Consider the following 576,716-nt stretch of genomic DNA (forward strand, 5'->3'; position numbering starts at 1 on the left):
GAAAACCTTGCTAGCCCCCGTTTCATTTGCATCAGAAACGGGGTTTTTTTTACTAGTTTTTTACTAAAGCAGCAATTTGTGCCTCCATGGAAATGGAACTGTCAACCAAAACACCCAAAATCCTAATAACAGGAGATAATTAATAATTGACATGATTAATACAAATAGTATTAGGAATGTTGTCAGGTTTGGTGTCAAAACATAAAAATTTTGTGGTTTTTTGGTATTGAGTTTCAGTTTATAGCCAGATCCAGTAGATCTATATACATTGATGCACCCTAAAAGGATCTATTTCAGATACAGAGTTAGACAGGATGAGAACAGAAATATTATCCATATAACTATAGTGGAAGAAATCATTACTTTCCAACGAAAATCCCAAGGAATTAAAAAATACATTAAATAGTATAGGGGAGAGGAGGGATCCCTGTGAGACACTGCAGATTTTTCCATAATAGAGATAAATTATCCTTCAGCTTAACCCCGTAAGAGTGTCGAGTTAAGAAATCACAAAACCAATTCAGTACATTCCCCATAATACCTACTGTATGTCCTAAAGGGTCTGCAATAAAATAGCATGATGCACCTGGTTAAATGCTAAGGAAAGACTGAATTTAAGTAATAAGGCACTTTTGCCTTCACTTACAAGGACCCTTGCATGATCCAATAATGAATCTATCACAGTTTCAGTACTAAAAAGAAGGCAGAACCCAGACTGAAAAGAGTGCATATTTAAGTTCTGCTTTAATTGCAGAGTTCGGTTAGGTGATCCTTTGCCATGGACAGACCACTCGCTGGTGGTTTATAGTGTGTAGAACCTACTAGTGTTGTATGCTTGAGAAGTCCCTAGGAATATTATGAAATATGGAGGCAATTGATGATGAGAAATTTAAGCCAAGTTAGTTTTCTCGTCAGATGAGGTAGGCATAGAATCATTGGGGGCTGATGTGCTGGTTGTAAATTGGAATTCTATTTATTGCCCAGTGCTATACATAGAGGCTCCAATAGAACTGGTCAGTATAAAAGGCAGTGATACTGCTCACTGGTTTTCTGCTACTTTGAGGCAGCAAAAAAGACGCTAAAGATTGATTGAATTTAAATGAAAAAAACCATGGATGGTGATGGTTAAGGGTATCTGTCATTGTTGGATGATTATAGAAAGAGAGTTGTAAGACAAAAAGGGCATATTATTTCTCTTAAGTCAATAATCCTAGAAAGTAGTTTGAGATTGTGAAGATTGTAACTATGATGAAGGATGTTTCAGAGTCTCAGGAAGTGCTGACTTGCCAGGCCCTAGCTGATTTCTTTGAGGTTAAGGTGGGATTGAAATGTATACACAGTCACAAAAGAGAGGGAAAACAGCATACAAGTACAACAAAGCAAGCAAAAAAGAAGCAGAAACTGGGCCTTCAGGATTGAGAAAAAATGGAGTCCCCTGTGGATGGTGTTTAATTGGTTTGGGCCAATTTTGGGTGTTGTCCTCTCCTAGTTGTGCCCTTCATCAGGTTGCTTTGATCCATGTCCTGCTTGGGTTATCAAAGCCTCGAGAGTGTGCTGTTAGTTTTTGACAGTGATTGTAATTGCCTCCATGGAAAAGGGATATAAAGAGGGGCATAATCAAACGGCTCCAGCCATCTCTGGGGCCGGCTCCGCAAATGGGTGGAGCCAACCATATTTTCGAAAAATATGGCCGGCCATCTGTTTTTTCGATAATACAGTTGGGGCCGGCCAAATCTCGACATAAACGTTGAGATCGCCGGGTTTGAGATAGCCGGCATCGGTTTTCAACGATAATGGAAACCGAGGTTGGCCATCTCAAAACCGACAAAATCCAAGACATTTGGTCGTGGGAGGAGCCAGCATTTGTAGTGCACTGGTCCCGCTAACTGAATGTAAAAAGCCCTTCTCTTACTGATCTGGAAAGGAATGGGCATGCATAAAGGAAATTGCATGCAAATGAGCTGCTCGCTATTAGCTCATTTGCACACGATTTCCTTCCTAAGGAGGGGAAGCGATGGCAGTTGAGGATGTCCTTCCCTGCAATGCCAGTTGAGGACGTCCTTCTCTGTGACAGCAGTTGAGGAAGTCCAAAATGTTTCTGTGAGGAGGATAGCCATGCCTTTGTTATGCCTCTGACACCCTTCTTTTTTCCATTATCGGCCGAGGGCGGCTATCTCTTAACCACGCCCCATCCCGCCTTCGCTACCCTTCCGACATGCCCCCTTGAACTTTTGCCATCCCCACAATGGAAAGCAGTTGAAGCCGGCCAAAATCGGCTTTCAATTATGCCGATTTGCCCAACAAGATAACTCATATGTGCTACTTTTTGTGTATACCTTACCTTGATTTGTATCTGTCATTTTCAGGGCACAGACCGTATAAGTCTGCCCAGCACTAGCCCCGCCTCCCACCACAGGCTCTGCCATCCAATCTCGGCTAAGTTCCTGAGGATCCATTCCTTCTGCACAGGATTCCTCTATGCATATCCCACGCATGTTTGAACTCCGTTACCGTTTTCATCTCCACCACCTCCCGCGGGAGGGCATTCCAAGCGTCCACCACCCTCTCCGTGAAAAAATACTTCCTGATATCTTTCCTGAGTCTGCCCCCCTTCAATCTCATTTCATGTCCTCTCGTTCTACCGCCTTCCCATCTCCGGAAAAGATTCGTTTGCGGATTAATACCTTTCAAATATTTGAACGTCTGTATCATATCACCCCTGTTCCTCCTTTCCTCCAGGGCGTACATGTTCAGGTCAGCAAGCCTCTCTTCATACGTCTTGGAACGTAAATCCCATACCATCCTCGTAGCTTTTCTTTGCACCGCTTCCATTTTTTTAACATCCTTCGCAAGATACGGCCTCCAAAACTGAACACAATACTCCAGGTGGGGCCTCACCAACGTCTTATACAGGGGCATTAAAACCTCCTTTCTTCTGCTGGTCACTCCTCTCTCTATACAGCCTAGCAATCTTCTAGCTACTGCCACCGCCTTGTCGCACTGTTTCGTCGCCTTCAGGTCCTCAGATACTATCACCCCAAGATCCCTCTCCCCGTCCGTGCCTATCAGACTCTCCCCGCCTAACACATACGTCTCCCTTGGATTTCTACTCCCTAAGTGCATCACTTTGCATTTCTTCGCATTGAATTTTAATTGCCAAACGTTAGACCATTCTTCTAGCTTCTTCAGATCTTTTTTCATGTTTTCCACACCCTCCGGGGTGTCCACTCTGTTGGAAATCTTGGTGTCATCCGCAAAAAGGCAAACTTTACCTTCGACAGGAAGGACTAGTGAAAGGACTGCTATTAGGCTTCTTAAAGGTTCAAGTAGTAGCATTGGTTTGCTTTAAGGATCACTTGGGAAATTTGTCCTTAGCCTCCTAGCCTGATGTTGCCCGCTTTCTGAAGGGGGTCAGCCATCTTCACCCTCCCCATCATTTGATTTATCATCAATGGAGCCATAATTCCAGACTTCTATTTTGGGCTTAATTATGCATATAATTATTGAGTCATTTACATAATGCTTAATAAATGCTTAACAAAAATATGTAAAAGAATGTCCAAGAAAACCTAAGTGCCTCTATTTACATCTGATTCCTCAGCAGCTTTGTCAGTCTGTTACAAATAAAATGAGCTTGCTTATTTTAGTAAGCCTGTGCTGTAATTGCAAAACTGCTCTGCTGATGAAATCCTTCACAGTGTAGGGAGGGGGAAAGAGTTTCTGTCTGGGGGCAGAGTTGTAGAAGGAGGTTGGGCAATTCCCGTCTGGAGAGGGACGGTGGAGGGACATTGTGGGCGTCTGGGAGGAGGTAACTTCTGATTGGAGGGAGAGGGGGTAGAGGTAGTCTTGTAAATTTTCAGTGTCAGCTTCACTTGGCTTTAATGGATGGACAGAATGACAGACAGACAGACATTCTTGACCCCTCTTGTATAATTCTTTCCAACTTTCATTGCATTGAAAAGAATAAAAATTAATGGAATGGGATGAAACTTGGCATATGGGAAAAATAGTAAAAAACCACAAAATAGCTCAAAAAGTGGCCAAATCCAACCAGAGTTTCTAGAGAAATAAGCCCCACCCCCAATATGGCTCAATGCATTTCTATGGGAAAAGGAATTCCAGCTTCTGTAGCACAGAAACTTAGAGTGAAATGTAGCAGTGAGAGAACAGTTGAAGGCAGTTTATAAGGTGGAATTCCCTACTCTTCCAAACCCTTGACTGTCCTTATACCTTCACACTACAGCACTCACAACTCTCCCACACTTAACTGCCCAACTACACCGCATACTGCTCCCACCCAAAATTGACTCCCCACAACTGCTATGCTACCCCCACAAACTGCGACTTCCTTATCATCCCTCCAGACTGGCCTAGACTGATAGGTCAGGTACTCCTACCAGCAGGTGAAGACTGAGAATTCTAAATGGATAGAGGCTGAGATCCATGGGGATTTCTTGTGACCTGGGGTTGTTACACCCAGGTGGCAATTTGTGGAGATCTAGTGGCTATAGCTTGTTTTTGTTGGTCAGAGAAGGTTTTAGATACACAGTCTGATGACTGGCTGCTGATGGACCAGGAAACTCTTAAAATTGAGATGGGGGTCCTCCTGTTTGATGGGTGCACTCTATGATTTGCTTCTGTGTTTGGCCAAGTCCATTATGTGTACTGTGGTGTCTCAAAGGTCATTATAGATATCAGCATCTTCAGCAGATGTTACATTAAACTCAAAACCGAGCAGGTTTTCTTTTAAGGGAACTCTGTTGTTTGGTGAGGAGCTTGATAAATTGGTGAAGAGTCTTGGGGAGACAAAGGTCCCTAGATTTCTAGAGGATAGGCCAAAGCCAGTTGGTGGAGAACTTTCAGGTAGAGGTAGGTTCAGTGAGGTGCGACTTTATCACCCTGTTAGAGTCAGTAGCAGTCAGGGTGGTAGGTTTTCCAGATGACTCAGTTTTCACCACCTCTCATATCTCCTTGGTAGTGAAGACTGGTTCTATATTTTGTGCAATCTTTGTTTAATGCAGAACTTCCTTGATTAGTCTTCATTGTGTACCCTGATAAGTACATAAGTATTGTCATGCTGAGTCAGACCAAATGTCCATCAAGCCCAGCATTCTGTTTCCAAAAATGGCCAATCCAGGTCACAAGTACATGGCAAGATTCCAAAACAGTATAACACATTATATGCTGCTTATTCTATTCTTATCCTCACCACTGAATCAGTTACACAAGCGACTCATAGATTTGCCAACACCCACTGCAAACTGGACATATGTCACAGTCATCTACTTAAATCCGCCCCCGATGGCTTCATAGCAGACCTCACATCCCACCTCAACTTCATGCTACAACAAGGTCTCTTCCCCAAGGAATATGGTAACATCCTACTCACCCCAATACCAAAATACACTAAGAAAAACACAAACGACCTCACCAATTACCGCCCAGTTGCGTTTATCCCACTAGTAGTCAAACTGATGGAAAGCTTGGTGACCAAACAGCTTACGGAATACATGGACAAGTTCTCAATACTACATGATTCACAATCAGGATTACGCCCCCACCATAGTACTGAAACTGTCCTAGTCACTCTCCTGTCGAAATTCAAGCAGGAAATAGCCACAGGTAAAAGCATACTCCTCCTCCAATTCGACATGTCGAGCGCATTCGACATGGTAAACCACAATATACTACTAAGACTCCTTGGCCACTTTGGGATTGTTGGAAACATACTTAATTGGATCAAGGGTTTTCTAACCACCAGAACATACCAAGTAAAATCAAACTCAAACATATCACCACCGTGGAAAGCAGCCTGCGGAGTACCCCAAGGATCACCACTATTACCAATACTTTTCAGCATAATGATGATCCCACTGGCAAAGTCCCTATCCAATCGAGGCCTCAACCCATTCATCTATGCAGATGACATTAAATCTACATTCCCTTCAGGCATGATCTAACAGAAATAGCCAATGAAATCAATGACGGCCTAAACATCATGGACTCTTGGGCAAACTCATTCCAACTGAAACTGAACACTGAAAAAAAAAACACTGCCTCATTTTATCATCTCAACATAACGAGTACAAACCCACAACCATAAATACCCCAGGATACACACTCCCTACCTCAGACAGCCTAAAAATACTCGGAGTCACAATCGATCGTAACCTTACCCTTGACAGCCAAGTAAACTCCATAATAAAGAAAATGTTCTACTCAATGTGGAAACTTAAATGATTAAAGCCTTTTATTCCCGAGAGAAATTTTCCAAATCCTAATACAATCAATGGTCCTAAGCCATGCAGATTACTGCAATGGAATCTACCTGGGATGCAAAGCACAACTCACAAAAAAAACTCCAGACCGCCCAAAACACAGCAGCCAGGCTGAAATTTGGTAAAACATGATTCGAAAGTGCCAAACCCCTCTGAGAAAAGCTACAGTGGCTCCCAAACAAAGAAAGGATCATCTTCAAAATCTGCACTCTGGTCCACAAAATTATCTACGGTGTAGTTCCAGGATACATGTTAGACCTCATAGACTTATCAACCAGAAATAGAATTGGATCATCATGATCATACCTAAACCTACATTACTCAAATTGCAAAGGACTTAAATACAAAGCAACTTACGTATCCTACTTCTCCTACATAAGCGCACAACTATGGAATTAACTCCCAAAAGCTGTGAAAACAATCCATGACCATATAAACTTCAGGAAATCACTAAAAACCAACCTCTTCAAAAAGGCTTACCCCACCGATCCACCGTAAATCCCCACACCCAGCAACACAGCATAACAAATTATCATACTGGACAATATACAATCTTCATTCCCCTCGACCCTCATGGTACCTAATACACACCTACCTCATTAGACCACAATATAAGCTTGTATTTGTTATCTACCGACTGGCGAACACCACTACGGTACTATGTAAGCCACATTGAGCCTGCAATTAGGTGGGAAAATGTGGGGTACAAATGTAACAAATAAAATAAAATAAGCAGTGGATTTTCTCCAAGTCCCCATTTTAATAATAGTTTATAGACTTTTCCTTTAGGAACCCAGCCAAAGTTTTTTTAAACCCCTCTAAGCTAACGCTTTTACTACGTTCTCTGACAAAGAATTCTAGAGTTTAATTACATGTTGATTGAAGAAATATTTTCTCCAATTTATTTTAAATTTACTACTTTGCAGCTTCATTATGTGCCCCCCCTAGTCCTACTATTTTTAGAGAGAGTAAACAAGTGATTCACGTCTACCTGTTCCACTCCACTCATTACTTTATAGACCTCTTTCATATCTCCCCTCAGCCATCTTTCTCCAAGTTGAAGAGCCCTAGCTGCTTTAGCTTTTATCATTTTAGTCGCCCTTCTCTGTACCTTTTCTAATTCCACTATATCTTTTGGATTAATGCAGTTATCTAAGCTGGAATGAATTTAAAATAGCTTCAATCTCTGCAGAACCCCGCTGTCTGTTTTCTCTGCTTTGTGGGGAAATATGACTATGTTAAAGTTCTGCTAAATCGGAGACTATCAGGGGCATTTTCAAAAGAGAAGGATGCCCATCTTCCGACACAAATCGGGAGATGGACGTCCTTCTCTCAGGGTTCCCAAATCAGCATAATCGAAAGTCGATTTTGGGCGCCCTCAACTGCTTTCCATCGCGGGGACGATCAAAGTTCATGGGAGCGTGTCGGCACCATACCGAAGGCGGGACTGGGGTGTGATTAAGTGATGGGCGTCGTTGGCCGATAATGGAAAAAAGAAAGGCGTCCCTGACAAGCATTTGGCCGACTTTACTTGGTCCATTTTTTTTCATGACCAGGCCTCGAAAAGGTGCTGAAACTGACCAGATGACCACTGGAGGGACCCTTACTCCCCCAGTGGTCACCAACCCCCTCCCACCCAAAAAAAATTAAAAACATTTTTTGCCAGCCTCTATGCCAGCCTCAAATGTCACACCCAGCTCCATCATAGCAGTATGCAGGTCCCTGGAGCAGTTTTTAGTGGGTACAGTGCACTTCAGGCAGGCGGACCCAGGCCCATCCCCCTCTACCTGTTACACTTGTGCTGGTAAATGGGAGCCCTTCAAAACCCACCTGAAACCCACTGTACCCACATGTAGGTGCCCCCTTCACCAATTAGGGCTATGGTAGTGGTGTACAGTTGTGGGGAGTGGGTTTTGGGGGGTTGGGGGGCTCAGCACACAAGGTAAGGGAGCTATGTACCTGGAAGCAATTTCTGAAGTCCACTGCAGTGCCCCCTAGGGTGCCCGGTTGGTGTCCTGGCATGTGAGGGGGACCAGTGTACTATGAATGCTGGCTCCTCCCTTGACCAAAGGGCTTGGTTTTGGTCGTTTTTGAGATGGGCGTCCTTGGTTTCCATTATGGCCGAAAACCAGGGACAACCATCTCTAAGGTCGACCTAAATGTTGAGATTTGGGCATCCCCGACCATATTATCGAAAAGAAAGATGACGCCCATCTTGTTTCGATAATACAGGATGCCCCGCCCCTTCACCAGGATGCCCTTAGAGATGGGCGTCCCCGTTCGAAAATGCCCCTCCACGGCTCCCTGTTTATAACTGTATCCATCTTGGTACGTACAATTAGAGCACAGCATGATGATGCGCCAACCAAACTTGCTCATCTTACTATCCCTTACGTTCCTGTCCATTCTATTCATTCTTGTAAAGATCTTCAGTTGGGTATCCTTGGCTTTTCATTGGCCTGTCTGGAATTGACCAGACATGCAGCTTTTTTTCTTTTTAGCCCCTGCTTCTTGGAGCTATTTTTCTATCCCTCCATCTGGAACCATCCTTTAAAAAATTCAGATTTCTCCTTAAACACATTTCTTTTCCATGGTGTTTAGGAACCTAGCTGACAATCTGCAGTAGGTGGTTCTCACTATAATTGGAGTGGTTGTTTACTCTTGTTCCATTGATCTTCTGCTCTATGCCTACATTCTTTCCTATCCTGATAGAGCATTCCTTTCTTGCTATGCAATGCTATGCTATATATGTTTTATATACCACACAGTTATCCACAATGGACTTCATGGCAATGTACAAATTGAAAACTAAAAAAAACCCTCTAGAAGAGGAAACTATAAAATTTAAAACAATTCATTCCCATTATATATACCCATCAAAAATCAACAAAATCCAACCTCGCTAACCTTTTAAAATTTTTTTGAAAAAGAGAAAATGATAACACTTGTCTTAAATCTAATGGTAATGAATTCCAGAGTCTAGCTTCCTGAACCAAAAATAAACTATCGTGGATGGACTTATAATGCACATTGTAATCTCTAGAAAACCTAGGTAAAGAGTCCTAGAAAAACAAAGCTTACCACCTTGTGATGAAATCATCAATAATTTCCCAACTCCCTTGGAATATAATCCATACAAAGATTTATCAATTAACATAATTATTTTAAACTGTACACATTTTTGAACAGTCAACCAATGTAAATTATTCAAAACAAAAGTAATTCTATCAAATCTGTTCAGACCATAAATCAGTCTTGCTGCTGTATTTTGTAGGAACTGTAGACATCTCTGCAATTCAGCTGAAACATTTTTATAAAGAGAATTACAATAATCCAGTTTGCCTTGTTAACAAGTAAAAACAGTTTAGAAAGTCTGAATAAATAATAAACAAAATGAAATTCCCACACCATCCCACACACTATTCCCAAAACTGCTCCCCTACAACTGTCCCACCATTCCCTAAACTGCCCTATCTCCCCAAAATATTCCACACAAATGCCACACTGACCGTAAACTGTTCTGTTCCCCAAACTACCCCCTGCTACTGCACTCCCCCCACAGATTGCTTTATCGCATAGAACTATCCTTACAACTGCCACACCCTGCAAATAGCCATATTGCCAAAATAAACATAAAGGAATCCTGTTCAGAAGGAATGGATCCTAAGGAGCTTAGCCGAGATTGGGTGGCAGAGCTGGTAGCGGGAGGTGGGGATGGTGCTGGGCAGACTTATACGGTCTGTGCCAGAGCCGGTGGTGGGAGGCGGGACTGGTGGTTGGGAGGCGGGGATAGTGCTGGGCAGACTTATACGGTCTGTGCCAGAACCGGTGGTGGGAGGCGGGGCTGGTGGTTGGGAGGGGGGATAGTGCTGGGCAGACTTATATGGTCTGTGCCCTGAAAAGGACAGGTACAAATCAAGGTAAGGTATACAGAAAAAGTAGCACATGTGAGTTTATCTTGTTGGGCAGACTGGATGAACCATGCAGGTCTTTTTCTGCCGTCATCTACTGTGTTATTATGTTACTATGTTATATTGCCAAAATACCCATTGCAACTCTCTCACTACATCACATACTGCCCCACACCCAAAAACTATCCCCTGCAAATGCCATTCCACCACATAAATTTGCCCTATGCCAAAAAAGGATCCCCACCCTGCACACTGCCCCACACCCATAATTTACCCTCTACAAATGCTCCACACAAAAAAGCTACCCCATGCAACTGCCACACCACCTTGCTTGCTTCTCACACCTAAAAATTCCCTGCTACAGCAACCCTGAACTGCCACCACCCCCTAAAACTAACTTCTACCACCTTCTTTGCTCCAAGAAACTACCCTTAACTACCATGTCACCCTGCAAACTGCCCCACCCACCCACCAAACATAACATACACTCAAAAACTACCCTACCTTCAAATGACACAATATCCCACAAACTGTCCCAGTACTAAAAAATATCCTCCTGCAACTACTTCACCCTCAAATCTAGTCCCCCATAACAACCCCTTCATTGTCCAAACTATATCCTCCCATTCAATCTTGCTGATCCAGAAGTGCCCCTCCAACCTCAGCTAGACATAACACATGCCCAACATACACAGAACACAGAACAGAGATACACACACACGCAAAAAAAAAACCACACACACACATACAAGTACCCCTCCAACTTCAGCTACCTGAACCACAGGTATAACACATGCCCAACATACACAGAACACAGAGACACACACACACATACAAACACATGGCAGACTCCCACAGTTGCACACACAGAGAATGTTTATATATCTCTAGCCATTTGCTTCATTTTCTTTGCTATTAATTCTACTCTGAAAACTGGTTCAGGAATCACACAGTTCTCCTGTTGGTTGCTATGTGTATTACTAAGTAATATCTGTTACCATGGGCAGGGCCTGATTAAGCTAATGGAAACTATGTAAATTAGGGGCAATTCTATAACTAGGTGCCACAATTTAGGCACCCACTTTACATGATTCATAAACCTAATCTATAATGAATGTCACTCTTTCCTACCTTATCCAATCAACCTTTCCAGGTTTCTCTCATCTCTATATTGACAGACCACATAAAAGGGGAGAGGACTAGCTTCTCCACTTGACTTCCTCTTCAAATGACCTTGAATCCCTGGAAGTCCTGTCCTTTCATCTAGTTGCTCTTCTTCCTATTAACTTTCTTCTTTTATACCATCCCCCACCCCTCTCATTCCAGGCTATTCAATTACTCCTCAGTCACTCTAGCCACTCCAACAGTGTGTAGTACAGTCCTTTTGACATATCTGTTATGACTTTGTTAGATCTACGATATTTGGTGTAGTAGGCCCCTCCTTATGGAATGCCCTCCCATCACATTTTCATTTGGAATGCTATCTAGAGAAATTTAAATCTGGCCTAAAAATATTCTGAATCAAAGGAGCATTCCCCAACTAATACCTTTTCCAGCTTGTGAGTGATTGCAGATGTATGGCATACGTGTCTGCATTACAGTCTTCCTGTCTCTATTTCTGACCTATCCAATGTAGTAGTTCCTTTTTCTTCCCTTTCCTTTCCTATTGTAGTTTGGAATTGTGAACTACTCTGAAAGTTCTTCTTATGGGTGGTATATCAAATTGTAATAAACCTGAAACTTAGACAACTTGGACTGGTTGGATAGTACAATGACTGCATTCTTTCATGGATAGACATTATAAAGTAAAACTCAATGGAGACTGGTCCTAGAGTAAGAAGCGAAAATGGGGAGTCACACAAGCCTACCCTCCTCCAAGTAATTTAGGGGTCCTTTTACCAAGCTGTGTATAAAAGGACCCCTGCGGTGGTGTCAGTACATGGGTTTACCCTCGTCTGGGCCTCCTTTTACCACAGCGGATAAAAGGTTTTTAAAAAAAAAACTGAAAGGCAGTGTGGTAAGTTAAGCCCTTGCCATGAACCACTGGGCAGTATGCAACACTGCCCAATTACTACTAGGTAAGCCCCCGGTACTAAAAAAGAAATATTTTTTGAGCACTGGAAATGGCGTGTAGCACACACTGGAACTACCATCGAGCTCCTGCGGTAGCCAAGCAGTAGGGCCAGTTTGCCTGATGACATTGCCTTGGTAGCCCTACTGTGGCTTATGTCTTCATTTGGTAAGATAGTATAGAGATTTGGTATTTCTTTCTATGCCTACACTGACAACATTCAGCATCTGTTATCTTTAAACACAGATGGTGCTTCCCAATAAGAAACCATCTCAACTTGCATGAATGGGGTTAGTTAGTGATTCTCGTGACTCTGGGTAAGTCACATCAACCTACAAATAGGTACCTGTATGTACTATACAAACTGCTTTGAATGTAGTTGCAAAAACCACAGAAAGACAATATATCAAGTCCCATTCCCTTTCCCTATTCTATAATAGAACTAGTAAAAAAAGGCACGTTTCTGGAAGAAATGAAACGGGCGCTAGCCCACCACTTCAATGTCGCCTTCGGCACGTAACCATTACACCTTTATTCAAGAAATCTAGACTGCCCCAACTTGACATTTCATCCTTTAGATTGTAAGCTCCTTTGAGCAGGGACTGTCCTTCTTTGTTAGACTGTACAGCACTGCGTAACCCCCAGTAGCGCTTTAGAAATGTTAAGTAGTAGTAGTAGTAGTTTAGTCTAGAATGTTATAAAATCTGCAGTACTTTGCTTTGGGGAGATTCAGTGGAAAAATTTGGGGATCCAAGTATCTGTGGGGAATGGTATCTTGTTCATTCCCTTAAAATACTGAGAGTTATTTTAGAGAAGGATAAGGTCGGTCAAAAGCTTGTCTCCATGGTAATTTGTCAAGTTATTTTAAATTAAACTAGTTAGAAAATTAAGCCTATACTTACAAGAAGGAGCATTTTGCACAGTAGTTCAGCAATTAGGACTAGATTCTATATATTACGCCTAAACATTTGACACTGAAATGAAATTCAGTTAAGCATATTCTATAAAATACATTAGGCATAGTTAATAGAATAAGCTTAAATTTACACGCAGTTTATAGAATACACCAAGCGCGGTCTATGTGACTGAATTTAGTAGAGGCCAATTACACCAAGTAAATCCTGTTGTAAATCCCAACGTCAAAATTAGGTGCAGAGTGGGTGTATTCTATAACAAATTGCATAGATTTTAGATACAACCATGACCCACCCATTCCACACCTATGGCTATGCTCCATTTTCAACTATACGACTTAGAATTTACGCACACCACATTACAAAATACGCTTAGCAAGTAGTGCATGTAAATTATAATTAATTTATTTATTTATGAACATTTATACCGCACTTTTTTTCCTCATGAAGCAGACTCAAAGTGGCGTACAATGCACACTTAAATCAATTACAATTACATTAGATAGGGGTGAAAGAACAGGGTAAGACGGGAAAGGGAAGATAGACTAAGATGGATGGCAGAAATCCAGGTGAACCAAGAGGGATGATGGAAATTCAGGCGGAACAGAGTGGCTCAAACAGGCCCAGGCAAGGCAATCCACATTCAGGAACTGTAGCAATACCCAGTTAATGCCAATTAGTGCTGATAATTGGTTGCTAACATCCAATTATCAGCATTGATTAGCTTGTTATCCAATTAGTGTATGCGCATTGTTATGAAATATGCTTTGATTTCCAACTGGAAATCTCAGCTCGATATATAGGATTCTGAGGTTAGAGCTTAGTTTACTGAACTACTGTAATGCCCTATATGCTGGTCTTCCTAATGTTTTGTTAAGAAGACTATAGGTTGCTCAAAATACAATAGCCAGATTTTTAACTAAAAGCCCTGGGAGAAGTGCTTTACTTTTACTTCAGCAGTTGCACTGGCTTCCTATAAAAACAACAGAGTGTTTCTTAAACTATCACTCCCTAAAAATGTTATGCTGAAGGATAGTATGGTTAATGCCTAAGAGAAACCTTTGATAATCACAAAAACCTTATTAGTTTTACCAGGTGTAGAAATTATAAGGTATGAAAATTGGAATCAAAAGTCCTTTTTGGGTAAAAGCTGTAAAAGAATAGAATAAACTTCCTCAGAAACTGCAGCGAGATTTATATAAGTACATAAGTATATAAGTACGTAAGTATTGCCACACTGGGACAGAACAAAGGTCCATCAAGCCCAGCATCCTGTTTCCAGCAGTGGCCAATCCAGGTCACTAATACCTGGCAAGAAGCCAAAAACGTACAAAACATTTTATGTTGCTTATTCCAGAAATAGTGGATTTCCCCCAAGTCCAATTTAATAATGTTCTATGGACTTTTCTTTTAGGAACCTGTCCAAATCTTTTTAAAACTCTGCTAAGCTAACCGCCTTTACCACATTTTCTGGAAACGAATTCCAGAGTTGAATTACATGTTGAGTGAAGAAAAATTTTCTCCAATTTCATTTTAAATTTACTACTTTGTAGCTTCATTACATGCCCACTAGTCCTAGTATTTTGGAAAAGAGTAAACAAATGATTCACGTCGACCAGTCCCACTCCACTAATTATCTTATAGACCTTTACCAAATCTCCCCTCAGCCATCTTTTCTCCAAGCTGAAGAGCCCTAGATGCTTCAACCTTTCCTCATAGGGAAGTCATCCCATCCTTTTTATCATTTTCATCGACCCTCTCTGTACCTTTTCTATTCCACTATATCCAGTGGCGTTCCGATGGACGCTGACACCCGGGGCGAATCGCCGATGCGCCCTGCCCCCCCGGGTGCAGTGCCCCCCCACGTGCAGCACGACCTCCCCCCGGCGAAGGGACACCCCCCAACCCGGCGAAAGACCCCCCCCGGGTGCACGCCGCTGAGGGGGTGCCGCGCGCCGGTCAGCGTCGTTCATTTCCATGCTCCTTCTGCCCCGGAACAGGTTACTTCCTGTTCCGGGGCAGAGGGAGCATGGAAATGAACGACGCTGACCGGCGCGCGGCACCCCCCCCAGCGTCATGCACCCGGGGCGGACCGCCCCCACCGCCCCCCCTTGGTATGCCACTGACTATATCTTTTTTGAGATGCGGTGACCAGAATTGATCACAATATTGGAGGTGCGGTCGCACCATGGATCAATACAAAGGCATTATAACGTCCTCACTTTTGTTTTCCATCCCTTTCCTAATAATACCTAACATTATATTTGCTTTCTTAGCTGCCACAGCACACTGAGTAGAGCATTTAAACCTATTATCAACAACGACGCCGAGATCCCTTTCTTGGTCGGTAACGCCTAATGTGGAACCTTGCATTACGTAGCGGTTTTTCGGGTTCCTCGTTCCCACATACATCACTTTGCACTTGCTCACATTAAATGTCATCTGCCATTTAGACACCAGGAGGAACATAATCGAAAGGGGCGCCCAAGCTTTTCTGAGGACGTACTCACAGGATGTCCCAGCGAAGGGGCAGGAAAACCCATATTATCGAAACAAGATGGGCATCCATCTTTAGTTTCGATAATACGGTTGGGGATGCCCAAATCTTGACATTTAGGTCATCCCTAGAGATGGTTGTCCTTTGACTTGGTCATTTCTGGTTTTCGGTGATAATGGAAACTAAGGACGCCCATCTCAGAACCGACCAAATGCAAGCCCTTTGGTCGTGTAAGAGCCAGCATTCATAGTGCACTGGTCCAAATGATATGCCAGGACATCAGCTGGGCACCCTTGGGGGCACTGAAGTGGACTTCACAAAAAGCTCCCAGGTACATAGCTCCCTTACCCTTGTGCGCTGAGCCCCCAACCCCCCCAACCCCCCCCCCAAAACCCACTACCCACAACTGTACAACACTACCATAGCACTTATGGGTGAAGGGGAGCACCTAGGTGTGGGTACAGTGGGTTTGTGCTGTGTTTTGAAGGGCTCACATTTACTACCACAAGTGTAACAAGTAGGGGGGGGGGGGGGATGGCCTGCTTTAGACTTCACCGAAGAAGATTTAGGAGTGATACCAGTGCCAGAAATGGTATTCAAATCTGACGAATCAGAGAACTGAATGATATCTTTATAAACCTAGAGGATGTAATGAGGCAATTTGAAAATTGAAGAGTAGCAAATATCCTGGACTGGATGGTATTGATCCCAGCATACTGATAAAATTGAAAAATGAACTGGCTGAACTATTATTAGTATTATGCAATTTATCTTTAAAATCGAGTGTGGTACCGGAAGATTGGAGGGTATACACATAACACCAATATTTAAAAAAGGTTCCAGAGGGGATTCAGGAAATTATAGACCGGTGAGCCTGATGTTGGTGCCAGGCAAAATGGTAAAGACTATTACAAAGAACAAAATTACAGAGCATATTCAAAAGCATGGACTAATGAGACAGAACCAACATGGATTTAATGAAGGGAAATCTTGCCTCACCAATCTATTACATTTAATTGAAGAGGTAAACAAACAAGTGGATAAAGGTGAACTGGTTGTTATTGTGTATCTGGATTTTCAAAATATGTTTGACAAAGTACCTCGTGAATTTATTCACTCTCCCACCTCTGCAATAAAGCTCCTTCTCTTCCGATTTCCATTTCTATTTCCATCCTCCAATACAGCTCTCAGAACTACGAAGTCTCTTGCTGCGGGGCATGAAATCCTGAATATCTACTGACTGTTGAGTAAATTATCTGCATTTATTCAATAAAGTAAATTTCAGAAAAAGAAAAGAGACTTTCTGGGTGTGCTGATGTGCCAAAGTTACACTTCTTGGATATTAAAGCCTTAAGAATATTATGCTTTAAGAGGCCAAGACAGTCCCTCTCCAGGAGAGCTTAGTCTAAGTGGCTGAGTGGCCTAGTTAGTGGTTAGGGTGGTGGACTTTGAGTTTGAATCCCACTTCAGGCACAGGCAGCTCCTTGTGACTCTAGGCAAGTCACTTAACCCTCCATTGCCCCAGGTACAAACAAGTATCTGTATACAATATGTAAGCCGCATTGAGCCTGCCATGAGTGGGAAAGCGCGGGGTACAAATGTAACAAAAATAAAAAATAAAGACTCCAGAAGAAATTGGAGAGTCATAGGATAGGAGGTAGTGTCCTATTGTGGATTAAAAACTGGTTAAAGGATAGAAAACAGAATGTAGGGTTAAATGTATTCTCGATGGAGAAGGGTAGATAGTGGGGTTCCACAGGGCTATGTGCTGGGACTGCTGCTTTTTAACATATTTGTAAATGATCTAGAGGTGGGAGTAACTAGTGGGGTAATTAAATTTGCTGACAACACAAAGTTATTCAAAGTTGTTAAATCGCAAGAGGATTGTGAAATATTATGAGGACCTTAAAAGACTGGGAGACTTGCAGGCTTATTTTCGAAAGAGAAGGACGCCCATCTTTCGACAAAAATTGCAAGATGGGCGTCCTTCTCACAGGGTCGCCCAAATCAGTATAATGGAAAGCCAATTTTGGGCGTCCTCAACTGCTTTCCATCGCGGTGATGACCAAAATTCCCGGGGGCATGTCGGAGACATAGCGAAGGCGGGACTTCTTTATTTACATGGGCATCCTTGACCCATAATGGAAAAAAAGGGTGTCCCTGATGAACACTTGGATGACTTTATCTGGTCCTTTTTTCCTTATGACCAAGCCACAAAAAGGTGCCCGAACTGATCAGATGACCACCGAAGGGAATCGGGAATACCTCCCCTTACTCCCCCAGTGGTCACTAACCCCCTCCCACCATAAAAAGATTGTTTTAATATTTTTTGCTAGCTTCAAATGTCATACCCAGCTCCATGACAGCAGTATGCAGGTCCCTGGAGCAGTTTTAGTGGGTGCAGTGCACTTCAGGCAGGCGGACCCAGGCCCATCCATGTACCACCTGTTACACTTGTGGTGGTAAATGTGAGCCCTCCAAAACCCACCAGAAACCCACTGTACCCACATCTAGGTGCCCCCTTCAGCCCTAAGGGCTATGGTAGTGGTGTACAGTTGTGGGGAGTGGGTTTTGGGGGGGCTCAGCACACAAGGTAAGGGAGCTATGCACCTGGGAGCAATTTAGGAAGTCCACTGCAGTGCCCCCTAGGGTGCCCGGTTGGTGTCCTGGCATGTCAGGGGACCAGTGCACTACGAATGCTGGCTCCTCCCATGACAAAATGCCTTGGATTTGGTCGTTTTTTAAATGGGTGTCCTCGATTTCCATTATCGGCGAAAACCGAGGTCACCCATCTCTAAGGTCAACAATCTCAACATTTAGGTCGACCATCTCTAAGGTCGATTCTTTTGCCGACTTCTTGCTTTAATATACCTAAAAAAATGTTTACTATGGGTTTTTGCTAATTCTCACTACTGTATTTTAGAAAATACTGACATCAACTCTTTTTCCTCCTCACACTAAATGAGGAATGGATCACTTCTTGATGTGCTCAATAAGCTGTTTATATATTTTTGATTTGTAATATTGGAGTGATTACTGTTTCCTTGAAATAAGTAGCTATTATTTTCTCCCCTTTCAGTGTTTGTTTTAATCTGTGAACTATCTTGATTCATTAATATCAAGGAGAGGATATAAAATGTTTTATATGTAAATAAAGAAGTGTGAGATGTATTAACATTGGATTATGCCATTATTCTATAAAATAACCTATTCATCTAGTATTCATTATAGAACAGACTCCTAATATGCATCCTTGTGGCATTTAAATGGAGGCAACCATTTATAGAATTTCCCCCATTATCTGTATCCTAGCATGTCTTCATGGTCTTCATCCTTCAGGAGCTGACAGATAAAAGAGATTGAAAGTAATAGGACTGGATATGTTGATGTATGTTCTAGCAACATTATATAAGATAATGTTGCCAAATATATCTGCTCAAATTAAAATATCTAATTTTCTTTCAGGAGGATGGAAATTTGGAGGTGGTAAAACAGTTGGTGGTGAGTCTGACAATGGGAGTCAATTTGTAAAGCATTTTCCTCATGTGCCAAATGTATCTGCTCACATTGAAATATCTACTTTTATTTCAGGAGAATGGAAATTTGGAGGTGGACAAAAATTTGGTGGTGAGTTTGACAGGGAGTCAATTTATAAAGCATTTTCTTCAAGTAAAGTATGTTTTACATTTTGGAAAATGGCCATTATGACACTGGATGAATGTATATACACATACAGTATGACTAAGCATGTTGACGAAAGAACACAGACTTTTTATGAAATCCTTGCACAGGTGTTTAGGGGAACATATTTAGGAGGAGTTGTGAGCCATACTTTATAACATGCATGTATACACGAACAGAGTACACAAACCTAATTACAACTGCCTCAGATCAGGTGAAATTTTCTGCAAAAGTATTTGTGAAGCAGTGGGACTAGGTCTGGAAAGCTATTTCATAAAGACACATATACACACAAATTGTCTTTATAAAATAGTTCCAATGGCTTATTTAGTAAATATAAAGTTACGGGACTCCAATTATGTCACAAGTCTAGAACAGTGAGTACCCGATACATCAGCTTCTAAATATTCAAAATTTGTAATTACATATGCTATAAATCCGTTCAAATATCACTATGAAATTCTTTGGTGACCTCAGCAGTGCTCATTGCTAATACATAGAGATAGCAATGTAGCTAGCACCCACCTCTTCATCGGCTCACCCAATTAACATCTAACTATTTATGCTTTTCACTAATTATTATTCTTATGTGTATCAATAGAAATCAAACAAAATAAAACATGGAAAAGAAAATAAGATGATACCTTTTTTATTGGACATAACTTAATACATTTCTTGATTAGCTTTCGAAGGTTACCCTTCTTCGTCAGATCGGAAATAAGCAAATGTGCTAGCTGACAGTGTATATAAGTGAAAACATTCAAGCATTACTATGACAGTCTGACAGGGTGGGATGATGGGGGTGGGTCGGAGGAATGCATGGGGACATCAAAGTATATCATTGATATTCTAACAGGATGGGTGTGGATAGGTGAGGGGTGGGGTGATCAACAGAGACATACAGCTTTATGGTTTATAATGGGTTAGGAACCCCAGATCCTTGTTAAGTCCTTTCTGTTGGGTGTTAAAATATTCAATCATTCTGACTTCAAAGGTCTTACGTTCTTGTATGGTTTTAAAGTTACCTTTCAGTATTCTCACTGTGAAATCACTGGTACAGTATCCTGGTTCTATGAAGTGCTGTCCCACGGGGGTGGGGGCCCTACTGGCTGTATTGTTCATATGATGTCTATGTAAATTGAATCTTGTCTTAAGCATCTGGCCTGTTTCTCCAATATAGCATCCTTCGTTACATTTTTTGCACTGAATGATATATACCACATTGGAAGATGAGCAAGTGAAAGATCCCTTTATGTTGAATATCTTTCCTTTGTGGATGACTTTGGGGTCCTGTGAAATGTTTTGGCATAGTTTGCAACTGGATAAATTACAGGGAAGTGTGCCCTTCTGTTCCTTTTCAGTCTGTGATGGAAGTTTACTTCTGATTAGCTTGTGTTTTAAGTTGGGTGGCTGTCGGAAGGCCAGTACTGGTGGGGATGGGAATATCTCTTTCAGTAATTCATCCTCCTGGAGTATAGGTTGTAGATCTCTTATGATTTTCCTCAGTTTTTCCAGCTCTGGATTGTATGTCACTACAAGGGGGATTCTGTCTGTGGATTTTTTCTCCTTGTACTGTAGCAGATTCTCCCTGGGTGTTTTGAGGGAGGAAGCAATATTCTTGGAGATTATTTTGGAGTTGTAGCCTTTCTGTTTGAAGGATGCAGTCAGGCTTTTAAGGTGTCTGTCTCTGTTTAAAGGTAACTTTAAAACCATACAAGAACGTAAGACCTTTGAAGTCAGAATGATTGAATATTTTAACACCCAACAGAAAGGACTTAACCAGGATCTGGGGTTCCTAACCCATTATAAACCATAAAGCTGTATGTCTCTGTTGATCACCCCACCCCTCACCTATCCACACCCATCCTGTTAGAATATCAATGATATGCTTTGATGTCCCCATGCATACCTCCGACCCACCCCCATCCTCCCACCCTGTCAGACTGTCATAGTAATGCTTGAATGTTTTCACTTATATACACTGTCAGCTAGCACATTTGCTTATTTCCGATCTGACAAAGAAGGGCAACCTTCGAAAGCTAATCAAGAAATGTATTAAGTTATGTCCAATAAAAAAGGTATCATCTTATTTTCTTTTCCATGTTTTATTTTGTTTGATTTCTATTGATAACCTTAAGAGTGGACTAACATGGCTACCACACTCCTATTCTTATGTGGAAATCAATATTAAGTACTCATCTTTTTGTACGTCAAACCAAGGGGTTTTAATATCCAACACACATGTTTTGCCCAAAGACGAGCTGTCTCAAGGACAATCCCATCCAAAGAAAGAAAAAAAAATATATCTAGAGCCAGTACGTAAGAATCATATCTTTTTATCCTCATGCAGTGACCCATTACATTTTAGACATTTTCTCTTACCCTAAGCTGTCATTAGCACCAGCTCTGTTTTTACTTTCTGGGAAAACCCCTTGCAAAGATGGCGGCGGCGTTTCTTCAACCTGCTTTTATCCAGTTACTTTATCATGATGTCATGATCCCTCCCCCTGGCTCCCTTATTTGTGACATAACCGATATTATGTCACAACTAGTTCATATAAATGAGTGACGCCCACTCCAGCTCTGCATTTAAGCCAGCCCATGACACAGTTTGTAATGTATATATGTACCATTGTTCTCTGTCATTCAGTAATCTACCTACTGAATTTCCTTCCTTACCCATCTGTACATCCTCCACTATTCTCTATCTGATATCTTCTACAATATGTTGATGCTGCAACCAGTGATCCACCAGAGGTGCCTGAGTGTTATGGGTAGTAATACGGGATTTATGATCAGTCAGACGTATCTTAATAGAATGGGCACTCCTACCCACATAGACTAGTTTACAAGGAGGGGCATAATCGAAAGGGGCCACCCATCTTTAAGGGCGGCCATCTCCATGGACAGATCCGAGAAGGGGCGGTCCCGACCGTATTATCGAAAAAGATGGGCGCCATCTTTTGTTTCGATAATACGGCTGGGCCCGGCCAAATGTCAGAGATGGGCGGGTTTGAGATGGTCGGCATCGGTTTTCAGCGATAATGGAAACCGAAGGCGGCCATCTCAAAAACAAACAACTCCAAGGCATTTGGTCATGGGAGGGGCCAGGATTCGTAGTGCACTGGTCCCCCTCACATGCCAGGACACCAACCAAGCACCCTAGGGGGCACTTTTAAAAATAAAAAAAAAACATTAAAATAACTCCCAGGTGCATAGCTCCCTTACCTTGGGTGCTGAGCCCCCCAAATCCCCCCCAAATCCCACTCCCCACAACTCTACACCATTACCATAGCTCTTATGGGTGAAGGGGGACACCTACATATGGGTACAGTGGGTTTTGGGGGGGTTTGGAGGGCTCACATTTACCACCACAAGTGTAACAGGTAGGGGGGGATGGGCCTGGGTCCACCTGCCTGAAGTGTACTGCACCCACTAAAAACTGCTCCAGGGACCTGCATACTGCTGTGATTGAGCTGGGTATGACATTTGTGGCTGGCTTAAAGGCTGGAAAAAAAGTTTTTAAAGTACTTTTTTGGTGGGAGGGGGTTAGTGACCACTGAGGGAGTCAGGTGGGTCATCCCTGATTCCCTCCGGTGGTCATCTGGGCAGTTCAGGCACCTTTTTGGGACTTGGACCTAAAAAAAAGGGTCCAAAAAAAGCGACCTAAATTCTCGCTCCGGCCGCCCTTCTTTTTTCCATTATGGCCTGAAGCCAGCCATCTGTTAACCACTCCCATGCCCTCCCCTGTCCCGCCTTCGCTACTGTGCCGACACCCCCCCCCCCCCCATGAACTTTGTTCGTCTCCACTATGGAGTGCAGTTGAAAGCGCCCAAAATCAGCTTTCGATTATACCAATTTGGGCGCCCTCGGGAGATGGGCGCCCATCTCGCGAAGATGGGTGCCCTTCTCCTTTCAAAAATAAGCCTGAAGGGCACTCTATTATATTACATAGATCACATTGCTGGTCTCACAGTTCGTGATATCTCTATCCCTTATTATCCTCCCAGTTCCCGGGTCTACCTATTTGGGTCCTATCATCGCTAATCTACACCATTGGCACCTCCCCTAGCCATTGGCTGTTCCCCCTAGCCTTGTTACAATGAGGGTCACAGAATTTATTAGGTCCTAGCCACTCTCCAAGTGTTTTGCCCCTTGTGTAAGATATCATCGGAAATTCCTGAAAGCAGGGATAAAGCTGGACTATATGCCAGTGAGATTTCATAATCTGTACCACCTTCTGGCTAACGTCAGTAAAGGGAACAACACATGTCAACCGATCTGGTTCTTATTTTTTACAATCATTCAACAAGAAGGGACATTGGGCATAGCGGGCTCTTAGGTACGCTTTTCTAATAGCTGACTTGAGATGACCTCTTGCCAAAAATCTATGTTGTAACTCTTTAGTCTGATCCTTAAACTCTTGCAAAGAGGAGCACACACATCTAGCTCTCAGGAACTGGCTAACATGGATATTATATTTCAAATGGTAAGGGTGAAAACTACCAAACTGTACCAATGCATTACGGCTCACTGGTTTTCGGTATAAGGAAGTGGATAATCCAGTTCCATCTTTGTATATCCATAAATCGAAGAACTCAATGGCATTAATGTTGGCAGACTTGGTGAAAGTTATATTGACATCCAATGTGTTAAGCCATCCAATGAACTCATTCAGTAGTTGTTCTAACTCAGTCCAAAGAAAAAATACATCATCCAAAAAGTGCTTCCACAAGCGGACAGCCTTGAATTTTTCTGAAGGGTAGATCAGCATGGATTCAATGCGAGCAAAGATAGTGATGACATGAGTACTGGAAATGATCCTGAACCCAGTGAACAAGTGGGGGAAGAACGAGGAACGGGAATTAAGAAAATGAGAGCCAAATCCACTCAGCAGAAACAACAATCACAAAATGATTGGGATCGACCAGGGGACACACGAGGACAGACCTCAAGGAAACAGTAAATGTTTCTTCCTACATCCCCACTTTAGAACAAATTCAATTGCTAGATCTGGGATTGGGTTTTGTACCGACGACTCAACATGATGCTTTCCGCCTTTGCATAGCTCTCTATAGGTTTTTTCGTAAACTACAATGCAAAATATAATTTTTACACCATCCTTGCTCTATTGACACTTCAATGGTCAAGCCGCCTTCCAGGTGGTATCCACAAGGTCCTATGAATCCGGTGGTTTCCACATTCAAGGATCTGATATTTTGGGACTTAGTTAAATTAGAAACGATATGGAATAAGAAGAAAAGCAAGAGTAATCTATCGATTCAACAATGGACAGCATTGGAGAGCCTTTGTAATGAACCATCAGTTATAGTTTTGAAAGCTAAGGTGGGAGCCACCGTAATTTGGGAAAGAGAAAAGTATCAGCTAGAAGCGATGCAACAGTTACTGGATATTACAGCATATAGACTACTACTGGGGGATCCAATGGAGGGATTACAGAAACAGATTAATGCTCTTGTGATGGAAGCCATAAGAACAAATATATTGACAGCCAAAGAATCTAGATTCCTCATGGAAGAAAACCCACAGACCCAGAAAATGTATTTTGTTCCAAAAATACATACGCAGTTGGATCATCAGCTGGGTTGCCCGATTGTCTCTACTAAATTGTCTGTTTTGGAACCCCTATTCCAATATTTAGATCAATTTTTGAAAAAAACATGTGACTAAGATGTCATCATATATTAAAGACTCACTTCATTTTTTAAGAGAGATGGAACAGATTGAAAATGTCACAGAAGATACTTGGTTAGTCACTTTAGACATAGTATCATTATATACACGAATTCACCAGGGAGGGGCTATGGATATTATTTGGGAGATAGTGGAAGCACGACCGGACCCCCAGCAGATACCATCAGAATTTATTATCCAATTAGCAGAATTGGTGATCTATAATAATTATTTTTGGCTTCATGATAAGTTTTACTTGCAAATTCAAGGTGTAGCGATGGGGACTACAGTAGCCCCATCGGTAGGAACATTATACATTGCTCACATTGAATCTATTCAAGGCTGTCTGCTTGTGGAAGCACTTTTTGGATGATGTATTTTTTCTTTGGACTGAGGCAGAACAACTACTGAATGAGTTCATTGGATGGCTTAACACATTGGATGTCAATATAACTTTTACCACGTCTGCCAACATTAATGCCATTGAGTTCTTCGATTTATGGATATACAAAGATGGAACTGGATTATCCACTTCCTTATATCGAAAACCAGTGAGCCGTAATACATTGCTACAATTTGGTAGTTTTCACCCTCACCATTTGAAATATAATTGCCCTGTTAGCCAGTTCCTGAGAGCTAGATGTGTGTGCTCCTCTTTGCAAGAGTTTAAAGATCAGACTAAAGAGTTACAAAAGATATTTTTGGCAAAAGGTTATCTCAAGTCAGCTATTAGAAAAGCGTACCTAAGAGCCCGCTATGCCCAATATCCCCTCTTGTTGAATGACTGTAAAAAAGAAGAACCGAATCGATTGACAGGTGTTCTCCCCTTGACTGACATTAGTCAGAAGGTGGTACAGATTATGAAATCTCACTAGCATATAGTCCAGCTTTATCCCTGCTTTCAGGAATTTCCGATGGTATCTTACACAAGAGGCAAAACACTGGGAGAGCAGCTGGGACCTTATAAATTCTGTGAACCTCATTGTAACAAGGCTAGGGGGAACAGCTGACCTGTGGGAGGTGCCAATGGTGTAGATTAGCGATGATAGGACTCGAATGGGTAGACCCGGGAACTGGGAGGATAATAAGGGATAGAGATATCACGAACTGTGAGACCAGCAATGTGATCTATGTAATAAGAGTGCCCTTGTAAACTAGTCTATGTGGGGAGGAGTGCCCGTTCTATTAAGATACGTCTGACTGAACATAAATCCTGTATTACTACCCATAACACTCAGGCACCTCTGGTGGATCACTGGTTGCAACATCAACATACTGTAGAAGATATCAGATGGAGAATAGTGGAGGATGTACAGATGGGTAAGGAAGGAGGTTCAGTAGGTAGATTACTGAATTACAGAGAACAATGGTACATATATACATTACAAACAGTGTTACGGGCTGACTAAAATGCAAAGCTGGAGTGGGCGTCGATCATTTAAATGAGCTAGTTGTGACATAATATCGGTTATGTCACAAATAAGGGAGCCAGGGGGAGGGATCATGACATCATGATAAAGTAACTGGATAAAAGCAGGTTGAAGAAACGCCGCCGCCATCTTTGTAGAGGTTTTTCCAAGAAAGTAAAAGCAGAGCTGACGCTAATGACGGCTTAGGGGAAGAGAAAATGTCTAAAATGTAATGGGTCACTGCATGAGGATAAAAAGATATGATTCTTACGTACTGGCTCTAGAAATATGATATTTTTTCTTTCTCTGTAGGGGATTGTCCTTGAGAAAGCTCGTCTTTGGGCGAAACATGCGTGTCGGACATTAAAACCCCTTGGTCTGACGTACAAAAAGATGAGTACTTAATATTGATTTCCACATAAGAATAAAAATTAGTGAAAAGCATAAATAGTTAGATGTTAATCGGGTGAGCTGATGAAGAGGTGGGTGCTAGCTACATTGCTATCTCTATGTATTAGCAATGAGCACCACTGAGGTCACCAAAGAATTTCATAGTGATATTTAAATGGATTTATAGCATACGTAATTACAAATTTTGGATATATAGAAGTTGATGTATCGGGTACCACTATTCTAGACTTGTGTCTTTATAAAATAAGCTCATTTTTCAAAATTTTTATAGATGCCTTGTAATATTTATCCCAAGCATATGGGAATCGCTAGCAAGGAGAAATTATTATGCTTTTTTCTCACTTACTATTTGGTGATATGATTGTGCTTCCCAAAGCGGTATATCAAGTATTCAATTAATTTTGGAAACTTGATCTGGATGCATGAAGGATATATTGTTCATATGAAGAGAATCGTCTACAGCATTTGTAGGTTGCATGCACAAGGAGTTTTCCATTGAAAAATAATTTTTTTAGTCCTATTTGGTACAAGGTCCTGCAGGCAGCATCCTAATTATGCTTCCCTTGTTTCCTCCAGTTTAGTGTAGGGTCTATTGTTGTAGTTGTTGCAGTATGACTTGAATGTCCAAGAATGTCAATGAAAGTCATGGATCTTGTAATAAAGCCCATAATAGTATACACCAGATAAAAGGGACAGACCTAAAATGTATATAAAGAAAATTTATTGGCACTCAAGAAGAGCTGAGCTTCTTGGCAGCTTTTGCAACCTTTGGTTATGATTAGCATGATTTGTAAGTTAGTGAATCTTATTGTATGAATATATTTCTATGTCTGGAGGCAGGGGAGAAGGATAAAGGAAAAACTGATTTCTCAGTGATGGAATCTCCTGTTGATGATGGTGTATGAATTTTCAGAAACTCTCTTTTTACTAAGTTTATTTATGATTTTGTAGAAGTGATGTGGCAATCCTAGACACACAAGTGAAACTTGAGGTGATGCTGGGGAGTTGGCCTTTCTTCTTTCATTCTTTTCCATTTGTGCTTGTGTTCATTTGGTTTCCAGCTTTGGGTGGCCAAGAGGGGCATAATCAAATGTGAACGCCTATCTCCATGGGCATCTATATCCGAAAACGGGTACGTGAAGAGGCGGGACAGACCGTATTTTTGAAAAAATGGACATTTTTCAGCTGGGCATTTGTTTTTTTTAGCGATAATGGAAACTAAAAACGCCCAGCTCAAAAACGTCCTAATCCGAGCCGTTTGGTCATGGGAGGGGCCACGATTCGTAGTACACTCGCCCCCCTGACATGCCAGGACACCAACTGGGCACCCTAGAGGTCAGTGCGGTGGACTTCAGACAACACTCCCACATGCATAGCTCCCTTACCACGGGTGCTGAGCACCCAACCCCCTTCCCCCAAAACCCACTACCCACAAATGTACAACACTACCATAGCTCTTATGGATGAAGGGGGCACCTACATGTGGGTGCAGTGGGTTTTGGAGGCCTCCCATTTACTAGCACAAGTGTTACAGGTAGGGGGGATGGGCCTGGGTCCACCTGGCTGAAGTGCACTGCGGTACCCACTAAAAGTGCTCCAGGGACCTGCATACACGCAGGCCTCTAGGACTTGTTGCTGCTATATAACATTGGCACACCAGTTGACACCTGAAGACTAATCTCTCCGAAAATGTCCTTTATTGGAATAAGCACGCTTACTCACAGTTAACTGCAGATCAGAGGTTGTACCCCACTGGCAACGAGTCTCCCTGGTACTGAGATTAGCAGTAGGTCCGAGCTGGCAGAATGGTGTACAATGCCCTCTTTCAGTCACATTCAAGGTAAGAATTAAGTTCTGTAACGTGGCTAACATGTGAAAGGGATCTAAAACTGGCTTACAAAAATGGCCACTACCTCATGGACTACCGGAAACAAAACAGGGCACACTCTGACCCAGTAAGCAGGGGGAAAAGCACCATGGGAGTAGAGCCTACCAACTACCAACATCGTGAGCATTTGCCACAAGCTAGTGGAGCCCAATACCCTACACCCACCACAATGCATTGCTGATGTTACTCTGCAGTGCGCATAACAGAAAAGGTGTCACACTCACCCGAGAGCCACATCAGAACCAGGGAAAGGCTGTCACAGGATAGAACACATTCTGCTGTCAAAGAGGTGGGTACGGCATTTGAGGTTGGCATAGAGGCTGGAAAAAAAGTTTTTAAAGTGTTTTTTTTTTTGGTGGGAGGGGGTTAGTGACCACCGAGGGAGTCCGGGGAGGTCATCCCCGATTCCCTCAAGTGGTCATCTGGTCAGTTGGGGCACTTTTTTGGGACCTGTTCGTGAAAAAAAAGGTCCAAAAAAAGTGACCCAAAATCGCGGTAAAAACGCCTTTTTATTTTCGATTAGCAGTTAAAGACGCCCATCTCTCCTCGGCCGATAACCACACCCCAGTTCCGCCTTCACCATGCCTCCGACACGCCCCCGTCAACTTTACCTGTTTCCGCAATGGATTGCAGTTGGAAACGCCCAAAATCGGCTTTCGACTATACTGATTTGGGCGCCCACAGGAGAAAGACGCCCATATCCCGATTTGAGTCGCAATATAGGCGTTTTTCTCTTTTGATTATAAGCAGGCAAGTGGCATAGTTGTCTCATTCTTATCTTGTCCTAGGCTGTCTTCTCCCAATTGTTGTGGTTGCACATTTTAAGTCCTTGAATCTGCCATATGGTCTTTCTTGTGATGTGTGCCCATTTTACATTGACCATACATCCAAAATTTGGGACTTCTGATATCCTCTATTGTTGTACATGGTCACATAAGCTTTTTCTACCATTTTTTCCACACTTGAAATCTGGTGATTTCAAAGACTTCTATTGGAGACCCTATTGTGAAGTCCAAGCAGAGTCTGTCATAGTTATGTGTGTAAATTATAGAATACTATAATTTATGTGTGTTTTTCAGCAATCTAGGTGCAATCATTTACAATAGCTCTATTGCTGATGTAAGTGGTTGTGCCTAAATTAAATTTCTCCAAGGACAAGCAGGACATTAATTCTCACCAGTGGGTAACGCGGCACCATGTTGCCCTGTCTGGAGCTTATGACAAGCTTTACAGAGCTTTGTGCAGTGCGAGACATGCTCCACTGCACATATGCAGGTGCCTTCCCTCCCGCCACGAAAGCACAGTTATTGCAGTTATTTTCTACCATGGTGAGGAGAAGCTGCGTTTGTGGTTTCTTTCTTCATTCCTGGTCTGGAAGAGCTTGTTTTTTGGTGCCTTTTGGGTTTTTTCGCCTGTTTTTGTGTCTGTTCTCAGGTTTCGGTGCCCTTCATTCCTGTACTCTATTAGTTTCTTTTTTCCCAGTTTTAGGTTTCATGTTTAGGCCTTGACTTCAGCCAGGTTCTTCTCATGCCTTTTTTTTCGTTCCTTGCCCCTTTTTTCAGGGACCAACACATCCTTTTGATCTGGCTGTTGAAGATTTTCCGTCCATGTCCACTAAAGTTCCCAGTGGCGACAAGCACTGTACCCAGTGCAATTGGACCATCTCTGGTAAAGGCACCCATTTTTGATGTCTTCAGTGTTTAGGGCCTGACTAAATCCCTGATAACTGTGTCCTCTGTCTTCAAATGAAGAAGAGGACTTTGGTATCCAGAGATGCTCAACGTGAGAACATTTTTGGAGCCAGGTCTGAGTCCTCAATATCAGCATTGACATCGGCATTGAGGTCAGCGGAGTCGGCATCCATTCCAAAGACCGCACCAACATCGGGAGTATCGGTCAACATGGCTGCTTTGAGACCCATTTAGTAGTGCATCAAATGGGTCTCCATCTGACTCGTTGCAGACTACTGGATAGGATCACCCGGACCAGCCAGTGTCAGATCTGACCCCGAGGGGACGTGAGAATTCAACATCATCCTTGTTGGAACTGAGGAGTCTTGATGCCGAGCTCCGGGTGAATACCAAGAAACATTAACATCGGTCATCCTCAAAGCATGGTGCTGGGAGTTCCGGGGCATGAAGGGATTTTGCACCCGAGAAGCGTTAGTGCCAGGAGGATCACTCCCCCTCTATTCAGGAAGTGCCGATATGTAGGTGCCGTAGCAGCCAAGACCCGACTCCCATCTCAGTCCCATCAGTTCTGCAGCCTGTCTCAGAGCTGGCATCCCAGTCTTTCCTGGTGTCGGTCCTCAATGAGTGTATCTGGGCCTTGCTTCCTGAGCAGCTGGATGGCATTTTGCAACAGTGTGCATCAGCATCGGGGTGCTTGCACCTACCCTGCTGCCCATTGCTGGCCCTCAGCCTGCAATGTGGTCTCCAACGGCAGTACCACATAAGGCTCTGGTGTTGACTGCCACCCAAACTGGTACCCCCTCAACATTGGTGGAGGAAACTTTGCTGGAGTTGAGATGGAAGCCCACTCTTTCATGCCCCTCTCAGAGACATGGATCCCCTAAGTTGAGGCAGGCTCGGTATCAACCATCCCACAAGGAGTTGCTATCTGACATCGATGGCTCATGGGAGTCAGAGGAGGATCAAAGGTACTTTTCGGAGGATGAGTCCTATGGCATCCCCTCTGAACTCTCCACTCCGCTTGAAAGGAGAAAGTCTACTCTGGAGAGCCTTTCGTTCCCCTCTTTTGCAAAGGAAATGGCTGAAACTATTCTATTTTGTTTGGAGGTGGAGTATGAGCCCAGGGCTAAGTTGCTCGAGGTCCTGGACTATGAGTCTCCTCCTAGGGAGGCTGTGACTGTCCCTCTCTATGAAGTATTCAAGGAAGTCCTCGATCAGAATTGGGAGTCCCCTTTGTCGGCCCCCTTCTTGCCCAAGAAGATTGAAATGATGTGTCGGATCCACAGCATATCTGGTTTTGCTAGGCCCCAGATTCTTCACAATTCCATAGAGATGGAATCTGCTCTCAAAAGAGAGGAGTTCTAGAGATTATGCCTCAGTGTCCCAGGCAGAGAAGCTAGGACTCTTTTGGGAGGAAGATGTTCCAGGCCTCAATGCTCGTGTCCCGTATACAATCTTACCAGCTGTGAAGCTGGGTCCCCCTTCCAGGACCCAGCTGGGCTTGACCCAGCTTAGCTTTCTTCTTCACCCGACTGTTGCCTCATTCCACACCACCTTGGCCTGCTCTGGAAACTCAGCGCCCGACCCCCTGAGAGCTTGCAGGACTTCCTCCTCTCTCTATTGTTTCCACAGAGGCTCAATCAAGGCAAAACGTTTATAGAAAAAAAAACTTTATTTTCTTGCTTCCATTCAGCATAGACACAAAAGGAAAACACCTTACTCCCAGGTTGTTAAGGTTTGCTGCCAAAGTCTCATTCAGGGTTTAAACAGTCCATATAACTTCACTTTAGCCAAAATTACTTCTTTTAGGGAACAGTACATTATCAGAAAGAAAACACAATAGCTTGGTAGGTTGCAGGCCCAGACCTTTTCAGTATGAAACAGTTTACACAGTCTTTCTTACATCACAGCTACACAGCTTTGGTCCCACCTGGTTCAGACTGGGGTTTCAATTGTGCCCAGCCCTCTTTCTCTCCCAGGGGCTGCACCTGTTTCCTCTTTAGTAGAGATCTCCCCCAGCGCCTCAGTCTCTCTCCTCTGGTCTTCCACCAGTATCTCCAAGGCACAGCTAGCCACCCTCTTACAGCAGCTTTTCGGGTTTGAGCCAGAGCTCCAATCTCCATCTGTTCCTCCTCTAGTCCTTCAGTAACCTCCATTTTATCCTCCTCTTCAACTTCCCCCGCCCCCAACCTCTCCAGCTGGCCCTCATCACCTTCCTCAGAGACCATTTCCCAATCTTCTATCTCCTCACCTAACTCTTGCACAGCCGGGTGGGGAAGAGAGGGATTCTGGGACTGGTAGTGCCTCCTCTTCTTTCTTAATCCGGTCAACCTCTCTGCCTCCGGTAGCGCAGCTTTCTGAATGTGGGTGTTGTGCACATGAAGTCTGCCCCGTTGGGGTTCCCCAGCTGCCTGCACCCCCCTTCTGCGTGCCTTCCCGGATCCCCTTTCACCTACCCTCTCACACAGCTCTTTATGAGCGTGAACTTGTGGGACTCGGTGTGCAAGTTGCTGGACTTGGCAGATTCTCTCCCACTGGAGCAGGCCGAGTCAGTACACCAGTTGGACAAGCAACTCAGTGTGCGGCTGTGGCTAAGAAAGCAAATACAATGTTAGGTATTATTAGGAAAGGAATGAAAAAGAAAAATAGGATGTTGTAATGCCTTTCTATTACTCCATAGTGGGACTGCATCTTGAATACTGTGTGCAATTCTGGTCACTGCATCTAAAAAATATATAATGGAATTAGAAAAGGTACAGAGAAGGGTGACAAAAATGATAAAGGGGATGGGATGACCTCCCTTTGAGGAAAAGCTGAAACGGCTAGGGCTCTTCAGCTTGGAGATATTTCTTGGCCAGAGACACCTATGACACCTTTCACTTGGAATCCAGGATCTCTGCTCAGAGTATAGCAATGTGGAGACTCTCATGGCTGTGTGTTTCTGACTTGGAAAAGTCAGGTCAGCAGAGGTTGGCAGATGCTGCATGTCGTGGGGGGGGGGGGGGGGGGATAACCTTTTTGGAGAGAAGGTTGAGGAACTCACTGACCAAATCAAAAAGCACACTGATACTATCTCTACTCTCTCCCGCTGGGTGCCTTCTGCTTCAGCCTCTCCATCTAGGAGGTCTTTTATCAAGTCGAAGAGGGGTGCTACTACTCACAGAGTATAGGTATGCCACCTCCTCTCACCAGCCTGCTCAGGCTCAACCCCCATCATGCTTGTTTTGATCAACAGTGTGCGCCTAAGGCCTCTGCTGCTCCCCAGTCGAAGCAAGAGATTACCTTTTGTCTGGCTCCAGCAGAGCACAGCCACTTTCAAAGTGTACAGTGGTGGAAATAAGTATTTGATCCCTTGCTGATTTTGTAAGTTTGCCCACTGACAAAGACATGAGCAGCCCATAATTGAAGGGTAGGTTATTGGTAACAGTGAGAGATAGCACATCACAAATTAAATCCGGAAAATCACATTGTGGAAAGTATATGAATTTATTTGCATTCTGCAGAGGGAAATAAGTATTTGATCCCCCACCAACCAGTAAGAGATCTGGCCCCTACAGACCAGGTAGATGCTCCAAATCAACTCGTTACCTGCATGACAGACAGCTGTCGGCAATGGTCACCTGTATGAAAGACACCTGTCCACAGACTCAGTGAATCAGTCAGACTCTAACCTCTACAAAATGGCCAAGAGCAAGGAGCTGTCTAAGGATGTCAGGGACAAGATCATACACCTGCACAAGGCTGGAATGGGCTACAAAACCATCAGTAAGACGCTGGGCGAGAAGGAGACAACTGTTGGTGCCATAGTAAGAAAATGGAAGAAGTACAAAATGACTGTCAATCGACAAAGATCTGGGGCTCCACGCAAAATCTCACCTCGTGGGGTATCCTTGATCATGAGGAAGGTTAGAAATCAGCCTACAACTACAAGGGGGGAACTTGTCAATGATCTCAAGGCAGCTGGGACCACTGTCACCACGAAAACCATTGGTAACACATTACGACATAACGGATTGCAATCCTGCAGTGCCCGCAAGGTCCCCCTGCTCCGGAAGGCACATGTGACGGCCCGTCTGAAGTTTGCCAGTGAACACCTGGATGATGCCGAGAGTGATTGGGAGAAGGTGCTGTGGTCAGATGAGACAAAAATTGAGCTCTTTGGCATGAACTCAACTCGCCGTGTTTGGAGGAAGAGAAATGCTGCCTATGACTCAAAGAACACCGTCCCCACTGTCAAGCATGGAGGTGGAAATGTTATGTTTTGGGGGTGTGTCTCTGCTAAGGGCACAGGACTACTTCACCGCATCAATGGGAGAATGGATGGGGCCATGTACCGTACAATTCTGAGTGACAACCTCCTTCCCTCCGCCAGGGCCTTAAAAATGGGTCGTGGCTGGGTCTTCCAGCACGACAATGACCCAAAACATACAGCCAAGGCAACAAAGGAGTGGCTCAGGAAGAAGCACATTAGGGTCATGGAGTGGCCTAGCCAGTCACCAGACCTTAATCCCATTGAAAACTTATGGAGGGAGCTGAAGCTGCGAGTTGCCAAGCGACAGCCCAGAACTCTTAATGATTTAGAGATGATCTGCAAAGAGGAGTGGACCAAAATTCCTCCTGACATGTGTGCAAACCTCATCATCAACTACAGAAGACGTCTGACCGCTGTGCTTGCCAACAAGGGTTTTGCCACCAAGTATTAGGTCTTGTTTGCCAGAGGGATTAAATACTTATTTCCCTCTGCAGAATGCAAATAAATTCATATACTTTCCACAATGTGATTTTCCGGATTAAATTTGTGATGTGCTATCTCTCACTGTTACCAATAACCTACCCTTCAATTATGGGCTGCTCATGTCTTTGTCAGTGGGCAAACTTACAAAATCAGCAAGGGATCAAATACTTATTTCCACCACTGTATATACCGGATGACTAACTGGTCAGAGGGAGGCTGAAGTTTTTATCCAAAAGGTGACCCCTTGTAACCTCCGATTGTGGGTTCTCCAAATAGTCCGCCTCAGATACGTCCTAAATTGGCTTCAGAAATCTCCAAATTGCCAAGCAAGAGTTCATTACTTCTGCACTCAGTATTTGCAGAGAAACTCTCAATCCTTCTAAAAGCCCATGTAGTTGAATCCGTTCCAGCAAAGGAGGAAGGGCGTGGATTCTATTCCAGGTACTTCCTACAGCAAAAGAAGACAGGGGTGATGCGTCTCATCCTAGACCTAAGGGCCATGAAAACCTTCCTGCTCAAAGAAAAGTTCTGGATGTTTTCCCTGGGCACCTTTCTACCCATGATACTGGAAAATGATTGGCTATGCTCTCTGGAATTAAAGGATGCATATACCCACATCCCGATACTTCTTGCACACCAAAAGTATCTACGATTTTGGCTGGGAATACATCACTACCAGTACCGCATGTTGCCTTTTGGCCTCGTGTCAGCTCCCAGGGTATTTACCAAATGTCTAGCGGTAGTCGCAGCATAGCTATTCAGACTGGGAATCCATGTGTTCCCTTATCTCGATGATTGGCTGGTGAAGAGCATATTGGAGGACAGTGCTCAAGAGACCATGCAGAGGACTATTTGGGTGCTAGAGCTACTGGGGTTCATTTTAAACTACCCCATGTCCCATCTTTGTCCTACTCAGCAATTAGAATTCATTGGAGCCCTGCTTGATGCACAGAAGTTTTGAGCCTTTCTCCCGGAGCCGAAGGCAGTCACTCTAGTTGCACTGGCTTCTCAGGTTCGAGCCTCACAGCAGGTCATGGCTTGGCAGATGTTGAGGTTGTTGGGCCACATGGTGTCTACAATGTATGTAACACCCATGCCATGCCTTCACATGAAGTCAGTCCAATGGACCCAAGCTTCTCAGTGTTGTCAAGCTAGGGAAGTCTGAAAGATGTCATCCAAGTGTCCAAGGAGCTTGTTCACTCTTTTCTATGGTGGACCACTCAAGCCAATTTGACTGGGACTTCCATTCCAAATTCCTCAACTGCAGAAGGTTCTGAAGATGGATGCATCTTTCCTAGGTTGGGGAGCTCATGTGGATGGGCTTCACACTCAAGGAGTTTGGTCCATCCAGGAAAAAGATCTTCAGATCAATCTTCTAGAGCTCCAGGTGATCTGGAATGCCCTAAAGGCTTTCAGAGATTGGTTGTCTCACCAAATTGTGCTTATGCAAATGAACAATCAGGTTGCAATGTATTGCAATGAGCAGGGGACACTGGATTGCACCTTCTTTGTCAGGAGGCCATCCGGATGTGTCGATGGGCTTGTCAGCATGGCATGTTCCTTTGAGCCACTTATCTGGCAGGCAAAAACAACAGTCTGGCTGACAGGCTGAGTATGGTTATTCAACCACATGAATGGTTCCTCAATATGGGTGTTGCCCACGAGATCTTCCAAGCATGGGGCACCCCCTCAGTGGATTTCTTTGCCACTCATATTTATTTTTTTTTATTTACGTCAATTTATATACCGTATCTTATTGCTACTGCAAGACAGAATGGTTTACAATTTATAAAAAGAAGCAATACAATATGTACAGGTTGGACAAACATTAGAACTCCAGTCATTACAGGAAAGCACAGCAAACCCACAAACTAGCTACATAAGATGAAAAACAGTATAACTCATGATTTAGTATACGGGAGAACACCGCAAATACAAAATTAAATGCATAATATAATCTACACAGACAAACAATACAGTTTTGATTTAATATATGTTACAGATGCCCATTTATGACCTTTCTTCCATTATTCTAGATTCTGTTCTACATAATTGATAAAGTAGAAGGTTTTCAAAAGTTTCCGAAAATGAAAGTAAGATTTCTCAAGTCTGATCTCCTTTGGAAGGCCATTCCAAAGAGAGGGAGACAAATAGAAAAAAGCCGAATTCCGTGTAGATTCCCATCTAGCCCTAGCGAGAGGAGGAATCACTAACCTGTTGTATGTCAGGGATCTAAGGGTTCGTGTGGCAGTGTAAGGAATAGTTAGATTTGACAGATAGTCAGGATTTAGTGTATAAAAAGCCTTATGGGTCAAAGCTAAGGCTTTAAACTTAACTCTTGCTTCAACCGGAAGCCAATGCAGTTGATGTAGTAAAGGTGTTGCTCTGTCATCCTTCCGGGCCCTACAAATCATACGTGCCGCAGTATTCTGTATTCTTTGTAGTCGTTTCAAGCTAGCTTGAGTGATCCCTGCATATATGATATTACAATAATCTAGACGTGAGGTAATATAGGCAGATGTCAACGTTTTAAGGGAATCCTTACTAATTGAATTCCTAACTGACCGAAGTCTCCTAAGATGGAAAAAAGATATTTTCACTACGTCGGATATTTGTTCCTCAAAAGTCAGAGCAGAATCGATTATAACCCCAAGGTATCTAAAGGATTTAACTGTAGGGATGTTCTGGCCAAATAGCATAGGTACCACTGCTGGACATGTGCCCTGTCCTACTATCCAAGATGTTATAGTCTTATCTGGATTTAATACTAATTGATATGTTGTGAGCCAATCTGCCACTTTATCCAGACAGATTTGTAGCGCTGTAAGATCCATATTAGATGGGTTAACATAATGAATAAGAAGAAAATCGTCCGCATAAGAATAAAAACTATGAATCACAAAGTCCCTCAGTTCTGTTCCAAGCTTCAGGCCCATGACAGAATAGCATCAGATGCCATCCTCCTTCATTGGGGGACGGGTCTTCTGTATGTGTATTATCCCATTCCTCTTGTGGCAAAGACTTTGCTGAAACTCAATCAGGACCATGAGACCGTGATCACAACTTACTGGCCTCAGCAGATCTGATTCTTTATCCTGGAATTATCCTCCGAAGAACCATGGAGATTGGAGTGTTTTCTGACCCTCATCATGCAGAATGATGGATCTCTTCTGCATCCCAACCTTCAGTCTCTGAGCCTTGATGTTGAGATCTTGCATTTCACTTCCTCGGGTCAGTTGGAGGTGTCTCCTGGGTCTTGCTGGCTTCTAGGAAAGATTCCACCAAGAGGTGTTATTCTTTCAAATGGAGAAGGTTTGTCATCTGGTGTGAGGGCAAGGCCCTAGATCCCATTTCTTGCCCTACACAGACCCTGCTTGAATACCTTCTACACATTTCAGAGTCTGGTCTTAAGACCAACTGCATAAGGGTTCATCTCAGTGCAATTAGTACTTACTATTAACATGTAGAGGGTGAGCCCATGTCTGGAGATCCTATAGATATTTAATTCATGTGAGGTTTGCTTTTGTTAAAGCCCCCTGTCTTATCCTGGGACCTCAACATCATTCTCACCCAGCTGATGAACACTCCTTTTGAGCCACTGAGTTCCTGACATCTAATGTACTTGACCTGGAAAGTTATTTTCTTGGTGACTGTTACTTCAGCTCATAGGGTCAGTGAGCTTCAGGCTGTAGTAGTGGGTGCTCCTTCTACTAAGTTTCATCACAACAGAGTAATCTTCCACACGCACCCTAAATTCCTGCCGAAGATTGTGTTGGAGTTCCATCTGAACCAGTTGATTGTCTCGCCAACATTCTTTCCCCAACCTCTTGCCCATTCTGGTGAGAGCACCTTGCACACCTTGGACTGCAAGTGAGCACTGGCCTACTACATGGAGTGGACGAGGCCCCAAAGACAATCTGCCCAACGTTTTGTTTCTTTTATTTCCAACAGAATGGGGGTCGCAATTGGGAAATGCACCATCTCTAATTGGCTGGCAGATTGTATTTCTTTCCCATGCCCAGGCTAGGCTAACCCTGGAGGGTCATGTTGAGGTTCACAATGTTAGAGCCATGGCTAGGTTGGTAGCCCACTTGCGGTCAGCCTCCATTAAAGAAATTTGCAAGGTTGCGACGTGGTCTTCAGTCCACACATTCACATCTCATTACAGCCTTCAGTAGGATACCCAACAAGACAGTCGGTTTGGGAAGTGAGTGTTGCAAAATGTGTTTAGGGTCTAGAATCCAACTTCACCCCCCTCCCCAGCCCATTTTATTCTGTTCCAGGCTGCACTCTCACTCAGTTTGTATATAGTTTCAGGTTAATCTGAGTTATGTCCTCTTTGCTGTGAGGTCCAGTTGATCAATGTTTGTAGTTTTCAATGAGCCTGGATGCTAGGGATACCCCACTTGCAAGAACTGATGGTCTGTTTGTACTCGGAGAAAGTGAAGATACTTACCTGTAGCAGGTATTCTCCGAGGACAGCAGGCCTTATATTCTCACAAACCCTCCTACCTCCCCTAGGAGTTGTCTCCAATTTTTTCTTTTTTATGCTGTAATATTTAACTGCACTAACTGTGCTCTTGTGGCAGGTGGAAAGGCACCCGACCATGAGTGGTGGAGCGTGTCTCGTGCTCCACAAAGTTCTGTTAAGCTTGCCATAAACTCCGGAGCAGGCATCATGGCACTGCATTATACGCTTGTGAGAATATAAGGCCTACTGTCCTCAGAGAATACCTGCTACAGGTAAGTATATTTTCTTTACCTGTTACTCTAGTATTCGATAAAGGAAAATAGGTCCCTACTTTCCTCCACAGAATAAGCTCCAGTTGGACACCTTCTAGGTGCTTAAATATAGGCATCCATTTATAGAATTGCTCTCTTAATGCAGTTTTGAAATCCTGTGGCACAAATCCATGCTTCCTAGTATACTAGCATAGTTAATATAGTAAATTAGTATATTACAGCAGATAAAGACCCATATAGTCCACCAAATCTGCCCAAGAAGACGGCCAGAACCATACCTGCCACTACTTGCAGGTTACATTTCTTTGTAATCAAATACTGGCATCACAAATACTGCAGCCAACAATTTGCCACAATACCAACCACAAATAAGCAGTTATATTTGATATAATCATGAATGACTGGTTTTATAATTGTGGTTGCAGCATTGTGGCATTCATTGTCACTACTTGATTAAACCAACAATTCAACAATTTTGCAAAATGACAACATTGTACTCTCATATCAACCTTAAGATGTCTTCCCTTTCCCCTCTGTAACACTCTCATAGCATATGATATAAATGGATATAAATTACACATACTTGATCTGTCCATGCTATTCTTGGGTCGCATACCATAGTCTTGGCAGGCACTTACTTCCCAGGTCCTGGAGTTGCTATCTAAGTACCGCTAAGTTTGGTTTTGATTCCATCTTCTTTCCATATGGGGACCCTTTATGTTTATCCAATGCATTTTTGAATTCCATAACTGTTTTTGTCTCTACCACCACCCACAGGATGGCTTTCCAGGCATGCACCACTCTCTTTTAAAAATTTTATATTTATGAAATTTTAACAACTTAAATCCAAACAATTTCACTTGTACAGAAAAGTGCATCTAATAATAACATAAACTCTTACAAAGTAATCCTCAAAAAAAAAAAAGGAGAAGAAAATATAAGTTCACAATATTGGATCCAAGACTTAATAAAGAGGGAAATATAAGAAAGAAAGTTTTAAGGAATATTTTACCTGAAGTACACAGACTAGACATATACTTTATGAAGAGCCTAATCATTCTCCTGATAATCTCTTATATACCAAAAATGCTGACAAGTGAGATGAATCAAAGAAAACATATTTAACATCTTTATATCTAACGATACACTTACATGGATATCTCAGAAAAAAGGTTCCACCCATTTGTAAAACCCCTGGTTTCGACAAAAGAAATTGCTTACGTCTACGCTGAGTATCTCTTGACACATCAGGAAATAATTGTATCTTACAACCTAGGAATAATTTCTCTCTATTTTTAAAGAACATCCTCAACAACCATTGTTTGTCAGGAAATAATGCCACCGAAACAACCAATGTCGCTGCGGTGGCTATTTCTGAGTCAGAAGTTTCTAATATCGCGGAAACATCCAAAGGTTCTTGTTGGTGCTCCTCAGCTTTCCTCAGTAGATAGTAGACTTGTGAAAAAGGAGGAAATTGTTCTTTCATTATCCCCCAAATTTCTTTCATATATCGTTTCAACATTTCCAGGGGCCTAACTGTAGGAACCCTTGAAAAATTCAGGAAGCGAAAGTTATTACTCCTTACAAAATTTTCACATTTGGATATCAAATTAGTGAAGTCTTTAACCAGTGACGTCTGTTAATGTTGAACAGTAGTAGAAAGATCTTTATCAAATTGATTTATACAAGAGAATAACTCCTTTGCTTCTGTTTCAGTTTTTTCTACTCTCAACTCTACCTTAGAAAGCTTCTGTATAAGGACACCAGTTTGTGAGAAGAGAGTCTTACCTAGGTCCGAGATTAAATACCATAAAGAGTCTAACGTTACCTCAGAAGGCTTCTTTTGTAGAAATTCAGGAATTGTAACACTCACATTTCCAGAAGACACACTTGTCAGATCATTTTCAGAGATTTTTTGCTCCCCCGTTTTAGACAATACCTTGTTATTAACATGAGAATTCTCTTCCAACTCCTCTCCTCTCCCCCCCCCCCTTGAAATTCATGAGCCTCACTCACAGCAGTACCCTGCGAATCTCCCATAGACAGTACCACCGACTCTGAAAGGGGAGAGCTCGTTCCTCGTGGCTGCGGGGGAGGAACTCTTCCATCGGGGCTCAAGGATGTCTCTAGCCCTGGCGACACCGCCATTCCCCCTACTAGAGCCGGCGACTCCACTGGAACCACTCCCGATCTGTACTCCAGCCCTTGACCTTGCAAATGATGGTCCATCAGACCTCTGATGTGTTCAGGCTGCTGGAAGGCTCGAGCAGCTGCCTTTCTTTCCCCGATGTTTAGGCATCTCGGTGCATCAAAGGAAAATGAGGTCAGCTGCGCTTCAGGTACTTGCAGCCATCTTGGATTTCCTCTCCACCACTCTTTCCATGAATCTGGAAAAATTTGTATGTATTTATTAAGATTTTGCTCACACTTTTTTCAGTAGTAGCTCAAGGTGAGTTACATTCAGGTACACTGAATATTTCTCTGTCCCAGGAAGGCTCACAATCTAAGTTTGTACCTAGGAGAATAGAAGGTTAAGTGACTTGCCCAAAATCACAAAGAGCAGCAATGGGATTTGAACAGGCCACTGCTGGATTCCAAGACCAGTGTTCTAACCACTAGGCCACTCCCTCTGTTATCTGTTAGTCAACCAGTTTCCAATCCAGTTCACCACTTTGGGGCCTACCTTCCTAAGTATATAAGTACATAAGTATTGCCATACTGGGACAGACTAAAGGTCCATCAAGTCCAGTATCCTGTTTCCAACAGTAACCAATCCAGGTCACAAATACCTGGCAAGATCCCAAAAAAGTACAAAACATTTTATGCTGCTTATCCCTGAAATAAGCAGTGGTTGTTCCCCAAGTCCATTTTAATATTGGCCTATGGACTTTTCCTTTAGCAAGCCCTCCAAACCTTTTTTAAACCCCGCTAAGCTAACTGCCTTTACCACATTCTCTGGCAACGAGTTCCAGAGTTTAATTGCAAGTTGAGTGAAGAAAGATTTTATCCGATTTGTTTTAAATTTACTACTTTGCAGCTTCATTATATGCCCTCCATGTTGGCTTTGTCTCATTAATCCATGCTTTTGAATATGCTCTGTAATTTTGTTCTTTATAATAGTCTCTACCATTTTGCCCAGCACCGATATCAGGCTCACCGGTCTATAATTTCCATGATCTCCTCTGGAACCCTTTTTAAACAATCAGCGTTACATTGGTCACCCTCCAATCTTCTGGTATTCAGGAGTCTCCGGTGAAGAACATTTTCAAAACCTTGCTGAATTCCAAGTAGATTACATCTAGCACATGTTCTTTATCCAGGTTTCTGGTCACCTAGTTAAAAAATGAATTTGATTTGTTTGTTAAATTTTTTCTTTGGTAAAACCATATAGCCTCAGATCTGGTCTGTAGTTTCCCACTTCTTCCCTGTCCAAGCTTATATGATGAGGGACCATATCTGCTTGTCTCCAATCCCATGGACCTCTCCTGTCTCCAAGTATCTATTAAATAAACCCTTACGTAGTCCCATCAGGTGATGCACATTGGAAAGAATAATCCGAATTATAGTTACCTGACGCTAGGGTCCACCTAGGTGGTCAGCGCTCAAGAAAAAGATCTGGGTGTTGTTGTAGTTAATACACTGAAATCTTCTCAGTATGCAGCAGTGGTCAAAACAAAAAGCAGGATGCTTGGAATTATTAGGAAAGGGATGGTGAATAAGACCAAAAATACTATAATACCTCTTGAGTTCTGGTCGCCGTATCTCAAAAAAGATAAAGCGGAATTAGAAAAGGTTCAAAGAAGAGCAACCAAAATGATAAAGGGGATGGAACTCCTCTCGTATGAGGAAAGGCTAAAGAGGTTATGGCTCTTCAGTTTGAAAAGAGACGGATGAGGGGAAATATGATTGAGGTCTACAAAATCCTGAGTGGTGTAGAACAGAGTGGAAATAATTGTTGAGCCCCATTTAGAGTACTGTTTGCAGTTCTGGAGACCACACCTACAGAAAGATATAAACAGGATGGAGTTGGTCTAGAGGGCAGCTACAAAATTATTAAGCGATCATGAATACAAAAAATATAGGGACAGACTTATGAACCTCAACATGTATACGCTGGAAGAAAGGAGGGAAAGAGGAGATATGATAGAGACTTTTAAATATCTCAAGGGCATTAATGAAGGAAATGATCTTTTTCCAACTGAAGGGAAACTCTGGAATGAGGAGGCATACAATGAAGTTAAGAGGGAATAGGCTTAGGAGTAATCTAAGAATATTATTTCATGGAAAGGGTGATGGAAGCATGGAATGGGCTCCTGGTGGAGGTTGTGGAGTCAAGAACTGTGTCAGAATTTAAGAAGCGTGGGATAAGCACATGGGATTGCTTAGGAAAAGGAAGAGTTAGGGGTTACAGAGGATGGGTAGACTGGATGGGCTATTTGGCCTTTATCTGCTGTCATGTTTCTGTGTTTCTATGACTTTTTTAATCATTCCAAAAGTACAAAGGCTGGGGGACGCTCAAGGAAGTTATATGGAAATACTTTTAAAACAAATAGAAGGAAATATTTTTTCTCTCAACAAATAGTTAAGATCTGGAACTCTTTGCCAGAGGATGTAGTAACAGTGGTTAGCATATCTGGGTTTAAAAAAGGTTTGGACAAATTTCTGGAGGAAAAGTCCATAGTCTGCTATTGATACAGACATGGGAAGCAACTGCTTGCTCTGGGATTTGTAGTATGGTGTGTTGCCACGATTTGGGTTTTTGCAGGTACTTGTGACCTGGCTTGGCCACTGTTTGGAAAACAGAATCCTGGGCTAGATGGACCATTGGTCTGATGATATTGGTCTGATGTTCTTATGAATTTTCAGCTTTGAGACCCCTTACCGAACAATATGGAACTCAGGTTTTGTTGTTGTTGTTGTTGTTGTTGTTGTATTTTTGTGGTTTTCTGTTGCTCTTATTAAGTTGCAAGTTTTTGGCGTCCAGAATATTTGAAAATTTTTCTCTCTGCAAAAGTTCCAATTGAGGTTATAATTTCCAGAGGTAGTTCTTTTTTGTTGCAGGCTGCTGTATTTAAAAATTGTTTTCCTTGCCTAAATGGTTTTATATTTAGTTAAAACATTTTTCTTCATTTTTACTGTAATCTTGCTCTTCACAATTTATGGTCTATAAATGCATACATTTTATATTTTATTTCTTAGAACATTATTGCTTCTTTGTTAATAATTTCCCATATGTTTTGCTATTACTTTTTGTTCTAAATGTGTGCAAACCGGATATTATCTGAAAAGTTCAATTAAAATTTTTTTTTTGTAATGGCACTGAATATACAGTATGTATAAGGCAGGCATCACTGTCAGTTACAGGTATAATAAAGGCAATTCTATAAACTGGATGCAAACATTTATGCACCATTGCATACACGAACGTTTAGAATGTTAGTTCTTATGCATATATGTGTGCAGATTCCGCAGAAAAAAGAGGTGAGGACAACCCAAGGAGGATAACAAAGAAGCCTTTATTTGAAATACTAAAAACCGACCCGACACGGCCGTGTTTTGGCCCTAAGGCCTGCCTCAGGGGTCTTGATCAATCTACATGAAAAACAGACATAAATATATTGTATATAGTTTAGAGATACATAAGTAAATAAATAATATGAATACAGTTAAATATTGTTAATTAAATGAAATAAGATAAAATAAGACAAAACATTTGAAGTGTAAACAAATAGAATGCATGATGTGGCATAAAGAGCAAGTGGATATTGTTGAATATATAAAATAAATGTTATATCTATAAGATTAATGTATAAAAAAGATATAACATTTATTTTATATATTCAACAATATCCACATGTTCTTTATGCCACATCATGCATTCTATTTGTTTACACTTCAAATGTTTTGTCTTATTTTATCTTATTTCATTTAATTAACAATATTTAACTGTATTCATATTATTTATTTACTTATATATATATATATATATATATATATATATATATATACTGTATATATACAGAGAGAGAGAGAGAGAGAGAGAGAGAAAAGATTACTGTGGTCATGATCAAAGAGGATGTACAAAATTTAATAAATAAAACAAAATTAAGGGAAAAGAAAAACAGGAAAATAATAATAAATAGTAAAAATATTGGAAAACTCCATGACTAATTAAATATGTATAAAAAGTACATAAACTAATGTAAATAACAAGTGATCATAAATAACCAAAAAAGGTGGAAACAGCTAAAGCAAACATATTTATATTTTTTATTTATTTTATTTGTTACATTTGTATCCCACATTTTCCCACCTATTTGTAGGCTCAATGTGGTTTACATAGTACCGGAGAGGCATTTGCAGACTCCGGTGTAGACAAATACAAGGTGATGTTGTGGTAAGATAAAGTTCATGTGGCACAGCATCATGAATCGTACAACAGAAGAGTTGTGTTATGTCCATTACGTACTTTAGGTTTGTTGTGTTTCAGAGATGAGGCATTTATGTTGGATCGGTAAGGTATGCCTTTTTAAACAGGTTAGTTTTAAGTGTTTTCTGGAAGTTTAGGTGGTTGTTCGTAGTTTTCAAGGTTTTTGGTAATGCGTTCCACAGTTGTGTGCTTATGTAGGAAAAACTGGATGCGTAAGTTGATTTGTATTTGAGTCCTTTGCAGCTTGGGTAGTGTAGATTTAGGTATGTTCGTGTTGATTCGGATGTGTTTCTAGTTGGTAGGTCGATCAAGTCTGTCATGTATCCCGGGGCTTCACCGTAGATAATTTTGTGAACCAGGGTGCAGATTTTGAAAGCAATGTGTTCCTTGATTGGGAGCCAGTGTAGTTTTTCACGAAGGGGTTTTGCGCTTTCAAATCACGTTTTTCCGAAGATAAGCCTAGCTGCCGTGTTTTGAGCCGTTTGCAGTTTCTTTAAGGTTTGTTCTTTGCATCCCGCATAAACTCCATTGCAGTAGTCTACATGGCTTAGTACCATTGATTGTATCAGGTTGCAAAATGTTCCCCTTGGGAAGAATTATTTCACACATTTGAGTTTCCACATTGAGTGGAACATTTTCTTTGTTGGGGATGTCACTTGGCTCTCTAGTGTAAGTTGCGGTCCATTGTAACGCTGAGGATTTTCAGGCTATCTGAGATAGGGAGGGTGTAATCTAGGGTGTTGATAATTGTGGGGTTGTCTGCGCTGTATTGAGATGAGAGGATGAGACAGTGTGTTTTTTCTTTGTTGAGTTTTAGTTGAAATGCCCAAGAGTCCATGATGTTCAAGCTGATCTTGATTTCGTTGGTGATTTCTGTCAGTTTAGATTGGTAAGAAATGTATATTGTGACATCGTCTGCATAGATGAAAGGGTTAAGGCCTTGGTTGGATAAGGACTTGGCTAGTGGGGTCATCATTAGGTTGAAGATAATTGGTGATAGCGGTGATTCTTATGGTACTCCACAGTCTGCTTTCCATGGTGATGATATGTTTGAGTTTGATTTTACTTGATATGTTTTTGTGGTTAGGAAACCCTTGATCTAGCTAAGTAAGTTTCCACCAATCCTGAACTTATCTATTAATCTTAATAGTATATTATGGTTTACCATATCGAATGCACTAGACATGTTGAATTGGAGGAGGAGTATATTTTTGCCTATTGCTATCTCCTGCTTGAATTTGGCTAGAAGAGTGAGTAACACCGTTTCTGTGCTGTGGAGGGGGTGAAAACCTGACTGTGATTCGTGTAATATTGAGAATTTGTTTATATAGTCTGTAAGTTGTTTAGCTACCATGCTTTACATCAGTTTGACTGACAACGGGGTGGATGCTACTGGACGGTATTTAATGGTTTCATTTGTTTTTTTCTTGGTGTCTTTTGGTATCGGAGGGAGTAGGATATTGCCATTTCCCTTAAGGAAGAGACCTTGCTGAAGCATGTAATTTAGGTGGGAAGTGAGGTCTGCTATGAAGCGGTCAGGGGTGGATTTCATTAGGTAGTTGGGACAGGTATCTAGTTTACAGTGAGTGTTGGAGAACCTGCTGATTGCCTGTGCAACTGTATCGACGGTAAGGAGGGCAAAGTTCATCCAGGTTCGGTCAACCAGATATTCTCCTGTGGTTTGGTCCAACTCATTAAGGAAGTTTACGATGTCAGTGTTGTCCTGAGGTAGCGTGCTGTGTAGGTTTACAATGTTTTCATTGAAATACTTAGCAAGTTTATCTGCAGATGGGATGTCTGTATTCGATGTAGTGACCAAGTTGGTGTCTAAGAGTTTATTCACAAGTTGGTATAGTTTCTTCGTGTCTTTGTAATCTTGTCCCTATTTTAGTTTTATAGTATGATCTTTTGGTCTATCTTATTGCGTATTTGTATTTTCTTTGTGATTGTTTCCATGTGTTCATCTTTTGTTTTTCTCCATGCTCGTTTGAGTTTCCTGGATTGTGTTCTTAGCTTTTTCAGTTCATCGTTGAACCATGGTATCGAGTTATGCTTATGTGAAGTTCTTGTCCGTAAGGGTGCTATTTCATCTAGTATGCATTTGCATATTTTATCCCATTCCATGACATAGTATATGGAGTCTCTTTGTGCTGTCCATTCATTGTTGTATATCAGTTGCTACTTGACCTCTTGTGCTGTAGGATGTGTGTTCTTGTATTTGGTGTAATCTCTTCTTCCGCCAGTGTAGGAATAAGTTTAGTTTGTAGTGATCAGTCCAGGGTGTTTCTGTCCATTTAATATCTGTTATTATTAAGTTCTGGTCTGTTGAAAGTTTGTGTGAGATGAGATCAAGTGTGTTCCCTTTGATGTGGGTTGCTTGCATTTGTGGCCATTTGAGACCCCATAAGTGGAGGAATTCCTTACATTCTCGTGCGTTGATTGAGTTTGGGTCTTCTAAGTGAAGATTGATGTCTCCTAGTACTAGTACATTGGAGTTGGTTACACATATGTTTGAAATGAAGTCCATGAAGTTAGTCTGGCCTTCTTTCCAATTACCTGGAGGTCTGTAAAATAAGACACAATTCAAATGATCGCGTAGGGTTTTGTTGTGGATTCTGATTGAGGCAATTTCAAGATGAGGTGTCATGGACTCGGCAGTGGTTTCGGTGGTAAAGTGGGATCGACAGATTAGTGCTATGCCTCCGCCTCTCTTTTCCTTTCTGGTCCAGTGTGTGATTTTGTATCCTGGAGGGCACAGGTCTAGGATTATGGGGTCCTTTTGGTCGTGGATCCAGGTTTCATTGATGAAGAGTAGGTCAAGGTCTTATGCCATGATCCAGTCTGTTATTATTGCTGTTTTGTTTACTGCGGATCTGGCGTTGATGTAGCCCACTTGGATTGTTTGGAATGGGTCTTCTGCATTTGGAGTTGTGTGGACTTTTATTAGTTGTCATTTCTTTGTTGAGGTGAGTTTGTTTGGACCCTTCTTTGCATTCTGTAGTGGTTGTCCGCATGTTGGTGTTCTTCCTTTGTTTAAGTTGTCAGTTTGATGAGGTGTGGTGTATCTGATCAATCTTTGATGATTGTATAGTATGCGTAAAATGTTACTTTCTGCCAGAGGGGTGGTTAGTGTAAGATCGATCAGTGTTAAGGAGTAGGTTATTAGGAGTAATTTGAAGATATTCATTTTGGTTTCTATTCACTGTGGGCTACTAATAAGTCCTTGTTCTGATGACTGGATGCGTGATAAGACTTTTGTTCTTTGTTGTGGGGTCTGGTGTTCTGGTTTTGTGTGCTATTTCAGCTTGCCTTTCAAGCTGTTGATATCAGTGCTGGATCAGGTTTGGGTGATAAGTTAATGAACAGAGGAGATAGGAGGGGGGAGAGTAGCTCTGAGTCGGGGTCCTCCTTTAATCTGTCTCTTAGCAACTAATTGCTTCCCACCCTCCTTGCCGAGAGAATATTCAGGGCTCCTATTTCTGGCTTTGGCTGGAGGCAGAGGGGAGGGTGGAACTTCAGAGCAACTTCAAGGTAATTAGCAGGGAGGTGTTACAACATGCAACACAGAGAACTCAGGTTGGAAGATTCCTTCTCACTCTGATATCCTGCTTCAAGTTTCTGATCAGTTCTGCAACAGTCACTTTAAGCTCATTTCCTTCCTTTATCTTTCTTATGCTTGCTTAAAATGTTAAAATGTTCATAGATTTGCCAATACAAAAGTAGTTTCTCCTTCTGATTTCTCTGGCTGTCTTTGATTACTGACAAGTCGACCCAGAGGGGAGGGGTTGCTCTTAAGCAGGGAAAGGTACTTGAAAGACAATAGGAAGATACTTGACTTAATTGCTCTTTGGAATGTGGTCAGGGAGGATGTGCTAGCACTTAAACACTGGTTTTAAACTACCACAAAATCTTCTGCTTTTCACAAACAGCTCTTCTAATAAATGCACTTAAACAGCATCAACTGTCTCAGCTCCACAAGGAAATTATATCAGCTGCATAATGAAACTGTATCAGCTCCACAGGAAATTGTGCTTATTTCTATTAAACCAGTTCAACTTACAAAATCAGAAGGCAAATAAATATTTATGGAAGAAAGGTCCCCTTTTGCTAAAACCAGAGAGCACGTTTCTCTAATACTGGTCTGTCAAAGAGATGAAAAGATCCAAGGGCAGGTGTGCTAGCTAACGGAGACAGACGCTGACGGCAGCGGTTGTCCAGAGGAAAGGCAGCGGGGGGGGGGGGGGTGGAGGGGAACACACATCAGTCCTACATAAGGTCACTGTGCATACATATATTTCAGTTTTTCTTAATTCATTTCGGACATGAAGTCTCAGAACAGGTGAAGCCCACACAAACCCCATCCGCATCCCAGTTGTATGTCCAGACCAGGCACTGGTGGCGATTCGGGCGCTGGAGGATGGTTGAGGCAGGAGTACAGCAAGGATCTTTCCTCTTGCTACTTGCTAGTCCCTGCAGAAAACGTATTCGTTGTAGCTGATCCAGATCTTGTCCTCATTCTGGTCATTGCTGGCGAAGGCGCAGGTACCCGTCGAGCTGTATGCTACCATGTGGAAACCACACTCGAAGAGATGGTCGAAGGCCTGTTCCAGGAAGTTGAACTTGAGGTAGTAGCGCGAGGTGTAATGTTCGGGTGGCCGGTCCGGGTCGCAACTCTCTTTCAGAGTATCACGAACACCACTTTGGCCTGTGAAGTCTTGCCGCAGACGGTTATGCGGGCCACCTCCCTGAACTTGGCATCCGCCTGTGCGTTCCGCCCAATGGTGTACGAGCCCCAGTAGCCTACCATGATGTAGCCCGAGTGCCGACCCTCCAGAGACTGCGAGGGCATCAGGCGGGGTACTAAGGCCGGGCTGGAAGAGGCTGTAAAGCGGTATGGGCCCAAGGTGGGTGGGGGCGCCCCGGCTGGAGAGGAGACGGGGGCACCAGATGAAGCCCCTTCAGACTCAGGCTCCAGGTAGGCGGCGATGGCGGCCAGCAGTGCTGGGTGCAGTAGAAGCGGGTGCGCAGAGGGCTCGTCGCCCAATGAGCTCTCCTTGCTTACCCTAGTGCCCTAGATCTGCTGGCAGTGGGAAAGTTCGGGCTGCAGTCCTGCCTTGTCTTTTTGGCATTGTTTGTAACGGAGAGGACTGCGACTACTCCTAGGTGCATGCGGCCATGTTTTTAATAAAATATTCAGTTTCTCTCAGAAGTTTGAAAACACCAAAATCAGTTTGCGGGTGTTTGTAGGAGAATATCTTAACTAATCAAATGGGAACCTCAAATCTCCACATAGGGAAATATATATGGGACGCACTGCAAGGAGTTCCGCTGGGAACCGGTCGGAGGATCGATTCTCCAGCGCTCTCACTGCGGCGTAATCCCCCAGTTAAGCCATAGACACATGTTGGCCTCACGCTACCCAAGCACCGAGTCTGCTCTGCCCGAGAGGAGGGCGAAGACCACTGAACCCGAGCCCACCGGTGTCCTCTGGAGCCTTCCTCCTGCGTGTTCCAGTCCATGTGCCCCAGTCTATCGACTCCAGTGTGGTCCAGTCCACTGACCCAGCTTTCCCCCCTGCGTGTTCCAGTCCAGTCCTTCTACTCCAGTGTGCTCCAGTTTGTTCCAGTCCCCGTTCCAATCTGCCTGATCCAGATCCAGATTCTCCTTGCTTGCTCCAATCCATCTGCTCCAGCGTCTTCCAGCTCGTTTCAGTCCTCCCGATCCCAGCCTGTTCCAGTCTGCCGATCCAACTTACTCCCGGTTCCAGTCCATCCATCCCAGCCTACCCAGCTTGTTCCATCCATTCCTACATGACCCGCTTGTGCCAGTCCGTTTGTCCCAGCTTGTTATGACTTGTTCCGGCTTGTTCCAGCTCGTTCCAGCTTGCTCCTGTCCATCTTGTTCCTGCTGTTCCGGCTTGCTACGACTTGTTCCAACTTGTTCCAGCTTGTTCCAGCTTGATCCATCTGTTCCTGCATGACCCGCTTGTGCCAGTCCGTTTGTCCCAGCTTGTTCCTGCTTGTTACAACTTGTTCCAACTTGGTCCAGCTTGCTCCAGTCCATCTTCTTCCGGCTTGCTACAACCTGTTCCAACTTGTTCCAGCTTGCTCCTGTCCATCTACCTTGTTCCTGACCGCCTGTTCCAGCTGCTACCCGCCTGCCTGTTAACACATCGAGTAACCTACCTGCCTGCTCGCAAGCCTCTCAGCCATTGACTTACCTACCTGCCTGCTAGCTTGTCAGCCACTGACTCACCTACTCGCCAGTCCAAACCCAGCTTTCCAGCTCCATCTATCTACTTAACACCTCAGTCACCACATAGCCGCCTGTTAACACCTGTTAACTGTCTATCACCTCAGTCACTCCATAGTCACCTGTCACACATCAGTCACTACTTATGGCCCCTGTCCACGTTCTCTTCCTTGCCCTGTCCCTTCCTAATCTCCTCTCCCCCCCACTCCCGCTGTCTACCACTAGAACTCGCTGCCTTGCCCGCCATGGCAATACCCTATTCACCCTCACCCCCCACCACCTCACCATCCCTCCTGTCCCCCGCCTCCTTCCTAGCTCTTAACCTTCAACACTTCCTTCCTGCCATTAATCCATCCCCATTCCTCCTTAGTACACCTCGTCTTCGTCGCCTTCGCCGCCCGACCTCCCCCACCCTCCTCCGCATTCTCCTGCTCCTCCTCCTGCTATCCGCGGGTGACATTAACCTTAATCCAGGTCCCCCATTCCTGTCCCCGTCCTATCCATGCAAACGATTCCGAGATGTCTCCAATCTCGTCTCTATTCCCCTCCTCCCCCCCTCTTCCCTCCCCTTCTCATGCGCCCTGTGGAATGCCCACTCAGTCTGTAACAAACTGCCCTTCACCCACGATCTCTTCATCTCTTGCTCCCTTCAACTGCTCGCCCTAACCGAAACCTGGATCTCCTCGGAAGACTCGGCCTCAGTTGCGGCCCTCTGCCATGGAGGTTATCTCTTCTCCCACACTCCCCGCACAGTTGGCCGCGGTGGAGGCGTTGGGCTACTACTCTCGCCCTCCTGTAGTTTCCAACCCCTCCCCCCACCGCAGTCTTACTGCTTCTCATCCTTTGAAGCCCATTCCATCCGGCTATTCCACCCGCTGCCACTCAGAGTCGCAGTCATCTACCGCCCCCCTGAAAAATCCTTCTCTTCCTTCCTCACCGACTTTGATGCGTGGCTCTCTGTCTTTCTTGAACCCTCATCTCCGCCCCTCATTCTCGGAGACTTTAACATTCACGTTGATGTCCCATCCGACCCTAACGCTTCTAAGTTCCTCACCCTAACATCCTCCTACAACCTCCAGCTGTCCTCTACCACCCCCACTTACCATGACGGCCATTGTCTTGACCTAGTACTCTCCTCCTCCGGCTCACCCTCCAATTTCCACGCTTCTCCTCTCCCTCTCTCCGATCATCACCTGATCACGTTCACACTTCTTCACCCCCCCTCCGCCCCGTCCAACTTTAACTACCACCTCCAGGAATCTCCAGGCTATTGACCCCCCCCACTCTATCCTCTAGTATCTCTAACCTCCTCCCCTCCATCATGTCTTCCGAGACGGCAGACAAAGCGGTCTCCGCCTACAATGTCGCTCTCTCCTCTGCTTTGGACACCCTCGCTCCATCCACCTCCCGTCCCACAAAGCGTTCTAGTCCCAAGCCTTGGCTGACCTCTTGCATCCGCTACCTTCGCTCTTGCACCCGATCTGCTGAACGCCTTTGGAGGAAATCTCGCACCCATTCAGATTTCCTTCACTACAAATTCATGCTATCCTCTTTCCATTCCTCCCTATTCCTTGCAAAACAGGATTATTACACCCAATTGACCAATTCTCTCAGCTCCAACCCTCGTCGTCTCTTCACCACCCTTAACTCCCTCCTCAAAGTGCCCCCCGCTCCAACTACCCCCTCACTCTCTCCTCAATCACTGGCTGACTACTTCCGCGACAAAGTACAAAAAATCAACCTTGAGTTCACTACCGAGTCACCTCTTCCTCAGCCTGTAGCCCTATCCAACAACCAACCAACCATTGCCTCTTTCTCCTCCTTTCCTGAGATCACCGAGGATGAAACCTCCCGCCTTCTTTCCTCCTCGAAATGCACCACCGGTTCCTCCAATCCCATCCCCACCAACCTACTTAACACCATCTCCCATACTGTCACCCCCCCCCCCCCATCTGTCACATCCTTAACCTCTCTCTCTCCACTGCAACTGTCCCTGACACTTTCAAGCACGCCGTAGTCACACCTCTCCTAAAAAAACCATCACTCGACCCTACCTGCCCCTCCAATTACCACCCCATCTCTCTCCTCCCTTTCCTCTCCAAAATACTTGAACGCGCCGTTCACAGTTGCTGCCTTGATTTTCTCTCCTCTCATGCCATCCTAGATCCACTTCAATCCGGCTTTCGCCCTCTACACTCGACAGAGACAGCACTCTCTAAAGTCTGCAATGACCTGCTCCTCGCCAAATCCAGAGGCCACTATTCCATCCTCATCCTCCTCGATCTATCCGCTGCGTTTGACACTGCCAATCATGATCTACTTCTTGCCACATTGTCTTCTTTTGGGTTTCAGGGCTCTGTACTCTCCTGGTTCTCCTCTTATCTCTCCCACCGCACCTTCAGAGTACACTCCCATGGATCTTCCTCCACTCCCATCCCACTATCTGTTGGAATTCCCCAGGGATCTGTCCTTGGACCCCTTCTCTTCTCAATCTATACCTCCTCCCTAGGCTCACTGATCTCATCTCATGGTTTTCAGTATCATCTTTATGCTGATGACACCCAGCTATATCTCTCCACACCAGACATCACCGCGGAGACCCAGGCCAAGGTATCGGCCTGCTTATCCGACATTGCTGTCTGGATGTCCAACCGCCACCTGAAGCTGAACATGTCCAAAACTGAGCTCCTCGTCTTTCCACCTAAACCCACCTCTCCTCTTCCTCCACTCTCCATCTCAGTTGATAACACCCTCATCCTCCCCGTCCCATCTGCACGCAACCTCAGAGTCATCTTCGACTCCTCCCTCTCCTTCTCTGCGCATATCCAGCAGACTGCCAAGACCTGTCGCTTCTTCCTCTTCAACATCAGCAAAATTCACCCTTTCCTATCTGAGCACACCACACAAACTCTCGTCCACGCTCTCATTACCTCTCGCCTTGACTACTGCAACTTACTCCTCACCGGCCTCCCACTTAGCCATCTATCCCCCCTTCAATCCATTCAGAACGCTGCCGCACGTCTAATATTCCGCCAGAACCAATATACTCACATCACCCCTCTCCTCAAGTCACTTCACTGGCTTCCGATCAGATACCGCATACAATTCAAGATTCTCCTCCTTACCTACAAATGCACTCGGTCTGCGGCTCCTCACTACCTCTCCTCCCTCATCTCCCCCTACGTTCCCACCCGTAACCTCCGCTCACAGGACAAATCCCTCCTCTCAGTTCCCTTCTCCACCACTGCCAACTCCAGGCTCCGCTCATTCTGCCTTGCCTCACCCTTTGCATGGAACAATCTTCCTCAACCCCTACGCCAAGCCCCCTCCCTACCCATTTTCAAATCTCTGCTTAAAACTCACCTCTTCAATGCTGCTTTCGGCACCTAACCTTTGTGAATTATAGTATTCCTATCAGACGGACTCTATACTCTATACTTGTTTTAGATTGTACACCTGTCTTTTAGATTGTCTTTTAGATTGTAAGCTCCTAGAGCAGGGACTGTCCTTCTATGTTAAATTGTACAGCGCTGCGTAACCCTGGTAGCGCTTTAGAAATGTCAAGTAGTAGTAGTAGTAATATGTATTAAAGTAATAACCCTATAGTATGTGTAGTCAATTACTATCATAGGTTCCAATCAGGAGAAAAAAGGGGAAAAAAACATTAACCGTAAAAACTCATCCTAGATGAGAAAACTGGATAAATGTGAAAACCCCTTTTCCCCCTGCACTAAACCCCAATTGCAAACACCATACACCAAACTGAAAACAACAAATTAATACTTAGAACTATGCCCTAATACCCTCATCCACCAATACTGATCGACCTCCACGTATAACCCCCCAGGGGCCCCACAACACTTAGAAAAGCCCACCGGGTACTTAGCTAGAAACTTGCATCCGTGGAGACTTGAAAATCTTCCCAACGGTTGATGTTCATATATAAATGGAATGGGGAACGGCAATCCTCCTTCGCTCCACTCAATGGTCACAATTTGCACAATGGCGCTTTCTGCCCTTCGGTCACAATCTGCACAATGACGCTTTCTGCCCTTCAATAAGTGCGCCTTGTTTCGCCAGTTCTTTAGCTGCTTCAGGAAGGGTGCTCCTATATCTTCAAATGTCCAAACAGAGCACAACAACAGGAATTTAGTTCAGACATAAATCACATAAAGATGGCGCAGGGGAGTGTGCGGTACGTGAGAATTTAAATTATGGGACGCCATGAACGGACCAATCCCAGTATACCATAGAATGTTCTAACCACCCCCAAGGTCACGCCTTTAAATGTGGTCCATGAAAAGTTAGTAGAACACATTCCATTCAATGCTTTTATTGAGACCTCCCGGTTCCACTGTTTTTAATAAAAATATCCACTGTTGTTCCTTATGCCAAAGGATATACTATAGGGTTATTACTTTAATACATATGTATTTCCCTATGTGGAGATTTGAGGTTCCCATTTGATTAATTAAGATATTCTCCTACAAACACCCGCAAACTGATTTTGGTGTTTTCAAACTTCTGAGAGAAGCTGAATATTTAATTAGTAAGTTTGAAATTCCCTGAATCTCATAGAAATTTCTTTAATAAAATATTAAAATATTATATGAATCGTAAAACAATGTTATAAAGCAAAATGAAAAATGAATTAAAAGTAGCTCTGGTGTTGCAGACATGAACGTTTAGAATGTTAGTTTTTATGCATGTATGTGTACAGATTCCCACATAAGTGCTAGCAGGGCACCAAAGTGAATACCTGTTTAAGTTGCATAGTAATGTGGAGGGGCATAATCGAACGGGGCCAGTCATCTTTAAGAGTGTCCTGACCGTATTATCGAAAAAAGATAGCCGGCCATCTTTTGTTTCGATAATACGGTCGGGGCCGACCAAATCTCAACATTTGGGCCGGCTTTATAGCTGGCCGGCATGGGTTTTCAGTGATAATGGAAACTCATGGCGACCATCTCAAACCCAGCCAAATCCAAGGCATTTGATCGTGGGAGGAGCAAGCATTTGTAGTGTAATGGTCCCCCTCACATGCCAGGACACCAACCGGGCACCCTAGGGGGCACTGCGGTGAACTTCACTAATTGCTCCCAGCTGCATAGCTCCCTTACCTTGTGTGCTGAGCCCCCCAAATCCCCCCAAAACTCACTCCCCACAACTGTACACCACTACCATAGCCCTTAGGGATGAAGGAGGGTGCCTACATGTGGGTACAGTGGGTTTGGGTTTTTTTTTTTGAGGGCTCATATTTACCACCACAAGTGTAACAGGTGGGGGGGATGGGCCTGGGTCCACCTGTCTGAAGTGCACTGCACCCACTAAAAAGTGCTCCAGGGACCTGCATACTGCTGGCATGGAGCTGGGTATGACATTTGAGGCTGGCATAGAGGCTGGCAAAAAAATGTTGTTTGGTTTTTTTTGGGTGGGAGGGGGTTAGTGACCACTGGGGGAGTAGGGGAGGTGATCCCCGATTCCCTCCGGTGGTCATCTGTCATCTGGTCAGTTGGGGCACCTTTTTGAAGCTTGGTTGTGAATAAAAAGGGACCAAGTAAAGTTGGACAAATGGTCGTCAGGGCCGGCTTTCTTTTTTCCATTATCGGGCGAAGCCGGCCATCTCATAACCACGCCCCCATCCCGCTTTCGGTACACTGCCAACATGCCCCCTTGAAGTTTGGCCGGCTCCATGAAGGAAAGCAGTTGAAACCGGCCAAAATCAGCTTTCGACTACCAATTTGGCCGGGTTTAGGAGATGGCCAGCCATCTCCCGATTTGTGTCGGGACATGGCCGACCTTCTCCTTCGAAAATAAGCAGGATAGTAACATAGTAGGTGACAGCAGAAAAAGACCTGTACGGTCCATCCAGTCTGCCCAACAAGATAAACTCATATGCGCTACTTTATATGTATACCTGATCTTGATTTGTATCTACCATTTTCAGGGCACAGACTGTAGAAGTCTGCCCAGTACTAGCCCCACCTCCCAACCACCGGTGCTGCCACCCAATCTCTGCTAAGCTTCTAAGGATCCATTCCTTCTGAACAGGATTCCTTTATGTTTATCCAAGGCATTTTTGAATTCCGTTACCGTTTTCATCTCCACCACCTCCCACGGGAGGGCATTCCAAGTATCCACCACTCTCTCCGTGAAAAAATACTTCCTGACATTTTTCTTGAGTCTGCCCCCCTTCAGTCTCATTTCATGTCCTCTAGTTCTACCGCCTTCATGTCTCTTGAAAAGGCTCGTTTGTGGATTAATACCTTTCAAATATTTGAACATCTGTATCGTAATCACCCGTTTCTCCTTTCCTCCAGGGTTAACATGTTCAGGTCAGCAAGTGTCTCCTCATACATTTTGTAACGCAAATCCCATACCATTCTCGTAGCTTTTATTTGCACCGCTTCAATTCTTTTTACATCCTTAGCAAGATATGGCCTCCAAAACTGAACACAATACTCCAGGTGGTGCCTCACCAATGACCTGTACAGGGGCATCAACACCTCCTTTCTTCTGCTGGTCACACCTCTCTCTATACAGCCTAGCAACCTTCTACCTACGGCCACCGCTTTGTCACACTGTTTCGTCACCTTCAGATCCTCAGATACTATCACCCCAAGATCCCTCTCCCCGTCTGTACATATCAGACTCTCACCGCCTAACACATACGTCTCCCGTGAATTTCTACGCCCTAAGTGCATCACTTTGCATTTCTTTGCATTGGATTTTAATTGCCAAACATTAGACCATTCTTCTAGCTTCTGCAGACCTTTTTTCATGTTTTCCACTCCCTCCGGGGTGTCCACTCTGTTACAAATCTTGGTGTCATCCGCAAAAAGGCAAACTTTACCTTCTAAGCTTTCGGCAATGTTACTCATAAATATATTGAACAGAATTGGCCCCAGCACCGATCCCTGAGGCAATCCACTGCTCACCTTTCCCTCATCCAAGTGAATTCTATTTACCACCTCTCTCTGGCGTCTATCCATCAACCAGTTCCTAATTCAGTTCACCATGATGGGTCCTATCTTCAGCCTGTCAAGTTTATTCAAGAGCCTCCTGTGGGGAACCTGTCAAAAGCTGGAACATGATTAAGGATTCTCAAACAAGTCCACTCCTGGTTCCAATTTCAGCAGCTCCAGTTCCCAGGACAACTTCAGTTTCAAGCCTAGCTTCAGCCTCTAATTCATCTCTTGCTTTCAGTCCTGGTGCCAGTTCCAGTATCAAGGAATTGTGAAGTCCTGTACCGTGCCTGAAAAACCGGACCATTGGGCGGTGGTCTATGACTCCATTTTTCTAAATGGGTCTACGGTAATGAGGCAGTGAACAAAAGAAATTGAATAATTCTGAGAAATCATATGAAGGGTTAATTTTGTTTAAAGGTGCTCAGATATTATTTTAAATTCTCAGTTCTGCTAGCAAGTGAAGGAATGTTATCTGGTTTAAGTTATTTACATTTGCTGGGCTGGGTTAGAAAGGTCAGACACAGGAATTTCTTTCAACCTTGTGAGGGATGGATTGCTAAGCAAACACATGTATTCTATTATGAGCCGGTATATAGCAGGCTGTTTGTTTAGGATTAGTTTAAAATGCTTAGAAGAAATACTGTTTAGAGAGAGGCAATAGATTAGTATTTACAAGTTTTTGATATTTAGAATATGTTTACTCTGTGTAGTTAAATGTAGAATGTCTGTTAAATTCTGTATTACTCTTTGTCTGCTGTTTAAGACTGCAGTTGAGGAGATCAACATGTGGTTAGACTTATCTGCAGTTCTGGCTGGTTTAATATATAAGCTGATAGGTGAACGAGGTCAGGGCTAGTTAGCTCTCGTCTCCTTGATTAATTATAAGCTAAGTGTAGGACTGGGTCAGTTTGAGGAATACCAAACCTATGTAACTGATATTTCAAAAGTAATGATTGGTTGAGGCAAGGTGACCAATCTATTCCTTAAACCAATTGGGAGTAAAGGGGGCTAGGCTAGGAGGAGGGCTTAGGACCCTATTTAAGTAGGAGCAGAAGCAGTTTACGTCAGAAGGAGCTCAGAAGAAAGGAAGAAAGCTGGAAGACAACAGGAGAGACAGCATAAGAAGAGAAGCAGCTGAGACAAAGACACAGAGAGCTGAGAGAAAGACACAAAGAGCTAAGAGAGGAGAAGAGAGCTAGAACTGATGTCCTGCTTTGTTTGCTGGCAAATAAAGAAGATTTCTCTCTCATTCTGGTGTGTGCTGTCTGACTCCTGAAGCATCACAAATTCCTATCCCAATTCCTGCAACAATTCTTGGTGGCAGCGGTGGGATAAATCCTGCATTAATCCCAGCACCCAACTGACTGGAGAACATTCGCCGGGTATGTATTCTGTATTTTGTATTGTAATCCTAGCTAGGAAGTTGTAAACCAGCCCCTCAAGAAAGAGGGAAGGAGAATCTGATCAATTCTCAGCAAAGGCCCTAGTACCTTCTAGTCGCGGGGACTAGAAGCGAAAACGCTTGAGCTTATCTGTATCTGAGAAATTTGAAATTGTTGGGTGGGATTTTCTGTATGGGATGTGTGATGCTTGAATGTTAGAAGAGTGCAGACCTCTTACTGCATTCTCAAAAACTCCTTCCCTCTTTGTGTGTTGTAACTGTAGGCATTATGGGTGGGACATCATCTAGAACAATTGCTACCCCCCTAGATTGTATGCTTAGAAATTTCAAAAAAGGCTTTTTAATTAATGACTATGGACAGACTTTAAGCTCAAGTACTTTAAGAACCTTGTGTGAAGTTGAGTGGCCATCTATGGGAGTGGGGTGGCCCCCTAGTGGCAGCTTAGATATTGAAGTAATCCGGAAGGTCTACAGCATAGTAGTAGGAGGACCAGAATATTCTGAACAACTCCCTTATATAGATTCCTGGGACAGCCTTGTGACTGACCCTCCCTCTTGGTTGAAAACTTATATGGGATCCCCAGTAAAATTCATGTTAGGCCGTGTTCAAAGAAAGATTAGAAAATCTAAACTAGAAGAGGGAAAGAGCCCTAGGAAGCCTACCACCCAATCGGTGGCTTCCGCCCCTACCCTGTCTGAGAAACCCATACTCTCTGATGACCCCTCAGACCTTGAGCCGCCACCTTATGGCCCATTGTTGGGGTTCCGTGCCGCCCCCAGAGATCCACGCCACCCAGCCCAAGCCTCTCCAGCACAGGCTTCTCCGGATAGTTCTTCCCCTCCTGTGCCAAACCTGCCACACCCTAGGTTGGACTTTTCACCTGGCCTCTACCCTTCTGTGCCAAATCCTCTCCTGTTAACCTCTGAAGACCCGTTTTGGGTTCCACTCCCTGACTCCTCAACTCCCGACAGCCCAGCCTCTCCTTCTAATACCCCTACCCACTCATCAGGGGCCCGGCATCCCTTTCAATGGACTGATTCACCTGTGACCACCTCTCAGTCTATGAGTACCCCTCCCCATCCCTCAGGGGTTCAACATACCTCCACTGAATGGGTTAGACCTGCTGCAATTACCTTTGAGCATGATAGGAGGGTAGCTCCTAGCTCTACCTCAGGTTCCATTCCCACCTCCTCGAGAGTTCTGCCACTTCGTCAGGTAACTACCACTCGACCGGATCCTAATAATCAGGGTCAGGTTATACAGGCACAGGCCTATCAGTATGTACCCTTCACAACCACCGATCTCCTGAATTGGAAGACGCATTATCCCTCTTATACTGAAAAGCCTCAGGCGGTGGTGGACCTAGTGACTAGCATTATGGCCACCCATAACCCAACCTGGACTGATTGTCAACAACTTCTCCTGACCCTCTTCACAACTGAGGAGAGGCGGAAGATTTTGCAAAATGCTGAGGCCATCACGCGAGAGCGTGTCCCCGGGGGGATACAGGACCCAGAGGGATGGGTTAGAGCTCGGTTTCCTCGCGCAGCTCCAGATTGGGATCCAAATGATGGGCAGCACTATGAACTGTTGTCTGGCTATTGCCGGGACTTACTGGAAGGTATGAGGAAAGGCATAAAGAGGCCCATTAATCTGGCAAAGGTCTCTGAAATTCTCCAAGGGGCAACTGAATCCCCTGGGGCCTTTCTAGAGCGACTAATTGAAGCCTACAGAACATACACCCCATTTGACCCTGAAGCCCAAGAAAACCAGAGAATGGTGAATAGCGCATTGGTGGCCCAGAGTATGCCAGATATCCGGAAGAAGTTGCAGCGTCAGGAGGGATTTGCAGGGATGAATACCACCCAGCTAATTGAGATCGCAACCAAGGTTTTCATTAATAGAGATCAGGAGGTGCGCCGAGAGGCTGACCGGAAGATGCAGAAGAAGGCCGACCTTTTAGCGGCAGCCATTACTAATTCCACTCTTAATCGAGGTCGACCTCTAGCTAATGGGAAGCCAAAGTGGGACCCCGGACCACCAGCCAGGCTCCGAGATTCCTTCAATCAATCCCGGCCAAGGGGGGAGAATCCCAGACCAAGATTGGAGAGGGATCAGTGTGCCTATTGTAAGGAAAGAGGGCACTGGAAAGATGAATGCCCCCAGAGGCGCCAGGGACTGAGAAGGGGACCAGGAGATCGAGGAAGCCGAGGCCGAGTTCGAGAGGGAAGATATGAGCCTCCTGAATCTGACATCATCGGGATAGCCGAGATGGCAGAATGGGACGAATAGGACAGACCGGGTTCCTACAAACTGGGCTCCCAGGAACCTATGGTCAAGTTAACTATAGGGAGCCGCTCAATTCCATTCATGATTGATACAGGAGCGGAACATTCTGTTGTGACGGAGCGATTAGCGCCTGTGTCTGGAAAAACTGTCCGAGTGGTGGGTGCCACGGGGGTGCAGAACCGGAGGCCCTTCCTGACAACCCGTAGATGCCAATTGGGCTCACACATAGTCACTCATGAATTCCTGTATATGCCAGACTGTCCAATCCCTTTGTTAGGTCGAGACCTGCTGTCCAAGCTTAGGGCCCAAATTTCCTTTGACTCTGATGGCCAGACTTCAGTCTCCTTTCGGCCCCCAACATCCAGCCCTAAGGGTATACTGAGTTTCTGTTGCCCTCTTGAAGAAGAATGGCGGCTGCATCAGTCGCAGGGCCAAGTTGACCTACCCCTGGCAGACAGCTTTCAGGTCAGTGGGGTATGGGCAGAAGATAATTCCCCAGGGTTGGCCCGAAATATTCCTCCTGTACATGTAGACTTACTTCCAAGTGCCCGGCCAATCCATCTTCGCCAATACCCAATTCCCAGAAAGGCTCTGGAAGGGATTCAAGCACATTTGAATCGTCTGTTATCCCATGGAATTATTCGACCTTGCCAGTCTCCATGGAATACGCCACTATTGCCAGTTCAGAAGCCAGGGACTGAGGATTACCGGCCAGTCCAAGACTTACGAGTGGTTAACAAATCCACTATTTCATTACACCCTGTAGTGCCTAATCCATATGTCCTGCTAGGATTGATACCTTCTGGAGCTACCCATTTCACAACACTAGATTTAAAAGATGCCTTCTTTTGTATTCGGGTGGCCCCCGCCAGTCAATTGCTTTTTGCCTTTCAATGGGAAAACCCAGTAACAGGAAGGAAGCTTCAGTATACATGGACCCGCCTGCCACAGGGGTTCAAGAATTCCCCCACTATTTTTGGGACAGCCCTAGGACAAGACCTTAAGACTTTTAAATCTGAGCCTTCCAGGCGAGTTTTACTCCAGTATGTAGATGATCTCCTGATTGCAGCAGTGACTCAGGAAGAGTGTTTTGAGGCTACCAGAGAATTGCTGGAGCTACTCTTGGATGCAGGCTATAAGGTCTCACGCTCAAAGGCCCAACTTTGTCAGTCAGAAGTGAAGTATCTGGGCTTTTGCATTTCCCAGGGAAGTCGGAGATTGGATGCTAGTAGGAAGCAAGCAGTAGCTGCAATTCCCCAACCCAAGTCCAGAAGGGAAGTTAGGGAATTTCTGGGAGCAGCCGGATTCTGCAGAATTTGGATTCCAAATTTTGCATTGATGGCGAAACCCCTATACCAAGCCACAAAGGGGGGTGAAAAGGAACCATTTGAATGGGGATCTACTGCTCAACAATCCTTCATTGCCATAAAGAAAGCCCTACTCCAAGCCCCTGCGTTAGGCCTTCCTGATGTGGAGAAACCTTTCTCATTGTATGTCCATGAGAGACAGGGGGTTGCTCTGGGTGTGCTGACCCAGATGATGGGATCCTGGCAGAGGCCTGTTGCATACCTGTCTAAACAGCTGGATGGAGTGGCTAAAGGATGGCCAGCCTGCATGAGGGCCATTGCAGCAACAGCCTTACTGGTCCAGGAAGCTGATAAGTTGACCTTGGGGCAAGAACTGGTTGTTAAAGTCCCCCATGCAGTTCTCACCCTCATGGAGTATAAGGGCAACCACTGGTTTACAAATAACCGCATGGTTAAGTACCAAGCTAGTTTGTGTGAGAATCCACGGATACACCTGGAAACAGTGGCTACATTCAATCCCGCCACTCTTTTGCCAGCATCTGAGGGACCACCGGATCATGACTGTATCCAAACCATGGATGAAGTGTATTCCAGTCGACCAGATCTTAAAGATGTTCCATGGAGGGACCCAGATGTAATTTATTTCACAGATGGAAGCAGTTATGTGGAGAACTCCAAGCGACTGGCAGGCTATGCTGTGGTGACAGAAGACAAGGTGATAGAAGCAAGAGCCCTGCCCCAAGGAACTTCAGCTCAGAAAGCAGAACTTGTGGCCCTCATACGAGCTCTGGAGTTAGCAGCAGGACTGGTAACCAACATTTATACTGATTCCAAATATGCCTTCACAACTCTACATGCTCATGGAGCTTTGTATAAGGAAAAGGGACTCATAAATGCTGCAGGCCAACCTGTTAAGTATGGACCTGAAATACTTCAGTTGCTAGAGGCTGTGTGGGCCCCTAAGAAGGTAGCTGTCATTCATTGCAGGGGACACCAAAGAATAGATACTCCAGTGGCCCGAGGGAACCGTCATGCTGATCGGGTGGCCAAGGAAGCTGCTCGAGGACCCCCAGCAAGTACTGTGACCCCCTGTTCCAAATTCGATTGCAAGAATGGACACCTATGTATACCCAAATGGAAGAGAAATGGGCTCAAGAAGAAGGTGCAGTAAGGAGACCTGATGGCTGGTTACATCTCCCTGATACCAGAGTTCTGGTGCCACGCCACCTAGCTTGGCCTGTAGTGTCTCAAGCTCATGACCTATCACACTTAGGGAAAACAGCACTAGCCCGCCTACTCAATCGAGTAGTGGTGCTGGAAGGATTGGATAGTCTGGTTGCCACTGCCTCTGCCCGATGTACTCTCTGTGCCCAGAATAATGCTCGTCAGGGACCCCGTATTCCACCAGGAGTTCAGTTTAGAGGACTAACACCCTTTGAGTCCCTAGTTATAGACTTCACAGAAATGCCCAGGAGTGGTAGGTTCCGATACCTCTTAGTCATGGTCTGTACCTTTTCTGGGTGGGTGGAAGCATATCCTACAGTCACTGAGAAAGCTACAGAAGTAGCTCGAGCCCTCCTTAGGGATGTCATCCCCAGGTATGGACTGCCTCTTGCCATAGGTTCAGATAATGGTCCCGCCTTTGTTGAAGCTACACTTCAGGCCCTGTCCCGCGCTTTGCGCATTACCTGGAAATTGCATTGTGCCTATCGTCCTCAGAGTTCAGGGCAGGTTGAGCGGGCAAACAGAACCTTGAAAAATAGCCTAGCAAAGATTTGTCAGGAAACCCAATTGAAATGGCCACAGGCACTGCCACTAGCCCTTTTCCGTCTCCGATGCACTCCAACTAAAGGAACAGCCCTCTCTCCCTTTGAAATTGTGTATGGGAAGCCCCCAGCCATTTTACAGGGAATTAAGGGAGACATAGGGATTTTAGGGTCTGCCCAGGTGCAGGAGCAGGTAGCCCTCCTGGGTAAGATAATTTCTGAGCTTCAGTCTTATGTGAGAGAAATAAACCCTGTCCCCTTCCAGGCTCAGGTACATTCCTTCCTGCCAGGGGATAGAGTTTGGGTGAAAGACTGGAGGCTCCAGCCTTTGGGGCCCCGATGGAAAGGACCTTTTACTGTTTTGCTTTCTACCCCTACAGCTGTGAAGGTCGCAGGGATAACTCCATGGGTCCATTGGTCTCGAATTAAGTCTGCTGACCAGACTGAGCCCAGCACGGATCAGACGGAGCCTAAACAGTGGAGAGCAGAAAGAGATCCAGCGGAGCCATTGAAGTTGCGCCTGACCCGAATCAAAGAATCTACTAGCTGAAAAGAAGGGTCAACTGCATACTGCAGGAGCGGCTGAACTTCGGCTTCATACTGAGACTCTTTCTTGCCTGATTCTGGCTTTCTTGGAATTTGAAAGCTTGATCCTTGTCAGTTGAGGGTCTATCCCAACTGGTATAAGAACTCAAAGACTGAGAACACTATATGAGAGTAATCTGTGATTAGCACAGACTGTTGAAATATTACTGCTTAATTAGTTTGCTGTATTTGTTTTAGATTAGGAAGAAAGAAAATGTTATTCCTAGTTAGGACCACTATAATCTCCAGAGTCTGAGTTGTGAGACTTATCTCTGCATAAGCTGATTTTAGTCTCAAAGGGGGGAATGAGGCAGTGAACAAAAGAAATTGAATAATTCTGAGAAATCATATGAAGGGTTAATTTTGTTTAAAGGTGCTCAGATATTATTTTAAATTCTCAGTTCTGCTAGCAAGTGAAGGAATGTTATCTGGTTTAAGTTATTTACATTTGCTGGGCTGGGTTAGAAAGGTCAGACACAGGAATTTCTTTCAACCTTGTGAGGGATGGATTGCTAAGCAAACACATGTATTCTATTATGAGCCGGTATATAGCAGGCTGTTTGTTTAGGATTAGTTTAAAATGCTTAGAAGAAATACTGTTTAGAGAGAGGCAATAGATTAGTATTTACAAGTTTTTGATATTTAGAATATGTTTACTCTGTGTAGTTAAATGTAGAATGTCTGTTAAATTCTGTATTACTCTTTGTCTGCTGTTTAAGACTGCAGTTGAGGAGATCAACATGTGGTTAGACTTATCTGCAGTTCTGGCTGGTTTAATATATAAGCTGATAGGTGAACGAGGTCAGGGCTAGTTAGCTCTCGTCTCCTTGATTAATTATAAGCTAAGTGTAGGACTGGGTCAGTTTGAGGAATACCAAACCTATGTAACTGATATTTCAAAAGTAATGATTGGTTGAGGCAAGGTGACCAATCTATTCCTTAAACCAATTGGGAGTAAAGGGGGCTAGGCTAGGAGGAGGGCTTAGGACCCTATTTAAGTAGGAGCAGAAGCAGTTTACGTCAGAAGGAGCTCAGAAGAAAGGAAGAAAGCTGGAAGACAACAGGAGAGACAGCATAAGAAGAGAAGCAGCTGAGACAAAGACACAGAGAGCTGAGAGAAAGACACAAAGAGCTAAGAGAGGAGAAGAGAGCTAGAACTGATGTCCTGCTTTGTTTGCTGGCAAATAAAGAAGATTTCTCTCTCATTCTGGTGTGTGCTGTCTGACTCCTGAAGCATCACAAATTCCTATCCCAATTCCTGCAACAGTAACAGAGATAGCCCATGGTGTCTACTGGCTACTATTTGTGATCCAGTTCAGTTCAGAAGTTCCAGTCCTGGTTCCATTTTCAACACAGCTCCAGTTTTCAGTACAACTTCAGTTTCAAGTCTAGCTTCAGCTTCTAGTACATCCTTTGCTTCCAGACCTGGTGCCAGTTCCAGTATCAGGGAATTGTGAAGTCCTGTACCTTGCCTGAAGAACCAGACCATTGGGATGTGGTTTAGGACCCCTTTTTTGAGTCCAATTGGGCCTATGGTCACAGGAACAACCCATGGAAGTTTGCTGCCTACTGTTTTGATTCACTCCAGTCTATCAGCTCCAGTTCCGGTTGGAGCTTAGCACCAATTTCCAGCTCAAGCTTCAGTTTTTATCCTACCTTTCAGAGTAAAAACTGTACAACAGGCGTGGATGCTGTTCAAAAATACCATCCTGGAGGCCCAGGCCATACATATTCCGTGAATTAGAAAACAAAGACGGAACTCCAAAAGACAGCCGGCCTAGTTGAAAAGTGAGGTGAAGGAAGCTATTAGGGCTAAAAGAAACACCTTCAGAAAATGGAAGAACGAACCGTCTGAAAATAACAAGAAGCAGCATAAGGAGTGTCAAAGCAAAAGCAAGGCGCAGATAAAAAAGGCCAAGAGGGATTACGAAAAAAAGATAGCATTAGAGGCAAAAAAACATAGTAAATTTTTTTTTCGGTATATTAAAAGCAGGAAGCCGGCAAAAGAATTGGTTGGGCCGCTGGATGACCGAGGGGTAAAAGGGGCGATCAAGGAAGACAAAGACGTAGCGGAGAGATTGAATGAATTCTTTGCTTCGGTCTTCACCTAGGAAGATTTAGGTGGGATACCGGTGTCGGAAATGGTATTTCAAGCGGACGAGTCGGAGAAACTTACTGACTTCACAGTAAACCTGGAGGACGTAATGGGGCAGTTCGGCAAACTGAAGAGTAGCAAATCTCCTGGACCGGATGGTATTCATCCTAGAGTACTGATAGAACTGAAAAATGAGCTTGCGGAGCTACTGCTAGTGATATGCAACTTATCCTTAAAATCGAGCGTGGTACCGGAAGATTGGAGGGTGGCCAATGTAACACCCATTTTTTAAAAAGGCTCCAGGGGAGATCCGGGAAATTATAGACCGGTGAGTCTGACGTCGGTGCTGGGGAAAATGGTAGAGGCTATTATTAAAAACAAAATTACAGAGCACATCCGAGGACATGGATTACTGAGACCGAGTCAGCACAGCTTTTGTGTGGGGAAATCTTGCCTGACCAATTTACTTCAATTCTTTGAAGGAGTAAACAAACATGTGGACAAAGGGGAGCCGGTTGATATTGTGTATCTGGATTTTCAAAAGGCGTTTGACAAGGTACCTCATGAAAGGCTACAGAGGAAATTGGAGGGTCATGGGATAGGAGGAAATGTCCTATTGTGGATTAAAAACTGGTTGAAGGATAGGAAACAGAGAGTGGGGCTAAATGGGCAGTATTCACAATGGAGAAGGGTAGTTAGTGGGGTTCCTCAGGGGTCTGTGCTAGGACCGCTGCTTTTTAATATATTTATAAATGATTTAGAGATGGGAGTAACTAGCGAGGTAATTAAATTTGCTGATGACACAAAGTTATTCAAAGTCGTTAACGCGCGACAGGATTGTGAAAAATTACAAGAGGACCTTACGAGACTGGGAGACTGGGCGGCTAAATGGCAGATGACGTTTAATGTGAGCAAGTGCAAGGTGATGCATGTGGGAAAAAAGAACCTGAATTATAGCTACGTCATGCAAGGTTCCACGTTAGGAGTTACGGACCAAGAAAGGGATCTGGGTGTCGTCGTCGATAACACACTGAAACCTTCTGCTCAGTGTGCTGCTGCGGCTAGGAAAGCAAATAGAATGTTGGGTATTATTAGGAAAGGTATGGAAAACAGGTGTGAGGATGTTATAATGCTATTGTATCGCTCCATGGTGCGACCGCACCTTGAGTATTGTGTTCAATTCTGGTCGCTGCATCTCAAGAAAGATATAGTAGAATTGGAAAAGGTGCAGCGAAGGGCGACTAAAATGATAGCGGGGATGGGACGACTTCCCTATGAAGAAAGACTAAGGAGGCTAGGGCTATTCAGCTTGGAGAAGAGACGGCTGAGGGGAGACATGATAGAAGTATATAAAATAATGAGTGGAGTGGAACAGGTGGATGTGAAGCGTCTGTTAACGCTTTCCAAAAATACTAGGACTAGGGGGCATGCGATTAAACTACAGTGTAGTAAATTTAAAACAAATCGGAGAAAATTTTTCTTCACCCAACGTGTAATTAAACTCTGGAATTCATTGCCGGAAAATGTGGTGAAGGCGGTTAGCTTAGCAGAGTTTAAAAAGGGGTTGGACGGTTTCCTAAAGGACAAGTCCATAAACCGCTACTAAACGGACTTGGAAAAATCTAAAATCCCAGGAATAACATGTATAGAATGTTTGTATGTTTGGGAAGCTTGCCAGGTGCCCTTGGCCTGGATTGGCCGCTGTCGTGGACAAGATGCTGGGCTCGATGGACCCTTGGTCTTTTCCCAGTATGGCATTACTTATGTACTTATGTACTCCAGCACAGCTCATGCTTCCAGTTCCAGTGCAGTTTTTTTCCCCTCCAGCTTCAATCTTGCCTTCACACTCCAGTCCTGCGGTCAGTGATCCAGTCCAGGGTTTTCCCATCATAGTTACCTGTGGAAGCCCAGATCTCCTGCGGGGGTCCACAGGAGCCTTGAGGGGGAGGTACTGTCATGGTTGCGGCCATGCCCTTATGTTCAGACCTACTGTTTCTCTGTATCTAGCTCTGTGACCTCTCCAGTCTGCTTCATTTCCTATTGTTGCTCTTCCTGTAAGCCAATCCTCGCTTTGGTCTCCCTGCTTCTGCTTTATTTCGTGTTGCTGTTATTCCTGTTAGCCAAGCCTCGCTTTAGTGTCCCTGAAGCCAAGCCTCACTTTGGTCTCCCTGCTTCTTTTCCTACTTGTGACATCATCAGCCTATTGCCTTTGCAAGAGGTCTCTTAATCTTATGCTACCTGTTTAGATCATATCCATGCTTGGCTTTGTTCCTGAGTGTTTTACTCCTGAAGGTCTGTGCTGTGTTTCTCTGAGTCTTGTGTTTCAATGCTTTCCTTTGTTTCTGCGAGTTTGCTTTTGAATCTTGTTTCCTGAAAGCCTGGCTGTAGAGTCACACCCTGCCCTTGGTGTCTGTATCTGTTTGATTCTACCCTTGGCTCCTGCTTTTAGTCCAGCCATGCTTTTGACTCTTGCTGTAGTTAAGCTCTGTGTTTAAGCCAACCTCTGTGTTTTGACAAGCTCTCTTTCTGTATTCTCTGTTCTGTTTCCTGTGTGTGTGGTTCTTGTCTGTTTATTCTGAGTCTGTAGAAGCCAACATGATACCTGATTACTTCACTGCTATCCAATTGTGGGTGCTGGTAAGCACATTGCTTCTTTGTTTGTCTTCCCTTAGTCTGTTACATAGCATGTATTTGCAAGGAGGGTGTACACAAGGGCAGAACATGGGCAGGACATAGACAGGACTCCCACGTAACATGGGTAACTTACAGAATACTGTAAATTATGTGTGTACCTGCTACATTTAGGCATATGCACATACACCAGCACTAGGGCTGGTGTAACTGTGAGTGTCAAGTGTTTGCTGTGGTGATACCAGGTTACACTATTATTCTATAGTAGAGGTAGGCACCTGGATTCCAATAGAATAGGCTTCTACCATGTGGCCTCAGGTGGCTAAATGGAAGTGCCCATTTATACAGTTGCCTCCATAGATTGTAAAAGTTAAATGCATATTATGTGTGTGTTTAGAATAATGGCAGTTTATACAGGTATATACGCACATTCGTATAAATACCAAAATTCTACCTATGTGCTATTCTGCAAATATCTGCTCAACACACAGTGCATTTGCCATGGGGTGTACACATTGGTGGATGTGGAGCATGGCCATGGGTCAAACTTATCCATGTAACTTTTAGAATACTGTAAGTTATACATGTATCTACGACATTTAGGTGTGAGCATTTAAGTTTTAGCTCTGAATATTATGAATTTGATATTTATGAATACTTATGTGGCTGGTGCTGATGATGACTGCATAAGTCCTTTTTATAAAAAAAGAATTGTCCCAGTTCTATGTATAATTAAATGCATAGACTATTCCGTCTCAGGTTCTCTGCATAAATATTATGCTTAGCCAGGAGATTTGGGATCAGGAAAGTTTTACGCACAATGACATATTATTATTGACATATCTCTCTATATAAAACGCACCTCCAACGTTCTATGAAGCCTCTTTTAGCCAAAAGTGAAGGGGGTGAGATCCCATTGTGTCTGCCCCGCCCACGCGTCAAACGTGATGACGTCGAGGGCGGAGCAATGACACTCAACCAATCGCATCGCTCGGCAGCGAAGCGTCAGGGAAGGAGGCGGCGCTCTCGGCGTCTAGCCTTCCCTTCGCTGTGTTCCGCCTTCTTCTGACGTCAAGGATGACGTCAAAAGAAGGCGGAACACAGCGAAGGGAAAGCTAGACGTCGGGAGCGCCGCCTCCTTCCCTGACGCTTCGCTGCACGAACCGCCACGGAGGTAAAGTTAAAACGAAGAAGAAAAAAAAAAAAGGGATGCATGGATGCGAACGGGGGGGGGGGCATGGATGCGAAGGGGGGGGAGAAGAGGGCGGGTCAGGCTGGGACATGGGAGAGAGAGGAGCATGGATGCGAGGGGGGGGGCATGGAAGGGAGAGAGGGGACTTGCTGGAAAAGGATGAATGGAGGCGGCAGGGGACAGAGGAGCATGGATGGGCATGGATTGGGAGGGCAGGGCTCAGGGAGAGAGGGGAATTACTGGAATTGGATGAATGGAGGGGGCAGGGGACAGAGGAGCATGGATGGGCAAGGATTGGGAGGGCAGGACTAAGGGAGAGAGGGAATTTGCTGGATAGGGATGAATAGAGGGGACAGATGGGCATGGATGGATATGGATTGCAGGGCAGGCCTCAGGTAGAGAGGGCAATTGCTGGATAGGGAAAAATGGAGGGGCCAGGTGACAGATGAGCATGGATTGGAAGGGCAGGACTCAGGGAGAGGGAAATTGCTGGATAGGGATGAATGGAGGGGACAGATGGGCATGGATGGATATGGATTGCAGGGCAGGCCTCAGGTAGAGAGGGCAATTGCTGGATAGGGAAAAATGGAGGGGCCAGGTGACAGATGAGCATGGATTGGAAGGGCAGGACTCAGGGAGAGGGAAATTGCTGGATAGGGATGAATGGAGGGGACAGATGGGCATGGATGGATATGGATTGCAGGGCAGGCCTCAGGCAGAGAGGGGAAATGCTGGATAGGGAAAAATGGAGGGGCCAGCTGACAGGAGCATGGATGGGCATGGATTGGAAGGGCAGGACTCAGGGAGAGGGGAATTGCTGGATAGGGATGAATGGAAGGGACAGATGGGCATGGATGGATATGGATTGCAGGGCAGGCCTCAGGCAGAGAGGGGAAATGCTGCATAGGGAAAAATGGAGGGGCCAGGTGACAGAGGAGCATGGATGGGCATGGATTGGAAGGGCAGGACTCAGGGAGAGGGAAATTGCTGGATAGGGATGAATGGAGGGGACAGATGGGCATGGATGGATATGGATTGCAGGGCAGGCCTCAGGCAGAGAGGGGAAATGCTGGATAGGGAAAAATGGAGGGGCCAGGTGACAGAGGAGCATGGATGGGCATGGATTGGAAGAGCAGGACTCAGGGAGAGGGGAATTGCTGGATAGGGATGAATGGAGGGGACAGATGGGTATGGATGGATATGGATTGCAGGGCAGGCCTCAGGCAGAGAGGGGAAATGCTGGATAGGGAAAAATGGAGGGGCCAGGTGACAGAGGAGCATGGATGGCCATGGATTGGAAGAGCAGGACTCAGGGAGAGGGGAATTGCTGAATAGGGATGAATGGAGGGGACAGATGGGCATGGATGGATATGGATTGCAGGGCAGGCCTCAGGCAGAGAGGGGAAATGCTGGATAGGAATGAATGGAGGGGGCAGGTGACAGAGAAACATGGATGGCCATGGATTGGGAGGGCAGAGCTCAGGGAGAGAGGGGAATTGCTGGAAAAGGATGAATGGAGGGGGCAGGGGACAGATGGCCATGGATTGGGAGGGCACGGCTCACACTCTCTCTCTCATATACAATGTCTTTCTGACTCTCATTCTCACACACTCTGTCTCACACTGTATCACATTCACTCTCTATGTGCCACACAGTCACTCACACACTCGCTTGCTCTCATACACACACTCTCTCTCACACTGTGTCTCACATACACACTTGCACCACTCTCATTCTCACACACACACTCTCTCACAAACACACTCACACCCAGACTCACTCTCTCTCTCACACACTCACACTTTCACTCTGACTCTCAAACAGTCACTCTCACATACACTCTCCCAAACATACACACTCCAAGGAAAACCTTGCTAGCGCCCGTTTCATTTGTGTCAGAAACGGGCCTTTTTTACTAGTATTGACATAATAATGGCATATATTATTGACTGACGTTACTGTAAGCTGCTTTAGAAACTGGATGATCCCTGTTTTCGAAGTGACATGATTCAGGAAGTGACCATTAAGGTTAATTTTAGCAAAGTGGCTTTTAGCGAAGAAGATAAAGTTGCAATTAATTTTACTTGCACACCTAACCAGACTTTTTGTGCAGTTGAACTTGGCTGGTTAGTTAAGTAGGCACCAGCACTGAATATAACTGCTTCCTGCATAACTCATGGCTCCTGCCCCAGACTAACCGAAGAGTGCTATTGCGGTCAGAACTGATATTCAGCAGCACTCTCCAGTTAAGGGGCATTGAATATTGACAGCATGGTTTAACCAGGCAGGACCTCTCCTGTCCACTTAAAACACACTGAATATCAACCCCCATACATTTGAAGAAAATATAAATAAAACTAGAAGAACTATGTTCAAAAAAAACAAAAATATCTGTTTTATTTTCAAAACCAGGCTCAGAAACAAAGAATATTCCAGCACCCCCACCTGGAGTAGATTGGGGTAAGTATGAAATCATATTTGTAGAACAGATGAATTGCCACACAGGCTTTAGCAAAAGCCATACTGAAGAAAGGTGATTACATTTCATGTTTTCCCACCTTTTCAGTCATGTTTGTCCATTGGGTGAAGTTCAAAGGCCAGTCCTGTTCATTTTGGTTTTAGGCACTTAACCAATTAGAGGATTATTCAGCATTATTCACATGAGAAATCAAACAAAATTAAAACATGGAAAAGAAAATAAGATGATACCTTTTTTATTGGACATAACTTAATACATTTCTTGATTAGCTTTCGAAGGTTGCCCTTCTTCATCAGATCAGAAATAAGCAAATGTGTTAGCTGACAGTGTATATATCAGTCCCTCATAGATGGTCTAGCAGGGTGGGTAGGAGATGTGTATGGGGACTTCAAAGCATTCCATAGTCTAGCAGGATTGTGTTTCTTATTCTCAAAAAGGGGAAAATCTTGAAATTAGATTAAATTCCTCTCCCACTCTCAGAGAGCCGGAGACGAGGTTAGTTTTTGCTGTTCCCTCCCCATTCCTGGGTACTGGGTTCCTGGAAAGCTGCCACGATTACTAACATCAGGTTTTTATCATACATCCCATCCAGGCGCGAGGGAGGGGCTACAATACCCAGTATCATATCACCCTAACCTTCCTTTCCTCTAGGGTATACATATTCAGGTCCTTGGCACAAACCTCATATCATCTTTGTCACTTTTTTCTGAACTGCTTCAAGTCTTTTTATGTCGTTAGCAAGATATGTGTTATCCACAAAAAGGCAAACCTTTTCCTTTAACCCTTCAGCAGTGTCGCTTACAAATATGTTAAAGAGAATCGTCCCCAGCTTCAAAACCTGAGGCACTCCACTACTCACCTTCCTTTCCTCTGAGTGGATTCCATTTATCACCAACGTCTGACATCTGTTAGTCAACTCGTTTCCAATCCAGTTCACTACTGTGGGTCCTAACGTTTCATAAGCCTCCTGTGAGGACCATATCAAAGGCTTTGCTGAAATCTAAATAGACCACATCTAGCATGTGTTCATTATCCAGCAATCTGGCCACCCAGTCAAAGAAATCAATCAAATTTATTTGGCAGGATTTTCCTTTGGTAAAACTATGTTGCCTTGGATCCTATAACCTGTTAGATTTCAGGAAGTCCGCTGTCCTTTTCTTCAGCAATGTCTCCATTAGTTTTCCAACCAACACAATAAGACTTACTGGTCTCCACTTTTATGAAGCAGGACCACATCTGCTCTTCTCTAATCCCACAGAACATCTCCTGTCTCCAAGAATCTATTAAATAAATCCAGTGCTTTTTTTTGTAGAAAAAAATGTACTGGTACTCATTATGGGCGGGGGTCACCATTTATGATGCCACCCCTATGGTAGCCACACCCACAGTAACCACACCCCTTATACCAGCCGTGGCACATATAATTTCTATAAGCTGTTACAGCTCTAGTATACACCCAGTGCAAAATAAGACAGCAGATATAAATTCTCAAACTGGACATCTTCCAAACAGTAAAATGAAAATAAAATGATTTTTTTTTCTACCTTTGTTGTCTGGTGGCTTGGTTTTTCTGATCATGTTGGTGCCAGTCTCTGATTCTGCTGCTCTCTATCTGTTCCCTTAACTCTGTTTCCAGGGCTTCCTTTCCATTTATTTCTTTACTTTCCTCCTTTCTTCTTCATTTCTTGCCCTACATCCATAGGTAAACGCTGGGTCCTCTGCAGACTTGACTGGATGAGGTATAGAGTAGATCCAGCTTTTGCCTATTTTATTCATTGATGTGCAGTTTATCTCCTCTTTTCCCTTTCCCTCATCTTGTCAGTATGCATCTCCTTCCTCTTTCCATCCAAGTCCAGCATTTTTCCTCACCCCCTCCATCCATGTCCAGCATTTCTCCTCTCTCCTCCCCTCCATCCATGTTCATCTCACTTCCTCTCTCTTTCCTCCCCTACATCCATGTCCAGCATTTCAACACTCTCCCCTCCCCTCCATCCATGTCCAGAATTTCTCCTCACCTCCTCCACTCCATCCATGTGCATCTATGTCCTCTGTCTTCCCTCCCCTCCATTCATGTCCAGTATTTCTCCTCTCTCCCTTCCCCTCCAACCATGTGCATCTCCTTCCTATGTCTTTCCTTCCCTCCAACATTTCTCCTCTCTTCCCTGCCCTCCACTCCATCCATGTCCAGCATTTCTCCTCTCTCCCCTCAATCCATGTGCATCTCCTTCCTGTCTTCCCTCTCCTCCATCCATGTCCAGCATTTCTCCTGCCCTGCCCTCCATCCATCCATGTCCAGCAACCCTGCCCTCCTTTCCCATCCATGTCCAGATTCTCCTCTGTCCTCTCCTCCCATCTGTGTCCAGTGATTCTCCTTTACCCCATCCTCCTCTCCCAAACTTGTCCAGCGATTCTCCTCTCTCCCTTGCCCTCCATGTCCAGAAATTCTCCTCTGCCCTCCCTTCCCATCAATGTCCAGATTCTCCTCTGCCCTCCCCTCCCATCTGTGTCCAGTGATTCTCCTTTGCCCCTATCCTCCCCTCCCAACCATGTCCAGCGATTCTCCTCTCTCCCCTGCCCTAAATGTCCAGCGATTCTCCTCTGCCCTCCTCTCCCATCCATTTCCAGCGATTCTCCTTTGCCCCATCCTCCCCTCCATGTCCAGTAACTCACCCTAGCCTCCACCTACTCCCCTTTTAAGTCCCCGTCAAGTTCCAGCACCCCAGCCCCACCTGCCCACTCTTAGCTCCCTGATAGCCCTGCTTTCCATTCCGCCTGCCCCACGACGCGTTTAAATCTTGTATTTTTTTTTTACCTGAAGTCGCAGCACTGGCATTAGTGAAAGGACCAGGCTCGGCTCACCTCCTCCTGCCTTCCTTCCCTTCCTTCCCTCTCAGTGTCCCACCCTTGCAGAAACAGGAAACTACATCAGAGGAAGGCGGGACACTGAGAGGGAACAAAGAGAAGGACAGCAGGAGGAGGCGAGCTGACCCTGGTCCTTTCACTAACGCCGACGCTGCGACTTTAGGTGAAAAAAATAAATAAGTAGATTTAAACATGTTACAGGGCAGACAAAATGGAAAGCAGGGCTGGGGAGGTGAGCTGGTCCTATGGAAAAAGATGCCGGTATGCTGTACTGGCGCGTACCGGCACAACAAAATTACTAATCCATAAGAGGTCCTGTCAAGATTTCTCTCCCTCATTATTTTTGAATGTATCCCATCCAGCCCCATGGTTTTGTCCACCTTCAGGTTTTCAAGTTGCTCATATACACTGCCTTCCATGAACAGTTTGATATCTACTCGATTCTCATACATACCTTTAACAGCCAACTGCAGACCTCCTCCCGGATTTTTTTTTCCGTAAACACAGAAGTATTTGTTTAGTACGTCCATTTTTTATCATCATTTTCCACATAACGGCAGTTGACAATTTCAGTTGTACAATTCCATACCTAGCTTTCTTCCTTTCTCCAACATATCTGAAAAAGTCTTGTTACCTCTCTTAATATCTTTAGCCATTTTTTTTTCTACCTGTGTTTTGGTAACTGTATTTCCCTCTTCGCTTCTTTGAGTTTTACTTGGTAATCTTGGTGCTCATTTTCAAAGCACATAGACTTACAAAGTTTCATAGCAACCTATGCAACTATGTAAGTCTAGGTGCTTTGAAAATGAGCTCTAACGATTAAGGTAACAACTTTAAACTTAATTCACCAAACAAATGGACAGCATAATAACATAAGAATAGTCATACTGGGTCATACCAATGGTCCATCCAGCCCAGTATCCTGTTTTAAACAGTGGCCAAACCAGATCACAAGTTCCCGGCAGAAACCCAAATAGTAGCAACATTCCATGCTACTGATCCCAGAGCAAGCAGTCGCATCACCATGTCTATCTCAATAGCAGACTATGGACTTGTCCAAACATTTTTTAAACCCAGATATGCTAACTGCTGTTACCACATCCTCTGGCAACGAGTTCCAGAGCTTAACTATTCTTTGAGTGAAAAAATACTTCCTCCTATTTGTTTTAAAAAATATTTTGTATAATTTAATTTACTGTCCCCTGGTCCTTGTACTTTTTGAAAGAGTGAAACATTGATTCACTTTTACCTATTCTACAACACTCAGGATTCTATAGACCTCAATCATATCCCCCCTCAGCTGTCTCTTTTCCAAGCTGAAGAGACCTAACCTCTTTAGCTTTTCCTCATATGAGAGGAATTCCATCCCTTTATCATATTAGTTGCTCTTCTTTGAACCTTTTCTAATTCCGCTGTATCTTTTTTGAGATGCAGTGACCAAAACTGAAGAAAATACTCAAGGTGAGGTCACACCATTCCTAATAATTCCTAGCATCCTGTTTCCTTTTTTGGCCACCACTGCACACTGGGCAGAAGATTTCAGTGTATTGTCTGCAATGACACCTAGATCTTTATCTAGGGTGCTGACTCCTAAGGTGGATCCTAGCATCAGGTAACTGTGATTTGGATTATTCTTCCCAATGTGCATCACTTTGCATTTGTTCACATTGCATTTCATCTGCCATTTGGATGCCCTGTCTTCCAGTTTCCTAAGGTCTTCCAGCAATTTTTCCACAATCTGCATATGTTTTGACAGCTTTGAATAGCTTTGTGTTATCAGCAGATTTAATCACCTCACTTGTCGTTCTGATTTCCAGATCATTTATTAATATGTTAAATAGCGCCTGTCCCAGTACTGATCTCTGTGGCACTCTACTATTCACCCTCCTCCACCGAGAGAAATGACCATTTAAGCCCTACCCTCTATTTTGTGTCAAGTAACCAATTCTTAATCCACAAAAGGACACTGCCTCCTATCCCATGACATTTTAATTTTCTCAGGAGTTTCACATGAGGAACTTTGTCAAAAGCATTCTGAAAATCTAGATACAGTACATGACCTGGCTCACCTTTATCCACATGTTTATTCATGCCTTCAAAGAAATGAAGCCAGTTGAGCTTGCATAATACAGGGTAATATGCTCTCCATTGTTATGCTCTGTCATAATATTGCATTTTGAATAAAACGGAGAGCTCAAATTAAAGAAGTTGGCAGACCAGGATAAAAGAAGTTTTCTTGGACTGTTTGTGAGAGAGATTTATCTGCATATCCTTATGGGAAATTGCTAAATGGATGAAAATATAATTATCATCGGAGCTTATTTAAACAATTGCCAGAGAGTTTATTACAGTGGTTGATGATGTTTTTTAAATAAATTCTTGCAAATTTCCTTATAAAACTTGGTTAGATTATGGAGTCCTCACTGTTGAAAGGAGGGAATTTAGAGCCAACATCATGTGCTGGTTACCAGCCAGGTGAAAATATTCCACTTTTATTGAAGTTTATGGTGGTTATCATAGTCACTAGACTGCGACAACATTTGAATGATTATGATTTGCTAGATGGGCTCAATTAGAGTTTCAGTCAACACAATACTGAGATACAATAATTGTTATATTGCTGCAGAAGTTGTGAGTGGTACTGGACAAGGGAAATCAAGCCTTTGTGGTACAATTTGATCTATCAACAGTATTCAATTTAGTCAATCATCAATTTAGTCAATCATCAATCATTAGGAGCAGCCTAATGGTTAGTGCAGTGGACTTTCATCCTGGGGAACTGAGTTTGATTCTCACTTCAGCTCCTTGTGACTCTGGGCAAGTCACTTAACCCTCCATTGCCCCTGGTACAAAATAAGAACCTGAATATACTATGTAAACCACTTTGAATGTAGTTGCAAAAACCACAGAAAGGCAGTATATCAAGTCCCATTTCCCTTCCCTCCCTTTCCCTTCTGGTAGATTTGAGCATTATTGGATGTCAGGTGCAGTGCTAAAATGTTTTCATTTTTTCCCCAAAGAACTGTCATATGACGATGTGTGGGAAGGGACTCCTAACATGGAACCTTGCATTATGTAGCTATAATTCGGGCTCCTCTTTCCCACATGCATAACTTTGCACTTGCTCATATTAAACATTATCTGCCTTTTACATGCCCAGTCTCATAAGGTTCTACTGTAATTTTTCACAATCCTCTTGCGATTTGAATAACTTTATGTCGTCAGCAAATTTAATTACCTCGCTAGTTACTCTCATCTCTAGATCATTTATAAATATGTTAAAAAGCAGCAGTCCCAGCACAGACCCCTGGGTAACCCCACTAACTACCCTTCTCCATTGAGAATACTGATCATTTAACCCTACTCTCTGTTTTCTATCTTTTAACCAGTTTTTAATCCACAATAGGACACTACCTCCTATCCCTTGACTCCAATTTCTTCTGGATTCTTTCATGAGGTACTTGTCAAACACCTTTTGAAAATCCAGATACACAATATCAACCGGCTTACCTTTATCCACTTGTTTGTTCACCCCTTCAAAGAAATGTAATAGGTTGTCGAGGCAAGATTTCCCTTCACTAAATCCATGTTGGCTTTGTCTCATTAATCCATGCTTTTCAATATGCTCTGTAATTTTGTAGTCTTAGTCTTTCCAGAGTGATATTCCATAACTGAAATGTGTATATATGGATAGAGATTTTAGTCATGTATATGACTGGATGAGACAACATGGGCTTAAGGTAAATCTAGAGAAAACAAAGATCTTGTGGGTGGGGAGAAAGAAGGATATGAAATCAGTAAATGTTCTGAGCATAGCTGAGTTGTAAGGCTAAAATTCTGGGAGTGCATATTGACCCCATTTGACTTTGGAAACTCAAGCAAATTTTCTTGAGTTATTTCTATAATTAGCTGAGACAGGTGTGCTAAGAGTTGAATGTATCATATGGAGAAGCATTTGAGGAGGAGTAGTCCAGACAGTTGTTCTGTGTATTTTAGATGATTGTGATATAGCTCTGCTTGTTGTTATGGAATGACAATTCACCTGACTACAGACTTTACACAATGTGGCTGCCAAGTTGATTATAGGGAAGGGGGGGGGGGGGGTTCTAGATGGGAATGAGCGACACCTTATTTGATTGTCCTACATTTGTTGCCAACTAGTGTTATATAAAGTTTTGCAGTTTATATTTAAAGCCTTAGATAGAATAGCTGTAGACTACATGAAATTTTGGGTCTCATGGTATGTCCCAGAGTGGAATTTGCACTCAGTATGTCAATTTAGGGTTATATTGGCCACAACAAATACATTTGGTTTGTGAGAACATTAGAAAATGTCCATAACAGGGATGGGACCTGAAATTGAAACGCTTTACGTTTAGCAGTTAGGAAACCAATGTTTATATGGTTTATTTAATTGAGCCCTAAAAACATGGTTGTTTGAACCATGTTATAGAAAATAATGTTTTCTCATATTTAACTATTTAGGCATTCATTATGTTCTCCATTGATGGATAATGATGCCTTTGAAATATTAGGGGTCCTTTTACTATGTGGCAGTAAGCCCAACACAAACTTACCGCTCAGCAATCCAGAACTACTGCTAGCCCAACATGGGTGCTGGCCATAGTTCCATCCCAAGCATGCGACATTTACAGCACTAGCAGAAATATTTTAAAAATATTTCCACAGGGGTTTATCCAGTGGTAATCGGACAGCACTGTTCGCTGCCCGGTTACCACTGGGTTAGCATGTGAGCCCTTACTGCTACCTCAGTGGGGGTGGTAAGTGCTCCCCCCCTGCAGAGCCATTTCTTTTTTTCAAGCTTTTTACCCACTATAGTAAAAAGGGCCTCAGTGTCTGGCAGAACAGCCTCCACTGCTAGCGCAGGACCCTTTTTACCACAGCTTAGTAAAAGGGTCCCTTAGTTAGACATGAGAAGAATTGAGAGCTGCCAATGGGATCGTTTTACTAAATGGATGTAAGCACTAACGCACGCTTAGGCATCCCACAGTACTGTTTTTATTTATTTATTGATAATATTTATATCCTGTCTTTATCCAAAGCAGGTAACAATGCTCACATACATAGTCTTAAACAATAGTCACATTCGTCGACATAGATAGGTAGCAGTTGCAGTGTATGAAGATGAAACATGGGGGCGTGTTTGGAGGCAGAGCTAGGTATGCCCAATGCTAATCAGTGCAGCAACATTGCTGCATACCTACCGATTAGCACATCATTAGCGTGTGAGCCCTTTCCACTTACTAAATATTGTCAGTAAGGGCTCACGTGCTAATGGCCATATGCTAATTTAGAAATTAGCATATGGCCTGTAATTGAGGAAATGAAAACTTGGCCATTTTACAGCTGTGCTAAGGTCGCCTCAGTGCATGAGGAAACCCACACACTAGTCATAACGCTGCTTAGTACGAGGGACCCAATGCGTTTTAAGTTGGTTTAATAGTAATAAGCTTAAGATGAAATTGTATTTGTATTAAGTAATAACTTCTCTGTATGCTGTTAATGTTGGAAGTGATAATCCTCTTGAACTCTGCTTTGAGATATTGATTAAGTGGAATAAAGATGCCCCAATAAAATTAAATTAAAGTTAATTTATTCCTTTCAAAACAATTGACTGAACAATTGTACCTACGTAAATCCCCAGATGTCAGAAAAGGTATCAGACATCTTGCCAATTTTAACTTAATGAAAGTTGTATAGCCTAACAACTTAATATGTAAGTTGTTGGAATATGCTACAAATATTGTCCAGTCTATATACCCAATGGGGCTTTCCATGGTGTGTATTTTCTGCAGGTTGGTGGTAGTTGGCTTAGAATCAGGGGGCCTCCAGATTTGTAGGCATGGGCTCAACTACTTTAATATTGAAATAAAATGCAAAATATGTCTTCATCACATAAACATATCTATTTTACTTTCAGAAACATGGATGCGCAAATTCAAACCAACGGGAAATATTCCAGGTTAGTATTAAAACAAATTTATGGAACATATACAATACCACCAAGGACTACTGCAAAAGAGTAGTGCATAAGGACAACATTGCTGATGTAGAGCAATTAAGGATTTTACTAAGGCGTGTTCACGTTTTTAGCGAGTGCTAAAATTGTGGGTGCGCTAAACGTTAGAAACGCCAATGCATTCCTATAGGCATCTCTAACATTTAGCATGCTCACAATTTTAGCACGCGCTAAAAATGTGAGCATGCCTTAGTAAAAGACGCCATAAGTTTGCAAGCACTGCTACCACTTGTAGTCACCATGATCTACTGTGAGACTGTCAATGCCCTGTGTTGCCTACTATGCACCTTTTGCTATATCAGCATCAGCTCTAAAACTTGCTGGTGGGAATCTATGAGGCTGATATTGAAAAGATTTGTCTAGACAACTTTGATAATTACCTAGACATATATTTATACTCAAAAATTTCCTTTTTTTATCACTTTTGCACTTCCTCCTTTCACTAACATATCTAAAAAAAATGACTTATACACCCATTTTACTGTATTAGTTATTTTTTCTTCCATTTGCATCTGCTTTGCTGACTGCTCTACCAGCTTCTCTTAGCTTTTCCAGATACTCTCATCTTTCTTCCTCCTTCTACAATTTCTTGGTTTATGATGACTAACCTCTTTTTCCTTACCTTTTCAGCTACTATTTTTGAGAACCAAAGCAACCTTCTTTTCCTCTTACTTTTAATTACCTTCCTTACAAAAAATATTTTTGCCCTTAAAATAGCTCCTGTGGAGGGGCATTTTCTATATGATATTTAAATCTGATTTTGGATGTTTTGCTCTAAATGTCCCAAATTTGAATAGACAATATAGCCATTTTTGAAACAGACTCGAAATGAACATTTGCTAGTTGTTTTTGTGCTCAGTATGTTTATCTTTTTGGTTCATTTATGAAAAAACCCCAAAAAGTCATTGAAGCTGGTATGTACTCTTTCTTTCACATCTTTGGGGTGGAAGGGGGGTTAGTGACCACTGGAGGAGTAAGGGGAGGTCATGCCTTAATCCCTCCATTGGTCATCTGGTTATTTAGGGTACCTTTTTTTTGTCTTATTCGTTCTAAAAACAGGTCTAGACCAAAACATTTAGATTGTAGCCCCGGACATTTTTGTTTTGGTCCATTGTGGCAGAAAAACGTCCAAGTGTTAGGAATGCCCTAATTCCATCCCCAATACACCCCCGGCACAACCCCTTGGCATTAATACACAGGAAGTGAGCCTTTTCTAAATGAAGGAAAACTCTGGAATGAGAGGGTATTGGATGAAGTAAAGAGGAAATAGGTTGTGGAGACGACGATTGTGTCAGAGTTTAATAAAGTATGGGACAGGCATGTAGGATCCCTTAGGAAAAGGAGGAGCTAATGGTTATTGAAGAAGGGCAGATTGGATGAGACATTTGGCCTTCGTCTGCCGTAATGATTCTGTTTCTATTTGGAGGCACTGCTAACGAACTACATACCAAAATGTTTAAATGATGAGTTTCAAAAATACATATTTGAATATCTTTTGTCAAGAAAAACATCCAAATGCTGCATTATGGTATTTTATGAATTTTTTTCTGTTTCAAAAATGAGCCCATAATATCCTAAAATTTGAAAATCAAAGATATAGCTCTTTAAAATTGTGTCTAGCTAAATCCCTAGTTCCATAATCTGTCATTTCTGATACTTGTTAGTTTGTTAATTCAGTCAAGAATGTTCTCGGGGAGGGGGGGGGGGGGATCTGACTCAGTTGCAGAGATCAAAGATATAATATTCCCTTTTTTTGCCCTTTTTGTGGATTTTATTGAATTTTTTTAAATTTACTTTGCTTTTTAGAATGTACTCAATAATTATAAATTTATTTTAATGATTTAATTATGTTATAGGTATTGTAATTCAGGGCCATGAAATGGGATTTTATTTTATTGTTAACTGCATAAGAATATACATCATTTGTGATATATCAAGTCAATCAACTACAAATCATAGCCAAATCCTTAATAATTTCTTTTGTTACTAATCAGATAGATAGTGATTTAAACAAATGGTGGCAATATTAATCGAGAAACAAGTTTCTGGTGATGAAATCACTGAGCATAGGATCTCTTAATGCAATCTTGTTAATTTGCTAAATAAATTTAAACAAAATAAAACATTTAATTATAAAATCATGGATCTCAAATGTTTCATGGTAAATTTACTCTCTAACTATAGAGTCAGCAGATACTAGAAGCTTGATTTCCTAAGCTTTATTCCCATAGACAAATAAGGAAAAAAGTCTTTAAAAATGAGGTGCTTAGATATGTTCTGTATGGAAGATGCATACATGGTGATTGTCTTCCTTGCTTCCACTGGGCAGTAATAGGAAAGATATCCCCAAAGAGTGCCATACACTTGACTCTGCTGGCTGATATTCCAGCTAACTGCATGATTAATAAACTACTGTTACGCACTGCTCCTTTTCCTTACTAGCCACCAATGATTTAATTATTGGAGTTAACAAGCACTAAGCGATGGTAAACCCAATGCGGGCTTACCGCGCGCTAAATAGGAAGTACCACCAGGCTACCACAGCAGCCCGGCAGTATTTCCCACCCCTAGTGTGCAGTTATATCAGGCACTACAAAAATATATTTATTTTTCTAACTCTGGAGTGTACCCAGTGGTAATGAGGCAGTGCCACACACTGCCTGGTTACTGCTGGATTAGCAAAGGAGCCTTTACCGCCACATCAGTGGGTGGTGGTAAAGGCTCCCCCCCAAAATGGCCTCGCAGCAAGTGCTTTACTTGTCATACTGCCATTTCCTGCAGGAAAGCGAGACTTTCCTTTTACCTGCTGTGGTAAAAGGGAGTCTCGGCATTCATGAAAACAAATGCCAATGCCAGCGCAGGCCCCCTTTTACCACAACTTGCTAAAAAAGGCCCTAAATTGGTATTAATTATACATAAGTACATAAGTAGTGCCATACTGGGAAAGACCAAAGGTCCATCTAGCCCAGCATCCTGTCACCGACAGTGGCCAATCCAGGTCAAGGGCACCTGGCACGCTCCCCAAACGTAAAAACATTCCAGACAAGTTATACCTAAAAATGAGGAATTTTTCCAGTCCATTTAATAGCGGTCTATGGACTTGTCCTTTAGGAATCTATCTAACCCCTTTTTAAACTCCGTCAAGCTAACCGCCCGTACCACGTTCTCCGGCAATGAATTCCAGAGTCTAATTACACGTTGGGTGAAGAAAAATTTTCTCCGATTCGTTTTAAATTTACCACACTGTAGCTTCAACTCATGCCCTCTAGTCCTAGTATTTTTGGATAGCGTGAACAGTCGCTTCACATCCACCCGATCCATTCCACTCATTATTTTATACACTTCTATCATATCTCCCCTCAGCCGTCTCTTCTCCAAGCTGAAAAGCCCTAGCCTTCTCAGCCTCTCTTCATAGGAAAGTCGTCCCATCCCCACTATCATTTTCGTCGCCCTTCGCTGTACCTTTTCCAATTCTACTATATCTTTTTGAGATACGGAGACCAGTACTGAACACAATACTCCAGGTGCGGTCGCACCATGGAGCGATACAACGGCATTATAACATCCGCACACCTGGACTCCATACCCTTCTTAATAACACCCAACATTCTATTCGCTTTCCTAGCCGCAGCAGCACACTGAGCAGAAGGTTTCAGCGTATCATCGACGACGACACCCAGATCCCTTTCTTGATCCGTAACTCCTAACGCGGAACCTTGCAAGACGTAGCTATAATTCGGGTTCCTCTTACCCACATGCATCACTTTGCACTTGTCAACATTGAACTTCATCTGCCACTTGCACGCCCATTCTCCCAGTCTCGCAAGGTCCTCCTGTAATCGTTCACATTCCTCCTGCGACTTGACGACCCTGAATAATTTTGTGTCATCGGCGAATTTAATTACCTCACTAGTTATTCCCATCTCTAGGTCATTTATAAATACATTAAAAAGCAACGGACCCAGCACAGACCCCTGCGGGACCCCACTAACTACCCTCCTCCACTGAGAATACTGGCCACGCAATCCTACTCTCTGCTTCCTATCTTTCAACCAGTTCTTAATCCATAATAATACCCTACCTCCGATTCCATGACTCTGCAATTTCTTCAGGAGTCTTTCGTGCGGCACTTTGTCAAACGCCTTCTGAAAATCCAGATATACAATATCAACCGGCTCCCCATTGTCCACATGTTTGCTTATCCCCTCAAAAAAATGCATTAGATTGGTGATTTGCTTGTGGATGTGACTGTATGCTTTTCTATACCAATGGATACCTAATTTGGATTGCATGCAACTCAAAAGGGAGCCTGACCATGGGAGAAGCATAGGTGGGTCAGGGACATTCACAAGATTTAGATGCAGTGTTATACAATAATGGAAATCTGCAACCAACTTGTGCACCAGAATTTACACCAGGTTTCAGGAGGTGTAAGTCCTAGTACTCATTTTTAGAGTCTGGCCCTAGATGTGTATTTAACCCATATCGCCTCCCTAATCTACAGTTGGACTATCCGATGTTTGAGATGAGAGATGCATGACGACAATCTCCTCAGGTTCCACCTCTAGAAAAATTAAAATCTATTGCATCTTTGAAAGACAGAAAAAAAGTGCTTTTCCATGATTTCTTTTGCAAGTTCTTCTGGGCTCCCATATGCATCTCACAACATGTTACACTCATATGGTTCCATTTTTGGAAGATAGGTTGATCCATTATTTGCTTTATCTAAATGCATGCATAGAGTGCCTATTTGGAGCCTAATCTATAAAGGAAAGTAGACACCTATTTTCCTTTATAGAATACTAATTTAACTGGACAAATATTAATTTAGCACGGCAAATAATTTGGGTGTGACTACTTACACCAGCCATAGAGCAGATGTAAGTGCTCATACCTAGATTACCAAATACATATGTAAATTATAGTATTTCATAATTTACACATGTAACTGTGCACACTCCCCTATGCTCCACTTAGACTCTAGCCACTACTGGAATCAACCCATTAGTCCACATTTTTCTCTGTTGTCCCATCTCTCTGTAACTCTCTTCTCTCTTGTTCAGAACGATCGTACCTCAGATCTAGACCCTTAGTGAAGACCCACCTCTCTATTCAAGCATTCCTCGAGGGGGTTGGGATGTAACAGGACAAATAGGATGATTTGTGCTCTTTGAGGACAAGCAGGCCTATTTATTCTCACAAGTGGGTAATGCGGTGCTGCGTTGCCCAGTCCGGTGCTTATAACAAGCTTTAGAGAGCTTTGTGGAATGCGAAACACGCGTCACTGCGAATGTGTGAGTGCCTTCCTGCCTGCCGTGAGAGTGCAGTTACCGCAGTTGTTTTTCTACCACTGTGAAGAGAGATCTGCGTCTGTAGTTTTCTCCTCACTCCAGTGGCGTAGGAAGGGGGGCGGTCCGCCCTGGGTGCACGCCGCTGGGGGGGGGGGGGTGTCGGCTCCGCTGGTTCCCTGCTCCCTCTGCCCCAGAACCGGTTACTTCCTGTTCCGGGGCAGAGAGAGCAGGGAACCAGCGGAGCCGACGCTCCCAGCAACATGCACTCGGGGCGGTTCGGCCCTCCCACCCGTCTCTCACTGCTTTCCCATGTAAGTACGCGCTCCAGGGGGGGGGGGTGTGCTCCGGAGGGGGAAGGTGTGCCATGCTGCACCCGGGGGGGGGGGGGGGTGCGCAGCGGCGACCCACCCCTTGTGTCAGCTGCCCTAGCTACGGCACTGCCTCACTCTCAGTTCAGAACAGCTGCCTTTTTCGTGTCTTTTCAGGTCCTTTTTAGTGATTTTTTGCTGTACCTTATTCAGGTCTTTTTCCCTTCTCTTCCTGTAAATTTTTAATTTTTTTTTTGCCGATTTTTACGTTTCTTTTATTTTCTGTGACTTAGGCTGCATTTAGGCCTGGTCTCCGGTCGGGTCTTTCTCGTGATTTTTATTGTGGTAGCTTGCCCTTTTATTCAAGCACCATCACGTCTTTTGATTTGGCTTTGGAAGTTTTTCCTTCCATGTCCACTTTGTCTTTGGATGAAGAAGAGGACCCAGGGTGCCAGAAAGGCTCAACAAGAAAGGATTTTTGGAGCCAAATCCGAGTCCTTGCTGTTGTCATTGGCATTGAGGATATCTTCGTCGGCATCAACATTGAAGACTGCATTGGCATCGGGAGCATCGGTTCATATTGTCATTGGCATTGAGGATATCTTCGTCGGCATCAACATTGAAGACTGCATTGGCATCGGGAGCATCAGTTCATATGGCTGCTTCAAGACCCATAGATACTGGGAGCAGTAGTGCATCAGGTGGGTTTCCATCTGTCTTGATGCTGGATGCTTGAGAGGGCCCCTGGAACTGGCCAGAATTGAACCTGACCATGAGGTGACGTGAGGATTCAATGTCGTTCTCGTTGGGACTGAGGAGTCTCAACACTGAGCTTTGGGTGAATGCCAAGAATCATTGGCATCAGTCTTCCTCAACATATGATGCCGGGAGCTCTGGGGAGGGATTCAGCACCCGAGAAGCATCGGCGCCAGGAGGATCGCTTCCCCCTCTATCCAGGAGGTACTGATGCATCTGTTTCCAGGCAGCCAGGTCCTGACTCCTATCTCGGCCCCATCAATTCTGAAAGTGGAGGAAGAACCAACGGCTAAGATGCTCAAGGTCTACAATGTATCGGATCCACAGCACACCTGGGTTTGATAGGCCCCACCTCACAATTCCATGGTGTTGGAATCTGCTCAGGAGTTCTAGAGTCTATGCCTCTACACCCCCAGGCAGAGAAGCTAGGACCTTGGATTCTTTTGAAAGGAAACTGTTCCAGGCTTCAATGCTCGTGTCCCGTATACAGTCATACCAGCTCTTTATAAGCATGTACTTGTGGGACTTGGTGCAACACTCCATACTACAAATCCCAGGGCAAGCAGTTGCTTCCCATGTCTGCCTCAATAGCAGACTATAGACTTTTCCTCCAGGAATTTGTCCAAACCTTTTTTAAACCCAGATATGCTTGGGGTCCTTGTGTTCCCTTACATCACTGGTGAAAAGCACGTTGGAGGACAGTGCTCAGTAGTCCATGCAGAGGACTATTCGGATTCTGGAGCTACTAGGGTTCGTTATAAACTACCCCAAGTCCCATCTTCACCCTGCTCAACAATTGGAGTTTATTAGAGCCCTGCTCAATACACAGCAGGTTCAAGCTTTTCTCCCAGAACCAAGAGCAGACACTCTATTCGCTCTGGATTCTCAGGTTTGAGTTTTGCAGCAGGTCACAGCTTGGCAGATGTTGATGTTGTTGGGCCATATGGCTTCCATAGTTTATGTTACACCTATGACACACCTTCACATGAAATCCGCCCAATGAACCCTAGCCTCCCAGTGGAGTCAGGTTACAGGAAATCTAGCAGATGTCATCCGAGTGTCTCCAGAGCTTGTTCACTCTCTGTTGTGGTGGACCTTTCAATTCAGTTTGACTCTGAGACTAACATTCCAAATTCCTCAGCCTCAAAAGGTTCTGATGACAGATGCATCTCTCCTAGGTTGGGGAGCTCATGTAGAAGAACTTCACACTCAGGGAGCCTGGTCCCTCCAGGAAACAGGACTTCAGATCAATCTTATGGAGCTCCAGGTGATCTGGAACACTGTAAAGGCTTTCAGAGATCGACTGTCCAACCAAATTGTGCTCATTCAAACAGACAATCAGGTTGCAATGTATTACACCAACAAGCAGAGGGGTACCAGATTACACTCTCTGTGTCAGGAGGCCATCTGGATGTGGCACTGGGCTTGCCAACACAGCATGTTATTTCGGGCCACTTATCTGGTGGGCAAAAACAACAATCTGGCTGACAGGCTGACAGGCTGAGCAGGGTTATATAACCACATGAGTGGTCTCTCAACATGGGCATTGTCCGTAAGATTTTCTGAGCATTGGGCACCCCCTCGGTGGATCTCTTTGCCACTCAATTGAATCACAAGATCCCTCAGTTCTGTTTCAGGCTTCAAGCTCACAACAAACTAGCATTGGATGCCATCCTCCTACATTGGGGTATTGGTCTTCTATATGCATATCCTTCCATTCCTCTTATGGGGAAGACTTTGCTGTAACTCAAGTAAGACCACGGGACCATGGTCTTGTTCACACCTTACTGGCCAAGGCAGATCTGGTTCCCTCTTCTTCTGGAGTTATCCTCCGAATAACCATTGAGATTGGAGTGTTTTCTGACCATCATCACACAGAATATGGGATCTCTTCTACATCCCAACCTTCAGTCTCTGGCCCTCACAGCCTGGATGTTGAGAGCCTAGAATTTGCATCCTTAGGTCTGTCAGAGGTCATTTCCTGAGTATTTCTGGCTTTATTTTTTTCTGGTGTTATTCTTTCAAATGGGGGATGTTTGCCATCTGATGTGGGCAAGGCCCTAGATCCTGTTTCCTTCCCTTCACAGACCCTGCTTGAATACTGTCATGAAATGCCTAGCACCTGTCTGGGGCTAACCCTGCTATCACCTGTAGGGTCTGTCCCCAGCACTGCTCAGGCCCAGCTGCTCATGCCGCTTTTACTCTATACTAGCACCCTCCACCCCACCGACTGGGTCTTATTTGCCTCTGGGTGAGTGTCCCACTCTAAAATTATTCCCCAGTGATTTCTAGGTTACTGGGGCCACACTATCAGGGGTCCCACAGTTCATAGAAAGCACCCACAGATCCAGCACACAAACCACCAGGATTCTTAGTCAGTCCAGGACAACAGAGCCAATAAGATAATAAGGTTTATTGTCACAGAATTAGAACAGTGAACCATATAAACAGATAGAAAAGTAACAGGCAATATTAGGTAATTGAATAAGAATCAATATTAAAACTGTCTAAACACTTTGTCACTACCTGGGTAGTGCCTAGGAAGCTTCAGGAAATTACTGCTCACAAGCTTTGAACAGAGCTTCATTACAGAGATGTTTACCTCTGTGCTCCCATACTGAGACTAAAGATTACCTCACAGTTTAGGTGGGAAATAAAACTGTCACTTCTGTAACAGCTTTACAAAAAAAAGTCATAAGACATAAGCATCTCCACACTAGGACAGACCAAAGGTCCATCTAGCCCAGCACCCTGTCTCAGACAGTGGCCCATCCGGGTCACAATCACCCAACATGATCCACGGAGCAAAGCATTTTGTACTGCTTGTCCCAGGAATAGTGGACTTTTCCCTACATCCATTTATAACATTCTATGGCCTTTTCCTTCAGGAAGCCATCCAAACCTTTCTTAAACTCTGCTAAGCTAACCGCTTTAACCACATTCTCCGGCAAAGAATTCCAGAGTCGAATTACGCGCTGAGTAAAGAAAAATTTCCTCTTATTTGTTTTAAACTTACTGCACTCCAGCTTCATCGCATGCCCCCTTGTCCTAATATTTTTGGAAAGCGTAAACAGACGCTCCATATCTATCTGTTCCACGCCACTCATTATTTTATATACCTCTATCATATCACCCCTCAGTCACCATCTGCTGGCCAAACAAGGGAAATATACATCTTTAAAAAATAGCTATACAATTTACAAGCAGGAAAATTCCCTGTTTCACCACAAATACCTTCTGCACCTCTCCGAGTCTGGTCTCAAGACCAACTCTGTAAGAGTTTATCTCAGTGCAATTAGTGCTTATCATCACTGGGTAGAGGGTAATCCCATCTCTGGACAGCTTCTAGTTGTTCGCTTCATGAGAGGTTTGCTTTTGTCAAAGTCCCCCTTTCAAACCTCCTCCTGTGTCATGGGACCTCAATGTCGTTCTCACTCAGCTGATGAAAACTCCTTTTGAGCCACTGAATTCTTGCCATCTCAAGTACTCAGTGGCGTAGCTAGGATAGTTGACACCTGGGGCTGATCATTTTTTAACACCCCCCTCCAAAATCTAGTACTAGGCATGCCGAGAATACAAAACACTCAGGACCTATAGAGCAATTCTACCATACCATAAGCAGTCATTTCTATGAATCACACAAGGGAAAGGAAAGCATCTTAAACACTACAGTGAGCACTAGAACATCAATTCACCTATTGTAAAACGAAACCAGACAGAATAGTATAGACCATCTATCCTGCACAGTCAATGCCAACTGAAAGCCATGTCTTTTTTACAAACACAGATACACCCTAATCCACTATAGAATAAGTAATCATACACTTTCTATTTAGACAAAAATTAAACTGAACACCCAAGATGCCAGACTCTGCATATAATGCAACACCACAGAATCAGAAAATGTCCCCTAGTACTGTGCAAAATATAAAGACAGCAGATGTAAATTTGAAAAAACTAACAAGTACCAATCACCACTTTACAAATTAACAAATAGAAATAAAACAAATATAGAAAATAAAATAATACCATTTTATTGGACAAATACATTTAGCTTTCAGAGGCCAAAACATCCTTCCTCAGGTCAATACAGTATCTTATCCTGACCTGAGGAAGGGGGTTTTGTTCTCCGAAAGTTAGCCAAAATGTATTAAAATTAGTCCAATAAAAAGATTACCTTGTTTACATGTTCTATTATAAACATTTATTAACACAGCTACAATACTACTTTATCCTAAAGCAAAAAAATAAATATATATTTTATTTACAGTTTGTTGTCTTTGGTTTCTGCTTTCCTCATCTTCTTTTCACTGTTTTCCTTCCATCCAGCATCTGTCTTTGTTCTCTCTCTGCCATCCAGTGTCTGCCCTCTCTGCTGTTCCCTCCATCCAATGTCTGCCCTCTCTCCCTGCCCCTTCCATCTACATCTGCCCTCTATCTCTGTCCTTTCCATCTACCATCTGCCCCTGTCTGCCCTCTCTCTCTCCCCCTTCCATTCACTGTCTGCCCTTTCTATCCCTTCCATCCACTGTCTGCCCCTTCAATCCACCATTTGCCCTCCCTCTCCCATCCATCCAGGGTCTGCCCTCCCTCTCGCTCCCCCTTCCATCCAGGATCTGTCTCCTCTCTCTGCACCTTTTTTTCAGCCCCCAGTTCCAGCCCCACTATCCTACCAGTCCCCAGTTTTAGCCCAGCCCTTTTCTCCCACCAGTCCCGAGCTTCAGCCCCCAGCCACTTCTCCCTGTCCCCTTTTCAGCCCCCAGACAGTTTCAACCCCAGCCCTTTTCTCTCACCAGTCTCGAGCTTCAGCCCCAGCCAGTTCTCCCTGTCTCCTTTTCAGCCCCCAGTCCCCACAGTTTTAGCCCCTGCCCCTTTTCAGCCCCCAGTCCCAGTACTAGCCCCTTTATCCCACCTACCCTCCTTTTCAGCCTCCAATTCCAGCCCCCTTCATCCACATGCCTTGCATTATGGCCCCTCTTTTCAGCCCCAGACCCATTCTCCCACCAGCCCCAGGCATGGCCCCTTCTCAGACCCCATTTCCAGCCCCCTTCTCCCATCCGAGAACCCCATCCCAGTCCCCTTGTCCCATCCGAGAACCCCCTCGCCTCCCCACCTGTCACCTTCTCCCATCTGAGAACCTCACCCCATCCCACCCCATCCCCTTCTTCCATCTGGGCTCTGCATCTCCTTCTTCCATCTGGGCTCCGCACCCCTCCCCTCCCCACCCCATCCCCTTCTCCCATCTGGGCTCCCCACCCCATCCCCTTCTCCCATCTGGGCTCCTCACCCATCCCCTTCTCCCATCTGGGCACCCATCCCCTTCTCCCATCTGGGCACCCATCCCCTTCTACCATCTGGGCATACATCCCCTTCTACCATCTGGGCTCCCCACCCATCCCCTTCTCCCATCTGGGCACATCTGGGCACCCCACCCATCCCCTTCTCCCATCTGGGCTCCCCACCCATCCCCTTCTCCCATCTGGGCACCCCTTCTCCCATCTGGGCTCCCCACCCATCCCCTTCTCCCATCTGGGCACCCCACCACGACAGCCCTCTTCTACTGCTCCCACCCTGCCTTTAAAGAAAAATTTCTGAAGCGGAGTCGCAGGCAGGCAGCGCCTCGCATCTGCCCTGCTTGTTAAAGAAGTAAATCTGCTTGTCGTCGTCGGAACTTCCATCACTATGTCCCGCTCTCACAGAAATAGGAAGTTACCTCAGAGGATGGCGGGACACAGTGATGGAAGTTCCGACGACGAGGAGCAGATTTACTTCTTTTACAAGCAGGGCAGACGCGAGGCGCTGCCTGCCTGAGACTCCGCTTCAGAAATTTTTTTTAAAGGCAGGGTGGTGGGAGCAGAGGGAGCAGAGCACCCCCCCCCCCCCACCTGCTGACACCCGAGGCGGACCGCCCCCACCGCCCCGCCCTTGCTATGCCACTGCAAGTACTTGACCTGGAATGTCATTTTCTTGGTGTCTGTTACTTCAGGTCATAGAGTCAGTGAGCTTCAGGCTCTAATAGTGGATGCACTTTATACTAAGTTTCATTACAACAGAGTAGTCCTCTGCATGCACGCTAAGTTCCTACCTAAGATTGTGTCGGAGTTACATCAGAACCAGTCGATTGTCTTGCTAACATTTTGTCCCTGACCAAATGCTCATCCTGGCGAGAGCACCTTACACACCTTGGACTGCAAGCGAGCATTGGCCTATTTCATGGAGCAGACGAGGCCCCACAGACAGTCCACCCAACTTTTTGTTTCTTTTGTTCCCAACCGGATGGGGGTCACCATCGGGAAATGCACAATCTCTAATTGGCTGGCAGATTGCATTTCTTTCACTTATGCTCAGGCTGGGCTGATCCTGGAGGGTCATGTCAAGGCTCACAATGTCAGAGCCATGGCTGCATCGGTAGCCCACTTGAAGTCATCCTCCATTGAACAAATTTGCAAGGCTGTGACATGGTCATCAGTCCACACATTCACAACTCATTACAGCCTTCAGCAGGATACCCAACGTGACAGTTGGTTTGGGCAGAGAGTGCTGTAGAATCTGTTTGGAGTCTAGAATTCAACTCCACCCCCTAGGCCGGTTTTCTTCTGTTCGAGGCTGCACTCTCACTCAGTTTGCATATAGTTTCAGGTTAATCTGAGTTATGTCCTCGCAGTTGCGAGATCCAAGTGACTAATGTTTGTTGTTTTCAGTGAGTCTGGATACTAGTGATTCCCCACTTGTGAGAATAAATAGGCCTGCTTGTCCTTGGAGAAAGCAAAGATACTTACAGGTATTCTCTGAGGAATGCAGGCCTTATATTCTCACAATCCCTTCCACCTATTTCAATCTACTTTGTTCTATTTCTTTTCCTTGCTCATTTTAAGTATGCCACATTTCTATTGAGGAAATCAACTAGGGAATCTCGATTATTCTATACTAATTCATTTTTCATAGGTTCCTTCAAGTGGTCAGTGACTACTTCTCCAGACATCGTCAAATCATCTATCCTAAGGGACTTGAATGTAGTTGTCTTTTTGTGCTTCATTTAAGGGGCATTGGGGTATGAGTCTGCAAATTCCTATAGCTCCAGGACCAGTGGTTTTGGTTCCAAAACTGTCTGAGACTTAGATAAGGTTATTGTATCCATTTTTTGCTTTATCTCTTTGCACGCATGGACTGGTAGTTCTGACTATCTTAGTGAAGATGGATGTTATTGTGGTCATTTTAGAAGCCCTATTCCCATTTTAGACATTCATTTACTGGCTTTTAGATGTGCATATTGTATACAAGCCTAAAACCTAATTTTAGATAGCCAGATACACATGTCTAAAATTTGAATATGTGCATTTTACAAGGGATCATGGTTGGTTTGTTTTGGGTGGCACTAGGTGGGCCTAAGAGAAGGGGAATGCATGTGTAGTGTCAGGGTTTACACCTGCTCCTGGGGTGGTATAGGTAAGAGAAAGTTGCTAGTTTTGTCCAGCACTCCACTGGACGGACTATGGATGGTTTCCCCATAATCCCTCAGTGTTGTTTGTCCCCTAAAAAGTGATATTGGTAAAGAATATTGAGCTCTGTAACAGCTTTGGAAAACACAAACATACATGTTAAAATGGCTGACTTACACATGTATGTGCCATAATATACATGTTTACATAGTAGATGATGGCACAGAAAGACCCGCATGGTCCACCCAGTCTGCCCAACAAGACAAACTCATATGTGCTACTTTATGTATCTTGATTTGTATCTGCCATTTTCAGGGCACAGACCGTAGAAGTCTGCCCAACACTAGCCCCGCCTCCCACCACCGGCTCTGCCACCCAATCTCCGCTAAGTTTCTGAGGATCCATTCCTTCTGAACAGGATTCCTTTATGTTTATCCCATGCATTTTTGAATTCCGTTATCCTTTTCATCTCCACCACTCTCTCCGTGAAAAAATAATTCCTGACATTTTTTTTGAGTCTGCCCCCTTTCAATCTCATTTCATGTCCTCTAGTTCTACCGCCTTCCCATCTACGGAAAAGGTTCTTTTGTGGATTAATACCTTTCAAATATTTGAACGTCTGTATCATATCACCCCTGTTCCTCCTTTTCTCCAGAGTATACATGTTCAGGTCAGCAAGTCTCTCCTCATACATCTTGTAATGCAAATCCCATATCATTTTTGTAGCTTTTCTTTGCACCGCTTCAATTCTTTTTACATCCTTAGCAAGATACGGCCTCCAGAACTGAACACAATACTCCAGGTGGGGCCTCACCAACAACTTATACAGGGGCATCAACACCTCCTTTCTTCTGCTGGTCACACCTCTCTCTATACAGCCTAGCAACCTTCTAGCTACGGCCACCGCCTTGTCACACTGTTTCCGCGCCTTCAGATCCTCAGATACTATCACCCAAGATCCCTCTCCCCATCTGTACATATCAAACTCTCACCGCCTAACTCATACATCTCCCGTGGATTTCTACTCCCTAAGTGCATCACTTTGCATTTCTTCGCATTGAATTTTAATTGCCAAACCTTAGACCATTCTTCTAGCTTCTGCAGATCCTTTTTCATGTTTTCCACTTCCTCCTGGGTGTCCACTCTGTTACAAATCTTACTATCATCCGCAAAAAGGCAAACTTTACCTTCTAACTTTCGGCAATGTCACTCACAAATATATTAAACAGAATCAGCCCCAGCACCGATCCCTGAGGCACTCCACTACTCACCTTTCCCTCATCCGAGCGAATTCCATTAACCACCACCCTCTGGCGTCTGTCCGTCAACCAGTTCCTAATCCAGTTCACCACGTCAGGTCCTATCTTCAGCCTGTCAAGTGTATTCAAGAGCCTCCTGTGGGGAACCATGTCAAAAGCTTTGCTGAAATCTAGGTAGATTACGTTAATAGCACGTCCATGATTCAATTCTCCGGTCACCCAGTCAAAGAATTCAATGAGATTCGTTTGGCACGATTTCCCTTTGGTAAAACCATGTTGTCTTGGATCTTGCAACTTATTGACTTCCAGGAAATTCACTATCCTTTCCTTCAGCATCGCTTCCATTACTTTTCTAATAACTGAAGTGAGGCTTACCAGCCTGTAGTTTCCAGCTTCTTCCCTATCGCCACTTTTGTGAAGAGGGACCACATCCGCTGTTCTCCAATCCCACGGAACCTCTCCCATCTCCAAGGATTTATTAAACAAATCTTTAAGAGGACCCGCTAGAACTTCTCTGAGCTCCTTCAATATCCTGGGGTGGATCCCGTCCGGTCCCATGACTTTGTCCACCTTTAGATTTTCAAGTTGTTCATATACACTCTTTTCCATTAACGGTGCTATATCCACTCCATTCTCATATGTACTTTTGCCAGTCAATCGTGGTCCTTCTCCGGATTTTCTTCAGTGAAAACAGAACAAAAGTATCTATTTAGGAAATTTGCTTTTTCTTCATCATTATCTACATAGTGGTTCACAGCATCTTTCAGTCTCACAATTCCCTTTTTAGTCTTCCTCCTTTCACTAATATACCTGAAGAAATTTTTGTCACCCCTCCTTACCTTTCTAGCCATTTGTTCTTCCCCTTGCGCTTTCGCCAGACGTATCTCTCTCTTGGCTTCTTTCCGTTTCATCCGGTATTCCTCTCCATGTTCCTCTTCTTGAGTTTTTCTGTATTTCAGGAATGCCAACTCTTTAGCCTTTATTTTCTCAGCCACTTGCTTGGAGAACCATATCGGTTCCCTTTTTCTTTTGCTTTTATTTACTCTCCTTACATAAAGGTTTGTGGCCATATTTATAGCTTCTTTCAGCCTGGACCACTGTACTTCCACTTCTCGTTCGTCCTCCCAGCCCATCAGCTCCTTCCTCAGATATTCCCCCATTTTACTAAAGTCAGCATGCTTGAAATCCATGTTGTCATGTTGACCCCAGATAATTTAGAATATAATGCTTCTAAAATACTGCATGTAACTGATGCATACATTTCCATTCTTGAATGTATTTTAGAACTAGGTCGGTGGCGATATCCCAGTCCTCATATTTTGTATTTCACCGAGCCTGCTGGACCCCTGCTCGAGTAGCAAGGATTACTAAGACTACTACCTTCAAATGTTGGTCTTGTCAGGAGACGGATGGATCCTTGGCGCATATGGTTTTTTTTCTGCAAAAACGTTAGAGCATACTGGGGACTTATTTGGGCGAAATTGTGTATTATTTTTCATCTGCCTGAGACTGCAGCAATCTCCTATGAGGTTGTGATACTGCGTGCCTCTTCCCCTACTATTACCCTTCTTGAGTCGGATAAGAAACTGTTTAATATTCTGTTAGCTGTCGCTTTGCATTTAATTGTTACACATTGGAAAAATAATGTGCATCTGAATTATAACGAATGGTGGAGTTACGTATGTGTGATCCGAAAATATGAAGCACTTCTTGCCCATAAGCATCACAGAGTGCAGTCTGTCTTGAAGACCTGGGCTCGCCTAGACTTATTTTGTCAGGCATCTCGTAGCACTACTTGATCTTGGCCTCTAGGTATTGTCCTGGAACGTATATGTTATTGCACTTGGAAGCCATGGTGTTTTTTTTCCATTCTTTTTGTTATGTGTTGTTTGCTTTTGTGTATACTTTTCTGTTGTATTTTGAAAACCTTTAATAAAATATGATACAAAAAAAAAAAGAACAGGTTCTATGTTGGCAGTGGATACTAGTGGAAATTCACATGTCCCAACCTGGATGTCACTTTTCCAATTTGGAAGCAGTTGGCAGGTTGTGCCCAGTTCTTAGCCAGTCCAGTACTGGTATCTAACTTAATCCTGATATTCAGCTCTGCTTATCAAATGGCTAGCCATGCTAAATATCCAGATAGTGTAGTCCAGTTCTTCTCAATCTTTTTGTGGCTGTTACCCCATGATAGTAGCGAAGTAAATCTGGGTGACTTACAAGAGTTGCAGAATGATGTATCTATGAAGAACCCACCAGGTCATCACCCTAAATATGGATTTTGTGAAACCATTTGGGGTCATGACTCTCAGTTTGGGAGGCTCTGGTATAGTCACTGTGCCATTGCTCTCAGTGGTAGATATGGATGCTAAATGGATAATTCTTCAGTCCACTCTCCCCTCCATCACTTTTACATGGAATAATGATTCAAAATATGTCTTGATCAGTTAACAAATCTGCATTTATTTCAGGGTCCTGGCAATGGGGAGACTTCCGTGGAAAAATTCCAGGTGAGCTATAATTTCTAAAATAGGCAAAACAGAATTAACATCAGAACAATACTAATTCCTTATACATTAGGTACTGCATGCAACATGAAAGAGGCAGGGAATGATACAAGTATGGTAAAACAGAGAATGGAAATAAACTGCAACATTGGCATAAACACAGTAGCATGATAACAGAATAAATTACAGTAGATAAAGACTCACATGGTCTGTCCAGTCTGCCCAACAAAGCAAAGCTGTACCCACCACTCTCTGCAGGTTAAAGTCATTGATGTTTAAACACCCTTGGTAATTTGCCATCAATCTGCTGCAACTCTTCTACCAGCTCCTTTGTACATCGGGAGAGCAGTTTCCAGCATGCAAGAGGAAAAGGGAGAAAGCAGCCTTTAAAACTAAGCACTGGTGGGTGATATCATTAACTGCATTATTTAAATGTGTGCCGCCTCCTGAGTTCTCCACCTGCCCTCAACATCTCTGTCTGCCAGCTCCTTTGTACATCGGGCTCCACGGGACTATTGTCCTAATGGAAGCCTGGATTTCCGCTACTGATACTGAAATCTAGGCTTCCGTTAGGACAGTAGTCCCGTGGATCATGGGAAGTGGCTCCTCCTGAAGAAGCACCACGAAATGTGGTCACGCATAGAGGAACTGATGATCAATTACTACTTGATTTATTTTGGAGGTTCATCAGGAAGCCTCTCAGCTACACTCGAACGTCGGCAGTAACACCAAACAGAAGTCCAGAGCTGTGTAATGACAGTGTACAGGAGTTGAAATCAGAGTTTGAATGTCATATACCAACAATTTAAATATCGTAGGGAGTATATCATGAAATAACGGCAGTGTGGACAAGAACATTGAGATAAGTGGCAAATTAACTGTGCATGTTTAAAAGCATCTCACATGATACGGCACTGTGTAGTGCTTGAAAAAAACTTGATATAAAAAGACTCTTTCGCTCATATAAAGCAACCACAAGTCGGGGACATAACAGTATACAGTGCAATCTGCTTAAGTGCAAGGGTCTGGGACCAAAGAAATGCATGCAGTTAACCAGAGCGTGCACTTAACTGTTGTGACCCTGTGAAGCTTGACATCTGATAAACATATGTACAGTACTGTTTATTATTATACGTACAGTATACAGTCTCCGTTAACTGACGTTCGGCTTACTTGAAGTAATCAGTTATAGTCCTCTGTACAATAATGGGTCTGTGAGTTCCATAGACTATGTCTGCCAGACAGTAAAAACTGTCATAGCACTGACATCCAGTGGCCTCCAGATAGGCCCGCACGGTGTTGAGACTCTCCAGCACTCTTGGAAAAGTGACAGGAGGAGGTTGTTGAATTTCGTCAGCATGTGCCTCGCTGCTCATTTCATCATCTGTTCCATCATCAGCCGTTGTTGCCTGCGTGTAGGCACATATCTCGACATCAGTGCTGTCTTCAGCTGTTTGTAGATCGTAATCAACAGCTACATAGCGATGGAACTCCTCTTCAGTAACACCGGCTGGGATGTCAATAACCTGTTCATCTGACACGTTTGCAACAGCTGTATCTATTTTGTCCCTCTCCACATCCTTAACAAAGCTTGCCCGCTTGTAGCAGTTCACAATATTCTTCTACCTGCTCCTTTGCATTTATATGTAACATGATTCCAGGCTTCTTTCTGCATATGTAGGGAATCCAACAGTGATAGATTATGAGCCAGTTCAACAGCATGTTTATCCTTGCCAGTCTGGTCATCCATCACGCTCATCAGACAACGTAGCACAAGAGCCCGATAATGTTGTTTGAAATTGGCTATTATGCCCTGATCCATAGGTTGGATCAGAGAGGCAGTGTTTGGTGGCAGGAAGACCACCTTGACGTTAGATGGCCTGACATCATCCCTGTGTGCAGCACAATTATCACAATGCAACAAAATCTGACACTTTTGTGCCAGCATTCTAGTGTCTAACTTCTTTAGCTAATGCTTCCAAATTTCCCCAGTCATCAATGAATTTGCATTAGCCTCGTATGGCACAGGAAGTCGCTTAAATTTCTTGAAGCAATGGGGCTGTTTGCTCTTTCCAATGACGAGAGGTTCCAACTTCTCACTCCCATCCATATTGCAGCAAAGGAGGACCGTCAGTCGGTCCTTTGATGTTTTACCTCCAGTACATAAGTAATGCCACACTGGGAAAAGACCAAAGGTCCATCGAGCCCAGCATCCTGTCCATGACAACGGCCAATCCAGGCCAAGGGCACCTGACAAGCTTCCAAAACGTACAAACATTCTATACATGTTATTCCGAGAATTGTGGAGTTTTCCCAAGTCCATTTAGTAGCAGTTTATGGACTTGTCCTTTAGGAAACCACCTAACCCCTTTTTAAACTCTGCCAAGCTAACCGCCTTCACCACGTTCTCCGGCAACGAATTCCAGAGTTTAATTATGCGTTGGGTGAAGAAAAGTTTTCTCCGATTTGTTTTAAATTTACTACACTGTAGTCTCATCGCATGCCCCCCTAGTCCTAGTATTTTTGGAAAGCGTAGTGTCGGCATGTTTGAATGCAAGCGTTCCATCAGGAATCACTCACCAGTAGAGACAGTTTTTGTCAGCATTGAAAATGTCACGAGGTGCAAACTCGTTCAAGATGGTAGGAAGAACTGAAACAACCCAATTTTCAGCACCAAAGTCATCAGCGTCTTGTTTCTCACCATGCTGTTTCTTGAATTTTATGTTGTTCCTCTACTTCCATCTTTCCGACCATCCAACAGTGGCTTTGAATTCAGTTAGTCCAAGACTTTCAGCTAGCTGGTTAGCTTTCTCCATAAGCAGTGGACCACTGACAGGAAACTGTCTGCTCCTGACTCGAGAAAACCACCGAAGAAGAGCATCTTCTACCTCCTCAGCTTTTCCCGCCCGTTTTCGTTTCCGGTGTGGATTTGTATTGTTTTGTCAATCTTCCAGAAGCTGGCCTTTCTGCTTCAAGACACGTGAAATTTGACTGGGATTGACACCATATTCTTTAGCAATAGATGCTTGACTTTGTTTGTTTTCTAATTTTTTAAGAACTTCTATTCGTTCAGCCAGTGTTAAAGTCTTACAGTTCCGCAGCGACGATGACGACGACGACCCCAGTGTACACTCTAACAACATTCTTTCACTTATTCAGCCTGTGGCAATTAAAGGGGTGGTAAATTTGAAATCTCGTTGGTTGTCCACGCGCCAATCGGCTTCCATATTCCATGCGCGCTCTTATGCGGAGTCTTTCCTGCAGAGGAGCCATCTTAAACCATGCATATAAGTGAATCTTGCACTTATCAGTGATGTGCTAAACCGAAGTTTGTCCCCATAGAAATTGATGGTGCCAAAAACGAGATCGAAGTACGGCATGCAGTTAAACAGAGCATGCGCTTATCCGACGTGCACTTAAATAGAGTGCACTGTATATACAATGATATAATATGTTATAATTTAACAAGTAATTAAGTGAGATGGACCGATAAGATCAATGTTAAAATTCATTAAGCAATGCTGAGGTGTATTTCTGAATGTCGCAATGAATGTGGAGTGAGAGAGAGTTCTGAGTGAACTTTAGGATAATACATGAGTTAATGTAAGTTGATATAATAAAATAAGCATAAAACCTTAGGAAAAATCTGGAGTACTTGATGTTAGTTATCTGGATAATCGTACTCCGGTGGTTAGTATTTTATTCCCTTGTGAATGAAGTTAAAATTTATCTCAAGAAGTGTAGAGTGATGACTTGGGGGTGCAGAAACCCAAAAGAGAGATAACGAGTAGGAGGGGAGAGATTAGTACGTTCAACTCAGGAGAGAGACCTTGGGGTGTTGGTGTCAGAAGATATGAAGGTGAAGAAACAATGTGACAAGATGACGGCTTTGACCAGAAGGATGCTAGGCTGTATAGAGAGAGGGGTATAACCAGCAGAAGAAAGGAGATGTTGATGCCCTCTACATGTCATTGGTGAGGCCCCACTTGGAGTATTGTGTTCAGTTTTGGAGGCCATATCTTGCTAAAGATGTAAAAATACTGGAAGCAGTGCAAAGAAAAGCTACAAAAATAGTATGGGATTTGCATTGCAAACCGTACAAGGAGAAAGTTCTTCTTTATAAACATTGCATTTTCAAGACTGGTTCTTGAAAGAGAAACTTAGAGGAACAGAAGAATCGCAGTCAGCACTCCAACCTCTGTATATTTGGAATAACAGAAGAAATGGAAGTGTCTGATCCCTAAAACTTTGTGAGAGCACTGCTAAAAGGCTGTTTTCTGGGGACCACAGCAACTTCACTTTATGAGGTGGAGAAAGCCCATAGAGATGTAAGTGTGAAGCCCAGTCCAGGGGCCCCTCCAAAAGCACTCATCATGAAGTTGCTATGGTATGAGAAAGTAGAGCATGTGCTTCAGACCACATGCCACCAATATGTGGTGGCAATTAGGGGATAAAGGTGAGACTTTTTCCAGACCTTGCTGAAGAAACAATTAGGAAGCATACAGAAATGATGAAATGGAAAGAAGTGGTGCAAAACCTAGGCTATCAGGCCGGCATCTGGAACCCTATGAAGCTCATAGTTGTGAACAATGGAGTTAAAAAGTGCTTTAACACCCCTGAGCTGGCAGGAAAATTTGTGACAAGCTTGCAAAACAATCTCAACCGGCGCCAGAGACAGTTGGAGAACAAGCCTCAGCAGCACCATGGTGCAACAGGACCGAAAGGCAGCTACATCTGAGCAGCAGGAGAAGACTGTTGGAGGCAAGCCTTTAGAAACAGACCAAATACAAGCTGATAGTGGCTCCACTGATGGCACATCGGAGTCTGGATGGTGTGCCTTGACAATTTTTGTGCTTTGCAGTGGCGTAGCCAGACAGCCAGTTTTGGGTGGGCCTGAGCCCAAAATGGGTGGGCACAAAATTTTCTCTGCCCTGCCCTACCCCCACCTCAAAATATAAATACTTTAGCTAATGAGTATCCCCAAGTTCTATCAGCTGAAGACTTTCTCTGAAGGTGGCCAGAACTCTCTTTTACCAAGCTTGGCAGGCAGCAGCAATAACCCTAAGCCACTAATGCCGGCACCCCACACATGCTTAGTTGTAGATGACTCAAGGATGCTGTTTCCAACTGCAGAACTTGAAAGAAAGGAGTTCTGGCCACCTTTGGAGGAGGTCCTTAGCTGGGGATGCTTGGGGATCCTCACCAGCTATACAACAAGGGTCGGGACTACTGTTAGACCTGCTTGGGCCCAGGACAGAAAATAAAAGAGGGCTCCCCTCCCAGATTCCCTCTCCTCTCTGCATCCCCTCCAATTTCCCACCTGACATTACTATCACACCAATAGACCCTCACCAAATACAGAACAAGAGATCACTACTACTACTACTTAACATTTCTAAAGCGCTACTAGGGTTACGCAGTGCTGTACAATTTAACATGGAAGGACAGTCCCTGCTCAAGGAGCTTACAATCTAAAAGACAGGAGTACAATCTAAAGACAAGTGTACAATCTAAAAGACAGGTGTAAATCTAGAGACAAGCGTACAATCTAAAAGAAAAGTGTAGAGTCGATCTGATGGGGCATACTATATTTCTCGAAAGGTTAGGTGCCGAAAGCAGCATTGAAGAGGTGAGTTTTAAGCAGACATTTGAAGATGGGTAAGGAGGGGGCTTGGCATAGGGGTTGAGGAAGATTGTTCCAGGCATAGGGTGAGGCAAGGCAGAATGAGCGGAGCCTGGAGTTGGCAGTGGTGGAGAAGGGTACTGAAAGGAGGGATTTGTCCTGTGAGCGGAGGTTACGGGTGGGAACAAAGGGGGAGATGAGGGTAGAGAGGTAGTGAGGAGCCGCAGACCGGGTGCATTTGTAGGTAAGGAGGAGAAGCTTGAATTGTATGCGGTATCTGATCGGAAGCCAGTGAAGTGACTTGAGGAGAGAGGTGATATGAGTATATCGGTTCTGGCGGAATATAAGACGTGCGGCAGCATTCTGAACGGATTGAAGGGGGGATAGATGGCTAAGTGGGAGACCGGTGAGGAGTAAGTTGCAGTAGTCAAGGCGAGAGGTAATGAGAGTGTGGACGAGAGTTCGTGTGGTGTGCTCAGAAAGGAAAGGGCGAATTTTGCTGATGTTGAAGAGGAAGAAGCGACAGGTTTTGGCAGTCTGTTGGATATGTGCAGAGAAGGAGGAGGAGGAGTCGAAGATGACTCCGAGGTTGCGGGCAGATGGGACGGGGAGGATGAGGGTGTTATCAACTGAGATAGAGAGTGGAGGAAGAGGAGAAGTGGGTTTAGGTGGAAAGACGAGGAGCTTGGTTTTGGACATGTTCAGCTTCAGGTGGCGGTTGGACATCCAGGCAGCAATGTCGGATAAGCAGGCCGATACCTTGGCCTGGGTCTCCATGGTGATGTCTGGTGTGGAGAGATATAGCTGGGTGTCATCAGCATAAAGATGATACTGAAAACCATGAGATGAGATCAGTGAGCCTAGGGAAGAGGTGTAGATTGAGAAGAGAAGGGGTCCAAGGACAGATCCCTGGGGAACTCCAACAGGTAGTGGGATGGGAGTGGAGGAAGATCCATGAGAGTGTACCCTGAAGGTGTGGTGGGAGAGATAAGAGGAGAACCAGGAGAGGACTGAACCTTGGAACCCAAAAGAGGACAGTGTGGCAAGAAGTAAATCATGATTGACAGTGTCAAACGCCGCGGATAGATCGAGGAGGATGAGGATGGAATAGTGGCCTCTGGATTTGGCGAGGAGCAGGTCATTGCAGACTTTAGAGAGTGCTGTTTCTGTCGAGTGTAGAGGGCGAAAACCGGATTGAAGTGGATCGAGGATGGCATGAGAGGAGAGAAAATCAAGGCAGCGACTGTGAATGGCGCGCTCAAGTATTTTGGTAGCAAGGGTAGGAGAGAGATGGGGCGCTAGTTGGAGGGGCAGGTAGGGTCAAGTGATGTTTTTTTTAGGAGAGGTGTGACTACGGCGTGCTTGAAAGTGTCAGGGACAGTTGCAGTGGAGAGAGAGAGGTTAAGGATGCGACAGATGGAGAGGGTGACAGTATGGGAGATGGTGTTAAGTAAGTTGGTGGGGATGGGATCGGAGGAACAGGTGGTGCATTTCGAGGAGGAAAGAAGGCGGGAGGTTTCATCCTCGGTGATCTCAGGAAAGGAGGAGAAAGAGGCAATGGTTGGTTGGTTGTTGGATAGGGCTACAGGCTGATGAAGAGGTGACTCGGTAGTGAACTCAAGGTTGATTTTTTGTACTTTGTCGCGGAAGTAGTCAGCCAGTGATTGAGGAGAGAGTGAAGGGGGATTGGGAGCGGGGGGCACTTTGAGGAGGGAGTTAAGGGTGGTGAAGAGACGAAGAGGGTTGGAGCTGAGAGAATTGGTCAATTGGGTGTAATAGTCCTGTTTTGCAAGGAATAGGGAGGAATGTAAGGAGGATAGCATGAATTTGTAGTGAAGGACGTCTGAATGGGTACGAGATTTCCTCCAGAGGCGTTCAGCGGATCGGGTGCAGGAGTGAAGGTAACGGATGCAAGGGGTCAACCAAGGCTGGGGATTAGTACGCTTTGTGGGACGGGAGGTGGATGGAGCGAGGGTGTCCAAAGCAGAGGAGAGAGCGGCATTGTAAGCGGAGACCGCTTTGTCTACAGTCTCGGAGGACATGATGGAGGGGAGGAGATTAGAGATACTAGAGGATAAAGTGGGGGGGTCAATAGCCTGGAGATTCCTGGAGGTGGTGGTTAAAGTTGGACGGGGCAGAGGGGGGGGGGGGTGAAGAAGTGTAAATGTGATCAGGTGATGATCGGAGAGAGGGAGAGCAGAAGCGTGGAAATTGGAGGGTGAGCCGGAGGAGGAGAGGACGAGGTCAAGACAATGGCCGTCACGGTGAGTAGGGGTGGTGGAGCACAGCTGGAGGTTGAAGGAGGATGTTAGGGTGAGGAACTTAGAAGCGTTAGGGTCGGATGGGTCATCAACGTGTATGTTAAAGTCTCCGAGAATGAGGGATGGAGATGAGGGTTCAAGAAAGACGGAAAGCCAAGTATCAAAGTCGGTGAGGGAGGAAGAGAAGGATTTATCAGGGGGCGGTAGATGACTGCGACTCTGAGTGGCAGCGGATAGAATAGCCGGATGGAGTGGGCTTCAAAGGAAGAGAAGCAGTGAGACTGCGGTAGGGGGAGGGGTTGGAAACTACAGGAGGGTGAGAGTAGTAGCCCAACGCCTCCACCGCGGCCAGCTGGGCGGGGAGAAGAGATAACCTCCATGGCAGAGGGCCGCGACTGAGGCCGAGTCTTCCGGGGAGATCCAGGTTTCGGTTAGGGCGAGCAGTTGAAGGGAGTGAGAGATGAAGAGATCGTGGGTGAAGGGCAGTTTGTTGCAGACTGAGTGGGCATTCCACAAGGTGCATGAGAAGGGGAGGGAACAGGGGGGGGGGAGGAGGGGAATAGAGACGAGATTGGAGACATCCCGGAATCGTTCGCATGGATAGGACGGGGACAGGTGAGGGGGACCTGGATTAGGGTTAATATCTCCCGTGGATAGCAGGAGGAGAAGCAAGAGAATGCGGAGGAGGGTGGGGGAGGTCAGGCGGCGAAGGCGACGAAGACGGGGTGAACTTAGGAGGAATGGGGATGGGTTAATGGCAGGAAGGAAGTGTTGAAGGTTAAGAGCTAGGAAGGAGGAGGGGGACAAGAGGGATGGTGAGGTTGTGGGGGATGAGGGTGAATAGGGTATTGCCGTGGCGGGCAGGGCGGGAGGGCAGCGAGTTCTAGTGGTAGACAGTGGGAGTGGGGGGGAAAGAAGATTAGGAAGGGACAGAGCAAGGAAGAGAACGTGGACAGGGGCCATAAGTGACTGAGGTGTAACAGGTGACTATGTAGTGACTGAGGTGTTAAGCAGTTAACAGGTGTTAACAGGTGACTATGTAGTGACTGAGGTGACTGAGATGTTAAGCATATAGATAGAGCTGGAAAGCTGGGTCTTGGACTGGCGAGTAGGTAAGTCAATGGCTGAGAGGCTCACAAGCGGGCAGGCAGGTTACTCGATGTGTTAACAGGCAGGCAGGTAGCAGCTGGAACAAGCGGACAGGAACAAGCTGGGATAGCAAATCAGAATTAAAAATAGTTAGACAAAAATTAAAAGGGAACCCTAAGAAGTTAAACATAGAGATGCATTTCCTTTTCTACAGAACACAATACAAAGACATTTGCTATGCACATTTTCAAAAGCTAACATACTCCATTTAAAATATTCAAAATAAAATGCAAATGCTTGCTTTCTACCTTTGTTGTCTGTACATTTTATTTTTCCAGCTTGCTGGTTCCAGTTTCTCTTTTCTGCTTTCCTCTCTGTCGTCTGCTAATTCTTCCATTTGTCTTTTCTCCTCTCCATAGGCGCCCCGTATAAGAGGCTTGGGGAGGCTAAGCCTCCCCAGCCCAATCGTGGAATTCCGTTTGCGATGCAGCCCGCCCCCCCCCCCCCGCACGTTTTGACCTTTTATTTCCGTGGCAGCGACGTCAATGAAGAAAAAGACTACAGGCTTGCCGCCAGCTTCTCCCTTCTCTCTGCACACAGTGTCCCGCCTTCTGTGGTGATGCATTTCCTGTTTCCGTGAGGGCGGGACACTGTGTGCAGAGAGAAGGGAGATGGTGGCCAGCCTGTAGTGTCTTTTTCTTCATTGACGTCGCTGCCACGGAGCATATGGAGGTAAGCTCCGCACCCTTTAGCTTCCCCAAACAGTTGGGCTACCGACTGTCTATGCTCCTCTCTCATGTCTGTTCCCTCACTATTCCTGCCTCTGACATATTGATCATTCCTTTTTAGCTCTTTTCTGCCTCTCTCTCACCCTTCTCTTCCTTTTTACTTTTCAACTACATATCAAATTTCCATCTTCTTCTTTCACCCACTAGCAGGCTTATTTTCGAAAGAGAAGGGCGCTCATCTTTCAACACAAATTGGAAGATGGGTGTCCTTCTCTCAGGGTCGCCCAAATCGGCATAATCAAAAACCAATTTTGGGCGTCTCCAACTGCTTCCCATCACAGGGACGACCAAAGATCCCGGGGGCGTGTCAGAGGCATAGCGAAGGCGGGACTGGGGCGTACCTAACAGATGGGCGTCCTCAAGCGATAATGGAAAAAAGAAGGGCGTCCCTGAGGAGCACTTGGGTGACTTTACTTGGTCCATTTTTTCTTACGACCAAGCCTCAAAAGGTGCCCGAACTGACCAGATGACCACCGGAGAGAATCGGGGATGATCTCCCCTGACTCCCCCAGTGGTCACTAACCCCCTCCCACCCTGAAAAAAACAACTTTAAAAACTTTTTTGCCAGCCTGAAATGTCATACTCAGGTCCATCGCAGCAGTATGCAGGTCCCTGGGGAGGGAGGTATGTGTGTGTCAGTGGAAGCATAGTGAAGGCGTGGACGTCCTTCTTTCAAACATTTTGGATGTCCTGAACTGCCCCCCCCCCCCACCACAGGGACAGCCAAATTTCAAGGGAGCGGAGTGGAGGAGTAGCCTAGTGGTTAGAGCACTGGTCCTACAATCCTGAGGAGGTCAGTTCAAATCCCACTGCTGCTACTTGTGATCCAAAATCCAAATAAATAAAGGGTGTCAGAGGCATAGCAAAGGCATGGACATCCTTCTCATAGAAACATCCACATTTTGGATGCTGTCGCAGGGACAGAGGCATAGCAAAGGATGTCCTTCACCCATACTCTAAAAAAAAAAAAAGACGTCCCTGACGAGCACTTGGACGTTTTCACCTGAACTTGTGTTTTTCTATGGTTGTAGACGGCAATTTATTTAAGGTTGTAGATGGCTATTATGTACGCAGCTTTTCTGCATGTATGAAGCCGTCTTTGGCATGGGCAGAGCAGCCATGCATAATGCTTGGCTGCTCTGCACTGGCTTCCCCTCCTTAGGAAGGAAATCGTGTGCAAATGAGCTAACAGCGAGCAGCTTATTTGAATGTAATTTCCTTCATGCATGCCCGTTCCTTTCCGAATCACTAAGGGATTGGTAAGGGAAGGGCTTTTTCTGTTCAGTTAGTGCATCTGGCTGAAGGTAAGGGAACTATTTACCTGGGAGCAATTTGTTAAGTCCACTGCAGTGCCCCCTAGGGTGCCCGGTTGGTGTCCTGATATGTCAGGGGAACCAGTGCACTACGAATGCTGGCTCCTCCCACGACCAAATGGCTTGGATTTTGTCGTTTCTGAGATGGGCGTCCTTGCGTTCTATTATCACCGAAAATCAGGGACAACGATCTCTAAAGTCGACCTAAATTTGCTGATTTAGGTGTCCCCAACCATATTATTGAATTGAAAGATGGACACCCATCTTGTTTCGATAATACGGGTTTCCCTGCTCCTTGCTGGAGCTGTCCTGTGAGAACATCCCCAGGAAAACTTGGACGTCCCTTTCGATTATGCCCCTCCACCTCTCCCATTCCCCATCTTACTCCTCCCCAATCCTACTTTCTCTTTCATCTTTAATCTACTCCCCATTACCATATTTCTACCCTCTGTAATCACTATCTCTCAATCATTTCCTTGCCACCCCCAGGGCCGTGCCGGTAAGCGGGGTAAGCATGGCAGGGGGGCGCCGTCCTCTGGGGGGGGCCGCCGCACCATGCTTACCTTGTCCTCCCGCTCCCATTGCCCAACTGCCCACCCTCTTCTCTCCCTCAGAAGATCCTTTTCCTTTTTTTCCTCCTTTTTAAATTTACCTCCGTCCGGCAGCGCAGCGTCAGTGAAGGAGACGGCGCTCCCGACGTGTCTAGCCTTCCCTTCGCTCAGTGTTCCGCTTTCTTCTGACGTCAAGGAAATGATGTCAGAAGAAGGCGGGACATTGAGCGAAGGGAAGGCTAGACACATCGGGAGCGCCGCCTGCTTCACTGACGCTGCGCCTGTGCTGCCGGACGGTAGTAAATTTAAAAGAAAAAAAAGGAAAGGGATGTTGGGGAGGGGGGAGAAGAGGGCGGGCAGTTGGGACATGGGAGCGGGCACGTCGGGAGCACCGCCTCGTTCACTGACACTGTGCCTGTGCTGCCGGACGGAGGTAAATTTAAAAGAAAAAAAAGGAAAGGGATGTTGGGGGGGAGAAGAGGGCGGGCAGTTGGGACATGGGAGCGGGAGGGCAGGGGAGAGAGGAGCATGGATGCAAGGGAAGGGTTCATGGAAGGGAGAGAGGGGAATTGCTGGATAGGGATGAATGGAGGGGACAGGGGACAGAGAAGCATGGATGGACATGGATGGGATTGCAGGGCCCAGGGAGAGAGGAGAAATTGTTTAATATGGATGGATGGAGGTGGGCAGGGGTCAGAGGAGCATGGATGGGAGGGCAGGGCTCAGGGAGAGAAGGGAATTGCTGAATAGGAATGAATGGAGGGGGCAGGGGACAGAGGAGCATGGATGGGCGGGCAGGGCTCAGGGACAGAGGAGAAATTGCTGGACATAGAGGGGAGGGAAGAGAGATGAAGGAGATGAAATGAGGGAAAAGGAAGAGAGGAGAAAAACTGCACATGGATGAAGAAAATAGGCAGAAGCTGAGGACCAGAAATGAAGAAGAAAGGAGGAAAGGAAAGAAATAAATGGAAAGGAAGCCCTGAAACGGAGTTAAGAGGACAGATAGCAGCAGAATCAGATACTGGGCCAGCATGATCAGAAAAAGAAAGTCACCAGACAACAAAGGTAGAAAAAAATCATTTTATTTTCATTTTAGTGTTTGGAATATGTCCACTTTGAGAATTTACATCTGCTTTCTTATTTTGCAATGTATAGCAATTTGTTTCTAAGAATATTGCTGACAATTCCTGTCAGTATGGCAAGTGGTGAGCGATCATTTTCACGGGGGGTGGGGGGAAACTGATAATCTGCAGGGGGGCGCCAGAGACCCTAAGCACAGCCCTGGCCACCCCCTCCTCCCCCTCTTGGACTCTCCCACAGGGTTCCACCATTCCCATCGTCTTCCTCCATCCACCCTTCTAACCAGCATCTGATCCCTCTTCTTCTCCTCTACACCCCACCCTGGTCGCCTGACATTTTCCTGTCCCTTCTTTCTTCCTTCCTGCCCTCTCCCCCATGGTCCAGCATTTTCCCTCTTTCTCCCCTCACCACCTACTGTGTACCTCTCCTTTCCTCTCATCCACCCCATGTCCATTTTCCCCCCTCATTCCCACCATCTCTTTCTCCCTCTCCCTTGTGTTCTGGGTCCAACATCTCTCTCCCCTTCCCATGCGGCATCTCTCCCTTCCTCCCCTCTACCATCATGTCCAATATTTCTCCCTCCCCTCCACCTTATGTATAACATTTCTCCCTTGCCTCCACCCCTATGCCCAACATTTCTCCCTTCTCTCCACCCCTATGTTCAACATTTCTCCCCCTCTCGCCACCTATCCCCTCTCTATGCAGCATCTCCCTCCCCTCGACCTCATATGCAGCCAAGACTTCTGTCTTCCTCAACCCTCCACCCATTTGCTGCATCTCTCCCTTCTTCCCCTTGCAGCATCTTCTCCCCCCCCCCCCCACCATGCAGCATCTTTCCATCATCCCTCCCTCCCCTGTGCAGCATCTTTCCCCCATCTTCCCTCCCCTCATGCAGCATCTTTCCTTTCATCTTCCCTCACCCCCATGCAGCATCTGTCCCCCATCTTCTCTCCCCCATGCAACATCTTTTCCCCATCATCCCTCCCTCTGTGCAGCATCTTTCCCCCCATCTTCCCTCACCCCTGTGTAGGATCTTTCATCCCCTTCCCTTCTCTTCTCTTCTCCTGGTCGCCAGCAGCGCCAGCGATTTCTACACACTGCCTGCTGTCCAACAATTTCCTTGCAACCGCTAGGCGCTAAGCCGGAAGCCTCTCTTCTGCTGCATCTTGACTGGGCAGAAACCGGAAGTTGTGGCAGGGAGAGGCTTCTGGGTTAGCGCTTAGCAGCTGCAAGGAGATTGTTGAGCAGCAGGCAGCGTGTGGGAATCGCTACGAGCCTGCGACCGTCACCAGTGGAAGAAAGCTACTTGCGGGAACACTGTTTCTGGGCAGGCCTGACCCCCCAACCGTGGCTACGTCCATGGCACCTTGTAAGTGTGCTGCGAGATGAAAAAGGTTGAAAATCACTAGGGTAGAGCAAGGATCAGACAAATTAGAGTCATTCAATGTAGGGGCAAAGGAGGTATTAACCTACCCATTTTAAGGTCTTTTACAGAGCTGCAGTGCTGCAGGCCTTGAGATATCATTATAAAGACAGGCAAGACATTATGTGGGTGAACATAGAGAATGAAAAGTTTTTGTTCTTTCTTTGAGGCGGGGAGCCTAGGGGCTTCAGAGAGGGAGGGGAGAGAAGTGGATGGGACCCATCCTTTCTTGGGTCCTTTGCCAAGAGAATGGGGTTTGCAGAGAAAAAAGAGATGGGTTGAGAGATAATGTCTTTCCAGAAAGTAAAATAACAGACTATTTCCTGTTCTTACAGAGGGCAAGGGTGGGATTGGGGGAGTGGTTGAGAAGGGGAGGAGTGGATAAGTCTAGACAGCTGATAGAAGATGAGGTAGTGATCAATAAGAGTAGATTTGAACTGATAGGGAACACAAATATTCAGTTTTTTGCATACTTTCAACTAAAGCACTTTATAATACATGCCCATATTGTAAGCCAGTTAATGAGAGCTACTAAACCTATTTACAAAATCTTGCTTATAGAAAACAGGTATAACAAATTATCTAAGTTATATCAGTGTTTAATGGATGAAGGAGAAATGGTAGAAAGAACACATGAAGGGCAATGGGATAAGATATGAGACACCTCCGTTTCAGAGTACAAATGGGAGGAAGTATACTGTTACCAGCTCTCTCGGCTGGACTGTAGTGATGTGCTCCCAGATACCTGATGGTTGTAGTCGTAGCAAATATCCAGGGAACACACACTCACAGCCGAGGGAGTGGAACAAATAAACTAACCTCGTCCTTTATTCTCAAAGAATAAAGGAGGAAAAGAATCTAAATTTAGGATTTGTTCCTGAAATGGAAGGACCAAACTTTCAGATTTGCAAATTATCTTTTTCTTTATTGAATACAAATGCAAGCAAATTTTCATTCAAATAAACTCAAATTCACAATTCGTGTGAAGCTTAATAGAACTGCAATAACATATTCAACATTCAAATGTAGAACTACATGTATACCCTTAACTTTGTCTGTTTCACCTAAAAAGGCGGAAAAAAAACCTTTTCAGATAAGTATTTAAATTGTCTTTTATCAAAATCAAATATTTGTGGTTATTCTCTTTCCTGATGTAGAAATTGGTCTCTTTGTGTGCACTATTGGTGTTTTTGCAGGGATCTCATGGATTTTTAATATCTGATGGTCTGTTCCTTTGTTTTCCCTTAAAATGTTGTGAAAAAATAATATATTTCTTTCAATACCCTTGGCAATGTCACTTAGCTGTGGATGAATTTATTTAAGTGATGTCTTTCTTGCGTTGGAGCTCATCTGGAACCCTTCAGAGGATGACTCCCCCAGGTTTCTTCTCCCTAAACCTCACTTATAAAGAAAATAAATGGAGGCAAGACCCTTGAACTCCCTCTGTTCTTGTGCAGGCTCTGGTGACTATTAACCAATTCTCTATACTGTGGCCAAACTCTCTAATTGAAATAAAATAAGTTAAAGGTTTTCTCACTACAAAACCTATTTCTCACTGTTGTTTCCCTAGTATAAAATGATCCAGCAGGCTTCAACATTCCATCTCACAGATTTCACATAAAAGCATAACTTTTCCCTTCACAGCTATCAGATCAATCTGGAGAATACAGCACACTCAGACAACAGCAGTGCTGGATTTTCTTTATTCTGAAGTCAGATTCCAAACCTTGCTTGCACTGAACTCAGAACTCTCACAAACAACACACCTTCCCCCCAGACACAGCTTAATGGCTTCTTTCTTCAAATCACAGATTCACCTCTCAGTCCTTCCCCTGTGTCAGAGTTAAAATCCTTACACACTTTTTCCTGACACCCTTATAGTTTCTTTCACTTAGTATAACTGTTGCAGGAATTACCACTATTGTTAGCAGAATCTGTGGTACTTCAGAAGTCAAACAGCACACACCAGAATGAGGGAGAAATCTTCTTTATTTGCCAGCAAACAAAGTAGGACATCAGCATTAAGTCTCTTCTTCAGCTCTCTCTGGATCCTGCATCTCTTGTCTGTCCTCTCTCTCCTTCTTCTGTCTGTACCAACGTAAGTTGCCTCTGCTCCCAGTTATATACATTTCTAACCCCCTCCTAGCCCCCCTTACTTTCCAGATGGTAAAGAATAGATTAATTACCCTGTCTGAACCAATCATCTCTATACATATATTCAAAATATCAGTTACATAGGTTCCAGACATTTCCTAACTGACCTATGACCTGGGGCCCCTCACACTAGACAATATGGCTCCTATCTCTTGCATTTTATTATGATTCACATAATCCCAATCATAGCTTAAACTGCTAACTGGACTCTGGCATTCATTAAGGGGTCAAGGGCCAATCTTGCTTAATGGCATACATATCAGTTATTATTTTCAGAAAACCAGTCCTACATTTACCTATAATTAATCAAGACTTCTCTTGACCTCTTTCACCTATTAGCTTCCTTCACAGAACTCGCTAGGACTGTGGATAATTCAAACCAGATGATGACCTTTTCAACTGCTGTCTTACTTGAGAGTCACACTGAATTGAACAGATATTCCACACAGAATTATTAATTACACAGAATAAAACATATTCTACAATAAACAGAAATCAGATTCCTTATAAGACATATTCTAAATATTTATAATGGTATCTATAATATCTAGAATATCTATATCTAACCTGTTTCCTTCTAAGCATTTTAAAACTATTCCTTTTAAAACTACAATATGTCTGCAACATACCTTGTTCATAATAGCACCCATATGTGTGGTAAAATAATACCTATGAACTAGCCTTAACCATCCATCACTCACAAGGGTCAAAGAAAGTTTCTCTCTGACCTTTCTAACCCAAACGTTAAACTTCTAAATAATCTAAACCATATGGCATTCCTCCATCACTTGCAAGACTAAAAAGTTAAATACCATATTATTTCTATGCCCACGCTGTCTCATTCCCCCCTTTGAGACTAAAATCAGCTTATGCAGAGATAAGTCTCACAACTCAAACTCTGGAAATTATAGTGATCCTAACTAGGAATAGGCTTGTGAATCACCATTACCCTACTCGTTAAGGTCCGACGGCATACTGCCGAAACACATGAGGCCAGGAAACAAAACAACAATCCTGCTAAAACTAAAACTATTAGGGAAATGAACAAGGGACGTATCCATGAGGTCAATGACCACCACCAGGAGGTAAGGTCTAATCCTCCTCGGTAATCCTCCACATTAAGGCTAGCCAACTGTAGGACTTTATCCATGGCATGCCTAACTACATGCGTCCTATTTATGACAATGGTACAGCACTCTGAAGAATTTAGCACTGTGCAGAGGCCACCCTGGGCTGCAAAGAGGTAGTCAAGACCCATACGGTTATACCGAGAAACTATACTTAATTCATTAATTTGATCCTGCAATGCATTGACTACCACGTTCAGCTCATGAACTAAAACATGGAGTAGGGACTGAAGTCTCTGGGTAGCCATGCCTAGTTCAGTAATACCCGCTACCAGGCCCCCAATTGGAATCCAGGCCATGGCAGAAAGGGCTACAAGTCTCTTTTTAGTCAGAGGATAAGTAGAGTTGATGTACTGGAGGGCTAATTCAATCGCCTCATCCTCTGTGGCAACGGAAGAGGGTAAGGACAAAGCCTCTCGCTTAGAGCGGTGCGGGGATGGTGGCTTGAGGAGAGGAATAACTTTAGGAAAATAATTCAAGGTTACCAATACACAAAACTCATACGTGGGGGGAAGAATCATGTGGAGGACATTATCACAGAGCCAGTAATGACCAAGGAGAGGGTGAGGAAAGTTCCCAATAAATGTTGGCTCAGGCTGGACAAGGTACTTAGGATGCCCATAATGCGAGCCCCTATCCCAGGGGGAACGAAGACGAAATGGAGACTTTGCACACCATAGGTGCCAATCCCCAATTGTGACAGGCTGCTCAATTGTTATAAACCTTTCATACCCCGGGGACTTATGAAAGTAGAAAATAAGCCGGGACACTATAGTCTTCTCAGTAGTACGGTTAGGAGCCAGATAATCACCTGGGTCATAATCTACAGGTACGGTAGTAGGGCACATAGGAGTACCTGGAGAGACTACCCACACAGATTCCCCCTTCTCTGGGAGAACATTGGTATAGTTACAGGGAATAGGAAGAACAGTTGAGATGTTTCTTGTTAAACAAAACACTCCAGAAGCTGGATAGGGAGACGTAAAGACTGGCCTTAGAGAAGATTCAGAGGGAGAGGTAGCATTATAAAAGGACCACCAAGTATAATCCTGGCTCCAAGGGCCTGAACTCGAAAAGTAGGGAGGTATAAGAGCTGTAAGCGGCACAGGGACAGGAACAGCTGGGACATCTGTGGTATAAGGAGAAAATCGGGAACACACAATACAAGGGGAAGTAATCTTTGCCTGGCTAATTAGTTCCTGGACAGAATGTAACCAAAGGTTAGAGCGAGTTGGGGTATTAGGAACAAGGAGGCAAGGAGTAGAAAACAACAAAAGCACCCAAACTGCTAACATTTTCTTTCTTCCTAATCTAAAACAAATACAGCAAACTAATCAAACAATAATATTCCAACAGTCTGTGCTAGTCACAGATTACTCTAATATAATGTTCTCAGTCTTTGAGTTCTTATACCAGTTGGGATAGAACCTCAACTGACAAGGATCAAGCTCTCAAATTCCAAGAAAGCCAGAATCAGGCAAGAAAGAGTCTCAGTATGAAGCCGAAGTTCAGCAGCTCCTGCAGTATGCAGTTGACCCTTCTTTTCAGCTAGTAGATTCTTTGGTTCGGGTCAAGCGCAACTTCAATGGCTCCGCTGGATCACTTTCTGCTCTCCACTGTTTAGGCTCCGTCTGATCCGTGCTGGGCTCAGTCTGGTCAGCAGACTTGATTCGAGACCAATGGACCCATGGAGTTATCCCTGCGACCTTCACAGCTGTAGGGGTAGAAAGCAAAACAGTAAAAGGTCCTTTCCATCGGGGCCCCAAAGGCTGGAGCCTCCAGTCTTTCACCCAAACTCTATCCCCTGGCAGGAAGGAATGTACCTGAGCCTGGAAGGGGACAGGGTTTATTTCTCTCACATAAGACTGAAGCTCAGAAATTATCCTGCCCAAGAGGGCTACCTGCTCCTGCACCTGGGCAGACCCTAAAGTCCCTATGTCTCCCTTAATTCCCTGCAAAATGGCTGGGGGCTTCCCATACACAATTTCAAAGGGAGAGAGGGCTGTTCCTTTAGTTGGGGTGCATCGGAGGCGGAAGAGGGCTAGTGGCAGTGCCTGTGGCCATTTCAGTTGGGTTTCCTGACAAATCTTTGCTAGGCTATTTTTCAAGGTTCTGTTTGCCCGCTCAACCTGCCCTGAACTCTGGGGACGATAGGCACAATGCAATTTCCAGGTAATGCGCAATGCGCGGGACAGGGCCTGAAGTGTGGCTTCAACAAAGGCGGGACCATTATCTGAGCCTATAGCAAGGGGCAGTCCATACCTGGGGATGACATTCCTAAGGAGGGCTCGAGCTACTTCTGTGGCTTTCTCAGTGACTGTAGGATATGCTTCCACCCACCCAGAGAAAGTACAGACCATGACCAAGAGGTATCGGAGCCTACCGCTCCTGGGCATTTCTGTGAAGTCTATAACTAGGGACTCAAAGGGTGTTAGTCCTCTGGACTGAACTCCTGGTGGAATACGGGGTCCCTGACGAGCATTATTCTGGGCACAGAGAGTACATCGGGCAGAGGCAGTGGCAACCAGACTATCCAATCCTTCCAAGACCACTACTCGACTGAGTAGGCGGGCTAGTGCTGTTTTCCCTAAGTGTGACAGGTCATGAGCTTGAGACACTACAGGCCAAGCTAGGTGGCGTGGCACCAGAACTCTGGTATCAGGGAGATGTAACCAGCCATTAGGTCTCCTTACTGCTCCTTCCTCTTGAGCCCATTTCTCTTCTGTTTGGGTGTACATAGGCGTCCATTCTTGCAGTCGAATTTGGAACAGGGGGGTCACAGCACCTACTGGGGGTCCTCGAGCAGCTTCCTTGGCCACCCGATCAGCATGGCGATTCCCTCGGGCCACTGGAGTATCTATCCTTTGGTGTCCCCGGCAGTGAATGACAGCTACCTTCTTAGGGGCCCAAACAGCCTCTAGCAACTGCAGTATTTCAGGTCCATACTTAACAGGTTGGCCTGCGGCATTTATGAGTCCCTTTTCCTTATACAAAGCTCCATGAGCATGTAGGGTTGTGAAGGCATACTTGGAATCAGTATAAATGTTGGTCACCAGTCCTCCTGCTAGCTCCAGAGCTCGTATGAGGGCCACAAGTTCTGCTTTCTGGGCTGAAGTTCCTTGGGGCAGGGCTCTTGCTTCTATCACCTTGTCCTCTGTCACCACAGCATAGCCTGCCAATAGCTTAGAGTTCTCCACGTAACTGCTTCCATCTGTGAAATAAATTACATCTGGGTCCCTCCACGGAACATCTTTGAGATCTGGTCGACTGGAGTACACTTCATCCATGGTTTGGATACAGTCATGATCCGGTGGTCCCTCAGATGCTGGCAAAAGAGTGGCGGGATTGAATGTAGCCACTGTTTCCAGGTGTATCCGTGGATTCTCACATAAGCTGGCTTGGTACTTAACCATGCGGCTATTTGTAAACCAGTGGTTGCCCTTGTACTCCATGAGGGTAAGAACTGCATGGGGGACTTTAACAACCAGTTCTTGCCCCTAGGTCAACTTATCAGCTTCCTGGACCAGTAAGGCTGTTGCTGCAATAGCCCTCATGCAGGCTGGCCATCCTTTAGCCACTCCATCCAGCTGTTTAGACAGGTATGCAACAGGCCTCTGCCAGGATCCCATCATCTGGGTCAGCACACCCAGAGCAACCCCCTGTCGCTCGTGGACATACAGTGAGAAAGGTTTCTCCACATCAGGAAGGCCTAATGCAGGGGCTTGGAGTAGGGCTTTCTTTATGGCAATGAAGGATTGTTGAGCAGTAGGTCCCCATTCAAATGGTTCCTTTTCACCCCCCTTTGTGGCCTGGTAAAGGGGTTTCGCCATCAGTGCAAAATTTGGAATCCAAATTCTGCAGAATCCGGCTGCTCCCAGAAATTCCCTAACTTCCCTTCTGGACTTGGGTTGGGGAATTGCAGCAACTGCTTGCTTCCTACTGACATCCAGTCTCCGACTTCCCTGGGAAATGCAGAAGCCCAGATACTTCACTTCTGACTGACAAAGTTGGGCCTTTGAGCGTGAGACCTTATAGCCTGCATCCAAGAGTAGCTCCAGCAATTCTCTGGTAGCCTCGAAACACTCTTCCTGAGTCACTGCTGCAATCAGGAGGTCATCTACATACTGGAGTAAAACTCGCCTGGAAGGCTCAGATTTAAAAGTCTTAAGGTCTTGTCCTAGGGCAGTCCCAAAAATGGTGGGGGAATTCTTGAACCCCTGTGGCAGGCGGGTCCATGTATACTGAAGCTTCCGTCCTGTTACTGGGTTTTCCCATTGAAAGGCAAAAAGCAGTTGACTGGCGGGGGCCACCCGAATACAAAAGAAGGCATCTTTTAGGTCCAGTGTCGTGAAATGGGTAGCTCCAGAAGGTATCAATCCCAGCAGGACATATGGATTAGGCACTACAGGGTGTAATGAAATAGTGGATTTGTTGACCACTCGTAAGTCTTGGACTGGCCTGTAGTCCTCAGTCCCTGGCTTCTGAACTGGCAACAGTGGCGTATTCCATGGAGACTGGCAAGGACGAATAATTCCATGGGATAACAAACGATTCAAATGTGCTTGAATCCCTTCCAGAGCCTTTCGGGGAATTGGGTATTGGCGAAGATGGATTGGCCGGGCACTTGGAAGTAAGTCTACATGAACAGGGGGAATATTTCGGGCCAACCCTGGGGGATTATCTTCTGCCCATACCCCACTGACCTGACAACTGTCGGCCAGGTGTAGGTCAACTTGGCCATGCGACTGATGCAGCCGCCATTCTTCTTCTAGGGGGCAGCAGAAACTCAATATACCCTTAGGGCTGGATGTCGGGGGCCGAAAGGAGACTGAAGTCTGGCCATCAGAATCAAAGGAAATTTGGGCCCTAAGCTTGAACAGCAGGTCCCGGCCTAACAAAGGGATTGGACAGTCTGGCATATACAGAAATTCATGAGTGACTGTGTGTGAGCCTAATTGGCATCTACGGGTCGTCAGAAAGGGCCTCCGGTTCTGCACCCCCGTGGCTCCCACCACTCGGACAGTTTTTCCAGACACAGGCGCTAATCGCTCCGTCACAACAGAATGTTCAGCTCCTGTATCAATCATGAATGGAATTGAGCGGCTCCCTATAGTTAACTTGACCATGGGTTCCTGGGAGCCCAGTTTGTAGGAACCCGGTCTGTCCTATTCATCCCATTCTGCCATCTCGGCTATCCCAATGATATCAGATTCAGGAGGCTCATACCTTCCCTCTCGAACTCGGCCTCGGCTTCCTCGATCTCCTGGTCCCCTTCTCAGTCCCTGGCGCCTCTGGGGGCATTCATCTTTCCAGTGCCCTCTTTCCTTACAGTAGGCGCACTGATCCCTCTCCAATCTTGGTCTGGGATTCTCCCCTCGTGGCCGGGATTGATTGAAGGAATCTCGAGGCCTGGCTGGCGGTCCGGGGTCCCACTTTGGCTTCCCATTAGCTAGAGGTCGACCTCGGTTAAGGGTGGAATTAGTAATGGCTGCCGCCAAAAGGTCGGCCTTCTTCTGCATCTTCCGGTCAGCCTCTCGGCGCATCTCCTGATCTCTATTAATGAAAACCTTTGTTGCGATCTCAATTAACTGAGTGGTATTCATCCCTGCGAATCCCTCCTGACGCTGCAGCTTCTTCCGGATATCTGGCATACTCTGGGCCACCAATGCACTATTCACCATTCTCTGGTTTTCTAGTGCCTCAGGGTCAAATGGGGTGTATGTTCTGTAGGCTTCAATTAGTCGCTCTAAAAAGGCCCCAGGGGATTCAGTTGCCCCTTGAAGAATTTCAGAGACCTTTGCCAGATTAATGGGCCTCTTTATGCCTTTCCTCATACCTTCCAGCAAGTCCCGGCAATAGCCAGACAACAGTTCATAGTGCTGCACGTTATTTGGATCCCAAGCTGGAGCTGCGCGAGGGAACCGAGTTCTAACCCATTCCTCTGGGTCCTGTATCCCCTCGGGAACACGCGCTCGCGTGATAGCCTCGGCATTTTGCAAAATCTTCCGCCTCTCCTCAGTTGTGAAGAGGGTCAGGAGAAGTTGTTGACAATCAGTCCAGGTTGGGTTATGGGTGGCCATAATGCTAGCCACTAGGTCCACCACTGCCTGAGGCTTTTCAGTATAAGAGGGGTAATGCGTCTTCCAATTCAGGAGATCGGTGGTTGTGAAGGGTACATACTGGTAGGCCTGTGCCTGTATAACCTGACCCTGATTATTAGGATCCGGTCGAGTGGTGGTTACCTGGCGGAGGGGCAGAGCTCTCGAGGAGGTGGGAATGGAACCTGAGGTAGAGCTAGGAGCTATCCTCCTATCATGCTCAAAGGTGATTGCAGCAGGTCTAACCCATTCAGAGGAGGCGTGTTGAACCCCTGAGGGATGGGGAGGGGTACTCATAGACTGAGAGGTGATCACAGGAGATTCAGTCCATTGAAAGGGATGCTGGGCCCCTGATGAGTGGGGAGGGGTATTAGAGGGAGAAGCTGGACTGTCGGGAGTTGAGGAGTCAGGGAGTGCAGCCCAAAGCAGGTCTTTGGAGGTTAACAGGGGAGAATGTGGCACAGGAGGGTAGAGGCTGGATGAAAAGTCCAACCTAGGATGTGGCGGGGTTTGCACAGAAGGGGAGGAACTATCCGGAGAAGCCTGTGCTGGAGAGGCTTGGGCTGGACGGCGTGGATCTCTGGGGGTAGCACGGAACCCCAACAATGGGCCATAAGGTGGTGGCTCAAGATCTGAGGGGTCATCAGAGAGTATGGGTTTCTCGGACAGGGTAGGGGCGGAAGCCACCGATTGGGTGGTAGGCTTCCTGGGGCTCTTTCCCCCTTCCAGTTTAGATTTTCTAATCTTTCTTTGAACGCGGCCCAACATGAACTTTACTGGGGATCCCATATAAGTTTTCAACCAAGAGGGAGGGTCAGTCACAAGGCTGTCCCAGGAATCTATATAAGGGAATTGTTCAAGATATTCTGGTTCTCCTACAACTATGCTGTAGACCTTCCGGATTACTTCAATATCTAAGCTGCCACTAGGGGGCCACCCCACTCCCATAGATGGCCACTCAACTTCACACAAGGTTCTTAGAGTACTTAAGCTTAAAGTCTGTCCATAATCATTAATTAAAAATCCTTTCTTGAAATTCTTAAGCATACAATCTAGGGGAGTATCAATTTGTCTAGATGATGTCCCTCCCATAATGCTTACAGTTACAACACACAAAAAGGGAGGGAATTTTTGGAAGTGTGGTTATGGGGTCCACAGATCCAGAGACAAAAGGTAGACAAACAACAATCGCTTCCTTCCGTCGCTGGCCAGTTGAACTCGCGTTAACTGGAAACGCAGCTATAAGAAGTCCGCACTCATTTAACATTCAGGCATCACACACATTCAGTACAGAAAATCCCACCCAACAATTTCAGATTTCTCAGATACAGATAAGCTCTGGCGGTTTCCCTACTAATCTCCACTAGGCTAGAGGTACTAAGGCCTTCGCTGAGAGTTGATCAGACTCCCCTTCCCTCAATTTTTGAGGGGCTGGTTTACAGTTTCCTAGCTAGGATTACAATACAGAATACAGAATACAAAATACATACCCGGCTAATGTTCCTCAGTCAGTTGGGTGCCAGAAATGGAGGCGTGGGTTCTGTTTCCTTCTAAGCATTTTAAAACTATTCCTTTTAAAACTACAATATGTCTGCAACATACCTTGTTCATAATAGCACCCATATGTGTGGTAAAATAATACCTATGAACTAGCCTTAACCATCCATCACTCACAAGGGTCAAAGAAAGTTTCTCTCTCTGACCTTTCTAACCCAAACATTAAACTTCTAAATAATCTAAACCATATGGCATTCCTCCATCACTTGCAAGACTAAAAAGTTAAATACCATATTATTTCTATGCCCACGCTGTCTCATAACTACCAGCAGAAATCACAGTCTCTCAGAACCTGAGTCTCAACTGTTTTCCCCTATTCTAAAAAGAGTAGGCAGCCTTGTGTCCAATTAATACCTGAGCCTACAGACTCTCATTCCACCTTCCATGACCTTAAATTCCCTTAGAACTTAACCATTCCATTCACTGCATGCTGGGACATACATACCTCTGTTTCACTCCAAACCAAACTAAATTTGGTTTAAAATTTCTCACAGCTTTCTATTAGTACAGCTCTCTCCCACCCAAAATACATCAGTTTTTCCCCACATGTATTCAGCAACACAATCATGAAAAAGGCAGTCTGTTTATTGAAGTACTCATTTTTAAGCTCAAATCATCTCATTCTCAGCACCAAAGCTCACCTTCACTCACTTTCAATATTAAAGTACCCTTTTTCAATATCACATTTCACTTTAATCTCACAAAATCCATACTTTTACTCTTACACAAACACACACTATACGTTTTTTCTTTCTCAATCCATGTTCACAGCCCTGGTCTCTCTGCTCACTCAGTCTCCTTGGCAACTCACCCCCCCCCCCCTAGAGGATCTGACATCACTCAACCAATCAGCTTGTCAGAGAAAGACAGTTTTTTTTTCTGATCTGTTTAGAATCAGGTTTGCCAGATGGGCGGTTTTCCGCAACCCGCCGCAGGAAACTTTTGCCTGCGGCGGGTTGCGGTTTTTTGGGCTTGTTTTTTTTTTTCTGTGCGGCTTTTGGGCGGTTTTTCGGCCGGCGGAGGGTGGGGCTAATAGCAACAGAGGCGGGATTTGGTGACATATTGGGCGGGGCGAGGTGATGTATTGGGCGGGGTGATGATGGAGGGGGCGGGGCTGATGACGGCGGGGGCGGGGTGATGATGGAAGGGGTGGGGCTGATGACGGCGGGGGCGGGGGGATGACGGAAGGGGCGGGGTTGATGACGGTGGGGGTGGGGGTGATGACGGAAGGGGCGGGGTGATGACGTCGGGGGTGGGGTGTGTGCGGTCTTTGGGCGGGTTTTGGGCTGTTTTGGGTGGGAATTTTTTTTTTTATATGGCAACACTGTTTAGAATCTCCCTCCCCCATAGAAGTAAATGCAAAACTTCCTATACAGAGAATTTCAAAGTCAATTTTAACCTGACTTGTACCCAAAACAGAAAGGAACATTTTAAAGTACAATCCCCACTTAATCATGGTTTATTTCTTGAAAAATAAAACCACATTTAAGAAACATCTCACACTTTCTTCAGCTAACTCCATTAACAATTCCCAAACTAAACTTTAAACCTTTTCCAGCCAGCAGCCTCCACCAAAACCCTGGAACAAGCCCCCCCCAGAGCCCCAGGAAAAAGCATTTAATATATGTTACCATATATTACAATACACTCATATACATAGGTGCTCTTGGGATGCAAAATACAAATAGTTACAATATAAGGTGGTCAATAGGATTTATGCATGTCCAATGCAATTATTTCATATTGGGAAGTGTAAATCAGGAGACTGTTGGAGGGGATGTAGGGTCCAAGGCTCATTGAATCATATATGTTAGTTTTGTGGGTACAAATATTTTGGCAAACAGTTTGGGGCTATCGTTCATAGTGAATTCCTATTCTGCCTCTGAAGGGCCCTCAACTATGTATGTTGGGTTTGAGGGACTTTGAAGCAATTCAGTAGGGACAAAAGGAGATTGTGTTGAATATGTTATTAGCTGCTTGGCTCACTATTGCCAGTCAGTGGTGCTCAGTGGGTGGTCCCCAACTAGAAAGATGAGATCACATTTGGGTGGATATGATAAACTAGGATGTTAACTTGAATATTGAAAGGTCAGACTGCAACATTTGAAGAAGTATGGCAATGGTTGGGCAAAGGTAATAATCACTCCCCTTCATAGATATTCATACATCTGTCTTCATACCATCTACTGGTGTTCTATATGTATTTTCAGATCTTTCTTTTCGATCCTTAGATCATTTTGATCTGAACCAACAGAGATCTGAACTTTTATTTTGTGGTTATTCTACCAAATAATGGGGGAGGGAAGAGGTGGGGATTTTCACTTAGTTGATGATTTTATTGATTCTTATATGTTTACTGTAGTTAATTACACAAAGTTCATAATGTGCTAGATGGGTTTATTGTGGCACCACTTCTGCCTCTTTCTATATAGATTTAAGTACTTTGTGTTATAGTGGGTGAAATAGTAACATAGAGGGGAATAATCGAACATCGTCGGCCAAATAGATCGCCGGCGATCTATGTTGGCGGCGGCGCTACAACTGGTCGGAAGCGTATTATTGAAAAAAATGGCTGGCCATCTTTTTGTTCGATAATACGGTTTAGCCGGGCTAAATGTCTTGGATTTTGCTGGGTTTGAGATGGCCGGTTTTGTTTTTCAGCGATAATGGAAAAAAATGCCGGCCATCTCCAACCTGGCGACATCTAAGGCATTTGGTCATGGGAGGAGCCAGCATTTGTAGTGCACTGGTCCCCCTCACATGCCAGGACACCAATTGGACACCCTAGGGGTCAGTGCGGTGGACTTCAGAAACAGCTCCCACCAGGGGCATAGCTACGGGTGCAATCTTGGCTTAGGCCCGCCCAGTTTGTCTCATCCACCAATTGGCGCCGATCTTCTAGGCGCCGGTTCAGCTGCAGAAGCCTGGATCGTCGTTACCGGTTTTCTTGCAGTGCTCGGGTCCGGATCGTTCAGCCGGTAGTGGAGTTAGTCAGCAGCTGGGAGGACCTACTCTGACTGTCGCTGACTGCATCGCCGCACGGCTGCTAATGCTGCTGCTGTAGTACTTTGTCTGCACTCTGCAGCCGCCCTCACCGGTGCCTGCTTCCCTGCCCCCCCCCCCGCCCCCCACGGCGCGAATGCGAAGAAGGGGAGAGAAGGGAAAGATGCCAGATCGCGGACGGGAGGAGAGATATGGGACCAGGAGAGTGAAAGAAAGGGGGTAGATGCCGGGCGGCGCAGGGGTGGGGTGGGGTTGATTATAAGAATGGTGCTCGGTGTGTGAGGGCAGCCAGTATGTGTGACTTGGTAAGCCGGAGAGTGGCCGTTGATATTGGGGATGGTCTGGATTTTTCCTTTTCGTCAGTATTTTTGCTCCATGCACAGTTTTCAGGGCATGAGAGTCCGAGGAAGGCAACTGCTTCTACATTAGGTTTGCACTTTGAACTGAGGGAGCTGAGTTAAAATCGGAAGAAAAATGAGACGTACAGAAGCTTCAGGACTGTACATGAGGGTCGTAGGCTCACTGAAATCCAGTCTCAAAGCTTTTTGTAATAATGTGCTTTTTGTGATAACATTACCACAACCTTTTCTTTTTTTGTTTTAAGTAGTGTTTTCTTTTGGTTTAGTGTTAACACTTATCACAAAATCCCAAAAACATTTGTCCAGTGAGAATTGTACTATATGCTAAACATAAAAATACACAAAAATTAAGCAGGTAGGCTAACAAAGAGGTTTTTTTTTAACCTTTCCGCGGATGGTTAGGTAATCTGTTTCTAGCATTATGCAATATGCATTTAGAGGGTTTTTAAAATATTTTTTTCTTATTAATAAAAATAATTTTCCATAGTAACTGATTTTTATTTGAGCAAGAGACTGGATACTAATTTTCCAGAAGTAGTGGCTATCGCATCTATTTGATGGTATTTGCATTGTGGTTGGACCAATATTTATTTTATTTTTATTGTCCATGTAACCCAGTAGCTTATTTCCAACAGTACTCAATTCAGGTCACAAGTTATGTGCTTATGCATGAGAGAACATGAAATGAGATTGAAGGGCAGACTCGGGAAGTATTTTTTCACGGAGAGAGTGGTGGATACTTGGAATGCCCTCCCGCGGGAGGTGGTGGAGATGAAAACGGTAACAGAATTCAAACTTGCGTGGGATAAACATAAAGGAATCCTGTTCAGATGGAATGGATCCTCAGAAGCTTAGCTGAGATTAGGTGGCAGAGCCAATGGGTGGGGGGGGGGGGGGGGGGAGGCGGGGCTGGTGGTTGGGAGGTGGGCCTTGTTCTGGGCAGACTTCTACGGTCTGTGCCCCGAAAATGGCAGAAACAAATCAAGGTCAGGTATACACATAAAGTTGCACATAAGAGTTTAAATTGTTGGGCAGACTAGATGGACTGTGCAGGTCTTTTTCTGCTGTCATCTACTATGTCGGGCCGGTCTCTTCCAACTGTGCCCACGCACCACTGCCAGCCAGTGGCGTAGCCACAGGTGGACTTGGGTGGGCCAGGGCCCACCCATTTATGGCTCAGGCCCACCCAACAGTAGCACATGTTTAGCGGTAACTGATGGGAATCCCAAGCTCCGCCAGCTGAAGATTTCCCCCTGATGGTAACGAAAATGCTACTCTCCATGACACCGGCACCTGCGCATGCTCAGTTTTCAGTGCATGCCTGCTGCCAAGGTGGAAAGAAGCGTTTTCCTTCCAGCTGAGATAATTTTTTTTTGGAGGGGGGGGGGGGGGGAGAACACTTGGTGCCCACCCAATTCTTGCCTAGGCCCACCCAAAATCTGTTGTCTGGCTACGCCCCTGGCTCCCACATGCATAGCTCCCTTACTTTGGGTGCTGAGCCCCCCAACCCCCCCCCCCCAAAACCCACTACCCACAAATGTACAACACTACCGTAGCTCTTAGGGGTGAAGGGGGCAACTACATGTGGGTACAGTGGGTTTTGGAGGGCTCCCATTACCAGCACAAGTGTTACAGGTAGGGGGAAGATGGGCCTGGGTCCGCCTGCCTTAAGTGCACTGCGGTACCCACTAAAAGTGCTCCAGGGACCTGCATACATGCAGGCCTCTAGGACTTGTTGCTGCTGTATAACCTTGGCACACCAGTTGACACCTGAAGACTAATCTCTTTGAAAAAGTCCTTTATTTGAATAAGCACATTTACTCACAGTTAACTGCAGATCAGAGGTTGTGCCCCACTGGCAGAGTCTCCCTGGTACTGAGATTAGCAGTAGGTCAGAGCTGGTAGAATGGTGTACAATGCCCTCTTTCAACCACATTCAAGGTAAGAACTAAGTTCTCTAACGTGGGTAACACATGAAAGGGATCTAAAACTGCCTGGGGGGGGCGGTGGGTGCGGTCCGCCCCGGGTGCACGCCGCTGGGGGGGGGGGGGGGGGGGGTGCCGCGCGCGCCTGTCCTCCGTTCGTTCCATGCTTCTTCTCTGCCCCGGAACAGGTTAAGTTTAAGTTGAATGTACATTTTCTACTGGATTCATTTTGTTCTCCGTTGAAGATGAAATAATGGAGTGGTATTAGAATCGGATGAACCAGTTTGAGCCAACAGAAAAGAAGCTTGCAATTGTTGAATTTTATTGCTAAAACAATGGGCTAACACATCTGCAGAAGGCATAGCTGATATTAAGGAAGAGTTTCATGGTGTAAAAAGGTATGCAACTATAGAAAACTATTTCTTATTAGGATTAGCAGGGGAAAAGCACCATGGGAGTAGAGCCCACTACCCTACACCCACCACAATGCATTGTGGGTACGGCATTTGAGGCTGGCATACAGGCTGGCAAAAAAGGTTTTTATTTTTATTTTTTTAGTATGGGAGGGGGTTGGTGACCACTGGGGGAGTATGGGGAGGTCATCCCCCATTCCCTCCAGTGGTCATCTGGTGAGTTGGGGCACCTTTTTGAGGCTTGGTCGTGAAAATAAAAGGACCAAGTAAATCCGGAAAAATACTGCTTAACGCTGTTTTTTTTTCCATTTTCGGCAAAAGCCGGCTATCTGGTAGCCACGTCCATACCCGCCCATGTCCCGCCTTCGCTTCTCCGCTGACGCCCCTTTGAACTTTCGCTGGCGAGGCAACGGGAAAACAGCGATGCTGTCAAAAAAAGCAGCTTTCGATTATATCGATTTCACCGCTTTTCCGAGATCGCCGGCCATCTCCCGATTTGTGTCGGGAAATGGCCGGTGATCACTTTCGATTATGAGCTGGATAGTAACATAGTAGATGACGGCAGAAAAAGACCTGCACGGTCCATCCAGTCTGCCCAACAAGATAACTCATATGTGCTACTTTTTGTGTATACCTTACCTTGATTTGTATCTGTCATTTTCAGGGCACAGACCGTATAAGTCTGCCCAGCACTAGCCCCGCCTCCCACCACCGGCTCTGCCATCCAATCTCGGCTAAGTTCCTGAGGATCCATTCCTTCTGAACAGGATTCCTTTATGTTTATTCCACGCATGTTTGAATTCTGTTACCATTTTCATTTCCACCACCTCCCACGGGAGGGCATTCCAAGCATCCACCACTCTCTCCGTGAAAAAATACTTCCTGACATTTTTCTTGAGTCTGCCCCCCTTCAATCTCATTTTATGTCCTCTAGTTCTACCGCCTTCCCATCTACGGAAAAGGTTCGTTTGCAGATTAATACCTTTCAAATATTTGAACGTCTGTATCATATCACCCCTGTTTCTCCTTTCCTCCAGGGTATGCATGTTCAGGTCAGCAAGTATCTCTTCATACATCTTGTAACGCAAATCCCATACCATTCTCGTAGCTTTTCTTTGCACGGCTTCAATTCTTTTTACATCCTTAGCAAGATACGGCCTCCAAAACTGAACACAATACTCCAGGTGGGGCCTCACCAACGACTTATACAGGGGCATCAACACCCCCTTTCTTCTGCTGGTCAAACCTCTCTCTATACAGCCTAGCAACCTTCTAATTACGGCCACCGCCTTGTCACACTGTTTCGTCGCCTTCAGATCCTCAGATACTATCACCCCAAGATCCCTCTCCCCGTCTGTACATATCAGACTCTCACTGCCTAACACATATGTCTCCTGTGGATTTCTACTCCCTAAGTGCATCACTTTGCATTTCTTCGCATTGAATTTTAATTGCCAAACCTTAGACCATTCTTCTAGCTTCCTCAGATCCTTTTTCATGTTTTCCACTCCCTCCCGGGTGTCCACTCTGTTACAGATCTTAATATCATCCGCAAATAGGCAAAATTTACCTTCTAACCCTTCAGCAATGTCACTCACAAATATATTCAACAGAATCGGCCCCAGCACCGATCCCTGAGGCACTCCACTACTCACCTTTCCCTCATCCGAGCGAATTCCATTAACCACCACCCTCTGGTGTCTGTCCCTCAACCAGTTCCTAATCCAGTTCACCACTTCGGGTCCTATCTTCAGCCCGTCCAGTTTATTCAAGAGCCTCTTGTGGGGAACCGTGTCAAAAGCTTTGCTGAAATCTAAGTAGATTACGTCCATAGCACATCCTTGATTTAATTCTCCGGTCACCCAATCAAAGAACTCAATGATATTCATTTGGCACGATTTCCCTTTGGTAAAACCATGTTGTCTCGGATCTTGCAACTTATTGGCTTCCAGGAAATTCACTATCCTTTCCTTCAGCATTGCTTCCATTACTTTTCCAATAACCAAAGTAGGCTTACCGGCCTGTAGTTTCCAGCTTCTTCCCTATCGCCACTTTTATGAAGAGGGACCACATCTCCAATCCCTCGGAACCTCTCCCGTCTGCAAGGATTTATTAAACAAATCTTTAAGAGGACCCGCCAGAACCTCTCTGAGCTCCCTCAATATCCTGGGTGGATCCCGTACGATCCCATGGCTTTGTCCACCTTTAGATTTTCAAGTTGTTCATACATACTCTTTTCCATGAACGGTGCTATATCCACTCCATTCTCATTTGTACTTTTGCCAGTCAATTGCGGTCCTTCACCAGGATTTTCTTCTGTGAAAACGGAAGTATTTATTTAGGAAATTTGCTTTTTCTTCATCATTATCCACATAGCGGTTCACAGTATCTTTTAGTCTCACAATTCCCTTTTTAGTCATTCTCCTTTCACTAATATACCTGAAGAAATTTTTGTCACCCCTCCTTATATTTCTAGCCATTTGTTCTTCCGCTTGCGCTTTCGCCAGACGTATCTCTCTCTTGGCTTCTTTCAGTTTCATCCGGTATTCCTCCCCGTGTTCTTCTTCTTCTTGAGTTTTTCTGTATTTCTGGAACGCCTTTATTTTCTCAGCCACTTGCTTGGAGAACCATATTGGTTTCCTTTTTCTCTTGCTTTTATTTACTTTCCTTACATAAAGGTTTGTGGAGTAGAGGAGTGGCCTAATGGTTAGGGTGGTGGACTTTGGTCCTGGGGAACTGAGTTCAATTCCCACTTCAGGCACAGGCAGCTCCTTGTGACTCTGGGCAAGTCACTTAACCCTCCATTGTACCTGTATACAATATGTAAGCCACATTGAGCCTGCCATGAGTGGGAAAGTGTAGAATACAAATGTAACAAAAATCAAAACAATAAAATTTATAGCTTCTTTCAGCCTGGACCACTGTCCTTCCACTTCTTGTACGTCCTCCCAGCCCATCAACTCCTTCCTTAGGTATTCCCCCATTTTACTAAAGTCAGCATGCTTGAAGTCCAGGACTTTGAGTTTTGAGTGGCTGCCCTCCACTTCAGCCGTCATATCAAACCAAACCGTTTGATGGTCACTGCTGCCGAGGTTGGCACCCACTCGGACATTTGACACGCTATCCCCATTTGTGAGCACCAGATCCAGCATTGCTCCCTCCCTCGTGGATTCAGTCACCATTTGTCTGAGCAGAGCACTTTGGAAAGCATCCACGATCTCTGTACTTCTTTCCGATTCCGCAGATGGAACCTTACAATCTACATCCGGCAGATTGAAATCTCCCAGCAACAGCACCTCTCTCTTGTTTCCCAACTTTTGAATATCTGCGATCAGGTCTTTATCTTATTCTTCCATTGTGTCGGAAGTCTGTAGACAACACCCATGTGGACAGAGGTTGTATTATCTCTTTTTAAGGTGATCCATATCGCTTCTTCCTTTCCCCAGGTCCCTGTCATTTCGGTCACTGTAAAATCATTTCTCACATATAGAGCTACTCCTCCACCTTTATGACCCTCTCTATCCTTCCTAAATAGATTATAGCCTGGTATGTTTGCAACCCATTCATGGGAACCATTGAGCCACATCTCTGTGATTGCAAAACAACGTCTAAGTCTGCCTCCAACATCAGGGCTTGAAGGTCATGAACTTTATTGCTTAGACTGCGAGCATTTGTGGTCATCACTTTCCATCTACATTTCCTGGTATGTGCTTCAACATTTGTGATTTGGGGATGTCTTTTCTCTTTGGGTACCTTCATATCCTTTTGTTCCAACTTCATTGCTTTCTCTTCTGCCTCAGTTCTATTTTCAGGATCATCACTGTGCTGTAACGGAGCAAAAGAATTCTGTAGGGTCAACACTTGTGAGGGCGGATGCTTTTTTGTCACATAACAAAGTCTGCCTGAGCCTACTGTGAACCATCTGTTCTTAGGTGGTTTTATTCTTTGAGGCAGTGGTGAGAAGTTGGTATGATTCTGTGCAGTCCTAGAAGCTGCTTTAAATGCATCCAATTCCTGCTTTACTTTACTGAGCTCCTGTTTTAAACTAGATAGCTGAAGATAGATAGGACAAGACTTAAGTCTCCAGATGATTGGCCTTGAAATTAAAGCCGTAAATATCGGGAAAAATTTACATTTTAACAACAAAGTACATGTTATACACCCAAATATTCCTTGTACTCCCTGTTATTCTAATAAATATACATATTCAAGTTATTTTAATAATTTTAATAAACCAAATATACAAAAACCCTATAACACATGTAACATTTCTCCTGGATAAATAATATTTAAAGCTCCTTGATCTCGAGGAGGATTATAAACAGTTGAAGCCGGCTGGCGCAGGACTAGTGTTATATCTAGCAGTATACTGATTACCACGCGGACAACCCTTAAATATTAAGGGTAGTCATTCACAATTGTGGGTAGTAGATATTTGGAATAAGTAGATGAAAATGTTTTTGAAAATCTAACATCGATGTATGAGTAGTTGGGCATGTATTGTAGTTGTGGAGAAGTGATGTATACCTGACCGGTAGGGGGGAAGATTTTCCAGCAAGGCTGGGAGCACTGCGGGGCTATAAATGTTACATGTGTTATAGGGTTTTTGTATATTTGGTTTATTAAAATTATTAAAATAACTTGAATATGTATATTTATTAGAATAACAGGGAGTACAAGGAATATTTGGGCTTGAAATTAAAGCACCACAATTGTTACAGAGAATAAAAGTCATCCTGATTGGTTGAAATGGGTATGAACAGGTGTACTATGTTGGGGTGAACAGTCTGTAAGATTGCCTGTGTATGACTGAGGAGTAAAGTTAATGAGTTTTTGCTTATCTATAAATGTGTGGAAAACCCTGGGGTGGGTGGGATCAATGCAGTTTGAAAAGTCTATCCTCTATCAGAGCTAGGCAGGAAAGGAAAGAGGGTTCACAGGACAAATTAATTAAGCAATAAGCAATAATCAATCTGATGATGATCCCACTAGCCAAAGCCCTATTCAGACATGGTCTAAACCCTTTCATTTATGCTGATGATGTTACTATATTCATTCCCTTTAAATCAAACCTAACAGAAATCTCTGATAGAATATCCATGGGCATGAACATCAACGCCTGTAGGATGAAATTGAACAAAGAAAAAACACAGTGCCTAATCCTTTCATCTCAGCATTCCACAATTCCCCCATCTAATCTCACCATCTCCGGCACTACAATCCCCATTTCTGAAAATCTGAAAATCCTTGGAGTGACACTAGACAGCCACCTCTCCCTCGACAATCACGCCACATCCACCACAAAGAAAATGTTTGCAATGATGTGAATATTGAAACGCGTAAAACTATATCTACCCCAGAAAACATTCCAGAATTTAGTGCAATCCACGGTACTTACTCATGCTGATTACTGCAACAGTATTTTCTTAGGCTGCAAAGCCTATATCCTAAAAAAACTGCAGACCGCCCAAAATACAGCAGCAAGACTCATCTTTGGCAGATCACGTTTTAATCTCATGAACCCATCTACCTTACATATACTGAAGAGAAAACGACATTGACCCAGATTCTATCTCCCACCTTACCCTCCTCTCTCTATCACCTGTCTCTACCTACCTACCCATCCTATTACTACCCATCCATCCTTCTATTATGTTATACTTAATTTCCTACATTACATAACAAAATTCTGTGTAAGCCACATTGAGCCTGCTTTTAGTGGGAAAGTGTGGGATATAAATATAATAAATAAATTAATTAATTAATTAAGCCTTAAATTAAAGAAAATATCAGGTATCTAAACCTCTAGGCAAAAAGTTGAGAAGTTAGAATAAAATAATCAGAATTGACTTAGCAGTAATTTGGTTCAGGTCCAGCAGCACATGGAATGTTACAAGCAAGTGGTCTCTCTCCCTCTATCCAGAGCCCAACCCACCTCCTGCTGTGCAGTGATGGGTTCTAACAGTTAATATTTCTTTCTTGTTTTCATCTTTCTTTGGGGTATTCATAGTTCTGTGAACATTGAAAAGGGGGGAGGGGTGTAAAGGTAATAGTTCATAGACCTCACAAATGATGAATGTTTTATTATATGTTATATTAAAAGTTTTAGAACGTAGCTATAGAGCAGTGATGGCAAACCTTTCAGAGACCGAGTGCCCAAACAGCAACCCAAAATCTAATTATTTATCGCAAAGTGCCAACAGGGCAATTTAACCTGAATAACAGCAACGTGGGTTTTAAACTGGTTCTAGCCAGTTTAGAACGCAAGTAGTAAACCGGGGACATGCACAAAAGGGCATTTTCCTGTCACAGTAGCAGCCAACGAAAATGGTATGCAAATGAGCAAATTAGTATTAAAATACTAATCCGATGCGATGCACTACCGTTTTCCGAGGAAGTCACCATGGAAAACCTAACGGTCTGCACCTCCCATTAGGTTTTTCTCGTTGGGGCTGCTGCCCTCCCGCTCGCCCTCCCTCCCTCCCAGCACCAGGCAGGCCTGCCTTCCTTCCAGCACCAGGCAGGCCTCCCTCCCAGCACCAGGCATCCCTCCCAGCACCAGGCATCAGGCCTCCCTCCCAGCACCAGGCAGGCCCTCCCAGCACCAGGCAGACCCTCCCAGCATCAGGCAGGCAGGCAGGCAAGCTCCCTCAGAGCACAAGGCCGCCCTCCCTCCAAGCACAAGGCCATCTGCCTGCCCTCCCTCCCAGCACAAGGCCGCCTGCCCACCCTCCCGCTCTCCCTCTGAGCACCAGGGCCCCCCTCCGAAATTTAAAAGTCATACCTGGTCGGGGTTAAGGCGGCATCGGCAGCGGCAGTGAAAAGCATGCTGGCTTGGTGCGCTTTCAGCCTTCCCTTCTGTCTCTCAAGCTCTGGTCCCGCCCTTGCGGAAACAGGAAATGAGGGCGGGACCAGAGCTTGAGAGACAGAAGGGAAGGCTGAAGGCGCGCCGAACCAGCACTTTTCACTGCCGCTGACTCCTTAACCCCGAGTAGGTATGACTTTTATTTGGAGGGGGGCTGGAACTGGCTGAGGCGATGGCGTGCGTGCCAACAGATTGGGCTCTGAGTGCCCTATCTGGCACGCGTGCCATAGGTTCGCCATCACTGCTATTGAGCAAACCACAGGGAAGTTCCCACCCTCCTTTTACCTTTGTTTAACTTTTGTTTATATTGTAAATTGTACCTTTTTCATAAGCAAAATAAAAATCAAATGTTCAAAAAAACAAACAAAAAGCAAAATGCCAAAATTGGCTAATGTTTCACTCTAATGAGCTGCATGAGGGCATATATAATATTCTGTATTAGAGCTTGCTGTGGATTGGATTAGTCTTGTGGAAGTCAGTTTTCTAGGGCATGTTGCAGTGTATGTGCTGCTGCCTTTTAGTAGGGTATGTTGTTGCTGAAGTGCTATTGTGCCCCTAAGTGAGCCCTTCACTTCCTGGTTTTTTTCCCCCATTTACTTCATGTCCTGCAGGGAATGAAGGAGTTAAGGTTGGAGTGGACAAGAATTCAGTTCTTGTCTTCATATTTCTATTTATAATTTATGGTTTACGGTTTATTCGAGAGTGATATACTGCCATATCTGACATGCAGGTCATAGTGGTTTACAATGTATACATAGCAATGTTTAGAAAGGAACTCAACATATATGACAGGAAAGAATCAACCAAGTACAAATTCAATCATTCAATAAAATGCTAATCTAAAATAAACAGATGAAAAAATAGAATTAATTAAAATAAAATAAAACTAGATTAACAGACTATTTGCGAGGAGATCCAAGATGGCCGCGATCTGCTAAGACGTCCAATACCTCGTTCCTGTGATGCCGAAGCGAAGAGGGAAAGTAGCGGGTAGAGCTTCCCCGCTCCCGTCCCCTATGTCGGGTCCAATTGACCGTTTTATGAAGCCGCGGACAATTTTGCAGAATAGCAGTACTCCGCCGATTGGGAACGCCGGCGAACAGGAGATTTCGGCTTCCCCCGGCTTGGAAACAACGCTGAGTCCTGCAGCGCGTACTCCACCTCCCCAACCGCTCGGCGCAAGCTCCTTCCTCTCTGACCCTACAGGGTCCCCCTTGGAACAAGGCACGGGCCCAGAAGAACGTTGGGGTGAAGCGTCACTTCTAACTGAGGAAGGAATGGAGGGCATTTTGCCCAAAGAACCGCAGCAAAATGAGGGGAGAGAGACTGAGAGACAGAGTGAAGAAGATGAGCAGACTTCAATAAGGTTTGAATTACCTAAGGAGCTAGTGGCCAAGCCAAAGGAAGTAACCTTAGAAGTATTGTGGGACTTGATGTCTAATTTGGGACAAATTTTCCTTAAACAAACTAACGAGCTTTTACCTAGGGTAAAACATGTAGAAACTGATTTACAAAAAGAGGGAGAAGAGATTAAAGCTTTAAATGAAAAAATTGAAAAAATTGACCAAAGGATTATGAAAGTGGAAACGTTACAAACTACAATTATAAAAGATGTGACAAATCTCAGACAAAAAATGGAGGTTTTTGATAACTTTACTAAGAATTATAATCTGAGGTTTGTCAATTTCCCAAGGATACAAACAGTTCTCCCTCTGGATATGTTGAAACGATATTTCCGTGAAGTTTTGAACATCTTGGAAAAGGATATTCCACCCTTTTCCCAAGTATATTATGTCCCAGAGAGGAACATTAATTCAGATAATGAAAAACCGTTGGATATTTCTTTTTTGCTTGAGACCTCTGACTCCCAGTTGGCGACTGCTGCTACATTGGTGGCGTCAGTCGCATTGATTCCTGATAAGAATTGGATCTTCCGCCTTTTTTTCCGTAATAAGGAGAAACCTTTCATGGGTTTTAAAATTATGCTATTTCCTGACGTCTCGAAAGAGACAGGACGACGGAGGAAACAATTTTTGCTCCTCAAGCCCGAAGTTTTGCACTTGGGGGGTACCTTTTTTCTTAGATACCCCTGCAAGTGCATAATAAGGCTGGGAGGCAAGAAATATATGTTTACTGAACCTGCTCATGTATCAACACTTTTAGCCTCAGCTAAATTGGAGAGGCAACACTAGAAGGTGCACAATTTCTTAGCAGAGATTAATTTCCTCTATTTTTCCTATGTTATATTTCTCCCTTAGATTTCCTAAATCTTGGATCTCCATTTATGGACTTGAGTGTCTTTCTTTTCTTTATTTTCCTGTGTAAAAGATTTTCTATTTGATTGACACTTTCCTAAACAAGAAGTTTCTTGTAAATTTTGATTAAATGAATAAATAATAAATAATAAATAAAAATAACAGACTATTTGCTGTTTCTGAGGCACCAAACCCAAAGCTCTGAATGCCCGTTGAAAAAAATGTTTTTTTAATGATTTTTTTTTTTAAAGATTTGAACACAAACTTAGGCAGTCTTTTACTAAAGCTTAGCTCTAGTTATCTGCAGCTGAGCCCATTTTATTCCTATGGGCCCTGCTACAGATAACTCAAGCTAAGCTTTAGTAAAAGACCCTCTTAATGTATTAGGTAGTGAATTCCACAATGCTGGGCTAAACTGACAAAAGCTGAACGACAAGGACTTTCCAATTGGGTTGTAGTTGGAGAAGGAAAAAACAGACAATGTTCATAAAAGCTACAAATAGGGTTACTAGACATAAATGGAACAACTGCGGATGCAAAATATGCCAGATAGTCATGTTGAAGTGCTTTGAAATGAAATGAAATTGAAAGTCAATGTTTTTGAATATATAATGGTATAATATGATCACACTTTGAAGCACAGCACAGAAAATATAAGGCTATATTTTGTAGGGTCTGAATCTGTTTTAAATTCAGTTGTGAAATGCCAGCATTTAGAACATTACAGTAATCCAGTAGGGTAACAAACAGAGAATGTGAAAGAGTATGCATATCATCAAAGCAGCAAAGTATCACTCGTAACCGTTGTAGGATAGCAAACTAAATTTTGACGAGAGTAGAAATTTGAGGGGCAAATGACAACAATCTATTATAACCCTAAGATATCTAAAAGAATCCATGATTGTAATGTGTTGACAAAATAAAAGGGGAATGATGGATGGTCTAGATGACCAGACAGCCAACATGACAATGAGTTTGTATCCACGAAGCTACTTCATTCATGCAATGATACAAAGGAGAGAAATTTGGGGGTTATGAAAAACATATAATATAGTAATAAAATATCTGCATATAAATAAAAATCAATCCCAAATCTCTGAATGAGGGTTGCCAGGGGACTAAGAAAAATATTAAATAGGAGTGGGAAGAGAATAGAGCCTTGTGGAACACTGCAAGAAAATGCATGGGGCCTAGACAAAGAAGAAAGTGTAGGTACCAGGAAGGATCAATCCTGAAGGAAAGATGTAAACCAGTGTAATACCTGACCATGCAATCCAATGTCCCTCAATCTAGAAATAAGCAATTGATGATCCACCAGATTGAAGGTGGCATTCAGGTCAAGAGACACAGCTAAAACCACTCTGCCTTTATCCAGTGTTCTATGAACTTCTCTAGGAAAGAGGCAATGATCTTCTCCGTGATATGGCCTATCTGGAATCTTGATTACCTAGGATGAAGGAACCACTAGTCCTCAACATGATTACAGAACTGTGAAAAAACTGCCTTCTCCATAAGTTTTGCTAAGAAGTTAAGATAACTAGATGGAGTATCAGGATCCAATGATGGATTCTTCAAAATTAGATGGATGATGGATTTTTTCCAGGTTAGTGGAACAAGCCTGGAACTGAAAGAAAGATGTAACATATTATTATTATTATTTATTGCATTTGTATCCCACATTCCCCCACCCATTTGCAGGCTCAATGTTGCTTACATAGGTTTGTTGACAGTGTCATAACAAGATAACAGATGCAATTAGTAATGTGAAGCGATCAGGTAGAAGGGAAGAAGGAAGGGAGTGATTAGGATAGTTGTATAAGGTGAGCTTTCAAAATTGAGTGGGTTGGTGAGGTGACTTAGTGAGATTATAGGTGTTCATTGTAGGCCTTGTTGAAGAAGAATGTTTTCAGAGATTTTCGAAAGATAGTTGTTTCATTGATTGCTTTCAAGTCTGCGGGTAATGCATTCCATAACTGCGTGCTCGTGTACGAGAAGGTAGTGGCATGCATCAGTTTGTACTTCAGTCCTTTGCAGCTGGGGTAGTGCAGGTTGAGAAATTTGCGAGATGATCTTGTGGCGTTTCTGGGAGGTAGATCCACAAGGTTTAGCATGTAGATTGGGGCGTCTGCATGAATGATTTTATGTACAATCATGCAGATCTTGAACGCAATGCGTTCCTTAATTGGGAGCCAGTGAAGTTTCTCTCTTAGTGGTTTTGCAGTTTCATATTTAGTTTTTCCAAATATGAGTCTGGCAGCCGTATTCTGGGCAGTTTGGAGTTTTTTTTTTGTCTGTTCTTTGCACCCGGCATACAATGCATTGCAGTAGTCCAGATGGCTTATTACCATTGAGTGTACCAGGGTACGGAAGATGTGTCTCGGGAAGTAAGGTTTTGCTCTTGTAAGTTTCCACATGCTGTAGAACATCTTTTTGGTCGTGTTTTTCACGTGGGTGTTGAGAGTGAGGTTTTGATCAATGGTGACTCCAAGCAGTTTCAAGTTTTGTGTGATCGGAAGGGAACAATATGGTGTGGTTATGGTGTTGAAGTTTTTTGTGTTATGTTGTGAGGTGAGTACCAGGCATTGTGTTTTTTCTGCATTAAGTTTTAATTGGAATGCATCTGCCCAGGTGTGCATTATTTGGAGGCTTTGGTTGATCTCGTTGGTGATTTCATTTAGATCATGTTTGAATGGAATGTAAATTGTGACGTCATCTGCATAAATGTAGGGGTTGAGGTTTTGATTGGCTAGTAGCTTGGCTAGAGGTATCATCATTAGGTTGAATAGTGTTGGTGAGAGAGGGGATCCCTGGGGGACTCCACACTCAGGTATCCATGGTGGTGATCTGTCCTCGTTCGTTGTTACTTGGTATGATCTTGTGGTCAGGAATCCTTTTGAACCATTTGAGAACATTGCCTCCTACTCCGAAGTTCATTACGGACACTAATACAGTTTTGGTGCTGTGATTCGTCCGAAATCCTGATTGGGCTTCGTGCAGAATTGAGTGTTTATTTAGGTATTCAGTAAGTTGTTTCGTCACTATACCTTCTATGAGTTTGGTCATGAGTGGAATAGATGCTACTGGTCGGTAGTTGGTTAGGTCCATTGTGCTTTTTTTCGTGTCTTTCGGCAACGGAGTGAGTAAGATGTTTCCTTTATCAGTGGGAAAGAGTCCATTTTGAAGCCTGTAATTTATATGCTTCGTGAGGTCTGTTTTGAGTTGTTTGGGTGCAGATCTTATTAGACTGCTAGGGCAGATGTCTAATTTGCATTGTGTTTTGGCGTATTTTCCTAGCCAATATGAGATTTCTTTTGATGAGAGCGTGTCAAAGTTGGTCCATGATCGATCTGCTGCGCATTCTCCGGGTTTTGGGTCTAGACATTCAAGGATATTTGTGTAGTCCGTTGTGGTAATGGGTATTATGAGTCGGAGCTTTATGATTTTTTCATTGAAGTAGTTCGCAAGGTTGGTTGCTGATGGGGTATCTGAGTTGTTGGAGGTGACCTTGGTAGTATTTAGAAGATTGTTTACTAGTGTGAAGAGTTTGTGTGTATCCTTATAGTTTGGTCCTATTTTGGTTTGGTAGTAGGTTCTTTTAGTTTGTCTGATAGTGTATTTGTATTTTCTTTGTAGTTGTTTCCAGTCTTTGTGTGTGTTTTCATCTTTTTTCTTGCACCATGCTCTTTCCAATCTTCTGACTTGTGTTTTTAAGAACTAAAGGAAGCAAACTATTGTGGGGTAGTTTTATCCAGTGAGATGGCAGCGGATCTAGCACAGTTGTTGTAACATACATTGTAGATATCAATAAGTGACTGCCATCAGGGTGGCACTTTGAAAAGAAGCTCAAGAAGTTTAAATTGAATGTACATTTTCTACTGGATTCATTTTGTTCTCCGTTGAAGATGAAATAATGGAGTGGTATTAGAATCGGATGAACCAGTTTGAGCCAACAGAAAAGAAGCTTGCAATTGTTGAATTTTATTGTTAAAACAATGGGCTAACACATCTGCAGAAGGCATAGCTGATATTAAGGAAGAGTTTCATGGTGTAAAAAGGTATGCAACTATAGAAAACTATTTCTTATTAGGATTAGCAGCTTTACAAATCAAAGTAGAGTAATATTTTTGTTATCCAAATGGAGATGGTAATTATAAGTATGATGATGCATCCTACAAGTAGATAATTTAGTTGGGGTAGGATTCTTTTTCTATAAGCATTCTGCCCTTCTCATTTGTTGGCTCAGTAATTGTAGTCCCTTATGATACCACGGTCCTTTTTGAGCATTAGAACAGCAAGATTGTGAGACTGGGATCAAAGCATCAAATGTTTCTCTTAGAGCAATGTTCCAGTGATGTACTTGCTCCTCCAAAGACAAATCATGAAAACCTTGAAGCAGAGGTTAATAAAGGAGATAATGTGGAAGGGTCCTGTTGTTGCAGATGGTGTATAAGATAAGTAGTGGGAGCAAATATATAAGAAGATAATATAAAAATGGTCAGAACAAGAGAGATGGGAACCCTTACAGGATGATAAAGAAAAAGATGCATTGGAAGGAATCAAAATCCAGTCCAGTGTGTGCCCTGCAATATGCTTGCAACAGGAACGTGCTGTTGAAGATCCAAATCAGACAGAAGAAGATGAATAGAGATCTTCTAGGATCCAGGACTTCTGTGTGCACCTTAAAAACTCCTAGAATAATCAGGTTTGGAAATCTCATCGCCACTTCCACCAAGAACTGATGAATTTTGTCCTATCCATCAGAATTGAGAAATGGGAGACAATAATATAATAACAAGTAAAGAGGAGTATGAAAATTAATCATAGCAATGATAACCTCTTTGTAACTAAGAATGTTAGATGCAAGCTTGACCATGGGAATATCCTGAGGAAAACAAATCACCACTCCTTTCTTTTCATGATGCAAGAGGAAAAGGTGGTGGAAAAACCAGCTGGTAAATAATCTTTATGATACCCCTCCTCACCTTCATGGAGCCATGTCTCATGATGGTGGTGTTGAGGACAAGAGGGAGAAGTGAAGTATACATTTTACCTTCGCATGATGAAAGTGAGTCATTACTGGAATAGTTCTGTGTCTCCCAAAAGATGAGAGGTGTGGTAGCCGTGTTAGTCCACTCTTAAAGGTTATCAATAGAAATCAAACAAAATAAAACATGGAAAAGAAAATAAGATGATACCTTTTTTATTGGACATAACTTAATACATTTCTTGATTAGCTTTTGAAGGTTGCCCGATCTGACGAAGAAGGGCAACCTTCGAAAGCTAATCAAGAAATGTATTAAGTTATGTCCAATAAAAAAGGTATCATCTTATTTTCTTTTCCATGTTTTATTTTGTTTGATTTCTATTGATAATCCCAAAAGATGGAATTGATAGGGGAAGGTCAGGCATTACTGAGGAATATGCACAAACTAAGCTGGTTGGAAATGATAAATTACAAATACAAAATGAAAAATGAAAATAACGGCCACAAAGTTATAACAAATGGAGTTTGCCCCAAGGAGCTCATCCCAAGATTGTGACCAGTCACATGATCCAGGCTTGATGGCAGCCTAACTGAGCTTGAACAGGAGGTTAGAGGCACAGAAAGACATCACAGTCTTGTGATCCAGTTTTGATGGCAGCATAATCAGGCTTGGTCAGGTCAGGTCAGAGACACTGACCTGTGAACATAGACAAAAGTTACTCAAATCAGCACAGCAGTCAGTAAAAAGCAAGTTGACCACTTATCCTGTGTCTGAGGGTTTTTCCTGTGTTTTATATATGTATGACCAATGAGAGATATTCTGCTTCCACCACTTTTAAATAGAATAAAAGTTCAAAATATGTCTTAATTGGTTATCCTATTTGCTTTAATTTCAGGATCTTGGCATTGGGGAGAGTTCCATGGGAAAATGCCAGGTCAGTGGTAAATTCTAGTACAGTAAAAGTTGTATTAACATCAGGAACAATACTTATTCTGTCTACAGTAGAGGCCGTTGTATGCATATAATATGCAAAGAAAGGAAGGGAAGAACATGCATGTGATAAGACAGAGAATGGAAATAAACTGCAACATTGACATAAAGTACAGATATGTAAGCAGTTATCATGTTGAGCACAGTTCTCAGCCAGTCCAGCATTGCTGTTTAACTTAATCCAGATATCCCTTCCTTCTTTCCTTTTTAGAATACTAGCATAACCATTCTAATATGTGCTTAAATGTTGGGCACAAACACTTATATAAGTGTGAGCCATGCTAAAGCTCTGCCCATGTGCTTGCCTTCATTGCAAACGCTATCAGGTGAATTTTCGAAAGAGAAGGGCGCCCATCTTCCGACACAAATCGGGAGATGGGCGTCCTTCTCACAAGGTCCCCCAAATTGGCATAATCAAAAGCTGATTTTGGGCGTCCTCAACTGCTTTCTGTCGCGGGGATGACCAAAGTTCACGGAGGGGGGGGGGGGGGGTGTCGGCAGGGTAGCGAAGGCGGGACTGGGGCGTGAATAGGAGATGGTCATCCTCGGCTGATAATTGAAAAAAGAAGGGTGTCCCTGATGAGCACTTGGACGACTTTACTTGGTCCATTTTTTTTCACGACCAAGCATCAAAAAGGTGCCTGAACTGACCAGATGACCACCGGAGGGAATCAGGGATGACCTCCCCTTACTCCCCCAGTGGTCACTAACCCCCTCCCACCATAAAAAAGTTTTAAAATACTTTTTGCCAGCCTCTATGCTAGCCTCAAATGCCATACTCAGGTCCATCACAGCAGTATACAGGTACCTGGAGCAGTTGTAGTGGGTGCAGTGTACTTCAGGCAGGCGGACCCAGGCCCATCCCCCCCCCACCTGTTACACTTGTGGTGGTAAATGTGAGCCCTCCAAAACACACTGTACCCACATCTAGGTGCCCCCCCCCTTCATCCCTAAGGGCTATGGTAGTGGGTTTTGGGGGGGGGCGTCAGCACACAAGGTAAGGGAGCTATGCACCTGGGAGCAATTTATGAAGTCCACTGCAGTGCCCCCCTAGGGTGCCCGGTTGGTGTCCTGGCATGTCAGGGGGACCAGTGCACTATGAATGCTGGCTCCTCCCACGACCAAATAGCTTGGATTTGGTCATTTTTGAGATGGGCGTCTTCGGTTTTCATTATCGCCAGAAACCGAGAACGACCATCTCAAAAACGATCTAAGGACGACCATGGAAGTCCATCTTGTTTCGATAATACGGGTTTCCCCGCCCCTTTATGGGGCCGTCCTGCGAGGACGCCTTCATGAAAACTTGGGCGCCCCATTCGATTATGCCCCTCCACATAACTTAAAAGAAAGGCCCAGCGCTCATATTGTTCAAGCTGCGAAACGGTCTTGTCGGTCGGTCTATTATACACAAAAGTTCTCATACATAACAGACCGACTGACAAGGCCCAGTTTCGCAGCTCGAACCATATGAGCGCTGGTCCTTTCTTTTGAGTTATATAACATGCATTTGCAATGAAGGCGAACACATGAGTTATTTGTTGAGCCTCCGCAGAAAGAACACATCTACTATTTTACAAATTGATTTATCGCTATATAACTTAGGCAGGTATTTACAGAATAAAGCTTGGGTGAAATTTTGGCAGTTACATATATGCCATTATTCTAAACATTTACGGAATAGATTTTCAGCCAGCAATGGTGTTTTTTAGCTGATGCTAGCGTTATCCCTGGATATTCCATGCCAGGCCATGTCTAAGCATTGGAATTGGATATCCAGGTTTATGCAGCTGGCTATCTCGCTGTGGTTAAGTGCGATATTCAGCACTTAACTATCTAAACGACACTGAATAAAGATAGTAATGTGTCTTATGTTGTCCAATTTGGCTGCTTAATTTAGATTGTTAAGTGCTGACTCTGCACCTGGACTGTTTCAGTTTGGCGGTTAGTGCTAATATTCAAATCAAATCAATTATTGTATACTGCTAATATCCCCTTTCCAGGGTTCAGTGAGGTTTAGTTCTAAGTGAGACAAAATCTGATATTGTTAGTGTGAGGTATGAGAACAATTAGGGACCACTGGTGTAATGCATGAGACCAAAAACATTAAACAAAAGGATAATGGATGATACTAGGAGATAGAAGTCAATGGGTTGTGAAGCAGTCTTTGTGAAGAGAAAGGTTTTTAGCCTCTTCCTGAAGCTAAAGTAGCTGTTTTATGTTCTGATGGCAATAGGTAGAGAGTTCCATATTTAACTTCAAGTACAGGGGATAAAGAGCTGAAAATCTTCTGATTTTGAACTGTCTTTTGAAACAGTGATGCTAGCATCAGTTGTTCTTTCAGTCTGTTAGACTGGGCCAAATGTAGCAACGTGGTCTTAGTCAGCAGTTCAAAGGTGAAACACTATAAGATTTGAAAAACTAAACAAGCAGCTTTGAATCTGAGTCTTTCTGCGATGGGAAGCCAATGCAATTTGTTAAGATGAGTTGAAACACTAGTACCCTCCATTGCCCCAGGTACAAATAAGTACCTGTATATAATATGTAAGCCACATTGAACCTGCTATGAGTGGGAAAGCGTGGAGTACAAATGTAAGAAAAATAAAAAATTTAAAAAAATATATCTATTCAATCTGTATATTAGTCTATCAGCTGTATTCTGTATGATTTGCAGTTTTTTCTGATATTGACACTTAATACCAAGAAATAGAATGTTAAAGTAATCCAACTGAAGTAAGATTAACATTTGGACTAGTAGGTTTTTTAGTCAAAGAATGATCTGACTAGATATAACTGTCTAATTTTGAATACTGTTTTCTTCCATAGCTGGATAATATAGGAAGAGAAGGTGAGTGAAGAATCAAGCAAGACCCCTAGTACTCTGGTTTCAGACTCAACTGTAAAGCTTTGATCATTGGACGAAGATATTGATGATGGAACATCAACTCCCTAATTTCGGAACCACAGGACCTTGGTTTTTTGAGCATTCAAATTCAGTTTATTGGTGAGGGCTTAGGTGCTAACAGCAGTCATACCATTCACTACAGACCGAGTTGGATCTTTGTTTTATGCTGTCACTGATAAGAGAAGCAGGATGTCATCTGCATAGGATAATAGTAGTTCATTAAGACCCAGGTGTACTGAGGCAAGGGATGACATAAAGAGATTGAACAGGGTAGGTGAGAGGGGAGATCCCTGTGGGGCCCGCAGTTAGGAGACCAGTAGTTGGAAAGTTGGTTGTTTTGCTTGACAGAATAGCTTTGATTTGAAAGGAATTCACTGAACCATTTGATCACAGTCCCTGTTATTCCTATCTGATCCAAGCATTTGACTAGCAATGTGTGGTCAACCGAATCAAATGCTGTTGATGTACTGAATTGAAGAAGGATTATTTGGTCTCCTTTGCATAGGTGTTGTTTGACATATGTAGTTAGAACTAGCAGCAATGATTTCTTACTATGTGACGATCTGAAGCCAAATTGTGACCAGTGTAATAATAGAAAATTTTTCCACATATAAAGAGAGTTGTTTACTGATGTAGGTTTGTAATACTTTAGTAAAAACGGGTATGCTTGCCACTGGATGGTAGTTTGTAGGTGATGTTATATCTACCCCAGATCCCTTCAACAGCAGAGTGAGAACAATTTTGCCCATATCAGGAGGAAGTGAGCCAGTTTTTAACAGCTTATTGAGATCATTGAGAAACCAGTTTACTGCTTCCATAGGGATGGATTTGAGTAGGTATTTTGGGCATTGATCCAGAGAGCAGTTGGCTCAGGAGCATTTCAACAGCAGTGATCTTACATCCTCAACTTTTAGTGGTTGAAAAAAATTCCAAGTTTTGGAGTCCTTGGATTGTAGGATCGCCGTTGATTTGAGGCTGAACTATGGGTTGGACTATTTTCCTCTGTTGGAATAGCTTTAGATAGTTCAGACCTAATTTGGAGGATCTTATTGGCAAAATGATTAGTGAGGTCTTGGGCAGTGGGACATGTTTTCTGTGAATGTTCTTCATCATTAGTGGAAGTTAGTTTTTTAGCGAAGGAGAAAAGTTTTTTGTTGTCAAGATCATCTTGACCTATTAGGCTGCTATAGTACTGATGTTTTGAATCAATTACCTTCTTTCTGTATTGTTGGAAGGCAGACTTCCATTTGGATTTATCAGTAGTATCTTTGTTCTCCATTGCTTTGCAAGACTTCGACATTCCCTTTTTAAGATGGATAGCTCCTCTGTAAACCATGGCGAATTTCTGGATATTCAGCAGTACTCTATATAAATAAAAATGTAAATGTTCGTTTGTTCAAAATCTCAAATCTCCGAAAGTTCTTCATCGATTGCTTTCAAATTTGGACACAACGTTGCATTCAAATATGCGCATGTTTTTATGTATTTACTATTATATAGATGTCACAGCTGTCGTACTCGCGGAGTGCAAGCAGTGCGATGAGTAATTGCAAATCAAACTGAGGAAGAATGGCCATCACCGAACGACCAAAACAGACAAAGAATGGTTCAAATACGTGCCGAGGAAGCAGCAGAGTGACGTGCAGCCAGACTTGATGATGCACGGTTGCGAGCACGGCGATCGCGTTCTGAAGCTTCAGATCTGCTTTGTTCTCAACAGAATCAATGTGACAGGCTGAGAGTGGCTTAAATCTCTGAAAGTTCTTCACCGATTGCTTTGAAATTACATGCATGTTTTTATATACCTACTATTATATAGATGTCACAACTATCGTACTCGCGCAGCGGAAGCAGTGCGACGAGTAATTGCAAATCAAACTGAGGAAGAACAGCCATCAGTGAACGAGTGAAACACACAAAGAATGGCTCAAATACATGCCGAGGAAGCAGCAGAGCGACGTGCAGCCAGACTTGACGATGCACGGTTGCGAGCACGGCGATCATGTTCTGCAGCTTCAGATCTGCTTCGTTCTCAACAGAATCAACTCGACAGGCTGAGAGTGGCTTAAATCTCTGAAAGTTCTTCACCGATTGCTTTGAAATTTCGACACAACGTTGCATTCGAATACGCGTGTGTCTTTATGTACCTACAATTGCAAATCAAACTGAGGAAGAACGGGCATCAGCGAACGAGCGAAACAGACAAACAATGGCTCAAATACGTGCCAAGGAAACAGCACAGCAAAAAACATCACTCGAGGCTCTTGATCGATCATTGCAAGATTTGCGTGGAAACATCAGACCATTTGGGAACACATTAATATTGCTTGCAGGACATTTCAGGCAAACATTACCTGTACTTCCTCGATCGACACCAGTGGACAAAATAAATGCTTGCCTAAAATACTCTACTTTGTGGCAACACGTAAAGACGTTAAACATAACTACAAATATGCGTGTCCAGCTGCAAAACGATCAATCAGCTCAGATATTCTCACATGAACTGCTGGAAATTGGGAATGGAAAGGTGCCGGTTGATCTGACCTCAGGACGAATTTCATTGCCTCATAACTTCTGCAATTTACTGACCTCAAAACAACAATTGGTTGAAAAAGTATTTCCCAATATTCAAACCAATTATAAGAATCACGATTCGCTGAGTGAACGAGCTATTCTTGCGGCCAAGAACAAAGACGTCTACAAACTGAACAATAATATTCAGTCTAACATTCAAAGCGAGCCACTCACATACAAGTCTGTCGACACTGTTCTGGAAGCAGATGAAGTGCTTAATTATCCAACAGACTTTTTCAATTCACTCGATCTGCCAAGGATGCCACCGCACGTACTGCATTTGAAAATCGGCGTGCCAATTATCATGTTGCGAAATATCAACCACCCAAAGTTTTGCAACCGCACATGGCTTGCAGTAAAAAAATTAATGAGCAATGTCGTACAAGCAACAATCTTGACAGGACCTTTCAAAGGTGAACATGTCCTCATTCCTCGCATTCCTATGATTCCAACAGATATGCCATTTCAGTTTAACAGATTGCAATTCTCAATTCGATTGGCGTTTGCAATCACCATCAACAAAGCTCAGGGCCAATCTTTAGAATTCACCTGTTTACATCTACACACGGATTGCTTCTCACATGGACAATTATATGTTGCATGTTCAACAGTCAACAAACCAGACAATCTCTATCTCTGCACACACAATGGAACAACAAAAAATATTGAATACCCACAAGCATTGTGAAATTAAACATATTAGAAACGTGCACTTCCTATTTTCTTTCTTTTCCATTTAACCAGACTGAGCCACAGCAACGCGTGGCTGGGTAGAGCTAGTAACTAATATTTCTGGATATTCTGCAGTAATAACTTGTCCAAGGTTATTACTGCAGAATATCCAGTAATAACTAAATATCAGTGACACTATATTGCCAGGAGTGTTTAAACAATCCGGTTGAATATTAACTCAACCTCTCACTGTAAACCACCAGAGTTCATCAGTACAGAAATATTATATATTGTTTGCCTCAGCGGTGCAACTCAATGAACCTGACTGTAAATCAGTGAGATTTATAGCAGCCACCTCCTCATCGGCAAATCAGTATGAAATTTTTATAAACATTTTTAGAAAATAATTTGTAATAATAGTCAAAAAAGTTTATAAGCTTATATTTAGCTCTCATTTAGTTATCTTCTTTTAGAAGACCCATCATTTAGAGATTGAAGAAATTGCCGGTTGGGGACTCATTTTCCGACATGCATGTTTTGTTATACCCAGCTGTCTCAAGGACATGGAATGGAGTTTGCAAGACATAAGGAGAGACTTGATGACCTGAAGATGTATACCCTGGAGAAAAGGAGAGACAGGGGTGATATGACATATACATTCAAATATTTGAAAGGTATTAATATATAATAAGCCTCTTTCAGAGACAGGAAGTTGGTAGAACTAGAGGACATGAATTTAGATTCCAAGGGGTGCTGACTCAGGAATATTGTCATGAAGTACTTTTTCATGGAGAGGGTGGTAGATGCTTGGAATGCCCTCTTGCTGGAGGTGGTGGAGATAAAAACAGAATTCACAAATGCATGGGAAAAACACAAAGGAATCCTGTATAGAAGGCATGGAACCAAACAAGCTTAGCAGTGATCAGATTGCAACACCAGTAATTGAAAAGCAAAACCAGTCTTGGGCAGACTTCTATGGTCTATGCCATGATCATGGTTAGACAGATTCAGCTTCAGTAGTTGGAGAACAAGGCCAGTGCCGGGTAGACTTCTGCGGTTTGTGCTCTGATTGTGGCCGGACAGATTTGGATGGGCTGGAGTGGGGCTTTGATGACAGCTTCAGTAGCTGGAGAACAAGGCCAATGCCAGGCATACTTCTGAGGTCTGTACCCTGAAAATGGCAAGGACAAATCAAGATCAAATATGTATATGTAGTATCACATCATACCATATGCTATGAGTTTATCTTGTCAGACAGACTGGATGGACTGTATGGGACTTTATCTGCCATCATCTACTGTGTTACTATCTGTCTGATATTCAAAACTATTTAATCATCAAGGAATGTCTCCTGGCTGGTTAAATTGCGTTTTAGTGTCTAAGCATGGATATTCAGTGGGAGATAACCGATTATCTTCCGCTGAATATTCACGGTTAGTGGTCCGGCTATATTGTGCAATATAGCTGTTTAGGCTTGGATATTCAGCACCAAACTGGCTATGTTTAGCAGTTAAAATAGCCTGCATAAATAGTAGGCCTATCTTTAACCACTAAGTACTGTGATTCTCTCCAGAATGTAACATCCGTTTGTTCTTTCCTGTATTTTATGGCATTCCTATGTTAAAGTTTTTTAGTTAATTGATTTATGCCATTTATTGTTTGTATGATGTGAGGATTCGATGTTGTCCTCATCAGCATCGAGGAGCCTTGGTGACACGCTTCAGGTGAAGGCCAAAAAGTATTGTCATCGGTCACACTCGACACATGGTGCTAGGAGTTCCGGGGCGTCGAAGGATTTGTTACCCAATAAATGTCGGTGCTGGGAAGACCAATCCCTCTCCTCACAGCTGATATTCAGCTCCCACATCGACTCCAGTGGTTCTGCAACCTGCTTTTCCTGGTGTCATCCCTCAATGAGCGCATCCAGGCAGGGGCGTAGCCAGACAGCAGATTTTGGGTGGGCCTAGGCAAGAAGTGGGTAGGCAACAAGTGTTCTCCCCCTCCCCCCCCCCCAAAAAAAAAATATCTAAGCTGGTGGGAAAATGCTTCTCTCCACCTTGGCAGTCTGCAGCAGGCATACGCTGAAACAGAGCATTCGCAGGTGCCAGTATCATGGAGCACACCATTTTCATTACCATCAGGGGGAAGTCTTCAGCTGGTACAGCTTGGAATCCCCATCAGCTACTGCTAAACATGTGCTACTGTTGGGTGGGCCTGAGCCCTAAGTGGGTGGGCCCTGGCCCACCCAGGCCCACCTGTGGCTACACCACTGCATCCAGGCCTTGCTCCCTGTGCTCTTTAATGGCCTTATACAAAGGTGTACATCAGCATCAGGGGTGCTTGCTCCTACCTTGCTTTCTGTTTGGCTCCTTCTATCCCTCAGCCTGTGGTGCAGCTTCCAACACCAATTCCACATGCAGCCCCGGTGTCAACTACTACCCAAGCTGGCCCTCCCTCAACATAGGTGAAGGAAGCTTCACCGGAGTCTAGGTAGGATTCACCTTCCCGATGCTGCTCTTGAGGACATTGTTCCTCTGTACCAAGGCAGGTACAGTCTCATCAATCTCATAGGGAAATACTGTCTGACACTGAAGAGGAGCGCTCATGGGAGTCAGAGGAGGATCCCAGATACTTTTCCTCAGATGAGTCTTATGGGATTCCCTCTGAACCCTCCCCTCTACCTGAAAGGAGACGGTCTGCACTGAAGAGCCTTTCATTTCCATTTTTTATAAAGGAAATGGCTGGGACCATTCCATTTCTTTTAGAAGTGGAGATTGAGCCCAGGTCCAAGATGCTCGAGGTCCTGGACTACATATCTCCTACTAAGGAGGCTGTGACTGCACCTCTCCTCAAGGTACTCCAAGCAGTCCTCATCAGCAACTGGGAGTCCTCTCTGTCGGTCTTTGTCATGCTAAAGAAGATTGACACCCTGTATCAGATACACAATACACCTGATTTTGATAGGCCTCAATTGTCTCACAATTCCATGATGGTGGAATCCACTCTCAAAGGAGTCCCCAGGCAGAGAAGCTAGAAACATGGATTATTTGGGGAGGAAGATGTATCAAGCTTCAATGCTCATCTCCCATATACAATCCTACCAGCTCATCACTACTACTACTACTATTTAGCATTTCTATAGCGCTACAAAGCTTACGCAGCGCTGCACAAACATAGAAGAAAGACAGTCCCTGCTCAAAGAGCTTACAATCTAGTAGACAAAAAAATAAAGCAAACAAATCAATTAATGTGTAGAGGAATTAGGAGAGGAGGGTAGGTGGAGGCGAGAGGAAAGAGGAGAGGAGGGTAGGTGGAGGCAAGTGTATACAAGTGGTTACGAGTCAAAAGCAATGTTAAAGAGGTGGGTTTTCAATCTAGATTTAAAGATGGTCAAGGATGGGGCAAGATGTAGGGGCTCAGAAAGTCTATTCCAGGCATAGGGAGCAGCAAGACAGAAGGAGCAAAGTCTGGAGTTGGCAGTAGCAGAGAAGGGAACAGATAAGAAGGATTTATCCAGGGAATGGAGTGCACGGGAAGGGGTGTAGGGAAGGATGAGTGTGAAGAGATACTGGGGAGCAGCAGAGTGAGCACGTTTATAGGTTAGTAGAAGAAGTTTGAAAAGGATGCGAAAACGGATAGGGAGCCAGTGAAGCGACTTGAGGAGAGGGGTAGTATGAGTAAAGCGACCCTGGCGGAAGACGAGATGGGCAGCAGAGTTTTGAACCGACTGGAGAGGGGAGAGGTGACTAAGTGGGAGGCCAGCAAGAAGCAGATTGCAGTAGTCCAAACAAGAGGTGACAAGGGTATGGATGAGGGTTTTGTTAGAGTGCTCAGAAAGAAAGGGGCGGATTTTATGGATGTTGTAAAGAAAGAAATGACAGGTCTTGGCGGTCTGCTGGATATGAGCAGAGAAGGAGAGAGAAGAGTCAAAGATAACCCCAAGGTTTCGAGCTGAGGAGACAGGGAGAATGAGAGAGCCATCAACAGAAATAGAAAACGGGGGGAGCGGGGAGGTGGGTTTGGGGGGGAAAATGAGAAGCTTGGTTTTGGTCAAAGCCCCCTATCAAACATCCACCAGTGTCATGGGATCTCAATATCATTCTCACCCAGCTGATGAAAGCTCCTTCCAAGCCACTGAATTGCTGTTATCTGAAGTACTTGACCTGGAAGGTCATTTTCTTTGTGGCTGTTACTTCAGCTCGTAGGGTCAGTGAGCTTCAGGCCTTAGCTGTGGATGCGCATTATACAAAGTTTCATCACAACAGAGTAGTCCTCCACATACACCCTAAGTTCCTTCCAAAAGTGGTGTCGGAGTTCCATCTGAACCAATCGATTGTCTTGCCTACCTCATGCATATCCTGGTGAAAGCAGCTTGCACACCTTGGATTGCAAGAAACCATCAGTCTACTACATGGAGTGGACAAGGCTCCACAGACAGTCCGCCCAACTTTTTGTTTCTTTTGATCCCAACAGGATGGGGGTCTCCATCGGGAAATGCACCATTTCAATTTGGCTGGCAGATTGACTTTCCTTCACTTATGCCTAGGCTGGGCTGGCCTTGGAGGGTCATGTCTTGGCTCATAATGTTAGAGCCATGTCTGTGTCGGTAGCTCACTTGCAGTCAGCCTCCATTAAAGAAATTTGCAAAGCTGTAACGTGGTCTTCAGTCCACACATTCACATCTCATTACTGACTTGAGCAGGATACCTGATGCAAAAGTCGGTTTGGGCAGTCAGTGTTACAGAATCTAGAATCCAACTCCTTCCTCCTAGGCCCATTTTATTCTGTTCCAGGCTGCACTCTCATTCAGATTGTATATAGTTTCAGGCTAATCTGTGTAATGCCCTCGCCGTTGCAAAGCTCATTTGACCAATGTTTGTTGTTTTCAGTGAGTCTGGAAGCTAGTAATTCCCCACTTGTGATAAGATAGAAGCCTGCTTGTCCTCAGAGAAAAGTGAAGATACTTACCTATAGCAGGTATTCTTTGAGGACAGAAGGCTTCATATTCTCACAGTCCCTCCCACCTCCCCTTGGAGTTGTCCCCTTGGTTATTTTTACTTTATTTTTTGCTTTAGTATTAAACTGAGGAGAGGCGGGAAGGCACTCGCTTATGCAAGGACACAGCTCTCATTTTTACTGTGGCAAATTCAGGATCTGGTGACGCAAATCAGCGTCACCCACTTGTGAGACTATGAGGCATATTTTCAAAGCACTTTGGGAGGCTAAGTTCCATAGGTTTCTATGGAACTTTGGGAGGCTAAGTGCTTTGAAAATGAGCCTCTTTGAAGTCTGCTGTCCTCGGAGAATGTCTGCTACAGGTAAGTATTTTCACTTTATTACAAATCACACAGGGAGTCAATAATCAGCTAGTGATGGTCCAGCACAGGCTAATTTTGTCCCGCATATTTAGAGCCAGATCCCATCAGGAACTGTCACTGAATATCCAGGTCTTTGGCAGATTGAAAAGCAATGGAGAAAGAACAAAAATACTACTGATAAATCCAAATGGAAGTCAGCCTTCCGACACTACAAAAGCTGACTCAAAATGCCAATACTATAGCAACCTAATAGGTCAAGATGATCTTGACAACAAAAAAGTTTTCTCCTTAGTTAAACACTAGCTTCCACTAATAAGGATGACCATTCACAGAAAACATGTCCCACCGCCCAAGACCTCACTGATAATTTTGCCAATAAGATCCTCCAAATTAGGTTTGAACTATCTAAAGCTATTACAACAGAGGAAAATATCCCAACCCATAGTTCAGCCTTAATCGCCGGAGATCCTGCAACCCAAGGACTCAAAACTGACCAAAACTGGGAATCTTTTCAACCACTAACAGCTGAAGATGTAAAATCAATACTGTTGAAATGCTCCTGAGCCAACTGCTCCCTGGATCAATGCCCAAAACACCTACTCATAAACATCTCTATGGAAGCAGTAAACTGGTTAATTGATGATCTCAATGAGCTGTTAAAAACTGTCTCCCTTCTTTCTGATATGGGCAAAATTGTTCCCACTCTGCTGTTGAAGAGATCTAGTGTAGATATAACATTGCCTGCAAAGTACCGTCCAATGGCAAGCATACCCCTTTTAACTAAAGCATTAGAAACCTACATTAATAAACAACTCTCTTTTTATCTGGAAAAAATTTCTATTTTACACCGGTCACAATTTGGCTTCAGATCGTCACATAGTATGGAAACATTACTGCTAGCTCTAACTACATATGTGAAACAACACCTATGCAAAGGCAACCAAATAATTCTCCAATTTGATGTATCAGCGGCGTTCGATGCAGTTGACCATACATTGATACTCGAAGGCCTGGATCAGATAGGAATAACAGGGAATAACAGGAACTGTGATCAAATGGTTCAGTGATTTCCTTTTAAATCAAAGCTATTCTGTCAAGCAAAATGACCAACTTTCCAACTACTGGTCTATTAACTGCAGGGTCCTGTAGGGATCTTCCTTTCACCGATCCTGTTCAACCTCTTTATGCCATCCCTTGCCTCAGTACACCTGGGACATAATGAACTACTATTATCCTATGCAGATGACATCCTGCTTCTCTTACCAGTAACAACATCAAACAAAGATCCAACGTGATCTGTAGTGAATGGTATGACTGCTGTTAGCACCTGGACCCTCACCAATAAACTGAAGCTGAATGTGCAAAAAACCAAGGTCCTGTGGTTCTGAAATCAGAGAATTGAGGTCCCATCATCAATATCTTTGTTCAATGGTCAAAGCTTTACAGTTGAATCTGAAACCAGAGTATTAGGTGTCTTTTTTGATTCTTCTCTCACTTTCTCTTCGCATATTAATCAGCTATGGAAGAAAACTATTCAAAATGAGACAGCGACATCTAGTCAGACCATTCTTTGACCAAAAAGCCTTCGCACTACTAGTCCAAATGTTAGTCCTACCTCACTTGGTCATTGAGCTTCAGGCATTTTATTTCTTGGTATTAAGTGTCAATATCAGAAAAAACTACAAATCATACAGAATACAGATGCAAATCTAATATACAGATTGAATAGATACACCAATATTTCAACTCATCTAAACAAACTGCACTGGCTTCCCATAGCAGGAAGACTCAGGTTCAAAGCTGCTTATTTAGTTTTACAAATCTTGCAGGGCTTCACCTCTGAACCGCTGACTAAGACCACTTCTCTGTATCTGGTCCAGTCTAACAGACTGAAAAAAGAACTAATGCCAGCATCACCATTTCAAATGAGAATTTGAAATCAGAAGATTTTCAGCTCTCTATTCCCCATACTTGTTGTCCATATATGGAACTCTCTACCTATTCCCATTAGAACAGAAAACAGCTACATCAACTTCAGGAAGAGGCTAAAACTTTTGTCTTCCCAATGACTGCTTCATAATAATCCATCATGACTTCTACTTCCTAGTATCATCCATTATCCATTCCTTTAATGTTTTTAGTCTCATACATTACACCATTGATCTCTAATGATTCTCATACCTCACACTAACGCTATCTACTTTTGTCTCGCTTAGAATATGAACCACACTGAACCCTGGAAAGGGGATATTAGAATTGAAATGTATTGAATATCTTCTATACCTCTATGAGCCTGGCCTTAAGACAAACTCTGTAAGGGTTCACTTCAGTGCAACTGGTGCTTACTATCACTATTTAGAGAGTAAGCCCATCTCTGGACAGCCTCTATTTGTTCAATTTATGTGGGGTTTGCTTTTGACAACTCTGCCAAGCTAACCGCCTTCGTTCTCCGGCAACGAATTCCAGAGTTTAATTATGCGTTGAGTGAAGAAAACTTTTCTCCTATTTGTTACATCGCATGCCCCCTAGTCCTAGTATTTTTGGAAAGCATGAACAGACGCTTCACATCCACCTGTTCCACTCCACTCATTATTTTATATACCTCTATCATGTCTCCCCTCAGCCGTCTCTTCTCCAAGCTGAAAAGCCCTAGCCTCCTTAGTCTTTCTTCATAGGGAAGTCGTCCCATCCCCGCTATCATTTTTGTCGCCCTTTGCTGCACCTTTTCCAGTTCTACTATATCTTTCTTGAGATGCAGTGACCAGAATTGAACACAATACTCAAGGTGCGGTCGCACCATGGAGCGATACAACGGCATTATAACATCCTCACATCTGTTCTCCATACCTTTCCTAATAATAACCAACATTCTATTCGCTTTCCTAGCCGCAGCAGCAAACTGAGCAGAAGGTTTCAGTGTATTATCAACAACGACACCCAGATCCCTTTCTTGGTCCATAACTCCTAACGTGGAACCTTGCATGACGTATCTATAATTCGGGTTCTTTTTTCCCACATGCATCACCTTGCACTTGCTCACATTAAACTTCATCTGCCATTTAGCCGCCCAGCCGCCCAGTCTCGTAAGGTCCTTCTGTAAGTTTTCACAATCCTCTTACGAGTTAACGACTTTGAATAATTTTGTGTCATCAGCAAATTTAATTACCTCGCTGGTTACTCCCATCTCTAAATAATTTATAAATATATTAAAAAGCAGCGGTCCTAGCACTGACCCGTGAGGAACTACCCTTCTCCATTGTGAATATTGCCCATTTAACTCCACTCTCTGTTTCCTATCCTTCAACCAATTTTTAATCCACAATAGGACATTTCCTCCTATCCCATGACCCTCCAATTTCCTCTGTAACCTTTCATGAGGTACCTTATCAAACGCCTTTTGAAAATCCAGATACACAATATCATCCGGCTCCCCTTTGTCTACATGTTTGTTTACTCCTTCAAAGAATTGAAGTAAATTGGTCTGGCAAGATTTCCCCACACTAAAGCTGTGCTGACTTGGTCTCAGTAATCCATGTCCTTGGATGTGCTCTGTAATTTTTTTTTTAATAATAATCTCTACCATTTTCCCGGCACCGACGTCAGACTCACTGGTCTATAATTTCCCAGATCTCCCCTGGAACCTTTTAAAAAAATTGGTGTTACATTGGCCACCCTCCAATCTTCCGGTACCATGCCCGATTTTAAGGATAAATTGCATATCACTAATAGAAGCTCCTCAAGCTCATTTTTCAGTTCTATCAGTACTCTAGGATGAATACCATCCAGTCCAGGAGATTTGCTATTCTTTAGTTTGCTGAACTGCCCCATTACGTTCTCCAGGTTTACTGTGAATTCAGTATGTTTCTCTGACTCGTCCTCTTGAAATACCATTTCCGACACCGGTATCCCACCCAAATTTTCCTCAGTGAAGACTGAGCAAAGAATTCATTCAATCTCTCCGCTACGTCTTTGTCATCCTTGATCGCCCCTTTTACCCCTCGGTTGTCCAGCGGCCCAATCGATTCTCTTGCTGGCTTCCTGCTTTTAATATACCGAAAAAATTTTTACTATGTTTTTTTGCCTCTAATTTTATCTTTTTTTCGTAATCCCTCTTGGCCTTCCTTATCTGTGCCTTGCATTTATTTTGACACTCCTTATGTTGCTTCTTGTTATTTTCAGACGGTTCCTTCTTCCATTTTCTGAAGGCATTTCTTTTAGCCCTAATAGCTTCCTTCACCTCACTTTTCAACCACGTCGGCTGTCTTTTGGACTTCCGTCTTTCTTTTGTAATTCGCGGAATATGTTTGGCTTGGGCCCTAGGATGGTAGTTTTGAACAGCATCCATGCCTGTTGTAAGTTTTTACCCTCTCAGTTGCCCCTCTAAGCTTTTTTTTTACCGTTCTTCTCATTCTATCATAATCTCCTGTTTTAAAGTTAAACGCTAACGTATTTGATTTCCTATGTATAGTTACTTCAAGGTTGATATCAAAACTGTTCATATTATGATCACTGTTATCAAGCGGCCCCAGTACCATAACATCCCTCACCAGATCATGCGCTCCACTAAGGACCAAGTCTAGAATTTTTCCTTCTCTCGTCGGTTCCTGCACCAACTACTCCATAAAGCTGTCCTTGATTTCATCAAGGAATTGTACCTCTCTAGCGTGTCCCAATGTTACATTTACCCAGTCTATATTTGGGTAATTGAAGTCACCAATTATTATCACATTGCCCATTTTGTTTGCGTCTCTGATTTCTTTTATCGTTTCTGTGTCTACCTGCTCATCCTGGCGAGGTGGACAGTAGTACACTCCTATCACCGTCCTTTTCCCTTTTATACAAGGAATTTCAACCCACAATGAGTCAAAGGTGTGATTTCTGTCCTGCTGAATTTGTAATCTATCTGAGTCAAGGCTCTCATTCAGAAGCGTAGCTAGGTGGGGCGCAGGGGGAGCGGTCGCTCCCCCAAACAGATTTTTGAAAAAATGGCGCCTATGCGCCAAGTGCCACTGCCAGTAACTTTGCCTGCCGCCTGGTCTTGCATCTTTCTTCCTGTTTCTTCTGCTGCCTGCTGTCTGCTGTCTCCCGTCATCATTTTTACTGCCCTGAAGAGTTCTCCCACGGCACCGGCGATTTCACAGTCAGCCTACTGCCAGCATCGGGGCTTTCTCTTCAGGAGAAGCCCCAACGCTGACAGAAGGCTGACTGAATCACCGGTGCTGAGAGAGAACTCTTCAGGGCAGTAAAAATGACGACGGGAGACAGCAGGCAGCAGAAGAAACAGGAAGAAAGATGCAAGACTCCGGAGGGAGAGCTGCCCAAGGAGGTTTAATAGACCAGTGGAAGTGAGCCTTTCTAGTCCAGCAAGGAAGCCAACTTGGTTAATGTGTTTATAAGCTGTTTATGAGCTGCTGCATCCACTTTGTCATTCTTTATTGTTGATCTGTAACAAGGATAAAGCTGTTTCTGTTAATAGGCAGTGCATTAAAAGCTGGAGGAGAAAAGAAATAAAACGGCTTCAAAAATTATTGCAGCTGGTAGAAACAGCAATTATAAACTCTGTAGTGTGTGCTCATTTTTCTTCACTGTTCTTCTATTCAATATATATGACCAAGATTTAAATGAGGATATCCTGTTTCTTGATGAGTTTATCTTAACTGTTGTTGTACTGTGCCTTGGGAAGCTGGTGTTATAAAGGTGATAGAATATATTGAAAAATGGAAGTAGAATTAAACTCACCTTTCATTGGGGCACATGGAATCACATTTTAACGTCATCTCATTTGTAGAAATTTTACATTTTAGATACACAAATGGATTATTCTGCTTTTAGGCATGTTTCAGGGACAAGTGGTTTTATAGGTCAAAATAAAAATAAATATTTTTTTAATGCAGAGCTCTTTTGTTTAAACATAACTAAATGGGCTATAAGCCCTTAATGCAGTCTATTGGCTTTCTAATATTTATTTATTTATAACATTTGTATCCCACATTTTCCCACCTATTTGCAGGCTCAGTGTGGCTTACATATTCTGTTTTAGTGGTCTTTACCAGGAGAAAAAAAATCTCTGCACGAATATAACACGTGCTAGAGTGCCTCTATAACTAGCCCCTCCAAATGACACACTGATTACGATTTACAACAAATTACTACTCTACCTATATTCTGTTCCGTTATTATACTTTTTCTGTGTACATCCATATACTGCACAAATTGACATGTTTGAAAATATAAGTGAGATTAAATACAAATGCTACCAACAATAAAGAGTGACAACATGGATGCAGCAGCTCTTAGGTTTGCTTGCTTTGTTTTGAGAGTATGACGATGACGGCTTCACTGGGAAGGGAAAACTGAGATTGGATATGGACATAAAGGGGCACTACTGGAAAGGGGGGAGGAGATAGGGACACAGAGGGCACTATTGGAAAGGGGAGGAGGAGATAGGGACATGAAAAACGGATGAGATGGGGGACAAAGAGGTAATTTTGGAAAAGGGGAAAAATGGTAACACAGATCAGTGCCAAATAGATGTAGAGAAGGAAAGGAAGAAGACAAGAGGAGAGAGAAGAAATGGAAAGGCCAGCCTGGAAAAGAATTTGTAAGGCTGACTCATGGAACATGGAAAAAAAGACTGGAACCAGCCAAATTCCCAAACAACAAAGGTAGAAAAAACATTATTTTTATTTAATACTTTGTAAGGACTGAGATGTACCTGCTTTGTAAAATGTATATTTTTCTATGTTTATTTTGCAAAGTACAGGAGAAAATGCTTTTCTGTTTCTTTTTACCAGTATTCCACTGTTTATATATAGAGTCTGGTTTTCTTGGGCAGAGAGGGGGGGGGGGGGGGGTCTCTATTTCAATTTTTGTTCTTGTTGGAGTTTTTTTTTGTGGCTCCCTATTCTGTATTAGATTGGTAGGATGGAATGTTGTCACAGTTTGGGTTTCTGCTTGTGCTTGTGACCTGGGTTGGCCACTATTGGAAGCTGGATACTGGGCTAGATGGACCTTTGGTCTGACCCAGTATGGCTACTCATGTTATACAGATGAGGGTCTGTTCATGTTCTGCATGTGCGACTGAAGTGAAGAATTCTGCTAGCATGTTGTGTCTGTGTAGGAATGTGTAACAGTGCAGCTTGTTCCAGTTTCCCAATAGTAGGTATATTGGTGCTCGAAAACCCAGTGTAATATATATTGTATTGTCTTTTCATAGGTGGGTTAGGGATGTTATGGGGTGGTAAGTTTTGTGTTCTAGGGCAGCATTTCCCAAGTTGGACCTGGAGTACCCCTTTGCCAGTCAGGTTTTCAGGATATCCACATTAAATATGCATGAAATTGATTTGCATATACTGCCTCCATTATATGCAAATCTTTTTCATGCAGATTCATTGTGGATAGCCTGAAAACCTGAATGGCAAAAGTGTCTAGCCCTATTTGAAAGTGGACTCAGCCACTCTGGGGCAAGGGCCACCTTTGGTGGTCCTTGTCTACCAAAATAAAAATCCTGAAGACTAGTGGTCTCCACATCCTGTAGAGTCACCACACAAACAAAAGCCCATCTGATTTAAACAAGGTGTCTAGCAGTGGAAGGAATGTGTGTGCTATTCCTGAGGTGATGGTCACGATTTGAATATTTTTACTTTATAGTTAAGAAGACAGGTTGCCTGCTCTGGCCAGTCCAGGGACCTCTTCTGCGTCCTGCCTCCTGATGTAACTTACTGTTTCCTTGTAGGCAGGATGCAACAGAGACAGCCTGTATTAATCAGTGCCCGCCACAGTCCTTGAGCAACAACACAGACACTGCTGTGCAGAAGGAATGGATCCACAGAAGCTTAGCTAAAATTGGGTGGCAGGGGGAAGAGGGGTTGGTGGTTGAGAGGCTAGGATAGGGGAGGGCAGACTTATACGGGGTCTGTGCCAGAGCCGGTGATGGGAGGCGGGACTGGTGGTTGGGAGGCGGGAAATACTGCTGGACAGACTTATATGGTCTGTGCCCTGAAAAAGACAGGTACAAATCAAGGTAAGGTATACACATATGAGTTTATCATGGGCAGACTAGATGGACCGTGCAGGTCTTTTTCTGCTGTCATCTACTATGTTACTATGTTACTATGTTACTATGTCTAGCTGACACCAACTGGCGCCTATTTTATAAAAGTCTGCTCCCCCTGAGATCAAAACCTGGCTACGCCTCTGCTCTCATTAATATACAATGCTACCCCTCCAACCGTCCGGTCCAGCCTATCACTACGATATACTTTGTACCCCGGTATGAAAGTGTCCCACTGGTTATCCTCCTTCCACCAGGTCTCAGTAATGCTTATTATGTCCAATTTTTCATTTAGTGCAATATATTCCAACTCTCCCATCTTGTTTCTTAGACTCCTAGCATTTGCATATAGACATTTCAGAGTATGTGTGTTGTTTCTATTTGCATGATGCTTAGTGCTTGACACTATTGATTTGCCATCTTTTGTCTGATCTTTAGTTGTATTTAAGGGCACCCGGCCTACCACGGTCTCTTGTGTAACCTCACTATCCAGAAACCCTATCTTCCCTGTTTGTGAGGTATCCTTGCAAGATACCTTATCCCGAACCATGCACTGTTGTGCGACTGTCGGCCTTTCCCCCATATCTAGTTTAAAAGCTGCTCTATCTCCTTTTTGAATGCCGACGCCAGCAGCCTGGTCCCACCCTGGTTAAGATGGAGCCCATCTTTTCGGAATAGGCTCCCTCTTCCCCAGAATGTTGCCCAGTTCCTAACAAATCTAAAACTCTCCTCCCTGAACCATCGTCTCATCCACGCATTGAGACTCCAGAGTTCTGCCTGCCTCTTGGGGCCTGCGCATGGAATGAGTAGTATTTCAGAAAATTCCACCCTAGAGGATCTGGATTTGAGCTTTCTTCTAAAAGCCTAAAGTAGTGTCAGAGTTCCATCTGAATCAGTCAATCGTTCTTCCAACATTCTTTCCCAAACCTCATACCCATCCTGGTGAAAGTGCATTGCATTCATTGTATGAGCGACCATTGGCCTTTTACCTGGAGTGGACTAGGCCCTATAGACAGTCCACCCAACTTTTTATTTCTTTTGATCCCAACTGGATGAGGGTTGCCATTGGTAAAAGCACAATTTTCAACTGGCTAGTAGATTGCATATGTTTTACTTGTGCCCAAGTTGGGCTGGCTATGCAAGGTCATGTCAAGGCTCATAATGCCAGAGCCATGGTGGCATTGGTAGCCCACTTGAGATCAGCCTCTATTGAAGAGATTTGCAAGGCTGCGACTTGGTCTTGAGCAAGACACCCAATGCAGCAGCCGGTTTGGTGAGACAGTTTTGCAGAATTTGTTTGGGGTCTAGAATCCAACTCCATCCTCCTAGGCCCATTTTATTCTGTTCCAGGCATCACCTTCACAACAGTGTATATATGACTTCTTTGAACTCACTGCTGTGATTTCCTTTTGTCCTAATGTTATTGTTTTCGGTGTGCCTGGTAGCTAGGGATTCCCATATGTGAGAATTAGCTGGCCTGCTTTTCCTCAGAGAAAGTGAAGTTACTTACCTGTAGCAAGTAGCAAGCCATTTATTATCACATACCCTCCTACCTCCCCTTGGAGTTTTCTCCTTTAGCTATGTTATTGTACTAACTGGTCACGTGCTCATGAGTAGGGCAGGAAGGCACCCATGAATGCATGGTGGGAGCGCTGCCTCAAGCTTTTCAAGAAACAGCATACTGGTCAGTGTTTCCACACCGGGCTTCGTGGATGATGATGTCACTTGCATTTGAGAATAAGTGGCCAGCTGTCCTTGGAGAATACCTACCACAGGCAAGTAATTTTGCTTTTCCTTTGTTACATTGTGCATATTTATAGGATTATTCTGAGAAGGATATGGATGGGATCAGCATGACTGTTGTGATAATTCTAAAAATCATGGGGAGGGAATGGCTTAAGGCTCTAAAAGTTAATGGGGGGGTGTTGTAAGAAATTTGCTTAAGGTGCCTAATACCCTTTGTCCTACCCATTTTATATGGTTATTTTTTATTCAGTCATCAACATCCAGTACAGAATATAAAGTTACAAATACTCAGTTTGTATAAAAGCACAACTAACAAACCAACAATAGATGATCAAAAGATTAATTTTCTATTTCAGTCCCCCCAATCCTTCCAAAAACATTACCCTCCCCAAACCTTCCCCTATACAAGGATTATATTAAAATACACATCAAGAATATCATTAATCCCAGTCATGATCACTCAGTGTCCTGTCAGGACCCCATACCCACATGCTCCCAACCACTAAGCAAAGTGGCTCCACCTAGGGCCTTCATTTATAAAATATCCAAGTCGGTTAAAATGGCTGGACAAACTCTAAGAGGCAAAGTCGCCAAATAGGGATCCAAAATCTTCACAAATCTTCTTCACAGTCCAGCCTTGTAGGATTGCAGTCATCTTCTCCATCCGAAGTAACTCAAACATCTGATTGCGCCACTGAGTCACAGTGGGTGGGGCAGCATCAATTCATTGCAAAGGGATACAATGTTTTGCCATCAAACAGGCTTTATGCAAAATGAGCACTGAAAATGCCACACCTTCCACTAAGCCATCTATCATATCCAGGAGGGACCTATGAGGGAGTGCCTGTCTTTGACAGCCACACATTGTTCTCAGATGGACCCAGAAAGCAGTCCAAAATGTCTGTATTTGAGGACATTAAAACACACTGTTTATATGAGGCATTTGGAATTGAACACTTTAAACATGCCCCCTCAGTTGGATAATCCATATTTTTTGCTCTATGGGGATGAATATACATACGCAATAGAATCTTAGAATGCAATTCCCATATTTAGCACTTTCTATCCAACAGGGGCCTGTTTTTAAACTAAATAAAAGCTGGTCTAGGGACCATCTACTTACAAACGCTTCAAAAGGATGAGTCCCCAGAATCATCTTCAATCTTGTAGAATAATGACCCACAAGACCCTTTGTTACTGCAGGCAAAGGCCAACACTCATCAAAGTTTTCCTCAAAATCTCTCCTGTTGACAGTTACCAGGCTATATACATAATGACCAATAATACCAATGATTAGGGCTGATATCATAGGTTTTCTTTATCACTTCATCAGACAATAATGCGGGTTCATCCGTTCATATTCTATGCCAGTCATTCCAGGGTCAAAATCACCATTATCCACAAATAGGAAGGTATCGGGATCAATGGGAATGAAGCCCATAGCACTCTTGAAAAGCTCTCCATACTCGGTGCATTTGATGGAGGAGCACAGAAATCCCAAGCTTCAGGGGAAGCCTGCGCGCCCCTGCATGAATCAGATATGAAGGGATCCTACCTTTGCTTCTGCTGGGGGTGGATAGGGAAGGGCTGCACTAGAGGAGGATGGAAGAGCATAGTTGTTTAGCAGAGAGAAGGGTAAAGAGTACATGGGCACTAAGAAGAGTGCTGGACAATGAATGGGAGAATGTTGTAACTGTGGCATAGGAGAGTGTGGGGGCTTTGCTGGGACTGTAGGGGCTTTCCTGGAAGGGCAGAAAATGCTTAGGCTGTGGAAGAGAAAACTTAAGTAAAGTTTTTGTTACAATGAACTATGATAATTTGAACTAACCAAAAAAGCAACCCAATAAGTTTCTAAATTTCTTATGGTAACCAACTCCTTTGACCATACTGCATATATTAATTTTACTAGTGACAACTTGTCATACCCCCTAGACTCTAAGCTTAGGGTACTAGGAAGGGCATAATCAAAAGGGATGCCCAAGTTTTACTGAGGACGTCTTCGCAGGATATCCCCAGACAGGGGCGGGAAAGCCGTATTATCGAAACGAGATGGATGCCCATCTTTTGTTTCGATAATACGGTCGGGGACACCCAAATCTTGAAATTTAGGTCATCCTTAAAGATGGTCATCCCTAGACTTGGTCGTTTCTGATTTTCGGCGATAAAGAAACCGAGGACGCCCATCTCAGAAACAATCAAATCCAAGCCATTAGGTCATGGGAGGAGCCAGCAATCGTAGTGCACTGGTCCCCCTGACATGCCAGGACACCAACCGGGCACCCTAGGAGGCACTGCAGTGAACTTCAGAAATTGCTCCCAGGTGCATAACTCCCTTACCTTGTGTGCTGAGCCCCCAAAACCCACTCCCCACAACTGTACACTACTACCATAGCCCTTAGGGGTGAAGGGGGTCATCTAGATGTAGGTACAGTGGGTTTGTGGTGGGTTTTGAAGGGCTTACATTTACCACCACAAGTGATAACAGGTAGGAGGGATGGGCCTGGGTCCACCTGCCTGAAGTGCACTGCACCCACTAAAACTACTCCAGGGACCTGCATACTGCTGTCATGGAGCTGGGTATGATATTTGAGGCTGGCATAGAGGCTGGCAAAAAATATTTTTTTTTAATTTTTTTGAGGGTGGGAGGGGGTTAGTGACCACTGGGGGAGTAAGGGGAGGTCATTCCCTATTCCCTCCAGTGGTCATCTGGTCATTTAGGGTACATTTTTGTGGCTTGGTCATAAGAAAAAAAGGACCAAGTAAAGTTTTCCAAGTGTTCGTCAGGGATGCCCTTTTTTTTCCCATTATGGGTCGAGGATGCCCATGTGTTAGGCACGCCCCAGTCCCACCTTTGCTATGCCTCTAACATGCCCCCGTGAACTTTGGTTGTCCCCGTGAAGGAAAGCAGTTGGGGACGCCCAAAATCGGCTTTCGATTATACCGATTTGGGCGACCCTGTGAGAAGGATGCCCATCTTGCGATTTGTGTCGAAAGACGGTCATCCTTCTTTTTCGAAAATAAGCCTGTAGATGTACTAATTGACAGTCACTTCACATTCGAGCCTCAGTAGTGAAAAAATCCTTCAGGTCTCTTTGGAAGCTGAGGAGAATCAGATTATATTTCTCGCCAGACATCTCTAGACTGCTAATTAAATCCTCGGTTTTAACTCAGTTCGATTACTGCAATTCCATCAATGCTGGATGTGAGGAGGGTTTCCTAAAAAGGCTACAAACATCCCAAAATACTGTAGCTAGGTTTGTCCTCAAGGTATCGCATTTGATAGACCACGCCATTATTATGAAATCTGCACTGATTGCCCATTAAAGCCAGGATTATTTTTAAATTATGTATTTTTGTCTTTCAAATATTATATGGCATGACACCGGATTATATACAGCCCTTAGATTGCAACTGGCAATCAGTGGTCTATATTTGATATTTTGTTTGTGGCTCTGTAAACTTTGTCTGTTGTTTATGTACTGTTATAGCTATATGAAAACATTGAAAAACATTCCTCCCGGTGTTTAAATTTCATAGTCAGCATTACCTTCAAACACTGACTGTGGCATTTAAATGTATACGTGGATATTCAGCATATGGCTGTATCTGTATACCAGATGCCAAATATCTGGGTATAAGCCACATGCTGGCAGTTATCTGTGTACTAGTAATATTCAGAATGGCACCTGGATAATTAAATGGATAAAGTTAGGACTAAATGTTGCCACTAACCTGGTAACAGAAAACTATGCCCAGGCTCTGCCCCCAGACTACTCTAGAACTATTTGGATAGTGCCACGCTGATGTCTGGAATTTCAGCATGATCGGCTATGTGAGCAGCACATATCTGAGTATGAGCTGCTCCTACCTGGATAAGTGCCACTGAATATTGACCCTATAGTTCTTTCTTTGTTTACTTCTTCCTCTCTTAGCTCTTCTTTCAGGTTCTTGTTCATGATGAGGCTTCAAAACATCAGCAGTTACTCAGTGGTGTTCCATAAGGTTCTGTCCTCTCTCCTCACCTATTCAACCTGTTCCTGAGTCCCCTTGCCTCACTCATTCAATTCTCTGGGATTTCCTCATATTTTTACGCTGATGATATCATTCTGGTTTTTCTCACTAATCCTTTCTTTCCTTAAAAATTTTTTTTAATCATTTTACTTAATTACATTCACATTTATCACGTAAATGTAAGGAAAAACAGAAATTAATATACGGAAAAAGAAAAAAACATTTTCTCTCAACAATATATATAATTGTCCACAATTGGGGGATCCAGGATCAGGAAAACAATCTCAAAGAAAATAAGAAAAACACCAAGGGGTTAATCTTACAAATTCATATTTTCTGAGGGAGGAAGGTTAATCGGTAATTGCAGCCGGTACAGTGGTAACTAAAGGAAGTTGCTGCAGAGGGTTCTTCATCTGTTCTTTTAACTCCACAAACTCTTGTAATTTCTTGGGTTCAACAAATAAGTAATAAGGAAATAAAACACTTACAAGGGAATCGCTCTAGGAAGGTCCCACCTCCTAGTCTGCGATTCCCTTGATATATCAGGAAATATATTTATCTTTGAACCCAAAAACCTATCAGCCATGTATCGGAAATACAATTTCAAAACATTGTTCCTATCTAAATCAAAGGCAAAAGTCACTAGTAATATAATTCTATATATAGGGTATTTTAGGAAGAGTTATCATTCTCAAGTTATTTTTCCTTAATTGGTTCTCCAGAAGTTCCACTTTTTTTACAAGAAACATGACTGTCCTTCATTACCAGATTAACTGATGTTCATAGAGAAACCATTTCCGTAATCAAAGTCTCTATTTTTATATCTTGGACTTCCACTTTGTTAGATAAGTATTGATATAATCACATATTTATTCCTGAAAAATTGTTGACATCTGAAGAAGAGAATTATTCACACTCTGCAGCACTTCCCATAGTGCGTCCATTATGACATTTTTTGGCTTCACCAGGTCCAATTTCTTCACAGAACCCACTCCAGATATCTTCGGGGGGAAGAGCTCACTCTCCAATCCCCCAGTTGGTTTATTATCTGGAGTCAATGCTACGCCAGGACCTCCTCGGATCACGTGAGAATCCTAACCCACTTCGGGCGTTTCCACTGTCGACCTTCATAGCGAAGTGTTACTGTTTCCGGGTCTTGGAGAGATCATGCCAACAGGGGGACTCAAAGTCACTCCCTCTCCACTGAGATTCGGCGATAAAGCCTTGCTGTTCCCCGAAGCAGGAACCAATATCCCCGACGTTATGACCCCGAATCTCTCCAAAGTAGACTGAGAAGTGGTGGGAACCCCAGCCGTGTTCGAGGAGGACAACACCACGGCTTTGCCTTTTTTCTTCCCCATTCTCTGGGGAGCGTGCCTACTTCTTCGGGTATTCTGGTGTAAAACGGGAACTCAACTAATGTACATTCTCCCTCGACGCCATCTTGGATCCTCCAGTTTGGGACACTCTTTGTCTGGTTTCTCCTCAGAGGCCTGTCTGATATGGGTAACCCTTCAGCATAGCCCTCTAAGTCATTGAAACATGGAAGCCCCTCCACCACTTACAAGGTGGTGTCCCTTCAGAGGGGTTTCCTTAAAATTTCTAATTAGCTAAAAAGCTTTCTCTGACCTCCTATTGCCCCAGCTCTGCCTATTTTACTTGCTAAGATGTGGGTATTTAAAAAAAGAATTTTCACGTATGTGACTTGTTAAACTTCACACATTTCTTGCTTTTTCTTAGTGTGTTCTGCAAACAGCCATAGAATTCTCCAATATCACTCACATATTATGGCCCATCTGTGTCCTTAGTGAGGTTTTCCATGGTTTATGATGCTGCAAGAAACCTGTGCATTAACAGGTGGTTGGATGGAATGGGACAGTCTTGCAGATACTGGCTTCTACCAGTTATACAAAGAACGAAGATGATAAAAGTTTTAAACAGTTAACATATCTGCTTTATTTTCAGGATGGCAATGGGGAGTCACCACTGGAAAACCTTCTACTGTAGAGATTCCAGGTGAGTAGTAAATCCTAAAACAGGCAAAGCTGTATTAACATCAGGAACAATACTTGTGTGCATACAGAACTGCACTTTCTATTGCACTTGGTAAAACAGGATAGAAACAAATTCACAGTACACATATAGACGTAAAGGACAAAGATGTAAGCAGTATATGCTGGATATAAAAGCTTGTATTTTGGTGGAAAAACAAAGTCGATGTTGCATAGGGCTGCCATGCTAACATACAAGACACCCTAAATAAAAGCAGGCTTTGAACAATAGACAAAATTTGCCATAGCGCACAAGAGAGACATACTATGTTCAGAAACTAACAGAGCTGGTCTTCCTGTATTAGTTAACTGTACAACTTAAAGCCCACAGACCACCCCCCTTCCTGGAACCAAAGAAGGAAAATATCTATTTCTGACACATGGACCAGCACTAGGGGCCCAAGCAGAGCAAACACCTTTTAGATTATTGAAAAGATAGTCATAGCAAGTGGCAAGGTAATTTCTACTTGTAGCACATATTGGATGAATCAGCATTGCATGGAATCCTAAACTGCACATACAGTGAGTAGAAGAAACTCATGGATTCTTAGAACAGTGGTCAGAAGGATACTCTAGGGCTACTCTTGCATAACTCAGTATTGATCTGGGAAGTCCAGCTAAAGGAACAATGATGATAGCTACAGAGGCACTGGTAGCACTGCATGTTCCCAGTCAAGCAGTGACTATAATATAAGAAGGGCATCAACTTTTAGGCACCAAGAACACACGCAGATGACCAGAATACTAGCATATACATGCATAAATGCCAATATTCTGGCTATGAGCTGTTCTATAACATGGCACCTAAATGTGATAGCACATATTTTGAAGGTGTGTATACACATAGGTGGTGTTTGGGCAGAGCAAGGGTGATGTGTACAGTTATGCTTATAAATTATACAATAATTTAATTTACACATTTTTTTAAATCACTCTAATCATGAGCATTTACACCAGCTCTTTGGCTGGTGTAAGTGCTTATGCCTAAAATATAGGCATGTATTTGACCTGCTACACTAGTATTCTATATAGAATCAAACATATAAATGACAAGTGACCGACTAACTCGCAAATGCGCAGTAGAGACTTCCCTCTCTGTCCCGCCCTTGCGTCAAGACATGATGAAGTCAGAGGGCGGAACAGAGAGGGAAACGGACACTGCCGCTGCGGAGCCTGGAGACGAAGCAACATTGCTGGCGCACCACCCTCCAACCCCCCCTATCCCCGACGTCACCGCCGCTGCTACTGCCCCCCTCCCTATCGGGCCTGCTGCACTGACATGAGAGCGCCTCTCACCTCCGTGTGGAAGTGCTGCAGGCAGCAGCAGAGCGATCTGCTGCTGCCTGCAGCGCATTCACACAGAGGTGAGAGGTGCTCTCATGTCAATGCAGGGGGCCCGGCATGGTGGGGGAGGGATCGGCGACCAGGAGAGTAGCTGGGCATGGGGGGAGAGCAGGGGGGAGAGAGGAGGGTTGCTGGACATGGGGAGAGAACAGGGCAGAGAGGAGGGTTGCTGGACATGGGTGGAGGGCAGGGGAGAGAGCAAGGTTGGTGGACGGGGAGGGGGGAGGGAGCCCAAGGGAAAGAGGAGGGTTGCTGGATATGGGGGGAGGGCAGGGGAGAGAGGATGGTTGGTGGACAGTGGGAGGCCAGGGGATACAGGAGGGCTGCTGGACATGGGGGGGAGGGCAGGGGAGCGAGCAGGGTTGCTGGACATGGATCGTGGGAGGGGAGGGCAGGGCAGAGAGGAGGTTTGCAGGACATGGATGGATGGAGGTAAGAATTATTACATTTTGCAAAACACAAATCTCGCCCGTTTTAACGGGCTTAGCGGCTAGTATATATATAATAGGCTCCAAATAGGTCCCTTTACAGAATTACCTTCTTATAGTTTACAGCATCACAAAAAAAAAGTTGCATAGAACATAGAAAAGATATAGGTAGATAAAAATATGGCCTATCCAGTCTGCCTTTCTGTACCACCTACTTTCTCTATCACTCCCATAGAGATCCCAAGTACTGGTCTCAAGCTCTCTTGAATTCAGATACTGTTTTCATTTCCACCACTTCCACCTGGAGGCCATTCCACAAATTCACCACCCTTTCTATGAAGAAGTGTTTTCTCAGGTTATTTCTGAGTTTATCACCCTCATCCTATGCCTCCTCGTTCCAGAGCTTCCGTTCAATTGAAAGAGACTCATCTCCTGTGCATTTATACCATATACATATTTAAGCATCACTATCACATCTCCCCTCTCCCTCCTTTTCTCCAAACTAATCATACTGAGATCTTTAAGTCTGTTCCCATATACTTTATGACTGACCATTTTAGTATTGAATCTAAGTATCTAAGTGAAGCTTGTAGAATATCGATTTCGTTCTAACAACCAATCAAATACAAGATATCTACGTTTACAGAGATAAGTATTAAACGGAGGAAAAAGCCTCAAACGAACCGCTAGGGCACTTTTTATTAATCAACTTTAGGGAGGCCTGCGGAATCATCACTGGCAAAAAACCTCCTGGCTCGTTACTTTATTAAAGCTCTTCAAGTCACTTTTTAGACAATTTTGAAAGAAACTTAGCTTTCCAGCTGTCCAGTTGTTCGTTGTGACTACCCACGACCCTATTAATAAAGTAACGAGCCAGGAGGTTTTTTGCCAGTGATGATTCCGCAGGCCTCCCTAAAGTTGATTTATTAACAAAATGAGTGCCCTAGCAGTTCGTTTGAGGCTTTTTCCTCCATTTAATACTTATCTTTGCAAATGTAGATATCTTGTATTTGACTGACCATTTTAGTAGCCATCCTCTCTACTGACTCCATCCTGTTTATATCTTTTTGAAGGTGTGGTCTCCAGAATTGTACACAATATTCTAAACAAGGTCTCACCAGAGCCTTATACAGGGGCATCATCACATACTTTTTCCTAATAGCCATTCCTCTCCCTAGGCACCCAAGCATTCTTCTAACTTTCACCATCACCTTTTCTACCCATTTGGCCATCATAAGATCATCACATATGATCATACCCAAGTCCTGCTCCTCTTTTCATGCACAAAAGTTCTTCACTGCCTGCACTGAAATGTTCCTGCAGGCTTTTGTAAGCCAAATGTATGACCCTGCATTTTTTAGCATTAAATCTAAGCTGCCACATTCCAGGACATTTCTCTAGCTTCACTGTCCTTCCTCATGTTATCTACACCATCAGGGGTGTGTACCCTATTGCATAGGTGCCGACTCCGTGGGTGCTGTGGGTGCTCGAGCACCCCCAATATTTTACACACCAGAAGTTCCCTTCCATCCAGCCAGAATTTTAAAAGTCCCACCCTCCGAGTTCCAGGACCATCCGTCTGTCCGACCCTCCCTCCCTCCCTCCGAGTTCCAGGGCCCGCCCTCCGTCCGTCCGTCCGAATTTTAAAAGCCCTCTTCTTACCTCGTCAGTGAAAAGCGTGCACTGCAGGCTCATCGGCGCTTCAGCCTTCCCTTCTGTCTCTCGGCTCTGGTCCCGCCCTTGCGGAAACAGGAAATGAGGGCGGGACCAAAGCCGAGAGACAGAACGGAAGGCTGAAGCGCCGGCGAGCCTGCAGTGCACGCTTCTCACTGATGAGGTAAGAAGAGGGCTTTTAAAATTTGGACGGATAGATGGACAGAGGGGGGCCTTGGAACTCGAGGGCGGGGGCCTTGGAACTCGAACAGAGGGGGGCCGGCCTTGGAACTCAGAGGGAGGGGGCCCTGCCTTGGAACTCGAAGGGAGGGAGGGAAAGGACAGAGAGGGAGGGAGGGAGGCCTTGGAACTTGAAGGGAGGGAGGGAAAGGAGAGAGAGGGAGGGAGGGGGGCCTTGGAACTCGAAGGGAGGGGGGCCTTGGAACTCGAGGGGAGGAAGGGGAGGGAGGCAAAGGAAAGAAGGGAGGGAGGGAGGGCCCCTGGAACTGGGAGGGAGGAAGGGCGGGGGCGGGTGCTGGAACTGGGAGGGCAGGCAGCCAGGCGGGACTGGAACTCTGAGGGAAGGAGGAAGAGGGAGGGCTGGAACACGGAGGGATGGAGGGGGGGCCTGGAATACGGAGGGAGGGGGGATGGGAGAGGGGAGGGGGAGAGGGAGGGAGGAAGGGAGGGGGAGAGGGGGCGGGGGTGGAGAATGCACCACCTGTAAAAAAAAAATTTCAGCACCCCCAATCATTTTGAAAAGTTGGCTCCAAAGCCCTATTGCAGGTTTTGGTATCCGCAAAGAGGCAAACCTCACCACACAGCCCTTTCAGCAATATCACTTACAAAAATGTTTTTAAAAAACTAGCCCAAGAACCAAACCTTGGTGCACACCATTGGTAACATGTTTTTCCAAATCTTTACCCTCTGGGGCTCATGTTCAACAGAGAAAAATGTCTAAAAAGTGGCACAAAGCAGCATTTGAATGTTTTTCTTCACACAAACATCCAAATCAGTATTTTTGAAACCCATTTTGCAGACGTTTTTCTATGCTGTTCGTCTGCAGTATGTCTAAATCCCAATGAGGCAAGTTAAGGGCAGGATTGGGTATTCCTAAGACCTGGACGCTTTTCAGTCATACTGGATCAAAACAAAATTAGCCAGGACTAAAAGTAAGACGTTTTTCAGCTAGCCCTGTTTTTAGAACGAATGAGCCACAAAAAAGTGCCTTAAATGACCAGATAACCACTGGAGGAATAAAGGAATGACCCCCTTACTCCCCCCACTGTTCACCGGTCCCCTCCCACCTCACCCCCAAATTGTAAAAGAAACAGTACATACCAGCCTCTATGGCAGCCTCAAACATTATAGCCAGTCCTATTAGAACAGCAAGCAGTGCTGGAGTAGCCTAGTGGTCAGTGTAGTGCACTGTGGAGAAGGGGACCTAGGCTCATGATCCACCCAAACTGTTACACTTGTGGTGGAAAGTTTTATCCCCCCCCCCAAAACCCCCCAAAACCTTACAGTACTCACATATAGGTGACATCTGCAGCCATACAGGCTATTGTAGTGGTGTACATTATTTGATGGGTTTTGGAGGGTCCACTATACAATATAAGGGAGAAATGCAGAGATGTATACCTGGGACCTTTTATGTGAAGTCCACTGCAGCGCCTCCAAGGGTGAACCACCATTCTTCTCGGCTGTTTATATGGTCATACTTAGAATGCTAGCTCCTCCTACAGCCCAATGGCTTTATTTTGTATGTTTATCACTTGGACTTTTTTTTTCCGAAAATGGACCAAAAAGATAAACGCACGGAACACAAACACATCTAGTAAATAGCTATTTTTTTAAAAAAAATTCTTTTTGAAAATGGTTAAATTCCCCACTTGAATTTTGGATGTTTTGAACAAAATGTCCAAAGTTGGACTTATACATCATATCAAAAATGTCCCTCTCTGTCACCTTCCACTCAATCAGTTCCTAACCTAGTCAGTCATTGCTTTGTCCCTCTTTATTTTAGCCAGTCCTTATGAACATAGTTCTCTGAAAACTGTTCAGGGGCTATCACCCCTCCATTCCTATTTGTGTTTGTCTTCTGCAGTCCTGTTCCCAACCCTTCAGCTGTGAACATAGAACAGACATTTTTGTTAATTCTTCTGTCTTATCTTTATCAGCTTCTACACACTCCTCTCCTTTAGCTTTGAGTCTCACAATGCCACTTTTGCACATCCTCCTGTCACTAACATTTCTAAAAAAAAAAATGTCTTGTCCCCCCCAATTTACTGTATTGGCTGTTTTTTTTCCATTTGCATCTTTGCTTTCCTGACTACTCTACCAGCATCTCTTAGCTTTTCCAGATATTGTCACTTGTCTTTCTCTTTTTGCATTCTCTTGTAGTTTATAAAGGATAACCTCTTGTTCCTTACCTTTTCAGCTACTACTTTTGAGAACCAAAGTGGCCTCCTTTTCCTATTACTTTTATTTACTTTCCTTACAAAAATGTGTGTTACCCTTACAATAGCTCCTTTCAGTTTTATCCACTGCTTTCCAGCTTCTTCCAGATGTTCCCATCCAGTCAACAATTCCTCAAGATCTAAAACCTTATTTCCCATACTTTGGGCATTAGTGTATACTGCTTTCTAGGCATTGCCCCTTTTTTTCCATTTGTGTAGAGGTACTTAATGCTTCACTTACCTGAGGGCTTGAACTTACCTCAGGGTTTTGATCGCCCTGCCCCATCAATTCTAGTTTAAAGCCATCTTCAGTATGTTAATTAGTCTGCTGCTGAAGACCCTTCTTCCCTTCCTTGATAGATAGACACCATCTCTGCTCAGCAGCCCTTGGAAAAGTATTCCATGATCCAGGAAGTCAAAATGCTCTTGATGACACCATCTGCACAGCCACATATTCATCTTCAGGATGAGAGCTTCTTAGCCTTGGTCTTTACCCTCAACAGGGAGGAATAACACCACCTGTGCAGAAGAACTATTTAACGGAATCTTATATAGTCAGTTCTCGGTGAACCTCCTGACTGGTGAAGTGGATCCATGGGGGCTACAGAACAATTTTGTTTTGTATTATGATGAGTCCAGATGGTGTAGGGAGGGGAGAGACAGTATATTTCCAAGTCCCTACCAAACTATCCATATGGAAAACTCATTTTCACTGTTTGAGGGGAGGGAGAAGGTGAGAGAAGAAAAACCTATTTCCAAGACCTTTCACAACTACCTACTCTGTGATCACATTTCCTTGCTGTGAGGGTTTTGGTAACTAAGTTTACAGCAGACATTAGTGTGTAAGTAAATGTCACCTTACTGAATAAAACCAGAGTCAAAGAGTTGGAGAGCAATTTTATAACAGTGCACCTTTATTTAGCCACCTGTTCTATAAAGGAAAATAGGCACTTACTTTCTGTATAAAATACTATCATAACTAGGTATATACATGTGTATACAGTTGGGCGTGAGCACTTACACTTGTCATAGAGCTGGTGTAAGTGCTCACAACAAACGTAAAGGCAGAGATATTATAAAATACTGTATAGTACCCATGCATGTGTGACTCCAGCCTATTCTTGGCCCAGACTTCACCAAGATGTATGCCTATCTGTAATCTGCATTCCATTTATAGTATGTACGCATTAACAGACTAGCAATGGAATGATTTTTGGCATTCACAGGCATATGTGCACACATATTTATTTGGATTTGCTTATACTTTTTCCAGTAGTAGCTCAAGGTGAGTCACATTCAGGTATACTGGGTATATAAATACAGTGCAATCCACTTAAGTGCAAGGGTCTGGGACCAAAGAAATGCATGCAGTTAACCGAAGCGTGCACTTAACCGTTGTGACCCAAAGAAGCGTGACATCTGATAAACATATGTACAGTACTGTTTATTATTTTTATTTATTTTTATTTTTGTTACATTTGTACCCTGCGCTTTCCCACTCATGTCAGACTCAATTATATGTACAGTATTCAGTCTCCATTAACTGACATTAGGCTTACGTGAAGTAATCAGTTATAGTCCTCTGTACACTAATGGGTCTGTCAGTTCCATAGACTACGTCTGCCAGATGGTAAAAACTGTCATAGCACTGACATCCAGTGGCCTCCAGATAGGCCCGCACGGTGTTGAGACTCTCCAGCGCTTTTGCAAAAGTGACAGGTAGAGGTTGATGAATTTCGTCAGCACGTGCCTCGCTGCTCATTTCATCCTCTGTTTCATCATCAGCCATTGTTGCCTGCTTGTAGGCGCATATCTCGACATCAGTGCTGTCTTCAGCTGTTTGTAGATCATAATTTATCATAATGTATTTATAAATGACCTAGAGATGGGAATAACTAGTGAGGTAATTAAATTCGCCGATGACACAAAATTATTCAGGGTCGTCAAGTCGCAGGAGGAATGTGAACGATTACAGGAGGACCTTGCAAGACTGGGAGAATGGGCGTGCAAGTGGCAGATGAAGTTCAATGTTGACAAGTGCAAAGTGATGCATGTGGGTAAGAGGAACCCGAATTATAGCTACGTCTTGCAAGGTTCCGCGTTAGGAGTTACGGATCAAGAAAGGGATCTGGGTGTCGTCGTCGATGATACGCTGAAACCTTCTGCTCAGTGTGCTGCTGCGGCTAGGAAAGCGAATAGAATGTTGGGTGTTATTAGGAAGGGTATGGAGTCCAGGTGTGCGGATGTTATAATGCCGTTGTATCGCTCCATGGTGCGACCGCACCTGGAGTATTGTGTTCAGTACTGGTCTCCGTATCTCAAAAAAGATATAGTAGAATTGGAAAAGGTACAGCGAAGGGCGACGAAAATGATAGTGGGGATGGGACGACTTTCCTATGAAGAGAGGCTGAGAAGGCTAGGGCTTTTCAGCTTGGAGAAGAGACGGCTGAGGGGAGATATGATAGAAGTGTATAAAATAATGAGTGGAATGGATCGGGTGGATGTGAAGCGACTGTTCACGCTATCCAAAAATACTAGGACTAGAGGGCATGAGTTGAAGCTACAGTGTGGTAAATTTAAAACGAATCGGAGAAAATTTTTCTTCACCCAACGTGTAATTAGACTCTGGAATTCGTTGCCGGAGAACGTGGTACGGGCGGTTAGCTTGACGGAGTTTAAAAAGGGGTTAGATAGATTCCTAAAGGACAAGTCCATAGACCGCTATTAAATGGACTTGGAAAAATTCCGCATTTTTAGGTATAACTTGTCTGGAATGTTTTTACGTTTGGGGAGCGTGCCAGGTGCCCTTGACCTGGATTGGCCACTGTCGGTGACAGGATGCTGGGCTAGATGGACCTTTGGTCTTTCCCAGTATGGCACTACTTATGTACTTATGTACTTATAATCAACAGCTACATAGCGATGAAACTCCTCTTCAGTAACACTGGCTGGGATGTCAATAACCTGTCCATCTGACACGTTTGCAACATCTACATCTGTTTCATCCTTCTCCACATCCTTAACAAAGCTTGCCCACTTGTAGCACTTCACAATGGTTGCCTGTGTAACATGATTCCAGGCTTCTCTCTGAATATGTAGGGAATCCAAGAGTGATAGATTATGAGCCAGTTCAACAGCATGTTTAACCTTGCCAGTCTGGTTATCCATAACACTCATCAGACGACGTAGCACAAGAGCTCAATAATGTTGTTTGAAATTGGCTATTATGCCCTGATCCATAGGTTGGATCAGAGAGGTAGTGTTTGGTGGCAGGAAGACCACCTTGACATTAGACAGCCTGACATCATCCCTATGTGCAGCACAATTGTCACAAAGCAACAAAATCTGATGCCTTTGTGCCTGCATTCTAGTGTCCAATTCCCCAGTCATCAATGAATTTGCATTAGCCTCGTATGACACAGGAAGTCGCTTAACTTTCTTGAAGCAACGGGGCTGTTTGCTTTTTCCAATGATGAGGGGTTCCAACTTCTCACTCCCATCCATATTGCAGCAAAGGAGGATCGTCAGTTGGTCCTTCGACATTTTACCTCCAGTAGTTTCGACATGTTTGAATGCAAGTGTTCCATCAGGAATCGCTCGCCAGTAGAGACCATTTTCATCAACATTGAAAATGTCATGAGGTGCAAACTCATTCAAGATGGTAGGAAGAACTGAAACAACCCAATTTTCAGCACCAAAGTCATTAGCGTCTTGTTTCTCACCATGCTGTTTCTTGAATTTTATGTTGTTTCTCTCCTTCCATCTTTCCAACCATTCAACAGTGGCTTTGAATTCAGTTAGTCCAAGACTTTCAACTTCTATTCGTTCAACCAGTGTTAAAGTCTTATAGTTCCACCGCGATGACGACTCCAGTGTACGCTCTAACAACATTCTTTCGCTTATTTTGCCTGTGGCAGTTAAAGGGGCAGTAAATTTGAAATCTCAGTTGTCAAGTGCCAATCGGCTTCCATATTCCGTCCACGCGCTTATGCGGAGTCTTCCCTGCAGAGGAACAGTCTTAAACCATGCATATAAGCAAATCTTGCACTTATCAGCGGTGCGCTAAACCGAAGTTTGTCCCCATAGAAATTGATGGTGCCAAAAACAGGACCAAAGTACGGCATGCAGTTAAACAGAGCATGTGCTTATCCGATGTGCACTTAAATGGAGTGCACTGTATATGTATATATATATTCCCATATATACAATTATTCCAATAACTTACACACATAATACATAATAGGCATGTAAATGTTAGCACCTGTCTAGTAGAATTATCCAGTGGATCTCTGACTTATGTTTGACAGAGCTTAAAGCTTTATTTTTCACACAGGCATTTAGGAGAGTATGATAGCATAGTTTCCTTTTTTTCTATAAATTTCCATTATTGAATGAGGTATAAAGGTATTGCTATTTAATGCACGTTATTCTTAACATTATCTGAAGCAAGCCTGTCATTTTATGGTTTTTTTTTTTAATTTATTGATGGGGTTATTTTAATATGAATGCACCAACTATGTTGTTTATAAGTCTACATTTGTAATTTTGTGTGTGTTGGCTGTGATCTGCTTATGCTTAGAAGGAAAAACTAGAATAAAAAATAAACAACTCTTTCATACGTATATGGTAGATACTGTAGATTAGCTTCCTTCTTTCTCATAAATACAATACAGAATACAATATCATACCCATACTTCAAATCCAACAAAGACTTATCAAACACTCCAGACTCCACCAACCTGACACTCACCAAAGTGAAGGAAGATCATCAAAATATGATCACCACCAAAGCAATGGAAGGAAATATCACAACAAACAGACACCATCCGACAAACGACAACTTACAAGAATTCACACAACACCTAACCTAGCAACCCAATACCAAAATATCCAAGTGGGTTACATTAATGCTAGGTCCATAGTTAACAAAACAACAACAATATTAGATTGGATTAAATCAGAAAACCTCGACCTTATCTTCATCAGTGAAACATGGATCCACAATCAAAAGGACCCTATAATCCTTGAACTATGCTCCCCAGGCTATAACATCACTCACTGGACCAGACTGGAAAAGAGAGGTGGAGGTATCGCGTTAATCTACCGAGAACAATTCATTACAGAAACCATCACCGAGACCGAGTCCATAACACCCCAACTAGAAATTGCTTCATTCAGAATCCAAAACAAATCTCAGATTGACCAGCTGACCTGCATCCTGTTTTATAGACCGCCCGGTAACTGGCACGAAAGCCAGCCTATCTTCACAGATTTTATCTCAAAACACTTACGTAAACCACTCCAATACACTAATACTAGGCGACATAAGCCTTCACCTAGAAGATCCCAACTCAGCCAATGCACGTGAATGCAAAGACTTCCTACAGTGGATCTCACTTGGTCTCACATGCAAGCTTCCCACACCAAAGGTCACACATTGGACCTTCTATCACATAAACTGTCCACAGATCAAAACCTATCATTAACAGATATCACATGGTCAGAAGCACCTTGGACCGATCATTACAAACTGAACCTATCCTTAAATTGGCGAAAGAAGGTCTCAAATCGTACATTAGTACAGACAACTTATTGTCAGGTTCTCAGGTTCAGAGCCCGCGGGGCTGGGCTCTGGAGCAAACGTGAGCCCTTGGGCTGCTGACGAGGAGCGACAGCAGCAGGCAAAACCCACCAACCAACACTGGGTAAGCACACCGGCAGGGACTGCAGGCACTGCCCAGCGAACCGGAACACATGGACTGGAATCCCCCGGACTGGAGGACACAGGACTGGAACACTGGACTGCAATCCCCCGGACTGGAACACCCACCGGACCGGAACACACTGGACTGGAGCACACCAGACTGGAACACACACCGGACCGGAACACACTGGACTGGAGCACACTGGACTGGTCCCCCGGACTGGAGGACACAGGACGGGAACACGGGACTGGAGCACACTGGACTGGTCCACACAGCTTCACCTGCACTTAGCTACTAAGCCCCCCAGGAGTTGAGCTCATGGGTTCGAGTAGCCGGCAGGACTTACTGGACGACACAGGGACCAGGACTAGAACAAGCTGTAACTGAAGTGCACCTAACTCCTAAAGTGACCAAAAGTGTTCCTAAGCCCAGCACCAACAGAAAAGCTCCTAAGCCCTCCACTAACAGCAGTGCTCCTAACAGAAACTAACAGGGGTGCCCCTACACCCTACACGAACAGAAGTGCAGGGAAACCACAAGGGAAAAGGAAGGGAAGACAAATGCCAGACCTAACACTGGTACTTCCTAAGCACCAAGCTGCAGCAGCTAAACATGGGTTCTCACCCTGGTGCTTCCTAAGCACCCAGCTACAGCAGCTAAACACAGGTCATGAGGAAAAGTGGGGCAAGCACAAGGAAACAAGCAGGAAAGCCAAATACCCCAACAACAAAAGGTGCTTCCTAAACACTTACTAACAAGGGTGCTCCCAGCACCAAACTCCAGCACTGCACTAACAGCAGTGCTACACACCGTAGCAAAAGGGAAAGCAGAGGAGCCAAAGGGAAAAACAGGGAAATCAAACACACAAGTCACAAGTGCACACTGACTGCACTAAACTAACCTGGACCTAAAGCAAGTAGCCAGAAGCAAACGTTGCGAAGGCCCTGAAGGAAAGAACCCACTTCCTTATCAAGGCCCTCCCAGATGATGTCACTCTCCCTAGAGCCAGGCAGAACACATTCAAACCCCGAGAGGCCCAACCCACATCAATGCAGCACCGAGAAACTCTTGAAGCCAGTACACCCAGGGAGAGGTAGAGCAACTCAGACCACACCCACAGCTGCAGTGAAGTGACAATTAACCCCATGCTGCTGGAAGCTGCCAGCACAGAGAGACAGAGCCAGCTCAGAAAGGACAGAGAAAGAAACAGAAGCCAGCTAAGAAGCTGACTCCCAGGAAAGAGGTAAGTTTGAGAGGGGTTCAGACCCCAATCATAATACTTATACTACGAGAGGGCAAATAGACCCACAAACATTCTGGCAACAGATGTATGATAACGAATGGACAACACGAACTGACTCCATACACTACCTCAACCACTGGGAGGCTAAATGCAGAAGCGTACTAAATGAAATAGCACCCTTAAAAACAAGAATATCAAAAAGACAAAACTCGGTACCATGGTTCAATGATGAACTAAAAAAAACACAATCCAGGAAACTTGAACAAGCATGGAAAAAAACAAAAAACGAACATACGCTCAATGCATGGAAACAAATACACAGAAAATACATCATCCCCCCTCTCCGAGTTCCAGGGTTGTCCCCCCGTTTTTTTTTTTTTTAGTTTTTGTACAGGTGGTGCATTCCCCCCTCCCCTCTCATCCCCTCCTCCAAGTTCCAGACCCCCTCCCTCCCTCCCCCCCCAGTTCCAGATCCCCGTCCTCCCCCCAGTTCCAGACCCCCCCAGTTCCAGACCCCCCTCCCTCTCTCTGAATTCCAGACCCTCCTCCTTCCCCTCCAAATTCCAGACCCCTCCTGCTTTCCGAGTTCCAGACCCCACCTCCCTGCCCCCCTTCCTCCGATTTCCCGACCCCCCCCTCAGAATTCCTGACCCCTGGACCTCCCTGCCGCGACTCTCTCGAGCCCCCCCTTCCCGCCGCCAACCCTGCAGGCATCGTAGCCCATCTGTGAAGAAAGTTACGAACACAGGCAGGCAGACACATAGAACGTTGGAGGTGAGAATTATTATATAGGACGCGTCATAATGGGTCTGGTGACATCAGCTAGGGCTTCGGAGCCCATCTGTGAAGAAAGTTACGGACACAGGCAGGCAGACGCATAGAATGTTGGAGGTGAGAATTATTATATAGGAAGACTCCTCAACCACTTTGGGATTATTGGAAACGTACACAATTAGATCAAGGGCTTTTTAACCACCAGAACATACTAAGTAAAATCAAATTCAAACATATCACCACTGTGGAAAGCAGCCTGTGGAGTGCCCCAAGGATCACCATTATCACCAATACTCTTCAACATGATGATGAGCCCACTGGCAAAGTCCTTATCCAAACGAGGCCTTAACCCATTCATCTATTTAGATGATGTCACAATCTACATTCCCTTCAGACATGACCTGATTGAAATAACCAAAGAAATAAGCGATGGCCTGAACATTATGAACTCCTGGGCAAACTCATTCCAACTGAAATTGAACACTGAAAAAACTCACTGCCTTATCCTATCATCTCAACATAATAACTTCAAACCCGCATCCTTATACACCCCAGGACACACACTCCCTATTTCAGATCGCCTAAAAATACTTGGCGTAACTGTCGACCGCAATCTCACTCTCGAGAGCCAAGTAAAAACTGTAATAAAGAAAATGTTTTACTCAATGTGAAAACTCAAACGAATAAAACCTTTTTTTCCGAGGGATACCTTTCGTAAACTAATATAATCAATGGTCCTAAGTCATGCAGATTACTGCAACAGAATCTATGATGGATGCAAAGAACAACTCACAAAAAAAACTCCAGACCGCCCAAAATACAGCAGCCAGACTGATATATGGTAAAACACGATTGGAACGCGCCAACCCCCTTCGAGAAAAGATGCAATGGATCCCAATCAAAGAACGAGTCATCTTCAAAATCTGCACTTTAGTCCACAAAATCATTCACGGCATAGTCCCAGGATACATTGCGGACCTCACTGATCTACCAACCAGAAACAGACTCGGATCAGTACGATCATACCTAAACCTACATTACCCAAACTGTAAAGGGCTAAAATACAAAACAACTCACGGATCTAATTTTTCCTACATAAGCGCACAACTATGGAATGGATTCCCGTTTGTAGTGAAAACAATACATGACCACCTAAACTTCAGAAAATCATTGAAAACCCACCTCTTCAAAAAAGCTTATCCCACCAGTCCAACATAAATCCGACACCCAACAACACAACATAATCAAAGATCATACTGGACAATTTACTTCCTCAACCCCATGACGCCTGATATACTTCTATCTCATGTCACCACAACAGAATCTTGTATTTGTTACCAACCGTAATGGCAAACGCCTTTACGATACTTTGTAAGCCACAGTGAGCCTGCAAATAGGTGGGAAAATGTGGGGTATAAATGTAACAAACAAACAAACAAACAAATAAATAAATAAATAAAGGGGGTAATTTTATACATGTTCAGGCTGCTTTCTGGACAGACCAACCCCTTAAAGGGCATGGCATGAAAAAGTTACTTCCTGCTGCAAGGACTATAGTGACACTTGGGTACATCCTCCCCTGCTGAATAAATTGAAAATGCACAACTACATTAAGGAAGCATGTAAACTTTTTTCCAGAGAGAGAAGGAGAGTTTCGGTAAGGTAAAGATTTTCCTGGAACAGGAGAATGAAAAAAAGTTGTAGCTGTTAGACCATGAATTCTTCTTCTTCTCTGCCAGCCAGTCAATGGCACTGAATTTCTTTAATAAGTGGCATTGTTTCTCCTCTTAAGCCTTTCTTTCTGCAGAGCAGCATAGATCCCTATTGGAGTAGAAACACTTGAGAAGAACATTTACACATACAGCCATACACCGGCAGTTACAAAGTTAGCAGGCTGAATACCACCGCTAACCGGATAAATGACAACTTTCCTGGAACAGGAGAATGAAGAGAAGTTATAGCTGTTAGTCAATGGACTCTTTTTCCTTTCTGCCTGCCAGTCAGTGGCACTAAATCTTTTTAATAAGTGGCATTGTTTTTCTTCTGAAGCCTGTCTTTCTGCAGAGAGGCATAAATTCATATCGGAATAAAAACACTTGAGAAGAATGTTTACGCATACAGTCATACAGAGGCAGTTATAAAGTTAGCAGGCTGAATATCACTCTTAACTGGATAAATGCCAACTTCCCCAACTACCTGTCTCCCATCCGTATAATAAGCATTGAATAAATCATAAATCATCTGCTCTGACACTACCTGGATAGCGCCAAAGCAGTCAGTCTTGATTTTTTGTGGCATTATCTGGATTACTCCTGTTGAATATTGACCGCATTAGTTTTAAAAGTTCTTTACTTTCTGGAGGATAACTGATTGACTTCCTAAAGTTCATGCTGAGATTCGTTCTCTTTATGTTTTGTCATCAGTTATAGAACTCAATGGCTTCACTGTCATATTGTGCCTGTCTGAATCCCCTACAAGGTTTTTCATATTGTGTGATTTCTCCAAAAGCCACAATGTGAACAGATTCAGAACAGTGGGGCTGGAATCAGGGGTCTCTGGATTTCTAAATTAGGGTTCCAATCACTTTTCCAGTGAAGTGAGATGCAAAAGATGACTTCATCATGGCTGACATATCTGTTTTAATTTCAGAATCATGGATAAAAATATTTGCAAATCTATTTCCATTTGGAATGCATCCAGGTAAGCATTCAAATAAATGTGTGGATAAGTATAAAAGATCACTGTACAAAGGTATAGAGCTTAAGGAAGACACTACTGATGTAGAGTAACTAAGCAAGTACTGTTACTACTTGGAGTCACTATGAACCACTGTGAGGAGGTCTATTGCCTTAAGATGCCCAGTCCTTTACTCTGGACCCCCTCATGTTATGCCAGTGTACAACTTTAAACTTGATGATTGGAATTGATAGTTCTTTGATTGCAATTTAGATTACCTTTTCGTTTTGGTTAATTGTGATACGTTTTGCTATAGCTGAAGGCAAAATCATTGTAAAGATTTGAATCCCAAACAATTTTAGAAATAATTTCTGGTTCTATTTTTTTAAGAATATTTTGCAAATCCAGAGCTTAATTTCTGGGAGAATGGCCCAGAAAACATTTCCACAGATTCTTTTCAGAGCAACATATGTGTTCTGCTCCAGTCCCTTCCTTTCTGGAACCCTGGAGGGAAGAGAAGAGGAGAGGAGGGGTGAGCCTAGAATATAACAGAGAACAGTTACCCTGCAGCCTAATCCAGCTCCTCATCTCCCGTTGCTTTTTCCTTAGCCCACTCACTCCCATCCATGGATCCACAGTTCCACTTTCTTTGGGTCTACAAATTAACCCCCATGTTCACTAAGCTGCGTGAAAAAGCATGTCATATATTCCATGAGTTGGTTAGCGGCTATGCCCTCCAATATCTTGGTGAGTAGGGGGATGGACGCTACAGGTCTGTAGTTGGATATGACATCCCTCATGATTTTGTTATTTCTTGGGATGGAGAGGTTAGGATGATTCTCCTTTTTCCTTCTACATGCTTTTTATTTTCTGATATTTCCTGGTTGAACCATGAGTGAGTTGTTCTCCTGTGGTGATTTCTCAGGTTCTCTGGTGCCATTTTGTCCAATGTTTTGTGACTTTCCTCATCCCATTGGTTCAGAAAGGTAGTTGTGTCATGCTGGTCTAACACATGGCTTTGGTTTATGTTGTAAAAAACAACAAGAAAAGTGGAAGAAACCCAAAAAGACCAGACTGAAACCACAGATGGTAAGAGCACCAAAAAAAGTTTTATTGGGACCCATATGTAATTGTGATTTCATCCGTCTCTTGACTTGATATTTTACCTTTGCCTTGGCCTATGGATACACCGGGCCTCTATGGTAAACATCAATGTCACGCCTGAACTTTTCCATCTTACCTTGTTTCAGCTCTGACCATCTGTGGTTTCAGTCTGGTCTTTTTGGGTTTCTTCCGCTTTTCTTGTTGTTTTGTGTGCTTTTGCAGGAGATTTGGACTCTTTTTTTTTGTTGTCCTTTGGTTTATGTTGTGCCAGAATTGGTCGGCGTCTATTTTTCCATACCCACTGTCCCTTCAGCTGAAACATGGTCAACCTCTGCACCCTTGGAGGCTTATGTTTCTAAATATACTGAAACATTCTCCTGTGTAGGGATCGGAAAAAATTATCTGGCAAGGCTATCAGCAGTGCCACAAACAAATAAAGCAATTTAAGTAAGACCATCATCTTAATCACATGAACCCCGCCCAGCCAAGAAATGTGCAGATGTGTCCATTTCTCCAAATCAGACCAAATCAGGACAGGATTCAGGTGTATACAGTGTCGGAAAAATAACTTGGTAAATACTTTGCTAATGTGTTGGGACTCTCTCAGAATACCTAATCATAGTAATGTGATTTCTCAGATGCTTCTGCTTTAGTTTATGTGTCAATAGCTTCCCTGCCCTTTTGCCAGTTTCAAATTATTCTTGTTGAAGGGTTTGCATTTGTTCTGCAAGCTCTTCAAGCTCCAGGTCCTTAAGACAATTAAGTATGAATTCTATTTGTGTGAGAAGCATTTTTGTCCTCCAATTGCACTTATGTTGTTGTTCAAGCTGTATCAATTGTTGCCTCAGGGTCTCCTGTGTTTGTGATCGCTTTTTACATCTATGTGCCCCTAGGGAGATGGTCATTCTCTCACTTAACAACCTTCAGTCCCTCCCAGAAGGTCCTAGGGGAGATTTCAGCTAGGTCATTGAAAGAAATATACTCTTTAAAAGCTCCCTCCAACTGTGTCACATTCTGAGGATCCAACAAGCTACTGTCATCAAATCGCCAATATCTCTGCCCATATGCCTCAGAAGCTTCTTGAAGGGAAAACCAAACAGGAATATGGTCTGGCCAGAGGTGAGGCTCAATGACTGCTGCCCGAACTCAGAGGACTAGTTTTTCTACCCTCCAGAAATCAAGTCTTGAATGAGTATCATGAACTCCCGAGTAACAGGTATAATTGCAGTCTCTAGGGTGGAAATGCCTCCAAGGGTCTACCAGGTCCCATTTTGATGAAATAACTTTCAATCATTTCCTATCTGCTTGCCCATAATAGACTCCCATCGCTGAGTTATCCAAAACTGGGTCAGGTGTAAGATTAAAGTTGTCTCCTATGAGCAAGTGTCCCTCCAAATTAGACCCAATAGGCTCCTCAGGTTCCAAAATAAAATGCTTTCTGCTCTGAATTGGGTACATTAAAGCCCCTAACATTCATAGTTAGCGTAATGAGCTGTTTAACAGGCAACACAATAGAAAGGAACATATACAAATTCTATTTGAACAAAGAGAATACAGAGCAAGAAACCCAAACAAGTACACAAGGGAGCATCCCTCAAACACCGATGCCCATAGACCCTAACTATCTTCCTCCCCCTTCCCCCTCCTTTCCTGTTTCCCCCACCCCTCCCCTCCCCAACCAGTCAATCAGTCCCATTGACAGCAGGCCTTGCAGTGGAGTGCAGGCACTAAGCCCTCCCCCCCCCCCCCCCCAATTAAATATCAGAAGACAGTTGTCAGTGTACAAAATGCCAGCTAGCAAGAATAATGGCCTCCTAGGAAGCAAATCTGATTTCACAGGGTCACAATGCTCCATCCTGTACATGCAGCAAAAACCTCAACAATGCAAAGAGTCATTCAATACTCAAACCAGACAGTCTTTATCCATGGTAGAGACATCAGAATTACACTGTACTCTGTAGGTCTTTGGATCGCCCTGGCGACAGTGCCGCACCAACTGTACTATCTTGCCGCCTTCCACCTCTCGGTGTTCCCGCCCTCCCACTTCCTTCCATAGAACCACCTATTTCAACAACTGCAAGGCCTCCTGGGGCACAGAGACCTTATGCATGTGATTTTGAAGCACAAATGATAATCCAAAAGGATAATGCCATCGATACCAGGTGTTATGCGATGTAAGGCATCTGGTGATCTCTCAAAATTCTCAACGTTTGCATAGTACAATGGCTGACATGTCTGCAAAAATTTCCACATTGAACTACTCCTAGGTAATGTTGTCCACTTACTGCATTGCATGCAATGTGCTCTCCTTTACAGGAAATATGAGGGAGCAGGCCACAATGTCTCGTGGGTGATCTATGGGCTTTTGCCACTAGTACAGACCATGTACACATGCATCTGATATGCTTTCCATGTTGGTGCACATTTTTTGCACTCAGCCTATTTTCATGTTATTTGCTTACAACATTGGGGAGCAAAATATTTGTGTTAGCTTGTGTTAGGAAACCACACACTAAGCTTTAATATGTGGCTCTAATACAAGGTAAGTGCATCAGTTCCTGTTATATCTATGGAAAAACCTGTTTAAGGAATATAATTGCAACACTTGGTGGTAATTTTAGAAGCTCTGTTCATGTTTTTTGACATCTGAAAATTAGCATTTAAATGTCCTTATTACATAGGTGTTCAAATCCCGATTTTTTAAAGCCAGGATATAGATGTCTAAAGCTTCAGTATGTCCGTTTGTCAAGAGAGTGTGGTCTGGGTGTGTTTTGGGTGGGACTAAGAAAGGGCCAAAATATGGACATCCAACTCTGATTGCAGAAGGTGAAGGAATGTCCAGAAAGATGGATGTCTGTATTTAGACCTGGTACTTGGTATGTCCAGGTTACAGAATGGTGCTCCAACCGAGCAGTTCTCCACTGGAGTAAGGGAAATCAGATTAGGTATTTTTCTGTCACTGGAGGGCTCAAAATTAAAAAAAAAAAAAATTACAAACAGCAACAATGGGTTTTGAAATTGTAATGTCTGGTTTTCAACTGGCTGCTCTAACCATTAGGCTCTTCCTTCTCATGGATGGCCACGTGGCTATTTTATAATATGGATGTTCCGCTGCTATCCATAAAGACATTCACATCCTTTGTTTTGCTTCATTCATAGTTTGAATGTTTCAGTTTGTAAAATGGATGTTCATATTGGATGTAACCAACATTTGGACGTCCATTTCTTATGGATTTTAGAACAGGATATATGTCAGCAGATCCTGTTCTAAAATATATGAGAAATGGATATCCATATCTGAAGTACAGACTTGGATGTCCATATTCTGAATTGGAGGTCTTTTTAAAATTCCAATCTTTACTACTTAGGATGTCAGAGGTACTTTCTCTTGTATCTTCATTGTTGAAGTTTGTTCACAAAGAAGGATATGTAGTTAGTCTATATCTTCTCCTTCATCTGCAGCGGGCCTAGCAGAAACTAGGCTGGTTAGGGAGCAAACACATTATCCTCAGGTCCCTCTTTGTGGCAGCTATGATTAAAAAGCAGAGCTGGGATTGGAGAGACAGTATCATATTAGAACATTTATTTCTCTAGGAATTAAAAATGTCATATATGTTTGTATAAAACTAAGTTATCTCCTTTATTTTCTAAACCAGACACAAAACTAAAGTTAAATCTGAGGCTTCCAGCTGGAGAGAATATAGGTGAGCCTTAAATCATATATATAAGACTTCCATCTAAGCATTATGGTTGTTACTTCTGCACCATATATATAGTAAATAACTTTCTTTCTCTCTGCATATGTATGTATAGAATCAGGTGGTTAGCTTTTTATTTGGTGTGGACTAAAGACCTTTGAAAGTCCACCCAACGTTTTTGTTTCTTTTTACTCTAAAGGCTGGGTGCTGCAATCAACAAATATACTCAGTTAAATTAGTTAGCGGACTGCATTTCTTTTGCTTATACTCAGGGGAAGGTGAGGAGGGTGGTGAGTTCCATTTTTTAAATTGTGTGCGCAATTACCCAAAGTAAAGTAACTCTCTGTCTCTCTCTCTCTCTCTCTCTCTCTAATATAATAATTCACACCGCCAACGTTCTGAAGCTGACTGCATGGCAGCGTGGCAGTGAGGCCGTGTAGTGTTCATAGGGTTCGTAATCGCCCCGCCCTCGAGGGAACTCTGTATAGTTGCCAGCCCCCATGCCTCCCTCCCTCCCTCCCTCTCTCTCTCTGCCCTCCAAGCACGACCTGTCCTCCAGCAGCCCCTCGCCTTCCTAAGTGCTGGCTGTATTTTAAAAATTCTTACCTTGGGGTGCGGCGTCCACAGTGAAGGCGAGCGGCGCTTCACACTGCCTTCGCAAGTGTCTCAGCTCTGCCTCTGGTCCCGCCCTTCCGGAAACAGGAAATGAGGGTGGGACCAGAGGCAGAGCTGAGACACATGCGAAGGCAGTGTGAAGCGCTGCTCGCCTTCACTGTGGACGCCGCACCCCAGGGTAAGAATTTTTAAAATACAGCCAGCACTTAGGAAGGCGAGGGGTTGTCATAGGACAGGTCATGCTTGGAGGGCAGAGAGAGAGAGGGAGGGAGGCGTGGAAGTTGGAGAGGGGGGCATGGACCTCGGAGGGAGGGAGGGAGGGGGCGTCCTGCAAGTCAAAGGGAAGGGGAGGGGGGGTCGTCCTGGAACTCAAAGGGGAGGGGGTCATCCTTGAACTCGAAGGGGAGGGAGGGAAGGAGGCGCGGGGGTGTGGAACTCAGAGGGGAGGGAGGGGGTCCTGGAACTCGAAGGGGAGGGGAGGGGGGAGGGGGGCCTGGAACTCAAAGGGGAGGGGGAGGGGGGCCTGGAACTCAGAGGGCACAAAGAGAGAGAGGTAGGGAGGGGGCCTGGAACTCAGAGGGGAGAGAGATGGAGGGAGGGGAGCCCTGGATATGGGTGGATGGAGGAAAGGCCAAGGGAGAATGCAGAGTTGATGCACATGTAGGGGGGAGGGCAAGGGTCAGAGGAGAATTGCTGCACCACAATGGATGGAGGGGGCAGGAGAGAGATGCTGCACATGGATGGATGAAGGGGGCAGGGCACAGAAGGCGTTTGCTGCATATGGATGAATGCAGGGGAGAGAGCATAATTGGGGCACACGGGACACACACTACACTCTCTCACTCACACAGACAGACACACACACACACACACACATTCTGTCTCTCTCTCAATCACACGCTCTCTCTCTCTCTCTCTCTCTCTCTCTGACACACACTCTTTCTCTCTCACACATACTCACTCTCTGACACATGTTCATTCACTGTCTCATACATACTCACTAACTCTCTCACACACATACTCTCTCCTAACAGTTCCCTTAAAAACATAATCACCATTAGAGTACAACCTTGCTACTGCCCGTTTCATTTTTTTCAGAAATGGCCTTTTTTTTACTAGTGTATATATATAAAGACTGATATGGCCCAGCCAGTCTATCCAGGAGTAATTTCTCCATCATACAAGTATCCTGTTTCCAACAGTAGCCAATCCAGGTCACAATTACCTGATAAGATCCCAGAGCAGTAAAACAGATTTTATGTTGCTTTTCCTAGAAATAAGCAGTGGATTTTCCCAAGTCCATCTTAATAATGGATTATGGACTTTTCTTTTAGGAAGTTATCCAAACTTTTTTTAAACCCTGCTATGCTAACTGCTTTTACCACATTTTCTGGCAACAAATTCTAGAATTTAATTTACACATTGAATGAAGAAATATTTTCTCTGATTTGTTTTAATTTACTACTTAGTAGCTTCATTGCATGCTCAATTGGTAATTAATTAGTGATTCAGTATGGTCTCAGTTATCCGACCTAAATGGGACCAACCCATTGTTGGATAACTGAAAAGTTGGATCATACGGAAAACACTGCATAAACCCTTCAAACAATACATAATCAAAGGCACAGAGTTCCTGATTTTCAAAATATGTTCTATAAAAAAGATTTTCAATAGAAATAAATGCAATAACATCACCAGGGGGTTTGTCAGATATGCCAGATGATCAGATTACTGAAGGTCAGATAATCAAGACTACTGTAACTTTCAGTAATTGGCCTTAAGAAGTGTTAATTGGCACTAAATAGGAGTTACATGCATAACTGATCTGCATCCTTATTCTATAAACAGCTTTCCTAATTTCAATTGCAGATCTCCTAAGGGTCGTAGCCATGGGAGGGGCATAGATGGATTGGGGATGTGCCTTTTTAATCACAGTTGTATAGAATACTTGCATTTATGTGCCTAAATGCAAGTAGGTTGGCGTGAGCATTTATACTAGCCTTTGGCTGGCTTTAGAGCTTGCACCTAAAGATGGGCATAAGAATGTGCACTTAAACTAGTATTCTATAATGGCAGTTCATCATGGAACTGCTGTTATAGAATTCATGCTTAGCACCCAGTATCTCAGAGCCTATATTTAGGTGTCATTTCCTGAATCTACCTCTAAGGCTCTTTTGCAATCCAAAGTGTGCAGTGCATTTTTACATTTGTCAACCTGAAGTTTTTGGAATAAATATTGGAAGGATGATAGATTAAGATAGAACTCTAACACTACCTCTGGAAAGAATTTAGGATGCTCTTGTCCATGCACAAATTTCCAGTCTGAATTTACATGCACAAGAACATATTTTTATCAAGAAAGAACACAAATACAAACTGTTCTTTAAATCAATTTCATTTTATTTTGGGTAAAACCTGGAATACAACCATCACACATATAACTGATGTGCATATTGGACATACAATTTTAATACCTATTTTTACACATAAAGGGCTAAATGGGCTAATGGTGGAGGAGTGGCCTAGTGGTTAGGGTGGTGGACTTTGGTCCTTGGGGAACTGAGGAACTGAGTTGGATTCCCAGCACAGGCAGCTCCTTGTGACTCTGGGCAAGTCACTTAACCCTCCATTGCCCACCGCATTGAGCCTTCCATGAGTGGGAAAGTGTGGGATACAAATATAACAAAAAAAAAAAAAAAATTCTATAAATGGCACCTTAAAATTGGTAATGAAAAACCATGTGCTTAGCATGATTCTATAAACTACATCTAAAGTTAGGCATAGGTTATAGGAGATGCTTATGTGCCATTCTTGCGACTAAAATTTAGGTGCACCCATTTAGGCCATTTAAAACCAGACCTAAATACCTGTGCTTAACTTAGGCACCGATCGGATATTTTCCATAATAGTGTGCATAGATTTTTGAAATGCCCACAACCTGCCCATTCCTCACCCATGGCCATTCCCCCTTTTTGACTGAACGCATTAGAATTTACGTGTACCACCTTATAGAATACACCTAGAAAGTTGTGCACATAAATTCTATTTAAAGCCAATTAGTGCCACTAATTGGTTAAGTACCAATTATCGGCACTGATTAGCTTGTTAATCAATTAAGTTGTGTATGCAATTTGGCCATGTGGCTGCTTTTGACACTGTTGATCACCGCCTAGTCTTTGATACGCTGTCCTCACTTGGATTTAAGGGCTTTGTTCTTTCCTGGTTTTCTTCTTATCTCTCCCATCATACTTTTATTGTATACTCTAGTGTATCCTGTTCCACTTCCACCCCAGTATCAGTTGGTGTACCTCAGGGATCTGTCCTGGGACTGCTTCTTTTCTCCCTCTGTACTTCTTCCCTTGGTACTCTGATCTCATTCCACACCAGAAATCTGAGCAGGAATCCAGGCCAAAGTATAAGCCTGCCTGTCTGATATTGCCGTCTGGATGTCTCACCACCATCTGAAACTAAACATGACCAAGACTGAGCTTCTTATCTTCTCCCTAAACCAACCTCTCCTTTTCCCCCATTCTCTGTCTCTGTAGATAACACGCTCATCCTCCTTGTCTCATCAGCTTGTAACCTTGGGGTCATCTTTGACTCCTCTCTCTCCTCTGCACATATTCAACAGACTGCTAAAACCTGTCGTTTCTTTCTCTATAATATCACCAAAATTTGTCCTTTCCTTTATGAGCACACTACCAGAACCCTTTAAGCTAGAGGTGATAAGAGTGTGGATAAGGGTTCTGGTAGTGTTCTCAGAAAGGAAATGACAAATTTTGGTGATATTATAGAGAAAGAAACGACAGGTTTTAGCAGTCTGTTGAATATGTGCGGAGAAGGAGAGAGAGGAGTCGAAGATGACCCCAAGGTTATAAGCTGCAACTTGCTTCTCACAGGTTTCCCACTAAGCCATCTCTCTCCCCTTCAATCTGTTCAAATTTCTGTTGCACGACTTATATTCCACCACTGTCACTATGTTCATATTAGCCCCCTCGTCAAGTCACTTCATTGGCTCCCTATCCGTTTCTGCATACAGTTCAAACTCCTCTTATTGACTTATAAGTGCATTCACTCTGCAGCTCCTCAGTACCTGCCACTCTTATCTCTCTCTACACTCCTCCCCTGGAACTCCGTTCACTGGGTAAATCTCTCTTATCTGCACCCTTCTCCTCCACCACTAACTCCAGACTCCATTTCTTTTACCTGGCTGCACCATATGCCTGGAATAGATTTCCTGAGCCAGTACATCAAGCTCCATCTCTGGCCATCTTAAAATGTAGGCTAAAAGCCCACCTTTTTGATGCTGCTTTTAACTCCTAACCCATACTCATATATTCAGGACCGATGTTTTATCATTCCCACCTTAGAAATTCCCTTATCTCTTATTTGTCCTGTTTGTCTGTCCTAATTAGATTGTAAGCTCTGTTGAGCAGAGACTGCCTCTTTATTTCCAGTATACAGTGCTGCGTACGTCTAGTAGCAGAATAGAAATGATATGTAGTTCTAGTAGTAGTAGTAACATTTGATATTTTTACTTTTACCAAAATAATAATTTTATTAATTTTTTCTACTTACAGAGGCGTATTTTCAAAGCACTTAGACTTACATCCTTCTAGCTTTCACCATCACCTTTTCTACCTATTTGGCCATCTTAAGATCATCACATATTATCACACCCAAGGCCCGCTTCTCTTTCATGCACAGAAGTTCTCCACCCCTAAACTGTACTTTTCTTTCGGATTTTTGTATTACCCTGCATTTTTTAGTATTAAATTTAAGCTGCCAAATTTCATACCATTCCTCTAGCTTCGCTAAATCCTTCCTCATGATATCCAGACCGTTGGGGTGTCTACCCTATTGCAGATTTTAGTATCATCTGCAAAGAGGCAAACCTTACCAGACAGCCCTTCAGCAATCTCACTTATGAAAATGTTAAAAAGAACTAGCTCAAGAACCGAAACCTTGTGGCACACCACTGGTAACATCCTTTTCCTCAGAATGAGCTCCATTTACCACTACCCTCTGTGACCTTACACTCAACCTGTTCCTAACTCTGTCAGTCACTTTGGGGCCCATACCAAAGGCACTCAGTTTATTTATTAGTCGTCTATGAGGAACCGTGTCAAAGGTTTTGCTAAAATCTAATTAGCTCTCAAGTCACCCAGTAAAAGAAATTAATCAGATTTGTCTGACAAGACCTGCCTCTGGTGAAACCATGTTGCCTCAGGTCCTGTAATCCATTGAATTTCAAAAACTTTACTATTCTCTCTTTTAAAGGCATTTCTATTAACTTACCACAAAAGTCAGATTTACTGGCCTGTAGTTCCCAACTTCTTCTATACTTCCACTTTTGTGAAGAGGGAGGAACCACATCCTCTCTTTTACAGTTTTACAGGACCACTTCTGACTCTAAGAAGCATTGACAAGGACAGCCAACAGAGCTGCTAGAATTTCCCTAAGTTCCTTCAATATCCTCAAATGTATGCTAGTGGGCCCCATTGCTTTATCCACCTTTAGTTTAGCCAGCTCCTCACAAGCACAGTCCTCTGAAAATTATTCCAGGACTACCACCCCTCCTATTTGTGTTTATTTTCTATGGTCCTACTCCTAGCCCTTCAGCTGTGAACATAGAACAGAAATATTTTTTAACAATTAAGCCTTCTTTATCAGCTTCTATATATTTTTTTCCTTAACCCTTAAGCCTCAACAATGCCACTTTTGCATTTCCTCATATCACTAACATAACTAAAAAAAATGTCTTGTCCCCCCATTTTATCGTATTGGCTATTTTGTCTTTGTTTTCCTGAATATTCTACCAGCTTCTCTTAGCTTTTCCAGATATTGTCGCTTGTCTTCCTCTTTCTGCGATCTCTTGTAGTTTATAAAGGTTAACCTCTTTTTCCTTACCTTTTCAGCTACTACTTTTGCTGCCTTTATAATAGCTCCTTTCAGTTTTGCACACTTCTTTCAAACTTCTTCCAGATGTTCCAGTCCAGATAGCAGTTACTTGAGGTAATCCCTCATCTAAATAACGTGATGTTTTTAATGTTTAGATCCTTAACTTTTGAATGAAATCTTTCCACACCTATCTTACTTTTATACCACACCATCTGGTTATCACTGGATTCCAGACGATGACCTACTATAATATCAGAGACACTCTCCCCATTAGTAAGCACCAAGTCCAGTATGATACCATCCCATGTCGGTTCCTCCTGTAGAGACTGAAGGGTTTCCACACATTTGTCAGTCTTGTACCAGTTCTCGAAGATATTCAAAGAGTTTATTATCATCATTTTCTAATTCAACACTTGCATTTTCATATTCATCTTTGTTATGCTATCCAGTTACAGAGAAGATTTTCACAAAGTTGTAATCAATGTTGGTTCTTGTTCTAACAATTTTTCACCTGATGGCAAAGTATTCTTTGCTATACAGAAGTCAAGTGTTTCAGACAAAGATTCCCTTGATCAATAACTGCAGACCCTGTAAGATGACATCAGTAATATTGCAGCCTTGCCTGATTTGAAGGAACTTTTTTATCAGACTGAACAATGCACTTCCTGCTGTTGCATTTGTTGAACACCTTTTTAGCTATGTTGGATTAATGACTAGCACATTTACATATGAGTTTTTATTCAAAATTTAGTTTTACTACAAGCAAAGTGGATTGAATTGTAGAGCAATATAGTTGCTGAGATAAAAACGTTTACAATAGTTGCATTCATTATAGTTAAGGTACTTTTACTTTTTAATAAAAAAATATATCAAGCAATAACTTTTTAACTTTCACATAAGTAAATTTTAATGTGTTCTTCACTATACTTTTACTTAAGTAAAAGTAAAAATAAATGTATATTTTAAAATATAAGTACTTTGACCTAGTACAGTGGTTCACAAACTTTTCCTGGGGGCTCCCCAGCTAGATAGTTTTTCAGGATACCCACAATGAATATTCATGAAAGAGATTTGCATGCACTGCCTTATGAAAATTCCTTGTGAAATTCTGAAAACCTGACTGGCTGGGGAGGGAGCCCCCAGGACAGGTTTTGGAACCAGTGACCTAGTACTTTGAATAACACTGATTGCTAGTACCTCAATAAGTGCTGGTGGCCAAGTTACACCTGAATATTCAGTGCCAGCTGATATTTGGATATCAGTGCTGAATATCAGGGTATAAAAAACCGTGATGGTTGGCATTTAAAAAAATGCTGACCATTGCACTTTGAATATCATGGGCAAATATTTTTTAAAAAGATTCCAGAGGAGATCCTGGAAATTATAGACCAGTGAGTCTGATGTCGGTGCCGGGCAAAATAGTAGAGACTATTATTAAGAACAAAATTACACAGCATATTCAAAAGCATGGATTAAAGAACAAAATTACAGAGCATATTCAAAAGCATGGATTAATGAGATGTGTCAACATGGATTTAGTGAAGGGAAATCTTGCCTCACCAATCTACTACATTTCTTTGAAGGGGTGAACAAACATGTGGTTAAAGGGGATCCGGTTGATATTGTGTATCTGGATTTTCAGAAGGCGTTTGACAAAGTACCTCATGAAAGACTCCAGAGGAAATTGGAGAGTTATGGGATAGGAGGTAGTGTTCTATTGTGGATTAAAAACTGGTTAAAAGATAGAAAACAGAGAGTAGGGTTAAATGGTCAGTATTCTCAATAGAGAAGGGTAGTTAGTGGGTTCCCCAGGGGTCTGTGCTGGGGGCCGCTGCTTTTTAACATATTTATAAATGACCTAGAGATGGGAGTAACTAGTGAGGTAATTAAATTTGCTGATGACACAAAGTTATTCAAAGTGGTTAAATCGCGGGAGGATTGTGAAAAATTACAAGAGGACCTTACGAGACTAGGAGACTGGGCGTCTAAATGGCAGATGACGTTTAATGTGAGGAAGTGCAAAGTGATGCATGTGGGAAAGAGGAACCCAAATTATAGCTACGTCATGCAAGGTTCCACGTTAGGAGTCACGGACCAAGAAAGGGATCTAGGTGTCAATGTTGATGATATGTTGAAACCTTCTGCTCAGTGTGCTGCTGTGGCTAAGAAAGCAAATAGAATGTTAGGAATGTATTAGGAAAGGAATGAAAAACAAAATGAGGATGTTATAATGCCTTTGTATCGTGCCATGGTGCGACCGCACCTCGGATGTTGTGTTCAATTCTGGTTGCCGCATCTCAAAAAAGATATAGTGGAATTAGAAAAGGTGCAGAGAAGGGCGACGAAAATGATAAAGGGGATGGGACGACTTCCTTATGAGGAAAGGCTAAAGCAGCTAGGGCTCTTCAGCTTGGAGAAAAGGCGGCTAAGGGGAGATATTAGATTGTAAGCTCTTTGAGCAGGGACTGTCTTTCTTCTATGTTTGTGCAGCGCTGCGTATGCCTTGTAGTGCTATAGAAATGCTAAATAGTAGTAGTAGTAGATATGATGGAGGTCTATAGGATAATGAGTGGAGTTGAACGGGTAGATGTAAAGCGTCTGTTTACGCTTTCCAAAAAATACTAGGACTAGGGGGCATGCGATGAAGCTACAATGCAGTAAATTGAAAATGAATTAGAGAAAATGTTTTTTCACTCAACGTGTAATTAAACTCTGGATTTCGGTGCCAGAGAATGTGGTAAAGGCGGTTAGGTTAGCGGAGTTTAAAACAGGTTTAGATGGCTTCCTAAATGAAAAGTCCATAGACCGTTATTAAATGGACTTGGGGAAAATTCACTATTTCTGGGATAAGCAGTTTAAAATGTTTTGCACATTTTTGGGATCTTGCCAGGTATTTGTGACCTGGATTGGCCTCTGTTGGAAACAGGATGCTGGGCTTGATGGACCTTTGATCTTTCCCAGTATGGCAATACTTATGTACTTATAATGTTTTGTGCCATTTCAAAATAAAAGCACATCCCTATTTGTTATTCTTGTGTCTTGCATCTAGTCACAGACCTGTTCAGCATGGGTCATGTAACCTGACCTAGTTTTATGGTTCAGACTAACAGGTTGAAACAATTAGGACTGGAATCTGCATAGATGTAGCTTGCAACAAATGTTGCAGGTGATATTGCTGTTGGTACCTTTCCTTCACTGCCAATATGAATTATCTATGCTTTGCCCCTTAAATGTATGCAAGCAATCTGTATTTAATTCAGAATCTCTAGATCTGCAGATACAGATTCTGATCACTGTTATATGGAATTAAGATTAAATGTATTAACATATCTGTTTTTATTTTAGAACAATGGCTGTATAAATTTTTCTACACAAAAACTTCAACTGGAGAACAACTGAGTGAGTTCTAAATCATATTTATGTAAAAATCTGGACAACCACAACAGGCTACTGAAAAAAGAAATAGCACCCAAGGAATGCAATACTAATTGAGTACTGTAGAAAATAATGATGAAATTTAGATCATCTTCCATGATTGCCAAATTGTGATAGCTTTGCTCATCTAGTTAATGAGGTTACTTATCTATCATTGAGGTTCTCTGTGGACAACAGGATAAGACAACCAAATATGAGGTGATGTATTATTATCTGATACAATCTGATGGTGCCAAATTTGGAATGTGCTCTTCTAGCGCTCTGAAACATTTAGAACATGCAGATTGTACATTAAAGTTATGGAATACTGTTTATCACCCAACCAATACATGTGTAGCTATAACTGCCACACGCTTAAGCACTAGTATTCCTTAACTTCTGCAGGTGCTTGGTGTGTAATTGTAGATGCCAAATTATTGAATGACGGAGATGTTACATAAATGTTTTCTCTTCCTTTACATTTTTATGCATATATCTCTTTATACGAACCTTCATAAGCAAGTGTGTGAAATACTAATCTGCATGCTCAAGTTGCCTATAAACTTACTAACAAAGAGGGCCATAATCGAACGGAGGCGCCCATCTCTAAGGGTGGCCATCTCCGGGGATGGCCTCGGGAAGGGGCGGAGCCAACCGTATTTTCGAACAAGATGGGTCGACCTAAATGTTGAGATCGCCGGACTCAGAGATGGCCGGCCTCGGTTATCACTGATAATGGAAACCGAGGCCGGCCATCTCAAAAACGAACAAATCCAAGCCCTTTGGTTGTGAGAGGAGCCAGCATTCCTAGTGCACTGATCCCCCCAACAGAACACCAACCGTGTACCCTAGGGGGCACTGCAGTGGACTTCACAAATTGCTTCCAGGTGCATAGCTCCCTTACCTTGTGTGCTGAGCCCCCCAACCCCCCCCCCCAAAAAGAAACCCTACTCCCCACAATTGTACAACAGTACCATAGCCCTTAAAGGGTAAAGGGGGCACCTACATGTGGGTACAGTGGGCTCTGTGGGGGGGGGGGGGGGGTTGGAGGGCTCCCATTTACCACCACAAGTGTAACAGGTGGGGGGGATGGGACTGGGTCCGCCTGCCTGAAATGCACTGCACCCTCTAAAAACTGCTCCAGGGACCTGCATACTGCTGTCATGGAGCTGGGTATGACATTTGAGGCTGGCAAAAAATATTTTTTAATTTTTTGGGGGGGCGGGAGGGGGTTGGTGACCACTGGGGGAGTAAGGGGAGGTCATCCCCCATTCCATCCGGTGGTCATCTGGTCAGTTGGGGCACCTTTTCGAGGCTTGGTCGTGAAACAAATTGGACCAAGTAAAGTCAGCCAAATGCTCGTCAGGGCCAGCCTTCTTTTATCCATTATCATCCGAGGGCGGCCATCTCTTATCCATGCCCGCATCCTGCCTTCGGTACACTGCCAACATGCCCCCGGGAACTTTGGCTGGCTCCGCGACGGGAAGCAGTTGATGGCAGCCAAAATCGGCTTTTGGTTATGCCGATTTGGCCGCCTCTGAGAGAAGGGCGGCCATCTCCCGATCTGTGTTGAAAGATGGCCACCCTTCTCTTTCGAAAATAAGCAGGAAAATGATTCACCAAGGTAGAAGAAGCAGGATTAAAGCACTGACAGCTTGGATCCCAGCCTATCACTATAATGCAAGACCACTTTCTCTTATCTAAACCTTCTAGTGGAGAAACATAAGAGGCCAAAAATCTCTGATGTAAGACACCAGAATCCATCACCATGCAGCATTCTTTTTCATCTCTCTCAACTACAGGCCATCAAAACCCCCATTTACAAAAAATTAACATGATGAATATGATTGATTAAAACCTGTTTATATACTTTATTTTCAGCGCTAAGGCCATCAACAATATTCTATCTGATACCTCCAGACCAAGTGGTTACAGGTGAGCATTGCATCATACTTAAAACATAAATGAGATGCTACCTAGGGCTATAGTAGAGAAACCATTGCTTCCAAAAGGAGGCCATTTTGATAAAAGATGACCGAGTTAGCTGGAAATACTTCCCCTGGTGGCATGAAGCTCTGAGCTTTCTACAAAGGTATTATTACATACTTTCATATCCCAGTTTTTCCTTTCCCTATATGTAGCCTAATGTTCTGCTTGTTATCACCACTCCCTTGTCACATTGTTTTGCAACCATGAGATTATCAGATATGATCACCTAGGCATCCTTCCCATCTGATATACATTAATACCTCATTGTACTCCTCTGTCAGATAATTTAAAATTATATTACTTAGAAATATGCGTAAAGATAACTAGTCAATTCAGATGAATGTTCTTCGCAACTGGGATGTCAACTTGTTTTTGCTATATTAATACATGAATGTCTCTCTATTTAGTATTGCAGTGCCTGACTTTTTATCTTTCAGTAATTGTGGATTATTAGGCACTTTCTTTGTCATAAGTATCCTATGGAGTTTCACATTAATCATTCTCAATTGCATAGAATTTAAAGTGATCTACTACAACTCGTACTGTGATATCCTTTTCTTCATAAGCCCAGCAAGGAATTCTAGTACCAGGAACACAACAAGATCTGGTCTCTATCCTATGAGACGCAGCAAATAAATGTTGTAACAAATATTCTCTCTAAGCTGTATTATCTAGCTACTGAGTATGCTTCAGCTGACTTATAAATCACATGGAGCCCAATAAACCAAACTCATGCACTCAAACTACTAAATGAGTGGAACCTGTATAAATCACATGGGGCCCAGTAAACCAAACTCATGTACTCAAACTACAAAATGAGTCCCCAGACAGCTCAGAGGGAACGTTAATTGAGATCAAATTGAGAATCTTCTTATTTGCAGGCATATGTTGCTATTCCTATTTTGTGGAAATAGGGTGCCAAATATTTCTCATTGCAATGCGTAGAATAGGTTGAGAGCTGTCAAGTCACTTGGTCAGCTATAGCCTTTGCAATAAGGATATGTAAAATGATTTGAGGCAGTCAGAAGCCAGGTAAAGTGAGGGTGAAAAGAAGATAGTTATTGCAAGAAGGGTCAAACACACAAAAGTAAACACAGGTGAATGAATGACAGGCAGGGAGATTCATGCAGAAGGACTGGAAGTGAAACATAAAGCAGGTCCAAATGAGTTTTGTTACAAGAGCAGGCCTTCCAGGAAGATGTCTTATAATCGCTAACCAAAGAATAATCCCAGTGGTTCAGTTAGGAATCCAAGAAGTTGGCGCTTACTGCATCTAGCAAATGTTTTTTAAAAAATGGAGGTTCATGTACAACCAACTGAAAGGATAGCATTAGGTAGGAAGACCAATAGAGAAGATCCTCTGATCATTGATTCAAACCCACATTCTCTTCACCCTTTTTCATATCAATATAATGTGCTTTATTTTCAGAATGGTGGATGTACAAAACTGCACCAGATGTTCCAACTCACTTTGTAACTGGTGAGTCTAAAATAATATTGTTGAGAAGTTGTGGCAACTTTTGAGACCCATGGAGGGGCATTATTGAACGGGGCGCCCAAGTTTTCCTGAGGATGCCCTCGCAGGACGTCACCGCGAAGGGGCGAGGAAACCCGTATTATCGAAACAAGATGGACGTCCATCTTTCTTTTCGATAATACGGTCGGGGACGCCCAAATCTCAACATTTAGGTCAACCTTAGAGATGATTTTATATAATTTATTTTATATAATTTTATATAATTTTGAATGATTACTGGTAACTTTGGCATATTTAAAAGGGGTATAAAGAACACCTAGTTGTCTACCTCTCCCAGGATGTATATGCACCATGACAAGTAAACTAAAAGCACTATTGTTCCACTGAGCAAATGATAGGAATTCTGGACATCTCCATAGTGCAATAAGGAATATTTTTCAATGTCAGATGATTTCACTGCTTTTTGAACATGTCCAAAGTAGGATCCTCCAGAAACAAAAAGAGCATTGGTGCTAAAAATCAGGCCATATATGTTGCTATTTGCTCCCAAATGTTCATGTGCATACAACCCCAAAATAAATGGACCAATGGTGCTTCAGGCTTTCCCCATTCTCCAAGAACAAGCAGGCTTTTAATTCTCAGAAGTGCAAACGTGGTCTCCTCAGTTCTTCTTTTTCTATGTAGGAGAAGGTGTTTTTTCTTGTCTTCTCCTCATCCGCTCAGTCTTGAAAGCTGTTTTTTGTGCCTTCCAGCAACATTTTCCTGTCTATAACTGACTTCTTTCATTGGAACCTTTTTTTCCCTTCCTTTAATTTGTTTAGACTTGTTTTGCCTGTTTTTTTTATTGTTTTTCCATCGTCATCAGGCCACTTTCAGGCTTTCACTTCGGCCTGCTTTCCCTTTGCTTTTTATAGTTCCTTGCCCCAGTTGAGTTAAAGGGGGGCGGCGCCCCACCCCTGGGTGCAGCACTCCCCCCAATGCAGCGTGGGCCCCCCCCGGGTGCATACCGCTGGGGGGGTGCTGCAGCGCGCGCCTGCTGCGAGTTTACTAACTTTGCTCGTTCGCTGCAGCTCCCTCTGCCCCAGAACAGGAAGTAACCTGTTCCGGGGCAGAGGGAGCTGCAGCGAACGAGAGAAGTTAGCGAACTCTCGCAGCAGGTGCACGCCGCGGCACCCCCCAGCGGCGTGCACCCGGGGTGGACTGCCCCCACCGCCCCCCCTTGGTACGCCACTGCCTTGCCCTTTCTTCAGGCACCATCGTGTCATTTAATTTAGCCAACAATGTATTTCCGTTCATGTCCACAAAAATTCCCAGTGGCTTCAAGTGCTGTACCTGGTGCAATCAGACTATCTCACGAAATGACACCCATTCTTGGTGTTTCCAGTGTCTTGGGCCCGACCATAGCCCTGCTAACTGTGATCTCTGTCTTCATATGAAGAAGAGGACCAAGGTTTCCTGAAAGGCTCAACGAGAGAGGATCTTTGGAGCCAAGTCTGGTTCCTCAACGTCAGCATTGGCACTCAGGTCAGAGGCATCGGCATCGACGTCAAGCATCGCACTGGCATCGGGAGCATCAGTAAGCATGGCTGCTTCTAGACCCTTAGACACTGGAAGCAGTGAAGCATCAAGTGGGTCTCCACCTGTCTCAAGGCCTCCTGTTGTGCATGCCCCCTGGGACCATCCATTGTTGGACCAGACCCGACATGAGGATTCAACGTCACCCTCATCGGCACCAAGGAGCCTTGGTGACACACTTCAGGCAAAGGCCTAGAAGCATCATCATCGGTCACCCTTGACACATTATGCTGGGAACTCCAGGGAGTTAAAGGATTCAGCACCTGAGAAGTTTCAGCGCAAGGAGGACCACTCCCCTTCCATACACGAGGTACCGATGCACCTGTCTCTAAGCTGTCACAATTGTGACTATATTTTCTGTCGGACTTGCTTTGGGGTTCCTCCAGCCAGACTAAGGTGGCTTGTAAATCCTGAAGCCTGGGTGGAAATCCTGAAATCCGTTCCAGTCCAGGCTAGTCCATTCCGGGATCCTGTTCCAGTCAGGCTGTGCTCTGCTCTTGTGTTGCTGAGCCCCACCCTGCTGGTGACCTCATCTGTAGTGCATTTATTACCACCTGGGAACTTTCTAAGTTTGCCTTTGCATCGCTATAGGTTAGTTGGTGTGCTTCTGCACTTCTACTTTAGTATTCTGTTGTGGGCTTTTGCCTTCTGCTTCTGTGTTCTGTTTGTAGGCTTTTGCCTCCCACTTTAGTGTGTCTGTTTGTGGGCTTTTGCCTTCCGCTTTAGTGTTCTGTCTGTGGGCTTTTGCCTCCTACTTTAGTGTGTCTGTTTGTGGGCTTTTTGCCTTCTGCTTTAGTGTGTCTGTTTGTGGGCTTTTGCCTACTGCCTTAGTGTGTTGGTTTGTGGGCTTCTGCCTTCTGCCTCAGTGTTCTGTCTGCTTGTGGGCTTTCTGTTTTATTTCCCTGAGTGTTGGTGGCTGCCTGGTGTTCAGCCTTCTGTTGTGTTCTGGTATTAGGTGATAGTTGTAGCCCAGCTTTGGGGTTAGCCTTGTCTGTCTATTTTGTGTTCTTATTTCCCTCTGCCTTTCCCTCCAGTCCCTGGTTGTGCAAGCTTGTTGCTGAGCCCTGTTACCTGGGGAGGTTTCCCCAGTTCTGTGTCTTGATTCCTGGCCCTGTTAATCAAGCTTGCTCTTGAGTCCTTTCCCCTGTGTGTGTTCCTGAATCCTGTAAGTCCTGCTGGCCACCTGTACCTGGGGGCTCAACCCCTGGGGAATGGTGGTCAAGAGTAGGTGAAGTCTGTTCCAGTTCTGTATCCCTGCCTGCTTATCTACTTCTGCAGTTCCCTGCTGTGTTGGTGTGTTGCCCAGTACTGGTTGAGGGTTTTGCCTGCCACTACAGCAGTGGCCCAAGGGCTCACAAATCCTGTTTCCCCTTGAGAGGCCTGACACTAGCAGCCGAGATTCCACTCCTGCGTTGACCCCAGCAGTTCTGCAACCTGCACCTCAGCCAATACCCCAGCTTTTCCCGGTGTTGGCCCTCGATAAGCACATCCGGGTCTTGCTCCCTAAACTGCTGGATGGCCTCATGCAATGGTGTGCATCAGTATTGGGGTGCTAGTACCTACCCTACCTCCCGTTGTGGCCCTGCCTGGCCCTCAGCCTGAGGTGTGGCCTCTGACACCAGTGCCACTTGCACACTCAAGCCAGCACTCCCTCGATGTCAGTGAAGGAAGCTTTGCCAGAGTCGAGATTGAAGTCGGCTTCTCGATGCCACTCTCGAGGACATGGTTCCTCGGCACTGAGGCAGGTTCGGTCTCAACAATCTCATCAAGAGATGCTGTCTGACATCGAAGATGAGTACTCATGGGATACAGAGGAGGATCCCAGATACTGTTCCATTCTATTTCCATTGAAAGTGGAGGATGAGCCCAGGGTCAAGATGCTCGCAGTCCTGGACTACACATCTCCTCCTAAGGAGGCTGTGACTGTACCTCTGCACAAGATACTCAGGGAAGTCCTCATCAGGAATTGGGAGTCCCCTCTGTCAGTCCCTGTCATGCCCAAGAAGACTGACACCCAATATCAGCTCCACAGTGCACCTGGTTTTGATAGGCCTCAGTTGCCTCACAATTCCATGGTGGTGGAGTCCATTCTCAGAAGATCCAGAAGTTCCAAGGACTATGCCTCGGCGCCCCCAGGCAGAGAAGCTAGAACCATGGATTATTTTGGGAGGAAGATGTATCAGGTTTCAATGCTCATCTCCTGAATACAATCTTACCAGCTCTTCACGAGCGTCTACATGGGAAACATGGTGAGACAGCTGTCAGACTTAGTTCATACACTTCCTCCAGAGCAGTCTGAGCATTTTCGCCAGTTGGTCAAGCAGCAGAAGATGTGTCAAAAGTTCTTGGCCAGGGGCACTTATGACACTTTTGATGTGACATCCAGGATCACTGCTCAAAATATAGCAATGTGCAGATGCTCATGACTTGGAATATTCTGTTCAGCAGAGATTGGTGGATGCCCCTTGCCAGGGGGATAACCTTATTGGAGAGAAGGCTGAGGATGTCGCACACCAAATAAAAAAACATACTGATGCCATCTCTTCTCTCTCCCACTGGGCACCTTCTGCATCAACCTCCTCAGCAAAGAGGACTTTTGGCAAACCAAGGAGGAGTTCCTACTACTATCCTAGGCATGGTACAACTCTTGGCTCAAAAAATAAAGAAAGGGTTTAAAGCACAAAATAAAGTCTAAACAGCAAAAATAGTAACATCATTTCTCAATTTCAATTTCATAACAATATATCATAGTTGCAGTCATAGCACTCTTTTATTTGGACGTTTTATTTTTCCTCATTTTCACTTTTATAATAATACATCTTTTATGTCTTTGCTACACTGGTGACACTATGGTTCGTATATATCTAAGAATTGGTTAATATGCATGATCACATTATATATGTATTGGTTCCTTTACTAGATTTTTAATATCTGTTTTCTACTTTAATGGTTTTTACAGTAACTAGTTTATAATGCATGATTTATATTTATATTTTAAATAGACCCCTGATGCAGGTGCTTCTCGACGAAACATGACCTTTGTCGGGTCAACGATATATGATGTAAAAATGTCCATCCCAGACAGCTTGCTGGGTGGGTTCTTCAAAGAGTCCATCTCGGATACACCCTCAGTTGGCATCTCAAACCTCCAAATTGTCCACCAAGAGCTCATTCGTTCAGCTCTCAGCATAGGCAGGTACTTGCAGAAGAACACTCTGCTCTTCTGAAAGCCCATGTAGTCAAACCTATTCCACCAGGGGAAGAAGGGTAGGGATTCTGTTACAGGTACTTCCTTGTGCAGAAGAAAACGGGGGGGGGGGGGGGGGGGGGGGGGGGGATGTGTCCTATCCTAACCTAAGGGCCCTGAACAAATTCCTAGTCCAAGAAAAGCTCAGGATGGTTTCTTTGGGCACACTTCTCCCAATGATTTAGAAAAATGATTAGCTATGCTGTCTGGACTTAAAGGATGCATATACTTACATCTGAATACTTCCAGCCCACCGGCCCAATACTTCCAGCCAATTGGAAATATCTTCAATTTCAGCTGGGAACCCATCACATTCAGTACCGTGTGTTACCTTTTGGTCTCATGTCAGCTCCCAAGGTCTTCGCCAAGTGTCTAGCGGCAGTTGCAGCATCGTTACGCAGACTGGGAGTCCATGTGTTCCTATATCTCAACGAGTGGCTAGTGAAGAGCACCTCTCCAAACAGAGCTCAGGAGTTCATACGGATGCCTGTTCGGGTGCTCAAGCTACTAGGGTTCATTTTAAACTACCCCAAGGGGAGATCCGGGAAATTATAGACCAGTGAGTCTGACGTCGGTGCCGGGCAAAATGGTAGAGACTATTATAAAGAACAAAATTAAAGAGCATATTCAAAAGCATGGATTAATGAGACAAAGAGGGACACAATCGAACGGTGCCAGCGAAATAGCTGGCTGGCCATCTTCGGGGCCGGCATTGCAAGTGGATGGAGTCAACCGTATTTTCGAAAAAGATGGTTGGCCATCTTTTTCTTTGCTAATACGGTTGGGCCAGGCCCAATGTCGGATTTCGCCGGGTTTGAGATGGCCAGCATCGGTTTTCAGCCATAATGGAAAATAATACCGGCGATCTCAAACCCGGCGAAATCCAAGGCATTTGGTTGTGGGAGAAGCCAGCATTTGTAGTGCACTGGCCCCCCTCACATGCCAGGACACCAAATAGCTCCCAGGTGCATAGGTCCCTTCCCTTGGTTGTTTAGCCCCCCCAAAACCCACTGCCCACATCTCTACACCATTACCATAGCCCTAAGGGGTGAAGGGGGGCACCTACATGTGGGTACAGTGGGTTTTGGAGGGCTCCCATTTACCACCACAAGTGTAACAGGTAGGGGGGATGGGCCTGGGTCCACCTGTCTGAAGTGCACTGCACCCACTAAAAACTGCTCCAGGGACTTGCATACTGCTATCAGGGAGCTGGGTATGACATTTGAGGCTGGCATAGAGGCTGGCAAAAAAGGTTTTGTTTTTTTTGGGTGGGAGTTGGTGACCACTGGGGGAGTAAGGGGAGGTCATCCCCGATTCCCTCTGGTGGTCTTTTGGTCAGTTGGCGCACCTTTTTGAAACTTGAAAAAAAAGGGACCAAGTGCAGCCGGCGAAATGCTCGTCAAGCCTGGCTTTTTTTTTCCATTATCAGTCCTGCTCATACTGTATATTGTGAAGATACACTGTGGTAAGCCACTCTCACTTTTTTTCATGCAGATATGTATTGAGTACTGCTTGCTCACAACTCACAAATACAATTTGTCATAACATTCATGACACTATAATTTTACAGAGTGAGTCATATCACAATAGGTTATTATATCATATTATTTTAATTCATTCTATGATTTTGTAAATGGTGTTATTAATGTGTATATGAATGTACATAATGGTTCATGGAAGTTTATTTTAGTTATTTTATTTTAAACATTTTGGGTTATCACTGACAAGATTTTGATCCTCATTCATTCATTTTCATTATTGTATTTTATATCTTATTATTTTTATGTTTTTGCATTTTAATTGTTTATTACATTATGGTATGCATGTTAATTTTTGTGAAATGTGTATTTATAATTATTTCTGTGTTTTTATGTTAGACCCCTGAGGCAGGCACTTATGTGCCAAAACACGGCCCGTGTCAGGTCTTTTTCACAATAAAGGACAGCCATTGTCTCTTTCTTGAAGCCCCAGTGTTGCTTTTTCTTGTTTATATTGTATGCTTGTATGCTGTATTACCCTCTCTTTTGTGATTATGGAAAATTTAATAGAACAGGATCAAATTTGGAATGAGAGAAAAACTAGTAAAAAGACACAATAGCCCCTCTATTTACTTAACCACGCTAGCGGCTGCCATGCAGCAATGCTGATACAGTCCATTCAAAGTGAATGGGCTGTGTCAGCAATAGTGCACTGGCAGCCACTAGCAAGGCCTAGTAAACAGGGGGATAAGTTTGAAAATGGGCCAGATCGGATTAAGGATTTCAGAGGCATAAACACTGCATAAAAGGGCCAGGTGCATTTCTATGGAGAAGCAGTTCACCTTCTGCAGCATAGAAACTTTGATACAATAAAATGTATGGAGTTGCATCTTTCTAATTGCCTATAACCTGCCCCCCACCCAACTGCACCATCTCTCAGTTATCTCCCACAACCACCCATCACCCCCCCCACCAATACTCTCATCTCTAAAACCACCCCCACAACTATCCCATCACCCCAACTGCCCTACCCCAGAAAACTATTATCCAGCCATCCAATAGCACCTCCAACTACCTTGTACTCCCCTAAAACTATATCCACAACTATCCTTTTACCCCTCAACTATCAACCATCACCTTTCCAATGACCCCCTAACCCTCCAAATACCCCCACCGCAAAACTGCCCCAACCCCTAAACTACTTCCCACACCTCAACAGTACTCCTACTCCCTTAACTACTCCTACCCACAACTACCAGACCTCCCCAAATTCCACACTACTCTCCATAACCCCAAGTACTCTACCCACAAAAGCACCCTCACAACAACCCCAACCCCTTAAGTACCCCACCCAACAAAACTATCCCACAAATTCCCCATCACCCCAACAAAACTACCCCACAAATCCCAAATCACCCCCAGCTACATGTCCACAATGTACCTAACCCTCCAAATACTGCCACTCCCCCAAACTACCACAAATTCCTTCATCCTCAACCACCTCTCCATCCAAAATTATCCTATTACTGTTCTTCAGGACTACCCTCTCCTACTGCCCACCACCAACTATCCGCAGCCCCTGAGAACTACCTCCCCAACTACTCCCACCTTCCCTAAAGTATCCCTCTCCCTATTGCACCTCCCCTCTCTTGTAAATCAAAGACATACAGAGTAATAACAACAGCTACACTCTCTCTCTCTCTCTCGCTTTCTCTCACACACACACAGATTTGGAGGGTTTGTAAAGAATTTCATGAGCCATGTTTCACAGGCTTTCCCCACATATTAATTTTGGGTAGAAAATGAAAATAGAACATTTTTGGGGTAGGTATTCTGCCGGTGTTGGTCAGCATTTTTTTTAGGCCACTGCTGGCTTTATGCCCAGATGTTCAATGTTGAGCCATGTCCAGACACCAACATTGAATATCTGGGCATACGTAGCCAGATCTAACTTAGCCATTTACGTGTGATATATGTGAACTATATAAAGATAAGACTGTGTTTTATGCGGTCCTATTTATGCGGTTACCTTAGCCAGTTAATTGCTAAATATTGGCACTTAACTGGCTAATTGCCAACTCTGCCCCCAGAACACCCACAAAATAGTCAGATTCAGCTTAGGTATTAACTGGGCATTTAGTGCCCCTGAGTATGCCTGACTAGCCCCATACAAATAATATAAACACCCGGGAACCTCTACTGGCCGTTAAAGTCATTTTGAATATTGACCACTTACGTTTTTTCTGCATAATGTTCAATGGGTATACTATCAAAATTTTGCATAAATCCACTTTATTCCTGAATTGGAACAGGGAGGAATGGATTATTTGAATGTATGCATTAAATTTATGTACTCATTCTTTTTTTTTTTTTTGTATTCTGAATATGTTTGGTGTATTTTTACAGATGGACCTATGGGAATGGAATTCATCACAGTTTTCATGTCCAATTACAATGAGAAATTACAAGGCGATTATAGACTGTTGATCACTGCCTACTCTCCTAGCACTCGGGTCACCGTCATCGTCAATAACTCTAACTTTAAGATGGATTTCACTGTGGGGACCAGGGAAACCATATCAGTTCCCATAACCGTACCTGTTGAACTGGTTGGATCAGGCATCTTCTCATCTTCTGTCATGGTTCAGTCTGATAAACCAATTACTGTGGTCTCAGTAAACTATAAAGCTAGCTCTGCTGATAGTACTATAGTGTATCCAATACAATATTTAGGCAAAGAATACTATATAGTCACTCCAAGTGGAGAACCAGTAGGGAATAAGAAAGAGTTTTCAGTTTCAACTTACAGCTATCCTACCACAATTGACTTATACCTTCAAGGTCCTGTGACTTTCCAGCGCAAGAAATATCCTGCTGGGAGCAAGCTGACTGTTACTCTACAGCCTTTTGAAGCAATACAGATACAAAGTCCCCAAGACTTGACTGGTACTAGAGTGATGTCTGAAATGCCTGTAGCTGTAGAGAGCGGCCACAACTGTTTCAAAAATGGCCCTGGATGTGACCATATGTATCAACAGTTCCAGCCAGTCTCCAATTGGGGCACCAATTTCTACATCACATCCTTCTCCTTTCAGTCAAAGGCTGTAGTGCTAGTAACTGCTAGCCAAAACACTAAGCTGGATTACAAATCTGGATCAGGCAAAGGAACTAAGGATTTGATACCTGGTCAGGTTATGCGATTTGAACTGACAGGCCCGAGTGTCCTCTCTCTCATAGCCAGTGCTGGAATTCAGGTAGTATATTACAGTACTGGAGGGATTGTGAATGGAAAGAAATTTGGTCCTTTCTTAATGGATATTCCTGACATTGCAACCTACTGTACGTCCTACATCATCTATGGACAGGAATCATTTGATAACAATTATGCAAGTATAATAGCCAAGGCTTCAGCCACCTCTGGAATCCTGTTTGATGGACAACCGATAAGCAAAATCCAATGGAAATCCATTCCCGGAACAGACTATGTTGTTGGAGAAATTAAATATGGCACTGGGTCTAGTATCCATATTATACAACATCCCATGATTCCATTTGGACTCCTGAGTATTGGCTTCTCAGATAAGATCAGCTATGCATCTCCTGTGCTGTGTACTGGCCGTAAGTAGATCCATGACACTTTTAAATAACTGAAAATGTTATGATGAGAACATGTTGAAAAGGATGTAGCTGGGCATCTAAAGCATTGTTCAGCTATTTCCACAGACTGAAAATTGTCCCTACTGGGAGGGTAATTATATAACAGAAAATCTAGGCTGCAAAGGCACATAAGCACTTTTGTTGAGCCTCTATATATGGCATTCAAAATTCTGCATGCAAATTTGGGCACATGATCAATGTGCACATGCTATTTAATTGAATAATGTGCCAATTAGCACCAATAATTGGGCACTAATAATAAATTATCGGTACTAATTGGCAACAATTTGAATTTATATGCACATTTCCCTAGTTGGTATTCTATAAAGATGCGTGTATAAACTTTTAAGCATGGATCCAAAAAAGGGGCATGGGCATGGGAGGGGCATGGGTAGACCAGGAAGTTCCTAGAATTTGTGCACACTGTTATAGAATACGGCAGATCCACACCTAATTTAGGTGCAAGGATTTATACCAAGTTTCAGTTGGCGTTAATCCTTGCATCCAAAATTGGGTATGGATCCCGGCACTAAGCACTATTCTATAAATGGCATTCAACTCAGAGCGCCATTTATAGAATAGCGGTTAGCACTCATTTTTTTTTTGCTCTGATAAGATCAGCTATGCATCTCCTGTACATAGCTGATCTTGACAAATATGGAAGTGGTAGCATGGAATGTTGCTGCTAATTGGGTTTCTGCCAGGTACTTGTGACCTGGCTTGGCCACTGTATGGAAAACAGGATACTGGGCTAGATGCAGTGGCGTAGCCAAGGGTGGGCTGGGGTGGGCCCAGGCCCACCCACTTTAGGTTCAGGCCCACCAAGTAGCAGCATACCTATAATGTGGCTGGCAGGGACCCCAAGCCCCACCAGCCCAAAACCCCCAACATCTTTTTGCTGCCGGTGAAAATCGGGTATTTAAAAGGTATATGGGGGAGAGGGGATGTTTGAAAGACCATATGGTATGCAGGCAAGAGAGGGAAAAACCAAATCACTTGTAGGACAAGGCGGAGTGCTGCCCACCCACCTTGGGTCCAGGCCCACCCAAACTTGGGTGTCTGGCTACGCCCCTGGCTAGATGGACCACTGGTCGGACCTAGTATGGCTGCTCTTATGTTCTTAAATTTGGGCACCATTTACAGAATTTTGCCCTATATGTGTTTCTTTGCCTTTATAAAATTGTCTCCAGGTGTGTTTTTTTGTGTCCTATGAAAAATACTCCATCAAAATAACATACACACATTTACCCTTCCTATATAATACTACTACTACTACTACTATTTAGCATTTCTATTGCGCTACAAGGCATACGCAGCGCTGCACAAACATAGAAGAAAGACAATCCCTGCTCAAAGAGCTTATAATCTAATAGAAAAAAAAAATAAAATAGAATAAAGTAAGCAAATCAATTAATGTATACAGGAAGGAGGAAAGGAGGGTAGGTGGAAGCGAGTGGTTGCAAGTGGTTACGAGTCAAAAGCAATGTTAAAGAGGTGGGCTTTCAGTCTAGATTTAAAGGTGGCCAAGGATGGGGCAAGACGTAGGGGCTCAGGAAGTTTATTCCAGGCGTAGGGTGCAGCGAGACAGAAGGCGCGAAGTCTGGAGTTAGCAGTAGTGGAGAAGGGAACAGATAAGAAGGATTTATCCATGGAGCGGAGTGCACGGGAAGGGGTGTAGGGAAGGACAAGTGTGGAGAGATACTGGGGAGCAGCAGAGTGAGTACATTTATAGGTTAGTAGAAGAAGTTTGAACAGGATGCGAAAACGGATAGGGAGCCAGTGAAGCGACTTGAGGAGAGGGGTAGTATGAGTAAAGCGACCCTGGTGGAAGACGAGATGGGCAGCAGAGTTTTGAACCGATTGGAGAGGGGAGAGGTGACTAAGTGGGAGGCCAGCAAGAAGCAGATTGCAGTAGTCTAAACGAGAGGTGACAAGGGTGTGGATGAGGGTTTTGGTAGAGTGCTCAGAAAGAAAGGGGCGGATTTTACGGATGTTGTAAAGAAAGAAACGACAGGTCTTGGCGATCTGCTGGATATGAGCAGAGAAGAAGAGAGAAGAGTCAAAGATGACCCCAAGGTTTCGAGCTGAGGTGACAGGGAGAATGAGAGAGCCATCAACAGAAATAGAAAACGGGGGGAGCGGGGAGGTGGGTTTGGGGGGAAAAATGAGAAGCTCGGTTTTGGTCATGTTTAATTTCAGGTGGCGTTGAGACATCCAGACAGCAATGTCAGACAAGCACGCTGAAACTTTGGTTTGGATGCAAGGTGAGATATCAGGGGTAGAAAGGTAGATTTGGGAGTCATCAGCATAGAGATGGAAGGAAAAGCCATGGGATGAGATTAATGAACCAAGGGAAGAAGTGTAGATAGAAAAGAGGAGGGGACCAAGAACAGAACCCTGAGGTACGCCGACAGGCAGAGGGATAGAAGTAGAAGAGGATCCACCAGAGTGAACACTGAAGGTGCGGAGGGAGAGGTAGGAAGAGAACCAGGAAAGGACAGAGCCTTGGAATCCAAGTGAGGACAGGGTATCGAAGAGTATGCTGTGATCGACAGTGTCAAAAGCAGCGGAACGATCAAGAAGAATGAGGATGGAATAGAGACCTCTGGATTTAGCCAGTAATAGGTCATTGGAGACTTTAGTAAGCGCAGTTTCGGTTGAGTGGAGAGGGCGAAAACCAGATTGTAGTGGGTCAAGAATAGCATGTGAAGAGAGAAATCAAGGCAGCGGTGGTGAACAGCACGCTCAAGTAATTTGGAGAGAAAAGGGAGGAGGGAGATGGTCGGTAATTAGAGGGACAAGTAGGGTCAAGTGAAGGCTTCTTAAGGAGAGGTGTGACCACAGCATGTTTAAAGGCAATAGGGACAGTTGCAGTGGAAAGTGAGAGGTTGAGAATGTGACAGATAAAAGGAATAAGAGCAGGTGAGATGGCATTAGGAAGGTGGGTGGGAATGGGATCAGAGGAACAGGTGGTACATTTTGAGGAAAGAAAGGAGAAGTGTAGTTTCCTCTATAGTAACTTCAGGAAAGGAGGAAAAGGAATGAGGGGAAGGAGAGAGAGGGGAATGGACTAGTGGAGGGAGAGGTGGCGAGGTAGAGAATTCCAGGTTTATCTTTTGAACCTTGTCGTGAAAGAATTCAGCAAGGGTCTGAGGAGATAATGAAGGGGGAGTTGGGGGAGGGGGCACCTTGAGGAGAGAGTTCAATGTGGTGAAGAGAAGTCGAGGGTTAGAGCCAAGAGAGTTGGTCAGTTGCTTTCGGCACCTAACCTTTATACCTTTCAGGAAATCTAGACTGCCCCTATTTGATTGACTGTACATTTGTCCTTTAGATTGTAAGCTCCTTTGAGCAGGGACTTCCTTCTATGTTAAATTGTACATTGCTGCGTAACCCTAGTAGCGCTTTAGAAATGTCAAGTAGTAGTAGTAGTAGTAATCCTGTTTGGCGCGTAAAAGAGCAGATTGGAAGGAGGTCAGCATGAACTTAAAGTGTAAGAAATCAGCAAGGGCCCGAGATTTCCGCCAGAGGCGTTCGGCGTAGCGGGTACAGGAACTTAGGTAGCGGATATTAGAAGTCAGCTAAGGTTGGGGTTTTGTACGCCTTATAGGGCGGGTCATCAAAGGTGCAAGAGTGTCTAAGGCAGAGGATAGAGTATTGTTGTAAGAAGAAACAGCCTCATTGACAGATGTGGATGGTGCCACAGTAGAAAGGAGGTTTGAAACATGAGAGGATAGAGATGAAGGGTCAATATCATGAAGATTCCTAGATAAGATAGGACGAGACTGGGAGGGAGGAGATTTAAGTGTGAAAGTTATAAGATGGTGATCAGAAAAGGGAAGATCAGAGGCAAGGAAACTAGAGGGTGAACAGTTGGAGGAGAAGATGAGATCAAGACAGTGACCATTTTGATGAGTGGGGGAGGTGGAGCATAGTTGGAGATTAAAGGAGGATGTTAAAATGAGTAACTTGGAAATATAAGAGTTGGAAGGATCATTAGCAGGAATATTAAAGTCACCAAGGATGAGAGAGGGGGAGGAAGGATCATGGAAGAAGGCAAGCCAGGCATCAAAGTCACTGAGAAAGGATGAAAGGGACTTATCAGGGGGGCGATAAATGACCGCTATTCGAAGAGGCAGAGGAGAGAAAAGGCGGATAGAGTGGACTTCAAGGAGGAAAAAACAGTGAGATTGAGGTGGAAGAAGGGGTTGAAATCTGGAGGAGGTAGAGAGAAGTAGTCCAACACCGCCGAGGAGTATGTGAAAAAAGATAACCGCCATGGCAGAGGGCTGCGACTGAAGCAGAGTCATCAGGGCAGAGCCAGGTTTCTGTTATGGCGAGCAGATGGAGGTGACGCGAGATAAAGAGGTCCTGGATATAGGGGAGTTTGTTACAGATAGAGCGGGCATTCCATAGGGTGCAAGAGAAGGGCAGAGAAGAGGAGGGGAGTAGAGGAATAGAGATGAGGTTAGAGAGGTCACGGTGAGATCTGTAGAGTTGGGAAAATAGTTGGTGAGAAGGGCCAGGATTGGGATTGATGTCACCGGCTGAGAGTAAGAGAAGGAGTAAAAGAGAGCGGAGGAGAGTAGGAGAGGTGTGGCCACGAAGGCGTTGAAGGCGAGAGGTATTTAGGTGGAATGGGGAAGGCAAAATAGAGGGAAGAAAGAGACGGAGATTAAAAGCCAAGAGGGAGGAAGAGGGTAGGAGAGAAGGTGAGGTGATGAAGTCGATGGATGGGCAGTGAGTTCCTGTAGCGGAGAGAGGTAGGAGGTGAGGGAAAAGATTAGGAAGGGACAGGGCTAGGAAGAGAATGTGAATAGGGGCCATAAACGACTGTGGTACTTTAGCAACTGGGAAGAAGATTAGATATAAAGAGAAAAATGCCCCGGCGCGCATTACCTAGATCGGAGGCCCTGAGTGGATCGGAGTGGACCTGGGTGTCACCCCGGAGAAGGCTTTAAGGATATGCAGATGAACTGCAAGTCCTCCACAGCACCTGAAAGGCAGCCGGTGGTACAGCTGGGCACCTTTCAGCTGAGGAAAGGCTTACCAGGGGTTAGGCCGAAGCCAGCATTCCTCCCCTGAGGAATGCTTACAGTTTTGAAAATCCAATGCATACCTGTAAATCTAAACCACTCCTTGCCTCTGCTTCTGGGAACGTCTCTGTTTGTCCAGGTAAAAGTATACACAAAATGGTTTTATGTGCATTCTTTTACATGCATATACTCTGGGCAATTTTATTACAATCAATTTCTGTCCATAAAACTTTATTTTATGCACAGAAATAGCTTTTAAAGTTACTCACTATAGGGCAGTTTTATAACTGTGCATTCAAATAAAATGTATGCTGTGATGCAGCATCACCAAGCATGAGGTCACAGAAGTAAGAAGAACTTTTCATAACAAGAAATAAGCAGAGAAGTCCACAGCATAAGGCAGTCTTTGGAACTCCCTTTAATTCAGGGTGACAAAAAAGCATATAGTCCAAGCATTGCAACTTGAAAAGGAATAATCCCCCAGCTCAGTGGCTACCTGTATCCTTTGGTTTTATTTGCTATATATTGTCCTCAAAAGAAAAGAAAAACAAATCTAACCAAGGACCGGGAGCTTTATGCAAATGAGGTTCTTTTTGGTAGTTCCTATTACTGCTTGGCAAACAATTGTCCTTCCTTTGCTTAAAATTAATGCTTTTTCCCTCTACTCAAAGAAAGTTTTATCTAGGCAACAGACTTTAGGCATGAGGAAGGGTCTCCCCAAAGCACCCTGTTCCTCAAACAGTCTTATTTCAACAACACTGGTGGTAACCAAAACTACCTGCACCCACTAAAAACTGCTCCAGGGACCTTCATACTGCTGTGATGGAGCTGGGTATGACATTTGAGGCTGGTATAGAGGCTGGTAAAAAATGTATTTTAATTTTTTTGGGGGTGAGAGGGGATTGGTGACCACTGGGGCAGTAAGGGGAGGTCATCCCCAATTCCCACCGGTGGTCATCTGGTCAGTTTGGGCACCTTTTCTCGAGGCTTGGTCGTGAAAAAAATAGACCAAGTAAAGTTGGCCAAATGCTTGTCAGGGACGCCCTTCTTTTTTCCATTATCGGCCAAGGACGCCCATCTCTTAATCACGCCCCAGTCCCACCTTCGGTATGGTGCCGACATGCCCCCATGAACTTCGGTCGTCCCTGCGACGGAAAGCAGTTGAGGGCACCCAAAATCGGCTTTCAATTATGCCAATTTGGGCGACCTTGAGTGAAGGACGCCCATCTCCTGATTTGTGTCGGAAGATGGGCGCCCTTCTCTTTCAAAATTCCCCTGATAATCACTCATAATAGAGAGGCCTGAAATCTATTATGCCCCCCACTCACACATCTGCCAGCAAAACAAAAATGGAAAACCCTTTACTCACAGGGTAGATGCTGGATTGATCCCCAACTTTTCCAGAGGCTTTCTAAATGTTAGTTTCTATTTCCATCTCCTCACCTTCCTCAGGGGGTATAGGGTCTGAGCTCTCCAACTCCATGGGCTCTTTCCTGACTTCATCTGGAGCATTGGTGTTTTCCACTTCCTTAGGCTGGGGAACCTGCTCCTCCCTCTCCCAGTCCCAGGTGTTAGGAATGTTAAAGCTCTCCCCCTTGTCAGGAAGTTCCCTCCTCATTGGTCTGGGTACCAGGACTTTTCCTGAACCTTCTTACCCTTTGGGTGCCTAGCAACTATTCATTAAAAATCCGGGGTGACCTCTGTTGTTGGCTGCAAGTTTATTTGCAATTGGTTTCGCTATCTTTATTCCAGAGAGTAGTAGGAGGGTATTGAGCTTGAGGTGGCACTGACGTTACAACACCCCCCCCCCCCTCCTCACAATACACATATTTTTCTCTGTGTTGATTCTGCCAGGTTTTCAAAGCAAAAGCATGCACATTTCTGCTTTGAAACTTTCTCAACAAAAGAATAAGTGCTTACGTTTACATTTGTTCTTTGAGTAGGAACATTTTTAGTGCTGAATGCTGCAAACACTTTTGAAAATTTTACATTATGCTTGTTAGTGCAAACTCCCTCTCCTGGGGAACAGCTTCTCAATCAGCAAGTAAACTTACACATATAGGACCAGATTCTTTATAAGGCACCTTAAATGAAGGCACGTTGGAATAACCCATGTAGTACTATTCTATAAACCACATCTACAATAAGATTTGGTTTATTAAATAGTGCATAGGCTAGGGGAATGTGCATACATTTAGGAGCAGCAATTTATTCCACTGAAAACCTGGTGTAAATACCTGTGTCTAAATGTATGCACATTCCCCAAAATTCTGGAGCCAAATGTGCATAAATGTAATTTGACACCCCCCTCCCCCAACGTGCTCAAACTTCTTCCATGGCCATGCCCCGTTTTCAGCTATACAGGTTGGAATTTATGCATACATCTTTTAAGAATACGCCTAAAAAGAAGCGTGCATAAATTCCAATTATTGCCAATTAGTTATAATTGGTTATTTAATTATCATCACTAATTGGCTCTTTACTCAATTGAGTAACATGCGTAAATTGGCCAAACGCATAATTTAATGCATGCTACTCACTGCGCCTTATATAGAATCTGGGGGATATAGGCTGAAAAATGCATAGGTTTACCTGTATATTAGAAACTCCTTTCAAAATTGTAGAACTTTACCACTCTAAAATACAATCTTCATCCAAATCCGAGGGTGGTAATACTGGCAAAGTACTGTGCAACTTACTTGTCCAACACTTTCTAGATGAAATAAAGCTTGTGTCTTGCAAAATTTTACTTTATACACACATCATCTAGAAACGAGAGATTACAAAGAGACAAGCTTTCTATAGTAACATAGTAACATAGTAGATGACGGCAGAAAAAGACCTGCATGGTCCATCCAGTCTGCCCAACAGGATAATTTCACATGTGCTACTTTTATGTATACCTTACCTTGATTTGTATCTGCTATTGTCAGGGCACAGCACTAGCCCCGCCTCTCACCACCAGCCCTACCTCCCACCACTGGCTCTGACTCCCAATCTCTGCTAAACTTCTGGGGATCCCTTTCTTCCGAGCAGGATTCCTTTATGTTTATCCCATGCATGTTTGAATTCCGTTACCATTTTCATCACCACCACTTCCCACGGGAGGGCATTCCAAGCATCCACCACTCTCTCCGTGAAAAAATACTTCCTGACATTTTCTTGAGTCTGCCCCCCTTCAATCTCATTTCATGTCCTCTAGTTCTACCGCCTTCCCATCTCCGGAAAAGGTTTGTTTGCGGATTAATATCTTTCAAATATTTGAACGTCTGTATCATATCACCCCTGTTTCTCTTTCCTCCAGGGTATACATGTTCAGGTCAACAAGTCTCTCCTCATACGTTTTGTAACGCAAATCCCATTCCATTTTTGTAGCTTTTCTTTGCACCACTTCCATTTTTTAACATTGTTTGCAAGATACGGCCTCCAAAACTGAACACAATACTCCAGGTGGGGGCCTCACCAACGTCTTATACAGGGGAATTAAAACTTCTTTTCTTTGCTGGTCACAACCTCTCTCTATACAGCCTAGCAACCTTCTAGCTACGGCCACCGCTTGTCACACTGTTTCGTCGCCTTTAGGTCTTCAGATACTATCACCCCAAGATCCCTCTCCCCGTCCGTACCTATCATACTCTCCCTCCTACACATACGTCTCCCTTGGATTTCTACTCCCTAAGTGCATCACTTTGCATTTCTTCGCATTGTACGTCAGCAGTCTGAAAAATTTTCACTTGCCAGTCTCGCTGAACTGACCCTTCATAAGCAAAAAACTCACATTTTCTTAATATCTCAATTCTCTTTACATTTCTCATCTCTATTTTTACTCTTTTGTATATTTTAATTTAAGTGCTATTGGAAGCAATATAGTTGAAGGCGAATAAACCCACTTGTCATCAGGTATTTGCCTTTCAAGCAATTGGAAGCAGTGTGACTGAAAGCAAAAAGACCTAAGCCAACACTTATCTTCTGGTTTTTGCCAGGTCTTCGCCTACAGGCCCTGTTTCACCTTTATGTCTACTCAGGCTTCATCAGGGAAAACTTCCAACAATTTCTACAAAACCAAACAAGAACCTCATCAATCCTATATTATAAATTATACACAGAGGGACATAATTGAATGGTGACGGCCATCTCCGAGGACGGCGCCGGCGAAGGGGAGTAGCCAACCATATTTTCGAAAAGAAGGCTGGCCATCTTTTTTTTCGATAATATGGTTGAGGGCCGCCCAAATGTCAGAGATGGTCGAGTTTGAGATGGCCGGCCTCGGTTTTTGCCCATAATGGAACCGAAGCCGGCGATCTCAAATCCGGCCAAAATCCAAGGCATTTGGTCGTGGGAGGGGCCAGGATTCGTAGTGCACTGTTCCCCCTTACATGCCAAGACACCAACCGGGCACCCTAGGGGGCACTTCTAAAAATGTTAAAAAGAAAAAAAAAGAAAAATAGCTCCCAGGTGCGTAGCTCCCTTACCTTGGGTGCTGAGCCCCCCAACTCCCCCCAAAAAACCCACTCTCCACAACTATACACCACTACCATAGCCCTAGGGGTGAAAGGGGGCACCTACATGTGGGTACAGTGGGTTTCAGGTGGGTTTTGGAGGCATCCCATTTTCCACCACTAATGTAACAGGTAGGGGGAGATGGGCCTGGGTCTGCCTGCCTGAAGACCACTGCACCCACCACAACTGCTCCAGGGATTTGTATTCTGCTGTGATGGACCTGAGTATGACATTTGATGCTGGCATAGAAACTGGCAAAAAAAGTTTTTACATTTGTATTTTTGATGGTGGGAGGGGGTTAGTGACCACTGGGGGAGTCAGGGGAGGTGATCTCTGATTCCCTCCGGTGGTCATCTGGTCAGTTGAGGCACTTTTTTGGGACTTGGACCTGAAAAAAAAGGGACCAATTAAAGTGGACCAAATTCTTGTCAAGGCCATCTTTCTTTTTTCCATTATCGGGCGAAGCCAGCTATCTCACGCACGCCCCCATCCCGTCCTGTCCTCCCTTCGCTACCGTGCTGATACGCCTCCTTGAACTTTCGCAGGCCCCGCAACAGAAAGCAGTTGGAGCCGGCCAAAATCAGCTTTCGATTAATACCGATTTGGCTGACCTTCAGGAGATCACAGCCATCTCCCGATTTGTGTCGGAAGATGGGCGGCGATCTCTTTCGAAAATCAGCTGGACAGTCTTATACTGCCAATTCTGACGTTATACCTAAGTGTCATGATCGTGCCCATGTTTCAGGCTCTCAGTCATCTCACCACCTGGTGGCCAGACCTGGTGGGCTGCATTGGATTGTCTGTGTGCTGTTTCCCAGGTTCCAGAAGTCAGGCCGGTCCATTCCGGATCTTCCAGCCTCCCATATTGTCCTTGGAAGTTTGGAACTAGCAGGGGCCTTACCTGGTGAACTCCTTGTAGGTGGCCTTTATTTGCCACCTGGAAGCTTCTGCCTTTGCCTTTGCATCGCCTAAGGGCCCTGGTTTGTTGGTGCTTGTTGCACTTCTGCCTAGTTTGGGTTTTATTCTAGTTCCTTGTCTGATTCTAGTTAGTCTGTGTGTAGTTTATCTTAGGGTTGCTGTTTGTTCCTAGTCGTGTTCCTTGCTGGTCTCTTGTGTTAGTTTCTGTTTGTTCTGTGTTCTTGTTCAGTGGCTGCCTGGCAGCTTTCAGTATGTCTCTTGTTTGTCAGTGTTGTTCCCTGTTTCTGTGGCTGCTTGCAGCTTTCTGTTCCCGTCCTTTAGCTTGTCCATTTCCTGCCTTGTGTGGTATTGTCTGTCTGTGAGTCCTAGTCCAGTTTCCTGCCTTGCTGTCCATGTATATTCCTTTCCCCTCTGACCCTCAGCTCCTGCTCAGCCTAGTGGGTATTCCGTTCCTTGCCTTGTCCGGTAAGTCCTGCCGGCTGCCTGCAGCCAGAGGCTCAACTCCTGGGAAGGGCGGCCAAGTGCAGGTGAAGTCTAGCCGTCCTGTCAGAGTTCGGTCTGTGTCTCTGGTGTGGAGTGGTTTTGCCTGCCACTGCTGCTCCTCGGCAGTGGCCCAAGGGCTTCACAAACCTAGTTTTTGCCTGGAAGACCTAACTCTAAGAAACGTAGCAAAGTGAATATGCTTACTTGTAATCGCTGTTCCTTCTTTCTGCTGTTGCTTCTCATCAATCTGCTATTGAACAGACGGAAATGGCGTCCGTCTATTTAAGGTCAACGCTCATTAGTACAAAATGACGTCATCATGACTTTGGAACATTAAAGAAATATACTGCCCATTGGAATCACCGTATTCCAGGCTTTGGGCTCTAAAGATTGTAATTTAAAAATCAAATTGCTGCTCTAGTTGGAGAAGACGTCTAGCTGTATCTCCTCTTTTTATGTTGTCTTGCACGTGATCAATCGCAAAACAACGGAAGTGTGTGAATTCATGCTTGGTCAAATGACATAGTGCTGGCTAATGGAGATCCTAATTGGATGTTTTAATACAAGATTTATGCTCCAATCAACTTGTGTTTAACTTCCTAGTGGTCTTTCCTACATAAAGTTTATTGCAGGGACACTGTAGGATATATACAACAAAACATGAAGAACAGTTTGTATTGGATTTGATTTGATATACCTGTTGATCTATAGGGTTGATAAATTCTTTACATTGTATAGAATGTTTGTACCATTTGGGAAGCTTGCCAGGTGCCCTTGGCCTGGATTGGCCACTATCATGGACAGGATGCTGGGCTCGATGGACCTTTGGTCTCTTCCCACGTGTGGCATTACTTATGTACTTATGTCATCATTATCATATAAGTGCTGCAAGCACCGCATCTCAAATGGCCTTCTGTTTGCTATAGATAATCAATCAGATTGCTGGGCTTAAATGAAGACACAAAGCGATTCAAAGTTGTTAATTGCAAGAGGATTGTGAAAAATTATAAGAGGACCTTACGAGCTGGGCATCTAAATGGCAGATGGCGTTTAATGTGAGCAAGTGCCAAGTGATGCATGTGGAAAAGAGGAGCCCGAATTACAGCTAACGTCATGCAAGGCCCCACATTAGGAGTCACAGACCAAGGAAGAGATCTAGGTGTCGTCATTGATGATACGTTGAAAACCTTCTGCCCAGTGGCTGCAGTGGCTAAGAAAGCAAATAGAAATGTTAGGTATTAGTAGGAAATGAATGGAAAACAAAAGTGAGGACGTTATAATTGCCTTTGTATCAATCCATGGTGCGATCTGCACCTCAAATATTGGGTTCAATTCTGGTGCTGCATCTCAAAAACATATAGTGAATTAGAAAAGATACAGAGAAGGGCAACAAAAATGATAAAGGGAATGGGTTGACTTCCCTATGAGGAAAGGCTGAAGCATCTAGGGCTCTTCAGCTTGGTGAACAGACAGCTGAGGGGAGATGTGATAGAGGTCTATAAAATAATGAGTGGAGTGGAACGGGTAGATGTGAATTGTTTGTTTACTGTTTCTAAAAATATTAGGACTAGGGGGCATGCGATGAAGCTACAAAGTAGTAAATTTAATACGAATCGGAGAAAGTTTTTCTTCACTCAACGTGTAATTAAATTCTGCAATTCATTGCCAGAGAATGTGGTAAAGGTGGTTGGCTTAACGGGTTTTAAAAAGGGTCTGGATGGCTTCTAAAGGAAAAGTCCATAGATCATTATTAAATTGACTTGGGAAAATCCACTGCTTATTTCTGGGATATGCAGCATAAAATGTATTGATCTTTTCTGGGATCTTGCCAGGTATTTGTGACCTGGATTGGCCACTGTTGGAAACAGGATGCTGGGCTTGATGGACCTTTGGTTTGTCCCAGTGTGGCAATACATATGCACTTGTGTAAGTCTTTTTAATCTGCGGTAAGTGCGCGCTAGTTCACTAAAATTTACTCAACCCAAGGGGTCATTGAGCCTTTTGACCTTGCATCAGCTGTTTTCCCCCTCCATATCAAAGAGGATGCAGAGTGACTTTTAAGAAGTGTACTCAGTGCAATAAGTCTATCTCAGGCACTGACCCCCATAACTGGTGTGTTCAGTGCTTAGGTCTGGAGCACCAGGACATACAGTGTGACCTCTTTCTGCACTGCACATGCAAATGAGGACACTGAAAACCTGCGGAGCCCACAAAATAAATGTTGAGTGCACCGACCATGCATCAAGATTGTCTGGCTTCCCAATCAGTACTGCACCTGTGTAAGGACTCATCTGTGGTACCATATGTATCGAGGGATCAGCAGCGTAGAAAACCTATGAAGCATTGTCATCGCTCTCCTTCCAGACATGGTACCGAGAGCTCCTCAGCATCAACTGTATGAAACACTGATGCCCACAGTGACCGTTTTCCTTCTCAGCAGTTGATTACCACTCAGAGAGAGCTTTTTATATCGTTGAGGTCTCCCACACTTAGACAATTGATACCGCAGGCTGCTTCCAAATCAGTTTCCTACTTGGTACTGATGCATTCTCTCCTGGAGGAAATCTGGGCTATACTCAAAGAGGAGCTTTCAGGGCTACTGTATGCACAGTCTAATCAGATTTACAGGGTGCTTGCCCCAACCTTATCCCAGCCTGAGGCTACATCAGAAGAGCAGTCATGGGAAAGGTCCTGCACACTGGCTCAGTGTCGACCGCTGGGGGCAGCACACACCCAACTGATGCATACATCAACATTGGCAGAGGAACTCTCTCCTGGTTTGGAGGTACATCTGCCTCAACACTCTTTCATGCACAGCTGACTCAATACTCATCAAACTCTTCCCAAGAGGAGTACTTTGAAGAGTCAGACTCAAACCTTTTCTGGAATTCAGACCAGGATCCACAGGACCTCTCAGCTGGAGAGTCCTTTGGCATTCCATCAGAACCTTCTCTGCCACCTGAAAGATGTAAGTTTCCTCCAGAAAATATAACCTTTCCTAGCTTTGTACATGAATGGCCCAAGTCATACCTTTGAAAATGGAAACTGAAGAGGAACCTTGCTCAGAACTTTTTGAGGTACTAGACTGTGATTCTCCTCCATGAGAGGGAATTACTGTTCCCATTCATAACTTCATGAAGGATGCTGTTTAAAAAAACTGGGAGTTTTCAGTGATGGTCCAAAGAAAATAGATACTATGTACAGAATACAAAAATATAATGGCTTTGATAGAACATAATACCCCCACCATTCTTTAGTTGTTGAATCTGCTTTAAAGCGTGATGGCATACAAGATCTCATGCTTCTGCTCCCTCCAGGCAGAGAAGCTAAAATTTGGACTCTTATGGAAGGCAAGCATATCAAACGTCTATGTTAACAAACCATATATTGGATTATTAACTTTATTTCCACAATTTACCTAAAGTCTCTAACAGAGTACTCTGTCTTTTACAGACTTCATCCCTCCATAAAAAGCTTCTGAGTTTCTGACAGTTCACAAAAAACTTCTAGACTGTCAGAAATATCTGGCAAGGCAGGCCTTCGATTCTTCTGATGTTTCATCTCACATCTCTGCTTTAGCAATAGAAATGTGTCGACTTTCTTGGCTCAGTCTATGACCTCGAATCTGCAGTTCAAGAATGCTTAGCAGATTGTCCCTTGTCATGGAGATAATTTATTTGGAAACAAAGTTGAGGAGGTGGCAGACCTAATTTAAAAACATACAGATATCATTAAAATACTCTCCAAGCCACAGCCCTCACACATCTTCTTCTTCTAGAGGATTAACAGGAGGATTTAGGTTTATTACAATACTAAGTGTTGTTATACTCCTTCTATTCCTCATCCTCATAAGACTGTGTCTGAAACGCTAACGCCAACAACAACAGCATGGAAAGAGGTCACAGACACAGTCTTAGCCTAAACAACAACCAAGTGTTTGATTCCTTACTAGAGAACATAGCTACCATTCAGCTTTCCATCCCAACCAATCTACCAGGAGGAGGCAAGCTTGCATTATTTCAAAAGAGGTGGCCCCCTCTTGACTATTGGGTACTATGAATCATAACTAGGGCTACGCTCTTCATTGGGAAAAAGATTTCCCAATCATCCACAAAAAGGGACTTGTTTCAACTCCCTCCAAAAGAACATATTATGGGAGGAGCTCTCTGCCCTGCAAAATGCAATAGAACCAGTTCCTCTGCCAGAGAGGGATTGAGGGTTTCTATTCCAGATACTTTATCATAACATAAAAGACAGGGGCCATTCGACCAATTCTTGACCTACGGAATTTAAAACTAATATCTACTGCAGGAAAATTTCTGTATGACTTCCCAGGGATCATTTCTTCCCATCATCCAACTGAATGACTAGCTTTGCTCCCTAGACCTGAAGGAGGCATACATCCACATATCCATTCTTCCTGCTTACCAGAAGTTCCTATGCTTCTGTTGTGCCAATACAAGGTCTTGCCATTCGGCTTGGCTTCAGTAACATGGGTTTTCACAATATGCTTGATTGTGTTGGCTGCAACACTGTGCAGATGGGGAACACATGTCTTGATGATTGATTAATCAAAGCAGCCTCTCAACAGTCAGCGCAAACATAGAGGGGTATAATTGAACGGTGCCAGCCATCTCCATGGCTGGCCATCTCCGGTGCCGGCTCCACAAGTGGGCGGAGCCAACTGTATTTTCGAAAAAGATGGCCGGACATCTTTTTTTCAATAATACGGTTGGGGCCGCCCAAATGTCAGAGATGGCCGGGTTTTGAGATGGCCGGCATCGGTTTTTGCCCATAATGGAAACCGAAGCTGGCCATCTCAATCCCGGCCACATCCAAGGCATTTGGTCATGGGAGGGGCCAGGGATTCGTAGTGCATTGGTACCCCTCACATGCCAGGACACCAACCGGGCACCCTAGGGGGCACTTCTAAAAAGTTAAAATAGCTCACAGGTGCATAGCTCCCTTACCTTGAGTGCTGAGCCCCCCAAACCCCTCCCCACAACTATACACCACTACCATAGCCCTAAGGGGTGACTAGATGTGGGTACAGTGGGTTTCAGGTGGGTTTTGAAGGCATCCCATTTTCCACCACAGGTGTAATAGGTGGGGGGGGGGGGGGATGGGCCTGGGTCCGCCTGCTGCTTCAGGGACCTGTATACTGCTGTGATGGACCTGAGTATGACATTTGAGGCTGGCATAGAGGCTGGCAAAAAATGTTTTAAAGTTGTTTTTTGAGGGTGGGAGGGGGTAAGTGACCACTGGGGGCATCAGGGGAGGTGATCCCTGATTCCCTTCGGTGGTCATCTGGTCAGTTTGGGCACTTTTTTGGGACTTGGACCTGAAAAAAGGGACCAAAAAAAGTGGACCAAATTCTCATTATGGCCGACTTTCTTTTTTCCATTATCGGGCAAAGCTGGCCATCTATACGCACGCCCCCATCCTGACCCCATCCTGCCTTCGCTACTGTGCTGACACACCCCCTTGAACTTTCGCCGGCCCACGATGGAACACAGTTGGCGCCGGCCAAAATTGGCTTTCGATTATACAGATTTGGCCGGGTTCAGGAGATCGCCGGCCATCTCCCGATTTGTGTCGGAAGATGGCCGGCGATCTCTTCGAAAATAAGCTGGATAGTAACATAGTAAGTAACAACAGATAAAGACCTGAACAGTCCATACAGTCTGCCCAACAGTCACACTCATTATCAATTCATGATTAAATCAACAATGAATGTGATATTATGCTTTTGACCATGGTCTTTCTTTGGTGTTTATGGGACATAGACTGTAGAATTTTGCCCAGCTCTGTCCTTATATTACAACTACTGTAGTTGCTATAAAAGACCACTCCAGCTTATCCGAATATGTCTTGTCATTTGCTGGACCCAGACCGTAACAGTTTACCCAGCATTATCCTTGGTTCCACCTACTGAAGTTGCCATTGAAGCCCTTTTAGTCCATCCTAAACTGGATTGCCATATATGCAGATGATGTCCTCTTTTACATACCGTTCAACTCTATCCAACAGAAATTACTGTTGCAATAAAGACTAGTTTAAGCTTAATGGATGCCTGGCATCAGCATTCAAACTCAAACTCAACAAGGGAAAAAACTCACTGCATAATTCTTCTCTTCTCACCACAAAACAAAACCTCCCTTCATCCATAAAAACCCTGGAACATACTCTCCCAATATTGGACAAACTGAATATCCTTGGAATTACTATTGACACTACCTAACCTTGGAGAGCCAAGCCTCTGCCACCACGAAGAAAATGTTCCAAGCAATGTGGAAAACTCAAACGGATCAAACAACTCTTCCCAAGGGAAATTTCCATAACATAATTCAACAATGGTACTATCACATGTTGACTACTGTAACGCCGTATATGCGGGATGCAAAGAACAGATTATTAAGGAAACTCCAGACCATGTAGAACACGGCAGCTAGACTCATTTTCGGAAAGACAAGATTTAAAAGTGCTAAACCCCTACGTGAAATACTGCACTGGCTACCAATCAAGGAACGAATAGCCTTCAAAATTTGCACTCTGGTCCACAAAAATAATCCATGGTCTGGCCCCAGCCTACATGATCGAACTTATCAACTTACTAACTAGAAACATGATCGAATCATCAAGAACGTTTCTAAACCTGCATTACCCAAACTGTAAAGGACTAAAATACAAATCAACATATGCATCCAGCTTTTCCTACATTTGCACCCAGCTCTGGAACGCTTTACCTAGAAACATTAGAACTGCGAATGCCATCTAAAATTTCAAAAAAGACCTCAAGACTCACCTCTTCCAGAAAGCCTACCCAGCAGACCCGAACTAATTCATGAACAATGCAATCACATCTTTTGATCTAAGAAATGAACAATACCCCTTCCACATAATTCTATTACTTCAAACTGTACGAATTTTACCACTCCAGTTATAATTAAGTGTACTTCTACACTTATCCTACTCTGTATTGCTTACTAGAAGCTGTAGTCCCATCCCCGGAGACTTATCAGCCTCATAGGGATACTTCTCTCTATGCTACTATATATTCGTCCCAGAGTTGTATTCTGTTTTCCGGAACCTTATCAGCTTCCTTGCACCTACTGTTACTCTATTTTCCACTCTGTATATATTCCCAGAGTTGGTACTCTCCTCTCTGGAACCTGTAAGCCACATTGAGCCTACTGCTATGCGGGAAAATGTGGGATACAAATGTAATAAATAAATAAATATACAGAACACAGACCTACAAAGTCTGCCAGGCACTGGCCATAGTTCTTTGCAGCTGGAGCTGCCATCTAAGCATCACTCACACATCCACACACATGCATCCATTTAGGATTTTTTTTTTAAATGCCATTCATTTCTAATTAGAGATCCTCTGTGTTCATCTCATGCCTTTTTTAATTCCATCATCATTTTTGTCTTTACCATCTCCCTTGGGAGGGCATCACCCTCTCCATGAAAAAGAATTTCCCTGACATTACTCCTAAGTCTACCAACTCGCAACTTCAACTCATGTCCTCTAGTTTTATGGTTCCCCCTTCTCTGGAAAGATTTGCTTCTTTATTAATACCTTTCAAGTATTTAAATGTCAGTATCTTATCTCCCCTGTCCCTTCTTTCCTCTAGGGTACACAATTCAGATCTTCCAATCTGTTCTCATACGTCTTTGTTGTAAACCCTGTGCTCTTCACGGGTATGTACTTGTGAAACGTGGAGGTCCGTAATCGAACGGGGCGGCCATCTCTAAGGGCGGCCATCTCTGGGGACGGCCCAGGGAAGGGGCGGAGCCAACCGTATATAAGGTCTGGGCCAGCCAAATCTCAACATTTCGGTCGACCGAAATGTTGAGATCGCCGGACTCAGAGATGGCCGGCCTCGGGTTTTCACTGATAATGGAAACTGAGGCTGGCCATCTCAAAATGAACAAATCCAAGCCCCTTTGGTCATAGGAGGAGCCAGCATTCCTAGTGCACTGATCCCCCCTCACATGCCAGGACAACAACCGGGCACCCTAGGGGGCACTGCAGTGGACTTCACAAATTGCTCCCAGGTGCATAGCTCCCTTACCTTGGGTGCTGAGCCCCCCAACCTCCCCCCCAAACCCACTCTCCACAACTGTACAACAGAATCATAGCCTTAAAGGGTAAAGGGGGGCACCTACATGTGGGTACAGTGGGGTTTCTGGTGGGTTTTGGAGGGCTCACATTTACCAGCACAAGTGTAACAGGTGGGGGGATGGCCTGGTTCTGCCTGCCTGAAGTGCACTGCACCCACTAAAAACTGCTCCAGGGACCTGCATACTGCTGTGATGGAGCTGGATAAGACATTTGAGGCTGACATAGAGGCTGGGAAAAAATAATTTTTAATTTTTTTTTTGTGGGGGGGTGGAGGGGGTTGGTGATCACTGGAGGAGTAAGGGGAGGTCATCCCCCATTCCCTCCGGTGGTCATCTGGTCACTTGGGGCACCTTTTCGAGGCTTGGTTGTGAAAAAAATTGGACCAAGTAAAGTTGGCCAAATGCTCGTCAGGGCCGGCCTTCTTTTTTCCATTATCGTCCGAGGCCGGCCATCTCTTAACCATGCCCCCCGCAAGGAACTTTGGCCGGCTCCGCGGACGGGAAGCAGTTGATGACGGCCAAAATCGGCATTTAATTGTGCCGATTTGGCCGCCTCTGAGAGAAGGGCGGCCATCTCCCGATTTGTGTCAAAAGATGGCCGCCCTTCTCTTTCGAAAATAAGCAGGATAGTTCACATTGTTGTGGAGTTTGCAGACACTCCTTCTAGGGACAGATCTGTGGAAATCTGCTCTTTAGTAGCCAAAGGGAAGGGGTGTGGAAAATACTTTCTCCAACAACTTATGATATTTCAATATAGCATAAGAACTTCTGCTATGTGGATTGGTGCCCACAGACTTGCCTGTCTACAATACTCAGACCACAGACAAGATGCACAGAAAAATCTTGCTGATGTGCATTGCCAAGGAGGAGAATCTCTTCAGAGATAAAAATCAAGAAGTCGAGTTGCTACTTTCATCAAACAACATTGTGAAACCTATAAAATCCTCTTCAGGCCACTTCTGACCCAACTTCTTTCTCCAGGATGTATCGGAGCAGAGGGCAAAGGAGGGTCTATTATACATCTATTATCAGTCCTCTACAAAACTCTGTCTTGGTTGAAGAACCATCCAATTTGAAGAAAGGAATCCTCTTCTAAATTCTTCCAACTTGGGAAATTCTATTGACAAATGTTTCCAAACTGGGCTGGGGAGCTCATCTGGATGGGTTTCCCACAAAAAGTGTATAGTCTATTCAGGAAAGACTTCATTATATAAACTTTCTAGAGCTAAGAGCTCTTTGGATGCTCTAAAGGTTTCAGAGATCATTTGTCTAATAAGGTCATCCTGGTTCAAACTACGACCAGGCGGCCATAAGTTACATAAACAAGCAGGGAGGATCAGAGTCATACCTTCTGTGTTTAGGTACCATCAAAATGTAGAAATGGGTCATTTCTCACAGAATGTGCCTCAGAACTATGCATCAGGGGAGGGGGGCAATGACAAAGTCTTGGCACAGAAACTGAGTTGTGTCCTGCAGCCCCACAGTGGACATAGAAAACAAAGCTGTCTGCAGGATCTTGATAGATTTCTATGCTGCTCTATTCAAGAAGAAAGTACCTCAATATTGCTCCAGATAGGGTTGCACATCAAATAGACTTGGATACCCTCCTTCTACTCTAGGGAGAGGGCTTCTATACAAGTATCCTCTGTTACCCTTTATAGCAAAGACCATTCTGAAGCTCAGTCAAGATTGGGAAACCCTTATTGGCCACAACAAATGTTGTTCCTACTTCTATTGGACTTTTTCAGTAAGAGTTCAGATCAGACTGGGAGTGTTTTCCAACATTGATTATGCAAGAGCAAGCACTCTGTTGCATCCCAACATAAGAGTCCCTAGACCTCACAGCACGGATGTTGAGAGGTTAATATAGTCTTTCCAGAACTTGCCTGACAGTGTTCTGAAGGTCTTACTAGCTGTCAAAAAGGATTCCACTAAGAGGGATATGGATTTAAATGGAAGAGATATGCCATCTGGTATGAGGATGAGGCCATAAATACTTCACTTGCCCCACACAAATTCTGCATATATATCTCCTTCATCTATCAGAGACAGGTCTCAAAACCAACTTGGTAAGGATTCATTTTAGTGTATTTGGGAGCTTATCATTATTAAGTAGAGGGTAAACCCATCTCTGTACTGCCTTTAGCTGTTCACTTTATGAGGTTGCTATTTATGAAACCTCCCATCAAGCCTTCTACAGTGTCATGGAATCTTAATGTTATTCTGACTCAGCTGATAAAAGCTTTGTTGAGCCACAAGATACCTGCCCCTTGAAGTGCCTGACCTGATCATAGTTTTGATGGCAATTATTCAGCATGCAGGGTTCGTGAGCTTAGCCTCTAATACTCATCTACCTTATACCAAATGTTTTTTTTTTTAATAATAGAGTGGTTCTACTCACCCAACCAAAGTTCTTTCCTAAATTGTGTTGGAGTTCCACCTTAACCAGTCAGTAGTCCTTCCAACTTTTTTCCCTATACCACATGTTCATAAGGCAAAAGTGCACAGTACACGTTGGCCTGCAAGACAGCTTTGGTCTTCTATCTGGAACGGACTAAAGTCCATAGAAAGTGCAGCAAAGTTTTGGGTTTTTGACCAAAACAGGATGGGGGCTGCCACTGGTAAATGTACACTTTCCAACTGGCTAGCAGCTTTATGCCCAGGCTGGCTAACTTCAGAGGGTCATGTCATGGCTCATAATGCCAGATCAGCCTCTATAAAGGAGATTTGCTGAGCTGTGATATGGCCTCTGCCTAGCATTGCATCTTCTGCCCTGCCTTGCATCGTTTGTTCCAGCATTCAAAACCTGTTCCTGCCTGCATCCTCTGCCCAGCTTGCATCTTTCTGTTCCTGCCTTACATCTTTCCTATGATGGGGAGAAATGAAAAAATAGACTTTTACTTCAGCAGATTTAGCCCTACGCAGCAGAGCTTTAGAAGTGTTAACTCCCATTGTTTTTTTTTTGTTCTCTCTCTCTCTCTCTCTCACACAGACTCTTGAATAAAAGATTCAATTACTCTCTCTTCTTTAACTTCCAAACAAAAATGATGTTTACTTACAGTTTCTTCAGATAACTATTTACATCATACTTGCAGTAGACATGGTTAAACTACTGAATACAAAATTCTGTCAGTTGGTTATCATACAGCTTGAAGAGAGATTGCTAACACCATCTTATGCTGACACAGACTGACTCACTCTCAGAGCAACTAGAGTGACTCAGACACACCCACAAGACATTACACTATATCCTATGACATCATAGCTCATAGAATTGTTGACAGTTAATGCATGCAGCATTTGTCTTTCACATATTCCTACAGTTCCAGCATTCAAACCTGTCCTGCCTGCATCCTCTGCCCAGCTTGCATCTTTCTGTCCTGCCTTACATCTTTTCCCTTAGCCTACAACATCTGCCCTGGGCCCTGCCTTGCATTAGTCCTGACTGTCTTCAGCCTCATCTGCTCCAGCCTTCGGTCCTCCTGCGCCAGTCCTACTTGTCTTCTGCTCATCTGCTCCATCCTTCGGCCCTTCTGTTCCAGTCCTGCTTATCTTCAGCCTCATCTACTCCAGCCTTAGGTCCATCTGTCCAGCTCTGCTCATCCTCAGCCTCAACTACTCTGGCCATCAGTCCTTCTGCTCCAGTCCTGCTTGTCTTCAGCCTCATCTGCTCCAACCACGGTCTTCTGTTCCAGTCCTGCTTGTATTCAGCTTCAACTACTCCAGCCATCGGTCCTTCTGTTCCAGTCCTGCCTGTCTTCAGCCTCATCTACTCCAACCATCGGTCCTTCTGTTCCAGTCCTGCTCATCTTCAGCCTCAACTACTCCAACCATCGGTCCTTCTGCTCCAGTCCTGCTTGTCGTGAGCCTCATCTGCTCCAACCATCGGTCCTTCTGTTCCTGTCCTGCTCGTCTTCAGCCTCAACTACTCTAGCTTCGTCCTTTTGTTCAGTCCTGCTCATCTTCAGCCTCATCTGCCCCAGCCTACGGTCCTTCCGTTCCAGCCTTCGTCCTACTGTACCAGCCTGTTCCAGTCCTGCTTGTCTTCAGCCTTGTCTCAATCCTTCCAGCCTTCGGTCCTTCTGCTCCAGCTAGTTCCAGTCCTGCTTGTCTTCAGCCTCGACTCTATCCTTCCTTCCATCAGCTGTTGACTTGATGTTCAATTGCTGTTTCTGCTTAGTACCTGAAAGTTCAACTGCCATTCCCACCTAGCACCTGAAAGTACCTCAGACTTTTATTTATAGCTCCTATACACATTCTGTTCCTTACCCTGTCCCTTCCTAATCTTTTACCTCACCCCCTACCACTGTCCATTTCAGGAACTCACTGCCCATCCATTGATTTCATCACCTCACATTTCTCTTCTACTGCCTTCCTCCTTCTCAGTTTTAATCTTCATCTATTCTTCCCTCCATTGTGCCTTCCCCATTCTACCTGAGTACCTCACGCCTTCGATGCCTTCGTGGCCATACCTACTACTACTACTATTTAGCATTTCTATAGCACTACAAGGCGTACTCAGCACTGCACAAACATAGAAGAAAGACAGTCCCTGCTCAGAGAGCTTACAATCTACCTCTACTACTCTCCTCCGCTCTCTTTTACTCCTTCTCTTACTCTCAGCTGGTGACATCAATCCCAATCCTGGTCCTCCCCTTCTGCCTTCTTCCTACTTATGCAGACCACATCATGATGTCTCAAATCTCATCTCTATTCCTCTACTTCCCCCTTACTCCTTACCCTTCTCTTGCGCCTTATGGATTGCCCGCTCCATCTGCAATAAACTTCCCTACACTCACAACCTCTTCTTTCTCGTTCCCTCCATCTACTTGCCTTAACTGAAACTTGGCTCTCCCCTGATGACTCTACTTCTGTTGCGGCCCTTTGCCATGGTGGTTATCTTTTCTCTCATACCCCTCGCCCTGCCGGCCGCGGTGGTGGCGTTGGATTGCTACTCTCTGCCTCCTGCAAATTCCAACCTCTTCTTCACCCCAGTCTCACTGCTTTTTGTCCTTTGAAGTCCTCTCCATCCGCCTTTTCACTCCTCTGCCTCTCCGACTGGCAGTCATTTATCGACCCCCTGATAAGTCTCTTTCATCCTTTCTCACTGACTTTGACGCCTGGCTTTCCTTCTTTCGTGATCCTTCATCCCTCTCCATCAATCCTTGGTGACTTACATCCATATGATGATTCCTCTGACTTATGCTTCCCAATTCCTTGCCTTAAAGTCCTCATTCAATCTTCAGCTGTGCTCCTCTGCACCCACCCACCAAAATGGTCACTGTCTCGACCTTATCCTCTCCTCTAACTGCTTCCCCTCCAGCTTCTGTTCCTCAGTTCTCCCCCTTTCTGACCATCACCTATTAACCTCACACTTAATCACCCTCCTCTCCAGTCCCACCCAATCTCAACCCCCACATCTAGGAATCTTCAAGCTATTGACCCCCTTACTCTGCCATCTTGTGTCTCTAACCTTTTCTCTTCCACCACTCTATCTAAGTCTGTCAATGAAGCCGTTTCTTCCTATAATACTATCCTCTCCTCTGCTCTGGACACTCTTGCCCCTTCCATGCCCCGTCCTACTACGTGTGCCAAAACCCAGCCTTGGCTGACCTCTAAAATCCGCTACCTTCATTCCTGTGCCCGCTCTGCTGAACGTTCTTGGCTTAAATCTCGCACCCTTGCTGACTTCATTCATTTCAAATTCATGCTAAACTCCTTCCAGTCTGCCCTTTCATGGGCCAAACAGGATTACTTTCACCCAATTGACAAATTCCCTTGCTGCTAACCCTCGACTTCTCTTCGCCACACTGAACTCTCTTCTCAAAGTGCCTCCGTCCCCAATTCCCCCTTCTCTTTCTCCTCAGACCCTAGCTGAGCACTTCCACGATAAATCCGTAAGATTAACCTGAATTTTCATCCAAACCCTCCCCACCTCCCTTAGTTTACACCCCCTACTCTCCTTCCTCTCCCTCTTTTTCCTCCTTCTCTGAAGTTTCTACTGAGGTAACTGCCCTTCTTCTTTACTCTCTAAATGTACTACCTGTTCCTCTGATCCCATCCCCACTTATCTACTTAACACTATCTCTCCTACTATCATTCCTGTCATCCATCACATCCTTAATCTTTCACTCTCCACTGCAACTGTTCCTACGGCCTTCAAACATGCTGTTGTCACTCCACTCCTTAAAAACCTTCACTTGACCCTACCTGTCCCTCCAACTATCGCCCCATCTCCCTTCTCCCTTTCCTCTCCAAATTACTTGAACGCGTCGTTCACCACCGTTGTCTTGACTTTCTTCTTCTCAACCTATTCTTGACCCACTCCAATCTGGTTTCCGCCCTCTTCACTCTACTGAAACTGCACTTACAAAGTCTCTAATGACCTACTGCTGGCTAAATCCAGAGGTCTCTATTCTATCCTTATCCTTCTTGACCTATCTGCTGCTTTCGACACTGTTGACCACACCATACTCCTAGATACGCTATCCTCGATTGGATTCCAGGGTCCTGTTCTTTCCTGGTTCTCCTCCTACCTCTCACATCGCACTTTCAGTGTTCACTCTGGCGGTTCCTCTTCAACTTCCATCCCGCTTACAGTTGATGTGCCTCAGGGTTCTGTCCATGGACCCCTCCTCTTCTCCATCTATACCTCTTCTCTTGGTACCCTAATTTCGTCCCACGGCTTTCAGTACTATCTTTACGCGGACGATTCTCAGATCTACATCTCCACCCCTGAAATCTCAACCTTAATCCAAGACAAATTTCATCCTGCTTGTCTGACATTGCTGCTTGGATGTCTCTTCGCCATCTGAAGCTAAACATGACTAAAACTGAACTTCTCATTTTTCCCCTTAAACCCACCTCCCCTCTTCCCCCATTCTCTATCTCTGTTAATGGCTCCCACATCCTCCCTGTCTCCCGGCTCGTAATCGTGGTGGCATCTTGATTCTCTCTCTCCTTCTCTGCACATATTCAACAGATCGCCAAAACCTGTCATTCTTTATCTACAACATTAGCAAATTTGTTCCTTCCTTTCTGAATATGCTGCCAAAATCCTTATCCACCCCCCTTGTCACCTCTCGCTTGGATTATGCAATTTACTTCTTACTGGTCTTCCACTCAGTCATCTCTCTCCTCTCCAGTCTGTCCAAAATTCTGCAGCACGGCTTATTTCTGCCAAAATCGTTATTACCCACACTAGCCCACTCCTCAAGTCACTTCACTGGCTCCCTGTCCACTTCCATATACAGTTCAAACTTCTATTACTGACCTTTAAATGCATCTATTCTGCTGCCCCCATTACCTCTCCACTCTCATCTCTCCCTACATTCCTCCCCGTGAACCTCCGCTCGCTGGACAAATCTCTCTTGTCATCCCCTTCTCCTCCACTGCTAACTCCAGGCTTTGTTCCTTTTCTCTTGTGGCACCTTATGCCTGGAATAAACTTCTGAAGCCTGTAAGTCTAGCTCCATCTCTACCTGTTTTCAATCTATGCTGAAAACCCAACTTTTAACTGCTGCTTTTGGCTCCTAGCCACTACTCATTTGCCTCACCCCTTGTTCCTTCTTACCCAGTACTTCCCTCGCCCTTATTGCCTTGTCTGTCTGTATTATTTAGATTGTAAGCTCTATTGAGCAGGGACTGTCTCTCTGTGTCAGGTGTCAGCGCTGCGTGCGTCTGGTAGCGCTATACAAATGCTAATAATAATAATAATAATACAACAGGGTAATAGATCTGCAAACTCCAAGATGGAAAACAGACAAAGCAGATACGTACGTGGAAAAACAATATTTAATAAATATCCTATATAATAAAAAGCACCTCCAACATTCTGAAGCTGACTATGTGGCACTGTGGCAGTGTAGGGTTCGTAAGTCTGTAGTTCAGCGTTTCATTGGCTCTCACTGTCCCCGCCCTCACGTCGAGGAACCGGAATGCTGCATAGTTGCCAAGCAAACAAACGTGACGTCACAGAACGAAGGCCCAATCAGACAGAACAGAACTTGGAGGAGGGAAGTAGAGTGGATTGAATATCTAACAAACAATCATATACAGGGAAGGTACAAACATCAGTGGAGGCAAGTGCACAGAACGGAAGGGAAGACAAACATTTAATCTCTTTGTCACTCACACACATCTCACACACACAGACACACACACACAATGCACAATCACTCTGTATCTCTCTCTTACAATGTCTGTAAAACACACTGGTCACTCTCAGTCTCTCACATGGGCAACTGTATGTTGCATTCTCACGAGTAAGGAGCTCTTCTGATGTGATTGTTAAACTGATTGAAGGGCCTGAACAAGGAAAACTTTTACCACATTGTAACACAGTTTACACAAAACTATTGTATATAAAAGAAATCTTACACATGTAAACAACAATATATTCAGATACAACCGTGGAACCATTAATGGCAGGAACTCATTACATTGCTAGCGTCTGTTTCATTGCGTTAAGAACGGGCCTTTTTTACTAGAAGATCAATAAAAAAATTAGCAAGCTTGCTAATTTTTTATTGATCTATATTTATTAAATATTGTTTTCCACGTACGTATCTGCTTCATCTGTTTTCCATCTGTCTATACATTCACATCTCATTTCTGCCTAGATCAAGACTCCTGATGCAACAAATAGGTTTGGCCAGACAGTTCTTCCGAATCTATCAGGGGTTTAGAATCCAACTCCATCCCCTCCTCTTTCAATTCCAGGCTGCCTTCCCCCAAAATAAAAAAAATAAACATAAATAAAATAATGAAACAGCCTGTTGCCACCAAAATATTGGTATCTGCCTGTTGGGGCAACACTTGTGTGTTCTTTCCCTATTTTCTGTTGAAGGCAGCCTGTAGCTAAGGAGTCCCTTGCATGAGAATTCACAATCCTTCTTGTCCTTCAAGAAAAATGTAGCAAGTGTTCTCTGAGGACAGCAGGACTTAAATCCTCACAGCCCTTCCACTTCCCCAGTCTAGCTAATAATAGACTGTGGAGGACCCACACAACTGTAGCAGGTGATAGCTCAAATGCTTCTAGAAAAGTTATTGGGTACCCTTTCTCTCACTGGGCTCCATTGGGGACATCACCTATGCATGAGGATGTCCTCGAGGAAGTAACTTTGTTTTATGTGAGCCCTGTGTATGTTCCACCCATGCTCTGCCCCTATATATGCCCCCTTGCATGTAAGCACTATGTAAGTTAAGTAGGTATTGGCAGAATAGCACTTAAGTGCCATGCTAGCATTTTTGTGCATATGTACACACGTATGGTTGTAAATGCTAGTATTCTAATATTACATGTGCAACATGTGCATAAATGGGAGTGCCTAGTTTATAGAATTCTATAAAATATTCACACATATTTATGCATCTATAAGGTGCATAACCTTTAAGAACACCAACATATACACATGTATGGACATACATAGGCATGTAAAAATGCGAAAAACTAAGTGCTGTTCTTTAAATACGTGCATATCTTAAATAACAGGTATTTTACAGGTAGGCATACATATAGGTGGAGTCTGGGCAGAACAAAGGTTGCCTCACACTTACACATGTAAATTACAAATCAATAAGTTCCACGCAAATTCTGGCATTTAGGTATGAGCACTTACACCAGACCTATGGCTGGCATAAGTGTTTGTGCCTATATTATAAGGTATATCTAACCTATTATGCTGGTATTCTATACAGGAAAGTAGGTGCTCACTTTTACTTATAGAATATGCACATATATATTGGCTCACTGTTGTAGAATTACCCCCTTAGGGGTCCTTAGTCTAGTCAAAGCAATTGCACTTTTTAACTCAAAACTGGGGTACCTAAATTTAGCAGAAAATCCCACTAAATGTGGCTTTCTAATATAGACACAATTCAAGAGCTAGCAATTTTTGAAAATTGGACCCCTTAACTCCATTTAACTTGTGCTGTCTCTTTGCAGTTACTGAGAACCATATAAAGATGGCATCCCTTACAACGACTGAAGAGGAAAAGCGTGAGTATTTCCATATCTGGTAATACAGCATCTAAAGCTGGTAAGACAGCATGCAGGACCACAAGAATCTTGCTCTAAGAGATATGTTACTAATGTTGGTTGTCCTCTGCTCAACATCCTTATAGTTATGACACCATGGTACCTTTGGGTTATCAGAGATGATCACTAATAGGTCTCTTTCATAATCTTTCCCTCCTAATTAATAGGAGGCTAATTTATTTAATCTATCTTTGAACTGAAACACATTTTCCAAAATCATAACCATTCATCCTGTTTCTTCAGCATGCCATTCAACTTTTCTAACCTGTTCTGGGTTGGCCACTCTCTTACAGATTTTTATGTCATCCACAAATAAACATACATTTCCTTTTTCTGCAGACAAGCAGTAGAGATGTAGGCATCCTGTATGGTGGCATCATCTGGTGAATACTATGTAACAGCTCTCATTAGCAGAAGAGAAGCCTTTGGCTTTTCTGGAGCATGCTTGGGTATTACCACACTCGGTAAGGCCGATCTTCCCCTCAGTCTATCATTTTCCACACTGGGACAATTGAAGCTCTCCTGCATTCTTCAATGTTTCTCCTCATCACCACAATAAAAAATAAATAAATAATAAATAAATAATTAGAAAACAGGAAGAGAAAGGGCACATAGTACTTAAGCAAGCAATAAGTGAAACGGTCAAGGGCTGTGCATATGGGCTCAACTTTCTGACACACTGCATGGCTGCCTCTTTCTCTTCAGCTGTGCTCCTCCTCCTGGGCCCAGCTCTGGTACCACTGGGGAGTCAATTCATAATAGCAGCATTTCATAACAGTAATGGCATCATTCAGGGTGGGGGGCTTTGTACAACCAATGGCACTTGGACCGTTGCTCTACCCTGGCAACACGAGACTCACAGCAGACCTAGCATTGTTAAAGGGAGCCATACTCAGCGCTGCATGCTATCCCAACTACTGCATATAGAAGCACCTCAGGCAATAGGTAACAGTGCTGCACAGCCCACCAAGGCTGCCCAGCAATGTAGACTGTGGGGCTCAACCGGCTGAGCACAAGAGAAAGAGAGAGAGAGGGGGAGGGAGAGAAAAAAAGACAAACACAGCAAATATCAAATAGACCCAGACCCTCCCCCTCCCCCATCATCAGGAACCAAGAGAGCCTCTTCAACTTTGAGCCAAGCCCCTGAGTCCTCTTTCCCCAGAAGTTACCCCATCCAGGACCATGCCTCTGCTCACCCTAGCACTATAGTTCTGGCCATTGTGCCTTCTGCACATACAGCAATATTTTTCACTCAACTTCTGCAAATATTCATGCAGCATAGCACCACTATCATGTACCCAGGAATACTTAGTATTGGCTCCTACATCAATTGCAAAGGAGGATTGGTAACACCACCTTCTACCTATTTCAAACCCTTCCACATGTGCCCTCACTACAAAGAAGGGTCAGATGCCTCCAACTGGGACAATCTAGAAGATGACATCAACTCACTTCAACCTGTAAGGCCAGCCTTAAACCCCCTCAGGATCCAGTCAAGAGAAGTAGGTGGAGGATTGCTACTACCCACTTTTTCTGCAAAAGCTTTTCAAAAGCCATGAGCTGGGAACCATGCAAATGCTAGGCAACAAACAGACCATCTTACAGTACCACAGTTCTCCAAGAGAAGTGATAGCCCTCCAGTACACCCAATGCTGCAGGACGTTCAATTTAGCATCTGGTAAATACTGTTCTCCATCTCTGCTATTGCAAGGATCTGGAATCCAAGTATAAGTGTCATGATGGTGGCTGTTTCCTTGTCTGTGCTCACCTCGCCCTCTGGGGGCCAGAACCAGTGGCTGCTATGGACTGTCACACGCTCCAGACTTCAGCCAGTCCGGTCTGGATCTTCCGGGCTGCCAGATTTGCTTCTCTTGTTTGTGCCTGAACAGCACCCGTAGCTGCCTTGGGATTCCTGCAGATGAACTTCAGCTGCTGATGGGCTTATTAACCACCTGCAAACTTCTGTGTTTGCCTTTGCATCGTCTAAGGTCCTGGTATGTGGGTGTGCTCTGTGCATTTCTGTCCTGTCCAGTTTTAGTCTGAGTTTCTTGCCTGTTCTAGTTTGTTTGTGTGTAGTTAGCTTTGGTTTATTGCTTAGTTCCTTGTCTTGTTTCTGGTCTGCATTTCCTTGTCTTGTGTCTGTGTTCCTTTTAGTGGCTGCCTGGCAGCTTTTAGTCCTGACTCTGTTGTGTGTTTCCTGTTGGTATCTAGTTCCTGCCCAGTCCGGTAAGTCCTGCCGGCTGCCTGCACCCAGGGGCTCAACTCCTGGGGAAGGGTGGTCAAGTGCAAGTGAAGTCTAGCCATGTCTGTCAGAGTTCTGCCTTGTCTCTGGTGTGGGGTGGTTTTGCCTGCCACTGCCGCTCCTCGCAGTGGCCCAAGGGCTCACGAACCTAGTTTCTGCCTTGAAAACCTGACAATAAATTGCATAGAGCTCCAGGTCATGACGAGCTGCAGTTACCACATCACTCTTAAGTCTCAGAAGTGACAATCACAAAGTTGAAATCATCCAGGTCATATCTCAGCATGCTGCTAGGAAAGGACCAGATGATCCATGACATAGTAAGCAGAAGGGTCTACCAGGAGGCAATGTTCATTTTAAAAATTGTGGACCACCAGCTCCAAATTCTCACAACTTGCTGTTTCAGCAACTTGAGAAATCTGTGACGTCATCATCATCAGATGGGGGCATGGACAGTTCTTCCCATTTTCATGTTGCCCTGCAGGAATCCACATACTATCTCATTCGTTGTACATATAATGCATATGACACAGCATCATGGATCACTGCAATCACCATCTATGCACGGTGGATTACTTGGCTTAGAGTCTTAGGCCTCCAAGGAGACCTATATGACCACCACAAGATGCAGCCTGCCTGGGGGACAATCTATTTGGATACAAGATTAATGATGTGTTATCCCAGACTATGTGTGAACTCTCTTCATAGATGCCTGACCAACCCCTCCAATAAAGGAAACCTATTCAGTCCACCTGTAGAAGACCCTACTATCAGCAATTCTTTTTTTTTTTTTTTTTTTGCTGAAATATCATTCCCAGCATAATAAGAAATGAAAGGTAGTGGGGTTTGTTGATTCTCTTCTGAGGGATACAGAGGTGCCCATCTGCTGACCAGACATGATGCCAGGATTCGAGGTGAAGCAGAAAGTTTGCCAAGCCTTATCAAGCCTACTGGCCATTATCCTATGCTACTCATCCATATTGGCATAAATGATGCTGCTAGATATCCCACTGAACATATCAAACATGACTTCATGGCTCTGGGACAGAGGGTGAAGCAGTTAGGTACACAGGCAGTGTTCTCATTGAAACTTCCTGGTGAGGGTAAAGACCACATGAGGGAAGCTTACATTCTGGAGCTGAATGTGTGGCTTCATGGATGGTGCCAACATGAACACTATGGTTTCCTAGACCATGGGATGATTTGAGCATAGATGAGGTCCATCTATCAAAGAAGGCTTTAGACTGGATTTACTGGGGATGGGTGAGAAATGCCCCAAAGTCATTAATAACCCTCAGGAATGTAAGACTTCAAATACCTTTATATAAATGGGAAAAAAAAGAGTAATATCTGGAGAGCTTTGTATACCAATGCCCAAAGTATAGGAAGTAAATTTCTATAGCTACAGGCCTATAATGATAGAAGCCAACTTGGATTTTAGTGGCGGTCATGGCGATGTGGTTCACAGAGAACCATGACTGGGATATAGTTATACATGGTATAATGTATTCAGGAAGGACAGGGTAGGAAAAAAACAGGTGGGGAAATGGCATATATTACAGTGACAGAATTGCAGGACATATGGGTAAGGAAGAAGCACTATGGGCTAATCTGGAAAGAGGGGATGGAAAATGTATTTACATTGGTATGATATACAGACTTCCTTCACAGTAAGATGAAATGAACTAAGATTTAATTGAAGACATTGAAAGGGGAAGTACTACTAATGAAAAGGAAAGTACTACTAATAGATGATTTTAATATGCTGGATGTTGATTGAGGCATCCCTGCAGAGGGGTCATCTAGAAGCAAAGGGATCTTGGATTTCTACAGGAAAAAAATTTCTAGCAGTTGGTAATGGAACCCACATGGGATAGAGCTATTTTGGACCTGGTGCTTAATAATGGGGAGAGTATTTTAATGTTATGGCGGTGATCATTTTGGCATCTAGTGATCACTGAATGGTGTGGTTCAATATTAAGACACAGGAAGATGAGGGCATATTCAAGATTGAAGGTTCTAGGCTTCAAAAGAACTAACTTTGTCAAGACGGAGAAATATCTCTAGGAAGAGTTAGTTGGATAGGAGCAGCTGAAGAAGTAGAACAGTAGTGGACAAAACTGAAGGAGCTATTTTAAAGGTGACAACCTTTATGTTAGAAAAGTACATTAAAAAGTAAGAGGAAAAGAAGAACACTTGGTTTTCAAATGTAGTAACTGAAAAGGTAAGGAAAAAAGGTTAGACTTCATAAATTACAAGACATCTCTGAAAGATGAAGACAGGCAAAATTATCTGGAAAAGCTAAGGGAAACTGGAAAAAGCTGTCAGGAAAGCAAAGATGCAAATGGAAGAAAAGATAGCCAATATGGTAAAATTGGGAGGAGACATGTCATGGTCCAGTCTGCATTGGGTGGGCAGGAATAGCATGCCCGTGTGGGAAGTGAGTTCTAAAGTCCTAGCTGGAAGGACTATGGACAACCGATGAGTTAGCTAAACTAAAAATAGATAAAGCGATGGGCCTGATGGCCTACATCTGAGGGTACTCTAAGAACTCGTAGAAGTTCTAACAGCTCCATTATCTGACCTTTCAATGCTTCCTTATAGTCAGAAGTAGAGTATGATACAGGATCATAGTTTGTCCCCATCCCTGTGTGCTATGTTCTCATCTCCATCCCTATGAGCTCTGTCCCTGTCCTCACACTGTCCCTATGAGCTCTGTCTCCATCCCTGCCCCATTCCCGTGAGCTCTGTCTCCATCCTCATCACGTCCCCGCAGGCTCTGTCCTCATCTGCACAAGCCTCGAACATTTATGATTTTATATTTAAATCATTTTTATAAAAAGGAACAATATTCTGTACAACTGTTTATAAATCATAAATTGCAAACAGAATAACAACAGACAACTATAATACCCCACCACATCACCCTCTACCCTTCCAACCCCAGCAATAGCTGACTTCTACTACCTAAGGAACCCTAATCCAACCTGTTAAAATGTCCAGGGGTATAAAATACAATCCGCTCTGTATGCCCTAGTGAGGGAGAAATATGCCGTATGAAGCACTACTATAATTATTTTAATATGTGGATGAATAATAAGTCATCAACAATCTGAGGATTCAGTCTAGTTCTCCTGTCTTCCACAGTTCTTCCCACAATAGAAATTGTCCCTCTCAGAAGTTGTGCTGGTGTGCCTTGTCAAGTTTTGCCATTTTGGGCCAGCACTTTTGCTTATTTTTCCAAAAATCAAAACATCATTGTCTGCATTAGAGAATGACTTGGAGATGAGAACAAAGCTTGTCCTCCCTTCCCTTGAGCTCTATGCCCATCCTCACCCTGTCTCCATGGGCTCTGACCCTATCCCATCCCCACATTAACTATGTGTCCCCATCCCTGTGTCATTCTCTAGTCTGGAGTGGCCCTGAGGACTGGAGAAGGGCAGATGTGGTCCTTCTGCACAAAGGCAGAGTAAGGAGGAGGTTGGGTATTACAGGCATGTTAGTCTGACCTTAGTGGGGAGTAAACAATGGAAATGCTTCTAAAGCAGAAGATTGTGAGGGTTCTAGAATTGAAAGGACTGCAGGACTGGAAGCAGCATGGTTTCACAAGAAGCAGGTCTTGTCAGATAAATCTGATTGATTTTTTTTGACTGGATGACCAAACAGTTGGATATGGAAGGGGCACTAGATATGATGTACTTGGATTTCAGCAAAGCCTTTGACATGATTCCATATAGACAACTTATAAATAAACTGAATGTCTTCAGTATGGGCCCTAAGTGACTGACTGGGTTAAAAACTTGTAATGTGGAAGGAGACAGAGGGTAGTGGTAAATTGAGTTTGCTCCAAATAAAAAGGAAGTTATCAATGGTGTACTGCAGAGATCGATACTTCAGCAGGCTCTTTTTAACATCTTTGTGAGTGATATTATGGAAGGACTGCCTGGTAAATTTGTCTTTTTGTGAATGATACCAACTCTTTAATAGGGTAGACACCCTAGAGAGTATGCGTAGCATGAGGTAGGACTAGCGAAGCTTGAAGATTGGTCCAGAAATTGGCAACTAAGATTTAATGCTTAAAAATGCAGGGTCAAGCACTTGGATCGCAAAAATCCAAGGGAACGGCATAGTTTAGGAGGTGAAGTACTTCTGTGTGGTTAAGAAGAGCGGAACTTGGGGGTGTTCGAATCTGATGATCTTAAGATGACCAAACAAGTAGAAAAGGTGATGGTCAAATCAAGAAGGATGCTTAGGTGCATATGGAGTGGAATGGCTGGCAAAATGAAAGAGGTGATAGTGCCCTTGTATAAGACCCCATTTAGAATACTGCATGCAATCTTGAGACCAGCACGTTCAAAAAGATAGAAACAGAATGGAGTCATCCAGAGGGCAGCTACAAAATTGGTCAGTGGTCTTTGTCATAAAGCGTATGGGGACAGACTTATAGACCTCAATATGTATACTCTGGAAGAAAGGCAAGAAAGAGGGGATATGATAGAGACATTTAAATATCTCCATGGCATTAAAGTACAGAAGGTGAGCCTTTTCAAATTAAAGAAAACTCTGGAATGAGAGGGTGTAGTTAAGAGGTTATAGGCTCATTAGTAATCTAAGGAAATACTTTTTCATGGAAAGGACGCATAGAATAGCCTCCCTGTGGAGGTGGTGGTGACAAGGACTATGTCTAAATTTTAAAAAGTGTGGGACAGGCACGTGGGATCTCTTAGGAAAAGGAGGAGATAATGGATGACCATCCTGCTTATAATCGAAAGAGAAAAACGCCTATATTCCGACCTAAATCGGGACATGGACGTCTTTCTCATGCGGGTGCCCAAATCGGTATAATCGAAAGCTGATTTTGGGCGTTTCCAAGTGCACTCCGTTGCAGGGACGAATAAAGTTGATGGGGGCGTGTCAGAGGTGTGGTGAAGGCAGGACTGGGGCGTGGTTATCGGCCAAGCAGAGATGTGCGCGCTCGGCCGATAATGGAAAAAAGAAAGGCGTTTATAGAGAGAATTTAGGCCACTTTTGTTGGACCCATTTTTTTCACGAACAGGTCCCAAAAAAGTGACCTAAATGACCAGATGACCACCGGAGGGAACTGGGGATGACCCCCCCCTGACTCCCCCAGTGGTCACTAACCCCCTCCCACCAAAAAAAAAACGAACGTTAAACACTTTTTTTTCCAGCTTGTAAGCCAGCCTCAAATGTCATCCCCAGCTCCATGACAGCAGTATGCAGGTCCCTGGAGCAATTTTAGTTTAGTTGGTGCTGTGCAGGACCCATGCAGAGAGGAAAAAATCGGAAGAAAAAAAACAACAAAAAACAAACAGTGCAGTCAGGGACATAGAAAAAGGGGATTTGAAGCAGCAACCTTCTGATTACAAGATCAGTGCTTTAGCCACTGCACCACATCATTCAGTTGCTTAGAAGTCCTTCCTTTTCCATTAAGTCCCTCTAAGTTTCTGTCAGCCAATCACAGCTGTTTAGTTGACACCGATGTCAGCTAAATGAGTTGTGATTGGCTGACAGAAACTTGGAGTGACCTAATGGAAAGGAAGGACATTGAAACAACTGAATGATGTGGTGCAGTGGCTAAAGCACTGATCTTGTAATCAGAAGGTTGCTGCTTCAAATTCTCCTTTTACTATCGGTTTAATTTGGACGTCCCTGACTGCACTTGCTTGTTTTTTGTTTTTTTTTTTCTTCCGATTTTTCCTCTCCGCATGGGTCCCGTGCAGCACCAACTAAACTAAAATTGCTCTGGGGACCTACTTACTGCTGTCATGGAGCTAGGTATGATATTTGAGGCTGGCATAGAGGCATCTCAGGGGACCAGTGCACTACAAATGCTGGCCCCTCCCACAACCAAATGCCTTGGATTTGGTCGTTTTTGAGCTGGGCCACTTCAGTTTCGATTATCGCTAAAAAACAAAAATGCCCAGCTCAAAAAAACGCCCCAATCCAATGTATTTTCGAAAAAAAAGATGGACGTCCATTTTTTTCGAAAATACATTTCGGCCCCGCCCCTTCACGGACCCGTTCTCAGAGATGGACGTTCTTACACATAGGCGTTCACGTTCGATTATGCCCCTCCATTTGGCCCTTATCTGCTATCATATTTCTATATGCCAGTGAACATTTCATAAGCAACCCCTCAATCTCACACTAAGAATTAAAGGTTCTGAGTGTGCAAATAACCTGCAAGCATATTAGTAGCCACTCTTAGGCCTACCACTGGCTTTTCATGACTTGACAGTGGGAAGCATGCTCAGTCACTTCAACAAATAAAGCCTAGATTGTGATTATCACAATTCATGGAGACTTTGCTGAGTAAGCTGAGCTTTACTTTGCACCTGCCCAACTAAAGACCTGAGATCTCCTTGAAGATCCTCTTTCATCATATTCCCATCCTAGCTATAGAGTTCAACCTATTGGTCTGCAACAGAGAAGTCAAAAAGGTGCCACCCTCACAACAGGGAAAGGGGTTTTACTCCATCTTCTTCCTTATTCCCCAAAATTTGGGAGGCTAAAGTCCATATTCTATCTTCACCGACTGAACATCTTCCTCAAAGAAGAAAAGTTCTGAATGAATTCTGCCACCACCATACTTCTGCTCCTAAATTGCTATGACTGGCTTGCTTCCATCAACCTCAAGGATACATATACCTACATCCCAATATATCCCCTGCACTGCAGTTTTATCACTTCACATTCTTCAGTCATCATTATAAATACCAGGTACTTTCCTTCAGACTCTTATAAGTACCCAGAGTGTTGCTAAATGCATAACTATAATAGCAGAACACCTTTCAAGATGAGACACTTCATCTACCATATCTCAATGACTGGTTGCTGTCCGCCCACTTCAGAGAACAACTGCTATAAATGATACAAGGCATTATAGAGAACCAAAACAAGTCAGTTTAACGTCATCTCAGTCTATCCAGTTCATAGGAGCCAAAATACAAGAATGGCTACAGCCACATATAAACTACAATTATATTACAGTGGAGAAATGGCCAAGTCCATAATGTCTTTTAAGGATTCTACTAATATCTTGAGACAGATTCATGACCTTCAGAATGTGCATTAATTTTTCTTATCTTTTGGCTTAATAATGATTCCCTATCCATATGTTTAGCCCTATTATAATCATCGTATATGCTTTTAGAAGGATAAGCTTTATTAAAAATCCTCCTCACAAATACTACCTCTCAACCTGACTAACTGACTGTATGGGCAGATTATTTTTCAGTGTACTGTAAACCCCCTAGTCGTGGAGCAGGTAAATTTGAATAATTGAAGAAATAAATATATGAGTGTCACAGTTTTAAATAGGGTTCCCAAATAAACTCCACACAACCAAGGGATTTAGCAAGAAAAAAAATATTAAAGGTAAAGTAAATAGAAACACTGGGATATGTTTCTTAAATGTTGGTATCAATTTTTACAGGTTGATGGTATTAAATGAAATTAGTACAAGATGTTAAATGCTTTGTGGTAAGTTACAAAGGAAATAAAGACAATAGCATGCTCAAAATCACAATCACAATTACCAAGACCCCAACTCCTCATCTACTACAACCCAGAACATCCCACACATGTACACAGCACTAATTAGTGTAATTAGTGTACTCAGATCTGATTTATATATATATATATATATATATATATATATATATATAGTTTCAATTGGTGCGCACACAATTTGTTACCAGTATATCAAAGTCTTCGCTAGCATCGCTGCTTTCTTGCGTTGGGTACCTTGGTCTTCTCCACATTCACGTCTCCTCGGTTGGTGAGGTCAGCTCACTGGTTCAGGGACTCCATGATACCTACTACTCTGACTCAAAAAACTCAAAAAAAGGAAAACCTTAACTTTCTGTGGAACTGGTGCACTAACTAGATTCAAATAAAAGATAAGCAGGGGGAATTCCTATCTACCCCACCCAAAACATGCCCCCTTTTTCTTCTGCTATACACCCACCTTCTAACCCCACTTATGGACTGCTAGACTAAGTCTCCTAAAGGCAGGCACTCACAGGACTCGAGGCTTAGGCTGGGCAGCTTTTCCCCAAGGCAGGCTTTTGTCTGGATCCTCGGAGGCAGACATAAACAAAAAAAACACAGTGTTCACTTTTAGTCTGGCCACTCAGTGCAGGGGGATGCCCCTTTCTCTCTCTTTGTGGACGCTCAAACCAGCAAGCTTCTGGGCTAGATCCCTCCTGAGGCAGGCACTCAAAAAGCACAGTTCCTTTTCTTATCTGGGCACTCAGTGCAAGGGGGGGTGTCTCTTTCTCTCTGGAGCTTCTTCCCTCTCTGGATCAGCCTCTTGTTTACAGGACAGTCACATGGCTGGCTTTCTCTTCTACTCTCTGGACAGACAGACACACACACACACGGATTGCCCTGGGTGAATTCCTCTGGGGTTCTATCCAGCTATGCACTGCTCCCAGCATGTCCCTGTGACCACTGCAACAGCAAATCTTCTGCTCAGCTCACCTCAGGCCCCTTTCTTCTGTTCCTGTCTGCTTCAGTGCCCGGCCACACTCACCATCTCTCTTTCTTCATCTGTGGGTCCCAGCCTGCAGCTGCCTCTTCTTATTTGAGCATGCCCTGCTTCTGCCCCAGCTTGCAGCACATTCTTTCCCTCAGACCATGCTTGTAGCTTCCATTGTCTCTAGCCTCGATTGCCTTCTTCTTCCCAGGCAGCCTCTGCACTGTAAAAACTTCTTTGTCCCACCTCTCTGTCCCCTGGATTGACTTGAAATTCCCGCCAATCTAAGGATCAGACTGCCTCCTGCCACCTCATTGGTCCAAATTCGTGCCTTTTTTCAGATCCTGTCTCCTATTGGCTATCTCACACACTGTCCCCTCCTCTACTTCCAGTTCTCAAACAGCAAATCAGGAGCCTTGTACTGTGCTCTCAGACAGCCAATCGGAAGATTTGTAACAAGTCTGCCCTTCTCTCACAGTTACAAACTGCTGAAACTTTAAAAACACACATCTAGCATTTATGGACACCTGAGTTCTTTGTTTTATAGCAGTGCTGGAGCATTCTAAACACTTTAAACATTCTAACAAAAGATGCTAGCATTGTTGCTGGCTCTCAGCTTGTCCTCTGTGTCTCCCTGCTCTCTGCAAGATGCCCCCTTCCCAGGAAAGAGGGGGTGGGGGGACAAGGTAAAGTCTTCTTTTCTTCTCTATATTTACAGTACGACTGTGTCATCTTCTGAAGTGAAGCATTTTATCGGAATCAGTTGGTTTGTAATAAATATCTTTGTGAAAGACACCGTGCTCATATTCCATCAGAATGTCTAAAAAAAAGAATCCTAGATTAATTAAAGTCCAATTATCATTTGAGGTCAGGATCTCTGGTAGTCCACCAATTATAAAATTAATGGTACCTATCCACATTCCCCCACCAGATCATGAGGATATCATCAATGTATTGCCTCTATAAGAGGATGTTCTTTTTATAAGGGTGATCCTCTAAAAAGTACTTTTCAGAATGAGTCATATATAAGTTGACTATGTTGGAGGCTGTGAGACACTGAGCGGGGTTGGGCGTGGCCCGAGGAAATAATACAGCCAGACAAAAAGGTAGAATACAGAAATAAATATTTATTCACAAGAATGGAAATTCCTGAGCCGAGTAGTAATAGCGAGGGTAAACCTCTGTGGTATAAGAACACAGTTTAGTATTTATTGTCTTGTACTCTCAGGCCTTTTGCTTCACAGACCCCGAGGCATAGAATGGGGAAAATTCCGGCAATTGCAGCAAACAGCAGTAAGTCAGCCTCTGGCAGCAAGCTCAAACACAGTCTGCTGCAGTGGCGCCCCAAACACAGCCTTTCAGTTCTGCTCTGTGTATCAGGTCAGGCTCCAGCTAGACCGCCAGTAAACTTGCAAACTTCAAACAGTTAGAAACAAGGGCTTACCTCAGCCCACTCACAACGTTCAGATGTCCTAAGTCATGGTATACGCTGGGGCTTCTTCTCTTTGTCTCCTGGGCCTTCTCATTCTTCTCTGTCCAAGGGCTTTTAGCTTCCTGTGCACTGTGAAGCCACTCCCTCCTGGTCAGACATTCTAACTTTCCCACATTGCACTGGCTCTGCTACAATAGCTCTGCAGTTCAGCCTCTGACACAGCAAGTCTAGCACCACCTGCTGCAAGGTGGCTGAACTGCAACTCCCTGTAAGGGAGTATATCTAGGGACGTCTCCTCTGTGTCCCTCACTGCCTCACAGAGACCATTCGCTGTCGTTTTAGTTTTTCTAGTATGATATTGTTATTTAGAGACCTCATGGAATTAAGGGGTAACTGTTATTTCATGTTTGTTAAAAGCAGTATTTATAGTCAACATGGCTGCCATGACCTTTAGAGGCAATCTTACGAGACTGCTGCAAGAAGTCACAGTAGCCATTTTGAGATTGGAGGTAGCATGGACAGTAGAAATTTCCAGTCACTGCTGCCAATGCTGGCTCCATTCTCAAAGTGGCTACTATGACTTCTAGCAGTAGTATTGCAAAACGAAATCTGGAGGTTGCAGCAGCCATGCAAGAAATTGCATGTAAAACCAGAAATGCTCTTTTACTTTAAGGAAATTGCTAAAAGGAAACAAAAAGTAAATAAATAAACAAGGCGAGTCCATCCACTAGGTAGACTGGTGAAAGGGGGGGGGACACAGTTGCTCTAATCAGTGTGTCTATATTTGCATCTCCTCTTACTCCCCACAAGGTACTTAGTGGTCCCCTTCCATTCTCTTCCTTAGCTCTTCTGTGGTGGCAGTAGTATGTCAGTTTGCTGACTCAACACTCAACAGTGTAGAGCTCTGAGAGTCTGTGATGTTCAATGCCCAACAGGTACCATCCCTTCTGAACTTCCTGTTTCAGAAAGACAGGATCTGACTGCCTTGAGCACATGCAGAAGCTCAAGGCCTCGTCTTGGGTGTGATGAGTGCTGTGTTAGTAAGGTGGCTTCTATGAAAGAGATAAGGAAGGGAAGCTGCTGAACTTCTTGTGAGTAAAATAGAGATATGCTGGACACCATGGGTGAGGGAGAAAATAGGGAAGGAATAATGCTGGACTACGGAAGGCAAGGGGAGATGCTAGATGTGAGAGGGTGGGGGAGGGCCTTGAGGAACCCTGGGTGAGGGTGAGGTGCACATCTGAAGGTTTGCCATGGGTATCAGATACCCTTGGACCAACCCTATAAATAAATAAGTCACTACTCATTCTCCTGCTCAGGGCAAGGAACATGCAGGCAGAGACATGTATCATAAGATTAGGCAGCCCATGCAGAGCTGGCATAAGAGCATTTAGCAGCTTCATAGCACTGAAGAGCTTCCTAGCATTGAAGAGAAGGGAATGATACGCACCTGACCAGGCTCAGTGCTGGTTCAGTTGCATATCAGGCCTGGGGGGGGGGGGGGGGGGGGAGGTAGGGAGGAAAGATGGGAAGAACTCCCCTTGTTAACATTTTACAGAGGGAGCACTGTCTGAACTCAACTTATTTCAATGTAATGATCTATAATTTACAACATTTCTGAACCATTTCCATCTCTATAAACTATATTCAATATTTGCAAAATATCTTTAATTTGTACTAAATCATCCATTTACTTTTCAGTACCTGAACCCACCATACCTGAGCATGGAAAGATCCCAGGTGAGAACTAAATTTTATTTTATGCACAGTATGGAATTGCTGTACTTCAGTCTTAACCAGCTAGTCAGGTTTTTATGATATCTCAGTGAATATATATGAGATAGATTTGTATATAATGAAGGCAGTGCATGCAAATCTACCTCATGTAGTATCCTGATCACCCGACTGGCTGAGTGTTTCCCAACATCCGAGGGACCCTTTTACAAAGGCGCACTAACATTTTTAGTGCACGCTAAATGCTGGAGTCACCCATAGAAATATATTGGTGTCTCTAGCACATGCTTATTTTTAGTACACCTTTATAAAGGACCCCTGAGTTAAGAACTCCTAATCTATATTAATGAATGATGACTGATTACCTTGCCATATCACCTGTTAACACCACTGTTTCCATTATCCCAGGTGAGAATTTTACTTTATTTTATACACAGTATAGAACTGCACCACTTCAGTCTATACTGATGAATAATGACTGGGTTCTTGGCCAACCACCACTTGAGGCCACTGTTTTCTACCATAGAAAGTCCAGTGTCTTATGGTGAGATTCACAGTCGCTTAGACAAGGTTCCCTTTTATTTTGTTTTCTCTAACATATATGCTGTGCTGAATACAATCAAATCAAGATCTGTAGCTGAGTCTGGTAAAATTTGGATGATATTTTCTGGGTGCCAAATAATGACAATTTGCTAAACCAGCTTAGTGGGTGATTTCCTAAAAGGAAGTTCTATGCTTTTAAATGACCTCTGTTTTTCAAAAAAACAAAAACAAATGGCAATATTAGGATACCCTCCGGTTGTTGTAAAGGAACATGTTCTTCTTCCTGATCATATAAATATGAGGTGAGAGGAGATGTTGGTGATAAGCACAGTCTGAGGAATGGTGCATGAGGACAGTAAGGATAAATAAAAGCAAGAGCACAGAAAGTTCTGGCCTGCAGGAGTTCAGGACTCCAGATAGGAGCAATATTGACATTGGGGAATTTAAAAATTATCCAGGTTTCAGTGTTAAAGGAAGGGAAAGACAACCAGGACTAGGAAAGACTCTGAGGTTTCTTTAATTTGCAGGAATGCTGTTATCCAGAAGAGTCAGATAGCAGACACTTCTTTGAACATACGTCACCTCTCTCTGAAAATCCCTTAGAGTAAGAGGGACCCATTCTGCTATGGGAATCTACACTCAGTATTTAGAAGATTTTAGAGCAGGAGGAGAATTCACTTTACCTATTAGGTACAAAAAGGCAATCTACAAAGATTTTAGAGCAGGAGGAGAATTCACCATGCTGATTAGGTACAAAGGGGGAGGCCCAAAGACTGGGGCAGTGGCGTAGCTAGATCCAGTGTTTTGGATGGGCCCAGAGCTAACAGGTGTGCCCTTCCACGGCATGGCACAGCATGGCACTCCACAGCCTCCCCCCGGATATATTTTTTAAAATAATAGATTTTTTTCACCTATCCCACATCAACATCTCTCCTCCTCCTTGGGTCCCGGCATCTGCTCGCCCGTCGCTGAACCACGTCGCTCCCTGATGTACCTTACAGGCATTTCCGGTGCATACAATGATTCAGTTATTGCTGCCTGCACCGGCCATGCAGGCTTCCATTGGCAGGGTCTCGCCAGACAGGAAATTAAGTAAGCGAGGGTGGGACCCAACCGTTGGAAACTAGTCCCACAGTTCCTAGGAAGGACTCACAGACCCAACACACAAACCATCAGGATTCTTTATTAGTCCAGACAAGCAGCGTCAAAAAACTGAAAATGTTTATTGTCAGAATTTGAACATTGGACCGGAAATGTGCAATCAGCAAACAATAACAGGTAACTGAAATATGGATGAATTATAAAACTAACTAAACATTTGTTTACTTTCTAAAAAATATCTGGGGAAATCAGGAACTATGCTTCTCACAGATTATCAAATATAAGTGATCACAGGGCCTCAGCAAAGAGATCTATCTCTCTTTTCTCCCTGGCTAAGACTGAACACAAAACCAGTAACTTCTGTGTAGCTTCAAACTCCAGGCCAATCAGAGCCCAGAACAGCAAGTTTAAGAGAAAACTGGTCACATCACTACAGGTCTTTTCTCTGTAACAGCTTTAAGCAAAAACATGCACCACCTGCTGGCCAAACTAGAGAAATACACTTGAAGAATTAATTAAAAGTCCCACTGTTCTGTCACAAGCTCAAAATCTCCATTTCTAAGGAATTAAAATGCTATGTATGATCTTTTAAATTATCCAATTTCTTTTCAGAAATATCATTTCCAGTGCCTCCACCTGATGTGAAAATAGGTAAGGTGGTCATAAGGAATTTATTTATTTATTTATTTGTTGCATTTGTATCCCACATTTTCCCACCTATTTCCAGGCTCAATGTGGTTTACAATATTCCATCATGGCATTCGTGATGAGACTGGGAGGAATGGTGAGCAGAGGGAAGGAGGAGAAGATGGATGGGACTGGGAGAGGTAGGACACAGCAGAGTGAAGGAGCAGAAGATGGATGGGACTGGGGGGTGGGAGAGGGGAAGAACCAGGATGTGAATGACCTGGAATTTATTTATTTATTTATTTATTTGTTGCATTTGTATCCCACATTTTCCCACCTATTTCCAGGCTGGAGATAGGATAAGAGACATTGAAAAGGGATTGTGGTACTGGTGAGGGGTATAGGAGAATGGGATAAGTCTCTGAAGGGGGTTGAGTTAGGGTAGAAAGGGGTTAAAAAGATGGTGAAAGATAAGTTATTGGGCATGGGGTATAAGGTAACAGGCAGAAGAGTGGTCTTGGAGGCAAGGGAAGGAAGGAGAGACATGGATAGAGCTGGGATTGATAGGGTGATGAGATGCAGTGGAGGGTAGATGAGGGCAAAGGGGGTGAGTACAGAGTATGGGAATGGGGGACTAATGAAGTGGTTGAAAGTGGGGAGGAATTTAGGAGACTGGGTAAGGGAGAGACAGAGGGGGAATGGGAGTTCTGGAGAGGGAATGAGAGGGAGATGGTCAAAGCCAGTAGGTAGATAGATACTAAGGACAAAAGAGTGAGAGAAAAGTGTGTGTGGGTTGGGGGGGGGGGACGTAAAATGAAAGATCAGTGCCACACAGATGCAGAGAAGGACAAGAAGAAGATAGGAGAAGAGTGAAGAAATGGAAAAGTCAACCTGGAAAAGAATTTAAGAGAAGACTGATACATGGAAAGTGGAAAAGAGACTGGGACCAGACCAACTAGAAAAATAGAATGCTCAGACAACAAAGGTAGAAAAGAAAACATTAGTTTTATTTAATGCTTTTTAAGGACTAAGATGTGCCTGCTTTTTGAAATGTACCTTTTTTTCTATTGTTGTATTTTGTAGAGTACAGGAGAAAATACATTTCTGTTTCTCTTTTACCAGTATTTGCACTGCTTACAGAGAGTCTGGCTTTCTTGAAGAGATCTATATTTCAGTTTTTGTGGGCATGTTTTTTGTGGTTCTCTATTTTGTATCACATGAGGGTCTGTCCATGTTCTGCATATGTGACTGACATGACGGATTCTGCTAGCATGTAGTGTTTGTGTAGGAATGTGTAACAGTCCAGCTTGTTACAGTTTTCCAGTGGCAGGTATATTGGTGCTCTAGGGTCCAGTGTAAAATTTATAGCACTGTCTTTTCATAGGTGGGTTAAGACTGTTGTGTGTTAAGTTTTCTGAATAGGTTTTGAGTGTCTTTTTGTAGGGTTTTATGTTATTTCATAAAGTGTCTGGCCCTATTGTTTTTGATATACTGGCTTCATATTCAGCATTTTATTCTGGTGTATGTGTGTGTGTTTTTGTTTTTTTTATTAATAGCCATAATGAATATGTATGAATGTATATATGCAAATGAATATGCAAATGTGCCAAGCCACACCCTTTGCCGCCCCCCCCCCCCCAAATGAAACAAACTATGCCCATGTCTATGAGGGACATTTTTGATAGGACATCCAAGTCAGAGTGTCCAGAATGGATTTCCATCTTGCTTTTATTTTTAAACAGAAAATATGTCAAGATTTCCTGTTTGAAAATATTGAGATGGACGCCCATACACTAGAAATGTCCAGCATGATCATCCATTTTACAAATGAAAGTCCAAATTATGAATTGGGGGGAGGGAGGGAAACAAGGGATATGGATGTCTGTATGACAGCATTCTTTAAAAATGGCCAGTAGAGGTAGCCTAGTACTTGCAATGGACTGTAAATCTTTTGTAATTGTGAGCCCTCCAGGAACAGCAACATACATACAGTGGGGGAAATAAGTATTTGATCCCTTGCTGATTTTGTAAGTTTGCCCACTGACAAAGACATGAGCAGCCCATAATTGAAGGGTAGGTTATTGGTAACAGTGAGAGATAGCACATCACAAATTAAATCCGGAAAATCACATTGTGGAAAGTATATGAATTTATTTGCATTCTGCAGAGGGAAATAAGTATTTAATCCCTCTGGCAAACAAGACCTAATACTTGGTGGCAAAACCCTTGTTGGCAAGCACAGCGGTCAGATGTCTTCTGTAGTTGATGATGAGGTTTGCACACATGTCAGGAGGAATTTTGGTCCACTCCTCTTTGCAGATCATCTCTAAATCATTAAGAGTTCTGGGCTGTCGCTTGGCAACTCGCAGCTTCAGCTCCCTCCATAAGTTTTCAATGGGATTAAGGTCTGGTGACTGGCTAGGCCACTCCATGACCCTAATGTGCTTCTTCCTGAGCCACTCCTTTGTTGCCTTGGCTGTATGTTTTGGGTCATTGTCGTGCTGGAAGACCCAGCCACGACCCATTTTTAAGGCCCTGGCGGAGGGAAGGAGGTTGTCACTCAGAATTGTACGGTACATGGCCCCATCCATTCTCCCATTGATGCGGTGAAGTAGTCCTGTGCCCTTAGCAGAGAAACACCCCCAAAACATAACATTTCCACCTCCATGCTTGACAGTGGGGACGGTGTTCTTTGGGTCATAGGCAGCATTTCTCTTCCTCCAAACACGGCGAGTTGAGTTCATGCCAAAGAGCTCAATTTTTGTCTCATCTGACCACAGCACCTTCTCCCAATCACTCTCGGCATCATCCAGGTGTTCACTGGCAAACTTCAGACGGGCCGTCACATGTGCCTTCCGGAGCAGGGGGACCTTGCGGGCACTGCAGGATTGCAATCCGTTATGTCGTAATGTGTTACCAATGGTTTTCGTGGTGACAGTGGTCCCAGCTGCCTTGAGATCATTGACAAGTTCCCCCCTTGTAGTTGTAGGCTGATTTCTAACCTTCCTCATGATCAAGGATACCCCACGAGGTGAGATTTTGCGTGGAGCCCCAGATCTTTGTCGATTGACAGTCATTTTGTACTTCTTCCATTTTCTTACTATGGCACCAACAGTTGTCTCCTTCTCGCCCAGCGTCTTACTGATGGTTTTGTAGCCCATTCCAGCCTTGTGCAGGTGTATGATCTTGTCCCTGACATCCTTAGACAGCTCCTTGCTCTTGGCCATTTTGTAGAGGTTAGAGTCTGACTGATTCACTGAGTCTGTGGACAGGTGTCTTTCATACAGGTGACCATTGCCGACAGCTGTCTGTCATGCAGGTAACGAGTTGATTTGGAGCATCTACCTGGTCTGTAGGGGCCAGATCTCTTACTGGTTGGTGGGGGATCAAATACTTATTTCCCTCTGCAGAATGCAAATAAATTCATATACTTTCCACAATGTGATTTTCCGGATTTAATTTGTGATGTGCTATCTCTCACTGTTACCAATAACCTACCCTTCAATTATGGGCTGCTCATGTCTTTGTCAGTGGGCAAACTTACAAAATCAGCAAGGGATCAAATACTTATTTCCCCCACTGTACTGTACTTGAATGTATAAAACTTCTATAGCCTTTAGGTTTGCAGGTGGCTTATATATTTAAGTACAGTAGATATTTTTTGTTTCTGGAGGGCTTGCAATTACAAATAATAATAATAATAATAAGAATAAAGAGCTGAAGCAGGATTTAAACCTGGGTCCCTTGGTTTACAGTCTACTGCACTAGCCACTAGGCTACACCTCACACTTTTTTGTCTGCCTTGTTAAGAATGCCTATAATACCTTAAGTTGTCATACAGTGTGATATCCCCTTTCAGTTTCACTTTCAGGAGAGGAAGGGGAGATCAGCCTCTGAGGTATTAAGGAGGTGTCATTCCTCCAGTGGACAGCTGTTCATTCAGGGCACTTTTTTGCTCCCTGGATGTGCCTGAAACAGGTCTAAATAAGGATGTTCTTCTTTTTAGAAATAGATGTTTGTAACCCCTTGTCAATTGCTCTTGAGCATACAGATTTCAGGCTTTCCTAATCCCTCCAAAACACACCCACAACATGCTATTTGAGCATACTGCAGTGTTGAACATTCCTTTTCTGCCTTTGCAAAATTGGTACTTGGATGTTTCAAAATAAAAGCCTATATTTTTGGAAATGATTTCATTATTACATTGAAAGAGATAGTGGAATGAGTCCTGATTCAAATTCTATGGAAATACACAGGACTTTTGATTTTAGATTTGATCCAATAAAACAGTCCGATAAACAAAATATTAGAATAGGTGTTTAACACTGGGAAAACAAGACATCTCCTAGTACTCTCTCATCTCTTCCCTGGCTTATCTTGCATCCTCCAAACAGCTTTGGTACCTTTTCTATGCTGAAGAAATCTAAGAGAACACAAACGTAACTATTTGATTCAACCAGTAAAAGTAACCGACAATATTGCCTGTAACAAGAAAACACTGATAAGTACAAAAGTACATAACATAAGTACATAAGTACTGCCACACTGGGACAGACCAAAGGTCCATCAAGCCCGGCATCCTGTTTCCAACAGTGGCCAATCCAGGTCATAAATACATGGCAAGATCACAAAAAAAGTTCAATTCATTTTATGCTGCTTATCCCAGAAATGAGCAGTGGATTTTGCCCAAGTCAATTTAATAATTGTCTATGGACTTTTTCTTTAGGAAGCTGTCAAGACCTTTTTAAAACCCCGCTAAGCTAACTGCCTTTACCACATTCTCTAGCAACGAATTCCAGAGTTTAATTACACATTGAATGAAGAAACATTTTCTCCAATTCGTATTAAATTTACTACTTTCTAGCTTCAATGTATGCCCCCTAGTCCTAGTATTTCTGGAAAGAGTAAACAAACAATTTGTGTCTACCCGTTCCACTCCACTCATTATTTTATAGACCTCTATCATATCTCTCCTCAGCCGCCTTTTCTCCAAGCTGAAGAGCCCTAGATACTTCAGCCTTTCCTCATAGGGAAGTCATCTCATCCCTTTTATCATTTTCGTTGCCCTTCTCTGCACTTTCCTAATTCCACTATATCTTTTTTGAGATGCGGCGACCAGAATTGAACGCAATATTCAAGGTGCGGTCACATCATGGACCAATACAAAGGCATTATAATGTCGTCACCCTTGTTTTCCATTCCTTTCCTAATAATACCTAACATTCTATTTGCTTTCTTAGCCGCAGCAGCACACTGAACAGAGGGTTTCAACGTATCATCAACGCCGCCGCCGAGATCCCTTTCTTGGTCGGTGACTCCTAACGTGGAACCTTGCATTACGTAGCTATAGTTTGGGCTCCTCTTTCCCACATGCAACACATGATTACGACAAAATGAGAAAAACGGTGCAAAAAAAACTGAAAGGTGCAGCTCGCAGGGTAAAAAACTTGCATCAGGCGTGGCTGCTGTTTAAAAACACCGTCCTGGAGGTACAGGACAAATATATTCCGCGTATTAGAAAAAGGGGAAAAAAGACCAAACATCAGCCAACGTGGCTAAACAGTAAGGTAAAGGAAGTCATTAGAACCAAAAAACAATCATTCAGAAAGTGGAGAAGAGAACCGACTGAAAGTAACAAGATAAAACATAAGGAATGCCAAGCCTGATGCAAAGCAGAGATAAGGAGGGCAAAAAAGGACTTTGAAAAAAAGTTAGCGTTAAAAGCGAAAATACATAGTAAAAGTTTTTTTAAATACATTAAAAGTAGGAAGCCGGCTAAAGAATCGGTTGGGCCGCTGGACGAAAATGGTGTTAAAGGGGTGATCAGGGAAGACCAAGCCGTAGCGGAGAAATTAAATGAATTTTTTGCTTCGGTCTTCACTGAGGAGGATTTGGGAGGGACACCGGTGCCGGAAAGCATATTTGAAGCAGGCGAGTCGGAGAAACTAAACAAATTCTCTGTAAATGCCCTGTGGAATGCTCGCTCTGTGTGCAACAAACTTTCCTTCACCCATGATCTCTTCATCTCCCGTTCCCTTCAACTGCTCGCCCTAACTGAAACCTGGCTCACCCCCGATGACTCTGCCTCAGTCGCGGCCCTATGCCATGGAGGTTATCTTTTCTCCCACACTCCCCGCCCAGGCGGCCACGGAGGAGGTGTCGGGTTACTACTTTCGCCCGCCTGTAGTTTTCAACCCCTCCTCCTACCGCAGTCTCACTGCTTTTCATCCTTTGAAGTTCACTCCATCCGTCTATTCTACCCGCTGCCACTCAGAGTTGCAGTCATTTACCGCCCCCCTGATAAGTCCCTCCCCTCCTTCCTTACCGACTTCGATGCATGGCTCTCCGTTTTTCTTGAACCCTCATCTCTGTCCCTCATTCTTGGAGACTTCAACATACACGCTGATGACCCATCCGACTCTTATGCTTCTCAGTTCCTCACTCTGACATCCTCCTTCAACCTCCAGCTGAGCTCCACCACCCCTACTCATCAAACTGGCCATTGTCTTGACCTCATCCTCTCCTCTACCTGCTCACCCTCCAACTTCTGCGCCTCAGCTCTTCCTCTCTCAGATCATCACCTGATCACCTTCACACTTCATCACCCTCCCCCTCAGTCCCGCCCTACACTAACCACTACTTTCAGGAATCTCCAGGCTGTCGACCCTCCCACCTTATCCTCTAGTATCTCTAATCTCCTCCCCTCCATCATGTCCTCCGAGTCTGTCGACAAGGCTGTCTCAGCTTACAATGCCACTCTCTCATCTGCTCTGGACACTCTTGCACCATCCATCTCCCATCCCCCCACAAGGCGTACTAATCCCCAGCCCTGGCTGACCCCTTGCATCCGATACCTTCGCTCCTGTGCCCGATCTGCTGAAAGCCTCTGGAGGAAATCTCGCACCCATACTGACTTCATTCATTACAAATTCATGCTATCCTCCTTCCAGTCCTCACTATTCCTTGCCAAACAGGACTATTACACCCAATTAACTAATTCCCTCAGCTCCAACCTTCGTCGTCTCTTCGCCACCCTTAACTCCCTCCTCAAAGTGCCCTCCGTTCCCACCCCCCTCACTCTCTCCTCAATCACTGGCTGACTAGTTCCGCGATAAGGTACAGAAGATCAACCTCAAATTCACTACCAAACCACCTCCTCCTCACCCTTTAACCCACTCCCTCAACTAACCAACCCAGGCCTCCTTCTCCTCTTTTCCTAATATCACCGAAGAGGAAACTGCCCACCTTCTTTCCTCCTCAAAATGCACCACCTGTTCCTCTGACCCCATCCCCACCAACTTACTTAACACCATCTCTTCTACTGTCACCCCCTCCATCTGTCATATCCTCAACCTCTCTCTCTCCACTGCAACTGTCCCTGACACCTTCAAGCATGCTGTAGTCACACCACTCCTCAAAAAACCATCACTAGAACCTACTTGTCCCTCCAACTACCGCCCCATCTCCCTCCTACCCTTCCTCTCCAAGATACTTGAACGCGCCGTTCACAGCCGCTGCCTTGATTTTCTCTCCTCTCATGCCATCCTCGATCCACTTCAATCCGGTTTTCGCCCTCTACACTCGACAGAAACGGCACTCACTAAAGTCTGTAATGACCTGTTCCTTGCCAAATCCAAAGGTCACTACTCCATCCTCATCCTCCTTGACCTATCTGCCGCTTTTGACACTGTCAATCATAATTTACTTCTTGCCGCACTGTCCTCATTTGGGTTCCATGGCTCTGTCCTCTCCTGGTTCTCCTCTTATCTCTCCCACCGTACCTTCAGAGTACATTCTCATGGATCTTCCTCCACCCCCATCCCGCTCTCTGTTGGAGTTCCTCAGGGATCTGTCCTTGGACCCCTTCTTTTTTCAATCTGCACCTCTTCCCTGGGCTCGCTGATCTTATCTCATGGTTTCCAATATCATCATCTATGCTGACGACACCCAGCTTTATCTCTCCACACCAGACATCACTGCAGAAACCCAGGCCAAAGTATTGGCCTGCTTATCCGACATTGCTGCCTGGATGTCCAACCGCCACCTGAAACTGAACATGGCCAAGACAGCCCCACTTCTCCTCTCCCTCCACTCTCTATCTCAGTCAATGGCACCCTCATCCTCCCCGTCTCATCTGCCCGCAACCTTGGAGTCATCTTCGACTCCTCCCTCTCCTTCTCTGCGCATATCCAGCAGATAGCCAAACGTGTCACTTCTTTCTCTATAACATCGGCAAAATTCGCCCTTTCCTCTCTGAGCACACCACCCAAACTCTCGTCCACTCTCTCATCACCTCTCGCCTTGACTACTGCAACCTACTCCTCACTGGCCTCCCACTTAGCCATCTATCCCACCTTCAATCCATTCAGAATTCTGCTGCACGTCTTATCTTCCGCCTGGACCGATATGCTCATATCACCCCTCTCCTGAAGTCACTTCACTGGCTTCCGATCAGGTACCGCATACAGTTCAAGCTTCTCCTACTAACCTACAAATGCACTCGATCTGCAGCCCCTCATTACCTCTCTACCCTTATCTCCCCTTACGCTCCTACCCGTACCTCCGTTCACAGGACAAATCCCTCCTTTCTGTACCCTTCTCCACCACCGCCAATTCCAGACTCTGCCCTTTCTGCCTCACCTCTCCCTATGCTTGGAATAAACTTCCTGTGCCCATACGCCAAGCCCCCTCCCTGCCCATCTTCAAATCCTTGCTCAAAGCCCACCTCTTCAATGTCGCCTTCAGCACCTAACCATTATACCTCTATTCAGGAAATCTAGACTGCCCCAATTTATTTGACTGCACATTTTGTCCATTAGATTGTAAGCTCCTTTGAGCAGGGACTGTCCTTCTTTGTTAAACTGTTCAGCGCTGCATAACCCTAGTAGTGTTTTAGAAGTGTTAAGTAGTAATAGTAGTAGTAGTAAACTTGGAAGATGTAATGGGTCAGTTCTGCAGACTGAAGAGTAGTAAATCACCAGGACCTGATGGTATTCATCCCAGAGTATTAATAGAACTGAAAAATGAACTTGTTGAGCTACTGTTAGTAATACGCAATCTATCCCTAAAATCAAGTGTGGTACCGGAAGACTGGAGGGTAGCCAATGTTACGCCAATGTTTAAAAAAGGTTCCAGAGGAGATCAGTGAAATTATAGACCGGTGAGTCTGACGTCGGTATCGGGCAAAATGGTAGAGGCTATTATTAAAAATAAAATTACAGAGCACATACAAAAACATGGGCTGATGAGACAAAGTCAGCACGGATTTAGTGAAGGGAAATCTTGCCTCATCAATCTACTGCATTTTTTTGAGGGGGTGAGCAAACATGTGGACAATGGGGAGCTGGTGGATATTGTGTATCTGGATTTTCAAAAGGCGTTTGACAAAGTGCCTCATGAAAGACTCCTGAGGAAGCTGGAGAGTCATGGGATCAGAGGTAGGGTATTACTATGGATTAAGAGCTGGTTGAAAGATAGGAAGCAAAGAGTAGGGTTGAATGGTTAGTATTCTCAGTGGAGAAGGGTAGTTAGTGGGGTCCCACAGGGGTCTGTGTTGGGACCGCTGCTTTTTAACATATTTATAAATGACCTAGAGATGGGAGTAACTAGTGAGGTAATTAAATTCGCAGATGACACAAAATTATTCAGGGTCGTCAAGTCGCAGGAGTGTGAAAGATTACAGGAGGACCTCGCAAGACTGGGGGATTGGGTGTGCAAGTGGCAGATGAAGTTCAGTGTTGACAAGTGCAAAGTGATGCATGTGGGTCAGAGGAACCCGAATTACAGCTATGTCATGCAAGGTTCCGCATTAGGAGTTACGGACCTAGAAAGGGATCTGGGAGTCATTGTTAATAAGACGTTAAAAATGTCTGCCCTGTGTGCTGTAGCTTCTAAGAAAGCGCACAGAATGTTGAGTATTATTAGGAAAGGGATGGAAAACAAACACGAGGATGTTATAATGCCGTTGTATTGCTCCATGGTGCGACCGCACCTCGAATATTGTGTCCAATTCTGGTTACCACATCTCAAAAAAGATATAAAGGTGCAGAGAAGGGCGACGAAAATGATAAAGGGAATGGAACGACTTCCCTATGAGGAAAGGCTGAGAAGGTTAGGGCTTTTCAGCTTGGAGAAAAGGCGGCTAAGGGGTGATATGATAGAAGTCTACAAGTTAATGAGCGGAGTAGAGCGGACTGATGTGAAGCGTTTGTTTACACTTTCAAACAACAACAAAACCAGGGGACACAAGATGAAGCTAGAATATGGTAGATTTAAAACAAATAGAAAGTTTTTCTTTACTCAGCGTGTAGTTAGACTCGGGAACTCGTTGCCAGAGAATGTGGTGACAGCAGCTGGCCTTACGGAATTTAAAGGGGGTTTGGACAGATTCCTGAGGGAAAAGTCCATTGAACGTTATTAACTTTTTTTTTGGGGGGGGGGGGGGGGGGGGGGGGGGGGGGTTGCCGGGTTCTTGAAGCCTGGATTGGCCGCTGTCAGAGACAGGATGCTGGGCTTGATGGACCCTTGGTCTTTTCCCAGTATGGCGGTGCTTATGTACTTATGTAGTTGCTCACATTAAACGTCATCTGCCATTTAGACGCCCAGTCACCCAGTCTCCCAGTCTCGTAAGGTCCTCTTGTAATTTTTCACAATCCTGTTGTGATTTAACAACTTTGAATAACTTTGTGCCGTCAGCAAATTTAATTACCTCACTAGTTACTCCCACCGCTAGATCATTTATAAATATGTTATATTTAAACGATTTTTATTGATGATCAAACATTTGGAAGAGATTTATGAAAAGCAAACATTCTGTAATCATAGTGACATATCGTATGTATTTATGTACATCTTAACTGTATCATCAATTTTACAACATTTACTCCCCTGTTACCCCCCCCCCCCCCCCCCCCCACACACCTATAACCTCTGTACCGTTAGCTTTTTACTTCATGGTCTCTATTCCTTCCAAAATTCTATCACCAGACTTTACCTGTCTAGTACAAGGAGTATATGTCTACTGGGTTCCCTTTAAGTTAGGGTTTGCTAAAGTTATTTAGTACAGCACTTCTTGCTTTATGAGAAATATTTTGCAAATATGGGTTCCATATATTGATAAAATTCTTTCGTCTCTTTGGGTTGCCATGGGCCGCCCTGGCCTCCCAGAGCATTAGCTCATGGAGCCTGTTCCTCCAGAGCCAAACGGATGGTGGTTCCGCCTGCATCCAGTGCCTGAGTATACATTTTTCCCCACTGCATATGCCTTACAAAAGAATAACTCCAAATTTTTATCTGAGACCCCCATATGCATTGCTTTTGTTCAAAAGTACTCCTCTCCAGGAGGGGAGTAGCCCTTGCCCTGACAATTTTTCAAGATATTTCTGTACCGCTTTCCAAAATAATTTTATTCTGTCACATCTCCAAAATACATGCAAAAAGGTATTCCTCTCTCTGTGACATTTAGGGCATTGGGCATCAGATATCCAACCAGCCCTCGATGCCTGTGATTGTGTGATGTATCCCCGATGGATAATCCTATATTGACTTTCCTGTAGCTCCGCTCCACCCACTTGTTTGGGTATATCTTTGATCAATTTGGCAAAATTTATTCCCTTCAACTCATATCCCAAATTTTTACTCCATGTATCTTTAAGCATCTCATATGTGCGAGGAGGCCTGAGCGACATTAAAGCTCTATGTAAGCTCGATATTGATATCTGTCCATGTGCATCCCCCCTCAGGAATTCGCGTATCCTATGGCCCAACCTCGTGTCCAGAGCTGCCTGGTCCAGACTGAACCAATAATGATGTAATTGTCTATATGTGTAATAATCTTTATTGGCTAGTGAAAGCCTCTGCTGCAGGTCCTGAAATGCATACAGTCCCCCCTCTTCACTCCTCAAATGTTCAAGCAAAGTAATTCCCAATTCCGACCATCTATCAAATATCCCTTTCTCTAACCCCGAGGAAAAATCCCCATTCCCTCGCAATGGGAGTTGATCACTAATATTGGGATCTTGTCCCCATGATCGCATAATGAATTGCCAAATGCGTCTCAGTGGCTGCAGCAGTATGCTTTTCCTACAGACAAGTGGCAAGCTTTTTGTTTTAGCCTGCAGTAGAAAATTCAAATGCCAAGGTCTAAATAGTGCACGTTCCCAGCTAAGCGGCGTATGTTGATGTGTATTAAGCAGCCAATCCCTAAGGTGTCTCAGAAGGCACGCCTGATTATATCGTTTAATACAAGGGAATCCTAACCCTCCCTGTGCCCATCCATCATACAGATATTCAAATGGTAATTTTGACTTCCCCCCCCCCCCCCCATAGAAATTTCCGACTCATCCTGTTCAGCTTACGTAAATCTTTTCCAAGTATATGTATTGGCAGCACCTGTAAAATATAGAGCCATCTCAGGAATATGATCATTTTAAATAAGTTGATTTTGCCCATTAACGATATAGGTAAATGGCTCCATCTTTCAAGAGAGCATCTGGTGTCCTGTAACAACTTTTCTATATTGATTTTATTAAGTGTGGTGGTGTCCATAGCCAGCCATATTCCTAGATATCTGAAGGATTCCTTCGCCCATTTCAACGGAAGCTGTTCCCTCCAAGCTCCAACTTGGTCTCTCTCTCTCTGCAAAGCTTCAGACTTCTCCAAGTTTAGCTTAAAGCCAGAGAAGTCACCAAACTCTGTCATACATTCTAAGAGAGCTATCAGTGATGTTTCAGAGTGGGTTACGTGTGCCAGCAAATCGTCAGCGAAAGCTGCTATCTTAAACATTTCTGTACCAATCCCTACTCCTTGTATGTCGGGCGTCTGTTGGATGTTTCTAATCAGTGGGTCTAGTGTTAATACAAACAATAAAGGCAATAGGGGGCATCCCTGCCTAGTCCCCCTGTGTATAGGAAAGGAAGGTGACAAGATTCCATTTACCCACACCTGTGCTTGTGGAAGATAGTATAATGCAAGGATTGCCTCCTGAAAAAACCCTTGTATACCATACGCGTCTAGAGTGCCAAATAAAAAGTCCCAAACCACCCTGTCAAACGCCTTTTCTGCATCAAAGCTGACTAACACCGATGGTATGGCCTGTGTGGACACCGCCTCTAAGGTTACCAATATCTCTCTCATATTTTTAGTAATAGTCCTGCCCTGTACAAATCCCACCTGTGAATCTTCGATAACCTCTGGCAGTATTCGAGACAGACGGTTTGCTGATACTTTAGCAAATAGTTTGGCTTCAAAGTTAAGTAACGATATTGGCCTATAAGATTCAGGTTTCTGTACATCCCGCCCTGGTTTGGGGAGCACTATAATCTGCGCTGTTCGTAAAGAAATGGGCATTTGCTTCTCCTGCACTATGACATTAAACATTGAGGTCAGGGGTACTACGACTTCATCCCTCAGTATTTTGTAAAATTCGCCTCTATAGCCATCTGGGCCCAGGGTCTTCTCCAATGGTCCTTGCTGTATAGCCCATGATACCTCATCTGACGTTATGGGAGCATTTAGCATATTTAGGCTTTTTGTGTCTATTTGCGAAGCTCTTGCCCAGCCAAATACATCTCACTGTCCATCGGGGGTGGATCTGGGATAGCATACAGCTTCTGATAATATTCTTGCATGATTCTATTAATAGGGACAGCTTTATTTTCTAAGGTTCCATTTGAGGAATACAGGGTGTTTATTTTATAATTGCCCTGCCTAGGATTTGCCAACCTAGCCAGCATCCTTCCACTTTTATTGGCGTATTTGTATAATTGATATCTATAGTACGCATAATTCCGTTGGGCCTTATGGTGAAGTCTCTCATTTAGGGTTTGCTGCAATTCTAGGAGCTTGGCTTTTAATATAACGTTATGTTGGCGCCCGTACTCACGCCGTAGCCTTGTTATTTCCTTTTCTAACTTGAGCAGGTCCCTCTCCCGCGTCCAATACTCCAATACTCTACTGGGATACGGCTAAGGCTGTACTTCAGGGTGAGATTATCGCTTACACAAGTCACCAGAAAAAGAGTATTGGAGTTGCCATGCGTGCCTGGTTAGTGTCTTGAAACTGCTTATATTTATTTAGTATGTATTCCCGGAAACCCTGATCTTTATAAAGCCGAGTAGGGAATTTCCATTGGAATTGACCCGGACTGCCCTCTGAAGGTTCCCATGAAGCCATCACCATTGCATGATCTGAGATTTTGATGGGACCTATTTCTGCTGCACTAATTCTTGTAAATAATAAGCAAGAGATAAAAATATAATCAATCCGCGACATGGTGGCATGTGCATGAGACAAATGAGTATAATCATGCTCTAATGGATGCAAAGTGCGCCACACATCCACCAGGTCCAGAATTTCACTCAACATACCTATTCCTCTGGATTCCACACCCTATCCTTTTTTACCCCCCTGAGATCTGTCCAATTTAGGGTCACCAACTTCATTGAAATACTCTCTTATCAGCAGGGGAGTTCCTTCAAAGCTTGTTAAATGATATAAAAGTTTTTTGTAAAATGCCTTATTATACGTGTTGGGAGCATACACATTACATATAACTACTGGTTGACGCTCTATTGTTAAGTGTGCCAATACATATCTTCCCTCCTTATCCACGATAGTCTTATGTGTAATGACTTGGACCCCTTTCTTAATTAAAATTATAACCCCCGCTTTTTTCGCCTGTGCTGGAGATTCATAATATGAACCCACCCACCAACGACATAGTTTCTCATGCTCTTTGGCGGTTAGATGCATTTCCTGAAGTAATGCAATTGATGTCTGTTGCTTATGAAGTGCTTGAAGTATTTTCTGCCGTTTAATCGGTGAAGAAATGCCCCCCACATTTCACGTCACCACCTTAAGGGCCATCACGTATTGTCAAGCACCACAAAAAATGTGACCTTGATGCCTTCACTGAGTGGGCAGGGGGGGCATCCCAGCCTATACCCCCAACGCTCATAGTTAAACACAATTCCACAGAAATACACTCCTCGTGTTGCTCCTAATGTGTTGTCTGTGTTCCCCTTCTCCACTGTAACCATGAAGTACCTGCTCTCCCATGTGCCCCCCTCCCCCCTCTCTCTCCCCCACCCATCCCCTGTCTGCCCATCCTCCCCATCTCTTAGCGGCACCTAGGGTGCACTACTTCCGTGTCTCCGATCCGGGATCCCACCCACACTGACAATATATGATTCACTCTTCTCCCACCCCTTCAACCATACAACCACCATAAACAGCAGTAACAATTTCAAAACTGTTAACATAGTAAAATAGTAACATAGTAGATGACGGCAGAAAAAGACCTGCATGGTCCATCCAGTCTGCCCAACAAGATAAACTCATATGTGTATACCTTACCTTGATTTGTACCTGCCTTTTTCAGGGCACAGACCCTATAAGTCTGCCCAGCAGTATTTCCCGCCTCCCAACCACCAGTCCCGCCTCCCATCACCGGCTCTGGCACGGACCGTATAAATCTGCCCTCCACTATCCTCGCCTCCCAACCACCAACCTCTCTTCCCCCACCTGCTCCACCACCCAATTTCGGCTAAGCTTCTGAGGATCCATTCCTACTGCACAGGATTCCTTTATGCACATCCCACGCATGTTTGAATTCCGTTACCGTTTTCATCTCCACCACCTCCCGCGGGAGGGCATTCCAAGCATCCACCACCCTCTCCGTGAAAAAATACTTCCTGACATCTTTTTTGAGTCTGCCCCCCTTCAATCTCATTTCATGTCCTCTCGTTCTACCGCCTTCCCATCTCCAGAAAAGATTTTTTTGCGGATTAATACCTTTCAAGTATTTGAACGTCTGTATCATATCACCCCTGTTCCTCCTTTCCTCCAGGGTATACATGTTCAGGTCAGCAAGTCTTTGTTCATACGTCTTGGAACGCAAATCCCATACCATTCTCGTAGCTTTTCTTTGCACCGCTTCCATTTTTTTAACATCCTTCGCAAGGTACGGCCTCCAAAACTGAACACAATACTCCAGGTGGGGCCTCACCAACGACTTGTACAGGGGCATCAACACTTCCTTTCTTCTGCTGATCACACCTCTCTCTATACAGCCTAGCAACCTTCTCGCTACGGCCACCGCCTTGTCACACTGTTTCGTCGCCTTCAGATCCTCGGATACTATCACCCCAAGATCCCTCTCCCCCTCAGTACCTATCAGACTCTCACCGCCTAACACATAAGACTCTCGTGGGTTTCTACTCCCTAAATGCATCACTTTGCATTTCTTCGCATTGAATTTTAATTGCCAAACCTTAGACCATTCTTCTAGCTTCCTCAGATCCCTTTCATGCTTTCCACTCCCTCCCGGGTGTCCACTCTGTTGCAAATCTTAGTATCATCCGCAAATAGGCAAGCTTTACCTTCTAACCCTTCAGCAATGTCACTCACAAATATATTGAACAGAATCGGCCCCAGCACCGATCCCTGAGGCACTCCACTACTCACCTTTCCCTCCTCCGAGCGAACTCCATTTACCACCACCCTCTGTCGTCTGTCCGTCAACCAGTTCCTAATCCAGTTCACCACTTCGGGACCTATCTTCAGCCCATCTAGTTTATTTAAGAGCCTCCTGTGAGGAACCGTGTCAAAAGCTTTGCTAAAATCTAAGTAGATTACGTCTATAGCACGTCGATGATTCAATTCTCCAGTTACCCAATCAAAGAATTCATGAGATTCATTTGGCACGATTTCCCTCTGGTAAAACCATGTTGTCTCGGATCTTGCAGCTTGTTGGCTTCTAGGAAATTCACTATCCTTTCCTTCAGCATGGCTTCCATTACTTTTCCAATAACTGAAGTGAGGCTTACCGGCCTGTAGTTTCCAGCTTCTTCCCTATCACCACTTTTGTGAAGAGGTACCACCTCCGCCGTTCTCCAGGCCCTTGGAACCTCTCCCGTCTCCAAGGATTTATTAAACAAATCTTTAAGAGGACCCGCCAGGACCTCTCTGAGCTCCCTCAATATTCTGGGGTGGATCCCGTCCGGTCCCATGGCTTTGTCAACCTTTAGCTTTCCAAGTTGTTGATACACACTTTCTTCCGTGAACGGTGCTATATCCATTCCATTCTCAGCTGTACTTTTGCCAGTCCATCGTGGTCCTTCTCCAGGATTTTCTTCAGTGAAAACAGAATAAAAGTATCTATTTAGCAAATTGGCTTTTTTTTCATCATCATCTACATAGCGGTTCGCTGTATCTTTTAGTCTCACAATTCCCTTTTTAGTCATTCTTCTTTCACTAATATACCTGAAGAAAGTTTTGTCGCCTCTCCTTACATTTCTAGCCATTTGTTCTTCCGCTTGCACCTTCGCCAGACGTACCTCTCTCTTGGCTTCTTTCAGTTTCATCCGGTATTCCTCCCCGTGTTCCTCTTCTTGAGATTTTCTATATTTCTGGAACGCCAACTCTTTAGCCTTTATTTTCTCAGCCACTTGCTTGGAGAACCATGTCGGTTTCCTTTTCCTCTTGCTTTTATTTACTCTCCTTACATAAAGGTCTGTGGCCCTATTTATTACTTCTTTCAGCCTGGACCACTGCCCTTCCATTTCATGTTCGTCCTCCCAGCCCATCATCTCCTTCCTCAGGTATTCCCCCATTTTACTAAAGTCAGCACGCTTGAAATCCAGGACTTTGAGTTTAGAGTGGCCGCCCTCCACTTCAGCCGTTATATCAAACCAAACCGTTTGATGGTCACTGCTTCCCAGGTGTGCACACACTCGCACATTTGACACATTATCCCCATTTGTGAGCACCAGATCCAGCATCGCTCCCTCCCTCGTGGGTTCCGTCACCATCTGTCTGAACAGAGCACTTTGGAAAGCATCCACAATCTCTCTACTTCTTTCCGATTTGGCAGACGGAACCTTCCAATCTACATCCGGCAGATTGAAATCTCCCATCAACAGAACCTCTTTTTTCTTTCCTAATTTTTGAATATCTGCAATCAGATCTTTATCTAGTTCCTCTAATTGTGTGGGGGGTCTGTAGACAATACCCACATGGACAGAGGTTCTATTCTCTCTTTTTAAGGTGATCTATATCGCTTCTTCTTTTCCCCAGGTCCCTGTCATTTCAGTTGCCATGATATCATTCCTCACATACACAGCCACTTATATTCACAAGCCTTCTTCCGCTCCACCTCCATCAACGGCATCAATCTCACAGTTGTCCTTCTAGGGCATTGTTCATGTATTTCTTGATGCTCTCGGCCTGTCCTCCTCTAATCGATCCACCAATGCTTGAGCGGCTTCTACAGTGTCACAGAATCTTACTGTACCATTGTGCTGGATTCTGAGTTTAGCCGGGTACAATAAACTGAATCTTATCTGCATTTTGTGTAGTCATCCACATACTTGCGAAAATTGTTTACGCTGGAGGGACACTTTAGTAGAATAGTCTTGAAAACACAGTATCTTGTGTCCATCCATCTCCAGCGTTTCTCCCTTCCGAAGAGCCGCTAACACATCCATCTTATGTTGGTAGTTGAGCAGTCGCAAAATTACCACTCTAGGGCGAGTGTTGGTCTCCTTTCTTGGGCCTAGGCGATGTGCTCTTTCTATCTTCAGCGGCCCCGTCGTATTCTGATTAGGTAAGATCTTAGCAAGCCAGGGCTCCAAAAAGCTTCTCAGTTCCGCTTCCTGTATTGATTCTGGTATTCCTACCAGCCGAAGATTATTTCTATGAGAACGATTCTCCAAATCGTCCACTTTATCTTCTAAGGTTGAAACCGTTTTTTGGAGATGCTCTATAGACTTTGAGGCCTCTTGTGAGGAGTTTCCACATCTCCCAGTCGCTGCTGGACCTCCTGGAGCTCATTAGTAAAAGTGGTAAATTTTTGATCCATGCCATCAAGCTTATCTATAATTTGCTGTAACTTGTGGCTCATGGTGTCCTCCACCGCCATTTTTACCTCTGCCACAATTTCTGAGGCCCATGTAGAGCTCACCGATGACGATGGTGGAGAATTTTTCCCCGCCATTTTTAATCCCCCGCTCTTATTTTTATCTAGCTCTTTCTTGGAGCTTCTGGTCGCCATACAAAAGTTCTGGGGCGAGTATAATTTTGTCTGCCGATAAGAATTATTGGTCTCTGCCCCTACTACGATCAATCTGCTTCGGTGGATCGGACAGTGTTTATCTTTAGATTGTGTTGAGTGCTGTTTAAATGCTGTTTAAATCTGCTTCTGAGTGACTGCCAAGGCTCAGACTTCCCTCCGCATGTTGTTGAAGGATCTGCACTTTTATAGGCCCCTTCACGGACTCATATTACTTCACTTCGTGCTAGAGAGTTCATCCTCTTTTGTAAAGCGCTCCGATGGGCTTAATAAATGCGGTGATTGAAGCCTTTTCGTTTGTTTCCCGTCTGCAAATGCCTTGTGTCCACTCTCAGTCTCTCAGGCTATACTTGTACACTGCATTGCCCCCTGCTCCTCGTGTCCCGTTCTCTCTCCCGCCTTCCGCCACTCCCTCCGTCTGCTCAGATCACTGGTTCTAATCACCCGCTCTAGGTCCTGCCAATTCAATTTCCAACCTGTGTTCCGGTTCCCCGCCAACTTCGGGCCTGTGGCTGATCTCTGTCCTAAGGCACTCTCCGGCTCTTGCTGATCGCGGCTCTTCACGGGTGCGGGTACGCGCAAGTTCGCTGAATTACAGCATGCTGTCTGCACGGATCGGGATTCGTGGTGTTTCGCTTGGGATTGGGAGTCCTTCCGAAACAAGGGACAACAGATCCGCTGTATTTTGGGGGCGAAAACACGCGTTCTGGTGGTATCCCCGATCTTCGCCCGCAGGAGCTTACTGTGCGGTGGCCATCTTGACCGGCAGCTCCACCGGAAGTCCATTTATAAATATGTTAAAAAGCAGCGGTCCCAGCACAGACCCCTGTGGAGCCCCACTATCTACCCTTCTCTATTGAGAATACTGTTTAATCCTACTCTCTGTTTTTCTATCCTTTAGCCAATTTTTAATCCACAAAAGGACACTACCTCCTATCCCATGACTCTCCAATTTCTTCTGGAGTCTTTCATGAGGTACCTTTTGAAAATCCAGATACACAATATCAACCGGCTCACCTTTATCCACATGTTTGTTCACCCCTTCAAAGACATGTAATAGATTGGTGAGGCAAGATTTCCTTTCACTAAATCCATGTTGGCTCTGTCTCATTAGTCCTTGCTTTTGAATATGCTCTGTAATTTTGTTCTTTATAATAGTCTCTACCATTTTGCTCTGCACCGACGTCAGGCTCACCGGTCTATAAATTTCCCAGGTCCCCTCTGGAAACTTTTTAAAATATTGGCATTACATGGGCTACCCTCAAGTCTTCCGGTACCACACTCGATTTTAAAGATAAATTACATATTACTAGCAATTGTTCTGCCAGTTCATTTTTTCAATTCTATCAGTACTCTGGGATGAATACCATCTGATCCAAGAGATTTGCTACTCTTCAGTTTGTCAAATTGCCCCATTACATCCACTAGGTTTATAAAGATTTCATTTAGTTTCTCCGACTCGTCAGGTTTGAATACCATTTCTGGCACTGGTATCTCTCCCAAATGATTCTGCCAATCTGGCAGGGGAGGGGTGTGGACTTCATTCCTGATTGGCTGTCAGGGTTTGAGCTGACGTCAGTGGGTAGTACTTAAGCCCACATGTTCTTGCTTTCCCTGCTTTGGCGTTACATTTCTTGACGGCCTAAAGCCTTTTGCAGTTCTCTGTCAGAACGTTACTCTGGTTGTGAATCTGTGTTCCCTGTTCAGGGATTTCTATTACTTTCCCTTTGTTTAGGATATCTCATGGCAGCGTGTGTATGTCTGCATGTGTACTCAGCGTGCTGTTTAGTTTCCTTTGTCTGGGCTCGTTTCTGTCAGCCTGTGTGGGTGAGTAATCAGTTCACTTGCCTCCAGCTGGGCTCTCCCTCTCTGCTTGCAGTTCTCTGTGGGAGGCCAGCTACCTTGTTTGTTCCCCTTGTGTACTGTGTCTCTGCCTCTGTCTTCTGTGAAGTTAAGACAGGGAATTTTCCTCATTCCTTTTGTGTCTTTCCTCTGGCCTCTGGTTTTAGGGCTAGTCTACCTTTTGTTTCCTGTCCCAGTGTCTGGCTGTTGTGGTTCTAGTGTGTTCATTTCCCCTTCTGTCCTGGGGGGAGGGGGGGTTCCTGGCTGCGGTGTTCTTGTGGCAGGGCAGTCTTCTTGCTGTTTTCTCCGTATCCTCCTGTGATTACGGGGTGCTTCCTGTGTTAGTGTGCCCTTACTGCGCTAGTCCCCTGGGAGGGGGTGGCACCCCGTTGGTTCCTTTGGTGTCTCTCCTTGTTAGTCTGGGGCAGTGTTGCCAGGTGGAAAAATTTTTTCCCACCCAATCCAGCACAAAAACCGCCCAAAACCCGCCCAAACTCAAAACCCCGCCCCTGACACCCCCACCCCCGCGTCATCACCCCGCCGTCATCAACCCCGCCCCCGCCGTCACCGGCCCCGCCTCCCCCGTCACCGGCCCCGCCTCCCCGTCATCGGCCCCGCCTCCTACGTCACTAACCCCGCCCCAAAACGTCACTAACCCCGCCCCCCACGGCCGAAAATGCCGCACAAAAAACCCGCCCTGAAGCCCAAAAAACAGCCCAAAAAACCGCAACCCGCCGCGGGCAAAATTTCCCGCGGCGGGTCGCGGAAAACCGCCCAATTGGGCGGTAAAACCGCCCACCTGGCAACACTGGTCTGGGAGGAGGGTTCTGTCCTGGGTCTGTGGAGCCTCAGTGGTTAGTTATTCAGTGCGTGGCTGGCACCTTGGGTCCCATAGGGACTCCAGTATTCCTTTCTCCCTTCCCTGTGTGTGTATCGGCTACGGTTAGGCTGTGAGGCCCGTACGAGTGGCTCTGAGTGTATTGGTTCCGGTTCGGCCGTGAGGCCCACTTGAATGCCTATTTCCTTTTCTTCCTGAGGTGCTGCGTGTGGGTAGGCTAGGGGTGTTGGATAGTTGGGGTGCGTAGTTGCGGTCGGTCTCCCTAGGCCTTGGTCCTGCTTATCAGTGGGCCTCGGCCTGGGCTCAAGGGCTCACAACCAACCCAGCAGATTACAGAACACCAAAGCCATGAGCTCGACCGACTCCTCTCCTATGCAGTTACTCCAGCAACTGCATGCTCAACTACAACAAGTCTCGAGAGTCGTTGAGACGCTAAGTCAGCACGTGGATATGCTTACCCTTGCTGGTGCTACGAGGGGGCCATCTGCTCCTACCCCACCGGAACCCATGTTGTGTGGCCGAAGTATTCGTGTGGCTCAACCTCCTCGGTATGAGGGTGATAGCAAGACTTGTCGGGGCTTCCTCAATCAATGCCAAATTGTCTTTGAGCTGCAGGGCCGGGATTTTCTTTCAGATCGGGCGAAGGTAGCATATATCATCTCCCTGCTCTCGGGACCTGCCCTAGCTTGGGCCTCGCCATTATGGGAGAAGAGAGATCCTATACTGGATAACTTGTCCGAGTTTCTGAAGCAATTCGGCTCATCTTTTGAGGAACCTGGGAAGCCCTCCTCGGCGGCCAGCAGCTGCTGAATCTGCATCAGGGTCGACTCTCCCTGGGCGAGTATGCCATCCAATTTCCGGACCCTCGCAGCAGAGCTGAATGGGATAATCCAGCCTTACTGCAGTATTCTGGCATGGGGTATCGGCTGCCATCAAGGACAAACTCACAGGTCGAGAGCTGCCCATCCAATTTGGACGATCTCATCCATCTCTGCACCCAGGGTGGACATCCGTGTCAGAGAACGTCCTGTGAACGTCGCGCTAGTCAGCAGTTTGGAGGGGCTAGCTCGAAGAGTTCGCAAAAGAATCCTTCCTCCCAGTCGTAGAGCTCGCAAGATGGGCCTGACCTATGCAGGTTGACCGGACAGCCCAGGAGAGACAGCAGAGACACTCTAAGGGTTATGCCTGCATGGGGAGTAAAAGGACACTTGGACCGTGATTGCCCGAAGAGAGGGAAAATCGGGAAACCAGCAGGCCCTGATACCTGCTAGGGAGACAGGGTCAGGGCCGAAGTCCGTTCTCCCCCCGGATGCAAGTTTTGGTTCCAGTTTTGTTGGCAATTAAGGATACCCCCCTGTTTTGAAGCTTTAGTAGACTTGGGTGCGGGAGGCAACTTTATTAGTGAGGACCTGGTGCGGACCCATCAAATTCCTACTGAGGCGGCTACCTTCACCCCATCACTGTTTCAGTGGCTCTGGGACTGGTTCGGGGAGTTTTACGCTCCAGGACCGTGCTATGATGATACGTGTAGGAGTCTTACACAAAGAAGTTATCTCCTTCTATGTCCTCCCGTCGGCCACAGAGTCCCTCATCCTGGGGTTACCCTGGCTTCGCCTGCATAACCCTTGCATTGACTGGGCCCGGGTGAATTGTTCAGCATGGGGCCCCGTGTTGCCAGAAAGTCTGTTTGGACAAGGTCTCTCCGGTACCTGGAACGCCTTCCTCTGGATCAAGCCCAGGTAATGTTACCAGGGCCAGATAAATCCTTTAGAGATGTTTTTTTCCAAACAACAAGCAGAGAGTCTGCTCCTCATCATCCCGATGATTGCACCATAGAGTTACTACCAGCACTGAACCCCCTTGTGGCCGAGTGTACCCCCTGTCTCGTCCGAGACGGAAGCCATGTCCCAGTATATCCGAGATAACCTTGCCCGAGGGTTCATTCGCCCTTGAAGTTGGCAGCGGGTGATGGTTCTTCTTCGTGGAAAAGAAAAATGGGGGGTTGCGGCCCTGATTGACTATAGAGGAATCAATGCAATCACCCGGAAAGACAAATACCCCCTACCCTTGATTTCTGAGATGTTCGACCATCTCCAGGGGGCCCAGACCTTCTCCAAGCTTGATCTCAGAGGGGCCTACAACCTCGTGCGGATCCGGGAATGGGATGAGTGGAAGACGGCGTTTAACACCTGCAACGGGCATTACGAATACCTGGTAATGCTGTTTGGTCTAGCTAATGCCCCAGCGGTCTTCCAGGCCTTCATGAATGACATCTTCAGGGATCTTTTGCATAAGTTTGTAGTGGTCTACCTGGATGACATCCTCATTTTTTCTAGGGCTGAGGAAATCACCAGGAACATGTGAAGATCGTATTGCAACGGTTAAGGGAGAACCACCTCTATGTGAAGTTAGAAAAATGTGAATTCCATCGCTCCGAACTGCTCTTCTTGGGGTACATCATCTCGAACCACGGGTTGTGTATGGACCCCAGTAAGATGACAGCCATCCTGCAGTGGCAGCAACCCACCGGGCGTAAGGCCCTACAACGCTTCTTAGGGTTTGCAAACTATTATAGGCAGTTCATTTGGAATTACTCATCTCTGACCGCTCCCCTTACTGCCTTGACCAGGAAGAATGCTGATGCCCATAACTGGTCACCAGAGGCTTGTAAGGCCTTTGAGAACCTTAAACAGGCTTTTGTCGAGGCACCAGTGCTGAACCATCCCAACCCTGCAAGGAAATTCTTTGTGGAGGTGGACGCATCATCGGTTGGCACAGGGGCAGTGCTGTCCCAAGCCCACTCTAGTGGGAAACTTCTCCCCTGCACTTTCTTTTCTAAGAAGTATACCCCCGCTGAGAAGAATTATGCCATCGGCGATCAGGAACTTTTTGCCATTAAACTGGCTTTGGAAGAGTGGCGTCACCTGCTGAAAGGGGCACAGAAGCCCTTCACAGTATTCACGGACCATAAAAACCTGACCTATTTACGTGAAGCGAGAAGATTGAATCCTCGACAGGCCCGATGGGCATTATTTTTTTCCTGCTTTGATTTCACTCTGATGTACCATCCGGCGGAGAAGAATACCAAGGCAGACGCTCTCTCCAGGTCCATGGAGGCTGACTTGGAGGAGGAACCCTTGCAGTATTTAATTGAACCTGCCACCATTGTGCCCGCTATGACGCTAGCAGTACCTGCGGGTATGACCTTTGTGCCACCCCGTCTGAGGGAAAGGACGCTCCAGTGGGGGCATGCCTCTCGAATGGCCAGACATCCCGGGATCCAGGGGACTAAACGGTTCATCGCCCAGCAGTATTGGTGGCCCTCACTTGATCGTGATGTGCAGGAGTTTGTAGCCGCATGTCCAGAGTGCACCCAACATAAAGCCGATCGTCTGAGACCCCAGGGGTTGTGTCAGGTTTTCCAAGCTGGAACTAGGTTTGTGAGCCCTTGGGCCACTGCTGAGGAGCGACAGTGGCAGGCAAAACCACCCCACACCAGAGACTAGGTAGGACAGGACTGGAACCCCAGACTGGAGTTGCAGCAGAGGTAAACAGGCAGGAATAAGCAGAGCAGGCACACTTAAACTTCACCTGCGCTTGGCCACTTTTCACCAGGAGTTGAGCCCCTGGCTGCAGGTGGCCAGCAGGACTTACTGGGCAAGACAGGACTGGATACCCACTAGGCTGAACCAGGACTGAGGGTCAGAGGGGAAAGGAACATACAGGGGCAGCAGGGCAAGGAAGGGAAAGCTAAAGGGCAGGACTGAAAGCTGCAAACAGCCACTAAAACAGGGAACAAAACACTGAAAAAAGAAGACATAGAACTGAAAGCTGCAGAATAGCCACTAAAGACACAAACAGACAAGGACTAGACACAAAACTACAACCCAGAGACAGGACTAGAGAACAAGCAACTACCGAATCTAAACTACACACAGACTAACTAGAGCAGACAAGAATCTCAGACAAGAAACTAAACTAAGCAAAAGTGCAACAAGCACCAACGTACCAGGGCCTAAGGCGATACAAAGGCAAAGGCAGAGAATTTCCAACTGACTAATAAGCCCAGCAGCAGCTGAGGCTCAGATGCAGCAATCACCAGGCAACTACGGGTGCTGTGTAGGTTCAATCCAAGCAAGCAAGTCTGGCAGCCCGGAAGATCCGGACCGGACTGGGCTGAAATCTGGAATGGGTGACAATAACCAGACAGTCCATTGCAGCCACCAGGTCTGGCCACCAGGTGGCGAGAGGAAGGAGAGCACGAAACATGGGCACAACCATGACAGGTTGCTAATGCCTCTACCTGTACCTGAGAAACCGTGGACCCATATTGCCATGAACTTCATTACGGATCTCCTTATTTCTGAGGGACATACAGTTGTTTGGGTGGTGGTAGACCGGTTCTCTAAGATGGCACACTTCGTACCCATGCCTAACCTTCCTTCGGCTGTGAAGTTGGCACAATATTTCATCAGCTCTATTTTTCATCTCCATGGCCTGCCAGAATCTATCACCTCAGACTGCTGAGTACAATTTGTCTCTAAATTCTGGTGAGCCCTGAATCGGGCCCTTGATGTAAAGTTAAACTTTTCTTCGGGATATCACCCACAGTCCAACAGCCAAACAGAACGCATTAATCAATGCTTGAAGCAATTCTTGAGGATGTATGTCACTGAGCACCACAATTACTGGAGTCAGCTGCTTCCTTGGGCAGAGTTCGCTCATAACTACCGAGTGAGCTCGGTCACAGGTGCTTCTCCCTTCTATATCGTGTATGGGAGACATCCTCGGATACCATCCCCTCTTGAAAACCACTTGGATGTCCAGCAGCGGCTGAGCGGTGAACTTCTCTCCAGCAATTTGGTCCCGTCTGTTCAGAAGGCTCATTAAGTTGACCTCTGAGCGCAATGAAACGCCAAGCGTATAAGTATCGAAGATTGGAACCCGCGCTTTCAAGCCTGGCAATTTGTGTGGGTTGTCCACCGCGTAATCTTCGTCTGAAGATACCCTCCTCCAATTTTGCACCTCGATTTGTGGGGCCGTATCCTATTGTGAGACAAGTGAACTGTGTATGCTATCAGCTAAAGTTACCACCTACATTACGGGTACATAACACATTTCATGTGTCCTTGCTCAGCCAGTGATTCTGAGAAGATGGGCCCTGTGCCCTTATTGGCCTGCTAGCCCAGCGGTATCCCGCCCAGGGGGAATATGAGGTTTGGGACATCTTAGATGCGCGGCGCTTCCGGGGACATCTTCAGTATCTCATTGCGTGAAAGGGATATGAACCTACAGACAACTCCTGGGAGGACGCTACTCATGTACATGCTCCAGTCTTAGTCAGACGGTTTCACCGCCTTTTCCCTCATAAACCTAAACCTCTTGCCCAAGGTAGAGGGGGCCCTTGAAGGGGGGGGGTGATGTTATGATTCTGCTGGTCTGGCAGGGGAGGGGTGTGGACTTCATTCCTGATTGGCTATCAGGGTTTGAGCTGACGTCAGTGGGTAGTACTTAAGCCCACATGTTCTTGCTTTCCCTGCTTTGGCGTTACATTTCTTGGCGGCCTAAAGCCTTTTGCAGTTCTCTGTCAGAACATTACTCTGGTTGTGAATCTGTGTTCCCTGTTCATGGATTTCTATTACTTTAGAAAACTGAAAAACAGCCAAACACAATCCAAAGGGTTGTGTGGAATGAATGTAAAGAAATGAGGAAAGTGGGAAATACCCTCAGAAACCAAGGCTCCAGCCAAGGTCTAATCAACAAGACACTATTATCTATAAAAGACTTTGTGCCCGTGATCAAGTTTCTTTCATGGGGTAAATATTCCCTATTCCACTCATTCAAAATTGCCCATATAGGAGCATCATGCAAATTGCCCATAATAGAGCACACATTTTTTATACAAAAAAGCCCATAATAGAGCACAAATATTAAAGATAACTGAGTAAAAAAAAACTGTTTCAAGCTACAGCATAGCATGCATCAACTTAGCTTAATAATGCTGACTTGACAACCCCACAGTTCAACTGTTGATTTTCACGGGTCCTGATTCGTTTCACCCATAATAGGGCTTCATCAGGAACCACTCAGTTGGATCATACTGACAGGGGTATCAGTCTCAAGCTGACTAAACTTCTCTTATTGTATATCTGTTGCCAGAATGTTTTCGAGTCTACTTGACCTCTTGTGCTGTAGGTTGTGTGTTCTTGTACACGGTATGAACCATTCTTCCGCCATTTTAGGGATAGGTTTAGTTTGTAGTGATCGGTCCATGGTGTTTCTGTCCATTTAATATCTGTTATTCTTAGGTTCTGGTCTGTTGACATTTTATGTGAGATGAGGTTGAGTGTGTGCCCTTTGACATGGGTTGCTTGCATATGTGGCCATTGAGAATCCCATAGTGGAAGAATTCCTTGCATTCTCATGCGTTGATAGAGTTTGGGTCTTCTAGGTGAAGGTTAATGGACTTGGCAGTGGTTTCGGTCCAATCGATTCTTTTGCTGGCTTCTTGCTTTTAATATACCTAAAAAAAAAATTCTATTTGTTTTTGCCTCCAACGCAATCTTTTTCATTGTCCCTCTTTGCCTCTTGCACCAGATCATGCACTCCACTAAGGACTAGGTCTAGAATTTTCCCTTCTCTTGTCGGCTCCTGTACCAGCTGCTACATAAAGCAGTCCTGGAATTTTACCTCCCTAGCATGCCCTGATGTTTCATTTACCCAGTCAATATCGGGGTAATTGAAATCATCCATTGTTATTGTGTGCCCAATTGTTAGCCTCCCTAATTTGCGATAACATTTCACATCTGCCTGTTCATCCTGGCCAGGCGGACGGTAGTACACTCCTATCACTATCCTTTTCCCCCTTTACACATGGAATTTCAATCCACAGTGAATCCAAGATATGTTTTGTTCCTGCAGAATTTTCAATCTATTTGATTCAAGGCCCTTCTAACGTACATGCTATCCCTATACCAATTCAATCCACCTATCACTACGATATAATTTGTACCCCGGTATGACAGTGTCCCACTGGTTATCCTCCTTCCACCAGGATTCAGAGATGCCTATTATATCTAATTTTTCATTTAGTACAATCTATTCTAACTCTCCCATCTTATTTCTTTGGTTTCTGGCATTCGCATATAGACATTCAGACTATGTTTGTTGTTCCTAATTTATTTCATGCTCAGTACTTGACAGTATTTATTTGCAATCTTTTTGTGATTTTTATTTTTATTTAAGGACACCTGATCTACTACGGTTTATTTTGCAACTTCACTATCGGGACACCCTGTCTTCTCTGTTTTTGTGATATCTTTAAAAGATACCTTATTCTGAACCATGCGCTTTTGAGTGACTGTTGGCCTTATTCCGAACCATGCGCTTTTGAGTGACTGCCGGCCTTCTCCCAGTCTCTAGTTTAAAGGCTGTTCTATCTCCTTTATAAATGCCGATGCCAGCAGCCTGGTCCCACCCTGGTTAAGGAGGAGCCCATCCTTTCGGAATAGGCTCCCCCTTCCCCAGAATGTTGCCCAGTTCCTAACAAACCTAAAACCCTCCTCCATCCGCATCATCATCTCATCCGTGCATTGAGGACTCCAGAGCTCTGCCTGTCCTCTGGGTCCTGTTCGTGGAACGGGTAGCACTTCAGAAAATGCTACTCTTGAGGTTCTGGATTTGAGCTTTCTACCTAAAAGCCTAAATTTGGCTTCCAGAACCTCTCTCCCACATTTTCCTATGTCATTGGTACCCACATGTACCAAGACAGCTGACTCCTCCCCAACACTATCTAAAATCCTACTACTACTACTACTATTTAGCATTTCTATAGCGCTACAAGGCATACGCAGTGCTGCACAAACATAGAAGAAAGACAGTCCTGCTCAAGAGCTTACAATCTAATAGACAAAAAATAAATAAGTAAGCAATCAAATCAATTAATGTGAACGGAAGGAAGAGAGGAGGGTAGGTGGAGGGCGAGTGGTTACAAGTGGTTACGAGTCAAACAGCAATGTTAAAGAGGTGGGTTTTCAGTCTAGATTTAAAAGTGGCCAAGGATGGGGCAAGACGTAGGGGCTCAGGAAGTTTATTCCAGGCGTAGGGTGCAGTGAGACAGAAGGCGTGAAGTCTGGAGTTGGTAGTAGTGGAGAAGGGAACAGATAAGAAGGATTTATCCATGGAGCGGAGTGGCGGGAGCAGGGGGTGTAGGAAGGAACGAGTGTGGAGAGATACTGGGGAGCAGCAGAGTGAGTACATTTATAGGTAGTAGAAGAAGTTTGACAGGATGCGAAAACGGATAGGGAGCCAGTGAAGGGTCTTGAGGCGAGGGGTAGTATGAGTAAAGGACACTGGCGGAAGATGAGACGGGCAGCAGAGTTTTTGAACCAACTGGAGAGGGGAGAGCTGACAAAGTGGGAGGCCAGCAAGAAGCAGATTGCAGTAGTCTAACGAGAGGTGGACAGGGTTGTGTGATGAGGGTTTTGGTAGAGTGCTCGGAAAGAAAGGGGCGGATTTTACAGATGTTGTAAAGAAAGAAAACGACAGGTCTTTGCAATCTGCTGGATATGAGCAGAGAAGGAGAGGAAGACGGTCAAAGATGACCCCAAGGTTTCGAGCTGAGGAGACAGTGGAGAATGAAGAGAGCCATCAACAGAAATAGAAAACGGGGGGAGCGGGGGAGGTGGGGTTTGGGGGGGAAACTGAGAAGCTCGGTTTTGGTCATATTTAATTTCAGGTGGCGTTGAGACATCCAGACAGCAATGTCAGACAAGCACGCTGAAACTTTGGTTTGGATGCAAGGTGAGATATCAGGGGTAGAAAGGTAGATTTGGGAGGTCATCAGCATAGAGATGGTAGGAAAAGCCATGGGATGAGATTAATGAACCAAGGGAAGAAGTGTAGATAGAAAAGAGGAGGGGGACCAAGAACAGAACCCTGAGGTACGCCGACAGGCAGAGGGATAGAAGTAGAAGAGGATCCACCAGAGTGAACACTAAAGGTGCGGAGGGAGAGGTAGGAAGAGAACCAGGAAAGGACAGAGCCCTGGAATCCAAGTGAGGACAGGGTATCGAGAAGTATGCTGTGATCGGACAGTGTCAAAAGCAGCGGAAAGATCAAGAATGAGGATGGAATATGACCTCTGGATTTAGCCAGTAATAGGTCATTGGAGACTTTAGTAAGCGTAGTTTCGGTTGAGTGGAGAGGGCGAAACCAGATTGTAGTGGGTCAAGAATAGCATGTGAGGATGAGAAAATCAAGGCAGCGGGCGGTGAACAGCATGCTCAAGTAATTTGGAGAGAAAAGGAAGGAGGGAGATGGGTCGGGTAATTAGAGGGACAAGTAGGGTCGAGTGAAGGCTTCTTAAGGAGAGGGTGTGACCACAGCATGTTTAAGGCAGCAGGACAGTCGCAGTGGAAAGTGAGAGGTTGAGAATGTGACAGATAAAAGGAATGATAGCAGGAGAGATGGCATTAAGAAGGTGGGTGGGAATGGGATCAGAGGAACAGGTGGTACATTTTGAGGAAGAAAGGAGAAGTGTAGTTTCCTCAATAGTAACTTCAGGAAAGGAGGAAAGGGAATGAGGGGAAGGAGAGAGAGGGGAACGGACTAGTGGAGGGAGAGGTGCTGAGGTAGAGAAAGCAAGGTTATCTTTTGAACCTTGTTGTGAAAGAATTCAGCAAGGGTCTGAGGAGATAATGAAGGGGGAGTTGGGGGGAGGGGGCACCTTGAGGAGAGAGTTCAATGTGGTGAAGAGAAGTCGAGGATTAGAGCCAAGAGAGTTGGTCAGTTGGATATAATAATCCTGTTTGGCACGTAAAAGAGCAGATTGGAAGGAGGTCAGCATGAACTTAAAGTGTAAGAAATCAGCAAGGGCCCGAGATTTTCCGCCAGAGGCGTCGGCGGAGCGGGTACAGGAACGTAGGTTAGCGGATATTAGAAGTCAGCTAAGGTTGGGGTTTTGTACGCCTTACAGGGCGGGTCATCAAAGGTGCAAGAGTGTCTAGGCAGAGGATAGAGTATTGTTGTAGGAAGAAACAGCCTCGTTGACAGACGTAGATGGTGCCACAGTAGAGAGGAGGTTTGAAACATGGGAGGATAGAGATGAAGGGTCAATATAGTGAAGATTCCTAGATAAATAGATAAGATAGGACGGGACTGGGAGGGAGGAGATTTAAGTGTGAAGTTATAAGATGGGGATCAGAGGAGGAAGATCAGAGGCAAGGAAACTAGAGGGGTGAACAGTTGGAGGAGAAGATGAGATCAAGACAGTGACCATTTTGATGAGTGGGGGAGGTGGAGTATGTTGGAGATTAAGGAGGACGTTAAAGCGAGTACTTGGAAATATAAGAGTTGGAAGGATCATTAGCAGGAATATTAAAGTCACCAAGGATGAGAGAGGGGGAGGAAGGATCATGGAAGAAAGGAAAGCCAGGCGTCAAAGTCACTGAATGAAAATGATGAAAGGGACTTATCTAGGTGATGCGTGAGGTCCACCACCTTCGCACTAGGCAAGCAAGTAACCAGGCGATCCTCATGTCCACCAGCCACCCAGCTATCTACATGCTAATAATCAAATTACCCACTACAACAGCTGTCCTAACCCTTCCCACCTGGGCAATAGCTCCTGGAGACACATCCTCGATGTGAGAGAATATTGCAGTCCCTGGTGTGCTGGTCCTGTCTACAGGATTACTTTCCAGATTCACCAGAGTGATGCTGTTCTTTTAGAAGGACTGCCTCCTCCAAGGCAGCACAAGGGGCTACCAGATTGGAGATGAGACTTCTCTACAACGTCCCTGTAGGCCCTCCTCTATGTACCTCTCTTCTCCCTCAGTTCCTCCAATGTCTATACTCTAGCCTCAAGAGAATGGAACTATTCTCTGAGGATAGGAGCGTCTGTTGCATTGAGCACACATGTTTGACATCTCACCAACTGGGAGATAATCATACATGTGACAGGTCAATGCAAAAGACTGGATAGCACCCTCTCGCTGCTGGACTACTGGACTGCATCTTAGTATTATAGAGTTGTTTAATTAAAACTCTTAAGGTACTAGGGATATCAGATGAATATAATGATCCCTTTGACCTTTGTAATTTGTAATTTATTTAGAGTTTGCTTCTTAGAAACAAATAAATGTAATTCAGACTCTAATGAAAATGAAAATTCCCCTCTTGTCTTAATTAGATAATTGACTATAAATTGAGCCTGCAAATAGGTGGGGAAATGTGGGGATACAAGTGCAATAAATAAATAAATAAATAGTTGAACTAGGGGTGGGTGGAATGAGGACTGAACTGTGGCCCCTGTGCCTTCGGAGAAACTTCAAGTATTAAACTGTGGGGAAAAGGGGATGGAGACTAGGTAATAGTTTGCTTGCTTTGTTTGTTTTTTAATTGTTTACTGTGTTTATCACTATCCTGTAATTCCTCTTTTAAACCTTAATTTTTAAGTTACCAAGCTCAGAATAAAATAATGTCACTTACGCTACAGAGATGTCCTATTCTCTCAGAACTTCTCAGAAGAAAGTTGAGTGGGACCTTTCTCTCTGTAAGTTTGAATTCTAAGGAGACTATTTCAAACAAACCCTTTGAAACTAGCCAGTAATCAAATCACCCTTAGTAACCTTAGTAACTGTTTCTACTTCCTCACACCTAAATTCACACCTAATTCAGGTCTACTGCAATGCTACCTCTCCAGCAGGCAAGAAGCTAGTTACTATCCTTTTTATACTTTAGGCTGTTAAGTTTCTACCTCTAGGGAAATTTTCAGTTTAAAACTATAGGGAAAAAGGGATTGTATATCTTATGGAAACTAATTAATAATTCTTGCTTGCCCTCTCTTATATTTTTATTTTCTTTCTAAGACTGAACTGGGGCCCTTCGTGCCTTCTAGAGACTATCTGTTAATGGCTGTGTCAGAAGCTTCAAGTTTTAAAACTATGAGGAAAAGGGTATGGAGACTAGCTAATAAAGTTTGCTTGCTTTTTTTTTTAATTCTGTGTTTATCACTATCCTGCAATTTCTCTGTTAAACTCGTGTAGAGAGATGTGGTAGCCAGTCCACTTTTAAAGGTAATCAATAGAAATAGAATAAAATAAAATATAGAAAATAAAATAAGATGATACCTTTTTTATTGAACTAATTTTTTATTAGCTTTCGAAGGTAGCCCTTCTTCATCGAGATCAGAATATGCAAATTTTGATATGTAACAGCGAATATAAGTGAAACATCAAAGTAATTCAGTGGCAGTCTGAAAGGATGAGGAGATAGGGGTGGGTTAGGTGAGATTGAGACAGGGAGGGTTGAGAGGATTTATTTATTTATGGCATGTGTATCCACATTTCCCACCTCTTTGCAGGCTCAGGGACTGGAGATATGCATGGTGATCCGAGGGTGACAAAGCAGTGAATTTCATGGCTTATAATGGGCTAGAAAACCCAGATCTTTGTTAAGGCTCTCTGGTGGTGCCAAAATATTAATCATTTGACTTCAAAGGTCTTGCGTTCCTGTATTGTTTTAAAGTTTCCTTTCAATATTCTCACCAAAACACCATTGCTGATCAATGTGTGTCTTCCCAGGAAGACACACATTGATCAGCATTGGTGGAGTTTTTAGGTTAGCACCAGCTGGTTCTTATTACCCCTGATGCAGCCTGTACTTTTGGCGAAACATAGCCCTGTCAGGGACCTGTTTTTAAGTCCTGGGAGTTTCGAAACAATTCATTAAAGACTGTGTTTTTTTAAATAAGATCTGCTTCTTTCTTTTGTTCCACGGTGGATATTGTTGACCAATTGCCTTCTTGTTTTCTTACCCCTTATCAGTCATGTACAGCATCTCCCTTCTGTGTTCCTGTCCCTAACCTCCCCCATGTTCAACATTTGCTATCTGAGTATCCCCATCCTTCCCCCTTATTCTCATATTCAGCATTTTTATTTATTCATTTATTGCATTTGTACCCCATATTATCCCACCTTTTTGCAGGCTCAATGTGGCTTACAGAGTAAGGTTATGATAAAGTCAGTACATGATTTAAATACAGTTGATCATAAGCTGAGGTAAGAGAGGTGATAGATGGGCTGATGTTGGGTAGGTTGTATGAGAAATGTTTTAGGTGTGTTTGAGTGATTTGGGGGATGAATTGTATCATTGAGGGTGGTTATTGTAAGCTTTGTTAAAGAGGTGTGTTTTCAGAGCTTTGCGGAAGCTGGTTAGATTGTTCATGGTTTTCAGGGTTTTGGGTAGCACATTCCAAAACTATGTGCTTTTGTATGCAAAGGTCGTAGCATAAGCTTGTTTGTACTTCATTCCTTTGCAGCTGGGGAAATTCAGGTTTAGGAATTTGCGGGCTGATCTTTTGAGGGCATCTGTCCTCTGTGTCCCTATCATACTCTGTGCAATATCTCCTCTCTGTGTCCCTGCCCCTATGTTCCCTCCATGCTCAGCATCTCCTCTCTGTGACCTTCCCATGTCCAGATTCACCCCTCTCTCTTCCCTTCCTCTTGCACCCCACATCCCAGGCCCATATTCTCTCCTTCTCTCTCCCCTGCTGCCCCATATACCCCCCAACCCATGCCAGCATCTTTCCCTCTCTTTTTCTTGCTGCCCCTGCTCCTCCACCTCCATCTTTCCCTCTCTCACTTTGACCGCTGCCCCCTTGGACTAGCATCCCTCTCTCCCTCCCTCTATTGATCCAGTATTTCTCCCTCTCTCTTGCCTCTGGTCCACTCCCTCTCTCTCTCTCTCTCTCTCTCTCTCTCTCACACACACACACACACACACTCTCTCTCTCTCTCTCTCTTCCCTCTGGTCCAATCTCTTTCTTCCCTCTGCTTCCCCCTCGGGTCCAGAATTTCTTCCCTCTCTACCTCCCTCCCTGGTATAGGAGGCCCGGAATCTCTCCATCTCCTTCCCTCCCCCCCCCCCTCCATAGTCTGACATCACTCCCTTCCTCTATACCTCTCAAATCTGACATTTCTCTCTAGCAGCCAGTCACCCATGGTCCTCCAAATTTTTGCCAGCAGTAGCAGCAATGAAAACAGGTAGAGTCTTGCTGGGCTTGTCAGGATCTTTCTTCTGCTGGGTCCTACCTCCTCTGATGTAACTTCATGTGGTTGAGATCCAGTAGAGGAAAGATCCTGAAAGGGCTGGCTGGTGTAGACCTGTTTTCATCATTATCACTGGTGGCATGAGTTTGGAGGACTGTGGACATGGGCTACAGAGAGAAATACCAGTCTTAGCTGGGGGGCAGTGGGAAGGGGAAGAAAGGTGAGAGAGAGAGAGAGAGAGAGACCAGACAGTGGGAGAAGAGGTAAGGAGAGAGAGAGTGCTGAACAACAGGGGAATGAGGAGAGGCAGGGAGAAAGAGAGATGACAGATAGTGGGAATGGAAATTAGGAAGCCAATAGATTAGAGGGCTCTTTAGTTCAACAGCAAGCAGTCCCTACCAGCCTTGAGCTTTTTGCCATGATTGCTTAATGGTAGCTATATCCCTAGTAAAGTTTTCCATAGTGTGTTTTTCCTCCAGGATGAAAGAAGTTGGAAGAGACTTTAGATATGTATTCCAGGGATGTCTCCTATGGATTTAAGACACAAAATATGTTTGCTAAAATTTCTGCTTTATTTTCAGAAACATGGATGTATAACATCTTCCATACGAAACCTGGAGAGCCAAAAAGTGAGCATCAAATTCTATTTCTGGAAAATTTGGAGAACCACCAATGATAATTGCAGAAAAGTGGTGCTACAGCTAGCAGTACTGATACAGTTCAATATATGATACTGTTGATACTTAGATCATCTGTGATTGCCAAATTTTGACAATTTGTTTACAGCAGTGTAGTGAGAGATTTCCTTGAAGTCATAAAATAAGATTTAAATAGCTTAATCCTGTATTATATTAGAAGCATTCTAATTTTATATATATATATATATATATATATATATATATATATATATATATATATATATATATATATATATATATAATGCTTTTCCACTTGTAGAATATGTTTTGGATGTAGAAAAACATTTTTTTAATTACCCCTTACTAATAACATACATCATTTTTGCACATTTCAAGGAGAAACTACCCATGGCATTTCCCTTTAAAAATTAAAGGGTCGATATTCAGCTGGCGGCACTCAGCAGTTTGCTGACCGCCACCGGCATTATGCTTAGAAATTCAATGTTGGGCCATGTCCGGGCTTCAGTATTGAATTTCCAGGTTTAAGGAGTCGGCTAACCCATAAACGGTTTAGTGTGATATTCAGCACTTAACTGGCTATGGGGCACCACATAAAGATAAAACTGACTTTTATATGGTCTTATTTGTGCAGTGACCTTGGCTGGTTAAGTGCTGAATATCAGCACTTAACCCACCAAGTGCTGACTCTGCCACTGGAACACCCCTAAAATAACTGGGTTTGAGTTTGTTGCTAACTGGACATTTTCAGCAGCACTAACTGGTTAAGTACCACTGAAAATGACCAGCTGGCTCAAGCAAGGAATTTAACTGACCAGGAGCCATTTCTGGCCAGTTAAATTGCTTTGAATATCGACCCTAGTAATTGCCCTAGTAATATGAACAATGTAGCAATAGGAGCATACAAATATCCTTAAGCATAAAAGCTAGGCTGTGACATAAAAGAGTAAACGGTTTTCATTTATATAAACAATTGTCCAAAAGACATCATTGTGACAGTGAAATACTGAACTATATTTACATTACTGTCACATGTATATATTATTTTTATGCTACATTGTAAATATATTTCTTCAAGGACAGGCAGGATATATATAATCTTACATCTGAGTAAAGTCATCTGACTGAGCCTGCTTGGGAACACTCTCCAGCTTATTTACAACAAACATTTGAGAGCATTGCTCTGTACATGTGTGTGCCTTCCCACCTGCCATTGTTGAGCAGCACCTAGCCAGTTGCCATTTTGCCACAGAGCATCATGTTCATACTCTTCTGTGTTCATGTCAGCTTATGTCAAAAATCAATTGCAATTGTTCCACATGAAGTTTTCCTATTTTCGATTCTCCTTTACCACATAAATCCTGTCAGTGTCTCACACTGTGGGACTGATTCTAATCCTTAATGTGAGGAACATTCATTCCCCATGATGTTGGAGGAAGTGCAACAGCCTTCAAGGACCTGTGACAAATATTCCAATATACCCCAGGTGTCTCAGGGGATGTGGCAATCCCAATGGTATTGCCCAAGTCTTTGTCAATAGCAATTCTTAAAATGCAGCTTATCCCTGCCAACCTCGCAGACTTATACACCTATAATATACGGCCTTTGTGGTCATCTATAAGACAGACTCTTTCTTTGTGGCGGACATACCCTCTATCTTTAGTGGGGCGTATAGCACTGTATAATATGATTCTAGTCCTGAAATGGCTATATATTTTTCAGATGCCCCCTTTGTATTTACATGGAAAGGATGAACGTGACTTACATAAAATGTTACAGGCATACCTATGGCAAGGGAAGAGGGCCCGTCTGCCGATAGCGATACTGTGTAAACCCAAGCGAGTAAACAAACATGTGGACAAAGGGGAGCCGGTTGATATTGTGTATCTGGATTTTCAAAAGGCGTTTGATAAGGTACCCCATGAAAGGCTATAGAGGAAATTGGAGGGTCATGGGATAGGAGGAAATGTCCTATTGTGGATTAAAAACTGGTTGAAGGATAAGAAACAGATAGTGGGGTTAAATGGGCAGTATTCACAATGAAGAAGGGTAGTTAGTGGGGTTCCTCAGGGGTCTGTGATAGGACCGCTGCTTTTTAACATATTTATAAATGATTTAGAGATGGGAGTAACTAGCGAGGTAATTAAATTTGCTGATGACACAAAGTTATTCAAAGTCATTAACTCGCGACAGGATTGTGAAAAATTACAGAAGGATCTTACGAGACTGGGAGACTGGGAGCTAAATGACATTTAATGTGAGCAAGTGCAAGGTGATGCATGTGGGAAAAAAGAACTCGAATTATAGCTACGTCATGCAAGATTCCATGTTAGGAGTTACGGACCAAGAAAGGGATCTGGGTGTCGTCGTCGATAATACACTGAAACCTTCTGCTCAGTGTGCTGCTGCGGCTAGGAAAGCGAATAGAATGTTGGGTATTATTATTTTTTTTTGTTACATTTGTACCCTGCGCTTTCCCACTCATGGCAGGCTCAATGCGGCTTACATGGGGCAATGGAGGATCAAGTGACTTGCCCAGAATCACAAGGAACTGCCTGTGCCTGAAGTGGGAATTGAACTCAGTTCCTTGGTTTCCCAGGACCAAAGTCCACCACCCTAACCACTAGGCCAATATGGAAAACAGGTGTGAGGATGTTATAATGCCGTTGTATCGCTCCATGGTGCGACCGCACTTTGAGTATTCTGTTCAATACTGGTCGCCGCATCTCAAGAAAGATATAGTAGAATTGGAAAAGGTGCAGCGGAGGGCGACTAAAATGATAGCGGGGATGGGACGACTTCCCTAAGAAGAAAGACTAAGGAGGCTAGGGCTTTTCAGCTTTGAGAAGAGACGGCTGAGGGGGGACATGATAGAGGTATATAAAATAATGAGTGGAGTGGAACAGGTGGATGTGAAGCATCTGTTCACACTTTCCAAAAATACTAGGACTAGGGGGCATGCAATGAAACTACAGTGTAGTAAATTTAAAACAAATAGGAGAAAATTTTTCTTCACCCAACGCTTAATTAAACTCTGGAATTCGTTGCCGGAGAATGTGGTGAAGGCGGTTAGCTTAGTAGAGTTTAAAAAGGGGTTAGACGGTTTCCTAAAGGACAAGTCCATAAACTACTACTAAATGGACTTGGGAAAAATCCACAATACCAGGAATAACATGTATAGAATGTTTGTACGTTTGGGAAGCTTGCCAGGTGCCCTTGGCCTGAATTGGCCGCTGTCGTGGACAGGATGCTAGGCTCGATGAACCTTTGGTCTTTTCCCAGTGTGGCATTACTTATGTACTTATGTAGCGGGTTGGGTTTGATCCATGTGAGATATCTTACTGTGGTATGCACTATGAGGTAGATTAATGATTGATTCCAGAATGTGTCAGATTTCTCTGTTTCTAGCCTGGAACCTTTTTCTTTTTTGTAATTATCACTTTAGTTGGCAACTTCACACCATACCAAAGCGCCCCCCATCAATTCTTCGAGCTAACTGGTTTATCCAAGCAGCATGGGCAGTCTGGAGATGGCTGTGCAGGAGACATCATTTTTCAGCAGCGACGTCCCCCTTCTTGGCATTGTAACATAACCCAGATTTTCCTGCAGGCACGGAGTCTCCAGTGTTTTCTCATTGGGCCACACTGGGGATACATTATCTGTTACAAGTGCTGACAGAAGATGGCCACTTACAGTCTTTTGAAGACTCAAGAAGAAGAACACGGGGATGAATACCGGATGAAACTGAAAGAAGCCAAGAGAGAGATACGTCTGGCGAAAGCGCAAGCGGAAGAACAAATGGCTAGAAATGTAAGGAGGGATGACAAAAATTTCTTCAGGTATATTAGTGAAAGGAGAATGACTAAAAAGGGAATTGTGAGACTAAAAGATACTGCAAACTGCTATGTGGATAATGATGAAGAAAAAGCAAATTTGCTAAATAGATACTTTTGTTCTGTTTTCACAGAAGAAAATCCTGGAGCAGGACCGCGATGGACTGGAAAAAGTACAAATGAGAATGGAGTGGATATAGCACCGTTCACGGGAGAGAGTGTGTATGAGCAACTTCAAAATCTAAAGGTGGACAAAGCCATGGGACCGGACGGGATCCACCCCACGATATTGAGGGAACTCAGAGAGGTTCTGGCGGGTCCTCTTAAATATTTGTTTAATAAATCCTTGCAAACGGGAGAGGTTCCGAGGGATTGAAGAACAGCGGATGTGGTCCCTCTTCACAAAAGTAGCGATAGGGAAGAAGTTGGAAACTACAGGCCGGGAAGCGATGCTGAAGGAAAGGATAGTGAATTTTCTGGAAACCAATAAGTTGCAAGATCTGAGACAACATGGTTTTACCAAAGGGAAATCGTGCCAAACAAATCTCATTGAGTTCTTTGATTGGGTGACTGGAGAACTGAATCAGGGACGAGCTATAGACGTAATCTACTTAGATTTCAGCAAAGCTTTTGACACGGTTCCCCACAGGAGGCTCTTAAATAAACTGGATGGGCTGAAGATAGGGCCCGAAGTGGTGAACTGGATTAGGAACTGGTTGACGGACAGACGCCAGAGGGTGGTGGTTAATGAAATTCGCTTGGATGAGGGAAAGATGAGTAGTGGAGTGTAACAGAGTGGACACCTGGGAGGGAGTGGAAAACATGAAAAAGGATCTCAGGAAGCTAGCAGAATGGTCTAAGGTTTGGCAATTAAAATTCAATGTGAAGAAATGCAAAGTGATGCACTTAGGGAGTAGAAATCCACGGGAGACGTATGTGTTAGGCGGTGACAGTCTGATAGGTACGGACGGGGAGAGGGATCTTGGGGTGATAGTATCTGAGGATCTGAAGGCGACAAAACAGTGTGACAAGACGGTGGCCATAACTAGAAGGTTGCTAGGCTGTATAGAGAGAGGTGTGACCAGCAGAAGAAAAGAGGTTTTAATGCCCCTGTATAAGTCGTTGTTGAGGCCCTACCTGGAGTATTGTATTCAATTTTGGAGGCCGTATCTTGCTAAGGATGTAAAAAGAATTGAAGCGGTGCAAAGAAAAGCTATGAGAATGGTATGGGATTTGCATTACAAGACGTATGAGGAGAAACTTGCTGACCTGAACATGTATACCCTGAAGGAAAGGAGAAACAGGGGTGATATGATACAGACGTTCAAATATTTGAAAGGTATTAATCCGCAAACAAACCTTTTCCGGAGATGGGAAAGCGGTAGAACTAGAGGACATGAAATGAGATTGAAGAGGGGCAGACTCAAGAAAAATGTCAGGAAGTATTTTTTCACGGAGAGAGTGGTGGATGCTTGGAATGCCCTCTCGCGGGAGGTGGTGGAGATGAAAACGGTAACGGAATTCAAACATGCGTGGGATAAACATAAAGGAATCCTGTTCGGAAGGAAGGGATCCTCAGGAGCTTAGCAGAGATTGGATGGCAGAGGCAGGGCTGGTGGTTGGGAGGCAGGGTTAGTGCTAGGCAGACTTAAATGGTCTGTGCCCTGAAAAAGACAGATACAAATCAAGGGGCTGGTGGTTGGGAGGCGGGGCTAGTGCTGGGCAGACTTATACGGTCTGTGCCCTGAAAAAGACAGATACAAATCAAGGTAAGGTATACACAAAAAGTAGCACATATAAGTTATCTTGTTGGGCAGACTGGATGGACCGTGCAGGTCTTTTTCTGCCATCATCTACTATGTTACTATCCAGCTCATTTTCGAAAGTGATCGCCATTTTCCGACATAAATCGGGAGATGGCCGGCGATCTCGGAAAAGCGGCCAAATCGGTATAATCGAAAGCCGCTTTTTTGGCAACATCGCCGGCCAAAGTTCAAAGGGGCGTGTTGGCGGTGAAGCGAAGGCAGGACATGGGCGGGCATGGGCGTGACTACCAGATGGCCGGCTTTCGTCGATAATGGAAAAAAAACGGCAATAAGCAGTATATTGCCGAGTTTACTTGGTCCTTTTATTTTCACGACCAAGCCTCAAAAAGGTGACCCAACTGACCAGATGACCACTGGAGGGAATGGGGGATGACCTCCCCATACTCCCCCAGTGGCCACCAACCCCCTCCCATACTAAAAAAATAAAACTAAAAACTTTTTTTGCCAGCCTGTATGCCAGCCTCAAATGCCGTACCCACCTCCATGACAGCAGAATGTGTTGTATCCTCCGACAGCCTTTCCCTGGTTGCGATGTGGCTTTCGGGTGAGTGTGACACCTTTTCTGTTAGGTGCCCTGCAGAGTCACATTAGCAATGTATTGTGGTGGGTGTAGGGTACTGGGCTGTACTCCCATGGTGCTTTTTCCCCCTGCTAACTGGGTCAGAGTGTGCCCTGTTTTGTTTCCGGTAGTCCATGAGGTAGTGGCCATTTTTGTAAGCCAGTTTTAGATCCCTTTCATGTGTTACCCACGTTAGAGAACGTTATTACTTTGAATGTGGCTGAAAGAGGGCATTGTACACCATTCTGCCAGCTCTGACCTACTGCTAATCTCAGTACCAGGGAGACTCTTTGCCAGTGGGGCACAACCTCTGATCTGCAGTTAACTGTGAGTAAACGCGCTTATTCAAATAAAGGACTTTTTCAAAGAGATTAGTCTTCAGGTGTCAACTGGTGTGCCAAGGTTATACAGCAGCAACAAGTCCTAGAGGCCTGCTTGTATGCAGGTCCCTGGAGCACTTTTAGTGGGTACCGCCGTGCACTTAAGGCAGGCGGACCCAGGCCCATCCCCCCTACCTGTAACAATAGTGCTGGTAATGGAAGCCCTCCAAAACTCACAGTACCCACATGTAGTTGCCCCCTTCACCCCTAAGAGCTTTGGTAGTGTTGTACATTTGTAGGTAGTGGGTTTTGGGGGGGGGGGGAGGCTCAGCACCCAAAGTAAGGGAGCTATGCATGTGGGAGGTTTTTCTGAAGTCCACCGCACTGACCCCTAGGGTGCCCAGCTGGTGTCCTGGCATGTCAGGGGGACCAGTGCGCTACAAATGCTGGCTCCTCCCATGACCAAATGCCTTGGATTTCACCAGGTTCGGGATGGCCGGCATTTTTTTCCATTATCGCTGAAAAACAAACCCGGTCATCTCAAACCCGGCGAACTCCAAGGCATTTGGCCGGGCTAAACCGTATTATCGAAAAAAAAGATGGCCGGCCATCTTTTTCTATAATACGGTTCTGGCCAGCTGTAGCGCCGCCGCCAACATAGATCGCCGGAGATCTATTTGGCCGGTGACGTTCGATTATACCCCTCCACGTTACCTCAGGGTCCGTACAGTTTACCTCCCACAGACTATTTTGCATACTACCAATTGCAACACTATGTTAGGAACCTGCCGTGGGAAGACCTATGTGAGGATGTGCAGGATACTATGAATGAGGCGCTCACGTTGGGTGCGCAGAATCATATACTGCTGGCCTTTCACCATAAGTATTTACAAGACTCTACCACAGACATAGACTTTGCATTTTTGGTGCACCGCTGGTCTGCAGATCTGCCAGCACAGCTGTCGGCTCAACATATACAAACTTGTTTGCAGCAAATTTACAGAAACAATTGTGCAGCCCAGTTATGGGAGATGCAATATAAGTTTCTCCTACGCCTCTACATTTCTCCACATTGGGCAAATAGGGCGCAATTTGCGGAAACGGTGAAATGCCCAGACCCGTGTGCAACATTGGGACATATGTTTTGGGCATGCCCGAAGGTACACCAGTTTTGGGGACAGGTGCTGCAGGTGACGGGGCGCAGGTGTGTTTTGCCCAATGACCCTCTGATCATGTTTGAAGTTTACCATCTGCCTCCACCAATATCTCCAGGCCTGCAGGACTTTCTTCGATGGCTGGTGTTGGTAGCGAAGAAATGTATTTTACAATAATGGAGAGTACCTGCAGTGCCGACACTTTCGGATTGGAGGTCCCAAATGATAACTTTGATGGTTTTGGAACGCCAGTGTGACATAGTACCATCTTCACCCCTGGGAAGGAAATTTAAACGGTGTTGGGGGTGCTTTTGGTCTACTTTGCAACCAAGTGTCAAGAGACGTTTACTAACTTGATTTATGGACTGGGTGCTCCTCTACATGGCAAACAAGGGGAGGAAAGGGGAGAAGGGTAGGGATAGGATCGGGGGGGTATTTGGGTGTGGGTGATAATATATCTATGACGCATGTGTACTTTTGAAGTTGCCTTGTTCAATAAAAATTAGTTTGAATAAAATGCTCCTTATAAGGACAATTTAGGATTTTATGAAGTGTTTCTCTGCCAAGCTTGAAGCTACCAGTTCAAGTACATTAACGCTGAGGCTTGAAGTGAGTGCAATCACTACTCAAAATCCATTCTCTGGCTGAAAGGGAAAGGGAAATGGGACTTGATATACCGCCTTTCTGTGGTATTTTGCTACTACATTCAAAGCGGTTTTACATACAGTGGTGGAAATAAGTATTTGATCCCTTGCTGATTTTGTAAGTTTGCCCACTGACAAAGACATGAGCAGCCCATAATTGAAGGGTAGGTTATTGGTAACAGTGAGAGATAGCACATCACAAATTAAATCCGGAAAATCACATTGTGGAAAGTATATGAATTTATTTGCATTCTGCAGAGGGAAATAAGTATTTAATCCCTCTGGCAAACAAGACCTAATACTTGGTGGCAAAACCCTTGTTGGCAAGCACAGCGGTCAGACGTCTTCTGTAGTTGATGATGAGGTTTGCACACATGTCAGGAGGAATTTTGGTCCACTCCTCTTTGCAGATCATCTCTAAATCATTAAGAGTTCTGGGCTGTCGCTTGGCAACTCGCAGCTTCAGCTCCCTCCATAAGTTTTCAATGGGATTAAGGTCTGGTGACTGGCTAGGCCACTCCATGACCCTAATGTGCTTCTTCCTGAGCCACTCCTTTGTTGCCTTGGCTGTATGTTTTGGGTCATTGTCGTGCTGGAAGACCCAGCCACGACCCATTTTTAAGGCCCTGGCGGAGGGAAGGAGGTTGTCACTCAGAATTGTACGGTACATGGCCCCATCCATTCTCCCATTGATGCGGTGAAGTAGTCCTGTGCCCTTAGCAGAGAAACACCCCCAAAACATAACATTTCCACCTCCATGCTTGACAGTGGGGACGGTGTTCTTTGGGTCATAGGCAGCATTTCTCTTCCTCCAAACACGGCGAGTTGAGTTCATGCCAAAGAGCTCAATTTTTGTCTCATCTGACCACAGCACCTTCTCCCAATCACTCTCGGCATCATCCAGGTGTTCACTGGCAAACTTCAGACGGGCCGTCACATGTGCCTTCCGGAGCAGGGGGACCTTGCGGGCACTGCAGGATTGCAATCCGTTATGTCGTAATGTGTTACCAATGGTTTTCGTGGTGACAGTGGTCCCAGCTGCCTTGAGATCATTGACAAGTTCCCCCCTTGTAGTTGTAGGCTGATTTCTAACCTTCCTCATGATCAAGGATACCCCACGAGGTGAGATTTTGCGTGGAGCCCCAGATCTTTGTCGATTGACAGTCATTTTGTACTTCTTCCATTTTCTTACTATGGCACCAACAGTTGTCTCCTTCTCGCCCAGCGTCTTACTGATGGTTTTGTAGCCCATTCCAGCCTTGTGCAGGTGTATGATCTTGTCCCTGACATCCTTAGACAGCTCCTTGCTCTTGGCCATTTTGTAGAGGTTAGAGTCTGACTGATTCACTGAGTCTGTGGACAGGTGTCTTTCATACAGGTGACCATTGCCGACAGCTGTCTGTCATGCAGGTAACGAGTTGATTTGGAGCATCTACCTGGTCTGTAGGGGCCAGATCTCTTACTGGTTGGTGGGGGATCAAATACTTATTTCCCTCTGCAGAATGCAAATAAATTCATATACTTTCCACAATGTGATTTTCCGGATTTAATTTGTGATGTGCTATCTCTCACTGTTACCAATAACCTACCCTTCAATTATGGGCTGCTCATGTCTTTGTCAGTGGGCAAACTTACAAAATCAGCAAGGGATCAAATACTTATTTCCACCACTGTATATACAGGTACTTATTTTGTACCTGGGGCAATGGAGGGTTAAGTGATTTGCCCACAGTCACAAGGAGCTACAGTGGGAATCAAACCCAGTTCCCCAGGATCAAAGTCCGCTGCACTAACCACTAGGCTACTCCTCCACTCGGCAGTGTGGAGGAGTAGCCTAGTGGCTACTGAAGGAGATGCATCAACACCGAGGCCTTGAAAGGATACCTGAATCAGTGCAGACCACTCTGGTGTTGATCTTCAGCCCACTGGGGAGGAAGCTTCCCTATTCATAGAAGATCTTTGGTGCCTTGACACCACATGCCTAGGCCTGATCATTAGCTCTTCGAAACAGACAAAGACTCAGAATTGTCTTGTGGAGTATTTTTATGATTTTGTGTCTGATCACTTTTTGTCAATTGAAGGAGAACAAGGGATCTTCTCAGAGGAGGGATCCCTACCTTCAGATCCCTCCCCATCACATGAGAGGCATGCATTTCCACCAGAGGAGCACTTATTCCAACATTTTGTTAGGGACATGAACAAGTCCCATTTCTTTTAGAGATGATGGATGAGCCTAGAGCAGAAACTTTGGACATCATACAGTTTATTGCTTATTGTTTAAAAAGCACTTGGTATTCCACTACAAGAGGAAATGCTCAAAGAGGTTTACAATCTAGTTCCAGGAAAAAAGGAAAAGAATGCCATTGGTTTACAGGATAGAAGAAAGAAAGAGAGAGAGAAAAAAACAAGTCACTCTGCAGTTACTTTTGCCTCAATGATAAGTAGGGATGGGTCATTATAGACTATATAGAGGGCGAAAAGCCAGCTTAAAAAGGTATGTCTTCAAAGCAGCTCTGAATCTGAGATATAAAAGCTCCTTGCGGAGATCTGGAGATAATAAATTCCATAGAGAGGGGGTGATTAAATTATAAGCTCTGTCAAGTAGGGACTTGATTAGATTGTACTCTTTGAAGCAGGGACTGTCTCATATGTTTAGTGTACAGTACTGCATACATCTAGTAGTGCTATAGAAATGATAAGTAGTAGTAGCAGTAGTAGACATAGAAGAAATCAGAATGGCATGTGAACTCGAATTGGGAATGGAAAATAGATGGGATTCATAAATGATGTTCACAGGCTGAGCGTAAAGGACAATTAGAGTGAAGTAGATTGATAAGGAAGGATAAATAGGGGTAGAGCTGAAGAGAATCTTCTGGGTTAAAGTGAGGATTTTGAATGGAATTGAATATTGAATGAGGAGCCAATGATGTTGAATCAATATGGGGTCAAATTTCTTTGCTTGGGTGAAATACTGATGGCAGTGTTTTAGATGGATTGAAGTTGTTTTAGTAGCCTGGAAGTAAGAATGGCATAGAGTACATTGCAATAGTCTAATCATGAGAGAAGAGTAGTATACAGTATTGACATGGATGTTGGGAAATCAAATAATTTCTGAACTGAACGGAAAGGTTGCAGTTTGAAAAAGCAAGATTTAGCAACTTGTGAGACATGGAGGGGCATAATCGAAAGGGGCACCCAAGTTTTCCTGAGGACGTCCTCGCAGGACGTCCCAGCGAAGGGGCGGGGAAACTCATATTATCGAAACAAGATGGGCGTCCATCTTTCATTTTGATAATATGGTCGGGGACGCCCAAATCTTCAAATTTAGGTCGTCCCTAGAGATGGTAGTCCTTAGACTTGGTCATTTCTGATTTTCGGCGATAATGGAAACTTAGGATGCCCATCTCAGAAACAACCAAATGCAAGTCCTTTGGTCATGGGAGGAGCCAGCATTCGTAGTGCACTGGTCCCCCTGACATGCCAGGACACTAACCGGGCACCCTAGGGGGCACTGCAGTGGACTTCAGAAAAAGCTCCCAGGTACATAGCTCCCTTACTTTGTGTGCTGAGCTCCCCAAACCTCACTACCTACAACTGTACACCACTACCATAGCCCTTATGGGTGAAGGAGGGCACCTAGATGTGGGTACAGTGGGTTTCTGGTGGGTTTTGAAGGGCTGACATTTACCACCACAAGTGTAACAGGTAGGGGGATGGGTCTGGGTCCGTCTGCCTGAAGTGCATTGCACCCACTAAAACTACTCCAGGGACCTGCATACTGCTGTCGTGGAGCTGGGTATGATATTTGAGGCTGGCATAGAGGCAGGCAAACAATATTAAAAAACATTTTTTTGAGGGTGGGAGGGGGTTAGTGACCACTGGGGGAGTAAGGGCATGTCATCCCCGATTCCCTCCGGTGGTCCTCTGGTCAGTTCGGGCACCTTTTTGTACCTTGGTCATAAAAAAAAAGGACTAGGTAAAGTCATCCAAGTGTTCTTCATGGACGCCCTTTTTTTCCATTATGGGTCGAGGACGCCCATGTGTTAAGCATGCCCAAGTCCCGCCTTCGCTACGCCTCCAACACGCCCTCGGGAACTTTGGTCATTCCCACGACGGAAAGCAGTTGGGGACACCCAAAATCGGCTTTCCATGGTGATCAAAAGAAAGCTCTTGGTCTACAAATATGCCCAGGTAACAAAAAGAAGAAACTAGGGGTGTGGGTGAGTTGGAAAGTAGAAAGGCACAGTTAGTTGTGAAGGGTCAGCCAGTCAACCATCAGGCAGTTGTTTTTGAGAGGTTTAGGATCATTAAGTTATTGAAAAGATATGAGGAGATTGTATTGAGGCAGAATTGAATGTTAGAAATGGTCTTAGGAGTGAGGGTCCTAAAAGGAGACCATGAGAATGACATCAGCATAGTTATAAACGGAAATGTTATGATTCTGGATGAGTGTGAAAATAGGGTTTAGGAAAATGTTGAAGAGAATAGGAGCAAGCACGGAGCCCTGAGGGACTCTGCATGGAGGAGAGTAAGAGGAGAGGTAGATGCTGATAAATATATAGAATAGGTATGGCATACAAGAAAAGATTGGAACCATTTGAGAACTTACCAGAAAGGCCAAAGGAGACAAACTGAGCAAGGAGTAGATTGTGGACAACCAGGTCAAAGGCAGAGCTAAGGTCTAGGGAGATGGCCAAGGCCACCTTCTCTTGTTCATAACTGACCTGCAATGAATTAAGTAAGGAGGTAAGTAGAATCTTAGTACTGTGAAATGGTCAGAAAGTGGATTGGAAAGGGTGCAATATGTATGGCCGGTGAATATCAATTTCTCCAAAAGCTTGGAAAGTAAAGGGGAGTTACAAATGTGTCTGTAGTTGGATGGGCCTAAGGAATCTAGGGATTGCTTTTGAGGGTAGGTCATACAGTGGCCAGTTTCCAGGTGAGATGAAAGAACAAACTTATTAAAGGAGGTTAGAGATGGTAAGTTAAAGCTGTCCCAGATTGGATGTGTATTTTTGATAGCTGATGGACAAGACTGAATACAGGAAGAGCTGAAATCAGAAGGGGAATCAAGGGTCATCACAATGTTGGGAAGGCAAGGGGCTGAGAAGCGCAGCAACTTTGGAGCAGAATGAGACTGCCAAAGCGTTAGCAGAGAAGGAGGGACTGCCAAGACGTTAGCTGAGAAGGAGAGAGGCATATGAAAATCCAAACACAAAGATGAGTGTTCAGACAAGTTTAAGACAGTTTGGGTGCAATTAGAGGATGGTGTGATTAATTTATTATAGTAGTCACACGTAACCTTTTTGATCATGCTGTGATAAGAGACACATGCTTGTTTAACATTAGAAAGCATTGGCGATGAGGAACAGTTCTGCCAGAGGCATTTAGCATGTCTAGCTTGGCGCTTCAAAAGATGGAGGCCTGCTTGAAACCATAGGAACCATTTGAGTGATGGGAAAAATGATCAGTTGCCCTGCAAGGCAGGAATTCCACTGATTTGCTTGTTCCAGCAAAGGCAAAGAGAGAAAGTTATTGGGCAGTGAGAAAGAAAGTGAAGGAATAGTACTTGGATCTAGACCAGGAAAGGATCTAAATAGACAGGTTGATGGTGAATTGGATGGTCAATGCTAAAGAGAGACATATCCAGTAGAAGAAAGGAGGCATTAGTGTCTTTGTATAAGTCATTGGTGAGGCCCCATTTGGAGTATTGTGTTCTATTAAGGAGGCTGTGTCTCGCTAAGGTCATCAAAAGACTTGAGGTGGTTCAGAGGACGGTGACAAAAATGGTATGGGTTTTGTACCAAAAGACATATGAGAAGAGACTTGAAAACCTCAATATGTATAACCTAGAGGAAAGGAGAGATGGGAGGATATGATATAGACATTTAAATACTTAAAAAGTATTAATATGTAAACCAATATTTTTTGGAGACCGGGAAGCAGTAGCACTAGAGGTCATGAGCTGAGGTTGTAGGGTGGGAGACTTAGGTGCGATATCAGAAAATACTCTTTCAAAGAAAGATGGTGGATGCCTGGAATGCTCTCCTGTGGAAGGTTATAAAGAAAGAAACAGTGACAGAATTCAAGAATGTGTGGGATAAACATAGAGAAATATAATAAAAGGATGGAATCAAATTACAGAAAAACTTAAATGACCTCATAACTGGAGTGAGCTTTGACAGCAGCTTCAGAACTTGGGGAGCAAGACCCATATCAGACAGACCTCTACAGTCTGGATATCGTAAATGACAAAAACAGATCAGGATTAAGGCTGGTCTGGGCCTTGATGGCAACTCTAGTAGTTGAGAAGTAGGACCTGTTCTGGGCAAACTTCTACGGTCTGTGCCTCAAAATTGACAGGGAGAGATGGAGATAAAGTATACCAGTATTTAATCATGAAGAAATAGAACCTGTGTAGAGTGCCAGATTCAATTCTGGGCACCTTGATGGACAGACTGGATGGACTGTGCAGGTCTTTATCTGCTGACATTAGCTGTGACCAGCAGAAGAAAAGAGGTGTTGATGCACCTGTACAAGTCGTTGGTGAGGCCCCACCTGGAGTATTGTGTTCAGTTTTGGAGGCCGTATCTTGCTAAGGATGTAAAAAGAATTGAAGCAGTGCAAAGAAAAGCTACGAGGATGGTATTGGATTTGCATTACAAGACGTATGAGGAGAGACTTGCTGACCTGAACATGTATACCCTGGAGGAAAGGAGAAACAGGGGTGATATGATACAGACGTTCAAATATTTGAAAGGTATTAATCCGCAAACAAACCTTTTCCGGAGATGGGAAGGCGGTAGAACGAGAGGGCATGAAATGAGATTGAAGGGGGGCAGACTCAAGAAGAATGTCAGGAAGTATTTTTTCACGGAGAGGGTGGTGGATGCTTGGAATGCCCTCCCGCGGGAGGTGGTGGAGGTGAAAACGGTGACGGAATTCAAACATGCGTGGGATAAACATAAAAGGAATCCTGTGCAGAAGGAAGGGATCCTCAGGAGCTTAGCCTAGAATGGGTGGCAGAGCTGGTGGTTGGGAGGCGGGGCTAGTGCTGGGCAGACTTATACGGTCTGTGCCGGGGCTGGTGGTGGGAGGCGGGACTGGTAGTTGGGAGGTGGGGATAGTGCTGGGCAGACTTAAACGGTCTGTGCCAGAGCTGGTGGTGGAAGGCGGGGTTGGTGGTTGGGAGGCGGGGATAGGGCTGGCCAGACTTATACGGTCTGTGCCCTGAAGAGGACAGTACAAATAAAAAAGTAGCACATGAATTTATCTTCTTGGGCAGACTGGATGGACCGTCCAGGTCTTTTTCTGCCGTCATCTACTATGTTACTATGTTACTATGAGTTCAATATTGAGACCACAGGAGGCAGTCTGCATAAGTGCCGCGATCATTCCCAGTGACTGGCATTGAATATCCAGGGTTTTTGGGGGGCTAGCTCAAACTTAACCAGCTAAGTTAATATTCAGCACTGGCTGGTTAAGTTTATAGTGGCCAAAGGTAGGACTGTTATTTAGGTGGTTTGATTTGACTGCTAAAATTAGCTGGCCAGCTTTTGAATATTTGAGGATAGCTGTTATACATTAAGTGCTAATATTCAGTGGAGATAATCATAGAAAGTCTGTGTTTTGGATTTAAGTGATCTACATTTAATCAGGAAAAATGGGATTTGAGGAGAGGAATGGGAAGTGAGGGAGGTTGGATTGGTGGTATGGAATAAAGGAGGCATGGAGTGGGAAGCTGCCATAAGCATTGAGAAGAAAAAGAAAAAAAAACAAGAATGAGAATGGCAAAGATTTTACTAACCGTGGTTTAGATGGAGAAATAAAAAGAAGGGCCAAGAGGTTTTGCCAAGCTGTCATCAAAAGGAAGTTGTGACAGTGCCCGTTCACAGAATTTTCAAGTGTAGATGACGATGAGGAAGACCCCTCTCTCTGCAGAGCCGGTCTTAGCAAGTGCGGGGCCCTGTGCAGAGCTATTTGGTGGGGCCCCATCCTAGCCCCACCCCTACCCTAGCCCCGCCCCACCCTAGCTTCACCCCATTGATAAGATTATTCAATTTTTAGAAAATTTTTTATTTATGAGATTTCAAATAAAGACAAATGAAGCTAAACTTGTGCAGAAAAACTGATTGAAATAATAAGCACAATGCTATCATGAACCCCCCTCCTCCCCAGAAATTATTCCGTTCAAGTTCACTATAATTAGTAGTTCAAATTCTCATAACCCCGGGGGGTCAGAGGTGCGGACACACAATCTCTCCATTGTAAAACTATACACAAACTTGTGCAAAAACACACTCATAACCTTACCAAACCATAACGTGAAACAAAAAAAAAACAAAAACAAAAAGGGCTGAAAATACTACACACTATCAGAATACTGCACCTTGATCACACAAGAAAAACACATGACACAACAGATATGAAGGCAAAATATTGAACTGGAAAGTTACCTCAAGAAGTCAGACTCAGCATGCAGCAATACTAGAAAAATTGAAACTTACATGCAAAATATCACAGATGCACACTTCCAAAAACTGACATATTCCTATTAATAAATTCTGAATAAAATACTTTTTTCTACCTTTGTTGCCTGATCATTTAGTTTTTCTATTCGCTTTAGTCCCAGTGTCTTCTGTTTTATGCAGTCTTCTTTCCATTTGATATTTTTTCTCTCACTATGTCCACCATCCTCCTGTGTCCTTACGTTTCCTGTCTACCATCTGTAGCCCTGTCCCTATCCTTTCTCCAGTTTCAGCACCTGCCTTCAAAGTGTTCCAATCCAGCCCTTAAATTCAGCAATTCCCCCTCCATCCATATCCAGCATTTCTCCTCACTCCCTTCCCCTCCATCCATATGCATCTCCTTCCTTTGTCTTTCCTTCCCTCCATTCCTGCCCAACATTCTCCTCTCTTCCCTGCCCTCCACTCCATCTATGTCCAGATTTCTTCTCTCTTCCCTCCCCTCCATCCATGTGCATCTCCTTCCAGTCTTTCCTCCCCTCCCTCCATCCATCCATGTCCAGCAACTCTCCTCTCACCTGCCCCCCTCCATCCATCCATCCATATCCAGCAATTCTCCTCTCTCCCCTCCATGTCCAGCAATTTCTCCTCTGTCCCTGGGCCCTGCCCTCCCATCCATGTCCATCGATGCTCCTCTCTCCCCTTCCCTCCTCCATTCATTCATATCTCTCTCCCCTGCCCTCCCCTCCATGTCCAGCAATTTCTCCTCTGTCTCTGGGCCCTGCCCTCCCATCCATGTCCATCGATGCTTCTCTGTCCCTTGCCCCCCTCCATCCATCCATATCCAGCAATTCTCCCTCCCCTCCATGCCCAGCAATTTCTTCTCTCTCCCTGGGCCCTGCCGTCCCATCCATGTCCATCAATCAATGCTCCTCTCTCCCCAGCCCTCCTGCTCCCATGTCCACCTGCCCACCCTCCTCTGGTTTAAATCAAGTTGCTGAGGCTTGAAAGAAAGCTGAGAGTCAAAGACCACCCCAATAATCTTTAGAGAATCACGGAAAGAGAGAGAATGGCCATCAAGCGAGGGGGGTAGGGCCCGAGGGACATGGGGCCAGGAGAAGGTGATTGCACACTTGGAAGCGTTAAGGAAGAGACAATTCTTCTTAAGCCAAGAGGAGACATGGACCAGTTTTTGAGGGTAGACAAGGCAGTAGTGGGGTCCGTGACACGATAAAGGATTGGTAGCCAGTGGAGTTTATTAAAATATGGAGTCACCATTGTCTCTCGATTTGGAGCTTGGGGCTCAGCAAAATGTTAAACGGACAAACACAAAACTACTTCTACAACTACAGATGCCCAAAACTGCCACAAATAAGGGCCAAAACTTCCAAATTTAAAAAGTTATAGTATCGATGCAGACCTCGGGTTTCCCTTTTCTGAGCTCATGCGAGCACAAACTAAAAGAAGCCTACGAATTCAAGAAGCTGTGAAAACTAGGGGAGGAGGGATTAAGTTAAGGTTAGGGATGGACTTCTCTCCAGGAAGTAACCAAGAGAGCAGTTGTAACAGTAAACACACAGCCAGTGACAGACTTAGCGAGAGAAAAGTGCAGCAACAACAGGAAGGCAGCCGGCCGAAGAAAGTGATTCCGATTATGGCAGGTAAGAGAGAACAAGAAACCCTGACTTAAGAGCTAGAAATGGCCCTCTTGTATCCCTCTCCTTCCCCTAGATCTTTCTCAACCTCTTCCAAGGCTTGATTATAAAATTCAAGTCTACTCAACCATCAGGTTCAGCTTTACTGTGGGGTACTTCACTCCCCCATCCCTCTCTGTTCTTCCTGAGGCAAAAGATCTCTTTGTGCATCCGATCTTCCCTGATCCCTGTGCTATTTTGTTTCACTTTGTTTTCCAAAGATGAGAAAGGAAGATTTGGCTGGGATCTTTTCTTTGTTGTATCTCTGTGCTGCACTTTTTGAAGCCGCAGGGCTGGAGGTTTCCTCAGTGTCTGTAGTATTTAAATTTACCTCCATTGCAGCAGCTGCGCAGCATCAGTGAAAGCGCTATCTGATGTCTCCACCAGCCTTCCCTTCACTCGTTTGTTCCCTCAGTGCCCCGCCTTCTTCTGACATCATTTCCTTGCGAGGGCGGGACACTGAGAGGGAACGAATGAGCGAAGGGAAGGCTGGTGGAGACGTTGGGCAGCGCTTTCACTGACGCTGCGCAGCTGCTGTGATGTCGGAGGCAAATTTAAATATCGGAGCGGGATTGGAGCGGAGGAGGAGGACGAGGCAGACTCGAAGCGTGCCACGCGAGGCCCCCCTAAGCGCGAGGCCCTATGCGGCCGCCTCGGCCTAAGACCGGCCATGTCTCTCTGAACAGCAGGTGAATAAGAAGGTCAGCTCTATGCATAGTCCAAAAGGCTCTGGGATTTGAGAAGTTACAGCTTCCTCACCAAGCAATGGTGGTTGAATTTGCTTTAGCAAAAATCTTAGTTTCTTACCTGTAATGGCAGTTTTCCATGGACAAAGGATCTTCTAGCCACACCTCTGAATATACGCCACGGTGACGTGCTTGACCCGGCTATCCAATAGGAATGCTTAAAAAGCAAAAGCAACAAAGTTAGCGGATTCCCACCCATAAGTACAGTATAAATACCAATTGACAGTTCAGACCAGTCAGTTTAATAATATAGCTACGTCAACTAGGGAGGGGAGGGATGGTGTGGCTAGAAGATCCTTTGTCCACGGAAAACTACCATTACAGGTAAGAAACTAAGATTTTTCCATGGACAGGATCTTCTAGCCACACCTCTGAAGACTCCCAAGCATACACAGGTAACAATCCTGTGAAAAATAAACATTAAATCCAATAAACATAATGAAAGAAATCTGTTACCTGTGACAGGAGGAGGAGGACAGTTGACGGTTACATTGCCTCCTGAAGGATTGACAGCCCAAACAACGAATCTGCACATGATGTCATGTTTTCAAAGCTGGAAACTGGGTTTGTGAGCCCTTAGACCACTGCCGAGGAGCGGCAGTGGCAGGCAAAACCACCCCACGCTAAAGACAGGGCAGATCTCTGACAAAGAGTTAAGCTTCACCTGCACCTGGCCACTTTTCACCAAGAGTTGAGCTCAAGGCTTCAGGTGGCCAGCAGGACTTACTGGACAGGGCAGGACTGGATAACAGCTAGGCAGCACAGGGACAGCAAGGCAGGGAAAGGATAGGCTAAAGGCCAGGACTGAAAGCTGCGAGCAGCCACTGAAACAGGGAACAAACACAGCTAGACAGGAGACTGGACTGAAAGCTGCAAGCAGCCACTGAAGCAGGGAACAAACACAGATAACCCTAGAACTAGACAAAGACATACAAACAAGACACCAGACTGGGAAACAAGCAATACAGTAAACAAGCAATACCCTAAACTAAACATAGACTAACTAGAACAGGCAAGACTTCAGGCAAGAACTAGAGCAAGGAAACAAACTCAAGTTGAAGTGCAAAAGCACCAACATACCAGGGCCTTAGATGCAATGCAAAGGCAAAGCAGCAAGGTTTCAGAATGGCTAATAAGCCCAGCAGCACATGGAGCTCAGCTGCACAATCACCAGGAAACACGGGTGCTGTGTAGGTTCAATCCAAGCAAGCAAGTCTGGCAGCCCGGAAGATCTGGATCGGACTGGGCTGAAATCTGGACCGGGTAGGAACAGCAAGACAGTCTGTCCACCAGAGGGCGAGGGGAGCACAGACGTAACACATGAAGCTGTATCCAGAAAGTAATGCTTTGAAAAAGTATGCAGGGATGACCAAGTAGCTGCTCTACAGATGTCAAGAAGAGGTGCCCTATGTAGAAACGAAGTGGAAGCTGCCATGGCTCTCAATTTATGAGCTGTAACATGAGGATGTGAAGCATGCTGATGATAACAAAAATTTATACACTGAGTCACATATGAAGAAAGAGTTCGTTTAGAGATTGTTTGTTGATTGCGTACACTGTAAGACAGAAATAATTGTGAAGATCTCTGAGCACCTGATGTACGCTGTAAATATATGGATAATGCTCTGGTACAATCCAATGTGTGCAATCTAATGTGCCGCGTGGATTGATGAGGAGGTGGAAAAAACACTGGTAAAATGATTGATTCACATGAAAAGATGACACTACTTTTGGCAGAAATTTCGGATGAGGACGCAGTATCGCTTTATCATGTAACACTTGAGTATAAGGAGGGTAATAAACAAGCGCATGCAATTCCCCAATTCTTCGAGCTGAAGTAATAGCGATGAGAAAGAATGTTTTCCAAGTAAGAAATTGGAGGGTAGCCTCTTGAAGAGGTTCAAATGGAGGTTCCATGAGTTTTTCTAAAATTAAATTCAAATCTTATGCTACTGGTGGAGACTGAACCTGAGGTTTCAGATTGAGTAATCCTTTCAAAAATCTCTTCGTGATAGGATGTACCATTACTGTGCAATCATCGATGGAATCATGAAAAACAGAGATAGCTGCAATATGAACTTTAACTGAAGAAGCTTCCAAACCTGAATTGGATAAAAAGAGAAAATATTCCAATAACGAAGAAATTGGACAAGAAATTGGGTTAAGCTGTTCCGCTGTACACCAATATCAAAAACGTTTCCATTTAGATGCATAAACCAGTCTAGTTGACTGCTTCCTGGAAGCCAACAAGACATCAAAAACTGGTTGAGAAAACACCGAAGAATCTAGTGATTTGCCTGAAGAAACCAGGCAGTAAGATGAAGTTTGCTGATGTTTGGATGCAGAAGCTGACCATTGTTCTGCGAAATAAGGTCTGGAATTGCAGGAAGAAAGTGTGGTTGAAAAATAGCTAACTGCGTTAGCACAGGAAACCATGTTTGTCTTGGCCAATATGGTGTTATGAGAATGATTGACGATCTGTCCTGGATGATCTTCTGTAACACTCTGGGGATGAGAGGGAATGAAGGAAAAGCGTAAAACAGAGCTTTTGTCCACCGGATAGCAAATGCGTCTGCAGCTATCCTGCTCCTTGAAGGCCACCTTGAACAATATTTGTGACACTTGTTGTTCTGTGGGGACACAAAAAGATCTACTTGAGGCCATCCCCCAAAATGAAAAAGGTTGTGAATAATTGTGGTCTTCAGAGACCATTCGTGCGGTTGAAGAGTCCTGCTTAACGCATCTGCAATGTGATTCTCTCGACCTGGCAGATAGATTGCTTGAATGACAGAATGGAGAGAGAGAACTAGGGTCCAAAGTCTGACAGCTTCTCGACACAGATGAAAGGAACCCATACCCCCTTGCTTGTTTATATAAAACATTGCCACCTGATTGTCGATCCGAACTTGTATCACTTGTGATCGAAGTAGATGTTGAAACGTTTGAACAGCCAATCTGACTGCTTTCAATTCCAGGAGGTTTATGGAGTAAAATCTCTCTTGAGGTGTCCAATGACCCTGTGTTGATAAGTTGTTGATATGTGCCCCCCAACCCACCTTGGATGCGTCTGTGGTAAGAATCTTGGTTGGTAGAGGTGACTGGAAAGGAGCTCCCACCAAATGATGCTGGTGATGTGTCCACCACGACAGGTGTTGTTTGAGACGGTTGGATAGAAGAATCCTTGAAGCAAGAGGATGTCGATACTGAATCCATCTTTTCTTTAAATACCACTGCAGTGGTCGCATGTGAAGATGCACTAGCGGAAGAACAGCAACTGTCGATGCCATGTGTCCCAAAAGAACTAGAAGAACTTGAGCCGTCGTGACTTTCACTGACTGAATATAGTGAACTAATTGTATGAGCAAATGAGCTCGAGGGAGTGGTAACTTTGCTAGAGATTCACAGGAAACTAGATCTGCTCCTATGAAAGTCAACCTCTGTGTTGGGAGCAAATGTGATTTTTTTGTAATTGATCACTAAACCTAACTTTTCGAGAAGTAGAATGGTAATCTGTAAATGTTGAAAATTCTGCTGCGGAGACTGATCCACTATCAACCAATTGTCGAGATAAGGGAATAGGACAATTCCCTGTCGATGTAATTGAGCAACTGGAGCTATGACACACTTTGAGAATACCCTGGGAGCTGATGTTAAGCCGAAAGGTAGAACTTTGTACTGGTAATGTGTTCCCTGACAGACAAACCGTAGAAATCTTCTTGAAGAGGGATGAACAGGAATGTGTAGGTAAGCATCCTGTAGGTCTATGGCTGAGAACCATACTCCCTGACGTAACAAAGGAAGTATGACCTGTAAAGATGTCATTCAAAATCTTTGTTTTGGAAGAAACTTGTTGAGATGTCGTAGATCCAATATTGCTCTTTGACCCCCATCCTTCTTGGGGATGAGAAAAATCAGGAATAAAAACCTTTGTTTATGTCGTGAGCAGGCACAAGCTCTATAGCATTGAGATGAAGAAGCCTGCAAATCTCCTGCTGCAACTGTGGGATCTGAGAACTTGGGACATGGAGATGTATATGTGATCGAAAAGGTGGGGTTTGTGAAAATACCAGTGAATAACCGTTTTGAACAATATCCAGAATCCACTTGTCCGTTGTTATTGATCTCCAAGCAGGGAAAAAGTGTTGAATTCTGCCCCCCCCCCCCCCCCCACCATATTCTGAGACTGGGAAAGGTCAAAAAGAAGGAGTAAGTTTTTGCTGCTGATGTGGCTGAACTGTCTTCTGAGAACACCTTTCTCTCACTGTTCTAGTATGAAAATTGTAACGCTGGTACTGAGATTTAAATTGATAAGCCGAACGTTGAGGAGCAAAAGATTTCCGTTGCTGAAATCTGCTTTTAGTATTAAAATAAGGTACTCGTTTGTAATTTGATTTTGAAGGTTGGTTCTTATCCTGCTCCAAAGTATCCAATGTTGTACAATCCTCCTTAAGGCCCTCAATCAACTGCTTGACTTTATCTCCAAATAAAGAGTCACCAGTACAAGGAGCATCAGCTACTTTTTCATGCACATCTTCTCCTAATGCAGAAGCTCTTAACCACGACAAACGTCTTGATGCAATAGAAGCAGCTGCATTTCCAACTGACGTGTCAAACTGATCATGTGTGGTATGGATCATTTGCTTAGAACTGTCTTCTAAACTATTCATAATTTGCTGAAAAAGCGGCATATTTTGCAGAGGAAGCAATGATTGCAGTTTAGATAAATCTTCCATTATAGTATATAGGTATTCTATTTGATGAAACATGTGAATTGCAATACGAGCTGAAAGCATGGAAGACTGAAAACTCTTCCTTGCTAAAATGTCCATAAATTTTAAATCTTTAGGAGGTGGATAATTTGTAATATCTTTTGTACCTTATTGCGTCGCATGGCCGACTTGACTACCAACGATGCAGGAGGAAGTTGCGACTTCCCATGACCCAAAAGGTCCTGAACCTTATATTTGTTGTCTAACGCCCTTTGTGTAGATCTAATTGAATAAGGTGTGTTCCATATTAATTTTTGATGATCCTGAAGCACCTGAGGAATGGGCAGGGCTATCGAATGCTTAACTGAATTTAAGTATTTAGTGACTGATCTCTCTTCAGAAACATCTCCCTGAGGAGACAAAGGTATATTCAGAGTAGTTACTAATTTTTGTAAAAACTTAGTATAAGACTCATCCTGCACAGGTAAACTGTCATCCTGATGAGTAGATGGAATAGCTGCATGAGAGGGCACTTCATTTGCTGGCGGAGTCAGGTGGGCATTATGAAGTGAAGAAATCATGGAAGGTGCTGGTGAATGCAACTGTGACTTTAGTGATAAAACCTCCTGTACCGAAGTGGAAGGAGATACAGCCCATACTTGCTGCCTCTGAGGTGTATGAGGCAAAGATGTGGTTTGAGATGTCACTATTTGCTTAGATTGGGCTGAAGATTCCTGCATTTTCTGTTGATTTTCTAACAATTTCATGAGCAAATCCATAATTTTTAATTGTGCAGTAGAAGAAGAGGAAGAGCGCACCCTAGAGGAGGCATGTGATATTGAACGTCTAGAATCTATACTTCGAAGAACGAGAGTGTGACTGAGAATCAAGTTTTCTGCACTTCTGCGGAGGAGTATCATATGACGAATTTGATGAAGATCTCGACCTGTGAGAATGACAACAAGAGCTGCCCTGGCGAGAAGAGCGGCTATGTCTTGGAGAACAACGCTTTGAAGAACGGGTATAACGGGAAGAATGGCCATGTCTGGAAGAACGTCGATACTGATATGAACTGACTTGTGTGACATTGACTTCGGCTTCACTACCCGAAGTCGAGTCTGAACACCCTGTTCGATATCAAGAGGTAAGATGATGATGTCGAGCATCAGATGATGATGAGAATCATCGATGTCGACGTTGAACTCTGGAGCTGGCCCCGATGTCTGGCAATCCATGCTGAGACGTCTGCTGTCCATTTACCAAAATGGTAACCTGATCCCCGGGCACTGAGGCAAGGGGGAGAGCAGGAATGGATGCCACCTGATCCCTGGGCACTACGGCAAGGGAGGACATTATCGTCCTGGAGCGCTAAAGCTGGTGAAGCTGTGACACCCGTGGGTGGTGACAGTTTGTCTGAAGAACTGACAGATAAAGGCTCCATTGAGAAGCTGTCAAATATTGTTTTAATTTGAATTCCCTAATGTCAAGAGATTTCTGGGACATATTTCTGCAGGCAAAACAATTCTTAATGTCGTGATGCTCTCCCAAACAGCGTAAACACCTAATGTGAGTATCTGTGAGGGATAATTTCAGGGGCATGTAGTGCAAGCTTTAAACCCCGACTTTTTCTGAGATATAACAAATATTTGTCGGGACAAATCGAATTGTTGAATCTTGACTGACTGAACTGACAGACTGAATGAATGAAAAACCGGGTCGCTGTGTCAACGCGGAAAAACTAAAACTGACTGGTCTGAGCTGTCAATTGGTATTTATACTGTACTTATGGGTGGGAATCTGCTAACTTTGTTGCTTTTGCTTTTTAAGCATTCCTATTGGATAGTCGGGTCACGCACATCACCATGGTGTATATTCAGAGGTGTGGCTAGAAGATCCTGTCCATGGAAAACAAGGAGTAGGATGATCCTTGTTTTGCTGTTCTACTTTGATGTAGGAATTGAGGGTTCCTCCACCTCCTGTGGCTGATCCTCACTTTCAGGTTGAATCTGCTTGAAAGAGAGCTAAGAGTACGAAGACTTACTCCTTGGTGCCTCCAGAGAGGGAAGCAAGGACCTTGGAATCTTTTGGGAAAAAGTTTTATCAGAATGCTACGTTTACAGCCAGCATAGCAAAGCAAAAGCAGGAAGAACAGGTTCCCTACGGGGCTGTGAAGGGCAAAAATGCAGTAGGGATTACCCGGAAGAAAAACTGAGGAGATCTGGCTCTTAATAAGTCTTTATGGCTCATTTTCAGCCATCAATGGTCAGCATTTTTATGTCCACTGCCAGCAGTGCTCCTGGATATTCAATGCTGAACCATATCCAGGCACCAGCATAGAATATCCAGTTCCAGGTTGGCTGCAATAGCTTATGCAGTTAAGTGCAATATTCAGCCCTTGACCATATAAGCTGAACTACTTATAGATAAGACTGATATTTATGTGGCCCAATTTAAGCGGTTATTTTATGCTGTTAAGGTCTGAATATCCGAACTTAACTGCATAAGTGCAAACTCCGCCCCTAGAATGAGCACAAGTTAGCTGTTTTCAGTGCAGGCACTAACCACAAATATTCAGTGGCGCTAACCAGTTAAGTGCCACTGAATATTGGTGGTTAGCAGCCCTGGGCAATTTTAGAGGCAACAGCCTCTCCTGTCTGCTTAAATCTGTACAACAGGCATGGACGCTGTTCAAAAATACCATACTGGAGGCCCAGGCTAAACATATTCCGCGAATTAGAAAAGAAAGACGGAAGTCCAAAAGACAGCCGGCGTGATTAAAAAGTGAGGTGAAGGAAGCTAATAGGGCTAAAAGAAACACCTTCAGAAAATGGAAGAAGGAACCGTCTGAAAATAACAAGAAGCAGCATAAGGAGTGCCAAAGCAAATGCAAGGCACAGGTAAAGAAGGCCAAGAGGCAAAAAAAACATAGCAAAAATTCTTTTTGGCATATTAAAAGCAGGAAGCCGGCAAAAGAATCGGTTGGGCCGCTGGATGACCGAGGGGTAAAAGGGGCGATCAAGGAAGATTAAAAACGTAGCGGAGAGATTGAATGAATTCTTTGCTTCAGTTTTCACCGAGGAAGATTTGGGTGGGATACCGGTGTCGGAAATGGTATTTCAAGCGGACGAGTCGGAGAAACTTACTGACTTCACGGTAAACCTGGAGGACGTAATGGGGCAGTTCAGCAAACTGAAGAGTAGCAAATCTCCTGGACCGGATGGTATTCATCCTAGAGTACTGTTAGAACTGAAAAATGAGCTTGCGGAGCTACTGTTAGTGATATGCAATTTATCCTTAAAATTGAGTGTGGTACCGGAAGATTGGCGGGTGGCCAATGTAACGCCGATTTTTTAAAAAGGTTCCAGGGGAGATCCAGGAAATTATAGACCGGTGAGTCTGACGTCGGTGCCAGGGAAAATGGTAGAGGCTATTATCAAAAACAAAGTTACAGAGCACATCCAAGGACATGGATTACTGAGACCGAGTCAGCACGGCTTTTGTGTGGGGAAATCTTGCCTGACCAATTTACTTCAATTCTTTGAAGGAGTAAACCAACATGTGGACAAAGGGGAGCCGGTTGATATTGTGTATCTGGATTTTCAAAAGGTGTTTGACAAGGTACCTCATGAAAGGCTACAGAGGAAATTGGAGGGTCATGGGATAGGAGGAAATGTCCTATTGTGGATTAAAAACTGGTTGAAGGATAGGAAACAGAGAGTGGGGTTAAATGGGCAGTATTCACAATGGAGAAGGGTAGTTAGTGGGGTTCCTCAGGGGTCCGTGCTAGGACCGCTGCTTTTTAATATATTTATAAATGATTTAGAGATGGGAGTAACTAGCGAGGTAATTAAATTTGCTGATGACACAAAGTTATTCAAAGTCGTTAAATCGCGACAGGATTGTGAAAAATTACAAGAGGACCTTACGAGACTGGGAGACTGGGCGGCTAAATGGCAGATGATGTTTAATGTGAGCAAGTGCAAGGTGATGCATGTGGGGAAAAAAGAACCCAAATGATAGCTACGTCATGCAAGGTTCCACGTTAGGAGTTATGGACCAAGAAAGGGATCTGGGTGTCGTCGTCGATAATACACTGAAACCTTCTGCTCAGTGTGCTGCATCAACACCAAAGGTTTTCATAAACAGTCTAGCAGTCATCGCAGCATCTCCATGCAGACTGGGATGTACATGTTTCCCTATCTGGATGATTGGCTTGTCAAGAACACATCTCAGGAAGGGACAAAAGAATCAATACAAGTTCATTCTCAATTACCCCAAATCACACTTAAGCCTACCATAAATATTGAACTTTATAGGAACCCTGCTAGAAGTGATTCCATTTTATGGTGAGTAAATTAATAGAAACGCTTCTAAACCAGAGAATAGAGAAGTTTCTGGAATCAAATGGATTGCAGGACCTGAGGCAGCATGATTTTACTAGAGAAAGGTCTTTTCATCAGACTAATCTGTTTAATTTAATTAACTGGGTTACCAAACAGTTGGATTTAGGGGGAGAACTAGATGTGATGTACTTAGATTTTAGTAAAGCCTTTGACACAGTTCTACATAGGTGATTGATAAATAAACTGAGTACCTCGGTCTGGACAAAAAAGTCACTAACTGGGTTAGAAACTAGTTTAGTGGAAGAAGACAGAGGGTGATGGTAAATGGCGTTCACTCAGAGGAAAAAGTGGTGTACCTCAAGGTTTGGTTCTTGGCACAACTTTTTTAAACATCTTTGTGAGTGATATTGCAGTAGGGCTGTTGAGTAAGATTTGCTTCTTTGTGGATGATACAAAACTTTGTAATATGGTAGATACTCCTGATAGTGTGGGTAGCATGAGGAGGGATCTAGCAAAGCTAAAAGAATGGTTCAGAAATTTGCAACTAAGATTTAATGCTAAAGAATGCAGGGTCATGCACTCGGGCTACAAAAACCCAAGGAAACAGTACCATTTAGGCATAGGCGCCCCGTATAAGAGGCTTCCAGCCCAACCGTAACCTTCCCCTTGCTGCTACCCCCGCCCCCCCCCCCAAACGCGGGGCTGCCTGGCACTGCAGCCAAGCAGCTCTCGGAAGTTTCCTCGCTCCGATCCTTCCCGCCCTCAGCTGAGCTTCCCGATGACAGCCTTCCTCTCTCCATTTCCCCCCCCCCCCCCCCAGCGGCGCGTGTTTACCTGTTTTACTTTTAGTGGCAATGAGTGGTGATGGCAGTGATGAAAAAAAAAGCACTGCGGGCTCCTCCAGCTTCTCCCTTCCCTTCCCTCACACGTCCCTCCCGCCCTCGCGGAAACAGGAAATACGTCATCGCAGAAGGCGGGACACGAGTGAGGGAAGGGAAGGGAGAAGCTGGAGGAGCCCGCAGTGCTTTCTTTTTCATCACTGCCATCACCACTCATTGCCACTAAAAGTAAAACAGGTAAACACGCACCGGGGGAGGGGGGGAACAGAGAGAGGAGGGCTGTCATCGGGAAGCTCAGATGAGGGCGGGAAGGATCAGAGGAAACTTCCGAGAGCTGCTTGGCTGCAGTGCCAAGCAGCCCTGCATTTGGGGGGTGGGCAGCAGCAGATAATGACCTGGGTGATGGCACACACAATGAATTTCTCTTTTTTGTTCTGTTTTTTTTTTTTCACACTTTGTGGGGTTCCTGCAGAGGTTTGGTCTGGATTTTATGCAACGAGGTCACTGCATGAAGGAACTGAGTGAAACATGTTGAGAAAATTTTTGCTACTCAGTTATTCTCTCTTCCTTGGATTGCCTCCTCTGTGAATGGATGCGAGCATTTCACAATGTGTCCCTGAACCCTGCTTTAGGTTCATACAGATAATGATTCAGCATAGACATTGTTCTTTGTAAAGGATTTGTTCTTTTTCCAGACCTTGTTGCAGTCTTAGCCTCTTAGCCATGTCCAAGTCAAATATTAAGTTCAGGATGTCCAAATATATATGTTTGAAAGCATTCTCATGTTCACGGAAGTCAAAGTAATTATTTAAAATTACAGAGGAAATACCAACTTTATTTCTATAGCAGTGGTTCTCAAGCAGGTCTTGGAATATGCCCTAGACAGAGGGTTTCATGATATCCACAAAAAATGCCTTACAAACCTTCATTTCTCTTGCATATATTTGCATATTTTGCAGGTAAACATACATGTTGACAGTCTGAATTTTCCGTATGGGTGGTATATTGGTGTATTAGGGTCTGCCCAGTGTAATATTTATGTTACAGTAAGGTTCTGAGTGTGTTTTTGCACAAATTTGTGCATAGTAACATAACATACATAGTAGGTGACCGCAGAAAAAGACCTGTACGGTTCATCCAGTCTGCCCAACAAGCTACTTTATATGTATGCCTGACCTTGATGTTTTCCAGTTGAGCGATTGTGGTTAGTATATTCTTTGAGCAACCACTTTCTTCTTTGACATATGATACATATCTAATATCTACATTTAATAAAAGGTATTAATTGTGACTTTTATTTTTGCTTATTTTTTTTCTGTGTTGTCAGACAATTATGGATATAAGGTCCGCCCCTGGCCCCACCCCTAACCCCACCCCCTTTAGCCTCCCCAAACAGTTGGGCCACCGACCGCCTATACATTTAGGGGAGGAAGTTCTTCTGTGCTCAAAAGAAGAGCGAGACTTGGGGGTGATCATTTCTGATGATCTTATGGTGGCCAAACAGGTAGAAAGGGCAACAGTCAAAGCTAGAAGGATGTGTGGGTGCATAGGAAGAGGAATGGCCAGCAGGAAAAAGGAGGTGATAGTGCCTCTGTATGTCTCTGGTGAGTCCACTTAGAGTACTACGTGCAATTCTAGATATTGCACCTTCAAAAAAATATAACCAGAATGGAGTCAGTCCAGAGGGGACTACTAAAATAGTCAGTGGTCTTCATCATATAGAGATAGACTCATAGACCTCAGTATGTATACTTTGGAAGAAAGATATGAGAGAGGAGATATGAATAAAACTTTTAAATATCTCCCCAGCAGGGCCGTGCCTAGGGTCTCTGGCGCCCCCCTGCAGACTATCAGTTGGCGCCCCCCCCCCCCCCCCCGTGAAAATGATCGCTCACCACTTGCCACACTGACAGGAATTGTCAGCAATATTCTTAGAAACAAATTGCTATACATTGCAAAATAAGATAGCAGATGTAAATTCTCAAAGTGGACATATTCCAAACACTAAAATGAAAATAAAATGATTTTTTTCTACCTTTGTTGTCTGGTGACTTTCTTTTTCTGATCATGCAGGCCCAGTATCTGATTCTGCTGCTATCTGTCCTCTTAACTCCGTTTCCAGGGCTTCCTTTCCATTTATTTCTTTCCTTTCCTCCTTTCTTCTTCATTTCTGGTCCTCAGCTTCTGCCTATTTTCTTCATCCATGTGCAGTTTTTCTCCTCTCTTCCTTTTCCCTCATTTCATCTCCTTCATCTCTCTTCCCTCCCCTCTATGTCCAGCAATTTCTCCTCTGTCCCTGAGCCCTGCCCTCCCATCCATGCTCCTCTGTCCCCTGCCCCCTCCATTCATTCCTATCCAGCAATTCTCCTCTCTCCCTGAGCCCTGCCCTCCCATCCATGCTCCTCTGTCCCCCTCCATTAATCTCTATCCAGCAATTCCCCTCTCTCCCTGAGCCCTGCCCTCCTATCCATGCTCCTCTGTCCCCTCCATTCATCCCTAATTCCCTATCCAGCAATTCCCCTCTGTCCCTGAGCCCTGCCCTCCCATCCTTGCTCCTCTGTCCCCCTCCATTAATCCCTATCCAGCAATTCCCCTCTCTCCCTTCCATGACCCCCCCCCTCGCATCCATGCTCGTCTCTCCCCTGCCCTCCCGCTCCCATGTCCCAGTTGGCCTGGCCCGCCCTTTTCTCCCCCCCCCCTTCGCATCCCTGCTCCTCTCTCCCCTGCCCTCCCGCTCCCATTGTTCAACTGCCCGCTCTCTTCTCTCCCCCAACATCCCTTTTCTTTTTTTTTCTTTTTAAATTTACCTCCGTGGCGGTCCAGCAGCGCAGCGTCATGAAGGAGGCAGCACTCCCGACATCTCTAGCCTTCCCTTAGCTGTGTTCCGCCTTCTTCTGATGTCAAGGAAATGACGTCAGAAGAAGGCGGAACACAGCGAAGGGAAGGCTAGAGACATCGGGAGCGCCGCCTCCTTCACTGACGCTGCGCTGCTGGACCGCCACGGAGGTAAATTTAAAAAGGAAAAAATAAGAAAAAGGGATGTTGGAGGGGAGAAGAGGGCGGGCAGTTGAACAATGGGAGCGGGAGGGCGAGCGAGGTGAGCATGGTGCGGCGGCGCCCCCCAGAGGGAGGCGCCCCCCTGCCATGCTTACCCCGCTTACCGTGTTGGCACGGCATAAATGCACAAGAGGAAGGTCTCTTTCAACTGACAGGAAACTCTGAAATGAGAGGGCATAAGATGAAGTTGAAAGGGGATAGACACAAAAGTAATCTAAGGAAATAGTTCTTTACAGAAAAGGTGGTGGATGCGTGGTACAACCTCCTGGTGGAGATGGTGGAGGTGGTAGAGACAAGTATTGTACTTCCAATTGAGGCGAGAATATTATGTTTTATTGTTTTCTTTTTAAGATTTTACAAGGGGATGCTCCAACTTACATGAATGATCTTTTTGAGTTCCCCCTAACTACAAAGATATGTGTAGTCTCTTTCATTCTCCAAATCCTAGGGGGAAAACATTAATAAAACTATTCAATTCCTGCTTGGCTTTTCAAGCTGCAAAACTCTGGAGAATTCTTCCAACCCATTTAGGGCTATTTCTGACTATGGACAATTTAGAAAACTTTTTAAAAGTTCTGTATTTCAAATATGTGTTATATGCCAGTGGATTTAGGTGGATGTATTGATTGAATTGTATACTTTGGTTGTAATTCTTGGGATTTTGTCTTTTAAACTGTAATCCACATTGAATTTGATGGGGTTTTTTTTAGGCATATGCGGAATAGAAGAATAAATGCTATGCTGTGTTATGCTATGTTATCTGAACTCAAAAATTCACGGGACAGGCATGTGCAATCTCTTAGGGGGAGAAAGAGAGAGTGGATAATATGGATGGGCAAACTGGAATGGCCATCTGCCTTCTTTTTTTATGTTTCTATGTTAATTGCTTGAATACCTGGATTTTCAGATATGTGCTCCAGGCATTTCACATAGAATTAAGTGGCTCTTTTATTAAACTGCATGAAAGATTTGCATGTTAAGTGTATTCACAGTTAGCATAGATGCACTTGCCACCTCATATTTAAGAGGCGGCAAATATATCCACATAAACTGCAGCAGTAATAGCGCTCGGTAAAATACCACATACTAACTGCAATAGGCAGTTGATGCCCAATCCCTGCCCATAACTTGCCCTTTTCCCAGTCCATAACAGGTTATGCCGTTACAGTGTAGTAATGTAATAGTTACTGTGCTTGTGTGTTAACAGCATGTGCTAATTTATACCCTAGCTACTTAGCATAATTTATTCAAAGGTCCCTATGACACCATTTCTGTACTAATAATGAGAATATATCTATTTTATTTACAGCATCATGGATATTTAAATTCTTCAATCCTAACATTCCAGCTGCAGAGTTACTGAGTGAGTATAAAGTAATATTTATAGATAACATGGATAGAGACTATAAACTACAGGAATAATGAAGGGAAAAAAACGTGTGTGGGGGGGGGGGGGTGGCAGAGGTCTGGGAGTCAGAGGTCTTTACAAGGGTCTTTTCTTGAAGTTGGTGGAATTACATGATTGTCTATGTTTGCCAAACTAGTTCAGTAGATGATTTTGAAAGTAATATGAAAAGATTAAAAAAAAAAGTATAATCATTCATCCCCCGCCCTGTTTACTACGCCGCACAAGCGACTGCCACATGGCGACGACACGGCCCATTCAAAGTGAATGGGCTGTATCAGCATTAGCGCACCACCAGCCGTTAGAACAGCTTAGTAAACAGGGGGGTCAGACTTGGTAGGACCATAAATTCTGTTAGAATAGGAAAGCTCTTGTATATCAGGTAAAATTATAGATATTTTAAGACTGGGAATAAAAGGTCCATTTTATATAGGTTGAAAAATATAGTAACGTGGAGGGGCATAATCAAACTGGGCCGACCATCTCTAAGGTCGCCCATCTCTAAGGACATCCCGGCGAAGGTGCGGGGAAACCCGTATTATTGAAACAAGATGGGCTTCCATCTTTCGTTTCGATAATACGGTTGGGGATGGCCAAATCTCAACATTTATGTCAACCTTAGAGATGGGCACCCTTAGGGATGGTCGGTCCCGGTTTTCGGCCATAATGGAAACCGAGGACGTCTATCTCAAAAACGTCCAAATCCAAGCCCTTTGGTTGTGGGAGAAGCCAGCATTTGTAGTGCACTGGTCCCCCTGACATGCCAGGACACCAACCGGGCACCCTAGGGGGCACTGCAGTGGACTTCACAATTTGCTCCCAGGTGCATAGCTCCCTTACCTTGGGTGCTGAGCCCCCCCAACCCCCCCAGGTCCGCCTGCCTGACATACACTGCACCCACTACAACTGCTCCAGGGGAGAAAAGGCCTGGGGGAGGAGTTAAGATGGCGCCCAGTGCTTGATCGCGTATCGAGTGGAGTCTGCTTTGAGCCTCATTCCACTGTCTGACAAGAGTTTTTCTAAATGTCGCATACCAAGAGGAAGGGGACGGTAAAGGGTTTACCACCGTCATCCCCATTACCTACCACGACTCAGCAGACGATCCTTAGATATACGACGAGCACTCCATTACAAACCGGAGCGAGTCCTGCTGATAGCTCTGCTGGAGGAGCGGCAGAACTACTAGGACCTGAAACATCTTTATCGCCCCGGGTGTTAATCCGCCACCTTGCCCTGCTGAGCTGCGTGGAACAGTTGGAATCACTCGGCGACCGGAAGGTGACGTTTGGGGTAATTCTGACGGTGGCCCCCTATGACAGATTGCGGCAGAAGATAAGACTCAAGAGATGACAATGGCGTCGCCCAAGCTGGTTTCATTGCAATCCATTTGGGACCTAATTCAAGAAATGTCTGTAATACTTACTAAAACAGCACAAGATACTTCTTCTCTAGTAAGTAAAGTTGAAACTATTGCTTTATCTCTGGAGACTCATAGACAGGATACTGATTCAAAAATAACACAGTTGCAAACAGAGGTGGTAAATTTGAAAACGACGACAGAAACTCTTGAACAAATTGAAAATCATAACCGCCGGCTAAACCTGAGGGTGCTAAATTTTCCTATAGCGACGGGGATTTACCCCATTGGACTTCCTAAAAAAATACTTGGTAGAGATACTTAGATACCCTCAGGAGACAATTCCACCTCTGAATAAAGTTTATTATTTGCCACCTCCGAAAACAACAAATGCGAAATTAGTGACTTCACAAAATGTACCTGCTGAAGGAATTCAAGATTTAACTGCTTTGTTGGAGGACTCTATGTCGGAGATTGAAGTAAGAAGAACTTTAATAGTCTCCTTCATATTTGAACAGGACTTGAATGCCTTACTTAGGCTTTACTTTAAAAATTCAGCAAAGCTTTTTTTACGGTCAAAAGATCTGGATATTTCCAGATGTGGTAAAAACAACACAAGATAAGCGGAAGAAATTTTTGGCTTTTAGGGAAGAAGTTAAGAATATGGGTGCTAAATTTTTACTTGCCTACCCTTGTAAGTGCTGTGTTAAATATTTAGGAAACAAATATGTTTTCTTTGATCCTAACCAATTACAAATTTTTTTGAATTCAAAACGTATGGGTAACTAGATGGTATTGTCAATGAGGGAACAACAGATTAAGATTTAAATAGTGATGGAACTTCTGGACAGGCCTATTTCCTTTAAAATGTTTTTAAAACTATTTTCTCCTCAATTTGCATCCTCCCCCTCCCTCTATTATTGTGGTCTAAGAAGTGTTTATTTTTCTTTCTGTATATCTGTTTAGACATTACTTATTGTAATGATTTCTTTTCGTGTTACTGAATGCAAGTTGTCTTGTATAAATATATAAAAGCATAATAAAAAAAAAACTGCTCCAGGGACATGCATACTGCTGTCAGGGAGCTGGGACATTTGAGGCTGGCAAAAAATATTTTAAAAGTTTTTTTTAGGGTGGGAGGGGGTTAGTGACCGCTGGGGGAGTAAGGGGAGGTCATCCCTGATTCTCTCCGGTGGTCATCTGGTCAGTTGGGGCACCATTTTGAGACTTGGTCGTAAACAAAAAAGGACCAAGAAAAGTCGGCCAAGTGTTCGTCAGGGACGCCCTTCTTTTTTCCATTATTGGCCGAGGATGCCCATGTGTTAAGCACGCCTCAGTCCCGCCTTTGCTATGCTTCCGACACGCCCCCGGGAACTTTGGTCATTCCCGCGATGGACTGCAGTTGAGGGCGCCCAAAATCAGCTTTAGATTATGTTGATTTGGCCGACCCTGGTAGAAGGACGCCCATCTCCCGATTTTTGGTGAAAGATGGGTGCCCTTCTCTTTCGAAAATAAGCATGATAGTAACATAGACAGATAAAGATATGAATGGTCCATCCAGTCTGCCTAAAAGGTAAACTCATTTTACATGGTATGTGATACTTTATATGTATACCCGAGTTTGATTTCTCATCGCCATTCTCAGGGCATAGATCATAGAAATCTGCCCAGCACTCTTCTTGCACTAAAAGTTCTGAAGCTAACATCGAAGCCCCTTAAAATTTACACTCCAGCCCATCCATATCTATTCAGTTACAATCAGGGCGTAGACCATATAGAAGTCTACCCAGCACTGGTTTTGCTTCCCAATTACCGGCGTTACTACCCAATCTCTGCTAAGATTCCATAGATCCATTCCTTCTAACCAGGATTCCTTTGTGTTTATTCCACGCATGTTTGATTCCATTACCATTTTCATCTCCACAACCTCCTGAGTCTGCTCCCCTTCAACCTCATTTCATGTCCTCTAGTTCTACCATCTTCCCATCTCGAGAAAAGGTTTGTTTGTGGATTAATACCTTTTAACTATTTGATCATCAGTATTATATCACCTCTGTTTCTCCTTTCCCCCAAGGTATACATTTTCAGGTTGGCAAGTCTCTCCTCGTATGGTTTGCAATGCAAATACCATACCATTTTTGTAGCTATTCTTTGCACCGCTTCCAATCTTTTTACATCTTTAGCAAGATATGGCCTCCAAAACTGAACACAGTACTCCAAGTGGGGCCTCACCAATGACTTGTAGAGGGGCATCAACACCTTCTTTCTTCTGCTGGTTATATCCCTCTCTATGCACCCTAGCATCCTTCTGGCCACAGCCGTCACGCTTACTAATCTCTCCACTCCTATACAGTATCTCTCTTTTGGTTTTCTGCATCCCAAGTGCATCACTCTGCACTTCTTGGCATTAAATTTTAACTTTCACAATTACAATTTGGGTTTTATTCACTTAAACTGGTTTTGGGAATTATATATTCTATTTAACTTCTCACCAGCATATAAGTTTTATGACTCCATGTTCTTATATCTTGCCTGTATATAATATATATTTTTATTTTTTTATTATGCAGTGCTCAGTGTTTGTTATAGTGCTCAATTGCCATTACTTGTGATAACAGCATACAGCTCAATAACCCATGAACATCATTGCACTGAGCCTACCTTCCTGCCTCTAGCCTCTATAAGAATGTTAGAAATTGTTTATACAATTATTATTATTATTATTATTTATAGCATTTGTATCCCACATTTTCCCACCTATTTGCGGGCTCAGTGTGGCTTACAATACATGGAGGGGCATAATCGAACAGAAACGCCTATCTCCATGGGCGTTTATCTCCGAGAATGGGTCCGTGAAGGGGCGGACCGAATCGTATTTTCGAAAAAACATGGACGTTTATCTTTTTTTGAGCTGGGCGTTTTTGTTTTTCAGCGATAATGGAAACCGAAAACGCCCAGCTCAAAAACGAATAACTCCAAGACATTTATTCTTGGGAGGGGCCAGGATTCGTACTGCACCGGTCCACCTCACATGCCAGGACACCAACCGGGCACCCTAGGGGGCACTTTACAAAAAAAAAAAAAGGTAAAACAGCTCCCAGGTGCATAGCACCCTTCCCTTGGGTGTTGAGCCCCCAAAATCCCCCTCAAAACCCACTGCCCACAAGTCTACACCATTACTATAGCCCTAAGGGGTGAAGGGGGGCACCTACACGTGGGTACAGTGGGTTTGGGGGGGCGGTTTGGAGGGCTCCCATTTACCAGCACAAGTGTAACAGGTGGGGGGGGGGGGGATGAGCCTGGGTCCACCTGCCTGAAGTCCACTGCTCCAGTGACCTGCATACTGCTGCCAGGGAGGTGGGTATGACATTTGAGGGTGAAAATAAAAAGTTGTGAAACGGCATATTTTGTGGTGAGAGGGGGTTCGTGACCACTGGGGGAGTCAGGGGAGGTCATCCCCGATTCCCTCCAGTGGTCATCTGGTCATTTAGGGCACTTTTTGGGGCCTTATTCGTGGAAAAACAGGGTCCAGGAAAAGTGCCCTAAATTCTCGCTAAAAACGCATATTTTTTTTCCATTATCGGCGAAAGGCACCCATCTCTGATCGGCAGATAACCACGCCCCAGTCCCGCCTTCACCACGCCTTCGACACGCCCCCATCAACGTTGTCCGCATCCGCAACGGAGTGCAGTTGAAAACGTCCAAATTCGGCTTTTGATTATACCGCTTTATTCGTTTTTGGGAGATAAACGTCTATCTCCCGATTTGGGTCACAATATAGGCGTTTTTCTCTTTCGATTATAAGCAGGATAGTGAATAAAGGAGATACATTTTGTTACAATTCAATTATGGGTTACATCATGAAGGGTTATGGGAGGCAAAATCAAGTATCATTAGGAAAAGAGAACAGTGGAGTGTAACAATGGGGAAAATGATAAGGGCGATAGGACGATAATAAGAAACATTTGGGTATAGCGATTTAACTATAGGTAGAGTTCTAAGTGCGGTGAGGATATGGGGGAAGAGAATTCAGAAGAGAGTGTGTTGATGCACTTCTGTTAGTTTGTATGGACTTCATGCGTTTTGATCCTTGCGATAAGTTTTATCAAAGAGATGAGTCTTCAATAGTTTGCGGAAGTCGGTTAATTCGTAGATCGTTTTCAGGTTGCGTGGTAGTGTATTCCAGAATCGCGTGCTCATATAAGAGAAGGTTGATGCGTGCAATACTTTGTATTTTATGCCTTTGCACATAGGGAAGTGGAGGTTGAGGGGTGTTCGGGATGATCTTTTAGCATTTCTGGGTGGTAGGTCTATTAGATCAGACATGTATGCAGGGGCTTCACCATGAATGATTTTGTGAACTAAGGTGCATACTTTAAAAGTTATACGTTCCTTGAGTGGGAGCCAGTGTAGTTTCTCACGTAATGGTTGTGCACTTTCGTATTTTGGCTTTCCGAAGATGAGTCTGGCAGCTGTATTCTGGGCTGTTTGAAGTTTCCTCAGTATTTGCTCTTTGCAGCCTGCGTATAGTGAGTTGCAGTAGTCCAGATGGCTGAGTACGAGTGATTGCACTAGGCTGCGGAAGACAGATCTTGGAAAGAACGGTCTTATTCTTTTCAGTTTCCACATGGAGTAGAACATCTTTTTGGTTGTGTTGTTCGCGTGAGTCTCAAGTGTTAGGTGTCGGTTGATAGTGACTCCAAGGATTTTTAAAGTTTCTGAGATTGGCAGATTTAGTTTAGGTGTGTTGATGGCGCTAAATGTTTTCGTGTTGTATTGGGAGGTAAGTATGAGGTATTGAGTTTTTTCTGTGTTTAATTTCAGTCGAAATGCATCTGCCCAGGTGTTCATGATGTGTAGACTTTGGTTGATTTCGGTGGAGATTTCTTTAATGTCTTGCTTGAAAAGAATATATATTGTTACATCATCAGCGTATATGTGTGGGTTAAGGTTATGGTTTGATAGAAGTTTTGCCAAGGGGATCATCATTAGATTGAAAATAGTTGGTGAGAGGGGGGATCCTTGTGGTACTCCACTATCAGGGGTCCATGCGTCGGACGTAGTTGAATTTGATGTGACCTGGTATGAGCGCAAGGTTAGGAACCCCTTGAACCAGTTTAGGACATTGCCTATGTGTAATAGGATTTCATGGTCAACCATATCAAAGGCACTTGACATGTCAAATTGTAGGAGGAGTATGTTGGTGCCGATTGCAATCATTTGTTTAAATTTGGTCATTAGGGTAATTAATATTGTTTCCGTGCTGTGATTTGTTCGAAATCCTGATTGGGCATCATGCAGTATTGAGAACTTGTCGAGATAGTTTGTGAGTTGTTTGGTTACCATTCCTTCGGTTATTTTGGTTATTAGAGGTATAGATGCTACTGGTCTGTAGTTAGTTATTTCGCTTGCGTTTTTGTTAGTGTCTTTGGGTATTGGGGTGAGTAAAATTTTTCCTTTTTCTTTTGGGAAAAGTCCGTTTTGTAGCATGAAGTTCACGTGGTTTGTTAGGTCTATTATGAATTGCTGAGGAGCTGATTTCATGAGGTTGTTTGGGCAGATATCTAGTTTGCATTGGGATTTGGCGAATCTTTTGAGTGTTTTAGAGATGAGGTCTTCTGATATTAATTCGAATTCGGTCCAGATCCTGTCTGCTGGGTATATTCCATCTTCTGGGTCTAGACAGTTTAGGAGTGTGGCGTATTCAATAGGGCTGGCGGGTGTTTTAAGTCGTAGTTGTATAATTATCTCCTTGAAGTATTTCGCGAGGTCGTTGACCCCTGGTGTATCTTTGCTGTTGTTTGTAACTTGTGTGGTGTCTAACAATTTATCTACTAGGAAGAAGAGTTTGTGTGTGTCTTTGTAGTTTGGTCCAATCATCGTTTTGTAGTGTAGTCTTTTAGTCTGTTTTATGGTGTATTTGTATTTCCTCTGAAGTAATTTCCAGGCATTCAATGTGTGTTCATCTTTCTTTTTGTTCCATGCGCGTTCTAGTCTTCTGACTTGTGTTTTGAGTTCTTTCAGCTCTTCAGTGAACCATGGATTAGATTTTTTTCTATGTGATTTTCTGGTTTGGATTGGGGCAATTGTGTCTAGTGTTGTCTTACATATATCGTCCCATTCTTGGAGGAATTGAATGGTGTCTGCATTTGTGACCATTCATTTTGGTAGACCTGTTGCCAGAATATTGTGGGTCTATTTTTCCTCTCGTGGTGTATGTTGTTCGTTCGTGTTTGTTGACTGCGTTTCTGTGTATTTTTCGCCAGTGGAGGGAGACATATGCTTTATGGTGGTCTGTCCATGGTGTGGGTGTCCATCTTGTGTCTGTAAGCAGGAGAGTTGAGTCTGGGTCGAATTTGTGTGTAATGATGTCTAGTGTGTGTCCTTTTTCGTGTGTTGGTTGAGTATTAGGTGCGTGTAAGTCCCAGAGTTTTAGGAATTCTTTGCATTCTTGTGTGCCTGTTGAGGTGTCGTCTTCGAGGTGTAGGTTGATGTCTCCTATTATGAGGATGTTTGAGGCAGAGACACATGTGTTTGCAATGAAGTCCATGAGTTGTGTTTGGGAGTCTTTCCATTTTCCTGGTGGTCTGTAGAATAGGATTGTATTGAGGTGTCCTTGTAGGTTCGGATGATTGATTCTTGTCGAGGCGATTTCGAGTTGTGGTGAGGTGGATTCACCAGTGGTTGTGATGGTGAACTCGGATTTGCATATTATGGCTATTCCACCACCTCTTTTTCCATTTCTTGTCCAATGGGTGATTTTGTATTCTGGTGGGCATGACTCTTTGATGGCGGGGTCTGTGGGGCTGTGAAACCATGTTTCCGTGACGAATAGAAGGTCTAGGTTCTCTGTGGTAATCCAGTCTAGTATGTCTACTGAGTTGCTTACTGCTGATCTAGCGTTGATGTATCCTATTCGGATTGAGCGGTATGGTTCTGTGGGGAGGTTAGGTGTGTTTATTTTTATTAGTTGTCTATTTCCTCGGTGGTTGAATTTGTTGTTGTTGGTTTTCTTCTCTTTCTGTTGGTGGTGTTCGTGTGCGGAGACTTTGCCTTTTGGTTGGTTATTGTATTTTTGGTCTGGTGAGTTGTTAATAGGTTGTACATATAGTTGGTGTATTGTGGTTGGGTTGCTGTTGATGTTGGGGGTGGTCCATGTGTGGTGGATTATGGGAATGAGATAAATTATTATCAGTAGCTTATTGGTGTTCATGTTGGATATATGTGGACAGTGCTCGTGGGAGTGTGGGTAGTGTTGGTGGTTTCAGTGGTGTTTGTGGGCAGTGCTCGTGGGAGTGTAGGTAGTGTTGGTGGTTTCAGTAGTGTTTGTGGGCAGTGTTCGTGGAAGTGTTGGACAGTGTTGGTGATATCTAAAGCATTTACCGGGAGTCTTTCACACACGTTATGGAGCCTATAAAGCAGTTAAAGCATTTGGATGTAGCATTTATAACATTTAGAGCATTTGTAGAGAGTCTTTCAGCATGCAGCTAGCATTTAAAGTACATAGCACATTTAGTCATTTAAAGGGAGTCTTTCAGACATGCTATAAGCATATTAAGCAATTAAAGCTTTAGATGAAGCTTTTAGAGCATTTATAACATTTGAGAAGAGTCTTACAGCATGCAGCAAGCAGAAATTCGGGATAAAGCAATCGGTTTATTTAAGTTAGGTATTGCTCACGAGTCTTCCATAAGTAGAGGCTGATGTTCTGGTCAGAGCGTCCGCCAGTCAGGTTTGTGTGTGTCGGCTGTCCCCTGTTGCTATGTTGATCTGGACTCTGGGGTTTTTGTTTTTTTTTGCGTGTGTTCCGGTTGGCTTGCTCTTCAGTTGGGTTCGCCGACATCCCTCGGTCTCCAGTCCAGTGTGGCTTCACTCCGGTAGGCAGTGACAGCACCGGCCGTCCTTCGTGCGGATCAGCCGCTCTCCTCGCATGCACCTCGCCGGGATCAGCCGCTCTCCTCGCGTGCACCTTTCCAGGGAGACCGCTCAAATACCAGCAGTCCCTCTCTCTTAGCCTCAATCGGGGGCTGAGTGCCTCTGGGTCTTTTCGTGTATCGGGAAAAGACCACGAGGGAGATCTGCAGGGCTGGGACCGGTTCCAGCGGCAGCCGCCTGCCAGGCTGTTTCGCGGCACCTCCTGCTCGTTGATCAGGGCCTCCCTGTCTCCCGCGGTCTCTCCCTCTGCACTGCCAGTGAGTTCCCCAGTTGAGCGGGTGGGGGCTAAGTCTCACGGTTTGGTCCCTCTCAGTGCCGCGCTCCTGTGCCGATCAGCTGTTCGGGTATGATGAGTCGGGAGGAAAACTTCGTCCACTCTTTGTCCCTCAGTGTCTCGCTCAGTTAACTGGCTTAGCGACAACTTGTTGAATAACAAGGGGGGAAAGAAAAAAAAAACTCTCTCACCGGGGGAGTTGGACTCGTCCGGTCTGGACTCGTCGTGGCCACTCGGTAAGCCGATGGCCGCGGCCTATCCGGGTCGCTCTCTGGCGCTGGGGTTCAGTGCTAGAGCTCGCGCTGGAAAAAGCTGTCCAATATGTTAAAAAAAAAACTTTTTAAATGAAGGCAGGGAGAAACAGAACTTATCTGTTTGGGCATGTTAGAATCCAGTGCTGAGTTTGAATCTGGCTGCTGTTGTAGACTCTATTGTGATAGTGCATATATTGTGGTTTAAAATCAGCGTTCCATTGTTATTCCCTACGTGGGGCCACATTTCACCATACTGGCATTCTCAAGGGAACATATCTGTAAAGCTAAATCATATCAACAAAGGCACTTACATCAATTTAAATGAAATAATGATAGTAAATCTAAAGATATTTTAAATTTGAAACACTAGCGCTTTAAAATCATTGACGGTCTTACGGGGAGCGAAACTGTCACAAGCACTTCCCTGCCTTCATTTAAAAAACATTATATAAACAATTTCTAACATTCTTATAGAGACAAGAGGCGGGAAGATAGGCTCAGTGCAATAATGCTCATGGGTTATTGAGCTGTAAGCTGTTATCACAAGTAATGGCAATTGAGCACTATAACAAACACTGAGCACTGCATAATAAAAAATATATATATTATATACAGGCAAGATATAAGAACATGGAGTCATAAAAATTATATGCTGGTGAGAAGTTAAATAGAATATTACATTTTAACTGCCAGACCCTCGACCATTCTTCTAACTTTTGGAGATCCCTTCTCATTGTTTCTACTCCCTCCAGGATGTCCACTCTATTGGCTATCTTTGTGTCATCCGCAAAAAGGCAAACCTTTCCCTCCAACCCTTCAGCAATATCTCTCACAAATATATTAAATAGAATTGGCCCCAGCACCAACTCCTGAGGAACTCCATTTCTCACCTTTCTTTCCTCAAAGCGGATTCCAAAATGAGGACTACGAGCTAAAAGGCCAGTGTAAGAAGATCCCAACTGTTCATTGGTACTATCCTTTTAGGTGTGCTAATATACAACTCTTCTTATAAATGAAACAGCTTGATCCACTGCAGAAGACTCCAGTAGACCTGGGAAATTTTTATCATTTTCATGGCCCTTAAGATTTCTCCTTTCAGTTTTGCCCACTGCTTTTTTACTTCTCCAGATGGTCCCATCCAACTAACAACCGCTGGAAGTATTTCCATCATATTGGCAAACATGTATTTATGATTGTATAATATACAGACCTCCTTCATAGGCAGAAGACATTAACAGAAATTAAATTGAATGCATTCACTATATTGCTATGTAAGAAGTACTGCTGTTACGTGATTTCAATAAGCCAGATGTTGACTGGGGCATCCCTGCTGCTGTTTCATCAAAGGAGATTCTGGATTCTGTTCAGGGAGAACTATTCTGGCAACTGGTAATGGAATCCATATAGGAGGGAGGCATACTGGCTGTAGGGTTTTCAAAAGGGTGAAGTATTTCTAATGTTATAGTGAGTGATCATCTGGCATCCAGTGATCAGTGGTTGGTGTGGGACAGTATTAGTTTACACGTGGAAAGGGTGCATTGAAAAGTGAGTGTTATAGATGGATAGTCTATGTAAGTTTGGCAATTACCACAGGATGCCTGAGCATGTCCCGTGGTATGCCATTTTAGGCTGCATTAGACATGCCTAATGCAGCTTAGTAAAAGTGCCCCTAAGACACTTAAACAGAGTGTGTTAATTAAATCTCCTAATGGCTACTTGGAAAGACATCACATAGCTGTTGGGCAGTGAGTCCCAGAAAACTGATAAACTACCTTTGCAGGGAAAGGGGAATTTCTCCCAGGTATGAATAATGCTTTATTTAAGAGATGGGCACAGCAGGATATACAGTAGAGGTGCTGGAGAATTTGAAGGGAGAGGAAGGGCAATTGATGAGCTCCCGATTCTTCGAGAAAAGGTGAGGAGGGTGTTTGGAGATCACATGGTATACATTCAAATTGAGCGTTATATTTGGAAATTGGATGGCTTATCAGTCTCAGCTCCTCTGGGTTAGAAACTATGGGCTCCTTTTACTAAGTGGTGGTAATCCCAATGCGGGTTTACCGCTCGCTAAACAGGAAGTACCGCTGGGCTACCGCAGCAGCCTGGTGAGACTTCCCACCCCTAGCGCACCATCATTTCTGCACTACAAAAATATATTTATTTTTGTAGCGCTGGAGTGTACCTGGCAATAATCGGGCAGTGCCACGTGCTGCCTGGTTACCGCCGGGTTAGCACGGGAGCCCTTACCACCACCTTAATGGGTGGTGGTAAGGGCTCCCCCCCGCCCCCCACCCCCCCCCCCCCCCCCCCCCCCCCCCCGCACAGCTTGGTAAAAGGGGCCCTATGTGCCTTCTTAGAGGAAGAGTCCCTGAGATGAATATTAGTTATAAAGCTCCATAAGCAGCTGTGGGAGAAGAGTAAACGGGAAGAGATCAGGGACCTAAAAGAAAAATGGGTGAGGGGTATGGGGGTCCTCATTGGAGCCCTAAAGCTTCTACCTTCACTAGTTCATATACCCACAATAGCACCAGGAGTGTGAATGTTAGTTTTGCATTATACATCAGTTGTATCACAGATTCAAGAGGAGATGCTGTAGGAAATATGCCTGAAGGATGATGGAACCCTAATACATACTCTCTGGGTTTGCCCAAGAATATTAAGATTTTGGCAAGAATTGCTATAATATCAGGCTTATTTTTGAAAGAGAAGGACGCCCATCTTTCGACACAAATCGGAAGATGGGCGTCCTTCTCACAGGGTCGCCCAAATTGGCATAATGGAAAGCTGATTTTGGGTGTCCCCAACTGCTTCCCATCGCGGGGATGACCAAAGTTCCCGGGGGCGTGTTGGAGGCATAGCGAAGGCAGGACTGGGGTGTGCCTAACACATGGGCGTCCTCAACCCATAATGGAAAAAAAAGGGCGTCCCTGACGAAAACTTGGATGACTTTACTTGGTCCATTTTTTTCACAACCAAGCCTCAAAGAGGTGCCTGAACTGACCAGATGACCACCGGAGGGAATTGGGGATGACCTCCCCTTACTCCCCCAGTAGTCACCAACCCCCTCCCACCCAAAAAAAATTAAAAACATTTTTTCCAGCCTCTATGCCACCCTCAAATGTCATACCCAGCTCCATGACAGCAGTATGCAGGTCCCTGGAGCAGTTTTTACTGGGTACTGCAGTGCACTTCAGGCAGGCGGACCCAGGTCCATCCCCGCTACCTGTTACACTTGTGGTGGTAAATGTAAGCCCTCCAAAATCCACCAGAAACCCACTGTACCCACATCTAGGTGCCCCCCTTCATCCCTAAGGGCTATGGTACTTGACTGTATTAAATTGCAATCTTTTGTCTGATTTTTATTTTTATGTAAGGACACCTGATCTACTACGGTCTCTTTTGCAACATCACTATGGGGATACCCTATCTTCCCTGTTTTGGTGATATCTTTAAAAGATACTTTATTCTGAACCATGCGCTTTTGAGTGACTGTTGACCTTCCCCCAGTCTCTAATTTAAAAGCTGCTCTATCTCCTTTTTAAATGCCGATGCCAGCAACCTAGTCCCACCCTGGATAAGGTGGAGCCCATACTTTCGGAATAGGCTCCCCCTTCCCCAGAATGTTGCCCAGTTCCTAACAAATCTAAAACCCTCCTCCTGCACCATTGTCTCATCCACGCATTGAGACTCTGGAGCTCTGCCTGTCTCTTGGGCCCTGCACATGGAATGGGTGGCACTTCAGAAAACGCTATCCTAGAGGTTCTGAATTTGAGCTTTCTACCTAAGAGCCTAAATTTGGTTTTCAGATCCTCACTCTCACATTTTCCTATGTCATTGGTACCCACATGTACCAAGACAGCTGACTCCTCCCCAGCACTGTCTAAAATCCTATCTAGGTGATTGCATGAGGTCTGCCACCTTCGCACCAGGCAAGCAAGTTACCAGATGATCCTCACGTCCACCAGCCACCCAGCTATCTACATGCCTAATAATGCCTTTGTATCAGTCCATGGTCCGACCGCTCCTTGAATATTGTGTTCAATCCTGGCCGCCACATCTCAAAAAAATATAGTGGAATTAGAAAAGGTACAGAGAAGGGTAACGAAAATGATAAAGGGAATGGGATGACTTCCCTATGAGGAAAGGCTGAAGCGTCTATGGCTCTTCAGCTTGAAGAAGAGACGGCTGAGGGGAGATATGATAGTGGTCTATAAAATAATGAGTGGACTGGAATGGGTAGACGTAAACCGTTTGTTTACTCTTTCCAAAAATGCTAGGACTATGGGGCATGCGGTGAAGCTACAAAGTAGTAATTTAATACAAATCGGTGAAAGTTTTTCTTCACTCAACGTGTAATTAAACTCTGGATTCATTGCCAGAGAATGTGGCAAAGGTGGTTAGATTAGCGGGGTTTAAAAAGGGTCTTGACAGCTTCCTAAAGGAAAAGTCCATAGACCATTATTAAATTGACTTCGGAAAATCCACTGCTTATTTCTGGGATAAGCAACATAAAATATATTGAGCTTTTCTGGGATCTTGCCAGGTATTTGTGGCCTGGATTGGCCACTGTTGGAAACAGGATGCTAGGCTTGATGGACCTTTGGTCTGTCCCAGTATGGCAATACTTATGTACTTAACACTCTCTATCAAACGCCTTCTCAGCATCAAAGCTTACCAACAAAGAAGGCAACTTCAATCTTTCCACTGTTTCCATAGATGTAAATAACATCCATATGTTTCTAGCAATCGTGTGGCCCCCGTGCAAACCCCACCTGTGATTCAGTAACTATGAATGGTAAAATGTTGGCCAGAATTTTGGCAAACTTGGTTTCAACGTTCAACAAGGAAAGTGGCCTGTAAGAAGTAGTTGTGGTACTGTTGAAGCCTGGGAAAGTCCCAACTGGGTCTTTCCCAGGCTTCAACAGTACCACAATCTGGGCTTGGCATAAAGAATCTGGTAACTCACAAGTCTGTACAAAGTTTGTGAACAAAGATTGCAAAGTTGGTACATGAAAGGACTCAACAGCTTGTAAATCTGCAGGCGAAAGCCATCGGGACCCGGAGCTTTATATAAGGCTCCTTGTTGAAGTGCCAAGGCCACCTCATCTTCCTGTACTGGAGCATTAGCTTTCTTCAAAGAATCATTGGATACTATTGGCAAAGTCCTACCATCCAAATAGAGAGCACCAGCCATAACATCTGTGGCTGGATTGGAATAAAGGCCTCAATAGTAGTTATGAAAAATGGCTACAATTTCCTTATCTGTATGGACCAAATGACCATCCCCTCTCATCTACCGGTAGAATATGTCTTGAACCCCTATGCTGTCGAATAAGATTAGCCAACAGTTTCACATGCCTATTTTCATGTAGATAAAGCTGCATAGACTTAATGGTATGAGCAGGAAGAAGTTCATTGAAAGCAGCCTGAGTTGCCAATAGATGGCTCTGTTGTGACGAGGTCCGATAATGTCCATATTTAATACGCACCATAGTGATCTGAAGTTCGAGGCGTAGTATTTCCCAATCACGTGCCTTCTTTTCAAAACTAGTATACAATATGATAGCACCTCTTAGTACTGCTTTTGCTGCTGGGTCATCTTGGTGAACAGCATTATATTGTTGATAGTCACCCCACTGATGCAAAAGATATTCCTGAAATTCCACATCCCAGTATAGGCATATAGGAATCTGCCACTACCTAGATTTTTTTCCCAAGCTGCCCTGCTCCAGAAAACACCAGATCAAGGCATGGTCGAATGCACTATAAGGTCCTATTCCTGCATCCTGCACCATAGAAAAAAGACTCTAGGACAACAATCAATAATCAGTTCTGGACTGAGATCCATGAGCTCTCGATAGATGGATGCAGTCTTTATTTATTTATTTGTTTGTTGCATTTGTATCCCACATTTTCCCACCTATTTGCAGGCTCATTGTGGCTTACATAATACCATGATGGCGATCGCCAATTCCAGTAAGAGAAATACAGAGTGGTCAAGCATTAATGATCATAGATGACAGAGTATATAAGTATTCAAGGAGAGAGAGTTAAGTTTAGTCCAGTTCTGGTAGTAGTAGTTTCGATTGTGTTGGAGAATTCAGGTGTTTAGGTTGGATCATTCTGGTATGCCTTTGTGAACAGGTTGGTTTTTAGCAATTTCTGGAAGTTTGTTAGGTTGTGCATTGTTTTCATGACATTTGGAAGTGCATTCCATATTTGCGCGCTTATGTAAGAGAAGCTGGATGCATATGTTGTTTTATATTTTAGTCCTTTGCAGCTGGGGTAGTGAAGATTTAGATATGTGCGTGCAGACCTTTTTGTGTTTCTGGTTGGTAGGTCTATAAATTCTGCCATGTAGACTGGGGCCTTGCCGTGAATGATTTTATGAATCAGGGTGCAGATTTTGAACGCAATTCGCTCTTTGATTGGGAACCAATGTAGGCTTTTCTCATAAGGGCTTTATACTTTCGTATTTCGTTTTGCCAAATATGAGTCTCGCTGCGGTGTTTTAGGCAGTTTGGAGTTTCTTTATGATTTGCTCTTTGCATCCAGCATAAATTGCATTGCAGTAGTCTAGGTGACTCAGAATCATTGATTGTACCAGGCTGCGGAATATTTCCCTCGGGAAGAAAGGTTTTACTCGTTTAAGTTTCCACACTGAGTGAAACATTTTCTTTGTTGTATTTTTCGCTTGGCTCTCTAGCGTGAGATTTCGGTCGATTGTAACTCCAAGAATTTTCAGGCTGTCTGAAACAGGAAGGGTGTAGTCTGGGGTGTTTATATGTGTGGGTTTTTTCGTGTTGTGTGGTGATGAGAGGATGAGGCAGTGTGTTTTTTTTGCGTAGAGTTTTAATTGAAATGTGTACGCTATGAGCTCATGATTTGGAGGCTAAGTTTGATTTCGTTTGTGATTTCTGTTAGGTCACGTTTAAACAGGATGTATATTTTGACATCATCTGCGTAGATGTAGGGGTTGAGGCCTTGGTTGGATAAGGATTTGGCTAGTGGGGCCATCATTAGGTTGAAAAGGGTCGGTGATAGCGGTGATCCTTGGGGTACTCCACATTCTGGTTTCCATGGTAGTGATGTTTTCGAGTTTGCTATCACTTGGTATGTTCTTGTGGTTAGGAAACCATTGATCCAACTGAGTATGCTTCCACTGATACCGAAGTATTCTAGTATGTTTAGTAGTATTTTATGGTTAACCATGTCGAACGCACTCGACATGTCAAATTGAAGGAGAAGTACACTTTTGCCATTTGCAATTTCTTGTTTGAATTTGGTTAGGAGAGTGATTAGTACTAATTCGGTGCTGTGGTTGGAGCGGAATCCTGATTGTGATTCGTGTAATATTGAGAATTTGTTCAGGTAGTCAGTAAGTTGCTTGGTTACCATGCTTTTCAGTAGTTTGACTACCAGGGGGATAGATGCTACCGGGCAGTAGTTGGTAATATCATTTGCTTTTTTTCTTTGAGTCTTTAGGTATTGGGGTGAGTAGTATATTGGCTTTGTCCTTAGGAAAGAGTCCATGTTGTAGCAAGTAGTTTAGGTGTGAGGTGAGGTCTGCTATGAAGCACTGCTGTGCGGATTTTATTAGTTTGTTGGGACATATGTCCAGTTTACAGTGGGATTTGGCGAATCTGTTAATAGCTTGGGTGACAGTTTCAGCGTTGAGGAGTGTGAAGTTTGTCCACATATGGTTTGCTGGGTACTCACCTAGGATTGGGTCCAGACAGTCAGTGAATTTTTCAATGTCACTGGTGTTCAGTGGTAGCGTATTGCGTAGGCTTACAATTTTCTCGTTAAAGTATTTGGCAAGTTTGTCTGCCGATGGGGTGTCTGTGTTGGTTGTTGTAAACGGTGTGGTATCTAGTAATTTGTTGACGAGTTGGTAGAGTTTATGGGTGTCTTTGTAGTCTGGACATATTTTGGTTTTGTAATAAGACCTTTTGGTTTGCCTTATTGCGTACTTGTATTTCCTTTGCATTTGTTTCCATGCGTTGTGTGTGTGTTCATCCGTTATTTTTATCCATGCTTGTTCAAGCCTCCGAACTTGTGTTTTTAGTTTTTTCAGTTCTTCGTTATACCATGATATCGAGTTGTGTCTTCGTGAGGTTCTTGTTTGTAGTGGTGCTATTTCGTCTAATATGCTTCTGCACCTGTTGTCCCAATCTAGGAGATTTATAGTAACATAGTAGATGAGGCAGAAAAAGACCTCCACGATCCATCCAGTCTGCCCAACAAGATAACTAAAATGTGCTACTTTTTATGTATACCTTACCTTGATTTGTAACTGTCTTTTTCAGGGCACAGACCATATAAGTCTGCCCAGCACTAACCCCACCTCCCAACCACCAGCCCCGCCTCTGCCATCCAATCTCCGCTAAGCTCCTGAGGATCCCTTCCTTCCGAACAGGATTCCTTTATGTTTATCCCACGCATGTTTGAATTCTGTTACAGTTTTCATCTCCACCACCTCCCGTGGGAGGGCATTCCAAGCATCCACCACTCTCTCCGTGAAAAAAGCGCCAGCGAAATAGCTCGCCGGCCATCTTCGTGGCCAGTGCCGCAAGTGGGCGGAGCCAACCGTATTTTCGAAAAAGGCGAGAGTAGTGGATGAGAGTAGTGGATGCTTGGAATGCCCTCCCGTGAGAGGTGGTGGAAATGAAAACAGTAACGGAATTCAAACATGCGTGGGATAAGCATAAAGGAATCCTGTGCCGAAGGAATGGATCCTCAGGAGCTTAGTCAAGATCGGGAGGCGGGGCTGGTGGTAGGGAGGCGGGGATAGTGCTGGGAAGACTTATACGGTCTGTGCCAGAGCCAGTGGTGGGAAGCGGGACTGGTGGTTGGGAGGAGGGGATAGTGCTGGGCAGACTTGTACGGTCTGTGCCAGAGCCGGTGGTTGGGAGGCGGGGCTGGTGGTTGGGAGGTGAGGATAGAGCTGGGCAAACTTATACGGTCTGTGCCAGAGCCAGTGGTTGGGAGGCGGGGATAGTGCTGGGCAGACTTATACGGTCTGTGCCCTGAAGAGCACAGGTACAAATCAAAGTAGGGTATACACAAAAAGTAGCACATATGAGTTATCTTGTTGGGCAGACTGGATGGACCGTGCAGGTCTTTTTCTGCCGTCATCTACTTTGTTACTATGTTACATCTTTTTCTTTGCTAATACGGTTGGGCCCGGCCAAATGTCAGATTTTGTCGGGTTTGAGATGGCCGGCATCAGTTTTCGGCCATAATGGAAAATAATGCCGGCGATCTAAAACCCGGTGAAATCCAAGGCATTTGGTCATTGGAGGAGCCAGCATTTGTAGTGCACTGGCCCCCCTCACAAGCTTCCAGGTGCATAGCTCCCTTCCCTTGGTTGTTTAGCCCCCCAAATCCCCCCCAAAACCCACTGCCCACAGCTCTACACCATTACCATAGCCCTTAGAGGTGAATGGGGGCACCTACATGTGGGTACAGTGGGTTTTGGGTGGGTTTTGGAGGGCTCCCATTTACCAACGCAAGTGTAGCAGGTAGGTACTGCTATCAGGGAGCTGGGTATGACATTTGAGGCTGGCATAGAGGCAGGCAAAAAAGTTTGTTTTTTTTTTTGTTTGTTTTTGTTTTGGGTGGGAGGGGGTTGGTGACCACTGGAGGAGTAAGGGGAGGTCATCCCCGATTCCCTATGGTGGTCTTTTGGTCAGTTGGGGCACCTTTTTGAAGCTTGGTCGTGAAAAAAAAAGGACCAAGTACAGCCGGCGAAATGCTCGTCAAGCCTGGCTTTTTTTTTCCATTATCAGGCGAAGCCAGCCATCTCGAGAGCAAGCCCCAGTCCCGCCCCCATCCCGCCTTCACTACCCTACCGACACACCCTCTTGATGTTTCACTGGCTCTGCGACGGAAAGCAGTTGAACCCGGCCAAAATTGGCTTTCGATAATACCGATTTGGCCGGGTTCAGGAGATCGCCGGCCATCTCCCGATTTGTGTCGGAAGATGGCCGGGGATCTCTTTCGAAAATGAGCTGGAGTGTATCAAGTCCGTTTGTGCTATCCATTCATTCTTGTAAATCTGTTGCCAAAATATTACCTGGTCTACTTGGCCTCTCGTGGTGTAGGTTGTGCGTTCTTGTTTATGGTTAGAGCCTTTTTTTGCCATTGTAGGGATAAGTTTAATTTGTGGTGGTCAGACCATGGTATACTTGACCATTTTGTGTCTGATAATATTAGGTTCTGGTCTGTAGATAGTTTGTTTGTGATGAGGTCGAGTGTGTTCCCTCTGACATGGGTTGCTTGCATATTTGGCCAAGTAAGGTCCCATAGTTGGAGGAATTCCTTGCATTCTCGTGCATTAGTGGAGTTTGGGTCTTCTAGGTGTAAGTTTACGTCCCCTAATATAATTATATTGGAGTTAGATACACAGGTGTTTGATATGAAATCCATGAGGTGTGATTGGCATTCGTGCCAGTTACCTGGTGGTCTGTAAAACAAGACGCAGTTAAGGTGGTCAAGCAAGGTTGTATTGTGGATTCTGACTGCGGCGATTTCAAGTTAGGGTGTTATGGACTTGTCTATGATTGCTACGGTGAAGTGGGATCTATGGATTAGTGCTATGCCTCCGCCTCGTTTTTTCCTTTCTAGTTCAGTGAGTAATTTTGTAACCTGGGGAGCATAGATCTAGGATTATGGGGTCCTTTTAATCATGAATCCAGATTTCACTGATGAATAGTAGGTCTAAGTTTTCTGAAGTGATCCAGTCTGTTATTGTTGTTGCTTTGTTAATTACTGATCTGGCATTTATGTATCCCACTTGAATTATTTGGTACGGGTCATTGAAGTTCGGGTTTATGTTGATTTTTGTTAGTTGTCTATTCTCCTGTAGAGTGGGTTTGTTGTGTCCTTTCTTTCCTTTGTGCTGATTGTGTCCACGTCTTGGAGATCTTCCATTGTTTTGGTTGTTGTTAGTTTGGTGAGGTGTGTTGTGTCTGGACAGTTTATTGAAGTTGAGTATTGTGGGTATGATGTTGGTCTCTGTAAGAGGGGTGGTTAGTGTATGGTGGATCAGGGATAGGGAGTAGATTATCAGGAACAGATTGGTGGTATTCATTGTGGTGCTGGTTCATTTTGGGCTGATGGTGAGCAGGTTGAATGGTTGAAAATAACTAGTTTACTCACAGTTAGACGTGTAGATATTTTTTCCCTGGTTCTGATAGTTAACATTGTTTCAGTATTTGGGGGTAGAAGTCTGATGAAGAAGTGGGTTTTCTGTGTGGCAGAAGGCAGTCCAGAAGTGAATGTGGGGAAGCAAACTGGATGGTAATGAGCTGCTCTTACTCCCGCAGCTGGGCTACACGTGGTTCATCCGTTGCGGTGCTGCAATACTCCAGGGTAACGTGGAGGGGCATAATCGAACGAAAACGTCTATCTCCATGGGCGTTTATCTCTGAGAACGGGTCCGTGAAGGGGTGGACCGAACCGTATTTTCGAAAAAAATAGACGTCCATGTTTTATTCGACAATTTGTGAGCTGGGCGTTTTTGTTTTTCAGCGATAATGGGAAATGAAAGCGCCCAGCTCAAAAACGAATAAAACCAAGGCATTTGTTCGTGGGAGGGGCCAGGATTCGTAGTGCACTGGTCCCCCTCACATGCCAGGACACCAACCGGGCACCCTAGGGGGCACTTTTACAAAACAAAAAAAAAGGTAAAAGAGCTCCCAGGTGCATAGCACCCTTCCCTTGTGTGTTGAGCCCCCCAAATCCCCCTCAAAACCCACTGCCCACAAGTCTACACCATTACTATAGCCCTAAGGGGTGAAGGGGGGCACCTACATGTGGGTACAGTGGGTTTGGGGGGGTTGGGCGACTAAGCATTAAGCAGCACAATTGTAACAGGTAGGGGGGGTGGGCCTGGGTCCACCTGCCTGAAGTCCACTGCACCCCCTAACAACTGCTCCAGGGACCTGCATACTGCTGCCAGGGAGGTGGGTATGACATTTGAGGGTGAAAATAAAAAGTTGTGAAACATCATTTTTTGTGGTGGGAGGGGGTTAGTGAGCACTGGGGGAGTCAGGGGAGGTCATCCCCGATTCCCTCTGGTGGTAATCTGGTCATTTAGGGCACTTTTTGGGGCCTTATTCGTGAAAAAACAGGGTCCAGGAAAAGTGCCCTAAATTCTAGCTACAAACACATACTTTTTTTCCATTATCGGCGAAAGGCGCCCATCTCTGTTCGGGTGATAGCCATGCCCCAGTCCTGCCTTCACCATGCCTCCGACACGCCCCCGTCAACTTTGTACGCTTCCGTGATGGAGTGCAGTTGAAAACATCCAAGTTCGGCTTTCGATTATACCGCGTTATTCGTTTTTGTGAGATAAACGTCCATCTCCCGATTTAGGTCAGAACTTGGGTGTTTTTCTCGTTCGATTATAAGCAGGATAGTAACATAGTAGATGACGGCAGAAAAAGACCTGCACGGTCCATCCAGTCAGCCCAACAAGATAAACTCATATGTGCTAGTTTTTGTGTATACCTTACCTATGATTTGTACCTGTCTTTTTCAGGGCACAGACCTTATAAGTCTGCCCAGTACAATCCCGCCTCCCAACCACCAGCCCCGCCTACCACCACCGGCTCTGGCACAGACCGTATAAGTCTGCCCAGCACTATCCCCGCCTCCCAACCACCAGCCCCGGCTGGTGTGGTCTAAACCCCGATCCCTGAGATCTTGGTGGAGGGTGGTCCATTCACTGCAGCTTCGCCTACTCCTGTTCTCCTGGGTGTATTGTTTGCCAAATATCCAAAATGTCCAGGTTAAAACAGAGATAAGGGATGCCCCTAGAAGTGTTTAGATGTTCTCCATCTAAGCTTGGTGACATTTCTAAAGCAGGGTCATCAACTAAGTTAACATCCCCCCCTATAGTGATTAGAATGTCAGGGCAGCGTAAAAGAGCATGGACCAGTCAGGAAAGAAAGTGATGATCGTAAACAATGGGAGCATAAACATTGCAAATATGGAACTGTTGTTTATTCAAAGTCACTCGAGTAATTAGAAATCACCCCGAAGGTGCCTTCCAACTCTCATGTACTACTACATCTAATGATTTATGAAAAAGAATCAGGATCCTTTTCTTTATGTTGAGACTGAGCAGCTAGTCACAGAAACAGATTTTAAAAATTGCTCTGTTCCTGGTGCAATATGTAAGTTCCACTTTGATGGTCAGTATTGTCGGGGAGACAATTCTAGGGGGGATTTCAGAGGTCAGGGCCCAGGAGCTCTCCTCACAGACACCCACTTGCTAGCTCAGCATCATGTGATATCTTAATGTATTTAGTTCAATAAAATTATATTTTACGCTTTTTAATTAGTTTGAGAGTGAAAGCCACTGTTGTAAAGAGATTCAAGCGATATATGAATATCACAATTTTCCATCTCTTGTAGAGAAATCCTCAAAACCTGAACTTGCTTGAAATTATGTCAGATGTATTTAATTAAGGTATCCACTTTCTTTTCAGAACCAGATGTATCTCTGAAGTTCCCACCACCAACGGATTTAGGTGAGCACTCACATGTACAGAGAATATACAGACTGCTACCCAGGACTCTACCATAAGAACAACTCCTCATATGTAGGCAATACTGAAGAAATATGAATGCATTTTCTTCTATATCATAACTTGAAATCAGTATTGTCTCCTGTGGGAAGTTCAATAATTGGTCCTGTCTGTTCTACACCAAGTATCAGTCTGTTTCAAATAATAGGAAAACATTGTTATTCTTGTACTAAATTTCTGAAATTACTTTATTAATATGCTGTAAAAGCTGGGGCTTCTGCTCCTACGAATGACATTTTAGAGATAATCCACAAAGGTGGAAGAAGCCAACCACAGTCTTCAAAGGGATCAATCACATGTTTATTTGCTGACAAACTAAACCCAACATGGGCCGTGTTTCGGCACCCTTGCCTTCTGCAGGGGTTCTTAACGCATAAAAAGAATACAACAAATTAAAACAATAATTATGACAAAAAATATAATTATGACAAAAATCATTAAAATATACCATAAAGAATAAAAGAGAGGATAAAAAAATATAATAATGAAACATATACAGTAATAAAAATGAGGAATGAAACATATGTATGCACAAAAAACTAACATACTACTACTACTACTACTACTACTACTATTTAGCATTTCTATAGCGCTACAAGGCGTACGCAGCGCTGCACAATCACAGAAGAAAGACAGTCCCTGCTCAAAGAGCTTACAATCTAATAGACAAAAATAATAAAGTAAGCAAATCAATTAATGTGTAGAGGAAAGAGGAGAGGAGGGTAGGTACAAGCGAGAGGTACAAGTGGTTACAAGTCAAAAGCAATGTTAAAGAGGTGGGCTTATAAAGTCAGTGAGGTGACCATAAATATAGATACTAAATAACATCAAAGGCTAAAAAGCTAAAACAGAGAAAAAATGTATGTGTAAGCACAGAGAAATTTTTACAATACTTAAAACACATAACAAGTCTCAGGGTGTACAGATCAATGTATGTATGTATAAATTGGAAGTTACATTCAGGATACTGACTCATATTGTAAAACTGAACACCATATAAGCAAACTCAACTTTTAGTTACATGTCACTTATTTTAAAATCCACAGTGCAAATAAATTACAAACTTAACTAAATATGATCACCATGGGCAGGTTCTATATATGGTGCCTAAAATTAATGTGTGTTAAGCAATAACACCTAAACATACTGGGCCAGACCAATGGTCCATCTAGCCCAGTATCCTGTTTTCCAAACAGTGACCAAGCCAAATCACAAGTACCTGGCAGAAACCCAAATCGTGGCAACACTCCATATTACAAATCCCAAGGCAAGCAGTTTCTTCCCATATCTGTCTCAATAGCAGACTATGTACTTTTCCTCCAGGAATTTGTCCAAACCTTTTTGAAACCCAGATACACTAACCGCTGTTACCACACCCTCCGGCAAAAGTGTATTCTATAAAATCTGCTTAGATTTACAAGCAGTATTTAGAATATGCTTATGCATTGTCCATGTGACTAAATCTACATATGTCCATTTACACCAACGAAAAGCTGGTGTAAATCCCTCCAGCCAATATTTTATAACAATGCATGTAGATTTTGGAATGCCCATGAAAAGCCCATTTCCACACCCCTAAGCATGCCCCTTTTTTCCTGCGTGTATTAGAATTTAGACACAGTGCAGTACACAATATGCTTAGTAATATACGCCCGAAAATTCTAATTATAGCCAATTAGTACTTGTTATTGCTTGTTAGCTGTTAATAATAGTTAACATCTTATTAGAACAATTAAGGTATGCATGTTGTTACAGGCGCACTATATAGAATCCAGCAGCATATGTATATAAGATTAACAGAGAATGCTATTCAGTAACATGCCTGTATCATTAAAACACTATGTAAATATTATACGTACCCTGTCTTAAGTTTAAACTGAGCCATTCTACACATCATAGTATCACATTTCATATATTTTCTCTTAAATTTTATAACCAATAATGGGCTCAAAAAGAATACAGCAGTCAGGTATAGAAATGCTGTCAAATTTGTAAAAAAAAGTCCCACACAGTTTCCATTCATGAATATGTAATAAATGACATAATAGATTTTAAACCATTTTAAATAACTCATACTTGTAATCACTTTTCTGTTAGTGAGAGAGATATGTTATTATAACACTCCCACATATTACCATACTTCTTATATATTCTAATAAAGATAAAAAGAATGATAAAAAATCTTTTCAGGCATGCAGAACACATACTGTCACGTCTCGCCATGATAAAGCAGACTTTGCCAGTATGTTATTAAATGTATATTGCTCTATTTACAGCGGAAGTTATCAAAGTGGGCTACCGTAAAGGGGGATTAATTTAGCACAAGGTATTATTGCATAAAATGGGACCCTGTGCTAAAATAGGACATGTGTTATAATAACCAGTCTTAATGGTATCCCATGTTGATAACTTCTTCCCTTAGTATGTAGCGACTGGTCTTTTATCGAGAGCCTTTACAGTAAACTCTTGGCTTAGCAGACATCATTAGTTCTAATTTTCCAATTCATTCTGAGGTAAACTAACCTTTTAAAGTTCACACAGTGATAATTTTTCCCATTATGTCCTAAAGTAATCTCAGACTGAGTTCGTATCATATGGCTTATTGTGCATCCCTAAAAGTGCCTTGCAAGTGATCCCTTTTGCAGAACATTGTAACAATAGATGGTTGAAGTGAGCAGAGGCAACAATATAGGAACACAGTAAATGATGGCAGATAAAGACCTGTATAGTCCATCCAGTCTCATCCCAACAAAGTGGCAGGAGTGGTACTTGTTGCTCGTTGCAGGTTATACCCACCTCTGCACTATTCAAAGTGTGAAGGCTATTTAAGATTTCATTCCATCCTCTTTTTATAAAGAGATCCTCTGTTATTGATTCACAATTTTTTTGAATGTAATCTCAAACTTTATATTAATCAAATTGTATCTGCTTTATTTTCAGGATTGTGGCTATATAAAACATTGTATCCAAATACACCAACTGAACAGCTACCAAGTGAGTGTTTAATCTTGTTAATAGCAAGAAGGAAAGCCTATTGCTAAACACAGTGTCCAGGAAAGAAAAGGACTATGAAGTTCTATATCTTATCTTTTTGAAATGTAGGTCATCTTTTGTATTTCATGTGTGTTATGTCATGTTTGTGGGAATGTGAAATCCTACAAAAGGCACTTTTGAAAAATGTTTCATGAGAAAGCAGCAGTTACCACTTGCAGCAGATTAATGTCTTGATACTTTTCTCATGGAAAATGACTCACATTGTTTTGAAAATGCAAAAAATACCTCTGTTGTTGCCTCCACTAACCTATATCTGCTTCTGAGAGTGAATGTACACAATGTGAGTAGAAGTATGTGAATTATTTTAGTCATGTAAAGTGTGAGTAACTTTTAAAAGCCCAAGAAAAGAAAGTGTTATATATTTGAAACATAGTAACAGAGTAGATGACCTCAGATATAGACCCACACAATACATTCAGTTTGCCCAATAAGGCTGCCAGAATCCCACCTACCACCATGGAAGAGTGGTTTATAATTTTGGCTGCAGTATAATCACATTCCTTGAGAATACCTGATTTAAAGTAACAATCCAACAGTGTTGTAAAATTGCAACATTTTACTCACTATCAACCTCAAGATGTCTTCTCCACCCCCTCTGAGAGACACTCATTGCATATGACACGATGTGATATAAAGTACGCATAATTGATCATGATCTATCCTTGCCATTTTTGGGATGCAAACAATAGAAGCACTGGCCTTATCTCCCCAACTACTGGAGTAGCTGTTGAAGCCCCCTCCAACCCATCCAGATCTACCTTTCCATAAAAGTCTGCCCAGCACTGGACAAACTTCCCAGCTACTAGAGTTACCATCTAAGCAATGCTAAGCTTTTATTTTTATTTTTTATCGTTGTTTTTGCATGTAGGGATCCTTTGTGTTTATCCTTTGCATCTTTTAATTCTGTCACTGGTTTTGTCTCTATCACTGCCTTGAATTTTACAATACCCATTTCAATAATAATTGAAGAGTATAATAAAGTATAATTAAAAAGAAACATAGAGGAGCAGCTGCAAAGATCAAATGGATGATGTTCAAAAATACCAACATACAAGCCAAGACCCGATATATTTACCATATTAGAAAAGGTGAAAGGAAGGCAAAAACACATAATGAAAACTGCTTAAGGAACATTAGAATCAGTTGGACCTCTAGTTGATCAAGGGGTAATAGGGGCACTCAGGGAGGACAAGGACATAACAGAGTTACTAAATGAGTACTTTGCTGTCACTTCAGTGAAGGTATGGGAGATATCCTAGCCAGAAATGGTATTTATTGGGGCTAAGCTGGAGGTACTGAAACTAATCTCTGTAAACCTGGAAGACATAATAGGCAATTTGATAAACCAAAGTGTAGCAAATCATCTGGACTGGATGAAATACATCCCAAAGTACTAAAGTACAAGAGCTATTATGAGTAATACGTATTTTATCTTTAAAATCAAGAATTCTCCCAGAAGACTGGAGGGTAGCCAATGTAAGCCAGTTTTTAGAAAGGGTAGCCCAGGTGACTGTTTACGCCACGTATTGTCAGAGTGCATTGGTAGTAAACCGCCTTGAATGTGATTTGGTTTATTTAACAATGATATACAAATTTGTAATTAAATTAAACAGTAAATTTATCCTTTTAAAGAACACCAAAACTAGAGGACATTCCATAAAAGCCAACAGATTGAAAACAAACCATGGAAATTATTTTCCCACACTAAGCAATTAAACTGTGGAATCTTTTGCTGGAGGATGTGATCAAGGTGACTAAAATCCTGGAGGAAATGTCCATTAAAATGATTAACCAAGTAGACGAGAAAGCCATCATTGGTTCCTTGGAATGGGCTTTGAAAAAATTAATCTATATTTTGAGATCTGCTGGGTAATTGTGACCCACACTAGCCAGAAGAAACAGGATGTTGGGCTTGAAGGACCTATGTCAGACTAAGCATGGCTTATCTTATGTTCTAAAGTTCTTTGTATGTGAATTTAAATGCATGATAACTTAAACCTGTGTTTACCATTGTATTTTCAGAACTACGACCTTCAAACACACACTTTCTGGTACCTCCTTCTGGAGTGGTTACAGGTGAGCATGAAATGACATTTATAGAAAATATGCACTGACACCCATATCTATCAGCAGGACAGCACTGCCTGCACAGAAAATGATTCAGATGAAAGTAGTTGGAATTACCCTCTCTACAGGTGACAGAGGTCCAAATGAGATGTGACCAATAATTTCTACAAACATGTTAAGGCACCCTTTCTTTTAGCAGTTACAAATCTCTTTCAATGTTCCCTACCATTACTCTGACCATCAGCACTGCCTTGCACACTGATTTACAATATCTAGATCATCATATATATGCAGCCTATGATTTCTTCCCTATCACTTCCTTATCAGTAGCTAACCCAACATCATTTACTATTCATCTGGATTATTATTTAACCTAAAAGGATTCTATCCATGTTTATAAATAGATACTTTGTTTTAGAGATGGGGCCAGGAAATAAATATTCCCGGGTCACAGAGTGAAGCTTGGACATGTGACATATGCATTTATGGTATCGTATCTAATTTATTTTCAGAATCATGGATATATAAAGAAGCAAAACCAAATCTTCCAGCTCAATTTGTTACTGGTAAGTCTAACATCCCAAAGTAGAGACCAGATGCAGGGTTGTCGAGAGACAAAGCCAGACCCTTGGCAAACACCCCCCACTCACCGTTTCCTGGCCATAGCACCCCCTCTGGCCTGCACGAGCCCCCCACGGGCCTGCTTACTTGTCTCCTCCTGCCCCACTCTACTGCTTCACAGGTTTTCTTCCTGCTGCGTCAAAACAGGAAAGACCGCACAGAAGGTGGGACACAGCAGGAAGATGGACCTGTTGCCAGCAAAACAGAGTTAAATGTGATAATGTGTTAACCTGGCACTGTGGTACACAGGAGCAGGAGAAACCATCTGAGCAAAAGCAGCGCCGTGCAGGACCCCTTTAGATACCGGACCCTGGGGAATTTTGCCCCTCTCACCCTCTCAGTGGCGCTGACTGGATGGAAACTGAAGGACACAGCGAATGAGAGAGACAACTCGGCGCTGGAGGGAGGAATAGAGAAGGGATGAAAAGATAATAAAACAAAGTACAGGGAAGCACACATTTTTTGTTTAGTATTCCCCATAGTCACTATGGTCACCTGAGCTTGTGACCCAGAGAGAGAAAGTGAGTATCAAGGGCTACGAAGGGCTGGGTATGGGCATACACAGAGAAGATGGAGAACAGTGTGAGTTAAATGCATTGATGGAAAAGGGTAAAGGAGAATGCCAATGGATGGGTTATGTTCCTTTCAATGAAATCATATAGTCAGCATATCAATAATACTGACAAATAAGGTGAGTCACCTACATGCAGCTTTATACATATTTGAACTGTTGACAGGCATCAGAGTGGCTATGGAATGCAACCTATAGAGTGGAGGAGTGGCCTAGTGGTTAGAGCACTGGTCTTGAAATCCAGAGATGGCTGGTTCAAATCCCACTGCTGCTCCTTGTGATCTTGGGCAAGTCACTTAACCCTCCATTGCCTCAGGTACAAGCTTAAATTGTGAGCCCTCCTGGGACAGAGAAATATCCAGTGTACATAAATGTAACTCACCTTGAGCTACTACTGAAAAAGGTGTAAACAAAATCCAATAAATAAATAAACCTCACAATATGACATCAGAAATGAAAACTCTGAATGATGGATTTGGGTAGCTTATAAGAGGGGGTTTCTAATAGGGATTTCAAATGCCTCAAAATGATAAACATGCCCAATGCTAGTGTTTCTTAATCTGTATGATATGATGACATAAAAAGTATAAGGCTACAGGATAAACGCAGTATTCAAATATGGAAGCACTTGGGTAAAACTAGTTTCCTGCTTTACATTTTCTATGCTCTGAGTTGTTTTGCCAAGGTTTCCAGAACTCTGATGCCTCTATTTAGTAGTTCTTTTAGTAGCATTGGCAGTATAGTTGTGGATAAGCTATATGGGTAGACTGGATAGATATTATAGGGGTAAATATTCAGCCCCTCCTGCCCAGTTTAGCTGTACTGCCCATATGAGGAGTAGATATCCAGTGCCATTTTTTCAGAGAGTGCAACTGAATATCAGCTTTGATCACCTTGGCACTCTCTGGTTAGTGCCATGGCGCTGCAGGGCAAAGTCAAGGCAGACTCGGAAATTATCCAGATACCACAGATATTTAATGCTATTAATGGATAACTAAGTGGGCAGATAGGACCGAATAAAATGTTCTCATTACCATGTCCAGTTAGTTATCCGGGTATGGCACTGAATATCGGTGATACCCGGATAATTTCCAGGCACAGCTGAGGACTCGGATATTCAGTGTCTGAGAATTATAATATCTTGTCTGAAAGAATAAGGAGACAAACCACGTGTGAGGCACAAAACTCTTCCATGCTGAATAATTTATAGTTGGGATGAAATCAGAATTTTACACATTTTTACTCTGTACAGCAGAATTTTCTGTCTTCTCGAACTGAGTGAAAAAAGAGTGAATTATTTGAACTGTTAAGTTAAACTTGCTGTTTTTCTGTATTCTAACTATGCCTGATATATATTTACAGATGGACCTTTGGGAATGGAGTTCATCACGGCCTTTATGTCAAATTCGGACCCTAATGTTCCAGGGGATTATCAGCTGTTAGTCACTTCTCCCACCCAAGATACTCGTGTCACCGCCTGGATCAACGACTCTTATTTTAAGACGGAGATCATCATAGGTACCTGGGATATGGTGGCCATACCCATATCAGTAGGCATTGTGTACGGTGGACCAGGACTTTTCGGAGCCTCTGTTATTGTTCAATCTGATAAACCAATCAGTGTATTCTCAGTAAACTCTAAAGATCAATCTGCTGATAGGGCTTTAGTATATCCCATACATTATTTAGGCAATGAGTACTATATAGCCACTCCAAGTGGAGAGGAAACACCATATACGAAAGGGTTCTCAGTTATAACTTATGATTATCCCACCACAGTTGAAATGCTTCTTCGAGGTGCAGTGACATTGCAGAATACAAATTATCCTGCAGGGAGCAAGGTGACTCGTACTCTACAGCCATTTGAAGTTCTCCAGGTACAAAGCAAGGATGACTTGTCTGGCACCAGCATTATGTCTGAAAAGCCCGTGGCTGTATTGTACGGCCACAGCTGTTACAGCAAAAATACTCCGTGTAACCATATGTATAAACAGCTCCAGCCTGTCTCCAACTGGGGCACCACTTTCTGCATCACACCATTACCCTCGTTGCCAAATGATGCTGTAGTAATGGTAATTTCTAGCCAGAAGACTAGGCTGGATTTTACATTTGGGGGTAAACAAGGAAGTAAGGATTTGGTACCTGGAGAAGTTTTGAAGTTTGAACTATCAGGCCCAAGTGCCCTCTATCTTAATGGCAATGCTGAAATTCAAGTTGTGGAGCACTATACCGGAGGGGTTGTGAATGGAAAGCAATTTGACCCCTTCCTATTGGATATTCCTGATACTGGGAGCTTCTGCACCTCCTATATCATCTATGGGCAGAAATCATTTGAGTACAATTTTGTATCTATAACCGCAAAGACTTCAGCAATCTTTGAATTAAGGTTGGATGGGAAACCACTCAACAGCATCCAGTGGACACCTGTTTCAGGAACAGACTATTCTTATGGAATACTTAAATTTGACAGTGGGTACCGTTTCCATACTTTATACCATCCCACAGTTCCATTTGGACTCCTGACCTTCGGCTATGCATCTCGTGGCCTTTGTATGGGATGTAAGTACCTTTATTAGCACCTAAATATCTGTAATTTATAGAAGCAACAAGTCATGCAATGAAGGTCTCACATAAAAGGCAAGATATGACTATTTCATACTGGCTTTGATGTCAGAAACGATGCTTTACACGGTTCAATCACAAACGTGTTTGTGTGTGTGTGTGTTTATGATATCATTTCTCACATATTTGAGATAATTTCTATGCCCAAAGGAGCAACTTCAAGAGTGCAACAGCAGGGCTAAATATACTATTATGCTGCCCATAGGTAGAGGACTTGAAACATGGCAGCAAAGGAGTGGAGCATCACAGTAGAGGGTTTGCTCCTTAGATGCTAGAAAGTAATGAGTGAGTGGGGTCCCCATTTTTGGGCATCTTCAGAATTTGGCATGTGCCCGAGTTGTCTATTCTGAAATGTCACCGTTTCTTAGAAAAACATTTTGTTTTACTTGTCACATATATAATATACAGTAGATAAGTACAACAATGAATGTGTACTCTATATTTTTCATTTATATATTTTGCAATGTGAATGCCATGTGTCTTTAATGTTTTCTTTTTCTCTCTTCAGTTAAGGAAAGCCACATAAAGCTGTTTCCCTGGGCTCTGTCTGAAACACTAAATTGTGAGTATTTTGTCCTGTTGCTATTGAAAAGAAGCTGTTCTAGGTTGCTTAGTTTTCCTTTACCACAATGGAACCCACTAATGCTATCACTCAGTAAGACCCATTGTCTAACTAGTACCTAATTTATTTACCAGTATTCCGTCCTGTCCTGGTCCCATATTAACCACTTTATTTATTAATGTGCTCATTTTCAAAGCAGATGGACACATCAAAATAGCCAGAAAAACATTCATCTGCTGAAAATATTCAAATGCCTGTTTTAGGAAAGCAAAAATGGGACATCTTTCACTGCAATTTGTTTATATGACAAGGAGGTATGATGGAATCAGACCTGAAACATGCCTAGGGTGAACCCAAAATTAGAACGTCTTTAAGCAATAATGGAAGAGGAAGAAACCGCCTAGTCAAAAAGACACTTGTATTTAGACCTATTTCAATCATGTCCAAGTAAAAAAAACTTGTATGACCCCCCCCCCCCCCTTAATCCCCTATTTGATGCTATCCCCCCTCCTACCACTTTAAGAAGTGAAACTGACAGGGGATTCCAGGTAGCGTCAGGTATTATGGGCATAGACAAGATAACAGCAAGCAGCTCCCAGGAGTTGCCTAGTGGTAAGTCCAGTGGACTTTAAACAAGGGGACCCAGGTCCAAATCCCACTGCAGATACTATGAAACTTTGTAAGTTTAAGTACTTTGAAAATATACCTCTTTAAGTAGGTCTTTTGTGGTGAAGCGTGTGAGCTCTCCAAATATAACAAAATACCTACTGTACCTAGAAATAGGAGACACCTACATGCTTTAAGGATAGTATAGTGGTATACAGTTAGCTAGAATAGGGTTTTTTCTGTAACCCGTCTTGGAAATGCAGTTATTGCTAAGGGGAATGGGAGATTTCCCAAGTTTTTACTATGCCCTGCTGGGGAGGAAGAGATCGCCAAGGGAGTGGTTCCTGTCCTCCGCTGGGACCCAGATAATCTGGGGGGGGGGGGGGGGGGGGGAGGATAATCCTAAGTTATTTTTGTAAAGGTGTGGGAGAATCCCCTGCTAAAGAGCAAAGGGTCAATACAGACCGGAAGGAACCATGCTGTTGGAGTGTGACACTTCGTGGAGGGAGAGTAAAAGTATCATCCTCCTGGAGGGACGGGAGTGAGGGGAAGTGGTGCCTTACTTCAGGATCTGAGGATGTGAGAGTGCAGCAGGGCTACCAACAAGTGATAGCCCTAGTGAGTCAAATTTGGTAAAGAAAAAGGGGGCGCAGAAGAACTTGGACTTATTTATCTGTCAGCTACCCAGGTCTGGTGTTAGACATTCAGGGGCCCAGGGCAGAAACCAGGGTGGAGGCCCAAAAGCTGGCCTTCAGCCTATGCCTCCTTTAGCTTGAGGCAGGTTTTGGGGCCCCCTATGGTATGGGGACCCAGGGCAATTGCCCTGTTTGCAACCCCGTAATGCCGGCCCTGCCTGGTACTGGGAATGACTGGTTTGAAATGTATAATTCATTATAAGAATGTGAAACTTGATTGGCGTTGGTGGAGGAGTGTATGTAGTTAAAACTGCACATTTATTAACTTCGTTCCACTAAAAATTTGAAAAATACCCTCTGACTGTGTGGACCTTTATTGGATGCTGTCTATCTGGAGTGGGAGACGGAGAATAACACTCCAGCCTAGCAGGATTCATCCGGTCCCATCCTGCACCCTAATCAACCAGACTTTGATTTTTAGTGAATCCTGTCCAGGTCCCTGCTCCACCGAGATTAGCTTGTCTTCCAGATTGTCACCTGTTGTACCAGGGTTACATTTCTGTGCCTGAAGGCCTCACAATACACAATCAAGAAGTTAAGGTGGGATTCATACCTGGGTGCCATTTGTTAAAGTCCACTGTCCTTCCTCTCTGTAGGGACTTGTGTGGACATTTTTCTAAAAATGCTGCCAGACATCCTTGTCCCTGTGTTTTTGGCATTGATAGTTTGGATGTTTTATATTAGAAAATGGCTATTCATTTTGGAGATTCTCACCTATTTTCTAACAAGAAACCCCAATGTTTTTCCTGTTTGAAAATGGCTGTGAGGTGGATGTTATTTTAACTTGGATGCTCTTTCGAAAATGCCCTTCTATGCTCCTGTGTAGAGCAGAGTCATACAAGTCTATATAAGCCACATCCCCTGCAGCACAATGGCCTATTACATTCCTTACTTCATTTGGTAGACTTGATTTCCATTCATGTAAGCACATTTCCTAGTATTCTGTATTCAGTCATTTCAAAGTATTTTACTTTTCTTTTGTTGAATGTTCATTTCTTCTTACCAAACTCTTTCTCTCTCTCTCTGTCTCTCAAAGCTAATATCAAATCAGATCTCCCTTCAGTTGTCATGAAAGTGCTAACTACGTTTAAGTCACACTAATCCAGAGTTTTGTGAACTTGTGGTTGTGACCCAGTACTGGATCGTGGTACACCAGTGACTAACTTGCAAGCCCAGTCATGACTCTTACGCAGTCCAGCTACTCAGTAGAGGGATGAAAGTACAGCATATAGCAATATTGTGCACCAATTCTTAACTTAGTTTTTCTCTAATGAAATATAAGCCTTGTGGTACCCATAATCCTACACTGTTTTTAAACCATTCATTTTGTTTTCAGTGCCCATACCAAAGATTGAGGGTCCGGGTAAGTATTCAATCTTATTTATGCACAATATTGAATTTGATCCATCCGAGACTACCCAGGGTTACCTGTCCATAACACTACTTGATGCCGTTGTTTTCTACCACAAGAAGTTCAATGTCTTGAGTTTTAGAGTCTCTTAGAGAAGGGGGAGTTTGGGGAAAAGAAAGGTGGGAAGACCTCACCTTGAGAACATTTTACAGAGAGAGCAGGGCCTGAGCTAAACTTGATTCAATATGATGATTCTATAATTTTTCAAAATATCTATGAACTAAATTCCATCACACTTTTGCAAGATATCTTTAACTCAAACTAAATCATCCATTTTATTTTCAGTACCTGAACCCACCCCACCTGTAAAGCTGCCAGGTGAGAAATTAATTTTATTTTATGCACAGCATGGAAATGCTCCACTTCACTCTGTAAGCCACATTGAGCCTGCAAATAGGTGGGAAAATGTGGGATACAAATGCAATCAAATAAATAAATAAATAAATATACTGATGAACGATGACTGTGTACTTGGCCAAGACACTTCTTTGAACATCCATGACTGCTCTCTGGAAAGCTATTACAGTGAGAAGGACCCATTCTACTATAGGTAATCTATGCTCAGTATTCAGAAGATTTTAGAGCAGGAGAATTCACCTGGCTGATTAGGTACAAAGGAGGAGTCCCAAAGCCTGGAGTGCCCTAGAGAATAGATTGATAGGCATTTTGGAGTCAGTGAAAACTTTTACTTGTGACTCTCTGATGAAAGCCTAGGAGCTCTAGGGGTTGAATGATTCCTTAGCAGTGTCCTGACATATCCCCTGGTCTAAGTCTGGCATTGAAGCATAGTTATAAGCTACTGTGTTTATTCAATACCCCTCTTTCTTTTTTTTAGCTTTGGAGACTTGGAGGCAATATACCCTCTGTATTATAATAGGAAAGCAATTGTAGTTATGTTATTAATCTTCTAGAAAATTATTTATGTGAATAGTAGAAATAATGATTATAGAGCAAAGTTGAAAGGGCAAACTAATTGTTGTGTAAATTATCAAAAAATTATTAGCTAATATTAACTTACAAGCACAGATACATAAGATAACCAGGACTCAGTTGCTCCCAGTCTTGTAGAGTATCACAAGGTCTTGGGGTCCAACAACAGTATCTGCCCTGGAATGGTCACCTAATAATAGTTGACTAGCAATCTCTAGTCCTGAGTAACAACCTAAGACTCAGTCTCCTCCATTACCAACCAGAGCTTTGTCTCTTAAGAAATAGCTCAGAGGTGGTTCCCTTCAAAAGCAACTAGTACTCTGAGTGTCAGGGATAGGGGACCTCTTTATGCTTAGGATTACTTTTTCATATACCACCCCCACCCCCACCACCACCACCACCACCATCACCACCACCAGTCATCCAGTCCTAACACCTCTTTTCATATGAATAAACATACTAGGCTACCAGGCATCATATGATATGCAAATTATGTAGTGTTCATGCTCTACCATTATGCAGATTAGCTTCATCTAGCCTTCATCAACCATTCTATAGGGGAAATTCTCCTTCAGTTAGTCCAAGTCTCAGTTCAATCTACCCAGTGTTCCCTACACACTGTAGAACATATTCTGATCATTCTTAGGGTAGGTATCTTTTTTCTGATCCTAAGTCCAGCTTCTCTTTAGGGGTCTCTGCAGTGAGGTTTGCAGCCTGTTCCAGGCAGTTTCTCCATTTAACCACAGGGCTCCATTCCTTCTACTGCTTACTCCCAGGGAGTGATTTTATAGTGGGTTTGTGACCTAACCCCATCCGTTCTGGGGCACTGCCCTTCCTTTCAGAAGGGCCTAGAACCATCTTAGCTAGGTCCACCACTTAAAAGGGAAATGCCCTTTTCCATTCCGTGATGGGCTCTCCTACCCTTAATCCTTTAAGGCTCTGTCCACTTCTCTCCAGCCTTCTGGATTTTGGCTGTCATCTGTGAGGCAGAACTCCCTCTAGTGGCCCATTTCAAGTCAAAACACATGCCTTTCTCTGGGAGAGCTCCCACAGACAGCAGGATCCAGGGAGAAGGGCTGGTTCCATGTGCAAGATACCTGAAGCTTGAATCCCTCATGAAACAGAAGGTGGCAAGGTTGAAAAGTATCCATGAAAATGAGAACTATGTCAAGGAAATGCTTCATGAGGCAAGAGAAAAGACGGCTGAGGGGAGATATGATAGCGATCTATAAAATGAGCGGAGTGGAACGGGTAGACGTGAAGCGTCTGTTTAAGCTTTCCAAAAATATTAGGACTAAGGGACATGCGATGAAGCTACAAAGTAGTAAATTTAAAATGAATCAGAGACAATGTTTCTTCACTCAATGTGTAATTCAATTCTAGAATTCTTTGCCAGAAAATATGGTAAAGACAGTTAGCTTAGCAGAGTTTTAAAAAAAGTTTGGATGGTTTCCTAAAGGAAAAGTCCATAGACCATTATTAAATTGGACTTGGGAAAAGTCCACAATTTCTGGGATAAGCAGCATAAAATGTTTTGTACTTTTTTGGCATCTTGCCAGGTATTAGTGACCTGGATTAGCCACTGTTTGAAACAGAATAGTGGACTTGATGGACCTTTGGTCTGTCCCAGTATAGCAATACATGTACTTCCATTCTTATGATCAGTACCAAGACTCTATCTGCCCTAGAACTGAAGAACTGGTTGGCAGCCCTGAGACAGGAGGAACTGTAGCTCATAACCCCCACAGTCGCTGAATCAGTGACCACTACAAAGGTTCTTCAAGGATGTGAAAGTCAGGAGTCCTTTTTTAGACCCAATATGACCATGTTTCGACAACAAAGCACCAGTGTCAAGGGTCTGATACAAAAATATATCAGAAAAACTACATAGATGTAAAAACTTTCAATTGGTCACAATTTAGCACATATATAAATAGGCATAAATAATAAAATATATAAATATCCAATCAATTCAAAATAAATAGGAGTGGACCATAATTAATACAAAACTTACATACTAATCATATGTGAACCATAAATCATATAAAACATATAAGGGTCCTTTTACCGTTACTTTCACCAAGCTGCAGGAAAAAGGGCCCTGCGCTGGCGGCGGGGGCCATTTTTACTGCAGCAGTTAAAAAGACCCAAGGCAAATATGTGGCTGGGAACCCACCAACCATTGAGGTGGCGATAAGGGCTCCCGCTGTAATCTGACAGTAACCGATTACAGCCGGGTTACTGCTGCGCAAGCCATCTATGGGGGGGGGGGGTTCCCCGGAAATGGTGCACCCTTGGGGCAGAACTACCACCGGCGGCCACGTAGGTCTGGTGGTAGTTCCGACTTAGCATTTGGTAAGGCAACGTTAGGCTTACCAACACTTTGTAAAACATCCCCTTAGAGCCCTGTTTACTAAGATGTGCTAAGGGCCCGCTAAGCATTTTTAGTGCAGGTATGATAACCATGTAAGACCTATAATATTAGTATGTTTAGCACTCATTAAAAACACTAGCGCAGGTTAGTAAACAGGGCCCATAAATTGGTCGTGTCATAAGCATGCAAACAGTGGGTGTGAATAATGAGAATGGCTTATTTAATTAGTGCCAATCATATGAACAAGAATACATAAAAATAAAGTCACTTTGTGCAAATGTGAATTAGCAAAATGAATCAACATATTTCCATCTGATCATAAATTTTATCAATGCAATCAATGTGTATAAATTACTGAGCTAAAAGCCCATCAAGCCAGCTAACTTAGAAAGAGATAGAAAACAAACATAAATTGTGAACAGTAAAAAAAAAATTAAAATAAAAAAAAAACAAAACTTATCAAAGTAGTATTTTGTGTGTTGCACTTTGGTATATTGTGGTTCGATTAAATAGCATTTAAGTGCCTAACTGTGGATATTCAGCAGGAGATATTGGCTACCTACTGCTGAATATCCTGGTTAGTGGCTAGCCACTAACAGACTACATATTGCAACGTAGCCGGTTAGTTGTGAATATTCAATGCCTGAAAGGCTATGTTGAGGGAGTCAAATAGGCTGCTTAAATAGCAGGCCTATCTTCACCGCTAAAAGGTTAACTGGTTAGTGCTCAATATCAGCATAGCTGGTTAACTTTCTAGCAGCCAAAAGAAACCCAGAAATTCAATGCCAGTTGCTGGATGTGGCCTGGCATTGAATATCGAGGTTTAACACCGCCGGTAGACAACAAATGCGCTGCCTGTCATTGGCTGAATATCGAGCCTACAGTAACAATGATGATGTCGATAGTTAGAGAGCAGCTGTTCTACCCTGTCTTCCCGTTCGTATGTGTATTTCTTTATTTCTTTGTTTAATTAGTTAGATTTAATTGCCATCTTTCTGAAGAAATTCACTCATGCTGGTGTAAGGAAGAAAAATCTGGACATAGGCAATATGCAATTTCAGCAGAAAAATATTGAAATAACAGTACATATTAAGGCATATTACGCTACTTGCAATGTCAACACAGTACACAATACAAGTTCTTAATAGAAAGCATGGGGTGTAAATGGGGGCACAGTATGCAGACAAATAAGAGAGAATAACAGGAGTGAAAATGTGGAAGAATATAATCTCAGTTAATGTAGCAAAAGCAAGTCCTGTTACAGTATCTGCAGCCAGTTTTAGCCCTTGTGTGTTTGTGTGACTAGCTAATTAGGTGCTTCTTCCTTTAAAGTTTTGGGAGAAGAGACAAGCTTTCACCTACTTCCTGAAGTAGAGATTGTTATGCACTGAATGAAGCCTTTCAGGGAGTGAATTCCAAAGTGTGAGGGCTACTCCTGTGCAGGGTTTTTGGCAGGTGCTACATTGCATGATGGACTTTAGAGAAGCTGTCATTCGGAATACTCCTTGGGAGGACCTTAGCAGTCTTGGAGCGTATAGATGGAGATCCTGTTCTGCAAGTATTCTGGCCCATTTCCTTTAAAGTCCTTGATGATCAGACAGAGTTTTAAATTTAGCCCTTTATTGCAAAGTTAGCCAGTAATGCTTTTGTTAAATGGTGAGATATGATCGCATTGCTTCCAACCTTCTATCAGTCTTGCTACAGTTCTCTGAATCAATTTGAGCTGATGCAGACCTTTTATAGTTAGACCAATATAGAGTGCATTTCAGTAATCTAGTCTTGATGTTATCATAGTTTGAACCTTTGTTACAAGATGTGCCTTCTCAGTGTACGTAGAGTGGTACTGTACAGACATTGTCGACGATAATGAAAGCAGCTCCTCAAGTTTGCTTGGATTTGGAGGATCAGCATAGGTGTCGAGTCTAGCTCTACTCTAAAGTTTCTGACTTGCATTTAAGAGTGAGGTTGTAACTTCCAGAAAAGATTTTGATGTCAGGTATGTAACCACTTACAGGGGTCTTTTACTAAAGCTTAGCTCAAGTTATCTGCAGCAGGGCCCATAGGAATAAAATGTTAAAGATCCACAAGAACTCAATTTTACTTGGGATCAGGTAAAGTCTGTTGTGTTAGCCCATTCTTAAATTGCTGTTAAACTGGTACTCAGTGTATTCAGGGCTGTAGGTAAATCTGGTTCAATGGGCATGATAGCTGCACATCATCTGCATAGAGTTATCATTGGGAATCTATTGATCGAATCAGCTGGGCTACTAGTTTGAGGTAGATATTAAACAGAATTGATGACAGTATCAGTCCTTGAGGTACTCCATATGACAGCACCCATGTGGGTGATAATGCAATAAAGAAAGCTGCAGTAAATAAATTTAGTTCAAACCAGAATCTCCATTTTTTAGAATTAAAATATCACACATGTTCTTCAGTAATTTATCCATTTTCTTTCCAGAAATACAATTTCCAGTGCCTCCTCCTGACGTGGATAAAGGTAAAGTGGACACATGCAATCAATGTCTTTGTCCCCTGCTATAGCAATATTGACCTTGGAACTTGATCACTCTGATCTGATTGAGCTGGATAACTCATATTGGGGAATGATCTGCTTGAAGTGTGGCTCTTTGCCTTGCATGGATATTTTGCTAGAGTTGTTCAGCAGAAGATTCCCCGTAGACATATGACTCTACAGAATCAAGCCACCCGCAAAGCTCAACTAAGGACAAACTGAACCAGGAGCAAAGCACTCAGAACCAGAGGCTGAAAATTGTGTCCATCCACCTGCTGGAGATAGAAGATATTGAGGAAGTAGACTGTGATATGTCTCAGCTCTGTTTTCTATACTCTATCTCCACCTGCTGGTTGATGTACACAACTAATAGTGGGAAGCTGCATAATAGAAGGATATTTACAGTGGTGGAAATAAGTATTTGATCCCTTGCTGATTTTGTAAGTGTGCCCACTGACAAAGACATGAGCAGCCCATAATTGAAGAGTAGGTTATTGGTAACAGTGAGAGATAGCACATCACAAATTAAATCCGGAAAATCACATTGTGGAAAGTATATGAATTTATTTGCATTCTGCAGAGGGAAATAAGTATTTGATCCCCCACCAACCAGTAAGAGATCTGGCCCCTACAGACCAGGTAGATGCTCCAAATCAACTCGTTACCTGCATGACAGACAGCTGTCGGCAATGGTCACCTGTATGAAAGACACCTGTCCACAGACTCAGTGAATCAGTCAGACTCTAACCTCTACAAAATGGCCAAGAGCAAGGAGCTGTCTAAGGATGTCAGGGACAAGATCATACACCTGCACAAGGCTGGAATGGGCTACAAAACCATCAGTAAGACGCTGGGTGAGAAGGAGACAACTGTTGGTGCCATAGTAAGAAAATGGAAGAAGTACAAAATGACTGTCAATCGACAAAGATCTGGGGCTCCACGCAAAATCTCACCTCGTGGGGTATCCTTGATCATGAGGAAGGTTAGAAATCAGCCTACAACTACAAGGGGGGAACTTGTCAATGATCTCAAGGCAGCTGGGACCACTGTCACCACGAAAACCATTGGTAACACATTACGACATAACGGATTGCAATCCTGCAGTGCCCGCAAGGTCCCCCTGCTCCGGAAGGCACATGTGACGGCCCGTCTGAAGTTTGCCAGTGAACACCTGGATGATGCCGAGAGTGATTGGGAGAAGGTGCTGTGGTCAGATGAGACAAAAATTGAGCTCTTTGGCATGAACTCAACTCGCCGTGTTTGGAGGAAGAGAAATGCTGCCTATGACCCAAAGAACACCGTCCCCACTGTCAAGCATGGAGGTGGAAATGTTATGTTTTGGGGGTGTTTCTCTGCTAAGGGCACAGGACTACTTCACCGCATCAATGGGAGAATGGATGGGGCCATGTACCGTACAATTCTGAGTGACAACCTCCTTCCCTCCGCCAGGGCCTTAAAAATGGGTCGTGGCTGGGTCTTCCAGCACGACAATGACCCAAAACATACAGCCAAGGCAACAAAGGAGTGGCTCAGGAAGAAGCACATTAGGGTCATGGAGTGGCCTAGCCAGTCACCAGACCTTAATCCCATTGAAAACTTATGGAGGGAGCTGAAGCTGCGAGTTGCCAAGCGACAGCCCAGAACTCTTAATGATTTAGAGATGATCTGCAAAGAGGAGTGGACCAAAATTCCTCCTGACATGTGTGCAAACCTCATCATCAACTACAGAAGACGTCTGACCGCTGTGCTTGCCAACAAGGGTTTTGCCACCAAGTATTAGGTCTTGTTTGCCAGAGGGATTAAATACTTATTTCCCTCTGCAGAATGCAAATAAATTCATATACTTTCCACAATGTGATTTTCCGGATTTAATTTGTGATGTGCTATCTCTCACTGTTACCAATAACCTACCCTTCAATTATGGGCTGCTCATGTCTTTGTCAGTGGGCAAACTTACAAAATCAGCAAGGGATCAAATACTTATTTCCACCACTGTAGCTTGTTTGTGTATTAAGGATTTTCTGTACCGTTCTGTCTGATGAACAGGTCAGAGCACTTTACAATATTAACCTTTTAAAAGTGTAGAAAGTAATGTCAATGAAGAGGTAGACCAAAATCAGTCATACAAGTTTAAAGTAGAAGAAAAAGGGAACAAAAATGTAAATATAATTATCTTATACAATGCTGAACCAGAAGTAGATGTTATTCCTGTACTGTATGCTTTTGAAAATCACCCAGTTGTTACACTGAAAGAGATGGTAGAATGATTCCTAATTGAAATTCTTCAAATAAATAGGGCTTATGAATTTAGGTTTTAACCCATAAACATCCCTGATATAAAAAAGGAAGAATAGGTGTTTATATAAACAGTGGGAAGGCAAGGCATCTCCTAGTACTCTCCCACCCCTTCCCTGGCTTGTCTTGCATCCCCTGTACTGTTTTTGTGCCTTTTCTACACTGAAGATGCCTAAATGAACACAAACATATCTTTCCTTGTCCTTACCGGACCAGCAGATGGAGACTGAAAACAAAGACTTTTGTGATCCACTTTATTAGGGCACCATACAGATACAGATCCTCAGTATTTCTCTATCAAAAGCAGATTGTGAGTGTTTGCTGTGCAGCTCCTAGACTGGTGCTTGATGTGGACTCCTGGGCTAGCTGGAGAGCTGATAACCAGTGCAGCATGGGGGTCCTGATAGACATTTCTAGGATTAGCTCATATAAAAAGATAGAAATAAAAAAATTAAACATGTTTACTTGGTGCTAGAGGATAACTTATTGGAGTCTCGTTCTATATTTGGAGAAGCATTGTGAGCAGCTTATAAAACACCTAATTATGCTAAACGAATAAGGGGGTGAGTCTTCCTTTAATTTACATTTGATCCCAAGGGAGCTTGATGGGACTTAGATATTGATTCCGAGAAGTTCCGTGCCTAGTTCCATGACACTGCAGTTCACCTGTTCCAGCCACATTAGGCCACATTCCCGGGCTTGATTTTCTTTGCAACTTGGATACCTGGGTGAATTTCATATTCATTCTGATGGAGGCCGCCTAGGCTGAGTGCTCCAAATACTGTGCCTGTTGCAGGGCCAGCATGGCGTATTGGAGAACTGCTCCTCTTGTCTAAGTGAGTCTCTAGATATCATGGATCAAGAGGGCAGTCCCTGTGGTTCTCTTGAAGTGTTTGGTGAGACATCCTTCATTTATCTGTGAGTTTCTCCTGACCTGATGGAGTCCGTTGAACCCCAGGACAGAGTTTGGAAAGATGCTCGTTAGTACCAGTTTACCCCTTTATGCCTAAGTGTTTGAGAAGACAATGAGCCAGATTTCTATTGTTAGTAAGAAATGGATCAGCCCCACAGCATGAAGCATTTAAAGATGCTCATAGCAGGTGCTCTTTACCAAAACTCTGCTAAGAGTACGGTTATGGCTTAGAAATTGTTTAGCAGATACAGCTTCCAAAACTCACCTTAGCTGACTTCCCTTTACAGATAAACTTACGTATGGATCTGGAGAAGTTATTCAAGTGCTTTGGGAGCTCACATTTCAAAGATTGCCTGGAGACAAGCCAAAGTCTTTTACACATCAACCAGCTTCCAGAGCAAGATTTAGGGACAACAGAAAATACAGACTGGGTGTTCTAGGTTTATTCAGCGGTCAAGTTTTCAGTGCATTCCTCTTCCTTTTTTGGAGAAGGAAAAGGGCAGTCTAAGGTCTTCAACCTACTGGTTCCACATGCTGCTCGCAATGAAGGAATTAGGGTTCATTCTAGAGATCAAATAGTGGGCAATTTTGTCTCTTTTTGTTGAGGAAAGGACTAAGTCACATCCAGTCAGTGGGTTCTGGTTGTGATATGAAAGAGTTACAATTTGGAATTTTGCCATCCTGTTGTAGAATCAAGGTAGCTCCTGTATTGTGAGACTATAGACCAGTAGTGGCATCAATGGCCACAGCCATAGAATTAGTTTCTTGGGCTCAAGTTCGTATGAGGCCATTATAAAACTCTCTTTTCAGTTGTTGATCAGCTTTGTGGATGGCGCAGGTCAAAATCTGCCTGAATCAGTAGCTCCAATCATGTAATCTACTTCAGGAAGTTAGCCTTTATACTCCTCACCTGACAGTAATAACAAGGGATGCCTGCATAATCAGATGGAGAATGCATTGTGAGGGTCAGATAGCGCAGGGAGCATAGCCGAGGCAGGTGCAAGGGTGTATGACACTCCCACCCCACAATCTATAAATTGGCACTGTCATCTCCCTTTTCTCTCCCCTCCTCTTCTTTATTTCTACATATCTGTTCAGCTTCAACCCCACTCACCTTTCCCCATCCAGCATCAACCTTTCACTTTTCTTCACCCTTCCAACTTCTCATTAACCATTACCTCCTCTCTTTCACACTCCCACCTCAGTCTAGCATTGACCCTTCTCTCTTCACCCATGCACGATCACTCCTCCCCCCTCTGCCACTAGTGCAGCATTCTTCCTAAACAGAACGCATCAGAGGGAAAGGGTCAAGCAGGCCCTCTGTGAATATATAGCCTGGAAGGCTCCCAAAAACTTCTCATGGGTGCTTTGTGCTTGTCCTGGAGGCAGAAGTAGAACAATCGAGGGGTGGGTAATCAGCCAGGAATCTGATCTAATGCCTCTTCTAGCATTCCAGGAGGGCTGGCGTAACACGTAAGGGCAGTTACAGAAACCTTTGTGGTGTCCTCTTGCCGTGCTTACTGGGTGTGTCTGGCCCTGTGTTTAGAGGTTAAACCACCTGTTCATGTTCACAAACTTCAATAAAACTTTCCATATGCCCTGCAACTATTCACAAACCTCTTCCATATGCATTGCATAACATTGCCAAATATGTATCCCTAGTAAGGTTTTCTATAGTATGTTGTTCCTCCATGAACTAGCAAATCAATAGTATGACAGATGTCAGAAGAAAATTGAAGATATATATTCCAATCATTCATTTCACCATGGTTTTAAGACACCAAATATATTTGCTAACATCTCTACTTTATTTTTAGGAACATGGATATTTAACATTTTCCATCCAAAGACAGCAGATTCATCAAGTGAGCATTAAATCCTATTTTTGGAAAATATGGATAACTGCCAAAGATTATTGCAGAATAGTAATGTTGCAGGCTAGCAATACGATGCAGATACTAGAGAAACTTAGATCATCTTCTGTGATTGCCAAATTGTGACAAGTTTTCAAGAGCAGTGGGGGTAATGGCATAAGGGTGGGCACACTTTGAGCAGTACAGTACACAACCATTCATAGACATATTAGTGTCCTCTTATGACCCATTTAAATGTAATTGTGTTAAAATGATGGCCCATACTTTGATGGTGGGCATGTGAATGGGTGGAGTTAAGCATGAGTGCAGCACACAAAGACGTAGATTACATAATACTGTAATTCATGTATGTGGACATCTATACCAGCTCTAGGGTTAGTGTAGATGTCTCTGCTGCAGTGGAGATGCACGTTAGATAAATTATGCTCTGGTATTTTATAATGAAAATAGGCACCTACTTGTCTGTATAAATTCACACCTGAATACGTTCCTGTTTGCCCTCTTCCACTCAGTGGATTATTGTAAAAATCACCCTCTTATTGCTAGATAATGCTATTGAACTGGTTTGAAGAGGTCCAGAAAAGTTTCTGGAAAATCATATTCATTAATAATTACTAGTCCAGCAGGTGAAGGGTCACCGGTTCTTTCATTTGGGAGTGGGTGGTGGGGGGAAAGTTTTCCATTACAATTTTCCTCTATACTGATTGCCTACAGGTGAAATGTATTGGACATTGTCACATAGAATACTCTGCTTAAGGGAATATTCATTTGACGTAACATGACACTTATTTTGATATTGTGTTCTTATTCGCATAGAGGCCTCATGAGTTGCTTCTCTGATTTTAATGATTTTCTGAGTCATTTTAATTTTAATTCATAGAGCTTAGGTAAATGACTTCATTTCACAGAGTGTTGTGTTCTTCTGCCAGTGGTTCCAACAAAAAACAGAAAAGCCACAGGTTAGTTAATGGGCCTAGAACCATCCCCAATGAATATGCATGGGCTAGATTTGTATATAACAAATGGCAACACAGGCAAATCTAGCCCATGTATATTCATTGGGGATATCCTGAAAATCTGACTGGCTAGGTGTGTCCCGAGCCCTTGGTAAAGAAGGTCCAGAATCTTTTCATAAGTGGCTCTCTTAATACATTTTAAGTGTAATCATAGTTAGGATGGTGTACTTGCCACTTCCTATGAAAGAGGTGGAAAATGTAATTACACAAACTGCATTCAAGCATTGAAGCCCTAACTGTTTAGCACACTTTATTCATAGTGTCCCTATGACATCACTTCCGTGTTCATAATGAAAATATATTTATTTTATTTACAGCATCATGGATATATGAACTCTTCTTTCCAAACATTCCAGCTACAGAGCTACTAAGTGAGTATGAAATAATATTTATAAAATAATATGGACAGTGTCTTTAGACTGTTAGAATAACACTGTAGTGGCAAAGGAAGGAATCCTCCACTTCTATCCCACTTTCAGTTGGTGTACCTCAGGGCTCTGTCTTGGGGCCTCTTCTTTTCTCCATCTGTAGTTCTTCCCTTGGTGCTCTAATTTCCTCCCATGGTTTTCAGTATCACCTTTATGCTGATTACCCCCAAATGTACCTCTCCACATTAGAAATTTCAGCAGGTAACCAGGCCCAAGACTCAGCCTGCCTGTCTGACATTGCTGCCTGGATGTCTCACTGCCATCTGAAACTAAACATGGCCAAGACTGAGCTTCTTATCTTTCTCCCTACACCCACGTCTCCTCTTCCCCCATTCTCTATCTCTGTGGATAACACTCTCATCCTCCTGTCTCATTACCTCATAACTTTGGGGTCATCTTTGACTCCTATTCTCTTTCTTTTTATATATTCAACAGACTGCTAAATCCTTTCTCTGCAATATCACCAAAATGCATCCCTTCCTTTATGAGCACACCATCAGAAGCCTTATCCACACTCTTATCCAGGGGCGTATCTGGAATCCAGTGGTAGGGGGGGCCAGAGCCAGAGAGGGGGGGCACATTTTTGCCTCCCTTCCCCCCCCCCCCCCCCCGCCGCCACCACCGCCGCCTCTCTCCACCCCCCTCCCCGCCATCAACCCTCCCCCGCTGCTTACTTTTGCTGGCGGGGGGCCGCAACCCCTGCCAGCCGAGGTCCGACCCGCAGTCTTCATATTTCGTCTTCCTCCGACTCCTCCGTGGCCATGCTGCAAGGAAGTAACGCTGCAGTGCTGATTTGTTGAATTCAGTTCGGAGTCTGACGTCGCAGCACGTTGTACGCGCATACAACATGCTGCGACGTCAGACTCCGAACTGGATTCAATGAATTAGCACTGCAGCATTACTTCCTTGCAGCATGGCCACGGAGGAAGACGAAATATGAAGACTTCGGGTCGGACCTCGGCTGGCGGGGGTTGGGGCCCCCCGCCAGCAAAAGTAAGCAGCGGGGGAGGGTTGATGGCGGGGAGGGGAGCCAGGGCGAAATCTGCGGGGGCCCAGGCCCCTGTGGCCCCACGCAGATACGCCCCTACTCTTATCACCTCTCGCTTACACTACTGAAACATGTTTCTCACAGATCTCCCACTAAGCCATCTCTCTCCCCTTCAATCTGTTCAAAATTGTGCTGCATGACTTTTATTCTGCCAGTGTCGCTATGCTCATACTAACCCTCTCCTCAAGTCACTTCATTGGCTCCCTATCCATTTCCACATAAAGTTCAAACTCCTCTTATTGACTTCCAAGTGCATTCACTCTGCAGCTCCATACTACCTCTGCTCAAAAGGGATGTGTTTATGGGTGATTTGTGGGCATTGCAACGTTTCCACGCATACTTACAGAATATGAGCCAGTGCACTTAAATCTACGCACTGGGATTTACACCAAGTTTTTGTTGGCGTAAATGAGTATGTGTAAATTTAGGCGTGCCTACATCCACTGAGTGTATTCTGTATAACACGTGTACATTTTATAGAATACGTTTAGGGATACATATAGGTGCCATATATATATATAATGTGGTCCTTAATGTATTTAGTTTAATAAAATTAGATTTTGTACCTTTTAATTAGTTTGAGAGTGAAAGCCACTGGTGTAAAGAGATCCAAGCGATCTATGAATATCACAATTTTCCATCTCTTGTAGAGAAATCATCAAAACCTGAACTTTCTTGAAATTATGTCAGATGTATTTAATTAAGGTATCCACTTTCTTTTCAGAACCAGATGTATCTCTGAAGTTCCCACCACCAACAGATTTAGGTGAGCACTCACATGTACATAGACTGCTACCCAGGACTATACCAAAAGAGCAACTCCTTATATGTAGGCAATACTGAAGAATTATGAATACATTTTCTTCTATATCACAACTTGAAATCACTGTTATCTCCTATGGGAAGTTCAATAATGGGTCCTGTCTGTTGTATACCAAGTAAATGTCTGTTTCAAATAAAAGGAAAACATTGTTATTCTTGTAATAAATTCTCTGAAATTACTTTATTAATATGCTGTAAAAAAATGGGGCTTCTGCTCCAACGATGGCATTTTAGAGATAATCCAGAAAGGCGGAAGAAGACAACCACAGTCTTCAAAGTGATCAATCACATGTTTATTTGCTGACAAACTAAACCCCAACACGGGCCATGTTTCCGCACCCTTGCCTTCTTCAGGGGTTCTTAAAACATAAAAAGAATAATCCTTCTTAAAACAATAATTATGACAAAAAATATATAATTATGACAAACAAATCATTAAAATATACCATAAAAAATAAAACAGAGGATAATAATATGATAATAATGAAATATATACAGTGTTTGTATCATATGGCTCATTCTGTATCGCTACAAGTGCCCTGCAAGTGATCCCTTTTCCAGAACATTTTAACATTAGATGGTCGAAGTGAGCAGAGGCAACAATATAGACCTGTATAGTCCAATCAGTCTATTCCCAACAAAGTGGCCGGACTGGTACTTGTTGCTCATTGCAGGTTATACCCATTTCTGCACTATTTAAGGCTATTTAAGATTTCATTTCATCCTCTTTTTATAAAGAGATCCTCTGTTTTTGTCCCACAATTTTTTTGAATGCAATCTCAAACTTTTTTTTTAATATGGAATTAATCAAATTGTATCTGTTTTATTTTCAGGATTGTGGCTATATAAAACATTGTATCCAAATACACCAACTGAACAGCTACCAAGTGAGTGTTTAATCTTGTTAATAGCAAGAAGGAAAGCCTATTGCTAAACACAGTGTCCAGGAAAGAAAAGGACTATGAAGTTCTATATCTTATCTTTTTGAAATGTAGGTCATCTTTTGTATTTCATGTGTGTTATGTCATGTTTGTGGGAATGTGAAATCCTACAAAAGGCACTTTTGAAAAATGTTTCATGAGAAAGCAGCAGTTACCACTTGCAGCAGATTAATGTCTTGATACTTTTCTCATGGAAAATGACTCACATTGTTTTGAAAATGCAAAAAATACCTGTGGTGTTGGCTCTACAAACCTACATCTGCTTCTTGGAATGAATCTACACAATGTGAGTAGAAGTATGTGGATTATTTTAGTCATGTAAATTGTGAGTAACTTTTAACAAGCCCAAGAAAAGAAAGTGATATATATTTGAAACATAGTAACAGAGTAGATGACCTCAGATAAAGACCCACACGATCCATCCAGTTTGCCCAATAAGGCTGCCAGAGTCTCACCTACCACCTTGGAAGAATGGTTTTATAATTTTGGCTGCAGTATAATAACATTCATAGTGAATACCCGATTTAAAGTAACAATCCAACAGTGTTTTAAACTGGCAACATTTTACTCTCTATCAACCTCAAGATGTCTTCCCCTCCTCTTCTGAGAGACACTCATAGCATATGACATGATGTGATATAAAATACGCATACCTGATCTTGATCTATCCTTGCCATTTTTGGGATGCAAACAATAGAAGCACTGGCCTTATTTCCCCAACTACTGGAGTTGCTGTTGAAGCCCCCTCCAACCCATCCAGATCTACCATTCCGTAAAGGTCTGCCCGGCACTGGACATGCTTCCCAGCTACTGGACTTACCATCTAAGCAGTGCTAAGCTTTTATTTTTTATATTATTTTTTCATTGTCTTTGCATGTAGGGATCCTTTGTTTTTCTCCTTTGCATTTTTGAATTCTGTCACTGGTTTTGTCTCCATCACTGCCTTGAATTTTACAATACCCATTTCAATAATACTTTTAGTGTTGTGCATTGATCCTGGAATAATTAATTGAAGAGTATAATAAAGTATAATTAAAAAGAAACTTAGAGGAGCAGCTGCAAAGATCAAATGGATATTGTTCAAAATTACCAACATAGAAGCCCAGACCAGATATATTTACCATATTAGAAAAGGTGAAAGGAAGGCAAAAACACATAATGAAAACTGCTTAAGGAACATTAGAAGCAAGATGCCGGTAAAAGAATTATTTGGACCTCTAGTTGATCAAGGGGTAATAGGGGCACTCAGGGAGGACAAGGACATAGCAGAGTTACTTAATGAGTACTTTGCTGTCACTTCAGTGAAGAAGGTATGGGAGATATCCTAGCCAGAAATGGTATTTATTGGGGCTAAGCCGGAGGTACTGAAACTAATCTCTGTAAACCTGGAAGACGTAATAAGCAATTTGATAAACCAAAGTGTTGCAAATCATCTGGACTGGATGAAATACATCCCAAAATACTTATAGAACTAAAGTACAAGAGCTATTATGAGTAATATGTATTTTATGTTTAAAATCAAGAATTCTACCAGAAGACTGGAGGGTAGCCAATGTAAGCCAGTTTTTAGAAAGGGTAGCCCAGGTGACTGTTTACGCCACGTATTGTCAGAGTGCATTGGTAGTAAACCGCCTTGAATGTGATTTGGTTTATTTAACAATGATATACAAATTTGTAATTAAATTAAACAGTAAATTTATCCTTTTAAAGAACACCAAAACTAGAGGACATTCCATAAAACTAACAGCCAACAGATTGAAAACAAACCATGGAAATTATTTTCCCCCACTATGCAATTAAACTGTGGAATCTTTTGCTGGAGGATGTGATCAAGGTGACTAAAATCCTGGAGGAAATGTCCATTAAAATGATTAACCAAGTAGACTTGAGAAAGCCATCATTGGTTCCTTGGAATGGGCTTTGAAAAAATTAATCTATATTTTGAGATCTGCTGGGTACTTGTGACCCACACAAGCCAAAATAAGAAACAGGATGTTGAGCTTGAAGGAACTATGTCAGACTAAGCATGGCTTATCTTATGTTCTAAAGTTCTTTGTATGTGAATTTAAATGCATGATAACTTAAACCTTTGTTTACCATTGTATTTTCAGAACTACGACCTTCAAACACACACTTTCTGGTACCTCCTTCTCTAGTGGTTACAGGTGAGCATGAAATGACATTTATAGAAAATATGCACTGACACCCATATCTATCAGCAGGACAGCACTGCCTGCACAGAAAATGATTCAGATGAAAGTAGTTGGAATTACCCTCTCTACAGGTGACAGAGGTCCAAATGAGATGTGACCAATAATTTCTACAAACATGTTAAGGCACCCTTTCTTTTAGCAGTTACAAATCTCTCTCAATGTTCCCTACCATTACTCTGACCATCAGCACTGCCTTGCACACTGATTTACAATATCTCGATCATCATATATATGCAGCCTATGATTTCTTCCCTATCACTTCCTTATCAGTAGCTAACCCAACATCATTTACTATTCATCTGGATTATTATTTAACCTAAAAGGATTCTATCCATGTTTATAAATAGATACTTTGTTTTAGAGTTGGGGCCAGGAAATAAATATTCCCGGGTCACAGAGTGAAGCTTGGACATGTGACATATGCATTTATGGTATCGTATCTAATTTATTTTCAGAATCATGGATATATAGAGAAGCAAAACCAAATCTTCCAGCTCAATTTGTTTCTGGTAAGTCTAACATCCCAAAGTAGAGACCAGATGCAGGGTTGTCGAGAGACAAAGCCAGACCCTTGGCAAACACACCCCACTCGCCGTTTCCTGGCCATAGCACCCCCTCTGGCCTGCACGCGCCCCCCACGGGCCTGCTTACTTGTCTCCTCCTGCCCCACTCTACTGCTTCACAGGTTTTCTTCCTGCCGTGTCAAAACAGGAAAGACCGCACAGAAGGTGGGACACAGCAGGAAGATGGACCTGTTGCCAGCAAAACAGAGTTAAATGCGATAATGCGTTAACCTGGCACTGTGGTACACAGGAGCAGGAGAAACCATCTGAGCAAAAGCAGCGCCGTGCAGGACCCCTTTGGATACCGGACCCTGGGGAATTTTGCCCCTCTCACCCTCTCAGTGGCGCTGACTGGATGGAAACTGAAGGACACAGCGAATGAGAGAGACAACTCAGCGCTGGAGGGAGGGATAGAGAAGGGATGAAAAGATAATAAAACAAAGTACAGGGAAGCACACATTTTTTGTTTAGTATTCCCCATAGTCACTATTGTCACTTGAGCTTGTGACCCAGAGAGAGAAAGTGAGTATCAAGGGCTGCGAAGGGCTGGGTATGGGCATACACAGAGAAGACGGAGAACAGTGTGAGTTAAATGCATTGATGGAAAAGGGTAAAGGAGAATGCCAATGGATGGGTTATGTTCCTTTCAATGAAATCATATAGTCAGCATATCAATAATACTGACAAATAAGGTGAGTCACCTACATGCAGCTTTATACATATTTGAACTGTTGACAGGCATCAGAGTGGCTATGGAATGCAACCTATAGAGTGGAGGAGTGGCCTAGTGGTTAGAGCTAGTGTTTCTTAATCTGTATGATATGATGACATAAAAAGTATAAGGCTACAGGATAAACGCAGTATTCAAATATGGAAGCACTTGGGTAAAACTAGTTTCCTGCTTTACATTTTCTATGCTCTGAGTTGTTTTGCCAAGTTTTCCAGAACTCTGATGCCTCTATTTAGTAGTTCTTTTAGTAGCATTGGCAGTATAGTTGTGGATAAGCTATATGGGTAGACTGGATAGATATTATAGGGGTAAATATTCAGCCCCTCCTGCCCAGTTTAGCTGTACTGCCCATATGAGGAGTAGATATCCAGTGCCATTTTTTCAGAGAGTGCAACTGAATATCAGCTTTGATCACCTTGGCACTCTCTGGTTAGTGCCATGGCGCTGCAGGGCAAAGTCAAGGCAGACTCGGAAATTATCCAGATACCACAGATATTTAATGCTATTATTCCATATCATCAAGCTGATCAATCCATAGACTGGTGGGTTGTGTCCATCTACCAGCAGGTGGAGATAGAGAGCAAACTTTTGCCTCCCTATATGTGGTCATGTGCTGCCGGAAACTCCTCAGTATGTTCTCTATCTCAGCAGGTGGTGGTCACACACAGCAGCAGCTCTGGCTAGGCCTCCAAGCCTAATTTTTAGGTTTTGTTGAGTGCCTGGGGTTGAGGGCTCTTTTGAGCAAGTGCAAACCTGGTGGTGCCAGGTCCCTCCTTTTCTCCCCCCTCCCGCTGGCTCCGTTTAAAAAAAAAAAAAAATTTTTAAACGTCTTTAAAGGCGTTTAATTCGACGTTTCTTTAAACGTTCATTGCAGCTACTCACTGGGACACCAGTTCGTTACAGCTCGGAGCGGCAAGCAGGTAATTTTACCTTTTTATAGCGGGCAGGGGGTTCCCCGATTCTTCTCCTCGTGGCAATGGCGTCGGAGGGCGAGGGCGCAAAGGGTCGCTCCCCGGATCGCTGGAGCGCTTCTAGAGGGGATGCGGGGGTTTTACAACCTGATTCGCCCTTGATGGGTGATAGTTTAGTGACCGATGAATGTCCCGGTCGTTCCTCCGGCGTGGCAGTTTTCTTCCCGCCATAAACGCCCATCCCCCGCTCCTCGCCTCCGCCATCTTGGCCGGCCACGCGGCTCGGACGGCTTCTTCGGGGCCGCCCTTGAGGTTGGAGACATTAATGCCATGAACGCCCTTAATTTGGGCGACGGCACAAAAGCGGCTAAAGTTAAGCGCCGTTCTTCCCGCGCGGCTCCTTCACGGAGTTTCGCGCCGGACGCCATTTTGGATGCGCAGCATGTCTCTCCCCCGCTATTGCGAGCGCCGGTTGAGAGTGCGTCTAGGGCTGTTGCCCAGGCTGCGGAAGTGCACAGTCTGGGGGGTTTCTCCCCCGAGTTTGTTTTGCTGCTGCATCAGGCTTTCCTCATGCAAACGCTGCCCCTGCTCCCTCTTCTGATAAAGAGGTTGAGGTTCCCAGAGGTAAACGCCCTCGGGTTGATTTCCAGGCCTTGGAGGACTTTTGTCTCCTCCGATGTAGATGAGGGCAGCGTGTCTGAGGTCTCCCAACGATCCTTTGCGGATTCCTTGGAGGAGATAGATCCCCGCTCGGATGGAGCGGATGACCCCTCTGCAGCACGGCTTTTTAGCCCAGAGGATTTGCCCAACCTGTTGTTACAGGCCATGGACACTTTGAAGATTTCCTCTCCGGAGGACGTCTCTCCCTCAGCCCCTGTTGGCTCTGCCATTATGCTGGGGACGAAGCGCCCGCCTAGAACCTTCCACGTGCATGATGCCATGCACACCTTAATTGCGGCTCAATGGGATGTCCCGGAAACGAGCCTTAAAGTGGCTAGGGCTATGTCCCGCCTCTATCCTTTGGCTGTGAGTGAACGTGAGGCCTATCTGTGGCCTACCGTGGATTCTTTAATCACTGCGGTGACTAAGAAAACGGCGTTGCCGGTGGAAGGTGGCACGGCCCTAAAGGACGCCCAAGACAGAAGATTGGAGGCGGCCTTAAGGTCGTCCTTTGAGGCAGCTGCTTTAAGTTTGCAGGCCTCAGTTTGCGGCTCCTATGTGGCCAGGGCGTGCCGGACTATGGTGCAGCGGGCTTCCCCCTCGGATCATTCCTTGAGGGCTGATTGGCCGGCCCTGGAATCGGGCTTAGCCTATTTGGCAGACTTGCTGTATGATGTCTGGAGAGCCTCAGCTAAAGGCATGGCTCAGACAGTCTCTGCGCGGCGGTGGCTTTGGCTGAAACATTGGTCTGCTGACCACGCCTCTAAATCCCGCCTGGCTAGATTGCCTTTTAAAGGCAAGCTGCTCTTTGGGGTCGAGCTGGACAAAATCGTGACCGATCTCGGCACGTCTAAGGGCAAGAAATTACCAGAGGTCAGGGCTCGGGTTAGTACTCGTCCCGATACCTCCAGAGGACGATTGCAGGAAGCCCATCGGTACCGCCCGGGCAAGTCGGGTTCCTCTGCCCCCTCTTCCTTCAAGAGGAATTTCTCCCCCAAGCAGCATTCCTTTCGCAGAGACCGCCGTCCCGGAGGTGCTCCCTCCGGTCCTCCCCCAGGGTCTCGTACCCAATGACGGGGCCTTGGTCCACGCCCCAGTGCAGATTGGAGGACGGCTGTCCTCGTTTCTGGGCGAGTGGACCACTATAACTTCAGACGCGTGGGTGCTGGAAGTCATCAGAGGCGGCTACAAGCTAGAGTTCTGCCAACCCTTAAGAGACTGGTTTGTACTCTCTCCCTGCAAGTCTCCGGTCAAGCTGTGGTAGTGCAGCAGACCTTGGACAACCTGATCCGCCTGGGTGCGGTCGTTCCGGTGCCAAAAAATCAGATTGGCAAGGGACGTTACTCCATTTACTTTGTGGTTCCAAAGAAAGGAGGTTCTGTCCGGCCTATCCTCGACCTCAAAGGGGTCAATCGGGCCTGGAAAGTGAGGCACTTTCGCATGGAGACTCTCCGCTCTGTTATAGCGGCAGTGAAGGCAGGAGAGTTCTTGGCTTCCTTGGACATCAAGGAAGCGTACCTGCATATTCCCATCTGGCCTCCTCTCCAACGCTTTCTGCGTTTTACAGTCCTGAGACGACACTTCCAGTTCAGAGCCCTCCCTTTCGGGTTGGCTACTGCTCCGCGGACCTTTTCCAAAGTAATGGGGGTCATAGCGGCCTTCCTGCTAAAGGAAGGAGTACAAGTCCATCCTTATCTGGACGACTGGTTGATCCGAGCCCCCTCTTATGCAGAGTGCGGCAAAGCTATGGACCGGGTAGTTGCTCTTTTGAGCTCCCTGGGATGGATCATCAACTGGAAGAAGAGCCAGCTGCGCCCGACTCAGTCCCTGGTGTATCTGGGAGTTCGATTCGACACCCAAGTGGGCAGAGTGTTCCTGCCAGACAATCAGATTGTCAAGCTTCAGGCTCAGGTGGACTAGTTCCTAGTAGCCTCTCCTATTCGGGCTTGGGACTACGTGCAGCTGTTTGGCTCTATGACGGCCACGATGGAAGTAGTGCCCTGGGCCAGGGCTCATATGAGACCACTACAGCTATCTCTGCTGCTGCGCTGGACTCCGATGTCGGAGGATTATGCTGTGCGCCTTCCCGTGGACCCAGCAGTGCGCAAGGCGCTGAGCTGGTGGACGCAGACAGACAAGTTGTCTGCAGGATTGTCTCTGGTGACCCCGGAGTGGATTGTCGTCACGACAGACGCCTCTTTGATGGGCTGGGGAGCCCACTGCTTGGGAAGGACAGCGCAGGGGCTCTAGTCTCCTGCAGAGGCAAGTGGTCTATCAACCTCCTGGAACTCAGAGCCATTCGGTTGGTGTTATTGGAGTTCATCCCGGTACTGGTGTTGAAGCCTGTACGGGTCCTGTCGGACAATGCCACGGCTGTGGCCTATATCAACCGCCAGGGAGGTACCAAGAGCGCCCCTCTAGCCAGGAGGCTATGAGTTTTTGCCAGTGGGCGGAAGCGAACCTGGAGCAGCTTTCAGCGGCCCACATTGCCGGAGTCATGAATGTCAAGGCGGACTTTCTCAGTCGCCATACCTTGGAGCCCGGAGAGTGGCAACTATCTGCTCAGGCGTTCTTGGACATCACGAAGCGCTGGGGCCAGCCGAGCCTAGATCTGATGGCGTCATCGGCCAATGGCCAAGTGCCGCGCTTTTTCAGCAGAGGACGGGACCCTCGATCCCTGGGAGTAGATGCTCTTCTCCAACAGTGGCCGACACAAGAGCTCCTCTATGTGTTCCCGCCCTGGCCCATGTTGGGCAGGGTGCTAGACCGGGTGGCAAAGCATCCCGGCAGGGTAATCCTGGTGGGTCCGGATTGGCCCAGACGTCCCTGGTATGCGGACTTGTTCAGGCTCTCAGTCGACGATCCTCTGCGGCTGTCAGTGGAGCAGGGCCTGTTACATCAGGGTCCCGTGGTGATGGAGGATCCCTCTCCCTTTGGTCTTACGGCCTGGCTATTGAGCGGCAGCGTCTGAGGAAGAAGGGCTTCTCAGACAAGGTCATCGCCACTATGCTGAGAGCGAGGAAGCGCTCTACTTCTACTGCTTACGCCAGGGTCTGGCGTATCTTTGCAGCATGGTGTGAAGCAGGCTCACTTTCTCCATTCACTGCTCCAATTTCTTCAGTGTTGGTGTTCCTGCAAGAAGGTCTGGAGAAAGGCCTGTCGCTCAGTTCCCTTAAAGTCCAGGTAGCGGCTCTGGCTTGCTTCAGGGGCCGCCTGAAGGGTGCTTCCCTGGCTTCGCAGCCAGATGTGGTGCGCTTTCTCAAGGGAGTTAATCACCTGCGCCCTCCTCTGCACTCAGTGGTGCCTGCGTGGAATCTCAACCTGGTGCTAAGAGCATTGCAGAAGCCGCCTTTGGAACCCTTGTCGAGGGCATCTCTGAAAGACCTGACGTTGAAAGCAGTCTTTTTGGTGGCTATCACTTCAGCCAGAAGAGTTTCCGAGCTCCAGGCGCTCTCATGTCGAGAGCCTTTTCTGCAGTTCACTGAGGCAGGAGTGACTATGCGCACAGTGCCTGCCTTCCTGCCCAAGATTGGTTCTCGCTTCCATGTGAATCAGCAGCTCTGTCTCCCTTCCTTTCGTAGGGAGGACTAATCAGAGGAGTACTCCGCTCTTGAATATCTGGATGTGAGACGAGTCATCATCAGATACTTGGAAGTGACCAATGATTTCCGGAAATCGGATCATCTGTTTGTCCTGTTTGCAGGTCCTCGTAAGGGTCTGCAGGCTGCTAAGCCTACAGTGGCAAGATGGGTCAAGGAAGCCATTGCAGCGGCTTATGTGGCCGCGGGGAAGGTGCCGCCTATCCAGCTGAAGGCTCACTCCACGAGAGCTCAGGCGGCCTCGATGGCAGAGGCCGGATCCGTCTCCCTGGAAGAGATATGCAAGGCGGCAACGTGGGCTTCGGCTCATACATTCTCCAAGCATTACCGTTTGACTGTGGCTGCACGGGCGGAGGCCCGGTTTGGAGCTTCAGTGTTGAGGTCAGGGATTTCTATGTCCCGCCCTGGGTGAGTACTGCTTCGGTACATCCCACCAGTCTATGGATTGATCAGCTTGATGATATGGAAGGTAAAATTATGTATAATCATACCTGATAATTTTCTTTCCATTAATCATAGCTGATCAATCCATAGCCCCTCCCAGATATCTGTACTGTTTATATTCTGGTTGAATTTTAGGTTCAAGTTTAGCCTTCAGTTACTTCAGGAGGACTTCGTGTTCAAGTTCTTCTTTCACTTGGATTCTTCAAGAGTTGAGACGAGTTTGTGTTACAGTGAGCTGCTGCATTCCTCTCCCCTCCGTTTTACGGGGCTGGATTGAGACATAAATTCTGCCGGCACTCCCTCCCGCTTCGTGCGGCTGTAGGGCAGCTTTGTACCCCTCCCGCTTCGGCGGTGTTAGGGTCAGTCAGCTCCTCCCGCGGTTGCGGTTGCAGGATAAGCCAGATCCCCCCGCATCGGCGGGTGTGGTGTCCCTCCCCCGCTCCGCGGGGATGAGCTGGACGGATTCCCCTCCCCCACTTGTGTGGGGATGAGCTGGGTTAATTCCCCTCCCCCGTTTCGGCGGTGGTGAGCTGGGCAGAGTGTCCCTTCGTGGGTGTAATTCTCTAAGTGCTGAGTCCTGCGGATGGAGCTTTGATATCGACATACTGAGGAGTTTCCGGCAGCACATGACCACATATAGGGAGGCAAAAGTTTGCTCTCTATCTCCACCTGCTGGTAGATGGACACAACCCACCAGTCTATGGATTGATCAGCTATGATTAATGGAAAGAAAATTATCAGGTATGATTATACATAATTTTACCATGGATAACTAAGTGGGCAGATAGGACCGAATAAAATGTTCTCATTACCATGTCCAGTTAGTTATCCGGGTATGGCACTGAATATCGGTGATACCCGGATAATTTCCAGGCACAGCTGAGGACTCGGATATTCAGTGTCTGAGAATTATAATATCTTGTCTGAAAGAATAAGGAGACAAACCACGTGTGAGGCACAAAACTCTTCCATGCTGAATAATTTATAGTTGGGATGAAATCAGAATTTTACACATTTTTACACTGTACAGCAGAATTTTCTGTCTTCTCGAACTGAGTGAAAAAAGAGTGAATTATTTGAACTGTTAAATTAAACTTGCTGTTTTTCTGTATTCTAACTATGCCTGATATATATTTACAGATGGACCTTTGGGAATGGAGTTCATCACGGCCTTTATGTCAAATTCGGACCCTAATGTTCCAGGGGATTATCAGCTGTTAGTCACTTCTCCCACCCAAGATACTCGTGTCACCGCCTGGATCAACGACTCTTATTTTAAGACGGAGATCATCATAGGTACCTGGGATATGGTGGCCATACCCATATCAGTAGGCATTGTGTACGGTGGACCAGGACTTTTCGGAGCCTCTGTTATTGTTCAATCTGATAAACCAATCAGTGTATTCTCAGTAAACTCTAAAGGTCAATCTGCTGATAGGGCTTTAGTATATCCCATACATTATTTAGGCAATGAGTACTATATAGCCACTCCAAGTGGAGAGGAAACACCATATACGAAAGGGTTCTCAGTTATAACTTATGATTATCCCACCACAGTTGAAATGCTTCTTCGAGGTGCAGTGACATTGCAGAATACAAATTATCCTGCAGGGAGCAAGGTGACTCGTACTCTACAGCCATTTGAAGTTCTCCAGGTACAAAGCAAGGATGACTTGTCTGGCACCAGCATTATGTCTGAAAAGCCCGTGGCTGTATTGTACGGCCACAGCTGTTCCAGCAAAAATACTCCGTGTAACCATATGTATAAACAGCTCCAGCCTGTCTCCAACTGGGGCACCACTTTCTGCATCACACCATTACCCTCGTTGCCAAATGATGCTGTAGTAATGGTAATTTCTAGCCAGAAGACTAGGCTGGATTTTACATTTGGGGGTAAACAAGGAAGTAAGGATTTGGTACCTGGAGAAGTTTTGAAGTTTGAACTATCAGGCCCAAGTGCCCTCTATCTTAATGGCAATGCTGAAATTCAAGTTGTGGAGCACTATACTGGAGGGGTTGTGAATGGAAAGCAATTTGACCCCTTCCTATTGGATATTCCTGATACTGGGAGCTTCTGCACCTCCTATATCATCTATGGGCAGAAATCATTTGAGTACAATTTTGTATCTATAATCGCAAAGACTTCAGCAATCTATGAATTAAGGTTGGATGGGAAACCACTCAACAGCATCCAGTGGACACCTGTTTCAGGAACAGACTATTCTTATGGAATACTTAAATTTGACAGTGGGTACCGTTTCCATACTTTATACCATCCCACAGTTCCATTTGGACTCCTGACCTTCGGCTATGCATCTCGTGGCCTTTGTATGGGATGTAAGTACCTTTATTAGCACCTAAATATCTGTAATTTATAGAAGCAACAAGTCATGCAATGAAGGTCTCACATAAAAGGCAAGATATTACTATTTCATACTGGCTTTGATGTTAGAAACGATGCTTTACACGGTTCAATCACAAACGTGTTTGTGTGTGTGTGTGTTTATGATATCATTTCTCACATATTTGAGGTAATTTCTATGCCCAAAGGAGCAACTTCAAGAGTGCAACAGTAGGGCTAAATATACTATTATGCTGCCCATAGGTAGAGGACTTGAAACATGGCAGCAAAGGAGTGGAGCATCACAGTAGAGGGTTTGCTCCTTAGATGCTAGAAAGTAATGAGTGAGTGGGGTCCCCATTTTTGGGTATCTTCAGAATTTGGCATGTGCCCGAGTTGTCTATTCTGAAATGTCACCGTTTCTTAGAAAAACTTTTTGTTTTACTTGTCACATATATAATATACAGTAGATAAGTACAACAATGAATGTGTACTCTATATTTTTCATTTATATATTTTGCAATGTGAATGCCATGTGTCTTTAATGTTTTCTTTTTCTCTCTTCAGTTAAGGAAAGCCACATAAAGCTGTTTCCCTGGGCTCTGTCTGAAACACTAAATTGTGAGTATTTTGTCCTGTTGCTATTGAAAAGAAGCTGTTCTAGGTTGCTTAGTTTTCCTTTACCACAATGGAACCCACTAATGCTATCACTCAGTAAGACCCATTGTCTAACTAGTACCTAATTTATTTACCAGTATTCCGTCCTGTCCTGGACCCATATTAACCACTTTATTTATTAATGTGCTCATTTTCAAAGCAGATGGACACATCAAAATAGCCAGAAAAACATTCATCTGCTGAAAATATTCAAATGCCTGTTTTAGAAAAGCAAAAATGGGACATCTTTCACTGCAATTTGTTCATATGACAAGGAGGTATGATGGAATCAGACCTGAAACATGCCTAGGGTGAACCCAAAATTAGAACGTCTTTAAGCAATAATGGAAGAGGAAGAAACCGCCTAGTCAAAAAGACACTTGTATTTAGACCTATTTCAATCATGTCCAAGTAAAAAAAACTTGTATGACCCTCCCCCCCTCCTTAATCCCCTATTTGATGCAATCCTCCCTCCTACCACTTTAAGAAGTGAAACTGACAGGGGATTCCAGGTAGCGTCAGGTATTATGGGCATAGACAAGATAACAGCAAGCAGCTCCCAGGAGTTGCCTAGTGGTTAGTCCAGTGGACTTTAAACAAGGGAACCCAGGTCCAAATCCCACTGCAGATACTATGGAACTTTGTAAGTTTAAGTACTTTGAAAATATACCTCTTTAAGTAGGTCTTTTGTGGTGAAGCGTGTGAGCTCTCCAAATATAACAAAATACCTACTGTACCTAGAAATAGGAGACACCTACATGCTTTAAGGATAGTATAGTGGTATACAGTTAGCTAGAATAGGGTTTTTTCTGTAACCCGTCTTGGAAATGCAGTTATTGCTAAGGGGAATGGGAGATTTCCCAAGTTTTTACTATGCCCTGCTGGGGAGGAAGAGATCGCCAAGGGAGTGGTTCCTGTCCTCCGCTGGGACCCAGATAATCTGGGGGGGGGAGGGGGGAGGATAATCCTAAGCTATTTTTGTAAAGGTGTGGGAGAAACCCCTGCTACAGAGCAAAGGGTCAATACAGACCGGAAGGAACCATGCTGTTGGAGTGTGACACTTCGTGGAGGGAGAGTAAAAGTATCATCCTCCTGGAGGGACGGGAGTGAGGGGAAGTGGTGCCTTACTTCAGGATCTGAGGATGTGAGAGTACAGCAGGGCTACCAACAAGTGATAGCCCTAGTGAGTCAAATTTGGTAAAGAAAAAGGGGGCGCAGAAGAACTTGGACTTATTTATCTGTCAGCTACCCAGGTCTGGTGTTAGACATTCAGGGGCCCAGGGCAGAAACCAGGGTGGAGGCCCAAAAGCTGGCCTTCAGCCTATGCCTCCTTTAGCTTGAGGCAGGTTTTGGGGCCCCCTATGGTATGGGGACCCAGGGCAATTGCCCTGTTTGCAACCCCGTAATGCCGGACCTGCCTGGTACTGGGACTTTGATTTTTAGTGAATCCTGTCCAGGTCCCTGCTCCACCGAGATTAGCTTGTCTTCCAGATTGTCACCTGTTGTACCAGGGTTACATTTCTGTGCCTGAAGGCCTCACAATACACAATCAAGAAGTTAAGGTGGGATTCATACCTGGGTGCCATTTGTTAAAGTCCACTGTCCTTCCTCTCTGTAGGGACTTGTGTGGACATTTTTCTAAAAATGCTGCCAGACATCCTTGTCCCTGTGTTTTTGGCATTGATAGTTTGGATGTTTTATATTAGAAAATGGCTATTCATTTTGGAGATTCTCACCTATTTTCTAACAAGAAACCCCAATGTTTTTCCTGTTTGAAAATGGCTGTGAGGTGGATGTTATTTTAACTTGGATGCTCTTTCGAAAATGCCCTTCTATGCTCCTGTGTAGAGCAGAGTCATACAAGTCTATATAAGCCACATCCCCTGCAGCACAATGGCCTATTACATTCCTTACTTCATTTGGTAGACTTGATTTCCATTCATGTAAGCACATTTCCTAGTATTCTGTATTCAGTCATTTCAAAGTATTTTACTTTTCTTTTGTTGAATGTTCATTTCTTCTTACCAAACTCTTTCTCTCTCTCTCTGTCTCTCAAAGCTAATATCAAATCAGATCTCCCTTCAGTTGTCATGAAAGTGCTAACTACGTTTAAGTCACACTAATCCAGAGTTTTGTGAACTTGTGGTTGAGACCCAGTACTGGATCGTGGTACACCAGTGACTAACTTGCAAGCCCAGTCATGACTCTTACGCAGTCCAGCTACTCAGTAGAGGGATGAAAGTACAGCATATAGCAATATTGTGCACCAATTCTTAACTTAGTTTTTCTCTAATGAAATATAAGCCTTGTGGTACCCATAATCCTACACTGTTTTTAAACCATTCATTTTGTTTTCAGTGCCCATACCAAAGATTGAGGGTCCGGGTAAGTATTCAATCTTATTTATGCACAATATTGAATTTGATCCATCCGAGACTACCCAGGGTTACTTGTCCATACCACTCCTTGATGCCGTTGTTTTCTACCACAAGAAGTTCAATGTCTTGAGTTTTAGAGTCTCTTAGAGAAGGGGGAGTTTGGGGAAAAGAAAGGTGGGAAGACCTCACCTTGAGAACATTTTACAGAGAGAGCAGGGCCTGAGCTAAACTTGATTCAATATGATGATTCTATAATTTTTCAAAATATCTATGAACTAAGTTCCATCACACTTTTGCAAGATATCTTTAACTCAAACTAAATCATCCATTTTATTTTCAGTACCTGAACCCACCCCACCTGTAAAGCTGCCAGGTGAGAAATTAATTTTATTTTATGCACAGCATGGAAATGCTCCACTTCACTCTGTAAGCCACATTGAGCCTGCAAATAGGTGGGAAAATGTGGGATACAAATGCAATCAAATAAATAAATAAATATACTGATGAACGATGACTGTGTACTTGGCCAAGACACTTCTTTGAACATCCATGACTGCTCTCTGGAAAGCTATTACAGTGAGAAGGACCCATTCTACTATAGGTAATCTATGCTCAGTATTCAGAAGATTTTAGAGCAGGAGAATTCACCTGGCTGATTAGGTACAAAGGAGGAGTCCCAAAGCCTGGAGAGCCCTGGAGAATAGATTGATAGGCATTTTGGGGTCAGTGAAAACTTTTGCTTGTGACTCTCTGATGAAAGCCTAGGAGCTCTAGGGGTTGAATGATTCCTTAGCAGTGTCCTGACATATCCCCTGGTCTAAGTCTGGCATTGAAGCATAGTTATAAGCTACTGTGTTTATTCAATACCCCTCTTTCTTTTTTTTAGCTTTGGAGACTTGGAGGCAATATACCCTCTGTATTATAATAGGAAAGCAATTGTAGTTATGTTATTAATCTTCTAGAAAATTATTTATGTGAATAGTAGAAATAATGATTATAGAGCAAAGTTGAAAGGGCAAACTAATTGTTGTGTAAATTATCAAAAAATTATTAGCTAATATTAACTTACAAGCACAGATACATAAGATAACCAGGACTCAGTTGCTCCCAGTCTTGTAGAGTATCACAAGGTCTTGGGGTCCAACAACAGTATCTGCCCTGGAATGGTCACCTAATAATAGTTGACTAGCAATCTCTAGTCCTGAGTAACAACCTAAGACTCAGTCTCCTCCATTACCAACCAGAGCTTTGTCTCTTAAGAAATAGCTCAGAGGTGGTTCCCTTCAAAAGCAACTAGTACTCTGAGTGTCAGGGATAGGGGACCTCTTTATGCTTAGGATTACTTTTTCATATACCACCCCCACCACCACCACCACCCCCACCATCACCACCACCAGTCATCCAGTCCTAGCACCTCTTTTCATATGAATAAACATACTAGGCTACCAGGCATCATATGATATGCAAATTATGTAGTGTTCATGCTCTACCATTATGCAGATTAGCTTCATCTAGCCTTCATCAACCATTCTATAGGGGAAATTCTCCTTCAGTTAGTCCAAGTCTCAGTTCAATCTACCCAGTGTTCCCTACACACTGTAGAACATATTCTGATCATTCTTAGGGTAGGTATCTTTTTTCTGATCCTAAGTCCAGCTTCTCTTTAGGGGTCTCTGCAGTGAGGTTTGCAGCCTGTTCCAGGCAGTTTCTCCATTTAACCACAGGGCTCCATTCCTTCTACTGCTTACTCCCAGGGAGTGATTTTATAGTGGGTTTGTGACCTAACCCCATCCGTTCTGGGGCACTGCCCTTCCTTTCAGAAGGGCCTAGAACCATCTTAGCTAGGTCCACCACTTAAAAGGGAAATGCCCTTTTCCATTCCGTGATGGGCTCTCCTACCCTTAATCCTTTAAGGCTCTGTCCACTTCTCTCCAGCCTTCTGGATTTTGGCTGTCATCTGTGAGGCAGAACTCCCTCTAGTGGCCCATTTCAAGTCAAAACACATGCCTTTCTCTGGGAGAGCTCCCACAGACAGCAGGATCCAGGGAGAAGGGCTGGTTCCATGTGCAAGATACCTGAAGCTTGAATCCCTCATGAAACAGAAGGTGGCAAGGTTGAAAAGTATCCATGAAAATGAGAACTATGTCAAGGAAATGCTTCACGAGGCAAGAGAAAAGACGGCTGAGGGGAGATATGATAGCGATCTATAAAATGAGTGGAGTGGAACGGGTAGACGTGAAGCGTCTGTTTAAGCTTTCCAAATATTATTAGGACTAAGGGACATGCAATGAAGCTACAAAGTAGTAAATTTAAAATGAATCAGAGACAATGTTTCTTCACTCAATGTGTAATTCAATTCTAGAATTCTTTGCCAGAAAATATGGTAAAGACGGTTAGCTTAGCAGAGTTTTAAAAAAAGTTTGGATGGTTTCCTAAAGGAAAAGTCCATAGACCATTATTAAATTGGACTTGGGAAAAGTCCGCAATTTCTGGGATAAGCAGCATAAAATGTTTTGTACTTTTTTGGCATCTTGCCAGGTATTAGTGACCTGGATTAGCCACTGTTTGAAACAGAATAGTGGACTTGATGGACCTTTGGTCTGTCCCAGTATAGCAATACATGTACTTCCATTCTTATGATCAGTACCAAGACTCTATCTGCCCTAGAACTGAAGAACTGGTTGGCAGCCCTGAGACAGGAGGAACTGTAGCTCATAACCCCCACAGTCGCTGAATCAGTGACCACTACAAAGGTTCTTCAAGGATGTGAAAGTCAGGAGTCCTTTTTTAGACCCAATATGACCATGTTTCGACAACAAAGCACCAGTGTCAAGGGTCTGATACAAAAATATATCAGAAAAACTACATAGATGTAAAAACTTTCAATTGGTCACAATTTAGCACATATATAAATAGGCATAAATAATAAAATATATAAATATCCAATCAATTCAAAATAAATAGGAGTGGGCCATAATTAATACAAAACTTACATACTAATCATATGTGAACCATAAATCATATAAAACATATAAGGGTCCTTTTACCGTTACTTTCACCAAGCTGCAGGAAAAAGGGACCTGCGCTGGCGGCGGGGGCCATTTTTACTGCAGCAGTTAAAAAGACCCAAGGCAAATATGTGGCTGGGAACCCACCAACCATTGAGGTGGCGATAAGGGCTCCCGCTGTAATCTGACAGTAACCGATTACAGCCGGGTTACTGCTGCGCAAGCCATCTATGGGGGGGGGGGTTCCCCGGAAATGGTGCACCCTTGGGGCAGAACTACCACCGGCAGCCACGTAGGTCTGGTGGTAGTTCCGACTTAGCATTTGGTAGGGCAACGTTAGGCTTACCAACACTTTGTAAAACATCCCCTTAGAGCCCTGTTTACTAAGATGTGCTAAGGGCCCTGCTAAGCATTTTTAGTGCAGGTATGCTAACCATGTAAGACCTATAATATTAGTATGTTTAGCACTCATTAAAAACACTAGCGCAGGTTAGTAAACAGGGCCCATAAATTGGTCGTGTCATAAGCATGCAAACAGTGAGTGTGAATAATGAGAATGGCTTATTTAATTAGTGCCAATCATATGAACAAGAATACATAAAAATAAAGTCACTTTGTGCAAATGTGAATTAGCAAAATGAATCAACATATTTCCATCTGATCATAAATTTTATCAATGCAATCAATGTGTATAAATTACTGAGCTAAAAGCCCATCAAGCCAGCTAACTTAGAAAGAGATAGAAAACAAACATAAATTGTGAACAGTTAAAAAAAAAATTAAAATAAAAAAAAAACAAAACTTATCAAAGTAGTATTTTGTGTGTTGCACTTTGGTATATTGTGGTTCGATTAAATAGCATTTAAGTGCCTAACTGTGGATATTCAGCAGGAGATATTGGCTACCTACTGCTGAATATCCTGGTTAGTGGCTAGCCACTAACAGACTACATATTGCAACGTAGCCGGTTAGTTGTGAATATTCAATGCTAAAAGGCTATGTTGAGGGAGTCAAATAGGCTGCTTAAATAGCAGGCCTATCTTCACCGCTAAAAAGTTAACCGGTTAGTGCTCAATATCAGCATAGCTGGTTAACTTTCTAGCAGCCAAAAGAAACCCAGAAATTCAATGCCAGTTGCTGGATGTGGCCTGGCATTGAATATCGAGGTTTAACACCGCCGGTAGACAACAAATGCGCTGCCTGTCATTGGCTGAATATCGAGCCTACAGTAACAATGATGATGTTGATAGTTAGAGAGCAGCTGTTCTACCCTGTCTTCCCGTTCGTAAGTGTATTTCTTTATTTCTTTGTTTAATTAGTTAGATTTAATTGCCATCTTTCTGAAGAAATTCACTCATGCTGGTGTAAGGAAGAAAAATCTGGACATAGGCAATATTTAATTTCAGCAGAAAAATATTGAAATAACAGTACATATTAAGGCATATTACGCTACTTGCAATGTCAACACAGTACACAATACAAGTTCTTAATAGAAAGCATGGGGTGTAAATGGGGGCACAGTATGCAGACAAATAAGAGAGAATAACAGGAGTGAAAATGTGGAAGAATATAATCTCAGTTAATGTAGCAAAAGCAAGTCCTGTTACAGTATCTGCAGCCAGTTTTAGCCCTTGTGTGTTTGTGTGACTAGCTAATTAGGTGCTTCTTCCTTTAAAGTTTTGGGAGAAGAGACAAGCTTTCACCTACTTCCTGAAGTAGAGATTGTTATGCACTGAATGAAGCCTTTCAGGGAGTGAATTCCAAAGTGTGAGGGCTACTCCTGTGCAGGTTTTTTGGCAGGTGCTACATTGCATGATGGACTTTAGAGAAGCTGTCATTCGGAATACTCCTTGGGAGGACCTTAGCAATCTTGGAGCGTATAGATGGAGATCCTGTTCTGCAAGTATTCTGGCCCATTTCCTTTAAAGTCCTTGATGATCAGACAGAGTTTTAAATTTAGCCCTTTATTGCAAAGTTAGCCAGTAATGCTTTTGTTAAATGGTGAGATATGATCGCATTGCTTCCAACCTTCTATCAGTCTTGCTACAGTTCTCTGAATCAATTTGAGCTGATGCAGACCTTTTATAGTTAGACCAATATAGAGTGCATTTCAGTAATCTAGTCTTGATGTTATCATAGTTTGAACCTTTGTTACAAGATGTGCCTTCTCAGTGTACGTAGAGAGGTACTGTACAGACATTGTCGACGATAATGAAAGCAGCTCCTCAAGATTGCTTGGATTTGGAGGATCAGCATAGGTGTCGAGTCTAGCTGTACTCTAAAGTTTCTGACTTGCATTTAAGAGTGAGGTTGTAACTTCCAGAAAAGATTTTGATGTCAGGAATGTAACCACTTACAGGGGTCTTTTACTAAAGCTTAGCTCAAGTTATCTGCAGCAGGGCCCATAGGAATAAAATGTTAAAGATCCACAAGAACTCAATTTTACTTGGGATCAGGTAAAGTCTGTTGTGTTAGCCCATTCTTAAATTGCTGTTAAACTGGTACTCAGTGTATTCAGGGCTGTAGGTAAATCTGGTTCAATGGGCATGATAGCTGCACATCATCTGCATAGAGTTATCATTGGGAATCTATTGATCGAATCAGCTGGGCTACTGGTTTGAGGTAGATATTAAACAGAATTGATGACAGTATCAATCCTTGAGGTACTCCATATGACAGCACCCATGTGGGTGATAATGCAATAAAGAAAGCTGCAGTAAATAAATTTAGTTCAAACCAGAATCTCCATGTTTTAGAATTAAAATATCACACATGTTCTTCAGTAATTTATCCATTTTCTTTCCAGAAATACAATTTCCAGTGCCTCCTCCTGACGTGGATAAAGGTAAAGTGGGCACATGCAATCAATGTCTTTGTCCCCTGCTATAGCAATATTGACCTTGAAACTTGATCACTCTGATCTGATTGAGCTGGATAACTCATATTGGGGAATGATCTGCTTGAAGTGTGGCTCTTTGCCTTGCATGGATATTTTGCTAGAGTTGTTCAGCAGAAGATTCCCCGTAGACATATGACTCTACAGAATCAAGCCACCCGTAAGCTCAACTAAGGACAAACTGAACCAGGAGCAAAGCACTCAGAACCAGAGGCTGAAAATTGTGTCCATCCACCTGCTGGAGATAGAAGATATTGAGGAAGTAGACTGTGATATGTCTCAGCTCTGTTTTCTATACTCTATCTCCACCTGCTGGTTGATGTACACAACTAATAGTGGGAAGCTGCATAATAGAAGGATATTTAGCTTGTTTGTGTATTAAGGATTTTCTGTACCGTTCTGTCTGATGAACAGGTCAGAGCACTTTACAATATTAACCTTTTAAAAGTGTAGAAAGTAACATCAATGAAGAGGTAGACCAAGATCAGTCATACAAGTTTAAAGTAGAAGAAAAAGGGAACAAAAATGTAAATATAATTATCTTATACAATGCTGAACCAGAAGTAGATGTTATTCCTGTACTGTATGCTTTTGAAAATCACCCAGTTGTTACACTGAAAGAGATGGTAGAATGATTCCTAATTGAAATTCTTCAAATAAATAGGGCTTATGAATTTAGGTTTTAACCCATAAACATCCCTGATATAAAAAAGGAAGAATAGGTGTTTATATAAACAGTGGGAAGGCAAGGCATCTCCTAGTACTCTCCCACCCCTTCCCTGGCTTGTCTTGCATCCCCTGTACTGTTTTTGTGCCTTTTCTACACTGAAGATGCCTAAATGAACACAAACATATCTTTCCTTGTCCTTACCGGACCAGCAGATGGAGACTGAAAACAAAGACTTTTGTGATCCACTTTATTAGGGCACCATACAGATACAGATCCTCAGTATTTCTCTATCAAAAGCAGATTGTGAGTGTTTGCTGTGCAGCTCCTAGACTGGTGCTTGATGTGGATTCCTGGGCTAGCTGGAGAGCTGATAACCAGTGCAGCATGGGGGTCCTGATAGACATTTCTAGGATTAGCTCATATAAAAAGATAGAAATAAAAAAATTAAACATGTTTACTTGGTGCTAGAGGATAACTTATTGGAGTCTCGTTCTATATTTGGAGAAGCATTGTGAGCAGCTTATAAAACAGCTAATTATGCTAAAAGAATAAGGGGGTGAGTCTTCCTTTAATTTACATTTGATCCCAAGGGAGCTTGATGGGACTTAGATATTGATTCCGAGAAGTTCCGTGCCTAGTTCCATGACACTGCAGTTCACCTGTTCCAGCCACATTAGGCCACATTCCCAGGCTTGATTTTCTTTGCAAGTTGGATACCTGGGTGAATTTCATATTCATTCTGATGGAGGCCGCCTAGGCTGAGTGCTCCAAATACTGTGCCTGTTGCAGGGCCAGCATGGCGTATTGGAGAACTGCTCCTCTTGTCTAAGTGAGTCTCTAGATATCATGGATCAAGAGGGCAGTCCCTGTGGTTCTCTTGAAGTGTTTGGTGAGACATCCTTCATTTATCTGTGAGTTTCTCCTGACCTGATGGAGTCCGTTGAACCCCAGGACAGAGTTTGGAAAGATGCTCGTTAGTACCAGTTTACCCCTTTATGCCTAAGTGTTTGAGAAGACAATGAGCCAGATTTCTATTGTTAGTAAGAAATGGATCAGCCCCACAGCATGAAGCATTTAAAGATGCTCATAGCAGGTGCTCTTTACCATAACTCTGCTAAGAGTACGGTTATGGCTTAGAAATTGTTTAGCAGATACAGCTTCCAAAACTCACCTTAGCTGACTTCCCTTTACAGGTAAACTTACGTATGGATCTGGAGAAGTTATTCAAGTGCTTTGGGAGCTCACATTTCAAAGATTGCCTGGAGACAAGCCAAAGTCTTTTACACATCAACCAGCTTCCAGAGCAAGATTTAGGGACAACAGAAAATACAGACTGGGTGTTCTAGGTTTATTCAGCGGTCAAGTTTTCAGTGCATTCCTCTTCCTTTTTTGGAGAAGGAAAAGGGCAGTCTAAGGTCTTCAACCTACTGGTTCCACATGCTGCTCGCAATGAAGGAATTAGGGTTCATTCTTTGAGAGATCAAATAGTGGGCAATTTTGTCTCTTTTTGTTGAGGAATGGACTAAGTCATATCCAGTCAGTGGGTTCTGGTTGTGATATGAAAGAGTTACAATTTGGAATTTTGCGATCCTGTTGTAGAATCAAGGTAGCTCCTGTATTGTGAGACTATAGACCAGTAGTGGCATCAATGGCCACAGCCATAGAATTAGTTTCTTGGGCTCAAGTTCGTATGAGGCCATTATAAAACTCTCTTTTCAGTTGTTGATCAGCTTTGTGGATGGCGCAGGTCAAAATCTGCCTGAATCAGTAGCTCCAATCATGTAATCTACTTCAGGAAGTTAGCCTTTATACTCCTCACCTGACAGTAATAACAAGGGATGTCTGCATAATCAGATGGAGAATGCATTGTGAGGGTCAGATAGCGCAGGGAGCATAGCCGAGGCAGGTGCAAGGGTGTATGACACTCCCACCCCACAATCTATAAATTGGCACTGTCATCTCCCTTTTCTCTCCCCTCCCCTCCTCTTCTTTATTTCTACATATCTGTTCAGCTTCAACCCCACTCACCTTTCCCCATCCAGCATCAACCTTTCACATTTCTTCACTCTTCCAACTACTCATTAACCATTACCTCCTCTCTTTCACACTCCCACCTCAGTCTTGCATTGACCCTTCTCTCTTCACTTCTCTAGCATGCAGTAAGAAAAGGAGATCTCATGGATTAAAAACCAGGTGAAAAAATGGAACCATAGAACAATAGGGAATATAGCCCATAATGCCCATCTAATCTTTTTATCCTCTCCTGTGTGTAGCTACGTTTTTTTTTTACTATGTAAAGATATAAACAATGATATTAACGGGGATTTGTGCTGGGATGAGTGCCACTCAATGCATTCTTAAATAATGAGCACTGTACCTTCTCTCTTCCCTCCCCTCCCCTCCCATCCCACACACCCATGCAAGATCACCCCTCCCCCCTCTGCCACTAGTGCAGCATTCTTCTTAAACAGAACTCATCAGAGGGAAAGGGTCAAGCAGGCCCTCTGTGAATATATAGCCTGGAAGGCTCCCAAAAACTTTGCATGGGTGCTTTGTGCTTGTCCTGGAGGCAGAAGTAGAACAAGCGAGGGGTGGGTAATCAGCCAGGAATCTGATCTAATGCCTCTTCTAGCATTCCAGGAGGGCTGGCGTAACAGGTAAGGGCAGTTACAGAAACCTTTGTGTCCCCCATATGTCAGTGTCCTCTTGCCGTGCTTACTGGGTGTGTCTGGCCCTGTGTTTAGAGGTTAAACCACCTGTTCATGTTCACAAACTTCAATAAAACTTTCTATATGCCCTGCAACTATTCACAAACCTCTTCCATATGCATTGCATAACATTACCAAATATGTATCCCTAGTAAGGTTTTCTATAGTATGTTGTTCCTCCATGAACTAGCAAATCAATAGTATGACAGATGTCAGAAGAAAATTGAAGATATATATTCCAATCATTCATTTCACCATGGTTTTAAGACACCAAATATATTAGCTAACATCTCTACTTTATTTTTAGGAACATGGATATTTAACATTTTCCATCCAAAGACAGCAGATTCATCAAGTGAGCATTAAATCCTATTTTTGGAAAATATGGATAACTGCCAAAGATTATTGCAGAATAGTAATGTTGCAGGCTAGCAATACGATGCAGATACTAGAGAAACTTAGATCATCTTCTGTGATTGCCAAATTGTGACAAGTTTTCAAGAGCAGTGTGGGTAATGGCATAAGGGTGGGCACACTTTGAGCAGTACAGTACACAACCATTCATAGACATATTAGTGTCCTCTTATGACCCATTTAAATGTAATTGTGTTAAAATGATGGCCCATACTTTGATGGTGGGCATGTGAATGGGTGGAGTTAAGCATGAGTGCAGCATACAAAGACGTAGATTACATAATACTGTAATTCATGTATGTGGACATCTATACCAGCTCTAGGGTTAGTGTAGATGTCTCTGCTGCAGTGGAGATGCACGTTAGATAAATTATACTCTGGTATTTTATAATGAAAATAGGCACCTACTTGTCTGTATAAATTCACACCTGAATACGTTCCTATTTGCCCTCTTCCACTCAGTGGATTATTGTAAAAATCACACTCTTATTGCTAGATAATGCTATTGAGCTGGTTTGAAGAGGTCCAGAAAAGTTTCTGGAAAATCAGATTCATTAATAATTACTAGTCCAGCAGGTGAAGGGTCACCGGTTCTTTCATTTGGGAGTGGGTGGTGGGGGGAAAGTTTTCCATTACAATTTTCCTCTATACTGATTGCCTACAGGTGAAATGTATTGGAGAATGCTCTGCTTAAGGGAATATTCATTTGACGTAACATGACACTTACTTTGATATTGTGTTCTTGTTCGCGTAGAGGCCTCATGAGTTGCTTCTCTGATTTTAATGATTTTCTGAGTCATTTTAATTTTAATTCATAGAGCTTAGTTTAAATGACTTCATTTCACAGAGTGTTGTGTTCTTCTGCCAGTGGTTCCAACAAAAAACAGAAAAGCCACAGGTTAGTTAATGGGCCTAGAACCATCCCCAATGAATATGCATGGGCTAGATTTGTATATAACAAATGGCAACACATGCAAATCTAGCCCATGTATATTCATTGGGGATATCCTGAAAATCTGACTGGCTAGGTGTGTCCCGAGCCCTTGGTAAAGAAGGTCTAGAATCTGGATTTTCAGTCACGTGCTCCAGGCATTTTTACATAACTGGCTCTCTTAATACATTTTAAGTGTAATCATAGTTAGGATGGTGTACTTGCCACTTCCTATGAAAGAGGTGGAAAATGTAATTACACAAACTGCATTCAAGCATTGAAGCCCTAACTGTTTAGCACACTTTATTCATAGTGACCCTATGACATCACTTCCGTGTTCATAATGAAAATATATTTATTTTATTTACAGCATCATGGATATATGAACTCTTCTTTCCAAACATTCCAGCTACAGAGCTACTAAGTGAGTATGAAATAATATTTATAAAATAATATGGACAGTGTCTTTAGACTGTTAGAATAACACTGTAGTGGCAAAGGAAGGAATCCTCCACTTCTATCCCACTTTCAGTTGGTGTACCTCAGGGCTCTGTCTTGGGGCCTCTTCTTTTCTCCATCTGTAGTTCTTCCCTTGGTGCTCTAATCTCCTCCCATGGTTTTCAGTATCACCTTTATGCTGATGACCCCCAAATGTACCTCTCCACATTAGAAATTTCAGCAGGAAACCAGGCCCAAGACTCAGCCTGCCTGTCTGACATTGCTGCCCGGATGTCTCACTGCCATCTGAAACTAAACATGGCCAACACTGAGCTTCTTATCTTTCTCCCTACACCCACGTCTCCTCTTCTCCCATTCTCTATCTCTGTGGATAACACTCTCATCCTCCTGTCTCATCACCTCATAACTTTGGGATCATCTTTGACTCCTATTCTCTTTCTTTTTATATATTCAACAGACTGCTAAAACCTTTCTCTGCAATATCACCAAAATGCATCCCTTCCTTTATGAGCACACCATCAGAAGCCTTATCCACACTCTTATCCAGGGGCGTATCTGGAATCCGGCGGTAGGGGGGGCCAGAGCCAGAGAGGGGGGGCACATTTTTGCCTCCCTTCCCCCCCCCCCCCGCCGCCGCCACCGCCGCCTCTCTCCACCCCCCTCCCCGCCATCAACCCTCCCCCGCTGCTTACTTTTGCTGGCGGGGGGCCGCAACCCCTGCCAGCCGAGGTCCGACCCGCAGTCTTCATATTTCGTCTTCCTCCGACTCCTCCGTGGCCATGCTGCAAGGAAGTAACGCTGCAGTGCTGATTTGTTGAATTCAGTTCGGAGTCTGACATCGCAGCACGTTGTACGCGCGTACAACGTGCTGCGACGTCAGACTCCGAACTGGATTCAACGAATTAGCACTACAGCATTACTTCCTTGCAGCATGGCCATGGAGGAAGACGAAATATGAAGACTTCGGGTCGGACCTCGGCTGGCGGGGGTTGGGGCCCCCCGCCAGAAAAGTAAGCAGCGGGGGAGGGTTGATGGCGGGGAGGGGAGCCAGGACGAAATCTGCGGGGGCCCAGGCCCCTGTGGCCCCACGCAGACACGCCCCTGCTCATATCACCTCTCGCTTACACTACTGAAACATGTTTCTCACAGATCTCCCACTAAGCCATCTCTCTCCCATTCAATCTGTTCAAAATTGTGCTGCATGACTTTTATTCTGCCAGTGTCGCTACGCTCATACTAACCCTCTCCTCAAGTCACTTCATTGGCTCCCTATCCATTTCCACATAAAGTTCAAACTCCTCTTATTGACCTCCAAGTGCATTCACTCTGCAGCTCCATACTACCTCTGCTCAAAAGGGATGTGTTTATGGGTGATTTGTGGGCATTCCAACGTTTCCACGCATACTTACAGAATATGAGCCAGTGCACTTAAATCTACGCACTGGGATTTACACCAAGTTTTTGTTGGCGTAAATGAGTATGTGTAAATTTAAGCGTGCCTACATCGACTGAGTGTATTCTGTATAATACGTGTACATTTTATAGAATACGTTTAGGGATACATATAGGTGCCATATATATATATATATATATAATGTGGTCCTTAATGTATTTAGTTTAATAAAATTAGATTTTATACCTTTTAATTAGTTTGAGAGTGAAAGCCACTGGTGTAAAGAGATCCAAGTGATCTATGAATATCACAATTTTCCATCTCTTGTAGAGAAATCATCAAAACCTGAACTTTCTTGAAATTATGTCAGATGTATTTAATTAAGGTATCCACTTTCTTTTCAGAACCAGATGTATCTCTGAAGTTCCCACCACCAACAGATTTAGGTGAGCACTCACATGTACATAGACTGCTACCCAGGACTATACCAAAAGAGCAACTCCTTATATGTAGGCAATACTGAAGAATTATGAATACATTTTCTTCTATATCACAACTTGAAATCACTGTTATCTCCTATGGGAAGTTCAATAATGGGTCCTGTCTGTTGTATACCAAGTAAATGTCTGTTTCAAATAAAAGGAAAACATTGTTATTCTTGTAATAAATTCTCTGAAATTACTTTATTAATATGCTGTAAAAGCTGGGGCTTCTGCTCCAACGATGGCATTTTAGAGATAATCCAGAAAGGCGAAAGAAGACAACCACAGTCTTCAAAGTGATCAATCACATGTTTATTTGCTGACAAACTAAACCCCAACACGGGCCATGTTTCCGCACCCTTGCCTTCTTCAGGGGTTCTTAAAACATAAAAAGAATAAAACTTCTTAAAACAATAATTATGACAAAAAATATATAATTATGACAAAAAAATCATTAAAATATACCATAAAAAATAAAACAGAGGATAATAATATGATAATAATGAAATATATACAGTGTTTGTATCATATGGCTCATTCTGTATCGCTACAAGTGCCCTGCAAGTGATCCCTTTTCCAGAACATTTTAACATTAGATGGTCGAAGTGAGCAGAGGCAACAATATAGACCTGTATAGTCCAACCAGTCTATTCCCAACAAAGTGGCCGGACTGGTACTTGTTGCTCATTGCAGGTTATACCCATTTCTGCACTATTTAAGGCTATTTAAGGTTTCATTTCATCCTCTTTTTATAAAGAGATCCTCTGTTTTTGTCCCACAATTTTTTTGAATGCAATCTCAAACTTTTTTTTTAATATGGAATTAATCAAATTGTATCTGTTTTATTTTCAGGATTGTGGCTATATAAAACATTGTATCCAAATACACCAACTGAACAGCTACCAAGTGAGTGTTTAATCTTGTTAATAGCAAGAAGGAAAGCCTATTGCTAAACACAGTGTCCAGGAAAGAAAAGGACTATGAAGTTCTATATCTTATCTTTTTGAAATGTAGGTCATCTTTTGTATTTCATGTGTGTTATGTCATGTTTGTGGGAATGTGAAATCCTACAAAAGGCACTTTTGAAAAATGTTTCATGAGAAAGCAGCAGTTACCACTTGCAGCAGATTAATGTCTTGATACTTTTCTCATGGAAAATGACTCACATTGTTTTGAAAATGCAAAAAATACCTGTGGTGTTGGCTCTACAAACCTACATCTGCTTCTTGGAATGAATCTACACAATGTGAGTAGAAGTATGTGGATTATTTTAGTCATGTAAATTGTGAGTAACTTTTAACAAGCCCAAGAAAAGAAAGTGATATATATTTGAAACATAGTAACAGAGTAGATGACCTCAGATAAAGACCCACACGATCCATCCAGTTTGCCCAATAAGGCTGCCAGAGTCTCACCTACCACCTTGGAAGAATGGTTTTATAATTTTGGCTGCAGTATAATCACATTCATAGTGAATACCCGATTTAAAGTAACAATCCAACAGTGTTTTAAACTGGCAACATTTTACTCTCTATCAACCTCAAGATGTCTTCCCCTCCTCTTCTGAGAGACACTCATAGCATATGACATGATGTGATATAAAATACGCATACCTGATCTTGATCTATCCTTGCCATTTTTGGGATGCAAACAATAGAAGCACTGGCCTTATTTCCCCAACTACTGGAGTTGCTGTTGAAGCCCCCTCCAACCCATCCAGATCTACCATTCCGTAAAGGTCTGCCCGGCACTGGACATGCTTCCCAGCTACTGGACTTACCATCTAAGCAGTGCTAAGCTTTTATTTTTTATATTATTTTTTCATTGTCTTTGCATGTAGGGATCCTTTGTTTTTCTCCTTTGCATTTTTGAATTCTGTCACTGGTTTTGTCTCCATCACTGCCTTGAATTTTACAATACCCATTTCAATAATACTTTTAGTGTTGTGCATTGATCCTGGAATAATTAATTGAAGAGTATAATAAAGTATAATTAAAAAGAAACTTAGAGGAGCAGCTGCAAAGATCAAATGGATATTGTTCAAAATTACCAACATAGAAGCCCAGACCAGATATATTTACCATATTAGAAAAGGTGAAAGGAAGGCAAAAACACATAATGAAAACTGCTTAAGGAACATTAGAAGCAAGATGCCGGTAAAAGAATTATTTGGACCTCTAGTTGATCAAGGGGTAATAGGGGCACTCAGGGAGGAAAAGGACATAGCAGAGTTACTTAATGAGTACTTTGCTGTCACTTCAGTGAAGAAGGTATGGGAGATATCCTAGCCAGAAATGGTATTTATTGGGGCTAAGCCGGAGGTACTGAAACTAATCTCTGTAAACCTGGAAGACGTAATAAGCAATTTGATAAACCAAAGTGTTGCAAATCATCTGGACTGGATGAAATACATCCCAAAATACTTATAGAACTAAAGTACAAGAGCTATTATGAGTAATATGTATTTTATGTTTAAAATCAAGAATTCTACCAGAATACTGGAGGGTAGCCAATGTAAGCCAGTTTTTAGAAAGGGTAGCCCAGGTGACTGTTTACGCCACGTATTGTCAGAGTGCATTGGTAGTAAACCGCCTTGAATGTGATTTGGTTTATTTAACAATGATATACAAATTTGTAATTAAATTAAACAGTAAATTTATCCTTTTAAAGAACACCAAAACTAGAGGACATTCCATAAAACTAACAGCCAACAGATTGAAAACAAACCATGGAAATTATTTTCCCCCACTATGCAATTAAACTGTGGAATCTTTTGCTGGAGGATGTGATCAAGGTGACTAAAATCCTGGAGGAAATGTCCATTAAAATGATTAACCAAGTAGACTTGAGAAAGCCATCATTGGTTCCTTGGAATGGGCTTTGAAAAAATTAATCTATATTTTGAGATCTGCTGGGTACTTGTGACCCACACAAGCCAAAATAAGAAACAGGATGTTGAGCTTGAAGGAACTATGTCAGACTAAGCATGGCTTATCTTATGTTCTAAAGTTCTTTGTATGTGAATTTAAATGCATGATAACTTAAACCTTTGTTTACCATTGTATTTTCAGAACTACGACCTTCAAACACACACTTTCTGGTACCTCCTTCTTTAGTGGTTACAGGTGAGCATGAAATGACATTTATAGAAAATATGCACTGACACCCATATCTATCAGCAGGACAGCACTGCCTGCACAGAAAATGATTCAGATGAAAGTAGTTGGAATTACCCTCTCTACAGGTGACAGAGGTCCAAATGAGATGTGACCAATAATTTCTACAAACATGTTAAGGCACCCTTTCTTTTAGCAGTTACAAATCTCTCTCAATGTTCCCTACCATTACTCTGACCATCAGCACTGCCTTGCACACTGATTTACAATATCTCGATCATCATATACAGTGGGGGAAATAAGTATTTGATCCCTTGCTGATTTTGTAAGTTTGCCCACTGACAAAGACATGAGCAGCCCATAATTGAAGGGTAGGTTATTGGTAACAGTGAGAGATAGCACATCACAAATTAAATCCGGAAAATCACATTTTGGAAAGTATATGAATTTATTTGCATTCTGCAGAGGGAAATAAGTATTTGATCCCTCTGGCAAACAAGACCTAATACTTGGTGGCAAAACCCTTGTTGGCAAGCACAGCGGTCAGACGTCTTCTGTAGTTGATGATGAGGTTTGCACACATGTCAGGAGGAATTTTGGTCCACTCCTCTTTGCAGATCATCTCTAAATCATTAAGAGTTCTGGGCTGTCGCTTGGCAACTCGCAGCTTCAGCTCCCTCCATAAGTTTTCAATGGGATTAAGGTCTGGTGACTGGCTAGGCCACTCCATGACCCTAATGTGCTTCTTCCTGAGCCACTCCTTTGTTGCCTTGGCTGTATGTTTTGGGTCATTGTCGTGCTGGAAGACCCAGCCACGACCCATTTTTAAGGCCCTGGCGGAGGGAAGGAGGTTGTCACTCAGAATTGTACGGTACATGGCCCCATCCATTCTCCCATTGATGCGGTGAAGTAGTCCTGTGCCCTTAGCAGAGAAACACCCCCAAAACATAACATTTCCACCTCCATGCTTGACAGTGGGGACGGTGTTCTTTGGGTCATAGGCAGCATTTCTCTTCCTCCAAACACGGCGAGTTGAGTTCATGCCAAAGAGCTCAATTTTTGTCTCATCTGACCACAGCACCTTCTCCCAATCACTCTCGGCATCATCCAGGTGTTCACTGGCAAACTTCAGACGGGCCGTCACATGTGCCTTCCGGAGCAGGGGGACCTTGCGGGCACTGCAGGATTGCAATCCGTTATGTCATAATGTGTTACCAATGGTTTTCGTGGTGACAGTGGTCCCAGCTGCCTTGAGATCATTGACAAGTTCCCCCCTTGTAGTTGTAGGCTGATTTCTAACCTTCCTCATGATCAAGGATACCCCACGAGGTGAGATTTTGCGTGGAGCCCCAGATCTTTGTCGATTGACAGTCATTTTGTACTTCTTCCATTTTCTTACTATGGCACCAACAGTTGTCTCCTTCTCGCCCAGCGTCTTACTGATGGTTTTGTAGCCCATTCCAGCCTTGTGCAGGTGTATGATCTTGTCCCTGACATCCTTAGACAGCTCCTTGCTCTTGGCCATTTTGTAGAGGTTAGAGTCTGACTGATTCACTGAGTCTGTGGACAGGTTTCTTTCATACAGGTGACCATTGCCGACAGCTGTCTGTCATGCAGGTAACGAGTTGATTTGGAGCATCTACCTGGTCTGTAGGGGCCAGATCTCTTACTGGTTGGTGGGGGATCAAATACTTATTTCCCTCTGCAGAATGCAAATAAATTCATATACTTTCCACAATGTGATTTTCCGGATTTAATTTGTGATGTGCTATCTCTCACTGTTACCAATAACCTACCCTTCAATTATGGGCTGCTCATGTCTTTGTCAGTGGGCAAACTTACAAAATCAGCAAGGGATCAAATACTTATTTCCCCCACTGTATATGCAGCCTATGATTTCTTCCCTATCACTTCCTTATCAGTAGCTAACCCAACATCATTTACTATTCATCTGGATTATTATTTAACCTAAAAGGATTCTATCCATGTTTATAAATAGATACTTTGTTTTAGAGTTGGGGCCAGGAAATAAATATTCCCGGGTCACAGAGTGAAGCTTGGACATGTGACATATGCATTTATGGTATCGTATCTAATTTATTTTCAGAATCATGGATATATAGAGAAGCAAAACCAAATCTTCCAGCTCAATTTGTTTCTGGTAAGTCTAACATCCCAAAGTAGAGACCAGATGCAGGGTTGTCGAGAGACAAAGCCAGACCCTTGGCAAACACCCCCCACTCGCCGTTTCCTGGCCATAGCACCCCCTCTGGCCTGCACGCGCCCCCCACGGGCCTGCTTACTTGTCTCCTCCTGCCCCACTCTACTGCTTCACAGGTTTTCTTCCTGCCGTGTCAAAACAGGAAAGACCGCACAGAAGGTGGGACACAGCAGGAAGATGGACCTGTTGCCAGCAAAACAGAGTTAAATGCGATAATGCGTTAACCTGGCACTGTGGTACACAGGAGCAGGAGAAACCATCTGAGCAAAAGCAGCGCCGTGCAGGACCCCTTTGGATACCGGACCCTGGGGAATTTTGCCCCTCTCACCCTCTCAGTGGCGCTGACTGGATGGAAACTGAAGGACACAGCGAATGAGAGAGACAACTCAGCGCTGGAGGGAGGGATAGAGAAGGGATGAAAAGATAATAAAACAAAGTACAGGGAAGCACACATTTTTTGTTTAGTATTCCCCATAGTCACTATTGTCACTTGAGCTTGTGACCCAGAGAGAGAAAGTGAGTATCAAGGGCTGCGAAGGGCTGGGTATGGGCATACACAGAGAAGACGGAGAACAGTGTGAGTTAAATGCATTGATGGAAAAGGGTAAAGGAGAATGCCAATGGATGGGTTATGTTCCTTTCAATGAAATCATATAGTCAGCATATCAATAATACTGACAAATAAGGTGAGTCACCTACATGCAGCTTTATACATATTTGAACTGTTGACAGGCATCAGAGTGGCTATGGAATGCAACCTATGGAGTGGAGGAGTGGCCTAGTGGTTAGAGCACTGGTCTTGAAATCCAGAGGTGGCTGGTTCAAATCCCACTGCTGCTCCTTGTGATCTTGGGCAAGTCACTTAACCCTCCATTGCCTCAGGTACAAGCTTGAATTGTGAGCCCTCCTGGGACAGAGAAATATCCAGTGTACCTAAATGTAACTCACCTTGAGCTACTACTGAAAAAGGTGTAAACAAAATCCAATAAATAAATAAACCTAACAATATGACATCAGAAATGAAAACTCTGAATGATGGATTTGGGTAGCTTATAAGCGGGGGTTTCTAATAGGGATTTCAAATGCCTCAAAATGATAAACATGCACAATGCTAGTGTTTCTTAATCTGTATGATATGATGACATAAAAAGCAAAAGTATAAGGCTACAGGATAAACACAGTATTCAAATATGGAAGCACTGGGGTAAAACTAGTTTCCTGCTTTACATTTTCTATACTCTGAGTTGTTTTGCCAAGTTTTCCAGAACTCTGATGCCTCTGTTTTAGTAGCATTGGCAGTATAGTTGTGGATAAGCTATATGGGTAGACTGGATTGATATTATAGGGGTAAATATTCAGCCCCTCCTGCCCAGTTTAGCTGTACTGCCCATATGAGGAGTAGATGTCCAGTGCCACCTTTTCAGAGAGTGCAACTGAATATCAGCTTTGATCACCTTGGCACTCTCTGGTTAGTGCCATGGCGCTGCAGGGCAAAGTCAAGGCATACTCGGAAATTAGACAGAAACAAACAAAAGGCAAAGATCTGCCACAGAAATGGCAAATCAGAAGAAAAAAAGCAGATCAAAAAAGACAAAAAAATAGAACAGGAGGGTAACAGATATTTAATGCTATTAATGGATAACTAAGTGGGCAGATAGGACCGAATAAAATGTTCTCATTACCATGTCCAGTTAGTTATCCGGGTATGGCACTGAATATCGGTGATACTCGGATAATTTCCAGGCACAGCTGAGGACTCGGATATTCAGTGTCTGAGAATTATAATATCTTGTCTGAAAGAATAAGGAGACAAACCACATGTGAGGCACAAAACTCTTCCATGCTGAATAATTTATAGTTGGGATGAAATCAGAATTTTACACATTTTTACTCTGTACAGCAGAATTTTCTGTCTTCTCGAACTGAGTGAAAAAAGAGTAAATTATTTGAACTGTTAAATTAAACTTGCTGTTTTTCTGTATTCTAACTATGCCTGATATATATTTACAGATGGACCTTTGGGAATGGAGTTCATCACGGCCTTTATGTCAAATTCGGACCCTAATGTTCCAGGGGATTATCAGCTGTTAGTCACTTCTCCCACCCAAGATACTCGTGTCACCGCCTGGATCAACGACTCTTATTTTAAGACGGAGATCATCATAGGTACCTGGGATATGGTGGCCATACCCATATCAGTAGGCATTGTGTACGGTGGACCAGGACTTTTCGGAGCCTCTGTTATTGTTCAATCTGATAAACCAATCAGTGTATTCTCAGTAAACTCTAAAGATCAATCTGCTGATAGGGCTTTAGTATATCCCATACATTATTTAGGCAATGAGTACTATATAGCCACTCCAAGTGGAGAGGAAACACCATATACGAAAGGGTTCTCAGTTATAACTTATGATTATCCCACCACAGTTGAAATGCTTCTTCGAGGTGCAGTGACATTGCAGAATACAAATTATCCTGCAGGGAGCAAGGTGACTCGTACTCTACAGCCATTTGAAGTTCTCCAGGTACAAAGCAAGGATGACTTGTCTGGCACCAGCATTATGTCTGAAAAGCCCGTGGCTGTATTGTACGGCCACAGCTGTTCCAGCAAAAATACTCCGTGTAACCATATGTATAAACAGCTCCAGCCTGTCTCCAACTGGGGCACCACTTTCTGCATCACACCATTACCCTCGTTGCCAAATGATGCTGTAGTAATGGTAATTTCTAGCCAGAAGACTAGGCTGGATTTTACATTTGGGGGTAAACAAGGAAGTAAGGATTTGGTACCTGGAGAAGTTTTGAAGTTTGAACTATCAGGCCCAAGTGCCCTCTATATTAATGGCAATGCTGAAATTCAAGTTGTGGAGCACTATACCGGAGGGGTTGTGAATGGAAAGCAATTTGACCCCTTCCTATTGGATATTCCTGATACTGGGAGCTTCTGCACCTCCTATATCATCTATGGGCAGAAATCATTTGAGTACAATTTTGTATCTATAATCGCAAAGACTTCAGCAATCTTTGAATTAAGGTTGGATGGGAAACCACTCAACAGCATCCAGTGGACACCTGTTTCAGGAACAGACTATTCTTATGGAATACTTAAATTTGACAGTGGGTACCGTTTCCATACTTTATACCATCCCACAGTTCCATTTGGACTCCTGACCTTCGGCTATGCATCTCGTGGCCTTTGTATGGGATGTAAGTACCTTTATTAGCACCTAAATGTCTGTAATTTATAGAAGCAACAAGTCATGCAATGAAGGTCTCACATAAAAAGGCAGGATATGACTATTTCATACTGGCTTTGATGTCGGAAACGATACTTTACATGGTTCAATCACAAACGTGTTTGTGTGTGTGTGTTTATGATATCATTTCTCACATATTTAAGATAATTTCTATGCCCAAAGGAGCAACTTCAAGAGTGCAACAGCAGGGCTAAATATACTATTATGCTGCCCATAGGTAGAGGACTTGAAACATAGCAGCAAAGGAGTGGAGCATCACAGTAGAGGGTTTGCTCCTTAGATGCTAGAAAGTAATGAGTGAGTGGGGTCCCCATTTTTGGGCATCTTCAGAATTTGGCATGTGCCCGAGTTGTCTATTCTGAAATGTCACCGTTTCTTAGAAAAACTTTTTGTTTTACTTGTCACATATATAATATACAGTAGATAAGTACAACAATGAATGTGTACTCTATATTTTTCATTTATATATTTTGCAATGTGAATGCCATGTGTCTTTAATGTTTTCTTTTTCTCTCTTCAGTTAAGGAAAGCCACATAAAGCTGTTTCCCTGGGCTCTGTCTGAAACACTAAATTGTGAGTATTTTGTCCTGTTGCTATTGAAAAGAAGCTGTTCTAGGTTGCTTAGTTTTCCTTTACCACAATGGAACCCACTAATGCTATCACTCAGTAAGACCCATTGTCTAACTAGTACCTAATTTATTTACCAGTATTCCGTCCTGTCCTGGTCCCATATTAACCACTTTATTTATTAATGTGCTCATTTTCAAAGCAGATGGACACATCAAAATAGCCAGAAAAACATTCATCTGCTGAAAATATTCAAATGCCTGTTTTAGGAAAGCAAAAATGGGACATCTTTCACTGCAATTTGTTCATATGACAAGGAGGTATGATGAAATCAGACCTGAAACATGCCTAGGGTGAGCCCAAAATTAGAACGTCTTTAAGCAATAATGGAAGAGGAAGAAACCGCCAAGTCAAAAAGACTCTTGTATTTAGACCTATTTCAATCATGTCCAAGTAACAAAAACGTGTATGACCCCCCCCCCCCCCCCTTAATCCCCTATTTGATGCAATCCTCCCTCCTACCACTTTAAGAAGTGAAACTGACAGGGGATTCCAGGTAGCGTCAGGTATTATGGGCATAGACAAGATAACAGCAAGCAGCTCCCAGGAGTTGCCTAGTGGTAAGTCCAGTGGACTTTAAACAAGGGGACCCAGGTCCAAATCCCACTGCAGATACTATGGAACTTTGTAAGTTTAAGTACTTTGAAAATATACCTCTTTAAGTAGGTCTTTTGTGGTGAAGCGTGTGAGCTCTCCAAATATAACAAAATACCTACTGTACCTAGAAATAGGAGACACCTACATGCTTTAAGGATAGTATAGTGGTATACAGTTAGCTAGAATAGGGTTTTTTCTGTAACCCGTCTTGGAAATGCAGTTATTGCTAAGGGGAATGGGAGATTTCCCAAGGTTTTACTATGGCCTGCTGGGGAGGAAGAGATCACCAAGGGAGTGGTTCCATATCTTCCCAAAAAAGAATGGGAGAGAGATGGGGTTTTGGTTGCCTGTCCTCCGCTGGGACCCAGATAATCTGGGGGGGGGGGGGGGGATAATCCTAAACTATTTTTGTAAAGGTGTGGGAGAATCCCCTGCTACAGAACAAAGGCTCAATACAGACCGGAAGAAACCATGCTGTTGGAGTGTGACACTTCGTGGAGGGAGTGAAAAAGTATCATCCTCCTGGAGGGGCGGGAGTGAGGGGAAGTGGTGCCTTACTTCAGGATCTGAGGATGTGAGAGTGCAGCAGAGCTACCAACAAGTGATAGCCCTAGTGAGTCAAATTTGGCAAAGAAAAAGGGGGCGCAGAAGAACTTGGACTTATTTATTTGTCAGCTACCCAGGTCTGGTGTTAGACATTCAGGGGCCCAGGGCAGAAACCAGGGTGTAGGCCCAAAAGCTGGCTTTCAGCATATGCCTCCTTTAGCTTGAGGCAGGTTTTGGGGCCCCCTATGGTATGGGGACCCAGGGCAATTGCCCTGTTTGCAACCCCGTAATGCCGGCCCTGCCTGGTACTGGGAATGACTGGTTTTTCTCTAATGAAATATAAGTCTTGTGGTACCCATAATCCTACACTGTTTTTAACTTGGATGCTCTTTCGAAAATGCCCTTCTATGCTCCTGTGTAGAGCAGAGTCATACAAGTCTATATAAGCCACATCCCCTGCAGCACAATGGCCTATTACATTCCTTACTTCATTTGGTAGACTTGATTTCCATTCATGTAAGCACATTTCCTAGTATTCTGTATTCAGTCATTTCAAAGTATTTTACTTTTCTTTTGTTGAATGTTCATTTCTTCTTACCAAACTCTTTCTTTCTCTCTCTCTCTGTCTCTCAAAGCTAATATCAAATCAGATCTCCCTTCAGTTGTCATGAAAGTGCTAACTACGTTTAAGTCACACTAATCCAGAGTTTTGTGAACTTGTGGTTGTGACCCAGTACTGGATCGTGGTACACCAGTGACTAACTTGCAAGCCCAGTCATGACTCTTACGCAGTCCAGCTACTCAGTAGAGGGATGAAAGTACAGCATATAGCAATATTGTGCACCAATTCTTAACTTAGTTTTTCTCTAATGAAATATAAGCCTTGTGGTACCCATAATCCTACACTGTTTTTAAACCATTCATTTTGTTTTCAGTGCCCATACCAAAGATTGAGGGTCCGGGTAAGTATTCAATCTTATTTATGCACAATATTGAATTTGATCCATCCGAGACTACCCAGGGTTACCTGTCCATACCACTACTTGATGCCGTTGTTTTCTACCAGAAGAAGTTCAATGTCTTGAGTTTTAGAGTCTCTTAGAGAAGGGGGAGTTTGGGGAAAAGAAAGGTGGGAAGACCTCACCTTGAGAACATTTTACAGAGAGAGCAGGGCCTGAGCTAAACTTGATTCAATATGATGATTCTATAATTTTTCAAAATATCTATGAACTAAATTCCATCACACTTTTGCAAGATATCTTTAACTCAAACTAAATCATCCATTTTATTTTCAGTACCTGAACCCACCCCACCTGTAAAGCTGCCAGGTGAGAAATTAATTTTATTATATGCACAGCATGGAAATGCTCCACTTCACTCTGTAAGCCACATTGAGCCTGCAAATAGGTGGGAAAATGTGGGATACAAATGCAATCAAATAAATAAATATACTGATGAACGATGACTGTGTACTTGGCCAAGACACTTCTTTGAACATCCATGACTGCTCTCTGGAAAGCTATTACAGTGAGAAAGACCCATTCTACTATAGGTAATCTATGCTCAGTATTCAGAAGATTTTAGAGCAGGAGAATTCACCTGGCTGATTAGGTACAAAGGAGGAGTCCCAAAGCCTGGAGAGCCCTGGAGAATAGATTGATAGGCATTTTGGGGTCAGTGAAAACTTTTACTTGTGACTCTCTGATGAAAGCCTAGGAGCTCTAGGGGTTGAATGATTCCTTAGCAGTGTCCTGACATATCCCCTGGTCTAAGTCTGGCATTGAAGCATAGTTATAAGCTACTGTGTTTATTCAATACCCCTCTTTCTTTTTTTTAGCTTTGGAGACTTGGAGGCAATATACCCTCTGTATTATAATAGGAAAGCAATTGTAATTATGTTATTAATCTTCTAGAAAATTATTTATGTGAATAGTAGAAATAATGATTATAGAGCAAAGTTGAAAGGGCAAACTAATTGCTGTGTAAATTATCAAAAAATTATTAGCTAATATTAACTTACAAGCACAGATACATAAGATAACCAGGACTCAGTTGCTCCCAGTCTTGTAGAGTATCACAAGGTCTTGGGGTCCAACAACAGTATCTGCCCTGGAATGGTCACCTAATAATAGTTGACTAGCAATCTCTAGTCCTGAGTAACAACCTAAGACTCAGTCTCATCCAATACCAACCAGAGCTTTGTCTCTTAAGAAATAGCTCAGAGGTGGTTCCCTTCAAAAGCAACTAGTACTCTGAGTGTCAGGGATAGGGGACCTCTTTATGCTTAGGATTACTTTTTCATATACCACCCCCACCACCACCATCACCACCACCAGTCATCCAGTCCTAGCACCTCTTTTCATATGAATAAACATACTAGGCTACCAGGCATCATATGATATGCAAATTATGTAGTGTTCATGCTCTACCATTATGCAGATTAGCTTCATCTAGCCTTCATCAACCATTCTATAGGGGAAATTCTCCTTCAGTTAGTCCAAGTCTCAGTTCAATCTACCCAGTGTTCCCTACACACTGTAGAACATATTCTGATCATTCTTAGGGTAGGTATCTTTTTTCTGATCCTAAGTCCAACTTCTCTTTAGGGGTCTCTGCAGTGAGGTTTGCAGCCTGTTCCAGGCAGTTTCTCCATTTAACCACAGGGCTCCATTCCTTCTACTGTTTACTCCCAGGGAGTGATTTTATAGTGGGTTTGTGACCTAACCCCATCCATTCTGGGGCACTGCCCTTCCTTTCAGAAGGGCCTAGAACCATCTTAGCTAGGTCCACCACTTAAAAGGGAAATGCCCTTTTCCATTCCGTGATGGGCTCTCCTACCCTTAATCCTTTAAGGCTCTGTCCACTTCTCTCCAGCCTTCTGGATTTTGGCTGTCATCTGTGAGGCAGAACTCCCTCTAGTGGCCCATTTCAAGTCAAGACACATGCCTTTCTCTTGGAGAGCTCCCACAGACAGCAGGATCCAGGGAGAAGGGCTGGTTCCATGTGCAAGATACCTGAAGCTTGAATCCCTCATGAAACAGAAGGTGGCAAGGTTGAAAAGTATCCATGAAAATGAGAACTATGTCAAGGAAATGCTTCATGAGGCAAGAGAAAAGACGGCTAAATTTAAAATGAATCAGAGACAATGTTTCTTCACTCAATGTGTAATTCAATTCTGGAATTCTTTGCCAGAAAATATGGTAAAGACGGTTAGCTTAGCAGAGTTTTAAAAAAAAGTATGGATGGTTTCCTAAAGGAAAAGTCCATATACCATTATTAAATTGGACTTGGGAAAAGTCCACAATTTCTGGGATAAGCAGCATAAAATGTTTTGTACTTTTTTGGCATCTTGCCAGGTATTGGTGACCTGGATTAGCCACTGTTTGAAACAGGATAGTGGACTTGATGGACCTTTGGTCTGTCCCAGTATAGCAATACATGTACTTCCATTCTTATGATCAGTACCAAGACTCTATCTGCCCTAGAACTGAAGAACTGGTTGGCAGCCCTGAGACAGGAGGAACTGTAGCTCATAACCCCCACAGTTGCTGAATCAGTGACCACTACAAAGGTTCTTCAAGGATGTGAAAGTCAGGAGTCCTTTTTTAGACCCAATATGACCGTGTTTCGACAACAAAGCACCAGTTTCAAGGGTCTGATACAAAAATATATCAGAAAAACTACATAGATGTAAAAACTTTCAATTGGTCACAATTTAGCACATATATAAATAGGCATAAATAATAAAATATATAAATATCCAATCAATTCAAAATAAATAGGAGTGGACCATAATTAATACAAAACTTACATACTAATCATATGTGAACCATAAATCATATAAAACATATAAGGGTCCTTTTACCGTTACTTTCACCAAGCTGCAGGAAAAAGGGCCCTGCGCTGGCGGCGGGGGCCATTTTTACTGCAGCAGTTAAAAAGACCCAAGGCAAATATGTGGCTGGGAACTCACCAACCATTGAGGTGGCGATAAGGGCTCCCGCTATAATCTGGCAGTAACCGATTACAGCCGGGTTACTGCTGCACAAGCCATCTATGGGGGGGGGGGGGGTCCCCGGAAATGGTGCACACTTGGGTCAGAACAACCACCGGCGGCCACGTACAGTGGTGGAAATAAGTATTTGATCCCTTGCTGATTTTGTAAGTGTGCCCACTGACAAAGACATGAGCAGCCCATAATTGAAGGGTAGGTTATTGGTAACAGTGAGAGATAGCACATCACAAATTAAATCCGGAAAATCACATTGTGGAAAGTATATGAATTTATTTGCATTCTGCAGAGGGAAATAAGTATTTGATCCCCCACCAACCAGTAAGAGATCTGGCCCCTACAGACCAGGTAGATGCTCCAAATCAACTCGTTACCTGCATGACAGACAGCTGTCGGCAATGGTCACCTGTATGAAAGACACCTGTCCACAGACTCAGTGAATCAGTCAGACTCTAACCTCTACAAAATGGCCAAGAGCAAGGAGCTGTCTAAGGATGTCAGGGACAAGATCATACACCTGCACAAGGCTGGAATGGGCTACAAAACCATCAGTAAGACGCTGGGCGAGAAGGAGACAACTGTTGGTGCCATAGTAAGAAAATGGAAGAAGTACAAAATGACTGTCAATCGACAAAGATCTGGGGCTCCACGCAAAATCTCACCTCGTGGGGTATCCTTGATCATGAGGAAGGTTAGAAATCAGCCTACAACTACAAGGGGGGAAATTGTCAATGATCTCAAGGCAGCTGGGACCACTGTCACCATGAAAACCATTGGTAACACATTACGACATAACGGATTGCAATCCTGCAGTGCCCGCAAGGTCCCCCTGCTCCGGAAGGCACATGTGACGGCCCGTCTGAAGTTTGCCAGTGAACACCTGGATGATGCCGAGAGTGATTGGGAGAAGGTGCTGTGGTCAGATGAGACAAAAATTGAGCTCTTTGGCATGAACTCAACTCGCCGTGTTTGGAGGAAGAGAAATGCTGCCTATGACCCAAAGAACACCGTCCCCACTGTCAAGCATGGAGGTGGAAATGTTATGTTTTGGGGGTGTTTCTCTGCTAAGGGCACAGGACTACTTCACCGCATCAATGGGAGAATGGATGGGGCCATGTACCGTACAATTCTGAGTGACAACCTCCTTCCCTCCGCCAGGGCCTTAAAAATGGGTCGTGGCTGGGTCTTCCAGCACGACAATGACCCAAAACATACAGCCAAGGCAACAAAGGAGTGGCTCAGGAAGAAGCACATTAGGGTCATGGAGTGGCCTAGCCAGTCACCAGACCTTAATCCCATTGAAAACTTATGGAGGGAGCTGAAGCTGCGAGTTGCCAAGCGACAGCCCAGAACTCTTAATGATTTAGAGATGATCTGCAAAGAGGAGTGGACCAAAATTCCTCCTGACATGTGTGCAAACCTCATCATCAACTACAGAAGACGTCTGACCGCTGTGCTTGCCAACAAGGGTTTTGCCACCAAGTATTAGGTCTTGTTTGCCAGAGGGATTAAATACTTATTTCCCTCTGCAGAATGCAAATAAATTCATATACTTTCCACAATGTGATTTTCCGGATTTAATTTGTGATGTGCTATCTCTCACTGTTACCAATAACCTACCCTTCAATTATGGGCTGCTCATGTCTTTGTCAGTGGGCAAACTTACAAAATCAGCAAGGGATCAAATACTTATTTCCACCACTGTAGGTCTGGTGGTAGTTCCGACTTAGCATTTGGTAAGGCAACGTTAGGCTTACCAACACTTTGTAAAAGATCCCCTTAGAGCCCTGTTTACTAAGATGTGCTAAGGGCCCGCTAAGCATTTTTAGTGCAGGTATGCTAACCATGTAAGACCTATAATATTAGTATGTTTAGCACTCATTAAAAACACTAGCGCAGGTTAGTAAACATGGCCCATAAATTGGTCGTGTCATAAGCATGCAAACAGTGAGTGTGAATAATGAGAATGGCTTATTTAATTAGTGCCAATCATATGAACAAGAATACATAAAAATAAAGTCACTTTGTGCAAATGTGAATTAGCAAAATGAATCAACATATTTCCATCTGATCATAAATTTTATCAATGCAATCAATGTGTATAAATTACTGAGCTAAAAGCCCATCAAGCCAGCTAACTTAGAAAGAGATAGAAAACAAACATAAATTGTGAACAGTAAAAAAAAAATTAAAATTAAAATAAAAAAACTTATCAAAGTAGTATTTTGTCTGTTGCACTTTGGTATATTGTGGTTATCATGTTTTTTAATATGCTTTTTAAATCTTATATTAGGGTTTTTATACTTCTTTTGACTAGTTTTAAATATGATAAAACTGGCTTTTTAACACAAGACATGAATTCTGCTTCTTTGGATGGCTGTTTTTTGGAGGAAAATTGTTAAGTATTTCTGCGTGTGTCTAGAGCTATGGAAGCTAGACACAAGCAATTTATTTATTTATTTGGATTTATTAGCCGACTTTAGGAAGACATTCACCAGAGGCGACAGATAAGTGCTCGACTTTATTTTTGTAAAGCTGCTTTATAGCACCTCATGAGAATCAGTGAAGGTTTTTATGAACTAAATAAATTTTGAAGATAGCATTGATATTGTCAATATATCTAAAAAAAAACATTTTTGTAAAAAAGAGCACAATTGCTAAAATCTTTTTGGAAATAAATTTGAAAATAAATTAAAAGTTAAAATAATTCTTTCCAAGCAAGGTTTTTATGACCAGTGGTGAACACCACGCCCCCAGTTAAAGCCGCCGAAAACTGAAAGTAAGTGGTCGGGCATTTTGAGGTCTTTTTCTTGCTTTTTAGAAATATTTTGTTAAAATCAAACATCATATTTCCATATAAATTTTATTGGATTCCTGTTTATATGTTTAAATAAATTGTCACATGCAATGAAATAGGCAAAATAATGTATGATGGATACTGGCTGTATTATGGAACCCCTTAGCAAAGGGTAAAAACATGTAAATTTATACAAAATAACAACATATGGACAGTTTTAGATACCTCCAGGTATTTTACATATTTCTTTGCGCTAGTACATTCTCTTCAAAGATGTGAATATCATGCTGACCAGACACACTCTGCTACTCAGATAATGGTTCATACTTTCATGAAAGGTTTCTGGCCTTTCAGCACAATTTACTCTGGTGAGCCTGATTTGTTTTTCTTTAACATGTATGTTATCTTGGTAGTATGTCAACAATTGGATAAATAAATATATAAAATTAATTTTTTAGCTATTATTTCAGTAAACTCCCTTGGTCCCATGCAAAGGAAAGCATATGGGTTATTGCTTTTTATTGGAATGACTTGACATAGCAGTAAGTAAGTGGAAACAGGGGTCCCAATATTCAAAACTAACAGCTCCTGGTCGATTAAATAGCATTTAAGTGCCTAACTGTGGATATTCAGCAGGAGATATTGGCTACCTACTGCTGAATATCCTGGTTAGTGGCTAGCCACTAACAGACTACATATTGCAACGTAGCCGGTTAGTTGTGAATATTCAATGCCTAAAAGGCTATGTTAAGGGAGTCAAATAGGCTGCTTAAATAGCAGGTCTATCTTCACCGCTAAAAAGTTAACCGGTTAGTGCTCAATATCAGCATAGCTGGTTAACTTTCTAGCAGCCAAAAGAAACCCAGAAATTCAATGCCAGTCGCTGGATGTGGCCTGGCATTGAATATCGAGGTTTAACACCGCCGGTAGACAACAAATGCGCTGCCTGTCATTGGCTGAATATCGAGCCTACAGTAACAATGATGATGTCGATAGTTAGAGAGCAGCTGTTCTACCCTGTCTTCCCGTTCGTATGTGTATTTCTTTATTTCTTTGTTTAATTAGTTAGATTTAATTGCCATCTTTCTGAAGAAATTCACTCATGCTGGTGTAAGGAAGAAAAATCTGGACATAGGCAATATGCAATTTCAGCAGAAAAATATTGAAATAACAGTACATATTAAGGCATATTACGCTACTTGCAATGTCAACACAGTACACAATACAAGTTCTTAATAGAAAGCATGGGGTGTAAATGGGGGCACAGTATGCAGACAAATAAGAGAGAATAACAGGAGTGAAAATGTGGAAGAATATAATCTCAGTTAATGTAGCAAAAGCAAGTCCTGTTACAGTATCTGCAGCCAGTTTTAGCCCTTGTGTGTTTGTGTGACTAGCTAATTAGGTGCTTCTTCCTTTAAAGTTTTGGGAGAAGAGACAAGCTTTCACCTACTTCCTGAAGTAGAGATTGTTATGCACTGAATGAAGCCTTTCAGGGAGTGAATTCCAAAGTGTGAGGGCTACTCCTGTGCAGGTTTTTTGGCAGGTGCTACATTGCATGATGGACTTTAGAGAAGCTGTCATTCGGAATACTCCTTGGGAGGACCTTAGCAATCTTGGAGCGTATAGATGGAGATCCTGTTCTGCAAGTATTCTGGCCCATTTTCTTTAAAGTCCTTGATGATCAGACAGAGTTTTAAATTTAGCCCTTTACTGCAAAGTTAGCCAGTGATGCTTTTGTTAAATGGTGAGATATGATCGCATTGCTTCCAACCTTCTATCAGTCTTGCTACAGTTCTCTGAATCAATTTGAGCTGATGCAGACCTTTTATAGTTAGACCAATATAGAGTGCATTTCAGTAATCTAGTCTTGATGTTATCATAGTTTGAACCTTTGTTACAAGATGTGCCTTCTCAGTGTACGTAGAGAGGCACTGTACAGACATTGTCGACGATAATGAAAGCAGCTCCTCAAGATTGCTTGGATTTGGAGGATCAGCATAGGTGTCGATTCTAGCTGTACTCTAAAGTTTCTGACTTGCATTTAAGAGTGAGGTTGTAACTTCCAGAAAAGATTTTGATGTCAGGTATGTAACCACTTATAGGGGTCTTTTACTAAAGCTTAGCTCAAGTTATCTGCAGCAGGGCCCATAGGAATAAAATGTTAAAGATCCACAAGAACTCAATTTTACTTGAGATCAGGTAAAGTCTGTTGTGTTAGCCCATTCTTAAATTGCTGTTAAACTGGTACTCAGTGTATTCAGGGCTGTAGGTAAATCTGGTTCAATGGGCATGATAGCTGCACATCATCTGCATAGAGTTATCATTGGGAATCTATTGATCAAATCAGCTGGGCTACTAGTTTGAGGTAGATATTAAACAGAATTGATGACAGTATCAATCCTTGAGGTACTCCATATGACAGCACCCATGTGGGTGATAATGCAATAAAGAAAGCTGCAGTAAATAAATTTAGTTCAAACCAGAATCTCCATTTTTTAGAATTAAAATATCACACATGTTCTTCAGTAATTTATCCATTTTCTTTCCAGAAATACAATTTCCAGTGCCTCCTCCTGACGTGGATAAAGGTAAAGTGGACACATGCAATCAATGTCTTTGTCCCCTGCTATAGCAATATTGACCTTGGAACTTGATCACTCTGATCTGATTGAGCTGGATAACTCATATTGGGGAATGATCTGCTTGAAGTGTGGCTCTTTGCCTTGCATGGATATTTTGCTAGAGTTGTTCAGCAGAAGATTCCCCGTAGACATATGACTCTACAGAATCAAGCCACCCGCAAGCTCAACTAAGGACAAACTGAACCAGGAGCAAAGCACTCAGAACCAGAGGCTGAAAATTGTGTCCATCCACCTGCTGGAGATAGAAGATATTGAGGAAGTAGACTGTGATATGTCTCAGCTCTGTTTTCTATACTCTATCTCCACCTGCTGGTTGATGTACACAACTAATAGTGGGAAGCTGCATAATAGAAGGATATTTAGCTTGTTTGTGTATTAAGGATTTTCTGTACCGTTCTGTCTGATGAACAGGTCAGAGCACTTTACAATATTAACCTTTTAAAAGTGTAGAAAGTAATGTCAATGAAGAGGTAGACCAAGATCAGTCACACAAGTTTAAAGTAGAAGAAAAAGGGAACAAAAATGTAAATATAATTATCTTATACAATGCTGAACCAGAAGTAGATGTTATTCCTGTACTGTATGCTTTTGAAAATCACCCAGTTGTTACACTGAAAGAGATGGTAGAATGATTCCTAATTGAAATTCTTCAAATAAATAGGGCTTATGAATTTAGGTTTTAACCCATAAACATCCCTGATATAAAAAAGGAAGAATAGGTGTTTATATAAACAGTGGGAAGGCAAGGCATCTCCTAGTACTCTCCCACCCCTTCCCTGGCTTGTCTTGCATCCCCTGTACTGTTTTTGTGCCTTTTCTACACTGAAGATGCCTAAATGAACACAAACATATCTTTCCTTGTCCTTACCGGACCAGCAGATGGAGACTGAAAACAAAGACTTTTGTGATCCACTTTATTAGGGCACCATACAGATACAGAGCCTCAGTATTTCTCTATCAAAAGCAGATTGTGAGTGTTTGCTGTGCAGCTCCTAGACTGGTGCTTGATGTGGACTCCTGGGCTAGCTGGAGAGCTGATAACCAGTGCAGCATGGTGGTCCTGATAGACATTTCTAGGATTAGCTCATATAAAAAGATAGAAATAAAAAAATTAAACATGTTTGCTTGGTGCTAGAGGATAACTTATTGGAGTCTCGTTCTATATTTGGAGAAGCATTGTGAGCAGCTTATAAAACAGCTAATTATGCTAAACGAATAAGGGGGTGAGTCTTCCTTTAATTTACATTTGATCCCAAGGGAGCTTGATGGGACTTAGATATTGATTCCGAGAAGTTCCGTGCCTAGTTCCATGACACTGCAGTTCACCTGTTCCAGCCACATTAGGCCACATTCCCGGGCTTGATTTTCTTTGCAAGTTGGATACCTGGGTGAATTTCATATTCATTCTGATGGAGGCCGCCTAGGCTGAGTGCTCCAAATACTGTGTTTGTTGCAGGGCCAGCATGGCGTATTGGAGAACTGCTCCTCTTGTCTAAGTGAGTCTCTAGATATCATGGATCAAGAGGGCAGCCCCTGTGGTTCTCTTGAAGTGTTTGGTGAGACATCCTTCATTTATCTGTGAGTTTCTCCTGACCTGATGGAGTCCGTTGAACCCCAGGACAGAGTTTGGAAAGATGCTCGTTAGTACCAGTTTACCCCTTTATGCCTAAGTGTTTGAGAAGACAATGAGCCAGATTTCTATTGTTAGTAAGAAATGGATCAGCCCCACAGCATGAAGCATTTAAAGATGCTCAGAGCAGGTGCTCTTTACCAAAACTCTGCTAAGAGTACGGTTATGGCTTAGAAATTGTTTAGCAGATACAGCTTCCAAAACTCACCTTAGCTGACTTCCCTTTACAGATAAACTTACGTATGGATCTGGAGAAGTTATTCAAGTGCTTTGGGAGCTCACATTTCAAAGATTGCCTGGAGACAAGCCAAAGTGTTTTACACATCAACCAGCTTCCAGAGCAAGATTTAGGGACAACAGAAAATACAGACTGGGTGTTCTAGGTTTATTCAGCGGTGAAGTTTTCAGTGCATTCCTCTTCCTTTTTTGGAGAAGGAAAAGGGCAGTCTAAGGTCTTCAACCTACTGGTTCCACATGCTGTTCGCAATGAAGGAATTAGGGTTCATTCTTTGAGAGATCAAATAGTGGGCAATTTTGTCTCTTTTTGTTGAGGAATGGACTAAGTCATATCCAGTCAGTGGGTTCTGGTTGTGATATGAAAGAGTTACAATTTGGAATTTTGCCATCCTGTTGTAGAATCAAGGTAGCTCCTGTATTGTGAGACTATAGACCAGTAGTGGCATCAATGGCCACAGCCATAGAATTAGTTTCTTGGGCTCAAGTTCGTATGAGGCCATTATAAAACTCTCTTTTCAGTTGTTGATCAGCTTTGTGGATGGCGCAGGTCAAAATCTGCCTGAATCAGTAGCTCCAATCATGTAATCTACTTCAGGAAGTTAGCCTTTATACTCCTCACCTGACAGTAATAACAAGGGATGTCTGCATAATCAGATGGAGAATGCATTGTGAGGGTCAGATAGCGCAGGGACCATAGCCGAGGCAGGTGCAAGGGTGTATGACACTCCCACCCCACAATCTATAAATTGGCACTGTCATCTCCCTTTTCTCTCCCCTCCTCTCCTCTTCTTTATTTCTACATATCTGTTCAGCTTCAACCCCACTCACCTTTCCCCATCCAGCATCAACCTTTCACATTTCTTCACTCTTCCAACTACTCATTAACCATTACCTCCTCTCTTTCACACTCCCACCTCAGTCTTGCATTGACCCTTCTCTCTTCACTTCTCTAGCATGCAGTAAGAAAAGGAGATCTCATGGATTAAAAACCAGGTGAAAAAATGGAACCATAGAACAATAGGAAATATAGCCCATAATGCCCATCTAATCTTTTTATCCTCTCCTGTGTGTGGCTACGTTTTTTTTTACTATGTAAAGATATAAACAATGATATTAACGGGGATTTGTGCTGGGATGAGTGCCACTCAATGCATTCTTAAATAATGAGCACTGTACCTTCTCTCTTCCCTCCCCTCCCCTCCCATCCCACACACCCATGCAAGATCACCCCTCCCCCCTCTGCCACTAGTGCAGCATTCTTCTTAAACAGAACTCATCAGAGGGAAAGGGTCAAGCAGGCCCTCTGTGAATATATAGCCTGGAAGGCTCCCAAAAACTTCGCATGGGTGCTTTGTGCTTGTCCTGGAGGCAGAAGTAGAACAAGCGAGGGGTGGGTAATCAGCCAGGAATCTGATCTAATGCCTCTTCTAGCATTCCAGGAGGGCTGGCGTAACAGGTAAGGGCAGTTACAGAAACCTTTGTGTCCCCCATATGTCAGTGTCCTCTTGCCGTGCTTACTGGGTGTGTCTGGCCCTGTGTTTAGAGGTTAAACCACCTGTTCATGTTCACAGACTTCAATAAAACTTTCCATATGCCCTGCAACTATTCACAAACCTCTTCCATATGCATTGCATAACATTACCAAATATGTATCCCTAGTAAGGTTTTCTATAGTATGTTGTTCCTCCATGAACTAGCAAATCAATAGTATGACAGATGTCAGAAGAAAATTGAAGATATATATTCCAATCATTCATTTCACCATGGTTTTAAGACACCAAATATATTTGCTAACATCTCTACTTTATTTTTAGGAACATGGATATTTAACATTTTCCATCCAAAGACAGCAGATTCATCAAGTGAGCATTAAATCCTATTTTTGGAAAATATGGATAACTGCCAAAGATTATTGCAGAATAGTAATGTTGCAGGCTAGCAATACGATGCAGATACTAGAGAAACTTAGATCATCTTCTGTGATTGCCAAATTGTGACAAGTTTTCAAGAGCAGTGGTGGTAATGGCATAAGGGTGGGCACACTTTGAGCAGTACAGTACACAACCATTCATAGACATATTAGTGTCCTCTTATGACCCATTTAAATGTAATTGTGTTAAAATGATGGCCCATACTTTGATGGTGGGCATGTGAATGGGTGGAGTTAAGCATGAGTGCAGCACACAAAGACGTAGATTACATAATACTGTAATTCATGTATGTGGACATCTATACCAGCTCTAGGGTTAGTGTAGATGTCTCTGCTGCAGTGGAGATGCACGTTAGATAAATTATACTCTGGTATTTTATAATGAAAATAGGCATCTACTTGTCTGTAAATTCACTACCTGAATACGTTCCTATTTGGCCTCTTCCACTCAGTGGATTATTGTAAAAATCACACTCTTATTGCTAGATAATGCTATTGAGCTGGTTTGAAGAGGTCCAGAAAAGTTTCTGGAAAATCAGATTCATTAATAATTACTAGTCCAGCAGGTGAAGAGTCACCGGTTCTTTCATTTGGGAGTGGGTGGTGGGGGGAAAGTTTTCCATTACAGTTTTCCTCTATACTGATTGCCTACAGGTGAAATGTATTTGAGAATGCTCTGCTTAAGGGAATATTCATTTGACGTAACATGACACTTATTTTGATATTGTGTTCTTGCTCGCATAGAGGCCTCATGAGTTGCTTCTCTGATTTTAATGATTTTCTGAGTCATTTTAATTTTAATTCATAGAGCTTAGGTAAATGACTTCATTTCACAGAGTGTTGTGTTCTTCTGCCAGTGGTTCCAACAAAAAACAGAAAAGCCACAGGTTAGTTAATGGGCCTAGAACCATCCCCAATGAATATGCATGGGCTAGATTTGTATATAACAAATGGCAACACATGCAAATCTAGCCCATGTATATTCATTGGGGATATCCTGAAAATCTGACTGGCTAGGTGTGTCCCGAGCCCTTGGTAAAGAAGGTCTAGAATCTGGATTTTCAGTCACGTGCTCCAGGCACCTTTACATAAGTGGCTCTCTTAATACATTTTAAGTGTAATCATAGTTAGGATGGTGTACTTGCCACTTCCTATGAAAGAGGTGGAAAATGTAATTACACAAACTGCATTCAAGCATTGAAGCCCTAACTGTTTAGCACACTTTATTCATAGTGTCCCTATGACATCACTTCCGTGTTCATAATGAAAATATATTTATTTTATTTACAGCATCATGGATATATGAACTCTTCTTTCCAAACATTCCAGCTACAGAGCTACTAAGTGAGTATGAAATAATATTTATAAAATAATATGGACAGTGTCTTTAGACTGTTAGAATAACACTGTAGTGGCAAAGGAAGGAATCCTCCACTTCTATCCCACTTTCAGTTGGTGTACCTCAGGGCTCTGTCTTGGGGCCTCTTCTTTTCTCCATCTGTAGTTCTTCCCTTGGTGCTCTAATCTCCTCCCATGGTTTTCAGTATCACCTTTATGCTGATGACCCCCAAATGTACCTCTCCACATTAGAAATTTCAGCAGGAAACCAGGCCCAAGACTCAGCCTGCCTGTCTGACATTGCTGCCCGGATGTCTCACTGCCATCTGAAACTAAACATGGCCAACACTGAGCTTCTTATCTTTCTCCCTACACCCACGTCTCCTCTTCTCCCATTCTCTATCTCTGTGGATAACACTCTCATCCTCCTGTCTCATCACCTCATAACTTTGGGGTCATCTTTGACTCCTATTCTCTTTCTTTTTATATATTCAACAGACTGCTAAAACCTTTCTCTGCAATATCACCAAAATGCATCCCTTCCTTTATGAGCACACCATCAGAAGCCTTATCCACACTCTTATCCAGGGGCGTATCTGCAATCCGGCGGTAGGGGGGGCCAGAGCCAGAGAGGGGGGGGCACATTTTTGCCTCCCTTCCCCCCCCCCCCCGCCGCCACCACCGCCGCCTCTCTCCACCCCCCTCCCCGCCATCAACCCTCCCCCGCTGCTTACTTTTGCTGGCGGGGGGCCGCAACCCCTGCCAGCCGAGGTCCGACCCAGCAGTCTTCATATTTCGTCTTCCTCCGACTCCTCCGTGGCCATGCTGCAAGGAAGTAACGCTGCAGTGCTGATTTGTTGAATCCAGTTCGGAGTCTGACGTCGCAGCACATTGTACGCGCGTACAACGTGCTGCGACGTCAGACTCCGAACTGGATTCAACGAATTAGCACTGCAGCATTACTTCCTTGCAGCATGGCCACGGAGGAAGACGAAATATGAAGACTTCGGGTCGGACCTCGGCTGGCGGGGGTTGGGGCCCCCTGCCAGCAAAAGTAAGCAGCGGGGGAGGGTTGATGGCGGGGAGGGGAGCCAGGACGAAATCTGCGGGGGCCCAGGCCCCTGTGGCCCCACGCAGATACGCCCCTGCTCTTATCACCTCTCGCTTACACTACTGAAACATGTTTCTCACAGATCTCCCACTAAGCCATCTCTCTCCCCTTCAATCTGTTCAAAATTGTGCTGCATGACTTTTATTCTGCCAGTGTCGCTACGCTCATACTAACCCTCTCCTGAAGTCACTTCATTGGCTCCCTATCCATTTCCACATAAAGTTCAAACTCCTCTTATTGACTTCCAAGTGCATTCACTCTGCAGCTCCATACTACCTCTGCTCAAAAGGGATGTGTTTATGGGTGATTTGTGGGCATTCCAACGTTTCCACGCATACTTACAGAATATGAGCCAGTGCACTTAAATCTACGCACTGGGATTTACACCAAGTTTTTGTTGGCGTAAATGAGTATGTGTAAATTTAAGCATGCCTACATCGACTGAGTGTATTCTGTATAATACGTGTACATTTTATAGAATACGTTTAGGGATACATATAGGTGCCATATATATATATAATGTGGTCCTTAATGTATTTAGTTTAATAAAATTAGATTTTATACTTTTTAATTAGTTTGAGAGTGAAAGCCACTGGTGTAAAGAGATCCAAGCGATCTATGAATATCACAATTTTCCATCTCTTGTAGAGAAATCATCAAAACCTGAACTTTCTTGAAATTATGTCAGATGTATTTAATTAAGGTATCCACTTTCTTTTCAGAACCAGATGTATCTCTGAAGTTCCCACCACCAACAGATTTAGGTGAGCACTCACATGTACATAGACTGCTACCCAGGACTATACCAAAAGAGCAACTCCTTATATGTAGGCAATACTGAAGAATTATGAATACATTTTCTTCTATATCACAACTTGAAATCACTGTTATCTCCTATGGGAAGTTCAATAATGGGTCCTGTCTGTTGTATACCAAGTAAATGTCTGTTTCAAATAAAAGGAAAACATTGTTATTCTTGTAATAAATTCTCTGAAATTACTTTATTAATATGCTGTAAAAGCTGGGGCTTCTGCTCCAACGATGGCATTTTAGAGATAATCCAGAAAGGCGAAAGAAGACAACCACAGTCTTCAAAGTGATCAATCACATGTTTATTTGCTGACAAACTAAACCCCAACACGGGCCATGTTTCCGCACCCTTGCCTTCTTCAGGGGTTCTTAAAACATAAAAAGAATAATCCTTCTTAAAACAATAATTATGACAAAAAATATATAATTATGACAAAAAAATCATTAAAATATACCATAAAAAATAAAACAGAGGATAATAATATGATAATAATGAAATATATACAGTGTTTGTATCATATGGCTCATTCTGTATCGCTACAAGTGACCTGCAAGTGATCCCTTTTCCAGAACATTTTAACATTAGATGGTCGAAGTGAGCTGGTGTAAATCCATGCATGTAAATTTAAGCTTTAAACCGAGCCATTCTACCCATCATAGTATCGAATTGTATAGATTTCCTTTTAAATTCTATAATCAGATAGACTACAGCAGTCAGGTATAGAAATGCTGCCAAATTTGCAAAAAAAAAAAAAAACTTATTAAAGTTCACACAGTGATAATTTTTTCCCATTAGTTCAGTCTGACTTTCTATCATATAGCTCATTCTGTATCGCTACAAGTGCCCTGCAAGTGATCCCTTTTCCAGAACATTTTAACATTAGATGGTCGAAGTGAGCAGAGGCAACAATATAGACCTGTATAGTCCAACCAGTCTATTCCCAACAAAGTGGCCGGACTGGTACTTGTTGCTCATTGCAGGTTATACCCATTTCTGCACTATTTAAGGCTATTTATTTATAAAGAGATCCTCTGTTTTTGTCCCACAATTTTTTTGAATGCAATCTCAAACTTTTTTTTTAATATGGAATTAATCAAATTGTATCTGTTTTATTTTCAGGATTGTGGCTATATAAAACATTGTATCCAAATACACCAACTGAACAGCTACCAAGTGAGTGTTTAATCTTGTTAATAGCAAGAAGGAAAGCCTATTGCTAAACACAGTGTCCAGGAAAGAAAAGGACTATGAAGTTCTATATCTTATCTTTTTGAAATGTAGGTCATCTTTTGTATTTCATGTGTGTTATGTCATGTTTGTGGGAATGTGAAATCCTACAAAAGGCACTTTTGAAAAATGTTTCATGAGAAAGCAGCAGTTACCACTTGCAGCAGATTAATGTCTTGATACTTTTCTCATGGAAAATGACTCACATTGTTTTGAAAATGCAAAAAATACCTGTGGTGTTGGCTCTACAAACCTACATCTGCTTCTTGGAATGAATCTACACAATGTGAGTAGAAGTATGTGGATTATTTTAGTCATGTAAATTGTGAGTAACTTTTAACAAGCCCAAGAAAAGAAAGTGTTATATATTTGAAACATAGTAACAGAGTAGATGACCTCAGATAAAGACCTACACGATCCATCCAGTTTGCCCAATAAGGCTGCCAGAGTCTCACCTACCACCTTGGAAGAGTGGTTTTATAATTTTGGCTGCATTATAATCACATTCATAGTGAATACCCGATTTAAAGTAACAATCCAACAGTGTTTTAAACTGGCAACATTTTACTCTCTATCAACCTCAAGATGTCTTCCCCTCCTCTTCTGAGAGACACTCATAGCATATGACATGATGTGATATAAAATACGCATACCTGATCTTGATCTATCCTTGCCATTTTTGGGATGCAAACAATAGAAGCACTGGCCTTATTTCCCCAACTACTGGAGTTGCTGTTGAAGCCCCCTCCAACCCATCCAGATCTACCATTCCGTAAAGGTCTGCCCGGCACTGGACATGCTTCCCAGCTACTGGAGTTACCATCTAAGCAGTGCTAAGCTTTTATTTTTTATATTATTTTTTCATTGTCTTTGCATGTAGGGATCCTTTGTTTTTCTCCTTTGCATTTTTGAATTCTGTCACTGGTTTTGTCTCCATCACTGCCTTGAATTTTACAATACCCATTTCAATAATACTTTTAGTGTTGTGCATTGATCCTGGAATAATTAATTGAAGAGTATAATAAAGTATAATTAAAAAGAAACTTAGAGGAGCAGCTGCAAAGATCAAATGGATATTGTTCAAAATTACCAACATAGAAGCCCAGACCAGATATATTTACCATATTAGAAAAGGTGAAAGGAAGGCAAAAACACATAATGAAAACTGCTTAAGGAACATTAGAAGCAAGATGCCGGTAAAAGAATTATTTGGACCTCTAGTTGATCAAGGGGTAATAGGGGCACTCAGGGAGGAAAAGGACATAGCAGAGTTACTAAATGAGTACTTTGCTGTCACTTTAGTGAAGAAGGTATGGGAGATATCCTGGCCAGAAATGGTATTTATTGGGGCTAAGCTGGAGGTACTGAAACTAATCTCTGTAAACCTGGAAGACGTAATAAGCAATTTGATAAACCAAAGTGTTGCAAATCATCTGGACTGGATGAAATACATCCCAAAATACTTATAGAACTAAAGTACAAGAGCTATTATGAGTAATATGTATTTTATGTTTAAAATCAAGAATTCTACCAGAATACTGGAGGGTAGCCAATGTAAGCCAGTTTTTAGAAAGGGTAGCCCAGGTGACTGTTTACGCCACGTATTGTCAGAGTGCATTGGTAGTAAACCGCCTTGAATGTGATTTGGTTTATTTAACAATGATATACAAATTTGTAATTAAATTAAACAGTAAATTTATCCTTTTAAAGAACACCAAAACTAGAGGACATTCCATAAAACTAACAGCCAACAGATTGAAAACAAACCATGGAAATTATTTTCCCCCACTATGCAATTAAACTGTGGAATCTTTTGCTGGAGGATGTGATCAAGGTGACTAAAATCCTGGAGGAAATGTCCATTAAAATGATTAACCAAGTAGACTTGAGAAAGCCATCATTGATTCCTTGGAATGGGCTTTGAAAAAATTAATCTATATTTTGAGATCTGCTGGGTACTTGTGACCCACACAAGCCAAAATAAGAAACAGGATGTTGAGCTTGAAGGAACTATGTCAGACTAAGCATGGCTTATCTTATGTTCTAAAGTTCTTTGTATGTGAATTTAAATGCATGATAACTTAAACCTTTGTTTACCATTGTATTTTCAGAACTACGACCTTCAAACACACACTTTCTGGTACCTCCTTCTTTAGTGGTTACAGGTGAGCATGAAATGACATTTATAGAAAATATGCACTGACACCCATATCTATCAGCAGGACAGCACTGCCTGCACAGAAAATGATTCAGATGAAAGTAGTTGGAATTACCCTCTCTACAGGTGACAGAGGTCCAAATGAGATGTGACCAATAATTTCTACAAACATGTTAAGGCACCCTTTCTTTTAGCAGTTACAAATCTCTCTCAATGTTCCCTACCATTACTCTGACCATCAGCACTGCCTTGCACACTGATTTACAATATCTCGATCATCATATATATGCAGCCTATGATTTCTTCCCTATCACTTCCTTATCAGTAGCTAACCCAACATCATTTACTATTCATCTGGATTATTATTTAACCTAAAAGGATTCTATCCATGTTTATAAATAGATACTTTGTTTTAGAGTTGGGGCCAGGAAATAAATATTCCCGGGTCACAGAGTGAAGCTTGGACATGTGACATATGCATTTATGGTATCGTATCTAATTTATTTTCAGAATCATGGATATATAGAGAAGCAAAACCAAATCTTCCAGCTCAATTTGTTTCTGGTAAGTCTAACATCCCAAAGTAGAGACCAGATGCAGGGTTGTCGAGAGACAAAGCCAGACCCTTGGCAAACACCCCCCACTCGCCGTTTCCTGGCCATAGCACCCCCTCTGGCCTGCACGCGCCCCCCACGGGCCTGCTTACTTGTCTCCTCCTGCCCCACTCTACTGCTTCACAGGTTTTCTTCCTGCCGTGTCAAAACAGGAAAGACCGCACAGAAGGTGGGACACAGCAGGAAGATGGACCTGTTGCCAGCAAAACAGAGTTAAATGCGATAATGCGTTAACCTGGCACTGTGGTACACAGGAGCAGGAGAAACCATCTGAGCAAAAGCAGCGCCGTGCAGGACCCCTTTGGATACCGGACCCTGGGGAATTTTGCCCCTCTCACCCTCTCAGTGGCGCTGACTGGATGGAAACTGAAGGACACAGCGAATGAGAGAGACAACTCAGCGCTGGAGGGAGGGATAGAGAAGGGATGAAAAGATAATAAAACAAAGTACAGGGAAGCACACATTTTTTGTTTAGTATTCCCCATAGTCACTATTGTCACTTGAGCTTGTGACCCAGAGAGAGAAAGTGAGTATCAAGGGCTGCGAAGGGCTGGGTATGGGCATACACAGAGAAGACGGAGAACAGTGTGAGTTAAATGCATTGATGGAAAAGGGTAAAGGAGAATGCCAATGGATGGGTTATGTTCCTTTCAATGAAATCATATAGTCAGCATATCAATAATACTGACAAATAAGGTGAGTCACCTACATGCAGCTTTATACATATTTGAACTGTTGACAGGCATCAGAGTGGCTATGGAATGCAACCTATGGAGTGGAGGAGTGGCCTAGTGGTTAGAGCACTGGTCTTGAAATCCAGAGGTGGCTGGTTCAAATCCCACTGCTGCTCCTTGTGATCTTGGGCAAGTCACTTAACCCTCCATTGCCTCAGGTACAAGCTTAAATTGTGAGCCCTCCTGGGACAGAGAAATATCCAGTGTACCTAAATGTAACTCACCTTGAGCTACTACTGAAAAAGGTGTAAACAAAATCCAATAAATAAATAAATAAACCTAACAATATGACATCAGAAATGAAAACTCTGAATGATGGATTTGGGTAGCTTATAAGCGGGGGTTTCTCATAGGGATTTCAAATGCCTCAAAATGATAAACATGCACAATGCTAGTGTTTCTTAATCTGTATGATATGATGACATAAAAAGCAAAAGTATAAGGCTACAGGATAAACACAGTATTCAAATATGGAAGCACTTGGGTAAAACTAGTTTCCTGCTTTACATTTTCTATACTCTGAGTTGTTTTGCCAAGTTTTCCAGAACTCTGATGCCTCTGTTTTAGTAGCATTGGCAGTATAGTTGTGGATAAGCTATATGGGTAGACTGGATTGATATTATAGGGGTAAATATTCAGCCCCTCCTGCCCAGTTTAGCTGTACTGCCCATATGAGGAGTAGATATCCAGTGCCACTTTTTCAGAGAGTGCAACTGAATATCAGCTTTGATCACCTTGGCACTCTCTGGTTAGTGCCATGGCGCTGCAGGGCAAAGTCAAGGCAGACTCGGAAATTAGACAGAAACAAACAAAAGGCAAAGATCTGCCACAGAAATGGCAAATCAAAAGAAAAAAAGCAGATCAAAAAAGACAAAAAAATAGAACAGGAGGGTAACAGATATTTAATGCTATTAATGGATAACTAAGTGGGCAGATAGGACCGAATAAAATGTTCTCATTACCATGTCCAGTTAGTTATCCGGGTATGGCACTGAATATCGGTGATACTCGGATAATTTCCAGGCACAGCTGAGGACTCGGATATTCAGTGTCTGAGAATTATAATATCTTGTCTGAAAGAATAAGGAGACAAACCACATGTGAGGCACAAAACTCTTCCGTGCTGAATAATTTATAGTTGGGATGAAATCAGAATTTTACACATTTTTACTCTGTACAGCAGAATTTTCTGTCTTCTCGAACTGAGTGAAAAAAGAGTGAATTATTTGAACTGTTAAATTAAACTTGCTGTTTTTCTGTTTTCTAACTATGCCTGATATATATTTACAGATGGACCTTTGGGAATGGAGTTCATCACGGCCTTTATGTCAAATTCGGACCCTAATGTTCCAGGGGATTATCAGCTGTTAGTCACTTCTCCCACCCAAGATACTCGTGTCACCGCCTGGATCAACGACTCTTATTTTAAGACGGAGATCATCATAGGTACCTGGGATATGGTGGCCATACCCATATCAGTAGGCATTGTGTACGGTGGACCAGGACTTTTCGGAGCCTCTGTTATTGTTCAATCTGATAAACCAATCAGTGTATTCTCAGTAAACTCTAAAGATCAATCTGCTGATAGGGCTTTAGTATATCCCATACATTATTTAGGCAATGAGTACTATATAGCCACTCCAAGTGGAGAGGAAACACCATATACGAAAGGGTTCTCAGTTATAACTTATGATTATCCCACCACAGTTGAAATGCTTCTTCGAGGTGCAGTGACATTGCAGAATACAAATTATCCTGCAGGGAGCAAGGTGACTCGTACTCTACAGCCATTTGAAGTTCTCCAGGTACAAAGCAAGGATGACTTGTCTGGCACCAGCATTATGTCTGAAAAGCCCGTGGCTGTATTGTACGGCCACAGCTGTTCCAGCAAAAATACTCCGTGTAACCATATGTATAAACAGCTCCAGCCTGTCTCCAACTGGGGCACCACTTTCTGCATCACACCATTACCCTCGTTGCCAAATGATGCTGTAGTAATGGTAATTTCTAGCCAGAAGACTAGGCTGGATTTTACATTTGGGGGTAAACAAGGAAGTAAGGATTTGGTACCTGGAGAAGTTTTGAAGTTTGAACTATCAGGCCCAAGTGCCCTCTATCTTAATGGCAATGCTGAAATTCAAGTTGTGGAGCACTATACCGGAGGGGTTGTGAATGGAAAGCAATTTGACCCCTTCCTATTGGATATTCCTGATACTGGGAGCTTCTGCACCTCCTATATCATCTATGGGCAGAAATCATTTGAGTACAATTTTGTATCTATAACCGCAAAGACTTCAGCAATCTTTGAATTAAGGTTGGATGGGAAACCACTCAACAGCATCCAGTGGACACCTGTTTCAGGAACAGACTATTCTTATGGAATACTTAAATTTGACAGTGGGTACCGTTTCCATACTTTATACCATCCCACAGTTCCATTTGGACTCCTGACCTTCGGCTATGCATCTCGTGGCCTTTGTATGGGATGTAAGTACCTTTATTAGCACCTAAATGTCTGTAATTTATAGAAGCAACAAGTCATGCAATGAAGGTCTCACATAAAAGGCAGGATATGACTATTTCATACTGGCTTTGATGTCAGAAACGATGCTTTACACGGTTCAATCACAAACGTGTTTGTGTGTGTGTGTGTTTATGATATCATTTCTCACATATTTAAGATAATTTCTATGCCCAAAGGAGCAACTTCAAGAGTGCAACAGCAAGGCTAAATGTACTATTATGCTGCCCATAGGTAGAGGACTTGAAACATGGCAGCAAAGGAGTGGAGCATCACAGTAGAGGGTTTGCTCCTTAGATGCAAGAAAGTAATGAGTGAGTGGGGTCCCCATTTTTGGGCATCTTCAGAATTTGGCATGTGCCCGAGTTGTCTATTCTGAAATGTCACCGTTTCTTAGAAAAACTTTTTGTTTTACTTGTCACATATATAATATACAGTAGATAAGTACAACAATGAATGTGTACTCTATATTTTTCATTTATATATTTTGCAATGTGAATGCCATGTGTCTTTAATGTTTTCTTTTTCTCTCTTCAGTTAAGGAAAGCCACATAAAGCTGTTTCCCTGGGCTCTGTCTGAAACACTAAATTGTGAGTATTTTGTCCTGTTGCTATTGAAAAGAAGCTGTTCTAGGTTGCTTAGTTTTCCTTTACCACAATGGAACCCACTAATGCTATCACTCAGTAAGACCCATTGTCTAACTAGTACCTAATTTATTTACCAGTATTCCGTCCTGTCCTGGTCCCATATTAACCACTTTATTTATTAATGTGCTCATTTTCAAAGCAGATGGACACATCAAAATAGCCAGAAAAACATTCATCTGCTGAAAATATTCAAATGCCTGTTTTAGAAAAACAAAAATGGGACATCTTTCACTGCAATTTGTTCATATGACAAGGAGGTATGATGGAATCAGACCTGAAACATGCCTAGGGTGAACCCAAAATTAGAACGTCTTTAAGCAATAATGGAAGAGGAAGAAACCGCCAAGTCAAAAAGACTCTTGTATTTAGACTTATTTCAATCATGTCCAAGTAACAAAAACGTGTATGACCCCCCCATTAATCCCCTATTTGATGCAATCCTCCCTCCTACCACTTTAAGAAGTGAAACTGACAGGGGATTCCAGGTAGCGTCAGGTATTATGGGCATAGACAAGATAACAGCAAGCAGCTCCCAGGAGTTGCCTAGTGGTAAGTCCAGTGGACTTTAAACAAGGGGACCCAGGTCCAAATCCCACTGCAGATACTATGGAACTTTGTAAGTTTAAGTACTTTGAAAATATACCTCTTTAAGTAGGTCTTTTGTGGTGAAGCGTGTGAGCTCTCCAAATATAACAAAATACCTACTGTACCTAGAAATAGGAGACACCTACATGCTTTAAGGATAGTATAGTGGTATACAGATAGCTAGAATAGGGTTTTTTTCTGTAACCCGTCTTGGAAATGCAGTTATTGCTAAGGGGAATGGGAGATTTCCCAAGGTTTTACTATGGCCTGCTGGGGAGGAAGAGATCACCAAGGGAGTGGTTCCATATCTTCCCAAAAAAGAATGGGAGAGATGGGGTTTTGGTTGCCTGTCCTCCGCTGGGACCCAGATAATCTGGGGGGGGGGGAGGATAATCCTAAACTATTTTTGTAAAGGTGTGGGAGAATCCCCTGCTACAGAACAAAGGCTCAATACAGACCGGAAGGAACCATGCTGTTGGAGTGTGACACTTCGTGGAGGGAGAGAAAAAGTATCATCCTCCTGGAGGGGCGGGAGTGAGGGGAAGTGGTGCCTTACTTCAGGATCTGAGGATGTGAGAGTGCAGCAGGGCTACCAACAAGTGATAGCCCTAGTGAGTCAAATTTGGCAAAGAAAAAGGGGGCGCAGAAGAACTTGGACTTATTTATCTGTCAGCTACCCAGGTCTGGTGTTAGACATTCAGGGGCCCAGGGCAGAAACCAGGGTGTAGGCCCAAAAGCTGGCTTTCAGCCTATGCCTCCTTTAGCTTGAGGCAGGTTTTGGGGCCCCCTATGGTATGGGGACCCAGGGCAATTGCCCTGTTTGCAACCCCGTAATGCCGGCCCTGCCTGGTACTGGGAATGACTGGTTTGATATGTATAATTAATTATACGACTGTGAAACTTGATTGGTGTTGGTGGAGGAGTGTATGTAGTTAAAACTGTACATTTATTAACTTCGTTCCACTAAAAATTTGAAAAATACCCTCTGACTGTGTGGACTTTTATTGGATGCTGTCTATCTTGAGTGGGAGAGGGAGAATAACACTCCAGCCTAGCAGGATTCATCCGGTCCCATCCTGCACCCTAATCAACCAGACTTTGATTTTTAGTGAATCCTGTCCAGGTCCCTGCTCCACCGAGATTAGCTTGTCTTCCAGATTGTCACCTGTTGTACCAGGGTTACATTTCTGTGCCTGGAGGCCTCACAATACACAATCAAGAAGTTAAGGTGGGATTCATACCTGGGTGCCATTTATTAAAGTCCACTGTCCCTCTGCTCTGTATTCTGTATTCAGTCATTTCAAAGTATTTTACTTTTCTTTTGTTGAATGTTCATTTCTTCTTACCAACTCTCTCTCTCTCTCTCTGTCTCTCAAAGCTAATATCAAATCAGATCTCCCTTCAGTTGTCATGAAAGTGCTAACTACGTTTAAGTCACACTAATCCAGAGTTTTGTGAACTTGTGGTTGTGACCCAGTACTGGATCGTGGTACACCAGTGACTAACTTGCAAGCCCAGTCATGACTCTTACGCAGTCCAGCTACTCAGTAGAGGGATGAAAGTACAGCATATAGCAATATTGTGCACCAATTCTTAACTTAGTTTTTCTCTAATGAAATATAAGCCTTGTGGTACCCATAATCCTACACTGTTTTTAAACCATTCATTTTGTTTTCAGTGCCCATACCAAAGATTGAGGGTCCGGGTAAGTATTCAATCTTATTTATGCACAATATTGAATTTGATCCATCCGAGACTACCCAGGGTTACCTGTCCATACCACTCCTTGATGCCGTTGTTTTCTACCACAAGAAGTTCAATGTCTTGAGTTTTAGAGTCTCTTAGAGAAGGGGGAGTTTGGGGAAAAGAAAGGTGGGAAGACCTCACCTTGAGAACATTTTACAGAGAGAGCAGGGCCTGAGCTAAACTTGATTCAATATGATGATTCTATAATTTTTCAAAATATCTATGAACTAAATTCCATCACACTTTTGCAAGATATCTTTAACTCAAACTAAATCATCCATTTTATTTTCAGTACCTGAACCCACCCCACCTGTAAAGCTACCAGGTGAGAAATTAATTTTATTTTATGCACAGCATGGAAATGCTCCACTTCACTCTGTAAGCCACATTGAGCCTGCATATAGGTGGGAAAATGTGGGATACAAATGCAATCAAATAAATAAATATACTGATGAACGATGACTGTGTACTTGGCCAAGACACTTCTTTGAACATCCATGTCTGCTCTCTGGAAAGCTATTACAGTGAGAAAGACCCATTCTACTATAGGTAATCTATGCTCAGTATTCAGAAGATTTTAGAGCAGGAGAATTCACCTGGCTGATTAGGTACAAAGGAGGAGTCCCAAAGCCTGGAGAGCCCTGGAGAATAGATTGATAGGCATTTTGGGGTCAGTGAAAACATTTACTTGTGACTCTCTGATGAAAGCCTAGGAGCTCTAGGGGTTGAATGATTCCTTAGCAGTGTCCTGACATATCCCCTGGTCTAAGTCTGGCATTGAAGCATAGTTATAAGCTACTGTGTTTATTCAATACCCCTCTTTCTTTTTTTAGCTTTGGAGACTTGGAGGCAATATACCCTCTGTATTATAATAGGAAAGCAATTGTAATTATGTTATTAACCTTCTAGAAAATTATTTATGTGAATAGTAGAAATAATGATTATAGAGCAAAGTTGAAAGGGCAAACTAATTGCTGTGTAAATTATCAAAAAATTATTAGCTAATATTAACTTACAAGCACAGATACATAAGATAACCAGGACTCAGTTGCTCCCAGTCTTGTAGAGTATCACAAGGTCTTGGGGTCCAACAACAGTATCTGCCCTGGAATGGTCACCTAATAATAGTTGACTAGCAATCTCTAGTCCTGAGTAACAACCTAAGACTCAGTCTCATCCAGTACCAACCAGAGCTTTGTCTCTTAAGAAATAGCTCAGAGGTGGTTCCCTTAAAAAGCAACTAGTACTCTGAGTGTCAGGGATAGGGGACCTCTTTATACTTAGGATTACTTTTTCATATACCACTCCCACCCCCACCACCACCATCACCACCACCAGTCATCCAGTCCTAGCACCTCTTTTCATATGAATAAACATACTAGGCTACCAGGCATCATATGATATGCAAATTATGTAGTGTTCATGCTCTACCATTATGCAGATTAGCTTCATCTAGCCTTCATCAACCATTCTATAGGGGAAATTCTCCTTCAGTTAGTCCAAGTCTCAGTTCAATCTACCCAGTGTTCCCTACACACTGTAGAACATATTCTGATCATTCTTAGGGTAGGTATCTTTTTTCTGATCCTAAGTCCAACTTCTCTTTAGGGGTCTCTGCAGTGAGGTTTGCAGCCTGTTCCAGGCAGTTTCTCCATTTAACCACAGGGCTCCATTCCTTCTACTGTTTACTCCCAGGGAGTGATTTTATAGTCGGTTTGTGACCTAACCCCATCCGTTCTGGGGCACTGCCCTTCCTTTCAGAAGGGCCTAGAACCATCTTAGCTAGGTCCACCACTTAAAAGGGAAATGCCCTTTTCCATTCCGTGATGGGCTCTCCTAACCTTAATCCTTTAAGGCTCTGTCCACTTCTCTCCAGCCTTCTGGATTTTGGCTGTCATCTGTGAGGCAGAACTCCCTCTAGTGGTTTCGCTTTCCAATCGCGTTTGATTGAGCAGTATAGCGGTTTTTCCGTGCAGGCGATGTCATCTCCATTTCCGGTATTTATCTCCTTTCCGGTGGTTTTCTAAGTTTTATTTACATAGCCATAGAGCGAATTCTCAACAATAATATCGTTTTTAGCAATTTTAGTGCTATTTCTTTACTTGATCTACAAGGCATTGTTCTCTACAGAAATATTAGACCCCTGACGCAGGCCGCATGGCCGAAACACGTCACGTGTCGGGTCAAGTTTGCTATTGTTAATAAAGACCTTGTTCGGGAAGACACTCACTGTGAGAGGACTTTTTTGGATCCACTGTGTATTTTGCCCTTTGTTGGTTCCCTGTGGAGAGCTCACCTTCTGTGGCCATTTCAAGTCAAAACACATGCCTTTCTCTTGGAGAGCTCCCACAGACAGCAGAATCCAGGGAGAAGGGCTGGTTCCATGTGCAAGATACCTGAAGCTTGAATCCCTCATGAAACAGAAGGTGGCAAGGTTGAAAAGTATCCATGAAAATGAGAACTATGTCAAGGAAATGCTTCATGAGGCAAGAGAAAAGACGGCTAAATTTAAAATGAATCAGAGACAATGTTTCTTCACTCAATGTGTAATTCAATTCTGGAATTCTTTGCCAGAAAATATGGTAAAGACGGTTAGCTTAGCAGAGTTTTAAAAAAAGTTTGGATGGTTTCCTAAAGGAAAAGTCCATAGACCATTATTAAATTGGACTTGGGAAAAGTCCACAATTTCTGGGATAAGCAGCATAAAATGTTTTGTACTTTTTTGGCATCTTGCCAGGTATTAGTGACCTGGATTAGCCACTGTTTGAAACAGGATAGTGGACTTGATGGACCTTTGGTCTGTCCCAGTATAGCAATACATGTACTTCCATTCTTATGATCAGTACCAAGACTCTATCTGCCCTAGAACTGAAGAACTGGTTGGCAGCCCTGAGACAGGAGGAACTGTAGCTCATAACCCCCACAGTCGCTGAATCAGTGACCACTACAAAGGTTCTTCAAGGATGTGAAAGTCAGGAGTCCTTTTTTAGACCCAATATGACCGTGTTTCGACAACAAAGCACCAGTAAAAACTTTCAATTGGTCACAATTTAGCACATATATAAATAGGCATAAATAATAAAATATATAAATATCCAATCAATTCAAAATAAATAGGAGTGGACCATAATTAATACAAAACTTACATACTAATCATATGTGAACCATAAATCATATAAAACATATAAGGGTCCTTTTACCATTACTTTCACCAAGCTGCAGGAAAAAGGGCCCTGCGCTGGCGGCGGGGGCCATTTTTACTGCAGCAGTTAAAAAGACCCAAGGCAAATATGTGGCTGGGAACCCACCAACCATTGAGGTGGCGATAAGGGCTCCCGCTGTAATCTGGCAGTAACCGATTACAGCCGGGTTACTGCTGCACAAGCCATCTATGGGGGGGGGGGTTCCCCGGAAATGGTGCACACTTGGGGCAGAACTACCACCGGCGGCCACGTAGGTCTGGTGGTAGTTCCGACTTAGCATTTGGTAAGGCAACGTTAGGCTTACCAACACTTTGTAAAAGATCCCCTTAGAGCCCTGTTTACTAAGATGTGCTAAGGGCCCGCTAAGCATTTTTAGTGCAGGTATGCTAACCATGTAAGACCTATAATATTAGTATGTTTAGCACTCATTAAAAACACTAGCGCAGGTTAGTAAACAGGGCCCATAAATTGGTCGTGTCATAAGCATGCAAACAGTGAGTGTGAATAATGAGAATAGCTTATTTAATTAGTGCCAATCATATGAACAAGAATACATAAAAATAAAGTCACTTTGTGCAAATGTGAATTAGCAAAATGAATCAACATATTTCCATCTGATCATAAATTTTATCAATGCAATCAATGTGTATAAATTACTGAGCTAAAAGCCCATCAAGCCAGCTAACTTAGAAAGAGATAGAAAACAAACATAAATTGTGAACAGTAAAAAAAAAATTAAAATTAAAATAAAAAAAACTTATCAAAGTAGTATTTTGTCTGTTGCACTTTGGTATATTGTGGTTATCATGATTTTTAATATGCTTTTTAAATCTTATATTAGGGTTTTTATACTTCTTTTGACTAGTTTTAAATATGATAAAACTGGCTTTTTAACACAAGACATGAATTCTGCTTCTTTGGATGGCTGTTTTTTGGAGGAAAATTGTTAAGTATTTCTGCGTGTGTCTAGAGCTATGGAAGCTAGACACAAGCAATTTATTTATTTATTTGGATTTATTAGCCGACTTTAGGAAGACATTCACCAGAGGCGACAGATAAGTGCTCGACTTTATTTTTGTAAAGCTGCTTTATAGCACCTCATGAGAATCAGTGAAGGTTTTTATGAACTAAATAAATTTTGAAGATAGCATTGATATTGTCAATATATCTAAAAAAAAACATTTTTGTAAAAAAGAGCACAATTGCTAAAATCTTTTTGGAAATAAATTTGAAAATAAATTAAAAGTTAAAATAATTCTTTCCAAGCAAGGTTTTTATGACCAGTGGTGAACACCACGCCCCCAGTTAAAGCCGCCGAAAACTGAAAGTAAGTGGTCGGGCATTTTGAGGTCTTTTTCTTGCTTTTTAGAAATATTTTGTTAAAATCAAACATCATATTTCCATATAAATTTTATTGGATTCCTGTTTATATGTTTAAGTAAATTGTCACATGCAATGAAATAGGCAAAATAATGTATGATGGATACTGGCTGTATTATGGAACCCCTTAGCAAAGGGTAAAAACATGTAAATTTATACAAAATAACAACATATGGACAGTTTTAGATACCTCCAGGTATTTTACATATTTCTTTGCGCTAGTACATTCTCTTCAAAGATGTGAATATCATGCTGACTAGACACACTCTGCTACTCAGATAATGGTTCATACTTTCATGAAAGGTTTCTGGCCTTTCAGCACAATTTACTCTGGTGAGCCTGATTTGTTTTTCTTTAACATGTATGTTATGTTGGTAGTATGTCAACAATTGGATAAATAAATATATAAAATTAATTTTTTAGCTATTATTTCAGTAAACTCCCTTGGTCCCATGCAAAGGAAAGCATATGGGTTATTGCTTTTTATTGGAATGACTTGACATAGCAGTAAGTAAGTGGAAACAGGGGTCCCAATATTCAAAACTAACAGCTCCTGGTCAATTAAATAGCATTTAAGTGCCTAACTGTGGATATTCAGCAGGAGATATTGGCTACCTACTGCTTAATATCCTGGTTAGTGGCTAGCCACTAACAGACTACATATTGCAACGTAGCCGGTTAGTTGTGAATATTCAATGCCTAAAAGGCTATGTTGAGGGAGTCAAATAGGCTGCTTAAATAGCAGGCCTATCTTCACCGCTAAAAAGTTAACCGGTTAGTGCTCAATATCAGCATAGCTGGTTAACTTTCTAGCAGCCAAAAGAAACCCAGAAATTCAATGCCAGTTGCTGGATGTGGCCTGGCATTGAATATCGAGGTTTAACACCGCCGGTAGACAACAAATGCGCTGCCTGTCATTGGCTGAATATCGAGCCTACAGTAACAATGATGATGTCGATAGTTAGAGAGCAGCTGTTCTACCCTGTCTTCCCGTTCGTATGTGTATTTCTTTATTTCTTTGTTTAATTAGTTAGATTTAATTGCCATCTTTCTGAAGAAATTCACTCATGCTGGTGTAAGGAAGAAAAATCTGGACATAGGCAATATGCAATTTCAGCAGAAAAATATTGAAATAACAGTACATATTAAGGCATATTACGCTACTTGCAATGTCAACACAGTACACAATACAAGTTCTTAATAGAAAGCATGGGGTGTAAATGGGGGCACAGTATGCAGACAAATAAGAGAGAATAACAGGAGTGTAAATGTGGAAGAATATAATCTCAGTTAATGTAGCAAAAGCAAGTCCTGTTACAGTATCTGCAGCCAGTTTTAGCCCTTGTGTGTTTGTGTGACTAGCTAATTAGGTGCTTCTTCCTTTAAAGTTTTGGGAGAAGAGACAAGCTTTCACCTACTTCCTGAAGTAGAGATTGTTATGCACTGAATGAAGCCTTTCAGGAGTGAATTCCAAAGTGTGAGGGCTACTCCTGTGCAGGTTTTTTGGCAGGTGCTACATTGCATGATGGACTTTAGAGAAGCTGTCATTCGGAATACTCCTTGGGAGGACCTTAGCAATCTTGGAGCGTATAGATGGAGATCCTGTTCTGCAAGTATTCTGGCCCATTTCCTTTAAAGTCCTTGATGATCAGACAGAGTTTTAAATTTAGCCCTTTATTGCAAAGTTAGCCAGTGATGCTTTTGTTAAATGGTGAGATATGATCGCATTGCTTCCAACCTTCTATCAGTCTTGCTACAGTTCTCTGAATCAATTTGAGCTGATGCAGACCTTATATAGTTAGACCAATATAGAGTGCATTTCAGTAATCTAGTCTTGATGTTATCATAGTTTGAACCTTTGTTACAAGATGTGCCTTCTCAGTGTACGTAGAGAGGCACTGTACAGACATTGTCGACGATAATGAAAGCAGCTCCTCAAGATTGCTTGGATTTGGAGGATCAGCATAGGTGTCGAGTCTAGCTGTACTCTAAAGTTTCTGACTTGCATTTAAGAGTGAGGTTGTAACTTCCAGAAAAGATTTTGATGTCAGGTATGTAACCACTTACAGGGGTCTTTTACTAAAGCTTAGCTCAAGTTATCTGCAGCAGGGCCCATAGGAATAAAATGTTAAAGATCCACAAGAACTCAATTTTACTTGGGATCAGGTAAAGTCTGTTGTGTTAGCCCATTCTTAAATTGCTGTTAAACTGGTACTCAGTGTATTCAGGGCTGTAGGTAAATCTGGTTCAATGGGCATGATAGCTGCACATCATCTGCATAGAGTTATCATTGGGAATCTATTGATCGAATCAGCTGGGCTACTAGTTTGAGGTAGATATTAAACAGAATTGATGACAGTATCAATCCTTGAGGTACTCCATATGACAGCACCCATGTGGGTGATAATGCAATAAAGAAAGCTGCAGTAAATAAATTTAGTTCAAACCAGAATCTCCATTTTTTAGAATTAAAATATCACACATGTTCTTCAGTAATTTATCCATTTTCTTTCCAGAAATACAATTTCCAGTGCCTCCTCCTGACGTGGATAAAGGTAAAGTGGACACATGCAATCAATGTCTTTGTCCCCTGCTATAGCAATATTGACCTTGGAACTTGATCACTCTGATCTGATTGAGCTGGATAACTCATATTGGGGAATGATCTGCTTGAAGTGTGGCTCTTTGCCTTGCATGGATATTTTGCTAGAGTTGTTCAGCAGAAGATTCCCCGTAGACATATGACTCTACAGAATCAAGCCACCCGCAAGCTCAACTAAGGACAAACTGAACCAGGAGCAAAGCACTCAGAACCAGAGGCTGAAAATTGTGTCCATCCACCTGCTGGAGATAGAAGATATTGAGGAAGTAGACTGTGATATGTCTCAGCTCTGTTTTCTATACTCTATCTCCACCTGCTGGTTGATGTACACAACTAATAGTGGGAAGCTGCATAATAGAAGGATATTTAGCTTGTTTGTGTATTAAGGATTTTCTGTACCGTTCTGTCTGATTAACAGGTCAGAGCACTTTACAATATTAACCTTTTAAAAGTGTAGAAAGTAACATCAATGAAGAGGTAGACCAAGATCAGTCATACAAGTTTAAAGTAGAAGAAAAAGGGAACAAAAATGTAAATATAATTATCTTATACAATGCTGAACCAGAAGTAGATGTTATTCCTGTACTGTATGCTTTTGAAAATCACCCAGTTGTTACACTGAAAGAGATGGTAGAATGATTCCTAATTGAAATTCTTCAAATAAATAGGGCTTATGAATTTAGGTTTTAACCCATAAACATCCCTGATATAAAAAAGGAAGAATAGGTGTTTATATAAACAGTGGGAAGGCAAGGCATCTCCTAGTACTCTCCCACCCCTTCCCTGGCTTGTCTTGCATCCCCTGTACTGTTTTTGTGCCTTTTCTACACTGAAGATGCCTAAATGAACACAAACATATCTTTCCTTGTCCTTACCGGACCAGCAGATGGAGACTGAAAACAAAGACTTTTGTGATCCACTTTATTAGGGCACCATACAGATACAGATCCTCAGTATTTCTCTATCAAAAGCAGATTGTGAGTGTTTGCTGTGCAGCTCCTAGACTGGTGCTTGATGTGGACTCCTGGGCTAGCTGGAGAGCTGATAACCAGTGCAGCATGGTGGTCCTGATAGACATTTCTAGGATTAGCTCATATAAAAAGATAGAAATAAAAAAATTAAACATGTTTGCTTGGTGCTAGAGGATAACTTATTGGAGTCTCGTTCTATATTTGGAGAAGCATTGTGAGCAGCTTATAAAACAGCTAATTATGCTAAACGAATAAGGGGGTGAGTCTTCCTTTAATTTACATTTGATCCCAAGGGAGCTTGATGGGACTTAGATATTGATTCCGAGAAGTTCCGTGCCTAGTTCCATGACACTGCAGTTCACCTGTTCCAGCCACATTAGGCCACATTCCCGGGCTTGATTTTCTTTGCAAGTTGGATACCTGGGTGAATTTCATATTCATTCTGATGGAGGCCGCCTAGGCTGAGTGCTCCAAATACTGAGTTTATTGCAGGGCCAGCATGGCGTATTGGAGAACTGCTCCTCTTGTCTAAGTGAGTCTCTAGATATCATGGATCAAGAGGGCAGCCCCTGTGGTTCTCTTGAAGTGTTTGGTGAGACATCCTTCATTTATCTGTGAGTTTCTCCTGACCTGATGGAGTCCGTTGAACCCCAGGACAGAGTTTGGAAAGATGCTCGTTAGTACCAGTTTACCCCTTTATGCCTAAGTGTTTGAGAAGACAATGAGCCAGATTTCTATTGTTAGTAAGAAATGGATCAGCCCCACAGCATGAAGCATTTAAAGATGCTCAGAGCAGGTGCTCTTTACCAAAACTCTGCTAAGAGTACGGTTATGGCTTAGAAATTGTTTAGCAGATACAGCTTCCAAAACTCACCTTAGCTGACTTCCCTTTACAGATAAACTTACGTATGGATCTGGAGAAGTTATTCAAGTGCTTTGGGAGCTCACATTTCAAAGATTGCCTGGAGACAAGCCAAAGTCTTTTACACATCAACCAGCTTCCAGAGCAAGATTTAGGGACAACAGAAAATACAGACTGGGTGTTCTAGGTTTATTCAGCGGTCAAGTTTTCAGTGCATTCCTCTTCCTTTTTTGGAGAAGGAAAAGGGCAGTCTAAGGTCTTCAACCTACTGGTTCCACATGCTGTTCGCAATGAAGGAATTAGGGTTCATTCTTTGAGAGATCAAATAGTGGGCAATTTTGTCTCTTTTTGTTGAGGAATGGACTAAGTCATATCCAGTCAGTGGGTTCTGGTTGTGATATGAAAGAGTTACAATTTGGAATTTTGCCATCCTGTTGTAGAATCAAGGTAGCTCCTGTATTGTGAGACTATAGACCAGTAGTGGCATCAATGGCCACAGCCATAGAATTAGTTTCTTGGGCTCAAGTTCGTATGAGGCCATTATAAAACTCTCTTTTCAGTTGTTGATCAGCTTTGTGGATGGCGCAGGTCAAAATCTGCCTGAATCAGTAGCTCCAATCATGTAATCTACTTCAGGAAGTTAGCCTTTATACTCCTCACCTGACAGTAATAACAAGGGATGTCTGCATAATCAGATGGAGAATGCATTGTGAGGGTCAGATAGCGCAGGGAGCATAGCCGAGGCAGGTGCAAGGGTGTATGACACTCCCACCCCACAATCTATAAATTGGCACTGTCATCTCCCTTTTCTCTCCCCTCCTCTCCTCTTCTTTATTTCTACATATCTGTTCAGCTTCAACCCCACTCACCTTTCCCCATCCAGCATCAACCTTTCACATTTCTTCACTCTTCCAACTACTCGTTAACCATTACCTCCTCTCTTTCACACTCCCACCTCAGTCTTGCATTGACCCTTCTCTCTTCACTTCTCTAGCATGCAGTAAGAAAAGGAGATCTCATGGATTAAAAACCAGGTGAAAAAATGGAACCATAGAACAATAGGGAATATAGCCCATAATGCCCATCTAATCTTTTTATCCTCTCCTGTGTGTGGCTACGTTTTTTTTTACTATGTAAAGATATAAACAATGATATTAACGGGGATTTGTGCTGGGATGAGTGCCACTCAATGCATTCTTAAATAATGAGCACTGTACCTTCTCTCTTCCCTCCCCTCCCCTCCCCTCCCATCCCACACACCCATGCAAGATCACCCCTCCCCCCTCTGCCACTAGTGCAGCATTCTTCTTAAACAGAACTCATCAGAGGGAAAGGGTCAAGCAGGCCCTCTGTGAATATATAGCCTGGAAGGCTCCCAAAAACTTCGCATGGGTGCTTTGTGCTTGTCCTGGAGGCAGAAGTAGAACAAGCGAGGGGTGGGTAATCAGCCAGGAATCTGATCTAATGCCTCTTCTAGCATTCCAGGAGGGCTGGCGTAACAGGTAAGGGCAGTTACAGAAACCTTTGTGTCCCCCATATGTCAGTGTCCTCTTGCCGTGCTTACTGGGTGTGTCTGGCCCTGTGTTTAGAGGTTAAACCACCTGTTCATGTTCACAGACTTCAATAAAACTTTCCATATGCCCTGCAACTATTCACAAACCTCTTCCATATGCATTGCATAACATTACCAAATATGTATCCCTAGTAAGGTTTTCTATAGTATGTTGTTCCTCCATGAACTAGCAAATCAATAGTATGACAGATGTCAGAAGAAAATTGAAGATATATATTCCAATCATTCATTTCACCATGGTTTTAAGACACCAAATATATTTGCTAACATCTCTACTTTATTTTTAGGAACATGGATATTTAACATTTTCCATCCAAAGACAGCAGATTCATCAAGTGAGCATTAAATCCTATTTTTGGAAAATATGGATAACTGCCAAAGATTATTGCAGAATAGTAATGTTGCAGGCTAGCAATACGATGCAGATACTAGAGAAACTTAGATCATCTTCTGTGATTGCCAAATTGTGACAAGTTTTCAAGAGCAGTGGTGGTAATGGCATAAGGGTGGGCACACTTTGAGCAGTACAGTACACAACCATTCATAGACATATTAGTGTCCTCTTATGACCCATTTAAATGTAATTGTGTTAAAATGATGGCCCATACTTTGATGGTGGGCATGTGAATGGGTGGAGTTAAGCATGAGTGCAGCACACAAAGACGTAGATTACATAATACTGTAATTCATGTATGTGGACATCTATACCAGCTCTAGGGTTAGTGTAGATGTCTCTGCTGCAGTGGAGATGCACGTTAGATAAATTATACTCTGGTATTTTATAATGAAAATAGGCATCTACTTGTCTGTAAATTCACACCTGAATACGTTCCTATTTGGCCTCTTCCACTCAGTGGATTATTGTAAAAATCACACTCTTATTGCTAGATAATGCTATTGAGCTGGTTTGAAGAGGTCCAGAAAAGTTTCTGGAAAATCAGATTCATTAATAATTACTAGTCCAGCAGGTGAAGGGTCACCGGTTCTTTCATTTGGGAGTGGGTGGTGGGGGGAAAGTTTTCCATTACAGTTTTCCTCTATACTGATTGCCTACAGGTGAAATGTATTTGAGAATGCTCTGCTTAAGGGAATATTCATTTGACGTAACATGACACTTATTTTGATATTGTGTTCTTGCTCGCATAGAGGCCTCATGAGTTTGCTTCTCTGATTTTAATGATTTTCTGAGTCATTTTAATTTTAATTCATAGAGCTTAGGTAAATGACTTCATTTCACAGAGTGTTGTGTTCTTCTGCCAGTGGTTCCAACAAAAAACAGAAAAGCCACAGGTTAGTTAATGGGCCTAGAACCATCCCCAATGAATATGCATGGGCTAGATTTGTATATAACAAATGGCAACACATGCAAATCTAGCCCATGTATATTCATTGGGGATATCCTGAAAATCTGACTGGCTAGGTGTGTCCCGAGCCCTTGGTAAAGAAGGTCTAGAATCTGGATTTTCAGTCACGTGCTCCAGGCACCTTTACATAAGTGGCTCTCTTAATACATTTTAAGTGTAATCATAGTTAGGATGGTGTACTTGCCACTTCCTATGAAAGAGGTGGAAAATGTAATTACACAAACTGCATTCAAGCATTGAAGCCCTAACTGTTTAGCACACTTTATTCATAGTGTCCCTATGACATCACTTCCGTGTTCATAATGAAAATATATTTATTTTATTTACAGCATCATGGATATATGAACTCTTCTTTCCAAACATTCCAGCTACAGAGCTACTAAGTGAGTATGAAATAATATTTATAAAATAATATGGACAGTGTCTTTAGACTGTTAGAATAACACTGTAGTGGCAAAGGAAGGAATCCTCCACTTCTATCCCACTTTCAGTTGGTGTACCTCAGGGCTCTGTCTTGGGGCCTCTTCTTTTCTCCATCTGTAGTTCTTCCCTTGGTGCTCTAATCTCCTCCCATGGTTTTCAGTATCACCTTTATGCTGATGACCCCCAAATGTACCTCTCCACATTAGAAATTTCAGCAGGAAACCAGGCCCAAGACTCAGCCTGCCTGTCTGACATTGCTGCCCGGATGTCTCACTGCCATCTGAAACTAAACATGGCCAACACTGAGCTTCTTATCTTTCTCCCTACACCCACGTCTCCTCTTCTCCCATTCTCTATCTCTGTGGATAACACTCTCATCCTCCTGTCTCATCACCTCATAACTTTGGGGTCATCTTTGACTCCTATTCTCTTTCTTTTATATATTCAACAGACTGCTAAAACCTTTCTCTGCAATATCACCAAAATGCATCCCTTCCTTTATGAGCACACCATCAGAAGCCTTATCCACACTCTTATCCAGGGGCGTATCTGCAATCCGGCGGTAGGGGGGGCCAGAGCCAGAGAGGGGGGGGCACATTTTTGCCTCCCTTCCCCCCCCCCCCCCCGCCGCCACCACCGCCGCCTCTCTCCACCCCCCTCCCCGCCATCAACCCTCCCCGCTGCTTACTTTTGCTGGCGGGGGGCCGCAACCCCTGCCAGCCGAGGTCCGACCCGCAGTCTTCATATTTCGTCTTCCTCCGACTCCTCCGTGGCCATGCTGCAAGGAAGTAACGCTGCAGTGCTGATTTGTTGAATCCAGTTCGGAGTCTGACGTCGCAGCACATTGTACGCGCGTACAACGTGCTGCGACGTCAGACTCCGAACTGGATTCAACGAATTAGCACTGCAGCATTACTTCCTTGCAGCATGGCCACGGAGGAAGACGAAATATGAAGACTTCGGGTCGGACCTCGGCTGGCGGGGGTTGGGGCCCCCCTGCCAGCAAAAGTAAGCAGCGGGGGAGGGTTGATGGCGGGGAGGGGAGCCAGGACGAAATCTGCGGGGGCCCAGGCCCCTGTGGCCCCACGCAGATACGCCCCTGCTCTTATCACCTCTCGCTTACACTACTGAAACATGTTTCTCACAGATCTCCCACTAAGCCATCTCTCTCCCCTTCAATCTGTTCAAAATTGTGCTGCATGACTTTTATTCTGCCAGTGTCGCTACGCTCATACTAACCCTCTCCTGAAGTCACTTCATTGGCTCCCTATCCATTTCCACATAAAGTTCAAACTCCTCTTATTGACTTCCAAGTGCATTCACTCTGCAGCTCCATACTACCTCTGCTCAAAAGGGATGTGTTTATGGGTGATTTGTGGGCATTCCAACGTTTCCACGCATACTTACAGAATATGAGCCAGTGCACTTAAATCTACGCACTGGGATTTACACCAAGTTTTTGTTGGCGTAAATGAGTATGTGTAAATTTAAGCATGCCTACATCGACTGAGTGTATTCTGTATAATACGTGTACATTTTATAGAATACGTTTAGGGATACATATAGGTGCCATATATATATATAATGTGGTCCTTAATGTATTTAGTTTAATAAAATTAGATTTTATACTTTTTAATTAGTTTGAGAGTGAAAGCCACTGGTGTAAAGAGATCCAAGCGATCTATGAATATCACAATTTTCCATCTCTTGTAGAGAAATCATCAAAACCTGAACTTTCTTGAAATTATGTCAGATGTATTTAATTAAGGTATCCACTTTCTTTTCAGAACCAGATGTATCTCTGAAGTTCCCACCACCAACAGATTTAGGTGAGCACTCACATGTACATAGACTGCTACCCAGGACTATACCAAAAGAGCAACTCCTTATATGTAGGCAATACTGAAGAATTATGAATACATTTTCTTCTATATCACAACTTGAAATCACTGTTATCTCCTATGGGAAGTTCAATAATGGGTCCTGTCTGTTGTATACCAAGTAAATGTCTGTTTCAAATAAAAGGAAAACATTGTTATTCTTGTAATAAATTCTCTGAAATTACTTTATTAATATGCTGTAAAAGCTGGGGCTTCTGCTCCAACGATGGCATTTTAGAGATAATCCAGAAAGGCGAAAGAAGACAACCACAGTCTTCTAAGTGATCAATCACATGTTTATTTGCTGACAAACTAAACCCCAACACGGGCCATGTTTCCGCATTCCTTGCCTTCTTCAGGGGTTCTTAAAACATAAAAGAATAATCCTTCTTAAAACAATAATTATGACAAAAAATATATAATTATGACAAAAAAATCATTAAAATATACCATAAAAAATAAAACAGAGGATAATAATATGATAATAATGAAATATATACAGTGTTTGTATCATATGGCTCATTCTGTATCGCTACAAGTGACCTGCAAGTGATCCCTTTTCCAGAACATTTTAACATTAGATGGTCGAAGTGAGCTGGTGTAAATCCATGCATGTAAATTTAAGCTTTAAACCGAGCCATTCTACCCATCATAGTATCGAATTGCATAGATTTCCTTTTAAATTCTATAATCAGATAGACTACAGCAGTCAGGTATAGAAATGCTGCCAAATTTGCAAAAAAAAAAAAAAAAAAACTTATTAAAGTTCACACAGTGATAATTTTTTCCCATTAGTTCAGTCTGACTTTCTATCATATAGCTCATTCTGTATCGCTACAAGTGCCCTGCAAGTGATCCCTTTTCCAGAACATTTTAACATTAGATGGTCGAAGTGAGCAGAGGCAACAATATAGACCTGTATAGTCCAACCAGTCTATTCCCAACAAAGTGGCCGGACTGGTACTTGTTGCTCATTGCAGGTTATACCCATTTCTGCACTATTTAAGGCTATTTAAGGTTTCATTTCATCCTCTTTTTATAAAGAGATCCTCTGTTTTTGTCCCACAATTTTTTGAATGCAATCTCAAACTTTTTTTTAATATGGAATTAATCAAATTGTATCTGTTTATTTTCAGGATTGTGGCTATATAAAACATTGTATCCAAATACACCAACTGAACAGCTACCAAGTGAGTGTTTAATCTTGTTAATAGCAAGAAGGAAAGCCTATTGCTAAACACAGTGTCCAGGAAAGAAAAGGACTATGAAGTTCTATATCTTATCTTTTTGAAATGTAGGTCATCTTTTGTATTTCATGTGTGTTATGTCATGTTTGTGGGAATGTGAAATCCTACAAAAGGCACTTTTGAAAAATGTTTCATGAGAAAGCAGCAGTTACCACTTGCAGCAGATTAATGTCTTGATACTTTTCTCATGGAAAATGACTCACATTGTTTTGAAAATGCAAAAAATACCTGTGGTGTTGGCTCTACAAACCTACATCTGCTTCTTGGAATGAATCTACACAATGTGAGTAGAAGTATGTGGATTATTTTAGTCATGTAAATTGTGAGTAACTTTAACAAGCCCAAGAAAAGAAAGTGTTATATATTTGAAACATAGTAACAGAGTAGATGACCTCAGATAAAGACCCACACGATCCATCCAGTTTGCCCAATAAGGCTGCCAGAGTCTCACCTACCACCTTGGAAGAGTGGTTTTATAATTTTGGCTGCATTATAATCACATTCATAGTGAATACCCGATTTAAAGTAACAATCCAACAGTGTTTTAAACTGGCAACATTTTACTCTCTATCAACCTCAAGATGTCTTCCCCTCCTCTTCTGAGAGACACTCATAGCATATGACATGATGTGATATAAAATACGCATACCTGATCTTGATCTATCCTTGCCATTTTTGGGATGCAAACAATAGAAGCACTGGCCTTATTTCCCCAACTACTGGAGTTGCTGTTGAAGCCCCCTCCAACCCATCCAGATCTACCATTCCGTAAAGGTCTGCCCGGCACTGGACATGCTTCCCAGCTACTGGAGTTACCATCTAAGCAGTGCTAAGCTTTTATTTTTATATTATTTTTTCATTGTCTTTGCATGTAGGGATCCTTTGTTTTTCTCCTTTGCATTTTTGAATTCTGTCACTGGTTTTGTCTCCATCACTGCCTTGAATTTTACAATACCCATTTCAATAATACTTTTAGTGTTGTGCATTGATCCTGGAATAATTAATTGAAGAGTATAATAAAGTATAATTAAAAAGAAACTTAGAGGAGCAGCTGCAAAGATCAAATGGATATTGTTCAAAATTACCAACATAGAAGCCCAGACCAGATATATTTACCATATTAGAAAAGGTGAAAGGAAGGCAAAAACACATAATGAAAACTGCTTAAGGAACATTAGAAGCAAGATGCCGGTAAAAGAATTATTTGGACCTCTAGTTGATCAAGGGGTAATAGGGGCACTCAGGGAGGAAAAGGACATAGCAGAGTTACTAATGAGTACTTTGCTGTCACTTCAGTGAAGAAGGTATGGGAGATATCCTGGCCAGAAATGGTATTTATTGGGGCTAAGCTGGAGGTACTGAAACTAATCTCTGTAAACCTGGAAGACGTAATAAGCAATTTGATAAACCAAAGTGTTGCAAATCATCTGGACTGGATGAAATACATCCCAAAATACTTATAGAACTAAAGTACAAGAGCTATTATGAGTAATATGTATTTTATGTTTAAAATCAAGAATTCTACCAGAATACTGGAGGGTAGCCAATGTAAGCCAGTTTTTAGAAAGGGTAGCCCAGGTGACTGTTTACGCCACGTATTGTCAGAGTGCATTGGTAGTAAACCGCCTTGAATGTGATTTGGTTTATTTAACAATGATATACAAATTTGTAATTAAATTAAACAGTAAATTTATCCTTTTAAAGAACACCAAAACTAGAGGACATTCCATAAAACTAACAGCCAACAGATTGAAAACAAACCATGGAAATTATTTTCCCCCACTATGCAATTAAACTGTGGAATCTTTTGCTGGAGGATGTGATCAAGGTGACTAAAATCCTGGAGGAAATGTCCATTAAAATGATTAACCAAGTAGACTTGAGAAAGCCATCATTGATTCCTTGGAATGGGCTTTGAAAAAATTAATCTATATTTTGAGATCTGCTGGGTACTTGTGACCCACACAAGCCAAAATAAGAAACAGGATGTTGAGCTTGAAGGAACTATGTCAGACTAAGCATGGCTTATCTTATGTTCTAAAGTTCTTTGTATGTGAATTTAAATGCATGATAACTTAAACCTTTGTTTACCATTGTATTTTCAGAACTACGACCTTCAAACACACACTTTCTGGTACCTCCTTCTTTAGTGGTTACAGGTGAGCATGAAATGACATTTATAGAAAATATGCACTGACACCCATATCTATCAGCAGGACAGCACTGCCTGCACAGAAAATGATTCAGATGAAAGTAGTTGGAATTACCCTCTCTACAGGTGACAGAGGTCCAAATGAGATGTGACCAATAATTTCTACAAACATGTTAAGGCACCCTTTCTTTTAGCAGTTACAAATCTCTCTCAATGTTCCCTACCATTACTCTGACCATCAGCACTGCCTTGCACACTGATTTACAATATCTCGATCATCATATATATGCAGCCTATGATTTCTTCCCTATCACTTCCTTATCAGTAGCTAACCCAACATCATTTACTATTCATCTGGATTATTATTTAACCTAAAAGGATTCTATCCATGTTTATAAATAGATACTTTGTTTTAGAGTTGGGGCCAGGAAATAAATATTCCCGGGTCACAGAGTGAAGCTTGGACATGTGACATATGCATTTATGGTATCGTATCTAATTTATTTTCAGAATCATGGATATATAGAGAAGCAAAACCAAATCTTCCAGCTCAATTTGTTTCTGGTAAGTCTAACATCCCAAAGTAGAGACCAGATGCAGGGTTGTCGAGAGACAAAGCCAGACCCTTGGCAAACACCCCCCACTCGCCGTTTCCTGGCCATAGCACCCCCTCTGGCCTGCACGCGCCCCCCACGGGCCTGCTTACTTGTCTCCTCCTGCCCCACTCTACTGCTTCACAGGTTTTCTTCCTGCCGTGTCAAAACAGGAAAGACCGCACAGAAGGTGGGACACAGCAGGAAGATGGACCTGTTGCCAGCAAAACAGAGTTAAATGCGATAATGCGTTAACCTGGCACTGTGGTACACAGGAGCAGGAGAAACCATCTGAGCAAAAGCAGCGCCGTGCAGGACCCCTTTGGATACCGGACCCTGGGGAATTTTGCCCCTCTCACCCTCTCAGTGGCGCTGACTGGATGGAAACTGAAGGACACAGCGAATGAGAGAGACAACTCAGCGCTGGAGGGAGGGATAGAGAAGGGATGAAAAGATAATAAAACAAAGTACAGGGAAGCACACATTTTTTGTTTAGTATTCCCCATAGTCACTATTGTCACTTGAGCTTGTGACCCAGAGAGAGAAAGTGAGTATCAAGGGCTGCGAAGGGCTGGGTATGGGCATACACAGAGAAGACGGAGAACAGTGTGAGTTAAATGCATTGATGGAAAAGGGTAAAGGAGAATGCCAATGGATGGGTTATGTTCCTTTCAATGAAATCATATAGTCAGCATATCAATAATACTGACAAATAAGGTGAGTCACCTACATGCAGCTTTATACATATTTGAACTGTTGACAGGCATCAGAGTGGCTATGGAATGCAACCTATGGAGTGGAGGAGTGGCCTAGTGGTTAGAGCACTGGTCTTGAAATCCAGAGGTGGCTGGTTCAAATCCCACTGCTGCTCCTTGTGATCTTGGGCAAGTCACTTAACCCTCCATTGCCTCAGGTACAAGCTAAATTGTGAGCCCTCCTGGGACAGAGAAATATCCAGTGTACCTAAATGTAACTCACCTTGAGCTACTACTGAAAAAGGTGTAAACAAAATCCAATAAATAAATAAACCTAACAATATGACATCAGAAATGAAAACTCTGAATGATGGATTTGGGTAGCTTATAAGCGGGGGTTTCTCATAGGGATTTCAAATGCCTCAAAATGATAAACATGCACAATGCTAGTGTTTCTTAATCTGTATGATATGATGACATAAAAAGCAAAAGTATAAGGCTACAGGATAAACACAGTATTCAAATATGGAAGCACTTGGGTAAAACTAGTTTCCTGCTTTACATTTTCTATACTCTGAGTTGTTTTGCCAAGTTTTCCAGAACTCTGATGCCTCTGTTTTAGTAGCATTGGCAGTATAGTTGTGGATAAGCTATATGGGTAGACTGGATTGATATTATAGGGGTAAATATTCAGCCCCTCCTGCCCAGTTTAGCTGTACTGCCCATATGAGGAGTAGATATCCAGTGCCACTTTTTCAGAGAGTGCAACTGAATATCAGCTTTGATCACCTTGGCACTCTCTGGTTAGTGCCATGGCGCTGCAGGGCAAAGTCAAGGCAGACTCGGAAATTAGACAGAAACAAACAAAAGGCAAAGATCTGCCACAGAAATGGCAAATCAAAAGAAAAAAAGCAGATCAAAAAAGACAAAAAAATAGAACAGGAGGGTAACAGATATTTAATGCTATTAATGGATAACTAAGTGGGCAGATAGGACCGAATAAAATGTTCTCATTACCATGTCCAGTTAGTTATCCGGGTATGGCACTGAATATCGGTGATACTCGGATAATTTCCAGGCACAGCTGAGGACTCGGATATTCAGTGTCTGAGAATTATAATATCTTGTCTGAAAGAATAAGGAGACAAACCACATGTGAGGCACAAAACTCTTCCGTGCTGAATAATTTATAGTTGGGATGAAATCAGAATTTTACACATTTTTACTCTGTACAGCAGAATTTTCTGTCTTCTCGAACTGAGTGAAAAAAGAGTGAATTATTTGAACTGTTAAATTAAACTTGCTGTTTTTCTGTTTTCTAACTATGCCTGATATATATTTACAGATGGACCTTTGGGAATGGAGTTCATCACGGCCTTTATGTCAAATTCGGACCCTAATGTTCCAGGGGATTATCAGCTGTTAGTCACTTCTCCCACCCAAGATACTCGTGTCACCGCCTGGATCAACGACTCTTATTTTAAGACGGAGATCATCATAGGTACCTGGGATATGGTGGCCATACCCATATCAGTAGGCATTGTGTACGGTGGACCAGGACTTTTCGGAGCCTCTGTTATTGTTCAATCTGATAAACCAATCAGTGTATTCTCAGTAAACTCTAAAGATCAATCTGCTGATAGGGCTTTAGTATATCCCATACATTATTTAGGCAATGAGTACTATATAGCCACTCCAAGTGGAGAGGAAACACCATATACGAAAGGGTTCTCAGTTATAACTTATGATTATCCACCACAGTTGAAATGCTTCTTCGAGGTGCAGTGACATTGCAGAATACAAATTATCCTGCAGGGAGCAAGGTGACTCGTACTCTACAGCCATTTGAAGTTCTCCAGGTACAAAGCAAGGATGACTTGTCTGGCACCAGCATTATGTCTGAAAAGCCCGTGGCTGTATTGTACGGCCACAGCTGTTCCAGCAAAAATACTCCGTGTAACCATATGTATAAACAGCTCCAGCCTGTCTCCAACTGGGGCACCACTTTCTGCATCACACCATTACCCTCGTTGCCAAATGATGCTGTAGTAATGGTAATTTCTAGCCAGAAGACTAGGCTGGATTTTACATTTGGGGGTAAACAAGGAAGTAAGGATTTGGTACCTGGAGAAGTTTTGAAGTTTGAACTATCAGGCCCAAGTGCCCTCTATCTTAATGGCAATGCTGAAATTCAAGTTGTGGAGCACTATACCGGAGGGGTTGTGAATGGAAAGCAATTTGACCCCTTCCTATTGGATATTCCTGATACTGGGAGCTTCTGCACCTCCTATATCATCTATGGGCAGAAATCATTTGAGTACAATTTTGTATCTATAACCGCAAAGACTTCAGCAATCTTTGAATTAAGGTTGGATGGGAAACCACTCAACAGCATCCAGTGGACACCTGTTTCAGGAACAGACTATTCTTATGGAATACTTAAATTTGACAGTGGGTACCGTTTCCATACTTTATACCATCCCACAGTTCCATTTGGACTCCTGACCTTCGGCTATGCATCTCGTGGCCTTTGTATGGGATGTAAGTACCTTTATTAGCACCTAAATGTCTGTAATTTATAGAAGCAACAAGTCATGCAATGAAGGTCTCACATAAAAGGCAGGATATGACTATTTCATACTGGCTTTGATGTCAGAAACGATGCTTTACACGGTTCAATCACAAACGTGTTTGTGTGTGTGTGTGTTTATGATATCATTTCTCACATATTTAAGATAATTTCTATGCCCAAAGGAGCAACTTCAAGAGTGCAACAGCAAGGCTAAATGTACTATTATGCTGCCCATAGGTAGAGGACTTGAAACATGGCAGCAAAGGAGTGGAGCATCACAGTAGAGGGTTTGCTCCTTAGATGCAAGAAAGTAATGAGTGAGTGGGGTCCCCATTTTTGGGCATCTTCAGAATTTGGCATGTGCCCGAGTTGTCTATTCTGAAATGTCACCGTTTCTTAGAAAAACTTTTTGTTTTACTTGTCACATATATAATATACAGTAGATAAGTACAACAATGAATGTGTACTCTATATTTTTCATTTATATATTTTGCAATGTGAATGCCATGTGTCTTTAATGTTTTCTTTTTCTCTCTTCAGTTAAGGAAAGCCACATAAAGCTGTTTCCCTGGGCTCTGTCTGAAACACTAAATTGTGAGTATTTTGTCCTGTTGCTATTGAAAAGAAGCTGTTCTAGGTTGCTTAGTTTTCCTTTACCACAATGGAACCCACTAATGCTATCACTCAGTAAGACCCATTGTCTAACTAGTACCTAACTTATTTACCAGTATTCCGTCCTGTCCTGGTCCCATATTAACCACTTTATTTATTAATGTGCTCATTTTCAAAGCAGATGGACACATCAAAATAGCCAGAAAAACATTCATCTGCTGAAAATATTCAAATGCCTGTTTTAGGAAAGCAAAAATGGGACATCTTTCACTGCAATTTGTTCATATGACAAGGAGGTATGATGAAATCAGACCTGAAACATGCCTAGGGTGAGCCCAAAATTAGAACGTCTTTAAGCAATAATGGAAGAGGAAGAAACCGCCAAGTCAAAAAGACTCTTGTATTTAGACTTATTTCAATCATGTCCAAGTAACAAAAACGTGTATGACCCCCCCATTAATCCCCTATTTGATGCAATCCTCCCTCCTACCACTTTAAGAAGTGAAACTGACAGGGGATTCCAGGTAGCTTCAGGTATTATGGGCATAGACAAGATAACAGCAAGCAGCTCCCAGGAGTTGCCTAGTGGTAAGTCCAGTGGACTTTAAACAAGGGGACCCAGGTCCAAATCCCACTGCAGATACTATGGAACTTTGTAAGTTTAAGTACTTTGAAAATATACCTCTTTAAGTAGGTCTTTTGTGGTGAAGCGTGTGAGCTCTCCAAATATAACAAATACCTACTGTACCTAGAAATAGGAGACACCTACATGCTTTAAGGATAGTATAGTGGTATACAGTTAGCTAGAATAGGGTTTTTTCTGTAACCCGTCTTGGAAATGCAGTTATTGCTAAGGGGAATGGGAGATTTCCCAAGGTTTTACTATGGCCTGCTGGGGAGGAAGAGATCACCAAGGGAGTGGTTCCATATCTTCCCAAAAAAGAATGGGAGAGATGGGGTTTTGGTTGCCTGTCCTCCGCTGGGACCCAGATAATCTGGGGGGGGGGGAGGATAATCCTAAACTATTTTTGTAAAGGTGTGGGAGAATCCCCTGCTACAGAACAAAGGCTCAATACAGACCGGAAGGAACCATGCTGTTGGAGTGTGACACTTCGTGGAGGGAGAGAAAAAGTATCATCCTCCTGGAGGGGCGGGAGTGAGGGGAAGTGGTGCCTTACTTCAGGATCTGAGGATGTGAGAGTGCAGCAGGGCTACCAACAAGTGATAGCCCTAGTGAGTCAAATTTGGCAAAGAAAAAGGGGGCGCAGAAGAACTTGGACTTATTTATCTGTCAGCTACCCAGGTCTGGTGTTAGACATTCAGGGGCCCAGGGCAGAAACCAGGGTGTAGGCCCAAAAGCTGGCTTTCAGCCTATGCCTCCTTTAGCTTGAGGCAGGTTTTGGGGCCCCCTATGGTATGGGGACCCAGGGCAATTGCCCTGTTTGCAACCCCGTAATGCCGGCCCTGCCTGGTACTGGGAATGACTGGTTTGATATGTATAATTAATTATACGACTGTGAAACTTGATTGGTGTTGGTGGAGGAGTGTATGTAGTTAAAACTGTACATTTATTAACTTCGTTCCACTAAAAATTTGAAAAAATACCCTCTGACTGTGTGGACTTTTATTGGATGCTGTCTATCTTGAGTGGGAGAGGGAGAATAACACTCCAGCCTAGCAGGATTCATCCGGTCCCATCCTGCACCCTAATCAACCAGACTTTGATTTTTAGTGAATCCTGTCCAGGTCCCTGCTCCACCGAGATTAGCTTGTCTTCCAGATTGTCACCTGTTGTACCAGGGTTACATTTCTGTGCCTGGAGGCCTCACAATACACAATCAAGAAGTTAAGGTGGGATTCATACCTGGGTGCCATTTGTTAAAGTCCACTGTCCCTCTGCTCTGTATTCTGTATTCAGTCATTTCAAAGTATTTTACTTTTCTTTTGTTGAATGTTCATTTCTTCTTACCAAACTCTCTCTCTCTCTCTCTGTCTCTCAAAGCTAATATCAAATCAGATCTCCCTTCAGTTGTCATGAAAGTGCTAACTACGTTTAAGTCACACTAATCCAGAGTTTTGTGAACTTGTGGTTGTGACCCAGTACTGGATCGTGGTACACCAGTGACTAACTTGCAAGCCCAGTCATGACTCTTACGCAGTCCAGCTACTCAGTAGAGGGATGAAAGTACAGCATATAGCAATATTGTGCACCAATTCTTAACTTAGTTTTCTCTAATGAAATATAAGCCTTGTGGTACCCATAATCCTACACTGTTTTTAAACCATTCATTTTGTTTTCAGTGCCCATACCAAAGATTGAGGGTCCGGGTAAGTATTCAATCTTATTTATGCACAATATTGAATTTGATCCATCCGAGACTACCCAGGGTTACCTGTCCCATACCACTCCTTGATGCCGTTGTTTTCTACCACAAGAAGTTCAATGTCTTGAGTTTTAGAGTCTCTTAGAGAAGGGGGAGTTTGGGGAAAAGAAAGGTGGGAAGACCTCACCTTGAGAACATTTTACAGAGAGAGCAGGGCCTGAGCTAAACTTGATTCAATATGATGATTCTATAATTTTTCAAAATATCTATGAACTAAATTCCATCACACTTTTGCAAGATATCTTAACTCAAACTAAATCATCCATTTTATTTTCAGTACCTGAACCCACCCCACTTGTAAAGCTACCAGGTGAGAAATTAATTTTATTTATGCACAGCATGGAAATGCTCCACTTCACTCTGTAAGCCACATTGAGCCTGCATATAGGTGGGAAAATGTGGGATACAAATGCAATCAAATAAATAAATATACTGATGAACGATGACTGTGTACTTGGCCAAGACACTTCTTTGAACATCCATGTCTGCTCTCTGGAAAGCTATTACAGTGAGAAAGACCCATTCTACTATAGGTAATCTATGCTCAGTATTCAGAAGATTTAGAGCAGGAGAATTCACCTGGCTGATTAGGTACAAAGGAGGAGTCCCAAAGCCTGGAGAGCCCTGGAGAATAGATTGATAGGCATTTTGGGGTCAGTGAAAACATTTACTTGTGACTCTCTGATGAAAGCCTAGGAGCTCTAGGGGTTGAATGATTCCTTAGCAGTGTCCTGACATATCCCCTGGTCTAAGTCTGGCATTGAAGCATAGTTATAAGCTACTGTGTTTATTCAATACCCCTCTTTCTTTTTTTAGCTTTGGAGACTTGGAGGCAATATACCCTCTGTATTATAATAGGAAAGCAATTGTAATTATGTTATTAATCTTCTAGAAAATTATTTATGTGAATAGTAGAAATAATGATTATAGAGCAAAGTTGAAAGGGCAAACTAATTGCTGTGTAAATTATCAAAAAATTATTAGCTAATATTAACTTACAAGCACAGATACATAAGATAACCAGGACTCAGTTGCTCCCAGTCTTGTAGAGTATCACAAGGTCTTGGGGTCCAACAACAGTATCTGCCCTGGAATGGTCACCTAATAATAGTTGACTAGCAATCTCTAGTCCTGAGTAACAACCTAAGACTCAGTCTCATCCAGTACCAACCAGAGCTTTGTCTCTTAAGAAATAGCTCAGAGGTGGTTCCCTTCAAAAGCAACTAGTACTCTGAGTGTCAGGGATAGGGGACCTCTTTATGCTTAGGATTACTTTTTCATATACCACCCCCACCACCACCATCACCACCACCAGTCATCCAGTCCTAGCACCTCTTTTCATATGAATAAACATACTAGGCTACCAGGCATCATATGATATGCAAATTATGTAGTGTTCATGCTCTACCATTATGCAGATTAGCTTCATCTAGCCTTCATCAACCATTCTATAGGGGAAATTCTCCTTCAGTTAGTCCAAGTCTCAGTTCAATCTACCCAGTGTTCCCTACACACTGTAGAACATATTCTGATCATTCTTAGGGTAGGTATCTTTTTTCTGATCCTAAGTCCAACTTCTTTTTAGGGGTCTCTGCGTGAGGTTTGCAGCCGGTTCCAGGCAGTTTCTCCATTTAACCACAGGCTCCATTCCTTCTACTGTTACTCCCAGGGAGTGATTTTATAGTGGGTTTGTGACCTAACCCCATCCGTTCTGGGCACTGCCCTTCCTTTCAGAAGGCCTAGAACCATCTTAGCTAGTCCACCACTTAAAAGGGAAATGCCCTTTTCCATTCCGTGATGGGCTCTCCTAACCTTAATCCTTTAAGGCTCTGTCCACTTCTCTCCAGCCTTCTGGATTTTGCTGTCTCTGTGAGGGCGAACTCCCTCTAGTGGTTTCGCTTTCCAATCGCGTTTGATTGAGCAGTATAGCGGTTTTTTTTCCGTGCAGGCGATGTCATCTCCATTTCCGGTATTTATCTCCTTTCCGGTGGTTTTCTAAGTTTTATTTACATAGCCATAGAGCGATTCTCAACAATAATATCGTTTTTAGCAATTTTAGTGCTATTTCTTTACTTGATCTACAAGGCATTGTTCTCTACAGAAATATTAGACCCCTGACGCAGGCCGCATGGCCGAAACACGTCACGTGTCGGGTCAAGTTTGCTATTGTTAATAAAGACCTTGTTCGGGAAGACACTCACTGTGAGAGGACTTTTTTGGATCCACTGTGTATTTTGCCCTTTGTTGGTTCCCTGTGGAGAGCTCACCTTCTGTGGCCATTTCAAGTCAAAACACATGCCTTTCTCTTGGAGAGCTCCCACAGACAGCAGAATCCAGGGAGAAGGGCTGGTTCCATGTGCAAGATACCTGAAGCTTGAATCCCTCATGAAACAGAAGGTGGCAAGGTTGAAAAGTATCCATGAAAATGAGAACTATGTCAAGGAAATGCTTCATGAGGCAAGAGAAAAGACGGCTAAATTTAAAATGAATCAGAGACAATGTTTCTTCACTCAATGTGTAATTCAATTCTGGAATTCTTTGCCAGAAAATATGGTAAAGACGGTTAGCTTAGCAGAGTTTTAAAAAAAAGTTGGATGGTTTCCTAAAGGAAAAGTCCATAGACCATTATTAAATTGGACTTGGGAAAAGGCCACAATTTCTGGGATAAGCAGCATAAAATGTTTTGTACTTTTTGGCATCTTGCAGGTATTAGTGACCTGGATTAGCCACTGTTTGAAACAGGATAGTGGACTTGATGGACCTTTGGTCTGTCCCAGTATAGCAATACATGTACTTCCATTCTTATGATCAGTACCAAGACTCTATCTGCCCTAGAACTGAAGAACTGGTTGGCAGCCCTGAGACAGGAGGAACTGTAGCTCATAACCCCTACGAGTCGCTGAATCAGTGACCACTACAAAGGTTCTTCAAGGATGTGAAAGTCAGGAGTCCTTTTTAGACCCAATATGACCGGTTTCGACAACAAAGCACCAGTAAAAACTTTCAATTGGTCACATTTAGCACATATATAAATAGGCATAAATAATAAAATATATAAATATCCAATCAATTCAAAATAATAGGAGTGGACCATAATTAATACACAAACTTACATACTAATCAATGTGAACCATAATCATATAAAACATATAAGGGGTCCTTTACCATTACTTTCACCAAGCTGCAGGAAAAGGGCCCTGCGCTGGCGGCGGGGGCCAGTTTTACTGCAGCAGTTAAAAAGACCCAAGCAAATATGTGGCTGGGAACCCAACCAACCATTGAGGTGGCATAAGGGCTCCCGCTGTAATCTGGCAGTAACCGATTACAGCCGGTTACTGCTGCACAACATCTATGGGGGGGGTGGGGGTTCCCCGGAAATGGTGCACACTTGGGGCAGAACTACCACCGGCGGCCACGTAGGTCTGGTGGTAGTTCCGACTTGGCATTTGGTAAGGCAACGTTAGGCTTACCAACACTTTGTAAAAGATCCCCTTAGAGCCCTGTTTACTAAGATGTGCTAAGGGCCCGCTAAGCATTTTTAGTGCAGGTATGCTAACCATGTAAGACCTATAATATTAGTATGTTTAGCACTCATTAAAAACACTAGCGCAGGTTAGTAAACAGGGCCCATAAATTGGTCGTGTCATAAGCATGCAAACAGTGAGTGTGAATAATGAGAATAGCTTATTTAATTAGTGCCAATCATATGAACAAGAATACATAAAAATAAAGTCACTTTGTGCAAATGTGAATTAGCAAAATGAATCAACATATTTCCATCTGATCATAAATTTTATCAATGCAATCAATGTGTATAAATTACTGAGCTAAAAGCCCATCAAGCCAGCTAACTTAGAAAGAGATAGAAAACAAACATAAATTGTGAACAGTAAAAAAAAATTAAAATTAAAATAAAAAAAACTTATCAAAGTAGTATTTTGTCTGTTGCACTTTGGTATATTGTGGTTATCATGATTTTTAATATGCTTTTTAAATCTTATATTAGGGTTTTTATACTTCTTTTGACTAGTTTTAAATATGATAAAACTGGCTTTTTAACACAAGACATGAATTCTGCTTCTTTGGATGGCTGTTTTTTGGAGGAAAATTGTTAAGTATTTCTGCGTGTGTCTAGAGCTATGGAAGCTAGACACAAGCAATTTATTTATTTATTTGGATTTATTAGCCGACTTTAGGAAGACATTCACCAGAGGCGACAGATAAGTGCTCGACTTTATTTTTGTAAAGCTGCTTTATAGCACCTCATGAGAATCAGTGAAGGTTTTTATGAACTAAATAAATTTTGAAGATAGCATTGATATTGTCAATATATCTAAAAAAAAACATTTTTGTAAAAAAGAGCACAATTGCTAAAATCTTTTTGGAAATAAATTTGAAAATAAATTAAAAGTTAAAATAATTCTTTCCAAGCAAGGTTTTTATGACCAGTGGTGAACACCACGCCCCCAGTTAAAGCCGCCGAAAACTGAAAGTAAGTGGTCGGGCATTTTGAGGTCTTTTTCTTGCTTTTTAGAAATATTTTGTTAAAATCAAACATCATATTTCCATATAAATTTTATTGGATTCCTGTTTATATGTTTAAGTAAATTGTCACATGCAATGAAATAGGCAAAATAATGTATGATGGATACTGGCTGTATTATGGAACCCCTTAGCAAAGGGTAAAAACATGTAAATTTATACAAAATAACAACATATGGACAGTTTTAGATACCTCCAGGTATTTTACATATTTCTTTGCGCTAGTACATTCTCTTCAAAGATGTGAATATCATGCTGACTAGACACACTCTGCTACTCAGATAATGGTTCATACTTTCATGAAAGGTTTCTGGCCTTTCAGCACAATTTACTCTGGTGAGCCTGATTTGTTTTTCTTTAACATGTATGTTATGTTGGTAGTATGTCAACAATTGGATAAATAAATATATAAAATTAATTTTTTAGCTATTATTTCAGTAAACTCCCTTGGTCCCATGCAAAGGAAAGCATATGGGTTATTGCTTTTTATTGGAATGACTTGACATAGCAGTAAGTAAGTGGAAACAGGGGTCCCAATATTCAAAACTAACAGCTCCTGGTCAATTAAATAGCATTTAAGTGCCTAACTGTGGATATTCAGCAGGAGATATTGGCTACCTACTGCTTAATATCCTGGTTAGTGGCTAGCCACTAACAGACTACATATTGCAACGTAGCCGGTTAGTTGTGAATATTCAATGCCTAAAAGGCTATGTTGAGGGAGTCAAATAGGCTGCTTAAATAGCAGGCCTATCTTCACCGCTAAAAAGTTAACCGGTTAGTGCTCAATATCAGCATAGCTGGTTAACTTTCTAGCAGCCAAAAGAAACCCAGAAATTCAATGCCAGTTGCTGGATGTGGCCTGGCATTGAATATCGAGGTTTAACACCGCCGGTAGACAACAAATGCGCTGCCTGTCATTGGCTGAATATCGAGCCTACAGTAACAATGATGATGTCGATAGTTAGAGAGCAGCTGTTCTACCCTGTCTTCCGTTCGTAGTGTATTTCTTTATTTCTTGTTTAATTAGTTAGATTTAATTGCCATCTTTCTGAAGAATTCACTCATGCTGGTGTAAGGAAGAAAAATCTGGACATAGGCAATATGCAATTTCAGCAGAAAAATATTGAAATAACAGTACATATTAAGGCATATTACGCTACTTGCAATGTCAACACAGTACACAATACAAGTTCTAATAGAAAGCATGGGGTAAATGGGGGCACAGTATGCAGACAAATAAGAGAGAATAACAGGAGTGTAAATGTGGAAGAATATAATCTCAGTTAATGTAGCAAAAGCAAGTCCTGTTACAGTATCTGCAGCCAGTTTTAGCCCTTGTTGGTTTGTGTGACTAGCTAATTAGGTGCTTCTTCCTTTAAAGTTTTGGGAGAAGAGACAAGCTTTCACCTACTTCCTGAAGTAGAGATTGTTATGCACTGATGAAGCCTTTCAGGAGTGAATTCCAAAGTGTGAGGGCTACTCCTGTGCAGGTTTTTTGGCAGGTGCTACATTGCATGATGGACTTTAGAGAAGCTGTCATTCGGAATACTCCTTGGAGGACCTTAGCAATCTTGGAGCGTGATAGATGGAGATCCTGTTCTGCAAGTATTCTGGCCCATTTCCTTTAAAGTCCTTGATGATCAGACAGAGTTTTAAATTAGCCCTTTATTGCAAAGTTAGCCAGTGATGCTTTGTTAAATGGTGAGATATGATCGCATTGCTTCCAACCTTCTATCAGTCTTGCTACAGTTCTCTGAATCAATTTGAGCTGATGCAGACCTTATATAGTTAGACCAATATAGAGTGCATTTCAGTAATCTAGTCTTGATGTTATCATAGTTTGAAACCTTTGTTACAAGATGTGCCTTCTCAGTGTACGTAGAGAGGCACTGTACAGACATTGTCGACGATAATGAAAGCAGCTCCTCAAGATTGCTTGGATTTGGAGGATCAGCATAGGTGTCGAGTCTAGCTGTACTCTAAGTTTTCTGACTTGCATTTAAGAGTGAGGTTGTAACTTCCAGAAAAGATTTTGATGTCAGGTATGTAACCACTTACAGGGGGTCTTTTACTAAAGCTTAGCTCAAGTTATCTGCAGCAGGGCCCATAGGAATAAAAATGTTAAAGATCCACAAGAACTCAATTTTACTTGGGATCAGGTAAGTCTGTTGTGTTAGCCCATTCTTAAATTGCTGTTAAACTGGTACTCAGTGTATCAGGGCTGTAGGTAAATCTGGTTCAATGGGCATGATAGCTGCACATCATCTGCATAGAGTTATCATTGGGAATCTATTGATCGAATCAGCTGGGGCTACTAGTTTGAGGTAGATATTAAACAGAATTGATGACAGTATCAATCCTTGAGGTACTCCATATGACAGCAACCCATGTGGGTGATAATGCAATAAAGAAAGCTGCAGTAAATAAATTTAGTTCAAACCAGAATCTCCATTTTTTAGAATTAAAATATCACACATGTTCTTCAGTAATTTATCCATTTTCTTTCCAGAAATACAATTTCCAGTGCCTCCTCCTGACGTGGATAAAGGTAAAGTGGACACATGCAATCAATGTCTTTGTCCCCTGCTATAGCAATATTGACCTTGGAACTTGATCACTCTGATCTGATTGAGCTGGATAACTCATATTGGGGAATGATCTGCTTGAAGTGTGGCTCTTTGCCTTGCATGGATATTTTGCTAGAGTTGTTCAGCAGAAGATTCCCCGTAGACATATGACTCTACAGAATCAAGCCACCCGCAAGCTCAACTAAGGACAAACTGAACCAGGAGCAAAGCACTCAGAACCAGAGGCTGAAAATTGTGTCCATCCACCTGGTGGAGATAGAAGATATTGAGGAAGTAGACTGTGATATGTCTCAGCTCTGTTTTCTATACTCTATCTCCACCTGCTGGTTGATGTACACAACTAATAGTGGGAAGCTGCATAATAGAAGGATATTTAGCTTGTTTGTGTATTAAGGATTTTCTGTACCGTTCTGTCTGATGAACAGGTCAGAGCACTTTACAATATTAACCTTTTAAAAGTGTAGAAAGTAACATCAATGAAGAGGTAGACCAAGATCAGTCATACAAGTTTAAAGTAGAAGAAAAAGGGAACAAAAATGTAAATATAATTATCTTATACAATGCTGAACCAGAAGTAGATGTTATTCCTGTACTGTATGCTTTTGAAAATCACCCAGTTGTTACACTGAAAGAGATGGTAGAATGATTCCTAATTGAAATTCTTCAAATAAATAGGGCTTATGAATTTAGGTTTTAACCCATAAACATCCCTGATATAAAAAAGGAAGAATAGGTGTTTATATAAACAGTGGGAAGGCAAGGCATCTCCTAGTACTCTCCCACCCCTTCCCTGGCTTGTCTTGCATCCCCTGTACTGTTTTTGTGCCTTTTCTACACTGAAGATGCCTAAATGAACACAAACATATCTTTCCTTGTCCTTACCGGACCAGCAGATGGAGACTGAAAACAAAGACTTTTGTGATCCACTTTATTAGGGCACCATACAGATACAGATCCTCAGTATTTCTCTATCAAAAGCAGATTGTGAGTGTTTGCTGTGCAGCTCCTAGACTGGTGCTTGATGTGGACTCCTGGGCTAGCTGGAGAGCTGATAACCAGTGCAGCATGGTGGTCCTGATAGACATTTCTAGGATTAGCTCATATAAAAAGATAGAAATAAAAAAATTAAACATGTTTGCTTGGTGCTAGAGGATAACTTATTGGAGTCTCGTTCTATATTTGGAGAAGCATTGTGAGCAGCTTATAAAACAGCTAATTATGCTAAACGAATAAGGGGGTGAGTCTTCCTTTAATTTACATTTGATCCCAAGGGAGCTTGATGGGACTTAGATATTGATTCCGAGAAGTTCCGTGCCTAGTTCCATGACACTGCAGTTCACCTGTTCCAGCCACATTAGGCCACATTCCCGGGCTTGATTTTCTTTGCAAGTTGGATACCTGGGTGAATTTCATATTCATTCTGATGGAGGCCGCCTAGGCTGAGTGCTCCAAATACTGAGTTTATTGCAGGGCCAGCATGGCGTATTGGAGAACTGCTCCTCTTGTCTAAGTGAGTCTCTAGATATCATGGATCAAGAGGGCAGCCCCTGTGGTTCTCTTGAAGTGTTTGGTGAGACATCCTTCATTTATCTGTGAGTTTCTCCTGACCTGATGGAGTCCGTTGAACCCCAGGACAGAGTTTGGAAAGATGCTCGTTAGTACCAGTTTACCCCTTTATGCCTAAGTGTTTGAGAAGACAATGAGCCAGATTTCTATTGTTAGTAAGAAATGGATCAGCCCCACAGCATGAAGCATTTAAAGATGCTCAGAGCAGGTGCTCTTTACCAAAACTCTGCTAAGAGTACGGTTATGGCTTAGAAATTGTTTAGCAGATACAGCTTCCAAAACTCACCTTAGCTGACTTCCCTTTACAGATAAACTTACGTATGGATCTGGAGAAGTTATTCAAGTGCTTTGGGAGCTCACATTTCAAAGATTGCCTGGAGACAAGCCAAAGTCTTTTACACATCAACCAGCTTCCAGAGCAAGATTTAGGGACAACAGAAAATACAGACTGGGTGTTCTAGGTTTATTCAGCGGTCAAGTTTTCAGTGCATTCCTCTTCCTTTTTTGGAGAAGGAAAAGGGCAGTCTAAGGTCTTCAACCTACTGGTTCCACATGCTGTTCGCAATGAAGGAATTAGGGTTCATTCTTTGAGAGATCAAATAGTGGGCAATTTTGTCTCTTTTTGTTGAGGAATGGACTAAGTCATATCCAGTCAGTGGGTTCTGGTTGTGATATGAAAGAGTTACAATTTGGAATTTTGCCATCCTGTTGTAGAATCAAGGTAGCTCCTGTATTGTGAGACTATAGACCAGTAGTGGCATCAATGGCCACAGCCATAGAATTAGTTTCTTGGGCTCAAGTTCGTATGAGGCCATTATAAAACTCTCTTTTCAGTTGTTGATCAGCTTTGTGGATGGCGCAGGTCAAAATCTGCCTGAATCAGTAGCTCCAATCATGTAATCTACTTCAGGAAGTTAGCCTTTATACTCCTCACCTGACAGTAATAACAAGGGATGTCTGCATAATCAGATGGAGAATGCATTGTGAGGGTCAGATAGCGCAGGGAGCATAGCCGAGGCAGGTGCAAGGGTGTATGACACTCCCACCCCACAATCTATAAATTGGCACTGTCATCTCCCTTTCTCTCCCCTCCTCTCCTCTTCTTTATTTCTACATATCTGTTCAGCTTCAACCCCACTCACCTTTCCCCATCCAGCATCAACCTTTCACATTTCTTCACTCTTCCAACTACTCGTTAACCATTACCTCCTCTCTTTCACACTCCCACCTCAGTCTTGCATTGACCCTTCTCTCTTCACTTCTCTAGCATGCAGTAAGAAAAGGAGATCTCATGGATTAAAAACCAGGTGAAAAAATGGAACCATAGAACAATAGGGAATATAGCCCATAATGCCCATCTAATCTTTTTATCCTCTCCTGTGTGTGGCTACGTTTTTTTTTACTATGTAAAGATATAAACAATGATATTAACGGGGATTTGTGCTGGGATGAGTGCCACTCAATGCATTCTTAAATAATGAGCACTGTACCTTCTCTCTTCCCTCCCCTCCCCTCCCATCCCACACACCCATGCAAGATCACCCCTCCCCCCTCTGCCACTAGTGCAGCATTCTTCTTAAACAGAACTCATCAGAGGGAAAGGGTCAAGCAGGCCCTCTGTGAATATATAGCCTGGAAGGCTCCCAAAAACTTCGCATGGGTGCTTTGTGCTTGTCCTGGAGGCAGAAGTAGAACAAGCGAGGGGTGGGTAATCAGCCAGGAATCTGATCTAATGCCTCTTCTAGCATTCCAGGAGGGCTGGCGTAACAGGTAAGGGCAGTTACAGAAACCTTTGTGTCCCCCATATGTCAGTGTCCTCTTGCCGTGCTTACTGGGTGTGTCTGGCCCTGTGTTTAGAGGTTAAACCACCTGTTCATGTTCACAGACTTCAATAAAACTTTCCATATGCCCTGCAACTATTCACAAACCTCTTCCATATGCATTGCATAACATTACCAAATATGTATCCCTAGTAAGGTTTTCTATAGTATGTTGTTCCTCCATGAACTAGCAAATGCCAATAGTATGACAGATGTCAGAAGAAAATTGAAGATATATATTCCAATCATTCATTTCACCATGGTTTTAAGACACCAAATATATTTGCTAACATCTCTACTTTATTTTTAGGAACATGGATATTTAACATTTTCCATCCAAAGACAGCAGATTCATCAAGTGAGCATTAAATCCTATTTTTGGAAATATGGATAACTGCCAAAGATTATTGCAGAATAGTAATGTTGCAGGCTAGCATACGATGCAGATACTAGAGAAAACTTAGATCATCTTCTGTGATTGCCAAATTGTGACAAGTTTTCAAGAGCAGTGGTGGTAATGGCATAAGGGTGGGCACACTTTGAGCAGTACAGTACACAACCATTCATAGACATATTAGTTGTCCTCTTATGACCCATTTAAATGTAATTGTGTTAAAATGATGGCCCATACTTTGATGGTGGGCATGTGAATGGGTGGAAGTTAAGCATGAGTGCAGCACACAAAGACGTAGATTACATAATACTGTAATTCATGTATGTGGACATCTATACCAGCTCTAGGGTTAGTGTAGATGTCTCGGCTGCAGTGGAGATGCACGTTAGATAAATTATACTCTGGTATTTTATAATGAAATAGGCATCTACTTGTCTGTAAATTCACACCTGAATACGTTCCTATTTGGCCTCTTCCACTCAGTGGATTATTGTAAAAATCACACTCTTATTGCTAGATAATGCTATTGAGCTGGTTTGAAGAGGTCCAGAAAAGTTTCTGGAAAATCAGATTCATTAATAATTACTAGTCCAGCAGGTGAAGGGTCACCGGTTCTTTCATTTGGGAGTGGGTGGTGGGGGAAAGTTTTCCATTACAGTTTTCCTCTATACTGATTGCCTACAGGTGAAATGTATTTGAGAATGCTCTGCTTAAGGGAATATTCATTGACGTAACATGACACTTATTTTGATATTGTGTTCTTGCTCGCATAGAGGCCTCATGAGTTGCTTCTCTGATTTTAATGATTTTCTGAGTCATTTTAATTTTAATTCATAGAGCTTAGGTAAATGACTTCATTTCACAGAGTGTTGTGTTCTTCTGCCAGTGGTTCCAACAAAAAAACAGAAAAGCCACAGGTTAGTTAATGGGCCTAGAACCATCCCCAATGAATATGCATGGGCTAGATTTGTATATAACAAATGGCAACACATGCAAATCTAGCCCATGTATATTCATTGGGGATATCCTGAAAATCTGACTGGCTAGGTGTGTCCCGAGCCCTTGGTAAAGAAGGTCTAGAATCTGGATTTTCAGTCACGTGCTCCAGGCACCTTTACATAAGTGGCTCTCTTAATACATTTTAAGTGTAATCATAGTTAGGATGGTGTACTTGCCACTTCCTATGAAAGAGGTGGAAAATGTAATTACACAAACTGCATTCAAGCATTGAAGCCCTAACTGTTTAGCACACTTTATTCATAGTGTCCCTATGACATCACTTCCGTGTTCATAATGAAAATATATTTATTTATTTACAGCATCATGGATATATGAACTCTTCTTTCCAAACATTCCAGCTACAGAGCTACTAAGTGAGTATGAAATAATATTATAAAATAATATGGACAGTGTCTTTAGACTGTTAGAATAACACTGTAGTGGCAAAGGAAGGAATCCTCCACTTCTATCCCACTTTCAGTTGGGTGTACCTCAGGGCTCTGTCTTGGGGCCTCGTCTTTCTCCATCTGTAGTTCTTCCCTTGGTGCTCTAATCTCCTCCCATGGTTTTCAGTATCACCTTTATGCTGATGACCCCCAAATGTACCCTCTCCACATTAGAAATTTCAGCAGGAAACCAGGCCCAAGACTCAGCCTGCCTGTCTGACAATTGCTGCCCGGATGTCTCACTGCCATCTGAAACTAACATGGCCAACACTGAGCTTCTTATCTTTCTCCCTACACCCACGTCTCCTCTTCTCCCATTCTCTATCTCTGTGGATAACACTCTCATCCTCCTGTCTCATCACCTCATAACTTTGGGGTCATCTTTGACTCCTATTCTCTTTCTTTTATATATTCAACAGACTGCTAAAACCTTTCTCTGCAATATCACCAAAATGCATCCCTTCCTTTATGAGCACACCATCAGAAGCCTTATCCACACTCTTATCCAGGGGCGTATCTGGAATCCGGCGGTAGGGGGGGCCAGAGCCAGAGAGGGGGGGGCACATTTTGCCTCCCTTCCCCCCCCCCCCCCCCCCCGCCGCCACCCACCGCCGCCTCTCTCCACCCCCCCTCCCCGCCATCAACCCTCCCCCGCTGCTTACTTTTGCTGGCGGGGGGGCCGCAACCCCCTGCCAGCCGAGGTCCGACCCGCAGTCTTCATATTTCGTCTTCCTCCGACTCCTCCGTGGCCATGCTGCAAGGAAGTAACGCTGCAGTGCTGATTTGTTGAATCCAGTTCGGAGTCTGACGTCGCAGCACATTGTAACGCGCGTACAACGTGCTGCGACGTCAGACTCCGAACTGGATTCAACGAATTAGCACTGCAGCATTACTTCCTTGCAGCATGGCCACGGAGGAAGACGAAATATGAAGACTTCGGGTCGGACCTCGGCTGGCGGGGTTGGGGCCCCCTGCCAGCAAAAGTAAGCAGCGGGGGAGGGTTGATGGCGGGGAGGGGAGCCAGGACGAAATCTGCGGGGGCCCAGGCCCCTGTGGCCCCACGCAGATACGCCCCTGCTCTTATCACCTCTCGCTTACACTACTGAAACATGTTTCTCACAGATCTCCCACTAAGCCATCTCTCTCCCCCTTCAATCTGTTCAAATTGTGCTGCATGACTTTTATTCTGCCAGTGTCGCTACGCTCATACTAACCCTCTCCTGAAGTCACTTCATTGGCTCCCTATCCATTTCCACATAAAGTTCAAACTCCTCTTATTGACTTCCAAGTGCATTCACTCTGCAGCTCCATACTACCTCTGCTCAAAAGGGATGTGTTTATGGGTGATTTGTGGGCATTCCAACGTTTCCACGCATACTTACAGAATATGAGCCAGTGCACTTAAATCTACGCACTGGGATTTACACCAAGTTTTTGTTGGCGTAAATGAGTATGTGTAAATTTAAGCATGCCTACATCGACTGAGTGTATTCTGTATAATACGTGTACATTTTATAGAATACGTTTAGGGATACATATAGGTGCCATATATATATATAATGTGGTCCTTAATGTATTTAGTTTAATAAAATTAGATTTTATACTTTTTAATTAGTTTGAGAGTGAAAGCCACTGGTGTAAAGAGATCCAAGCGATCTATGAATATCACAATTTTCCATCTCTTGTAGAGAAATCATCAAAACCTGAACTTTCTTGAAATTATGTCAGATGTATTTAATTAAGGTATCCACTTTCTTTTCAGAACCAGATGTATCTCTGAAGTTCCCACCACCAACAGATTTAGGTGAGCACTCACATGTACATAGACTGCTACCCAGGACTATACCAAAAGAGCAACTCCTTATATGTAGGCAATACTGAAGAATTATGAATACATTTTCTTCTATATCACAACTTGAAATCACTGTTATCTCCTATGGGAAGTTCAATAATGGGTCCTGTCTGTTGTATACCAAGTAAATGTCTGTTCCCAAATAAAAGGAAAACATTGTTATTCTTGTAATAAATTCTCTGAAATTACTTTATTAATATGCTGTAAAAGCTGGGGCTTCTGCTCCAACGATGGCATTTTAGAGATAATCCAGAAAGGCGAAAGAAGACAACCACAGTCTTCAAAGTGATCAATCACATGTTTATTTGCTGACAAACTAAACCCCAACACGGGCCATGTTTCCGCACCCTTGCCTTCTTCAGGGGTTCTTAAAACATAAAAGAATAATCCTTCTTAAAACAATAATTATGACAAAAAATATATAATTATGACAAAAAATCATTAAAATATACCATAAAAAATAAAACAGAGGATAATAATATGATAATAATGAAATATATACAGTGTTTGTATCATATGCTCATTCTGTATCGCTACAAGTGACCTGCAAGTGATCCCTTTTCCAGAACATTTTAACATTAGATGGTCGAAGTGAGCTGGTGTAAATCCATGCATGTAATTTAAGCTTTAAACCGAGCCATTCTACCCATCATAGTATCGAATTGCATAGATTTCCTTTTAAATTCTATAATCAGATAGACTACAGCAGTCAGGTATAGAAATGCTGCCAAATTTGCAAAAAAAAAAAAAAACTTATTAAAGTTCACACAGTGATAATTTTTCCCATTAGTTCAGTCTGACTTTCTATCATATAGCTCATTCTGTATCGCTACAAGTGCCCTGCAAGTGATCCCTTTTCCAGAACATTTTAACATTAGATGGTCGAAGTGAGCAGAGGCAACAATATAGACCTGTATAGTCCAACCAGTCTATTCCCAACAAAGTGGCCGGACTGGTACTTGTTGCTCATTGCAGGTTATACCCATTTCTGCACTATTTAAGGCTATTTAAGGTTTCATTTCATCCTCTTTTTATAAAGAGATCCTCTGTTTTTGTCCCACAATTTTTTTGAATGCAATCTCAAACTTTTTTTTTAATATGGAATTAATCAAATTGTATCTGTTTTATTTTCAGGATTGTGGCTATATAAAACATTGTATCCAAATACACCAACTGAACAGCTACCAAGTGAGTGTTTAATCTTGTTAATAGCAAGAAGGAAAGCCTATTGCTAAACACAGTGTCCAGGAAAGAAAAGGACTATGAAGTTCTATATCTTATCTTTTTGAAATGTAGGTCATCTTTTGTATTTCATATGTGTTATGTCATGTTTGTGGGAATGTGAAATCCTACAAAAGGCACTTTTGAAAAATGTTTCATGAGAAAGCAGCAGTTACCACTTGCAGCAGATTAATGTCTTGATACTTTTCTCATGGAAAATGACTCACATTGTTTTGAAAATGCAAAAAAATACCTGTGGTGTTGGCTCTACAAACCTACATCTGCTTCTTGGAATGAATCTACACAATGTGAGTAGAAGTATGTGGATTATTTTAGTCATGTAAATTGTGAGTAACTTTTAACAAGCCCAAGAAAAGAAAGTGTTATATATTTGAAACATAGTAACAGAGTAGATGACCTCAGATAAAGACCCACACGATCCATCCAGTTTGCCCAATAAGGCTGCCAGAGTCTCACCTACCACCTTGGAAGAGTGGTTTTATAATTTTGGCTGCATTATAATCACATTCATAGTGAATACCCGATTTAAAGTAACAATCCAACAGTGTTTTAAACTGGCAACATTTTACTCTCTATCAACCTCAAGATGTCTTCCCCTCCTCTTCTGAGAGACACTCATAGCATATGACATGATGTGATATAAAATACGCATACCTGATCTTGATCTATCCTTGCCATTTTTGGGGATGCAAACAATAGAAGCACTGGCCTTATTTCCCCAACTACTGGAGTTGCTGTTGAAGCCCCCTCCAACCCATCCAGATCTACCATTCCGTAAAGGTCTGCCCGGCACTGGACATGCTTCCCAGCTACTGGAGTTACCATCTAAGCAGTGCTAAGCTTTTATTTTTATATTATTTTTCATTGTCTTTGCATGTAGGGATCCTTTGTTTTTCTCCTTTGCATTTTTGAATTCTGTCACTGGTTTTGTCTCCATCACTGCCTTGAATTTTACAATACCCATTTCAATAATACTTTTAGTGTTGTGCATTGATCCTGGAATAATTAATTGAAGAGTATAATAAAAGTATAATTAAAAGAAACTTAGAGGAGCAGCTGCAAAGATCAAATGGATATTGTTCAAAATTACCAACATAGAAGCCCAGACCAGATATATTTACCATATTAGAAAAGGTGAAAGGAAGGCAAAAACACATAATGAAAACTGCTTAAGGAACATTAGAAGCAAGATGCCGGTAAAAGAATTATTTGGACCTCTAGTTGATCAAGGGGTAATAGGGGCACTCAGGGAGGAAAAGGACATAGCAGAGTTACTAAATGAGTACTTTGCTGTCACTTCAGTGAAGAAGGTATGGGAGATATCCTGGCCAGAAATGGTATTTATTGGGGCTAAGCTGGAGGTACTGAAACTAATCTCTGTAAACCTGGAAGACGTAATAAGCAATTTGATAAACCAAAGTGTTGCAAATCATCTGGACTGGATGAAATACATCCCAAAATACTTATAGAACTAAAGTACAAGAGCTATTATGAGTAATATGTATTTTATGTTTAAAATCAAGAATTCTACCAGAATACTGGAGGGTAGCCAATGTAAGCCAGTTTTTAGAAAGGGTAGCCCAGGTGACTGTTTACGCCACGTATTGTCAGAGTGCATTGGTAGTAAACCGCCTTGAATGTGATTTGGTTTATTTAACAATGATATACAAATTGTAATTAAATTAAACAGTAAATTTATCCTTTTAAAGAACACCAAAACTAGAGGACATTCCATAAAACTAACAGCCAACAGATTGAAAACAAACCATGGAAATTATTTTCCCCCACTATGCAATTAAACTGTGGAATCTTTTGCTGGAGGATGTGATCAAGGTGACTAAAATCCTGGAGGAAATGTCCATTAAAATGATTAACCAAGTAGACTTGAGAAAGCCATCATTGATTCCTTGGAATGGGCTTTGAAAAAATTAATCTATATTTTGAGATCTGCTGGTACTTGTGACCCACACAAGCCAAAATAAGAAACAGGATGTTGAGCTTGAAGGAACTATGTCAGACTAAGCATGGCTTATCTTATGTTCTAAAGTTCTTTGTATGTGAATTTAAATGCATGATAACTTAAACCTTTGTTTACCATTGTATTTTCAGAACTACGACCTTCAAACACACACTTTCTGGTACCTCCTTCTTTAGTGGTTACAGGTGAGCATGAAATGACATTTATAGAAAATATGCACTGACACCCATATCTATCAGCAGGACAGCACTGCCTGCACAGAAAATGATTCAGATGAAAGTAGTTGGAATTACCCTCTCTACAGGTGACAGAGGTCCAAATGAGATGTGACCAATAATTTCTACAAACATGTTAAGGCACCCTTTCTTTTAGCAGTTACAAATCTCTCTCAATGTTCCCTACCATTACTCTGACCATCAGCACTGCCTTGCACACTGATTTACAATATCTCGATCATCATATATATGCAGCCTATGATTTCTTCCCTATCACTTCCTTATCAGTAGCTAACCCAACATCATTTACTATTCATCTGGATTATTATTTAACCTAAAAGGATTCTATCCATGTTTATAAATAGATACTTTGTTTTAGAGTTGGGGCCAGGAAATAAATATTCCCGGGTCACAGAGTGAAGCTTGGACATGTGACATATGCATTTATGGTATCGTATCTAATTATTTTCAGAATCATGGATATATAGAGAAGCAAAACCAAATCTTCCAGCTCAATTTGTTTCTGGTAAGTCTAACATCCCAAAGTAGAGACCAGATGCAGGGTTGTCGAGAGACAAAGCCAGACCCTTGGCAAACACCCCCCACTCGCCGTTTCCTGGCCATAGCACCCCCTCTGGCCTGCACGCGCCCCCCACGGGCCTGCTTACTTGTCTCCTCCTGCCCCACTCTACTGCTTCACAGGTTTTCTTCCTGCCGTGTCAAAACAGGAAAGACCGCACAGAAGGTGGGACACAGCAGGAAGATGGACCTGTTGCCAGCAAAACAGAGTTAAATGCGATAATGCGTTAACCTGGCACTGTGGTACACAGGAGCAGGAGAAACCATCTGAGCAAAAGCAGCGCCGTGCAGGACCCCTTTGGATACCGGACCCTGGGGAATTTTGCCCCTCTCACCCTCTCAGTGGCGCTGACTGGATGGAAACTGAAGGACACAGCGAATGAGAGAGACAACTCAGCGCTGGAGGGAGGGATAGAGAAGGGATGAAAAGATAATAAAACAAAGTACAGGGAAGCACACATTTTTGTTTAGTATTCCCCATAGTCACTATTGTCACTTGAGCTTGTGACCCAGAGAGAGAAAGTGAGTATCAAGGGCTGCGAAGGGCTGGGTATGGGCATACACAGAGAAGACGGAGAACAGTGTGAGTTAAATGCATTGATGGAAAAGGGTAAAGGAGAATGCCAATGGATGGGTTATGTTCCTTTCAATGAAATCATATAGTCAGCATATCAATAATACTGACAAATAAGGTGAGTCACCTACATGCAGCTTTATACATATTTGAACTGTTGACAGGCATCAGAGTGGCTATGGAATGCAACCTATGGAGTGGAGGAGTGGCCTAGTGGTTAGAGCACTGGTCTTGAAATCCAGAGGTGGCTGGTTCAAATCCCACTGCTGCTCCTTGTGATCTTGGGCAAGTCACTTAACCCTCCATTGCCTCAGGTACAAGCTTAAATTGTGAGCCCTCCTGGGACAGAGAAATATCCAATGTACCTAAATGTAACTCACCTTGAGCTACTACTGAAAAAGGTGTAAACAAAATCCAATAAATAAATAAACCTAACAATATGACATCAGAAATGAAAACTCTGAATGATGGATTTGGGTAGCTTATAAGCGGGGGTTTCTCATAGGGATTTCAAATGCCTCAAAATGATAAACATGCACAATGCTAGTGTTTCTTAATCTGTATGATATGATGACATAAAAAGCAAAAGTATAAGGCTACAGGATAAACACAGTATTCAAATATGGAAGCACTTGGGTAAAACTAGTTTCCTGCTTTACATTTTCTATACTCTGAGTTGTTTTGCCAAGTTTTCCAGAACTCTGATGCCTCTGTTTTAGTAGCATTGGCAGTATAGTTGTGGATAAGCTATATGGGTAGACTGGATTGATATTATAGGGGTAAATATTCAGCCCCTCCTGCCCAGTTTAGCTCTACTGCCCATATGAGGAGTAGATATCCAGTGCCACTTTTTCAGAGAGTGCAACTGAATATCAGCTTTGATCACCTTGGCACTCTCTGGTTAGTGCCATGGCGCTGCAGGGCAAAGTCAAGGCAGACTCGGAAATTAGACAGAAACAAACAAAAGGCAAAGATCTGCCACAGAAATGGCAAATCAAAAGAAAAAAAGCAGATCAAAAAAGACAAAAAAATAGAACAGGAGGGTAACAGATATTTAATGCTATTAATGGATAACTAAGTGGGCAGATAGGACCGAATAAAATGTTCTCATTACCATGTCCAGTTAGTTATCCGGGTATGGCACTGAATATCGGTGATACTCGGATAATTTCCAGGCACAGCTGAGGACTCGGATATTCAGTGTCTGAGAATTATAATATCTTGTCTGAAAGAATAAGGAGACAAACCACATGTGAGGCACAAAACTCTTCCGTGCTGAATAATTTATAGTTGGGATGAAATCAGAATTTTACACATTTTACTCTGTACAGCAGAATTTTCTGTCTTCTCGAACTGAGTGAAAAAAGAGTGAATTATTTGAACTGTTAAATTAAACTTGCTGTTTTTCTGTATTCTAACTATGCCTGATATATATTTACAGATGGACCTTTGGGAATGGAGTTCATCACGGCCTTTATGTCAAATTCGGACCCTAATGTTCCAGGGGATTATCAGCTGTTAGTCACTTCTCCCACCCAAGATACTCGTGTCACCGCCTGGATCAACGACTCTTATTTTAAGACGGAGATCATCATAGGTACCTGGGATATGGTGGCCATACCCATATCAGTAGGCATTGTGTACGGTGGACCAGGACTTTTCGGAGCCTCTGTTATTGTTCAATCTGATAAACCAATCAGTGTATTCTCAGTAAACTCTAAAGATCAATCTGCTGATAGGGCTTTAGTATATCCCATACATTATTTAGGCAATGAGTACTATATAGCCACTCCAAGTGGAGAGGAAACACCATATACGAAAGGGTTCTCAGTTATAACTTATGATTATCCCACCACAGTTGAAATGCTTCTTCGAGGTGCAGTGACATTGCAGAATACAAATTATCCTGCAGGGAGCAAGGTGACTCGTACTCTACAGCCATTTGAAGTTCTCCAGGTACAAAGCAAGGATGACTTGTCTGGCACCAGCATTATGTCTGAAAAGCCCGTGGCTGTATTGTACGGCCACAGCTGTTCCAGCAAAAATACTCCGTGTAACCATATGTATAAACAGCTCCAGCCTGTCTCCAACTGGGGCACCACTTTCTGCATCACACCATTACCCTCGTTGCCAAATGATGCTGTAGTAATGGTAATTTCTAGCCAGAAGACTAGGCTGGATTTTACATTTGGGGGTAAACAAGGAAGTAAGGATTTGGTACCTGGAGAAGTTTTGAAGTTTGAACTATCAGGCCCAAGTGCCCTCTATCTTAATGGCAATGCTGAAATTCAAGTTGTGGAGCACTATACCGGAGGGGTTGTGAATGGAAAGCAATTTGACCCCTTCCTATTGGATATTCCTGATACTGGGAGCTTCTGCACCTCCTATATCATCTATGGGCAGAAATCATTTGAGTACAATTTTGTATCTATAACCGCAAAGACTTCAGCAATCTTTGAATTAAGGTTGGATGGGAAACCACTCAACAGCATCCAGTGGACACCTGTTTCAGGAACAGACTATTCTTATGGAATACTTAAATTTGACAGTGGGTACCGTTTCCATACTTTATACCATCCCACAGTTCCATTTGGACTCCTGACCTTCGGCTATGCATCTCGTGGCCTTTGTATGGGATGTAAGTACCTTTATTAGCACCTAAATGTCTGTAATTTGTAGAAGCAACAAGTCATGCAATGAAGGTCTCACATAAAAGGCAGGATATGACTATTTCATACTGGCTTTGATGTCAGAAACGATGCTTTACACGGTTCAATCACAAACGTGTTTGTGTGTGTGTGTGTTTATGATATCATTTCTCACATATTTAAGATAATTTCTATGCCCAAAGGAGCAACTTCAAGAGTGCAACAGCAAGGCTAAATGTACTATTATGCTGCCCATAGGTAGAGGACTTGAAACATGGCAGCAAAGGAGTGGAGCATCACAGTAGAGGGTTTGCTCCTTAGATGCAAGAAAGTAATGAGTGAGTGGGGTCCCCATTTTTGGGCATCTTCAGAATTTGGCATGTGCCCGAGTTGTCTATTCTGAAATGTCACCGTTTCTTAGAAAAACTTTTTGTTTTACTTGTCACATATATAATATACAGTAGATAAGTACAACAATGAATGTGTACTCTATATTTTTCATTTATATATTTTGCAATGTGAATGCCATGTGTCTTTAATGTTTTCTTTTTCTCTCTTCAGTTAAGGAAAGCCACATAAAGCTGTTTCCCTGGGCACTGTCTGAAACACTAAATTGTGAGTATTTTGTCCTGTTGCTATTGAAAAGAAGCTGTTCTAGGTTGCTTAGTTTTCCTTTACCACAATGGAACCCACTAATGCTATCACTCAGTAAGACCCATTGTCTAACTAGTACCTAATTTACTTACCAGTATTCCGTCCTGTCCTGGTCCCATATTAACCACTTTATTTATTAATGTGCTCATTTTCAAAGCAGATGGACACATCAAAATAGCCAGAAAAACATTCATCTGCTGAAAATATTCAAATGCCTGTTTTAGGAAAGCAAAAATGGGACATCTTTCACTGCAATTTGTTTATATGACAAGGAGGTATGATGGAATCAGACCTGAAACATGCCTAGGGTGAGCCCAAAATTAGAATGTCTTTAAGCAATAATGGAAGAGGAAGAAACCGCCAAGTCAAAAAGACTCTTGTATTTAGACCTATTTCAATCATGTCCAAGTAACAAAACGTGTATGACCCCCCCCCCCCCCCCTTAATCCCCTATTTGATGCTATCCCCCCTCCTACCACTTTAAGAAGTGAAACTGACAGGGGATTCCAGGTAGCTTCAGGTATTATGGGCATAGACAAGATAACAGCAAGCAGCTCCTAGGAGTTGCCTAGTGGTAAGTCCAGTGGACTTTAAACAAGGGAACCCAGGTCCAAATCCCACTGCAGATACTATGGAACTTTGTAAGTTTAAGTACTTTGAAAATATACCTCTTTGAGTAGGTCTTTTGTGGTGAAGCGTGTCAGCTCTCCAAATATAACAAAATACCTACTGTACCTAGAAATAGGAGACACCTACATGCTTTAAGGATAGTATAGTGGTATACAGTTAGCTAGAGTAGGGTTTTTTCTGTAACCCGTCTTGGAAATGCAGTTATTGCTAAGGGGAATGGGAGATTTCCCAAGTTTTTAATATGGCCTGCTGGGGAGGAAGAGATCGCCAAGGGAGTGGTTCTTGTCCTCCGCTGGGACCCAGATAATCTGGGGGGGGGGAGGATAATCCTAAGCTATTTTTGTAAAGGTGTGGGAGAATCCCCTGCTACAGAGCAAAGGGTCTATACAGACCGGAAGGAACCATGTTGTTGGAGTGTGACACTTCGTGGAGGGAGAGTAAAAGTATCATCCTCCTGGAGGGACGGGAGTGAGGGGAAGTGGTGCCTTACTTCAGGATCTGAGGATGTGAGAGTGCAGCAGGGCTACCAACAAGTGATAGCCCTAGTGAGTCAAATTTGGTAAAGAAAAAGGGGGCGCAGAAGAACTTGGACTTATTTATCTGTCAGCTACCCAGGTCTGGTGTTAGACATTCAGGGGCCCAGGGCAGAAACCAGGGTGGAGGCCCAAAAGCTGGCTTTCAGCCTATGCCTCCTTTAGCTTGAGGCAGGTTTTGGGGCCCCCTATGGTATGGGGACCCACGGCAATTGCCCTGTTTGCAACCCCGTAATGCCGGCCCTGCCTGGTACTGGGAATGACTGGTTTGATATGTATAATTCATTATACGACTGTGAAACTTGATTGGCGTTGGTGGAGGAGTGTATGTAGTTAAAACTGTACATTTATTAACTTTGTTCCACTACAAATTTGAAAAATACCCTCTGACTGTGTGGACTTTTATTGGATGCTGTCTATCTGGAGTGGGAGAGGGAGAATAACACTCCAGCCTAGCAGGATTCATCCGGTCCCATCCTGCACCCTAATCAACCAGACTTTGATTTTTAGTGAATCCTGTCCAGGTCCCTGCTCCACCAAGATTAGCTTGTCTTCCAGATTGTCACCTGTTGTACCAGGGTTACATTTCTGTGCCTGGAGGCCTCACAATACACAATCAAGAAGTTAAGGTGGGATTCACCTGGGTGTAACAAAAGAGAGGGAACAAAGTACAAACTAAAGTCCAAACAAAAAAAAAAAAAAACAGCACCACGGGCCTTTAAAAATGAAACACAGTTCTTTAATGAATGAGCCTTGACAAAAAGACCCGACACGGGCCGTGTTTCGGTGACTAGCACCTGCGTCAGGGGTCACAGTGATGACGTGGAAAACTTGGGGAATAACTCGAATATATTCCTCTACAATATATTATTCCTTACCCCACGTCTCATGTAGTAAAAGCTACAAAGCACCAAGGCACTTTCACTTTCTGTATCAAAATGGATGAAAAGCTGTGCTCTCAAAAGGTATTAAAAGCAGAGCCTTTTGAGAGCACAGCTTTTCATCCATTTTGATACAGAAAGTGAAAGTGCCTTGGTGCTTTGTAGCTTTTACTACATGAGACGTGGGGTAAGGAATAATATATTGTAGAGGAATATATTCGAGTTATTCCCCAAGTTTTCCACGTCATCACTGTGACCCCTGACGCAGGTGCTAGTCACCGAAACACGGCCCGTGTCGGGTCTTTTTGTCAAGGCTCATTCATTAAAGAACTGTGTTCCATTTTTAAAGGCCCGTGGTGCTGTTTTTTTTGTTTGGACTTTAATTCATACCTGGGTGCCATTTGTTAAAGTCCACTGTCCCTCTGCTCTGTAGGGACTTGTGTGGACATTTTTCTAAAAATGCTGCCAGACATCTTTGTCCCTGTGTTTTTGGCATTGATAGTTTGGATGTTTTATATGAGAAAATGGCTATTCATTTTGGAGATTCTCACCTATTTTCTAACAAGAAACCCCAATGTTTTTCCTGCTTGAAACTGGCTGTGAGGTGGATGTTATTTTAACTTGGATGCTCTTTCGAAAATGCCCTTCTATGCTCCTGTGTAGAGCAGAGTCATACAAGTCTATATAAGCCACATCCCCTGCAGCACAATGGCCTATTACATTCCTTACTTCATTTGGTAGACTTGATTTCCATTCATGTAAGCACATTTCCTAGTATTCTGTATTCAGTCATTTCAAAGTATTTTACTTTTCTTTTGTTGATTGTTCATTTCTTCTTACCAAACTCTTTCTCTCTCTCTCTCTCTGTCTCTCAAAGCTAATATCAAATCAGATCTCCCTTCAGTTGTCATGAAAGTGCTAACTACATTTAAGTCACACTAATCCAGAGTTTTGTGAACTTGTAGTTGTGACCCAGTACTGGATCGTGGTACACCAGTGACTAACTTGCAAGCCCAGTCATGACTCTTACGCAGTCCAGCTACTCAGTAGAGGGATGAAAGTACAGCATATAGCAATATTGTGCACCAATTCTTAACTTAGTTTTTCCTCTAATGAAATATAAACCTTGCGGTACCCATAATCCTACACTGTTTTTAAACCATTCATTTTGTTTTCAGTGCCCATACCAAAGATTGAGGGTCCGGGTAAGTATTCAATCTTATTTATGCACAATATTGAATTTGATCCATCCGAGACTACCCAGGGTTACCTGTCCATACCACTACTTGATGCCATTGTTTTCTACCACAAGAAGTTCAATGTCTTGAGTTTTAGAGTCTCTTAGAGAAGGGGGAGTTTGGGGAAAAGAAAGGTGGGAAGACCTCACCTTGAGAACATTTTACAGAGAGAGCAGGGCCTGAGCTAAACTTGATTCAATATGATGATTCTATAATTTTTCAAAATATCTATGAACTAAATTGCATCACACATTTACAAGATATCTTTAACTCAAACTAAATCATCCATTTTTTTTTCAGTACCTGAACCCACCCCACCTGTAAAGCTGCCAGGTGACAAATTAATTTTATTTTATGCACAGCATGGAAATGAGCCTGCAAATAGGTGGGAAAATGTGGGATACAAATGCAATCAAATAAATAAATATACAAATGAACGATGACTGTGTACTTGACCAAGAACCTCTTGAGGCCACTGGGTTTTTTTTTTGGTTTTTTTTTTCAACTTAGGAACTTCAGCGCTTTATATTGAGCTATGAGATCAGAGAAAGTATTAGTCATAATCAGATACAGCCCAAAGGTAACATTTGAGGCTACACTGAGTTACCTGGCCATACCACTTCTTGATGCCATTGTTTTCTACTACTAGAAGTTCAATGTCTTATGTTTGTAGTCTTGTGTCCTTTCTATCTTTAGATTGTACACTTCCCTGTTATGTTTGCAGGAATGATAGTATATTAAAACTTGTTAAACCTTAAATCTTATATCATAAATGAAGAGTAGGACAACCAGGAGTAGACAGATTACAAAGATTTTTTCATCTCCAGTAGAGTTAGATAGCAGACACTTCTTTGAACATCCATTACCGCTCTCTGGAAAGCTATTACAGTGAGAAGGACACATTCTACTATAGGTAATCTGTGCTCAGTATTCAGAAGATTTTAGAGCAGGAGAATTCACCTGGCTTATTAGGTACAAAGGAGGAGTCCCAAAGCCTGGAGAGCCCTGGAGAATAGATTGATAGGCATTTTGGGGTCAGTGAAAACATTTACTTGTGACTCTCTGATGAAAGCCTAGGAGCTCTACGGGTTGAATGATTCCTTAGCAGTGTCCTGACATATCCCCTGGTCAAAGTCTGGCATTGAAGCATAGTTATAAGCTACTGTGTTTATTCAATACCCCTCTTTCTTTTTTTTAGCTTTGGAGACATGGAGGCAATATACCCTCTGTATTATAATAGGAAAGCAATTGTAGTTATGTTATTAATCTTCTAGAAAATTATCTATGTGAATAGTAGAAATAATGATTATAGAGCAAAGTTGAAAGGGCAAACTAATTGCTGTGTAAATTATCAAAAAATTATTAGCTAATATTAACTTACAAGCACAGATACATAAGTTAACCAGGACTCAGTTGCTCCCAGTCTTGTAGAGTATCACAAGGTCTTGGGGTCCAACAACAGTATCTGCCCTGGAATGGTCACCTAATAATAGTTGACTAGCAATCTCTATTCCTGAGTAATGACCTAAGACTCAGTCTCCTCCAGTACCAACCAGAGCTTTGTCTCTTAAGAAATAGCTCAGAGGTGGTTCCCTTCAAAAGCAACTAGTACTCTGAGTGTCAGGGATAGGGGACCTCTTTATGCTTAGGATTACTTTTTCATATACCACCCCCACCATCACCACCACCAGTCATCCAGTCCTAACACCTCTTTTCATATGAATAAACATACTAGGCTACCAGGCATCATATGATGTGCAAATTATGTAGTGTTCATGCTCTACCATTATGCAGATTAGCTTCATCTAGGCTTCATCAACCATTCTGTAGGGGAAATTCTCCTTCAGTTAGTCCAAGTCTCAGTTCAATGGCGCACACTTGGGGCAGAACTACCACCGGCAGTCACGTAGGTCTGGCGGTAGTTCCGACTTAGCATTTGGTAAGGCAACGTTAGGCTTACCAACACTTTGTAAAAGATCCCCTTGGAGCCCTGTTTACTAAGATGTGCTAAGGGCCCGCTAAGCGTTTTTAGTGCAGGTATGCTAACCATGTAGGACCTATAATATTAGTATGTTTAGCACTCATTAAAAACACTAGCGCAGGTTAGTAAACAGGGCCCATAAATTGGTCAAGTGTCAAAACCATGCAAACAGTGAGTGTGAATAATGAGAATGGCTTATTTAATTAGTGCCGATCATATGAACAAGAATACATAAAAATAAAGTCACTTTGTGCAAATGAGAATTAGCAAAATGAATCAACATATTTCCATCTGATCATAAATTTTATCAATGCAATCAATGTGTATAAATTACTGAGCTAAAAGCCCATCAAGCCAGCTAACTTAGAAAGAGATAGAAAACAAACATAAATTGTGAACAGTAAAAAAAAAATTAAAATTAAAATAAAAAAAACTTATCAAAGTAGTATTTTGTGTGTTGCACTTTGGTATATTGTGGTTATCATGATTTTTAATATGCTTTTTAAATCTTATATTAGGGTTTTTATACTTCTTTTGACTAGTTTTAAATATGATAAAACTGGCTTTTTAACACAAGACATGAATTCTGCTTCTTTGGATGGCTGTTTTTTGGAGGAAAATTGTTAAGTATTTCTGCGTGTGTCTAGAGCTATGGAAGCTAGACACAAGCAATTTATTTATTTATTTGGATTTATTAGCCGACTTTAGGAAGACATTCACCAAAGGCGACAGATAAGTGCTCGACTTTATTTTTGTAAAGCTGCTTTATAGCACCTCATGAGAATCAGTGAAGGTTTTTATGAACTAAATAAATTTTGAAGATAGCATTGATATTGTTAATATATCTAAAAAAAAAAACCTTTTTGTAAAGAAGAGCACAATTGCTAAAATCTTTTTGGAAATAAATTTGAAAATAAATTAAAAGTTCAAACAATTCTTTCCAAGAAAGGTTTTTATAACCAGTGATGAACACCACGCGCCCAGTTAAAGCCGCCAAAAACTGAAAGTAAGCGGTCGGGCGTTTTGAGGTCTTTTCCTTGCTTTTTAGAAATATTTTGTTAAAATCAAACATCATATTTCCATATAAATTTTATTGGATTCCTGTTTATATGTTTAAATAAATTGTCACATGCAATGAAATAGGCAAAATAATGTATGATGGATACTGGCTGTATTATGGAACCCCTTAGCAAAGGGTAAAAACATGTAAAATTATACAAAATAATAACATATGGACAGTTTTAGATATCTCCAGGTATTTTACATATTTCTTTGCGCTAGTACATTCTCTTCAAAGATGTGAATATCATGCTGACCAGACACACTCTGCTACTCAGATAATGGTTCATACTTTCATGAAAGGTTTCTGGCCTTTCAGCACAATTTACTCTGGTGAGCCTGATTTGTTTTTCTTTAACATGTATGTTATGTTGGTAGTATGTCAACAATTGGATAAATAAATATATAAAATTAATTTTTTAGCTATTATTTCAGTAAACTCCCTTGGTCCCATGCAAAGGAAAGCATATGGGTTATTGCTTTTTATTGGAATGACTTGACATAGCAGTAAGTAAGTGGAAACAGGGGTCCCAATATTCAAAACTAACAGCTCCTGGTCGATTAAATAGCATTTAAGTGCCTAACTGTGGATATTCAGCAGGAGATATTGGCTACCTACTGCTGAATATCCTGGTTAGTGGCTAGCCACTAACAGACTACATATTGCAACGTAGCCGGTTAGTTGTGAATATTCAATGCCTAAAAGGCTATGTTGAGGGAGTCAAATAGGCTGCTTAAATAGCAGGCCTATCTTCACTGCTAAAAAGCTGGTTAACTTTTTAGCAGCCAAAAGAAACCCAGAAATTCAATGCCAGTTGCTGGATTTAATTACTGTCTTTCTGAAGAAATTCACTCTTGCTGGTGTAAGGAAGAAAAATCTGGACATAGGCAATATGCAATTTCTGCAGAAAAATATTGAAATAACAGTACATATTAAGGCATATTACGCTACTTGCAATGTCAACACAGTACACAATACAAGTTCTAAATAGAAAGCATTGGGTATAAATGGGGGCACAGTATGCAGACAAATAAGAGAGAATAACCGGAGTGAAAATGTGGAAGAATATAATCTCAGTTAATGTAGCAAAAGCAAGTCCTGTTTCAGTATCTGCAGCCAGTTTTAGCCCTTGTGTGTTTGTGTGACTAGCTAATTAGGTGCTTCTTCCTTTAAAGTTTTGGGAGAAGAGACAAGCTTTCACCTACTTCCTGAAGTAGAGATTGTCATGCACTGAATGAAGCCTTTCAGGGAGTAAATTCCAAAGTGTGAGGGCTACTCCTGTGCAGGTTTTTTGGCAGGTGCTACATTGCATGATGGACTTTAGAGAAGCTGTCATTCGGAATACTCCTTGGGAGGACCTTAGCAATCTTGGAGCGTATAGATGGAGATCCTGTTCTGCAAGTATTCTGGCCCATTTCCTTTAAAGTCCTTGATGATCAGACAGAGTTTTAAATTTAGCCCTTTATTGCAAAGTTAGCCAGTGATGCTTTTGTTAAATGGTGAGATATGATCGCATTGCTTCCAACCTTCTATCAGTCTTGCTACAGTTCTCTGAATCAATTTGAGCTGATGCAGACCTTTTATAGTTAGACCAATATAGAGTGCATTTCAGTAATCTAGTCTTGATGTTATCATAGTTTGAACCTTTGTTACAAGATGTGCCTTCTCAGTGTACGTAGAGAGGTACTGTACAGACATTGTCGACAATAATGAAAGCAGCTCCTCAAGATTGCTTGGATTTGGAGGATCAGCATAGGTGTTGAGTCTAGCTGTACTCTCAAGTTTCTGACTTGCATTTAAGAGTGAGGTTGTAACTTCCAGAAAAGATTTTGATGTCAGGTGTCCTATGGTGGTTGTTGGTGAGCCCTTAGGTTCCCGGAGGCCTGGTAAGACCTCCGAGGACCGCCGCGCACCCCGAATCTTCACCCGCTGCGACCGCCGTTCACCGAGGGTTGAGCCCTCAGCTGCAGGCGGTCAGCAGGACTGCTGGAACCGCGGGGTGACGGTCGGCTTGGCTGGTAGTCAGCAACTCAGTCTCTAGAGGGCAGCTAGCAGGGACGGCTAGCGCAGGAAAGGACACAGTCTCTGCAAGGGGCTAGCAGGGAGGGCTAACTGGGAGTGGAACGCAGTCTCTGGAGGTGGCTAGCAAGGGTGGCTAGCTTGAAGAGGACGCGGACTCCGAAGGTGGCTAGCAAGGGCGGCTAGCTTGGAGAGGACACAGACTCCGAAGGTGGCTAGCAAGGACGGCTAGCTGAAGAAGACACGGACTTCGAAGGTGGCGGGCAAGGACGGCTAGCTGAAGAAGACACAGTCTCTGAAGGTGGCTAGCAAGGACGGCTAGCTGAAGAAGACCCAGTCTCTGAAGGTGGCTAGCAAGGACGGCTAGCTGAAGAAGACACAGTCTCTGAAGGTGGCTAGCAAGGACGGCTAGCTGAAGAAGACACAGTCTCTGAAGGTGGCTAGCAAGGACGGCTAGCTGAAGAAAACACAGTCTCTGAAGGTGGCTAGCAAGGACGGCTAGCTGAAGAAGACACAGTCTCTGAAGGTGGCTAGCAAGGACGGCTAGCTGAAGAAGACACAGTCTCTGAAGGTGGCTAGCAAGGACGGCTAGCTGAAGAAGACACAGTCTCTGAAGGTGGCTAGCAAGGACGGCTAGCTGAAGAAGACACAGTCTCCGATCCACTGTGTGGGCTTCTGACGAACGAAACGGAAGCACTGGACTCCTTCCGTTTCGTGGTTTAAATCCCCCGCCCGTCCTTCCCCTTCCAGCAGCTGGAGCCAATCCCCCTGGCCCAGGCAGGCAAAGGAGGCCTGGATTGGCCAGCCTGCCCGGCGGGCGGGGTCTCCTTGTCGATGCACCAATCCGGCGCGAGTAGGCGGGGCTGGCTCGCTGGTCCGCTCCAGCGAGGAGGACAACGACGCCGGCGCCGCCATCTTGGCCGGCGTATCTCCTTCTCCGAGGCCGGCGCTTGCTCCAGCGGATCGCCGGCCTCAGAGCGGCCCGTGGCAGCGCCGGCCCCGTCGGCGGCTCGTCCTCGCCGCCCCGGATCCCGCGGCCTCCGTTGGTCCTCGCCCCCTACTGCGGGCCGCCAGGTAAGAGCCCGGGACGGGACAGTATCCTCCCCGGATGCCCCCTTCTCCCTGGGCCCGGGTTTGGAAGGATACCGGGCGTGGAAGGCTTTGACCAATTCTGGAGCATGTACATTCGCAGCGGGTTCCCAGGAGTTGTCTTCGGGGCCAAAATTTTTCCAGGACAATAAGTAATATAGCTTTCCTCGCTGTCTTTTTGCATCCAGGACCTCATCCACTTCAAACTCTGGATCGGGATCTGCGTCTAGATCTTCGGTTTCCTGCCGTTGAGGATGCCATCGAGACCCTCGAAAACTCTTCAATAAGGAAATATGGAAAGCGTTATGCACCCGCAGAGTACTCGGTAGCCGCAATCGATATGTCACAGCTCCAATTCGGGATTGGATTGCAAAGGGTCCAATGTACCGAGGTCCCAATCTACGGGAGGGCACCCGAAGCCGGAGGTATTTCGTGCTTAACCATACCTTCTGCCCTGGTTGCAAGACGGGAGCGGTTTTCCGATGCCGATCTGCAAAGGTCTTGCATTTGGTGGCTGCCTTCTGCAGTTGTTCTCTTGCCGTTTCCCAGACTCTTTGCAGATCTGCCAGAGTTTCATTAACCCTGGGGGTCGGAGATCCAGACGGGAAAGGTGCTGGAAGTCGAGGATGTCGTCCATACACCAAGAAGAATGGAGAGTCTCCCGAGGCCGAGTGGACACTGTGATTATATGCAAACTCGGCCCAATGGAGTAGGGAGACCCAGTTATCTTGGCGCTTGTTGACGAATGCTCGTAGGAACCCTTTTAACATTTGGTTCGTCCTCTCGACCATGCCATTGGTTTGGGGATGGTATGCTGATGAGAAATGGGTCTTCACCCCCAATGCAGTACACAAGGCCCTCCAGAAACGCGAGGTGAATTGGGGGCCTCGGTCACTAATAATCCGAAGAGGCAGCCCATGAAGTCGAAAAATGTGTTGAATGAAGAGTTGAGCTAATGCGACCGCCGAAGGAAGTCCTGGCAAGGGAACGAAATGGGCCATTCGGGAAAAACGGTCAATTACCACCCAAATCACCGTATGTCCCCGGGAACTGGGGAGGTCGGTGATAAAATCCATGGAAAGCTCTGTCCAGGGTCCCGTCGGTACGGGCAGTGGTTGTAGCTTCCCCATGGGGGCCCCGATCACCGGTTTGGTCCGGGCGCACACAGGGCAGGTGGTGACAAATTGAAGAATGTCCCGCCTCATCTGAGGCCATTGATACTGCCTGGTAATGAGACGCAGAGTCTTCTGATACCCAAAATGTCCCACCCATCTGGACGAATGCCCCCATTGCATTACCTTCGCTCGTTCAGCGGCCGGCACTAGTTCTCTAGTAGGAGCCACCTCCCCCACGGCCGCGCTGAGGCATGCCGGATCCAACATGGCATGGGTCTCCTTAGTCTCCTCTGGAACCTCAAATGCTCTGGAGAGGGAGTCCACAGGGGTATTTTGAGCAGCCGCCCGAAAAACTAATTGAAAATGAAATCTGGCAAAAAACAATGACCACCGGGCTTGTCGGGGATTGAGCCATTGAGCCTCTTGTAGATACAGTAGATTCTTGTGGTCAGTGATTACTGTGAATCGATGTTCCGCTCCCTCCAGCAGATGTCTCCATTCCTGCAGGGCTAATTTCAAAGCTAAGAGCTCTCTGTCCCCTACTGTGTAATTACATTCCGCCGGGGAGAATCTACGAGAGAAGAAAGAGCACAGCTGGCGCCGGCCCTTAGAATTCACCTGCGAGAGGACCACCCCGGCTCCCAACGCAGACGCATCCACTTCCACTATAAAGGGTTTGTCTGGATCCGGGGCTAGTAAAATGGACGCTGAGTTGAATGCCTCCTTTACCTGGCGAAAAGCCACCTGCGCCTCGGGCGGCCAGTCCCGGACCCTCGCGTTCTTTCTAGTGAGCGCTGTCAACGGCGCCGTCAGTTGTGAATACTGGGGAATAAACTGACGATAGTAGTTCGCGAATCCTAAAAAACGTTGCAGTGCTTTCAATCCCAGCAGTTGTGGCCATTCTCGAATTGCCCGGAGTTTGTCCGGTTCCATCTGTAGCCCCCCGGGTAACAGAATGTGTCCCAAAAATGGTAACGACTTCTGATGAAAAGCGCACTTGCTGAGTTTAGCAAACAGGCGGTATTGTCGTAACCACTGCAGCACTGCGCGAACATGACCCACATGTTCCGCGGGGTTTTGGGAAAACACCAAGATGTTGTCCAGATACACAATTACCGTGGAGTTCAGCAAATCCTCGAGCACATAATTAATAAGTCGCTGAAACACCGCAGGGGCATTACATAGGCCAAATGGCATCACCCGATACTCGAAATGTCCCTCGTGGGTGTTAAAGGCCGTCTTCCATTCGTCCCCTCGCCGGATCCGCACTAAGTTGTAGGCCCCCCGTAAGTCCAACTTGGTAAACATCTGGGCTCCTTGCAGCCTGTCAAAGAGTTCGGGAATGAGCGGTAGAGGAAAGCGATCCTTTACCGTGATGGCATTTAACCCCCGATAATCGATACAGGGCCTCAAGGAGCCATCCTTCTTAGTAACAAAAAAGAACCCGGCCCCGGCCGGGGACGTAGAGGGCCGGATGAAGCCTCTTCGCAGATTCTCCCGGATATACTCCTGCATAGCCTTGGACTCCCCTCGGGACAGGGTATACAGTCGGCCCCGCGGTGGCATGGTATCTGCCATCAAGTTAATGGCACAGTCAAACGACCGATGAGGCGGTAGAACTTCCGCCTCCACTGGACAAAACACATCTGCAAAGTCCCTATAGTCCATGGGCAGGGAGCCCAACTCCATCCGCGCCCCCCCGAGCATACTAGTAAATGTGGGGCAGCTGTCGGTCCGGCCCTTACAACAGTTCTCTCGACAGGAACTACCCCAAGCTTGGATACCTCCCTTGGTCCAGTCAATAACAGGGCTATGACTCCGTAGCCAGGGCAATCCCAGAACCACTGGATGAATGGTCCGGGATAGTACTAGGAATTGGATTTCCTCCCGGTGATCCTCCCCCACCTGCAAGGTCAAAAAGGAGGTGATCTCCGTGACCGGCTGCGGTAATGTAGTTCCCTGGATGGAGGTGATTTGCAGCGCCGGACGCCGCGGGAGCGTGGGCCAGCCCATCTGTTGTAGCAGTTCATACCCGATGAAGTTGCCCCCCGATCCAGAGTCCACCAGGGCCCGGGTCTGGATAGCGGTCTCGTGCCACCGTAGAATTACTGGCAGTGTGATCAAGGAATCTGGTAGGGGAGCGGCATGCCCCAAGACCCCTCCCCTCAAGGTGCCTTGGGGGAGACGTTTCCCGCCCGGGAGGGGCAGGCTCGAATAAAATGTCCGGCCACACCACAATAGAGGCACAGTCCGTCCCACAAGCGTTTTTTCCTGTCGGACGAGGCCAGTCGTTGACGGCCCATCACCATCGGCTCCTCCCCATTCTCCTTGGAGTCCCGGTTCCCAAGGCGAGGAGACGGCCCCTTAGTAGTCCGGGACGTTCCCCGTGCCCACTTCTGCCATTCCGCCTGGGCTCTTGCTCGCTCCTGGAACCGGGTATCTACGCGGATACAGAGCGAAATCAGAGCGTCCAGTTGGCCTGGGACCTCTCGCCCGGCCAACTCGTCCTTGATTCGTTCTTGTAAGCCTTCCGTAAAGATAGCCATTAAGGACTCCGGGTTCCAACGGAGCTCCGTGGCTAAAGTCCGGAAACGAATGGCATAATCGGCCACCGTTCCCTCACCCTGATGAATTCGCAGCAGTTCCGATGCCACGGAAGATGGTCTCCCAGGAAGGTCGAACACCATACGGAACCGGCGCTGAAATTCACTATAGTCATCCAAGATGGGGTCCTGTTGCTCGTTAAGTGGGGCCACCCAGGCCAGGGCCTTCCCTTCACAAAGGTCCATGATATATCCCACTTTACTTTGATCCGAAGCAAAGGTCTCCGGTTGCATCCGGAAGGCCAAGTTGCACTGATTGAGGAACCCCCGGCAACCTCCGGGGGCCCCATTTTATCGTGCCGGCTCAGGGAACCGAGGTCCCGTGCGGAACCCTCCCGAACGGGGAGCCGCTGCGGCCCCCTGGACCGCAGCGGCCTGGTTCTGTACCTGAAGCGTAGAAAGTTGAGAGCATACGTTTTGGAGCGCCCCCAACAGGGCGTTCAGCTGCTCCTGCTGCTGCTGAAGTACCTTAGCCAGGTCCCGTAGATCGGGCTGCGTAGGCGAGCTCATGGCTTCCGTTTCCTGTCCTGTGGTGGTTGTTGGTGAGCCCTTAGATTCCCGGAGGCCTGGTAAGACCTCCGAGGACCGCCGTGCACCCCGAATCTTCACCCGCGGCGACCGCCGTTCACCGAGGGTTGAGCCCTCAGCTGCAGGCGGTCAGCAGGACTGCTGGTGATGGTCGGCTTGGCTGGTAGTCAGCAACTCAGTCTCTAGAGGGCAGCTAGCAAGGACGGCTAGCACAGGAAAGGACACAGTCTCTGCAAGGAGCTAGCAGGGAGGGCTAGCTGGGAGAGGAACGCAGTCTCTGGAGGTGGCTAGCAAGGGCAGCTAGCTCGAAGAGGACGCGGACTCCGAAGGTGGCTAGCAAGGGCGGCTAGCTTGGAGAGGACACAGACTCCGAAGGTGGCTAGCAAGGACGGCTAGCTGAAGAAGACACGGACTTCGAAGGTGGCGGGCAAGGACGGCTAGCTGAAGAAGACACAGTCTCTGAAGGTGGCTAGCAAGGACGGCTAGCTGAAGAAGACACAGTCTCTGAAGGTGGCTAGCAAGGACTGCTAGCTGAAGAAGACACAGTCTCTGAAGGTGGCTAGCAAGGACGGCTAGCTGAAGAAGACATGGTCTCTAAAGGTGGCTAGCAAGGACGGCTAGCTGAAGAAGACACAGTCTCCGATCCACTGTGTGGGCTTCTGACGAACGAAACGGAAGCACTGGACTCCTTCCGTTTCGTGGTTTAAATCCCCCGCCCGTCCTTCCCCTTCCAGCAGCTGGAGCCAATCCCCCTGGCCCAGGCAGGCAAAGGAGGCCTGGATTGGCCAGCCTGCCCGGCGGGCGGGGTCTCCTTGTCGATGCGCCAATCCGGCGCGAGTAGGCGGGGCTGGCTCGCTGGTCCGCTCCAGCGAGGAGGACGACGACGCTGGCGCCGCCATCTTGGCCGGCGTATCTCCTTCTCCGAGGCCGGCGCTTGCTCCAGCGGATCGCCGGCCTCGGAGCGGGCCGCGGCAGCGCCGGCCCCGTCGGCAGCTCGTCCTCGCCGCCCCGGATCCCGCGGCCTCCGTTGGTCCTCGCCCCCTACTGCGGGCCGCCAGGTAAGAGCCCGGGACGGGACATCAGGTATGTAACCACTTACAGGGGTCTTTTACTAAAGCTTAGCTCAAGTTATCTGCAGCAGGGCCCATAGGAATAAAATGTTAAAGATCCACAAGAACTCAATTTTAATTGGGTTCAGGTAAAGTTTGTTGTGTTAGCCCATTCTTAAATTGCTGTTAAACTGGTACTCAGTATATTCAGGGCTGTAGGTAAATCTGGTTCAATGGGCATGATAGCTGCACATCATCTGCATAGAGTTATCACTGGAAATCTATAGATCGAATCAGCTGGGTTTGAGGTAGATATTAAACATAATTGATGACAGTATCAATCCTTTAGGTACTCCATACGACATCACCCATGCGGGTGATGAGGTGCAGCTGAATGGTATGGAATGTTGCCTGTCTGATAGATGGGATCTGAACCAAGTAAATATCATGCCACTAATACCTGTTTCTGCTAATCATATTAGTATGATATTATGGTGCACTGCATCAAAAGCAGCTATTAGTACGGAGGCAAATGTAGGATAATGCAATAAAGAAAGCTGCAGTATATAAATTTAGTTCAAACCAGAATCTCCATTTTTTAGAATTAAAATATCACACATGTTCTTCAGTAATTTATCCATTTTCTTTCCAGAAATACAATTTCCAGTGCCTCCTCCTGACGTGGATAAAGGTAAAGTGGACACATGCAATTAATGTCTTTGTCCCCTGCTATAGCAATATTGACCTTGGAACTTGATCATTCTGATCTGATTGAGCTGGATAACTCATATTGGGGAATGATCTGCTTGAAGTGTGGCTCTTTGCCTTGCATGGATATTTTGCTAGAGTTGTTCAGCAGAAGATTCCCCGTAGACATATGACTCTACAGAATCAAGCCACCCGCAAAGCTCAACTAAGGACAAACTGAACCAGGAGCAAAGCACTCAGAACCAGAGGCTGAAAATTGTGTCCATCCACCTGGTGGAGATAGAAGATATTGAGGAAGTAGACTGTGATATGTCTCAGCTCTGTTTTCTATACTCTATCTCCACCTGCTGGTTGATGTACACAACTAATAGTGGGAAGCTGCATAATAGAAGGATATTTAGCTTGTTTGTGTATTAAGGATTTTCTGTACCGTTCTGTCTGATGAACAGGTCAGAGCACTTTACAATATTAACCTTTTAAAAGTGTAGAAAGTAACATCAATGAAGAGGTAGACCAAGATCAGTCATACAAGTTTAAAGTAGAAGAAAAAGGGAACAAAAATGTAAATATAATTATCTTATACAATGCTGAACCAGAAGTAGATGTTATTCCTGTACTGTATGCTTTTGGAAATCACCCAGTTGTTACACTGAAAGAGATGGTAGAATGCTTCCTAATTGAAATTCTTCAAATAAATAGGGCTTATGAATTTAGGGTTTAACCCATAAACATCCCTGATATAAAAAAGGAAGAATAGGTGTTTATATAAACAGTGGGAAGGCAAGGCATCTCCTAGTACTCTCCCACCACTTCCCTGGCTTGTCTTGCATCCCCTGTAATGTTTTGTGCCTTTTCTACACTGAAGATGCCTAAATGAACACAAACATATCTTTCCTTGTCCTTACCGGACCAGCAGATGGAGACTGAAAACAAAGACTTTTGTGATCCACTTTATTAGGGCACCATACAGATACAGATCCTCAGTATTTCTCTATCAAAAGCAGATTGTGAGTGTTTGCTGTGCAGCTCCTAGACTGGTGCTTGATGTGGACTCCTGGGCTAGCTGGAGAGCTGATAACCAGTGCAGCATGGGGGTCCTGATAGACATTTCTAGGATTAGCTCATATAAAAGATAGAAATAAAAAAATTAAACATGTTTACTTGGTGCTAGAGGATAACTTATTGGAGTCTCATTCTATATTTGAAGAAGCATTGTGAGCAGCTTATAAAACAGCTAATTATGCTAAACGAATAAGGGGGTGAGTCTTCCTTTAATTTACATTTGATCCCAAGGGAGCTTGATGGGACTTAGATATTGATTCCGAGAAGTTCCGTGCCTAGTTCCATGACACTGCAGTTCACCTGTTCCAGCCACATTAGGCCACATTCCCGGGCTTGATTTTCTTTGCAAGTTGGATACCTGGGTGAATTTCATATTCATTCTGATGGAGGCCGCCTAGGCTGAGGGCTCCAAATACTGTGCCTGTTGCAGGGCCAGCATGGCGTATTGGAGAACTGCTCCTCTTGTCTAAGTGAGTCTCTAGATATCATGGATCAAGAGGGCAGCCCCTGTGGTTCTCTTGAAGTGTTTGGTGAGACATCCTTCATTTATCTGTGAGTTTCTCCTGACCTGATGGTGTCCGTTGAACCCCAGGACAGAGTTTGGAAAGATGCTCGTTAGTACCAGTTTACCCCTTTATGCCTAAGTGTTTGAGAAGACAATGAGCCAGATTTCTATTGTTAGTAAGAAATGGATCAGCCCCACAGCATGAAGCATTTAAAGATGCTCATAGCAGGTGCTCTTTACCAAAACTCTGCTAAGAGTACGGTTTTGGCTTAGAAATTGTTTAGCAGATACAGCTTCCAAAACTCACCTTAGCTGACTTCCCTTTACAGGTAAACTTACGTATGGATCTTGAGAAGTTATTCAAGTGCTTTGGGAGCTCACATTTCAAAGATTGCCTGGAGACAAGCCAAAGTGTTTTACACATCAACCAGCTTCCAGAGCAAGATTTAGGGACAACAGAAAATACAGACTGGGTGTTCTAGGTTTATTCAGCGGTCAAGTTTTCAGTGCATTCCTCTTCCTTTTTTGGAGAAGGAAAAGGGCAGTCTAAGGTCTTCAACCTACTGGTTCCACATGCTGCTCGCAATGAAGGAATTAGGGTTCATTCTTTGAGAGATCAAATAGTGGGTGATTTTGTCTCTTTTTGTTGAGGAATGGACTAAGTCACATCCAGTCAGTGGGTTCTGGTTGTGATATGAAAGAGTTACAATTTGGAATTTTCCCATCCTATTGTAGAATCAAGGTAGCTCCTGTATTGTGAAACTATAGACCAGTAGTGGCATCAATGGCCACAGCCATAGAATTAGTTTCTTGGGCTCAAGTTCGTATGAGGCCATTATAAAACTCTCTTTTCAGCTTTGTGGATGGCCCAGGTCAAAATCTGCCTGAATCAGTAGCTCCAATCATGTAATCTACTTCAGGAAGTTAGCCTTTATACTCCTCACCTGACAGTAATAACAAGGGATGTCTGCATAATCAGATGGAGAATGCATTGTGAGGGTCAGATAGCGCAGGGAGCATAGCCGAGGCAGGTGCAAGGGTGTATGACACTCCCACCCCACAATCTATAAATTGGCACTGTCATCTCCCTTTTCTCTCCCCTCCTCTCCTCTTCTTTATTTCTACATATCTGTTCAGCTTCAACCCCACTCACCTTTCCCCATCCAGCATCAACCTTTCACATTTCTTCACTCTTCCAACTACTCATTAACCATTACCTCCTCTCTTTCACACTCCCACCTCAGTCTTGCATTGACCCTTCTCTCTTCACTTCTCTAGCATGCAGTAAGAAAAGGAGATCTCATGGATTAAAAACCAGGTGAAAAATTGGAATCATAGAACAATAGGAAATATAGCCCATAATGCCCACCTAATCTTTTTATCCTCTCTGTGTGTAGCTACGTTTTTTTGTTACTATGTAAAGATATAAACAATGATATTAACGGCAGGGATGAGTGCCACTCAATGCATTCTTAAATAATGAGCACTGTACCTTCTCTCTCCCCTCCCCTCCCCTCCCATCCCACACACCCATGCAAGATCACCCCTCCCCCCTCTGCCACTAGTGCAGCATTCTTCTTAAATTTAACACTTTCCCTTCTGATACCGCTGCCATGCCTCCGGGCCTACATAGAATCGGGGAGTTCTGAGCCCAGGTGCAAAGGTCAAGCTGGTTCTATCCCCTCTGATGTAAACAGAACGCATCAAAGGGAAAGGGACAAGCAGGCCCTCTGTGAATATATAGCCTGGAAGGCTCCCAAAAACTTCTCATGGGTGCTTTGTGCTTGTCCTGGAGGCAGAAGTAGAACAAGGGAGGGGTGGGGGATCAGCCAGGACTCTGATCTAATGCCTCTTCTAGCATTCCAGGAGGGCTGGCGTAACAGGCAAGGGCAGTTACAGAAACCTTTGTGTCCCCAAATGTCAGTGTCCTCTTGCCGTGCTTACTGGGTGTGTCTGGCCCTGTGTTTAGAGGTTAAACCACCTGTTCATGTTCACAAACTTCAGTAAAACTTTCCATATGTACTGCAACTATTCACAAACCTCTTCCATATGCATCGCATAACATTACCAAATATGTATCCCTAGTAAGGTTCTCTATAGTATGTTGTTCCTCCATGAACTAGCAAATCAATAGTATGACAGATGTCAGAAGAAAATTGAAGCTATATGTTCCAATCATTCATTTCACCATGGTTTTAAGATACCATATATATTTGTTAACATCTCTACTTTATTTTTAGGAACATGGATATTTAACATTTTCCATCCAAAGACAGCAGATTCATCAAGTGAGCATCAAATGCTATTTTTGGAAAATATGGATAACTGCCAAAGATTATTGCAGAAAAGTAATGTTGCAGGCTAGCAATACGATGCAGATACTACAGAAACTTAGATCATCTTCTGTGATTGCCAAATTGTGACAAGTTTTCAAGAGCAGTGTGGGTAATGGCATAAGGGTGGGCACACTTTGAGCAGTACAGTACACAACCATTCATAGACATATTAGTGCCCTCTTATGACCCATTTAAATGTAATTGTGTTAAAATGATGGCCCATACTTTGATGGTGGGCATGTGAATGGGTGGAGTTAAGCATGGGTGCAGCACACAAAGACATAGATTACATAATACTGTAATTCATGTATGTGGACATCTATACCAGCTCTAGGGTTAGTGTAGATGTCTCGCCTGCAGTGGAGATGCACGTTAGATAAATTATGCTCTGGTATTTTATAATGAAAATAGGCACCTACTTGTCTGTATAAATTTACACCTGAATACGTTCCTATTTGCCCTCTTCCACTCAGTGGATTATTATAAAAATCACCCTCTTATTGCTAGATAATGCTATTGAACTGGTTTGAAGAGGTCCAGAAAAGTTTCTGGAAGTCAGATTCATTAATAATTACTAGTCCAGCAGGTGAAGGGTCACTGGTTCTTTCATTTGGGAGTGGGTGTTAGGGGGAAAATTTTTCCATTACAATTTTCCTCTATTCTGATTGTCTACAGGTGAAATGTATTGGACATTGTCACACAGAATGCTCTGCTTAAGGGAATATTCATTTGACGTAACATGACACTTATTTTGAGATTGTGTTCTTGTTCGCAGAGAGGCCTCATGAGTTGCTTCTCTGATTTTAATGATTTTCTGAGTCATTTTAATTTTAATTCATAGAGCTTAGGTAAATGACTTCATTTCACAGAGTGTTGTGTTCTTCTGCCAGTGGTTCCAACAAAAAACAGAAAAGCCACAGGTTAGTTAATGGGCCTAGAACCATCCCCAATGAATATGCATGGGCTAGATTTGTATATAACAAATGGCAACACATGCAAATCTAGCCCATGTATATTCATTGGGGATATCCTGAAAATCTGACTGGCTAGGTGTGTCCCGAGCCCTTGGTAAAGAAGGTCTAGAATCTGGATTTTTAGTCACGTGCTCCAGGCATCTTTACATAAGTGGCTCTCTTAATACATGTTAAGTGTAATCATAGTTAGGATGGTGTACTTGCCACTTCCTATGAAAGAGGTGGAAAATGTAATTACACAAACTGCATTCAAGCATTCAAGCCCTAACTGTTTAGCACACTTTATTCATAGTGTCCCTATGACATCACTTCCGTGTTCATAATGAAAATATATTTATTTTATTTACAGCATCATGGATATATGAACTCTTCTTTCCAAACATTCCAGCTACAGAGCTACTAAGTGAGTATGAAATAATATTTATAAAATAATATGGACAGTGTCTTTAGACTGTTAGAATAACACTGTAGTGGCAAAGGAAGGAATCCTCCACTTCTATCCCACTTTCAGTTGGTGTACCTCAGGGCTCTGTCTTGGGGCCTCTTCTTTTCTCCATCTGTAGTTCTTCCCTTGGTGCTCTAATCTCCTCCCATGGTTTTCAGTATCACCTTTATGCTGATGACCCCAAATGTACCTCTCCACATTAGAAATTTCAGCAGGAAACCAGGCCCAAGACTCAGCCTGCCTGTCTGACATTGCTGCCCGGATGTCTCACTGCCATCTGAAACTAAACATGGCCAACACTGAGCTTCTTATCTTTCTCCCTACACCCACGTCTCCTCTTCCCCCATTCTCTATCTCTGTGGAAAACACTCTCATCCTGTCTCATCACCTCATAACTTTGGGGTCATCTTTGACTCCTATTCTCTTTCCTTTTATATATTCAACAGACTGCTAAAACCTGTCATTTCTTTTTCTGCAATATCACCAAAATGCATCCCTTCCTTTATGAGCACACCATCAGAAGCCTTATCCACACTCTTATCACCTCTTGCTTACACTACTGAAACATGTTTCTCACAGATCTCCCACTAAGCCATCTCTCTCCCCTTCAATCTGTTCAAAATTGTGCTGCATGACTTTTATTCTGTCATTGTCGCTACGCTCATACTAACCCTCTCCTCAAGTCACTTCATTGGCTCCCTATCCATTTCCACATAAAGTTCAAACTCCTCTTATTGACTTCCAAGTGCATTCACTCTGCAGCTCCATACTACTTCTGCACAAAAGGGATGTGTTTATGGGTGATTTGTGGGCATTCCAACATTTCCACGCATACTTACAGAATATGAGCCAGTGCACCTAAATCTACGCACTGGGATTTACACCAAGTTTTTGTTGGTGTAAATAAGTATGTGTAAATTTAGGCGTGCCTACATCGACTGAGTGTATTCTGTATTACATTTTATAGAATACGTTTAGTCGAAAACCAATTCCGCACAGAAATTTTAGGCGCCATATATATATAAAATGTGGTTCTTAATGTATTTAGTTTAATAAAATTAGATTTTATACCTTTTAATTAGTTTGAGAGTGAAAGCCACTGGTGTAAAGAGATCCAAGCGATCTATGAATATCACAATTTTCCATCTCTTGTAGAGAAATCATGAGAACCTAAACTTGCTTGAAATTATGTCATATGTATTTAATTAAGGTATCCACTTTCTTTTCAGAACCAGATGTATCTCTGAAGTTCCCACCACCAACAGATTTAGGTGAGCACTCACATGTACATAGACTGCTACCCAGGACTATACCAAAAGAGCAACTCCTTATATGTAGGCAATACTGAAGAATTATGAATACATTTTCTTCTATATCACAATTTGAAATCACTGTTATCTCCTAAGGGAAGTTCAATAATGGGTCCTGTCTGTTGTATACCAAGTAAATGTCTGTTTCAAATAAAAGGAAAACATTGTTATTCTTGTAATAAATTCTCTGAAATTACTTTATTAATATGCTGTAAAAGCTGGGGCTTCTGCTCCAACGAATGGCATTTTAGAGATAATCCAGAAAGGCGGAAGACGACAACCACAGTCTTCAAAGTGATCAATCACATGTTTATTTGCTGACAAACTAAACCCCAACACGGGCCATGTTTCCGCACCCTTGCCTTCTTCAGGGGTTCTTAAAACATAAAAAGAATAAAACTTCTTAAAACAATAATTATGACAAAAAATATATAATTATGACAAAAAAATCATTAAAATATACCATAAAAATAAAACAGAGGATAATAATATGATAATAATGAAATATATACAGTGATAAAAATGAGGAATGAAACATATCCTATATAATAATTTGCACCTCTAACATTCTATGTCTGGATGCCTGGGTTTGTAACATCATTTCCCACTCATTGCCCTGCCCTCGCATGAAAACATAATGACGTCAGAGGGCGGAACAATGAGGGGGAAGAGAACGCTGGAGGTGAGATGATGTCAGGAGGAGAGAATCGCGGGACATCAAGGGGAGGGAGGGAGGGAGGAATTGAAGGGGAGGGCAGGGAAGAGGAGAATTGATGGGCATGGGTGAGATGGGAGGACAGTCATAGGCGCCCCGTATAAGAGGCTTGGGGAGGCTAAGCCTCCCCAGCCCAACCGTGACCTTCCCTTGGCTGCTGCCCCCCCCCCCAATACAGGACTGCCTGGTTGCAGCAGTGCTGCAGCCAGGCAGCTCTCGGATGGTCCCTCCACTCCTTCCCACCCTCAGCTCCCCAGTTGAAAGCCCTCCTCTCCGTTCATCCCCCCCCCCCTCCCTTGCGCGTGTTTAACCCTTTTACTTTCAGATGCAATGACGGCAGTGAAGAGGACAACACAGCGGGCTCTCCTCCAGCTTCTCCCTTCCCTCACACAGTGTCCCACCTTCTACAATGATGCATTTCCTGTTTCCGTGAGGGCGGGACACTGTGTGAGGGAAGGGAGAAGCTGTGTTGTCTTCTTCACTACCGTCGCTGCACCTGAAAGTAAAAAGGTTAAACGCATGGGGTGGGGGGGGGGGGTAAGGAACAGAGAGGAGGCCTGTCAGGAAGCTGAGGGAGGGCAGGGAAAATTGCTGGACATGGATGAGAGGGAAGAGGGAGAGAAGATATGTCTGGAATTGGAGAGGAGGGCAGGGGGAGAAGAGATCGCTGGACAGGAGGGGAGGGCAGGGGAGAGAGAAGAATTGCTGGACATGGATGGATGAAGGGGGCAGGTGAGAGACCTAATTTGCTGGATATGGGTGGATGGAGGAGAGGGCAGGGGAGAATGGAGAGTTGCTGGACATGAATGGATGGATGGATGGAGGGAGGGGAGGGAAGTCAGGAAGGAGGTGCACATGGATGGAGGGGACATGCATTGATGGGAGGGAAGAGAGGAGAAATGCTGGACATGGATAGAGTCTGTGTACTCTTATCTTTTAAAAATACTATAAATAAAAATCACAAAAAAGAAAGATTAAAACAACAAAAAAAACATAGATAAAACAATCCGTATCTCATACTCCTGGAGCATATTACTCATTATACACCCTTCCCAATTATTACTTATCATGACAGAACATTTCTCCTAACGGTTCCCTTAAAAACATAATCGCCTTTACATACCTTATAAAGCCAGTGAGGTGATCATAAATATAGATACTAAATAACATCAAAAGCTAAAAGACTAAAACAGAGAAAAAATATATGTGTAAGCACACAGAAATTTTTACAATACTTAACACACATAACAAGTCATCAATTCTCAGGGTGTACAGGTCAATATATGTATGTATAAGTTAGAAGTTACATTCAGGATACCGATGCTTATTGTAAAACGCAACACCATATAAGCAAACTCAACTTTTAGTTATATGTCGCTGATTTTAAAATCCACAGTGCAAATAAATTACACACTTAGCTAAATGTGATCACCGTGGGCCATATTATATATATATATGGTGCCTAGAATTAAAGCACATTAAGCAATAACACCTAAGAGTATTATATAAAATCCGGTTAGATTTAAGAGCAGTATTTAGAATATGCTTATGCGTTGTCCATGTGACAAAATCTATGCACATCCATTTACAACAACGAAAAGCTGGTGTAAATCCCTGCATGTAAATTTAAGCTTTAAACCGAGCCATTCTACCCATCATAGTATCGAATTGCTTAGATTTCCTTTTAAATTCTATAATCAGATAAACTACAGCAGTCAGGTATAGAAATGCTGCCAAATTTGCAAAAAAAAAAAAAAAAAACCTATTAAAGTTCACACACTGATAATTTTTTCCCATTAGTTCAGTCTGAGTTTGTATCATATGGCTCATTCTGTATCGCTACAAGTGCCCTGCAAGTGATCCCTTTTCCAGAACATTTTAACATTAGATGGTCGAAGTGAGCAGAGGCAACAATATAGACCTGTATAGTCCAATCAGTCTATTCCCAACAAAGTGGCCGTTCTGGTACTTGTTGCTCATTGCAGGTTATACCCATTTCTGCACTATTTAAGGCTATTTATTTATAAAGAGATCCTCTGTTTTTGTCCCACAATTTTTTTGAATGCAATCTCAAACTTTTTTTTTAATATGGAATTAATCAAATTGTATCTGTTTTATTTTCAGGATTGTGGCTATATAAAACATTGTATCCAAATACACCAACTGAACAGCTACCAAGTGAGTGTTTAATCTTGTTAATAGCAAGAAGGAAAGCCTATTGCTAAACACAGTGTCCAGGAAAGAAAAGGACTATGAAGTTCTATATCTTATCTTTTTGAAATGTAGGTCATCTTTTGTATTTCATATGTGTTATGTCATGTTTGTGGGAATGTGAAATCCTACAAAAGGCACTTTTGAAAAATGTTTCATGAGAAAGCAGCAGTTACCACTTGCAGCAGATTAATGTCTTGATACTTTTCTCATGGAAAATGACTCACATTGTTTTGAAAATGCAAAAAATACCTGTGGTGTTGGCTCTACAAACCTATATCTGCTTCTTGGAATGAATCTACACAATGTGAGTAGAAGTATGTGGATTATTTTAGTCATGTAAATTGTGAGTAACTTTTAACAAGCCCAAGAAAAGAAAGTGTTATATATTTGAAACATAGCAACAGAGTAGATGACCTCAGATAAAGACCCACACGATCCATCCAGTTTGCCCAATAAGGCTGCCAGAGTCTCACCTACCACCTTGGAAGAGTGGTTTTATAATTTTGGCTGCAGTATAATCACATTCATAGTGAATACCCGATTTAAAGTAACAATCCAACAGTGTTGTAAACTGGCAACATTTTACTCTCTATCAACCTCAAAATGCCTTCCCCTCCTCTTCTGAGAGACACTCATAGCATATGACATGATGTGATATAAAATACGCATACCTGATCTTGATCTATCCTTGCCATTTTTGGGATGCAAACAATAGAAGCACTGGCCTTATTTCCCCAACTACTGGAGATGCTGTTGAAGCCCCCTCCAACCCATCCAGATCTACCATTCCGTAAATGTCTGCCCGGCACTGGACATGCTTCCCAGCTACTGGAGTTACCATCTAAGCAGTGCTAAGCTTTTATTTTTTATATTATTTTTTCATTGACAAGGACATAGCAGAGTTACTAAATGAGTACTTTGCTGTCACTTCAGTGAAGAAGGTATGGGAGATATCCTAGCCAGAAATTGTATTTATTGGGGCTAAGCTGGAGGTACTGAAACTAATCTCTGTAAACCTGGAAGACGTAATAAGCAATTTGATAAACCAAAGTGTAGGAAATCATTTGGACTGGATGAAATACATCCCAAAATACTGATAGAACTAAAGTACAAGAGCTATTATGAATAATATGTATTTTATCATTAAAATCAAGAATTCTCACATGCCACTCCGGCTGATCCAAGATGGCCGCATCCTGCTAAACTGCTGCGAGTCCCGATTTCCTATCTTTGGAAAAATATCCTAAACGAAGACGGAGATTAGCGGTTAGGGCTTCCCCGCTAACTCCCTCACTACCTGGTCCTCTCGATCATTATTTGAGACCGCAGGGAGTTCACCCAGACGGCGGACCGATGCCAGTGAGAGACGCCGGCGAACTGGAGACTTTGGCGTCTCCTGGCTTAGATGTTACCTTGAGTCCTGCCGAACGCACTCCCCCTCCCCAGCCGATAGGTGCCAGTTCCTTCCTCGTTGATTCGATGGGGTCCACCCCGGAAGAGGTTAGGGGCCCAGAAGATCGTCGAATGGAAGATTCTCTTACAGCAGAGGTCGGACTGGAGGGCAGTTTGCCCATGGAGACGCCGCGGACTGAGGAGAGAGGAGCTGAGGGGCAGAGTGTGATTCGTGACCAGCCTGTAAGGTTTGAAATTCCTAAAGAACTTGTGGTTAGACCAAAGGAAGTTACATTAGAAACTTTGTGGGATTTAGTTTCTAACCTAGGACAAACTTTCCTGAAACAGATGAATGAAGTACTACCTAAAGTAAAATCCCTTGAAAATGACTTGTTAAAAAAGAAGAGCAGATTAAGGACTTGAGTGGGAAAGTTGTTAATATGGATCAAAGAATTACAACGTTTGAAACTTTACAACCTATTATGGTGAAAGATTTGACTAACCTCAGGGCCAAAATGGAAATTTTTGATAACTATTCTAAAAATCATAACCTGAGATTTGTCAATTTTCCTAAATTATTAAATGTTGCTCCTCTGGAGATGTTGAAGCGCTATATGCGTGAAAACGTATCTATTCCTGAACAGAATTTACCACCAATGACTATGGCTTATTATATTCCTGGGAAAGAAATGAATCAACCTGATGTTCCGACAGATGTTTCACTTTTGCTTGAGATCTCAGACTCTAAACTTGCGACTGCAGCCACATTGGTGGCGACAGTCGCACTATTACCTGACAAGAACTGGATTTTTTGTCTCTTTTTCCGTAATAAGGATAAACCTTTTTTGGGTTTTAAAGTGTTACTATTTCCGGATGTCTCTAAGGAGACAAGGCGACGGAGAAAACAATTCTTGCTCCTTAAGCCTGAAATTCTGCACTTGGGGGGGGGGGGTACCTTTTTTTTAAGTTTAGGGGAAAAAAATATGTGTTCACAGAACGCTTATAGCCTCAGCGAAAGTGGAAAAGCGTTAGTGTATAAGTGTCTACTCAGCTTAGCAGAATTTGCAGATTTTTTTTTTTCTTGTTTTCCTTCTTTGATATTAGTCTCCTGTAAATTTCCGAAATCTTGGATCAGAATTTATGGACTTGAGTATAATTTACCTATGAAAGTGAAAGCTCTTTTTTGTTTTCCTTTTTATTTGATTACTATGTTCAAATATTTTATTGGTTATTAGATACTTTCCTAAACAAGATGTTTTCTTGTAATAAGTTGAATAACATGAATAAATAAATAAATAATCAAGAATTCTACCAGAAGACTGGAGGGTAGCCAATGTAAGCTAGTATTTAGAAAGGGTAGCCCAGGTGACTGTTTACGCCACGTATTGTCAGAGTGCATTGGTAGTAAACCACCTTGAATGTGATTTGGATTATTTAACAATGATATACAAAATTTGTAATTAAATTAAACAGTAAATTTATCCTTTTAAAGAACACCAAAACTAGAGGACATTCCATAAAACTAACAGCCAACAGATTGAAAACAAACCATGGAAATTATTTTCCCACACTATGCAATTAAACTGTGGAATCGTTTGCTGGAGGATGTGATCAAGGTGACTAAAATCCTGGAGGAAATGTCCATTAAAATGATTAACCAAGTAGACTTGAGAAAGCCATCATTGGTTCCTTGGAATGGGCTTTGAAAAAATTAATCTATATTTTGAGATCTGCTGGGTACTTGTGACCCACACTAGCCAGAATAAGAAACAGGATGTTGGGCTTGAAGGACCTATGTCAGACTAAGCATGGCTTATCTTATGTTCTAAAGTTCTTTGTATGTGAATTTAAATGCATGATAACTTAAACCTGTGTTTACCATTGTATTTTCAGAATTACGACCTTCAAACACACACTTTCTGGTACCTCCTTCTGGAGTGGTTACAGGTGAGCATGAAATGACATTTATAGAAAATATGCACTGACACCCATATCTATCAGCAGGACAGCACTGCCTGCACAGAAAATGATTCAGATTAAAGTAGTTGGAATTACCCTCTCTACAGGTGACAGAGGTCCAAATGAGATGTGACCAATAATTTCTACAAATATGTTAAGGCACCCTTTCTTTTAGCAGTTACAAATCTCTCTCAATGTTCCCTACCATTACTCTGACCATCAGCACTGCCTTGCACACTGATTTACAATATCTCGATCATCATATATATGCAGCCTATGATTTCTTCCCTATCACTTCCTTATCAGTAGCTAACCCAACATCATTTACTATTCATCTGGATTATTATTTAACCTAAAAGGATTCTATCCATGTTTATAAATAGATACTTTGTTTTAGAGTTGGGGCCAGGAAATAAATATTCCCAGGTCACAGAGTGAAGCTTGGACAAGTGACATATGCATTTATGGTATCGTATCTAATTTATTTTCAGAGTCATGGATATATAGAGAAGCAAAACCAAATCTTCCAGCTCAATTTGTTTCTGGTAAGTCTAACATCCCAAAGTAGAGACCAGATGCAGGGTTGTCGAGAGACAAAGCCAGACCCTTGGCAAACACCCCCCACTCGCCGTTTCCTGGCCATAGCACCCCCTCTGGCCTGCACGCGCCCCCCACGGGCCTGCTTACTTGTCTCCTCCTGTCCCACTCTACTGCTTCACAGGTTTACTTCCTGCCGTGTCAAAACAGGAAAGACCGCACAGAAGGTGGGACACAGCAGGAAGATGGACCTGTTGCCAGCAAACCAGAGTTAAACGCGATAACGCGTTAACCTGGCACCGTGGTACACAGGAGCAGGAGAAACCATCTGAGCAAAAGCAGCGCCATGCAGGACTCCTTTGGATACCGGAACCTGGGGAATTTTGCCCCTCTCACCCTCTCAGTGGCGCTGACTGGATGGAAACTGAAGGACACAGCGAATGAGAGAGACAACTCAGCGCTGGAGGGAGGGACAGAGAAGGGATGAAAGAATAATAAAACAAAGTATAGGGAAGCACACATTTTTTTGTTTAGTATTCCCCATAGTCACTATTGTCACTTGAGCTTGTGACCCAGAGAAAGAAAGTGAGTATCAAGGGCTACGAAGAGCTGGGTATGGGCATACACAGAGAAGACGGAGAACAGTGTGAGTTAAATGCATTGATGGAAAAGGGTAAAGGAGAATGCCAATGGATGGGTTATGTTCCTTTCAATGAAATCATATAGTCAGCATATCAATAATACTGAGAAATAAGGTGAGTCACCTACATGCAGCTTTATACATATTTGAACTGTTGACAGGCATCAGAGTGGCTATGGAATGCAACGTGGTTAGAGCACTGGTCTTGAAATCCAGAGGTGGCTGGTTCAAATCCCACTGCTGCTCCTTGTGATCTTGGGCAAGTCACTTAACCCTCCATTGCCTCAGGTACAAGCTTAAATTGTGAGCCCTCCTGGGACAGAGAAATATCCAGTGTACCTAAATGTAACTCACCTTGAGCTACTACTGAAAAAGGTGTAAGCAAAATCCAATAAATAAATAAATCTCACAATATGACATCAGAAATGAAAACTCTGAATGATGGATTTGGGTAGCTTATAAGAGGGGGTTTCTAATAGGGATTTCAAATGCCTCAAAATAATAAACATGCACAATGCTAGTGTTTCTTAATCTGTATGATATGATGACATAAAAAGCAAAGGTATAAGGTTACAGGCTAAACACAGTATTCAAATATGGAAGCTTTTGGGTAAAACTAGTTTCCTGCTTTACATTTTCTATACTCTGAGTTGTTTTGCCAAGTTTTCCAGAACTCTGATGCCTCTGTTTTAGTAGCATTGGCAGTATAGTTGTGAATAAGCTATATGGGTAGACTGGATTGATATTATAGGGGTAAATATTCAGCCCCTCCTGCCCAGTTTAGCTGTACTGCCCATATGAGGAGTAGATATCCAGTGCCACTTTTTCGGAGAGTGCAACTGAATATCAGCTTTGATCACCTTGGCACTCTCTGGTTAGTGCCATGGCGCTGCAGGGCAAAGTCAAGGCAGACTCGGAAATTATCCAGATACCACAGATATTTAATGCTATTAATGGATAACTAAGTGGGCAGATAGGACCAAATAAAATGTTCTCATTACCATGTCCAGTTAGTTATCCGGGTATGGCACTGAATATCGGTGATACCCGGATAATTTCCAGGCACAGCTGAGGACTCGGATATTCAGTGTCTGAGAATTATAATATCTTGTCTGAAAGAATAAGGAGACAAACCACATGTGAGGCACAAAACTCTTTCATGCTGAATAATTTATAGTTGGGATGAAATCAGAATTTTACACATTTTTACTCTGTACAGCAGAATTTTCTGTCTTCTCGAACTGAGTGAAAAAAGAGTGAATTATTTGAACTGTTAAATTAAACTTGCTGTTTTTCTGTATTCTAACTATGCCTGATATATATTTACAGATGGACCTTTGGGAATGGAGTTCATCACGGCCTTTATGTCAAATTCGGACCCTAATGTTCCAGGAGATTATCAGCTGTTAGTCACTTCTCCCACCCAAGATACTCGTGTCACCGCCTGGATCAACGACTCTTATTTTAAGACGGAGATCATCATAGGTACCTGGGATATGGTGGCCATACCCATATCAGTAGGCATTGTGTACGGTGGACCAGGACTTTTCGGAGCCTCTGTTATTGTTCAATCTGATAAACCAATCAGTGTATTCTCAGTAAACTCTAAAGATCAATCTGCTGATAGGGCTTTAGTATATCCCATACATTATTTAGGCAATGAGTACTATATAGCCACTCCAAGTGGAGAGGAAACACCATATACGAAAGGGTTCTCAGTTATAACTTATGATTATCCCACCACAGTTGAAATGCTTCTTCGAGGTGCAGTGACATTGCAGAATACAAATTATCCTGCAGGGAGCAAGGTGACTCGTACTCTACAGCCATTTGAAGTTCTCCAGGTACAAAGCAAGGATGACTTGTCTGGCACCAGCATTATGTCTGAAAAGCCCGTGGCTGTATTGTACGGCCACAGCTGTTCCAGCAAAAATACTCCGTGTAACCATATGTATAAACAGCTCCAGCCTGTCTCCAACTGGGGCACCACTTTCTGCATCACACCATTACCCTCGTTGCCAAATGATGCTGTAGTAATGGTAATTTCTAGCCAGAAGACTAGGCTGGATTTTACATTGGGGGTAAACAAGGAAGTAAGGATTGGTACCTGGAGAAGTTTTGAAGTTTGAACTATCAGGCCCAAGTGCCCTCTATCTTAATGGCAATGCTGAAATTCAAGTTGTGGAGCACTATACTGGAGGGGTTGTGAATGGAAAGCAATTTGACCCCTTCTATTGGATATTCCTGATACTGGGAGCTTCTGCACCTCCTATATCATCTATGGGCAGAAATCATTTGAGTACAATTTTGTATCTATAATCGCAAAGACTTCAGCAATCTATGAATTAAGGTTGGATGGGAAACCACTCAACAGCATCCAGTGGACACCTGTTTCAGGAACAGACTATTCTTATGGAATACTTAATTTGACAGTGGGTACCGTTTTCCATACTTTATACCATCCCACAGTTCCATTTGGACTCCTGACCTTCGGCTATGCATCTCGTGGCCTTTGTATGGGATGTAAGTACCTTTATTAGCACCTAAATATCTGTAATTTATAGAAGCAACAAGTCATGCAATGAAGGTCTCACATAAAAGGCAAGATATTACTATTTCATACTGGCTTTGATGTTAGAAACGATGCTTTACACGGTTCAATCACAAACGTGTTTGTGTGTGTGTGTGTTTATGATATCATTTCTCACATATTTGAGGTAATTTCTATGCCCAAAGGAGCAACTTCAAGAGTGCAACAGCAAGGCTAAATATACTAATATGCTGCCCATAGGTAGAGGACTTGAAACATGGCAGCAAAGGAGTGGAGCATCACAGTAGAGGGTTTGCTCCTTAGATGCTAGAAAGTAATGAGTGAGTGGGGTCCCCATTTTTGGGCATCTTCAGAATTTGGCATGTGCCCGAGTTGTCTATTCTGAAATGTCACCGTTTCTTAGAAAAAATTTTTGTTTTACTTGTCATATATATAATATACAGTAGATAAGTACAACAATGAATGTGTACTCTATATTTTTCCATTTATATATTTTGCAATGTGAATGCCATGTGTCTTTAATGTTTTCTTTTTCTCTCTTCAGTTAAGGAAGCCACATAAAGCTGTTTCCCTGGGCACTGTCTGAAACACTAAATTGTGAGTATTTTGTCCTGTTGCTATTGAAAAAAAGCTGTTCTAGGTTGCTTAGTTTTCCTTTACCACAATGGAACCCACTAATGCTATCACTCAGTAAGACCCATTGTCTAACTAGTACCTAATTTATTTACCAGTATTCCGTCCTGTCCTGGTCCCATATTAACCACTTTATTATTAATGTGCTCATTTTCAAAGCAGATGGACACATCAAAATAGCCAGAAAAAACATTCATCTGCTGAAAATATTCAAATGCCTGTTTTAGGAAAGCAAAAATGGGACATCTTTCACTGCAATTTGTTCATATGACAAGGAGGTATGATGGAATCAGACCTGAAACATGCCTAGGGTGAGCCCAAAATTAGAACGTCTTTAAGCAATAATGGAAGAGGAAGAAACCGCCAAGTCAAAAAGACTCTTGTATTTAGACCTATTTCAATTATGTCCAAGTGAAAAAAATGTTTATGACCCCCCCCCCCCCCGCCCTCCTTAATCCCCTAGTTGATGCTATCCCCCTCCTACCACTTTAAGAAGTGAAACTGACAGGGGATTCCAGGTAGCTTCAGGTATTATGGGCATAGACAAGATAACAGCAAGCAGCTCCCAGGAGTTGCCTAGTGGTAAGTCCAGTGGACTTTAAACAAGGGGACCCAGGTCCAAATACCACTGCAGATACTATGGAACTTTGTAAGTCCTAGTACTTTGAAAATATACCTCTTTAAGTAGGTCTTTGAGCGTGTGAGCTCTCCAAATATAACAAAATACCTACTGTACCTAGAAATAGGAGACACCTACATGCTTTAAGGATAGTATAGTGGTATACAGTTAGCTAGAATAGGGTTTTTTTCTGTAACCCGTCTTGGAAATGCAGTTATTGCTAAGGGGAATGGGAGATTTCCCAAGGTTTTACTATGGCCTGCTGGGGAGGAAGAGATCGCCAAGGGAGTGGTTCCATATCTTCCCAAAGAAGAAGGGGAGAGATGGGGTTTTGGTTGCCTGTCCTCCGCTGGGACCCAGATAATCTGGGGGGGGGGAGGATAATCCTAAGATATTTTTGTAAAGGTGTGAGAGAATCCCCTGCTACAGAGCAAAGGCTCAATACAGACCGGAAGGAACCATGCTGTTGGAGTATGACACTTCATGGAGGGAGAGAAAAAGTATCATCCTCCTGGAGGGGCGGGAGTTAGGGGAAGTGGTGCCTTACTTCAGGATCTGAGGATGTGAGAGTGCAGCAGGGCTACCAACAAGTGATAGCCCTAGTGAGTCAAATTTGGCAAAGAAAAAGGGGGCGCAGAAGAACTTGGACTTATTTATCTGTCAGCTACCTAGGTCTGGTGTTAGACATTCAGGGGCCCAGGGCAGAAACCAGGGTGGAGGCCCAAAAGCTGGCCTTCAGCCTATGCCTCCTTTAGCTTGAGGCAGGTTTTGGGGCCCCCTATGGTATGGGGACCCAGGGCAATTGCCCTGTTTGCAACCCCGTAATGCCGAACCTGCCTGGTACTGGGAATGACTGGTTTGATATGTATAATTCATTATACGACTGTGAAACTTGATTGGCGTTGGTGGAGGAGTGTATGTAGTTAAAACTGTACATTTATTAACTTCGTTCCACTAAAAATTTGAAAAATACCCTCTGACTGTGTGGACTTTTATTGGATGCTGTCTATCTTGAGTGGAAGAGGGAGAATAACACTCCAGCCTAGCAGGATTCATCCGGTCCCATCCTGCACCCTAATCAACCAGACTTTGATTTTTAGTGAATCCTGTCCAGGTCCCTGCTCCACCGAGATTAGCTTGTCTTCCAGATTGTCACCTGTTGTACCAGGGTTACATTTCTGTGCCTGGAGGCCTCACAATACACAATCAAGAAGTTAAGGTGGGATTCATACCTGGGTGCCATTTGTTAAAGTCCTCTGTCCCTCTGCTTTGTAGGGACTTGTGTGGACATTTTTCTAAAAATGCTGCCAGACATCCTTGTCCCTGTGTTTTTGGCATTGATAGTTTGGTTGTTTTATATTAGAAAATGGCTATTCATTTTGGAGATTCCCACCTATTTTCTAACAAGAAACCCCAAAGTTTTTCCTGTTTGAAAATGGATGTGAGTTGGATGTTATTTTAACTTAGAGGCTCTTTCGAAAATGCCCCTCTAAGCTCCTATGTAGAGCAGAGTCATACAAGTCTATATAAGCCACATCCCCTGCAGCACAATGGCCTATTTCATTCAACACTTCATTTGGTAGACTTGATTTCCATTCATGTAAGCACATTTTCTAGTATTCTGTATTCAGTCATTTCAAAGTATTTTACTTTTCTTTTGTTGAATGTTCATTTCTTTTCTTCTTACCAAACTCTTTCTCTCTCTCTCTCAAAGCTAATATCAAATCAGATCTCCCTTCAGTTGTCATGAAAGTGCTAACTACGTTTAAGTCACACTAATCCAGAGTTTTGTGAACTTGTGGTTGTGACCAGTACTGGATCGTGGTACACCAGTGACTAACTTGCAAGCCCAGTCATGACTCTTACGCAGTCCAGCTACTCAGTAGAGGGATGAAAGTACAGCATATAGCAATATTGTGCACCAATTCTTAACTTAGTTTTTCCTCTAATGAAATATAAGCCTTGCGGTACCCATAATCCTACACTGTTTTTAAACCATTCATTTTGTTTTCAGTGCCCATACCAAAGATTGAGGGTCCGGGTAAGTATTCAATCTTATTTATGCACAATATTGAATTTGATCCATCCGAGACTACCCAGGGTTACCTGGCCATACCACTACTTGATGCCGTTGTTTTCTACCACAAGAAGTTCAATGTCTTGAGTTTAGAGTCTCTTAGAGAAGGGGGAGTTTGGGGAAAAGAAAGGTGGGAAGACCTCACCTTGAGAACATTTTACAGAGAGAGCAGGGCCTGAGCTAAACTTGATTCAATATGATGATTCTATAATTTTTCAAAATATCTATGAACTAAATTGCATCACACATTTACAAGATATCTTTAACTCAAACTAAATCATCCATTTTATTTTCAGTACCTGAACCCACCCCACCTGTAAAGCTGCCAGGTGAGAAATTAATTTTATTTTATGCACCGCATGGAAATGCTCCACTTCACTCTGTAAGCCACATTGAGCCTGCAAATAGGTGGGAAAATGTGAGATACAAATGCAATCAAATAAATAAATATACTGATGAACGATGACTGTGTACTTGGCCAAGACACTTCTTTGAACATCCATGACTGCTCTCTGGAAAGCTATTACAGTGAGAAGGACCCATTCTACTATAGGTAATCTATGCTCAGTATTCAGAAGATTTTAGAGCAGGAGAATTCACCTGGCTGATTAGGTTCAAAGGAGGAGTCCCAAAGCCTGGAGAGCCCTGGAGAATAGATTGATAGGCATTTTGGGGTCAGTGAAAACTTTTACTTGTGACTCTCTGATGAAAGCCTAGGAGCTCTAAGGGTTGAATGATTCCTTAGCAGTGTCCTGACATATCCCCTGGTCTAAGTCTGGCATTGAAGCATAGTTATAAGCTACTGTGCTTATTCAATACCCCTCTTTCATTTTTTTTAGCTTTGGAGACTTGGAGGCAATATACCCTCTGTATTATAATAGGAAAGCAATTGTAGTTATGTTATTAATCTTCTAGAAAATGATTTATGTAAATAGTAGAAATAATGATTATAGAGCAAAGTTGAAAGGGCAAACTAATTGCTGTGTAAATTATCAAAAAATTATTAGCTAATATTAACTTACAAGCACAGATACATAAGATAACCAGGACTCAGTTGCTCCCAGTCTGTAGAGTATCACAGGTCTTGGGGTCCAACAACAGTATCTGCCCTGGAATGGTCACCTAATAATAGTTGACTAGCAATCTCTATTCCTGAGTAACGACCTAAGACTCAGTCTCCTCCAATACCAACCAGAGCTTTGTCTCTTAAGAAATAGCTCAGAGGTGGTTCCCTTCAAAAGCAACTAGTACTCTGAGAGGCATATTTTCAAAGCACTTTGGGAGGCTAAGTTCCATAGGTTTCTATGGAACTTTGGGAGGCTAAGTGCTTTGAAAATGAGCCTCTGAGTGTCAGGGATAGGGGACCTCTTTATGCTTAGGATTACTTTTTCATATACCACCACCACCACCAGTCATTCTGAAACCTCTCGTACACAAAACTAACAGCTTCATACAAGACACCACAGACTTTCTGAATAAATTGAAAAATATCAAGCAACTACCACCTAACACCCTTCTGGTCACGATGGATGTAGAATCACTATACAGCAACATTCCACATGCGGATGGCATAGCTGCATGTGGAAGACTCCTAAAAAAATCCACACTGGACCATCAATACTCACCAGAAACTATTACAAAATTAATCAAATTCATTTTAACTCACAACTACTTCCGCTTCAACAATGATATCTATCTGCAAATAATGGGCACTGCGATGGGCACCAGGACAGCACCCCAATATGCCAACCTTTTTATGGCTGAGCTGGAAGAGACATTTCTGAATACACACCAGACCAAACCTCTAAAATACTACCGGTACATTGATGACATTTTTATGATTTGGACGGAGGGTGAAGAAACTCTGAAACAATTTTATTCTGCCTTCAATACATACCATCCTACAATCAGATTCAAAATTGACTACTCCCCAGAAAAAGTCAATTTTTTTGGACAACACGGTCTCAATCAGTGATGGCTGTATACAAACATCTATATACAAGAAACCCACAGACAGATGCAGCTACCTCCACAACTCCAGCTTCCATCCTTCACATACAAAAAGATCCATCATTTACAGCCAAGCCACAAGATACCACCGTATTCTGCTCTGACCCAGGGGACAGAGGACAGACACCTTAAAAGCCTGAGTGCATCCTTCAAACAGAAAGGCTACAACCCCAAAATAATCTCCAAGAATATTGCCTCCTCCCTCAAAACACCCAGGGAGAATCTGCTACAGTACAAGGAGAAAAAATTCACAGACAGAATTCCCCTTGTAGTGACATACAATCCAGAGCTGGAAAAACTGAGGAAAATCATAAGAGATCTACAACCTATACTCCAGGAGGATGAATTACTGAAAGAGATATTCCCATCCTCACCAGTACTGGCCTTCCGACAACCACCCAACTTAAAACACAAGCTAATCAGAAGTAAACTTCCATCACAGACTGAAAAGTAACAGAAGGGCACACGTCCCTGTAATTTATCCAGTTGCAAACTATGCCAAAATATTTCACAGACCCCACAGTTACCCACAAAGAAAAGATATTCAACATAAAGGGATCTTTCACTTGCTCATCTTCAATGTGGTAATATCATTCAGTGTAAAAAAGTAATGAAGGATGCTATATTGGAGAAACAGGCCAGATGCTTAAGACAAGATTCAAATTTACATAGACATCACATGAACAATCTGGTGCCAGTAGGGTATCCTCCACGCCTGTTGGTCAACATTTTACAGGACCAGGACACTGTACCAGTGATTCCACAGTGAGAATCCTGAAAAGGTAACTTTAAAAACCATACAAGAACGTAAGACCTTGAAGTCAGAATGATTGAATATTTTAACACACCAACAGAAAGGACTTAACAAGGATCTGGGTCCTAGCCCATTATAAACCATAAAGCTGTATTTCTCTGTGATCACACCCACCCCTCAATTATCCACACCCATCCTGTTAGAATATCATGATTGCTTGATGTCCCCATGCATACCTCCGAACCACCCCATCCTCCCACCCTGTCAGACTGTCCATAGTAATGCTTGAATGTTTTCACTTATATACACTGTCAGCTAGCACATTTGCTTATTTCCGATCTGACGAAGAAGGGCAACCTTCGAAAGCTAATCAAGAAATGTATTAAGTTATGTCCAATAAAAAAGGTATCATCTTATTTTCTTTTCCATGTTTTATTTTGTTTGATTTCTATTGATAACCTTAAGAGTGGACTAACACGGCTACCACACTCCTCGTCTTTCTGAAGAAATTCACTCATACTGGTGTAAGGAAGAAAAATCTGGACATAGGCAATATGCAATTTCAGCAGAAAAATATTGAAATAACAGTACATATTAAGGCAAATTTACGCTACTTGCAATGTCAACACAGTACACAATACAAGTTCTTAATAGAAAGCATGGGGTGTAAATGGGGGCACAGTATGCAGACAAATAAGAGAGAATAACAGGAGTGAAAAATGTGGAAGAATATAATCTCAGTTAATGTAGCAAAAGCAAGTCCTATTACAGTATCTGCAGCCAGTTTTAGCCCTAGTGTGTTTGTGTGACTAGCTAATTAGGTGCTTCTTCCTTTAAAGTTTTGGTAGAAGAGACAAGCTTTCACCTACTTCCTGAAGTAGAGATTGTCATACACTGAATGAAGCCTTTCAGAGAGTGAATTCCAAAGTGTGAGGGCTACTCCTGTGCAGGTTTTTTGGCAGGTGCTACATTGCATGATGGACTTTAGAGAAGCTGTCATTCGGAATACTCCTTGGGAGGACCTTAGCAATCGTGGAGCGTATAGATGGAGATCCTGTTCTACAAGTATTCTGGCCCATTTCCTTTAAAGCCCTTGATGATCAGACAGAGTTTTAAATTTAGCCCTTTATTGCAAAGTTAGCCAGTGATTCTTTTGTTAAATGGTGAGATATGATCGCATTGCTTCCAACCTTCTATCAGTCTTGCTACAGTTCTCTGAATCAATTTGAGCTGATGCAGACCTTTTATAGTTAGACCAATATAGAGTGCATTTCAGTAATCTAGTATTGATGTTATCATAGTTTGAACCTTTGTTACAAGATGTGCCTTCTCAGTGTACGTAGAGAGGTACTGTACAGACATTGTCACGATAATGAAAGCAGCTCCTCAAGATTGCTTGGATTTGGAGGATCAGCATAGATGTCGAGTCTAGCTGTACTCTAAAGTTTCTGACTTGCATTTAAGAGTGAGGTTGTAACTTCCAGAAAAGATTTTGATGTCAGGTATGTAACCACTTACAGGGGTCTTTTACTAAAGCTTAGCTCAAGTTATCTGCAGCAGGGCCCATAGGAATAAAATGTTAAGGATCCACTAGAACTCAATTTTACTTGGGTTCAGGTAAAGTTTGTTGTGTTAGCCCATTCTTAAATTGCTGTTAAACTGGTACTCAGTGTATTCAGGGCTGTAGGTAAATCTGGTTCAATGGGCATGATAGCTGCACATCATCTGCATAGAGTTATCACTGGGAATCTATAGATCGAATCAGCTGGGTTTGAGGTAGATATTAAACAGAATTGATGACAATATCAATCCTTGTGGTACTCCATACGACAGCACCCATGCGGGTGATGAGGTGCTGCTGAATGGTATGGACTGTTGCCTGTCTGATAGATAGGATCTGAACCAAGTAAATATCTTGCCACTAATACCTGTTTGTGCTAATCATATTAGTATGATATTATGGTGCACTGCATCAAAAGCAGCTTGAGAAATCCTGCAATATTAGTACGGAGGCAAATGTAGGATAATGCAATAAAGAAAGCTGCAGTAAATAAATTTAGTTCAAACCAGAATCTCCATTTTTTAGAATTAAAATATCACACATGTTCTTCAGTAATTTATCCATTTTCTTTCCAGAAATACAATTTCCAGTGCCTCCTCCTGATGTGGATAAAGGTAAAGTGGACACATGCAATTAATGTCTTTGTCCCCTGCTATAGCAATATTGACCTTGGAACTTGATCATTCTGATCTGATTGAGCTGGATAACTCATATTGGGGAATGATCTGCTTGAAGTGTGGCTCTTTGCCTTGCATGGATATTTTGCATAATAGAAGGATATTTAGCTTGTTTGTGTATTAAGGATTTTCTGTACCGTTCTGTCTGATTAACAGGTCAGAGCACTTTACAATATTAACCTTTTAAAAGTGTAGAAAGTAATGTCAATGAAGAGGTAGACCAAAATCAGTCATACAAGTTTAAAGTAGAAGAAAAAGGGAACAAAAATGTAAATATAATTATCTTATACAATGCTGAACCAGAAGTAGATGTTATTCCTGTACTGTATGCTTTTGGAAATCACCCAGTTGTTACACTGAAAGAGATGGTAGAATGATTCCTAATTGAAATTCTTCAAATAAATAGGGCTTATGAATTTAGGTTTTAACCCATAAACATCCCTGATATAAAAAAGCAAGAATAGGTGTTTATATAAACAGTGGGAAGGCAAGGCATCTCCTAGTACTCTCCCACCACTTCCCTGGCTTGTCTTTGCATCCCCTGTACTGTTTTTGTGCCTTTTCTACACTGAAGATGCCTAAATGAACACAAACATATCTTTCCGTGTCCTTACCGGACCAGCAGATGGAGACTGAAAACAAAGACTTTTGTGATCCACTTTATTAGGGCACCATACAGATACAGATCCTCAGTATTTCTCTATCAAAAGCAGATTGTGAGTGTTTGCTGTGCAGCTCCTAGACTGGTGCTTGATGTGGACTCCTGGGCTAGCTGGAGAGCTGATAACCAGTGCAGCATGAGGGTCCTGATAGACATCTCTAGGATTAGCTCATATAAAAAGATAGAAATAAAAAAAGAGCATGGAGACAAACAGACTTCTGCCATAAGTAATAGTCATTCACCCATTCCTTTGCACTGACTTCCTGTCTCTGAGCCTTCAGGTGTTTGTCTTTCTAGTTTCACTCACAGTCCATTTACTCCTTAATCCCTTCTTTCTCAAATCCTCTTTTTACCAACTTTTTTCACAAATCCCTTGTGTCCCAAGCTTCTAGATTTATTTACCCTTCATGATATCTTCCAGTAACAGAGTTGCCAATAAGTTGCATTTCATAAAGGACAGGCTGAGCCATTCCTGGTTTACTTGTAGTTCCAGTTTCTGTAAAAAATAAATAAATAAATAAATAAATATATACAGTATATATATATATATATATATATATATATATATATATATATATATATATATATTTAGCTTGCCTATTGGTTTCTGTTTTATTTTTGGTTTATTCACTGTATGATTATATTTTGTTCTTTGTTTTAAAAAAATTAATAAAAAATAAGACTAAAACCCAGGATCGGTCCAGCCTGACCCCTGGGGGATGGAGTTTCTTAGCATTACTAGAATGCTGTGCTGTACTGTGATACATTCTCTCTGCTTTATGACACATGGAGTTATATTTTTCTGTTCCAGCTTTCAGCTGTCCTGCCAACAGCCACTATGAGCTCTGCATGCACACCTGTGATTTCACCTGCGCCAGCATCATCAGCCATCAAAATTGCAGCAGTAAATGCTTTGAGGGCTGTGAATGTGACATTGGATATTTATTTAATGGAGAAGAGTGTGTCACCATGGACAGATGTGGCTGTGTGTACAATGGCATATACATGAAAGTAAGACCTGATTTCTGCATTAACCTGCATATCTGATTAAAGGACATATTGCCTTCCTGATATTAAAGTCTCTGACAGGCCCATATTAAAAAGCCAGAGAGAGACAATCTGACAATTATATTTGTTAACTTTATCTGAATATTCAGCCCAGATGTGCATGGGTTGAATATCCTGCTTATTTTCGAAAGTGATCGCCGGCCATCTTCCGACATAAATCGGGAGATGGCCGGCGATCTTGGAAAAGCGGCGAAATCGGTATAATCGAAAGCGGCTTTTTTGACAGCATCGCTGCTCTCCCCGTCGCCTTGCAGGCGAAAGTTCAAAGAGGCGTGTCGCCAGAGAAGCGAAGACGGGACATGGGCAGGCAAGGGCGTGGCTACCAGATGGCTGGCTTTCGCGGATAATAGAAAAAAAAAGCGGCGTTAAGCAGTATTTCGCCGGCTTTACTTGGTCCTTTTATTTTCATGACCAAGCCTCAAAAAGGTGCCCCAACTGACCATATGACCACTGGAGGGAATGGGGGATGACCTCCCCTTAGTCTCCCAGTGGTCACCAACCCCCTCCCACACGAAAAAAATAAAAATAAAGCACTTTTTTGCCAGCCTCTATGCCAGCCTCAAATGTCATACCCAGGTCCCTGACAGCAGTATGCAAGTCCCTGGAGCAGTTTTTAATGGGTGCAGTGCACTTCAGGCAGGCAGACCCAGGTCCACCCTCCCTACCTGTTACACTTGTGGTGCTAAGTGTTGAGCCCTCCAACCCCCCCCCCCCCCAACACCCACTGTACCCACATGTAAGTGCCCCCCTTCACCCATAAGGGCTATAGTAATGAAGTAGAGGTGTGGGGAGTGGGTTTGGGGGGGCTCAGCACCCAAGGTAAGAGAGCTATGCACCTGGAGCTTTTTTGTATTTTTTAAACATTTTTAGAAGTGCCCCCTAGGGTGCCCTGGCATGTGAGGGAGGCCAGTGCATTACAAATGCACTGTTTTTGAAAAAAAAAACCGGCCATCCAAACCCAGTGAACTCTGGCATTTGGCCGGGCTAAACCGTATTATTGAAAAAAAAAGATGGCCGGCCATCTTTTTCAATAATGCGGTTCCGGCCAGCTGTTGCGCCACCGCCAAAATAGATCGCCGGTGATCTATTTCGCCGGCGATGTTCGATTATGCCCCTCTATCTGGTCTACAATTGTCTGGCTAGTATTACGAGATCACACAGAAAACAATGGGATGTGTTGGGATATTTCAAAGGCAGGATTAGGGTATGCCTAACACTTTTGTACGTTTTACAGCCATAATGGAACAAAACAAAAATGTCCAGGTCGAAAACCTAAACGCTTTGGATTAGACCTGTTTTAAGAATGAATAAGGCATAACAGGTATTCTAAATGACCAGATGACCACTGGAGGGAATCATGGATGATCCCCCCCTTCCTCCCTGACCCCCCTCAAAAAACGGGAATAAAAATATGACTTACCAACCTCTCTGATAGCCTCAGATGTTATAGCCAGGTCTATTGGAACAGCATGCAGGTAGTGGGCAGTGCAGTGCACTATAGAGTGAGGGACTCAGGTCTCTGACTCCATCTACCTGTTACACTTATAGTGGAAACTGCGAACTCTCTCAAGCTCACCAAAAGCTCACTGTACCCACACATAGGTGCCCCCTTCACCCATAAAGGTTATTGTAGGGATGTACAGTGGAGGGCAGAGGATTTTGGGTGGATTTTGGAGGGTTCAAGATATAAAACAAGGGAGCAATGGTAAGATGTGCACCTGGGAATATTTATATGAAAACAGCAGTGCCCCCTAGGGTGCCCCATTCCTCTCCTGGGATGACTGGGTTACCAGTCTACTAAACATTCTGGTCCCTCCTACATCTCAATGGCTTGATTTTCTATGTTTTGCACTTGTTTGGTTTTTTTCCCCAAAAATGGCCAAAAGAGAAAAACATACAAAGCATAAAATTTGTTTGAAACAGTATAATTGAAACAAAAAATGGTAATCTTACCCAATGCTTTTTATGTGCCGGTACTGGCAGGCGGCGGTAGTAAAAGCAGCAAGCAGGCAAGCTCAACTCCATCCTTCGCTTCCCTGCCCTCTCAGCATCCCGCCTGCCCGAAAGGAAATGACATCAGAGGAAGGCAGGACGCAGAGAGGGCAGGGAACAAAGGACGGAATTGAGCCTGCCTGCTTGCTGCTTTTACTACAGCTGCCCATCAGTTCGCCGCTGCAACTTCGGTACTAGAGAGTGGAGTGGAAGTGAGACAACCTATCTAGTCCACTGTAAGGAAGGAAGCCATTTGGTAAATCTCTGTTTCCACTCCCCCGCGCAGCCGTCGCCGTTCATTCAAAACACAGCAAGCAAACCTATGAGCTGCTGCATCCACGTTGTGGTTCTTTATTGTTGGTCCATCTTTAACAAGTCTAACACTGTTTTTGTTGGGTAGGCAGTGCCTTACATGGTGGAGGAGAAAAAAACTCCTACTACTACTTAACATTTCTTGAGCACTACTAGGGTTACGCAGCGCTGTACAGTTTAACAAAAAAGGACAGTCCGTGCTCAATGGAGCTTACAATCTAATGGGCGAAATGTCAAGTTGGGGCAGTCTAGATTTCCTGAATAGAGGTATGGTGGTTAGGTGCTGAAGGCGACATTGAAGAGGTGGGCTTTGAGCAAGGATTTGAAGATGGGAAGGGAGGGGGCCTGGCGTATGGGCTCAGGGAGTTTATTCCAGGCATGGGGTGAGACGAGGCAGAAAGGGCGGAGCCTGGAGTTGGCGGTGATGGAGAAGGGTACTGAAAGGAGGGGTTTGTCTTGAGAGCGGAGGTTACGGGTAGGTATGTAAGGGGAGATGAGGGTAGAGAGGTAAGGATTGGCTGCAGATCGAGTGCATTTGTAGGTTAATAGGAGAAGCTTAAACTGTATGCGGTACCTGATCGGAAGCCAGTGAAGTGACTTGAGGAGAGGGGTGATATGACTGTATCGGTCCAGGCGGAAGATAAGACGTGCAGCAGAATTCTGAACGGACTGAAGGGGGGATAGATGGCAAAGTGGGAGGCCAGTGAGGAGTAGGTTGCAGTAGTCAAGGTGAAAGGTAATGAGAGAGTGGATGAGAGTTCGGGTGGTGTGCTGAGAGAGGAAAGGGCGAATTTTGCTGATATTATAGAGGAAGAAGCGACAGGTCTTGGCTATCTGCTGGATATGCGCAGAGAAGGAGAGGGAGGAGTCGAAGATGACTCCGAGGTTGCGGGCAGATGAGACGGGGACGATGAGGGTGTTATCAACTGAGATAGAGAGTGGAGGGAGAGGAGAGGTGGGTTTGGGAGGGAAGACAATAAGCTCGGTCTTGGCCATGTTCAGTTTCAAGTGGCGGTTGGACATCCAGGCCGCAATGTCGGATAAGCAGGCCGATACTTTGGCCTGGGTTTCTGCAGTGATATCTGGTGTGCAGAGATAAAGCTGGGTGTCATCAGCATAATGATGATATTGGAAACCATGAGAGGAGATTAGGGAGCCCAGGGAGGAGGTGTAGATTAAAAAAGAAGGGGTCCAAGGACAGATCCCTGAGGAACTCCAACAGAGAGTGGGATGGTGGTAGAGGAAGAACCATGAGAATGTACTCTGAAGGTACGGTGGAAGAGATTAGAGGAGAACCAGGAGAGGACAGAGCCCTGGAACCCAAATGAGGACAGTGTGGCGAGAAGTAAGTTGTGATTGACAGTGTCAAAAGCGGCGGATAGGTCAAGGAGGATGAGGATGGAGTAGTGACCTTTGGATTTGGCAAGGAACAGGTCATTGCAGTCTTTAGATAGTGCCGTTTCTGTCGAGTGTAGGGGGCGAAAACCGGATTGAAGTGGATCGAGGATGGCATGAAAGGAGAGAAAATCAAGGCAACAGCTGTGAATGGCGCGTTCAAGTATCTTGGAGAGGAAGGGTAGGAGGGAAATGGGGCAGTAGTTGGAGGGACAGGTAGGGTCAAGTGATGGTTTTTTGAGGAGTGGTGTGACTACAGCATGCTTGAAGGTGTCAGGGACAGTTTCAGTGGAGAGAGGTTGAGGATATGACAGATGGGGGGGGGTGACAGTATGAGTGATGGTGTTAAGTAAGCTGGTGGGGATGGGGTCTGAGGAACAGGTGGTGCATAAATAATTGAATATCACTAAAACAACTTCAAAAATTATTGTAGCTAGTAGAAACAGCAATTATAAATTCTATAGTTTGTGCTCATTTTTCTTCACTGTTATTCTATACAATTCAGATGGCCAGATTTCAGTGAGAATATTCTGTTTCCTGATGGGCTCATCTTAACTGTCTGGTTGTAATCTGCCTTGGGAAGCCTAGTGTTTATAAAGACGATGGAATATATTAAAATTAAATGGAAGTAGAATTAAACTCTCCTTTCATTGGGGCACATGGAATCACATCCTCATCTGTTTTGTAGGTTTACCCTGGACATGGATGGGAGGGGAGGGCAGGGGAGAGAGGAAAGTTGCTGGACATGGATGGATGGAGGGGAGAGTAGGAGAAACGTTGGAGGGAAGGAAAGACAGAGGAAGGAGATACACACGGATGGAGGGGAAGGGAGAGAATTGAAATGCTGGACATGGATGGAGAGGAGGGAAGAGAGAGGAAGTGAGATGAACATGGATGGAGGGGAGGGGGAGAGGAAAATGCTGTACATGGAGGGGAGGAAAGACAGAGGAGGGAAGCTGGCAGCGGTGCGTGCAGCAGGAGTATGGCCCCGCGCACGTTTGTATTATGCTTTGCCAGGTAGGGGGAGGGAGGGAGTGAGCAAGCAAGAGAAAGAGAGGCAGAGAAGGAAAGGGACAAGCATGTAAGTTCACGGTTCCTCCAGGCTGCCAGTAGGAGACAGAAAGAGAGAGAGAGTTGGGAGATGCTGCGAAAGGGGAGGGGGGATAGAATGGGGAAGAGGATGGAAAGAAACAGGATGGGTAGAGGAGAGAGGAGAATTGTTGGACAACAGGGATTGATGGAGGGGAGAGGGGAGAGAGAAAATTTGCTGGAGATGGATGGAGGAGAAGGCAGGGGAGAATGGAGAGTTGCTGGACATGGATGGATGGAGAGGAGGGCAGGGGAGAGAATAGAAATCGTTGGACATGGAGCGGAGGGCAGGGGAAGGAGAAGAATTGCTGGACATGGATGGATGGATGGAGGGGCAGACGACATTTGCTGGATATGGGTGAATGGAGGTGAGGGCAGGGGAGAATGGAGAGTTGCTGGCAGATGGATGGAGGGGAGAGAAGTCAGGAAGGAGATGTACATGGATGAAAGGGAGGGAAGAGAGGAGAAATGCTGGACAAGGATGGAGGGAAGGAAAGACAAAGGAAGGAGATGCACATGGATGGAGGGAAAGGGAGAGAGGAGAAATGCTGGACATGGATGGAGGGTAAACTGCTGAGTTTAAGGGCTGGTTTGGAACACATTGAGGGCAGATAGTGAAACTCGAGGAAGGATAGGGACAGGGCTACAGATGGTAGACAGGACACAGGAGGATTGTGGACGTGGTGAGAGAAAAAATATCAAATGGAAAGAAGACACTGCATAAAACAGAAGTGGAGAGGAGTGGCCTAGTGGTTAGGGTGGTGGACTTTGGTGCTGAGGAACTGAGTTCAATTCCCACTTCAGGCACAGGCAGCTCCTTGTGACTCTGGGCAAGTCACTCAACCCTCCATTGCCCCATATAAGCCGCATTGAACCTGCCATGAGTGGGAAAGCACAGGGTACAAATGTAACAAAAAATAAATAAAACAGAAGACACTGGGACCAAAGCAAATAGAAAAACTAAATGATCAGACAACAAAGGGTAGAAAAAAGTATTTTATTCAGAATTTATTAATTGGAATATGTCAGCTTTTTGAAATGTGCATCTGTGATATTTTGCATGTAAGTTTCAATTTTTCTGGTATTGCTGCACGCTGAGTCTGACTTCTTGAATTAACTTTCCAGTTCAGTATTTTGCCTTCATATTTTTTGTGAAAAGTGCCTTAAATTTTTTTTCATTTCCTTGTAGTTACTTAAGTTCCCGACATGCTGGCATGTTTCGCTTGTTTGCATCATCAGGGGAACATAAATCTGAAATAAATCCAGAAAATTGTCATCCTCACATTTCACACACAAATATACCAATTGTCTATCTTCTTATCAAAGTTTCTTTATATGATAACCCATATATAAATTATCTTCAGCAGACCTGTGGTAGGAGCTACCCTCTCAACCTCCCAACCGGCAGAACAATGCCGGTGCATGCGCAGACGCTCAAAACCAGCCCCTCCCCATTCCTTTTTAAATCCTACAGAGAGTGTGACATAGACCACCAGTAAATCTCCTTGTTAAGCCTGGCAGGGATAACCGTATGCCATTGATATATGAATTGTTGCTCTTTGTGTATCAAAGTGGATACCACATCACCCCCTGTTGTGGAGGTTATCTGAAATAAAACCGCAAACTGAAGATCCTTCTCCTCATGACGCATTTGTGTCCAATGGGCAACTAATGGGGCTTCCATCTTCTGATGATATAAGTTACTGAGATGCTCCGCTATACGGTTCTTAACCATGCACTTAGTGTGGCCAATGTACCATTTCGCACATGGACAACGAATCCCGTATACCACTTGAGAGGACTCGCAGTTGGGATTGCCCCGTAATACAAAGTCACATCCAGTGACAGGGTGTTTAATAGTGGTAGTCGTCCAAGCATGCTGACAATACACACATTTGTGACATCTATCATGGCCAGTTATATTACCGGGGACCACACGATTACTCTTATATTTCAGAAACTCTCCTAAGTTCCGTGCTGTAGTGTACGCAAAGCACACATCCGATGATATATTATGTAATTGTAGAAGCGGCCAGTGCTTGCGGATGATGCTTTTGATATATTTAGCTTGTGATGAATACAAATTGAAGTGCATCAGGGGCATTTGATGTACTTTATCGCAAACTGACAGACACTAATACCATTTTGCATTACAACAGTTTTCATGCCAGGTCTCAGAAAGATGGTATACCAGTGGGGTAATTCCTGAGGCTTAAAAGACTTTGCCACTCTACTGAGAGCTTTGACAAACACACTTCTGATTTACACTATAGACTCAGACAGAGGGGTTATCTTAAGAGCACGATAAAGAAGGCCTGTAAGAGGGTAGAATTAGAGGACATGAATTGAGGATGAAGGGGGGCAGACTCAGGAGTAATGTCAGGAAGTATTTTTTCACGGAAAGGGTGGTAAATGCGTGGAATGCCCTCCCGCGGGAGGTGGTGGAGATGAAAACGGTAATGGAATTCAAACATGCATGGGATAAACACAAAGGAATCCTGTTTAGAAGGAATGGATCTACAGAATCTTAGCAAAGAGTGGGTGGCGATGCCGATAATTGGAGAGTAAAACCGGTGCTGGGCGGACTTCTATGGTCTGCACCTTGATCGTGGCTGAATAGATATGGATGGGATGGAGTGTAAATTTTAAGGGCCTTCGATGTTAGCTTCAGTACTTTTAGTACAAGAACAGTGCTGGCCAGACTTTTATGGTCTGTGCCCTGAGAAAGGCAGGGACAAATCAAACTTGGGGTATACATATAAAGTATTACATACCATGTAAAATGAGTTTATCTTGTTGGGCAGACTGGATGGACCATTCAGGTATTTATCGGCCATCATTTACTATGTTACTATGTTAAAATAGACGTTCTTCTTTTTTCAAAAATGGGCTTATTTCATGTTTAGATTTGAGACATTTAGCATAAAACGTCCAAAGTCCAACTTAGCCGCCATATTGAAAATACCCCTCTATGTGCCTTTTTAAAATAGGCTCTCCGAATCAGCCCCAATGCATGCAAAACTGATGTACACATTTTATATCTAGTCCAAAAAAGGAGTAAATGTGTGCATATATTCTATGCATGTTTTACAAAAAATGTGTGTACATCATAATACTGCCTTCATTCTCCTCATACTATACCCCAGGAATGCCTATACACAGATCAGGTAAAGAAGGTGCACTTTGTGTGCATACATTTTACATGTGTATATGGTCATACATTGTTCTAAAAGCTCCTTTCTGTGTGTAAAACAGGTTTTACACATTTATAATACTACTTCTTATGGTGTATGAGCAACTAGAGAAAGGGGATGGGATTTGATATACTGCCTTTCTGTGGTTACAATCAAAGTGGTTTACATATTGGATACAGATATTTATTTTGTACCTGGGGCAAGGAGGGTTAAATGACTTACCCAGACTCACAAAGAGCTGCTGTGGGAATCAAACCCAGTTCTCCTGGGTCTCAGGCCAATGCACTAACCATTAGGCTAACCCCCTACTCAGTAAAACATCTCTCACTTTCTTTTTCTTTGCTACCCAATGTTTTCTTCCTGTTCATTTGGATTCTCAGCTCAATCAGAATGAGAGCTAGGATTTGACATCATGGAGTTAATTCTACATTTAAGCTCCAAATATGCACATAAATGATCAGAATGTTGGCATATTTGCAGATATGTGTACAGATGCCAGTATTCTGGCTGTACTATATCTAAAAAAAAGCACCTAAATGCTGTGGTGCAAAGTTTGAAGGTGGACATTCACATAGGCAGCCTGGGTGGGCTGCACAATTACATGTGCAACTCTAGGTTATGCATGCATTTCTGAAATCTAGGCGTGAGCATTCACACCAGCTCTATGGTTGGTGTAAATGCTCAAACCTAAATGCAAACATGCTTACATACAAGGTTACCCTAGTATTCTTTAAAGGAAAGTAGGCAACCTCTTTTCTTTATGGAATAGACTCCAATTAGGCATTTTCTGAGGTAGAAAGCTCAAATCCAGAACCTCTAGGGTAGCATTTTCTGAAGTGCTACCCGGTCCACGCGCAGGGCCCAAGAGACAGGCAGAGCTCCGAGTCTCAATGTGTGATGAGACGATGGTGCACGGAGGAGGGTTTTAGATTGTTAGAACTGGGCAACATTCTGGGGAAGTGAGAGCCTATTCCAAAGGATGTGGTTCCACCTTAACTAGGGTGGACCAGGCTGCTGGCATCGGCATTTAAAAAGGAGAGAGAGCAGCTTTTATAACCCAGAAACTGGAGGAAGGCCGACAGTCACATCAAAAGCCCATGCTTCAGGATAAGTATCTTTCAAGATATCACCACAACAGTGAAGAGAGGGTATCCTGATAGCGAGTTCCAAAAGAGACCATAATAGATCAGGTGTCCTTAAATAAAAATCAGACAAAAGATAGCAAATGAATACTGTCAAGAACTGAGCATGATGTAAATAGGAACAAACAAAACATAGTTTGAAATGTCTATATCGAATGCAGGAGCCTAAGAAATAAGATGGGAGAGTTAGAATATGTTGCACTAAATGAAAAATTAGATATAATAGGCATCTCTGAGACCTGTAGAAGGAGATAACCGTGGGACACCATCATACCGGGGGGTACAAATGATATCGTAGTGATAGGGTGGACCAGACCTGGTGGAGGGGTAGCACTGTATTTAACTGAGAGCCTTGAATCAATAGACTGAAAATTCTGCAGGAAACAAACACATCTTGGAATCCCTGTGGATGAAATTTCATGTGTAAAGGGGAAAAGGATAGTGATAGGAGTGTACTACCGTCCGCCTGGCCAGGATGAACAGACGGATGCAGAAATGTTAAAAGAAATTAGAGACGCAAACAAACTGGGCAACACGATAATAATCAGTGGAGTTCAATTACCCCGATATTGACTGGGTAAATGTAACATCAGGTCATGCTAGGGAGTAAAATTCCTTGACGAAATCAGGACTGCTTTATGGAGCAGCTGGTACAGGAGCCGACGAGAGAAGGAAGAATTCTAGACCTAGTCCTTAGTGGAAAACTGATGCGAGAGGTAATGGTGCTGGGGCCGCTTAATAACAGCGATCATAATATGATTGGATTTGATATTAGCTTTGAAAGTAAGTATACGTGAATCAAATATGTTAGCGTTTAACTTTAAAAAAGGAGACTATGACCAAAATGAGAAGAATGATGAAAAAAACAGGAGCAGCTGCAAGGGTCAAAAATTTACATCGGGTGTGGATGCTGTTCAAAAACACCATCCTGAAAGCCCAGCCAATATATTCCACATATTAAAAAAGGAGAACGGAAGACAGCCGGCATGGTTAAAAAGTGAGGTGAAGGAAGCTATTAGAGCTAAAAGAAAATCCTTCAGAAAATGGAATAAGTTGCAAGATCCGAGACAACATGGTTTTACCAAAGGGAAATCATGCCAAACGAATCTCATTGAATTCTTTGATTGGGTAACTGGAGAATTAAATCATCGACACACTATAGACGTAATCTACTTAGATTTTAGCAAAGCTTTTGACACTGTTCCCCACAGGAGGCTCTTAAATAAACTCGATGGGCTGAAGATATATCCCGAAGTGGTGAACTGGATTAGGAACTGGTTGACGGACAGTCGACAGAGGGTGGTGGTAAATGGAGTTCGCTCGGAGGAGGGAAAGGTGAGTAGTGGAGTGCCTCAGGGATCGGTGCTGGGGCCGATTCTGTTTAATATATTTGTGAGTGACATTGCCGTAGGGTTAGAAGGTAAAGCTTGCCTATTTGCGGATGATACTAAGATTTGCAACAGAGTGGACACCCGGGAGGGAGTGGAAAGCATGAAAAAGGATCTGAGGAAGCTAGAAGAATGGTCTAAGGTTTGGCAATTAAAATTCAATGCGAAGAAATGCAAAGTGATGCACTTAGGGAGTAGAAACCCAAGAGAGACTATGTGTTAGGCGGTGAGAGTCTGATAGGTACTGAGGGGGGAGAGGGATCTTGGGGTGGGATAGTATCCGAGGATCTGAAGGCGACGAAACAGTGTGACAGGCGGTGGCTGTAGCAAGAAGGTTGCTAGGCTGTATAGAGAGAGGTGTGATCAGCAGAAGAAAGAAAGTGTTGATGCCCCTGTACAAGTCGTTGGTCAGGCCCCACCTGGAGTATTGTGTTCAGTTTTGGAGGCCGTACCTTGTGAAGGATGTTAAAAAAATGGAAGCGGTGCAAAGAAAAGCTACGAGAATGGTACAGGATTTGCGTTCCAAGACGTATGAACAAAGACTTGCTGACCTGAACATGTATACCCTGGAGGAAAGGAGGAACAGGGGTGATATGATACAGACGTTCAAATATTTGAAAGGTATTAATCCGCAAACAAATCTTTTCCAGAGATGGGAAGGCAGTAGAACGAGAGGACATGAAATGAGGTTGAAGGGGGGCAGCCTCAGGAAAGATGTCAGGAAGTTTTTTTTCACGGAGAGGGTGGTGGATGCTTGGAATGCCCTCCTGCGGGAGGTAGTGAAGATGAAAATGGTAACAAAATTCAAACATGCGTGGGATATGCATAAAGGAATCTTGTGCAGAAGGAATGGATCCTCAGAAGCTTAGCCGAAATTGGGTGGCGGAGCAGGCGGGGGGAAGAGGGGTTGGTGGTTGGGAGGCGAGGATGGTGGAGGGCAGACTTGTACGGTCTGTGCCAGGTCCGGTGGTGGGAGGTGGGACTGGTGGTTGGGAGGCGGGAAGTATTGCTGCCAGACTTGTACGGTCTGTGCCCTGAACAAGGCAGGTACAAATCAAGGTAAGGTTTACACATATGTTTGTCTTGTTGGGCAGACTGGATGGACCATGCAGGTCTTTTTCTGCCGTCATCTACTATGTTACTATGACTGAAAAAAACAGGAAACAGCATAAGGACTGTCAAGTCAAATGCAAAGCATTGATAAGGAAGGCTAAGAAGGACTTTGTAAGAAAGATTGCGTTGAAGGCAAAAAACATAGTAAAAATTTTTTTTACGTATATTAAAAACAAGAAGCCAGCAAAAGAGTCGGTTGGATCGCTAGATGACTGAGGGATAAAAGGGGCCATCAGGGAAGACAAAGCCATAGCGGAGAGATTAAATGAATTCTTTGCTTCTGTCTTCACCAAGGAAGATTTGGGATAGATACCAGTGCCAGAAATGGTATTCAAAGCTGACGAGTCGGAGAAACTGAATGAATTCTCTATAAACCTGGAGGATGTAATGGGACAGGTCTACAAATTGAAGAGTAGCAAATCTCCTGGACCAGATGGTAATCATCCCAGAGTATTGATAGAACTGAAAAATGAACTTGCAGAGCTATTGTTAGTAATATGTAATTAATCCTTAAAATCAAGCATTATACCTGAAGATTCGAGGGTGGCCAATGTAATGCCGATTTTTTAAAAAGGTTCCAGAGGAAATCCAGGAAATTATAGACCGGTGAATCTGACGTCGGTGCCAGGCAAAATTGTAGAGGCTATTACAAGAACAAAATTACACAGCATATTCAAAAGCATGGATTAATGAGACAAAGCCAACGTGGGCTTAGTGAAGGGATCTTGCTCACCAATCTATCCAGCAACACAACATAACCATGATCATACTGGACAATATACATCTTCATCCCTTCCATCATCACGGTGCCTCATACACACCTACCTCATTTTGACCACAATATAACCTGTATTTGTTATCAACTGACTGGCAAACGCCTTTATGGTACTATGCAAGTCACATTGAGCCTGCAAATAGGAGGGAAAATGTGGGGTACAAATGTAATAAATAAATAAATATTACATTCCTTTGAAGGGGTGAACAAACATGTGGATAAAGGTGATCTGGTTGATATTGTATATCTGGATTTTCAGAAGGCAATTCACAAAGCACCTCATGAAAGACTCCAGAGGAAATTGGAGAGTCATGGGATAGGAGGTACTGTCCTATTGTGGATTAAAAACAGAGAGTAGGGTTAAATGGTCAGTATTCTCAATGGAGAAGGGTAGTTAGTGGGGTTCTGCAGGGGTCTGTGCTAGGACCGCTGCTTTTTTAACTTATTTATAAATGACCTAGAGATAGGAGTAACTAGTGAGGTAATTAAATTTGCTGATGACACAAAGTTATTCAAAGTTGTTAAAATTGCATGAGGATTGTGAAAAATTAAAGAGGACCTTACGAGGACTGGGAGACTGGGCGTCTAAATGGCAGATGACGTTTAATGTGAGCAAGTGCAAACTGTTGCATGTGGGAAAGAGGAACCTAAATTATAGCTACGTCATGCAAGTTTCCACTTTAGGAGTCACCGACCAAGAAAAGGATCTAGGTGTCGTCGTTGATGATACGTTGAAACCGTCTGCTCAGTGTGCTGCTGCGGCCAAGAAAGCAAATAGAATGTTAGGTATTATTAAGAAAGGAATGGAAAATAAAAATGAGGATGTTATAATGCCTTTGTATCGCTCCATGGTGCAACCGCACCTCGAATATTGTGTTCAATTCTGGTCACTGCATCTCAAAAAAGATACAGTGGAATTAGAAAAGGTGCAGAGAAGGGCTACGAAAATGATAAAGGGAATGGGACGACTTCCCTATGAGGAAAGGCTAAAGCGGCTAAGGCTCTTCAGCTTGGAGAAAAGGTGGCTGAGGGGAGATAGGATAGAGGTCTATAAAACAATGAGTGGAGTTGAATGGGTAGATGTGAAGCGTCTGTTTACGCTATCCAAAAATATTAGGACTAGGGGGCATGTGATGAAGCTACAAAGTAGTAAATTTAAAACGAATCGGAGAAAATATTTCTTCATTCAACGTGTAATTAAACTCTGGAATTCACTTGGATTTCGGAATTCTGCTCTCTCCTGGTTCTCTTCTTATCTCTCACAGCGTACTTTTAGTGTATACTCTAGTGGTTCCTCCTCTTCCTCTATCCCGCTGTCAGTGGGTGTACCTTAAGGATCTGTTCTAGGACCTCTCCTTTTCTCCATCTATACTTCCTCCCTTGGTGCTTTGATCTCATCACACGGCTTTCAGTATCACCTTTACGCTGATGACTCCCAGATCTACCTCTCCACACCAGTAATCTCGGCAGAAATCCAGTCCAAGGTATCTGCCTGCCTCTCTGACATTACTACCTGGATGTTTCACCGCCACCTGAAACTCATTATGTCCAAAACTGAACTCCTCATTTTCCCTCCTAAACCAACCTCTCCCCTTCCCCATTCTCTATGTCTGTCAACAACATGCTCATTCTTCCTGTCTCGTCTGCTCGCAACCTTGGGGTCATCTTCGACTCCTCCCTCTCCTTCTCTGCCCATATTCAACAGATTGCTAAAACCTGTCGTTTCTTCCTTTATAACATCGCCAGAATTTGCTCTTTCCTTTCTGAACACGCTATCAGAACCCTCATCCACACTCTAATCACCTCTCGCTTAGACTACTGCAACTTGCTTCTCTCAGGTCTTCCACTCAGCCATCTCTCTCCTCTTCAATCTGTTCAAAATTCTGCCGCACGACTAATATTTCGCCAAAGTCGTTATGCCCATATCAGCCCTCTCCTGAAATCACTTCACTGGCTCCCTATCCATTTCCGTATACAATTCAAGCTCTTCTTGTTGACCTATAAGTGCATTCACTCTGCAGCCCCTCACTACCTCTCCATCCTCATCTCTCCCTACACTCCTTCCCTAGAACTCAGTTCACTAGGCAAATCTCTCCTAATTGCACCCTTCTCCTCCATCGCTAACTCCAGACTCCGCTCCTTCTATCTCGCCGCACCTTATGCCTGGAATAGGCTTCCTGAGCCATTACGTCTAGCTCCATCCCTGGCTGCCTTCAAATCCGGGCTAAAGGCCTACCTGTTTGATGCTGCTTTCGACTCCTGACTTGTAACTTTTATCTTATCCTTATGTGTCCTTCTGTCTGTCCTTCCCTTATCCTTTGTGGTCCTGTCTGTTTGTCCTGATTTAGATTGTAAGCTCTTTTGAGCAGGGACTGTCTTCTTTATGTTGTGAGAGGGTAGGTGAAAGGGGATCCGGGAAGGCACGCAGAAGGGGGGGTGCAAGCTGCCGGGGAACCCCAATGGGGCAGACTTCATGTGCACAACACCCACATTCAGAAAGCTGCGCTACCGGAGGCAGAGAGGTTGGCCGGGTTAAAGTTGAAGAGGAGGATAAAATGGAGGTTATTGAAGGACTAGAGGAGGAACAGATGGAGATTGGAGCTCTGGCTCAAACCCGAAAAGCTGCTGTAAGAGGGTGGCTAGCTGTGCCTTGGAGAGACTGGTGGAAGACCAGAGGAGAGAGACTGAGGCGCTGGGGGAGATCTCTACTAAAGAGGAAACAGGTGCAGCCCCTGGGAGAGAAAGAGGGCTGGGCACAATTGAAACCCCAGTCCGAACCAGGTGGGACCAAAGCTGTGTAGCTGTGCTGTAAGAAAGACTGTGTAATCTGTTTCATACTGGAAAGGTCTGGGCCTGCAACCTACCAAGCTATTGTGTTTTCTTTCTGATAATGTACTGTTCCCTAAAAGAAGTAATTTTGGCTAAAGTGAAGTTATATGGACTGTTTAAACCCTGAATGGGACTTTGGCAGCAAACCTTAACAACCTGGGAGTAAGGTGTTTTCCTTTTGTGTCTATGCTGAATGGAAGCAAGAAAATAAAGTTTTTTTTCTATAAACGTTTTGCCTTGATTGAGCCTCTGTGGAAACAATAGAGAGAGGAGGCAGTCCTGCAAGCTCTCAGGGGGTCTGGCACTGAGTTCCCAGAGCAGACCAAGGTGGTGTGGAGCGAGGCAACAGTTGGATGAAAAAGGAAGCTAAGCAGGGTTGAGCCTGGCTGGGCCCTGGAAGGGGGACCCAGCTATAAAGTGGTGGCAGTGGTGGGATCAATCGAAGACCTGCCAAGGAAGGCTTATATTTACCCTGATTCTGGTAAGCAGACTCAGAATTGGGGCAAAGATTGTGAAACGGGTGGGAGTAATCATTTGCTCTCAATTGGGCATATTGTGTGAAGAGCGGCACTTGGGTCTTGTATTCTGTGTTTTCCAGGAACCAGCGGGCGTCGGAGATCATGGATCCGAAGGAGCTGATGGCGTTCATGGCACACCAGTTCCAGAAGCAGCAAGAACTGGCACAGAAATTCATGGAGGACTCTCTGGCAGCTTCGAGAGCCCAGCAACAACCCTTGTTGGACCTAGTACAAGAGATGGTGCAGTCAGGGAGTGTGTCAAAGAGAGCGGGCCCAAGTGGAGGGGAGTCCAGAGCAACGGGGATGCGAACCTATGGGGAACCTGGTCAGGTGAACTGGCTACCCTGGGGCAAGTTGGCGCCTAGGGACGATATCGAGGACTACCTGGGAACCTTTGAATGAGTGGCCTTGGCTGCTGCGTGGCCCCAGGATCAGTGGACCAATCGTTTGGCCCCAGCTTTGTCCGGGGAGGCCTTGGCAGTGTTTCGGGGGCTGGCTCCATCAGAGGTAGCAGACTATGGTTGCCTTAAGAAGGCTATCCTGGACAGATATGGTGTGAGTAAACAGACCTATCGCCAGCGGTTCCGGAGTTGGAGGTGGTCGGAGGGGGAGACTCCGAGAGCCCTGGCCCAGAAATTAATGGACCTTGCCACGAGGTGGTTAGAGCCAGACAAAAGGTCAGTGATGCAAATTTTACAAGAGCTGGTGTTAGAACAATTCTTAGAGTCTCTACCGGAAATAGTGAGGACAGACTTGGTAAGAAAGGGGTGTGAAACATTAGAAACTGCTGTCAAAGGGATGGAATGTTACCTTGAGTCTCAATGTTTCAGGGGATCAAGGGGGGTTTCTTCCCAGCCCAAAAGCATGTTAGGGAAGGGTTCCCTGGGGTATAAGGAAAAGGGAATGGGGGAAGATAGGCAGTGTTATCGTTATGGGAAACCTGGGCATGTGAGACGGGATTGTGGGGTCCGACTGGGGTTAACCTGTCATGTGCCTTTCTCAGCCGGGGGCCAATTCACTCAGTGGGTAGAGTTCGGAGGGATTGAGGTAGAGGGGCTCCTGGATTCGGGGGCCGACCAAACAATGTGTTCCCAGAGGTTGTGGGACCAGGTGAAAGGAAGGAAAAAGGGAGAGGGCAAAAGGAGTAGGTTAATAAACATCCAGTGCATTCATGGGGCTACCTCACGATACCCAGTCCATCGGGTGCAGATTAAGAGCTCGGCAGGGACCCATGAGGTGGAGGTGGCGGTACTACCCCGGCTGCCCAGAATTTGATTTTAGGGCAAGATTGGGCTCCCTTTTTCCAGTACCTGGGGAGTCGGACAGGACTGGTGACTACACGGGCCCAAAGTAAGCAGGGAGAGGAGGATAGGCCCACAGTTTCTCAGGTATTCCCATTCCAAATGGACATTTTTGAGGCCCCGGGTAGGGAGAAGCCTAGCTCTAGCCAGAAGAAGCGAGCCCAGAAGCGTAGGAGAGCTGATTTGAATGAGCAGGGGGAATTTCCCCAAGACCCGGTGGGGGTGCGGGAGAGGTTCCCTTACTTCCACAAGGAGCAGGAAACGGATGCTAGCTTACGGTATGCCTGGGAGCGGGCGGGACAGGAGGAAGAGCAGGTTTTCCCGCGATTCAGTGTTGACCAGGGGCTACTATTCCGTGTAGCCCGGACTCCGGGTGAGGAGGGTACCAAGAAGCAGTTAGTGGTTCCCCAGGGTTTCAAGGAGTTGGGTATGTGGCTAGCTCATGATCACCCTTTGGGAGGGCATAAGGGGGTCCAAGGGACACTTACACAAGTGTTACTCCGTTTCTATTGGCCTGGGGTGTACAAGAGTATTGAGCAGTTCTGCGCTGCTTGCGCCCAGTGCCAAAAGGTGTCGGAGAAGGTGCCTGCCCGAGCCCCCCTATGTCCTCTGCCCCAGATAGCTATCCCGATGACCCGGGTGGCTATGGATATGATCGGTCCCATTACCAAGAGCAAGCGGGGTTTCTCCTATATACTAGTTGTGGTGGATATGGCTACTAGGTATCCTTGGGCTATTCCTCTCCGCAACACCTCAGCCAAAGTCATAGCCTCCCATCTCATACAGATTTTCTGTGAGGTGGGGTTCCCCAGGGAGGTATTAACAGACCGAGGTACCAATTTTCTGTCCCGTACGCTGAAACAGGTATGGGAGGCATTTGGGATCCAGCACCTCCGTACCGCGGCCTACCACCCCCAGACCAATGGGTTGGTGGAGCGCTTCAATAAGACCTTGAAGATGCTGTTAAGAAAGGGACTCGGTATCCATCATGAACAGTGGGATTTGTTACTTCCCTTTGTGTTGTATGTGTGTCGTGAAAGTGTGCAAGCCTCCCTAAAGGTCTCTCCGTTTGAGATGATGTATGGGAGAGTACCCAGGGGAGTGCTGGATATTTTAAAAGAGCAGTGGGTGCCACCCGAGGAGCAAGATAAGGAAGTTAGTAGGTATTTGGTTGATCTAAAGGAGCGCTTGAGGAGGGTGCAGGAGGAGGCGCAGCAGGAGCTAGCCAGAAGCCAGGTCACCCAAAAGACCTATTATGATAGGAGGAGTGCCAATCGGACATTTCAGGTGGGGGGAAAAAGTGCTGGTATTGATATCTGACTCCCCGCATAAATTCACGAGCCGGTGGAAAGGGCCAGTTACAACAGAGAAACAGTTGGGTCCCACCACCTATGCAGTGAGGCATGAGCAAGGCCGGATACAAACGTATCATGTGAATCTTCTGAAGCCCTGGCGAGAGAGAAAGGGGTTATGGAGTCAGGGGATACAGGAAGGGGAGGAAGACCTGGGGCCCCAGATTACGGAGTTCTCACAGAAGTGTGAACCCCAGATAGATCCAGGCCTTAGTGAACCCCAGCAGAGGGATCTGCAGGAACTTTTAGAGGAGTTTCGGGATGTGTTGACCGCTCGTCCCGGGGAGACTACTCTCATAACCCATGATATTATATCTGAACCAGGGAAGGTAGTGAGGCAGCGGCCCTATCGTCTCTCACCACCCAAGCAGCAGGAGGTGGTCCGGCAGGTTAAGGAGATGGTATCCTTTGGAGTAATCGAGGAGTCCTTCAGTCCCTGGTCAAGCCCAGTGGTGCTTGTACCAAAAGCTGATGGTACCTGGCGGTTCTGCATTGACTTCCGCCAAGTCAATGCCCTGTCCACCCCGTGCCTACCCCATGCCCCGCATTGAGGAATTACTAGATCAGCTGGGAATCGCCAGGTACCTGTCTACCCTGGACTTGACCAAGGGCTATTGGCAGATACCCCTGACGGAGGGAGCACGGCCGAAAACTGCTTTTGCTACCCCGGTGGGACTTTATCAGTTTAAAAGAATGCCGTTCGGGTTGCACTCCGCGGCGGCATCCTGCCCACGGTTGTTGGATAGGATATTACGTCCGTATCAGGAGTATGCAGCAGCCTACTTGGACAATGTGGTCATCCATAGTGAGGACTGGGCCACCCACGTAGTACGACTTAGGGGGGTACTGGAGACGTTCTGACGGGCAGGTTTAACCTTAAACTCCCAGAAATGCCATTTCGGTCAGCGGCGCATGAAATATTTGGGGTACATGGTGGAGGACGGACAGATCACTCCCTTATGCGACAAAGTGGCGAGCATTAGGGAGTTTCCTCGTCCGGGGAATAAGAAAGGGTTAAGGCGGTTTTTGGGCATAGTGGGTTACTATCGGAGGTTTATTCCCCATTTCACCTCAATAGCAGCCCCTCTAACAGATAAGTTGAAAAGCAAGAGCCCGAACACGCTTCAGTGGATTGGGGAAAGTCAAGGGGCCTTTGATAAGTTAAGGTCGATATTGTGTCAGGAACCAGTACTAAGGGCAGTGGACTTTGATAAAACCTTCGTATTCCAGGTAGATGCCTCTGGGGTGGGGTTGGGGGGCAGTGTTATCCCAGCTCCATGAGGGACAAGAACATCCCCTCCTGTACCTGAGTCACAAGTTGTTACCGCATGAGACGAGGTATTCCACCATTGAGAGGGAATGTTTGGCTATCAAGTGGGCCGTACAGGCCTGTCACTTCTATTTGGATGGCCGAGCATTTACGTTGGTGACTGACCACGCTCCTCTCAAATGGTTGGGGCATATGAAGAACAGTAATGCCCGGCTTACCCGGTGGTACCTGGCCCTGCAGCCCTACCGCTTCCGAGTGGAGCACCGGGCAGGTAGGCTTTTAACCAATGCCGATGTCCTGTCACGGATTGCTAGTGAAGAAATAGAAGTCCCTAGCAATCAGTTGAGGATGGGGGTATGTGAGAGGGTAGGTGAAAGGGGATCCGGGAAGGCAGGCAGAAGGGGGGTGCAGGCAGCCGGGGAACCCCAACGGGGCAGACTTCATGTGCACAACACCCACATTCAGAAAGCTGCGCTACCGGAGGCAGAGAGGTTGGCCGGGTTAAAGTTGAAGAGGAGGATAAAATGGAGGTTACTGAAGGACAAGAGGAGGAACAGATGGAGATCGGAGCTCTGGCTCAAACCCGAAAAGCTGCTGTAAGAGGGTGGCTAGCTGTGCCTTGGAGAGACTGGTGGAAGACCAGAGGAGAGAGACTGAGGCGCTGGGGGAGATCTGTACTAAAGAGGAAACAGGTGCAGCCCCTGGGAGAGAAAGAGGGCTGGGCACAATTGAAACCCCAGTCTGAACCAGGTGGGACCAAAGCTGTGTAGCTTTGCTGTAAGAAAGACTGTGTAAACTGTTTCATACTGGAAAGGTCTGGACCTGCAACCTACCAAGCTATTGTGTTTTCTTTCTGATAATGTACTGTTCCCTAAAAGAAGTAATTTTGGCTAAAGTGAAGTTATATGGACTGTTTAAACCCTGAATGGGACTTTGGCAGCAAACCTAACAACCTGGGAGTAAGGTGTTTTCCTTTTGTGTCTATGCTGAATGGAAGCAAGAAAATAAAGTTTTTTTTTCTATAAACGTTTTGCCTTGATTGAGCCTCTGTGGAAACAATAGAGAGAGGAGGAAGTCCTGCAAGCTCTCAGGGGGTCTGGCGCTGAGGTCCCAGAACAGACCAAGGTGGTGTGGAGCAAGGCAACAGTTGGATGAAGAAGGAAGCTAAGCAGGGTTGAGCCTGGCTGGGCCTTGGAAGGGGGACCCAGCTACAATGTTCAATTGTAAAGCGCTATGTATGACTGGTAGCGCTATAGAAATGATTTATAGTAGTAGTAGTAGTAGAGAATGTGGTAAAGGCAGTTAGCTTCGCAGAGTTTTAAAAGGTTTGGACAGCTTCCTAAAAGAAAAGTCTATAGACCATTATTAAATTGGACTTGGGGAAAATCCACTATTTCTGGGATAAGCAGTATAAAATGTTTTGTACTTTTTGGGGATCGCCAGGTATTTGTAACCTGGATTGGCAACTGTTGGAAACAGGATGCTGGGCTTGATGGACCTTTGGTCTGTCCTAGTATGGCAATACTTATGTACCCAAATGTAGGCACATTGTTATAGAATTGCCCTCCATGTGTCTTCATTCACAGCTACCCAAGGATTTCTCCCCAGACTTTAGATCACTCCCAACTTACATTTAGTCTAGGCACTGCAATGGGAATCTCAATGGGAATCCATGCAAGCACAACCCTAAATATAGCCACTGGGTGTTGCTTTTGTATGATGGCTATGACTCCCTCAACAAACTGTTAAACAGCACCTTTTTATTGAGCTATTTTCAAGCCCCCAGATAATCAAAACCATTTAACTAGCCAGAAACGGCACCTGGCCAACTAAATGGTACTTAGTCGGCTATCTGATGATATTCAGTGGGAGATGGCCAGCTGTTTCCAGCTGAATATTGCTGGTTAGCGGCTAACGGATAACCAGTTATATCATGTGATAAAGCAGGCTATCCACCGATTTTTAGCAAGGTAGCCATTTTTGGTCATGTGTATACCTAGAATATCTTTGGCCAGTTTGAACTTAACCATTTAGCGTCGATTATCAGCTTGGACGGTTATGTTTAAACCGGCCAAAAATAAACGGATATTCAGTGCTAGTCACCAGAAATAGCCCGGCATTGAATATCTGGCATTGTCACTGCCCGTGGGAGTTAGCCAGGCTAACTCCCATGGTAGTCTGAATATTGGCCCCAAGATAGATAATAAATAGATAAAAATCAAAGCAAAAAATGAACATAAGGTTATACTTTTACTAAAGGGCGGTAAAATCTGGGCATAGCACATACTGAAGTCTGACTTTCCTATGCACTATGCCCAGATTTTACGAGCCCTATTTTTAAAAGTTTTTTTTTTTTTTTGCAGGCCATGGCTTAATGCTGCCATTAGCGTGCAGTAAAGATGCTAGGTGCTCCCATATTAACCCATCGTTAACCAGTTAGTGCACAGTAATGCAAACGCGCTAACTGCTTAAATCTTCTACACCCATCAACTGCCCGTGACATGCCCCCTATAAAAAATATTTAGAAAAAATAAGTAATGAGTGGGTTAGTGCATCCAAACAGGAAAACTGTCGTAAAACACTTTAACAGATTTTGTAGTAGTCTGTTTTTCACACACTAAGGGGTGGATTCAGTATATGGATTCAGGATCAGGCGACCCTCAGGGGGAGGAATGCTGGCTTCGGCCTAACCCCTGGTAAGCCTTTCCTCAGCTGAGAGGTGCCCAGCTCTACCACCGGCTGCCTTTCAGGTGCTGTGGAGGACTTGCAGCTCATCTGCATATCCTTACAACCTTCTCCGGGGTGACACCCAGGTCCACTCCGATCCACTCAGGGCCTCCGCTCTAGGTGCATTTTTCTCTTTGTATCTAATCTTTTTCCAGTTGCTAAAGTACCTTAATCATTTATGGCCCCTATTCACATTCTCTTCCTAGCTCTGTCCCTTCCTAATCTTTTCCCTCACCCCCTACCTCTCTCCGCTACAGGAACTCACTTCCCATCCATTGACTTCATCACCTCACCTTCTCTCCTACCCTCTTCCTCCCTCTTGGCTTTTAATCTCCGTCTCTTTCTTCCCTCCATTTTGCCTTCCCCATTCCACCTAAATACCTCTCGCCTTCGACGCCTTCGTGGCCACACCTCTCCTACTCTCCTCCGCTCTCTTTTACTCCTTCTCTTACTCTCAGCTGGTGACATCAATCCCAATCCTGGCCCTCCCTCACCAACTATTATCCAAACTCTACAGATCTCACCGTGACCTCTCTAACCTCATCTCTATTCCTCTACTCCCCTCCTCTTCTCTGCCCTTCTCTTGCGCCCTATGGAATGCCCGCTCTATCTGTAACAAACTCCCCTATATCCAGGACCTCTTTATCTTGCGTCACCTCCATCTGCTCGCCATAACAGAAACCTGGCTCTGCCCTGATGACTCTGCTTCAGTCGCAGCCCTGTGCCATGGTGGTTATCTATTTTCACATACTCCTCGCCCTGCTGGCCGTGGGGGCAGTGTTGGACTACTTCTCTCTCCTTCCTCCAGATTTCAACCCCTTTTTCCACCTCAATCTCACTGTTTTTCCTCCTTTGAAGTCCACTCTATCCGCCTTTTCTCTCCTCTGCCTCTTCGAATAGCGGTCATTTATCGTCCCCCTGATAAGTCCCTTTCATCCTTTCTCAGTGACTTTGACGCATGGCTTGCCTTCTTCCATGATCCTTCCTCCCCCTCTCTCATCCTTGGTGACTTTAATATTCCTGCTAATGATCCTTCCAACTCTTATATTTCCAAGTTACTCGCTTTAACGTCGTCCTTTAATCTCCAACTATGCTCCACCTCCCCCACTCATCAAAATGGTCACTGTCTTGATCTCATCTTCTCCTCCAACTGTTCACCTTCTAGTTTCCTTGCCTCTGATCATCCCTCCTCTGATCACCATCTTATAACTTTCACACTTAAATCTCCTCCCTCCCAGTCCCGTCCTATCCTATCTAATTTATCTAGGAATCTTCACGATATTGACCCCTCATCTCTATCCTCCCATGTTTCAAACCTCCTCTCTACTGTGGCACCATCCACATCTGTCAACGAGGCTGTTTCTTCTTACAACAATACTCTATCCTCTGCCTTAGACACTCTTGCACCTTTGATGACCCGCCCTGTAAGGCGCACAAAACCCCAACCTTGGCTGACTTCTAATATCCGCTACCTACGTTCCTGTACCCGCTCCGCCGAACGCCTCTGGCGGAAATCTCGGGCCCTTGCTGATTTCTTACACTTTAAGTTCATGCTGACCTCTTTCCAATCTGCTCTTTTACGTGCCAAACAAGATTATTATATCCAACTGACCAACTCTCTTGGCTCTAATCCTCGACTTCTCTTCACCACATTGAACTCTCTCCTCAAGGTGCCCCCTCCCCCAACTCCCCCTTCATTATCTCCTCAGACCCTTGCTGAATTCTTTCACAACAAGGTTCAAAAGATAAACCTTGCTTTCTCTACCTCAGCACCTCTCCCTCCACGTTCCCCTCTCTCTCCTTCCCCTCATTCCCTTTCCTCCTTTCCTGAAGTTACTATTGAGGAAACTACACTTCTCCTTTCTTCCTCAAAATGTACCACCTGTTCCTCTGATCCCATTCCCACCCACCTTCTTAATGCCATCTCTCCTACTCTTATTCCATTTATCTGTCACATTCTCAACCTCTCACTTTCCACTGCAACTGTCCCTGCTGCCTTTAAACATGCTGTGGTCACACCTCTCCTTAAGAAGCCTTCACTCGACCCTACTTGTCCCTCTAATTACCGACCCATCTCCCTCCTTCCTTTTCTCTCCAAATTACTTGAGCGTGCTGTTCACCACCGCTGCCTTGATTTTCTCTCCTCACATGCTATTCTTGACCCACTACAATCTGGTTTTCGCCCTCTCCACTCAACCGAAATTGCGCTTACTAAAGTCTCCAATGACCTATTACTGGCTAAATCCAGAGGTCAATATTCTATCCTCATTCTTCTTGATCTTTCCGCTGCTTTTGACACTGTCGATCACAGCATACTTCTCGATACCCTGTCCTCACTTGGATTCCAGGGCTCTGTCCTTTCCTGGTTCTCTTCCTACCTCTCCCTCCGCACCTTTAGTGTTCACTCTGGTGGATCCTCTTCTACTTCTATCCCTCTGCCTGTCGGCGTACCTCAGGGTTCTGTTCTTGGTCCCCTCCTCTTTTCTATCTACACTTCTTCCCTTGGCTCATTAATCTCATCCCATGGCTTTTCCTACCATCTCTATGCTGATGACTCCCAAATCTACCTTTCTACCCCTGATATCTCACCTTGCATCCAAACCAAAGTTTCAGCGTGCTTGTCCGACATTGCTGTCTGGATGTCTCAACGCCACCTGAAATTAAATATGACCAAAACCGAGCTTCTCATTTTCCCCCCCAAACCCACCTCCCTGCCCCCCCCCCCCCCCCCCCGTTTTCTATTTCTGTTGATGGCTCTCTCATTCTCCCTGTCTCCTCAGCTCAAAACCTTGGGGTCATCTTTGACTCTTCTCTCTCCTTCTCTGCTCATATCCAGCAGATTGCCAAGACCTGTCGTTTCTTTCTTTACAACATCCGTAAAATCCGCCCCTTTCTTTCCGAGCACTCTACCAAAACCCTCATCCACACCCTTGTCACCTCTCGTTTAGACTACTGCAATCTGCTTCTTGCTGGCCTCCCACTTAGTCACCTCTCCCCTCTCCAGTCGGTTCAAAACTCTGCTGCCCGTCTCATCTTCCGCCAGGGTCGCTTTACTCATACTACCCCTCTCCTCAAGACCCTTCACTGGCTCCCTATCCGTTTTCGCATCCTGTTCAAACTTCTTCTACTGACCTATAAATGTATTCACTCTGCTGCTCCCCAGTATCTCTCCACACTCGTCCTTCCCTACACCCCTTCCCGTGCACTCCGCTCCATGGATAAATCCTTCTTATCTGTTCCCTTCTCCACTACTGCCAACTCCAGACTTCGCGCCTTCTGTCTCGCTGCACCCTACGCCTGGAATAAACTTCCTGAGCCCCTACGTCTTGCCCCATCCTTGGCCACCTTTAAATCTAGACTGAAAGCCCACCTCTTTAACATTGCTTTTGACTCGTAACCACTTGTAACCACTCGCCTCCACCTACCCTCCTCTCTTCCCTCCCGTTCACATTAATTGATTTGATTTGCTTACTTTATTTATTTTTTGTCTATTAGATTGTAAGCTCTTTGAGCAGGGACTGTCTTTCGTCTATGTTTGTGCAGCGCTGCGTATGCCTTGTAGCGCTATAGAAATGCTAAATAGTAGTAGTAGTAGTAGTAGTAGTATGGCAACAAATTTGGGCAACAAAAAAATCGACAAGGAACGCATTCTATAAATGGCGTGCTCCCTTTATAGCATAGTGCTTAAGCATGGATCTCATTCCTAACTTTGAGTATCAGAGTTACACCTACTGAAACTTGATGTAAATGCTGGCGCCCAAGTTGGGCGTGGATCCCAAGAATTCTGAAATACTTCATGCATCTTTAGGGAGCAGCCCATACCCCTCCCATGGACACACCCCATTTTGAATTGTGCACCACAAGATTTGCATGCAGATCTTTATAGAATAGCATTTAGCAAGATGCATGCAGAAATCCATAATGTTTTCATTTAATAACAATAATTGATTTTTAGCACTGTTATTGGTGCTAATTGGCTTGTTAACCAATTTAGATGCATGTGTAACTCAGGATCAAAATTTGGGCACCCTGTATGGAATTCGGGGGGGGGGGCATTAGGGCTTAACACCCTTTAGTAAAAGGGCCCCTTTACAGAACTTATATATTTTCATATTGTCATCTGTTACTCATTGCTACCTGAGGAAGAAGGTTCTGCCTTCAGAATGTAGTCAAAAATGTATTCAGTTAGTCCAATAATAATAAAAAAAAAGGTATCATTTTATTTTCCTTTTAATTGGGGGAGGGGCGTTATTTTGTTTTGCTATGTTTTGTTTTCTATTACCTTTAAAGTGGACTGCAAGAGTCATGCTCCATTCAGGCAAAGAGAAAAAAGCAAATTAACTGAGAGAGCAAAGAATTATATCAGGAGCAAATTCTGGTTTTGTGAGACTTTTTTTTTTTTATACAATGTTTCATTCATGAGGTTCATATATAAATTGAGAATCCTGAGGTGATTCATATGATGATAAACTGCACTGGAAAGTGGTGACAGACAATATAAAGTTATAATAAATGCAGTTCACACCAAGAAGAGGAAGTGTGATTATCAGTGTTTTCATATTGCAGAGATGTTATTTGCATTTATACCCACGCACCCACTCCCCACCCCCTGCCAAATATTCAACCTACGGCAGTCAGTGGGTTTTTATTTCTTTATTTATACACTGCCTTTTCTGTGGTACAATCAAAGCAGTTTACTTATTCATTCAGTCACTTTCTCTGTCCCTAGTGTTAAAACCGATGACTTTCACAGGCTTGTACCTAATTCAGATATTCAATGCTGGGACCATGGGCATTTAATATCTGGATCAGCTGCAGACACAGAAGTTATACAGGTGCCATCTGGTCTTCAATGCCAATTACTTCATAGCTAACCAGACGTTTTGTGTGGTCATATTTGCCATATTAGTTATGTGGACACCGGCTCAGAATATAGTCAGCATCCGCATGACTGCTGGTTCTTCCCCATCTCCATGCCAGCACTAGCCAGGCAGTGCTGTCACAGTCAGAGTGGATATTCAGCAGCACTGTATGGGTAAGTGCCGCTGAGTGTTTGGGGACAGACCACTGATCAAGTTTTTAAGTGGGTAGGAGCCTCTCTTGCCCACTTAAACCATTTTCAATATCTACTCTTCTATTTTTTATCAGTTTCTATGAAAAGGATATTGTAGTCTATTCAACTTGCTCCATGTTAAGCAGGCACTTATGTTTATGTTTTACTTCAATGTGCTTATGAACCTATATTCTTGATTTTCTTAGAAAACTTAATTACAGCAATAGAAAATTAAGAGTAGCTCAATTTGTCCAGATGACTTGAAGTCAAGTTAATATTCATAGTAGCCTCTGGCGATTCAAACCCAGCTAAAATGCTGGGAGATTAGTGGAATGTTTTGCTGGGGATATATACAGCTACTTCACTAAAACTGAATGTGGACAGGGCTCATGTGATCGGCTGCTATTCTTTTTCAGGTAGGAGAGGCTTTCATTTCTGAGAACTGCACTACAAAATGCATCTGTCAGCCAAACAGTGGCTTGTCATGTGAAGCAGTGACCTGTGGTGAGGGCCAGTCCTGCACAGTGAAAAACGGAAATCGTGGTTGCTTTACCAGTGAAGGCCAGTGCACCATCACTCCAGATGGGTATCTCTCTACCTTCGATGGCGTGTCTGGCTTAATGCTGTCAGATGAGTATTATGAAATAGCTTCCCATTGCAATGCAGATTCGGTGGACTGGTTCCGGGTGGTCGTGTCTGCCACTGCTCACAAGAAAGATCAAGTTCCTGGTACAGTTGTCTACATCATGTTTCCAAATGCATTAGTGGCTATAAACCGGCAGAATGAAGTCTGGGTAAGATATCAATTTATAGCACTGATTACTGAACACCAAACTATACAATGGTTAAATGAGATAATCATACATAAAGGGTATATGTATTTATTCCTGACAAGTTTGGCTTTTTGAAAATAATGTTACCTCCCTGTAAAGGACCCATTTATATTAATATCAAATGCCTGACCTGAATCAATGTCCTCAATAAATAACCTCCACTGTAGCACTATGATGCCAACCCAGTGTTTTGCAATCTCTGCATATAGTGAGATCTGTTTTATCTAGTCATTCTTCTATCATTCTCCTCCATTACATATTCACACATTATCTCTTCCCATTTGACTCACATCCAAAAATCATCATACTTAGCTTAACTTCTTCCTTCTAGTTTTTACCAAGAAGTTAAAATGAAGGTTTCTTTTTTCCATTCAGCTCTCATCAAAGTGCTATCAAGCATGGTTTCATTTTTTATCTTTCCCAATATGGTTCTCATTAGGAAGTCATCGTACAGTATTTTATTTCTCTTCCTCCTCCTCCTCCTCCTCCTTCTCCTCCTTCCCTTTCCTGTGCTACTTTTCACAAAGCTTTGACTATGGACAACTTCCAGTACATATACTTATTCATATATCAATTCCTGTGGAAATATATCCTAGTGAGCAAGATTCATTCTAGGGATATGCATTCATTTGAAAAAACATGGGAAATGTCAATATTTTATCATACTAATTTAGTAAATAAAGCAGCTAACCAATCAAAAAAGCTGTCTGCCATTCTATCTGAGCTTTCCTCTTCTAAATCTCATAGGGCCCCCTATTCTTGTAGGCCCCCCCTTATCTTGCCTGAAATGACAGAAAAAAAAACAAAATTTCAGATTTTTTCATTCATTGTTAATAGTGTCCAGTGTTCTGAGTGAGTGCTCACTTTTTGCAAAGTGAGAGCACTAGTCACAGAGTGTGCCATCTTTTGGAAGAGTGCACACTTTCCAAAAAAGTGTGTGATCTTTCTTGATATTGAAAAGTGTGCACACTCTTCAGAAAGAGGGCTCATTCTTTGAGGATAGTGCACATATTTTGCAACACCTCCTTTTAAAATTTTCTAAGCAAATCCCTTTACATATTCTTCTTATTTATTTCCTGCTCCTGTTTAATTCTGAATATTGGGCCAGCCCTTACCCAATCATTATCTGAGGTAGTATCTAAGCTGCCCAATCTTGTTATACTTGGCGATTTTAACTTCCATATAGCTGATCCTCAGTGTCACTATGATAAGCTGTTTGTTTCTCTTCTTAGTCTCTCACATATTTTCTTCCCTACACATGTTGCTGAGCATACTCTGGATTTAGTTCTTCCTTCTTTTGCTAACTCTTCTTTTGTAAATGACTTCACATCCATTGGTGTTCCTTGGACTGACCATTTTCTTATTTCTTTCTCCCTTTTCTGCCCTTCTACTGGTTCTAACTTACTACTACTAATCATTTCTATAGTGCTACTAGACATACAGAGCGCTATACACTGAACATGAAGAGACAATCCCTGTTCAAAACAGCTTACAATCTAACTAGAACAGACAAGCGATTGACACTACTTTGTTCTTGGCTCCCTTCAGAATTTGGTTCCTCTTCTGTTGAGGTACAGGCCTCTATTTGGGATAGTATTTTACGCCTCTAAGTTTCCAACACTACTTTAAAACATTCCCAGACCCAAATGGTTTCTTGGAAAAGGAAGCCTTGGTTCTCTTCTAATCTGTGCCTACTTCAACATCAGACCCATCACTCAGAATGCAAATGGAGGAAACATCGACCCCAATCTTGCTTGCTCTATACAAATTTCATTATACTTTTTACCATAAGCAAGTGCTTCTGGCAAAGAAATTTTATTATACTAATTTAGTAAATAAAGCAGCTAACCAATCAAAAAAGCTATTTGCCATTCTATCTGAGCTTTCCTCTTCTAAATCTCGTAGGGCCCCCTATTCTTGTAGGCCCCTCCTTATCTTGTCTTAGAGCTAATGACTTATTAGTGGATTATTTTACATCATAGTTGCAAGTAGTTCAACAATCGATTCCATCACCCAATGTTCATCTGCAGTCCTTATCTTCATGTCTATTCTCCACCCCCCCCCCCCCCCATCCACTTCCCTATCCTTATCTTGGTCAGAATTTACCATACCATCTTTTACTTGCTTTGAAAAGATATTTTTCTACTAGGAATCTTATTACCTGTCCTTTGGATTCTCTTCCCACATGCTAGCTTAATATAATGGATTACTTCCACTTGTGTTTCTTATGGTCCAGACTAGCTTTCAGTCAGTTGACTTCCCAGCTAGTTGGAAGAAAACTATTGTTCAATCAATCTTGAAAGGTTCTAACCTTGACCCATCTCTCCCTTCCAACTGTTGCCCAGTGTCAAATCTATGTTTCATTTCTAAACTTGCAGAAAAGGTGGTCTTTAGTGTCACAACTTTAATCCAAGATTAATGAATTAAGGCATATTATTATGCAAATGATACTTTGCTCATTTATTTCACTGATTCTCTATTTCCTGATATTACTACTCTTCAAACTGCCCTTAACAAAATATCCACTTTGCTTCAAGAGAATATATTGATCTTCAATACATCAAAAACCACCATCTGCTGGGTCGCAGTTAGAAAAAACACCTCATCATTTGTACCTTTGCTTCATGATACTCTGCTTAAACAAGTTGCACAATTCAAATACTTAGGTATAATACTGGACCAAGAACTAATATTTGCATAATTTCAGCTTTGACTAGGTCCTGTTTTATTGCCTTGAGGCAATTTCATGCAATTTGCTTTCATCTAGACAAGAGGTCACAAATGACTTTTCTATATGCCACACTTCTATCTCGTTTGGATTACTGCAATGTTATTTATTCTGGCCTTACACAGATACTTCTCTGACGTTTACAAGCAGTACAGAACACTGCCCTAAGAATCGTTTCTTGGGCCAGGAAATATGACTATCACTCCTCTTTTCCTCCAGAACCATTGACTGGGGTGTGTTATCCTATTCATCATAAGATTTTGACTCTTATCCATAGAACTCTATCCATAGGTGTTCCTTCCTATCTTTCTTCTGTGATTGTTCAGTATGCCCCTCCCAGACTTCGGTCATTATACAACCAGCGTTTACACATTCCTTCAGTATTACTGGTACAATTAGATTCTACAAAGAAGTCAGCCTTTTATTGTGTAGCACCAATGTTATGGAATGCACCTCCATCACTTATCTATCTTGAACTTTCTTTTCCAAAGTTTAAAGCTGCTGTTAAGATCCATTTATTTAGGACTGATTTTTGGAGAAGCCTTAGGGGCCAATGTTGGCGCTGGGCGTTTGCAGACTTCGTTTTGTTCTGGTTGATTGAGAAGTAATTTGGTACGCCACCCTCAACTCCCTTCTCAAAGTGCCCTCCGCTCCCACCCCCCCCCCCACCCCCCACTCTCTCCTCAATCACTGGCTGACTACTTCCGCGACAAGGTGCAGAAGATCAACCTTGAGTTCACTACCAAGCCACCTCCACCCTTCAACCCACTCCCTCAACCAACCAAACCAGGAGGCTCATTTTCAAAGCACTTAGCCTCCCAAAGTGCTTTGAAAATATGCCTCCAGGTCTCCTTCTCCTCTTTTCCTGATATCACTGAAGAGGAAATCACCTACCTTCTTTCCTCCTCGAAATGCACCAGTTCTTCCTCTGACCCCATCCCCACCAACTTACTTAACACCATCTCTCCCACTGTCACCCCTCATCTGTCATATCCTCAACCTCTCTCTCTCCACTGCAACTGTCCCTGACACCTTCAAGCACGCCGTAGTCACACTACTCATCAAAAAACCTTCACTTGACCCTACCTGTCCCTCCAACTACCACCTCATCTCCCTCCTACCCTTCCTCTCCAAGATACTTGAACACGCCGTTCACAGCCACTGCCTTGATTTCCTCTCCTCTCATGCCATCCTCGATCCGCTTCAATCCGGTTTTTGCCCTCTACACTCGACAGAAACGGCACTCTAAAGTCTGTAATGACCTGTTCCTTGCCAGATCCAAAGGTCACTACTCCATCCTCATCCTCCTCGACCTATCTGCCGCTTCTGACACTGTCAACCATGAGTTACTTCTTGCCACACTGTCCTCATTTGGGTTCCAGGGCTCTGTTCTCTCCTGGGTCTCCTCCTATCTCTCCCACCGTACCTTCAGAGTACATTCTCAGGGTTCTTCCTCCACCCCCATCCCACTCTCTGTTGGAGTTCCTCAGGGATCTGTCCTTGGACCCCTTCTTTTTTCAATCTACACCTCTTCCCTGGACTCGCTGATTTCATGATGAAACAAAAAGGAGGTAAAAACCCTCACGAAACCGTGAGATATGGAGAAAAAAAGTGAGGAGAATGAATGAGGATACCAAAAATATGTTTATTCACATAAAAAATGACAAAATTCTCATAAAAAATGACCCGACACGGCCGTGTTTCGGCCCAAAGGCCTGCCTCAGGGGTCTTTAGCAATCTGGAATAATGTGTTGTGAAAACGTGCACAGTGAAAATATGGTGTAGCGGAACTCTCTTGGATCTCCTCTCTTCAGAAAAAAAAATTTTTTAATCGATAGCCAGGAACAAGCCTGATATACTCCTCTCCGAAAAAGCGTGTGCAATTGCAGAAACCCAGGCCAAAATATCGGCCTGCTTATCCGACATTGCTGCCTGGATGTCCAACTGCCACTTGAAACTGAACATGGCCAAGACAGAGCTTATCGTCTTTCCACCAAAACCCACTTGTCCTCTTCCTCCACTCTCTATCTCAGTCGATAACACCCTCATCCTCCCCGTCTCATCTGCCCGCAACCTTGGAGTCATCTTCGACTCCTCCCTCTCCTTCTCTGCACATATCCAGCAGATAGCCAAGACTTGTCGCTTCTTTCTCTTTAACATCAGCAAAATTCGCCCTTTCCTCTCTGAGCACACCACCCAAACTCTCGTCCACTCTCTCATTACCTCTCGCCTTGACTACTGCAACCTACTCCTCACTGGCCTCCCACTTAACCATCTATCCCCCCTTCAATCCATGCAGAACTCTGCTGCACGTCTTATATTCCGCCTGGACCGATCTGCTCATATCAGCCCTCTCCTCAAGTCACTTCATTGGCTTCCAATCAGGTACCGCATACAGTTCAAGCTTCTCCTTCTAACCTGCAATGCACTCAGTCCACAGCCCCTCATTACTTCTCTACCCTCATCTCCCCTTCTGTTCCCATCCGTAACCTCCGCTCACAGGACAAATCCCTCCTCTCAGTACCCTTCTCCACCACCGCCAACTCCAAGCTCCACCCTTTCTGCCTCGCCTCACCCTATGCTTGGAATAAACTTCCTGAGCCTATTCGCCAAGCCCCCTCCCTGCCCATCTTCAAATCTTTGCTCAAATCCCACCTCTTCAATGTCGCCTTCGGCACCTAACCTTTATGCCTCTATTCAGGAAATCTAGACTACCCCAAATTGACTGCCCTATTTGACTGACTGTACACTTGTCCTTTAGATTGTAAGCTCCTTGAGCAGGGACTGTCCTTCTCTGTTAATCTGTACAGCGCTGCGTAACCCTAGTAGCGCTTTAGAAATGTTAAGTAGTAGTAGTAGTAGTAGTTTTCAAGTTTAAGTGCTAAGCAATCGCATTTTGGATTATCAACTTTATTGAACAATTGCTTAAAATTTCTAATACAGAGTACTCTATCCTTTGTGGAATTCCTTCCTCCTGAGAAAACTTCCTGACTGTCATAAATATCTGGCAAGACAGGCCTTTGATACCTTTGATGTCTCTTCACTCATTTCCACCTTAGCAGTAGCAATTACTACTACTACTACTACTACTATTTAGCATTTCTATAGCGCTACAAGGCGTACGCAGCACTGCACAAACATAGAAGAAAGACAGTCCCTGCTCAAAGAGCTTACAACCTAATAGACAAAAAATAAAGTAAGCAAATCAAATCAATTAATGTGTACAGGAAGGAGGAGAGGAGGGTAGGTGGAGGCGAGTGGTTACAAGTGGTTACGAGTCAAAAGCAATGTTAAAGGGGTGGGCTTTCAGTCTAGATTTAAAGGTGGCCAAGGATGGGGCAAGACGTATGGGCTCAGGAAGTTTATTCCAGGCGTAGCAATGTGAAGTCCCTCCTGGCTCAGGGTCTCCAACTTCAAATCTACTATCCAGGTACATCTAGCAGATGTCCCTTGTCATGGAGAAAACTTGTTTGGTGACAAAGTTGAGGAAGTGTCCGACCTAATTTTAAAAATATAGAGAGATTATAAAAACTCTATCCCTCTTCTTCTAAAAGATTTCCATGAGGATATTGACACTCAAATTACTATCCAGTCAATATTCAGCCCACAGGAAGCAGGTCGGCTAAGTCCCATGACTGACGCTGAGCCCGGATATTTAATTCTGGACCATTTCCAGGGACCGACAATGAATATATGTTTTTCGGGGGGTGGGGGGGTTCAACCAGTTTAAACTTAACCAGCCAAGTGAATATTCAGTGGTGGTCAGTTAAGTTTATAGCAGCCAAAGATAGGATGGTTATTTAGGCTGTCCTATTTAGCCACTAAACTTAGCCGCCGATGCACTGTATATTCACGGCTAGCCAGTTATAGTGCATGATATAGCCAGTTAGCCGCTATGCACTAAGCAGTAATAACCAGCTATCTCGCATTGAATATTAGTGCTTAGCCAGTTAAGTGCTATTTAACCAGCAAGGAGCCATTCATTGCTGGTTAAATAGTGCTGAATATCAGCCGTTATATGTCTGAGCATGGTTACACTCCTACTCCTCCTCCACCTCAAAGGATTTATTTATTCATTTTATTTTATTGCATTTGTATCCCACATTTTCCCACCTATTTGCAGGCTCAATGTGGCTTACATAGTATTGTTAACGTGGAGGGGTATAATCGAACGTCGCCGGCCAAATAGATCGCCGGTGATCTATGTTGGCGGCGGCGCTACAGCTGGCCGGAACCGTATTATCGAAAAAGATGGCTGGCCATCTTTTTTTTCAATAATACGGTTTAGCCCAGCCAAATGCCTTGGATTTCGCCAGGTTTGAGATGGCCGGGTTTGTTTTTCAGCAATAATGGAAAAAAATGCCAGCCATCTCCAACCCGGCGAAATCCAAGGCATTTGGTAATGGGAGGAGCCAGCATTTGTAGCGCACTGGTCCCCCTGACATGCCAGGACACCAACTGGGCACCCTAGGGGCCAGTGCGGTGGACTTCAGAAAAAGCTCCCACATGCATAGCTCCCTTACTGAGCCCCCAACCCCCCCCCCCCCAAAACCTACTACCCACAAATGTACACCACTACCGTAGCTCTTAGGGGTGAAGGGGGCAACTATATGTGGGTACGGTGGGTTGTGGAGGGCTCCCATTTACCAGCACAAGTGTTACAGGTAGGGGGGATGGGCCTGGGTCCGCCTGCCTTAAGTGCACTGCGGTACCCACTAAAAGTGCTCCAGGGACCTGCATACACGCAGGCCTCTAGGACTTGTTGCTGCTGTATAACCTTGGCACACCAGTTGACACCTGAAGACTAATCTCTTTGAAAAAGTCCTTTATTTGAATAAGCACGTTTACTCACAGTTAACTGCAGATCAGAGGTTGTGCCCCACAGGCAAAGAGTCTCCCTGGTACTGAGATGAGCAGTAGGTCAGAGCTGGCAGAATGGTGTACAATGCCCTATTTCAGCCACATTCAAGGTAATAACTAAGTTCTCTAACGTGGGTAACACATGAAAGGGATCTAAAAGTGGCTTACAAAAATGGCCACTACCTCATGGACTACCGGAAACAAAACTGGACACACTCTGACCCAGTTAGTACGGGGAAAAGCACCATGGGAATAGAGCCCACTACCCTACACCCACCACAATGCATTGCTGATGTGACTCTGCAGTGCACCTAACAGAAAAGGTGTCAAACTCACCCGAGAGCCACATCACAACCAGGGAAAGGCTGTCAGAGGATAGAACACATTCTGCTGTCATGGAGGTGGGTACGGCATTTGAGGCTGGCATACAGGCTGGCAAAAAAGGTTTTTAGTTTTATTGTTTTAGTGTGGGAGGGGGTTGGTGACCACTGGGGGAGTACGGGGAGGTCATCCCCGATTCCTTCCGGTGGTCATCTGGTCAGTTGGGTCAGCTTTTTGAGGCTTGGTCGTGAAAATAAAAGGACCAAGTAAAGCCGGCGAAATACTGCTTAACGCCGCTTTTTTTTCCCATTATCCGCGAAAGGTGGCCATCTGGTAGCCACGCCCATGTCCCGCCTTCACTTCGCAGCCAACACGCCCCCTTGAACTTTCGCCGGCGAGGCGACGAGAAAGCGGCGATGCTGTCAAAAAAGCCGCTTTCGATTATACCGATTTGGCCGTGTTTGCGAGATCGTCGGCCATCTCCTGATTTGTGTCGGAAGATGGCCGGCGAACACTTTCGAAAATAAGCTGGATAGTTATTCCAGTATCTTAGGTATAGTTAGTATTGTGTAGAGGTTAATTAGGGGAAGAAAGAAGAAGGAAGGGATTTATAAGGGTATTTATAGAAGGTGGGCTTTCATAACTGAATGGGTTGGTGAAGTGGATTAGTGGGGCTGTAGGTTCTCATTGTAGGCCTTGTTGAAGAAGTATGTCTTCAGAGATTTGCGAAAGATAGTTGTTTTGTCAATTGTTTTCAGGTCTGTGGGTAATGCATTCCATAACTGCGTGTTCATGTAAGAGAAGGTGGTGGCGTGCATCTGCTTGTATTTTAGTCCTTTACAGATGGGGAAGTGCAGGTTGAGAAATTTGCGAGATGATCTTGTGGCGTTTCTGGGAGGTAGGTCCACGAGGTTTAGCATGTAGGTTGGGGCATCTGCGTGAATGATTTTGTGTACAATCGTGCAGATCTTGAATGCAATGCGTTCCTTAAGTGGGAGCCAGTGAAGTTTCTCTCTTAAGCGTTTTGCACTTTCATATTTAGTTTTTCCATATATGAGTCTGGCGGCTGTATTCTGAGCAGTCTGTAGTTTTTTGATAGTCTGTTCTTTGCAGCCAGCGTACAGTGTGTTGCAGTAGTCCCGATGAATTATTACCATTGACTGTACCAAGGTACGGAAGGTGTATCTCGGGAAGAAAGGTTTTACTCTTTTGAGTTTCCACATAGAGTAGAACATCTTTTTTGTAGTGTTTTTCACGTGGGCATCAAGAGTGAGGTTTCGATCAATGGTGACTCCAAGAATTTTCAAGTTTTGTGAGACAGGAAGAGCACAGTATGGTGTGGTTCTGGTGGAAAAGTTTTTTGTGTTATATTGTGAGGTAAGTACAAGACATTGTGTTTTTTCTGCATTAAGTTTTAGTTGGAATGCATCTGCCCAGGTGTGCATTATTTGGAGGCTTTGGTTGATCTCGTTGGTGATTTCATTTAGATCATGTTTGAACGGGATATAAATTGTGAAGTCATCTGCATATATGTAGGGGCTGAGGTTTTGATTGGCTAGACGTTTGGCTAAAGGTATCATCATTAGGTTGAATAAAGTTGGTGAGAGGGGGGATCCTTGGGATACTCTGTCCGCGTTCGTTGTTACTTGGTATGATCTTGTGGTCAGGAATCCTTTGAACCATTTGAGAACTGT

The 576,716-nt window shown here is 43.4% G+C and overlaps 1 protein-coding gene across 1 annotated transcript; it reads left to right on the forward strand.

The window, feature by feature from the left end:
* Positions 1-19,268: 19,268 nt before the first annotated feature.
* Positions 19,269-470,901, forward strand: LOC115475651. The gene is made up of 66 exons (XM_030211552.1): positions 19,269-19,298; positions 75,254-75,301; positions 84,124-84,165; positions 101,747-101,785; positions 147,547-147,585; positions 174,883-174,933; positions 191,224-191,274; positions 196,011-196,058; positions 205,914-205,967; positions 207,864-207,917; positions 209,401-209,451; positions 218,155-219,366; positions 248,416-248,469; positions 262,381-262,419; positions 264,670-264,708; positions 301,066-301,113; positions 334,639-334,692; positions 358,054-358,095; positions 361,093-361,146; positions 363,229-363,282; positions 363,786-363,839; positions 365,828-367,024; positions 367,596-367,649; positions 370,287-370,313; positions 370,647-370,679; positions 376,127-376,165; positions 381,206-381,253; positions 382,596-382,649; positions 384,479-384,520; positions 385,410-385,463; positions 387,629-387,682; positions 388,186-388,239; positions 395,778-396,974; positions 397,546-397,599; positions 399,994-400,020; positions 400,354-400,386; positions 405,828-405,866; positions 409,603-409,650; positions 411,011-411,064; positions 412,897-412,938; positions 413,827-413,880; positions 416,046-416,099; positions 418,198-418,251; positions 420,322-421,518; positions 422,089-422,142; positions 424,275-424,301; positions 424,635-424,667; positions 432,701-432,739; positions 436,475-436,522; positions 437,881-437,934; positions 439,762-439,803; positions 440,970-441,023; positions 443,189-443,242; positions 443,746-443,799; positions 445,874-447,070; positions 447,642-447,695; positions 450,016-450,042; positions 450,376-450,408; positions 457,183-457,221; positions 460,962-461,009; positions 462,368-462,421; positions 464,249-464,290; positions 465,478-465,531; positions 467,694-467,747; positions 468,251-468,304; positions 470,374-470,901. Exons 3-66 carry the CDS (start codon positions 84,132-84,134, stop codon positions 470,814-470,816), a joined length of 9,138 nt encoding a protein of 3,045 aa, XP_030067412.1. The 5' UTR covers positions 19,269-19,298; positions 75,254-75,301; positions 84,124-84,131; the 3' UTR covers positions 470,817-470,901.
* The last annotated feature ends 105,815 nt before the right edge of the window (positions 470,902-576,716 follow it).

This window comes from Microcaecilia unicolor, chromosome 8 (genome assembly GCF_901765095.1).
Source record: "Microcaecilia unicolor chromosome 8, aMicUni1.1, whole genome shotgun sequence".
Classification (NCBI taxonomy): Eukaryota; Metazoa; Chordata; class Amphibia; order Gymnophiona; family Siphonopidae; genus Microcaecilia; species Microcaecilia unicolor.

What these genes read in the sequence shown, in the direction of transcription:
- LOC115475651 (XM_030211552.1), top strand. Translation starts at nt 84,132, where the DNA reads ATGCGCAAATTCAAACCAACGGGAAATATTCCAG. An exon ending in TCCACCTGATGTGAAAATAG is followed by an intron (nt 264,709 to 301,065) that starts GTAAGGTGGTCA and finishes CTTTATTTTCAG; the next exon opens with AAACATGGATGTATAACATC. An exon ending in GAAACCTGGAGAGCCAAAAA is followed by an intron (nt 301,114 to 334,638) that starts GTGAGCATCAAA and finishes TTTTATTTACAG; the next exon opens with CATCATGGATATTTAAATTC.